We start from the raw sequence: 575,779 nt of genomic DNA, 5'->3' as shown, positions 1-575,779 counted from the left end.
CCCCCCCCCCCCCCCCCCCCCCCCCCCCCCCCCCCGCCCCGGTCATTGCATTCACTGAGAGCTTTCTACTTTTCAAGGCTATTCCAGGCTGGAGACTGAACAAAACAGACAAAATCCATGCCCTCATCGATCTTACATTCTGATAACAGTCTTTCTCAGTTTATGTTACAGCTGTGCTTCCTTTGTGGATGGCTTAAATTATGAGTGGAAAATTTGGGATGTATGGTGTTTTCTACACTATGCTTAGAAGCTGTGATTAGAGCTTTACTATTTTTAACAAGAGGGAGGAAAGAACAATTTTTCTGTAACTGGACAAACACTAGAATATGAAAAGAGGACGTAGGGAGGGGGGAATATTGTTGTATCAGAGATTAAAAGGTGAGCCAAAGATAGAAAAGAGATCCCTACATTAGGCATGGGGGAAGCAGGGGGCTTCAGCTGTTTCTATTTACTGTCCAAACTTGGATAAATGACTTCCTGAGCAGGAGAATGGGAGAAAAGATGGCATAATGGGAGCAGGGTGAACAGGACTTTTAACAAGTTTGGTTTAAATAACTTGGAATGTACCTATAAAATATATGTTGTCATCTGTGTTTGGAAAAGACCCTGTTGCTGTTCTGTTCTTTTGTGAGTATAGCTGAAAGACTAGTGATTGGCCAGTAGTGTCTGGATATATGTCACGGATTTTGACCGCTACTTCTGTTCTCTGGTTATTTTACAGTTCTGTTGAAGATAGCTGATGGAGCCAATCTGTCTCTCAGCTTGTTGGGCTGGAATTGGTCTGTGTGTTTGTCACTGCTTCCCTTAATTCCGTAGTTGTGGTACATTCCTTGAAGTTGTGCCTTTGTTTTTCCTGCATTGTAAATTTCTGGATGAGGATGTCCAATTGCACTTAGATATGAAGCAGGTGCTGAGTTTTCTTCTTTGTTCTGTAGCTTTCCTAGTGATGATCCAGTTTGGTAAAGATATCTCTTCCTGAGATTACACAAACATCGCACACTTAAGATAAGCATGGGAGATCTTTGATCTTTGTTTTTATTTTAATGCATAATGCTCTTTTGCTTTCATTTGTGAGTCATTGAGTCAGTCTCATGTGATCTTGCTTGCTGCAATGAAATGAGACTGATTTTTTTTATTTTAAAGCAAATCAACTTTGTTTATTTCAGTGCCCCAATATAAAAAGGAACACTAGTTCCATTTATGACCTAAGGGACCTCATTTATAGCACCCAAATAAGTCTTCAAATGACTAGTTTCACTTTTAATATATTTTTGTAACTGTATTTATCACTTTTATCAAAATGCTGATGTGCAAAAGAACTTGAACTTTTTGAATATATTAAATTTAGTACTGTAATTCAGGTCAGGTTCATTAAGCTGTTCATTTGGATATCTTTGAGTACCTATATTTTAGATTTAAAAACAACCTTACTTAATTTCTTAAATTATCTCTTCTAACTGGTTTTGTTTATATAATTCAGAATTTTATTGAAGCTTTGGTGGTTGTAGGTCCATATAAGGAAACTGAGTTTAATTTTTTTTTCTCTGCTTTTTCTCCCCAGATCCCCCCACTACATAGTTGCATATTTTTTTAGTTGTGGCTCCTTCTAGTTGTGGCGTGTGGCATGCCGCCTCAGCATGGCCTGATGAGCGGTGCCGTGTCTGCACCCAGGATCCAAAGCACCCAGGATCTAAACTGGTGAAACCCTGGGCCGCTGAAGCGGAGCGCTCGAACCCAACCATTCGGCCACTGGGCCCGCCCTTGAGATTAATTTCTTACTATTCAATTGTTCTGGGGTGTTTTGAATTAAAATGTGAAAGTGAAATGATAACTTTAGCTTAATACATAATAGTTTTCAGTTATACTCTCCTGTTTTTGGTTTTTGTTTTATGAAATCTAACTCTAGTTTGTAGAGGAAGTAGACATTTGGAAGGATTAGTGATGATTTAGTTTCCATTATTGCTCTTATCCTACATCTTGAGTCTTTTTCTTAGTGATTGGTTTTTATTTCAGTTCAGATTACTTGCTATTCTCGTGTGCTTTTGGTTTGTGTTGCTTTTTCTGCCTCTGTCTTTGCTTACTTGATTTTTATTTAAGTTGAGGGTGGACACCAGGTCTGGAAACACTAATGCATACACAGTAAATGGTTTATTGATATTATAGTAGAGAATATGTTAAAATAATATCTATGTTTTCAGATTTTATGACCACCCTACAAAGTGGAGTTCATGTGGGTGGGTCTTTTCTTTTTGTTCGGATATATATTGCGGTTTTCTCATTTGTAAAGTGAGGATGATCATATATTTTGTAAAATTGTTGGATTGAGATAATCCACGTAAAGCTGTTACCATAGAGCGAGGCACGTTATAATCATTAAAATTTGAATGCTGCTCCTATTCTTGCTTTAACTGTTACTAATACTCTTACTGCTACTACTAAGTGATACACGGTAAGTTGAAAGAGTACCTAAACTAGGAGGCAGGAGACCCTGTTTGAGGTTCCCATTGAGCCTTTTAATGATTCTGTGACTTTGTGAGTTACTTGTTCTTTCTAGGATTTAGTAACCTTAATCTGTAATGTAATGTTTTTTACCTGAGTTAAGGCAGAGGGCTGCACCAAATGCTGTCTTGAGGTCCTTTCAATTTTGAAATAAAGGGTTCTGTTCTGAGTTTCTCATTTTCTGCCAGAGTGAAGCTACATAAGGGCAACAATTGTGTTAGTTTGGTATGTTGATTTATCCGTGCATCTATGTTGTATTCTATAAATATTTGCTGAATAAATTTTTCCATAGAAACGATATCTTTTTGGGAGAGGAGAGTAGTGAGTAGGAAGAGGGGAGAGAGGTTTACATTCCTTCTCAAGGACTTGATGCTTAACTTGTTAAAGGTATGAACACAGATTTTCTGCTGTTCAATTTTTATTTAGTAAATAATATTGTCTGCCAGCATTAGGCACTTTGGAGAACGAAGATTATTCGAGTGTGCCCTTTGGGAGGGGAGGAAGGGAGTAAAACATGTATATGAATAATTATACAAGGTAAAAAAATGCTGTAAAGGAATTACTGGTATATTTTATATGTTGAGTCTTTCTAAAATGTCTAAAAATTAAATGGCCGTATACTTAGGGTATCTTGTAAATTTTTGCCTTCTCACTTTTAGAAATCAGATGCTTAGGAAAAACATCAGGGTTGTGAACTTTAGGAGAGTTTCTTTTGGGTCAATTTTGATATGTAACCTTGAGAACTTTTGGGGAGACTTAAGACTAATTTAATATTTGTGGAGGAGAGTGATGAGTAAAGTTTAAGAGACTAAATAATCTCATATTTCATTTTTGTCTTTTTGTTATGAAAATTTTTAATCCTACAGAACATTGTAACAGTACTGAGTACCTATATACCCACCACCTAAATTCAACAGTGTTTTATAATTTTGCCATATTTGCTTTGTCTATATCATCTTTGCTGAACCGTTTAAAAATAAATTTTAGACATCATGTCACTTCACCCCTAAATGCTTAAGTATGAATCTCAAAAAAAGGACGTTTTCCTCTATGCCTACAATGTTGTTATCATACATAACACAATTATCTAATCCCCAAAAGTCATCTAATCCCAAATCCATATACACGTTTTCCCAGTTGGGTCAAAAATGTCTTCTATAGCTTTTCCCCTCCACACCAAGGTCCACTGACAGATCATGCATTACACTGCGTTTGCTGTGTGTCTCAGTTCTCTCTTCAGTTTAAACATTCACTTAAAAAAAAGACTCTTTTTAAAGAGCCCAATTATCTTGTAAAATATTCCATATTCAGCATTTGTCTGATTGTTTCTTTGAGGTTTTGTTTTAATAAGTTTTAAAACTTATTCCTTTGTCTTCTCTAAGCCAAGTTAGAGCTAAAGACTGTGTTAAAAAGGCTAGGATGCTTCATAGGTGATGCTGCTTCATGTTACATCCCACCAGGAGGCCAAAATGCCTGATTGTCACACTGTTAGTGGCGCTAAGTTTGATCATTGGGTTAAGGTGGTGATTAGTAGAGGTCTCCATGGATAAGGAACATTTTCTCTTTTGTGCTTCCCAAATAATTCATGGCATATTTTGTTACTCTGCAAATCCATTTCTCCTTGAGATTTTCACTTAGTGGATTTACTGATTTCTTATTTAAAGATGGATCTTGGCAGGGGCCATCAGACCCTCATTGGCTGAATCAGACCCTCATCTGCTGCCTGTTTTTGTAAATAAAGTTTTATTGGAACATAGCCATGCTCATTTGTTTACATATTGTCCAATGGCTGCTTTCCCACTACTATGGCAGGGTTGAGTAGTTGTGACAGAAACCATATGGCCCTGCAAAGTCCCAAATATTTACTCTTTGGTTCTTTAAAAAAAAAGTTTGCTGACCCCTGATCTAGGGTGTATGTATTGTTCCCTTTTCTTATTGTAGTGATGGTAGTGGTGTAAAATTGGTGTTTACATAATTGATGTTTATATGTAGTTTCTCCTGCATTTTGATGTTATTCAAGGTATAACTGCTTTTAATGTGGTTAAAATTGTGAAGTTTTGCTTATATCTCCCAAACCATAAATTATATCCAATGAGTGCTGTACATGGTGTACAAAATCATATGTTAGAAACATAGAAATACTTCAGATGTAAAAAGAGTTTTAAAGAGTAATGAACACCACAGTATCCACTACCCAGCTTAGTTTAGAATATAGAACATTACCAGTATACTTGAAGCCCTTCTGTAATCTTGGATGCCATCCTTTCTTTCCCACTATCCTGATTTTTGTGCCTACCTTCACATATATGATCTCCATGTATCTATGTCTAAATAGCATATAGTACTGTTTTAAGAGATTTTATAGTTTTTGTACATGATATGTGGAATGTCTTTTTATACAATTTGGTTTTTTCACTTAACATTTTTGCAAAGTTCTTCCTTGTTGCTCTAGTCCTTTTTTTGGTAGTATTGAATATGTATTGCATGGTATCCCATTTTATGATTATAACACACTTTGTCTAGTCTTTTTGGATGAATATTTGGATGATTTTTGTAGTTGTCAACAGTGGTGCTAAAACATAATTTACATGTCTTTTTGTTATATATATGTGAGAGTTTCTCTAGAGCACATACTTAGGAGTATAATTGCTGAATTGTAGGCTATTCTCATCTTACAGCCTACCTAGATATTTCCAAAATTCTCTCCAAAGTGCCTGTACCGATTTATACTCCCACCAGTGCTATAGAAAAGTTTCTGTTGCTCTGTATCAATATCAGTGCTGTCCTATATAATGTCAGTGATACATGTAACTTAAATTTTTTTTCTAGTAGCCACATTAACAAAAAAGGCAAAGGTGAAGTTAATTTTAATATATAATTTAATCTAGTACATCAAAAATATAATTTCAATAGTAAACAATAAAAATGAATGAGTTTTTTGCATTTTTTCTATTAAATCTTTGAAATATGGTATGTATTTTATATTTAATATCAAATCTCAATTTGGATTAGCCACATTTCAATTTTTACTAGCCACATGTGGCTAATAGCTACTGTATCAGACAGCATAGCTCTGTATCCATGTCTACATTTGGTACTGAGAATCTTTTACTTTCTTCAATCTGATAAAAGAGAAATGCTGTTTCATTGTGACTTTAATTTTGCATTTTCCTGGTAGGATATTTCCATTTTCCTTTTACTCATGAGGATGAACATTCTCATATGTTTATTGGCTGTTTGAATTTCTCCTTTTGTGTATTTGGTGTTTTGATTTGCCCTATTTTCTATTTTCCTCTTAATGACAAAATCTTGCATAAATGTGGATTTACTTTGCCATTAGAATGTTGGTATTTTTGTTAATTGAGTTTAAGAGTTTTTAGGGATTGATTAGATGATGTGTTTATAAAATGACAGATTACACATTTTAACTTAAAGGCAGTTTTAAAAATAATTACAAAAATAGATGGATTGAAGTGAATGCTTGGAAGGATAGTACTTGAATGGTAATCTGGGGAGGTGGAATGGGGACAGGGTGATTGCTTTATACTTAAGGTAAACAGTCCTTCGTATATATTGCTTTTCTTCCATACATTCTTCCTTTTGTTCAGCTTAGTCTTGCTCCTCCTTTCCTTAACTCTAAGCCCGAGGACCCCCAGGAAGAGCTAGGCTGAATGGATTCTGGCCTAGAGCCAAAGATGTTCTCAAAAAGGGCTGTGGGGCTAGAGTGAGGTGGGGAGTTGGAGATGCTTTATTTGGAGTATCTGGAAACAAACCAAGTGATACATTCATTAGTGTGCCCTCTGCAGTAAGTGAGTATAATTGGCGGGGTGCTTTAAATGTGAAACAGCAAAATTACTGAAAATCGCCACTGAAATGGCCATCTTGTCAGTAAGAGTGTCGATACTCGCACTGGGGACAGTGACAGAAATAAAGCACGTGTCTAAGATGGACAGATTTCTGAGGATGAGGTACATGGGCATGTGAAGGTTCTGATCCAGGGTGATGGCAGTGATAAATGAGATTTCCTAGCAAGGGGGCCAGGTATATCAGTAGGAATAGTATGGTGAATAGCAACCTAAACTTCTGTACATCAGTAAAGCCATTTAGGAGAAATTCAGTTACCAAGGTGGAATTGGTCATTTCTGGAAATGCTGGTTGATGTGGAAAACAAAAGCAATAAAACATAGGAATTGTAGAAGTAATTAATAAAATTACCTTAATCATTAAAAAAATGCTGGAGGGGTTGTCCCCGTGGCCGAGTGGTTAAGTTCTCACGCTCTGCTGCAGGCGGCCCAGTGTTTCGTTGGTTCGAATCCTGGGCGCGGACATGGCACTGCTCATCAGACCACGCTGAGGCAGCGTCCCACATGCCACAACTAGAAGAGCCCACAAGGAAGAATACACAACTATGTACCGGGGGTCTTTGGGGAGAAAAAGGAAAAAATAAAATCTTTAAAAAATAAAATAAAATAAAAAAAAAAGAACGATAAATATGAAAAGAAAAAATGCTGGAAATCAAGATCTGCTTGTCCTTAATAAATATTATAGTAGATGATAGAGGTTAATCAGTGTTTGAACAGATTTTTAGTTCTCTGCCAAGTTAATATTTCTGTGAGCATTGGAATGGCTGACTAGGGTATCTCTCTTGAAGAAGTATCTTTTAATGTAGTGTCTTTTTTACTCAGTACCTGCTAGGTGCCAATGTCACAAGTTAGGGTAGGAAGGGATAAGAAAGGCACAAATGTTGAAAGGAATATGGATGATTGTATAGGAGCGGTTAGAGGATGGGATGAAGGGTTGGGGATGGTGTCAAAGAGGAGGTATTTTGTAGGCACCTTGAATGATTTGGTTAGCTCAGTAAAAGGACAGACTGAGTATGAGGTCAGAATAAGCATGATGTCCTTGGCCTGTGTAAGGCCCAGGCAGGGAAGATTAGAGAGGAAGGTTCCGGACTGGATATTTTGTACTTAATGTCAGTTGGGAAGTGGGAAGTCACTGCATCTTTTTGGACAGTTAAGGTATGTTTTAGGGAAATCAGACTGTTGATAATCTGCAGGGTAGATTCAAGGAGGTGGGGGAGATTGAAGTCAGGGGACCAGTTAAGAGGCAATTAACGTAATAGGAGATGATGCTCAAGATTAGGACAGATGGGGCCAGCCCGGTGGCACAGCAGTTAAGTTCACATTTCCACTTCAGTAGCCTGGGGTTCGCCCGTTCGGATCCTCGGTGCAGACCTACGCACTGCTTATTGAGCCATGCTGTGGCAGGCGTCCCACATAGAAAGTAGAGGAAGATGGGCAGGATGTTAGCTCAGGGCCAGTCTTCCTCAGCAAAAAAGAGGAGGATTGGCCACAGTTGTTAGGGCTAATCTTCCTTAAAAAAAAAAAAAAAAGATTAGGATGGAAGATAAGAGAGACACTTAAAAGGCAGATTTGATGAAACAAATAACACTTGGTGTGTAGTGGTTAGATTTACATAAAAGATGTATGATTTCTAGCCCGAGTTACTGGAAGAGGGATTACGAAGAGGTAGAGTAATAGGTAGTTAATACAAATAGATTGGGATGTGCAGGTGGTTTGGGTGCGGAGATGAAGATTTTGGTCGTTATATTTGAAGAGATATGTAGAACAGCCAAGCTTGATTAAAATCTGGACTGAAATTCATCTGAGAAGTCAATATAAAAATGATAGCTGGAGCAATGAGATTGGATCAGAGGGCATATCTTTTGGGTTGAAGGCTAAATACTGTTTTTGAGGTCCCGTTTTCCTCTTGAATTTAGGAGGCTAAAGGAAAAAGAATGAATATGAATGACTCTGAGTGTTTTGATTGCAATTGTTTTGAGTTTCAATTAGGAAGGAGTTAACAGTAGTGTGAAGTGCTACGGAGTACCTTATCTTTTTTTTTTTTTTATTTTAAAGTTTAAGATATGCTTTCTTGGGAGTGGGTGAGGAAGATTGGCCCTGAGCTAACATCTCTTGCCAATCTTGCTCTTTTTTTTCCCCCTCCCCAAAGCCCCAGTACATAGTTGTATATCCTATTTGTAGGTCATTCTACTTCTATGTGGGATGCGACCACAGCATGGCTTGGTGAGTTGGTGCCATGTCCGCACCCAGGATCTGAGCAGGTAAACCCCGGGCCATGAAGTGGAGTGTGCAAACTTAACAACTTGGCCACAGGGCAGCCCCCAAAGTACCTTATCTTGAGAAGCCTCCTTTTTTAGGACCAGACTGATGTATGAGCTAATTCTAGCCAGCAGGAGCTAATTTTACCAAGCAAAACGTCAGTGTTTGAGCTGTTTTGCCAGGAATATTGGTGCTTTTTGTACGGATATGGTTATATATTATATCATGAGAAACATTCTCTATATGAAACATTCTAGATATGTTGGTCATACTGTGACCGTGCTCCAGGGTAAATTCACTTTCGTGAGTATTAGGACTGACTATACATTAGAGTCATGTTCTGTTCCACTTCACTAACTAGTCATAAACATAGCACTAAAATAATTAGACAGTCAAGCCTATAAGTAAAATTTCCTCTGAGAGCCTCATGAAACCTTTGCTGTCTGATTTTTTTCTTAATTTGCTGTTTGTATTCTGGAACCTTTTATGTGGGAGAGAGGAGGGGACAAAGAACAATTAGACGTAAAATCATGTAGCCCTGAACTTATTTTATTGTCATCGCTAATTGAAAAACTATTGGGATTAGGAAGAGCAGTTATTTTATTCCTTGGCTGCTTTGCTGAAGTTACAAAGGTGATCTCTGTGCGAGTATCTTTGAAGTCAGTCTTATAATAAAACAATCAAGCATAAAATCATGACAAAGTCCAAGCCCTCGTTTCATCATCCAGGTAGTCACATACGGATAGGACGTGAACTCCCTCTGATTTCAGCAACAGTAACTGAAAATTTTAGCATTATGATCCAGGGAAAAAGTTCTTTTACGTTATAGTATTAAGCTTTTGGACATGTGCAGATAGCTGGTGATATGTTCTCTACACAGGCCTAAACTTTCTTTAGCCTTTGCCTCAGTCTTCTTCCAAATCTGTTAGGACCTGAAGTTTTTTTAAGTAATGGAAGCAATGAAAAGGAACAAACTGATGATAAACACAGCGTGGAAGGATCTCAGAAACATGCTAAGTAAAAGAAGCCAGACACAAAGGAGGACATACTATGTGATTCCATTTTCATGAAATTCTAGAAAAGGCAAAACTACCTACTGACAGCACATTAGTGGTTCCCTAAGTCTGGAGGGAATGGGGAGATTGACTTCAGAGGGGAATGAAAGAACTTTCTGGAATGACAGAAATGTTCTGTATCTTTTGTGGTGGTGGTGGTTACACAAGTGTATACATTTGTCACAACTCATAAAACTGTACACAGAAAACGGGTGTATTTTATCATATCTAAAACAGCAACAGCCAGGGTCTTCAACGAGAACAAGTTGGACCACGGAATGGTACTTCATAGACTGGACGCAAATCGGAGGTTTTCAAAGTGAATTGACCTTTTTTGACAGTAAAGCTATCTAACACTGGTGATACCCTTTGATGTGTCTTAACAGGCAGTTATACATAAGAGAAGGTAATTCAGATAAATGCAATGATTCTACTACATTTGAAGTATAAGTAAACATGTATATAATCAACTAAAATGTTCCGGTAATATCTAGTTAAACAGGTTTTTTTTTCTGGTTTGCTGTTTTCAGAAGTCATTGAAAGGATTTCAGAAGTGAAAAAGCTTTTAAAATAAGCCTAGTTGGAAAAACTTGAGAGTTCAAAATGTTATCCATAGGATAATAATTCTCTAAACATCACGTTTTCTTGTCAGTTTATATATGGCTAGTTGATGTGGGACATAGACTGTAGGGGATTTTTTGCAATTTGAGTACGTCTGACTTCATGTATTAGGTTGGTTATAATAGACTAAGGTATGATGTATGGATTATAATGTTAAGGATAGCTAATACTTTGAAAGCACTTAGTTTATGCCAGGCACTGACCTACACAAACAGCACTATCTCATTCAGTTACTACAACTCCTCTGTGATGTAGCTGCTTTTATTATTCTTATCTTTTAGATGAATACATCCTGGCTTTGAGAAAGTAACTAATTAGGTCAGGATCACACAATAAGTGGTTGAGGGGCATTTGAATTCATGTCTATTTCCTGCTAAAGCCCGTACCTTTTTTTTTTAATGTAAAGAAGTCTTGAGAGGGAGAGTGGTGATTGAAAGAGAGGGCTTGACTTGGGATTTCTGCAGATTCTGTGACCCGTAATAAATGGGTCTTTGTTACCAAAGACTCTGGCATTTCTAGCTTTTGACAGTCCATGATGGCAGGCACTGCTTCATGGATCTGAGCTAATGGCCATGATGGCCATTGGGAGTGAGGTCTCTGCCTTTCCCAGGGTCATTCAGGCAGCATTCTGGCTCTTTGCTGTCAGGAGACTTTCTTCCTCATCATCACTCCCAACATCCTTAGGTCATTGTCTCAAGTCAGGTTTCTCTGGAAGGTCTCGCGGGAACAATATTCTCTGAGTTCTTGCGTGTTCATAAGAGTTTGTTCACGCTGTTTAATACTTGAAAATCAGTTTTGCTGGATGTGAAATCTGTGACAAATATTTTCTTTCCTTGCATTTCTTAAATATCTTTGTTTTCTGGCGTAGAGTACTGCTGTCAAAGTTTGATGGCAATCTGATATAGCCCAAATGTGTGTTCTTCACAGTTCAGCTATGCATGTAGTCTGATTTTTAGAACACACTCTACATATCCAAACAGTGAAAGGTTTTTGTTTTTCTAGTTAAATTTTGCAGCTTAAGCAAAATACCACTATCAACAAAGCTATTTATGACCATCCTTTTCCTTATTGAAGGGCTCGGGGAGGGATTAAGAAGTGGTACTGTTGCCCCAAATTTGACATTTCTAGCTATGCTTTTGAGTTAGAACAAGAAAATCTAAATTATTCTCATATCTGGTGAACCTCACTTGTCATCAATTAGTTTCACAAAATCTGTGACTTATTGAATTGCTTTGTTTTCATAATCTAAATCTAGAGGTGTAGTTTCCAATCTTTGAGGGATTCTTAAAATTACCCAGTATATTCCCACTAGTAACTTCTCTCTCTGGAGCTGGGTATGGTCAATGCCTAGTTATCCAACTATTATAATAAAAACTGTTGAAAGTATCAACTTAACAATTATTCAAACCCTTTTGAACTTTCCATGTCTATTATTATTTCAAAAATCTTAAGCAAATACCACTGATATTACAGTTCACCAGAGTTGATTTGGAAGAACAGAGGACTTTTGATTTAATTCTGAAAGCATTAAGAATTGGAAGGAGGGGCCGGCCCTATGGCTGAGTGGTTAAGTTCATGTGCTCCACTTCAGCGGCCCAGGGTTTTGCCAGTTAGGATCCTGGGCACGGACATGGCACTGCTCATCAGGCCGTGCTGAGGCGGCATCCCACGTAGGACAATCAGAAGAAACTACAGCTAGAATATACAGCTGTGTACTGGGGGGGTTTTGGGGAGAAGAAGAAAAAAAAGATTGGCAACAGATGTTAACTCAGGTGCCAATCTTTAAAAAAAATAAAGAATTGGAAGGAAGGATGAGAGCTAAATGTTCTGTTTCTGTGAGTTTAGTGAAGGGGGGAAGTATATTCTTCCTTTGCTTCTCAGTCAGGCAGAGACTAGTGTTTAGGATTTGATGCAGATATTTGTGAAAGAATATCCTCTTTAAGGCTCTGGACTAGTATTAGAAATATGTGACTTTTCAAGTGTCATTTCGAGCATGAGCCGATTATGAATCTTATTACTAGTATCATTAATTTTAGCCACATATTATACTAGTAAGAGCTGTTAATTTAGGGCATCATGTCTAGCAACAGGCTGGTAGTGAAGAGTACTTGGCTACATCATAGAAACATTTTTTGATAATTATTAGGAGAATATGTCGCCTCAGCTGAAATTTGAAAATAGAAGGAGGCACTGTTGTAAGCGTTTCATGTGTATTAGCTTTTTAAATTCTCACGACTCTTCTCTGAGGGTAGATATTATTCTCGTCATTTTATAGACACTGAGTGCCAGGAAAGGTTAAATAACTTGACCAAGATCACCTAGCCGGTAGGAAATAAATGCAAATCCAAACAACTTGGCTCTTGAGGCCTTGCTTTTAACTGTAAGTAAATAGAATAGAGTGCATTGAGGAAATACATTATGTTAAGAGATAATAGCTGAGAGTTTTCCAGACTTGATGACACCTGGATCATCTGACTCAGAAAGGTCAGTGATTCTCAACCTCAAAGTGAAGTGTTTAAAAGTTTAGGGCACTTAGCCAAGTATCTAGGGCTACAGTCCACAACATAAAATTAATCAAAAAGTATGCTGTTTCTGCTTTTTTTTTTTCCTGCTATTGAATTATAAACTTTTAGTATTCTGGCTAGTTTGAACATATACCAGTACTGCTGTTATAAATGTTATAATTAGTATTTGTTATCAGCAAGTAGGTTTGCTTTAAATTTGTTTTGCCTTCATTTCTTCATTTTATCTTTTCTTCATGACGTTTTATTACCTTTACAAATGACTTCTTTTAAACTCAGAGAAACATGCTTTCTATTTTATAATGGAGAGCATTAAGAAAATAAGGTTAATTTAACTTTATTTTGGTGATCTGTTAAGTGAGTAGTCTGTACAGCTCAGTAAAGATACTTTTACATTTAACAATTAAAAAATCAAAGTAATATGCATACAGTTTAAAATAATAAATACTGCTCTGCAGAAACAAGAATTTTTGATAATATCTGTGGTCTCCTCTGATAACTGTTTCCATTATCTTTAACTAAAATGTTTATAAAACTATTTAATGACTTTTTAGTTAGACATTATCATTTGATTTTCTGCTATGGAACTTCAAAGGAATTTCCTGTCATCTAGTTTTGCTTATGAACAGTCTCATGCCGTTTGGATTCTTGTTTTTGTGTATGTGACTTTCCAGCCTCATTCTTACCCCCAAAGGCCTGTTTGGTAAAAAAAAAAAAAAAAATTAATTGTGGTTAAAAAATAAAAAATTTGCCATCAACCACTTTTAAATGTACAGTAGTGTTAAATATATTCACATTGTTGTGCAACAGATCTGCAGAACTGTTTAATCTTGCAAAACTGAAACTCTATGGCTCTTAACCAACAACTTCCCTCTATCCCCTCCCCACAGCCCCTGGTAGCCACCATTCTACTTTCTATGAATTTGACTATTGTAGATCCGTCATATAAGTGGAACCATGCAGTATTTGTCTTTTTGTGGTTGCTTATTTCACTTAACATAGTGTCCTCAGGGTTTATCCATGTTGTAACATGTGACAGAATTTCTTTTCTTTTTAAAGCTGAACAGTAATTCATTGTATGTATATGCCACACTTTCTGTATCCATTCATCCTCATTGGACACTTGGGCTGCTGCTTCTTGGCTATTGTGAATAGTACTGCTATGAACATGGGGGTGCAAATATCTCTTTGAGATTCTGCTTTCAGTTCTTTTGGATATGTACTCAGAAGTGGGATTGCTGGATCATATGGTAGTTCTATTTTTAATTTTTTGAGGAAACACCGTATTTTCTCTAAAAGCTTTTGAAAGACTCTTAATTTTGGTCATCTGGAAGTTCACAATGATCTGTCTAAACATGGTCTCTCCCCTATTCCACTTCTCCTCCAAACTGTGGGCTTTGAGTTTGAGTATTTTTGTATCTTCCTTCAGCTGTGAGAAATTGTTTTTCTTGTATTATTTCTTTGATAATTAATTATCTTGTTCTCTGCTTCTGTAATACTTATTTGGTCCATTGTTGCACTTCCTAGATTGAACCTCTGTGATGTTCACCTTTTTTTTTTTTTTTTTTTTTTTTTGTTATACAGTTTGGGAGACGGCTTTGACTTATTTAAACTTCCAAAAACCATCTAGCAAGGTTTTTGGGGGGAAAGGAGAAAGGGAGTGGTAGGACAGTTGTATATTTAAATCTGAAGAGCTATTTCTCATCCTCTGGTCCATTTTCATAGCATCCTGTTCTTGCTTTATGGAAGCAAGATGTAGTATCTTTTTGAACCTCTGAGGATTCTGATTTTTTTTTTAAATTCTCTTTCATTGTTGAAATTCCCTTTACAGTGTTGTCTTTGTCCCCTCTCCACTCTTTGCTTTTCATGCTGCTGGGTTTCCTTACATGTCTAATTATCCTTGGCTGTCTGTTCATACTTATTCTTAAATATGAGTAGAAAATTTATCTTAAATTTCTCGAGAAAAGAACACTTCTGTATTTTGTTTGGGGGTAAAAGTCTGGCAGAAGCTTTTCTGGATATGGGCTAGGTATGAGGAGAGAGGGTGGGGTTGATGGTTCTCTATAACTTTCAGTAGCTCCCCATATTTTCATTTGTGTGCACTCTGCCATTTTACGTGTCCAAGCACATACTGTGTCTGAGTTCTGAACATGTCAAGGAGCCTCTCCCCACTTCTAGTTTGCTACTTGCGTGTTCTAAACTGCTGATCCTTCCATTCTGTTAATCAGTCACCGTGCTTCATCTACTTTACACTTTCCAAAGATTTTTGATATCTCTAACCTCTCATAGTGTACCTCTTACTGCCATCTTCTCCCTCCTAAGTTTTCATTGTTGTTTGTCTTATACCTAAATAAAATTCCTTTACCAACATTTTGATGGTGTATTGGGAGAGATTAGAGATAAATGGCTGTGTTCCATCTGTCTTGAACAAAAAATCCATCACATGGATTATTATATCAATAGGAATGATTTTTTTCATTTCATTTCATTTTGAAGATATTTCACCAAAGGTTAAGCTACCGTAGAGCATTGGTTTGTGTATAGATTGTTACTTGATAAATGTTGAAACTTTAAGTCTCCTGTTTTGTTTCCTGTAACACAAGTTTAAAGCTTTTCTCCCTTTTGTTCCCAGTTTTTGAAGCTTTTCTTTTGAAAATAATTTTAAAGGAGTTTCAAAATTAGCAGGCAGATAAATTCAAATGAGTTAATCTTTTATTTGTAAGTGTTAGACCAGGCGTCTGTTAAAACAGAAGTGACATTTATTTTGGCTAAACAGTTTCTGTTCTACATATGTGTTTACATAGCATTTTCACACTCCATAAATTGAACAGAGCAAGTACTCGTATTTTGGGGCTGACTAAATTTTACTGTAGTATTTGTCAAGGAAATGGGTATTAATGACCATTTAATAGTAAGAGAAATTGGTGCAGAATTATTGTGTTGAAATGAAATTTTCTTGAGACGTGAATTTTTATATCACTATGTGCAGCTTTTTGAAGAGGATGAAATTTTTTTGCAACATGAACATTTAAGTTGATTCCTTTATTTTTCTTTTTAAGATTTTCTTTTTCTTCTTTCTTTTTTCTCCCAAAGCCCCCCGGTACATAGTCATGTATTTTTAGTTGTAGGTCCTTCCAGTTGTGGCATGTGGGACGCCGCCTCAGCATGGCTTGATGAGTGGTGGCATGTCCTGGGCCGCCAAAGCAGAGCGCTCAGACTTAACCACTTGGCCACGGGGCCGGACCCTAAGTTTATTCTTGACATAAGGATCCTTGTGCCTATTATCAAGATTTAATGGACATTAACATTTTGCTATGTTTGCTTGAAACGGCTCTCAAAAAGAAAGCAAATGTTACCAACTTTATCTAAATATCATCACTCTATCTCTTCTGTCTCTTCTTCCCTAAAAGTAACTATTATCCAGTTGATGTTGAGAGTAGTTTTAGTTTTTCTACTACTCAAGCGTGTTCTTAATGCTTTTGCTACATATTCATGTAATCTATTGTTTTGTAAATTTTATAATTTTACATAAATAGCATCACACTGTCTGGATCCTTTTCCAGTTAGCTTTGTTTTTGAGATTTATTCCTGGTGATATGTGTAGATGTAACCCATACTTTTATCTTGTCTAGAATGTTAAATTGCATCAGCATCATTGTATGCTTCTCCTTGTGTAAGATGAGAATTTCTCTAGAGTAGATACTCTTTTAACCCAACAAGTCACAGGAAGTTCTCAGAATCTTTACCAGATATTGCTCGGAGATTTCAGATGACGTTCTGGTTCCTGCTTCTCTATCTGTGACCTGTTTTTTTCCCTCTGGAAATTTTCAGGGTTTTTATCTCATCAGTGTTTTGAAATTTCAGTTACCTATTTTTTTGTTGTGGCATCAGTTTTGCTAGGCACCCTCAGTCTTGACACTTATGTTGTTTAATGCTGGGAAACTTTTCTGAATCATTTCTTTGATAAATTTCTTCTCTTTGCTTTCTTGCTCTTTGTGGAATATCTGTTAGTTGGATCTTGGACCCTGGATTGATCCTGAAATTTTCATAATTTTATTCTCTCCTATTTTGAATCTCTTTGGTTTTTTGGAGGAGTCGGGGCAGGAGTTGGGGATAATCCTATGTTTTGGGTTGTTTTTCCAACTTGGTTTTGTAACCTTTTATTGAAAAACGTCTCTCCTCATCTTAGTTCCGAAGAACACTTTGTTTTTCTGAATATTTTTTAATTACATCTCGTTCTTGTTTCATGAATACAATGCTTCTGTTTCTCTTGAGGATTTTTTTTTCTACTCTCTGCACTTTTTTTGTTTTCCAGTTTTTTGTTTTTTTTCTTTGATTTATTCTGTTTTTCATGTTGTCTGTTTTCCTTCAATGGTGATCTTTGGGTGTCTCTTGATGTTTAAGTTTGGAACCTTTGTGTGAATGGACAGGGACTGTCATCTGGTAGGCCTCCCTGTAGGGTGACCTGACCATTTGTGGAGTGTTCCTGTGTGTAAGTAATCTCTAAGTCCTTTCTCTGGGGCTGCTAAATTTCCTCAGAGCCGTTGATCTGTTGCCTGCCTGAAGTTTATGAGATTTCTGGAAGTCGAGTTGGGAAAGAAGGCGAAAGATTTCAGCATTTGTTATGCAAATTTATAGCTTTCATCTCTGTTTTCAGTAAGGCTTCTTACACTGGCTCTCAACTAGATCTGCTTTCTAAATCCAGAGCCTTTGTAGTTCAGCCTTTTAAAAGTAGACCTCCAGCCTTTTACCATGCATGGTAATTTTAATGCACATCTGCAAATTCTTTTTTTATCGTCCTCTATGAGAAGTGGAGTCTGTGTCCCCTCACCTCGAATCTGAACTGGCTTTAGTGACTTGCTTGTTGCCAACAGAATGCAGCACTGGTGGTACTTTGTGACTTCTGCGGCTAGGTCAGAAAAGGCCATCTGGCTTCTGCCTTGTTCCCTTGGGACATTCCCTCTGGGGAAAGCCAGGAGCCATGTAAGAAGTCTGACTACCCTGAGATAGTCAAACTGGAGAGACCATATGCAGGCACTTCTGAGGACAGTCCCAGCTAAATTCCTAGCCAGCAACTCCCATCAACTTCCAATCATTAAATGAGTTTTCTGTTGACTATCTCCCTGGCCAATATGTGTGTAAAATAATATGAGACACCCCAAGTGGGACTGCACAGTATGAGCCAATAGTGATACATTATCATTAACCTTACTTATAAAGCCCTTACTTACTCACATTTCCTTAGGGTTTACCTAATGTCTTTTTTCTGTTCCCAGGGTCCCATTTAGGATATACTACATTTAATCTTCATGTCTCCGCAGGCCCCTCTTGGCTGTGGGAGTTGCTCAGACTTTCTTTGATTTTAATGACCTTGACAATTTTGAGGAGTCAGGTATTTTGTAGCATGTCTCTATTGGAATTTGTCTAACGCTTTCCTCACGATTAGGCTGGGGTTATAGGGTTTTGAGAAGAAGACCACAGAGATAAAGTCCTATTTTTATCACATTATATTGAGAGTACATACTGTGAACATGATTTATGACTGTTGATGTTGACCTTGATTACCTGGCTGAGATAGCGTATATCAAATTTCTCCCCTATAAGTTACTCTTTCTTCCCCCTTTTCATTTTGTGCTCTTTGAAAAGGAAGTCACTTTGCCCAGTCCACATTTAAGGGGTGGGAAGTTATGGTCCACATATTTGAGTGTGGAGTATCTGCATAAATTATTTGGAATTCTTCTGCACTGGAGATTTGTCCATTCTCTCCCATTTATTCAATTATTTATTTTTATCAATACGCACTGATGGATGTTTATTTTGTACCTTGGATAATCCAGTGTTACTTTTTATTATGTTGCTCAGATTGTTTATTTATTATTTATTATGTTGCACAGATCCAGCTGTGTTCATTATAAAAAAGAAAGTTTGAGGCCTGCCTGGTGGCCTAGTGGTTAAGTTTGTGCATTCCACTTTGATGGCTCAGGGTTCGTGGGTTCAGATCCCGGGCACAGACCTACACACCACTCATCAAGCCATGCTGTGGCAGCATCCCACATACAAAAATTAGAGGAAGATTGGCACAGATGTTAGCTCAGTGGTAATCTTCCTCACCAAAAAAAAAGTTTGATCTACCAGGCCAAGAGTGGCAAATTAATTTTACTGTTGTGTTTTTGCTTCTTTCTCTTTATATTACCTGTAGTTTTTACTTATGTATTTTGGTGTTATTTGGTTTATTACTACAGTTAAATTTTCTTTGTGGATTTTATTTGTTATCTTTTAAACTGGATTTTTTCCCCTGAATTTGATCTAAATTGCTATTAATGTCTTGGCCATGCTTTCTTTTTCACTGAATTTGTTACCCATGTCTTTTGATCTTTTATGTTCACCCTTTCTGGGGCTGTTTGCTGTGGGTGGTGAATGTAGTGTGTAGGTAGATGGGTTTTGTTTTTGTTTCAGTTTGAGAATTCTTTTTTAAATGGGTGAGTACATATTTATTAATATGACGGTGTCTTTGTTCTGAGTTGTCTTATTTTGTTTGCTTTCTCTTCTTAATGTTTGAAAATTTTAAATATTTTACTTCTTTTTTTTATTCTTCCTTTTGGCATGTTTTTCTTTGTGACTTAGACATTTTGTAATCTCCCTATTTTTGTGCCAGTTACCTTTATAATTGTTAAAAAATCTGAAATTCTATCTTAATGATATCGGAAAGATGTAGAAATTAGTTTACTTCTACTGTTTTCTACTTTATCTTCTACCACCTGCTTTTGATTATTTAATTACTTCTCTTAGTTAGTATACCTCTGTCACTTTAATAGCTCTAAACAAATGTGACCCTGTTCTCCCTTGGAAGAAGAAACTCACATGTATATGCTGCCTTTTACCCTCACTTCTTTCCTGTCCCTTCCAGTAGTCGTGTTATTTTATTATTTCTACTTGATGGTGATATATGTTTATCACCAGTTCTCTAGTCATTTCTTGTTTGCTGAATTTGCTCTCAGTATTTTTTCAAGAAACGGCCTAGGAAAATGAAATTGCATTCTTTCATGTGTAGGGAAGGAAGACTTTTCCCTCTTATGTTGAGGAGTTAGAGGCTTGTGAATTAAACTGACAAAAATACAGAGTAACGAGAGAAAAGACAAAGGTTATTCGTGTATGATGGGGCAGCTCAAACAGGTGGTTAGAATTTAGAGTTTATATACCATCTTAATAGGGGAAGGGAGAAAAGATGTTTTTGGAAAAACAAAAGACTTTTAGGAACGACAGAGCTTCTTTAGGAGACTAGATGGGAGGTGTGATAGTCTTGTGACAGTGTCCGTTTTCTTTCTCATCCCAGTGCTGACTTCTCATCTCAGGTGATAGAAGTCAGTCTCCCCTGTTATTGGAAGCCTCCCTTGAAGGGGAATTTTTGTCCAGTTCAGTTCTTTTGGAAGACTGCTTTGTAGGCAGATAAGGGGAGTGTAATTCACACAAAGCCTCTTTCTGCAATCTGTTGATTTTCAGCTTAAAATAATTTTTATGCCGCTGTGATATAATTTGCATCCCTTCACATGTTTGAAAGAACAATGGTTTAGTTAGAGGTAAGACACTTATGTCATGCGTTGCTTCCTTGAAGTCTTGGACACTGCTCTGCTTCCCTCTGCATTGCACTTTGGAAGACTAAAACTGCCCTGATTTATCTACTCCTCTCCTGCTTTAAGTGGCTTTTTTTAGAAGGGTGTGAGAGATTGAATTCCCATGGGATTCTTTATTTGCTTTTAAAATCAAATAGCTTGAATGTATTGTGCTGCTTTTTCCTTAAATTATATGTTTCCTTCAAATTCTTACTAGACACGGCTAGTTGACATTTGAATCATTAATTCTTTACTGCAGAGCTGCCCTGTGCATTGTAGAATATTTTACAGCCTTCCTGGCCTCTACTAACTAAAAGCCAGTAGTACCCCCTCCCCACGCCACGTGTGATGATCAGAAGTGTCTCTAGACATTGACAGATGTCCTCTGGGGGCCACAATCTCTCCTGGTTGAGAACCACTGCTATAGATTTATTCCATTCCTCTATTGTTAGAAATGCAAGTTATTTTAATTTTTAGTATATATAACACTGTAATGAACTCATTATACATAAAGATTTTTCTCTCTTGATCTGTTGATATGGTGAATTACATTACTGATTTCCAAATATATAAACATTTTTCTATTATTGTAGAAGATATTTCTTTACAATAACTTCTCAGAATTAGAATCACTGGGTCAGAGTTTCCAATTATTATATAATCTTGGTATTTTTAGGATACGTTTCTGGGCCACCCTACCATGATTGGCAAAATCACAGGTGGAGAGATTTTCCGTAGCCAGTTTGTAATCCTTGCTTTATCCCATACTTGAGTTGGTATGAGGTGTTCCACTTAACTGAAGCTTACCTGTTACTTTGTTTTAATTTTGAAATAATTTTAGATTTACAGAAAAGTTAAAAAGATAGTACAGAGAGTTCTCGCATACCCCTTAACCAGTTTCCTCTAATGGGGACTTCTTACATTGCTGTGGAGCATTTGTCTAAACTAAGAAACCAACACTGCTGCTCTTTGTTAACTGAACTCCAAACTTTATTTGGATTTCACCAGTTTTTCTAGTAATTCCCTTTTTCTGTGCCAAGCTCCCATCCAGGTACCACATTACATTTAGTACCCTTGGCTTTTGAGTCCCCAAAGATTTATGTAACTATTTTCGATTTTTAAAAAAGAAGAAAAAAGTTTTTAATGCCGTACCCACTTAAGCCTCAAGTTTAAGAATGCAAGCTCTAGGCTGGTCTGCTTTGGCTTGAATCCTGACTTGCCACTTTAGTTGTGTTGTCTGGGTACACTAGGTATCTCAGTTTTCTCAATTGTAAATAAAGTAAGAATGTTAATAGTACTAACTTCACTAAATTGTTATTTGATTTAAATGATATAGTGCATGCCAGTCTCAGTATAAAGTGTGGCATATAGAGCTCACAAAAAAATTTAAGCATTATTATTCTTGCTATTAATGTTACTTTTTTAGTCAAAAGAACAACATACTAGTCTTCAGGAACCCTTGGGATCAACCCTGCCTGTGGGTCTGAGGCATCCCTGACACCACCTCATCCTTTTGATAGGAAGCAGATGGGATTGACACATTATACTGTTCTTAAGCAAGGCTTGCCAGTGTCCGTGTGCCCCCTCTGAGAAATAATGTGCCAGCTGTAGAAAGGAGAGGGGGGCACTGTGCAGTATCTGAATGTCCTTTGTTGAAATATTATGATTTGCTTGCTCTCAAGATTTTTGGTTAAAGGTCTCTTTAAGAATTACATGCTTTTTTGATGCTTGTTTTTCTAGACGGTAGAATTTAAATGAGTTAATGTTTCTGATGCATTTAAAACAGTACCTGTGCCATAGTAAGCGTTATGGAAGTATTTGCTTATTCCTCAGTGCCTCAAATAAGATAAAAGCATATTATGATTGCTTGTTATAATGAGCCTCTGGAGCAAAAATTAATTGAAATAATCAGAGGTGAAAGGACCATTGACTCTCTCAGATTAGTCACCTAGTTGTCCCTGGAGGGGTTTGGTTTCTGACCTAACCTCTCTGTAGTCTGCCCCATCGTGCTGTTGAAATGGCTAAAGATTCTTTCTTTTGGCCACGGGTCTGGTAAAAGTGTGAGTAGTGTCTGATTTGTAATTATGAGAGAATAAAGAGAGAATGAAATTATTTAGGCAGTTTTTTCTTCTGCATGTCCTGCAATTTAAATTTTATTGCAATTAGAAGTACCCAGGGCCAGCCTGGTGGCGTAGTGGTTAAGTCGTGTGTTCCTTTGGCAGCCTGGAGTTCACAGGTTCGGAGCCTGGGTGCGGACCTACACGCTGCTCATCAAGCCATGCTGTGGCAGCGTCCCACATACAAAGTAGAGGAAGATTGCTACAGATGTTAGCTCAGGGCCAATCTTCCTCACCAAAAAAAAGAGAGAGAGAGAGAGAGAGAGAGAGAGAGAGAAAGTATCCAAAGTGTGGCTGCTCAGGAAGAAGTAGTCCTATTTTTGGTAGAACCTAGAGAGATAGCATTAAATTAATTTAAAAAAAATTCTGGTTATGGAAAATTTCAGACATACATAAAGGTAGAAATAATAGTATATATTGAGCCCCCATATACCTGTCACCCTACTTCAACAATTATTGACATAGAGCCAGTTAAAGATAGTGTTTTTAAATTGCTGTCAACTCCCATAATATCCACCTAATAGCAACCATTTTCATTTTTTCTTTTCATTGATTTGCATATACTTTCTTTTATATGTGCAAATTTTACATTATTAAATTAGTACAAATATTTTTGTTTTTTTTGTTGTCAGTTAGGTTTTTTTGTAAATAGTGTTAGCAATAATCAGTCCTTTTAGTGGGGATCACAGTTTCTGTTTTATGCCCCTCAAATGCTCCTCCTTCTTTGTTTATTTGCTCCTCTTTCCCTGTTCTGTTCTGACATTAGCTTTGAGAGGGCTCTGATATTTTCTTTTTTTTTTTTTTAAAGATTTTATTTTTTCCTTTTTCTCCCCAAAGCCCCCCTGGTACATAGTTGTGTATTCTTCGTTGTGGGTTCTTCTAGTTGTGGCATGTGGGACGCTGCCTCAGCGTGGTCTGATGAGCAGTGCCATGTCCGCGCCCAGGATTCGAACTAACGAAACACTGGGCCGCCTGCAGCGGAGTGCACGAACTTAACCACTCAGCCACGGGGCCAGCCCCGGCACTGATATTTTTATGTTGCAGTAGCCACCAACGTGGTGCTGCATCTTGGTTTCTGTGTATTTGTAAACACGAGACATCTTCTAATATAGAGGTATCCTTTTTTTTTAAATCCTTAGTAGGAATGAGTGAGGAGTACATGTAAATTTTTAAATGTCAAGTGACTGAAGGACAACTGAACTCCAGTTTTTTTTTAAGATTGGCACCTGAGCTAACAACTGTTGCCAATCTTTTTTTTTTCCCTTCTTCTCCTTAAAGCCCCCCAGTACATAGTTGTATATTTTAGTTGTAGGTCCTTCTGGTTGTGCTATGTGGGACACTGCCTCAGCATGGCTTGATGAATGGTGCCATCACTGGGATCTGAATCTGTGAAACCCTGGGCCGCCAAAGCGGAGCGCTTGAACTTAACCACTCAGCCATGGGGCTGGCCCCTGAACTCCAATTTTTAACTTGATTGCATCTTTTCTTTCAGCATCCCTTATAAGTTATATAATCTTTGAAAAAATGTCTTAATGTTAACAAGATACGGCCTTCCATCCGTTGATCCTAGATCTGCCCTCCAGGACAAATGAATAAACCTTTTCTTCTTTTTACAAGGATTCGGTATTCATCATCAGTCCTGTTAGGATTTAATATATCCTCTCTAGTCTAAGCAGCCCCAAATTCTTCAGATGTTCTTCATATAGTATGTTTTTTGAGCTGCCTACTATTCTCATTCCTCTGCTTATGATTTATTTTGGTTTTATCAATGTCACTCTTAAAATGTGATTCTTAAAACTAAATGCAGTGCTTTATATGTTTGTCAAATCAGTGTACTGAGCCTTATATTAATCTAGACTATTGTGTTTATATTTTCTAGCTCTAATGAGCTTGAGTTGGGAACTACGGTGCAGCCATTTTCAGTTGCAGTGGGCCTCCTGTACGTTATGTGAGCATTATCAAATGTTCATATTATTTATAGCAAGCCAGTTAGTTCATTTGGTGCTCACTTATTCATTCATTCATCTCACAAAATTTATGGAGTGTTTACTGTATGCCATGCATAGTTTTAGTCATTTTGGCAGTGAACAAATGTTTCTCTTCTCATGTAGCTTACATTCTGGTTGGGGTAAAAAGCATAAAGAATTTAATGAAAAACAATTTCAGCAAGCTATGAGTAAAATAAAACAGGAAAATGAGCTGTGATGGTGTTTGGAGAATACTTCAGATTGGGTAGTCAGGAAAGGTCTCTCTGAGTTGACAGCTGGGCTGAGATCTAAATGTCAGGAAGGAGCCAGTCATGCAGCTGTGGCAATGGAGAGGTAAGGGTGATTCCAAGAAGAGAAAACAGTAAAAACAAAAGTCCAGAGATGGGGAACAAGCTTGATATATTGGGGGAATAGTAGAGGCTACTGTGGCTAGAGAGCAGTAAGTGATGATAGAAGAGTTACAGGAAGTAAGGTTGAAGAACTAAACAGGGGTCAGATCATAGAGGGTATAATAAGTTTAGGTTTTCTTCTAAATTCAGTGGTAAGTCAAGAGTAACATGATTCCATTACATTTAAGAAAGGTCACTCTGGAGAATGAATTATAGGGAGGAAGGGTGGAATCAGGGCCACAAGTTAGGAGGTTATTGTAGTAATCTAGGCAAGAGAGGATAACTTTGGGATGGTACAGCAACAGATGAAGAGATGCAGAGTGATTTGGGCTATATTTGGAGATAGAATTGATAGGATTTGCTAATGAAATAAATAGTGTGTATGAGAGAAAGAGTCAAAGCTCTAACATATGGATGTTTTTGTTCATGTGAAGAAATGAAGAATTGTTTCAACTCTGGAGAAAAAAGCTGCTATATTGTGTGTTGGTAGTGGTTAAGAGAATGGACTCTGGAGCCGGACAGCCTGGGTTAACGGCTCTACTACTGCCTACCCTGGACAAGTACTTAGCCATTCTGTGACTCAGTGCCCTCATTTATAAAATGAAAACAGTGGTATCTACCTTATAAGGTTGTTGCAAAGATCAAATGAGTTGATTGATATAGGTGAAGTTAATCTAGGCTCCAGTGCCTGGTCATATTAAAAAGCCTACATACATGTTAGCTTTTATTATTTTAAGGGTTTTGCAAGGGTAATTTTGAGTCTACATAATGTTAGCCATGTGCTGACTTTATGTACTAACCCATATATAAGATGCAATTCTACTCTTTAATTGCAACTTAGTCCCCCCCGTGCCCCCCTCACTGCCCCCCCAAACCCCAGTACGTAGTTGTATATTCTAGTTGTGGGTGCTTCTAGTTCTCCTATGTGAGCCACTGCCACAGCATGGCTACTGACAGACGAGTGATGTGGTTCTGCACCTGGGAACTGAACCCGGGCTGCTGAAGTGGAGTGTGCCAGACTTAACCACTAGGCCATGAGGGCTGGCTCAACAACTTAGTTTTTTTGTTTTTCCTCAGAGGTATCTGTAATTTTTTTGTTTTCTGCCATTGTGAAAATATGGAAAAATTGTTTTGTGTTTTCCTGTAGCTGTATATTGCCAGCTAAAATCTGTATTAATACTGCATTTTTAACACGTCTCTTTCAGAGTATGCTTATATTGCAGTGTCTTAGGCTGAAGAAATATCTTCTAAGAGTTATCAGAAATATTGGATTTTTGCTAACATGCCTAATAATACAACTTTTATATTCGTCTCTGGGGAAGTATCTGCTAATCCTTTTTCTATAAAATTGTAAAATGCATGGTGAGAATTTTGTTTTCACCTTGTCTCTTGTGGAAATGCAATTCATTTGGGTAGAATTTGATACTTATATTTACATTGTAGCAGCAGTAAATATTTAGTCTTGTTCTAAATTCTTTTCAGAAAGAGATTTCTCCCTTTGTTTCATTGTATATATGTCTCTTTATGAATTTATGATATGCTTTACCACAGTTTGAGGCTATCTTATAGAGAGCATTACATCTCAGTTTTCATCTTGCGTTGAGTGTAGAATTCATGGTTTTTATATATTCTTTTTAGTAGTAGGATTCACCAGTGGGTTTACTTCTTCAAGGAGATGATGATATATTAAAATGAACAGGATGTATCTGCTGGGTCTTAATGGCTCACTCACTGTGTCAATGTGGGTGGTTGTTTCTTTGATTTGTTAGCAAAGAAAAAAGCCTTTGAGTATCACTATATCTATATTTACAATGGTTTAGATTTTTATAGATTTTTTTTATTTTATAGATTTAATGAGTGGTTTAGATTTTATGAATTTTTGATTGCTAAAAAAGGTTTCACTCCAAAGGAGTTTTCCTAGTTGAAATATAATTCATTAAATGGTATTAAATGTAAGTAATTTTATTTTTATTACATTTGCATGGTTTAAAATAGAAAAGATACAACATGGTGTATCATGGAGAGCATTTCTTTCATTCCTGTCTTCCAGCCTCTTGATTTCTCTTCTCCAAAGTCTCCAGTTCTGTGTATGCTTCCAGAAAATGAATGTGTATCTATCTATCTGTCTGTTCATCTATCTGTATATCTAGGTGGATGTACAAACTTAGACATGTGTATATATTCTTCTTTTTAAAAATCATAGGGTATTATGTTTTAGCATACTTTATCATTAAGTATGTGTTCTGACTCATCCTATTAAATAATCAGTTCCGAAATGAATGATATTGAGATTGTTTCGTGTATTTTACTTTTGCTAATAGTGCTGCAGTGCATAGTCATTTGTACGTGTAGGAGTAAACCTGTAGGTAAATTCTTAGAATTTGATTGAAGGGTATGTGCAACTATAATTTTTGATAGCTTTTATTAAATTGCCTTCCACTAAGATTGTACCAGTCTATTGGTACCAGCAATGTATGTTTCTACATAATCTTGCAGAGAATGGTTACCAAACCTTTGATCTTTGCCAGTCTGGTACATGAAAAGTGATATCTGTGTATTCTTACTTTTCATTTCTCTTATGAATGTAAGGTGGGGCATAGTTTTAAGATCCATTTGTGGGGGGTTTTGGTCCATTTTTCTATCATATTATTGGTCATTTTCTTACTGTATCAAACCTTTTTATATATTAGGGAATTTAGCCCATGATATGACATGCAATTCCTTATTTCTTATCATGTGTAGTATGCTATTGTTTTACTTTATGCCTCTTTAGTTTAGTTTTTTAAAAAAATTAAAATATACATTTACATAGTTTAAAGAACCAGATAATTCTGCAAGCTCCTTTTCTTGGAGAAGATTCCCCAGAACCAACCATTTTAAACTCTTATAGCTGATGCTGTTGGAATTTAGCTTAAAGTCTCTAAATAATGTGCTTCTTGATTTTTTCAGTTCTAGGAATTATCTGCCTCATTATGGAAGATGAGACTTAGCTTTTTCACTCCACTACCCCAAACACATACACATACGTACCCACATACATGCACACACTCACACTCTCTCTTCTTGTTCTTCTGCATTTTTTCAAGATAGGATTACTTTTTATTTCCTAGACAAGTACTTGTTTTCCTTGGAGTTAAGTAAATTTTGTTTAGTGTTTGATATTCTAATCATTAATTGAACCCCAAATTTTCCCCCAGCTGAGACCAGTGTATTCTGTTTCTTGAGCTTTTGTATGAAACCCTTTTTTCTCTCTCTGAAAGCTTATAGGCTCTTATCCCTGTCTCCAGTGTTCTGAAATTTTTGATAATATACCTTTGTACTTGTCTTATTTTCATCTATTATTCTTGGCACAGGGTGGGCCCTTTCAATCTTGAAATTCATACCCCTCAGTTTGCAAATTTTCTTAGATTATTTTAAAAAATTATTTCTTCAAGTTTCTGTGTTCCCTTACTCTTATTTTTTTGGCTCTTGAACCTCCTGGACCACTCCTCTGCTGTTTTACCATCTTTGTCTTGTGCTCTAACTTCTAGGAGTGTCCTTCAGCTTTTATCTTCCAGCTTTCTCTTCTGTGATGATGCTTTTGCTTTACAGGAGCTCTTTTGTTCCTCTGAATGTTCTGTTTTTCCTTTGGTAACACCTTGTTATTTCATGGATTCCAAATCTTTTCTTATCTTTCTGAAAGAAGTTTGCTTGCTTCCTTCCTTCCTCCCTTCTTTCCTTCACTTTTCTTTTCCCACCCTAGTCCCTTTCTCTTCCAGGCTACCCTTTTTTGTTTGTTTTGTCCCCTCTCTCTTACATTAGGGAAATTTTTCTGTGTTTGGCCATGGACTGTCCGCTTATATTTTAAAGTGGGCATAGAGTAGCTGATGAGAGGCTCTGTGCCTGTCCATGGGATTTATTGGCTGTAGGGTCCACTGCAGGGTGATTGGGCTGACCTATTTTTTTGAGTAACCTCTGATGTTAGTATCTTTAGATCTTTTCTCTAGGGCTAGTGAGATTCTAAAGAGTCTAAAGACTCTTCTCATCTTTTGTTTAGAGAGAGTGTAAATTTTTTTTTATTGAGATCATAACAGTTTATAACATTGTGAAATTTCAGTTGTACATTATCATTTGTCAGTCACCATATAAATGTGTCCCTTTACCCCTTATGCCCACCCTCCAACCCCTTCCCCTCTGGTAACCATGAATTTGTTCTCTTTGTCTGTGTATTTGTTTATCTGCCACATTTGAGTGAAATCATATGGTGTTTGTTTGTCTTTCTCTGTCTGGCTTTTTCGCTTAACATAATACTAGAGAGGGTTTAAATTTGATTGCCAGCATTTTGGGAACCCAGTCTCTGAGAAAGGCTAGTACATCAAACAAGTACGTATGTAAACTTAACACTTAATGTTATGCTGTAAGTTTAGTTTCCAGCCCTCATCTCTGCCTGGTATTATCCAGTTTCCGAAGTCCTGTTTTACCCTCTGCAGAAATAAACCTCATCTCTTTTGGGAGTGAGAGAGTGGCATTCATTCATTCAGCTACACTGAACCACGGAGGAGGATCCTGGGGGCGTCCAACTGCTTCTTCTGTAGACTTTCAATCAGTCCTCCTGTTTTTCGCCCCAATTTCACCTCCACTTCTAGAGGTACCACCAAACCCAAGCCTGGTGGCGTGGTCTGCAGTTTAAACTAGTTTGCTTCTTTCTTTCCTCACGAGTGGCTTCGGTTTTTACTTGGTATTCCACAAAGAGTCTGGTTCTTCTGCTTACCAGCCTTCACGGGGAGTTGCTGTTGTTTCCACTCCCATTAACTTTATGGATTTAAACAGTCGCTTCTGTAGTTTAGTGGAATTTCAAAACAGAAGGGAAACAAATGCTTATGTTTGGTCCCTCATTTTTAACTAGAGGTCCTTTACATGAATCATTAAATATTTTAGCTTGTTCAGAGATAAGCTTGGATCAGGTAAAACTAAATAATTCTCTGCCTTTATGGCTGTTATTTTTCATCTGTTTTGCTATCAAAAATTTCTTTGAGAAGCTGATGAATGTTTTGGATTCCCTCCAACAAAAAAAAAAATGTGGATAAAAAATACATGCGGTATTTTGTATACATTTTCTATTTTTAGAATTTATGTTCTGTCAGTCAGAGGTGTTGTCTGTTGAAATGTTATTCCTTTCTTTTGTTAACAATCATTCTTAAGGCAAACAGTGCCCAGCAACATGGAGAAGCACTGACTTCCTTTACATAGGATGTAAACCTAAACTTCCCCAAAAGATAACCATGCCAAATTAGTGACTCCGTCCTTTTAAAAAAAAAGAAAAAAATTCCAAATTGGGTAAATAATAAAAATATAATAACAAGCAAGCTTAGTTCTGTTTAAGTATAAATTTCAGTGAGAAGACTGCTTTTTGGTTTGAATAAAAGGTTGAAATTGCAACTTGATTCTACATGATCTAAGGACATACATTTAGAGTGGTGTAAATGTTAACATTTAATATAAGGCTTGTCATAAATTAGTATATAGTCAGTTGCCTCTTGTGTGAGACACTACTTCCAGGAGTTCAGAAAGGTGATAAATGCTTTTGATTGGAATGGTTTGTTTGATTTCATATGAGAGGACATGCTTGACTTGAGTTGTTTGTTTTCTTTTAAGTTGGAAAAAAGGATATTTTCTCAAACTTTCATTCAGAAATCAAGAAATCTGGTTAAAATCTTTAAATCCTGTTTTTAAACATTAATTTGCATATGCTTATGAATATAATATACATATTATATTGCATATGAAATTAGAACTTGTCCAGTGGTACTCTTCTATTCACTGTGAGCTGTATTTTGATCTTATAGTGTCGTATATGAGCTTATAACTGTTGGCAGCAGTTGGTAGTTTACTAATCAGGCTCTAAAAATGAAGAATTTCAGAACAGGAGGAGATGTTCAGTATTGTTTTATATAGCTTTTTTTTCTGGAAAACAGATACTTGGTAGAGCCAGGAATCAAACTCAGTGTTTAGGCATTCTTGTTTCTTACAGTTCATTGTCTTAAGATGATATGTTTACTGCATGTGTTTGTATTTTGGGTGCAAGTTAGTATGCTTATATTTATTATCAGAACATACTTATTTTTCTAGATACTGTAGATTTCTTGGTTATTTGGGGACCATTTTGTTTAATCTTTTGAAGTCTAGATCTATGTAGTTTGTTTTCTGGACTTCCTGTTGCATGAAGCTTTCTCAGATTATTTCAGTAAAATACGGTACTTGGTCGTAATCTTCTCCTGTAATAGATGTTTTTGTAATTCATATGAGATAATTTTCATGGGCAAACCTTGGTTTGTAGATGATCCTATGAAATGAACTGTTAATAGTTAAAATGCCTTTATGACTGTAATATGTGAGTAAACTATTACTTCTTTAGAAAAAGATCCAGGTCCAAGCAGGTAGGAGTGGCCAGTCCTCTCATTCCAAGCTCTTTTGCTTAAACCAGAATTTCTCTTCCCTTTGGAAGATTCTATCCGGAATTACCACTACCCCTCAATAGTGATTTAAGGGAGGCAGAGAGCATTCAGTTTACCGTCAATACCTTCTCTAGAACATGGGCATGAGACTTTTTCTCCCTTAGTTTGACTTAAGATAATTGAGATAAGGTAAGAACTTTTAAACTTTATTAAAGGTAGAGGAAATCCAAAGGGAAGTCAACACAGAGCACAATAACCAAATACGTAATCTAGTCTGTGCCTTGTCTTCTGGGATGCACAGCTTCATTCATATAGTATAACTCCTGGATTGCCTTCATGTGGTGGACGCCATTTTAGCATCCATTACCCCGTATCCCACTCATGGATACTGTCCTCCCTGAAAGTCTTTCTCTGAGAGAATGAGGCTCTTCTATGACACTGGAGTGATGAGTTCAGTTTTTTGCCTGAGACCTTTCTCTTTTCAGTAGAATACAAGGAATGTCTATTTCTTTAATGGAATTGCTCCAGTTATAGGGGGGTTTGGCCTTATGGTAAAGGCCACATAACAGATTTATCACATACTGGGGATAGAAGTGTTACTCTGTTAAAATGACTTCTCTCAAATTAACTTTTTTTTTTTGAGGAAGATTAGCCGTGAGCTAACTGCTGCCAATCCTCCTCTTTTTGCTGAGAAAGACTGGCCTTGAGCTCCCATCCGTACCCATCTTCCTCTACTTTATATGTGGGACGCCTACCACAGCATGGCTTGCCAGGCAGTGCCATGTCCGCACCTGGGATCCGAACCGGCGAACCCTGGGCCGCCGAAGGAGAATGTGCACACTTAACTGCTGCACCACCAGGCTGACCCAAAATTAATTTTTTTTTTTTTAAATCTTCTAACATTTATTCAGTAGTACTTGTTTTGGCAGGGAAATAAACATAAATTACCATTTTGGGAAATAGGAGGTATACACAGAAGGGCCATTAATTATGCAAAGTAGCATGTGTTAAGTGCTAAATGAATGGTAAAGAAGTAAGTGTTAATGAAGTTTAATAGAGCACCATGGGGAAAGAATTTCTGGAAAAGGTAAGACCCAAATCTGTCTTTTCAGGAAGGTGTAACGTTGCAGAGGTGGAGGGTAGTTAAGGAAGGACGGCACAATTTTAAAATAGTTAAGTGTCCAAATTAGGGTAGACAGAATAGTCCTGCTTTTGATTTTAGGCTATATTAGAATCAGATACTACAAATATTTAGTACAGTAAATGTTTTTTTCTTTATTTTTATATTTATGTCACTTGTTAAAGAAAAATGAAGCTATATTCTTCGACCTATTGTATCCTACTGTGCTGTCAATTTTGTTTATGAATATGAAATGTAGTTGGGCTTGATTGTAAACTGAGGGCGGCTTTGAAGCATGTCCCTCTTGCAATATGATTGATGAGAATAAATCAGCCAGAGTCTGCCAGGAAAGGCAAGGGACCTAGAACTTTAAATTAAAAGGGATTTTTAAAAAACAATGCATCGGATAAATTTTCTTCTTCTTTGTCAGAATGTTTGTCATCAACATAAATGATTAAGTGCACTATATTTAATGTCTTTAGGAATAGTAGAGAATTTTATCCATTGAATCTTGGGTGTTTTGTAATTGGAGATTATCCTTTTTTCTTCTCCAGGAACTGTAAATCCAGTTCTTTAGACAAATATCTATACCTTAAATATGGTTAGGGGGAAAGAGAGAAAAACATCTCTGTAAAATGGATCCATTTGACCTAAGGAGAAGAAATGATTTTGATTGAGCTAAAGGGGGATTTAGAAAAAAGGGAACCTGAAATTCAGTTTTGCAAGTGTTTTAATTATCTAGTGATAAGTAGTGTTAGTATTTCTATAGTATGCACGTTTGCATTTTGAATATTGTAGTAATATTTCACTTTGAGTATTTGAACAGCCCTTAAGTTTCTTTTAACTAACTTTGGCTTGTTATATGTAGAGGTTGCCCACCCTCCACCCTCACCCCCTTTCAGAGTTGATTTGTAAGCACACTTAAAGGTATCAGAGTTTTTTGTGTGGAGGCTTATTCTAGAGAAGAATGTAAACTATAAATACCTGTCTAAATTTTGGGGCTTCTGGAACTTTTTTCTGGATTTGTTCTTCAAAGTGAAAAGCACAGTTCTCACTTGGGTTTGGTACTTGCTCAGGCAAGGAGGGAATCACACATCTTTGTGTTCTCAAATCCATGATTCTGAGATGAGTAGATGATGGACATCTCAGTAGGAAATAATGTTATTCATAGGATTTCAGTGCTTCTGCTTTGCCCCTTTAAATGCTTGTGTACACACACACATCAGCCATACCAAATTAATTGTGCTGTTACTCTTTTGGCCTTTGTATATGCTAGCTGACTCCTTCTCCCACTTCCATTGTTTGGTCTCAGCTTGGAAAATTTTTAACTACGTAAGGCTGTGTTTGACACGTCTTCTTGGCATACCTGTACTTATCCCATTGTGCTGCATATCCCAGTGTGCCTTCATAACCTGTGCACTGATCTTTATCTTCCGCTAGACTAGAAGTACCTTTAGGGAAGGAGCATCTTATTCTGAGTACCTCATACGGTGCCTGGCATGTAGTAGACACTCAAAAAATACTTGAATGAACAACTATTGTACTATTACTATATGTACTTTTAAATTAATTGAACAAAGTTAAAGTATTCCTGTGACAGATATATTAAAAGTATGTATAATTTATTGCTGTATTTTATGCACTGATTATAAATGAAAAATTTTAGAATGATCCCAGAATCGAATGTTTATATATAATATAGAAACACATGTGAAACCTTTTAAGAGATTTTAAAAATGTAGTTACTTAAAGTGATTTAAGTAACTACATTTTACTTAAATAAAACAGTCAGCTGGTAGTCCCCAGTCTTTTGAGGTCTGAGAACCCCTTTTAAAATATCATTTCTCAGATTCCTACTTCATAGTACAATTACTTTGTACCGTTACCATCGGTTGAGAAACTAATAACATTATGCTGCTGTGGGTTCAGTAATGTATTTTTCTCAAAGAAGACAATGGAAAAAGACAGATGTGTAGAGAACATTATTTATTCAGTCTTTAGACAATGCTTGCTGTGCATATATTCTCAGTATTGTAAAAACTCTGAGGCCCACGGAGTTGTATAGACCAGTGGAGTGGTCTCTAAAGTGGGTGTGCAGGATGATCTTATCAATACTCATTTTTTAAAAATTAGAACTTCTATTTATTGTCTTTCATCTTGAAAAAGGCAAATTACATTTAATGTGGTGATTGACACTGGCTTCCCCACACTGTTAGTATGTCAGATGGGCCAGTGCGAGATCCTGAGGAAGGGTGAAGCTTAGACTGCTTCATTTATGTTCATCGTTGTATCTCGTTGAAGTTTGCGTGTAATTACATTGATTTCCATATGATCTAGTTTTAACTAAACTGTCTTAAATAAATGATCAAGTGACTATAAAAGATTCTTATCAGAAAATCAGATTGGGTAGCAAGAAAAAAAAAGAAAAGGGGCCAGCCCCATGGCTGAGTGTTTAAGTTCGTGTGCTCTGCTTCGGCGGGCCACGGTTTCACTGGTTCAGATCCTGGGCACCGACATGGCACCACTCATCAGACCACACTGAGGCGGCGTCCCGCATGCCACAACTAGAAGGGGCACAACTAAAATATGCAGCTATGTACTGGGGGGATTTGGGGAGAAAAAGCAGAAAAAAAATCAGATTGGTTATACTTATAATAAAGCACACACAAGCACACAACATAAAGAATGTTAGAACTCCTTATCCCAGGATGAGCTCTTATGGGGTAAAAACTATGATATAATTAGATCTGAAATATCAACCTCTCAAAAAAGTCTGAGATTGTCAAAGAAGATTGTTTGAAATATGGATCTATATTTACTGTACCTTACCTAACTGTACAGTGTGGCTTGACATATAGCTAAATGATAGCATGAAATCGTAACAAATTAGCAAAGCGTTTAAAAAAATTATGCATTCTGAGGATAAAAACTAACCTTTATGAGTTTTTTCCAGAGATGTTTGATAAAGCCATACAATGTTCAATAAAGTACTTTACAAAAGTTCATAAATTTAATGATAAATATTCACAAGGCCCTTTGAGGTTTCTTGTTGAACAGGAAAAGACAGAAAGCCATACCGCTGAGGAAACGCTTGTTTTTCCTGCCTTTGTCAAAATGACTGAAATAATACATAGATTATATGGCAAAAAATTAAGATGTATTTGTTTGTCATCAAATGCTTTTGAAACATGTAGTTAAAGTTGCTGATTTGAAGAAACCAGTATCAGAACAATTACACATTGTGGAAGATTTGCTTTAAGATTGATTAAAGAGTAAGTGTTTGTAACATACCTGCCCCCTTGTATTTGCTAAGTTGTGTTTCAGTAATCAAGACTGTGTTTTGGGTGTGAATAATGATAGCAAAGAGATGCTAGACAAATGTACATTCCCAACAGTAAATGGCTTCTGTAATCAAGACAACCTTTTATGGAAGAAAAATTGTAGTCACTTCAGGTGAAAACCATTCACTGCATCATTCTTAGGCAAATGACTGCAGCAAGAAATTGAACCAAGAGTTTACAAAGAGCTGTTAGGGTGTTATCAAGGTAGTTAATTTTATAGAAACAGTACTTGAGTTACTGACAATGCTTATAAGTGAAGTGAGAAGTGACCAAGAAAGGTACATTTTCCCACACAGAGGTTTGCTGATTACAGAATAGCAAAGTTCTGTGTTTTGAAGAGTCATGGAACTGAAAATAGGAGTTGCTGATTCCTCAACAGTGTGCAGATATCTTTGGGTAAAAGAAAAGACGTGCACACACAGGCTCTTAATCTTCCCATTCAAGGTTAAGATTACTTACGAAGAAAGTAATCATTTTAAAGAAAGTAGTGTTAGCAAAAGAGCATTTGGGAAGTAAATGTTTGGAAATGGTTTCTTTTGTGATTTTTGTTGGGAAAAAAGATCATCTATATTTAACTCAAATTTGCATACTTTAAGCACTTGAGAATTTAGATCTGTGTTCTAGGAAAACTCATACATGTGCACCAAGATTGTTCAAAACAGCACTGTTTTATATTTTAAAAAATGAGAAGGGCCAGCACTGATGGCCTAGTGGTTGAGTTCTGTGCCCTCCACTTCAGCACCCCAGGTTCGGTTCCCAGGCACAGACCTACACCACTCTGTTAGCTGCCATGCCCTGCTGGCAGCCCACATACTAAGTAATAGAGGAAGATTGGCATGAATGTTAGCTCAGGGCGAATCTTCCTCAGCAAAAAAAAAGAGAGGAATAACTCAAATATTCATTGATAGTGGAATGGATAAAAATTATGGTACAAGCATATAGTGGCATATAGTGAATGAATTGCCACTCTCTGCATCAGTGTGGATGAATCTCAGAAACATAATGCTGAGCCAAAAAAAAGCACTAATGTGTACTGTACTTTACATCAATGTAAAGTGTCACACATATAAAACTAAACAAGCAGACATGAATATGGCAAAACTGCAAGGAATACTAGTTATAAGACTCAGGATAGTAGGAGAGATCTCAGTGGTCTTGATGATGATCTATTCCTTAAACTGTGTGGTGGGTACATGGGTGTTTTATTACTCTTTAGCTATATGTATATTTTATGTGAACTCTTATATGTCTGTTATTTCATGATGTTTAAAAAACTAAATCATTATGGGACAACCTTAACTTTGAAATGAGATCAATTTGGAACTTTTAAACAAATTTCCGGTTTGTGAAAGAATGCAGTCCCTGATAGAGCCAGTAGGTGTGCTAGTGACCTAAGCTCAGTCAGTTACTCATCTCCCAGACTTTGAATCCTGATCAGGTGACTTTCCGAAGCGGAATAGATGGCAGGTGGGAATGATGGCAGTGATGAGCAGCAGCAGGCAAGCAAGGCTGTGTAACTTGCAGTGTTTGGGGCCCAGCCTCAGTGGCTCGTTTGTTTCCTGCTGGTTGTCCAAGCTGGCCTTCCAGGCTGCCTTTCATTCTTAGGGTCCTCTAAGCTTTCTATTGAAGATGCCTCCTTTCTTCCCTCTTTTATTCCTAAAGTAAAAACAAATTTGGAAACAGAAATTTCTAAACTATTTTTTAAAATCTTCTAAATGAAGAGTTCTTGTGAATTTTGAACCTATTTGTTGAAATGTAAAACAGCAGCACCTTAATTGCAAGAACATTGGGATGATGGAAGCAACAAATTTTTCCTTTTTTCATAATTGGTAGAAGGGATTGAAAAGTGGTTTGAGGGGCCGGCCCTGTTGCTGAGTGGTTAGGTTCGTGTGCTCTGTGTCGGTGGCCCAGGGTTTCACTGGCCCGGATCCTGGGCGCAGACATGGCACTGCTCGTTGGGCCATGCTGAGGTGGCATCCCACATACCACAACTAGAAGGACCCACAACTAAAATATACAACCATGTCCTGGGGAGATTTGGGGAGAAAAAGCAAAAAAAAAGATTGGCAACAGTTGTTAGCTCAGGTGCCAGTCTTTAAAAAAAAACAGTGGTTTGATAAATACAGTCGACAATTCAGTTTCATTTTCATTTAGCTATCTTTATAAGTTGTCTTTTTATCAAGTGAAATAGCTATTAAAAACAATCTAAATTAAAATATACTTAGAACTAGATTTTCAAATCATTGTGTCACAGTATTAAACTAGTGTGTTCAAAAATAAGCATCTTCTGTTACATTGCTCTCAATACAAAATATAATTTTGTATTAAATGTGAAAGAAATGTAATTTTTATGTATTTTTGAATTTATTCTTTCAAAATTCCTTGTTATAGTTTTATATGTAATTTATTAGTACAGTATTATATATAACTCATGAAAAATTTCAAAATTGCTATAATGTATAAACATTGTATATATGTGGTGGCTCATTGGGTTTTTACGAAACGGTTATATAATTTTATTGTAAAGTTAGATAACAGTCATAGCTGAAAAAGATATCTTACAAAGATGACTAGATCCAAGTAAAAGTCAATTGATCTAGACTAGTGTCTCTTAAAATGTGTTTCTTCAGTCACTGGCATGCTTTTGTGGAAGGTCACATCCAAGATCTACTGGAAAAAATCTTTGGCCATGGGGATGGGGCTATGGGATCTGAATTTTGACCAAATAATAACAGTGAACATTTTATGCTATTTACTGTGTTTCAGGTACTGTTCTGATCACTACACATTAACTCATTCTTCACTGCAACCCTGTAAAGAATAGGTACTGATGTTGTTACTCCCATTTGACAGAGGAGGAGTATGAGGTGCAAGTGACTAAGAAACTTATTTGAGGTCACACAGCTAGCCAGTGTTAGGGCCAGGATTGTATGTAGGAAACATACCAGGGCTTTCTCATGCTTACTTTGGAGAACCGCTACTTGAGTCCAAGTCATTTGACATTGGAAAAGCTTTATTCTAAAATAATAAAAGCTTTATTCCCAATAAAGTTGGGAGGGTGGGTGATGCACAGTGATACTTCACGGTTCTATCCAAGGGCTTTAAGTCTTTGTCAGCCAGTACTGAGTAAAGGTTATTCTAATGCTACTTTATAGGTTACAAAACTCAGCAATATTAAGTATGTTCCTTAGCACATCATTACAGTTGTATTTGTTTTTAACAGAATCCAAACAATAGACTTCAGTCAATCCAAGTAAAGTTTTCAATTTGATATACAGTAAAACCTTGATGAAATCAAATGTTTGTAAAATGGAGGTTTTATGTTTTAATTGAATTTTGGGGTTGTCCTCAGGATCACTGGGGGTAAAAAACCTTGATTATAATACTTGCTTTTGGAAGCCTTTCTAAAATATGTTTGTATATTCTTCTACCTTAATATATTGAGTGAGATGTTGTACCATTCTGAATATTCTCATTGTTCAATCTTATGTATTGAACTCTAGAGCTATCTTATAAATTGAATTTTTTTTTTTAAAGTAACCAGGTATTTCGTTTCCTTTTTCCTACAACAGTGGTTCTCAACTTGCTGCACCTGCAAATCAACAGAGAGGCTTTAAAAAAATGCTGATATCTGGGTCCCACTCCCAGAGATTCTGGTTTAATCTCATGATTCAGAAATAATTCTAGAAACCACTGTTCTTAGAAGAAGGATGTAGGGGGAGCTTTTCTTGGTTTCTTTCTTGTTGTTGTTGCAGTAAATTTGGATAATACTGAAAAATATTGTTGAGACAGGAGTTACTAGAGAACAGATGAAATATATAAATGCTCTATCAAATTTAAACATATAACACCTGCAATTTTTTTTTCTTTCAGATTCATTACTAAACATGGGTGCATTTTTGGATAAACCCAAAACCGAGAAACATAATGCTCATGGTGCTGGGAATGGTTTACGTTATGGCCTGAGCAGCATGCAAGGATGGAGAGTGGAAATGGAAGATGCACACACAGCTGTTGTAGGTATTCCTCACGGCTTGGAAGACTGGTCATTTTTTGCAGTTTATGATGGTCATGCTGGATCCCGAGTAGCAAATTATTGCTCAACACATTTATTAGAACACATCACTAATAATGAAGACTTCAGGGCAGCTGGAAAATCAGGATCTGCTCTTGAGCCTTCAGTGGAAAATGTCAAGAATGGTATCAGAACTGGCTTTTTGAAAATTGATGAATACATGCGTAACTTTTCAGACCTCAGAAATGGAATGGACAGGAGCGGTTCAACTGCAGTGGGAGTTATGATTTCACCTAAGCATGTCTACTTTATCAACTGTGGTGATTCACGTGCTGTTCTGTATAGGAATGGACAAGTCTGCTTTTCTACCCAGGATCACAAACCTTGCAATCCAAGGGAGAAGGAGCGAATCCAAAATGCAGGAGGCAGCGTAATGATACAACGTGTTAATGGTTCATTAGCAGTGTCTCGTGCTCTGGGGGACTATGATTACAAGTGTGTTGATGGCAAGGGCCCAACAGAACAACTTGTTTCTCCAGAGCCTGAGGTTTATGAAATTTTAAGAGCAGAAGAGGATGAATTTATCATCTTGGCTTGTGATGGGATCTGGGATGTTATGAGTAATGAGGAGCTCTGTGAATTTGTTAAATCTAGGCTTGAGGTATCTGATGACCTGGAAAATGTGTGCAATTGGGTAGTGGACACTTGTTTACATAAGGTATGTAAGTCTTTTTGTTATAATTAAAATACCCTATTGATTTTGAAAAGGCATGGTAAGTAAAATTAAGCAAACTCACATTTTTTAAACTTTAATATTTTCATTAGGGAGGACTTGTATATTTTTAAATTATTTTCTTCAACAGAAATGAAACCATATTTTTTGATCGTCCTTCTAATTTGAAAATTAAGTTTAATAAGTTTGTGGCCCTTGTCATTTAAGTACTTCTTGGCTTGTTGCTGTGGCAGAAGCATCTATACAGAATTGTAACTTTTGATTCATACTCTCCACGTTGGCAATAGCTGTTGTATGTCTGATTATGAAGCAGTTTGATAAAATATGTATATTGAGAAGTTTAGTTAAGCTGTTTTGTGTTGAAAGATAACAGACTTGAGAATTTTTTGAACCCCTTTATGTTACTTATGGAATTGAATAAACCTCTTTTCCATTCCTGTTTTTCTAACTCCATAATTTTGTCATTCCACTTGTTCATATTGTAAAATCAAGAGATACCAATATTATAAAACGATATGATTAAAATAGAATATGATTGCTTTGAATTTAGTCTAAAAGATTGAGTATGAATTTTAAAATCCATGGAAAGCATTTAGCCCAGTGCTTGGCACTTAACAATTGCCCAGTAGGTGTTAGCTCCTTTAAGAGGAGAGAGAGAGTAGATTTAAATATGTTTACTTGATAATAGATTTAAATGAAGTGTTAATATTTTCTAACACTTCTAACACTTGTCATGCCTTAATAGTTTACAAGCAGTTTTATATGTTAACTTATGAAATCTTGGGAGATTGTGATAGTTATCATAATCACAATAGTATCAGTAAATTATTGCTTTCTATGAGCCAAATGCTATTCTAAGCACTTTGCACATATTGTAACTCAATTTTTACAACAACCATAAAAGGTAGATAATAGTATTATTCTTTATGATAATCATTTTTCAGGGTTGCCATTTAGCAGTGTGAAGTTCTAAGTGTTGGATGACTCTGGTCAGATATTATCCTATTGAGATATTTAACTCTAGGGGGAAAGGGTCCCTGAAAGAAGCAGCCTTTCCACTTTATTGCCACTGCTAGCGTTCATGGTGTTTACACTAAATAATTTCAGGTTGCATAGAATATATAACTGCTATTTGCATAGTCTTTTTGTAACTTATAAATCACGCTCATTGTGTTTATCCTCATAGTAACCTTCTGAGGTGAGCAAAATTAAAATTTTTATTTCCAATTTGCAAGTAAGGAAAATGGAAGGTTGACATTAAAAGACAGCTGTACATCATATATTTGATGATTAGTGAGGTAGATACTAGAATCCAAGTTTTCTGACTCAAGTTTAGAATATTTGTCACCAGTTTTCCTAGAGGGTTTGATGAAGAATTTTTCGCCAAGGGAAATATTAAGACTTTCCTTTTCTTTTTTCAATAATTACAAGATTATGTAAAAAAATATTAAACAAATACAGAAAGGCTTGAAGTACAGTTATTAATATTTATGTCCCTCTTTTCCAGTTTTATCCCCTTTAGGTAACCACTGTTTACAGTTGGCTATATATCCTCCCAAATAGTTCTGTGTTTATTCATACAAATATACAGAAGTATAGAAATAGGAGTTTTTTTCCCCCTTTTTTGTTTTTGCTTTTTACAGACATGGGTCATACTATGCGTGTTACTTTGTCACCTGCTTTATTTTTCTTAAATATAAAAGTCAGTATTCCTTTATATTGTTCTTTAAAATAGTTTGATTTCCCTAAGTTTAGCTTATATACCACCTATCAGAAGCTTGCCTATTCATTTATTTGTTTTATTGAGGTAATAATAGTTGATAACATTGTGAAATTTCAGTTGTACATTATTGTTTGTCAGTCACCATACATATGTGCCCATTTACCCCTTATGTCCACCTCCCAACACCCTCCCCCTCTGGTAACCACTAATCTGTTCTCTTTGTCCATTTATTTGTTTATCTTCCACATATGAGTGAAATCGTACTGTGTTCCTCTTTCTCTGTCTGGCTTATTTACTTAACTTAATACCCTCGAGTTCCATCCATATTGTTGCTAATGGGATGATTTGATCTTTTTTATGGCTGAGGAGTACTCCATTGTGTGTGTATGTCTGCATGTGTGTGTGTGTGTGTGTGTATATCTTCTTTATCCATTCATCAGTCGATGGGCACTTAGGTTGCTTCCATGTCTTGGCTACTGTGAATAGTGCTGCAATGAACATAGGGGTACATAAGTCTCTTTGAATTGTTGATTTCAAGTTCTTTGCTTAAATACCCAATAGTGGGGTAACTGGTTTGTATGGTATTTCTATTTCTAATTTTTTGAGAAATCTCCATACTCTTTTCCATAGTGGCTGCACCCGTTTGCATCCCCACCGGCAGTGTATGAGGGTTCCCTCTTCTCCACATCCTCTCCAACATTTGTTGTTTTTTTTCTTAGTAATTATAGCCATTCTAACAGGTGTAAGGTGATAGCTCAGTATAGTTTTGATTTGTATTTCCCTGATGGTTAGTGATGTTGAACATCTTTTCATGTGCGTATTGGCCATCTGTATATCTTCTTTGGAAAAATGTCTGTTCATACCCTCTGACCATTTTTTGATCGGGTTATTTGTTTTTTTGTTGGTGAGTTGTATCAGTTCTTTATATATTTTGGAGATTAACCCCTTGTCAGATATATGATTTGCAAATATTGTCTCCCAGTTGGTGTGTTGTCTTTTCATTTGGTTCCTGGTTTCCTTTGCCTTGCAGAAACTGTTTAGTCTCATGAAGTCCCGTTTGTTAATTTTTTCTTTTGTTTTGCTTGCCTGAGTAGACATGGTATTCGAAAAGATCCTTTTAAGACCGAGTCAAAGAGTGGACTGCCTATATTTTCTTCTAGGAGTTTTGTGGTTTCACATCTTACCTTCAAGTCTTTAATCCGTTTTGAGTTAATTTTTGTGTGTGGCAAAAGGTAATAGTCTACTTTCATTCCTTTACATGTGGCTGTCCAGTTTCCCAAACACCATTTATTGAAGAGACTTTCCTTTCTCCATTGTGTGTTCTTAGCTCCTTTGTTGAAGATTAGCTGTCCGTAGATGTGTGGTTTTATTTCTGGGAGAAGCTTATTTATTTTAAAACATGAGTTAGTACCTAACAGTTGGATCAAAATGGGGGAAATTAATGACATTTTTCCAAAGACAGTATCATTCCAGATTATTGATACAACATGGAGAATGTACTTGTATACCCCCCAAAATAATTGTTTAGCTCTAAACAGGAGTTTTTCCATTATAGTTTTCAGAAAATGTAATTGTAAATAACGCAAAAGTAGACACAGATAGTATTAAAGTGGAGTGTGGTTGGGTATTTTGAGGTATGGAAGAGGACTGACTGTAAAAGTACAGAATATGTAGTGTAGAGTTTCCCAAACTTTCTTGGTTCATGGTGCCTTTTCACAGTGCTACTTAGCCATATTAATACCTAACAGTTACAAGTATTAAGTAGTTAGATCCAAACTTAATGAGTACATATGTCTTAACAAGAGTTCACATACATTGAAAAAGTATGTTTTATTTCATTCTTTAAAAAACTACAGTTACATACTAAGAAAATGTGGTACCCGTTGGTATCTGCACAACACAAACCTTGGAATCAATGGGCACTGCCACCATCATTTCCTGTATCACATTGATTTTTATGGGGACTGGCTTTTTATTACAGCAACCCCTAAAACCTCAGCTTTGAAAGACAGGATGTCATTGAGAGCAATATAGTGTTATCTGATGTTAAAACTGTGAACTACCTCGGGCTAATTTGTGGAGTATCCACAGATGTTTCCCCCCTTTTAAAATATCTCTGAGCACACTGTGGCGCCCTGGGGCTTCTTGGTGCACTGTTTGAGAACGATGGGATTAATATTAGAACATAGGCTTTGGAGCCACACGGCTGAGTTTTAAGGTATGCTGTGTCACTTAGTATGAATTTGTGCAAAGCCTCAGATTCTTCATCTTTATAAAATAGAGATGATAATATCTTCATCATGGACTTGTTCAGAGTAAAGCTTTTGGCAAGTGCCTGGATGGTATCTGGTTTACAGACCTCAGTAAATTTTAGTTCTGTTGATGATAGTTATGAAACAAAGAGGTAAATTTTTATGTGGGAAATACAAGTTCAAGGAGTAAGGTAATGGTGAGGGAAGTGAGTATTCTTCAAATAAAGTAGTTGTAGGCTTCATCTTTCATAAATAGGTAAAAATTTGGTCTATTCCTTAAGCTTGGCTGTTTTTTGAACTATAATGTAAATGAGATAACTACAGTGAGTGCAGGTTTCAAAAAATTGATTTAAAAAATGAGAAATATTGGGGCTGGCCTGGTGGCGCAGCAGTTAAGTGCGCATGTTCTGCTTTGGTGGCCCAGGGTTTGCTCACATAGATGTGAGCTCAGGGCCAGTCTTCCTCAGCAAAAAGGGGATGATTGGCAGCAGATGTTAGCTCAGGGCTACTCTTCCTCCAAAAAAAAAAAAGAGAGAAATATTGATGCTTTACTTATCAGATATTTATTTACTAACCTTGACAGTGATAGATATTCTGTTCACAACCTATTTCATATGCTGCATGAAGACTTGATCTGGGACACTTCTTTATTACCGTGCAGCATTCAACTTTAAAACTGATAGCGTCAAATTATTTTCTGCTTAAATTTAGATAACCTTGCTTATGGCAGGGGCAGTGGCTACTTTGACCTGTAACTATCTATTAATACACTAATTCCTTACAGTTATACAGCTGTGCTGTTTTCAAAATTAAAAAGTAAAAAGAAAAGGTACTGAAGTAATCAGTATTAAATATCTGGCTAACTCCTTTTATCCTCCAAGCTGGGTTTTCTTCTTCTTCTTTTTGTTTAATCATGTTTCATTTCTGGACTTAATGAAAAATTTATACTGATTATGCAAGGATGATTTATCTTTAGAAAACTGAAGAGGCATAAAGGGAAGGATCTTTTTCAGTTGCTGTATATAAATTATTGAAACACACTCATACTTTGTGTTTAGAGGAAAGTCATCTTTATGTAGAAATAGAAGCAGCATCATTGAAATCACATGTACAGAGGTGTAAATGTAAATTATTTCCTTTAAATATCTTTGGATATTTAAACTTCTTGAAACTATCTTTCTGGTAGTTTTCCAACTAATAGAATGTGTGTTTTATAACTTACAAAAATATGAGGAAAATTATATATGTATTCATTAGGAATGGCTAAATAACACAACACTCTTGCTGTTGTTACCAAAATAAGAAATGGTTGGGAGAAGCTGGATTTCTAAAAATCTAAGGTGTTAATTCTGTTTATTCATAAAATTGCTTTTGAAAAAGCATTAATATTCAAGTAGTGCTTGATTCTTGAATATCTGTGGTATAAAATTTTGCCTGGTCTGAACTTTTATGGTAAATCCTGACTCCTGTGGAATGTATTGACTCCTTTTTTTGCTATTTGGAGCCATAATGTGTGTATATATGTGTGTGTGTGTACTCATACAGCCAATGCAATATTAAGTCATTGTGAAAGTTTTGGGTGGTTTTCATTAAGGAATGAAATTAGTTTGGGCCAATTTGGAAATCCTGATTTTTTTTTTTCCAGATATCGAGAATCTGATTATGGTTAAGAACTCATGATGGTTCTTCCCACTAAAGCATGAGAGTTTGTGGAGAGAATTATTACTCTTTATGAAGCCTTCTTAAGACCTGACCTTTACTGCCTTCAGACTTTGCTCCACTGAGTTTTAGGAGGTGGTAGCAGAAGTTCTTCAAGGCCTGCTTGTCCTTTTGGTTGCGTCCTGTGGGTTCTGAAAAGGTGGCAAGTCTAAACCAAACAATGCCTGCCTAGATTCTGACCATAATGACTGAGAAGACTAGAATGGGTGTGGCCTTGGCTTTTTTCACTTGGGTTGGCAAACCCCATTATCAAACAAAATAGCCTACCACCTCCATTGACTTAGTTTTTTAGAATGGTGAATATGAAAAAAAAAACCAGGTTGAAAAAAATTCCTATTCCAAGAACAGTTTCATTCTTTTCTAAGAAACTCAGAGTAATGTATCTATAGGAAAAACAATGAGAAAATGTTTTAAATTTCTTGCTTATAATCTCCTGGTAATAAAGTAATATATATTCTGTACTTCCTTTTGTAGATCATTTGTCTGTGATGGTGTGATTAAAAGGCAGCAGTAAAATTTGTCCTTAAATTAGCAGTTTTAGCTGCTCTCTATAGACACTGACACTCTTTCTGATTGTGTATAACAATCTGATGTTTTTTCTTCAGAAGTTATTACATCAGACTACAGTGTATCTCAGCCATCCAGTTATATTCTATTGTTTGATTCTGTACACTCAGAAAGTTCCCAATTTAATTTTTTGTTCTCTGCTTGTAGTTCAGTTTAGTGTTTTGGGTATCCTAATGATTAACAGTTTTCAGCTATGTCAAATTGAGTAGAGTTTAGTAGCATTGCTCTGATGAAGATTAATTAAGTGGGAAAAAATTGCACATTTGTTTGGGAGGATGCATTTTTGGCCTAAGTTGCTTTGGGGAAATGTAGTCCTGAATGTAAAACACAGTTTAGAAGATATAATACATATGAAGATATCTTCATTTCTCAGATTGTGGAATGGTGGTGGGTAAGAATACGTATATAGAATCAAAAGTCATAACGTAATTACAGATCTACCCATACCTAGAGACCTTGTTTCTTAGGGTGTGCTAAAATAGTTCTTTGGAATGAAAATGAACATGTTGAATGTGTACATTCTGGATGATGAAATAAACTATAATTGCTTACTGTAATTAACTCTTTTGAAGTAAATAATAGAAAGTTGGTAAACTATAGAAGTATAATTCTTTCTTTTTCTTTTTTTAATATACAGGGAAGTCGAGATAACATGAGTATTGTACTAGTTTGCTTTTCAAATGCCCCTAAGGTCTCAGATGAAGCAGTGAGAAAAGATTCAGAGTTGGATAAGTACTTGGAATCACGGGTTGAAGGTAAGAGAAGCTTTTTTTTATTTAGAAGGAAGGAAAAGTGTTCTTACTTGTTTATCAAATAGTTTTAAAATTTCCTTAGGAAAAGCAATTAAATATTTCAAAACAAGGCCTTAAAAAATAAGCATCTATCTGCTTAAGATTTACTGTCACATCTTGGACCAATGCATGGCGATTTATGGCAGGGAGAAGACAAATTTGTCTATTATACCACCGAAGAGAGACATCATTTGAAAATACTCTGTTAAAGCGTGCCTTTTTCTTCCCCCTGATTACATTTTTGGTTGGAAGTGAAGAATCCAGTGAAATTTGCCTCAGGTTATCATGAACACTAAGTGCTGTAATTCCACTAATACTAATTCTCCCTTCCCAAGTTAATCATAGGAATTCATTACCATGTGTTTTTCATCTTACTGATATAGTTAGCATTGGTGTTATAAAGGATTATTGATTTTACTTTTTTAAACTTTATTTTGCAATAATTTTAAACTTACAGAAGTTGCAAAAATTTTATAGAGGGCTCTCATGTACATGAGTACCTTTTACCTAGATTCCCCATTTGTTTACATTATACTTCATTTAACTCATATCTCTATATACATTCTATAGCATACATTCTTTTTCTCTCTCTCCCTTTGCACCTCTCCCTCCCGTCCTTTGGATTACTAAATTTTTTTCTGAACCAATGGAGAGTAAGTTGCAGACAGTATCCCTTAATACAAAAAGAACAGTCTCTACGTGACTATAGTACATCCATCAAAATTAGGAAGTTAAGAGTGACATCAGTGTGATAGCAGAGTGAGTTGTACCCTTTGTCTTTCCCCTCTAAGTTACCACCAAACAGACATGCCATGACCCCTGGGAAGCAGTGGAACTAGGGGAGCAGCCCCTTTCCCCTCCCCTGGTGGCAGTGATCCAGGACAAGGATCCTCACACAGTGGCCCATGGAACTCTGGAGGCCAGGGCATCCTGGCACTGCACGCAAAAATGCCCACAAAGCAGTGGCAGCCTCACACATGTGAACACCTATGGAATGGTGACAGTTGGTGGCAGCTCCACCTACACAACTGTGAGCAGATGGGGTGGGAACAGAAAAAACAGCCCTCCTCACCCCCAGCGGTGCCAGGTGGAACCTGCAATCAAAAGTGTCAGGAACAGTAGCAGAACCAGTGACCCAGCTCCCAGTGGCAGCACCTCCAACACCAGCTCCTCCATCAGTGGGGGTGTATACAAGTCCTCAGGTCCCTGGCAGTGACAGCAACACCCATGAACCTAGCACCCCTGACAGTGGTTCATCCAGCACCCCCAGACAACTCGGGAACAGCAGCACAGGTGGTGCACAGGACAGTAGCATCTGAGCCCACAGAGAGCCAGTGGAGGAACACAAGACCTAGGTGACCCCGGAAGCAGCAGAAGTGCTTGCAGCCTGGTGACTCTGGTGGTGTCACTGGAGACTGTAGTGACATCTAATCAGCAAGGCACCAGCAACTCCAGAGGCACAAGTGATACAAGGAGGGCACTGACACTGCTTCTGTAGAGGCAGTGGAGGGTGGAAAGTGCAGGCTGTTAAATAGAATCAGAAGCAGCTGAGAACCAAAGTAACCAAATCCGTACCCAAATAAGAAAAGGTGATTACTGAGTGAGCCAGCAGATGGTCAGTTCATCAAACACCATGAAGAACTACAGTAACACACAGAACAGAAGGAAAAGGACAGCTTTCTAGAAACCAAACCTGAAGTCACAGAAGATTGCCATCTAACTGACAGAATTCAAAATAGCTGGCATAAAGAAACTCAACGAGTTACAAGAAAACTCAGACAGTTAAATGAGCTCAGGAATAAGATTAATGAACAGAAGGAATGCTTCACCAAAGAGATTGAAGCTCTAAAAAAAAAAAAAAACACCAAACAATTTCTGGATATGAAGATCACAGTGAAATAATAAAAATAATGTAGAAAGCATTAAAAATAGAGTAGACATTATAAAGGAGAGAATTAGTGAGCTCAAAGATAGAAACCTAGAAATGATCCAGCTGGAGGAGGAGAGAGAACTAAGATTTTTTAAAAATGAAGAAATTCTTCAAGAAATATCCATGTCACTTAGGAAAAGTAATAGAAGGATTAAAGGTATCCCAGAGAGAGAAGAGACAGAGAGAGGAATAGACAGCTTATTCAAAGAAATAATAGCTGATAACTTCCCAAACTTGTGGAAGGAACTGGACATGCACGTATCTGAAGTTTATAGAACTCCTAATTACATCAGTTCAAAAAGACCTTATCCAAGGCGTATAATATTAAAATTGGCAAAAATCAATGGCAAAGAAAAAATATTGAGGGCAGCAAGAGAGAAGGAAATAACCTCCAGAGGAACTCCCATCAGGCTTTCAGCATATTTCTCAGCATAAGCCTTACAGGCTAGGAGAAAGTGGAATGATATAGTCAAAATACTGGAAGAAAAAAGCTGTCAGCCAAGAATATTCTGTCTGGCAAAATTATCCTTCAGATGTGAAAGAGAAATGAAAGCTTTCCCAGACAAGTAAAAGCTGAAGGAGTTCATCACCAATAGACCTGCCTTACAAGAAGTGTTGAAAGGAGCCCTCCTACCTGAAACAAAAAGATAAAGGTTTACAAAACTTTGACCAAGGAGATAAATAGAGAAGTCAGGAAACTGCAGCTCTATATAGGAATAGGTTCTCAAACAATTATAACATAAGGGATAAAGGGAAAGAAAACATCAAAAATAACTATAAACACTTCAGTTTGGTCACAAACAACACAAAAAAGAATATTGTGACAACAAAAATATAGAAATGGAAGAAGAAAGGGATGGAACCTGCATAGGCTAATGGAGATAAGAGTCTGTTAGAAAAAGGACTATCTCGTTCATTTGATCTTTTATACAAACCTCATAGTAGCCACAAAACAAAAAAATCAGAGCAGAATCACAAATTGTAAATAAAGAGAAAACCACCAAACTGAAATGGCAGATAGAAATACAAAGAAAAAGAAACAATGGAAATATAGAACAAGAAAACAAAAGATAAAATGACAGTATATATCAATTACTGTAAATGTAAATGGATTGCAATCACCAATCAGAAGATACAGAGAGGCTGGATAGATTAAAACACAAGACCCAACAATATGACGCTTCCGGGAAACACATCTCAGCTCTAAATACAAACATAGGCTCACAGTGCAAGGATGGAAAATGATATTCCAAGCAAATGGCAAGCCAAAGAAAGTGAGTGTAACCGTACTTATATCAGACAAAGCAGACTTCAAGATAAGAAAGATAACGAGAGACAAAGATGGGCATTATAGAATTATAAAAGGGATATTCTACCACAAGACATAACACTTATTAATATAAATATATATGCACCTGACATAGGAGCACTAAAGTATATAAAGCAACTATTAACAGACCTAAAGGGAGAAATTGACAGCAACATGATAATAGTTGGGAACCTTAACACCTCACTTACATCAGGGGATAGATCATCCAGATAGAAAGTCAACAAGGAAGCAGTGGCCTTAAATGAAACACTAGGCCAGATGGACTTAATAGATCTATATATATAGATTGTTTCATCCCCAAACAACAGAATACACATTCTTCTCAAATGCCCATGGAGTATTCTCAAAGATAGACCATATGTTGGTAAACAAGGCAATCCTCGATAAATTTAAGAAGACGAAATCATAATCAAACATCTTTTTTGACCACAGTGCTATAAAACTAGAAATGAACTACAAGAAAAAAGCTGGGGAAGTCACAAATATGTGGCAACTAAACAGCATGCTACAGAACAACTATTGGATCAATGAAGAAAGCAAAGGAGAAATCAGAAAATAGCTGGAGACAAATCAAAATGAAAACACAACATACCAAAACATATGGGATGCAGCAAAATCGGTACTAAGAGGGAAATATATAGCAATGGAGGCCTACCTCAAGAAACAAAAAAAATCTCAAATCAACAAGCTTACGCTATATACCTAAAGGAACTAGTAAAAGAAGAACAAAGAAGGCCTGAAGTCAGTAGAAAGAAGGAGATAAAAATCAGAGCAGAAATAAATGAAATAGATACTAAAAACAATAGAAAGAATCAATGAAACTAAGAGCTGGTTCTCTGAGAAGATAAATAAAATTGACAAACCCTTAGCCAGACTCACTAAGAAAACAAGAGAGAAGACTCAAATGAATGAAATCTGAAATGAGATAGGAAAGATTACAGTCAACACCACAGAAATACGGAGGATTATAAGAGAATACTATGAAAAGCTATACACCAACAAACTTGATAACCTGGAAGAAATGGATAAGTTCTTAGAATCATACAACCTCCCAAAACTGAATCAATAATAAACTGAGAATTTGAATAGACCAATCACAAGCAAAGAGATTGAAACAGTAATCAAAAACCTCCCCAAAAACGAAAGTCCAGGACCAGATGGCTTCTCTGGTGAATTCTACCAAACATTCAAAGAAAATTTAATTCCTGTCCTTCTCAAACTATTCTGAAAAATTGAAGAGCACATGATGCTTCCTAACTCATTTTACCATCCCCAGCATTACCCTGATACCAAAACCAGACAAGGACAACACCAAAAAGGAAAGTTACAGGCCAATATTGCTGATGAGCATAGATGCAAAAATCCTCAACAAAATATTAGCAAGTCATATACAACAATACTTTAAAACAATAATACACCATGATCAAGTGAGATTTATTCCAGGGATGTAAGGATGGTTCAACATCTGCAAATCAATCAATTCTGATTAATTCTATTAAGCATCTTCTAATTGAGAGCATATTTGCTGGACAATATGAAGAATAAAAGTCACATGATCATCTCAATAGACACAGAGAAAGCATTTGAGAAGACCAACATCCATATATGATAAAAACTCTCAATAAAATGGGTATAGAAGGAAGTACCTCAACATAATAAAAGCCCTATATAACAGACCCGCAGCCAATATCATACTCAGTGAGGAAAAACTGAAAGCCATTCTTCTGAGAACAGAAACAAGACAAGGGTGCCCACTCTCACCACTCTTATTCAACATAGTACTGGAAGTTTTATAGCAATTAGAGAAGAAAAAGAAATAAATGGGATCCAAATTGGGAAGGAAGAAATGAAACTCTATTTGCAGATGACATGACTCTCTGTATAGAAACCTCTGAAGATTCCAACAAAAACTATTAGAAAGGGTCAACAAATACACCAAAGTTTCAGGATACAAAATCAACTTTCAAAAATCAGTTGCATTTCTATACACTAATAACAAACTATTAGAAAGGGAAGTCAAGAATACAATCCCATTTACAATCACAACAAAAGGAATAAAATACCTAGGAATAAATTTAAGGAGGTGAAAGCCTATAAACTGTAAGATATTATTGAAAGAAATTGAAGACGACTTAAAGAAATGGAAAGACACTCCATGCACATGGATTGGAAGAATAAACATAGTTAAAACGTCCATATTACATAAAGCCATCTACAGATTCAGTGCAATCCCAATCAGAATCCCAATGACTTTCTTCACAGAAATTGAATAAAGAATCCTAAAATTCATATGGGGCAACAAAAGACCCCAAATAGCTAAAGCAATCCTGAGGAAAAAGAGCAAAGCTGGAGGCATCACAATTCCTGACTTCAAAATATACTACAAAGCTATAGTAATCAAAACAGCATGGTACTGACACAAAAACAGACACACAGATCAATGGAACAGAATTGATAGTCTAGAAGTAAAACCACACATCTATGCACAGCTCATCTTTGACAAAGGAGCCAAGAACATAAAATGAGGAAAGGAAAGTCTCTTCAATAAATGGTGTTGGGGGGCCAGCCCTGTGGCATAATGGTTAAGTTCAGCACACTCTGCTTTGACAGCCCACATTCATGGGTTTGGATGCTGGGCGTGGACCTACACCACTCGACAGCCATGCTGTGCCGGCAACCCACATAAAAAGTGGAGGAAGATTGTCCCAGATGTTAGCTCAGGGCTAATCTTCCTCAGTAATAGATAGATAGATAGATAGATAGATAGATAGATAGATAAGATTAGATAGATAGGGTTGGGAAAACTGGACAGCCACATGCAAAAGAATGAAAGTAGACCATTATCTTATGCCATACACAAAAATTACCTCAACATGGATTAAAGACTTGAATGTAATACCTGAAACCATAAAACTCTTAGAAGAAAATATAGACAGTACCCTCTTTGACATCAGTCTTAGCAGTATCTTTTCAAGTACCATATGTACTCAGGCAAGAGAAACCAAAGAATAACAAAATGGGACTACATGAGACTAAAAGGCTTCTGCACAGCAAAGGAAACCATCAACAAAACAAAAAGGAAAAAATATTTGCAAATCGTGTATCCAATAATGGATTAATTTCCAAAATATGTAGAGAACTCATACAGCTCAACAACATATAAATGAACAAATCCAGTCAAAAATGGGCAGAGGATCTGTACCAGCCCCTTGGCCTATGATTAAGTTCAGTGTGCTCCACTTTGGGTGGCACAGGTTTGGTTCTGGGGTGTGGACCTACACCACTCATCAGTGGCCATCCTGCTGTGGTGGTGACCCAGATACAAAATAGAGGAAGATTGGCACAGATATTAGCTCAGGACAAATCTTCCTCAGCAAAAGAAAAAAGAGGAGGGACAGAGGATATGAACAGAAATTTTTCCAAAGAAGATATACAGATGGCTGATGGGCACATGAAAAGATGTTCAACATCATTAATCATTAAGGAAATGCAGATCAAAACTATAATGAGATACCACATCACACCCATCAGAATGGCTGTAATTAACAAGACAAGAAATAAGAAGTGTTGGAGAGGATGTTGAGAAAAGGGAAGCCTCATACACTGCTGGTGGGACTGCAAACTGGTCCAGCCACGATGGAAAACAGCATGGTGATTTCTCAAAAAATTAAAAATAGAAATACCGTGTGATCCATAGTAATGTACACCTGATATTTACACAATGTTATAAGCTGATATGACCTCAATAAAATAATATTTTTTAAAATTAGGAAGTTAGCATCGATGTAATAATCTAATCCACAGATCTCTTCAAATTTCCGTAGTTATCTCACTAATAATTTTTACTGGTCCAAGATCTAGTCTGGACCATGTGCAGCATTTAGTTGTCATGCCTCCGTAGTCTCCTTCAATGTGAAAAAGTTGCATAGTCTTTTTCTTCTTTTTACTGTTCTTGACATTTTTCAACAGTACAGGTTAGTTATTTTGTAGAATGTCCCTCAATTTGAGTTGGCTGATGTTTCCTCTTGATAAGATTTATGTTATACATTGGCAGGAATACTACCAATGTGATTCTGGGTGCTTCTCAATGCGTCATATCAGGAGACACGTGATGTTAATTTGTCCCATTAGTGGTAATCTTAACTTTTATCACTTGCTTGAGATGTTGTCTTTCAGGTTCCTCCATTGAAAAGTTTTAATACGTATAATGGTATTAATATAAAAGTATTAAGAAGTATAACATACTTAACACACATATTAATAACATAATAACATAACAAGTATGTTATACCTATTAATAAGTATTCAATAGGGAGATACTTTGAGATTATGTTAGTAACCTATTTTTTCTCTTGTTTTCACCTACCAATTTTAGTATCCATTGATTATTCTTTCCTGAATCAGTTGCCACTGGGGTGATAGCCAAATGGTGATTTTCTAATTCAGTTATTCCTTCTATATGTATTAGTTAGCATTTTACTGTAAAGAAAAATTTTCTCTTCTACCCATTTGTTTGTTCAATTTATATGAGTTTGGACTCAGATTCCTATTGTTTTCATATTGTTATAATCTGTTATTTTTATTTTCATTTTGATACTTATATTGTCTTAGATTTGGCCAGTGAGAACCTCTTCAAGCTTTCTCCAGTGTCCTTTTGACCTGTCTCCATAATTCTTTGAACAATTCCTTCTTTTCTGGCATAATGAGATATTCCAGGTTCATCTTGCTCATATTTTCCTTGTACCAACCCTTACATGGGCCACTTTTCTAATAATCACTCTTTTCTTTTATTTAGGGGAGTAAGGTATTTGGGAATTGGGATCTGGGCGTTAGATGTGCTGTTGGATTGTTTCTGTTCCCAAATCCTCTCCAAGGATAGACAGGCACGCCCTCACACAGGCATGCACACACATACGCATTTACGGCTGTATCCCTCTCTCCTTTCCTTCCTCTCTGTCTTATCTGTGTATCTATCTATCTATCTAACTGTCCCACCAGTAACTCCAATTCCAGTCCAGTGCTACAGAGGTCATTTTAATTTCCTCTCTTTTCATATTTGTAAATCCCTTCTACAATGAGAGACCTGGCTCATACTGATGAATCTAACAAATCTTCCCTCACTGCTAACCCTTGTGTAGATGCCTTCCTCACTCCACACTGGCTTTGAACCCCATTCCAGGTCGCACTGCCCCCCCCCCCCCCCCCCCCCGGCCCCAGTGCTAAAGTTCTTCTTACTGTTCTCAAGCTCGGATACCGCAGGCTGGACCCTGCTGCTGCCACCATTGTCCCCTCCGCCCCTGCAATACCAAACTTGCTTGGCCTAATCTAAAGCTTTTTGGGCTAAAAATCCATTATTATTCAGGAATGAGGGAGGGGAGAAGTTAGTCTCTTTATCTTTAATATAATTGCTGGTATCTTTGGGTTTAAATCCATCATCTTATTTGTTTCCATATGTGCCATCTATTCTCTTTCCTTTTTTTCTCCTTTCTTGTCTTCTTTTGGATTAATCACTATTTTCTATTCCAGTTTATCCTTGCATTTTCTTATTAGTTATACATTCTTTTAAAAATTTATTGTCATTTACTTTGATAAACAGAGAATGCATGTTAGAGATTATGACAGAATCCCCAACTTAATACTATATTTTGATTGTATATGTGCTGTTTTTTTAGATATAAAATTACTTTTTATGAAGTTATGTCAATCTTACTTTCTTTTTTGATGTCATTCTTACAAAATACTTCTCTCAATTCAAGGTTACATATTGACCTATATTTTCTCCTAACACTTTAATGGCTTGATTTTTTTTTTAAATTGTAAATACATTTGAATGATATAATTAATGATTATGGTGTGATAGGCTTGTTGAATTTGGCCTATTATGAGTTGACTTTTGAATATAGTAGCTATGGTAATTGGTGAGAGTTTTGAAATATGAAGATTTGCAATTTTAAATGTGTAATTACCATAGGAAAACTGCATTCTTTTGCAGATTTGGAGGTGGGAGCAGATTAGTCTTTTCTAGCTTTACAGCTGTCTCGCTGCACACTATAAACAAGGTGCTTAATGGTTTTGTTTTTGGTTTTGGTCTGCAATTTCTTCAGCTCCGAATTGTCAGTGAGTTCTGCTTTTAGGGTAATGGAAACATAAGAAATGTGTGGGAAGGCTTAGAAGGCTATGTCAGAGGCACTCTGTTCCTCTTGATACTGTCATAATTATTAAGAGGAGCTATTTATAGGAGTTGTTAATAATGCACATTTTCTGATAAACAATATTGTATTTGGGTACGGGATTGCTGGCTGAAGTTTATGAGAAGGCAAGAAGAATTTTCTTATTGTCCTGCTTCCTCATTCATAAAAAAGAAACTAGATAGTTTTCATTTTGAGAAGAACTCTCCAGTTTGGTCAGCAACTTGTTATGTGATCTCAGCCCACTTGCCTCACCTCTCACGGCTCCAGTTTCTTTATTGTGAACTAAAGATAAAAACACCAACCATACAGATTGTTTTAATAAATAAATGAGATAATGTTTGTTAAGTTTCTAGTATGATGCCTGACACATAAGTCCTCAGAAAACTGGCTTTTATTAACTCTTCTGTACAGCTAAGTTTTAATTTCTTAAAGGTGTGGCCAATTCCATTCGATATGGGTAGTTAACATTTAATATTAATTTTTTCTTGTATAGTTTTTAACTTTCCAAAGTATATATTATATGGCAGAGAAGGCAAATATGTAATATTATGATCTCTGGGGCCTCTGGCAAATACTTGATTTAAATCATTCAATCGAAAGACTTTAAAGTCCTTGACAAAGCAGCCACCACAAATCAATTTCTGTCGGTACTTACAATGTAACTTCTTTTTGTGAGGTACTGTTCTTCAAGAGCATTGTATTTCTATTAGGGTTTTAAATCATGTAATCTGACATTAAATTTTGAGGTAAAAGCATTCTGTTGTATTGGACAAACCTGTGTACAGGTTTGTAGTGAAGGTGGGCAAATTGGGGAGGTATGGTGTTAAATAGGGAATAGTGTTTAACTTACATTGATTAGTTAGATATTTAGTGAGTACTTTCACCATGTATTCATTTATTCAGCTTTCCTTGAGCACGTGTTTCACTGGGGATATTGCAGAAAACAAAGCAAAGCAGTTCTTGATCTCATGGAGTTTATAGTCTAATAGAGACCAATAACTGCTTTTTTTTAAGTAGAAGAAAAGTAAAACAGTAAGCAGAGAGTAACAAGGAATATTGGTTAGGAAGGTCTCTGTGAGGAAAGACATTTGAGCAGATACCTACCTGTACAGTCTTTGGGAGAGAGTGGCTCACTGAGGGAAGAGTGCTCCAGGCAGAGGGAGCAGCAAAGACTGAGGAGGGAATGTGCTTAGAGAGCATGGCTGGATTAGAATGAGCTGGTAGAAAAGTGGAAGACTAAGAGGTTGCTAAGAAGCAGATTATGTAGGGTTTTGTGGTCAAAATGAGGACTTTGGACTTTGTTCAACTGGTTTTGGGAAGTCATTAAGAGATTTTGAGCATAAAAGTGACTTGATCTGACTATTTTCAAAGGATCTTTCTCAGTTGCTATGTAGAGAAGAGATTGTAAAGAGGGGGCAAGAGGGGAAGCCAAGAGACCAATTAGTAATCGTGTGTTAATGCAGGTGGCAGATGATGGTGCTGGCTTGGATGGCAATGGCATCAGTAGAGGAGTGTGAAAATGGTTGGTAAAGTACTAGACTGCAGTGGTTCTCAGTGGGGGGAGATTTGGTCCCCCATGGGACATGTGGCAATGTCTGGAGATGTTTTTGGTGTCATAAATGAGGAGGTCCCATTGGCGTCTAGTGAGTAGAGGCCAGAGATGTTGCTTAATATTCTGCAGTGCACAAGACAGCCTCCACAACAAAAAATTGTCTGGGCCAAAATGTCAGTAGTGTCGAGGATGAGAAACCCTGCACTATAGAGATACAAGTGCAAGTAGAACAATTACAGTTTTGCTTTCATGAAGCTTGCAGTCTCCGATACAGTAGACATCGGGTACAATGGAAGTATGTCTCAGTGCACCAACTCCAGGCTGGGGTCAGAGAAGAGTGGGAGAAAGTGACACATAAAGTTGAAACCTGAAGGAGGAATACAAGTTAACCATAAAAAGAGGTTGGTTGGATTGGCATAAAAAGTGTTCCAAACCAAGGGAAAAGTGCATGTGAAGATCTAGAAGGAGGAGAAGGCTTCTTTTAATAGAGCCTTTGGAGATACAGGAGTCAAGAACAGAAGTGAGTGGGAGTGGTGAAAGTTAAGGTCACAGTCAGGGTCTGGTGAAGCATGATAATCAGTTTGTATTTTGCATCTTGAGGGCTGCCTAGGACACTGCTTTTTTGTTGTGTTTAAAGTAAGTTGTCAGGGCCGGCCCAGTGTCTCAGCGGTTAAGTGTGCATGTTCTGCTTTGTGGGTCCGGGGTTCACGAGTTTGGATCCCGGGTGCGAACATGGCACCACTTGGCACGCCATGCTGTGGCAGTCATCCCACATATAAAGTAGGGGAAGATGGGCACGGATGTGAGCTCAGGGCCAGTCTTCCTCAGCAAAAAGAGGAGGATTGACGGCAGATGTTAGCTCAGGGCTAATATTCCTCAAAAATAAATAAATAAAAATAAAGTAAGTTGTCATTTTCTGATTTTTGAGGAGTTTATGTCTTGATACTGGCCAAATAATTATGCTTTAAAAGTCTGTTTTTCATAAATTGTAAATATAAGTGGAATGTGTAAATGTTTTGTTTTGTTGTAAGCATTAGAAACTTCTGTGATTTATTTTTTTTTCTTTTAAATAAATTGTTGTGGAACATCACTGTTTAGGATCAAAAATTTATAAAACGATTTTTAATTTTTCTCCTTCTCCTTATAATCCTTATCCCTTCATTGTTTTTGTTTTCCTGTAATTATAGTATTAATAATTTTTATATTATTTTTACATAAAATTAGACCAAAAGTGTGTTTCCATATAGCTGTACTGTGTTCGTAGGGATCATTTTTAGTGATTTATAAACCATTTCACTCAGTGTCTGTACCAAGATTTTCTTACCTGTCTCTTTATTGTTGGACATTTAATTTGTTCCAGTTTTCACTTTTATGAATAATGCTGGAATGAGCATATAGATGCAAATAATTTTTTATATTACTTCTTTTGTTCCTTGTATGATAGTAAAGTAATGTTTGCTTTTTATATTTTAAAATAAGAACTACCAAATAGTACCTCTTGTTTCACTTCTTTGTCAATACTGAGTTATCACATTAATTTAGGAACTCTTTTTAAAAACCTACAGAGATTATGGAGAAGTCTGGTGAGGAAGGAATGCCGGATCTTGCCCACGTCATGCGCATCTTGTCTGCAGAAAATATCCCAAATTTGCCTCCTGGGGGAGGACTTGCTAGCAAGTAAGTAGAACAAAAAGAACTAATTTTGAGTTCATTTATAATTAGTAATTAAACCATTTGGGGTTAGAAGTAGATCAGTTATCTAAAGATGAAATGGCTTGATGGTTCTTATGCTAGAGAGGAACTGTAAAATATCATCCAAAAGAGATTTTTTTAAAAAGAATTATTTATCATGCTCTTTGAGGATGAGGGTCCTTCTTTCCTGGGTAAATGAGAACAAATGGATTGTGCAGGATCAGATTCTGAGTGAAATGTGGGAGCTATGTTCTTGGCAAGTATTTAGTGTGGCAATTAATTTTTGAATGTAGTCAAGATGAAGTATTTAAATACTCATAAGCTCAATAATTGTATGTAATTTAATAAACTAAAGCGTAATTTTTTTAGGCGCAATGTTATTGAAGCTGTTTATAGTAGGCTGAATCCACATAGAGAAAGTGATGGGGTAAGTTTTATTTTATTTCTTAAGCATTTTAAATAATTTTATAATATAAATACTAGATATGAACACATTTACATAATGAAATCTATAATAAGTTTTTACTGCTTTCATTTTAAGGAATCAGTTAAAGTTTAGGGAAAATACTGAAATGGAGATAGAGATAAAGTTCTATTTTATAGATAGTTTTGTTGTCACTTAATGGGTATGAAATACCTTTTTCTTTGGGCTATACTTAATTTCCTCCCTGTATGTCTCCTTTTCCTTCTCCCTCTCCCTTAAATCTTAATTTCGAGGCAAAAAATGTGCTTTTGAATATTTCAGCTTCTCCTCCTGCAGGCTGCTGCCATAACTGGAAGTTAGTGATAGTGAATGAGTTGTTATTTTAAAGACCAGACCTTGCAGTGCCCCTGTGTGCCCAGTTGAAAACCGGAGGATAATTTCTTTCTAATCTTATTGTTGTGCTGTGGGTATATGTGTTGAACTAAGATAATCATGTTTGTTGTACCCTGCTGTACATCATCAGAGTAAAACTCTGTCCCTTCACCTTCCTTAGAATACTGATGAGCTGTCAACTATTCCTCTATAGCTTTTTTTGTTTTATTTTAGTTCTAGTACCAGGAGACAAAACAGTGTCTTTTTTTTTAATTACCCTACATTTCAAGTTGGTAATTCAAATAAGTATTTTCTCACAGGGTTTTCAAGTCTTTGGACATCTAAAAATGAATAACTTAATTTTTAACATGTATACTTCAAAGATTTAAGGGAGCAGACTTAGTAATGAAACTTGTTGAAAAGAAATAGACTCACCCTCCAAGTCTCCAGCCCTCTTGACAGGTCTGAGAGCCGTATCAGCTGCTGGGAAAAATTTTGTATCATCTCAGTTGCACTATTTTCCAGGATTCATTATTGCACAGCAATATCAAATAATTTCTTCCTTTCTTAACAATAAGAATATCCTGGAAAAAAGGAAAATTCTACAATTAATACATTTTAGTGAGTTGAATAAAAGTGATACTATATATTACTAATAGAATTTATCTCTTGGTCTAGAGCAGTAATTGTGAGTCAGTCTTTTGTGGCAGGTACCTCAAAGTATTAAGAATTGTATCCAAACCTATGAAAATTAATTTAAAAATAAAGATATGTCATGATACATTTAGAGAACTCTAAATCAAACAAATATGGATAAGATATTGACACAACTAAAAAGGTGGTGGTAGGGGCCGGCCCAGTGGCACAGCAGTTAAGTTCGCATGTTCTGCTTCTCGGCGGCCCGGGGTTCGCCGGTTCAGATCCCAGGTGCAGACATGGCACCGCTTGGCAAAAGCCATGCTGAGGTAGGCATCCCACATATTAAAAAAAAAAGTAGAGGAAGATGGGCATGGATGTTAGCTCAGGGCCAGTCTTCCTCAACAAAAAGAGGAAGATTGGCAGTAGTTAGCTCAGGGCTAATCTTCCTCAAAAAAAAAATAAATAAATAAAGAGATGGTGGTAACCAGGAGGTGGAGTGAAGAGAGTCTTATGTCTTCAGGTAGACAGTAGGTTCCACACAGCATCCACCACCATGGTTAGAGGAAATAAGCCCTCAAAAGATAGTTTTTGATTCATTGTTAGCCATATAAGTACTCCATTTCCTCATGTGTTTGAAACTGCAACCCTGGGGTGTAATCTTAAAGAGTTATTTCGTTATACCTTGCTGAATTTCTTATTCCCTCAAGAAAGTTGGCTTCTTTTACTTCAAACAAGGTCTAAAAAATGTTTTATAATCCTAATTTTCTGTTTAACATATGCCAAGGATGACTTTTAAACTTTTTTAAAAATAGAAAATACTTATACATAGTAGCCGTATAGACAGTGAAGAAATAGGCAACAGAACCAGGAAACTCAGGGGAAATGTTCAGGATAGAAAACTTGCCTTAAATATAGTTACTATATTACTGTAAAATTAAGGAGATACATACTTAATTACATTTTACGTAAGCCTTCTATTAACGTCAGCAGATTAAGTATTGACAATCTGCCGTGTAGTGAATTGACATTAGGAGGAGATTACAAGAACACAAGGCATGGTCCCCTCCGTATTCTCAATGCAGTTTACAATGCAGATACAACTCACAAGTTAAATAATAAAAATGTTTCACATCATTTAGTAAAGAATAAAAAGAAATGACAAAATATGGAATATGATTAATTGCCATGTGAATAGTACAATGATTACTGGGAAAGTCAGATTTTCAGAGAAAAGATGGGATTTGGAGAATGATTAGAATGGCAGAAATGAAATGAGGAGGATGGTAGTTCAAGTGGATGGGATAGGCAAGAACAAAGTCTAAGCTATCTTTGGAAGAAAGGACATCATTTTGACTAGAGCAGAGAACTGCTGTGGTGAAAAAACGAATATAGGATGCTAGAATTATCTTTGAAGAGACTGGAGAGGCTTTTTGAACTTGATATTTTAGAGTGAGGAACCACCGTGTGTTTGGAGCATAAGAATGATAGATGCAAAGGAATATGTTTGCTATTTTAGTCTGTGAGAAACACATGCAGTATTAGATGGAAGAGATACTGGAAGTCAGGTACTTGTGAAATAATTGCAGAGATCAGATGATAAGTGTATACTCATTATTAGTAGAAAGATGTGTGAATTACGGTAAAAACTGACTTTTGTGGCCTAGAATCCTATTTTGGGAAACATTCCTTTGCCCTTTCAGAATAATAATGACCATAGAAAAGTGTTGCACCATAATCACAAGTAGCAGGAAAAAAAAAGAAGAAATTACCAATGTTTCATTAAATTCTTAGCTCTTAACTTGACCTCCTATAGCAGTGAGTTAGGCGCAGCCACGCTCTATAAATGCTTCTAAACTTAGATTTGTGCTGCGTCAAAGAGGTTGCCAGGAAGTACAGTGGCAGGAACTGATAGTTAACTTGCAAAATGGGAAAGACAAAAGTGTGGTAGAAATACAGAAGAGGAGACAGTTGGGAGTATTATAAAAAAAATTTTTTAATAACAAAAATAATTAACATATTTTTTAAAAAGAATAGTAGTCAGAATTAATCAGATTTGTTTAGATTCCTAAACATCTACTTTATGTCAGAGATAGAATTGTCCTGTTGGAAATTCCTGTAAGTAGTACCATTAGAAATAGGAATTTATTCATTTTTCTTAGAATAAAAAAGATCTTTTGGTTGATACATATATTTCAAAAAGCTGAGTTGAATATAAGTCAGAAATTAAATCATTTAAAATATATTTAGAAAGTTAACATTTAGGGGAATCTTCTTAAATTGTATATTAAATCTGTGTTTTAGACTATAGTCAGTCTTCTTAATGCAAGCAATATTCATATTTTCCCAACTTTTAAATTCAAAATCTGTGGAAGAGTCTAGCAGAAATTCTTGATCAAGGGGTTCATGAATCCCCAAAAAGTTTTTGCAAACATATTTATGTGTGTTCATACACTTTCTTAGATGATGAGTATGTCTGAAATGTTCATCCATTCCTCAAAGGAGTCTGACCCCAAAAGAGTAATTGCCTAGAGGATCAGAATAAGGAAAACTACATTTTCCCCTAAGTTTGAGGGCTCTGAGATCACCTCCCTTTTCTCCTTCTAAAATACTAGCTTGTGTTTTATAACCAGAATATAAATTCTGTGAGATCTGGGACTGCATCTAATTTATTTATGGCCAGAGTCCCAGCACCTACAGTAGTGCCTGGCATATGGTGAGAGCTGAATAAATACTTGTTAAATAAGAAATGTTCCTGTTTATTCATTTCTAGTAGTTTGCTGAGACTATCCTTAAGTCATATCTTTAAGAAAATAATTTGAGGTTGCTAATTAGTATGAAAGTGTATTTTTAGAGCTTTGTATTTTCCATGCAAAAATGTTAAGTTCTTCCCTCAAAGAAGACTTAGAATGCTTTTGAATTAGTATACCACTGATCAAGTAACTCTGTAAGTTGATGGTTTTCCAAGGGTGAAAGGGGACCTTGTATTTACCCAACTCCTACTTGTGCCGAACCATATACGCACACACACACACACAAAATCATAGGTAGTCTCCTCCATGCTCTTCTACAGACAAGACTAAGCATCAGGGAGATGAAGTAGCTTGCTCAGGTTGCAAAGCTAAATATATCATGCAGTCAGAATTTAAATCTAAGTCAAAGTGACTCCAAAAACTATTCTCTTTACACCTTTCCATGCTGCCTAAGATACTTAGAGATAATATATGTGTCTGCCCCCTCACATCTGTTTACCATCCAAGAAAAATCACTTCCCATTCTTTTGTGAATCTCATGTTTAATAGTCTTAAAATACGTTCTGTTTTTATAAAGTTGTTGAAACTAAGCAGTAAGCCCAGTTTCTTATCAGTTATTTTTCATTTAAATACACATTTTATTTATCCTAATCCAAAAACTTTTTAAGGTAGTAGGATTTTTGAGAAGGGGAGGACAGACAGGACAAAAACCCAAAAGAATCTCTATATTCTGTTTCACATTACATTGTATGTGCAATCTTCTTTTTTATTTTATTTCGGTAGGCTTAATTAAACATAGTTGCTTTTACATTTTTATATCACAGTTTTAGGACTAGGTGAATACTAGTTTTTTTGTAAATTGTTTCTTATTTACTTTTTCACTTGTCAAAGCATTTTTATGGAGAAGACCTACACTATTTGAAAATGCGCTAACTTTAGTCACTGTTTTTTAAGGAACAGTTTGACATACAACTTCTTTTAGCTGGTGATCTTGATCATTTAAATGGCTCTTTAAAATTATATCATAGTCACTAAATTATACATGATCCTTGCAAATAACATCTAATTTATTAGATTTTTCATTAGTTATTGTTAATTGTATCTCAAATTTGAGAATTTTTATTCTAGAAATTGTTTTTAGCTGACAAGCAGGGCATAGGACTCCACAAAAAACAGTAAATATTTATACTAGCATTCTTTACTTTTTCTCCACTGTTTTAGCTAACTAGTCGTTTGAAGAATTTTGCTCATGGCAACTGCATTTTTAAAAAATTGCTGCAAATGAGTACTAGCTAGTTAAATTTTATTTTTTAAATGTGCTTAGATTTTTTCCCACCTTCTGTATGCTGTCTGCTTGATTTATCTGTATTCCTATGTCTTTTTTGGTGTAAGGCGGTATTTTATAATGAGAGATTTGATTCTTAAGCTGTGTTAGTCTAGATACAGTAAAACCTTAAGGAAAAAAACTGAGGGATAAGTCCTAAATTCTCTTCTCTGTAATTGCCTTAAGTTTATTTGCAGAATAATTTGAACTATCCAAATAATATAATTTTTTGTCCTATAATTTCATTAATCTTTCTATATCAAGGAAATACATTATAGATTTCAATATGAAATGATTTGTAGTCCAGTTATGTAATAATTTTAACCAATGTTTCTTTAGTAAGTGTCTATATATATGGAGCACTTACTGTGGAAAAACTGTTAATAACTATAATGTATTCAAAGGGACGTGGTTGTTAATGACAGCTGTACACAAATTTGAGCTCTGTCACTTACTAGCATTGTCACTCTGACAAATAACTGAAATCTTTCTGAGCCTTAGTTTCTTCACTTATAAAAATTAAAGTTGAAGTACCTATTACATAGGGTACCTGAGAGGATTAAATGAGATTGTGTATTAAAGTTCTCAGCACAAACATTAATTTTCCTTCCCTAGGTGGTAGGAAGATTCAGAAAGGAATATGAAATTATCTTTACCTCAGAGTTTACAGTCTAGCTGGAGAGACTTGTGAACAGTTGCAAGGTAGAATTAATTTCTGTAATAGATGTATAAACATGATGTGCTGTATGTGTGAGTTCAGGCAAAGAAAGTGCAGTGAAACAGTAGTTTCTTTTTCTGATACTAATGAAAATCTGTGAGAGAGTTTGAAAGAATCACATGAAGTGGCTGCGGAAGAGGTTTCACCCATCTATTGTCTGTCCAGCACAATAGGAAAATATAATTTGCTATAAGATAAAATGACTTTTAAATGTGGTCATTAGTTCAAGTTCTTTTCAGTTCAATGGCTCTATGATGCCACCCATTGTAAATCCATCCCTACTTGATTTACAGGTTTGGTTTTAATTTGCTTTTTAAAAAGCAGCTACCTACTTCTCCCCGCCTACCACTACTACAGCAGTTTCCAGAAACATAGATGATTACCGTACAATAAAGGTGTCAGAGAGTAAGAGGTGCTTTATCTGTTGAACCCACCAAAATTGACTCAGATACAACCAATTTAACAACCTTTGATCCAACGTATCAATAAGTTCAAGTTAAGTAGAGTTATACTCGTTAGCCCGTATTAGTGGTTCTCAACCTTGGCTGTATATCAGAATCATCTGTCAGGCTTTCAAAAAATAACCCTGACCCACTGCATCTGTATATCCTGGGATGAAACTTTGGCATCTATATAATCTTGAAAGGTGATTCTGATGGGAAACCAGGGTGGATAAGCACTTCTCTCTATGTGTAAGTCACCTGCCCACTTGAAGCACATTTTGTTTCAATGTCTAGAAGTTTGGTGTTTTTTTTTTTTTTTAATGAAAACGGAATTGTTGGTTTTGGGGGGCAGAGGTGGGTCTTAAGCCGTCCATTAAAAGCTCTTTGTGATATACTATCAAGTGGAAATTTCCTTTTGGAAAACTGATAAAGTTTGTGATGAGCGAGCACTTGCCTCGCTGTTCCATCGTAATCTTTCCTGAATAGATTTGAATGAGAAACTTTATTTAGGGAAACATGTTTATTGTGTGGAGAGAACACAATAAAATATGCTCTATGTTAAGATTTTTCTCATTTTCTTTCTCCTTTCCTTTCCTTCCAGGCATTTTACATGTAATATCCTAAAATGAACAGATACACAGACATATACATACACATAAAACATATGCTATACACAGTATCATCTCTTTCTTTTTGCCATGAGGGCACTTTTTTTTTTTAAGCATTCAAGTGCTCTCATTTTTCTAATAAATATTGCCATTTATTATGTGGTTATATTAGTGTTATCTTTGTTGCAGAATTATAGAGTAATGGTCTCCAAAGATAGTTAAGAGTTTGTGTCACATCATCTATGTCAGTAATCTTTTTTGTATTTTATTTTCCCATTTTATGATGAAAACTTCTAAACATGTAGAAGAATTGAAGTGATCATAGTGACACCTATATACCTTCTACCTAGATTCAACAGTTGTTAACATTTTACCGTATTTGCTTTATCTCTCTTTATACGTGTGTGTGTACACTTTTTAAAAATTTTTTTTGACGGAACCTTTGACAGCAAATTGCAGACATCATATTTACCTCTAAATCTTTTGGCATGCAGCTCTTAAGAATGAGGACATTTTTCTACATAACCATAATACTGTTACCCTACCTAAGAACATTAATAATAAATTTAATAGTATCATCTAATATCAAGTCCGAATTTTCCCAGTTGTCCCTAGAATGACTATTACAATTGTTATTTTGAACCATGGTCTAATCAGGTTATCAGTCAAGCAAATTCAGCGAGTCTATAATCAAGCCCCCTGTCTTTTTTTCCCCGCGACACTGAATATGAAGAGTCTGAACCAGGTTTTTATGGGATGTCCTACATTCTGGATCCTATGTTTATTTCCTCGTGGTGTCCTTTAAGTTGCTCCTCTATTCCCTGTTTTCCTGTAAATTAGGCATTAGGTTTGTTAGATTTATATTAAATGTTTTTGACAAGAACACAGGACATGGCTCTGTACTCCTTAATGTATCACCTCAGGAAGCACATAATGTAAGGTTGTCTTGCTTTTAGTCTGTCAGCATAACTGTGGTCAGCTTGAATGTTAGAGCTTGTTCTGCTAACAATATTGAGTAGCTACTATTGTAGAAACTTGTAGATTTTTCAAAATTTAATGAAATGTAAAAGGATTGAGTAGTTTACTATTCATATCTTATTATAGTGTTTAATGTTTTTATCTAGAGATATTTTAATTAAAATATTTAAAGACAAAAAGTAAATAAAATTTTTATCCACGAAAGCTTTAAAATTTTCCCCAAAATCCAGTTTAAATTTATATAGTTTTATATTTTGTATCTCCTCTCCTACCTATCATTCAGCAGAGATGATGAAGAAACTAATGATCTGATGGCCTGCTTTTCTGTTCTTTCCTATCGCTTTAAACACTAATTTTCTTTTGTACTAAATCGTTATAGCCAATTATTGTCTTTATAAGTTAGTTTTAGGAAATGCTTGTGTTTTTGTTGAATTCTAATAGAGTAAATTTCAGATTAAATTTCAAATGACAATGTGAAATAAGACAAACTAGTTAATGGTAATTTGCTAAAAATAACTTGAGGTATTTCAATTGGAAGTTTTTATTAATTGACACAAGTAAGACTTGATACTTGTTTAATGAAATGTTCTCATGCTTAGACTATATTCCTCATGGTAGAGAAATGAGTGTTTTACTGTGATATGTTATGAAATACATGTGATATCCTAGTTTGTCTACTGACACTGGGGTCTTGAATCTTAAAAAAAGGCCTCCGATGAAGCAGAGGAAAGTGGATCACAGGGGAAATTGGTGGAAGCTCTCAGGCAAATGAGAATTAATCATAGGGGAAACTACCGACAACTTCTGGAGGAGATGCTGACTAGTTACAGGCTAGCTAAAGTAGAGGGAGAAGAAAGCCCTGCTGAACCAGCTGCCACAGCTACTACTTCGAACAGTGATGCTGGAAGCCCAGTGACAATGCAGGAAAGCCATACTGAATCAAAAAGTGATCTTGCTGAATTAGACAGCTCTAATGAAGATGCAGGGACAAAGATGAGTGATGAAAAAATATGACTTTACTTTGTGGTAATATTTTTGTGATCTTTGATTTGATGGTTTTTACTTAGGAAGTGTAATGTATGCATTTATAATAACCGTTTTGTTAATTGAATCTTGGTAAACTAGTTTTACTATATTCATATAGCCTTGTTTTTTAAGAAGGCCTTTGCATACACCTTTATCAGATAGCTTAAAATTAACTATTTATAGTACTTTGAATTTAACAAAATGATATGTCATTTCATATTGTATGCCAGAAATGAGGCTACTAGTTATTAAAGTCAGTAGTTAAATTCATACTGGATAGGATTAGAGATTCCTGATTAGTGAGATTACATTATATTGTGGAAAAACTTGTTAATGTAGAATTATTACCGCTTCACATTATTTTACATATTAGCACACTCATAATTAGTTTTGTAATAAATTTATGTTTTCTTTAGTAATTTTAGTTCTTCAAAGAATGGCAGATGCTGACCTGTATTTTTCTTCAAGGATGATAATTTGTGTGTTCTTTGACTTGTTTATATTTTACATCTCTGTAGTTTTATTTTTAGAAGTTCTGAGATATTGGATGTGTGGTTATTTTTCCTTTCTCTGTATTCTTTATGAAACATAATTTTTGAAAAACCTATGTATTATTCATACAGCTTTGGTTTGTATATTCTGTATAGCATAACTACATACATCAAAATGTATGTCAACCAAGTGTTTAGAATGAAATTATAAGTGTTTAAGTCCAAATAAAGCATGTGATGTGGAATAATCTATGCATGTTGTACTTATTTTTAAGTTAATTTTTTTTAAACTACCAGGTTTGGTATCTCGGAAAAGTACCCATTAGAAATTCATTTGTATTTAGAAAACTTTTGGCTTGGCTTTTTTCATTTTAACTAAAAGGAAAAAATTTTGAGAAGTCTTGCTTATTCAAAGTAAATCTATTCTATTTATTATCCTCTTTTTGTGGTACAAAACATTAATCTTTGGACACACGTAGACATGTCAGAGAATTGCCATGATAAGCATATTAAAGATTGCAAGACTGTCAACTTTACTATAAGTATTCATCAGATATTAGTAAATTACAGAATGTTTTAAATAGTGGCAGTTGTGAGTTTTGTTTTTGTTAAAATGGGTTTTTTAAATGCAGATGACTATTAGTCACATGGGAAAATATTTTTTAAAACAATTGTGAATATAGAACATTAGCTTTTCTTCTTCATGTTTACATTTATCATGTGTCTAAAGTTACTTGAGGTACTGTGAGTTGAAACTTTGGCATCTTCGAATGTAGCTGATGTTTTGATCTATTTTTCCAATGCCAGAATATTTTTAAGTGGTTTGAGAAAGAGGAAGGCATTTGGTGGAGAGGGGAGAAAAAACCCAACCAGTTGTCTATCTATATTAGATAGATCCATGTGTGTGCACACAATATACAATACACACACTTCTCTGTAAAAGTACCTTTACAAACAAAGAAAGGAAGGTAATTTGTTCATTTAATTTTGTTTTCTTTGAAATTCAATCCAACCTGGAAGTGGTATAGGTAAATAATAATTATATTCTTCCTTTTCTCTTCCTGTAGGGTGCTGGAGATCTAGAAGACCCATGGTAGCCTTATAAACCTTCTAAAATGCTTTTGATTCTGAAAATTGGGGGAAAAAACTTTTAATCACAATTTTCTTCAATACAAGGGAAAAATATTCTTGTGGATTCCCAACGTTTTGTGATATGAGCAGAAAATCATTAGCATTTCCCATCATTTGTTCATATTTGTGTTTTCTGATAATTGCCACTTGTAGCATTGCCTGTACTACAGTATTTTTCGCCAACCTCAGGCATACTGGTTACACCTGTATTGAACTTTTGGCCCTAGAAACCAATGGAGTTATTTCACCACAAATAACAGATGTGCCTGAGGTGCATGGGAATATAGTTAGCTGTACTCTGAAGATACATTATGGTTTTTTGTTTTTGTTTTTGTTTTTTTAAACAAGACACACAACATATAAGCATGTAAGAGTAAAGAATTGTATGAGATGTTCCTTTTTCCAGTTCACCAAGTTGGAAGCCTTTTGCAGCTCTGTGGCTTGAAATTTCCTTTGAGCAATTTACTATAGGATATATATTTATTATTAATTGTTATTTAATTTTTTTCCAATTTTACCTGTATTACCAGACTAGGTTCTCCAATAATGTCCAAATTGTAATGTTGCCTGCTTCAAGATAAAGTGTATTTGGCAATAATATTATAAACCCTTACAAATTTTATGCATGTATCTACTACATCCTTTAACTCTCACTAGAAAATCTTTGAAACCAAATGGATTAATTTATGGCTATTTATAATTTGCTTTGACATCTCACTGCTGCAAATTTTTTTAAATGATGAGATTTGCCTTTATAATGTAAATTGTGATTTTTCTTTTACATGTGGGTTTCTATAGTTTTAATTTTTCAGCTTTTAAGATACAAGTTTTGTGTAATTTGGTAAAATTTTTAATTGTTTATGTTATTTTAAAAGCTCAGAATATCACATTGAAATGACTATAAATACATTTAAAATTATCTATTTTAGATCTAAGGAAATATTACAGAGATATTTTCATGGGTTCAGTAACCTTTCATTTTATAACATTGGGCACGGTACAGAGTGGCTGTCACATAAGGTACTTGAAGATTATTAGTTTAATTCTATTTTTACAATAACTTTGAGTTCTTGAATTCTTTTGAGTTTTGCATGTATCCAATTAATGCTGAACATGAAGAGTAAAATATTTATCTAAAAGAAGCTATGGGGTAGGAGAAGCAATGAATGTATCCATTTGTACATGGTTTACGTGTTGTGGATGCTCTGTAAACATTTTCCTATGTGTTTAAATTGTGTTTCAGCAGGATGTAATTGCCCTTGTGTGTAGTTAAAATGAGTCATCATCTGGTCCTGTGTGAAATGGAATTCATGGTATTTTCTGTAACATTTTCCTGAAGCTGTTTCTGGAGAGCCACACATTTGAATACAGACAGCTTTCCTGATCATTTGATTTATTGTGCACCTGATTTTTGGTCTAAAAGGAATTATTGCCACAATATATTTTATTTATTCTTTAGATTTTAGCCTTGTAAGTTAAAGTGCTTTACATGATGATGTTAAAAGCTCTTTGTCCCTTTACTGGGTTTGAGGGTTGTTAAAAGATAGGGAATGAAGAATGCAAAATGGTTTATTGTTTAAACTGTCCACTCTGATCCAACCCTGTACTGACAGCACCTTTCCAGTATGATGTTGTGATGTTTCATACAGTGCAGTGAACATAACCAACTTGTTACCTAAATAAAGAATTGAGAAAAACAGTGTGACATATTACTATTTGGTATGATTTTTAAAAATACAAGTCCAGTTTTGAATGTTACTTTAAACACTTTATATAGTTAGACTATTTATTGTGAAATTTCTTGTACAGAACCATGCAGGTGAATTGTAATTCCAAGGAGGAATTAACCAAACTGGATAGGACAATACTAATTACCCCTCCTCCACTCCAAAAACATTCTTTATACCACTTTAAAAAATCTTTTTCAAGAGGTTTAGTAGCCCTTGAAGTACAAATAACGTGTCAGTTAGCAAAAGAAAAACCTATATTCAAAGTTTACTAATCTGAATTCTCTAGTCCAGCTGTTCTCAAATATTTTGGTATCAGGATCCATTTATATTCTTAAAAAAATCAAAGATCCCAAAGAACTTTTGCTTTTTGGTTACATCTATTGAAATTTTATTGTATTAGAAATTAAAACCAAGAAATTTTACCTATTCATTAAAAGAATAAAACCATTACCTATTAACATAAATAGCATTGTTTTATGAAATAATTATTTTTTGAATCTGAAAAATTCAGTGTGAAAGGTGTCTCTGGTTTTCTTTTTTGTAAATCCTTTAATGTTGGGCTGGATTATCATATCTGCTTCTGCATTTGATCTTGTTGCAATTTGGCACTTTGACGTATATGAAGAAATATGGCCTCACACAAATATGTATTTAGAAAAGAATAATAGCTTCAGATAATTGTGAATATTCCTCTTTGATACATTATCAGAACGTCATAACTGGTAGTTTCCTGAAGGTTAGTTCCGATGCGGAATCTGAAACTTTATCAGTCAGTTTTGTACTCTGTTACGTTGCAGTCCGTTTGGTCTACCTTGTAGTTCGAATGGATCTACTTTTGCATGACTTTGTAACATTGCACATTGGTCATTTGGAAAATACAAGCTCATTGGATTATGCAGTTCTTTAGAATATAGACATGTTATTACGCAATGTTTAAAATTTTTTTTCTTGATGTAACTGATCTTATCAAAAGAGTCTTAAGTGTTGGGAAGCTGTCAAGCTCACAGTGATGGATACAGATTTTTCAAAATTCTAATTTTCACTTGAAAGGTGAAATTTTGTCATTGTCAACAAATATTGTCAGTTGTTTTCCTTAAGTGACAAGCTTACTTCATTTATTTTAGAGAAAATGTCGCTGAATAACTATAGTCTGTCAGTCATTCTTTCAAGTAAAAGTGGTGTTTTATGAAAAGTGGCTAGTTCAGCACATGTCTCAAATAATAGCATGAGAGACAGCCATCACACTTCACCATGCTGTGGAACCAGTACTTGCCATTTCACCAGAGAGGATATTAAAAAGATGTGCACTCTGGGATAGAGGTGTAATAAAATTAATTTTTTATTGCCTAATCAAGGACGGTGTTAACTGAAACTGGCTTTTCCTCCCTTTTTTCCCCTCTGTGAGTGCGGCAGTAAAGATACAATAACCACTAATTAGTTTGGTGCCCCATCTTGATTTGTGCTAAGGTGCCTGCAGTTTTACCCACCTTTTCTTTTGCTCAACTAGTGCACATGTCAAGATGTTGAAAAAGAATAAGTACTAGTAATGTTAAGAAAATAGTTTTGATTTTGTGGGCCTCTTTGAAAGGCTCTCTGGGACCCCTAGACTTTCAGAATGGCTGCCCCTGTCCTTGTGGACAGCTTTTTAGGGCGTTCATTTATTCCAGATATCACAGTATAATAGTAAAGGGATCTTAAGACATATAGCTCTGACATCAGATTTACTTAGTGGGAGATATGGGAGCTTGTGCTCACTGTTAGACTGAAACTGAGAAAGCAAGAGGAATAAGGTGGAATCTTTCACATTGTACTTTTTTCTCCCAGAAAATTTCTATGGTGTGTTTCAACTTGGGAAACTCATGATTTAAGGTTAAACATAACAATACAGTTTGTTTTTTGCATGGCATATATTCAGATCATTTTAATTTTTTAAAAATGTCCTCAATTACTATCGATTTGTGTTATTTCTTTGAAAGGTCTCACACTTCTATGCTGAATTTTTAAATTCATGTTTTAAATAAAATACTTTTACCATGACTGAGATGTCACGTCAGATTGGCCAGATAAAGACAAGACTTTTCTTTTTTAATGACAATTAAGTGGATCAGGGCTTTATGCTGAAGTTTTATTGTTAGGTTTTTCAGTTTTCTAAACATTGATCAGGGTTGGGGGGAGTTACCATGGAGGTGTAAGAAAAAGTAAAAGGCAGTCATAATTTCTGTCACATGTTTCTTTCCCAATTCTGAGGCTTGGTAATTATAATATTTGCTTAAGATATTCATTACTTGAGTTTTTGGTTTTAAATGTGTTTGGTAGCCAAAAGTGACAGCAACTGTGATATCTCTGTAAGTCCTTTCTTACGTCAGTTTTATTTTCAGATGTGTGGGATTCACTTGGGTTTTGATGATGTCTTTTGATAGTGCGATCAGGCTCTCGCCGACCAGCTAACTAAACCCTGAGTCCTCATAAGAAACTGTAGCAAAATTAAAAACATCTTAAAAGATGAAGTTTGCCAATATACAAGGCGTTAACATACCTATCTAAAAGCTTAGTTTCTTTGGTCTCCTTTATTACTTAATGTAGCAGATACTGAAACATCAAGTTGCATATTTTCTGATATTTATTTTTAAAATATCTCCTTTTGAAGGAGAAACAATCTAAACAAGAAATGTTTTCCAGCTTCTGCACCATAAGTTTATTAACCTGAGTACAGTTTATGACCAAGAGTCATCATTTCTTAATGCTGAATATAGAAATACTTTATGAGTTGCACTGTCATTGATAAAAATTGTAGTGAATTGGTCTTCCTATATGAAAATGAAGCTGCTGCCAGGCCCTTTGAGGTCCTTTATTTCTAGCCAGGCTTCAAAATGCCTTCTAATAACAAGGGAAGCAGTATCGGTTGGTGAGAAATGTTTCTATAATAGGATTAGCCCAGCATTTGAGCCAGAAATTAGAGCCTCAGTAGTTTATATTCCAAACTAAGCTACCTAAAATATTTGATGGCATGAGACCATACATAAATAATTATTTTGACATTATGCACCAAGTTTTTGTTTCCAAACAACAAATTAGTCATGTAGAAAACAAATTGTGTGTTTTCTAAAACCTTTGAAAGTACGCTATTGACTGTCAATATATGTTGCTTGAGTTAAACTGAGTTTTGATTTGGCTTCAGTTACTGAAATTAATCTGAAGATGTCCATTAAATTTCTTTTGCTAGCCAAATCTTATTCTTGTCTTGAGCTTAGATTGCATTTTTAAATGACATCTCAAATTCGCATTTCCTTTTCCTAATTGCCTTTATTTGTATTTAGAAATTAGTCTGGTTCAATAAGAGGGAGTATTTGATAAAGATTTTAGAACATGTTTTGGGTAGCTAAATAGTATTTAGTGAAAAATAATGGGTTTTTTTTTCACATATTAAACATTATAATGCACAACATGCAAAAAATCTGTTGTATCTGTAAGATAGTCAAATGCTAAGGTAGTAATCTTGACCAGAATTTAAGTTATGATTTCATCTCAAAGCAATTGTGAGAGTTACTTGCTTTTGCAAATAAATTCTTAGTGGGCATTATAACAATTCACATTGTCATTTTTTACACATTTTTTACAAGATTTTTTTTCTATTGAACTCTGGGAATTGTTCTGTGAGCCTTAGTGAAAATACTAAGCAAGTGTTTATTGCCCATTGTCTTGGTGACCTATGTATGTTATCTTGTGGTCTAGAAGTAAGACAGGGTAGCTGCTAATACAGAATAAGTTGCTTTTCAGGCAGCATCACCTCGCCACCAATACTCACTTGTTAGTTTTCCTGGCCATGGTAACTTCTCCCCCTTATTTTCAATTTTAGTTTTATTCTACCTGGCAAACACTTCTATTAACTGTGCACATCATTCCCCACTCAGACGTAGCCAGTAGCCATACTTGTCTAATTCAGGAGTGAGGGGGCCATAATCTGGGTGTTAGGAGGTTAGTTATTATTTCTTCTCTCTCTTAGCATTCACACTATAGCAGGGCACTAAAGAACCATAACTTTTATATATAGGTAGAATCAAAGGTTTGGGATTTTTTTTCCTTGACTAATAAACCCTAGTTTATAATATTGGCAACAGTGATTTCTTTAGTGATTAAATCTGTACAACAAATGTATTCTTTCCTTCTTCCCATTCAATATCCACCTGTAATGGAAATACCTGGGCATATATTTGAGGTGCAGAGGACTAGTACAATCCAAGAATTATTCTAATGTATGGATCTGATACCTCCTTTCCCTCTCCCGGATTGTTTGCACTTATTCTGAGCTGTGCACTAACTATGAAGAGGTGGTTTTGCTTCATTTCTATGTCTTTAAGACATGAGATTCATGAGATTTTGCTTATGAATAAGGTTTTTATAAGTAAATTGACAACAGTATAAGGTTTATTTTAAATATTTATATTTAATGTTCACTATTAAAGTTGATCTTAGGTAAGACTGGTTATAATTATTATGGCACTTTGACGCTATTGAAGCATACTCTTGAACTGAAAGCTACTGAATTTAATTATGTTCTTTACGAACCTGCAAAGCTTTTCATGAAGAGGTCACGTTTTAAAATTATGTATACCTAGAAATAAGCTAATAGTCTTAAGACTTCTCATGTAGTTCAAACTCTGTCTATAATGTTATAATTACCAGACGGAGTTAACCAGCGTACCAGCTGTCTACCTCAGAGCAGTTCTGGTTTTTTCTGTGTTGCCTATTGGGATTCCATCCAAGATTTCGTTTGACTAAAGGTTTTTTGACTTTGAAAAGTTTGAAAATCACTTGGCTCAGAGAGTGTGTATGTGAATAGGCAGATGAAACTAGAAAGTTACTCTTTTACAAGAAAAGAAACTTAGTAAGTTAACAGTGCTGAACTATGAGCCATATTGACAGGTTTTGTTTTGGTGATCTTCCCAAGTATCATGATTTAGTTATATTTAGGAGGTGGGGAAGGGGCAGTGGGCTTGGAACAAAAGTCAGACATCACCTGCCCTAGAGATCAGTCACCCAGCACCCCTCCCCTGCACTCCGCCTGCTGTGTTGAGTTCGTTTTGATTTTGCAGGGGGTATTGTGGGGAGGAAAGAGTGTTATTCCCAGCCTCAGGTTTCAGTTTATCTGCTCATGTTATTCCCTCTACATCCCCCTCTTCTATAAAACAAGCTAATGGTTAAACAAATTAAAAAAACAAACTGGTATAGTATTCCTTTGTGTGATTACACCATAAAGTATTTATCCATTTCCACACTGAGGGATGTTTAGATTATTTGCAACTTCTTACTGTTAAAAAACTGATGCAATGAACGTCTGGGCTTGTGTCCCTTGTGCACACATACTAGTGTTTCTCTAGTATTTGCCTAGAAATAAAATTACTGGGTTGTAGGGTGCGCATATCTTCAAGTTAATCTTTTAAACTGTAGTGAGGTACCACATTGATTCTGCTGACTGCTCTCCTTCCCCTACAAGGCTGGACCAGTAACAGTGCCCTGCCATGCTATGTTGGAGCCTGAGGCAAAAGGAAAATTCAGTAATAATGATTCTGTCTTTATTGCAAATTTTGATATTTTGGTCATGGTTTATGCATTAATTTTGATTCTTTTAAATGTTGCATTAAAATGTTTATCTTGATTACTGAATTTTTTGGCACCCCTTATATTTTGTCCCCAAGGCAAGTGTGCCTCACTTGCATCACCATAGTCCCAGTTGGTAAGTATGTAAATTCCTGGGCCTGATTTAAGGCAGATGTTACCAGAGGGGGATAACTCACCCTACTAGTATCCTTTAGCATAAAACAGTTTTCTCTGCAGCACGTAGTGAAATGGAGGAAGGCTGGGCTAAGAAGAAAATCCTGTGCTCCAGAAGTAGCTAACTGCTACTGGCTTTGTTCCTTAGGCAGTGAGCCATCTTTAAATGCTTTGAAAACTTAGTGCTGAGAGAATCCTCAAGGTCCAAAAGGATGTTGTTTTGTAGTAGAAGCTTAAAGCTCCAAAATTTATCCCAAAATGCACTTTTCATGTTTCCATATCTTTGAAGTTGAGAAACATCTTAGGTCAATGGTGTCTTACAGTTGCTGTTGGCTAGGCAGCTGTCATGGCATAGTTGCACCAATGTGGTCATAGCTATTCATATTTCACATAATTGGATTTTGTACACTGTTGGGACTACATGTATTAAGTTTAAATGCTGTTTAAAGTGTCTTCAAAATGATTACACTGATTTAACATAGAAGGAAAGTTACTGTGTAAGCAAAACAGAAATGACAAGATTTTTTTTAAAGTCTAAAAAACCTATTACAAAGGTATAAATCTTTTATTAAAGCATTGTTTCATAGTTTATTTGGCATTTTTTCTTAGTCACACATAATTATGACATTTTTTATGTCATATGACAATTTATACATGCATAGTATGTATAAAGTATGCATAGAGGGGCCGGCCCCGTGGCCGAGTCGTTAAGTTCACACACTCTGCTTCGGCAGCTCAGGGTTCGGATCCTGGGCGCGGACATGGCACCCCTCATTAGGCCATGTTGAGGCGGCATCCCACACACCACAACTAGCAGGACTCACAGTTAAAATATACAACTATGTACTGGGGGGATTTGGGGAGAAAAAAGCAGGAAAAAGAAACATTGGCAACAGTTGTTAGCTCAGGTGCCAATCTTTAAAAAAAAAAAAAAAGCATAGAAATAATACACATCAATTTAGGACAGTGGTTACTTTTTCAGAAGCATTGGGAAGTGAGATTTTTATTTTCTCTACCCTCAAAAATAAAAATATCAAAATGATAACATCTGTTACATATGGGTAGTAGGTAAGGGTGTATTATATTCTTTTCTGTAATTTTCTTATGTTTGAATTTTTTATAAAATTTTGAATGAAAGAATAAAATACAGAGACTAAATGAAGTGGCCCTGAATTGCCTTCCAGGAAGAGGGTACCAATTTATAATCCCAACAGTATACAAAAATGCCCTTGTTTTCTGCTTTCTCGCCAGTGTTGTACATTGCCAATCTCGTGGGTAAAATACTGTATGATATTTTCTTGATTTGATTCTCAATTATTTCATTACTAGTGAAGTTAAACATTTTTTTCTCATATTTTGGCTAATTATATGTCTTTTATTAAAGCCTGTTCACATGTTGCTTATTTTCTATTAACACATTTATCATTTTTCATATTGATTTGTGAGAGCTCTTTATATTTTTAGGAAATTAACCATTATTTTGTTACATGTCCCGAATTCCCCAGTTCACCACTTGCCTTTCAATACTCTTTGTTTGTTTAAATAAGAACGTTGAGGGATGGGACTAAGAACAAAGCACATCTAGCAATAATGAAATGGCTTAATTTTTTAAAAACTACAAGCTCAATAGCATGTGGATTCCCCCCTCCCCGCCTCAGATCCTATGTCATGCTACTCTGTTTCTGTGCTTTTTCTTACACAATAACATTTTGTTTCTGTGCCAGCTTTCCCTACAGACAGAATAGACTTTCTACTCACTATGATTGGAGAGGCTCTAGAGAGAGCTAAGATGCTCTGATCTGAAGAGTGTTGGATACCTCTTCTTGGTCAAAAATACTTGCTTTCACCCTTTCATATGGTGTTTTAAGTCAAAAATAGTGGAGTTTATTTTTTGTTTTACTTTTTAAAAAAATATTGAAGTAAAATTTGTATACAGTAAACTGCAAAGATCTTAGGTGTTTAATTTGATGAATTTTGAGAAGTGTCTTGGTTTTTTACATTCAAAAGTTTTAGAATTTTGTCATTTTCTTTAACAGTTTCCACCTTCAGTTGTATACATAGACAATCTTTTCACATTCTGAGTAAGTAAATATTTACATACCTTTTCTTTTATGACTTTGGCCTTTTTTATTATAAATATATAATATAAGTGGAACTTATTTTGGGTATTACTACAGGGCAAAAGTCTAATGTAATATTTTCAATTATCCCCTCACACCAGCTAATACATAAGCCAGTCTTTTCTCATTTATTTGAAAATGCCCTTTTACTATATATTTTTGTATGTGCTTGTATTTTTATGGGCATTCTGTTTCATTGCTTTGTATTGTGTATTAGTATGACATCTTCATTATCATAGTTTTATTATACGTTTTATTATCTGGTAGGGAAAGGGCTCCCTTATTAGTCTACATTAACAGAAATTGAATGTTTATTCTTCCAGACGAAGTTTTGAATAATTTGGCCAAGATTTCCCTGCTGAATAAAAATCCTGTTAATGTTGAATTGTTATATGTGTAGATTAATTTGGGGGTCATTGAACTCTTTAGCAGAGATGAGTTCCATTCTAGGAAAATTCTACATCTTTCTATTTATATAAATGAGTGTTTTTTAATGCCCCCAGTAAAGTTTTGTAGTTTTCTCCATATATGTTCTATATTTCTTAAGTTAATTCCTTATTATTTTATATTTATTACTGCTGTTATGAACTGTTTTTCCTCCAATATATTTTTAATTCATACTTTTTAGTAGGTAACTGACTGAATCACTTACAAAAAATCGTTTCAATTTCTAGCATTTCCACCAGATGGCAGTCTTGGGCACGTCCATTTGTAAACCCGCTGAGAGCTCTGGTGACAAGAAAGGCAGTGGCTGGCAGACCTTCCAAGTCCCTAAAAGTACAAGGACAAAAAGGTTTTTTCGTAACCCTGAAAGACAAATGAACCCAGCATTATGTAATTATAGTATTTATGCTGCTATTAACCTTTAATCTTACAGCCCCTTAGTGGAGGCAGAGAAGCACTGTCACTGTGCCCTTCAAAGTCATGCTTTTCTTTGTCTATATAATAAACACCTGTGGCTTCTTGGCAGTAATTTTGGTTTTATTCCAGGGACTCTCATGGTTAAAGGCAGGCTTTAATCTGTCATTATTGTTTCCTTTCTCCTGAAAGCACCATTTAAATCAGAAGTTACTGGATTTCTAAATGTTTGTGTAAGAGCATCTTGTGACCCTGGTTTTTAAGATGCCCAGATCTCTTCTGAAGTGAGCTGTGGTGTTTATAGTTAATGTAAAGCGAAGTAGGTTTGTAACTGGCTTGTTCTACATGAATACAAATCTCAATAACCCTCTTAAAGTAGACACTTTGCTTAATTTAGATGACTTCAAAGATACATGTTTAGAAATATAGAAGGTAGTGAATTTCTTTATCATAGAAGGAATCTACTCAAGTGTTCTCTCATAGATACTTTTCCCAGTGGCCACACAATAGTACTTTGGGACAATATCACATCACCTGGGTAGCTCCCCTCTTGTACCTTTTATTATAATTCCATTTGTGAATTTACTTTTGTATAATCAGGAAGCGGTAAATGGCTGTAACTGTGCACATTCCTTCTAAGAGATTATATTTCCACTCTGAGATTGAAAGGTACAAAAAATATGGTAAGAAAAAAGGGACACGTGTTTGGTCCTTGATCAGAAAGGTATACCAAGGTTAATTCTTGCTTTTCCAAAGAAAATTGATAAAAATATTCTAGGAGATAATATAGTAAAAATTTTGACAGTAAGTGATTTCCTTTAGAGAAAACCATGGAAAAGTTTCCTTTCGTTTTTTTGATCTCTGGATAATTCCATGATGTAGTTATGTGGAATAACGAATTTCTTTAGTGTGTTGCATGGATTTATTCATGTTTTGTATAATCTCTGAGAATGAAAGTTGAAATGGACTTCGGGAATCTTGGCAATATAGTAATTATGCCTAGAGCTTGCTTGTAGTGTACTGAGACACCTTTAACTGACAAAATTGTAATTGGTTAGAGTTAGGTTCACGCCACACATTGCTGGATAGTTAGGGGAAACCTAAATTGTATAAGTAAAACCATAAGTTAAATGCACCTGGAAGACTGACTATATAAAATTATCTTTGAAAAGGAAGAAGTTCCTTTCTAATAACCCATGTTTGTATTGGGGGGGTGTGGGTGTGGGTGTGTACACACACATATAAATACATATATATACAAATATAGATAGAATTTTTATATCTCTATTTTTATATATAATTTTTTTAGGGCTTTGGGCTTTTTCAGGGTGGGATATGTATGAATCTGCCAAATAAGACAGAATGATCCCTATTATAGTATAACAGTGTACTACACTATACTAGTGAAACGTCTTTCACCATCAAAAATTTACACGTCCGTGCTGATTGCTTTAACGCTAGTGGAAACTACATTTTCTAGACTGATTTCACATCAAAAAGCCACACACACATTTCAATTATATCTCAGTAAAACTGGGGGCCGGGGGAGCAACACACACACAAATGTTTGTCCCTTTGAGAGATAAAAGTGGCCAGTAAAGCAAACTGAATGGTTTGTAGTTTTTCATCCTCCAAAGTTTCAACATAGCCGTAGTTCTAAAGAATTGTCAGTTGTGTGTTCTTCAAAGATAGAGTAATAAATTGTATAGCTGAACAGATCTTTATACTTTTGGAATCTCAAAGTTGGAGAAAACCTGAATACCAGATGGTCCTTTAGCAGCCTCTAGTCTGACTCTTCGGGGACCAGAATCTACTTCCACCTTTGGGCAGCTCTGCCATCCTAGTTGGTTCTCTGTTTCTTCCCTTCATTTGTCTTATTAACTCCTGGGGCCAGACATTTAACTACCGTATTGTGATGACTCCCAGTATCTTCTCCTTCCTATCCCCAGTCAGTTCACTCATCATATATCGTGGCTTCAGTTGTCTTTACCATCCAAGACCCTTTTCTCCAAATGCTCTGGTTTTCTCTATCTTTCTTAAAGTATACGACCCAGAACTGAACATTTATAGGTAGCAAAACTGTCATGTCCCTTGTTCTAGTTAATATTCTTCTTCTGTATAACATCCAGATATTGGACTAGCTTTTCTGACACCCACATGATATTGTTGGAGTCCTTTGAGGTTTTTTCCTGCTGTTAAGCATTCTTTCCCCATCCTGCACTTGTGCAGTTGGTGTTTTGTTTAACCTAGTTTGCAGGACCTTCCTTTATTCTTATGAAGTTTTCTTGTGTTGGATTCATTAACCTATTGAGATGTTTTTGGATTCGTCCAAGATAGATTTGCTGTCTTTTTCTTTCTGATCACTCCAAAGTTTGATATGTAAATCTATATTGAATGAAACAAGTCTGAGGACAACAGCCTGTAGAAGGCCTCAGAAATTTCTCTTCAGCGTGATATGAATTGACCACTGACCGTATTAATCAACACCCTTTAGGTAAGAATTTCAGCGATTAACTGGTCCATCTATCTGCCCATTTGTCCCCAGAGTTATCTGTAAGGATATCATAGGATCTTACATTTCTTGCTGAAGTCTTGCATTTCCCTAATGTTAGTTGAGTAACTGCCCCAAAAGTTCATGAAGTTAAGTCAAATCTGCTGATTCAGAGTGAACTGTGTTCTTTCCTAAAGGCTTAAAAAACATTATCATTATAATAAGGGTCTATTCTAGGGCCTTTCCTGGGACCAGTATCAAATTTTCACCATCTTCTACCTCTTCCCAAAGTTGGAATGGCAGTCACCCTTTCTGACGTTGTGGCCAGTGCACTACTCCACACTTCTGTAATAACTTACAGTGGGCCACCCAGAAATATTCTTAGATTTTCAGTATATTTTGTTTTCAGCATAAAATAGGAAACGAAGTTCTTATTGGCCCTATCACTTCTATGTAAGTCAACTTATTTGAAATTTTCACTTTGACCCTATTCCTATAGGTACATGAAAATTTCTGGTGTTTATTTATGTTTATGGTGGTTTTTTGCATCATTTATGCATTTCTGAAATTCTGAACATTCTTGCATTCTTACATTTCTTCCTGTGCAAACTGTTAGTTTCTTGTTTTTGTTATTTTTTTTAGGTACATCTCCCTTTTTTATTCTGCATGTATGTGATTCTTCAGTAAACAAATATTTTAAAAAATAACCCAAATGCATTAAAAAAGTATTAAAACTACAGCTTGGCTGACAGCCTACGGCCAAGTGCAGCATGTAGACTGGAAAGAGCAAAACAGTGCCACATGCAGAAGGATGCTATTCACATCAAAGGCTGTGGGGACTTATCATATCACAAGTTTCCGGCAAGTAGCAGGAAAGTGTTCTTACTAAAAAAATTAGTATAGTTATATTGCAACAAATATCTGACAGGTGGAAGTAAAATGATTCCAGAAAGGAGTGCTTTGGGGAGAGTTTTTTAAATTGCCAAAGATGCCAAACGGGCTAGTGGCAGCCCTGGAGCCTTGTGTTTGCTCTGAGAAAGGAGACAATGTAGCTTCTCTCTTTACATTCTTCCCTATGTGTATTATATCCTCTTTCCCTTAAAAAATGGGAGAAGGCGGCACTTGGAGGAGTGTGGCAGGGGAATTGAGCCGCATGTCGGCAATCATAAAGGACCGGCTTTGAGTTTCTAGTCTGGAGTTCAGACTTCTTGGAAGGGCCTCTCTGTTACACACTCTGGATGCCCTTTTATCTCATTTTCTTGACTTTCTCAGTAACTAGGGCTCCAAGAATCGCAAGTAAGAAAGAAAGAATGGAAAGGAAGAGACTGCCCCAGGTGTAGACAGATTTGTAAATTTCTGCAGATATATGTATTATATATAATGTATATATAGATAGTATATTTTTTGCACATTTCTGTATGTATGCTCTGCTTAAATAAAAATTTATTTTTAAAAAAGAACCTTGATTGATGCAATAGACTTCACATGTATTTATTTATATTCATATGAAGTTTTTATTAATAGAACATATGAAAATAGTCGAATAGATGTGGTGGGTATTCTTTGCATAGTATGAACTAACATGCAGGTTACATGTCTCATGAAAACCCAGTTTCAGGGTAGTGGAGGAGAAAGGGGAACCTTAAAGAGATAAGCGGCATTTTAATCAGGGTAAGCTAAACTGCTGTAACAACCAACCAAACCTCTAATGGTTCAAGCAATAGAATTTTTTTCTTGCTCATGTATAGACCAGGATGGGTGTTCCAGGTAAGTGTGCTTCTCTCTTCTATGTGGTGATTCAAGTCTGAGATTTTTTCCATCTTGTAGCTGCATCATCACCCAGGGCCTTGTCATCTGTGTCCAAACAGCAGAAGGGGAAAGGGAGCAAGGAAAAGGTACCCCTGCTCCTGAAAAGTCTCACTAAATTTAAGGGGGATTGAAACCATACAAGGTGTATTCTCTGACCACAGTGGAATTAACCTAGAAATCAATAACAGAAAGATAAGAACAACACATTTTTAAATAGTCCATGTGCCAAAGAATAAATTACAAGAGAAATTAGAAAATATCTTGAACAGAATGAAAATGAAAATCACAACATACCAAAGTTTGTGGGCTGCAGTTAAGGTAATACTTTGAGAGAAATTTATAGCTTTAAACACTTATGTTAGAAAGAATGTAAGGTCTCAAATTAATTAACTTTCCAACTTAAGTACTTGCAAATCCAAGAAAGGAAGGAAACAATAAGGATAACAGAAATGAATGAAATAGAAAACTGAAAATCAAAATATCAAATCAAAAGCTGGCTCTTTGAAAATATCAATAAAATTGATAAGCTTTAACCAGACTGATAGGAAAAAACAAACTCAGGAATTATCAATATCAGAAATGAAAGGGGCCATATCACCATGGATCCTACAGACATTAAAAGAAAAGAATCATGAAAAATTTTATGCCAATGAAATTGATACCTTAGAGGAAATATTTGAAAATCAATCAATGTAATTAAACACTGGGAGTCAAAAAAGAAAACCATATCATCTCATTTCATTCAGAAAAAGCATTTGACAAAATTCAGGACCCATTTGTGATAGAAAACCTCAGCAAACTACAAATAAAAGAGAACTTGCTCAACCTGATAAAGGGTAATTACGTAACACCTAAACCTAACATCATCCTTAATGGCAATAGACTGAATACTTCCTCTCTAATACACTGAACAAAGCAAGAATGTCTGTTCTCACCACTTATATTCAATATTGACTGGAGATTTTAGCCAGTGCAACAAGACAAAAAAGGAAATAAAAAACATACAAATTAGAAAGAAAGACACATAAAACTGTCTTTATTTGCAGATGACATGATTGTGTAAGTCGAAAATGATAAGGAATCTATAAGATACTGCAGTTAATAAGCTTAGCAAGGTTCTAGGATACAAGGTCAATTTACCAAAATATTTTGATTTCTATATATGAAGAGCAACCAATTGAAAATCGAAAAAATCAATAACATTTACAATAGCATCAAATACCATGAAACACTTGGAGATAAATTTAATGAAATGTGTGCAAGACTTGAACATGGAAAACTACAAGCCATTTTGAGAGAAATCAAAGAAGGTCTAAAATGAAGAGAGAGACCATGTTCTTGGATGAAAGATTCAATATGGTTAAGATGTCAATTATCCCCAAATTGATTAATAGATTAAAGGAAACCCTAATCAAAGTGCTTAGCAGCCATTTTTTGATAGAATTTGACAAACTGATTCTAAAATTTATGTAGAAATGCAAATGGACCTAGAATAGTCAAAACAACTTTGATAAGAGGATGAAGCTGTAGGATTCCTACCTACCTGATTGCAAGAAACACTATAAAGCTACAGTAATTAAGATAATGTGCTTTTGGTGTCAGGCTATATGTGTATCAGTGGAACACAATAGAGAGTCCAGAAATAGATTGTGCAACTATGGTCACTTGATTTTTCACAAAGCTAACACAGTAATTCAAGGGGGAAAGGAAAGTCTTTTCAACAAATGATTCTAGAACAAACGCATAGCTATATTGCAAAAAAAAGTCAAGCTTGACTCCCTTATCTCATGCCACACAAAGATCAACTTGAAATGAATCACAGACTTAACTGTAAGAGCTAAAACTAAAATTTCTAGATTAAAACATTGGAGTAACTTTGGGTTGGGCAAAGCTCAGATAAGAATTACAAACTTCTCTTCAATAGACACTGTTAAGAAAATGAAAAGTCAAGCTTAGGCAAAGCATACCTGATAAAGGACTCGTGTTTGTGTTAGACAAATTTTAAAAATGGATAAAATATTGAAAAATTGAGCATTTCACCAAAGATATACAAATGGCGAATAAGCGCCAGTGCTCAAAGTGATTAGCCGTTGAGGAAATGCAGATTGTAGTACCACTACAACTCACGAGTAGGACGGAAGTTACAAAGACTGGCATTTCCAATTGTCAGCAATAATGTGGAGCAAAGGGAACACTTGCATGCTGCTCATGGGAAGGTAAAAAGGTCCAACTACTTTAGAAAACAGTTGGGCAGTTTCTTAAAAACTTAAATATTACACTAACTTTATGACCCAGCACTTCCACTCCTCAGTATTTACTCAAGAGAAATGAAAACATATGTCCACATAAAAATCTACGTGAATGTTTATAAGAGCTTTATTTGTGATAGTCCAAGATTGGAAACACTCTGCTAGTCCATCAACTGGTGAAAAGATAAACCACATCCATACAATGAATGCTATTTAGCAATAATAAAAAGGAACAAACTACTTATTCAGGCAACAACATGGGTGAACCTCAAAAGCATTATGCTAAATGAAAGAAGATAGACACAAAGACTACATACTGTCTGATTCCATTTACCTGAAATTTGAGAAAAGGCAAAATTATAGTGACAGCAGATAAGTTGTTGCCAGGGGCGGGGTCTAACAGGAGGGGATTGACTACAAAAGGGCATGAGGGAACTTTTAGGAGTGATGGAACTGTTGTTATCATGATTGTGATGGTGGTGACATAACTGTATCCATTTGTCAAAACTCATCAAGTTATACACCTAAATTAAGTGGTCAGTACGTATTTTATACCTAATTAATCTGAATAGAAGACAAAAAATCGTGTTAATGTAGATTTGGGTTTATTCTTTCTTTCAAATCTGTTTTATGTTTAAGAATTTTTCATGTTAATGCATTTCAAAAGATATGAACTTGAGATGAAATTCATGAGATAAGAATACTCCAAATTTTCTGCCCTGAGTTACTTTTCACATGGGCCCCTCTATGTGACCTGCTTAGGGTAAGTATCACCAGGGATTTATGTATTTATTTAGTAGTTTTGTGTATCTATGAATGTATTTATTACCTAATTAAATAATAGTTTTCTTGAGCAGCTGCTGGGATCTGCTGGGATGATGGTAGGTTGGAGTGAGAAGGAAGCCTTGCTAAATAATCCATTTATATGGGCTGAATTATATGATATTGATGGCTATAAATTGATCAAGGCCACTTTATTATGGAATCTCATCTGCTACCCTCCCACAACAATCAGGAAGACTTAGTAATAGAACATGACTTTAAAATCTGGTAAAAGTAAAAAAAAAAATCTTGTAAAAGTGATTAAAATTTTATTGAAATAGAGCTACAGAAAATGCCCATAGTTGATTTTCTCTTTTCAAGAGCCACGGTTTTGGACGTTTTAGAACAGTCCCTTTTGCATGACATCCTCACTAACGCCACATTGCCAAAGCCAAAAACACTTTTACTTACTGCTTGTAAGGAAGAGAGTTTTATTTATTTTAAAACAAATTTTAAAATTTTAATTATGACTTTCATTTTTACATCTCCTTAAACTTAGGAAAGTGGGCCTCTACCTTTCAAGCAAAGACAGTTGCCTTTCTGGTAAAAAGGTGTATGGGCTTAGGGTGACATCCTCTGAGCCTTTTTGGAGTGATAACTTTTTTGGTAATGATCCACTGACATATTTAGTTATTGCTCTTTATTCTGTAGATCAAGGATCAACACACTTTGTCTCTAAAGGGCCAGAGAGTAAATATTTTAGGCTTTGAGGGCCGTGTGATCTGTGTCTCTCAACTCTTCTGTTGTGGCAAGCAGCCACATAAACAAATGAAAGTGGCTGTGTTCCAATAAAACTTTATTTACAGAAACATGTATTGGGCTGGATTTGACCTGGGACAAAGTTTGCTGATCCTGCCTGTAGATTATAGACACTCCCCAGAACAAATCTGCTACTTGTTGTGACAAAGTGTATATTTGTATAGTCAAATAACGTAGGTACTTCTGTGAAGAGAACTAATAACTGCATGATAATGACGGGGTTCAGGACATGCTACCCCAAAATATGGCACCTTGGCATGTTGAATATTTCAAGCTGAAGGAATTTGAGAAATGGCATGGGCCACCTTACTGATCTTCCCCTGAAGCAGGTCATAAAACCCTCTTGTGAGAGGTTTATGCTCTCCCTGTACCAGGAGGAAGGGACCATCCTTATCTCCAAAGACAAAGGGACACAGAGAGGATGTGAATGACTTTTAGCTTGGCTGAGTTTCCCCAGTTTACTAGTTACCTCATACCCTATGTCCTATTTTATCTTTCCACAACTCTCCACTCTTCATCAAACCTAGCGTAAAAGCACTTGGGCTTAACCATTTCCTCGGTCTTCATTTCCTTATGAAATCTCCCATGTCACATAAAACTTACATTAAATGAATTTTTATGCTTTTCTGTTCTTAATCCGTCTTTTGTTACAGCAGTGTCAGTTGAGAACATAGCAGGGTAGAGGAAAAGGATATTCCTCCTCTACAATAATAAAGTGTGCATTGCAAAGGCTTCTATCAGAAAATCAGCATATGCATATTTGGGGATTCTGCATGATTAACTCGTGTTCAAAGATCTCCAATTTCTGGAAAATATGAAGATAATTGTCAAGATAGCTTACAAAATATTTCACATATTTGACCATGACTTGGCTCGATAAAGTGTACTTTAGTGACAAGTGTAGAATTCAGAGAGTAGGTTTTACTTTTACTTTGTTTCTTCTTCTATAAGATTATAGAATCTTTTTTATGTTTAGCACGTAACCAAAGGTGACCACTACTCTTGTTAAAACATTCCAACAACCAAATTCACTCCTGTTGAAGACTTAGTTCCATAATTTCTCACTTTTGGTTGTAAGGAGTAGATAAGGACATGACTAGCATCTGTGACTAGAAGGTATACAATGTATGGCTCTCCCCATATTTAGATCATTTCCCCTGATTTAAAGCAGTTAGAAATTAAGGACTTCCAAATGATAAATTATGATTCAAGTAAAGATGCTATCATTAAATAGAGCCTAGAAGAGCTAAGAGTCTTTGTCCTCATGGTCTTATCATTCCAATCAAACAAATATTTTAAAAAGTGGAAAAAGAGGAAATAGAAAAAGGATATGATGGTAGACATTATTATGCTCTGCTGCTTCTGTTCTCTTCCTACTCGGTGTTTACTGTCAAAGAGAACTAATATTTATTTCTTATTTAGTGAGAGAAGTTTCCAGCTGCCTCTAGAGATAACTGAGGATAGAAAAATTAGCTCCAAGCAGATCATTCTTGTTTTGTGAAGAATAATTTGAGAAGTTCCCTTTAGTTCCGTAAACGTAGTGAGTAGACCCCATTGTCCTGATACTTAGTACTTAATAATAATGGTTATTATAATAATTATAATGTTAACAATAGCAATTTTTATCAATGACATAGGCCTCACTGAGTGAAGCTCTTTGCTGGGGAGGAAGCTGACCAATCTTTACAAGAGGAGCCTGTTACCACTGGTAGGTGGTTTGTATACACTACTTAATTAAATTTTTAAAATTTATTTTTAATTCAATTTTACTTGTTTAATTAAAATAAATTAGAATCTTAAAATGTGTTTTATTTAGTCCTCATAGCAACTCTATGAAGTAAGTGTAACAGATGAAAAAGCTGAGATCCATCCAAAGAGGTTGAATAATTTACCCAAGACTTTGAAGCTTAGAGCTTGCTGATCTGGGATTCAAACCCATGTCTATTGGCCCAAGACTTTCCCATCTGACTATGCTGAGTGAAGATGAATTACATGAAATTGTAACTCTACCAGCAAGAAGAATGCAGAGCACTGGCTATGCCACTAAAGCATGAGACAATGAGCAAGTCAGATAGTCTTTCTGCATTTTAATTTCTTCTCCTGTAAATAGAAGAGATTAGATTATCAATGGCTCCCCAACATCAGAATTTGAATCAAAGTTTGCACTTGTCCATCACAAAATTAGAAAAGTCAGGACAGCATAGTTTTCCCATAAAGCTACCATTTCTTCTACTTAAACAATTGTCCTTTGATCTAAGAGTATGTTCTTCTCGCATGTTTTGGTGTTGCAGTGTCCTTCATATAATAAGATATTGAAACTAGATTATTTTTTAATATCCTTATTAAGCAAAATAAAATGTTGGTACCGTATTTTAGTTTCCAATTTTTTTTTGGAATTTTCCTTGCTTATAAAATCCCAAAGTTTGGGAATCCTTGTTCTAATTGCACACAAACTAGTAGGTCAAATATTTATTGTTTAAGCCACAGATTTTTTTTTAATTAAAAAACAAATGGGGGGGCCGGCCCCGTGGCCAAGTGGTTAAGTTCACACGCTCTGCTTCAGTGGCCCAGGGTTTCGCGGGTTCGGATCCTGGGTGCGGACATGGCACAGCTCATCAGGCCACGCTGAGGTGGCATCTCACATGCCACAACTAAAAGGACCCACAACTAAAATATGTAACTATGTAATGGGGGGATTTGGGGAGAAAAAGCAGGAAAAAAAATTGGCAGCTGTTGTTAGCTAAGGTGTCAATCTTTAAAAAAAAAAATTTTTTTTAGTTTAAAGGACTCTGGTATATAGATAAAGCCTGGTGTAGAGAGAAGCTAAAACTTCAGAAAGAGTGAAGACAGAGTATTATACAGTCACACATGGGCCCTTTAAATCATTAGGGATGTGTTGTACAGATTCTCTCAATCAAACATGGCTTTGAAATAATTGCCCACATATAAAATTTGGGAAATTTTACATATTAATACAGATTTCCAGCTTCTCTGGAAAAAATAGATGTGTCAATCTTGATTCTCCATTATCGCTGGAGCTGAGTGACTGCTGCCGCTTGAGACAGAGCATGAGCCTTCTGGTTCACCACCATCCCCAGCACCTTCTGCTGCATCTCACCCTGCCCACTTGCTCATTTATGTGTACCATCTCAATCCTGTGGGCTTTTGCCCTCACAGCCTCATGCAGGTGCAGTCCAGGTACCACAGCACTGGCATCACCTGGGAAGTGATTCGAAATGCAAAATCTCAGGCTCTGCCCAAAATCTACTGAATCAGAATCTGCATTTTAACAAGACCTCCAGGAGATTCATATGCAGGTTAAAGTTTGAGAAGCCTTCCTGGAGATGATCTCCAAGGTTCTTTCCCCAACAAGACTCTGAATGTTGACCTTGGGCAAAGCCCTGGACTACCCACTGTGCTAATAGGTACAGCTCTGTCTTCTGGGGTGGGAGAAGCAAATGGAATCATACCTTGAAACAACTGCCATTATAAGGATGAATATACAAATGAATAACACAGACGAGTTCTGGGAGGGCCAGATCCGTGTCCATTGGAGAGAGATTGGGGAGTAGGGGCAGGGCCCGTGGAGCAGGGCCTGTAAGAGAGGCAGGAACAAATGTCTGGAATGAGGTGTTCATAGTCTACACTGAGGGAACGAGGAGCATCTCTGGTTGACTGGAGCAGCTGGCCTGATTTTGAGATACTAAGAAAGAAAGAAGATAAGAAATATAGTATGGACGTATTTGTACCTTAGACTTCTAGGCTAAGCTATTTGGACTTTGTTCTCTTTATAATGAGGAGCCATTGACAGCTTTAGAGTTCTATGTGAGTGTTCTGAGGAGATTAGTGGTCTGACAGATTGTGCTGTATAAGAAACTTTATTTTAAAGAGACATTCACAATGGTTTTATGTACATGCCTAGGTGTTGGAAAAGCAATGTCCTTAAAATATGGCATGTTTTGTGTCTTTTCTATCCATGTTTGTTCCTCTGATAGATGTTCTCAGAGACCCTCACACCCACCGCCCCAAGCCGTGCTAAACATTTCCTGGCTTCGAGTCAGGCCTGGCTGAGAGAGCATCCATTAAAGGTCAGGGAGTTATAGAGCCTCCCCAAGAAATGCTGGGTCTGGCCTGGGAATTGAGGAATTCACTCAACATCCAAGAACCACATTTCCCGGCTGTAGATTACAAAGAATGATGTTTGTGTTCCAATGAAGTTCTAACACACAGTGTTCTCAGATGACTGTAGCATTTTGAAAGTAGCATGTGATTCATGCTCTTTGAATTCGCAGCGAAACTATTCGTGGCAGTATAGCTGTCAATGCTAATAATTACAAGTTTTCCAGAACAGCTCAGTGTGTCTGAATTTGAAATACTTGTCACAGGGTAGGTAACTTGGCATTTAACTGTTGGGTAATCTTTTTCAATAGAACTTTGTTAAAGACCAGATATTATGTGTCATTGTTTCTTTTGTGATTCTGGACTTTTTTGAGAACAATGTCTTTAAGCATTAAGGAATTGAAACACTCTAAGGTTAAAACCCTTTGTAAATCAGCCCATTACACTGTGGATTCAATTACATTGTTGGCCAATGATGTCACGTAAGGACCTAATTATGCTTTTTTCTTTGTGTGTTGTTTTTTTTTTTGTAATGTCTGGTGGATTGGCCACCAGGAAGGCACACTGGTGAAGTGTTACTATTAATAACAATGACTTTGGGTTGATAATGGCCACAGAAATCCCCTAGCTGTGATTGTCACAAACTTGGGTCCGAGATACACAGAAACACTTGTCTCTTCGTCAGGCTGAAGCACCAGCTCAGCTGCACCTGGTGCTGTAAGTGCCTGTTGAAAATACAAATTAAAACATCGTTACAACTCAACAACAAAAAATCAAATAACCTTATTAAAAAATGGGCAAAGGACTTGAATAGACATTTCTCCAAAGATGATAAACAAATATGGCTAACAAGCATATGAAAGATGCTCGACATCACTAATCATCAGAGAAATGCCAATCAAAACCACAATGAGATATCACCTCACAGCCATTAGGATGGCCACTATAAAAAAAAAAACACCCAGAAAATAATGACTGTTGGCGAGGATGTGGAGAAATTGGAGCGCTTGTGCTTTGTTGATGGTATTGCAAGGTGGTGCAACTGCTATGGGAAACAGTATGGAGTTTCCTCAAAAAATTAAAAATAGGACTGCTGTGTGATCCAACAATTCCACTTCTGGCTGTATAGCCACAAGAATTAAAAGCAGGGTCGTGAAGACGTATCTGTACAACCATGTTCATAGCAGCATTGTTCACAGTAGCCAAAAGATGGATGTCTTTCGTCTGGATGGCAAATGTCTGACAGATGAATGGATAAACAAAATGTGGTATATATATATCAATGGAATATTATTCAGTCTTTTCTTTTTTTTGAGGAAGATTAGCCCCAAGCTAACATCTGCCACCAATCCTCCTCTTTTTGCTGAGGAAGACTGGCCCTGAGCTAACATCTGTGCCCCTCTTCCTCTAATTTATATGTGGGATGTCTGCCACAGCATGGCTTGACAAGCGGTGCAGTAGGTCTGCACCCGGGATCTAAACCAGCGAACCCTGAGCTGCCAACGCAGAACGTGTGGACTTAACTGCTTCACCACTGGGCCGGCCTCTCTTATTCAGTCTTAAAGGAAGGAAATCCTGTCACATGCTACAACATAGATGAACCTTGTGGACATTATGCTTAGTGAAACAAGCCAGTTACAAAAGGATAAATACTGTATGATTCCGCTTACAGTTAAATTCACAGAAATGGAAAGTAGAGGGGTGGTTACTAAGGGCTGTGGGGAGGGAGAAAAGTTGTTTGATGGGCATAGAGTTTCAGATTTGCAAGAGGAGTAAGTTCTGGAGATCGGTTTCACAACAATGTGAATATACTTAGCATTTCTGAACTGTACACTTTAAAATGGTTAGGATGGTATATCTTGTGTGGTTTTTTTACCACAATTTAAAAAAACGTTGCTAAGGTACATGAGACATTAATTGGATTAGTAGCCCAATTAATGGCTTCCCTTTATCCATGTCCTTTGCGTCATAACTTGTTAGTCCCTTCACACATGGACGCTGAGCTTGGTATGTAAAGTACAATCAAAAAAGTGCTGGGAACACTTATGTGGTGACAGACAAGAAATAACGTACAACTTAAATTTCACAATGATGTAAACTATTATGAACGTGATAAAAAAAAGTGCTACGTGACTTCTGAGGCTAGGTCACAAAAAAGACACATTTTCTGCCTTGCTTTCTCTGTTCAAGTGGGACACCCACATTTGGGACAAAGCCAGAATGCTATGAGGAAGCCCGAAGTAGCCAATGTGGAGAGACTACACAGAGAGGTCCATGTGGAGAGAACTGAGATCCCCTAGCCGATTGCCAGCATCAACTTCACCAAAGAGATGTGTGGATGGCAAATAAGCACTGAAAAGATATTCTACATCATTAGTCATTAGGGATATACAAATTAAAATCACAGTGAAATACTGCTACCTACCTACTAGAATCACTGAAATTAAACAGACTGAAAATAGCAAGTGCTGACAAGGATGTGGAAGAAGTGGAATGCTGATACACTGCTGAAGGTAACGTAAAATGGTACAACTTTCTAAAATAGTTTGGCAGTTTCTTAAAAGGTTAAACATATACCTACCGTATGATCCAGCCATTCCACTCCTAGGGAAGAGAAAAAGAGAAAAGAAAGCTATATCCTTACAAAGACTTTTAAATGACTGTTCATAGCAGTTTTGTTTGTAACAGTCAAAAACTGGGGGGAAAAATAACCCAGTGTTCAGTTATAAGCAGTGGTATTTTCATACAATGAAATACTACTCAGCAATAAAAAGGAATTAACTAAACAACAATGAGATACCACTATACTTGTATTAGAATGGCTACTATCCAAAAGATTGACAACACTAAATGTTAGCAAGGATGTAGAGCAACAGGAATTGTCATTCATTGTTGGGAATGCAAAATGGTACAGCCACTTGGAAAGACAACCTGGAAGTTTCTTACAAAGCAAAATATAATCTTACTGCACAATCCAGCAGTTACACTCCTTGGTATTTACCAAAATGAGTTGAACACTTATGTCCACACAAAAACCTGCACCTGATTTTTTCGAGTAACCTTATTCATAATTTCCAAAACTTGGAAGCAACTAAGATGCCCTTCAGTAGATGAATAGAGAAACAAACTGTGGTACATCCAGACAATGGAATATTATATGGCACTAAAAAGAAATGATCTGTTAAGCCACAAAAAGACATGGAGGAAACTTGAATGTATATTACTAAGTGAAAGAAGCCAGTACGAAAAGGTTTATACTGTATTATTCCATCTATATAACGTTCTGGAGAAGGCAAAACTATAGAGACAGTAAAAAGATCAGTGGTTGTCATGGGTACAGGGGGAGAGAGGGATGAATAGATGAAGCACAGGATATTTTTAAGAAAGTGAAACTATTCCATATGCTACTGTAATGATTAATACATGACATATGTATTTGTCAAACTGGGCAACACGAAGAGTGAACGTTAATGTAAACTATGAACTTTAGTTAATAACGTATCAATATTGGTTCATCAATTGTACATCAAATGTACTACACTAATGCAAGATGCTAATAATAAAAGAATTGTGGGAGTAGGGGGAGAGGAGTGTATACAGGAACTCTGTAATTTCTGCTCAGTTTTTCTGTAAAACTACACTGCTCTAAGAAAAAAAGCTTATTCGCTAATAAAAAAGAATGAAATATTGATACACACAAGATGGATAAATGTCAAAATAATTATACTGAGGGAAAGAAACCAGACAAAAAGTGCATACTTTATGTATGATTCTGTTTATATAAAATTCCAGAAAATGCAAGCTAATCTATAGTGATAGAAAGCAGATCAGTGGTTGCCTGGAGACGTGTGGGGAGGGGGGTGCTGGGGGTGTAGGGAGGGGTAGGAGGGAAAGAGTACAAAGGGGCAGGAGGAGGAAACTTGAAAATTATAGACGTGTTCATTATATTGATTGTGGTGATGGTTTCATGAGTGTACACACATGTTAAAACCTATCAAATGGTATACTTTAAATGAGTTTATTCTATGTCAGATATCCCTCAATAAAGCTGTTTTTTGAAGGCCACACCCAAAAAGTAACCCAACAATTTATTAATTTCCCTGGCGTGATAGTTGTTGAGGAGGCTGTGTGGCTGACCTGGACTAGGCTCCGCTGATCCCAGCTGGGCTTGCTCAAGCATCTGTGGTCCGTTGGCTGGCTGCCTGGGGACTGGCTGGTCTAGAAGCCCCTGGATGGGAAGATCCCACACTCTTGCACATCTCCCAAATCTCTCCTGCATCCTGCAGCAGGCTAGCCTGGGTGTAAACTCTTGGTGATGGCAGCAGTCCAAAAGAGGAGCAGAAATGCACAAACACTTTTTAAAGCCTCTTTGTGTGTCAAGTTTGTTATTGTTTCATTGGCCAAAGCAAACCACATGTCCAAGCCCAGACTGTGGCAGAGACTAAGAAATTATGGGGCTGGGCCAGTCCAATGGCGCAGCGGTTAAGTTCACACGTTCCACTTCGGTGGCCCGGGGTTCGCTGGTTTGAATCCCGGGTGCAGACATGGCACTACTTGGCAAGCCATGCTGTGGTAGGCGTCCCACATATAAAGTAGGGGAAGATGGACACGGATGTTAGCTCAGGGCCAGTGTTCCTCAGCAAAAAAAGAGGAGGATTGGCAGCAGATGTTAGCTCAGGGCTAATCTTCCTCAAAAAAAAAAAAAAAGAAAAGAAATTATGGGGCAAAAGGCATGGATACAGGGATGCCATTAATTGGGCAATTAATTAATTAATGCAATTAATCTATCATGGAATTTAACAATGTTTTAATTTGTGTTTTTTAATTTCATCAAGAAGGTACTCTCCTGCAATGACTTTTATGTGATGTTAATTTCATATATATCTTTTGCAATCTCTTTTAATCTTTTTTTTTTTTAAAGATTTTATTTTTTTCCTTTTTCTCCCCAAAGCCCCCCGGTACATAGTTGTATATTCTTTGTTGTGGGTCCTTCTAGTTGTGGCATGTGGGACGCTGCCTCAGCATGGCTTGATGAGCAGTGCCATGTCCGCGCCCAGGATTCGAACCAACGAAACTCTGGGCCGCCTGCAGCGGAGCGCGAACTTAACCACTCGGCCACGGGGCCAGCCCCCTCTTTTAATCTTTTATTGAATGTAATTTAGCTATTGATTTTATATGTTTGCATTAATTCTTTATATGTGAAGGAAAGTAAATTTTCATTGTGACATTTGTCACAGTTTCATGTCCTGTTAACATTTCTTTTGCTATTTGTTTTGTCACATTTGGTTATCAAAATGTTTCAAAATAGTTTAACTGCTGGCAAAAACGTGTTTAAATATTCTTGCATTTCAATGGTTATATAAATTGAACTTCTCTCTCTTCCTGGGACAAATCTATTTTTCTGTTTCCCTCTAATTGGAACTGTTTTAAAAACCATTTTGCTTTAGACTATATTTATAACATTAACCCTGGAACCAAATTAAATTTTACAGTGAGGGAACAGAGGCTTAAAGAAGCTGGCAGATTTGTCTGAGATCGAGCAGAGAGCAAGTGGTAGAGGCACGGCTTGAATCTCACTTCTTCTGACTTAAAATTTCACTCATTGAACTGTACCAAGGTAAGAATATTTGACTAAGTGATAAAAATCTATGTTTTTGTGCAGAGTATACTTTCCACTTTCTCTTTCTCTTCCTCTTCCTCTTCCTCTGCCTCCTGCTTCTTTGGCATAGGGTTAGGTCTATCCATCTTTAAGGGACTATTCTTTTATTCATTTAATAATGTATCAGGCACCGAGCTAGATGCTGGGAGCTTAAAGGTGACTATGCTGCAGATCCTACCCTTAGCTCACAGAGGCTGTAAACAGGTCAATAAAATATGGAAAATGTTTCTTCTATTGTAAATGTTCACAATTCTGACAGGTTACATGCCATGTGTCACTTTGCTGGGTTTGCTGCTGAGTAGAAGTCTTTATGGTATGATGGCTTTGAAAGTCATTGTATATATGTATTTTTTTTTTTCATTGATTGCTGCTTTCTATATGTTTCTTTCTATAACTGCAAGATGTTTCTGGCTCCTGTGGTATTCCTCATTATTCTGTTTTCTAGATATTTTATTCTTTTTTGCTCTATTATCGTGATTGTGTAACTCACTTGGAATTTGAGTTTATTGAGCGAGTTTATCTTCATTATCTCTGATTCTTGGTTCTGATTATCTGAGTTAGCTCTTAAAGCTTCCTTAGTGTTCTTCTTCCGTATTCGTGTTTACAAGTTTAAACAGTAGTGTGTTTGGCTTCTACAATCAATATTTCGTTTTAAATCTCCTGGAAAGTAAGTAATACCGATACCTTTGTACTGGCTTGGAATTCTCAGCTTTGTAGGTATCTTCTCCAGATTACTGCCCACTTCCTCTTCCCTCTAGTGTTTCAGTGAATCCATGTTTTCTTTCTGCTTTTCGAAGTTTGCTTTTTTCTCTTTCTTTTAGATATGGGATGTTTATAAATTTTGGGTGGCTATTGCTAGGAGTCACCTTATACGGAACTTTACCACCTGACGGGAAGTTCTAGGTAGACTCTCAACTCGGGGTTCCCTAAATAATTTTTTTCCAATGGACGAGTAACACATATTTGTTACAAAAAAATTAGAAAAATCTGAAAAAGTTTAAAGTACAAAATGAATGTCACCCATAATTTTAGAACCCAGAGATAAACACTAAACATGTTTTCTAATAGGACTTTACAAACATGTATGAATTTTTTTTTCACATAATTGGGATAATTTCTTTATATCCTGCATTTTCTCACTCAACATGCTAATGTGGGATTTCTTCCATGTCGTTAAAAATCTTTGAAAATATGCTTAATGACTAATATTCTATCACATGGATGTACAATAATTTATTTAGTTAGTCTGGTATCATTGAACACTTTGGTTGTTTCCAATGTTTGCTATTATGAATAACACTGTAATTAATAAGCTTTATTATACATAAATTTTTGTCCCTGTCTTGAGTTATTTCCTTAAGATAGATTTTTTTTGAACTGGAATTACTGAGTTAAAGGAAATGAACATTTTCTCCCCTCTCTTTATTACAAAAGTCATATATGCTGGGGCAATTAAGTTGGTCAGAGTCAAGTGAAAAGTAAAAGTCCAAGGATTATTGTCATCCTTCTCTTATTCTCAGTTTCCAGTCAACCACTAGCTGAAGATTCAATATGCACACACACATGCATGTACCTTTTTTCCCCCACACCATTCTGATTGTACTGCACATACTGTTTTAAAACAGTTCTTCCACTTTACACTATATTTTAAGCATTTTTTGTTATCAGCACAGATAAATAAACTTGTTCTTTGTAGGAGCTATGTGGTATTCCATTGTCTGAATATGTCGTAATTTATGTAGATAATTCCGTATTGATGGATATTTAGATTGTTTCCAATTTTGTTGCAGTGTTCATCCTTGTGCATATTTCTTACTGGTTACATCACTGAGATAAAGTTTTAGCAGTTGAAGGTTATGCAATTTATAATTTTGACATATACTCCTAAATTGTTCTCCACAAAGGTTGCACTAGTTCACATTCCCACCACAAATGTATGAGAGTGCTGGTTCCCTATTTTGATGTTTTGATGCTGGGTATTATCAAACTTTCTCATTTTGGCCAAAATTATACTTTAAATGTAGTATATCCTTTTTATTTTTATTTCTATGTCTTTAATTTTTAGTGAAATTTACATTTCATGTTTATTAACCACTTGTATTTTTTTTCTGTCAATTGTTTATATCTTTTGTCCATTTTTCTATTTTCCAGTGTTAATTTGTATAATCAATTTCTATATTATGGAAATTAGTTTGTCATATTTGTGAAAATCTTTTCTTCCAGCTTGCCATTTGCCTTTTATCTTTGTGGATTGTTCTGTTTGTTTTCAATTTTTGGAATAAAATTTACCAGTTTTTTCCTTTATAGGGTCTAGGTTTTGTATTTTGTGTTACGTTTAGGAAGGCTTTCTAACTCCAAGATTATTTTTTTAAAATACACAAATTTCTGTCTAGCATTTTTACAGTTTTACTTTTACTTTTAAATCTGATCCACATAAAACTTATCTTGGGGGCCAGCCCCGTGGCCGAGGGGTTAAGTTCGTGCGCTCTGCTGCGGTGGCCCAGGGTTTTGCCAGTTCAGATCCTGGGCACAGACATGGCACTGCTCATCAAGCCATGCTCTGGCAACATCCCACATACCACAACTAGAAGGACCCACAACTAAAAGAAATGTACAACTATGTACTGGGGGGCTTTGGGGAGAAAAAGGAAAAATAAAATCTTTTAAAAAAAAAACCAAACAAACATTTTGATGTCAGGAATAAGGTAAGCTGTATAGCTTTATTTTCTTTTCCAAATAGCTATCCAGTCGTCCAACATCATTCACTAAGTAATCTTTCCTTTCCTCACTGATGGGAAATGTTGCCTTATCTTATTCTAAATTCCCTTCTGTATAGGGCTCTATTTTGGGTGAATCCAATCTGTTCAGTTGATCTTTTGACTTAATCCCTTCTTTAGTATCAACTCTTTATTTTTCTGGAGTTTTTATTTTAAAATCTGGCAGGATTAAAATTCATGATACACATTGTGACATTACTTTCTAGAATTATGATGTCACTTCACACTGGACCCTTGCCGGCACTATTATCTTTTAGAAGTTCTTTGCCATTGTGATTGAAAATGCTTGTTTATTTCTCTGATATTAGGGAGTTGATTTGTGTGAAATGTCTGTTTATATTCTTTTTTCCAAGTTTTCTACTGAAATTTATATTTTTAAATTGATATTATGAAATTTCATATAGGTATACATATTGTCTAACAAAATATACATACCTTTAACGTTAAAGACATAAGTTCTTTGGCATATTTGTTACCAATATATTTCACAATTTGTCATATGATCTTCAGTTAGTATGTTTTGTAATATAATAAATTCAAAAATTTTCAATCAATTCAAGCAATCTTCTTTTGTAGTTACTTTTATCGTTTAAAAAAACTTCCCACCAGAGACAGAATAATTATTCCAGATTGTTTTTTAAAAGATTCTAGTTTATATGTTCTGGAATTTCAAAGTAGCATTGTTGTTATTTTAAATAAAATGTAGAGAAGTTGAAATGGAACATTTCTGTCATGAAAGCATATTGATATGATGTGAGTTTTTCTGCATTTATATGATTGTACACTTAGAATTTAAGAATTTATAATTAAAAGTTATTTCTTATAACTTAAAATTATCTTAAAACTGTGGGTATTTTTGCACACTGTTTTTTCCCCAAATAGTAACTGAATTTCAAGAATTAGCTCCTGTTGTGAAAATTATCCTTATGTGTTTGAGATAAAGCAATTTCAAGATATAAAAGATAAATCCCTTTGATTTTTAAAAAGTACACAATATGCATAATTAGTAATAATGAGAGATGCCACTTATTGGATGCATTCAATGAGCTGGGTATTGGGATTTACTCATTTTTAAAAGCACCTTGTTCAAAATCAAATAGTTCATTTCTCTGTACCATATACTGCTGCTATGTCACTTTACAAAACAACAGGAATGTCAGGAATGCAAATAACATTTAAAAGAAAAAAACTTCTTGTTATCTGATCAAATGATTCATAGGGCTGTTTAAGTGTCATTGGTTAAATGAGAACAGTGAATCATCACATTCTTTGAAGGCTTACAGAATCTTCTAGGAAAGCGCACCTAACTTTAATGCGGTTATCTCACGGGGGCAAATGTTGCATTTTACACCTGTCAACGATTGAACAACTCTTTAGTGCTTGTGTGAAGAACTGTTTACTATTGGAAAGCACTTGAACTCCCTAGACGTGGAACCCTTTCTCCTCCTCAACCCCAATCTTTGGAAAGTGCGTCCAAGAATGGGCAGGCATTTCCTTCTCTGAAAATATCAAACAAGACTGAAGACACCTGGAGGCGAATTGAGCATGTAAATAGATATTTATAGGGTTGGCGTGAACTGAGATAAAATTAGCTTCAGTAACTTGGATTTGTAGGAAGAGAAGAGACCTTCAAAACAAAAGATACGGAAAAGCCTGTTTTCCCTTGCAAAATTCAGTATTTGTTTCTTTTTCTCATACCTAGCTAAAAGAAAATTTTTTTTTTTTTAAAGATTTTATTTTTTCCTTTTTCTCCCCAAAGCCCCCCCGGTACATAGTGTGTCCTTTTCGTTGTGGGTCCTTCTAGTTGTGGCATGTGGGACGCTGCCTCAGCGCGGCTTGATGAGCAGTGCCATGTCTGCGCCCAGGATTCGAACCAACGAAACACTGGGCCGCCTGCAGCATAGCGCGCGAACTTAACCACTCGGCCACGGGGCCAGCCCTGCTAAAAGAAAAATTTTAAAGCTAATTGTTTTATTGTGGTAAAATACATATAACATAAAATTTACTACTTTAACTTTTGTGAGTGTGCAGTTCAGTGGCATTAAGTACATTTACATCTTTGTGCAACCATCAACACCATCCACCTCCAGAACTTTTTCATCATCCCAAATGTAACCTCTGTCCTCATTAAATAACTCCCCAGCAGCCGCCTCCTCCCAACCCCGGTAAGCTCCCTTCTACTCTCTGTCTCTATGGATTTGTCTAGGCACCTCATGTGTAAGTGGATACAATATCCATCCTTTTCTGTCTGGCTTCTTTCACTTAGCATAATGTTTTCAAGGTTCATCCATGTTGTAGCATGTCAGAATTTCCTTCCTTTTTAAAGCTGAGTAATATGCCACTGTATTCATATGTCGCATTTTCTTTGTCTATTCATCTGTTAATGGGCACTTGGCTTGTTTCCACCTTTTGACTATTGTGAATAATGCTGCTGTGGACATTGGTTATTCAATCAAGTAACATCTTAAGTTGCAGTGGAACCCTGCCTCTTCTTCCCATTTCCCCTCCTCTCAGCCCCTTGACCAGTTCAGGTCTGAGCCCCCTCAGTGCTGTGACTGTAGCTATATCAGCCTCAGGGGTGTAAACAGAATATTTTTATAACCCCCTTTACCTTTACCCTTTCTTCCTTGGCTGGACTTTGTCCAGCCAGGTTTATTTATAAACCACGTAAAGCTCATTAACACAGCCAAGCATTTCAGCCAGCTCCCTTCCCACCTCTGTATTTCAGGAAGGCACTCTGCAGGGGTAAGACCGTGAGACATGGCTGAGGACAAAAGCAAGAAAGACTCCATCGGAATGAGTATAAAGGGAGGCCAGACAAACAACGGGTTTGTCCAAAATGAAGACATCCTAGAGAGGGACCCGGATCCAGACAGCCCAGCCGACAGCCCACAGCACACTGCCCTGCACATCCTTGGCCCCACAGAGCCCGACCTGAAGGACATCCGGCCCTATGCAGGGATGCCCAAGGAGGTGCTATTCCAGTTCTCGCACCAGGCCCGCTACCGGGTGCCCCGGGAGATCATCTTCTGGCTCACGGTGGCTTCCGTGCTTGTGCTCACTGGGGCCACCATAGCCATCATCGCCATCTCTCCAAAGTGCCTTGACTGGTGGCAGGCTGGGCCCATGTACCAGATCTACCCGAGATCTTTCAAGGACAGTGACAAGGATGGGAACGGAGATCTCAAAGGTGTGTGCCTGGGAAGAGTCTAGGGCTGGGCCAGGATGACATTGGTTTATGGCTCTCTGAATCCTTAAAAATGAATTATTCCTGAGTTGTGCAGTAAGCACATTCCAATATGACTGGCATGCCAAGTTTTTCCTTGTTTATGGTGTTTTTAAAAGCCACTCAACAGAACTGGTAATTCTTCCCATAGAACAAAAGGCTACTTGCTGGAGACCTTTGAGCCTCCAGAGAGTTGTTTAATTTATTGCCCACGAAGTATGCCTGTGCTTAATGGGTCATCAGTTCTAACTTCTTACATGAGCAGGTTTCCTCCTGAAATGTTGCCTGTGTCTGTGCACTTTCTAGTTGATTATCTTTATAGTTGATATAGTTGATTATTGGGTTAAATATAGTTGATTATCTGATGTCTTTAAAAGGTGTAGGCTGAGTCTTTAAAGTTTAAATCCTGCAAAATGAAGGAAAGGAAAAAAAAAGCATAGCAGTGTGTATTGGTCATTACTTGAATTAGGATTATTTAAAACAATATTCAGGGGGCTGGCCCAGTGGGGTAGTGGTTAAGTTTATGCGCTGTGCTTTGGTGGCCCAGGATTTGTGGGTTTGGATCCCTGACAGGGACCTACACATTGCTCATCAAGCCATGCTGTGGTGGCATCCCACATACAAAATAGAAGATTGGCAGGAGATGTTAGCTCAGGGCCAATCTTCCTCACCAAAAAAAAAAAAAAAAAGAAAAGAAAAAGAAAAAAACCCAACAATATTCATATTAGTAAAGAAAAATAATAAAGAATTACCTTTTTGAAGTTATGCTAATAATTTCCTAGTGAGTTATGTGTAAACATACTTATAATTTATTGCTTAAATTGGGATGCTTTAAAAAGTAAAATTATGCCTCACGGCAGGCACAAACTAGAACCGTCCTGGGCAGCTGGTTGATAAGGTCACTCTGGTTAAGGGCAACAATAAGAAACAATAAATAGCAAGGTTATTTTTGATAAAAATATTTGATTTGGACAAAATAAAACAGAATGATTTAATAGAGTGTGGGAAGTGGGAATGAGCTTAATCTAACTTTAAATCTTACACATAAACTCTTGAAACCTCCAGCTTTCCTTAATAACTAATAAAAGGCTTTTCTTTTTCACACTCGCATCAATTTTCTCTCTTTTTTAATCTTCCTGCATCTTCACTAATTGAAATACTGTCTGTCTTTCCAGGTGCAGCTCTAACCCGTGCCCTGCATTAGTCTGTGTGTAACCCCCTATTAGAGCTCGGCTCCCCTCCCTGAGCTCCTGGGGGGCTTTGCACCGTGTTTGTGGTACCCTCTGATATTGCCTTGGAACATGTCTGGTGACTTCCCTTCCACACCCCTGCCACGCCACGTGGCCCTAGCACCTGCTGCCTTTTATGCAGTAAGCACTTCACGAAAGTGATTTTTTGATGGAATAGAGCTAGAATCCCTAAACTCCAAGGTACACTCCTCACTTCCTGGCCCTCCCTTGTAATCTCCTTCCAGATAATCCTAAATTCCCTAGACGTGGGGCAGCTTCTACTTAGCTCTTGTCGTTTCCAGTAACTTCTCCTGGAGGGACTGGCTGCTTCCTGTAATGGACAGGTATTTGTCGTTGAGGTCCTCGGGATTTTGTTGTCAATATCTGAAGAATCCCTTCCGGGTTTCAGTTTTTGGTGGCTGCCTTCTGTCCTCTGAATGTGGATCTGGGATCCCCTGTTTACTTGTGACTGTCCAGTCCCTTTGTTTTTATCATCCTGTTCCTTTGTGCCTGTTCTTAAGCTATATTGTACTGTTGTTCTGACTTAAATAAAAATCCTTTTGTTGCCAGTTGACACTCTGTGGGGTCTCACAGCCACCCATATGGGGGAAGTGAGGTACAAAGAGAGCAAAAGTAAGCAGCCTGATAGAGGGGAAGAGCTCTGTGCTTTGGTCTCAGTGACCTCCAGTCTGCTGTGTGCCCTCTGACAAGCTCTGACTGTAGGAAGCCACATAGGGTCCCACAGAAAGTTACTGGAGGTTGAATACCAGACTCAAGTCTCTGAATCTGCATTTAGGGCTCTGAACTAGGAGCAAAAAACACACTATCTGCTAACTATCCTGCAAAATTCCAAGATCAAAGTTTCATTCCGGTATCTCAGCCAAGTCTAGAATTCTGTTTTGTATAAATTCTTGGCTTCAGCACTGTCCGAAGGAAATAAAATGTGAATCACGTATATAATTGTAAGTTTTGTAGGAGCCACATTAAAAAAAGTAAAAAAGAAACGTGAAATTAATTTTAATAATATATTTTGTTTAATCCCATATATCCAATATATCATGTCAACATATAATCAATATCAAAATGTTAAGAAGATATTTTACAGTCTTTCTTTTCATACTGAGTCTTCAAAGTCCAATGTTTCACATTTATGGCACATCTTGGTTTAGACTAGTCACATTGCAAGTGCTCAAAGCCACATGTGGCGAGTGGCTGTTACACTGGACAGTGCAACTTAGATCGTGTGCCCATCAGGGGCCATGTATTATTCTTTGTACCTTGGCACTCAGCCCATCACCTGGCCTAGATTAGGCTCAAAAACCATGTGGAGAATAAATTAACAATACTGTCTTCTTGGCTTGAAATAGAAAATATGAACAAGCCACAGATAGATCTCTTTTTTTTGAGGAAGACTGGCCCTGAGCTATCATCCGTGCCCACCTTCCTCCATTTTCTATGTGGGATGCCTGCCACAGCATGGCTTGATGAGCGGTGCATAGGTCCGTGCCTAGAATCCAGACTAGCGAATGCAGGGCCGCCAAAGCTGAGTGTGTGAACTCACCCGCTGTGCCACCTGGCCGGCCCCAGATTTTTTAATGTTATGCATCTATGTTAAAGGTCAAAGGTTATTGCTAAAAGACTAATTTCTTACTGTTTATAGAACTAGACCTTGCTATTTGAATTTCACTCAAATTCAACAAAATTCCAAATATTTCTGTCTCAATATAAATATTTCAATCTCAGCCATGTTCCTTTTACTTTTAATCCTTCAACTTAAAAACCAAATTACTTATTTTTCATGGCCTTGACTTTTTTCTTCAGGTATTCAAGATAAACTGGACTACATCGCAACTTTAAATATAAAAACTATTTGGATTACTTCATTTTATAAATCATCCCTTAAAGATTTCCGACATGGTGTTGAAGATTTCCGAGACATCGATCCCATTTTTGGAACAATGGAAGATTTTGAGAATCTGCTTGCAGCCATACATGATAAAGGTGAATTGAGTGGAAGATGAATGGGATGCGGGTGGAGGCTGGGGAAAGCATTTCTCCAAATGCTTACTTAAAGCGTTTTTTCCTTAACTGTCATCTATTTTTCTAATAGAATCTTTTCCTAACATTTGAAATGTTTTCACTTATTAGGTTTAAAATTAATAATCGATTTCATACCAAACCACACGAGTGATAAACATCCTTGGTTTCAGTTGAGTCGGACCCGGACAGGGAAATATACGGATTATTATATCTGGCATGACTGTACTCAGGAAAATGGTATAACCAAACCACCCAACAACTGGGTAAGTGCCAACTTGCCTGATTTACAAAGTGAAAATGGGCAGATCTCCAGGGATTAAACTGATTGTTTATAAAGTCCTTTTAAGGAAAAAATTAATTGGTATAGTTTACTGGAAGGGGAAAAAGTTTCCCAAAGAAATAGAAATAAGGTACCCAAGCCTCCTAATGTCATTTGGATTTCTGATTTCAGCGTAGAGCTGATGTGTTCTAGCAAATTAAAAGCTATAGTCTCTGTTAACCTCTCCTGCCCTCCTTCCCGCCCTGTCTAACTTAGACTCCAGATCCCATTAGTTCAGTAACTGTGTTGCTACTTTCCAGACCCCTTTGCCTTTCTGACTTTTTGACTCCCTTGTCCAACAAAACCTTAGCCATAAATGAACCCTACCATCTACTTGTCTGCCTGAACCTTGGCATCTGAGGCTCTGGAGGCATCACATACTCATTATCCCCGTTTGAACTGAGCCGTCCAGAGTCTTCCTGGGAATTTGACCAAATCCACTTGATCAACACGCCCTTCCTCCTCTTCAAATATCCTACCTACCTCCTCCCCGTCTTATCACTCTCAGCAGCAAACTCTACTTCAAAGAGAGAATAGAAGCCATCAAACCTGCCTGTCCCCACTCCCGCCCTCTTCCGGTTCACTTCTTTTACAGCAGAAACCATGTCCCTCCTGGCTGGGGGTTACCAGATTTACAGATAAAAATTCAGGAAGCCTGATGAAATCTGAATTTTAGATAAACAATGCATAATTTCTTAGTATAAAATATTACATGAACCATACTCATATAAATAATTATTCATTGTTTATCTGAAATTCAGATTTAACTGGATGTCTTGTATTTTATCTGGCAACTCTACTCCTGTCCCAGTTCAGTCCTTCCGCCTGCTCTGGTTCATTTTCTCTCCTGCTTTCTGTGGAGCCTTTTACTCTGGATCATCTCTTCCCACTCCGCTCTCTCCTTCTCTCTTCTTGACCTTCTCCATGAACATTTAAGCAGGCTGGCTCCTGGGCATCAACTTTTAGATGACCCAAGGGTATTCAAAATTGACACGTATCAAAGCCATCTGTGAGATCTTCTCTTCCCAGCCTCCCGTATCCCAGGTTCAACGAATGGTCCCAAAATGCAGCCTGGTGAACGGGTCACCAGCAAGTCCTGGCAGTTTTACCTCCATAAGTTTTCTTTTTCCCAACCTACCCACTTGTTAAAATGATACTGAAATTAGCAAACATTTCCTAAATACTTACCATGTGCCAGGCTCTGTACTAAGTGTTTTTTATTTATTAATTCATTTAATCTACCCTACAACCCTATGAGCTAGGTTTTAATTTCTGTTTTGCAGATGAGCAGACTGAGACAAAGAAATGTTATGTACTTTGCCCAAGGTCACAAAGCTAGTAAATGAAAGGGCTGAGGACTGGATCTAGTCAGTCCAACTCCACAGTCTGCTTTCAAAAATTGCCACCCGTAGTTGAAACCATATCATCTCTTGCCTAGGGGACTGTAACAGCTGCCTCTTTTGGCATCCAGTTTTTCCATCCTTCCATCAATTCTCCACTGTAGCCAAAGTTGTGTGATTTTTTAAAAATGTAATAGTTGATACATTAAAAAAATATATGATAGATGTATAAACACCTGGTGGTTTAACCATACAATGGAACGCTACTCAGCAATCAAAGGGGGTGAACTATTGAATCACGCAGCAACATGGATGAATCTCAAAGTAACTCTGAAGAGTGAAAGAGTCCAGACCAAAAAAACACGCTACATGATTACACATACATGAAATTCTAGAAAATGCAAGCTTAACCTATAATGGCAGGAAGTAGACTAGTTGTTGCTTAGGGATGGGAGAGAGATGGAGAGGAATGGGAGAGTGGGATTAGGGATCACAAAGAATGGACCTGTTCACGATTTTGATTGTGGTGAGAGGTTCATATGTCAAAACTGATCACAATGTATGCTTTAAATATGTGTAGTTTATTGTATTCAGTTGTACCTGAATAAAACTATTTAAATATATACATAATATATTCCTAAGCTGGGGAAGATAATAATATAGTGAACATCAGTGAACCCATCCCCAAATTAAGACCTTGAACATAACTAGCACTGCTGAAACCACTGGGGGCTCCTCCCTGTCCCTCCCTATGCCTCCTCTCAGAGGTAACTACAACCTTGAATTTTGGGATTTTCTTTGTCCCTGCTTTTTGTTTTTGCCTATCCTACATATGCTACATTTAAAAAAAAAATTTATTTAGTTTCTCCTGTTTTGAACTTCATGAAGTGCATGCTACATGTAGTCTTCTGTAAGTAGCTTTTTTTCACTCATTGGTTTTAATACTCATTCATGTAGTTTCTGGTAACTGTGGCCCATACATTTTCACTGTTGTATAATATTCCATTGTTTGAATATTCCATGATTTACTTATCTACCCTTCAGCTGATGGGTGGTTGGGTTCTTGCTAGTTTTTTTTACTATTACTAATGATGTTGTAAACGTTCTCATTAATCTATTTCTCCTGGGGCGCATGTGATGAGCTTCTTAAGAGTAAATGAAAGTGAAATTAAATGGAGTGAAATTGCTGGGTGCAGGATACCACATGCTCAACTCTACAAGATAATGCCAAATTGATTATCAAAGTGGGGATATCAATTTATATCCCCAACAGCAGTATAAAAAATTCACATTTTCATGAATTGCTGGCATTGCCAGACTGTAATTTTTACCAAGTGAACATAAATTGTTATCACATTGAAGTCTTAATTTTATCTGTACCTAATTACTAATGATGTTGAACATCTTTTCATACATTTATTCACTTGAGCTTCCATTTCTGTGAAATATCTGTTTTTTGTTTCTTTCTCCCATTTTTTGTCAGATAGTTTGTCCTTTTGAAGTAGATTTGTGGAGTTCTTTTTGTATTCTGGATACCGGTATTTTCTTGGTTTATATATGCTGTAAATATCGTATCCTGGTTTGTGTCCAGGTGGGCCATGAGGTGAGCTGATGAGGGTGTGTTTCCTCGAAAGGCAGCAGCTACTACTTAGCTTCAGCCGGTTGTTGCCATGGAAATGCGGACCCAGGGTGACTGGGTCTTCCAACTCAAAAGAAAAAGATTAGATAAAATCCCTCGGTTTCTGAGTGTTGTCCAGATGTTCTCTTTAGCTGGAGGTGGACAAATGGCCCAAGTTGAGCCCTGAGGAACTGTCACATTTAGGGAACCTCAGAGTAGACTGAGAAAGAGTGGCAAGGGATGTGAGAGGGTCAACCAGGAGAGTCATGCTGTGGAGCCACGGATGTCAGCACCAGTGTCGGATGCTGCTGGATACCAACACTTGAAGTGGCTAGATTTCTTTTCTTCCTGAAGGCTAGTGGAGTTTTTAAGTGAATGATTCAAATACTTTTTGGAGGACACAGTTTAAATATTCACTCTATCTGGATTCAAACTCCAAGACCAATGGAATGTGTCTCTCTCCCAAGTTGACCATCATTTGCTTTTCTTCACAAACAGGGGTCCAGAGCCTGGACAGCAGGTTCAAGAAAATATGTTAGAAATATCTGCTCCTGAAGTTGCCCTTGTCCTGCATTTGAGAGCGTTGCTTTGCTGTTGTGGTTGTTATGAACAGCTTCTCCTGCACAAACACGTCTCTAGGGGATTAGGCTAGCCGGTGGCATTGTAGGGAATTATTTTACCTAGTGCTCTCTCTAGAAGAAACATTCTGAAGATTTGTGCTTTCAGCCTCCATGGGGCCAGGGATGGCAATTATCATTTCTTTGTGGGCAATACCATCATATGAATACTGCTAAGTAACTGATTTGCTATTTTCTGTTTGCTAGTTAAGCGTATACGGAAACTCCAGTTGGCACTTTGACGAAGTACGAAACCAATGTTATTTTCACCAGTTTATGAAAGAGCAACCTGATTTAAATTTCCGCAGTTCTGATGTTCAAGAAGAAATAAAAGTGAGTACAGACATCCACATAGACTTCTCTATTACAGGGGTGCTTAAGTGGTTATTTGATACACTTTACGTTGAACAATAATTGTGCAGGCAAAATCAAGTAGTGTAATGAAATTCTGGGATTAAGGAGTCTGATGCAAGTACAGACACTGAGACATGTCGATAGTTCCTTCCTCCCTCTAACCCGGAATAATTGAAATGGGAGGGAGACAGACTCCCGCTGCCTTAGCTCCCAGTTGCCCCTCTGCTGGAACGATGGGCTGCTACAGTGAGGTGGGCCAGAACATGGGCTCCGGGGGCTGGCTCCTGTGTCGGAACCAGTCCCGCCATTGGCTGCAGTGGGCTTCTGGGTGAGTTATTTGGCTTTGCTGTGTCTCAGATCCCTCATCTATGAAGAATGCTTGATGGCAGTATTTGTCTCATAGGACTTTTGGGACCATTAGATGAGATGACCCATGCTCAACACTTCTATATTCACTCAATAAACATTAACTTACTGTCTGCTCCATGCTAGGCCTTGTTCTAAGCAGTGGGAATGCATCAGTGAATAAAAGAAGCGCTGCCCTGAGGGAGTTTCGGGTCGACTAAGGGGAAGGCATTCAATGAACTAAATATATACCGTGTCAGGTGGTGATGAATGCTAAATGTGAGGGCGTGCCAGGGAGAACTTGGTCTGGAGACACTCCTCTGATGAGGCCCTGTTTCAACCAAAACCTGAAGTTTGAAAGGGAGCCATGTGAATATCTGGGGGAAGCGAATTTCAGGCTGAGAGAAGGGCAAACACAGAGCTCTCGAGGGCGGGGTGTGCTTCATGTGTTTCAGGCATGGCCTGGAGGCCAATGTGCAGGGCTGCCAGGTGTAGCAAATAAAACTACAGGATACCTAGTTAAATTTTAGTTTCAGACAAACAATGAGTAATGCAATATTTGGGACATATTTCCACTAAAAAATTATTCATTGCTTCTCTGAAGTTGAAACTTAACTGGGTGTCCTGTATTTTATCTGGCAACCCTACCAGTGCACTGGAGCGAAATGAGGGAGAGTTAGAGAGCTGAGGTCCAAAAAGTGAGATGGGGGCTGATCCTATCGGGCCTTGAGTGCTGTTGTGAGGGATACATGCTGAGCCGTTGAAGACCCCTCTGTGTCCCCTGCAGATTTCCTATGGTGACCCAGCTGAGAGCTGGTGGGGCTTGGCCTGTGTGGCCGAGGTTCCAGCAATACCTAACGCATAATTCACAATAAGCACGAGCTGTGTTGTTGTTCTGGTTATTGCTGCTCCTTGGTGATAGTGGGCAGGAATTTCGGTTATGAGGGTAGTGCTCTGAGATAGGGAGGTTGGGGAGGAGAACCGGACAGAACAGAACAGAGGCATGGGTTCCCTTCTACAGCTCACCATGTCAGCCAGATGACAAGGATGCAGGCGGCCACGTTGGAGTCACTGAGGGCACCTGCACCCCATAGTTTGTTTTTAAATAAGAGCTTTATTGAGATATAATTCATAGACCACAAAATTCACCCCTTTCAAGTGTATAATTCAGTGGTTTTAGTATATTCACCGAGTTGTGCAACTATCACCACTAATTTCAGAATATTTCCATCACTCCAAAAAGAAACCCCATACCCTTTAGCATCACTCCTGGTAGCCCCCTCCCTTTCTCCTCCTGGGCCCTGGCAACCACTCACCTACTTTCTGGCTCTATGGATGTGCCTACTCTGGACATTTCACATAAATGAAATCATACAATATTATTTATATGTCTATGATATATATCTGTATTTATAATCTATGTTTAATTATTTGAGAAACTGCCAAACTGCTTTCCAAAGGAGCTGCATCATTTTACTTTCCCACTAGCAATGTACGAGGGTTCCGATTTCTCTACATCCTCACTGACACTTGTTATTGTCTGTGTTTTGACTATAGTCATCCCAGTGGGTATGAGGTGGTGTCTCACTGTGGTTTTGATTCCCATTTCCCTGATGGCTAATGATGTTGAGCATCTTTCCATGTGCTGATAGTTTATTTGTATACCTTCATTGGAGAAATATCCATTCAAATCCTTTACTCATTTTTAAATTGTATTTGTTTTTTTATTGTTGACTGGTAAGATTTCTTTATATATTCTACATTCATGATTTGCAATAATTTTCTTCCATTCTGTGGGTTGTCTTTTTACTTTCTTGATGGTGCCTTTTGAAGCACAAGCATTTTTTTTTTTAAAGATTGGCACCTGAGCTAACAACTGTTGTCAATCTTTTTTTTTTCCTACTTTTTCTCCCCAAATCTCCCCAGTACATAGTTGTATATTTTAGTTGTGGGTCCTTCTAGTTGTGGCATGTGGGATGCCGCCTCACTGTGGCCTGATGAGCGGTGCCATGTCTGTACCCAGGGTCCGAACCAGCGAAACCCTGGGCCACCGAAGCAGAGTGTGCGAACTTACTCGGACATGGGGCCGGCCCCCTGAAGGACAAGCATTTTTAATTATTGTGATGTCCAATTTGTCTACTTTAATTATTTTGTTGCTTGTGCTTTTAGTGTCATATTTAAGAACCATTGTCTAACTCAAGGTCATGGAGACTTACTCCTAAGTTTTCTTCTTAGAGTTCCATAGTTTTAGCTCTTACATTTAAGTCTCTGATCCATTTTTTGTTAATTTTTATATACAGTGTGAGGGGTCCAACTTCATTCCTTGGCATGTGGCTGTCCAGTTATGCCAGCAACATGTGTTTAAAAAAAGATTAGTCTTTCGCCTTTGAATTGTCTTGGAACCCTTCTGAAAATCAATTGATCGTAAATGTCAGGGTTTATTTCTGGACTCTCAGTTCAGCTCCACTGAACTATATGTCTGTCCTTACGCCAGTACCACACTGCCTGGATTACTGTAGCTTTGTAGTAAGTTTTAAAATTGGGAAACGAGTTCTACAACTTTGTTCTTTTTCAAGATTGTTTGGCTATCCTGGGTCCTTTGCATTTCCATATGAATTTTAGGATCTGCTTGTCAGTTTCTGCAAAGAAGCCTGCTGGGGTTTTGATAGAGACGGCATTGAATCTGTGCATCAGTTTGGGGGAATACTGCCATTTTAAGAATGTTCAGTCTTCTGATCCATAAACACAGAATGTCTTTCCACTTATTTAAAGTCTTTTTTCATTTCTTTTGACAGTATTTTGTAGTTTTCAGTATACAAGTCTTGCACTTCTTTTGTTAAATATATTCCGCTAGACTCCTTAGTTTTAAGACTGTTTTTACTGTATATGTTTGATGTTTTCCAGAATTTAGATGAATTGCTTTGGGATCTCTTCTAGAGGTAGGTACCTTGTCAGGGCAGCCTCGTCTCCTTTGGGGGTAGTGGCGGTGGTGGTAGACGTGGTCAGTTGACTAACTAGGGATTAGTTTTCCACTTCCCTGTTGGAATGTGGACTCTCCTCTCCTCCGTCAGGGAAGATCACAGCTCCCTCTCCCCCACACACTTATTAGGCGCTTACCTCGTGCCAGGTGCTTCACCTAGATCATCTCATGAGTGGTCAGAGCAAACCTAAGTTAGGAGATGTTATGACCATTCTATAGAGAAGGAAACCGAGGCTTAGAGAGGTGGAGTCACCCACCTTGGGAGTCATAGAGACGAATTCAAGGCCAGGCATTGGGACTCCAGAGTCCACACTCTTTTTTTTTTTTAGGTATGCTTTTTGGTGAGGAAGATTGGCCCCAAGCTAACTTTTGTTGCCAATCTTCCTCTTTTTTTTTTCCTTCTCCCCAAAGCCCCAGGACATAGTTGTATATGCTAGTTCTAAGTCCTTCTAGTTCTTCTATGCAGGATGCCGACACAGCATGGCTTGATGAGCGGTGCATAGGTCCATGCCCAGGATCCAAACCTGAGAACCCGAGGCCACCAAAGCAGAACACATGAGCTCAACCGCTGCGCCACCTGGCCTGCCCCTGAGTCCACGCTCTTAACCACAACTCTGCACCTGCTTTGAGGCAAAAAATTTCTCTCTCAGTGTTTCACTTTGCCTACACAATTTTTTCAAGGAGGTTTTCAGTGGGAAATTCATAAATGTGAGTGTAAACCAGTTGGTTCATCAGGCCGCAGATTTCTCCAGGCTCCTTGCAGCAACAGTGATGGATCGTCTGGAGATGTTTAGACAAGTGTGACAAATTTTGCCCAAATGTGCCAGCCAATACATTAATTATTTTTTGATTAACTCAGCTGTTCTCTTGCAGACATCCAAGTAGTGGAGTTCATGAATCGGAGCATTATTTACTAGTCTCACAGGGTGAAATCCCTCTTGGGATGAATCATTACTGCCTCCAGTTGAGAGGTTAGACATTACTCACCAGGCTGGTTTAGAAGATTTACTATTAAGAGTAAATAAGAAAGGCCATGGATCTGTAAGGGAAGGCTTTTTGCTCCTGGAAAGAGACCTTTCACATGAGAGGGGCTTCCCTTCTCCCTGAGCAGTGCTGATCTCCGCAGTAGTTAAGCAGGTTAATATTCTGCAGCCCAGAGAGTTTGTGGTGGGCAGGCATTTGGGATGACGCCTGCTTGCATGCCAACCTGCACTCAGGGAGCCTTCCTCCTAGCTCCCGTCAGATTTCAGTTGATCTGCACAGTGGGAGGCTGGCAGGCAGGGGACAGCCAGCACAGAGCACCCTCCTCTCTCCTCCTCTTTGTCTTCCCCCTTGCACTGGCCATCAGGGGACTTGGCTCTGCCCTGAACCTCTCAGGGCTTGAATATTTTCAGCTAGAGAGATCAGGAAGCCTCCTTGGAGGTGGGGGCTTATGTTTGTGCAGTGTTTTGCACTTTTCCAATCACTTCGGTTTTCACTTGCCTTCTAAATCCCTTATTTGACAAATGAGGAAACTGAGGCCCAGAGAGGTGAAATGACCCAGTGGGTTAGCTGTATAGCAGAGAAGAGACTCCAGGTGGCCTGGCCTCATGTCTGGTGCTCAGTGTGACCCTGGACCTGCTATGTGGGAATTTTGAGCCCTAGAGGAGGGGATCCTGGGGAGTTGGTGTGTTCACGGCAGCTGGGGATGGGGAGCCCAGATGCCATGCTGGCTTAAGATGGAATCTAGAGCATAAATATCAACTGTCTCCACCCCTCCTAAGCACAGCGTTGCTGGGGACGAGTAGCTAATTCAAAATAAAATTTAGTCATCACCTGCTTTATAAAGCAGCTCTGTGCTTGATGATAGTAACTGCACCATTTATTGCATCTCCTATATGCCAGGCACTTTATTATAAATCATCACTCATTTAACAATACGTATTGTGTATTGACCATACACCAGGGGTATGATGGTTGGTAAGATAGACGCGTGTTGTGGCCTTCCTGGGGCTTATATTCTGGAGGAGGAGGCAGACAGACAGGCAGTTACAATAGAGTGTGCTGAGTAGTCACAACAGCGGGAAGTAGAAGTACACGGGGCAGGCACCCAGCCTGGGCACAGAGTGGGAGAGATCAGGGAAGGGTTTCAGAGGCCACCAGGTAAGAATGAATGAGCAAGAGTGAGTGGGGTGAAGCAGCAGGGGTGGGAGTGGTTCAAGCAGAGAGAAAGCATGGATCATGGCACCTTAGAGGTGCCAGTTGTCCAGTATGGCTGGGACATGGTTCCAGAGAAGGAGCATGACTCGATGAGACTGGAGAGGGGCAGGTGGAGAGCAGCACTGAAGGCCATGGTAAGGCTTTGGATTTAAAGGGTCTTAGGGAAAAAAGTTTTTATTTGCATTTTGAAAAATCAGTGTGGTTTTGGAGAAGGGGTTTGACTAGGGCAGGTTTAGAGGCACAGGGGCCAGCAAGGAGGGTGGTACAGTAATCAGAAAGACCTGCTGGGGACTTTGGATCAGGGAGGTGGTGTGGGGTTGCGGAGTAATCATCAGCACTTAGAGAGGAGGCCGTGTGACTCCCAAGTTTCGGGTCTGCATGCTGACTGAGTGGTGGTGCCACTTCCTGACATGGGAGACACAGAAGGGGGAGGGGGATGTCTTAGTTATGTAGAGTCAGCTCTCTGTGAGACACCCAAGTGTTCAGTGGATAGCTGGATATAAGGACACGGAGCCCAGGGAAAGGTCTGGCCCCGAGATAAACTCTGGGATTTGTTGACATATGGACGATGCCTACAAAGGTCAGGCAGGTAATATCAGTGAGAGAACTAGGCAGCTGAGATGAGCAAGGGGGCCAATTGCATCTTAGCTCGAGCTGATTGTTGTCATGTGGGAGTGAGGGCCAAGGGTTGGCAGGTCTTCCAATTAAAAAAAAAAAAAAAAGCATAGCAAATGGGTAAGGATGCCATAGGGATCCAGTTCTGGTGCTATCACTTACTAACTGTATGACCTTGGTCAAGGTACTTCATCTCCCTGTGCCTCAGTTTCCTCATTGGTAAAATAGGAACAATAATGGTACATACCTTGTAGGGTTGTTTGGAGATTAAATGCCTTGCCCTTTGTAAAGCACTTAGGGAAGTGTGTTCCTTATTGTATAAGTATTTGTTAAATAATCAATAAATGGATAGATAAATAAGTAAATACTGTTGTGAAGTGAAATGAACAGAGGGTGTAAGATGGAGCCCCGAGGAGCTCTAACATTTGAAGGACTGCTGAGTAGACAGAGAAGGAGGGGCAAAGCAGGGGCAGGGTATCCTGGAGCTAAGGGATAAGAGTATTTCTAGAAGACAAGGTTAGTCAACAGTGTCAAACATGGCAGAGAGAGCAGGTAACATAAAGACCAGAGTGTCAATTGACTCTAGCAGCAATACCTCACTTAATCCTCACAGAAACTCTGCAAGGAGGGTATTATTTTATTGATGAGGAAACCAAGGTTTAGTGAGGGCATGTAGACACCCTAACTCATTGACGATGCCCTAACGCATGCAGCTGGACAGTGGGGGAGATGCGCCGGTACCTGGACAGGCCAGATTCTGAAGCCCATGATCCTCCCTCCACGCCCTGCTCCTGGAAGAGTTAGCAAAGGATGTTACCAAGATTTCTGAACTGCAGTGGGGATCAGTTTTTTCATTTGCCTATAAGCAGAGGATACAGTTTTCTCTCTGTACTTCTGAAGTATCCTATACTTTCTCATTCCTTCTTGAGATGGACAACCTGGGGTTGATGTCATTATCAGGAGGATGTCTTATAATTCTTCACATGTAATAGCAGAGCTTTTCTCTTTCCCAAACTTGGCTTTTGAGGTAAAGAGGCCCAGTAACTTCACCCATTTCAAGAGGGAAGTTTTGCCTCAAGGTTTCGTAAATTTGGATATCAGTAATGTTGAATTGATTCCTTGTTTATTCAGAGCAGCGAGTTTCAGGAGAAAAGAATGAAAACGGTGCCCGGTGGAAAAACCAGGACTGTGTGATAACCTGGGAGTTAGACGGGAATCGGGGACACAGTGTACTGTCCCCAGAGTCCCATGGGTCACCCAGACCTGGCAGAACCAGGTTCTGTGCCCATTTCCGCACCCAGCACCCTGGGAGAGCTTAATTGGAGTAGAGAGGGTTAATAATTAAAATGTGGAGCTCTCTTTTCTCACCTGATTGAGAGAATAAATAGCACGAAGCAAATGTTTTGCAAGGGCACATTTAGGATTATCTCGGTGAAAACCTCAGCATTTAAAATGACTCTCAAAAATAACCATCCAGCTTTTGCTGTTTTGTCTTGTCAAACAGTAATAGTATCTCTTATTGCACTAAAGTGAAATCCTCCCAGGGCCATAAACTTTTGCTGGGGTATGTGCTTCTCATTCTTTGATGTAGGGTCAATAGCCATGCTGAGGACCCCAAAGTGAATAAGGACCCCATGAAGAAAACGAGGAGCTTCATTCTAGGGAATAAGTGCTTAAAAGCTTAATGTTTACAACAGTGTGGCGTTTAATGTTTTTCCACATTTTTGTCAGAGGCTGCTTGGATGGAGTACAGCGATTTTTACTCCACCCCTACCCTGATCCTCTTCCAATGTTCTCTTTTGTAAAGAACAGCGCCACCTGGGGGTGGACCCAGGTTGTGTGGGATGTGAAGCTTGTAAAATTTTGGGGCCTTCAAATAAAACGAGTGTAAAATTAGGTACAGAAAAATGAGTGCTTATTCAGAATGAGAAAAGAAAGTAGGTAGGAACAGCCCATGCAGGTGAAGGATCCTGAAGCTTAAGCTTGGTCAGCTTCATGCGAAGTCAGCCCTTGGAACCACCAAGATCCTGTTCTTCAAACGCGGTGTCTTTCTATCTGTTGACTTTTCTAGCTCAATCTCTAACCAACTGCCCTCACTTCCTGCCATCCTGCTGTGCTGACCTCCTGGCAAATCCTGCCATTTCATCCTCTTTATTACCGTGTTCCTCTTCTTTAAAGCTTTATCCTAGCTGTGATTTAAGCATTTCTGCATTATTCTTTGATTGTCTAGTTTGGGATTCTAAATCATTCCAGGGGACTGGGGTATTTTGCTCATGGTTGTAGTTTCGGGGCTTAGCTAAGTGCCTGGCCCGTAGTTGGAACTCAAATACTTATTGACTGAAGGAATTTGATAAGAAGTAAAGATACTAGTAAGAACAAATTTGTTGGTTTTGTGCCCCAAAGAAAAATTACACTGGGTAGAGCCAGCTTAAGGTTATTTGGGTCAACTGTGTCCATGCTAAGGACTGTCGGCAGCAGAGCCTGCTCTGAGATTTGAAAAACTTTCTCAAGCATTGCCATTCAAAAATGTCACCTTAGGGGCCGGCCTGGGGGTGCAGCAGTTAAGTTCACACACTCTGCTTGGCTGGCCCCGGGTTCGCCAGTTCTGATCCTGCGCATGAACCTATGCACTGCTTATCAAGCCATGCTGAGGCGGCATCCCACACATAAAATAGAGGAAGATGGGCACGGATGTTAGCTCAGGGCTAATCCTCCTCCTCAAAAAAAAGTCACCTTAAAGGGAATTGACCTCAGCAGTATTAACCTGTGCCTTCAGCATAAGGAAATCTTTGAGACCCTTGAATTGCAGCTAGAGACCCTGTATTCACGTGTAGATACAAGAAACACTTCAACTCAAGTGATTTTTGGGGTAGTTGACATTGGGGATCTTTGGCTCTGTTCCTCTCAATTGGCTACTAAGTCTAGTACTTTGAATTACAGGCGGTTCTTCTCTACTGTGATAAATACATTCCTATAAAACCTTCTATTCAGCAACAGATGAGCCAAGAGGCAAGTTGGGAGAGCCACTGTCCCTTTGCGGAAAGGCAGCTTGTTGTCAGGGCAGTGGGAGGGGATGGCTCGGGCTGGGGTGGGGAGCTGCGACCGAGGCCCTCTGCTTTTCGAGGTCCCCTGGTCCTCCCGACTGCCCCAATACAGCCAAGTGAGTCTCTGCCTCTTTGCTTGGCTCATGCTGTCCCACAAACAGTCCAGAATGTTCTTCCTGATCTCACTCCCTGATGAAATCCCGCTGACGGAGTTCAAGCTCCAGCTCTTCCTTCCCTGGTTGTGCCCACTCGTGTTAAATTTGATCTTCCTGGAGCTCCAACAGCCCTGTAGACAGAGGACTCTCCTCTTGTGATGTTGAACCACGCCCTGCCTCATATTATTTAGGTAATCCTCTCACGTCTCGTGTGTCCCCAACTATGCTGCAGCTGCCTTGCAACCAGGGAACATGCCACACTTCTTTAGTGTCCCAACAGTTTCACACCATGTTTGACTCATTCTGGCTCGATACTTCATTCCACAACTGGTTCACTAAGTACCAGGTGCTGCATCAGAGGCAAAGGAAACAGAATGAAAGCTGTAGTCTTTCCCTCAAGAATCTCCTAGTCTGGTGGAAGGGACCTCATGACCGGGTGCTTAATTGGTTATTTTCTCCCAGTTTGGAGTGACCTTTAAGGAACTGGGCACGGGGGAGATGAGATATGTTCCCAGTTTCTCCTGAGTCCTATCTTTCAGTGTGGTTTCATTCTTCCATTTTGAGTGGATTATTATTTTTTTTTTTGGTGAGGAAGATTTGCTGTGAGCTAACATCTGTGCCAACCTTCCTCTATTTTGTATGTGAGCTGCCACCACAGCATGGCCACCGACAAGTGCTGTAGGTCTGTGCCCAGGAACCAACCCAGGCCACCAAAGTGGAGCGCACTAAACTTAACTGCTAGGCCACAAGGCTGGCCTTGAGTGGATTCTTTGAATTTTGGAAACATGCTCATAACATCAATTACACGTGTAACATTCTGAATTCAAATATGAGGGAATTATGGGAGTCCATAAATGCAGCTATTGAGAGCTCATTATACTAAGACACTGCTATGCTAAATAGATAAAAATATACTATATGAGTGCTGTGCTTGTTTGTATGTGGAGATAGCTGGTTTATGATGGAAAGTCATTAACAGACAAAACTTTTATTAAACATCATGGTAATACTGTGTGGTTAATGTAACCAAGCATTCTGCTTCTTTGTGTTTAGGAAATTATACAGTTCTGGCTCGCCAAGGGTGTTGATGGCTTTAGTTTTGATGCTGTTAAATTTCTTCTAGAAGCAAAGCATCTGAGAGATGAGCCCCAAGTGAATAAGACCCAAATGCCGGTAAAGTTTTATTTTAAACATATATCTTTCTTCCTTTTCTGAAAATGTCATCAGAGTGTGTTCTTTTTTAGCCTGCGACATCAGTTACCAGAGATTGAGTTCTGTCCTATCTATAGGAAGTGCTTTAAATCATTTTCTTTAGGAAGTACAGAGGAGTTTCAAATGCATGTGCCCAGATGTTTCCTCCCCCTGGCTCCCTGGAGAACGAGGGGTCCCTTGAGGAGTCCTTTGGTACCAAAGGTCCTGAGGGCATGGACAGTGTGGACTCCACCAAGGGCCACAACTACTCACTGCAGATTTTGTCATCTCACTCAAGCTCAAGTGAGGAGGCCTAAATTCCCCAGGTGCTTTGGTAGTCATTAAAGGACAATGGGCAGAAGGGAATGGAACTAACGTTGGCTGAGTGTTTACTGTAGGCTGTGTGCTGTTTACTTAGGATGTTCCATTGAACTCTCTCAACATCTTATGAGAGAGATTTCATGATCCCCGTTTAGCAAATCTTAGAGAAATTAACTTATTGAGGTGACAGAGGTGATAAATGGAATTACAAACCAAGTCTATCTCGCTACAGAATCTGGGCTTGTTGTGGTTCCACACCAGTGGTTCTTAACCTCCCCCCACGTCACACCTGCTAGTAATCACGTCCCACTCTATTCCTCTGACCATCCTATAGTCACTCTATTTTCAACAGCCAAGTAGACAGTAGCCCTAAAATGCATTCCAAAATAATGGATTTGTGTATTTACATAATGGAATGTCAAAATAAATTACAGTGACATAGTAATATGGGTGAATCTTAGCAATGTAATGTGTAGTGAAAAAAATCTAAAATTATTACATATAGCATGATGTCCTTCAAAAAGTTAAGCAAGTAAAATGAAATTCATGTGGTTATCAAGCTTATTATCAAGCTTCTAGCTTTTGTCCTGAGTAACAGATTTATGGGCACTTAACTTCATTGAAACAAATCAGTTAACTAACTAAAGAGAAGATGGCCATCAAGGGCTAATTATGAGAGCACATCATAAACCAAAGGTTATGATTACAGCATTTTTTTTTGCACATGATTTCCAATAAAAAGAAAAAATGAGGGGAAAAAAGGTGACATATTAGCCACTTGTCCCAAAGAAAAGCACTCCTCCTTGGAGAAGAAATCGCAAATATAACCTTGCTAATTATAATGAGATGTCATAAGACAGGCACACATTTCCAGTCATGACAAGTGATCAGAACAAGGGGTTTTGTGTGCTATCCCCCAAAAATGTAAAAAACATGTAATTTCACGAAGCAACCTAAGATTCCAAAAAATTTCACTTGATCTAGCAGGGGATGTTCACTTAAAAAAAGGTGTCCACAGAATGGATTGCAACTCAGGTTTGGATTGTCCGACCTGTTCATGTCCCAACCCAGGACTTACAACCTTGGCTTGTGTTAGATATAATCTTTTTGTTGTTGTGAGGAAGATTGTCCCTGAGCTAACATCTGTGTGAATCTTCCTCCATGTTGTATGTGGGATGCCGCCACAGCGTGGCTTGATGAGTGGAGTGTAGGTCCTTGTCTGGGATCCGAACTGGCAAACCCCAGGCCGCCAAAACAGAGTGCGGGAACTTCACCACTAGGCCTCTGGGCTGGGCCCTAAACACAGTCTTTTACCTTGGATTCTGGAAGATTACCATAACCCTAGAAAGGCACAGAATGAGTATCAGGAAAAATTACTGAAACCCTAGGAAAGTATAACAGTAAGAATAAAGGAGAGAAGAGTTCAAACAAATTTAAATGCATGATATTAATAATTTTGTGAGCAGATAAAGTACAGGTATAATAATGAACTCTATTATCATTAAGATAACTTGTTTTTGTTTGCCTTAAAAGGGTCTGGAGCATTTAGGACAATTAAATGTTCAGGAGGAAGATTTTATTAAATACATTTGTAATCAATGTTTAGATGTTCATTAAAATCTAATTTGTTTACTAGATTTATAGTTAATAATTGAAGCCTCAAATGAAGTATAATAGTCATGAACGTTCTTCTCCAGCCACAAACCCTCTTGAACGCTGAAGTCCTAGGACTATCTTCCAGCATGTGTGTCTGGGCTCGAGCCCTTTGGAGAAGGCCAGCTATGGGCATTTGACATGTGAAATGATGGTAACCATGCTGTCCTGTTTTCAAAGGACACCGTCACACACTATGCGGAACTGTACCATGATTTCACCACCACGCAGGTGGGAATGCATGACATTGTCCGGAGCTTCCGGCAGACGATGAACCAATACAGCAGTGAGCCTGGGAGGTACAGGTAAGCACAGGACACACTCTCCCCTTCACAGGGGCAGCGTGTGAGCTGCAGTTTGCCCCTCACAAGCAGGCATTCTCAAGAGGTTCAAGTTAGAATTTAACAAACCTGCATAATTACAATGTATTATTATAGCTCAGTTATGCCAGGACCTGGCATAGTCTCTCATGTTGCTTAACTTTCCTGACTTTCAGTTTCCTCTTTTGTAAAATGATGCTAATCGTAGTACTTATTTCACAGGAATTTTGTGAAAATTTAATTACAAATATATCATCTACATGTTACGCATTAACTATTAATGTTTTTGTCATTATTATTTGACCTGTTAGTGTCATTGGACAGTATGAATTCAGATGTTTCGACTAAACTGTTAGTAGATCCCAATGGTTAGGAACACAGCTGTGGAATCAGATTGGCCTGACGTGGAGTCCTGTGTAACTGCTGTGTGACCTTGGGCTGGTTAGTTAACCCAAGTCTCAGTTTTTCATCAATCAAAAGGTGATGGCAACACCCCGATATGGTTGTTGTGAGATCCACAGTGCCTGGCAGATAATAAACCCTCAATAAATGTAACTCCTACTACGTTTATATAGATCACACTATAGAATCAACAGAAAACGTTAAAGACATTTCTCCTCCTTAAAGTAGGTCCTCTAATTACTATCCCCATTTTACAGATGGGGAAACTGAGACTCTGAGCATGCAGGTGATGGTCACACAGATAGTAATGGCAGAGATGGGACTGGAACTGAAACTCTGGGTTCCAGACACTATGCACTTATTCGTTAATGTAATGCCTCCAACAGCTCAAGCCAGCAGTGAGGTGGGTCATTTAGGCAAATGTGTCTTCCCTGTAGAATTTTTGGTTTTCAGTAACTAAGCGTGTACCCCAATAATAACGTGAGACTTTACAGGGATTCAAATACAAGGGGAAGTTTTGGGGGTAAACTCCCTCACCTTATATGGAGACATATACTGTAAATTCTGAGTGATGAGAATTGCTAAAGAAAGTTTTCCTGGAAGTTACTGAGTTTTTATCAGATTTGGAAAGAATAGAACAATATTGCTTGAGATCCAAATGTATTTCTTAACTCGTAGGCAGGGCCTAGTATTAGGCTAGTCTTCGGGTTTATTACATTGAGGAAGTGTCTAGGTGACCCAGCATGCCATTTCTCGGTCATCTGCCTTGATTATGCTCCGAGTGAGGCCCAGCCTGATACGACTAATAGGTGCATTCACCCCCCACATCTAGCCAATCAGATACAAGCACTTTCCCAGTCTCCTGACAGGTCCTGAAGAGGCTGCACCCTGCCAACTCTTACAGGTTCATGGGGACCGAAGCCAATGGAGAGAGAATTGACAGGACCATGATGTACTACGGGTTGCCTTTTATCGAAGAAGCAGATTTTCCCTTCAACGATTACCTCACGAGGCTGGAAACTCCTTCTGGGAGCAGTGTGTTTGAGATTATCACATCCTGGATGGAAAACATGCCAGAAGGAAAATGGCCTAACTGGATGGTAAGTCCTCATGCCCAGCTGGGCACATCTGGTTCTGGTGGGCTTGGTGATCAGTCACTTCTAAATCGAGGGGCATGTGGTCTCTAAGTAACCTTCACCTTTCCCTTATTTGGTGATTGTTTATAGTGAGCCACTGTCCCTTTATTGATAGTATTTATTTATTTCCTTTTATTGATAGTATCTATTTGATGAGACATTGTTCTCATACTTTCTTTAAATTCTTTAGTGATAGTTTAGTTTTTTGAACATAGATCTAATAGTTGACGTAAACTCTTTGTCCAGTAAGTTCCATGTCTGGGTTTCCTCAGCCACATTTTCTATTGACTGCTTTTCTTCCCCTGCGTATAGACATACTTTCCTGTTTCTTTGCATATCTTGTATTCTTTTTTGTTGTTGTTGAAAGCTGGATATTTAAAATAATACAGTGTAGAAATTCTGGAAATCACATTTTTCCCTTCCCAGTGTTTGTTGTTGCTGTTTGATTCTTTAGTGATTTTCTGCAAAATCTATGCTCTTTGTTGTGTGTGGCCACTCAAGTCTGTGGTTGGCTTATTGGTCAGCTAATGACTAGAAAGAGACTCTTGAAACGCCTTGAACCAGTAAGTCTCCCAGCCTTTGCTGAGGGGCTCTGCGTGTGTGTGTTGGGGCACGAGTTCAACACTCTCACAGGCAGTTTACAATTCTGCTTCAGTCTTCACTTTCTGTTTGCACAGAACCTCAAGGTTAGCCAGAGGTGAGAGATTAGTCTTCTCAGGTCTTCCCTGGGCATCTGCACAGCCCTGAACATGGGTGTAGCCTTCTAGGTTCCAGCAGTCTGTCAGAGCCTTTCAAAGCCCCTTTTGGACATCTCTTCCCCAGCTATTTCAGTTTTTGGGTCAGTCTCTGTTTAGCCCCCGTTGGTAATACCCTCAGGCAGCTGTTAAATAACTGCTGCTGATTGTTTTTGCAAATACGTTGGGGACAGGGGCTGTCTGCACAAAGTCAGCTCTGAGTCAGATCAAATTAAAAAACCCAACCAAAAGCAAGCTGCTAGAAATGTCAGAGAGTGACAGTTCTCTAGAGATGAAGCTTTTGGTGAACATTAAGCCTATTCTGCCCCTCCAGTGGCTGCTGTTCTGAGATCCAGTTGTTTTTCTTTTCTTTTCTTTTGGTGAGGAAGATTGTCCCTAAGCTAACATCTGTGCCAATCTTCCTCTATTTTGTGGGACACCGCCACAGCATGGCTTGATGAGCGGTGTGTAGGTCTGCACCTGGGACCTGAACTCACGAACCCCAGGCCACTGAAGTGGAGTGTGTGAACTTAATCACTACGCCACCAGGCTGGCCCCTCCAGTTTTTTTTTTTTTCCTTGAATAAATACTCCTTGGATTGTTCCAAGCCTTTAGTTAATTTCCAGAGTTCTGAAAAAATGGATTTTTACAGTTTTTGCTAGTTTTCTCCTTGCTTTTGTGGTGATTTTTGGAGGCCCTGGTGCCCCATTCCAGAAGTGCTCCTGTATCACAAATTTTATAATGTAGTTTCAGCACTTGTTCTTTCATATACTGAGTCTCAGGTACCACAGGCGATTGGCACCTCTCAGCCTGTGAGAGGCCCTGATCTCTGTCCACTGCTGTGAACTACCTATGGAAATATTTCTTGATTTCAGTTCTGAAAAAAGAAAGTGTCCTGGGGCTGGCCCTGTGGTTGAGTAGTTAAGTTTGTGTGCTCTGCTTTGGCGGCCCGGGTTTTGCCAGTTTGGATCCTGGGCGTGGACATGGTACCACTCATCAAGCCATGCTGAGGCGGGGTCCCACATGCCACAACTAGAAGGACCCACAACTAAAAATACACAACTATGTACTGGGGGGCCTTGGGAGAAAAAGGAAAAATAAAATCTTAAAAAAAAAAAGTGTTATAGTCCAGAAGGCTCAAGAAATCAGTTTCTTGTCAGATGCCCTCAAGATAATGAGAAGAATAAATAGAAGCAAAATTTGATCCAATTTTCTGGTCATAAAAATAGAAAAATACTTTACAGATGTACTTTAGTACCTCTCAAAATAAATAAATAAATAAATAAATAAAAGCAACCTCCCTTTTCCTGAATTGTAACAACCAAGTTCCTATATTCAGACTCAAGTTCAAAGGCTGGTTCTGCCTCAAACCTTGAGTTGAAATAAATGATACAGTTTCTCAGAGCTTGTTTCATCATTTGTAAAATGGAGATAACACCCAACAGCACTGTAGTGGAGTGGGGAATAAGATATAACATAGGTGTGAAAGTACTTTTTTTTGAGGAAGATCAGCCCTGAGCTAATATCTGCTGCCAATCCTCCTCTTTTTGCTGAGGAAGACTGGCCTTGAGCTAACATTCGTGCCCATCTTCCTCTACTTTATATGTAGGACGCCTACCACAGCATGGCTTGCCAAGTGGTGCCATGTCTGCACCCGGGATCCAAACCAGTGAACCCCGTGCCGCCGAAGCGGAATGTGTGCACTTAACCCCTGTGCCACCGGGCTGGCCTGAAAGTACTTTTTAAACAGTAAATTGCCATGCTCAGCATATGCATGATATTGAGCTATGAGCTATGATATATGAGAGTTGTTGGGTGATTTAAATAAATTCTTAAATAAGGACTAGATGTTATAGTATGTAATTAGAGCATTTAACATAGAAATATATTTAAAAATAGAAAACACTACAGAATTTCCTCTTGGACTACATAAATTTCTTTATAAAAGTTGACTTACCTTTAAATTTTGTTTTGAATAGTTCAAAAGTCACATACACACACTAAAAGGGACACATCAGAAGTCTTTCTCCCACCCTGTCCCCTCCACCTGTTCTCTCCTTATCCTGCTCTCTCTGGGGGCAACATTTTTGTTTTCTTTCCCATCAAAATTCTCTTATCCAAATGTGTGAAAATATTAATATGCACCCTCATAGATTTTATCTTATTTGCAATATCATTGTGAAGTAAATTATCACCATTTTGTTGATCAGATGAATGGCTAACACGTAGGCTGGTCAGTCACACAGCAAGTAGCAGGATTAGGATTCAAGTCCCGGCTTGGTCATACCAAGGCACCGATGGCTAACCTTGGTTTTCTGCCTGGCAAGCTTTTTGTGAAATAGGGTAACTCTTCCAGAAACTGTGTATAGAGCTCCGTTCTTAAAAATATCTGTCTTTCAGATCAGTGGACCAGACAATGCCCGGCTGATTTCTCGTCTGGGGAAAGAGTATGTCAACGTCATGAACATGCTTGTTTTCACACTCCCTGGAACTCCCATAACTTACTATGGGGAAGAAATAGGAATGGGAAATATTTTAGCCACAAATCTCAACGAAAGCTATAATGTTGTAAGTTCTTATAATTTAACCACACACCACACCAAATAGTCATTTTTTGCCAAATCAGAGAATTTACCATTTCTATTCTGCTGAAACTCATGACGACTTTGCTTTCCTTTCTTACTGTTGGGCAATGAGAATTCTCAGCTTTCTTGGTCAGAGAGCTTGTTAAAAATCCTGCTTCCTGGGCCAGGCCCCTGGTCTAGTGGTTAAGTTCGGCACGCTCTGCTTCAGTGGCCTGGGTTCAGTTCCCTGGTGCACACCTACACTGCTGGTCAGTGGCCATGCTGTGGCAGCAGCCCACATACAAAATAGAGGAAGATTTGTAATGGGTTAGCTCAGGACGAATCCTCCTCAAGCAAAAAGAGGCGGATTGGCAAAGGAAGTTAGCTCAGGGCAAATCTTCCTCAGCAAAAAAACCCCAACTGCTTCCTGAGCCACACAACTTAATTTCTTGTGCAGAGCCTAGGAATCTGCATTTTAAAGATGCTTTCCAGATGATTCTTAGGCACACTAAAATTTGAGAACTAGTGTTTTGAGTGTGGAGTATTACTCATTGTCCTCTATCTGAAACATGGCGTTAGGAACATTTATCATAGTGCTTGTCTGTACTGCCAGATCCCATTGGACCACAGCGCAAAGTCCTCCTTCTGTGGTAACCAGTGTGGTGCACAGCCTCATATTTGAGTGGTTTTCATTTTGTTGGAGGCTACAGATCTCACAATTGTGTTCCTGGGCAGATGAGTGATCTTGAACCTGTAATTTGTATGGTTAGCTTTCAATTGTATGAGATCCAATTTCCCTACTATTTGGTCAAAGTGAAACTTTTTCTATTTTAGCTCCTAAATTTGTGTCTGCACTCATGTGCAATACCAGGCTGGATAAAAGTAGAGAGAACGTAGGCTCACTTATACATGGCCACGTACTTGAATTTACCATTGCTGTATCACAGTAGAATGAGTTGGTAACAGCACATTTTGAAATCCTACATTACCCATTTTTAGGGAAAAGCAGCAGATTCCAAGCATGTAGCAAAGTTCCGTTAGTACAGTCATTCAAACTCAAAACATCAACTTATTTTCCAATTAAAAGTGTAAAACTGGGGGCAAGTTTGGGGGCGCAGTGGTTAAGTGTACACGTTCCGCTTTGGCAGCCTGGGGTTTGCCGGTTTGGATCTCAGGTGTGGACATGGCACCACTTGGCAAGCCATGCTGTGGTAGGCATCCCACATATAAAGCAGAGGAAGACGGGCACGATGTCAGCTCAGGGCCAGTCTTCCTCAGCAAAAAGAGGAGGATTGGCAGATGTTAGCTCAGGGCTAATCTTCCTCAAAAAAAAGTGTAAAACTCATTTTTGTATTGAATGATAAGGCCTTCTTGTTATGAATGCTAATGAATACAAGTATTAACTAAGAAATATAGGGAATTAAATAATTATGAAGTAAATCATGGCCGAATTGCATATCTTTTAATAACTGGACCACTGTTTTCTCTTTCTGGTCTTTTGCCATAGGATACCCTTTTCTCAAAGTCACCAATGCAGTGGGACAATAGCTCGAATGCTGGTTTTTCTGAAGGCAATCATACCTGGTTACCTACCAGTTCAGATTACCACACTGTGAATGTTGACGTAAGTATCAATGAAAATTTTATGCTGATCTGGAAATAAGAAATGAGTTTCTGTGCTAACATACAGTACCCTGAGTGTGTCTAAAACCTTAATTAACGCTCTTTAAATCAATCACATAGACGTCTCTTGTAGTTTTAATTTTTAAGGAGTTTGTAAGTCACGTTTTTATGAAAATACAAACTGGTACAGAAGTGTACCATCTGAAGTATCATACAGAATATACTCTTCATTGGGATGACTTTAACTAAGGGCTTTGAGCCATTAGGGAAATTACAGAGGTCTTTCAGCACGCCCAGCCATCCCTACTCCTTTCCCTGCCTCAAAAGGAAGGATGGAAGGAAGGTAGGTCAGTCAGTCTGTCTAGGGTAACGCGAAATTGCGAGCAGGGCTGTTTACCTAAAGAAACTGAAGACATGAATATTCTCTAAAAGCAGCTGTTCTGGAAAAGCACACTCTTCCGCTCTTGCCTATACTAGTTTCTGTTCTCATGGTGATCAAGTTTGCCAAGTTCAGCAGATTTCCTAAACAGGAATGTATAAATTCCAGCGAAGTGCTAAGTACATTTCCTTAGACCAGGAAATTATGAAATGACTTTAGATGAGTAAAAGGAGATTCCACTGTCATGTACTAGTGAAAATTTCACTGGAAAACACTTTAGAGGAAGAGAAATTATTGGCATCATATGCAGATACTTAAAAATTCTATAGCACCCTTTCACTTCAATCTACTAAGTATTTTGAAAACACTCCCCAAATTATTCTGATATAAAACTCCATGCAAACCCTCCTGTTCCCACAACTCCCCACTCCAAGCACTACAGAGGATTCTGGGATAGTATAAGCTTTGTTTTATATATTCGTAGGTCCTTGAAAACACAAAATATGTATTTTTACATTTGTATTTTGGATTAAGTTCATCTATTGATTTCATTATGTCCAAATGTCCAAAATGTTCCCATGGGCCAATGTGAATCCAGTATGTAAGAAAGCCTACCTTAAGATGTATACCAGCAAAGACAGAAAAATGTAAATACAAATTAAAACAATGAAAAAAATTTTTTCTATTAGATTAGCCAAGTCTTTAAAATGATCGTGAATAATGGGGCTGGCCCCATGGCCGAGTGGTTAAATTTGCATGCTCCACTTCAGGAGCCCAGGGTTTCCCGAGTTCAGATCCTGGGTGTGGACATGGCACCGCTCATCAGGCCATGCTGAGGCGGCGTCCCACATGGCACAGCCAGAGGCACTCACAGCTAGAATATACAACTATGTACTGGGGGGCTGTGGGGAGAAGAGGAAGGAAAAAAGAAAAAAAAAAGATTGGCAACAGATGTTAGCTCAGGTTCCAATCTTAAAAAAAAAATGTCATGAATAATGTTTGGAGGCATGCTAAAATCATAATCAAAAGTCTCAGGCAATACCATTTTAATACGACCACAATAGCCCTAGAAACAGGTGAGAATTTAAGTAATTTCTAAAAGATGGAAAGTAAAATTAAGATTACAGAGAAAAGCATAGAAACCTAAGTCTAAAATACAGAGGTGAAAACAGCTCTAGGAGGTGCAGGCGGGGTGCGGCAGGGCTGGTCCTAGCCCACTGCCCTGAGGAGGGAACCCAATGCCGGTTTGGTGATCATATTCATCTGATCATATTCATCTCGGAATGAGTAGAGCAAAGCCTGAAACAGTGTCAAACTTCTACAAGCACAGCAGAACAAAGAAAAGAGGGAAAAGAACACCTAATTTTAGTGATGTCATTTTAGAGAGCATTTTAGAATGCTCTCAGAAATGAGGCCAGAAGGTAGGACCCTAGGTAGCTTATCACCATTAAACAGGAAAAGAACCCTTACACCCAGACCTACCTCCAACTCAGTTTCTCACAATTAGTAAAGGCCGGTGACTGAAGACAGGCAAACAAGGAAAAAAATGCAACAACTCAAAATGCAACAGTATCACCAGGATCACTAAAATGCGCCAAGAATCACACTACATTTGAGAAAAATTAAGACCGTCAGAGAGAGACACCATTCCTAACAGAACATTGTAGAAAGCAGAGAAAACAACAAACATTAAGACTTCACTGTTCGTATAAACAAATGCCCTATAGACTATTGTTCTATTCTTAAAATATCTTTTATATTTAACTGCATTTTCACCACTTCCAGTGCTTTTTATTTATTTTTTGAGGAAGATTACCCCTGTGCTAACATCTGCTGTCGATCCTCCTTTTTGCTGAGGAAGCCTGGCCCTGAGCTAACATCTGTGCCCGTCTTCCTCCACTTTATATGTGGGCCGCCTACCACAGCATGGCTTGCCAAGCAGTGCATACGTCCGCACCTGGGACCTGAACTGGCGAACCCTGGGCCGCCGAAGCAGAACGTGTGAACTTAACCACTGCACCACTGGGCTGGCCCCTTGACTCTCTTTTAAAGAAGTGATTAGATATCTTAGGAATGTAAAATATTGTCAAAATAAACAATGAAATAGACAGAAATTCTAATTAGTGTGCTGGAAAACTGACTGAGGGGTTTGTTCCAGAATGCACTGTAAAAGGCAAAGAAGTTACAGCATAAAGAGAAAATCTTTGATATGTGAAGGATAAATCTAGAAATTCCAACATACAACAGAAAGGGATTCTACAAGAGAACAGAGACTGTAGGGAAACATGTAATCAAAGAAATAAAGAAAAAAATAACCCAGAGATAACAGAAGACTTCATCTTATTCTAGAATGGCAAAAACAAAGAGAAAACCCTAAAAATACGCAGAAAGAAACCAAACTCAAAAAGAGATTACCTGAGAAAAGGCCTGAGAATTAGACTGGCATCAGACTTCTCAACTGGATACTAGAACACATTAGAACTTTATCTTCAAAGCTGTGATGAAAACTTAGATTTTAAACCTAGAATCCTACATCCATTCAAACTAGAATTCAAGAATAAGAGCAAAAGAGAGAGAGAAAAGCAAGGGTCCAAATTTTACCATGTATAGCCAGTTTCTGAAAAAATAATTGGGAACTCTACCAAAACCAAAAACGAATCTAAAAGGAAGACATGATACATAAAACACAGGAAGTTTCGAAAGGAACCACAAAACTTAAATAATTTTTGATACATAATGTAAAATAAGGTTTCTGGAACAAAAATTTTAGTCACTTATTTCTATATGGGAAGTTGTGGCAGAGAGAGTGTGCGTGTGAGAGAGCGAGCGAGTGTGAGCCAGCAGGCTAAAGCACTTATCCTTATAGGGGATGGAAACAGAGTTAACTCCCTCTAGATATGAGCTGCCCAGTAGCCATTAACCAATGTGACTATTAAAATTAAATAGAATTAAAAATTCAGTTCCTGTCTCACACCAGCAACATTTCAAGTGCTCAGCAGCTAGTGGCTACCATATTGGACAGCATTGCACCATATGTTGAGAAAAATATATTTTAAAATGGTCATTACAATTTTAAGGGTAACCATTAGAAGAACAGATATAAATATATAATTTTCAAAGAACATCAGAAGGAAAAAATTACATTAAAAAACCAACTGACCCAATAAAAAGCTAAAAAGCAGAAAACAATAGTACAACTATAAATAAAAGATAAAATAAGTCTATAGGGTTATGTCTAAACATATGGTAATCACAAATATAAATGGGTTAAATTCACCTGTTAAAAGATAAAAAAGATTAGATAACTAGACAAACTCTGACATCGAAGACATAGCTAAAACAAAAGGACACAAAGAAATAAAATAAAGATATCACAGCCAAATACTAATAAAAATAAAGTTTGCCACCTGGCTATAGCTATCAAAACAAAAAATGCATAAACCTTTTACCTAGTAATTTAATTCCCAGGTATCTATGTAGGAATACTTGCACATGTGGAAAATGATAAATATTCAAGGATCTCTACTCTGCAGCACTGTGTTCAATAGCAGAAGATTCTGGAAGTGATTTAAATATTTTATCAATAGAAAACCCAACTGAATCAATTATGGTTAATCTATACAATGAACTTGTATGCAGCTTTTAAAAAAAAAAGGAGTTCTATGTGCATTGACATGAGACCAGGTCTAAAATGTAATAAATAAAAAACAGGGTACAAAATGGTAATAACATGGCACAATTTGTGTAAAGAAAAAAAAGTATGTCTACATATGTTGGCATAGGCACAGAATGTATAATTTCATATGATGCATAAAAATGAAAGAGTACATAAAAAGTAAAAGTGTTATCACAGAGGCACTGGGAAGCTAGGGGATGGTGTTGAAGAAAACATTTTAATTGTATATGTTCTTATAAGTGAGTTTTATATGGTGTGCATGCATTTCCCATTAAGAAAATAAACTTACGCAAAGCAGGTATGGAAATATTTAATAGCAGACAAAATAGAATTCAATATGAAAAGCATTATGAGACAAGGGCAATTTTCAAAAATTGATAAAAGAACATTCCACTACAAATCATGAATCTATCATCTAACAATAGCTTCAAAATATATAAAACAAGTACTCTGAGAAATGCAGAGAGAAACTGACAAATCCACAATGACAGAGAGACACTTCAACATACTTTTAGAAGGTGGTAAAACCAAGTAGACAAAAATAATAGTTAACACTTATTGGGCACTTCTTATGTGAGTGGCACTGAACTATGCTTTTTCATGCATTATCTAAGGCTACAGAAAATGTTAATAGTAATTTGACAAGTCATATACACATACCATATACATGTACCATAAATACCTTTGTACCTGATAAACAGAGAATAATCATTTTTTTCAAACATTCATTAGATATTCATTAAAGACCGCACATTAGGCACCTGCCCCCAAATGACGACAACCACCACCACAACCATCACTGGAGTGATGGCTGGCAAGAGTACAGTGAAATGAATATTATCACTGATTTGGCAACAGCTCTTATGAAGAATAATTTGGCATTATGTATCAAGTGTCCATACTCTTTGATATAGTAATTGTTTTTCTGCTATTTATATCCTAAATAAATAATCCAAGTAAGGGTGGGAGCATTAATAATATAAGAAAATATTAGAAACTCGAATGTTGAAATGAAAGGGAATGGTTAAGTATGGTATAACCATTTAACAGAGTATTATTCTTTAAATAATACTTCAATATTCATTAAAATGACATTTATGGAGGTTAGATGCTTGAAATGTTAAAGGAAAAAAAGCAAGAAAAGTACAATATTAAGTTACATTGTTTTGCATGGCTGTAAAATAAACCCAAATCTTTAATGGACATATATTACCTTTATGGGTAAAAAAAAAAAGTCCAATTTCTAACTTTTACTTTAGGCAGTGTTTTGCTTTACATCCTTTTTTGCAACTTTCTGTTCATCATTGGCTATGCAAGAAATATATGTCTAGTGAAGTTACAGCAACCTACACATTATTCTACAAAAGAGAACAGAGAAGCCCCAATTCACCAAAAGTTCCCAGAGTCCATGGCTCCGGTGGCTGCTTTTCTGCCAGTTACAATATAGCATAAAGTAACATTATTTAGGCAAGTTAAATATCCACTAACTTAGACAAGGACATTTGTTCTGGGATTCCTAAAACAAATGTGGTCTATATCAGCTCTGCCAAGATGTGGTAGAGCACTGTGCGTACTGCAATGACTTCCAGACAAGGCGAAAGCCTGCACTTGCAATTTCCATCGGTAGTTACATAATCTATTTTTATCTACTTACTTATACTTACAATTTGGAAGTTATTTCAAGGGGAAAAATTGAAGCAAGCGTTTTTGGGAAATAATTCCTTATTTAATACTAAAAATATTAAAAACTGTTAGAATCAAACATTTATGTTAATACTCTTTTTTAAAAAACAGGTCCAAAAGACTCAGCCCACATCAGCATTGAAGTTATATCAAGAATTAAGTTTGCTTCATGCCAATGAGCTGCTCCTTAGCAGGGGCTGGTTTTGTCATCTGAGGAATGACAGCCACTCTGTCATGTACACAAGAGAGCTGGATGGCATTGACACAGTCTTTCTCGTGGTTCTGAATTTTGGAGAATCATCACTGCTAAATCTAAAGGAAATGATTTCAGATATTCCCACAAGAGTGAGGATAAGGTTAAGTACCAATTCTGCCTACAAACGCAGTGAAGTTGACACGTCTGCCATTGTACTGGACAAGGGAGAAGGACACATCCTTGAATACAACACGAAGAATCTTCTTCATCACCAAACTGCTTTCAGAGACAGATGTTTTATTTCCAATCGGGCATGCTATTCCAGTGTGTTTAACATACTGTACAGCTTGTGTTAGGGCGCTTCTATGAAACAGATGAAGACACTAGCATTCTGTTCTCTCATAAGCATTTGCAATAACTTCATGTACAGTCATTAATTCTTAGTTATTTCTGTAGTTTGAATGTAACTGCTTTAGGAAAGGTTCTCAAATGTTTCTAAAGAATAATAAAATGTTTAAAAGAAAATGATCGCGTGCACAAAACTTGTAATATTATTGAGATAGCCTCAATAAGAGTGATCAGAACACCTTGGGACTCCAGATTATTAGAATGATTTAATGAATTTGAATGTGAAGAATATTCTTTTTCCATAAAATGCAGGCATAGAAATTGGAGGGTGACTTGCTGCCCAAGTGTCAACAGCATTCACTAGCAAAGAGGCAGGACCTTGACTTGTAAACTGTTCAAAGAACATCTTAGTAAAATACACAAAAACAAGGCTGTTCTGATGGGGAAGGGAGAGTTCTGCTGTCACCAATCCTCCTTTCACCCTCTACTCCACGTCCTTCTAAGGAGCATGATTTGAAAACTACTTTCCTAGGCTAAGGGGCATCAATGGAGAGAACAGTATAAGCAAGTGAGATGTACACTAAACAAAATGTGGAGAAGCAAATTTTTAAAAATTATTTACTAACCTAAAAAAAAAAAATCTCACTTTTGCTAACCCAATCAGAAATAAGACTGAACTATTTCAGTGTGTTTCCAATTCCCATTGAATGCAGCATTTCAGAATTTTAGATATTTCTTAAGATTCTCGAAAACACTGGTGCTGTCAAGTCCAAGTTCCTCGTACAGGAATTTAATTTGGGCTGTAATCTAAAAGAAACACATTTTAAAAATTAGACAGGCCTTTGTGCTAAAACTCCAATGTTCACATCTCCCTTTGTCCATCCATTTCACCTAACCCTGAAGTCAGTAATTTATGGCAGGGGTACCTTTATTTGGACACAAGAAGGCGGCTCCCAACAATTCAGATCCAATTGCTTTCTTTAACAAAGCTCTCTCATCAAGTACAAGAGAGAGCCCTTTCTCTTGATTGACTCACTGTTTCTCCTTCTGCTCTTGGGTCTCGGCCACAGACCTGACAGTTGTGAAGCAGCTGTCATAAACCCTGCTGCAACCACTGAAGTGCTGAGTACCACACTTAGCTACTTAGGACAGGGATCTTAGATACTTAGGGATCTGTCAACAGAGAGGGCTTGATAACATACCTTCTTGTGAGAATCCTCGATCACGTGATTGCCTCCAGGCTGAATATCTAAAATAATGTTGGGGGTCTGATAGCCTGAAAGAATTAACGTATGAAACAATTAGAAAGTTTTTGGCCAATTGAGACCCATTTCTCCCAAAATAATAGTGAAGGAAAAAGACATAAACCACCACCACCACCAAGAAAGAGATGGGAAGGGGCAAGCAGTAGAAGACAAATTTCTGAAACAAAAAAAGCAGGAGGAAGCCTAGTGGCTGAGAAAGATGGATGGAAGAGACAACTGTAGGGCCCTATGGAGAAGGCTGCAACCCAGGAGGAGGCCAACTGGCCCTGCGGAATCTGAGTCTTGTGACCCGGAAACACCAACTATAGCAATGGGTGAGAGAGAGACATGGAGCTAAATACACGGGAACTGTCTGGAAACTTCTATGTGGTGCCTCCCAGCCTGAGCCCGGAACGTTTCGGCACATCTTGGCAAGGAAAAAAGGTAAGAGTTCTTGTCTAACGAAATTTAAAGATCTAGAGAAAATTAAAGCAAATTGAATTTGGGCACTGATACTTCAGAGCAAAAACTTCAGAATCTGTTTTAGAGGTTCCCAAGAATAATGGCTCAATTAATGTAGTTAAATGAATGAATGATTATATGATATTGTATCTCCAAATTATATTTGATATTTAAATTGACTATTTTCTTTATGTCTTGCCTACCTATTTTAATACTGTCCTTTGAAAAAGAAGAGAGGAACTTATAGTTATCTTATGTTTCAACTGGGTAGTCAACATAGGAGAAACAATTATTTGTCCAAAATCACGGGCAGATGATTTGGTCTGTAGCATAAAACACATTACTCGGCATGGTATTAACAGTCCATTTAGCTATGTTCCCTGCTTCCAGGAGCTCTCCTACCTTCACTGGGGTCCTTAGCATGCTCCATAGTGGCTTCCTTGAGTTTCTCAGTATAGTTTACAATTCCTTTCAGAGGTACACGTTCGTCATTTTCATACGCTGTGATGTGAATTGAAGGATAATGCTGAAAGTAAACAGATGTACAAAGAATTTATATTACTCCTATCCATCATATAGATTATGAAAAATAATTACCTTCAAATTTTTTTCCCTAAGTGTTAGATGATTTTTCATTTGATATTCTTGAGAGATCTAGAGTATCATATTTGAGTAGAGAGACCATGACTTCATCTAATCTTTTCTCCTCAGTTATTAAATTGAAACAAACATGAAGTATGAGCAGAGATGGTGCCGAAAGGTGTTTGGGTATTCTAAGTAGAAACAATCGAAAGCCCTACTAAATTCCTGCCTCAGCTTGCGTGAGGAACCTTCTGATTCCCCTTCCCCTCCTTATCACTTGAGGATGGCATATCAGAACTGTCTTTCACTACCTGAGGTTTAATATTTTGATAGGGACAGTAACGTTTTATGTAGTTCTTGTGTTTTTCATCAGATGAAGGATTCCCCCATTCTTCTAATTCTTCTAATGTCAGAGGAAGTGTAGTGTCCATCATGGTGTTGAGAACATCCAAGAAAGGTGCCTAAAAAATAAAGCCAAAGAAACTTAAACTTTGATTAACAACTTGGTAAAATGAATTTCAGAGAATTATTATACTTTATAAATATACATGCTGACATGAGAGAACCAAGTTCAAGAAACCATGTAGATTCCCAGAATCCAGACTAATTACTTAGTCCTTAACAAGGGCCTGTGATTTATTGGCTTTTAGTGTATTCAGGCTCCTTAAATGACAATTATATAAAAAGAAAGTGTTTATCTTCTGATTTCACAATTTTTGTTTTTAGTTGGTGCATTCTATTTATATATATATATGTATATATATTATATAAAAGTAGTAAATGCTACTACCTCACATCCATTAGGGTAGCTACAATAAAAAAACCCCCCAAAAATAACAAAACAAGTGTCAGCAAGGATGTGGAAAAATTGGAACCCTTGTGTACTGTTTGTAAGAATGTAAAATAGTGCAGACAGTATATTGTTTTCTCAAAAAATTAAATTTAGAATTACCATATAATAAAGCAATTCTATTCCTAGGTATACACCTAAAAGAACTGAAAGCAGGGTCTCAAAGAGTACACGCAGGTTCACAGCAGTACTAGTCACAAGAGCTAGTCACTGTCTTTCACTACCTGAGGTTTAATATTTTGATAGGGACAGTAATGTTTTAGCAAACCCAAGTGTCCATTGATGGATGAATGGGTAAGCAAAATACACATACAATGAGACTAGGGAATATTATTCAGCCTTAAAAAGAAGGAAATTCTGACACATGCTTCAACACAATGGACCTTGAGGACATTATGTAAGTGAAATAAACCAGTTACAAAAGACAAATATTGTACGATTCCATCTATAGGAGGTAGCTTAAGAGTAGTCAAATTCATACAGACAGAAGGTAGAATGGGGGGCCAGCCCGGTGGCGTAGTGGTTAAGTTTGTGCAGTCCGCTTCAGCAGCCTGGGATTTGTGGGTTGGCATCCTGGGCACAGACCCACACACTGCTCATCAGGCCATGCTGTGGCAGCGTCCACATACAAAGTAGAAGAAGACTGGTGCAGATGTTAGCTCAGGGAAAATTTTCCCCAAGCAAAAAGAGGAAGACTGGCAACAGAGCTTAGCTCAGGGCCAATCTTCCTCACACACACACAAAAAAGTAGGATGGTGGTTCCCAGAGGCTGGGGGAAGGGCAAATTAGGGAGTTGCTATTTAATGGGTATAGAGTTTCAGTTTTCCAAGATGAAAAAAGTTCTGGAAGTTGATTGCATAACAATGTGAATATACTTAACACGACTGAACTGTACACTTAAAAATGGTTAAAAATTAAAACTAAAACCCCAACAACACGTGAACAAACTCTTCTTCACCAGTTCGACATTTTATATTAAGAAAAAGGTAATAAATGCTAATAGAAGAAAATCTGGAAAACACCCAAGTTGAAAGAAGAGAAAATCACTCATTGGCTTACAACCAGTGTTATAACATTTAATAAAATGGCAGCTGCTTTTTTCACTTAGCCTCATAGTCTTTTGTTAACATGCTTTTCAGCCTTTTCTTGTATTAACATTAACCAAGTATAGTGGGCAAATGTAATTATCTTTGGCTGCCTAGCATCTGAACTCCTTTTCTGTATTTAGAGTAACCCTAACCTTACGAGAGCGAGCCTGTCTCTCACTGTAGACGTACTGAAGGCCAGAGAGTTCCTTTCCCAGCTTTTCCTACCGCGTGAGAGGAGCCACTAGACCAGGTCCACCACTCAGACATAATGTGCTCCAAACTGAATGGAAAGTTAGTGACTCGAAGAAGCAGGAAGCACAGAAAATTTGTTCTAGTGAAAGTGACGCAGCTATATCAAGTTTCTAGAAGCAGGACTAGCAATGTGAGGTGACTTGTGACCAGCAGTGATAGCTTCACTGGGCCAGTTTTATGGTATATTTGGGATATATTTCTGGTTCTATGCCCACCCTTACCTAATACCCTTTAATAAATCCCTTTGCTGCTGAAATTAGTCAGAGTTGGTTTTTGGTGCTTCTAATTAAGAATTTTGACTCATCTATGAATCCTCTATTGTTGGATATTTAGGTTGACTCCAATTCTTCACTATTATAGGCACACGGATAAATATCCTTACACATATATTTCTGATTATTTCCTTTCTATAAGTCAACATAATTTCTAAAAATCAAAGGTTAGTTGCATTTTGTTTGTACTGTAAATAATCCTGCCATTATCATCTTTGTTCATAGGTTTTTTCCCCTCCATATTTAGTATTCCTATTAAAAATATAGATTTACAGATCAGGATTATATAACACCTATTTACTTTTAATACAAGCCCAGAGTGTGTACTACCCCCAAAATAAAAAAACCTGAAAACAATTTACTCTCTCCATCCAAATCATTATTTTCTAGTGTATGTAACCAGGAAGCAGGAGAATCATGGAGGTGAAACGAGGTGCTATTATGTAACTGCATAATTTGGGACACAAGGAAAAGAATATACAACCTTTTCAGAAGAGAGTAAGATATTTTAATTAAAGTACAGAAAAAATACCCCTAAAGGCTATTAAGAATGGAGTATCTAAAAAGTGATACCCCTAAATCCAGGACTGACGTGATGACGGGCGGTGGAGTCCTTGGATTTTGGGCCTTCTAGAGCCACTATGTGCTCTGCCTGCCTTCCTGGAACTGGAGAGTCATATATGCTTTGTCTCTTTTCCACCAACTCTAAACGTTCTTATAAACAGAAAATGATCAATGGGAATAGCCGTTAATATCCTTCAGTGGAAATCCTTCAAAATTAATAAAGAATGCTGTCAGAGAAGAGTAAGTAAAGGGTAAGTAGTTGGATTAAAAGAACTTCAGAAGTTCTCCCAGAGCTACAATTCTGTGTTTAAAATTTAAAAGCTTTGTTACACTCCTGTGCTATGGTAAAACTGTAACAGAACTTTTTTTCTTAGAGCAGTCTATGGCTTCACACCTCCCCATTGTGTAAACAACAGAGATAGAGTGTACTCACCTCCAAAGTCACGGCTCTCAGGAGCTCCGGACTAGAATTACACAATGCTCCCACAAGCACCCCTCCAGCGCTGAAAGCAGTCAGGGTTGTTAGACTTGGCTGAGAAAAGCCTTGGCCATGAAGCGTCTTAATGCAAGCCTCTAAGTCAGCAAGGCCATTGAGTTTTTTAGTTAGACGGCCATCAGCGTGCCACTGGAGGCCTAACTCACCACCACCCCTGAAATTAAAGGGCAAAACAGTGTTAGTGGGGAAAAAATATTAATGATATAGGTCAGGGTCAGTAAACTACAGCCTGTAGGCCAGATCTACCCAGAGGCCTGTTTTTGCATGGCCCTTGAGCTAAGAAGGGTTATGCAACAGAGACCATATGTGGCCTACAAAGCCTAAAATGTTTACCATTTAGTTTCTCAGAAAAAAGTTTGCCAGTCCCTGATAGAGATAATCAAAAATTGATTCAACAAATACGTTTTGAGTGCCTGCTTACAATATTAGGCATTGTGCTAAATGCAGGCCTTAAAAATATAAACAAGCAAAAATCTGGATAAGGGGATAATTTTGTGGGGAATGGAAACAGTTACCAAGCAATGTGGTTACTGCTGTAACACAAGTGTACTTAAGGTATCACAGAAGCAGAGGAAAGAACATCCACCTGTCAGGTCAGGGGTCTATACAGGAGTCAGGAACACAAATGCTGAAGAAGGAAATGATACTTAAGCCGAGTCTTGAAAGACATAGCATCTGCAAGAGCACAGAGGGGAAGGAGCTTGTCATCTGCAAGGATGTAGCAAGGCTGGACATGGAGGCGGTGCACGGCTGGAGCGCAGCCCGTGTCTGGGGAGTGAGGACAGATGCCACTACAGAATAAGCCAGACCACTAGGATGTTAAACACTTACTGAAGAATCTGAATTTTACTGTGGAGATTGGGAGGTGGTGAAGGATTTTAAGCAGAAATATAAAATATTTGTTTCTTGAAAACAACTAAAATAAAATGGAAGTCAGAGTGGAAAAAAGTCCAGCTTAAAAGCCTATTTTAGAAAAATATAAACTCAGAATTAAATGGAAGTTATAATGTTACTAAATATGGAGACTGGTACATCTATTCTAAAAATCCTAAAAATCTGGTACAAAATCCTAAAAATCTACTCCTTTGCGTTTTGGATCAACTAATCTATTACCGAATCAAGTTCTACCAGTATAGGTTTAGGAAAACATATATTCAACAATACAAATGAGAAAATAAACTTTTGCTCCCTCATAATTGTTATTCTGGGTATCTGTCACAATGCTCTAGCACTCACAGGCCAGGTAAAATGTGCTGACTCACCGAACATGGCAATATGCTAATATCCATCCATCATCCACCAACACTCGCCTTTCAGGCCTGAAATTCATTTTCAAGTCCATTCCATAAGCTCCATATACATGTACCAGGAGAGGTTTCTTTTGCAAGTCCTCAGAATCCGTTTTGTGGAAAACAGTCATTGGCACTAATTTTCCATCCTGGAAATGAAGATTTACTGTGCATGTAAAGAAGAGTCTTTTCAAACAGTTTTATCCCCAATTTTATGCACTGCTTATTGATGTTGAGCATAAACTCCACTCAATTAAGACAAAAGAGTTACGGTCTCTAAAAATCCATTATGGTCCTTATTTTCAGCTATTCTGTTGACTTAAATTAACTAGAAAAGAACAGCAAGACTCTGGCTTGAAAACAGTTTATTTAATGCAGCTTTTCCTGACAGTAAAGTGATTTTAAAGAGTTCTTCACTACCCAGTATTACTGTAATTTTTTCCTTTCAGGACAAGCCAAAATACCTATCAAAGTTAGATATACTAGCATAGCATTCTTCCTATACGTAGGCCTACATACTGGCGTTTCTCATCTTTGAATATTTACAAATATGCTAACTGAAGAAGTTTTAATAGCTCAATTTAATGTCCTCTATGGTCAGAATTCTCAACCATTAGGACCTGAAATTTCCTACTGACTTTACTGACACCACCCACATCCTCTTCAAAGGCCTATTTAACTTCATTTTTTTATAAATCTTAACACTTAAATTACTTTTATGGCAGGTAAATATTCCTCAACGCAGCTCACACTCATCGATCCCAATTGACTGAATCTAGGCACTCTCTGGAAAGACAAATTGAAGATAATCTGAACTATTTCTGGTCTTCCTTTCATAGAAAAAGGGTAGAAAAGTTGATTCTCACCCTGCATACAGACACTAACGAGATAGTACTAGTTTACTTAAGGAAAATAATACAACCAAGCCACTCTCCCTGCTTTTTTTTTTTGTAAGGAAGATTCGCCCTGAGCTGACATCTGTTGCCAATCCTCTTTTTCTTTTGCTTGAGGAAACTTAGCCCTGAGCTAACATCTGTGCCAATCTTCCTCTACTTTATATGTGGGATGCCTCCATGGCACGGCTGAGCTAACATCTGTGCCAATCTTCCTCTACTTTGTATGTGGGATGCCTCCACGGCATGGCTGATGAGTGAAATAGGGCCGCACCAGGGATCCGAACCTGCGAACCTGGGCCACCGAAGTGGAGCACAGAACTTTAACCACTTGGCAACAAGGCCAGGCCCCACTCTCCCTATTTTTTTCATTCTCATTTTGAAAACTTCACTTTGGGGTTCTGAGTGTTATCAAATAAGGAAAAACTCTTCCTCTCATTATTCTTTTTCATAATCAACTTATGACAGTGTAACTGAATTTTCATTTCTCAGTAATATTCATTCTTATAAAATGATGTAGGTTAATTTCTATAAAATAATCGCAGTCTTTTTCTTTCCCTACCTCCTCCCTAACTTCAATTTAACAAGCAGAAAAAAATTTGCTGGTTGAAAACTTATGAAAACGAAGAGGTAAGGATGGCAGCAAGTTGTACGATGGGCTGGATCCCAGAGTTCACCAGCAGTTCAAATATGCCTGTAAAGTTACAGCAGCTTCCAGTTAGCAGCTGCTTCTCCTCTTCCCTAACGCGTAAAGAATCTCTTGGCTCTCCAAGAACTCAGCTTCATGGTTCTTTCTGTTTGGGGTATAATAATTATAACATTTTGATAGACTGGTATAAATCCTATGTCTGTAAAACAAAACAAAGCCTAAATATATGTATTTTGTTGACAAAAACCAAAAATCTGGAGGGTGATACACTAAATGGTTAAGAATGATTATTTCTAAGAGGTACAGAAAATGGGACTGAAAAGTAGTCCTTTAACTTTACACAGTCTGTATTTTTGCATTTGTTATAACAAGCATGTATTGCTTTTGTTAATATTAAAATATTTGCTTAAATAAAGATATCAAAAGAAAAGCAGTGAATTAAAGAAAAAATTCATAAGGAAAAAAGGCTTGTGTCTCAATTCATTCTTTGTCAGCACATGTGAAATTATCTGATGTATTACATGGTAAGGTCTGAAAATTCCTTAAATAAGGCCACAGTTTATATATTAATTTGTTCCTCAGTTGCACAACTCTTCTTTCCTATTTCTTACTTCCCCATCCAGCTAATCTTCCTTCTTTTACTCTATACTTTGGCCATATTGTCCTCCTTTATACTTCCTAAATGTACCATTTCTCCCTCAGTTCAGGTCCTTAGCACAAAATGAGATCCTCCTGTCCCCTTTCTAGCTTTACTCGTAATCATCCTAGAGTTCTCTCCTGAGACATTACTTCCTCAGAGAAGCCTTTGCAGACCTCTCCAGACCAGTGAGGTCTCTTTGCCCCGTTTCCACTGGACTCAGCATGTCTTCCTTTGCAGCCATCAGTACATCAGTAATTATTTCTTCAACATCAGTCATCTTCCCCGCTGGATTGAAGCTCCATGAGGGCAGGGGCTATATTAATCTAGTTCACTCTAGTCAATTGCTTACCACCCGCGCAATTTTTGCCTTAACTGCATATCAACTTTGACTATTTTTTCTTAAAATCACCTTTTAAAATTCAAATATAAACAACATGCAAAGTCAAGGGCTTGATGTGCTAGTTATAAATTTTTTTATCCACATTAAACTAAATATCTAAGGACAATACTTGACAAATAGTACGCTTTCAGTAAATGGGGGCTGATAGAGATTACAGAGACTTACCTTGCTTTTGGCTTCTAGACGTAAAACACGACTAGTCTTTGTGATGGGGTCTTCATGCCCAGTTTCTTCAAACAGTTTGCCTTCTGCAAACTTATATGTGTAATATTTTGGGGGACGTATTGGAGAGCAAAGCTGAAAGGGGCAGTTCTTTGGGTCCGAATTTGTATCCATTATGAATCCACAGGCCCAAGGAGGGAGCTAAAGAAATAACAGTTTTACTCTTTATCTAGACACTAAGTATCATTAACTAAATTTCTGGGTCTGCTCCAAAAAAGATGATGTGGACACCAAGTGTACTTCTATCCATTATCATATAATGCCTCATTTAAGGATTACTTCAGCACAACAAAATATATTTCAAGTAAAAAACAAATAAAACTCTACACTAATGACCAACAAAATAAGGAAAAGTTAGAGAGGCAAACGGTTTATCAGAATTCTGGATTTACACAAAATTTCCTTTAACAAAAAAGTTTATTGTGGGGTCTAAACTTGGGCAACGAAATAGCAAAATGATTAAGAATAAGAACAAACCAAATAGTAATTCCAGAACCCAGCAACATTGCCAAGATCTCTGTTCTCATAGAACATGAAATCGCGCATATGTGTTTTTAATAATTTACCCATCAGCCCTTACTCTGCTGCCTGGACAGCCCCAGTGATGACAGTTATTATTCCAGGGCTACAAACTGGCTCAGCAGCACTAAAGCATTTACAATTTGTTTCTAACTTTAGCTCCCAGGCTAACCATTGTGCAGAACAAAACCTTTCCTGGCACATCCACTCTGAGAGACTCACGGCTATTATGATTAAGATTCTTAACTTTAAGAAAAAGGAAAAGGAATCAAAATTTATTCTCTCCGAGCAGCAGGGTCCAGCTTCAAGCCTTCCACTAACATCCCTCTTACACCTTTTAAAGAACTCTGGTAAGCAGGCTGACGGTGTGTTAGAAATGGTACTGAGAGTCAGAACATTAAAAGAAAATTGGCTTTCTTTTCCTGAGTAATTGTAGACATAGCAAATTCCTTAGAAAATCAGAGGTTTTGGCACAGCTATGTCACTGGTGGGCACTATTCAGAAAAGGTAGGTGGGGGATGTGCATAAAGAGTGCACCATTTAACCTGGAGAAACTACGGCCAAAGAGCTTATATTTATAGAGCAAATTTCTTATAATTAACCCAAAGAATCTATTTTCCTGAAACACTAATAAGGACATACATTTGCAATGTCTCTCTGAAAGAGTTCCTAATTTATTCTCCTCGGACTGAGGATTATTTTCAAGGATAGTTTGTTTATTTAAATACAAGCCCTATCTGGAAAGAAAAGTGTAATCATGAAAGTTGGGCTATCGGATAGCATAACTGAAGTCAGCAAATTGAAACCTTGGGGAAAAGAAATGAGGAAGCATTGCTACTAACCTTTACTTAGGCCTCAGACTGAGGGCACAAGGGTCCTCAGCCCACAGAGGCACAAGCTTTTCCTGCCCTTTGGTGAGACTTTAAAACAGTTTCCATGTGACCCACGTAGTATACTGTCTTAGTTTTAGACCAAGTGGTTCCAGTAAATCAAAGTCTTTGGGGTATATTTCTTAAACTAAAGAAACCAAGGTTCAAGTTTTAATCATAATAAAAACTGTTACAAGTCTATGCACTTTTTAAAGTTTGTCCAGCTGATGCAGAAATTTGTATTAACTATCTCAAGCATATCTTATGCCACATTTCCTCTTAAGATATGCATGCAGTATCATCTGTGTAGATTAATGGATAGCACCTGAGGATAACTATAAGTTGGCCAGGTGATAGGCAGATATTCCTTAGATACTTTGCAGAAACAGGTTCAGCTTTAGCAATCTACCAGTAAACTACAGTCATTTCATTAAAAAATTTATTAAGACATACATGCTGAAAGAAAATCAGCCCAAGTATGCAGACTCCTCCAAATGTATTGCTGTTAGCACAAAGCAAAAAATTTCCCAATTTGCTTAAATTAAATAACAATTAAAATATTGTAACTTCTTTTTGTGAAGAAAAGAAATTACCAGGAAATACTGATGATATGATGACCAAGAAGAGAAGGCAAGTGTATTAAAGGTTTTACATTTCTATCACTGAGGCCGAGTTGTCTTGTTTTTTTTTTTTAGATTTTATTTTTCCTTTTTCTCCCAGAGCCCCCTGGTACATAGTTACATATTTTAGCTGTAGGTCCTTCTAGTTGTAGCATGTGGGACACCGCCTCAGTGTGGCCTGATGAGCAGTGCCATGTCTGCGCCCAGGATTCAAACAAGTGAAAACCTGGGCTGCTGAAGTGGAGTGTGTGAAATTAACCTCTCGGCCATGGGGCCGGCCCTCTGAGGCTGAGATTTAAAATATCTTTTAGTCAATTGTCCACTCACTGGGCAGAGATGTTACATATAGAAATACTTTATAATCCACTCACAGTTTAGCTTAAAGATTTGTTCTCTGACTATGGCACTGTCTGTGCATATTAATCACTGTTATCCAGTTCATGAAAAGGCTCTGATCTATAAAATTCTCTGTAAGTAGCAACTGATACATAATATAGTATTTGATTCCACGTGAGGATGACTCAGAACATTATATAAGGCATAATAACTACTACAGGTTGGGAAGGGTCAAATCATGACATTCCTAATTCTCTTGACAGAATTTTGTTGTAATAAATGCACTGCTGGAAATTATGTATTTTCTCCCATCCCTATTCACATAGACTGCAATAAGAATCGATGCTCTGCCAGTTCCCCAAATGAAGATGTCTGAATTCGGCATCAATTAGCAAGTGAAAAGACACACTCTGAATCCAGTAGGTGAAGGCGATAAGAACACCGCTAGAATAAAATCACCATTTTTGTTTTAGGACATCTATAGAGTCTTCTAAGACACCAGACGTTACATTTGATAATTTTATTTTACGAAGTAGCTGGAAAATTTTGGTTGGTTTAGGCCCTCGTTATTTCTTATTTATACCACTATCACAATCTCAAAACTAATCTTCCTGCTTCTTATCTCTCGTTCAGTGTACCCTAAAACGTCTGCCAGATAACCTCATCAAGCACATAGCTCAACTCCTCAGATGATTCCCCTGTCCCAAAACTTCGAACGTTCCCCTCTTCATAATTTAGGCATGAATTCATCACCTTGACTGTCAAAGAATGTCAAATCTTAGCTTCACCCCCAAGAAATCTTATTCTGCTTCAATAAAATGGAATTATTAGCAGTTTCCTGAACATTTTCCCAACTTATCAGCTTAGAGCTTCATTTGATGGAATTTCTCATCCTGGAATACCATTCCCTCCCTGCCCATCAAAATCCTACCTATCCTCTTTAGTTTATCTCAAACTCTACTTCCCCTACAAAAGCTTTCCTGGGCTCTCTTCCTCTCCTTTGGGCCCCACAGTACATTTTCTGTTTTTGATACCACTTATTTAAACCCACCTTATACTTAATCTTTGTGTACTAGTCTAATCTCACTGATCAACTGTATCCTTAAGGTCAGATATTTTGTCCTGCTATCTTTCTACTCCAGACTGCCCAATACAGGACTTTGCACAAAGAGGTTCAACAAATATCCAGTCAATTTACTGGCATTGCATTTTAATAGAAATTGTGACAATATTGCAGTTAGGGAGGTCTAGGTAGTCTACGCTTGCTGGTCAACTGGCTCCACTACACTTGCCATACCAAGCAAAATGGAGACCTATCCTCTTTCCTCCAGTGCTTGTTATTTTGTTTTTAAAGATTGGCCCTGAGCTAACATCTGTTGCCAATCTTTTTTTTTCCTTCTCCCCCAAAGCCCCCCAGTACATAGTTGTATATTTTAGTCGTAGGTCCTTCTAGTTCTCCTATGTGGGACACCGCCTTAGCATGGCTTGATCAACAGTACTAGGTCTGTGTCTAGGATCCGAACTGGCAAAACTGTTGGCTGCCAAAGCAGAGTGCGCAAACTTAACCATTCGGCCATGGAGCTGGCCCCCAGTGCCTGTTATTTTAATTCACATGTTAATACTGCTTTAAAACTGGGCAGTAAGACTGCCTTTCACTAATTTTAGCAAGTCCACTTGTGGAGGCAGATTATCTTTCCTGGCAGCGACAGGCAATGTCAGTGAGTGAGCATGCCAAGCAGACGTGCCACCATCACAGCTATGTTGCAATGAAGACCATGCCACCCCCTTATTGAAAGAAATCGAAGTTCACCCTGCTCCTGATCCCCTGTGGGTGAGAAAACTGGCAGAGAGATGATGCAGACAGCAGCATGCAGTGCCAGAAACACAGTGGGCATGACTCCTAACCTCACTGGGGGTGTGGGACGGGAGCAGTAGGTAGCAGTTAGGCACTAGCTGCCAAGTTGGCCTGCGTTATTACTCTATCTGAAGTCGGAGAGATATGTAATATAGAGAGATATGTAGAAAGATAAATATAATAGCACTTTACTTCTGAAGTTCATGCTATATGACAGTATTTTAAGTAAAACTGCATTAAAAGCAAGGTCCTTTAAGAAATTCTCAAGTAAACCTCCTAAACCTGATAAAGACCCACTATGCTAAATTCCATTTAAATTCTTTTTAAGAAAAAGTACACTGCCATTATTCAAAACTTAATGTTCTGTTAAGCTAAATGGCATGTATTTTGATTAACAGTATTGTCTTTCGGAAGTTAAACATACCTTTAGAGACCGAACTGAATCATCAGCCAGACCAATCACGTTAACATAAAGCAGATTGCTGTGCTTCAGGAATAGAACGCAGTGATCCTTAAACATGTCCAAGTCTACGACTTTGGTATTTCTCTTCATTGTGAAAAATAAATCCCAATTCATAATAGCAGGGGTATCAGCTGCTGTTCTCATTAGCTGTGTGGAATAAAGTTAGAAAAGATCTAGGTAACAGAACATGATGACTACAGCATCGGGAGATAAAATCACTGAAAACTAGACCATAGTAGTCGTCAGTGTTCTTTTTTTTTTTTAAAGACTGGCACCTGAGCTAACAACTGTTGCCACTCTTTTTTTTTTTTTTTCTGCTTTATCTCCCCAAATCCCCCCTGGTACAAAGTTGTATATCTTAGTTGCAGGTCTTTCTAGTTGTGGCATGTGGGACGCTGCCTCAACGTGGCCTGACGAGCAGTGCCATGTCCACGCCCAGGATCCGAACCATCGAAACCCTGGGCCGCCGCAGCAGAGCGTGCTAACTTAACCACTCGGTCACGGGGCCAGCCCCCGTCACTGTTTTATAAAGAGCTGAAGGAGCTAACTCTGCATCAGGGCTGAAGTATGACCATCACCATATGAAAGAGCCCAGGCTAGCCTGCTGAGTGGTGAGACAGTGTGGCCCAGTGCTTAGCTGACAGCCAACATTTGTGTGAGGGCATTCAGAGGCAGCTGACTGTGGAAGTTCAGTGAGCTGAGATTAGCAGAACTGCCTAGCTGAGAGCAATCCAAATTGCTAACTCATAGAATCACGAGTTTATAAAAGTTTGTTCTTTTAAGCCATTAAATTTGGCTTTGACAACTAATATAATCAGGATAGAATATGTTTACTAACCTTTTTAGGCACAATTAACATATATAGACATATTGGCTCAAGAGGAAGAGAAAAGGGATGGATTACACATAGGAAGGTAGCATCAATTTCTATACTTTACCAAAAGGCTAAAAAACAATTAACTCAGAGCAAGAAACGTTGTCGATGGAAGTGTGATACTTCTTAACAGCCCAAATGGGACAAGGAGAATATAGGATTACCTTGAATTCTGTAGGCTCGCCAACATTAGTGAGAATGTATAATTCATCATCTCTGTGTTCAACGTAGTAAAGGACCCCATGTATTCGCTTCTGGATAAGTACTGGTGGGTCCCAAGGGCTTAGGCCATCTATCAACCACACTTCAGAAGTGGTCTTGTTCATAATATTTATGGTGAGGAAACGACTGTCCTTTGTCAGATAAAGGAAAACAAAATAGCTACAGAGAGAGAGACAGAGAGAAAGGGGTTGGGGGGACAGGGGACATGAAAATCCAATAAATTTCAAATGCATGTTACTTTGTTAATGACAATATCTCACAGGTGGTCAGCATATATGCTAATTTGTAATGGAGATAGAAAATAAAAACAACTCCTTAGTGAATACTGCTTGTAAACTAAAAAACTGGCTATTATTTTTCTCATTTCTCCTCCAAAGGCATTCAAAATAATTTTTTCTCTAACATTTTATCATGAACATGTGTGTTTTCAAACACACAGAAAAGTTGAAAGAAATGTAAGGTGAGTAGGTACTCATGTACCCACCATGAAGATTCAATCATTGCTAACATTTTGTTCTATTTGCTTTATCACATTATCTATGCATCTTTTTTTGAATGAATTTCAAGGTAAACTACAGACATCATCTAACTCTCACTTAATCATGTTAATAGATTACAGGCCTTTTTGCTATGAAGAGAAAATAAACTTCCTAGAGGAGATATGTAACTGTAGGAAAGAAAAGGGACACAGAGTTTACTTTGTTTTTCCTCCGTACGCACATTGGATTTCCTTTTCTCCCTCTCTCCTAGTTTTTACAAAAAACAGAAAAATAGTCAGGAAAAAAACCCCTTACAATCTCACTAACCTAAAATGTTTTAAAAATTAACTTCTAAATACAGATGCAATTTTGGATTCTACATTTTTTATTTCACATAATATCAATATCTCCTCCATTAGTTACAGTCCTTATGATCATCATTATTATTATTATTTTAAAGATTGGCAACAGTGCCAATCTTCTTTTTTTTTTTTCTCCTTCTTTTCCCCAAAGCCCCCCAGTGCACGGTTGTATATTCTGGTTGTAGGTTCTTTTGGTTGCACTATGTGGGACACTGTCTCAGCATGGCCTGATGAGTGGTGCCATGTCCATGCCCAGGATCCAAACTGGGAAAACCCCTGGCCCCTGAAGTAGAGCGCATGAACTTAACGACTTGGCCACGGGGCTGGGCCCATGATCATTATTTTTAACGGCTACCTAATATTCTATTAGGTGGAATTATCACCATTCTTAAAAACTGATTTCAATGTTTCATTGTAAAAAAAAAATATGAAAGGGAACATATTCGTGAAGACAGTTTCCCCCTCCTCGACCTTTATAATTATCACCTTAGGATACATTCTTAGGAAAGAAAATACTATTTTAATGATTAAGAGTATTTTTATGACTTGTGATAAATATAACCAAATAATATCCCCACAGCATTATACTGACTTACACCGACACACTGAATGGCTTTAAATGTTATGTTTACATATTGCCTTATTATAAAAATAACATACTGAAAAATATAAAGAAAGATAATAATCCTAAATCCCACTACTCAGAGACAAGCATGTCTAACAGTTTGGTAAAATTCCTTCTGTACTGATTTACATCACCATGTTTGTCAATGTTATTTCTTCTGTGATATGTTTATGTCCATTTTAATCATGGTGATACAGTTTAAATTACTGGTCTATAAATAAACATCTCTTTATAAATTAAAGATATAAACTTGTCCTTTTGTTGTAAATACTTTCCTACCTTTTGTCATCTGGATTTTAATTGTTTACAATTGGTTTCTTATTTAAGAGTTTAATATTTTAGTTAATCAATAACACCACCCTTTGTAATTTCTTCTACTGATTTTATGCTTTGGAAATATTTCAACCAAGTTGAATGAAATATTTATATTTTCATCTAGTTTTTTTTGAATGGTTTTATTTTTTATTTTTTTCAGATGTACATCATATTTCGAATTCTGGATACATTACATCATGTTTACCACCTGAACACTAATTATAGTGCATCCCCTCACATGTGACCCTAATCACCCCTTTTGCCCTCCCACCTCCCCCCTTCCCCAATGGTAACCACCAGTCCAATCTCCAATGCTATGAGTTTTTTTTTTTCCTGTCGTTTTTATCTTCTACTTATGAGTGAGATCATATGGTATTTGACTTTCTCCCTCTGACTTATTTCACTCAGCATAATACCCTCAAGGTCCATCCATGTTGGCACAAATGGCCGGATTTCATCATTTCTTATGGCTGAGCAGTACTCCATCGTGTATAAATACCACATCTTCTTTATCCTTGAATGGTTTTATTTTTATGAATAGATTATTTAAATCTTTTAGGAGTATATGTGATGTATGAAGTGTTGAAAACTAGTTTTGTCCAAAAGGTTAATATTTCCCACAGCATTTTAAAATAATACCCATTCACTTTTCATTAGTTTGTGATGCCTCTTTTATCCTAAGTTTTTATACATACTAGGGTCTGTTTTAGAGTTTGCTCTTCTGGTCTCTATTATTTGTCTGTTCATTTGTATTATTTTAACTGTTGTAGCTTCATATATGGTTACAGGGCAAGTCCCCTATCCTACTTTGCTCTCTATTTTCAACATTTTCTTTCCTATTTTTATCTATTTATTTTTGTCTGATGATGACACAGGTAATCAGAAGATAAATTACTTGGTCAATTATTTGGCAGATACATGGTTACAGGGAAGAAAGAACACAAGTGGCTCTCTAGTAACAGCTTTCTTAGAAAGAGAAGACAAGTCATGGTAACCACAAAGCGAAAACCTACAGTAGATACACAAAATATAAAGAGAAGACAATCAAACCACACTACTATAAAAAAATCACCATTTCACAAAGGAAGACAGTAAGAAGGGAGGAAAGGAACATGGCAACTACAAAAGTCAGAAAACATTATTAAGATAGCATTAGTAAGTCCTTACCCATCAATAATTACTCTAAATGTAAATGGATTAAATTCTGCAATCAAAAGGCATAGAGTGGCTGAATGGATTGAAAAAAAAAGACCCAACTATATGCTGCCTATAAGAGATTCACTTCAGCTTCAAGGACACACAGGTTCAAAGTGAAGTGATGGAAAGTTTTCCACACAAGTGGAAACCACAAGAGAGCAAAGGTAGCCATACTTACACCAGACAAAACATACCTTAACTTAAAAGCTGTAACAAGAGATAAAGAAGGCCACTATATAATGATAAAGGGGTCAATTCATCAAGAGGATATAATAATCATAAATACACTCAACATCAGAATACTCACATATATTAAGCAAACAGTAACAGATCTGAAGGGAAAAATAGACAACAATACAATAACAGTAGGGGACTTCAATACCCCACTTTTAACAATGGATAGATCATTCAGGCAGAAAATCAATGAGGAAACATTGGATTGGACTATACTTTAGAACAAATGGATCTAACAGACATACAGAACAGTCCATCCATCAGCAGCAGAATATACATTCTTTTCAAATGCATATGAAATACACTCCAGGACAGATCACATGTTAGGTCACAAAACAAATCTTAACAGGAGGAAAACAGGAAAATTCATAAATATATGGAAATTAAACAATATACTCTTAACCAATAGGTCAAAGAAGAAATCAGAAAGGAAATGAAAAAATATCTTGAAATAAATGAAAATGAAAAAACAACAAATCAAAACTTATGGGATGCAGCATAAGCAGCTTGAAGACAGAAGTTTATAGCAATAAACACCTACTTAAGAAAAAGAAAGATCTCAAATGAACAACCTAACTTTACCACTCAAGGAATTAGAAAAAGATGCAAGTCATAAAGTCATTTTGGTGAACTTTACTTGTGAGAACAGAAAACTGAAACCTGGGGATCAAACCAAACACAGTAAAAAGCACCTCAGTGTCTTGGAAGCATTATGAAAACCTTTAATCCATTTCCCCTTTTAGAATTCTGCTTTTCGGGGCTGGCCTGGTGGTGCAGTGGTTAAGTTCATACGTTCTGCTTAGGCGGCCTGGCATTTGCTGGTTCGGATCCCAGGTACGGACATGGCACCACTTGGCAAGCCATGCTGTGGTAGGCGTCCCACATATAAAGTGGAGGAAGATGGGCATAGATGTTAGCTCAGGGCCAGTCTTCCTCAGCAAAAAAGAGGACTGGCAGCAGACGTTAGCTCACAGCTAATCTTCCTCAAAAAAAAGAATTCTGCTTTTCCCTTTTGGTCCTTCCCTTTGGATTTGGGTCTGTTTATAACGTATTCAGAATCCACAAACCAGTTTGTGCTGTGGATCAGGGATCTGAATACCAAATTAGACTTAAGCATATTTAATTATGGTTAGTTCCTTATAGGGCAGAAAAAAACATACTAGAAGCCAAATACTTTCCAAGAATTTGAAACGTATATGTGATCACTCACTTAATCTTAGAACTTAGGACAGTAACAACATATGGCAAACAAGTATCTTATTCAAGAGTATAATTCACTGGGCCAATTTTGAGCTTTATTCACAAGATGGAAAATGGTTCACAATCCAAAGTCATCAATATAATGTAATGAATTACTAGCTTAAACTATCATCTCCAAAAGAGATCCTTGACAAATGACCACAAAACAGTGGAATCATATGAACAGTTCTAGTAATTTCTCATTAAAACAATCATCATCAGAAAAAAATCCAAAACAATGACAGCACTACTGGACCAAAAGCGCTAGTTCTATGGGCTGGAATAATGTAATTTCTCCAGACCTCAAATTCTTAATATAAACTAGGGGTTGTACAAGATTTTCCTTAAGGTCCTTGTCAGCTCTGAGATTTTATGAAATCAAGGATTAATTTTCTCGTTTGGGTATCAACTTCATTGTCATAGATGTGGTGTAAAATCCCCTTTTTGTTTTTCTTGCAACATCTGTTCAGATATTGTCCAAACTATACTGCTAAATGATGTAGGAGGTAACAGGACACTGGTGTTAAGGAAAAATTTGTTTCTCCTAAGTCATTTGGAAAAGTCTATCTGGGTTAGAGTTACGGGATTCTGTCAGGTAAATTTAATATTATTTCCTCCCAAGCTTGGTTAATGGTAGTATGAGGCATGAGTCCTAGAGATTACAAGGCAATGAAGAAAATTGTCTTTAAGGAGGAATTATCAAAGTACTAGAGAAAGTAAAATTTAAAGACCAATGGACATCATGGCTCAAAGCAAAGCAACTTAAAATTCAGATAATCTACATGAAATGAGTAGTGAATTCTGTGTAACTGACACCATGGTATTCTAGTTATGACTTACAAGAGATTTATAACTGCTGTATGACACCCCTAGTAAATGTTTAATTAACAACTCCTCTCATGTGCCACAGTCCAGACAGAATGTTAGTAACAGCATTTGCAGTCTAATAATCTATTTATGTTCACTCTAGAGTTTGAAGGTAACCAGACTCCAGTTTTGAATCTAAACAACTTATAAAAGAATGATTATGCTCAACTTAGCCTTATTATATTCTGGTTCCAGCCAAAATCAATGTTTTAAGCGAGCCAAGAGCAGCACTCTAGGAAACTGGAGAAATACCCTGGAGGAAAAGATTTAATTGCATTATTCTAGTACCTTGGGTCTTTTTCTGTGTAAAAACGTTCATTACGTTTGTTATCACCAAAAGTGGCTCGATATACATCATGACAGCGAAGGTTCCTCTGGAAGGTGTAGAATAAAACATCTTCATCTTCTTCATCTTTTACCCATTCTGAAAGAAAATAATTAAAGAATTATACCTAGCCACCTACTTACTGTTAACAAAAAAAGGGGAGGGTGGTGGCCTGGTGGCACAGTGGTTACGTTTGCACACTGGGGTTTGTTGTTTCGGATCCAAGATGCAGACCTACACAACACTCATCAAGCCATGCTGTGGCAGTGTCCCACATATAAAACAGAGGAAGACTGGCACAGATGTTAGCTCAGTGACAATCTTCCTCAAGCAAAAAGAGGAAGATTGGCAACAGATGTTAGCTCAGGGCCAATCTTCCTCACTCAAAAAGAAAAAAAAAAGGCACAGTGCACTCTAATTCTGAATGCCAAAGAGAAGAGATGTACAAGTTTATCCTGGAAATCTAAATCCAGCACAGGTTCAACTGTATCTAATCTGCATTATATGTAAGCCAAAGAACCTTCCAGAGAATAAAATACTACTACATCAATTCTAAGTTTTCAAGAAGTTATCAGTCTCAGGGTACTCAAGTTTCTAAACAAGAGCTGAATGTTCAATATTTAGGAAAGACTTTCGTAGACACATTTGCTTTCAGATGAATTATGCTTAAATCTACAGCCTCTGACTTTAAGTCTGAGGAAACTGGATTACTTTCTCTTATACCTAAATGTTTTCTGTCTACTTTTAAGCCACAGGGTATCTCAAACTACCAAATATACTTTTAATGCTGGTGTTTTCTTAATCTTACCAGAAGCTGTCAACGCAAGTTTTCACACAATTACATCATGACTGCCACCTGGCTGACAGTGACTGTAAGACATCACTGTATAATATGCATCCTGATTTTAGAGAGGTTAAAATGAACACAAAACGTTATGTTTAGAATCAATTAAATAGGGTATAATTTCAATTCACTGCAAAAGCATTTAAACAATGGGGAAATTTACGGCAGAAAATGAAAAAGGAGGATAAAGTATGAACATATGTATCAATGATAAATGATAAAATTTAAAGTTGGTTCTATTAGTAAAAATAGCACAACTTCTATTGATGAATCAGTTAGTTCAACATGTTCTGAAGTTCTCTGGTAGTGACTTTGGGCAATTTGCTGTAAAAGCATGACAAGATAATGTGAAATTAAAAAATGATACCCAGGGGCCAGCCCTGTGGCTGACTGGTTAAGTTTATGCACTCCGCGTCAGCAACCCAGGGTTTTGCCGGTTCGGATCCTGGGCACGGACATGGCACCACTCATTAGGCCATGCTGAGGCAGCGTCCCACATAGCACAACCAGAGGGACCCACAACTAAAAAATATATACAACTATGTACTGGGGGGATTTGAGAAGAAGGAAAAAATTAAAAAATATTAAAAAAAAAAGTGATACCCAAGCTTAAAGTTGAATAAAATACTAAGATACAGCTTATATGCAAAAATGTATTCTAAGTAATAAATTAGCAAAGAATTACTGATATATCAAAATACACTGTACAACTTGGATTCTTATTATAATAATTTAACAAACATGAACGTGATTTTGGATGTCACTAAAGAAGGGAAGGTCTCCTGGACAGGATGCACACAGGAAGGTGTGGAGAGCACAGGGTAAATGGGTCAGGCACTCCCCCTCTCATACACTCACATGTGCACGTGAAAATGTTTCACAAGTGTGGAAAATTCTCTTACTGTTGCCTTTTCAACAGAGAAGACTGTTCTAGTTGGTGGCTTACCAAAACTGGATACATTTGGGAAAGACGCTTCCATTGCAGGCTGATCACTGAGCTTCACAATTATACAGGTAGATGCTTCAGAATCTTCAGTTCTTATCTTGGCAGCTACGTATTTTTCATCAGGAGCAACTCTGATACAATCAATGAAGGGCTGGTCTAATTTAAGTTCCTCTAAATTGAATAAAACTTCATAATTATCACTGTCTGCTGCATAAAGAAAAGGATGAAAGAGATAATCCACAAGATGTACTTAAAAATTTCTTAAACTGTTTTTTTCAATGTTTTAAATTAGCATTCCCCCTCTCTATTCTGGCTTCCTTCAGCATCAATGGCAGCTTGATTTGCATAGAAATTGGCATTAGTTATTTAATATTATCCTATCCTAATCAATATTTTTCTATGTATCAACCTATGTGATGTTATTCAATACAGTTACAGTTGAGTATTTACAGACCACATAGAACCTAGAAAGTAAGAGAATGTAAATGACATTGAATAATCTTTATAAAGTGCCTAGTACAGTACCTGGGATATAGTAGATGTTCAAAAAATGTTGGTTCCTACCTCCATTCTCCTCCCTGCCAACGCTTTTGGGTGTAGTTAACTAAATCTTAAGCAAACCCAGATATTAAAAACTAGTCATTTAAAAAAAGAGAGACAACTCAGAAATAATCTACACACAGTATTTTCTACACTTCTGAGAGATTAATATCAAATTTTCCATGAAAAATACGAAATGTGAAGAATCAGAGTACAGTCATATGTTGCTAAATGATGTTCTGGTCAACAAAGGACTGCATATATAACAGTGGTCCCATAAGAGCAGTACCAGAAAGCCTGGGGGTGTGTGAGTACACTCTATGATGCTCACACGATGACGAAATCACCTAAGCATGTATTTCTCAGGATACACTCCATTGTTAAGCTACACATGACTGGACATTAAAAGGAAAAGCTGTGGCGTACCTTCTTCATCTTTGGAACGAACCAAGCAGCAACCTTCTTGATAATAAACAAAACCACCGTGTTTAATCTGACAACAAAAAGAAACAAATGGTTCATTTAATAATAAAAAATAACAAACACAATTTAATTGTTTAATGGTTTGATTATTCAAGAAGAAATGAGATCTTTTATAAAAAGTAGACCTGCCGAAGTCTATAAATCAACACACAAAAAATATAAAATGGATCACTTTTTATAACATAGTGGTTAAGATATGGTTTTCTCTATCACTGGAGGAGTTTCTAATACATACACATAGGGATCAATAAAGAGAAGGCATAGCGAAATCTGTTAGTCCTCATGACTGTACAAACCACCTAAGCTATACTTTGGGAACATCTGACATTCACAGTGGGATTCAACTTCTCCACTGCAGAGGCATCTTTAAGATAACCCAAAATGATGCAGCTGAGGGAACTGTGGTTCAGACTCGTCTGAAAACCCAGTCAATAACTTTCTGAGATCCTTTCCTCTAAAATAGGCTGTCACCACCAACTGTTCATGGTCTCAATTTGATTTCGCACAAAGCATCTTATCTTCTGTGGGGTGACAAATACAGACAATTTGAGATTGAGAGAATGAATATTACCAATGTATGAATAGTGCTCTTGTCTAATACCTACACATTAAACGTAACTGATTGATTGATATGATTTCAGGTAGCTCAAGCCACATTCATTACCTGGTAGTTAGTGGCGTAATTTGAATCAGGAATTTCTGATTCTTAATCTACTGCTATTTCGATTCTACTATGTACGTGATTTTCATTTATAAGCTGTGGTTGCGTTTTCTAATCTTACTGAAAAATTTTCAACATGCATGTTCAGCCTGTTTCAATTGAATATTTATGACTCTGGTAACCCTAAAATGGTCAAACAAATACTTGGCTTTCATGGTATTACATTACTTAAAGTGAATTTCCTTTTATCAAAAACAGTGTACACAATCAAATACTTTTCAAATAATGAAGAAATCTGACTTAGTTTCATTTGAACTTCTCCTTAGAATTATTTGAGAAATTTTAAAACAGAATTGGTTGTTTCTAAAAATCATAATTAACATAATATGCTTGGAAATTCATTTTGGTTTTGATCTTTATAATTTATTTTAAGGATTACACTCTGCTTATTCTTTGTTCTTTAAATTTTTCAGCATATTTTACAGCCAAAAGCAGTCTAATTTTGATATGGGATTAGGTCTATAAATCACAAGGTATTTCATTTGTATCCTGACTGGTAATATCAGATTTTTAAAAAAAAAGACAAAAGATATCCCACCTCTGCATTGATGATTTCATATTCTTCTTGCGGCTGTGTTTCTAATTTTGCTCTTACTTTTTCAAATGCATCCATGTTTTCTGAAAGGGATTTTTCGTTTTCTTGTTTAATAGGCAGAAAATCCTGGAAAAAGTTTTATTAGTATGATCATAATATTTCAAACTAGGAAAAAACCCTTAGCTTTTTAAGGATAATTCTTATTTCCTTTTCATGCAAGTACTACAATGTTAGGTCTACACCTATGAAATAATATGCACTTCACAGACCTTAAATGTTTCTTTAGCTCAATAAATGATTTCTTTTTCATTTAAAAATGTAAACAAAGAAAACACAGTGAACACTTGATGGCTATACCATTAATTTAAATGGATAAGTCCTTAAGATGCGTAAGTACTAAGAAGTGCTGGAGAAGGTTCAGAAATGCTATGGGAAAGGTTTATACAAAATCAAGCAGTAAAGGAAATCCTAACAACATTTATGTATTAAATAGTCAGGGGCGTGAGGTACAACAAAAAGTCTTCTGAGTTTTATAAAGTACTAAAACACTTCCTAAACGGAGGGAAATGTCAAAGAGAGAGGAAGATATTTTCTTAATAAATGTTCACTATTATTTTATTCACAGAAAGAGTTACGATAAGAAATTTGTCCTATTTTATATCTTCATTAGCCATAATCATCTTCTCTTGTGGGGATAAGGAATCTCTCAAAGAGAACTGTTTATCAGATCAAAAGGTGGATTAATGCTTTACAAAACCAAGATTCTCTGTGAGTTTAAGGAAAAAATAATATATTCAGCTTATAAAAGGGAGAACAAGGAAGAATAATGGAAAATTAAAGAACATGAGTACAGACAGAGATGAAAGCTAAATAAGCACTCAGTGTCTTATTAGGAGTATCTAATAAACTGAGAGCTTTAGTTGACCTCTGGTGAGCACGTAAATTCCCTATGAATGATTAGAATTTGGATAAGGCAAACCTCAATTGTCAAATAAAAAAGGGGTTCAATAATTCAACACTCCACAGTTTTGCCTTGTTTAAGCAAAAGAATTCTAGCCAAGATTTTCAACATGAGCTTTCTGCCAAAGATGACAACTGTACAGTGATTTGTGCCAGAGGGGCACTAAGCCCTTTGGTAAGGATCTCCAACAGCTGGTAAATATTTATTGCACAAGTGTGTCCATGATACTTTACCAACACTGCAGAGAATGTAAGCTATAAATATAGTTTATATCACAAACAGTTTACAATCTAAAATTAAACACAAGAATAAAATAGAAAAATCATCAAAACAAATTAAATAGAAAAACAATCATTTCCACAAAGTTTTCCTTTAGACTTTTTGAGAAGCTTTATGATTTGGATTAGATTTAAATGAGCAACAATGCTCATTATGGTGGTCTACATCATTCAATCTCTACTTCAATCATATAATTAATATGCTTGAGTAATTATTTGAAATCTAAATACTGGAGGCTCATTTTTTTTCACTTATTTTTTAGCATTTCTACAAAATTTAGAGTTGATCTTTAGGGTGGTAAGGTAAAATATCTGTATCAATAATTTCCTACTATAACCCAAAACACTAATCAGAAGATCACTAGGAATCTATCCTGAAACTATACTTAGCCATACAAACTGCCTTTTCATTTCCAGATATATGCTTATCTATTCTGTAATTCCCATTAGAACTTCTGAAGTAGAGTCAGGATAGCTACGAAGAGTATGTATTTCTACTACCTTGCAGGTTCTAGGATGTTCTAGGTTGGGAGGCTGGGCCCTGCTACTTTTAAATACCCCTTCTTCTTATTTTGCTTTTTACTGCAATAACATCGGTTTATAACATTATATAAATTTCAGGTGTACCAAATACCCATTCTTATTGACACTCATAGCCAAGGCAGGGCTAAAGGCTATGGGCCCAATACCTGTCTTCTTAGTTAAATTTATTTTACGTTACATATTAACTTTTTTCTGTGTCAAACATCCAAATAAACTGAGCTTATTTGAACCAAAGTAACCCTGAAAGCAACAGGAGTTCTAACTGCCTTAATAAAATGAAAGAGAATTCAAGAGCTTTGTAAGTAACTCCTCAAAAGGAATTACTCCCAGGGAAATTGAGATTTTATGTAATATGCATAAAGTACTCCAAGTAGTTTGCGTTTTAGTACTGTCCCAACAGTACCCAATGGGTGTCTTAAGCTGTCATTTCAATACCAGCATTATCATTAGGGTGTGCAGCTAACCCATCCATTCTAGCCAAGTATCCTATGTATTAAGACTATTAAACCAATAGTCCACTAATTTCAAGGACATATACTACCTAATGGAGCGGAGGTGAGGATAGCTTTAACTTCAAATTTTAAGAAGGTTACACATACAGTATCACTCCACTAGTGGAAAAAAGAAGCACTCCTTCCCCCTTCCAGGTGGCCCACCACAAAATCATTTTAACAATGAAAACTTAGAAAACAGGAGAACAGAATATGTTAACGTTATCATAGCAAAAATGTTGAACTCTAGGGGCCGGCCCTGTGGCTGAGTGGTTAAGTTCATGCACTCTGCTTTGGCGGCCCAGGGTTTTGTCAGTTCGGATCCTGGGCGCGGACATGGCACTGCTCATCAAGCCATGCTGAGGTGGCATCCCACATGCCACAACTAGAAGGACCCACAACTAAAAATACACAACTATGTACCGGAGGGCTTTGGGAGAAAAAGGAAAAATAAAAACTTAAAAAAAAAAAAAAGCTGCACTCTAAAGACAGAAAAATGGCACAGTAGAAAGACAGTGGACAGCTTTTAGTCAAGATGGTGGCACTAATAAATGGCTAATTCCAAGTCTAGGGTAGGGAGTGCAAAAAGGATACCTTGTGCCGGACAGCAAACAAATGCTCAAAGACTAATGGAGACTTGTCAAAAGGACACCAGGGCCAGCTTGAAGGAGTTCCTACTAGCCTCATTTGGGACAATTTGAGCATCAAAAAGAATAATGATGTAAGTGACTATAATACAATTAAAAAACAAAAATTCATAATAATTTGAAAACAAGCAAAAAGAAACTAAAATAAAAAAATAAAAAGAGACTACAAGAAAAAAGGAAACTTCTTTATAGATTAATACTAGTTAATAAATGTAGAAAGAATAGAATTAGAAAATTGTTAGCAACTCTCAGTGAAACAACTGATTAGGGTAAAGATCATCAACGGTTGTTAAACCCATTAGGCGAAATGATGTTGGGTCATACAATACTTGTACAGTACCAAAGTATTATCTTACAGATTACTTAGTAATTGCAAAGGAAATAATGCCTGTTTTACAATGGAGAGAACTGGCAATTATCACCTTAACCAAAATTATCAAGCTTAGCATCACTAACAGTGGGACAAGCTAACATAATGTTGTCTCCTGATACAATGCAATATGAAGCAGTTCAATTTAAGACAGAAAAAGAGAAGAGTAAACTTAAAGGAAGTAGAAGGGAAATAAAATTAATTTGTTTCAATGAGATTGATAAAGAAACTAAAGAGATGATCAACAAAATAAAAAGCTGGTTCTTAAAAAAGACATGAAGGGCAAAACTGATTACAAAAAGACATGAAGAGGGCCCTATGGCCGAGTGGTTAAGTTCGCACACTCTGCTTCAGCGGCCCAGGGTTTCGCCGGTTTGCATCCTGGGCGTGGACATGGCACCGCTCATTGGGCCATGCTGGGGCAGCGCCCCACGTGCCACAACTGGAAGGACCCACAACTAAGATATATAACTATGTACTGGGGGGATTTGGGGAGAAAAAGCAGAAAAAAAAGGACAAAGAATATTAGCAATGAAAAAGGTGGCACAATTACAGATAGAGATTTTTAAAAATCACAATAAAGTTCTTTATGCCAATACGTTTGAAAACATAGATAAAAATGGATTATTTTCAAGAAACTAAATGAATTTAGGTTCAAAAACTGACAAAAAGTAGAAGAGCCGAATAAACCAACAACTATCAAAGAAACTGAATTAGTAATTAAGTGCCTCCTTCTTAAAAGAGACACCAAACCCAGATACTTTAAAAGGTAGTTTTCTTGAATCTTCAAGGAACAGATAATCTTTTCATATGCCAACTTAAGAAAAAAATGCCCACTGTTTAAAACTACTCAACTTATTTTATCAGGCTAATATAACCTTGACACAAAAACTGGACAATGACGATGTAAGACAATTAAAAATCAATCTTACTGTAAAATGTGAATTTAAAAAACCTAAAGTAAAATATGATAAACCATGTATTTTTAAAAAGCACAAAACAAAAACAATAATAGTAATAATAAAACCCCATGTGACCATGTAGGATTTACCTTAAGAATGAAAGGATGGTTCAACATCAGAAAAAATCTATCAGTGTAATCTAACACAAGTAAAGGAGATACATAGTAGGGTCATTTCAATTAACGCAGAAAAACCCAGAAAATAATCAACAAGTTTTTTAAAAAAATGATAAAATCTTAAATACGGAATAGAGAGAAACTTTCTTGACTTGATGAATGCCTGTTATTTTACATAGGACCATACTAAATCCCTAATTAACATGCCTGAATGTATTTGTATTAGTACACATCTTATTTAGCATCTGTGAAACACTTTTCAAGAATCTTAATGATATTCATTTAAAATATCTAGTTTTATGTGCTGTTTATTTTGTTATCCAAAAGTGATTGTTAAATGAAGGACAGTAATTGTTTCCTATGTTCTCTGCCTCTAATTCCTCTCCTCCCCCTTCTCTTGAGTCCAGTAAGATTTTTGCCCTTCTCATCCTACTAACTACTCTTGTCAAGGTCACTGATGGCCACCACATTGCATGGTAGAAATGTTAATTCTAGGTATCCATACTACTTGACCTATTAGCACCATGACACAGTTTATCACTTCCTGCTCCTAAAAACACTTTTCTTCACTTGGTTTCCAGGATACCTCAATCACGTTGTTTTCCTATTTCACTGGCTCTTCTCAGTCTCTTCAGCTGGTTCCTACTCAACTCCCTGGCTTCTTAACATCGCATGCCCTGGACCACTTCTTTATCTGCCGTCTGCACTAATTTCCTTTGTGATCTCATCCAGCCTCATGACCTTAAATGTCATTTATTTGCTGAGGACTCCCAAATTTATATCTCTAGCTCAAACTTTTCCCCTGAACAATGTGAACTTGCATATCCAACTGACTACTCAATATTTCTACTTAGATGTCTAACGGGTAGGTCAAAAAATGTCCAGAACTGAACTTCTAATCCCCCCATGTATCCTCTCCCTTGAAAAATCGCCTGTTCTGCAGGCAATCTTTCCTGTCTTCATAAATGACAACTCTGTCCTTCCAGCTGCTCAAGTACAAAAGCCTTAGAGTCGTCTTTGTCTTTCTTGTGTTTGTCTGACCTGGGCTATCAGCTTTCTGCTGGTGGAATTATTTGTTTGCTTCACTAAACACTTTTGAGCTGGTACCTTAAAATAAATTTTTTTTCTTTTACGTACAAATTACAGGAAAATATAAGGAAAAAATAAACATTCTTATAATTCTAAAAAAAAAAAGAACTATATTGCAATCCACAGAAAGGCACTCTATAAAATAGATGTAGGTCCTATTTATGAAGTCAGTCATTCACTCAACAATTATTTATTACTATGTCACGCACTGTCTCAGACAATAAGGAAGCAATGTTGAACAAGACAGACATGGATGCTGCCCTCATGAAGTTTACATTTTAGTTGGGAAGACAAAACAAAAAAGGAAACTGACAAATGAAACAAAAATTGTGGTAAAGTGGCAGGAAGGAAACAAAGCTAAGGTGAAAAAACCAAAGTGAGGAACAGTTACTTTGGTTACCATGGTCAGAAATGGCCTTTCTCAGGAGGTAACATTTAATCAAGACCTAAAATAGGAGAAGGAACTAGACATGTAGGTGTGAATGGGATTAGGGAGAAGCATGTAAAGGCCCTAAGATGGATGGGAAAGAGTTGTGCTCTTCCATCCGGGGAAATTCTATTGTGGCTTGACTAAAGTGAATGAGGGGCAAAGTGGCATAAAATGAGATAAGGGCTAGATGCTGCAGGGCCTTGGGGGACATGACCAGGTAAACTGGATTTTATGTTTACCTATCAAGAAATTCTGGGAGGGTGCTGAGCTGGGGAGTGACATGATTTAACTTATACTTTAAGATATATGGAAAATGTGTTAAAAGGGAAGAAGAGGGCAGGCAAGGAACCTGGTTAGGTGGCTTTACCAGTAGTCCAGGTGAAAGATGACGATGGTAGAGATGGAGAAATACAGACAGATTCAACACTTACTTTGGAGGTTAATGCAGTATTTCTGAAAGCATGTCAGACATGATGGTATGCATGATTTGGAATATAGGAACGTTTTATTAGAAAGAATATAACTGGCACATCAGAATGCTGAGTTACTAAATTTATTATTCCTTGGGATGAGACAAGTTTAAACACAAAAAATTAAGTAAATAATAGCCTACATGTTATGGAGATATGGTAAAAACCATGAAGCTACTTGGGATACACCATTAATGGAGATGATGGCAGGGTAAAGGAACACAAGGAATAAAAAATGTTTTCCCGTGTTCTAGCTTGAACAACCAAGTATAGAACAATGAGATAAAGAAGAGCTGAGTCAGGGTTGGGGGAGTTGAAGTTCAACTGTGGATAGTTTGAGAAGTCAGTGAGATGTCCAACTGGAAATTAATACTGTGCAGCTCAGAGGAGAGTCTGGGATGAAGACAATAAATGCTATGGTACTTAAACCCATGAGAATGGATAAAATTACTTACAAAGAAATTAAAGAGAGAAAAAACAGCCAGGACTAAGCCCTGAAAAACTCCCAAATTTAGACGACATATGGAAGAAGAATTAGAAAAGGAGACCGAGAAGGACAGGTTTGTAAGGTAGGAGGAAAACGTGGAGTCAAGCGGCCTACAGAGAGTGTTTCTAGGAGGGAATGGTCAAGCATGTCAAATCTGCTGATACTGCCTCTAAGAGGAGGAAAGGGAAGTGCCTTCTGGGTTGAAATAATGCTACAACTTTGGTGATACTGACAGAGGTTCTAATGGAGGAGTGGGAGCCACACTCGAGAAGGTTAAGGAATAAATGGAATGTGGAAAAATCATCAATAACGAAGTTGTGCCTATAAGGTATCCCACTCTGGGAACTATTATAAAAAAAAATTGTGAGACTACAATTTTTAATTTCCTTTCTGTCTTTCTTGAGTTTTCCTTTAGACATTCCCCTTTTTCCTTTCCTTCTCCTTTCCTTGTCCTATCTGATGATGTTTTCAATCTTTTAGTTAGAACCAATGATTCCTATAAGTCACAGATCAGTAGTGCCAGTCAAGGAGATATTTATCGGCTAATCTACCTACCTTAGAGACTACTACAGGAACTGCTATCTGTATGGTAGAAATAGTCAATGAAGAAATGTTTAATCAAAGAATTTAATCCTTTCTCTTTACTTACTTGGTTTTCTTTTTTTTTTTTTTAAGATTGGCACCTGAGCTAACATCTGTTGCCAATCTATTTTTTCCTTCTTCTTCTCCCCAAAGGCCCCCAGTACATAGTTGTAAGTCCTGGTTCTGCCATGAGGGATGCCTCCTCAACATGGCTTGATGAGCAGCGCTATTTCTGCGCCCAGGATCTGAACTGGTGAAACTCTGGGCCGCTGAAACGGAGTTTGTGAACTCAACCATTTGGCCACAGGGCCAGCCCCTACTTGGTTTTCTTTTTCTCTCTCATTCAAATTATTAGGATCAAACAGTTTAGGAATTATTTTTGTAGGCAGAGCAGGACGACGTGGAAGACACAGAAATGTGATATCTGGTTTGACGCTGGTCTTTGAATCTCACTAGCTGGGGCATGAGTGTAGTGGAAAAAGTTCATCTTGCCATCTGGCTAATGTAAAATGGAAAGCTAAGGTACTTGTCAATAAGAACTTCAGAAATGAATGAATTCAACTAAGTTTAGGTCAGCAACGTTTGATCACTAAGTGTCTCTAGTTCCTAAAAGCAGGTCCACTGCCAGTGGCAGGCTGAGAATTCCAGAATTACCTGAGCAACTACAGGAAAAAAAACCAACAAAAACAGATCCTTAGAATTCATCCACAGAGATTCTGATCCAGCAGTTGTGGGGTGAGATCCAGCCACCTGCATTTCTAAAAAGCTCCCCAAGATTTCTGATATACAGCCAGACTGCAGAAGTTGATACTAGAGTCCCAAATGTAAAGGTGATTATTTGGTGCTGAGGTAACAAGGTACAGGTATAGACTCATGAAATTTTAGCCCTCGGAGGATTTTTAGAGTACATCAGGTTGAAATTCCCTTTTCTTCCCCCCAGTCAGGAAGATTAGAGTCCTCACTAATTCAGTCACACCAGTCATGGCCAGATCTCTTGGCTTCCAGCATTTCTATAGCATACGCTGCTCTCTCTCGTTTTTGAGTTAACTTATATAAATAGGTCTTTACTTTAAGCAAATATATTTTAATTTACCTACATGCACTAATTACTTTTTCTACTTTATTGTACCCATAAGAGTAAACAAAGTTGGAACTGAGTAGATGCTTTTCTATAGGTCTCTTCACAGCTTCCACAGGTCCCAGTGATCATAAAGGACAGAGACCACAGCTTTTAGATCATATAATTTCTCACAGAAGGAATGGTTGCTATATGACATGTGAAAGCAGGACCACTTTATCAGATAAAAGAATTACTGAAAGAGCTGCTTTTCTTGGAGCCACTGAGTCAGGTTAAAGTTTGTAGGTGACAGGAATCTAGGAAAGAGAATTAAAAAGTTGCTTCAGGGACAAATGGAGGAGAAAAATAGTCAACCTCCTGTAGAGGGGATGAACTAATCTCACAGCTGTTACTCTGACGGTAATTCTTGCCTACTATTTATAAACTAAGACTTAAGATAAAAGTACAAGATGACAAAATGTTCTAAACACAATGCAAAATAAAATGATCTAAAGGTCTAAAATGTGTCCAGCAGGTAAAATTTAAAAGTTTATCTTTCTAAAGGAGGACAAAGCTGTGCATGTGCACACACGCATACATACACGGTAAAAACAAAATAAAAGGAAGGTGTAAAGAATTTCTGAGTGAGTAAAGAACCAAAGTGCTAAACTAAGCTAAGATGTTATAAAAAGAAAAATAATTTGAACGACTAAAATGTAAAAAGTAAAAGTCTAGAGGCTAACAGATAAAAAGTTAAAAGCCGAAAAAGAAAAGAAAAGAAATCCACAACAAATAAGTATGAGCTAAGAAAAGAGCAAAAATTTAAAGGCCAGAAGAACTGAGTAAAATAAGATTACAAACACCATTTTTAAAAATAGAAGAAGCTGGGGACCAGCCCAGTGGCGCAGCGGTTAAGTGTGCACATTCTCGGCGGCCCGAGGTTCACCAGTTTGGATCCTGGGTGTGGACATGGCACTGCTTGGCAAGCCATGCTGTGGTAGGCATCCCACATACAAAGCAGGGGAAGATGGGCATGGATGTTACCTCAGGGCCAGTCTTTCTGAGCAAAAAGAGGAGGATTGGCGGCAGATGCTAGCTCAGGGCTAATTGGCCTCAAAAAAAAAAAAAAAAAAAAAAAGAAGCAGCTGTTCAAGTGTCTATCACTAGATGAATGGTTAAACAAAATGTGGTATATACAGATAATGGAATATTATTCAGCCATAAAAAGGAATGGAGTTCTGATATATGCTACAATATTGATAAACCCTGAAAACATCATGCTAAGTGAAATAAGCCAAACATAAATGACAAATATTATATGATTTCATGTATATGAATTATCCAGAATAGGCAAATTCATAGAGAGAGAAAGTATGTTAAAGGTCACCAGGGGCTCAGGAAATGTAGGAGCAGGGAGTTATTGTTTAATGGGTACATTTTTTTGGGTGATGACAGGGTTTTGGAAATAGACAATGATCATGTCTGTACAACATTGTGAATGTAATTAATGCCACTGAATTATACACTTAAAAATGGTTAAAATGGAAAATTTTATGTTATACATATTTTACTGCACAAAAAAATTAGGAAGCCAAAACAGACTTAAAAAGAAAAATCAGTATATACCAAAACCAAACTAGAAATTAATATATTAAAATAATAAAATATGTTAAAATATTGCAACAATCTCACCCCTAAATGTAATTTAAGGAACCTAAGGAACATAACAAGTATAAGGTAGGGAAGGAACGTCAAAGGGGTAGCAGCATAAATAGATGGCTTAATCCCAAATAGGTAGGATGAGCATATAATTTACCATCCTAACCAGGACACTTCTGAGAGGAAAGGGGACACTATTAATAATTACACAGGGACAACAGGTGTAGACCGGGACTGTCCCATGCAAACAGGGATGTGTGCTCACTCTACATATAAAGTCAAACAGGTTCTCAAGGTTGAGGTCATGCCCACAGCTTGGTGTCTAGCCAAAGTACAACAGTCTGAAAACATCTTCCTGAAGGACCCAAGTGGTCAAAAATGCAAGTCTTTTTTTCATTTTTTTTACACAGAAGCGACACATAATTACGTGGCCTTTACTAAAGTTTACTACTTTGGGATTCATAAAACAATCAGCATATTATTAGATTTTATTAAGAGCTATTATGATATTCCAGGAATTTTAGAAAGCTGAATTATACTTTGACTTGCACTGGTACGCCCAGTGATGAATTCCTAAGGTGAATCATTTCCCATAAATCTACATTTTTACATACTACATTAGAGCTCTATAAAGATACATATATATATTCTTTTATACTCACATAGTAAAAATCAAACTAGAATTACTGAGAAAATTAGTAACTGATATCTATCCATTCTTTAGTTTTAAACTGAAATTAATCTTAATGACCTACAAATAGGTTAACTGAAACAGTCCATACCTTACATGAGAAGCTCCGACTTGGGATGATTCTTGCTAACTCTGATATCTTGGGTTTATTCTGCAGACACTTGGTTAGGTGATATTTTTTCAATTTTATTCTATTGTAATAATGATCAGCGAAGTTATAGTGATTCAAATGCTGTTTCTGCATGCATTTCCCAAGGTGAGGAACACTATACTTCAAAGCTTGGAGAAATAATTTGCTCTTCTGCTGCATGATATCAAAGTCCCTGGTTTATGCTCCCTGTGGGGCTGCCAGCATATGACTGATTTCACAGGTATACAGTATACAGTAGCGGGTTCTCAGAGCATCTAAGATCCGCAGTTCTCATCCCTCCCCTTCAGGGTCATGCACCCCTCAGGTTATGAACAACTGCAGACAGTTGATAACTCAGGTTAAAAATATCTGAAAACTTGTATAAGATAAGGTTTCATTCAAATCATACTTCTTGGTAGATGTGACTTAAATGTCTCATTTGTAAAGTCAGTCCTATCAGGCTCAAACTATGCAGCACTGATTCTGGTACACATATGGACAAACTAAAAAACAACACAAAACAGAAAACAAAAAAACAAAATAAAAATTTGCAAATAAGTACCTGGACTTAATGGGGGCATCTCAGGAACTCTGAGGGCTTTAAAAGGCATTTGATCTTAAAAAATTCAGAACATATCTTTGATATGTATATGAAGGATAAGCTGGAAAGCCTCATTACTTAATAACGGTGGAGGAGGGAGGATTAATATTTGTTGAGTGTTTGCTACGTGCCAGAAGCTTTTATATACCTTGTCTGATTTAACCTTTATAAGAATCTGATACAGTAGCTATAGGATGTTCGTTTTAAAGGTGACCAAACTGGGGCTCTGGGGGCTTAAGCAACTGCCCCAGGTCACTCGGTCAGTCAGTAGTAGAGGAAAAAGACCAATCTGGTTTGGCTCCAAATCTTGGACATCACAACGACTGGATTTTAACGTTAAAAGGGTATTTAGCTCTTTAGTTGGAAAAAAAAACCACTTCAACATGCACAAATAAAATGTGAGGCTATCTCTGGTTTCTGTTGGGAAGTTGGTTCTTACTAACCTCTGAAGATAAGTAAGGCTAGTAAGTAGTTAAGAGTCAGAGCCGTGGGTTCAGGTCTTCACTCCTGCACTTACTACCCATGCCTCAGTTTCTTCATCTGCAAAACTGAGATAGTGACTCCATTTACCCTATGGAGTCGTTGTTGTAAGAATAAAATGAGACAATGTATGTGAAGATCTTAAAACAGTGCCTGGCACGTGGTAACCACTGAACAAATCGTGGCTGCTATTATTAAGAGTAAAAAGCTAGGTAGGCTGCTCACTGTTGAATGCTATCATGGAAGTCTTTCATAAAATGCCCCTCGGTGTCAAAGGTACAATGCTGCGTCAGATGTACCAGAGCTCCGACGCCCCCGCCCCCCTTCACCTCTTTCTATGTCGCAGCAAAATAACCGGCAAGTGCGGATGGCGGACCAGCAGCCGACACTAGCAAAACAAACAAAGGCCCTGAATCACTGTATCCAGGCCGGCAGCCTCAATCCATCCATCTTTCATCCGCAGGGAGTAGACTGTATGCAGGGCTACGAATGGGGGTGGGCTAGACGAATGGGTGTTCCCGGCATAACCTATTCGTTTGCCCTATGTAACTCTCCATCTCAGCGATGAGGCGATCTTAGCGCGGGAGGGAATGGTACCATGTGCCATGCAGCGAAGGAACATCCGTCAAAAGGCGACAACCAAGGAACTGGGGTGGCTGGGTGGGGGAGGTAGGGAGAAGGGAAGATACCCCAGCATATGCCCCCCATACGTACGCAAACTGAAAGACAAGTCAGTCCGACCGTGGACACCGAAACGAGTGAAGGCAGGAGAGAGAACCCAAGGCTCTCACGAAGCAGCGCTGGTGTCGCCTCAGTCCCTTCCAGCAAAAGCGTGCGTTCTGCAGCTCACAAAACAACCTACCCAGAGCCGCCCGGAGCTGGTTTGCAGCACGCCGGCCTACGTAACCCCAATCTAGCACGAGCGCTAAGCAGATTTCGCCATCTTTATTGAGGTCAAGAATGAAATTTTCTCCTCCTGGGTTCTTTAACCTGCAAAAATATAACTCTTTTAGGTTCTTTACTAGTCCTCTGAACTCGAGATGAAGCAGGAGACAAGAGAACAAAGAGGGACAGTGTCCCACTAACTCTGTCACAGCCTTCTCTTTCTCTGGCCTGCCCTCACTAAAGATGGCTACCAGCAAAAATGGTGCAATGACGCACGCAGCGCTGCCCTGGTTGCCAAGGAGACGCGGATACCGGAAATGCGGAATTCGGGGAGGGCGCGCATGCTAGGGCTGTAGCAGGGAGTCCGGGCGTCACAGGTCCTGACAGGGAAGAAGTGGGCAGGTCCTGGCAGGGGAGAGCTGTGGCGGCGGCGCATGGAGTCTCGAGTCGCGGACGCTGGGGCCGGCGAGGCCGAGCGCGCCGCGGGCGAGGACCGGGCCAGCGGCAGCGCGGCTCGGGGGCCCGCAGTCTCGGCGTCCTTGGGAGCCGCCCGGTGGAAGCTCCTGCGGCAGGTAAGGGAGAGACCCCGCGCCTCACCTTTGCCTCTGGCCACACCCCTCGCGTGGTCCGCGCGAGCGACCGGCTGCCTCTCTCCCCTTGGCGGCTCTCGGAGTTCCCTCTCAGTTATGCCGGGAGCCACCTGAGAAGCGCACCCTTGCTTCACCTAAGCGTCCCACCCCGGGTTAGGCAGGGAGGGGACAGCCAGGGCTGAGTTCCTGGGAAACTCAGATCGAAGTAGAAGATCCCTTTCTGGACGTTTGTCTACATCTGGGGGACTTTTCTCCTGGCTCGCCAGTCGGATTGGTGGGACCGCCGCTCCCCACCTCATCCTGCTCTCCTTTCCTGCTTCTTTGACTTCCTTCCCCAGGTGTCTCCTTGCTTCTTAACTCCCAGCCTGATTGTAGCCCCGAGTGTGTCCCCTCTCTTGGCGAGCAGCGTGGTTGTCTGTGTGGGGACTGTGACGTTGCGTGCGTTGCCGCGGTTTCTTCCGTGGAGCGGAGAGTGAAGCGAGTAGCTAGAGCTGCCTCTCTGGCTTTCGCTGGGATGTGAAAGTTACATGTTCATCTTGTGGTTTGAAGTGATCAGCGAGATTCTCGGTGTCCAAGGTGGGCTAGTCCGAGCTTGTTGGTTTGCTTAGTGGCGGTTATCTTCTGGTACTTCAGAGTTGCTACTGTTGCTGATAACTTCATTCGCGTGCGTTTTTGACAGATTTCAGATTTGACATTGCTGACCCTCTTTCCAAACCGTTTGAAGTGAAATCTGTTTATTGTTTTACACACCAGTGTTAGGCCTCTGCCTGAGGTTTCCCACTGAAAACTTCACTCAAGAGCACACTTTCCATTTCTGACTGTTGTATTGCGAGAAGGGTTTCCCAGCGGTTGCTACTTTACTTGAGATTGTGCCTTTAGTATTTGGGGGCTTACTTTGCAGTTGTCTCAAGTTATCATTTCATATAGCGACCTTCCAGTGTTGTCATGACATAACTCAAAGATCGTTTCTTTTCCGATGCATTGAAAATCCTTCCCAAGCATTAAGGATCTGGCTTTGCTAGTAATGTTACAAATGGTATTACAGGATAATAAAAATGTGTCCTCATAGATCATTATCATAAGAACTTTCTGTAGTGAAGTAAACGTCAGTTAAAATTGAATTTTCAAAGTAGTAAATTAGGGCCTTAAATTAACCAATTAAGTCTTATTGTGATGACTTCAGTGATTCTTAGTATAGTTAAAAGTCTAGTTGACTAGCACTGATGTTCGTTTTGAGTTTCTGTCTACATGAGAAGAAGGACAAGTTTCAGCTATGGCTACCATTTGGACTCCCCACAAGCTTTGACATTTAGTGTTTTAGTACACACGTGCTCTCTGCTTAGAGTCTTTTTATCTTCTTCTCTACTTGATGAATGACTGTTCATCCTTCAGACGTCTATTTCAATCTCTTCTGTGAAGCTTCTCCTAACTCCTCTGGACTGAGTTAGACCCTCAGCTCGCTGTACTGGTGAACCCCATATTCGCATTATTTTATGATCGTTTGATCAGAGTCCATCTTTCTCACTAGAATAGGAGTTTCCCCTGGGAAAAGAAGCTATTTTATTAATCTCCATCCTCTGCACCTCACACAGGGCCTGGGTAGTTGGTTTTTAGTAGATAGTAAGTGGTTTGGAAAGCCTGAGAGTAAAGACCGTCTTTAAGTTGTTCATAGCACCTAGTCCTTAGTGTATTGTATCAGTTAGCTATTGCTGAGTAGCAAACAACTGCAACATCACAGTGGCATACAGTAGTGACCATTTATTCTGTTTATGCATCTATGGGCCACCTGGGAGTTGCCTGACACAGGCTGTGATCAGCTGAGTGGCTCTCTGCTGCATGCTTGGTCTGTATGCTTCTAACCCTTGGACCAGTTGGCTGACCTGTTCTCCAGGTGATGACAGAGATATAAGAGGGCAAGCCCAACCACTGAAACACGTTTTAAGCCCCTGATAACATCCTGTTGGCCAAAGTAAGATACTTGACCAAGCCTAAACTCAAGGGGCAGAGAAGTATACTCTTTCCTTGGAGAGGCCAAGGGAGGGAGTGAATATTTTTCTATAATAATCTAATCTGTGACATATTTTAAACATTTGCAAGCTTTTAGTAAGTATGTTTCAAATGAATGGACCATTTACATCTTGTATGCATCCAGAACAGGGAAACTGTGGGAATCTAAACAGTGCTAGAGATATACAACTCTCTTTCTCTCTTGTGGGACATCTTCATGACATCTGCTTATGTTTGCTTGTCTTCTCCCTCACAATTCTGTCTTTCCATCACTCCATAGGGCTCTAATGCTATCTCATGGCCCTTCACTTTAACTGTTCAATATTTTCTGTGTTTTATAATTAATATTTTTGAAAGAAAACCTGGTTGCCGTAGTTCATCATTTGATACCAGGTCACATGATAAACTGCTAACTTTTGGGTCTAGTGCTCACTTTAATCAAATGAGATCTGGAAGTCTGTGGATCAGTTTCAATAGAGGATGTGGATAATATTCTCTTTGTTGGGTCTCATCACTTGACGACAAAGATGGCTATTGGCAACTATAGGCTTTCATCATCCACCCAGCTAGTGGTCCAGAAGAAATGGCCCTTTTCCCCAACACCCAAGGAATTTCTTCTAAATGACTCTAATAGCCAAGGTTGGACCAATTGCTGTGTCCAGGAGAATGGGGCACTTTGGCTAAACTAGGTCATCTGTCCACCTTAGAAGAACTGAATCTTTAAAAAGAAATGTTAAAAATAACTTGACTTGATCTCTATTGTAATTACATTTACTGAATACAGATTACATAAAGAAATGTTTCCTTTATTTATTCTAAATATGTTACCTGTTACTTTCATTGAATATCCCCTTATTGTCATATTGCAGATCATGGAATTTATTAAACAGTAAAAGCCCCTTCCAGTATTTTACCTGGTGACTTAAATTAATTTTTACCTTAGTGATTTACGGTGCATTACCTTGACATCAGAGTAATTTAATTTGTATAGAAAAGTGTTTGGACAAGATCCAAGACAGTGTATAATATCTACATTTTTAATTTTTAAAAATATTAATTACTTTGTATTTTTCTGAAGAGTAAGCTCTGTTGAGTGATTGGTTTTTCTTCCTGATGACCATGATTGACAGGTGGTAATAAGACCCTGTTTTTGGTAAAGGTTTTTAAAACAATTCATTCTTTTTTTAATGAAACCTGCAAATAAAAGAGAGGCAACCTTTTCTGATCCTCCAAAAAAAAAAAAATCAACTTTCTAAACCTTCTACATAGTATATAAATTTTAACCAGGTATTTTTCCCTCAAGATATATTCATACTGATGTGTTTTCTTGTTTGGGTCTGATCTCAGTTTGCCCTTCTGTATGTAAGAATTTTGGCATTGGAGTCAGGGTTCCTTTTCAGATAAGAGAAATAGCTCTAGTTATTTTAAGCAGAAAGGGCTTTAATATAGTGAATTGAGCGCTTACAGAATCTTTGGAAGGACTGGAGGAGCAGGCCAAGAATGAGTCCCAGAACAACCCACAGTTCCAGAACAGTACAAAGCTGACCTGCCAAGAGAAATGCCACCTCTACCAAAATGAACAACCTGGGGCTGTCTCCAGGATCACACCACTTTATCTGTAATCTCTGGTCATCAGGAAGCTGCTGCCAGAACTCTAGACTCCAGAAGCACACCTGGCCTGCTAGAAGTCTACCAGCAAAGGTATGCCACTTGTGCTGTCTCTCAGTCTCCATTAAATTAGAGAATGAACACTGGGGCCTCTGCTAAAGCTGCTGCAGAAGAACCAAATGTCTATACAACTATTCTCACCAGCAAAAGTTGCAGAAATGTAATTACTACCATCTTACTTTCTTTCAAATCTCGTGTTAGTGAATTTGATTAGCTAAACCAAAATCACATCTGAAGCTGTGGCTGCTAGGGATTCTGAGAAACATAGTTTCCAGCTTTCCAGCTTTGTAATATAAGAAGGTATCTTAGAAGGAAGTTGGAATGAATGTTTGATTCTAGCCTACCATATTCTCTACAAGCAGAGGTGTTAAGAGTTCAGGCTCTGTAGTCAGACTGCCTGGATTTGAACCCTGAATTTGCCTCTTACTAACTCTCTGATCTTGGGCAAATTAACATCCCTTTGCCTCAGTTTCCTCTCTCACATGGTGGGTATCTACCCCATAGGGTTATTTGGGGATTTAATGAAGAGTGTGGTAAGATTAATTCTTACTTAGACATTTGGTGTAATTTGCTGGCGAGCCATATGGGCCTGGAGTTTTCTTTGTGGTAACATTTTTATTTATGCATTCCATTTTTTTTTTTTTTAAGATTTTATTTTTCTCCTTTTTCTCCCCAAAGCTCCCCAGTACATAGTTGTATATTTCGTTGTGGGTCCTTCTAGTTGTGGCATGTGGGACGCCGCCTCAGCGTGGTCTGATGAGCAGTGCCATGTCCGCGCCCAGGATTCGAACCAACGAAACACTGGGCCGCCTGCAGCGGAGCGCGCGAACTTAACCGCTCGGCCACGGGGCTGGCCCCTATGCATTCCATTTTTAAAATAGTTTAAGACTATTCAGACTTTCTCTTTCCTCTTGTTTCTATTTTGGTGGTTGTATTTTTCTAGGAATTTGTCCACTTAATCTAAATTTTCAAAGTTAGTTTTAATAATATTCCTTTGCTATTTTTTAATGCCTGTAGGATGTATAGTGATCTTCCTATGTCGCATTGATATTTATACCTTCTCTCTTTTTTTCCTTATTAGTCTCATCAAAGATTTATCAGTTTTATTAATATCTTCAGAGAACCAACTTTTGCTGGTGTTAATCTTCCCTGCTATGTTTATTTTCTACTTTACTAACTTCTACTCTTTCGAGAACTTAATTTGCTTCTTTTTCTCATTTTTGCAGTGGATGCTTAGCTTACTGATTTTTAACCTTTCCATAAATTTCCCTCTAAGCTTGGATTTATCTGCATTTCATATGTTTTGAAATGTATTTTTATTATTCAGTTCAAAATACTTTCTGATTTCCATTGTTTTCTTTTTTTGGTTCATAGGTTACATAGAAGTATATTGCTTAATTTCTAAAAATGTTTGGTGTTTTACATATCTTTTTAGTTATTTTTCATTTGTTTATGACTATAGGGTGCTTTATATCTTAAAAAACTTTCTGTTATGGGAAATGTCAAAAATATACATAACTAGAGAGAATATGCTAATAATCACTCAGGTATCTAAGCTTCAACAATTTTTAGGGGCTGGCCCCGTGGCCGAGTGGTTAAGATAGCGCGCTCTGCTGTGGCGGCCCAGGGTTTCGCCAGTTCAAAGCCTGGGTGCACACATGGCACCATTTGTCAAGCCATGTTGGGGCAGCCTCCTACATGCCGCAACTGGAAGGACCACAACTAAAAATATACAACTGTGTACTGGGGGGCTTTGGGGAGGAAAAGGAAAAATAAAATCTTTTATAAAAACCCCACAAGTTTTAGCTCCTCACCAACTTTGTTTCATCTCAAGTCTCTCATTCTGCCCCCCTCAGATTACTGTGAAGCAAATCAGATATATCATTTTTTCCTATAAATATTTCAGTATGTACCTATACAAGATGGTATTAAAAAAACAGTTACAACACCATATCACACCCAGAATAATTCCTCGATGTCCTGAACTATCTGGTCAGTTTCCAAATTTTCCCCATTGTCTCATAATTTTTCTTTACAATTTGGTTATTTTGAAACAGAATCCACATAAGGTCCAAACATTGTTATTGGTTGATATATTTCATAAATCTTTTTTAATCTACGTGTTCCCTCTGCCTGTCTTTTTCAACCTTTGCCATCCGTTTATTGAAGAAACTGGTTTTTTTGTCTTGTAGAATTTACCATAATTTGAATTTTTCTAATTATACTTGATGATGTTGTTTAATGTGTTCCTCTGCTCCTGTATTTTCTATTTCCTATAAGATATAGATGCTCGATCAGATTCAGTTTTGATGGTTTTTGTTTTGTCGTTTAGTTGGTCGAGGTGATGGTGGTATGTGTACTTTCATCAGTAATCCCAGTGATGTCTGGTCATTTTGGTTCTTCATGATTACCTAATTCATAAATTCATGAGAGGATTGAAAAATGTGATATTCTAATTCTGTCATTCCTTTTTCATTTATTACTTGGGATATTGCTATAAAAAGGAATTTTCCCTCATCTTCTATTTGGATTCTCTCAGTTACAGTTCATATAGGGTAGACCGATAAATACTTAATTCTTTCTCTTTATTTACTACTTTTCAGAATAATAAGTTGGGTCTCTAGCCTCCTTCAATGACCGTCAATGAGGCATTAAAAACAGTACCGTTATGAACTAATGTGTTTTAATTCTATTACATTTAGTACCTTTGTTAATGCTAATACTGTCCCATTTTTAGCCAATGGACCCTATTCAAATCGACTCCTGAGTCCTTTTGATATAACCCTTAATTTTGTATGGTTTTCCTGTTTTTTTTTTATGTGCAGGATGTTCCAGGCTTATCTTGTGCAATTCCTGCCTTTTGTCCAATGGGCTTTACATTTGTTTTAATAGAAAATGGTATTAAGAGATAGCAGTGTGGGCATTACATATGCTCGTTGCTATTAGTTTGGTCATTGTTTCTAAACTTTTTCAGTGGTCAGATGTAGGAAATATATTTATAGTTTTAAAAAGTGAAATACATCATTAGTTTATATTATACTTTATTCTGATTTAGAGCTACGGGTTTTTTTGCGTAATCTCATTAATCTTACAGCCGTATCTCCTTTACCTCCTACTTAAAAACCCAGTTTTTGCCAACAGAATTTCTCATTTGATTTTTCTTAAAATACACACACACACATACACACACAGGCTCAGAATAACATACCTGCCCCTGCCTGGGTAGTGAGCTTTGAAATTCAACTTTTACCTCCAAACTTCACAAGCTGTTAAACGTATGACATTTTCCTACCTCGTTCTTTTGGAATTGACAAATGTCCCACAAGAAAAGTCGTTACAAAAGCCAGGCTCACCTCTCTAGATTTATACTTCCTTTTTTTTTTTTAAATTCTTTTCTTTTTTTTTTAAGGAAGATCACCCCTGAGCTAACATCTGCTGCCAATCCTCCTCTTTTTGCTGAGGAAGACTGGCCCTGAGCTGACATCCGTGCCCATATTCCTCTATTTTATACGTGGGATGCCGCCACAGCATGGCTTGCCAAGACGTGCCATGTCTGCACCTGGGATCTGAACCAGTGAACCCTGGGCCGCTGAAGTGACAGATATTAAACTGGTGCGGCTGGCCCAGTGGCGTAGAGGTTAAGTTCACACGCTCCGCTTTGGTAGCCTGGGGTTTGCAGCCCGGACCGAGCATGGACCTACACACCACTCATCAAGCCGTGCTCTGGCGGTGTTCCACGTACAAAATAGAGGAAGATTGTCAATAGATGATAGCTCCGGGTCAATCTTCCTCACCAAAAAAAAAAAAAAAAAAGATATTAGACTGGTAAATCTTCAGTATCTTCTTTGCTCTCTAATGTCTTCAAGTAATGTTTTAAAATATTTTATCCATTTTTTTCAATTATTTTATTAAAATCATAAAGGTTTATAACATTGTGTAATTTCAGCTAGACATTATTATTTATCACTTTCTGTATAGATTGCGTTGTGCTCACCACCAGTAGTCTAATTTTTATGTGTCACCATACATATGTGCCCCTTTACTCCTTTCACCCATCCTCAGCCCCTTTCCCTCTGGTAACCACTAACCTGTTCTCATTATCCATGTGTGTGTTTATCTTCCACATATGAGTGAAATCATGCAGTATTTGTCTTTCTCTGTTTGGCTTATTTCACTTAGCATCATATCCACAAGGTCCATCTATGTTGTTGCAAATGGTACGATTTTGTCTTTTTTAATGGGTATTCTATTGTATATATATACACCACATCCTCTTTATCCGTTTATCCGTAGCAGGACACTTTGGCTGCTTCCACATCTTGGCTATTGTGAATAATGCTGTGATGAACATAGGGGTGCATAAATCTCTTTGGATTGTTGATTCAAGTTCTTTGGATAAATACCCAGTGGTGGGATAGCTGGATCATACGGTATTACTATTTTTAATTTTTTGAGAAATCTCCATACTGTTTTCTATAGTGGCTGCACCTGTTTGCATTCCCACCAGTAGTGTATGCAGGTTCCCTTTTCTCCACATCCTCTCCAACATTTGTTATTTTTTGTCTTGGTAATTATAGCCTTTCTGACAGATGTAAGGTGGTATCTCAATGTAGTTTTGATTTGCATTTTCCTAATGATTAGTGATGTTGAACATCTTTTTATGTGTCTGTTGGCCATCTCTATATCTTCTTTGGAGAAATGTCTGTTCATATCCTCTGCCCATTTTTTTGACTGGGTTGTTTTTGTGTTGTTGAGTTGTATGAGTTCTTTATATATTTTGGCAATTAACACCTTGTTGGATATATGATTTGCAAATGTTTTCTCCCAGTTAATGGATTGTCTTTTTGTTTTGTTCGTGGTTTCCTTTGCCTTGCAGAGCTTTTTAGTCTAATGTAGTCCCATTTATTAATTTTTTCTTTTGTTTCCCTTGCCTGAGTAGACGTCGTATTTGAAGAGATGCTGCTAAGACTAATGTCAAAGAGTGTACTGCCTATATTTTCTTCTGGGAGTTTTATGATTTCAGGTCTTACATTCAAGTTTTTAATCCCTTTTGAGTTAATTTTTGTGTATGGCACAAGATAATGGTCTACTTTCATTCTTTTGCACGTGGCTGTCCACATGCAACACCAACATGTTCCCAGCACCATTTATTGAAGACACTTTCCTTTCTCCATTGGATATTCTTGGTTCCTTTGTTGAAAATTAACTGACCACAGACATGTGGTTTTATTTCTTGGCTTTCAATTCTGTTTCATTGATCTATGTGTCTGTTTTTGTGCCAGTTCCATGCTGTTTTGATTACTTTAGCTTTGTAGTATATTTTGAAGTCTGGGATTGTGAAGCCTCCAGCTTTGTTCTTTTTTCTCAGGATTGCTTTTGCTATTAGAAGTCTTTTGTTGTTCCATATAAATTTTAGGATTCTTTGTTCTATTCCTGTGAAGAATGTCATTGGGGTTCTGATTGGGATTGCATTGAATCTGGAGATTGCTTTCTGTAATATGGACATTTTAACTATGTTTATTCTTCCAATCCATGTGCATGAAGTGTCTTTCCATTCCTTTATATCTTCTTCGATTTCTTTCAATAGTGTCTTATAGTTTTCAGTGTATAGGTCTTTCACCTCTTTGGTTAAATTTATCCCTAGATATTTTATTGTTTTCATTGTGATTGTAAATGAGTTTGTATTCTTGACTTCTCTTTTTGCTAGTTTATTATTAGTGTATAGAAATGCAACTAATTTTTGTAATTTAATTTTGTACCCTGCAACTTTGCTATAGGTGTTGATTATTTCTAATAGTTTTCTGGTGGATTCTTCAGGTTTTCTATACATAGAATCATATCATCTGCAAACAGTGAGAGTTTTACCTCTTGCTTTCCAATTTGGATTCCTTTTATTTCTTTTTCTTGCCTAATTGCTCTGGTCAAAACCTCCAGTACTGTGTTGAATAGGAGTGATGAGAGTGGACACCCTTGTCTTGTTTCTGTTCTCCGATGGATGGCTTTTGGTTTTTCACTGTTAAGTATGATGTTGGCTGTGGATTTGTCATATTTTGTTATTATGTTGAGGTATTTTCCTTCTATAGCCATTTTATTGAGAGTTTTTATCATAAATCAATGTTGGATCTTCAGATGCTTTCTCTGCACCTATTGAGATGATCATGTGATTTTTATTCCTCATTTTGTTAATGTAGTGTATCACATTGACTGGTTTGTGGATGTTGAACCATTCCTGTGTCCCTGGTATAGATCCCACTTGATTATGGTATATGATTCTTTTAATGTATTGCTGTATTTGGTTTGCCAATATTTTGTTGAGGAGTTTTTCATCTATGTTCATCAGCAATATTGGCCTATAATTTTCCTTCTTTGTGTTGTCCTTGCCTGGTTTTGGTATCAGGGTAATGTTGGCCTCATAGAATGAGTTAGGAAGTGTTCTGTCTTTTTGAATTTTTTGGAATAATTTGAGAAGGATAGGTGTAAATCTTCTTTGAATATTTGGTAGAATTCTCTACAGAGGCCATCTGGTCCTCGACGTTTGTTTTTTGGGAGGTTTTTGATTACTCTTTTGATTCTTTACTTGTGATTGGTCTATTCAGAGTCCGCATTTCTTCTTGATTTAGTTTTGGAAGGTTGTATGCATCTAAGAATTTATCCATTTCTTCTAGGTTATCCAATTTTTTTGGCATGTAGTTTTTCATAGTATTCTCCTATAATCCTTTGTATTTCTGTGGTATCCATTGTAATTTCTCCTCTTTCATCTGTAATTTTATTAATTTGAGCCTTCTCTCTTTTTTTCTTGGTGAATCTGGCTGAGGGTTTGTCAATTTTGTTTATCTTCTCAAAGAACCAGCTCTTAGTTTCATTGATCCTGTCTACTATTTTTTTAGTCTCTATTTCATTTATTTTTGCTCTAATTTTTATTATTTCTCTCCTTTCTTGACGTTGGACTTCATTTGTTCTTCTTTTTCTAGTTCTGTTAGGTATAGTTTTTGTAAGGAAGATTGTCCCTGAGCTAACATCTATTGCCAATGTTCCTCTTTTTGCTCGAGGAAGATTGTCGCTGAACTCAACATCTGTGCCAGTCTTCCTCTATTTTATGTGGGATGCCATCACAATGTGGCTTGATGAGCAGTGCTAGGTCTGTGCCCAGGATCTGAACCTGTGAACCCCAGGCTGCCAAAGCAGGGCACGTAAACTTAACCACTACGCCACCATGCCAGCCCCTCTTAAGTGTAGTTTAGGATACTTATTTGATATTTATCTTGCTTGTTGAGGTGGGCCTGTGTCACTATGAATTTCCCTCTTATAACCACTTTTGCTGCATCCCACAAGAATTGGTATGTTGTATTTCATTTTCATTTGTCTCCCTATATTTTTAAATTTCTCCGTTGATTTCTTCATTGATCTAATGGTTGTTCAGTAGCATTTTATTTAGTCTCCACAAATTTGTGACATTCCCAGCTTTTTTCTTGTAGTTGATTTATAGTTTCATAGCATTATGGTCAGAAAAGATGCATGATATGATTTCAATCTTCTTAAATTTATTGAGGCTTCCCTTATTTCCCAATATATGGTCTATCTTTGAGAATGTTCCATGTGCACTTGAGAAGGGTGTGTTTTCTGCTGTTTTTGGATGGAATGCTCTCTCTATATCTATTAAGTCCATCTGATCTAGTGTTTCATTTAAATCCGCTATTTTCTTGTTGACTTTCTGTCTCGATGATTTATCCATTGATCTAAGTTGGGTGTCGAGGTCCCCTACTATTATTATGTTGTTGTTAATTTCTCCCTTTAGGTCCATTAATAGTTGCTTTATGTATACTTTGGTGCTCCTGTGTTAGGTGCATATATGTATTTATCAGTATTATGTCCTATTGCTGCAAAGTCCCTTTTATTATTATATACTGCCCCTCTTTGTCTCTCATTGTCTTTTTTATTTTGAAGTCTGCTTTGTCTAATATAAGTATGGCAACACCTGCCTTCTTTTGTTTGCCATTTGCTTAGAGTATTCCATCCCTTCACTCTGAGCCTATGTTTGTCTTTAGGGCTGGGTTGTGTTTCCTGGAGGCAGCATAATGTTGGGTCTTATTTTCTAATCCATTCAGCTACTCTGTGTCTTTGGAGAATTCAATCGATTTACATTTAGAATGATTATTGATATGTGAGGTCTTATTATTGCCATTTAATCTCTTGTTTTCCAGTTGTTCTATATTTCCATTGTTTCCCTTCCTTTGTATTTCTGACTGCCATTTCATTCTAGTGGTTTTCTGTGGAGTTTTCTCTTTTTTTATGAATTGCAGCTCTGCTCTGATGTTTTGTTGAGTGGTTACCATGAGGTTTGTATAAAAGATCTCATAGATGAGATTATCTGTTTTCTGATAGTCTCTTATCTCCATTAGCCTGAGCAGATTCCATCCCTTTCTTTTTCCCCTTCTGAGTTATTGTTGTCACAAATTATTCTATCTTGTGTTGTGAGTTTGTGACTAAGTTGAAGTAATTAGGGCATCCTTAATAATTTCTTGTAGGGAAGGTCTGGTGGGTGATGAACTCCCTCAGCTTTCATTTATTCGGGGAAGCTTTTATTTCTCTATCATATCTGAAGGATAGTTTCACTGGATAGAGTATTCTTGGCTGAAACTTTTTGTCTTTCAGTATTCTGAATATATCATTCCACTCTCTCCTAGCCTGTGAGATTTCTGCTGAGAAATCTGCTGAAAGCCTGATAGGGATTCTTTTGTAGGTTATTTTCTTCACCTTGCTACCCTCAATATTTTTTCTTTGTCATTTTTCTTTGTCACTTTTGCCAGTTTTACTGTTACATTCCTTGGAGAAGGTCTTTTAGCATTGATGTAATTAGGAGTTCTATTGGCTTCATGTATATGTAAGTCTGGTTCCTTCTCCAGGTTTGGGAAGTTCTCAGCTATTATTTCTTTGAACAAGCTCTCCTTTCTCTCTCCCTTCTCCCTCTGGAATACCTATAATCCTTATGTTGCGTTTTCTAATTGGAGTTGGATGTTTCTCGAAGAATTCCTTCATTTTTAAAAAATCTTAGTTCTCTCTTCTCCTCCACCTGAAGCATTTCTATATTTCTATCCTCTAAGTTACTAAGTTTCCCCTCCATAACATCAGCTCTATCTTTAAAGGATTCCAGATTATTTTTTATCACATTAATTATGTTCTCCATCTAGAATTTCTGCTTGGTTATTTTTTTATAGTTTCAATCTCTTTGGTGAAGTACACCTTCTGTTCATTAATTTTATTCCTGAGCTCACTGAACTGTCTGTCTGAGTTTTCTTGTAACTTGTTGAGTTTCTTTATGACAGCTATTTTGAATTCTCTGTCATTTAGATTGTAAATTTCTGTGGCTTCAAGGTTCTTTTCTGGAGATTTGTCATTCTCCTTCTGCTCTGAATTGTTGCTGTAGTTTCTCATGGTGTTTGATGAACTAATATTTTGCTGGTGCATTTGTGGTAGTATCAGGTCAGAGATTCTGCCTGCTACTCTTTTTTTTTTTTTTTTTTAAGATTTTATTTGATTTTTTTCCTTTTTCTCCCAAAGCCCACTGGTACATACTTGTGTATTTTTAGTTGTGGGTCCTGCTAGTTGTGGCATGTGGGATGTCGCCTCAGCATGGCTTGATGAGCAGTGCCATGTCTGCACCAAGGATTTGAACTGGCAAAACCCTGGGCCACCGAAGTGGAGCGTGTGAACTTAACCACTTGGTCACGGGGCTGGCCCCTCTTTTTTTTTTTTTTGGAGGAAGATTAGCCCTGAGCTGACTGCTGCCATCCTCCTCTTTTTGCTGAGGAAGACTGGCCCTGAGCTAACATCTGTGTCCATCTTCTTCTACTTTATATATGGGATGCCTACCACAGCATGGCTTGCCAAGCAGTGCCATGTCCACACCTGGGATCTGAACCTGCGAACCCCTGGCCTCTGAAGCGGAACGTGCAAACTTAACCACTGTGCTACCGGGCTGTCCCCCTGCCTGCTACTCTAGGGGAAAGCAGGAGCAGTGTTTCTGACCCCATCCCATCTGCTGGAAGTTGTTTGGGTATGGTGGGTGCTGCCCCCAGCCAGGAAAGCAGTTACTCAGGAGCTCAGGGCTGCTGCCATGCCAAGGCACCTTCCTCCTTGTGGGTCTGCAGTGGTGTTTGGGCACTTGCACTGGCTGGGAAAGCATTTGCATGTGTGTGTGTACATCTGACACCACCTTTTAGGGTTGCACCAGCCGCTGTGCTTGGTGGGGGTGCTTCTTTTCAGGGTTTGATCATGGGCCACTTGTTGGGACCGCAGCAGCAGGGTGGGCTCTCCCACTAGCTGGGAAAGCATTTGCGTAAGCCAAGGGCTGCCACCGCCACTTCCCACAGTTGCACTGATGTGCATTCCCACTTTCAGGGCCACAGCAGTACTACAGGTGCTTGTGCTGGCTAGGAAGGCATTTGGGCATGTGCACAGGGCTGCTGGGGAGGGATAGGGGAGTGCTCACCTGTCTCCACCACTTCCTGGGGAGCCAGTCCATCCACCTTCAGATGTTTAGCTCCCTGGGTCTCTCAGGTATCCTGTGGTGCTGTGTGGGTATTCTCCATTAGTCAATGAATGTCCATTTAGTTGTAGTTCAAAGGGGGAGAGATAAATGGGACAGTTCATTTGGCCGTGTTGTTGCTATCAGTCCTCTATCCTTCTTTTCTAGTTGTCTTCAGTAGGAGGTTTGTCTGAATGATCTAATCTGCCATTATCAGAAATGAAAGTCCCCTTACCACTTAAACGTTGAACACTTAACTTATATTTATATAATATGACCACAATATTTGGTTTTATTTCAAAGGTTCTGAAACAAAAACATCTGGATGATTGTCTACGACATGTGTCTATAAGAAGATTTGAATCATTTAATCTGTTTTCAGTAACCGAAGCCAAAAAAAGGGAAACTGAAGAGGGAGTTGGTGCATGGGTCCAATACACAAGTGTCTTCTATCCTGAATACAGTGTTTCCTTAAGGTAATCATCACTCTAGTTAAGATTGTTTTTAAGGTATTTTTCTCTTGTAGAAGGAAAACAATGTAATAAGAATCTTATTGTTTATTCTGTTGAGTGTGCAGGCAGTCTTTATCAGAATTTACGTTTTGCAACTTTGTGTTATGAAATCCTCCTGCTTTAACTAGTTCTTGCTGTATTCTCAGACTAAAGAAAAAAATTCTCAGGAATGTAGTGGCATTTGAGGATAAAGAGTGTTGCAAATCAAAGGGTTCATTTAACCATTCTTTCATAGTGTTTGATTATGACAAAAAGCCAAGTTCTTTTTGGGGCAAAGAAGGCTGAAAGTGAAAACAGAATTTTTCCAAACTTCCTGTAGTAATTATCTGAAAAAAGTCAAGCTTTGGTATTTTTCTCATTCATGTTTTGTCACTTTCAGAGTAGAACCTTAAGATTAGAAGGAGAAAATTCAGCTGAAAACACTGGTATTGTGAGAAGGATACAGACTGTTCTGGCTTTAAAAATTATTAGAAAAGAGATGAGAGTTGCAAACTGAAGTAACAAGATACCATTTTTACCAAATTAATTTTCTCTCACAGTCATAGTCTAGCATGTTGCAATATTTCTGTAGGTGTTTGATTTTATAAAGTCTGCCTTTTTGACAAGATTTCACATTTTGAAAGGTAGGGAGGAGCACATTTACAGTAACTCTAAGAGGAGCGAAAAAACCTTTTAGGTGGAAATGTGACTCAAAAAGATTAGGTAAGGCTAGGAATAATTAAGAAAAAGTTTTTACAAAGGATGTCTGTATGTGTCTTGAACTATTTTAGTTAAAATATCTAAGCTTTAAAAAACACTATAATAGCTAAAAATTTGGGATTTGGATAGAAATTGACTGGGCTGGACAGGGAAGAACAGTTAGGATCTGGTTTCATAATTTTGCTTTACTGAAAAGTCCACATGGAAGATAAAAACTTAGGGATTTGTGAGCTTGCCTCTACATTCATTATGAGATTCTAATTACAATACCTCAACTGCTTTACATTCTGATGGAGATAATTAGTTTAGTGCTTGGTTAAGAAGGAAAGAAAAATGCACTAAATGCCTGCTATGTGCAAGATACAGAGCTAGGTGCTTTGAAATACTCTAATTCATGTAATCCTTACAATAACTCTGTGAAGTAGGAACGAAGGTGATGAAACAATTGGAAGATGGTATCTATAAGGAAATTAAAGAGAAGGAGAAACAGAGTGATCCAGGCAGGGTCTTCAGGTATAAAGTTCTAAAACTTATCTGCTATGTCCACTGGTAACAAGAAGCAATAAGCGTAAACCGTACTGAGAATAATTTCCTGACATCTTCAAGGCCGTGGGAAGGGGTAGCTGGAGAGAATGTGAAACCTGTTCTTGAGAGCTTTCAAAATAAGGCATGGCTCTCCACCTGATGGAGCTGACCCTGATGTAGCAGGAAATCGGGCTAGAATGTGAACTGAGACTCCTCTCTTAACAGCATGATTCTTTGTGATGTATCCATTTTTGACAGTAAAAAGAAGTATGTCTATATAAATATGACATTGAATCCTAATTTATGGAGAGAACACAGGTGACCGAGCTAAAATTTTGGCCATGATGGCTGCCAAGATTTTTTCTCTTTTTTCAAACCAGTTAATATCTCTCCACATTAGTAATACAAAAATAATAATGGCTTAAACATACAGAGTTCTGGAGCTGAACGTGATCTTAGAATAAATTTAAAAAAATTCTAACTTGGCTGACTGTTGAGTGCCTGATATGTGACAAGCACTGTTGTGAGTGGTTTACCTGTATTCGCTTATTTAATCCACACAACACCTTATGAGGTAAATAGTTACTAACCTCATTTTACAGATGAGGAAAGTGAAGCCCACAGAGGTTAATAACTTGATTGCGGTCACTCAGCCAATAATTGATTGTGCCTCTATTCAAATCCCGGTGATCTGGTTCCATGGCCTGTACTTCTAAAAACTTTGGTTTTGAAATAATTACAGACTCCCAGGAAGTTTCAAAAATAGTACAAGGAGTTTCATGTACCCTTCACCCAGCGATCTCCATTGGTAACATCTTATATAATGAGAGTTACAGCCTGCACTTTTAACTTCTGCACATTCTGCCTCTCGTGAGGCAATCATGTATCCATTTATTCATTTTACCATCAAGGGATTGAGGCCTAGATAAACTAATTTCCTCATTGATTATTCTGAGCATTCTGTTTCTCACTCCATAATCCTGTTATCGTTTAGGAAATTGCTGAAACTACTGAAATTGCTTAGGTAGGGGAGGATTTCTGCTAAGAATAGTTCATTCCGTTCCATTGCCAGTTTTATTCACGTTGATTTTTATGGTCACCACTTTTCCTTGTTTTCTGTTATGCGCCCAACATGGATCTGCATTCTTGTTCCTTTGCCATCTCAGATCAACTCTTTTCTCAATCTGTTTCCATGACACTTCTTTAGCTACCTTTATCTATTTTCTTCAGTATTTGAATTGTGAGCATTCAAAAGTTTTAAAAAATTAGTTGCAATAGCCCAAAGTAGTGGTTTAGAAAGTAGTTTTGGAATGGAGTACCATCATCTTTCTCTATATTTTTTCTTTGTTAAATCAACACTATGGAATTATTTTTAAAAAGTGATGAATAGTTTTAAGTAAATTCAAATCAGTAAATATTTAATAGCACCTTCTGTGTAGATAACAGAAATATAAGCTGCACTATCCCCAAGGAGCTTAAATATGTGAAAAGTTAAATAAAAAAAAAATAACTAAATAAGAAGGAAAGTTATTCCTTCTGCTAACTCTCACCAGGCAGTGCATAACTAATTTCCTAATGAGAGGAAGACTTCACATGTGTTAGGAGCTTAGAGATGGGAAGGCCTTGAGCAGGAATTTAACTGGATCTGGAGATATGTGAAAGTTCTGGGAGAAATCATTCCAGATGGAGGCAAAGGCACTAGAAAATATACGAGGGGAGAAAATGCAAGGCAGAATCATCAGAGGCTGCTGAGAAGGCCTTCACAATGCCCAGGGGGAGGAATAATGATCAATGCATATTATATGGTGGATCTCCTTCTGGATTTTAATAAAGAACTGAGCATTTGGGATGTTTTATTCTTTACAAATCATACATATAACCCCCTTTTCACTTTCTCAGTTCTTATTGCTAAGATCACCTACCACAATTCAACAGAGATGATGCATATATGGTGATTAATACTTATCAATATTTGTTACTAGTTTTCTCCTTCTTAAAATTTCCCTACATATTGATTTCTGTTCCTTTGAAGTTTTATTAGTCTTGAAATGAATACCCTAAGAGGATAAATAACTAGATATTTGTGAATTCACAGTATGTAGTTGTATCTTGTTTATATTATTAAAAGGTATATAAGCAGTGGCCTAAATTGAAACTTTGACCATTATTTTCTGTCAGCTTTATATGATGATATTTAAAATGAAGGAATAAAGAATTTTCCTTGGTGACTTTTCATCAGAAACAAAAATCTGGACAATGTAAAACTTAGGTTATGAAATCCCCAAGATCTGTTGTCTTTTCTGTATGTCTGAGGATGGTTGACACTTTATTCCAAAGTGAGTATTGAGAGTTAGGAAATTAAAATCCAGGGTATGACTCTTAACTTTATTCTTTGGTAAAGTCTTCTTGTCTTTCTGGTGCTTTATAGACGAGGCTCTTGCTGTTAGATACATGCATGTGTAGAAGACTAGTATATACCAGGAGATGTTTATACTAAAAATCTTTCAGTAAAAATTCCCTCTCCCTGTCTTGTAAGCTGCAGTTTGTTATTGTATAGAGTTTACCATATAGCTACTAGAAATTGTTCCTCACCCTCCATATTTCAACTTAATTTGAGTGCAGTAGGAATTTACGTATTCTGGAAGCTTTAAAATACTTCCATTATATTTGGAATGATCGGAGTGCCTGAGTTATTTATTTATGAATGTATACATGTCTTAGGTGTGGAAAAAGCTGAGAGGCCTGAATTGTCCTCCTTTCTTTGAATAAGACTACTGTTGCTTGGTTATTACTGAATTGGAAGCCTAGCACTCTTGGCTTTCAACTTGTCCTGGGGAGCTTAGAATGGGCAAGAAGTCAAGAATGATTTTGTCTTTGACTGAGTTGCATCTTTCTAGTACAACAAATGCATTGTAGTGAGATAATATATTGCTTCTCTAGGGAAAGGAAAAAAATAAACTCTCTCTCCACTGAATTTAGTATGTACTCTGTGAGTGCTCACTAAATGGAAGCTGGTGATGGGAATGATATGCTTATGAAATTAGACGTAAAAGTATAGTTTTAATGTTAGTAGTGATATTAACAGCAGAGGTGAATATTGAAACAGCTTTTGTTCTCCTGCATTTTATTTTGTGTGTTTTTTTTGGTGAGGAAGAGTCACCCTGAGCCAACATCCATTGCCAATCTTCCTCTTTTTCTTTTTTTCGCTTGAGGAAGATTAGCCCCACGCTAACATCTGTGCCAGTCTTCCTCTATTTTGTATGTGGGATGCCTCCACAGTATGGCTGATGAGTGGAGTAGGTCCATGCCTGGGATCCAAAACCGCAAACCCTGGCTGCCGAAGCAGAGTGCGCAGAACTTTAACCACTCAACCACAGGGCTGGCCCCTTATTTTGTATTTTTGAAGGAACTTTATAGAACCTTAAAATATGATCCAGTGTATGCAGAAAATTAAAAGAATAATCCACTGAGTCTTGTTTTCATGGACCTTAAATCATAGATATGGGCTAAACATAACTTAGTTTTCTTGTTTGTTTTGAACTGCAATCACGATCATTTATGTAGCTTGCTTACAAGTACATATATTCAAAGTTTCAGTAAATTGAATGTTCCCTTGACATTTTTTCAGATTTTTATAAATTACATGTAGAGATCATCTACTAGTTTTCTATAACTAGTAGATAGAAGAATGAAAAAAATCTCTTTCTCTGTTTACTTTTGAAAGAGCTCCAAAGCAAGTTGCATCTAGAATCATGTTTTTTAGACCTTTTTAGACCTTTTCCGTCTGAAAACCTCTCCTCTTTGTTCTTCTGCAGCCTTTTAGGGCCCATTTCACTCTCTGGCTTACTTTTTCTGTTTTGTTGGGACCAATTTTCTTTTTAATCAGGATAAAATTCACATAATCTAAAATTCACCATTTTAACCATTTTGGATTATACAGTTCAGTAGTTTTTAGTATATTCGCAATGTTGTGTGACCATCACCACTGTCTAATTCTAGAAATTCTTCATCACCCCAAAAAGAAACCCCATACCCATTAGTAGTAATTCCTCATCTTCCTCCTCCCCTCAGCCCCTGGCAATGACTAGTCTACTTTCTGTCTGTATGGATTTGCCTATTCTGGATATTTTATATAAATAGAATCATACAATATGTGGCCTTATGTCTTGCTTCTTTCATTTAGCATAATGTTTTTGATACACCCACGTTATAGTATTTATCAGTACTTCATTCCTTTTTTATGGTTGAATAATATTTCATTGTATGGATAATACCACATTTTGTTTATCCATTTATCAGTTGATGGACATTTGGGTTGTTTCTACTTTTTGGCTGTTATGAATAATGCTATTATGAACATTCATGTACATGTTTTTGTGTGAATATATAAGTTTTAAATTCTCTTAGGTATGTTTCTAGAGGTGAAATTGCTGGGCCATGTGGTAACTCTAACTTTTTGAAGAATGGCCAAGTTGTTTTCCACAATTGCTGTACTGTTTTACCTACCAGGAATGTGTGAGGGTTCCAGTTTGTCCCCGTGCTTGCCAGTACTTGTTATTTTTCTTTGATTGTTATTTTTTATTATAGCCATTCTAGTGGGTATGAAGTGATATCTCACTGTGGTTTTACTTTGCAGTCTCCTAATGACTAATTATGTTGTCCGTGTTTTCATGTGCTCATTGGCCATTTTTGTATCTTCTTTGGAGACATGTCTATTCATGTCCTCTGCCCATTTTTAATTGGGTTCTTTGTCTTTTTTTTTTGTTGAATTGTGAAAGTTTTTTTATATATTCTGGATACTAGACCCATATCAAATATGTAACTTGCAAACATTTTCTCCGATCCTCTGGGTTGTCTTTTCACTTTCTTGATGGTATCCTTTGATGAACAATAGTTTTTAATTTTGATAAAGTTCAACTTACCTATTTTTTCTTTTGTTGTTTGTGCTTTTGGTGTCATATTATGCCCTGGCTTACTTTTATCCTGTAGTTTCAATCTCTTGATACCTTTAGGCTTCAAACTTTTCCTCTAGTAGATTTGTTTTTTTTTGCTCTTCAAGTAATTATCTGCCCCAGTGACTTGCTCCTTGGTCTTTACTCCATAGGCGATTCTTAGGAGAAACTCAAAGGTCTTCAGTTCTAGGATAGCTTTAGGTGCTGTGAAAAAAATTGGTTAGCTTTAGGAAGAAGAAACTGGCTATCGGTAATTTTTTTCCTCAGCTTTGTTGAGATATAATTGACATAACATGTAAATTTAAGGTGTACAATGTTTTGATTTGATACACCTATATTGCATTATCACTATATGATCATCACCATAGCATTAGCTAACACCTGTATCAGGTCACATAGTTACCATTTATTTTTTTGTGGTGAGAACACTTAAGATGGCTATTGGTAATTAAAGGCTTGGGAAACAATGTAAAGCTTTGGAGTTTAGGAAGAAGATGGAGTGAACTTTTTATGTCCTGGATATGTTGGCAAAAAGTTGTCATTGTTATATAACATTAATTACCAGTATAATGCTAAGACTGAAGTTTGATAAAGCCCCTTCCTTGTAGGTATTACTATCTAACCACATTCCTCAGGCAGGACCTTGGTAAACAGTTGAAACATTGAGGGTAAACAAGATCTTGTAGAGTTGACACTTGACTAAAGTAGATGACTCAGTGAACAAAGAGCAGTCCTTGAATTTGGGACAAATGAAAGGGAACTTGAAATAATCAAACTGAATCTTTACCACACTGCTTTCGTGGCAGTTTTCCTATAATCAACACCAGTTCTTATACTATTGAAGACAATGATTATTGATATTATTCTTTCATGAGATGCCATCTTTTAGGGTTTCTAGGCTTCATAGATAATTGATTTTCATTGTTGTAAGTTATGTAGAGGTATAGGATTAGTTTTACTGTCTCCCTACTCCCTACCCTATTAAAGAATATCATAGGGTTCACGTTGTTTCTTGGCTTCAAGAAATAATACTTTCAAGGAGAGGCAAGTTCTGCTTCAGTGATAAGTCTGAAAAAAATCGCACTTTTAATTTTGAATAGTGCTTTAAACTTTTAAACATGCATTTTGCTTCAATTGTCCCAGTTTTTGTTTTTTAGAAACAATTAACTTTTTGTAAAATATCTGCACCTTTTTTTACTCTTGTCTCAGATTTCATTTCAAATGTTTATTTCATTCTGAATTGAGAGAGAGAGTGTGTTTGTGTGTGTTTGTGAGAGAGAAGAGAGGGAGAGAGAGAGAACGTGAGAGAATGTCTATTAAAACTAGACCCTAAAGGCAATTCCACCTTTAGGAATTTATCCTAGGAAAATAATCAGAAGTGGGCTCAGTGATGTTTCTACAAGGATGTTCACTGCAACAGTATGCATAATAGCGCAAAACTGGGCACAGTCTAAAAATCCAATGTAAAGTGTTGGTTCAATAAATGATTGTGAAAACAATCATTCATTGAACTACTTGGCAGCCATTAAAATCCTGTTGCAGGAGAATACTTACTGATGTGGGAAACTGTTTACAGTATGTTACAGTTAAATGAAAAACACAAATTGCAAAACAGTATGGACAATGTACTCTCAGTTATGTAATGAAAGCTATATGAGCATGGAATAAAACTTGAAGGCTATGTACCAAAATACTAGCTGTGGCTATCTCTGTATAGATAGGATGATGAGCAGTTTTTTCTTGAAGGAACCATATATTCATTTTATCTTTAGGAAAAAGTTTTTGGAGTTCTTCGCAGTATTGCTGATCATTATAATAGGTTCATCTTATAATTTAGATGTTAAATACTTTGTTCCTTTTCCTCTCGTCTCACACATATACTGTGGTTTTCCATGTTAGAGTAAATAACTTCATCTACACCTAGAATCTTGTATGCACAGAGAAGATACAGAATCATTATGTTATGATGAAAGTTTGATTTGTGGTTGGTAACTTGGTTTCCTTAGAGTAAGACACTGTTGAGCCCAGTGCTTATTTGACCAGTGATGATTGCAAATAACTTTTTGCAATCTTAGTCACTCTATCAAAGAACTGTGTCTCTATGATAGAAATAAAAAGTTCTGCTAAAAAGGGTCATATAGTTTATGTGTATTCTCTTACTCTATGTATTAATTTGCTAGGGCTCTCAAAGCAATACCACCGACTGGATGGCTTAAACCACAAATTTATTTTCTCATAGTTTTGGGTCTAGAAGTCTGAGATCAAGGTGTTGCAGTTTGGTTTTTTCTGAGGCCCTTCTCCTTGACTTGCAGGTAGCTGCCCTCTTGCTGCCTCTTCACATGGTTGTTCCTCTGTGCACATGCCCTGTTATCTCTGTGTGTCCTAATCTTCTTTTCTTATAATGATACCAGTCATATTGGATTAGGACCACCCAAATGACCTCATTTTTACTTAATTACCTCTTTAAAGGCCCTATCTCCAAATACAGTCACATTCTGAGGTGCTGGGGGTTAGGGCATCAACATATGAAATTTGAGGGAGACGGAGTTTAGTCCCTAACACTATCATTTATGATAAGTTTTAATGACAAAGTTAAAGTAGTGTTGATGAAGTAGATTTTATTGTGAATTATTAATGGTTATTTTAAACTATTATAACATCCTAGAGAACTACAGCTATATGTGATATAGGGGAGAGTGTAGAAGATTGTAGATGCAGTAATGCCTATTTTTTATCACCTCTGGAAAAGTAACCCAAATCCTATGACCTATTGACAGTTGGGTCCATTTGTATATGAAGCCTAGTATCTTTTATAAATGTTAAAATATTGGTCATCAAATTAAATATTTAAAAGACTGTTAAGTGAAGAGAAGTTAGAATTAAAGGGCGTGGAATTAAGATTAGTGGGAAAAAGATACAAAAAACTTGCCCTCTGAAATTTAGAACTCCCTATAGAGGGAATGTGCAGACCTGAAGATTGGTTAGTTCCTTGTAACTGAAGTTTTGAATTTGTTGGGGTGTTATTGAGGAAATTTTTGTATCATTGAGTGTGGTTCTGGAGGTTCCTTGTTTATTTTTCTTTTGAGATTCTCAAAGTGTAAGGTTTGGTTTCTTTTTTTTCTTGTCTTTAAAAAGATTAATAATTTACCTCACTTTTATGTAACTAAAACAACAACAACAAGAAAACTATTCATTAATACTGTAAAATGTGGATTAATCGTCAAGAAATGTCATACATTAACTATTCTGAGGACCATATTCTGTTATTTCTTTTCCTTCTCCCTCTAGTGGGCAGAAAATATTTAAAAAATATAACATAGAAGGGTTTATTAGTTTTGAATGTGTAACAATGCACAGTCTCAGCGTTTTAAAAAATTAATAAATGTTAATATTTCAGAATCATTAAATAAAATGCTTTATTCCTTTCTAGGCATAATAATGGATCTTTGAATGTTGAAGATGTTCTTACCAGCTTTGACAATACAGGAAACGTTTGTAAGTTGTATGCTAGCTGTATAGAAATATTTTTAGTGTTTTAAAAAGTGAATTTATTATTGGCGTTTTTTCTCACTAATGTTTATTATACTGACTAATGTGTGTGTGTGTGTGTGTGTAATAGAAACATCTGTTGTTTATAGCTGCAAAATAAGCCTCATGTAAGACATACCTAGGGGCCGGCCCTGTGGTCTAGTGGTTCAGTGTGGCTTGTTCTGCTTCGGTGGCCTGGGTTTGGTTCCTGGATATGAACCTACACCATCATCAGTGGCCATGCTGTGCCAGCGACCCATATACAAAATAGAGGAAGATTGGCACAGATGTTAGCTCAGATGAATCTTCCTCAGCAAAATAAAATTTAAAAAAAAGATGCACCTACTAATGGGATAAGGGAGTTTTTACAAGTTGCAGTTGTGTGTGTGAATGAGTGTGAGTGACAGAATGTAGGTCAGAAGGAACAGTGGACTCTCCAGTACTGTCCCTTTTGTTTTTTGTTTCCATTTTGACCTCAGTTAACCCAACAGAAGTGCTGTCTCTTCCTTGTTTGCTGTGTTTTGGGTGCTTTCTTTTCCATTTCCTTCTGCTTCTCTCTTTCACTATAGCATAAACCCAGAATATGTTTTCTTTGCTGCTAATATACTTTAATACCAGAATGTTTTTGTTTTATGCAATATTATAATATTATAGAATATCTTATCTTTTCATCTAAGCCTCTAAGTTGTGATAGATTGCTCCACTGAGAATAACATTTAAATAATTATAAACTAATGTCATATGATGAAATCAGCCAAGAATGTCTTTGCATCACTGCATTAAACAATACCCATATAGGAGCTGTATACTCTTTCATCTGTGTTGTATAGAATATTTCTCTTAAGGTAATGAATTATCAGTGAAATATGATCATTTTAAATGTAAAAATTGTATTCAAATACTTTTTTTCTCAAAGCAAATTTCAGAACTGTAACTACTTATTGTCTGAACTTAAATAACATACCTTGCTGATAATACTACTTTATCAAATGCTTTCTCATTTTAGATCTGCATAGAATAATGTCTGGTAAACTTCAGGCAATAATTTTTTTTAATGCCCACATTATGGCAAGCTCTTGATCGTAGAGAAAAATATCTATGTATTTTGTCACTGAGGAATCTATAAATATCCTAAACTTATTTCAAAGTATTTAAAATAATGTGAGTTTCCTTTTCATGGATAGTGACAGGTGTACCTTTTAGTTTCTACATGTTGGCACTTGCTGAATTCTCTCCCACTTAGGCATATCTCATATTTTTATTGGGAACCCCAATAAAATAAAAAATAAAAATCCCTTGCCAAGACTAGGCAAGGGATGCTAATGGTGGTTGAGGAGACATTCTCCTTTAGTTCTGGAATAATGTTAAATATCATTGTCAGTCTAATGCATACGTAAGTTAGGACTATGATCCTAGAATGTTATATGTGAAATTTTTGATTCAGAAATGTAAAAATCAAATATTGTTCCCAGTGGCTCAGTATGAAATAGGGCCACTAGCTGGCAGCATTATGTAAAATAAAAATATTTTCCTAAAGGTCCAAGCTATTATTTTATACATGAATAACTGTCTTATACTTCTCTAAGATTTTTTTCCCATCAAGTTGTTCTTCCCTACCCCCTAGTTGTTACTGCATTGACAAATGGAGAAATTGCATGTTAAAGGTATTTTTTCACTGCTGTCTATCCTTTGGTAGAAAGGTTTGAGTCTTTGGAATGAGACCCACCTACATTTGAATCTTTGCTCTGAAATTCGTCTTGAGCAATTCATATAATCTCCATGAGCCTCAATTTTTTTCATCTCTTACAACTGGATATAATGTACAGAAAGTGCGTAACATTCTACATTCCTCATAGTTGACATTCAATAAATGGATACTATTTGTTAATTATTACTGGTGATGAGTACCTCTAAAACTTCTTTCAGTTTTTTCCTAATAATGAAGATAATATTAAGGGTCATTCCAATATGTTAAAATAAACTATTTTGATTGAACTAACAGGGAAGGAAAAATAGGTCAAATTATCAAAATAGTAATTTATTAAAATGTCATGTCATGCATATGGTCTTAAAAACCTGAATATATTGCAAAGCGATAGAAGTGATGTCAAAAATAAAACCTATTAAAACATGTTGTTTGGTGTAACTTTAATGTTATACTCTTTTTAAAAGAAAAATCTGTATCTATATTTTACCTAATGATAAATTGGTAAAGTCCTGTTCCAGTAAAGCAAATATTGATTATAACTTTCATATAACCTTTGCCAAGGCTTAAAGTGATCAAGGATTTGACTTTTTCACTTGATGCCTCAAATATTTGATTTTATGCTGTGGTATTAGGTTGAGTTTGTGGCTGGAAAACCCAGCAGAGGGCGCCACAATCACAAGTCTGTCTCACAGCCCAATATAATTGGAATAAATAACTTGAATAATAACTGTAAGTTTTCATCGTGTAAACATATAAAGATCTATGTTTAAACATTTCCATTTGATTTATTTCTTACATATTTAGTATGTTCAGCAATTCATGAATACAAAAAATAGATTTTCCTGCCTTTTTTAGTTCATTTTGTTTTTTGTTTTAAGTATCAGTTTAATTTTTAAACTTCTAGCTTTAAATAAAAGAATACTTTTGGTCTTGGTAATCTTGATAGAAAGGGAAAGTTTTATACAAGAATATCATTTCCTAAATCATCACTGCGGTAGCACACTAATAGTACACGAAGGATATCTAGAATGAGGGGAAAATTTCTAATACTATGAGGGAACCCATAGATAGAGTTATCCATTTATCTCAGGAATTAATTTCTAGATGAATATAATTTCCTGATAGAAAAAATAAAATATTTTATAGTTACAAAAACCTGATATGTATAATATATTCATGGTTTAGTAGAGCCATTAATCTAAATTTTAAATTAATTTAAAAAATCAAGTAGTGATTTTATTCATTTGTAAATTTTCAAAGATGAGATCAGTCTTACTTCCTGAATTTGTTCATGCTCTAACAAAAAATATATGGAAAAATCTTGAGTTTTGGAAAATAAATCAAACCTCTAGATAGTGTCTTACTTCCTCATATATTAGAAAAGAAAATATTCTCTATATTTACCTTTATTATTTAGAAGTGTTGTGTGTTTTTAAATGTATGACCTGCAAAGTGTTTTATGTTTTTGAGGTATCTTTTCACTGTTTGAATTCCTTTGAATATTGTAGAAATTAAAATGAATCTCACAAGATATTTCTACTTAATGATTCATTGCTATATAAAATATGATCCTAATCTTCTCTCTGTGTATTTATTTTTGCTATTGTGGAAAACAAATTATTTTGAAAGTCAGGCTTCCTTTGTGCTTACCTCTAACTAGGGAAAGGTGTGCATATTTCATTCTCTGGGTTCTGTTACTTGAGAACGTACTTCCTTTTAAAAAATAAAAGCTGCTCTATGGAGAGGTTGTGTCTGCTATCGATTCATCATGCCTGGAAAGAGATACCGTCAAGCTACCTGGGGAGAAGTATAGGATGACATCCTTCACCTCAAATGAGGTGCTGGCGGCTTCTGTGTTTCATGTAACATCACTCAGATTCCTTGGGTAACAAGAGAGCACTCTGCAAGCACCGCAGCAGATCTCTTGCTTCTGATTTCTCTGTGGGCAGAGTCTCCTTTCCAGCCAGTCCCTGACCTCTAATCAAAGAAGCCTCATCATGCTGTGTCTCTTCCAAAACCATTTTCTCTCTCTCCACTGTCATCTCTTTCCTCTACTGAAATGAATTTTTTCAAAGATTCTCTTCAGGGCTTACCTGATCCAAATTTGGCTGTCATAGTATGTGATATAACTGTGTGGTATTTGTAAAATCTCATCAGCGCTTGGGCTTATTGTAGCTTCATTTGCACTTTTTTAGCACATCATCCTTCGTTTGACAGCATGAGCAGACGAGTTAATACTTCTCATGCAGTTTGTTGTATGCAATATATACAATATAATGTGTATAAGCCTTTAAAAGATAGGAAGTCAATAGTTATTATATATCATTGCAGTAACCTAGTGTGAATCAGGATTCCTGGCTAACATTGCAGCTTAAATTTGGAGAATGTATTGGTGAGACCTCTGCTGCCATTCTTTGAAAATTTTTTTTTCTCCTGGCTGGGCTACGTGACAGGACCCTGTGGTAGTTGGTATCTCATGGTTTCCTGGAGAAATTTGTAGACCCCTCTGCCTTCTATACTCTTACATGTGATGATGGTAGTTTTTCTCCCCCCATGAATCTTAGGCTCGACTTGGACTTTTAATACACACAGCTACAGTCTCCTGCTTCTGGATCCTTCCTAGTGGTCTGATAGTGGGATCTGTTTTGTGATGTATACAAAACTGATCTCTTTCAAGTTAATAATCAATTATTAAATAAGGAAACATTCTTATTAAAATATAAAATATTTTTACTTTCTACTTCTATTTGGGAAACCAAAGGTAACTGTATCTTAGAAAATATAGTCCAAATTTTTAGTTTTTCTGTTTCATTGTTATTCTGCTACATAGTTAGAGTCCATAATGCTGTTGGAATTATCAAAGCTTCAGGAATGTCAGATTAGCCTTAAAATTTTTTTCCTCATTTAAATAAAGGTATATATGAGTGTGTGTATGTATAGGTATATAATGTATATATGTGTCTATGTACATAAATGTGTGTTTATGTACATACACACACACATATATACTCGGCAAGGTAGTTTGATTAAAAAATGAGAAATTTTGGCTTTTATGGGTAATTGCTCTATTTTTTACTTAGTGGGGTCATGGAAGGATCATGAAATACAAAGTTCAGGTTTTAACTCTGCCACTTACTAGCTGTGTGATTGTAAACAAGTCTTTGAATGAATCTTAACTCCTTATTAGAATTGAATAAGAAACAATAACTACCCTGTAGTGTGGTAAACGTAGTATTAGATAATGGGGAAACACTATGTAAACTGTAAATAATATTTGTATTAGTTTTTGTTAGTATTAATATCATCTGCCTCATTTATTCTTGAACCTTTTCAATATCTTTGGGATTGGAAAATAACACAAGATAGGAAATATTTTTGGTGTGTGCCATCCTGTTTTAATATTTTACATTATTTTGTTATGTATTTGTTATAATTTGAAAACAGTGCAAAGCAACACAAAACAATGTGATAGTGCAGAAATATGCATATAAATCAGTGTTTTAGAATAGAGGGTTCAGAAAGGCATAAACATTTGTGATTTATCATTGATGAAGATGGAATTTCAATAGAGGAATGGATGGATTCTTAAATAAATATTACTGAGACCATTAAATAGGAATTTAGGAAAAAATAACAAAGCTGAATTTCTCCTTTATACTGTATACCTAAATAAATTTAAGATGGGTTAAATATTTAAAATCCAAACTCCTTGATAATTCAGATGAATAATTTTATGATATTGAAATAAGGGAGGCCCTTCTAAATGTGACCCAAACCATACCCCGTGATTTGAAAGATGGATAGATTGATTAAATAAAGATTTAAGGTCACTTTATTCAAAAAGCGTCAAAAAAAGTTGAAAGATAAATGACAAACTGGTAATTATTGCTTATGACATATATGCAGACAGAGATGTATTCTTTTTATTGTGTAAAGAGCTCCCACAAAGCAAGAGCAAACACAGACTGCAAATCTTTAAGAAAAAGACAAAACGTCAAAAATTAGGAACAATTATTTCACAAAAGAATGAGATGGGCATTCTCATCTGCTGTTGGTGGGAGGGTAAATTGATTCTACTTTTCCAGGGGCAATCTGGTGATATCTTTCATAATTTTAAGTGTATCATTTGACTAATTCCTTTTCTAAAAAATAATGAAACCAGTATATAGAGCTAGAATGCGAAGGGATTCATTGTGGTACAATAAATAACTGGAAAAAATGTAAATCTTTAATTTTGGGCGACCAGTTAATCATGGATATTTCATGAAATGCAATATTATGTAGGTGTTCAAGATCTCTAAAACATATTAGGTTAAAAAAATTATGGCAGGGAATATGATCTTATTTCTGTAAAATACATATGCCCATTAAGTATGTGTATAGGTATATATATGCATAGAACCGTATCTTAATGTTCATAATGTTTCGTTGAGGTATTGGGGTTATGAATAATTATCACTTTCTTCTTTATACTTTCAGTATTGTTTGAATTTTTTATGGCATGTATTACTTTTATAGCGAAAAGGCAATGTTATTTTCATTTTGAAAAAAGTAGGTACTCTTTAACTTCCATATTGAGTATTAATTTTTTTGACTGAAAGCTGTGATAAAATCTCACATTGGTTAGGAGAGCACTGTGGAAAAAAGGGAGAAATTCATTTTACCAGTGGAAAAAAAAATTGTTTTTCAATAGCACTTTTCTCTAAGGAGCTCACGGCATTAACATTACATGTTAATGTGTGATTCTCCCAATACATTTATGAGATAAGAAATCAGAGATCAAATCATTCTAGCTCCATTTTAGGTCAGGGGAGTACAAAGAGGTTAGAAATTCAGTCAGTGACAGAATATTGAGCTTGGAAATAGATGATTTGTAAGTTCTGTTAAAAAATAAATTTTAAGGTTCAGTGTAATATATGGTTGGTATGCATGGTAATGGTCACCTGCCCTGAGAGTAGAGGAGGCCCCAGTGCTAGTGGGGAGCTGGTGGTATGCAGCAGTGGATTTGGCTCTTAGCCCCTCTTGAGGATCACAATGTGTATGAAGTCTTTGTTAGAAAGACTCCTGGAGGGTAGGTTGGGTCCCTAGATGGTAGTTTTCCTAGCCTTGCGTCTCCATCTGTCTGACTTCCTAGTTTCATAGTTGTTAGGGCAGTTTTTCCTTTTGATACAATATTGGGTAAGCTGCCCCTAAGCCATAAATAGAGTCCTGTACATTTGTTATTACTGTTTACCACGAAAGGAACATTTAGAAGACGTCTCTTTTAATTCAATTTAAAAATTATTTTAAATTAAAAATTAATGAGTTGGAATGGTTCTCTTTGATAATAGAAGGTACTGCTATTATGAGAAAAGACTGAAATAAACTCTATTATCCTTTCTAGATTCATAACATATTAATGCTTAATCAGTACAATAATACTGGAAGATATTTCACGTCTTTGTCCTAAACCTGCTAGTTTTTCCCTCCTTTAAATATTTGAAGTCATGTTCCTAATTTAGGTGCTTCTGAGTTTTAGTAGAAGATATATCAAGCAAGTCTTTTGTTTTTTCTCTGAGCAAATACTGAGTAATACTTCTTTCTCTATCGTCTTTCAAATAGCTACCATTTCTTTTGCATCCCCTACAGCATTTATCAGAAACTTTGTGAATATTATTCCCATGTAATCTTCTTGACAACTTTGCAAGGGGTGAGGAAACTGATTCTCAGGTAAAGGTAGCTTGCTTAAAAATTAATATTTAGTAAGTGGTTGCACAAGAATTTATAGCTATGCTACTATATTTCTTGAAGTTAGCATTTCCCCAAAATGACGAGAAATGAATTTTAAAAGTTCACGGTGGGAACTGAAGCTAAAAGTGGTAACTTGGAGTGCTAGAAAATAACTTTGGCAAATGGAGAAGAATTCTGTCCAGTGGATTGCGTCTCAGAGGAGACTGATTAAAGGTCACTTGAAAATGGGCTCTCTAGGGATTCTGAAGGGTAGTTGACAATCTAATGGATTGGGGATTTGGGGAGTGAGGATAGGGGCAAAAGAATGCATTTTCTTTTAATAATCTAAAACCAAATGTAGGTTTTATTTGAGTGGGTTTTTTTTTTCTTTTTGGAAAGGGCTGCTTTTTGCTCAATAATGCAATACTAGTAATAATGATTTGTGTTTTTACATAGCCCTTTCTTTAAGGTGCTCAATGTATTTCTCAAGTGTATGGGCTAAAGTGATATTTAAAAATTGCTTACATTAGTCACAAAAAAAGCTTGACTAAAAGGATTTTCTTGTCTTTAGCCAAGTTGTTTGGATTGGGGACAGCCTTTCCCAGAAAACTGTGGATATCTGGACATTAGTGTGGTCTGTGGGTGCCATACCACTCTATGAATGCTTGCCTTGAACAAAATATTTGATGATTTAATGAATTTAGCGTTTGTGTATGTGTATCTCCCCTCTTTATCTTCTCCTCTCTCTCCCTTCGTTCTTTCCTACTAGCCCCGACTCTGACTGTGTGTGTTATATCCTGGGGATGTGGGATAGTTCATGGAAGGAGTGAGAAAAGCTTTCAGATCATTCTGTCTGTGTAGGAGTTGGAAAATGTGGATTATTATATATATTGTAGATGCTCCATATGCTCATAATCTGTTCATATTCATAATCATGTTCATAATCATAATTTGTTCTAGTATAGAGTCTTTGCTCCTGGTGGTAAATTCATGGTTTCTTTGAAACCTTGGCCCATCCCGGTTGTTGGAGGTCAGGCTTCTGTGTCTTTGCCATTTCCCAGGGGTCTCTTGTAGTTTCTGACTGAAAGAGGTGGTGGAACCTAGACTTACAACTTAAAGTATCAGTTTTAATTGTGTGATAGTCACTGAAAGACAAATAACATTTTGATTAATCCTGGACTTCAGTTTTATTTTAATATCTGACAACTTAATCAGGATTTAGTGGGCATTGGTTGGACTGCCATTATATACAATGAGAAGTGATACAATAAATTGTATCACACAATTTAGCACTCAATTTTGTATCATATTTTGTTAACTATTTGTTAATCTTTTTCTCCCAAAATAGAATTTAACCCCCAGATTGCAGGCACCATAGCCTCTCTGGTTCAGTCTCAGAGGGTGTTAATCTAAAGTCCATGCAAGAAAAGTATTTTCAAAGAACTTGTGTGTTTTACCTCTCTTGATTAAATGATGTGAAAGCAACATACAGTTTTTAGCAATTTTTCTTTCCTTTTTTTCCCTCTCCTATCCACTGCCATCCCACATTGCTGCTCCTTCAGCTCCTCTTAAATACAAAACAATTAAACAAAAAATTTCAGAAAACAATTGTACCTCTTGTATCTATCATAAGACAACCGTTGTCTTCCTGTTTCTCCTTTTCCTTCTAATCTCCATCACAGTACTGTGGAACTAGCCTGTCAAGGCAGGATCCTCCTTAGAGGGTATGAGCCTGTGTAGGCAGACTGGAGAGAGGGGAAGAGACTGAAGCAGACCAGTATTTTTTAGTTAGGGTGACTGACAAACTGTCTGGTGTGGTCCCAGTTTACACCTTTTATTAGCATAATTGTTAATGGTGCCTCCTTTCACTTGCAAAAGTGTCCTTGTTTGGATGATAAATTATATGCCTATTTTTAGAAGACAGGGAAAGAGAGAAAGATTGGAAGCTTCCGTTAATTATTTATATGCAGTCTTACTTCTTTACTCCAACATAGTACCTTGTACAAGGTCTGGCTTAAGTGATATTCAATAAGTATGTATTGATTCATTAAAATCTTTAGTTTTTATTTCAAAGAAATTCATTCATTCTACGCAAGCATAGCTGTATTTGATACACTGTTCTGCATAACAGAGAGGTAAATTAGGTTTCGATTTTAGAGGACATATACCACAGGCCCCATAGATTAATAGAAACTGAATTTAGAACACATCCATGTTTTGATTAGCTAATGCAATAATTGGGAAAAAAATTGAATTACTGCCAAGATTTGAAAATAGAAAAATTCACATAAAAACCTATATTTTCGTTTTCTCTTAGAGAAAAATAATGAGTTAGCAGTCTGAGTCTGAGCTCACGTGGTAACATTATCTGGAACTGAGCAGATTCTCCATTTTGCTCCCTCACCACTCTACCCATGGATGTTTAAATTTGCAACCTCTGATATACATGTACTATATTTGGAGGCATTTAAGACATGTTTGTCTTTGTATTATCTACTTAAGAAGAGTCCATTTTAATTAGTTATTTTTTTAATCAAAGCTAATTAAATAAAATACTTGTAAATTCTTTTGGAGATAAGCCTCTTTTAATTCAACAGGTTAATCATTAATCATTGGGAGCTATTTTTTCCCGTACTGAGAATGGCAACAACTGTTAACAAATATTTATGTTGTTCAACAGCCAGTACCTTTAAGCAAACATATTTTTGAAACAATCGTTTGAGTTAAAATTGTGAAATATATTAAAAAATGAAATTGAAAACTAATGTAGAGCTACAGGATAAATTTTAAATATTTGTGAGTGTATTTGTGTGTCTGTGGCTGTCTATGTACATGTGTGCATATATAAAATGTATAGTAAACTTTATTTGCATTTGCCTCTTCTTGTTTATTTATAGATTGGAAAAGAAAGAGCAATCTCAACAAATGTTTATTAAGTGCCTATTATGTGCTGTCCTGCATTTTCAATTCTCAGATGATTTTTCAACTTTGAGCTACTAGGAAGGAATAAAACATTCTTTCTACACATATTGAAGAAACTATTAAACTCTGGATTAAACTATTAAAATCTGGATAAATACTTCAGTGTCTGATGCATCCAGGTACTTGGATGATCTCTGTGAACTCTGTCTTAAATCTCACCAGCAAATATCTTTTAAAAGTAATTTAAAATAGCTACATTGCTTCATCAATGAAGAATTCACCCTGGTAATAATTTTTAGAATATTGGCAAGAAAATGGCTTGAGTTACTCTAACTACATTGTTTATAAATTTAATGGTATGAACATACTGTCTCAGGACATGATTTTATTTGTATATTTTTAAGGCTTACCATATTTTCAGTTAAAATTGTCTGTATGTAGAGCATCACCTTCATGTTCATGAAGTCTTTTCTGATGCCTTCTGCCTGTTCCAGTCTGATCTCTAGGCCTTCTACAAACCTTTCGTCTTGAAGTCTCCCTTCACTGTCGTCCTGGGGATTCTTTTTGACTCCTTTTTTTTGTTGGATCTCATTTCTCAAATCCCATGGCTTCCTCTTTGTTTATTCTACCATTTTGGAGGATTATAAACTCCAGTAGCTTCCTGAGAAAGTAACAGGATGTAATTTTTTGAGAGCTCGTGACACCTTGGTTGGATGTAAAAGTGATAGAATTTGAAAATTTTACAGCAGTGTGTTGTAGCTTCTAGTATTTGAGCAGTACAATGCTATTCTAATTCTTTATCTTTATTATGAAACCTTTTAGTTCTGTCTGGAATTTGACAGAATCTTCTCTTGTTCTGTGTTCTAAAATTTTGTGATGTAATATCTTCATGTAGCTCTATTTTCACATTATGTTGGACATTTGGTAGGCACTTTCTATTTAGAAAGTCATATTTTTCAGTTATGGGAAATTTTCTTGAATTATTTCTTTAGTGATTTCTTCCCTTTTGGTTTGTTTGGTGTCTCTTTCTGGACCTTCCATTTTTTGAATATTAGATATCCTAGACAGGTTCTCTGATTATCTTTTCATCTTGTCTTTTGCATGTTTTTGTCTTTTTCTTTACTCTTAGGCATATATCTATAACTTTATCTTTCAACCTTTCTGTTGAATTTTTCATTTCTATTTTTATGCTTTTAATGTCTAAAAGCTCTTTGTTTTCTTTTCTTAGTCCTCTGCATTGCATTCTTTTCATATTTCTTGATTGCTTTGCTCAGTTTTTCTGAATATATTACTGAAAGTTTTTTTCTCTCCCTTTCTCTTTATTGTCTCTGTTTCCTTAAGTTACTTTTTCTGTTTGTTTTCTTTGGCCTCTGTCTTTTAAAATAGAGCCTTCATCAAACATCTGGTGATCTCTAAAAGTTTTGTACTACACAACTGATTGGATGCTACAATAATATCCTAGCTTGTTGATTGTGGATTTCACTGTGGGATGATCTGGCTGGGCTGTTTCTTGGGGAATCCTGGATGTCTGTATGTTTAGGTGTTTCTCTTGAGCTGGTCTGTTTCCCTGAGAAAACTCTTGAGTCTGCTGCCTTGGGAAGTGTGTAATACCTTAGCTACTAGCATTTTGGGAATTGGGTAGGAAGAATAGTCTCAACATTCAGTTACTCAGTCTCCCTTTTAAAAAATATTTTACTTTACCCCACCACTACCCTCCCTCAACTGCACGAATGCCCTACAGTCCAGAGATCCTCAGCTTTATGCTCTTTGGAAACTAGATTGGAAGATATCTGACAGAGTGGAGAAGGGTTAGTTGCCAGTTGTTTGGAGTGAAAGATAAAATTTCAAAGTCTAACTGCTTTGTAAATAGATTTTCAACAAATCCTCCTGTATTTAGCCCATTCTCACCTCCATTCACAGAGAAGTAAATGGCTTCCCCCACTGCTGATTTAGGGTTCAGCTTTTCTCTGTTACTTTCTTGTGCCTTTATGAACCCTTGTTTTATTTTCAAATCTACTTTATTTTAGGCGAAGTTTCAGGAAGGGAGCGGAAGCTGATGTCTAGATTCACTCTAACATCTTTAACACATACACGTATCAATACAATACATACATCAATCTCACATAAATGCTATAACAAGTCAAAAAGAACAATAAAATTTTTAAAACTTCATTTAGGTAGACTACATATTGTTCTTGTCAAATCCACACTAGAAATAATATTTCTGGTTTAAATATATTGAGATGAACCACCAAGGCTTTGCACAAGTTTTAGAAATTCTCTCCCCTTATTACTAAATTCCTCCTCAGCCTTCAAGATTCAACTCACATCATCTCCTCTATAAATCCTTTCCTGACTCTCCTAAGCTATAGTTCAGTGCTCGTTCTTATGTTTACCTGTAGACTTTTTTTTTAAATACACCATTAAAACATATCACATTGTATTATAATTGTGTCTAAATTACTCCCTAGACTGTAATCTCCTAGAGGCAGGAATGATGTTTTGTCTGTCTGTGTATGTACTGTGCCTGGTATATAGTGAATAATCAATAAGTGCTTTGTGGATTACTGAACTTAATATTTGAAAAAGGAAACTATACTTTAAATAAATAATTTAGGACATGGTTATTTTATAAAATGTTCATTGTACAAAATAATTTACTTTAGAATTTTTTTAAATAGCGCATGTCTCTAGTGCATTTAAAATTTCATTACATGCTTTTTGTCCTGAGGAACATGGTTATGTCTAATGTTTCTTTTGCATATATGTATACATATACATGTATTCTATATTGTTCTTCTTTAGTAGGGATGTTATTTTTATTTAAAAAGAAATAAATCTTATTTTCTTACACATTGGTGATGTTTTTCCCTCCAAATATCTTTTGCTGGGAGAGCACTAAGTGGCTATTCACCTAGCTTTCTGATCAGTGCCATATATTTTAAGCAGCTAGTTCCAAAATACATTCAAATAGCATGTCCTATTCCTCGTGAATTGATATTTCTTTGCTTAAATTTCCCACTCAGACCACCAGCAATCCCTTAAGTACTTTTCCTACCAGCTAATGCTAGCTTTTAAAAATCTACTTAATGTTACTCCTTTCTTTTTCTTTGTTGCCTCTGTCACTTAATATACCTCTATGCCTGCCTGATATTGTTCCTTTTCAAGGTCTTTTTCTGCTTTTAGGATGATCTTTCCTAGTCTCTTTTTCTGCTGTCTTAGATGCTTTGATTCTGCTGTTTCTCCATTGCAAAGAGCTTAGTATAGGGAGGAAGTGAATGTTATGGGTGACTTTTTTTTTTAAGTTATGTGCAATATTAAAGAGAATACAAAAGCTGGGGGTTACTATATAACTAGTGTTCCAAAAAAGGATTTTGATAAACCTTTAGAGCGATTCGTGGAGACAAAACTATTAAAATAGGACTTGTTTAAATTTCATAGACAAGAGGAAAAAGGGAACATTAAAATTTGGCAATTGTTAAGAATTGAATGATGGCTAAATGGGAGTTCATTATTTTCCATTCTCTTTATTTTTGTGCGTATTAAGACTTTTACATATACAAGGTTTAAAAAATTTGAAGTATCATTTTTTATTCCTTTTAATCCAGCAATTCCACTTTTTGATATCTGTCCTCCAATATAGAAGGACACCTGTACAGGGATGTTAATTACAGCATTATTTGGATTGGAAAAAAAAAATACCCTGGAAATGGTGATGAGTCTATTCCTATCATTAACAAAATTGTTGGATGATTCATGGTGTATCTATACAATGGATTATTATGCAGCAATTAAAAAGAATGAACTGAGCTATATGCTGTATTCTGGAGGGGTGTCCAAGATGCATTGTTAAGTGAGTTGAGTAATGTGTATAACGTGATTTCATTTTATGAAATGAAATTGTGTGAATACGCCAAGAGCTGTGAAAGCATGTATACCAAATGCCAGTACTGGTAATTTCAGGAAAGTGGAACCTGAGGGGATGGGATGGAGGAAAAATTAGCTTTTTCTCTATTCATCTTTGTATTGTTGGATTTCTTTCACGTGTGTGTTACTTTTGGGGGAAAATGTAGTAAGATTTTTAAAATAAAATATTTTAAAAGTGAGTGTCAATTCATCCATGATAATAAAAACTCACTTTAATAATTTTAAAGAGAAGTGGAAAGTGATGGGCATAGGAAACCAAATAATGAATTAGATCATAGTTTGCCTTCAGAAAGAAAAATAAATGAATACTCATGTCTCTGAAATATATATTTAACTCTGACTCTATTCCTAAACTTCCAGCATAAATTATCTGGTGACAGTTAGAAAGAAAACTTTGGTCTTCTCTATATGAATTCAGTAGCCCATAAAAATTTGTGCCTAAAATTCACGCTTTTTTGTTATGGTTATTGAACCAATCTATTTAATAAATAAATATATCCTATTTTCAAGCGGTCACGTTTAACTTAGAACTAGGGTACCTAGTTATATCAGTCAGGGCTCTTTGAGTTCAAGCAACAGAAGCTCATTCTGGCTAACTTAGGCAAAGAGAAATGTATTGGAAGGATACTAAACGGGTAATAGAATTTAAGTTTCACTTAACAATTGGGTATTTCACTTTATGTTTTAGAATGCTTCTAATTATATTCCCTGCCTTTAATTAGCGTTGCACTGAAAGTTACTAGCCAAACACTGTTGTCATCTTGCCATTTAAGGATTAAACTTAGTTATCTTTAAAAAAGATATCATTTTTTTAAAACAGAAACTTATGTAGCATCTACTGTTTAAATTGTGCTCTAGTAAATGGTGAGGTTGAAGTTATAATTAGTTTAATTTGTTATGAGGTATAACTATTTAAATACTTATGGATAGTTTCAACCTACATATATTATTTTCGAATTGTCACCAGTGAATTTCTCTTTAATGTCACATCAATGTCTGTGTGTGTGTGTGTGTTTAACATAGTTTTTGGTTTATCTTTCTTTTCAGATTTTATCACCTTTTTTTGCGTGTGTGTGAAGATTGTTGCTGAACTAACATCTGCTGCCAATCTTCCTCTTTTTGCTTGAGGAAGATTGTTGCTGAACTAGCATCTGTGCCAATCTTCCTCTATCTTATGTGGGAGGCCACCACAGCATGGCTTGAGGGGCAGTGCTAGGTCCGTGCCTGGGATCTGAACCTGTGGACTCCAGGCTGCTGAAGCAGAGTGTGTGACCTTAACCACTATGCCACCAGGCTGGCCCCTGGTTTATCTTTTTTGTTTCTTGTTTTAATGGCAAATTTCCAGGGAGATTTAGTATAAATACTTTTTCATGTTAAATTATATTTTTATATCTATGTTGTTCTTTATAGTTTCTGTCTACTTAACTGGAACATACTCATTTTACATTATGATCTTTTTAAATCTATGGAACAAATTCTTCCAGAAGTTTCTCACATTTCCTTTAGAAACCTCATACTAATTTTGACCATATTTTTTGAGTTAATTATCTGTGTTTTACAACAGACTCTTCTAAGTGGCTTAACACCATTATTATTATGAATTATAAATCATTTATATTATATATTATAAAAATTATATATTTATACATATATAAAAATTATTTATAATAAACACTGAGAATGTTTTTCATTTTGAGAAGCATAAAATTCTTCCCTATATACCAGATATAGGGAATACTTGCACTTATATAAAATACGTTGCACTTAGAATCTGGCTCATTTTTCTCCTTTTCCTCCTGTGGGGCCACATTTTCAACTGGTAGTAGGAGTGGCCGTGTAAATGGCATGTCCAGGGCCAAACTTTCTAACTATCCTTTTTTCCTTCCCTCTTCTCCTTTCCCCTTTGTTGGAGTCAAGGTTTAGGCTCGAATATGGGCAGAGACTGGGAGGAGGCGGGTAGTGGGAGGGTACATCTAGGGTTGAATTTTCTGCTTTGCGGCTGAGAATTTGGTTACATATCAAGGGGTAGAGGGATTGAGCAAATAAGTAAATACATTGAGGATAATAGGAGCTAAGTTTCCCAATGTTAACAAATAGAATTATAAATATGGAAAGGGGAAAGGCTAAAACAAACCCTGTGGTGTTGAATTGGAATTGGAGGTATCAGTATGAACCTGTTGCTTTGCCAGATAGATAGAGGTGTGTGTCTGTGTGTGTGCGTGTATGTGTTTCCTAGCTGTGTCTGGGCCTGATAGCAGCACACCTACCACTCAGATCTTGATTTCTAAATATCATTCTGCTCCAAAAAGAACCAGGACTCTTTGAAGAAATGGCTGACTCTAGGGCTGAGAATTTTATGACATAAAATAAGGTAGCACTCAAAGACTGACTGACACATGCCCAAAGGATGCAGGAGCTGGTTTGAAGGAGTTACTGTTGACCAAGTCTGAGAAAATCTGAGCATCAGTATAAGTGATAGAAACAGATTGTAACCCTTTGGGTGAAATAGAACACTATGAATCCATACTAATATTAATAAATATATAAATGAGGGAGAACAGAAAATGTTACCTATATCAGAATGTCATTTAGTAAATCTAGAACAGGCACTATATAAATCTAGAACCTTGGCACTAATGACATTTTGGGCAAGATAATTCTTTGGGGGGGAGTGAATGGGGAGCTGTCCTGTGCATTGTAGGATGTTTAGCATCATCCCTGGCCTCTACCTGCTAGATAGTAGCATCCTTCCCCACCCAGCCTCCAGTTGTGAAAGACAAAAATGTCTCAGACATTGCCAAATGTCCCCTGGGAGGCAAAATTTCATCCCCATATTCTCATTTGAGAATCACTGATCTATAGAGAGTGATGGAATTAGAAAATTACCTCTTGGTAATCATATCATAGTAATAACTGATTAATGCATGAATTATCAATGGATGCTAAAACAAGTAAACATTTGATGAGGAATAGGATATTAACTTAATCTCAAAATATCTCTCCACAAAATACTAACTACTTATTTACTAATAAATGCACATGCTTATAATTAACTTTGTAGTGGGAAAACCCAGCAGTTACCACCTTAACCAGGTAATAAAAATTAACATCACCACTAATGGGACAAATCAACATTGTGTGTCTCCTAATATGACCCACGGAAAGAGCCCAGCATTGCCTCTGTGGTATTCCTGCTGAAAATCGCAAGTCATGAGGAATATCATACAAACCCAAATCAAGGGACATTCTACAAAGTAATTGGATTACACTCTTCAAAAATGTTGATCATGAAAGACAGGGGAAGACGGAAGAACTGTTCCAGATTGAAGGAGACAAAGAGACACGATAACTAAATATACCATGTGATCATGGATTGGATCCTGGACCTATAAGGGACATTATAGGGATGATTGTAGAAGTTTGAATGGGGTTTGTAGGTTAGATGGTGGTAATGTATCTGTTTGCTGATTTTGATAATTGAACTGTGGTCGTATAGAAGAGTGTCTTCATTTCCTCAAACGTACTACACATTTCCTTGAAAATGTTTGTTTCTGTTCCCTGTGTCTTTTCTCAGTTATTCACATGGGTGGCTTTATTTCATCATTTAGGGCTCACTTGTCACCTTGTTAGGTTATTCCTAACTGCTCTATCTAAAGTACTTACCTCTTCCAAATCTCTATCACTTTATGTTGTTTATTTTATTCACAGCATTCAGTGTTACGTGCGATTGCCTTCTTATTTCTTTCTTTATTACCTGGGCCACTCTACTGAAAGGAAGCTCATGAGAGCAGAGCCCTTCTCTGTGCTGCATCCAAGGTCTAAAACAGTGTCTAAAACAGTGCCTGATACCTACTGGCTGTGCAGTAACTATTTGTTGAATCAGTGACTGCACCTGTGAAATCTGGCTGCCTGTGTTAGCCAGTCAGTCATGTAACCAATCTGGATACATTAAGATGGGCCAGAGGGCACTTTCTAAATGTTGTAGAAGTTAGTATCTACTGAGAAGAGATAAAGTGGTATGAGTTGGGGTTGTGGGAGTGGAAGGGGAGAGAGAAGGGGAAGGATAAAAAGAGGGAAGAGAGAAATAACATTTGTGTGATATAACCTAAAATAGCTCATGGGGATTGCTTGGATGTGCTTAAGGACTTTGACTGAATACAGTTTCTTTGGTGCATGTTTTGCCCAACCACTGAATTAGGACCCAATAAGTTGATGGGACCCAGCTCATTCTGCTTTCTATGCCAGCTGGCCTCACTTTAAGGCTGTAAATAATCAAATCCTTTTAAGAAGTAGAGGCTAAACATTGTTCAACACAGAACTAAAGGATGGGAATAGATAATGTTGAGTAATTCTGATTCCCATGCCTTATGGTCTTCAGAAATACATATATATCTTTTTCCTGTGAGTTAATTCTTTAGTGTCACTCAAAATTAGTTTTGACATTGTGACAACCATAGACCACTGTGAATTGAGACTAAAAGAAATGGCAGAGAAGCTGCAAAATTATTGCCATATTAACTGACCAAGAACATGTAATTTTGTTGCTTTTTAGATAGGTATATTGCATCTTTAAGGTGGAGTTATACGTGCAAGATCAAGGGAATACTATAAAAATTGAAAACTTAAAACTGTGAAAACTTGGGGGCCAGCCCTGTGGTTAAGTTCCCATGCTCTGCTTTAGCAGCCCAGGGCTTCGCCGGTTTGGATCTTAGGCGTGGACCTAGCACCACTCATCAAGCCATGCTGAGGCAGCGTCCCACATAGCACAACCAGAAGGACCTAAAACTAGAACATACAACTATGTGGTGGAGGGCTTTAGGGAGAAAAACAAGAAGAAGAAAAAGAAGATTGGCAACAGATGTTAGCTCAAGTGCCAATCTTTAAAAAAAACAAAACTGAAAACTTGACCACTTGAAAAATATGCTTTTTCATCTTATTAACATTTTAATGTGCCTTCTCCTGAACAATCATTAGTTATATCTATGTTTAGAACTTGTGAGGTTGCCCAGTAAGAGATTTCAGACATTCACATGAGGGGAACAGCATAGAATGTGATGCCTATATAAAAACATTGTTTTAGAAAGATAGGGATAGAAAAATTGAATTTTCAGTTGTGTTTGATGAATTTCTTTGTGAAGTAACTAACTGAGATAGAGGCCACTTTCCTTACTGCTGCATTACATTTTGTGCTTTATCTACCATCTCCTTTTTTCTAGCAATTCAATACTAAGGATATACTAGATGTACAAGAAATCCTTTCTTAATGAATCAGTAAGTTTTTAGTTTTTCTAGCAATTCAATACTAAGGATATACTAGATGTACAATAAATCCTTTCTTAATGAATCAGTTAGTTAGCCTGGCTGTGTATTATGCAGAAAAAAATGATTTTAAGACATATCCTCTGCTCCAACTGTGTATATAATTAATACGTTGTTTATACAATGTAATACATTGATTTATATAATAGCATTTATGATGTGCAGTGTGTGGATACAAAGATGTTTAAGCTCTTGACCTTAAGGGACTCTGATCCAAAAGGGCACATAAGTGAGAAAACCAGAGATAACAGTGTATTGTAAAGAATGTGATAAAAGAGATACATTTTGAATGTTATCAGAGGGTAGGGGAAGGTGGACACCCTTTGGAAGTGGGAGGTGGATTCAGCAAAGGCTTTGAAGGATGATGTAGTGAATAATCTTCAAAGGAATAATCTTTAAGGGAACTTGAAATAAGAGAATGACGTGACACTATACTTAAATTTAAGTGCAAAATTGTGTGATATTAACTTCAAGGGTAAAGTACCTAGGACAGCGACTGGTACACTGGAAACAACAGAAAGGAGGCAAAAGCAGGACTGAAACTACGACTTCTGACTATGAGCCATGTTCTGCCATTTCTTGGTAGAGAGAGGTCTTGGCCAAGCCACTTGCATTTCTGAGATAAACTTCACTTGGTTATCCTTATTATATATTTCTGTATTTGATTTGCTAATATTTGTTAAGGAGTTTTATGTCTATGTTCGTGAGGGATAATGGTCTGTAGTTTTCTTTTTGTGTAATGCCTTTTTACTTGGTTTTAGCATCAGGGTAAACCTGGCCTTATGATTTGGAAATTGTTTCCTAGAGTTTGTGTTGAATCAGTACTATTTTTTCCTTGAATGTTTGGTGGAATTCACCCTTGAAGCCTGGAGTTTTCTTTGTGGGAATGTTTATAACTCCAAATTCCATGTTGTAAAGTCTGCTTTGTCTGAAATTAGTACAGCCACTCCAGCTATTTTTCCCCCTTGACTGCTTTTAAGATTTTCTCTTTATCGCTGTCTTTCAGCAGTTTGAATAAGATTTTCTTTAGTGTGGTTTCCTTTAGGTTTATTCTACTTGGGTTGCTTTGTTTGTTTCTTTTCTCTTAGGGAATCACAGTCCTGTGCTGCCCTGTTGTCCAATGTCTGAAAAATGTTGCCTCATATTTTGTTATGTGGTTTCCTAGTTGTTTAAGGATTTCCTAGTTGTTTAAGGAGGGAGTGTAAATTCAGTTCCTTTTATTCCATCTCTTGCCTTCATTTTAAAAGACATTTTCACTGAGTATAGAATTCTAAGTTGCTTTTTTTTTTCTTTCAGTGCTTTAAAGACATTGCTCCATTGTTTCCCAGTTTGCTCTGCATTACATCTCTGCTTCCCAATGCTCAGAGATCTAATAAGGAAGAGTAGTATTCAGAAACCTCCAATCAAAGGGTCCTATATTTCTGTTTTTAGATGTTGATTTCAGGAGATAATTTTTGTTGCTAGATAAGAACAGCTAGCTACAATTCAACAAACTATCTACTCAGGGCTTTATTATGTATCTTGCATCATTATAGGTATGTATTCTCTTAATAGTTTGCATTTGACCCCCTAGAGGCAACCATGATCTGTTGGTGATACCTAGTGTGACATTTCTTATGTTCTTGTGGCTTAGGGACATTTCAACTTTGATATCATGTGGGGTTGGATGATTTACAAATTAGGTATTGGCCTGTTTTTATCTCCTCTTGAAATTTCCCTTGAACCTTGGTTTGATTTTAAACGTAGATGTTTAATGTGTTATCACAGATAAGCAATTTGGAATTTTGTCAAGTCTTTACTGTTTTTTTTTGGTCCCAAAGCACATCTTAAAACCATTTTATGACAAGGTACACAACTATTAGAATGGCAGATTTGGATGGCTGAATATTTAAAAGCACAATAGAAGACTTATTCATATTGTTGTAAAAGTGTAAGATTATACGTTATGATTTAAAATGGTAATATAAAACATTTTATAAATTATAATGTTATAAATAACATATTATAAATAACATAAATTATAAAAAATTATGATATAGTGTTATGATGTAATAGACATATGAGAGAACTGCTATGGAAGCACAGAGAAGAGCTGAAAATTATGTACTTTTTTACTACTTTTTTTAATGTAGTTTTTTTTAATACCAATTTTTGTAGAAAAGTTTGAAACTTAGGGAACATGTTTCAGCAGTTTCTCATCATGTGCTATCAAAGAAGCGGAATGTAAGAAACCAGTAATCTAGCAATAATATGTGTAAACTGACAAACTTAAGTATTTAGCTTAGTATAATCTGTAAATGAAAATGTTTTCAGTTCCATAAACAAGTGGATACCGGTTAGATATCAGTGTGTTTCACAAACCTATTTACTTGATATATAAAGATACTTTGAAGCCAGTGTAAAATGTGGAGGATCCTCTTAAAATTGAGAGCTGCAATCAACCCTGAAGTAGAAGTTCCCAGGCTATTCAGAGCTCAAGGTAGTCTTTCATGACTGTCATTTCATCTGATTGGAACATACTCTAGTTTATTTGAAGCAGTGTTTCAGTTGCCTATTCTTTAATATGCTAAAAGACTAGTGTAGTAATATGGAGAAATAACTTCATTAACAAGAGGAGAATTGCTGAGGCAAAGAGTAATTGCCTGATACCAATGGGGTAGCACTATACTCACAGATTAAAAGAGAGTTTTAAGAGGCTAAAAACAAGAGCCATGTTTAAGGATTAATGAGTTTTAACTCACCTCCATAAATGAAGCAGCTAGTTTTTTTGTGAAATATATTATGTATAATATTAACTTTAAAAAGAAATGGATAGTTTTAAAGTATTAAGGAATTTTTGGCTGAGATTTTCACCTTAACAAAGGAAACTTAATCTTTTGAATATTGAGTTCTCAGTATTGAGTTCTCAGAAGTGGTCTTTACTGTCATTAGTTCCTACTTGTCAGAGCTTCTAAAAGTAGGAAATAGGATTGTTTTGTTTAATAAGATATTTCCTTTGTTTGAGCAAACATAATTTGTAGTCTCTGTAGACAGTAACTTTGTATGTAATACTCTTGGACATCTAGATTAGTTAGGCTAGATATATTCATGATTAATTTAATATTCTGGCTTACAGAGTCCATTACATGTATACCAAGTACTAGGCTTGGCTCTGTGGATACAAAGGTGAAAAAAAGATACTATTGGGCTGGCCTGGTGGTGTAGTGGTTAAGTTCACATGCTCCACTTCGGTGGTCCAGGGGTTCACAGGTTCGGATCCCAGGCATGGACCTAGCACTGCTCGTCAAGCCATGCTGTGGTGGCATCCCACATAAGATAGAGGAAGATTGGCACAGATGTTAGCTCAGGGCCAATCTTCCTCACACACACACACACAAAAAAAAACACTATCTTACAGAAAAACTACATTTGGTTTTCAAAGTTTCTGAATACTTAGAATCCAAGGAAGTATACATTTTAGATTCATATTATTTTAGACATTATTGCATTTTTTAGATGATTTGACCTTGAACATATAATTTCATCTCCCTAGATTTTAGGTTCCTCATCTATAAAGTGAGTGGATTTGGAATATAAAATCTATAAATTCTCTGATGAGATTTTTTTTTTTAAAGATTTTATTTTTTTCCTTTTTCTCCCCAAAGCCCCCAATACATAGTTGTGTATTCTTCGTTGTGGGTCCTTTTTTAGTTGTGGCATGTGGGATGCTGCCTCAGCGTGGTTTGATGAGCAGTGCCATGTCCGCGCCCAGGATTCAAACCAACGAAACACTGGGCCGCCTGCAGTGGAGCACGCGAACTTAACCACTCGGCCACGGGGCCAGCTTCCTCTGATGAGATTTTTAAGATCCTTAATAGTCTGTGTGTGCCTCATGATTTTGAATAAGGGCTAAGTTTTTAAAAAATAAATCCTGGGTAACAGAAAAACTTTTTGTATTTTCTTAATTAGCATGTTGAGTATGTGAATGAATATAGCCTCAATGTAATATGACAACCTTTCTTTTATATATTGTATCCATCACTGGAACAACCTTTCCCCAAGTTCTGTCCCACGTTCTTTTTTTCTAAATTCCATTCATTAAGTTATTTTTTAATGCTTTCTGCCAGTTGCTATTGTCTTTTTAAATTATCATCATTCAAGGTAGTCTTTAAAATATTTTTTCCAATGGCATCCTAACCTCTTCAGTTTCAACTGACTCCTTTAACCTCTCTTTTATTGGTGATTTGCTGCCCAAAGCATCATTAACATTATTAAGTAAACTTGGCTTTGGATGCATAGCCAATCAAGACTTACATGAACATTCTTCTGCCAGGACTCTTTGAGGGTAAAGGCATGTAGTTGAGAGAAGACAGCATTTAAAAGTAACCACAAGGAAATGGAACTGATTGTCATGAGCATTATGTTCCAACCAATTGAATGAAACAGCTGTAACAGTGTATAGTTAGAAATCAATCTTGCCATTCCTATATTAATTAGTTATTTCCACTATCTCCAGACTATGGTGATAGTGATACAAATTAAAGAATCACATGGATAAATTAATGGTTATACTTTCTTTGAGTCTTTTTCTTTGGCCTTTAAATTGGTCACTTTGCATTACTTGTACGATTTCTAATGTAAACAGAGAGAGCAAATTGTGTGTGTATATATATACGTGTGTGAAATTTATAATGAAATCACAGTTTAGAGAAGGAATTATACGTTTAAAGTCTTCAATTTTGTGAAAACAATGATTCCACATTTCTTCAAGTGGCTGCTGTAGAATCGAAATTGAAATCCCTGGGTGGGAAGTGTGCTAGAAATCATAGTATTCCTTTTCAAAGTATTTTGCATCTCCTTATATGTATATTCAGTACTTCATTTCTAACCCCTACACAGTGAATCATGCTGTGATTCATAATACTGTGTTATGTTTTAAATTCAAATATTGTTTTTAAAGGGAAATTGCTACTAATGTTGGCTAAGCTGCACATAATAGTTTAGTAAATGGTTGTAGGTTTGATTCTTCTCATGTCAATCTAAATGTGAATATTGTTCGAAATCCTTTCAAGATATTGAATAATTGTTTCAGTTAACTAAATGCTTTACCAAATAATATCAATTTATGAAAGTATAGTTGAGTCTAGGGCATTTATTATTCAAAGAAAAAATTAACATATGCATATCTTCATAATTAAAAATGATTATCTTTTCAGTGGCCCTGTGGAGAAAGAGGCAATTTAGTATCTTAGAACAATTAAATTATAGATCATTGAAAATTTTCAAAAAGTAATATGTAACTTATTTTGCTTTTTTCAATTAACTTTTTTAAAGAGCAACTTTATTGAGATATAATTTACATAAATAAAATGTACCAATTTTGATGTACATGTTGATGAATTTTGAAAATTTTATATACTCATGTAACTGCTATCACAATCTAGATATAGAACATTTCTATCAGCTGAAAGATTTCCTTTGTGTCCTTTTCCACTCGATCCTCAGTTCTCCTCCTAGGCAACCACTGATCTATTTCCTGTCACTATAGATTAGATTAGACTTGTCTAGTGATTCATATAAATGCAATCTTATAGGTACTCTACTTTTTTCTCTAGCTTCTTTCACTTAGCATAACGTTTTCGAGATTCATGCACATTGTGTGTGTATGTGTTGTTCATTTCTTTTTTATTGCTGAGTACTATTGTTTGAATATACCCACAAGTTGTTTATCCATTCGTCTGTTGATTGATATTTGAGTTGTTCCCAGTTTTGGCTATTTTGAAAATACTGTTGTGAAAATTTATGTACAAGTTTTTTTTGTGTGGACATATGCTTCCATTTCTCTGGGTAAATACGTAGTAGTGGAATTGCTGAGTTGTATAAGTATATGTTTAACTTTGAGAGATAGTACTAAACTGTTTTTCAAAGTGATTGTGCTTACAATTTTACGTTGCCTCCAGCAATGTATAAGAGTTCTAGTTGCATCATATCCTTGTCAGTGCTAGGTATTGTCAATCTTTTAGCCATTCTACTGGATCTCTTTCTCATTGTGTATCTCATTGTGATTTTATGCATGTACCTGATGATTGTGATCTTGAACATCTTTTCATATGCTTATTGGCATCATTTGTGATGTGTATGTGAAAATCTTGCCCATTTTAAAATTGGGTTGTCTGTCTTATTAATGAGATGTAGGAGTTCATTATAAGTTCTAAATACAAGTCCTCTGTCGGTTAGGTATTGAGAGCATTTTCTCCCACCTGGTGGTTAGCCTTTTCATTTTCTTAGTGGTATTTTTCAAAGAGCAGAAGTTTTTAATTTTGATAAAGTCCAATTTATTAACTGATTTTTCTGTGATTTATACTTTGTGTCCTAAGAAATCTTTGCCTATTCTAAGGTTATGATAATTTTCTCCTATGTTTTCTTCTAGATGTTTTATGGTTTTGGCTCTTATATTTTGGTCTATGGTCCGTTATAAGTTAATATTTACATATGACCTAAGGTAGAGGTCAAAGTTCCTTTCTGTTGTTGCACATGGATTTTCAGTTGTTCCAGCACCATTTATTGCAAAGACTATCCTTTCTCCACCAATTTACTGTTGCATCCTCTTTGAAAATCAATTGACCATGTATGTATAGGTCTATTTCTAGACTCTTTATTCTGTTTCATTGATCTATCTTTCATGCCAATGCCACATTGTTGTGATTATTGTGGTTTCATCATGAGTCTGGAAATGGGGTAAGTCCTCCAACTTTGTTTTTATTTTTCAAAATTGTTTTGGTTCTTCTGGGTTCTTGCATTTCCATATAAATTTTAGAACCGGGTTATCAATTTCTACTAAGAAGTCTACTGGAATTTTGAATGATATAACACTGAATCTATACATGAATTTGGGGATAATTGACATCTTAGCAATATTACCTCATACAATCCATGAATATGATATGGCTCTCTATTTATGTAATTGGTTTATAGTATTTATAATATAATATAATATTAGTGTTAATTTATAATTAATAATAATTTATAATTATAATATTAATTTAAATTACTCATAATTTATAATATAAATTACATGTATTCCTTAATTTCTCTCAGCAAAGTCTTGTAGTTTTCACTTTGCACGTCTTGTACATATTTTGTTAAATTTATTCCTAAATAATGCATTTTTTAATCACATATTTTTTTTACATTTCAATTTCCAGATGTTTGTTGCTAGAAATCAGTTTATTCTAATTAGGAAATATATTTTAAATACAAGTAAGGTAAATTATTAGAAAAAGCTCTCTACCTATGAGATCCAAATAATTTGGCCAAATCAAACAAATTTTTCCAATTTTTATTTTGTAGTTAATTTAAAAGATGAAGATAATTTTTAAGAGGGTAAATTTACTAATGTTTTATGATATATGCTTTTCAATAGATACATTATTCTTTTAATTTGTGTATGTTGAATGTAATACCAGCTAACAAATTTAAAATGAGGTTATTGACTACTTTTGTGACTTTTGTAATCAGTAAACCTGGCATAGCAGCTAGAATTATTACAGTTAAGTAAATTGTTGCTTTTACATATGTAATATAAGATCTTGATTGTATTTGTGTTCTTTTCTACTATATTACTATATAAAATGTTGGCTTGATTCCCCCCTCAAAATAAATAAAAGTGTATAGTTATAAAATAACATGATGTAAGTTCTAACAAGTCACTTCCTTGAACATACCAATATCTTCAATAATAGCAAATTATGTGCACATATCTGAATATAATGTTAATGAAAAATCCAGTGGTTATATATCAAAGTATAATGACAAAAATAGATAATTTCTTAAAATTATTAGCATAGTGTCTGGTAATGATAACTGTTAGCTCCTCCCTCCTTTCATCATTCATTTTTAACTCTAATGTTTAAATGGATCTTTACTCTTAAGTGAATGTGTCAATATAAATATGAGCATGATTTCACATAACAGCCCTAAGTACTTATCTTTGATATCTGTTTCTAAAATCTGAGTGAATATAAAGATTTGAGGATTGCCCCTTCAATGTTTAAATTTTTATTTTGTACTAATTGGCCTCGAGAGCCCATTGGCTAAAGCATTTGACCAAGTACAACATTGTCTGGACTCATTTTGAATTTAGCATGTACTCTGAAATGTAAATCAACTGTTTACAAATGTTCAGTTTTAACTGATTATTTTATTACTGTAGCTCTCTATCAAAAATTTTTTCTCTTGCTTCTTTCACTTAGCATAACGTTTTTGAGATTCTCTCTATCAACTTAGTGTGAACGCATTAGTACTGCATTTTTTGCTTTAGTAAGAAATCATCTGAACAAAACTGTATTTAAGTAACATAATTCGAGTGGCCCAATATATTCAAAGAGAATATTGAATCACTTCCATCAGAGTTAAGATATTACCATATTTGGGTAAGATTTAGAAATGGTATGTTCAATGATTTATATTTAAATTCCAGAAAGATTATAGAAATGTTAATACATGGATAAAATCGATTGCATTTACTTACCTGTTTAAAAATGGAAATATATTTATTGCTTCTTCATTAATACATTCTCATTGAAAAAAACTCCAGTAGTATAAAAATGTGAAAGTCCCCTTGAAATTCTATCCCGGAGAGATTACATTTGTTAATGTTAATTTCCTTCTAGACTTTTTAATGCATACATAAACATAATTTTAAAAGCATATTGAATCATGCTGTGTATATATTATTCTGTACTCACTTTTTTCTTCTTTCTCTAATAGTAAATATTAAACATCTTACCGTATCAACCCATGAAATTTCTAGTTTATCTTTTCAATGGCTGCATAGTTCTGTGTTGTGAACTGTTCCTTAGTTTATTAGACTCCCCACTGATGGACAGTTAGATTTTCCTTGACTTTTTGACATTTTAAACAGTGCTTCAAGGGATATATTTGTCTTAATTTTCTCTTGCAGTCCTAACAAATTATCATAAACTTAGTATCTTAAAACAGCATAAATTTTTTATTATTATTATCTTACAGTTCAGTAGGTCAGAAGTCTGACACAGGTCACACGGGGCTAAAATCAAGATGTATGCAGACTGCCATCCTTTCTGGAGGCCTAGAGCCAAACCCATTTCCTTGCCATTACCAGCTTCTAGAGTCTGCCCACATTCCTTGACTTATGGCACCCTTTACCATCTGCAAGACGGGGAATCAGGAGATCACCACTGGAACTGCTGAGCTGAAGAATACTCAGCTGAGATCTAGGGATCAGAGAGCTGCCACTGTACCTTCCTCTTTTCACCCATGAAGCTAATGGCTGGACACTGGAATGCTTTTGCAGAAAAACCCAATATGTCTATCACTGTGCTTTCCAATAGCAACAGCTAGCCAAAGCATTGTCTTATGTCCACATTTCAAATCTCATATAAGTGCATCTAAGTGATATAACCTATTTTACATCCAGAACCTTAGCTGCAACGGAATCTGGGAAAGTAGTTTTCCTGCTTCTGTAGTATAGAAAGTCAGCCTAGAAGGAAGTTAGAATGTATACTGAGTGTTTCTGTTTCACCATATCTTGCACAGTAGTTACCTAGCCAAGTGCAGAAAGGTTGCTACTAATGTGTGTTTGCCGTGTGGAGGTTGACCAGGAGCCAGGAAAGAGAGTCCTTTTATCTGAGTCAGGGTTCTTAGTTGTAAACAAAAGAATCCCTGCTAGTTGGTTTAACTGAAAAGGAATTTATTAAAGTATTAAGAAACTCATGGAATCCTAGTAGAGCCATCATAACACGTATGAGGTGGTATCTTATTGTGTTTTTGATTTGCATTTTCCTAGTGATGAGTGATGTTGAGCACCTTTCGATGTACCTGTTCTCCATTTGAGTATTTTCTTTGGAAAAATGTCTATTCAGGTCCTTTGCCCATTTTTTTTAAATTGAGTTCATAATAGTTTACATCAATGTGAGATTTCAGTTGTACATTATTTCTTGACTGTCACCACATAAGTGCTCCCCTTCACCCCCCACTTTCCCTGGTAACCACTGAACTGTTTTCTCTGTCCCAGTACTTGTTTATATTCCACATATGAGTGAAATCATATGGTGTTTGTCTTTCTCAGTCTGGCTTATTTTGCTTAGCATAATTCCCTCTAGGTTCTTCCATGTTATTGCAAATGGGATGAATTTGTCTATTTTTCTGGCTGAGTAGTATTCCATTGTATATATATATATGCCACATCTTCTTTATCTGTTCATCGGTTGATGGGCACTTGGGTTGCTTCCATGTCTTGGCTATTGTGAATAGTGCTGCAATGAACATAAGGGTGCATATGTTACTTTGGATTGTTATTTCAAATTGTTTGGGTAGATACCCAGTAGTGGGATAGCTGGGTCATATGGTAGGTCTATTTTTACTTTTTTGAAGAATCTCCATACTGTTTTCCATAGTGGTTGCATCAGTTTGCATTCCCACCAGCATTGTGTGAGGGTTTCCTTCTCTCCACACCCTCTCCAACAATTGTTATTTTCAGTCTTAGTGATTATAGCCATTTTAACAGGCATAAGGTGGTATCTTAGTGTAGTTTTGATTTGCATTTCCCTGATGATTAGTGATGTTGAACATCTTTTCATGTGTATTGGCCATCTGTGTATCTTCTTTGGAAAAATGTCTGTTCATCTCTTCTTCCCACTTTTTGATCCGCTTGTTTACTTTTTTATTGCTCATTTGTGTGAGTTCCTTATATATTATGGAGATTAATCCCTTGTCAGATATATGATTTGCAAATATTTTCTCCCAGTTGGTGGGTTGTCTCTTTGTTTTGATCCTAGTTTCTTTTGCGTTGCAGAAGCTCTTTAGTCTGATGAATTCCCACTTGTTTATTTTTTCTTTTGTTTCCCTTCTCTGAGAGGACATGGTATTTGAAAAGATCCTTTTTAGTTCGATGTCAGAGAGTGTACTGCCAATATTACCTTCCAGGAGGTTTATAGTTTCAGGTTGTATCTTCAAGTCTTTGATGCATTTTGAGTTTATTTTTGTGTATGGTGTGAGATTCTTTGCCCATTTTTAGTGGGATTATTTGTATTTTTGCTATTGAGTTATATGAGTTCTTTATGTATTTTGAATATTAACTCCTTGTCAGATGTGTGGTTTGCAAATATTTTCTCCCACTCCATAGGTTGCCTTTTTTTTGTTGATTCCTTTGCTGTGTCAAAGCTTTTTAGTTTGATATAGACTCACATGCTTATTTTTTACTTTGTTGCTTGTGCTTTGGGTGTCATATCCAAAAAAATCATTGCTAAGACCCATGTCAAGAAGGTTTTTCTCTGTTTTATACTAGGAGTTTTATGGCTTCAGGTCTTATGTTTAAGTCTTTAATCCATTTCAAGTTAATTTTTGTGAGTGGTGTGAGATAGGGGTCTAGTTTCATTCTTTTGCATGTGAATACCTTTACATGTTTGATAAAAACATCCATGGACTTTTCTTTCAAAGATAGAAAACTGTGAAAATTGAAGTTAAAAAATGAAGATGCTCTCTCAGCTAAGAATGTCTTTCCAGAAATGTATAAATACAATTATCCTTTAATAAATAAACATATCTTCAAATTTTCTCAGTAATGTGTCACTAAAAAAATTAAAAGATGACGTTTCCACTCACAATAACAATACAAAATGAAAACAATTGCAACACAGATCCAGGATGTTAGAGATGAATGAAAAATTATCTTTTTATAATTAAAGTTTTCTAGTTTAATATTCATAACAGGCTTATAGACTTCTTAATTACTCAGGTGAAATACATTTTCTTTGTTTTGAAAGCATTCTCTTTTTCTTCCTAAATCAAAAGCAGAGAAAACTTAAAGCACATGATTCAGTTATAGTTTTTAGAACAACAATGGGTAAGAATGTTTTAAAGACTTTAGAATCCTTTCATTTCTCTGGCTTTTCATCATTTGCATTCTGTATCTAGTTTTTGGTTGTATAATAATAGAAACTGATGCTGAATAACTTGAGTAGAAATAAAATTTATTGTTTGTTGGGCAGTTCTTAGAATCTGTGGGAAGACTGGAAAATGGGGCTTGGGAAATGAACAGGAAACAAGGCAGGCTGGGCCAGGAACCTCTGTCCAGATCAACTTGCAGCATTAGTCTTGACCTTTCTAAGAGGCGAGCTGCTTTTTGATGAAAGGAGACATTGGAGCAGTGAGTTTCCTGGGTTGTCAGCCTACAGCTTTACTTCACTATAAAGTGAGCTCCTTTTTCAGAATCAATGTGGTGCGATGTACCAAATGTCCATTACACCTTCAGTCTCAGCTTTTCTTTCCTTCTTATCTTTCCTCTATATCCTCAACCAGCCGTAGTAATAAAAGTACCATAAATAATTTTTTAATGGATTCTTTAAGAAGAATAGTATTTTTTCTACTGGTCATCCTTGTTTTAATGGAATTATCCCAGGAGTGAACCTAGATGTGAGGACAAGTAATCATATGCTCAGGTTCAGACTCAGTGATCCTTCAAGGCTCTTAGCTCAAATAGCATTTCACACATCAGTTCCCCACCTCTTCTCTTCCTCTGTTTTCCAGGGCTGCGGAGATGCCATCTGGTAAATATTCTATGAGCTTAGTTATAATTTTTTATTGTGATTTTTTTACATAATCTATCTTCCCCATGGACTGTGAACTCCTGGAGAACAAGAAACAGTTTTCTATTTAAATTTTACTTATTTTGTAAATTTATTTTATTTAAAAATTATTTTCTGCACCTAACACTATGTTTAGGATAATAGTAAAGGCTTAGTTTTTAAAATCAAAGTAACATATACATATGATTAGAATCAAATATTTTATATTCTATTTGATGCTATATTTGATATATTTGATGCTATTTTGAAGGGCTTGTAATGAAAATCAACAGTCCCTTTTTCTGCCCTATCCTACCCTTGTCCTGCTTCTCAGAGGCTGACACTTTTAACTTTTCAAGTATTTTTTCTGGTAGTTATTTCTACATTTCTTTAAAAATATGCTTATTCTAATCTTTCATGATTTATCAGTTTTAGACAGCTTATTGACCACTCTGCAACATTTCTGAGATATATATCTCTCACTATTTTTGGTTTTATGAATAATCAGCATGTATGTTATTTTAACTATGTAAATAATATTCACTACAGAAGCAAGTTCTTTAATTATATTTTCTCTCTTATACAGCTTTCTTTTCCCATCCGCTTGTACAATCTCCCTTCTATAATTATATGTCCTTTCTTGTACAGCTTTTCTACTGCTTCTATACTGTTTACATTTCTTAATTTTTTTCAAGTCCTCCATCATTATAGCTTAAAAAATTTTTTTTTTCATTATTGTCTTCCTGCTTTAGTCTTGACTGAGTTTTCCCTTTAAGCCCACAGCGTGCCTAGCAGCTAGAACTTCCTTTTACTATTCTCCTGAGCTGAATCTCTTATTTTTTTAGGTCTATGTCTTCCTTCTTGGTGTATTTGCTTGTTTTGTGGAAACACATCTTCAAGTAACTTTCTAAGAAAGACAGGGAAATGTTCTGGGTCCTTGTATATCTGAAGAAGTACTCTACCTTCACACTTTAATGTTTATTTGTTTCGGTATAAATTCTAGTTAGAAAATAATTACCCTTTAGAAGTTAAAGGGCTTGAATGTTGCCTTCTAGCATCCAGTGTGGCTAATGAAAAGTCTGTCATTCGTTTTGTAAGAGGCTTTTAGGATTTCTTTTTGTCCTTGGTCTTCTGAAATTTCTCAATGAAAAACCTAGATATGTATCTTCTTTTAAATTGATTCTTCTGTGCATATATAGGCTCTTTCAATCTGAAGACCCATATCCTTCAGTCTGAGAAAATCTTTTGTATTATTCCCTTGGTCATTTCCTTATTTTCATTTTCTCTGTTCTGTATTTTGGAATTCCTATTAATCAGTGTTAGATGAACTAGATTGATCCTTTGTTTATTTTTCTGTCTTCTATATAATTACTATTAAAAAAAGTAAAATAGTATAAAAAGGTTTGCAGTGAAAAGTAAATTCTCACCCTTGATCCCATATACCCTAGTTCCCTGAGGTAACCCTATACCAGCTTTTTTTTTCCCTCTGTAATCTTTCTAGAGGAGTCTATGCATATTGTGGCAGAGGTTGTACACCAAAATACTTGCTTTCTTCTTCCTGGGACCACAGCTGGACTATCATTTCCAACTTCCCTTGCAGTTAGATGCAACCATGTGACTAAGTTCTAGCCAATAGAATGTGAGTAGAAGTGACGTGTGCTATCTCTTTTTCCCCTTGTACCAGGAAGATGCAGAAAATAACAAGGACTGGTAGAACCATAAAATAGAAGGATTCGGGGCCCATAAATCATTGCTTGAAAGAAAGCAGCCTATTAACCAGGAATAGAAATGAACATCCATTGTATTTGAGCCATTGTATTTGTGCCTGATGGTGATATCACCTAGTATTACCTAATACATATACGCAGTCATTTCTCTGCCTTTACTTTTTTTTACTATTTGTCAGAACTTCTTCTCTGTCATCCACTTTTTCTAGGAAATTATTAATTTTGAAGAACTCTTTCTTGTTTTGTAATTCTTTTTCCTTTTCGTGCATTCAGTTCTTATTTTATATGTGCAGTATCTTCTCAAATCTCTCTGAGGCTTTCAGAATGTTTTTTTAAAATCTATTTCTCAAATTACTTCTGTTTTCTCCTAGCTCACTTTTGTTTGTTTCCCTTGGTCTTTCTCTTTTATATTTCAGCTTTTCCCAGCTGTTTGTTGAGCCTTAGTTGTTAGTCATATGAAAGAATGAGACAACAGAAACCAGTTGAGCTCTCTGTGCAAATGTGGGTAGGGATTTGCCTTAGAATGATCAGATGGAGAACTCCTAATGTCTGAGTGGCAGCCTTTCCTCTGTGGGCTGTTCAGTTTCTTTTTCTGTTGGGTAGACACAGGGCTGCTAGGGGATCAACTACCCTGTACTAATCAGACTTTCAGTTAGTCCCTCTAGTTTTAGCTCTGATCTTAGACCTTTTCCCGTATATCTGGTGCTTCCAAGCCTGGAAACTCTCTAGGATTCTGATGGTACATTGCTTCCCTTCTCCATTTTCAGGTTCCACTGCTTTGCTTCACTAATTGTCGCTCTCCATCTGCTTTCTATCTTCCATAGGGACATGATAGGGACAGTCTTTTTCCCTTTCATGTAACTTCCTTCTTTCTCTTTGCTGTGGTGGGTTTGTACTTTTTAACTCCTCTATTACCGTTTTAGTGGAGGCTCTAGAAGAAGAGATAAACATGTGCTTTCAGTGTTCTAAGTTCTGCTGTTGACTGCTGCTGCAACTCTGAGCTTTGCAGTTTGTCGTGGGAGTCAGCTACCTCCACTCAGAAGGCTGAGAGTGGAATGGGGACGAAACTAAACCTTTAGGGATTTGGTTTTTAAAATACGTGATATAGAACATTAAACAAATTCTTTAATTTAAAAAAAAGTACCTCTTTGATAAATAATAGTAAAATCTCATACCCTACTTTGATATTAGAACATCTTCAAGATCATGACTCAAAGTTAAGGGTCAAAGTTATTGCTTTGTTTTCAGACTGCACAGACTCCTTTAGAGACTTCGATTTAGACTCTGCTCCCTACTACCATCCCATCCTCTCCTTAGAGAGTTGCTAATTTAAAGCCTGCATTGCATATTATAGCCCTTGCCTTAAAGAGGTAAATATTTAATTGCATCTAATGTGAAAAATTCAGCACACATTTCAAGAGAAATTCTGAACAATATTTCTTTTATTTTTTTTGAGAAAGATTAGCTCTGAGCTAACTACTGCCAATCCTCCTCTTTTTGCTGAGGAAGACTGGCCCTGAGCTAACATCCATGCCCATCTTCCTCTCCTTTATATGTGGGATACCTACCACAGCATGACTTTTGCCAAGAGGTGCCATGTCTGCACCGGGGATCCGGACCAGTGAACCCTGGGCCGCCGAGAAGTGAACGTGCGAACTTAACCGCTGTGCCACCAGGCCGGCCCCTGAACAATATTTCTAACAAAATGTTACAGCATTATAAAGATAAGGATACTAGTAGTTCAAGTTTTTAATGAATTCAAGAAAATTATTAGCTATCCTTTATATATATGTGTGTGTGTATATATATATATATATATGTCTTCTATTAAATTTGCCTCTGTGCTATATAATACTTAGACAAAAACCTGCCTCATTCACTTCTTTTGGGCCTTTGTCTACCATAACTTAAATGGTATTTTTATTTTGAATTTTAGCTGCCTTCTAGAAAAAGAAATCTTTTTACAAATGACCATCAGAAAGTAATTTGCTTGAAGAATCTGTCCTCCATTCTCATAAATTTTAAAGTTACTCTTTTATTACAATTTTTGACTTTGGTTTGTCCTCCTTTTTAACTGTTTTCATTTGCTCTCTCTTCTTCAGTCTCTTTTATAAGGTAACAGTCATAATAATAATGCTAGGATATGTCACCAGCATTATGCAGGTCTCTTTACTTGGTCTCATTAAAGGGGAGTCAACTTCAAGAAAATGATAAAGTGATAAAATGATAAAGAAAATGATACTTGTATTTTTTATAATGACTTCATTCATATTAGTTATAAAAATAAAGAATAATTAAAAATAAAAGAAAGCTACTTAATTATAGATAATGGCCAGGTTTTTAAGTGAATACAACTTCATCTTACCAAAAGACAGCACTGTTTCAAATCTAGCTGAGACTAATGATCTGCCTGTCTAGTACCTATTAACCATTGTTATAACACCCATTTTGATGGATAAGACTTACTTACATTGTGAGAATATCATGACTAAAAGAAGAGAACAGCAGTTGCAAGTTAACATAGAGATGTAAAGATGAGGTTATTATAGACTCTTTGATAGTTAATAGAGCAATCAAAAACAATGACATTTGATATGAGCTATTTTGATTACAGAAAAGGCTATGATTCATTTTTACATTTATATCTACAAGAAAATTTTCAGATTTATAAGATTGACCCTTCAATTATTAATTCTTTTTTTGTAACATACAATGAGTAAATGATGTTACATTTTTCAAAGGGCAAAAGAACTGGAAAATCAAAAGTCATATGTATAAAATGGAGACTATTTCAGGGAGACTGATTTAATTTTCTCTCTTGTTCTATCTAGAATTGAATTTATTAAGCAGAAACTTAACAGCTTTGTCCATGACTTCAAAAAAACACATGAGAATCATTTTACCAAATGATTTGCTTTACAAGAATAGTTGGAATTATGGCAATTCTAAAACATCGTTTAAAATTTTTTGAAAATTGTTCTTGTATAAAATAGAATTAGGTAAAGGCAAAGGCAACTCAACATGCTTGGTAAAGGAAAATGTACTTAGTGGAGGCGTTGCTTGACTGTAAGTAAAATAAATATTTGAATTTCAATACAAATAGAAATTTGCAGTTCTACCATTCAGAATGATTTCCTAGCAATTCAGAAAATCGAAATGCCTAGTGATTAAGAATATCTGGGAAAATATTCGGTGTGGAGAAAAATGCTGAGAATTTATATTAGTACAGATTATAATCAAATACATTCACAAAATCAGTTTGTCTGGTAAGACTGAAGAGTACCTATGATTTAGGGTAGTCAGATTACCACCAAGCACACCAGAATGAGATACCTAAGAGAGTTTTGGTTGATGCTGCATTCCAGCCATAGGTGACTAGAAAACAAACGAATAACACTTTGGCATAAATGTTGCCTACAAAATATTAACTGTTAGTCTTCAAATGTAAATTAACATGGAGCCCAAGATGCCAATAAATAACTGCCACAAAATATACTAGATTCATATTTTAACAAATATATGACCAAAACCAGACCATGTATTTTCCTTTTTGATAAAATTGTGAAAGAATCTGTAGATGTAGCTAATTTTTTACTAAACACAGTCCAAGATTTTTCCAGAATTGTTGAGTGCGTGAGAGTGTGTGTACCCAATTTCTCAGGCTTCATACCAGTTTAGAGTCACATTAACTATAATAACTCAAATTCCACTGGCTCTTACAGGTAGTGCTATTGCAAGACCTCAGGTAATGTGCCCCTGACATATTTCTGAGAGTTCCCCAAGATTATCACAAATGCTCACACACAAGGCCTCTTCCTGGTGTTCCCATGCCTGTCAGGAATTAGATGGGCATATCTATTGCTCTTCTAAGTGCTATAGTCTCTTGCCCCGCCCCTTCCAGGCAGTATACTGGATACTGTCCCATGGTAGTATATAATATGGAGTGATTGGTGGTGAAGCAGGGAAGCATGCATTTCTCCCTTTTGTATTTCTCTTTGTTAGAGGGGTTCCAAAACAATACTTGCTTATCTCTCTTACACAGAATCTTCAGTGAAACTGTTCTTTCAGTTTTTTTTTCATGAGTCTTATGTAGGGTACTTGACAACTAGAGTCACTCTTCCTGTTCAACAGCTCTTCAGGGTCACATCACTGTGCCTAGTTTCCTCTTCACACTCCTTTTGGTTTATACGTTTACAGGTTTCCTCAGCAATTCCCCCACCTCAACCCTGCCACATAGACTTTGTTGGCTTCATCTCACTAATGAACTAGACGTGTAAACAGCCGATAGAGCTTGAGTTCTTTCCCAAGAGGATCCTCAGCTATCATGGAGATGAGGTTTTAGAGGGTCAGGTGACAGCCTCCTGCCCTTGTGATTAGATAAGAGATAATTCCCTCCACTTCCCCCAGGAGGAAAAACTCTGTTAGCTCACAAAATGGCAGAGCCGGTCTTGTGCATATTCCGTCTGTTAAAGCCGTGTTGGTTCCATGAAATCTTACTCTTGTTACTATTTTGTTACTTGTTTGTATTAGGGTTTTTTTTTTTTTCCTTAAAAAGGATTTAATGGCTTGTGTGAGGGAGGCAGAATTTGAGGGACACTACTCCAGATGCAAGTTTGTCATGATTGTGTGAGTTTGTAACACTGTGACAGACTTTCAAGGATCTCAAGGCCGGGGCAGCAGGCATTTGTTCCTGTGCAGGTTGCTCTGCCTCCTGGAGTGACTGTCTGAACCTGGGTGCTGGTGGAACAGGAGATTATTTTCCCTTTTCCTGTTTTTTATCCATCTGTTGGGGGCTTCAAGAATGCCTTGAGTCTAAGAAAGGGATTTGAAATATAGGTTGTGAGAATCTTTGTTCCTGGCATCTTGAACTGAAGTTTCAAGTCAAAGACCCTAGGTCATAGACCCTTTGGGCCCTCCACCAAAACAGATCTTATCAGATGGGTTCACCTGCCCAGCCCAAAAATGTCTGAATCCCTTAGACTCAAACTGGCACCCCCAGTCTACAAGCTATGCAGCTGAATTTGGAGCAATGTGGAATGTGTTAGCTTGGTAACTCAGATGGTTTTATTTAGAAAAACGAAAATAACAAAAACTTTTCAATATCTTATAGATGGAGAATTATCATATATTGTTAATTCAGACTAATATTTCTAGATACAAAGTGTTACTGCACAAAAATGGGGTTCTGCTACCTGATGTGCATAAACAAACCAATTAATTATGGCATCAGCTTTGAGGAAGAGAAATCAACTTTATTTTGCAAGATCCATCTGCAGGGAGACAAGGTGCATGAGCCTCAGATCTGTCTCCCCAATTAAGCATTTGGGGTGAAATTTAAGAGGTTAGGGAGAATAGGCTGGCATGTAGAAATGCTAGTGGGACAGATTTTGATTGGTGGGCTTCAAGCATTTGTGGTAAGGTTCTATATGTTTATGGTAAGGTTCTAAACATGTATGATGAGGTTCTAAACATTTATGGTAAGGTGGGGAAGGAATTTTAGCTCTGGATCTTCCTGAATGATGGACTCCTGGCTTCTGATAAGAGTCTGACTTTTAAGTTCCAGTCATGTTATGGTTCTTTGTTTCCATGGGCAGGAGACTCTTTGGTTCTATGGGCAGGAGACTCTTTGGTTCTGTGGTCGTTTCAGGTCAAGATTTCTTCTTTTGTGCATGCTCTGGCTATGTGACTTTGCAAATTTTCTGAAACACAATTTCCTAATCATTCTGTTGATAAGAGATGGGGTCTGTTCAAACTGGCTCTAGATGGGCACATAGTTACAGTATCATATTCCAACTATAGTTTTGATTAGTTCTCCAGTCTGAAATAGCCTTAGCCAGCCCTGTACCTTATCTCTTTCTTGGTCTCCATTTTATGGTACTTACTTCCTCATCTTCTACCATAGCAGAGCTACTAATGACTTTCTGGGCTACCCTTCCAAGGTATGGGTATTTTTTTTTTTTTTTTTTTGGAGAGTGTAGTATTTTAACAAGACTAAAAGAGAAATGTGCAAGACAAGAGAATAAAACCCACCAGAGTAAAGTTACCATAATTTAGGTAGGCTTTCACTAAATAGGGTTAAATAGAGTTTGTGTAGGTATCATGTATGATGTGTGTGTGTGTGTGTAAATATATTAAGACAAAATTCCCTAAATAATAAAAATAGTAAGTCACCAAGGGAGAAGCTCTCCATAAAGTGAAAGTATTGTTTTGGAAATTGTGACTTGAATAATAGAGTGGGCTTTTAACTGAATGTTTGAGATTCTCATGCTATAGGATCAAGTCAGAGTATTCCTTCTAGAACAAAGGCGCTCGTGGTGAAGCCTAAGAAACAGCCTGCCTTGTAGTCTCTGACGTTGCTAAAGAATCTGCTCAAACATATGATCTCCATCAAATGTAAAGTGAGGGCCTGGAATCACACCTTTCATTTTCTTTTTTTCCTGGGTTAGCAGCCCTGAAGAGTTTTCACCAAATTGCAAACTGGAGTCAGGTAATAATGTTTGTTTCTGGGCTTTCAGAGGAAGCTGTTTATTTTAGTAGGCAATTTTCATGTGTGATGAAGTGAAATGTTGAGAAGGCAGCCTCTCATCAGTGGACAAACAATGCCTAAGAATTTAGCTAATGGCCCCCCTTCAGTGCAGAGAATAGATGGCAACAATTGTACTTGCAGACTAGACCCAGAGCTACTTGTTTGGCTGCTAGGTGTTAATGCAAATTTGTTCTTCAGCTCATTCAACCCTGGGGCTCCCATCCTTTGATTTAATTAAATGTAATTGGTTACATTGCTCCTCCCAGGCCCCTGAGGTGGTTTTGTTTATTGCTTACTCTTTGCAATAAAGCTTCAATTCATGGCACAAAATGCTGGATAAATAAGACTCTTTTTTTCCCATGTTGGATTTGCAGGGAGATTATTCCCTTCAGATAGTTTGGTTTTACTGTTAAAAGTAAATGACCAGTGAAATAAACTCATTGGGTGGCAAATGTAGCATATCCAGGAGTAAGGAATTAAGTAGGGTAAATTACATGAGATTAGGAAAAGATACGAAGTTGTAACGTTAAATTAGAAAAGATTTGCAGGAGTACTAAAAGAGATATCAACACTGTAAATGAATAAGGCTTTAATAAGTAAGATTATCATTGTTGTAGCACATTATTATTAAAAAGTTATTTTAAAATGCCAGCTATGAAATAGTCTGTAAATTCGTTTTTTAATCATGCAGAATTCTTTAACTCATAAATATGCAAGTGGTATTGTTGGGGACAAAAGCAAGAATGGTATTGACTTAAATTAGGTCACCACAATTAACCTATCCCTTTTTTTCTATTGAGGTAACATTGATTTTAATATATAAATTTCAGATGTACATGATTACATTTCAACTTCTGTGTAGAACCTCTTCCTTTCTGATAAAAGATTTTTTTCTTCTGCATGTTTTGTTTTTAACCTGAAGATACTGTAAATAACATTTTTTTGTAAAGTGATATTTTTTTCCCTTTCAAGTTTTCATTTTAATTTGAGAAGTGGGATAAATTATCTTTATATTAACTTCTGAGGAAGAGCTCAGAAACTTAGGCAAATTAAAAAATGCCATTGGCACTTTCTAATTTAATTTTAAGTACCAAACTGTATAAATGAGTTTTCTCCTTTTTGTCCTTGTCAGTTGGATAAAATGACCTGCCAGAAACTGGTATTTATTGTAGTGTTGCCTGGTTAGTTCCTTTCTTCTTTTCCTAGCCTTTATTTTTCCCTTTTTGAGGTATAAGATATTGCACCAATAACATTTTCATTAATGCAATAGGCTTTCTAATCTTGCTGTGTCACAGGCCTAACTCATATCTCTTCTGATGGAAAAAATGAAAAATCCGTGATAAGAACACAGGTATTCTCAGTGCCATATAAAGCTTCAATTTCTCATGTTAGGATTGTTTTGCAAGAATTTTTTTCTAGGCTTCTCTTATATTCTATTGCTGGGGTACTAGGGTTTTAAACTTATCACGTTGTGCTATCGGAAAGTTAGACCTTTCTTCTGGTGGATGCCCCTGATGGTAATTGGTAATTATAATAGAAATAGAAATATATTGACAAGTGGTAATTATAATAGAAAACTAGAAAACACTCCCCTTAGGAGGTGGAGAACTGGCCTCAGATGTCAGCTCAAAGGTAAAGTGTTCAGAGAAGAAATAGAGTACCATATTCACATCTTGGAAATGAGCCATCAAAGAGGCTGTGCTTCACTTTCAAAACAAGTTTTAGTTAGCCTCCATCAGCTCAGCTTTAGGCAGAAAACCCAATAGTAGTCCCTGGTCCAAAAACCTTGGATGGAAAGTACAGGCTTTGTTAGCTGGCTTCAGGATGATTTAACTTCTTGCCTAGTTTACACCAAGGAGTCACAGTTTAAAATAATATTGACCCACCTACTGGCAAATAAGAATGTTTAATGTATTATAATTTGGTGGGTACTGAGAGTTTCTTTTGTAAATGGAAATGTAATGTCATAGACAGAAGGGAGGGAAATGTTCCAGTGGTCTTTTAGATAAAACCCGATACTCTTCTCTTGTACTTGACTAATTTTCCTCCCAGTGCATTGGGAATAATAAGCCCATTGCCCGTCCCCTGACTGCGACTCTTCTGAATCCACAGCTTTGATTGGAGACTCTCAACCCCTGACTGGCCTTGGGAGCACTGATTACGGAGGCACCCCACACACTTCCCTTGTAAACATTTGGCAGATCAGGAAGTGCTGAGAAGCGATGCCCCTGGCTCTCAGAAGAGGGTACTGGTGGGAGAAGAAATAGAACATTTTCCCTCTCGCAGCTGTCAGAGAGTGATTATGTCAAATGGGTTTTCAAGGAGCCACAAAGTAATTACAGGGTAACTTCTTGACATTATTTTCCAATGTTTGACTCAGCAGATGATGATGATTAATTGATGTGTATTATTTTATGGCTCTCTGAAACTTTGTTTGATACTTTAGATAGAGGTCAGATTAAGTCTTCATTTAGACTATTATAGCAAATTTGCCTTAAATTTTAAGTTAGCACTCCCTCTGTAATAGACTCACATGATTTCCTAAATTAGGCTTCTGGTGGCTGATAGAGGCTATGTTTGGGCTGCCTTTTTCATGTAGATTTTTTAAAAAAAATCAAATCCTGTGCTTTCAAAGTAGTATTTTACTCTTTTACTAAGATGTTACTGTGGATTTCTGGGGCTATTGTGAGAGTTAAATGAGTTAAATCGTGAAAAGTAAAAGTGCTTAATACCTGGCACATGGTAAATGTTCAGTAAACGTCAGCTACGTTGAAACATGATGTAATCGTTCAACTTCAGAAAGGTATTTACTTGTGTGCTATCTCACTAATGTTGTGGTCTAGTTAGCAGGGAAGACTCTGGCACCCTGCTCATTTTCTTCTGTAGTTATATGTTAGAGCTGGTCTATATATTGGTTTATATCTCTTAAAAAATTTTAGTTCAATTTAAAGTAGTTGAGAATATTTAAATACAGTGGACTTGAAATATATTGACATCTATGTGTCCTTTTCCAGGGCATATCTTATATATGAATGTCTATATTAATTGATTCCAAGCAAGTAATTGATTCAGGTAGGTCAAGATCTGGACCTATCAGTTTGTGACTGATATAATAGAAATGACTTATTTCTAATTAAATGACTTATTACTAATTAAAATAATTAGTAGTAAATATGGAACTTTTATTATTTCACTGAGTTTATAAATTTTAAATGAATTTTTTTCAAATCAAAGTTGTCAATGATATGAGAAATGTTTAGTGATCTTCTTACACTTTCATCAACTTATATACTAAAAAATATTTCATAGCCAGAATGTTTCTTATGAGAAAAATGGAAGTGTCTGACATTCTAATTCACAATGCTTTATATTCAGCCTAGATAGAAAAAAAAATTTTGTTTCATTTTTGCCTTTTTCTGTATAAAATAATTTCTATTTGCTGACCCCAACCTGTTCACCAAAAATAACCACCCTGCATATGACTGTCACATGAATGACTTGATTATGGCATAAATGTATTATTTGATTAACTTTTGAAAGCATGCTGAAATGTAGTTATGTAAGTAAATGCTTTTGAGTAGATTTTTTTTTTCAGGTATCAATATTTCATTCAAAAGTATTATTTTCTCATAAATTTAAGGGAAACATCTTAGAATCAGATATCTTGCTATAATAGGACTCTGCCATGTCCTTTTATGTACTGAATGTGTTCATTTGTGTGGTGGTGTCTGTGCGCTGTGTGTGTGTGTGTTTTGTAAATAAATGAAGTAGGTGAGCTATTTGTTGGCCATGCTGCTTCTGCCTGCCAACTAGATATATCATCAACCTTCCAGGTACAAAAGATATTTAACCAGTTCAACTGAATAGTCTTCCTTTGTCTCCACACGTGTTTCACAAAGAAAAGATGTTGCTCTCATGGTAACAGAAGGATGGCAGTCTAGGGTTTGCAGTGCCATCTTTATTATGTGTATGCTGAATGAAAAGAAACCAAGTATTCAATTGTGGGCTGCGTGGTTGTGAGGGATTTTTTTTTGTCTTTTGGTGTTGGTTGCACTCTCCATTGATAGGATATTTTAGACTTTTAAAAAACCATCTGTTTATAGGAAGCACAGGGGGTGCACCCGTCTGTTGAATTTATTATGCATATTGCAAATAACAGATGGCTCAGCAATAGATTTACCCTTCTGTAGGAATTTCTTGCTTCTAAAAGTAACAAATTTTTGTCTTTCGATATTAACACATCTTAGGACATTTGACAGAGGTTTGTTTTCCTTCTAAAATAGTGCTCTCGGTGGCAATCTGATCTACGTTTCTCTCATCAACTGACTAAATCTTGCCTGGTTGCCCTGAATCATCAGCTTCCATGCTCCACTCAAGTTTCACCTTTGACATGTTTGATATTTTTTGCTCTCTACCAGAATTATTATCAGGAAACATTAAGTGCCCAGGACTTGGCCAGATCCTAAGGTTATATATATATTTACTCTCTTTCTCTGTAATTGCAATTATGACAAATTGACATGAATTACTTATAACAAAGATTATGATACACAGGCAACTCTATATTACTGTGTATATAACTCAGCTTACAATGTTTCCTTTGTTTAAATTTTCAACAGCTCTTGTGTTTCCTTGGATTATTTTTCTCTTTTTTGTGAAATGTGCTGTAAGGTCCTTTAGAATGGTGCCCTGCTTCCTTTTCTTTCTGTAAACTTATTTAAATATATTGATTTTACTTAAGATGGTGAATAGGCACAAAATAATATTTATAACTTAGGTAAAGATGAACAGAACATATATCCATGAATCCACTACGTTGAATGAGTGATTTATCCAGGACAGTAAGAAGTGGGCATGTGTAAGGATATTGAGGGGTCAATGGATAATGCGTCCACTTGGGTTGGGACCAGAAAAATCTTTCATGGAAATGGATTCTAATCCGAAGCCCAGCTCACAAAGCTGCCATGGAGAAACTCCCTTTTCTTTGAACAAAGTTTTTGGCCATGGCAGCTGGGCAGCAGGCTCTCAACTAAGTACGATGGCTACAAACTGACGGGCCAACATTTCAAACATTGAACAAAAGGCAAGCACTTTCCATAGCATTGCATGTACTCAGATACATGTTCAGTAAATGCTGTTATTTTGAAGGTGATATAATTATGTATGATAATTTTAATCTCTGTTTGTCTAGCTCTTGTTTCTATAAAACTTTTAGTTACACTTTAATTCCCTCACATTGTTGTTTCTTCTGTCACTCTTATCTTAACATTTCCCAAAATTTTAAAGCAAAAAAAAAAAATCATGGTTTAATTCTTCTATGTGGTGTATCTATATTCATTCTAGGCTTGTCAGAGGTATTTAAAATTTTTACTTTTCTATCATGTATATTTCTGGGCCTATAAAAATTGATATTTGAAACTGAATTCAACTTATTTTTTAAATTTAAAGCTCCATGTTTAATAAAGTTTTCATTCAGGTTTTTTTTCAATTCAGTTTTTTTAAACCTGTCTTTCCTTATCTGGATACAAATGCAAATTATTAAAATTAGGCTTCTGTATAAAAATACTTCACCTAATTCAAAGTAACCTCAATTCTTGTAAGTCTTACTTGACTTAAATGAAATGTGAATCTTTTTTTTAACTAGAGGAATATATAGATATCCACAAGCTTATAGATTTCACCACCTCTCTCCCATTCTCTACTCACGCTATTCCCTGCACATGTCATTCTGTTCTTCTCAGGTGACATGAACTGTGAACTGTTGCTTCCTCTGTGGGGCTTATCCCATGTCCCCTAGCAGAGTTGGTGTCTGGCTTCTGTTTGTGCCCAGAACTCTTTGTTTCTACCTTAACTGTAACACTTGTTCTATTATATTACAATTATCTGCTTACCTGCCAGTCTCCTCAGCAGACAGGGCAGTGACTTTGTCTTACTCATTTTGCTTCCCCAAACTCAATAAACCCAAGTTTATTGAATGAATGAAGTAGGGGTGTGTGTGTGTGTATGTGTGTGTGTGTGTGAGAGAGAGAGAGAGAGAGAGAGAGAGAATTCATCAGAGGACATCTAGAGATGCTGTTAATTTTCCTCCTTTAAGGATTTGATGAAATTCAGCTATTGTGTGAAAGCTCTCCTCCCCTTTTTAGATAAAGGTTGCTAATGGGTTTCCAACAAAAATGGCAGAAACCTAGACTGCTAATTTACTGTTTATGTTTGCATATATTAAACTAGGCACCTAAATGAAAAAATTAGAGTAGAATGTAACACAATTTGAGGTCAAATCGATTAGAAAACCTAAGTTAGTTTGTTGTTATTTCCAACTTCATATAACGGCATCATGTTGTCTCTGGGGCGTGTGTGTTTTGGAATATGAGCATCGCTAGGTTCTTTCGAACAACTGTGCGCCATCCCATGAATTTACATATATAAATAATACTAATTAACGTTTGTTTATTATTTTGCATTTCACTGCTATTTACTAACAGATTTCAAGACAATAGACAATTTTGTAACCTCTGTTTTGTAAAAATCACTAGTATTTTTGGTCCCTAGCAACCATTTAGTATGTAAATTAGGTATTCTCAGGCTTAATGTACTTCATTTTTATAAAACAAATACATCATTAATCTGATTAAGTTCTTGGATGAGAGTGCTGTCCTCAGATCATTGTGGATCATTTATTGTTGGGCATGCATCCAAAAAAAATTCAAGCATGGCACTTACAGTCTAGGTTTAGGAGAATTGTTGAAACCTCCTGAATGACATTTTCCAGAAGAATAGAAAGGCACTGCTTACTTAGAATTGCAAGCATTACCTAAAACTTAATGATGTTCTTATCCTTAATTGCAACTCAGTTTGATGATGATTCAGTGCCTGAAATTATGCCATGTTTTGCTTTGATGTTATAAAATGTATAATGAAATAAAGGTGATCCAAGTGAATCAAAAATAGATTCTGGCTTTCCACTAGTGACTTAATCACTATGTTTCTGAATTCAGAAGTTGCTTGACTGTCATGGCTATTATTTGGTATGTTGTTAGCTTTTAGTCAAATTTACTACTTAAGAACTGAGAATGTTTAACATTAAGGTTAAAGAAAGTTCATGATGTTTTAATTTATATAGCAGAAGGACCTTTTGAAGAAAATTTAAAGCAAAGTTTATTGAATTCTGCCTTCTTAGTTCCATTTACAAAGTTGTATATCCTCCGTTTGGAGGTAGTTTTTGTCTAATGAAGAAAGATTATAATAATGGCTTTCATTTATTGAATGTCTACCATAGTACCTCATTCATTTTGCTAGAAATCTTATGAAGTTGTTATGTTTATTCCCATTTTACAGATGATTAAACAAAGACTCATAGAGGTTGCGTTAGTGCCCAAAGGCACTACAGGTAGCATGTGGTTAATCTAGGACTAGATAGAGTTCTCACTCCAGAGCCTCTGCCTCCTCAAATAGGGGAGAGAACGAAAGAAGACACAGTGATTTACAAGGCCACTGGGCTGGGATCACTTTGGACAGCGGTTGGCAAACTTTTTCTGTAAAGGGTCAGATACTAAATATTTTAGGTGTTAAAGACCACGCATATATGGTCTTTATCACATATACCTGTTTTTAATTTTTTTACAAACCTTCAAAAATGCAAAAACCATTCCTAGCTTGAGGGCCATATAAATACAGGCTGAGAGCTGGATTTGACCAAAAATCCTTAGTTTGCCAATCTCTGCTTTAGGGTGGTGTCGATGAGCTCTGTGTATTTTCTCAGGACTATGTAATTATAGTCAACAATAAAATAATTTAAAACAATGACTTTTAAACATCAGGGAAATAGACCAATTATGTTCTCTGTACCCTATTTAAGAAGGCATGAAAGGATGACATCTTAGATTTTCATCAAGGAAATCAAAATAAAGTTTTAGTATTTATAGTGATATTTTAGATATCTGGAAGATTCAACTTTTTGAAACTATTCATTTTATAACAAAAAATGAAAGGTTATATTACAAGTAGATTTTGACAGTTATAGAATTTATAACATACTATTTTAATTTCATCCTTGAGTGTTTAATTTTATTTTAAAAAGTCTTACCTCCTTGATATTTGAGTGCTTACTATTCTGTTCCTCTATTTTTGCTATTGCAGACTACTGGTTCCCTTTTGTCACAGTATACATTTTACTTTTTACATTTTAAAGAATAGCTGAGAAAATGGTTCTTTACTCTTCTTAAGAAAAAAGCATCTTGTAACTGTAGGTACCAGGTATCTAAGATTTTTGTTTATAGGTTAATGTTGACCTAGATTTCCTAAAGGGGCTCTAAGCAGGGTCACTGCAGGGGGCAGTTATCTTCCTGAAGGGGCATGGGGAATGGTGGGAGGCCGCGGCTGTGAAACCTATGGCTGGAAACTTGTTTTTATTCAATTCCTTGTGTCCATGTTTTTCTAATTTCTCTGTTTTTCTTTAAACCATCAGTAATGTTCCTTTTGAAAAATTCCGTATTTTTTTGGTCAGACTGAGAAGGTAAAGAGAGATTTGTATCTTTTAGCAGACTAGATCATGTATGCCTAGGGGGCAAGTGTGCTGCTAAGTGCAAGAACCCAAGTGGGCCTCCAGGCCTTTCTTCTTGGAGGGTACCCTTCTCGAAGCTTTTTCCCCAGCCCTCAGAGGGCTGCAAGGACAAAACCAGTCCCACACATCCTCATAAAGGACTTTACAAAAGACCAAAAAAAAAAAAAAGTGAAAGTTGTTATTTGTAATATCAAATTATAGAGCAAGCATTTTGAGTCATTATTTAAGAAGTGAGGGTGGCTTTTTGTCTTACTTGCCCTTCCTTGTCTTAAAAGTAACATCCAGTGGACCAAACACGCAGTCCTGCAGTAGCGGCGATATGGAGTGGTTTGACGTGTTGTTCAGTCACTAACAAAGTCTGATATGCAGGCAGTTTTCAAATGACACTTACTGAGCACTTATTATGTACCAGGTTCTATCCAAAATGCTTTATGTTCGTTGTCTCATTTAGTGTTCACAACCACTTCAAGAGGAAACAGATTTAGAGAAGTTGAGTAACTTATTCAGCATAACACAGCTATTAAGTTACAGAGGCAGAATTTGAACATAGGCAATATGACGCCAAACCCGTGCTCTTAAATGAAAAAATAATTTCTTTATGCTTTAAAAGATGTTTTAACCTTCAGTGTAACAGTCTTCATTTAAACAGAATAGAACTGAAAAGAGGACATGGTAGCTACAAACGGAGACTGTACAAACCTGAGACTATGTCCAGGCAGTTCCGTGAGCAATCTTAGGAACAAACAAAGCAAAATAAAATAAAAGTTCCTAAGTTTAAAGTAGCTTCTCAACTGATTAGAATTATTGATTATGTCTTATGATGTGACTGCCTTTAGTTCATATGTGATGCTTTTTGTTTGTTCATGTGAAAACTAGTATTTTAGAAAATTTTAGTAATATTAAGCTAAGTGAAGGATAAATTAATACAGCAAATTTTTGCTGGGTGCATATTGTGTGCTAAAAACTGTGTGTGTCAAATAAGACACTGCCCTGCCTATGAGTAACTTACCGTCTAATGAGAGAAATGGAGACTTAGAGAAAGACAAGAGTCAAGTTTAGTGTATTAGGAGAATCAGATGAGTGTGGCCTGGAGGAAGTCAGAGAAGGCTTTTCAACCGCTGGGAAGTCTATACTGTTACCTGGAGGTATGCAGGAAGGTGCGCCCCAGTCACAGGCAGCAGCATAAGCCAAGGCTCAGCAGTGAAGAAGGAGGGCTTAGTGAGTTGCCACTCTTCGCCTTTTAGTGAGGCTTGAGTGAGAGCCTTCTGGGGAGGAAACAGGGTGATACTGGAGAGGTGAGAAGGCCCTGACTGTGAAAGGCCTTTTGTACCCTATGCCAAAGAGAGTGAACTTGATCCCGAAAGCAGTAGGGAGCTAATGAAGGGGACATGATCAAATCTGTGCTTTAGAAACATTTTCATTTGAAGAATGGAATGGAGGAGAGCAAGCAGGGAGAACAATGAGGAGGGCAGGGATGTGGCAATGGGGAGAGAGAAGTGGGTGGATTCCAGAGATTAAGAAAGTAAAATTGACAGAATTTAGTGAAGGAGTAAACTGAATGTGGGGAGAAAAGGAAGAGGGAGAAGTTAAGGATGACATCTTGGCACTTTGTTAGAAAGAGGCAATGGGACATAGAGATGGAGCTGAAAAGGAGAGAATTGAAAGAAATATATAGTAATTAGTAGGCATTTAGTTAAAGACGGGATGTCAGCAAAAGGTCTTCGTGTACTATAATGGGATTGTCTCTAAGACTCTGCTTTTCTACCCAGATCATTAGCTGTCACTTGTTTCCAGTTTTGTATTGTACTACTCATTCACCCAGTCAATCTATACAGCGTAGATTCTAGGAAAAAATATTTTAATTCTTTGGGGCATTTTTAGATGCAAAGCTTTTATGAGCCAGTGTTTCTAAAATGCAAGGGACAGACTTGTCAGACCTTGTTAGTTTAGTGTTTTAAATATCATTATGTTATTAAATATTTTTTATGTGGTGAAGTTTCAAATTCTTGATGGCTTGATAATAATGTTACCTGAGATTAAAGTTCTACTTTCTCTTTAATTCATATGTATATAAGTATGTGCATGTGTGCAGGTACATATATAAATATATGTTTTTGAGTTATTTTAAAACAAAATCCTGGGGCTGGCCCCGTGGCTGAGTGGTTAAGTCTGTGCGCTCCGCTGCAGGCGGCCCAGTGTTTCGTTGGTTCGAATCCTGGACACAGACATGGCACTGCTCATCAAACCACGCTGAGGCAGCCTCCCACATGCCACAACTAGAAGGACCCACAACGAAGAATATACAACTATGTAGTGGGGGGCTTTGGGGAGAAAAAGGAAAAAAATAAAATCTTAAAAAAAACAAAAACAAAAAACCCAAAATCCTGTCGACGAAAATAATCCATAACCAATCTATAAATGAAAATTTGGGTGAGTTTATTCTGAGCTGAAATCTGAGGACCATGGCCCAGGGCCTTTCTTCCCAAAGGAAGAAAGGGCACCAAAGAAGTGAGGTATACAGAGTGGTTATATACCCCCAAACAGGACCTTTCACATATGATTGAAATGTCCCTCCCACAATAGTCACAAGATTCCCGTGTCAGCACAGCACTTGGACACAGCAGGTAGTGGGTCTGCTCTCTCGGAGGGCGTAGCAGGAGGCAAGTCTATTGTCTCGAGCTGGGTGGTCACAGGTGAGCGCAGCAATCAGTTTCTAGCCTAAGGAAAGATGCTTAATCCTTAAGGAGACGCCAACGTTGGGAGGGGGGAGGGAAGTTTCACCTTTATCTCAAGAGCCTTTGCTCTTGCCATAGGGAATATCTAAAGCAGATATACAATGCATGCTCAACGGCCTCTGTCAGGCCCTTTTGGAAAGACAAGTTCAGGCCGAATTAGGTTTATACCAAATGGCTTCCTCATATTCTCCAATATATGCTATTGCTTGCCATTTTTATTTGTCAATCCAAAATCATGCTAAGTGGATATGGCAGGCTGATGGTGATATTTTGTAGTGCTTACTGAAGCAAACCTCTGGAATTTTTTTTTTAAAGATTTTATTTTTTTCTTTTTTCTCCCCAAAGCCCCCTGGTACATAGTTGTTTATTCTTCGTTGTGGGTCATTCTAGTTGTGGTATGTGGGACACTGCCTCAGTGTGGTCTGATGAGCAGTACCATGTGGGCGCCCAGGATTCGAACCAACGAAACACTGGGCTGCCTGCAGCGGAGTGGGGAAACATAACCACTCAGCCACGGGCCCAAACATCTGGAATTTTTAAAGCTCATTTATCTCTGATTGTATGTCGTTTCTCTGGGATTTGACAATGTGGTCAGAAATGTGCAAATCACAGCAGTGTGTACCCAGTACAGGCATACCTCCTTTTATTGCTCTCTGCAGAAATTGAGTTTTTTACAAGTTGAAGGTTTATGGCAACCCTGCATTGAGCAAGTCTATTGGTGCTATTTTTCCAATAGCATTTGCTCGTGTCATGGCTCTGTGTCACATTTTGGTAATTCTTGCAATATTTCAAATACTTTCATGATTATTATACTTGTTATGGTGATCTGGGATCAGTGATCTTTGATGTTACTGTTGTAATTGTTTTGGAGCACCACAAGCCACCCCATAAAGACAAACTTAATTGATAAAGGTGTGTGTTCTGACGACTGCTCTTCTGACTGGCCGTCCCTCTGTCTCTCCCGCTCCTTGGGCCTTCCTATTCCCTGAGACACGACAATATTGAAATTAGGCCAGTTGATAACCCTACAGCGGCCGCTAAGTGTTCAAGAGAAAGGAAGAGTTGCATGTCTTTTTCACTTTAAATCAAAAGCTAGAAATGGTCAAGCTTAGTGAGGAAGGCATGTTGAAGGCTAAGATAGGCCGAAAGCTAGGCCTCTTGTGCCAAACAGTTAGCAAGTTATGAATGCAAAGGAAAGGTTCTTGAAGGAAATTAGAAGTGCTACTCCAGTGAACACACAAATGATAAGAAAGCAAAACAGACTTATTGCTGATATAGGGAAGGTTTTAGTGGTTTGCTTCCCCCTCTGCTGGTGCTGGATTCAAGAGATGCCAATATACTGGGAGTACCTAGATCCATCTGAAAACTTTTCTAGGCCCCTAAATGCTCCAAGTCAGGAAGTGTAAGAAGCGAACAACAAAGTTACTGAATGAAACCCCCGAAGATATACGTTTTCTAAGTGGAAGCAAAAGTCTCACTGGCAGGCACAAGCTTCCTATTTTTTCTGATAATGCTTCCATGTCATGGTATAGGATTTCTTATACTGCGTGTCAGAGTAAGAATAGGGGAATGGTTGGAGGTGAAGTGAGAGGGAATGCAAAAGGATTTTTGACTTATGTAGGTCTTATCAAAATGTACTCATTTGAGCTAGGCGTGGGGTGGTGTGTCCTCTGGTCCCATGATTCGAATGCCACCCATGATTTCCTTGAGGTTTCCAAAGATTCTTAAAGCCAGGCTGGGCTATCCTTCTCTAAGTTACCTCAGTACCTCAGGGAAGTCATAGAAAGAGAGGGTCTTGGAAGCAGTAATAGAAAATACAGTATTATTCTCATATTTTGAATGAAGACCCTGGCATTCAGATTGCCCTAAGGTACCATACTAGTAAATGCTAGTTAATGTCAATGCTGAGAATTGAAACCCAGTTCTGATTTCAAAGTACATGCTCTTTCCACTGTTATATCTATAAAAGACACACAAACTCTTTAAGTCTTAAGGTGCATTGTATGATATGATAGCCGCTAACCTCATGGATTTTTTAAAATTTGTCTAAATTAATTAAAATAAAATTTAAATAAATAAAATTAAATTAAAAATTCAGTTCGTCAGTCCTCCAGCCACATTTCAAGGGCTCAGTAGACATGTGTGGCTTGTGCTACCATTTAGGACAAGGAAGATATAGAGCATTTCTATCAGAAAGATTAACACAGCACTGCTTCCAGGACATTCATTTTCTACAGAAGAATCCCATGCCCCTACAATTCTATACTGTTGGTACTGATCCTAACAAAGAGAACCTTTGTTCTCGTCCTTATTTTTTTCTCATTGTCCATTTTGAATATCTTTATTTTTCACAGAATTCTTCTTTTACTTGGAGTAGTCAGAATTATCCATTCATCTTTTAACCTATACTTGCTCTTTTCTCAAAATGGCTTGTTTTACATTGGGTTCACCACTTTCTCCAATTTGAATTCCTTGTCATGAGATGAATGTTAGCATTGTACTTTGTGCTGACCTGGCCAGCACCTCAGGGGTTCATCTACCAGTTCACGTTCTCCTCTTTGATATATTCCTTTGGTTCTACTTCCTTAGCATTGTTTCCCCAGTTATTTGCTTCCTGCTAAATATCAGAACACTTCTCTTGTATCTCAATACATGTTTATATTCAAGTCTCTTTTTCAGTCTGAGGTTTCTGGATACTTGAAGTTTATTACTTTTGATTTGACTTGCTGGAAAATAAAGTTATTCTTTCCCTATATTATGAGTTTTCAGGGTTAGAAAGTTCTTCGGCCTTTAAATTATGACTAATAATTTACCCAAGTCAGTGTTCAGAGTGATAAGATCCAGGCTAAATCAGAATGATGACTCTGAGGTCTTAATCCTCAGCCTGTGTCATCAAGCTTGCACGTAGAGAGGTCTTGAGAACTTAGATTCTGTCTTTGCTTTCTCCTATGGTATATGTCCTGGTCTTGTATATTCATTAAATATAGATGGTTAACTGTATAAAAAAAGCAAGTTGAGGGGCTGGCCTGGTGGCGTAGCGGTTAAGTTCGCATACTCTGCATTGGCAGCCCAGGGTTCATGGATTCAGATCCCGGGCACGGACCTACACACTGCTCATTGAGCAATGCTGTGGTGGCATCCCACATACAAAAAGTGGAGGAGGGGCTGGCCCCATGGCCAAGTGGTTAAGTTCGCACACTCTGCTTTGGCAGCCCAGGGTTTCACCGGTTCGGATCCTGGGCGCGGACATGGCATTGCTCATCAAGCCATGCTGAGGCAGCATCCCACATGCCACAACCAGAAGGACCCACAACTAAAAATACACAACTATGTACTGGGGGGCTTTGGGGAGAAAAAGGAAAAATAAAATCTTTAAAAAAAAAAAAAAGTAGAGGAAGATTGGCACAGATGTTAGCTCAGGGGCAATCTTCCTCAAACAAAAAGAGGAAGATTGGCAATAGATGTTAGCTCAGGGTGGATCTTCCTCACACACACACACACACACACACACACACACACACACATAAAGCAAGTTGTATGGTTAGCCATCTCTTGCTCTTTTTTTTCTTTTTTCCTCTTATTGTTTTCTTTAACTCAACATGGAGTAAGTAATATAATTCCTTTGTATACCTTTTAAATTTGGTGAATTGATATAGCAATAATTCAAATTTAGGAAGTGGTAGGTCTTCTGCCTTATAACTCTGTAGGTATATATCCTCCTTATATCAACCAGTTTTATTGTAGAAGGTGATTTGGGAACTTACAGCTACAAATCATTCTTGCCTTTTTATATCTATTCTACACTGAGCCAGAGTTTTCTGTGCATTTTGATGTGGGAGCTGTTATACTTGAAATGATATAAAGGCAAAGAAAATACCCTCTTTATCTGGACTTCTAAGACTTAAGCTATGTTTTTTTCTTTTTTCTTTTTCTTTCAGCACCTGCAGTGTGCAACTATATGCAGGATTGATGGGGAGTAAAAGAGGCTGCCCCTTAGCACTTTAGAGAAAAGATATTGGGCTGGCCTTCAAGTTGGCCCTTGAGAAGCAGGTGGCACTCTTGCTGCTGAATGGATGTGCTGGTAGAGGGGATAAAGAGCATCAGCAGAGTCTGACCTGAATATTCATCTTCACTTGAGCGACTTCAATCTAAGAGAAGAAGGAACTGTGTAGATAAGGTGAAGAAGGGAGAAGGTGTGTGCGACCCAGCCCTTAAAATTGCCTTGCAAAAGCATCATTGGCCTTAGCAGAGGGCAGATCAGAGGTTTAATAGCATTGGTTATAATTTCCCACAGAGCTGTGTGTGTGTACATAAATATATATATTTGTTACATATATATTTGTTTTATATTTATATATGAAACTCCCTTGTGTCCATATATATAAAACAAATATATATGTAGCATATCTATATATAACATATATACATATATAAAAAATAAATACAGTCATATGCTGCATAATGACAGGGATACATTCTGAAAAATATGTCGTTAGGTAATTTTGTCATTGTGAGAACATCACAGACTTACACAAACCTAGATGGCATAGCCTAGGCTTTATGGTACTAATGCTATGAGACCACTATCGTATATGCAGTCTGTCACTGACCAAACGTCATTATGCAATGCATGACTGTCTATAATATATATACACAGATTCATAAATATATATAATAAAACTATAGTTACGTAGTATATATATGGTTTATATATATAGTATATATGCTTTGTATCTGTTCATTTTTCTTTGATTAATCTAGTGCCAAGGTTTTTATGATTATGGGGCCCTTGGAGTCTATTCACGGAACAAACTTGAAACCTGTGATTTCTAAGTACTAAGTGCCACTTCTTGCCTGTAAACCAGATTGTATTTCTCAACACCCTGTAAACAGGTCAAACTTTTTGATGACAACTTGCATTTCAATATGATGTTACCTCTGCCTTGAAGATTCTCCTCTCACTTCTCTGACACACTTTTACTCGTCTTTTAGATACAACTGAAATGCTGCCTTCTTGTTAAAGCTTTTCCAAATTCCTTCAGGCCCGTGGTTCCTTCCCTTATGCTCCCACAGAACTTAGTTTATCCCTCTATTCTAGCATTTGGCACATACTGTAATTATCACTCTGTGTCTGTCATCCCTCTGTGTAGTGAGCTTCTGGAGCAGGTGTTGTTTTATATCCTTAATGACTAACACAGACCTCGACTTAAGGTGCTCAGTAAATGTTTGAATGACTGAAAGAATAAGTGAAGGAATAAACTGTACCACCTCCTGCCTGAAACCTGCTTAAGTTCTTCCAACCGCCTTTTCTTTTGTGCTGCTTTTCTTTATCTTCTTCCCTGCCACATGTTCTCGTGTCCTACCTGGTAGATTTTAGAGCTTAGGAAATATGTGTTTAAAGATTAAAAATATAGTGCCTTGAACTCCTTAGAGGGAAAGTCTATGAATAAATAATTAGACTCATTTCACATCAAAATCTAAAGTGTGAAAAAATGTTCGCTATCATTTGGTGCTTTATTCACTTGCATGGTAATCTAATGGCATATCCATTGTTATCACTGAACTATACTGAAATATTTTACTCTTGGGGCTTTTCATCTGACAAAAGGAGGCTTTTTGAAAATGAAAAAGCATAGTTCCTGTTCCTGGTATGCTAAGGGACAATTTATTAGTTTTGTAACACATGGGTTAATATTACCATTTTTTATATTGAACATTACTTGGAAAAATTCCTATTAATATCACTGCAGCATGTATGTATATAAGTCCTGTCATCTTTGGGGTATGTAAATCAGGAATGTTGCTGAAGAGCTACTTAGCATTTTCTTGGGGGTGAAGTGCTTAGTTTTGGAATTTAATTGTAGGTTTTACATTTAAGCTGTTCAGTATTACTCTTATAAAGGTTCTATAAATTTCTTGCTTTGTAGTTTAACAGGTTTAGTCACCACAGTTGAAAGGCATCATCCTCATAATGAAGCCAGAAAAGAATAAAGGTTGATCATGCAGGGCTGGCTGGCTGTGACATTGAACAATAGAGCTTGACTTCTTCATGTCTGTTAAATTAGACTATGGGGTGTGCTTATCTTGCTGCAATGATATTGAATTGTAACAAGAAAATGTTATGTTGTACAGCTCTGCAAAGGGGGTGTGCGTCTATTCTTGCTTCATGTGTGTGGGAAAAGCTTTAAAACACTACTGAAGCTGCCTCAGGAGCTTAAAGTCTAATGGCACAGATTGGGCGTAATAGTGAAACAAAAATACATGAAGAAAAAAGTGCAAAGGCTTTTAAGTATGTTGTAAATTTTTATCCATTGCAGTCTTTCTTTAAAGGACTAAAGGCAGCTCAGGAACGGTATGCTGGAGAAATTGGATTTTGAAGAGGTTTTTGAAGGAGATAAATCATATGACCTGGGGGAAAAATGAGAGGATACTATGTTGTATAGGTGACAGATTTATTCTAAAGTTTTCTATGTTTATACTTGATACAGTTCAATCAGCTCCCTAAATATTAATGAAATATCGTCTATGTTCCCAACACTGCTGGTTACCATAGGAGGTTTTGAAAAAGTGTGTGATTCAATCCTGCTCTGATGAATTTAGTATCTTTTTTGAGGAGACAAAAATTAAATCCATGAAATAACTTCTTAGAATTGTTGGATGTATGAATGACAGTATTGTAAGCTGTCAAGATCATTTAAAATTTTGATTCTGTTATTATATGTATCATCCCCAGATGTGTCACATGAGCATTTGATAGGCATCCCATTTATGTCTTAAGTCACTGCTAAAAATATTGAGAAGTCAAGGGCAAGGTTAGAGGCAAGAAAGAGACTTCTGACACTTCCCACACTTGTTCTTAGCACATATCTGTTGTCTCTTGAATGCTGAATTATTTTCTGAATATGTATAAATCACCTAGTTAATAATCTGTTACAGAATTTTATCATAGATGTTAAACTGCTGTTCAGGTTTTTTATGTACACTTATTTATCTTTTCCAAAAAGTCAAAATAGCATTTCTGTATTCCTGGTTCTTTTTTTTCCCTCCCATTTGTCATGAATCCTCAGTGTGATTACTGACAGAGGATTACAGACATAAGTTTTAAATTTAGTTAGCATGGTGGAACGTAGATTGCCCTGTCTGGAGATTCAAACTCTCTTAAAGTAGCTATTAGATCTTCTATTATTTCCTAACTTACTGTAGGCTGCATTTTCTTCTTTATGGTGTTTATCTGTCACTTCCTTTCTGAAGACCATTTTTTTTCCTGAAGAAGACTGAATTGAAGTAGAAAGTGTGTAGTGTCCCTGATGTCCATTTCCTCCTCCTCCTTCCTAGATAACAGGTTTTGTTTAGGGCAAGAATGTGCCCAGTGAAAATACTGTCTAGATTCCCTTGTAGCTTGTGACACATTATAGCCAATGAGATGTAAGGGAAGTTGCTGGGTGGAGTGTGTTAGGTAGCTGATGCTGCATAGCAATTATCCCAAAACTTAGTGGCTTAAAACAACAGTAAATATTTATTTTACACAATTTTTGGAATCAGTAACTCAAGAGGGCTAAACTGTGTGATTTTGGCTCGGGGTCTCTCATGAGATTGCAGTCAAGATGTCAGATGGGCCTGCAGTCATCTCTTAAGGTTGGACTTGGAGGATCTTTTAACCTAATAACAATAATAATAATAATAATAATAATTATACTTATAATAATGATTTCTGCCCCAGAAAGGTAAAGGTAAAGGTAAAATGTATAGAGCAGTATTATAGGCCAAATGCTACTTCAAGATGTTGATTAGAATTACGTCCATATTAATAGTCCCCATTCCCTGATTTCTCTACTTTTTGAAATGTTAGGATACTTTGAATCTTCTCTCACTCCTATAACTTGCATTCTTTTGTAGAACTTTTGTAATCTCTCTGAGAAAGACATCCTTGTCCTCCATCTGACCTAATAACCATTACGTACTCTCACTATTTGACCTAAAACAAACAAGAAATAGTATAGGATACTACAAAATTAAGTGCTAAATTGATCATCAACAAATGTAAAATCTTCCAAAGAAAGGCTACATATGTTAGGAATGAGAGAAATCAATGATGTCTAGAGGCAGGGAAGAACACATCATCGTATGAAGAGGAGACTGATTGAAACATGACTGACACCAAAGCAAGAGACACCTGGGTGATGATAAAGAGACTAAAGAAAGAAGTGATAACAGAATGTCCATTATTATATGTAGCTTTGAGACGAGAATTCATTTACTGAACTATGAATAATAGCTTAATATGCATAGATTTCTTTTAAGCAGTATTTCTCCCTAATACACAAATAGCTAAACATATAAAAGTGTCAAGAGGCTGCTAAGCATGATGTGTAATTAGCAGTATAGTTACGGGCTAGGATTAGGGAATGGTGTGGGACATCGGCAAGGGGACATGATGAGGCACATGAGGCCTTAACTGATATTAAGGAGCTTGTCCCTCAGCACATCCTGGTCTTTGCCTGGTGGTAGAAAAAGCCTGAAACAGCTTATTTGGGGTCTTAATCTCATGGGAGGTGATATTTACTGGAAGAGAGAAGACCTTGGTAATATGATTCAGTAATAAGTTGGTCTTTGTGTTTGGTTTGAGAATATTTGGGGAAAATAAAATTTCTTAGTTGAAAGATTGCAGATTGCAGGATCTGTGTCCAGTCAACAGATATTTATTGAATGTCAATTATGTGTCCAGCTTAGTGGTCTTGATTTTCATTCTCGGAGCCCCCTGGATTTGTTTGTTCTTTCCATTATAGTCTCACTCACTTCAACAACCTAAGTTCAGACCCCGTGGCCTCCTTTCACCTCTGTCTTTTACCACTTGTATACGCTTTTTCTTGCCATGGGCTTGTGGTATCAAATCCACACGTCTTGGTCCAGATTGAGGCCTTTCATCAGTCACAATCTTTGCCCTAAAGTTTATCTTCAGTTATTCCTCATTATAATCACAAGGAATTATGGCCACACCTGTCTCTTTACCTTCATTGTCATACATATTGATAATTCCCACATATGGGCTTTTGCTTATTCCTTTTCCACTTTAGCATTTATGAAGGCAGGCTATACTTGATGTAACTCATAGTCCCGACAAGTGAACAAAATTTTGGTACATTGAACCATTTAAGACAAGAATAAATAATTTTAATTTATTTTTGTTTAAAGTTCTATTGTTACTTAGTGGATGTATGACCCATCTAAATATTACTTTGTTATAGAAACATGGAACCTCAGAATTGGAAAAAACCTAGAGCTTAGGGTGTACCCTCCTTTAATTTTCAGATAAGGAAACTGAGATTCAGAGTGGTTAAGAGATTTGGCTTTGGGCATTTGCTCATTAAGTAGGAAGAATAGGATTAAATCTCTCATGTTATAACTCATCATCGAATATGCTTTCCACTAGAGTAATTGATTCTACTTGTTTTATGTATTTCTTTTATAACACCTCTAAAGGTAAGGGCTGAATTTTCTTTTTTTTTTTTTTTTGAGGAAGATTAGCCCTGAGCTAACTGCTGCCTGTCCTCCTCTTTTCGCTGAGGAAGACTGGCCCTAAACTAACATCCATGCCCATCTGCCTCTACTTTTTATGTGGGATGCCTACCACAGCATGGCATGCCAAGTGGTGCCATGTCCACACCCAGGTTCTGAACCGGCAAACCCTGGGCCACTGAAGTGGAACGTGTGCGCTTAACCGCTGCACCACAGGGCCGGCCCCAGGGCTGAATTTTCTATCTCCCCATGTTCATGACATTAGTGCTGTATAGTAGTTTTAGATAAATAAACTTAGAAGTTATTTAATTATCATGTAGATGTATCTGAATATATCAGTCATTATGAGATAGGTTTTGCTGCAATAACAACCCACCCCCTAATTTCAGTGACTTAACAGCACCAAAGTTTCTTTGGTGTTCCTTATTTACCTTGGATTTATTGTGGCTCAGTTCCATGTTAGCTCCAATCAGAGACCCAGGATGTTGAAACAAATTCTGGAATAATTGTAGGAGATGGAAAAGAGAGAGTAAACTAGTACTGGGTCTCAGACACTTTTGTTTCACATCTTATTGGCCAGAGCAGTTTACATGGCCAAGCCTGTTGTTAATAGGGTGGAAAAGTATAATCCTTCTCCAGGTAGGGGCAACAAATATTTTGAAAAAATAATACCTCCCCACCCCCCTGGCAAATCTACTGTGACTTTAGATACAGAGTGTTGAGTAACTTATACTTTTCAGTTTGTGGCACACTATCATTATTGGTCCTTGCATGGCCACTTTCTTTCTTTTTTTTTTTTGAGAAAGATTAGCTGTGAGCTAACATCTGCTGCCACTCCTCCTCTTTTTGCTGAGGAAGACTGGCCCTGAGCTAACACCCGTGCCCATCTTCCTCTGCTTTGTGTGTGGGATGCCTGCCACAGCATGGCTTGCCAGGTGGTGCCATGTCCGCACCTGGGATCCGAACTGGTGAATCCAGGGCTGCCGAAGTGGAATGTGTGAACTTAACCACTGTGCCACTGGGCCAGCCCCCACTTTCTTTTTCTATACATGCTTATTTGTTTCAATGTATTATAAAATGTGTAGTGTTGTTTAGGGTATGTATAGTGAATATATATAACAAGTATTATGCTAGAGACTATATTCTGTTTCTTGATTTTTTTTTTCATTCAACATTATATTACAAGATTTATCCACATTGCTGCATATATTACAAGATTTATCCACATTGTTGTATGTTCATTCACATGGTTGCATCTGGTGAATACATAGTATTTCAGGATAAGCATCCACTGCATTTGCCTATCCACCTCCCTGGATTGCCTTCAGTTCTCTACCACAATAAATGATGATGTGTGAGAATTTGTTTGAGCTACATACCTAGGAGTAGGATTGCTGGGTCATGGGGCATACATATATTTACTTTAACTAATTAAGTATTGCTCTGTGAATAGTTTCACTAACTTTTCAGAACTAGTAATTCTTGGTGTTATTAGAGTTCAGCAGTTTTATGTATTGTATCTCATAAATCACTGTTACTAATTTGGTAAGTCAATCAAGTCCAACCAACTGAGCACACACATATAACTAATGTTACATGTAATTCACATCTGTAAGGGGGTTTTTCACTAATGATTACCTATAAGCGTATGTTATAAACTATTGTTCTCAGGCATTATTTTATGTTGCTATAAAACCCAGTCATAAGTGGATAAACAAAATGTATATTTATTCAATGGAATATTTTTCAGCAATAAAAAGGAATGAATTATTGATGCATGCTACAACTTGGATGAACCTCAACATCATTATGCTAAGTGTAAGAAGCTAGTCACAAAAGCCCACATTTTATGATACCATGTATATGAACTGTCCAGAACAGGTAAATCTATAGAAACAGAGAGTAGAAAGTAGAAAAGAGAAATCGGTAGAGACAGACAGTAGATTAGCTTTTGCCTCTATTAGGGGACTAGGAAGTGAGTACTAAGTGATACAGAGTTTCTTTTGGGGGTGACGAAAATGTTCTAAAATTGATTGTGGCAACGGTTGTACAACTCTAAATATATGAAAAACCATTGAGTTGTATACTTTAAATGGGTGAACTCTTATGGCATGTAAATTGTATCTTAATAAAGCTATTAACAAAGCCCAAACACCTCAATTGGATCATTTTCCGAGAAGCAGTTTGGAAATTAGTTCAAGGCTGACCCCTTAGTTTCCTTCTTCCTTTGTGGAAGTAATAGCGGAATGTTTCCTCCTCCTGTGGAACCTGAAGAGGAAGAACCAGCACAGTTTTGTCCCTGAGCTGTATCCTCCAGTTCTTTGAAAATAAACCCATACGTGTTATTTCAACCTACAGTCTCTGTGATGATATACCTCCAGCCCTGATCTTTTGTTTGGGTGTTTACAGTTAGGTTCAGGACATTTTTACTTGCATGACCCACCCCTGGTTCCCTTCTCAAATATCCAGTTTCTGCTCTACCCTCAGTTTTTATACCATGATATTTAGAAAGCTTGGAGATTTTTTTCTTTTTCTTTTTTCTCATTTCTAGATCCAACCTTTTGTCCTGTCATATCATCTTAAATTATTTTTCAAATATGCTTCTTTTTATTCACTGGACTTTACCCTGCCCAAAAGGAGAAATTTTTCAAAATTTTAGAAAAGATAGGATTGACAGATTTGTGCTAATTATAATTGTTTAAAAACAGCAAAGAAATTTCTTTTTTTGACAGTATTAACAAATATCTGACATAACACTTCTGTGAATAAAACGGGAAAATTCAGTTCTGATTTTTCTTTTGTTTTACATGTCATGTCATAGTCACCGTAACATTTGTGTTTCTCAAATCAGTTAAACTATGGTAGTTTTTAAGTAAAGTATCAAAATCCGTGATAACTAAGGGGTGCTCAAGTGACTTGAATGCTTCAGCTTGAGATGGGTCAGCTTTTGGGGTCAAGTTGTGAAGAGAAGCCATCACACACACTTCATCAACACTGTGGAATGAGAGACCAGTGCATTTACTGAGCAGTGGATTTCCAGTGAGCGTATAAACTAATTGGTGGATGAACATGCCCCAGGAGCAATGATTTTAAGGTCATAGCAGGCTCAGTGAATAATGCTGACTTACACTGTGTCTCACTGATAGCTGATCTTACCAATGAACAGTTTAGAGGCATTCAAGCCTGAACTCTCTTCCATGTGCCTTGAATGGCATGTCAGCGGTCACTGTTTTTGACATCCTTTATATTTGTCCAGTCAGCTCTAAATCTTTAGGTTGGGCTTCAGAGTACTCAGGAAAGAAAAGAGAAGCAATTATTTTCAGTCATTGAGTTTTGAAGATCTTAGCGTTAATTATGCCAAACATTGTTGGTTCATCAACAAATAACGTTAAAAGGCGGTATAAAGCATTCCAAACTTGCTTAAACATAGTTTCTGGTGATTAAGAATATCTTGTATACACTTACATATTTTTAAATACACTTTTACCCATGCATGTTCGCGTATAGTTTTGAAACCAAATATTCAAATTAAAGTTGTTTTCAACTTTGGAGGATAAATATTGAAAAAGTTACCACTTTTAATTAGCATACATTTTTTAAAATCATTTTTTTAAAAAGTGGAATAAAAAGTGCAATTCACTATTTCTGTGTGGAGCCCAGAATAATTTGGGTATGAAAAGTACTTCAATAAAACAAAATCCCAATGTTCTAGCTCTAGTAATACTTATTAAAAAATTATTTAAATAATAGTGGGCTTTGAGATTTAGGGATTTTTCTTCCACTTAAGTCTTTAATTTATAAAAGATTATTTGAGCATTAAAAATGTGCTTTACTTATTGTTTTCCAATCCCTGTGCTCTCTGACCTGTTGAAGTTGTGCAGGAAGTGCCCAATCAAAGGATTTGAGGAAGCGGTACCGAACATTCTTTGCAAGTGTTCATCTGAGAAAATGAAAGTTACAGGCTAGGCTGGTATTCTTGTTTGTGACTCAAATTTCAAAACTTACTTCCTATATGAATAAAATAAGTGAAAAGCAGAAGACATGTAAACTCCCTAAATCTGCTGGAATCTTATGTGTGTTAATGAAAAAGATAATTTTATTGTAGCAGAAGAAACACATTTAGTTCCTAGAGAGAGTATCATGGGTGTTATTCTTTTGTCGAAGTAGAGATTTGAAGTAGAATAGTTGTTTTGCATAACGTACACATATTATACTAGACACAATATTGAATGAGAACAGTTTGTTTCCAATACATTAATGATCAGAAAAACCATTACTCTAATTCTTGTTTTGTAAATCAAAAACAAACTAAAAAGATTTTTGTTTCTTGGAGGTCCATGTTCTTTGCAAGTGATGAAATATGTTCCGATGTTACTGTCATATTTTGCCTTTCATATTAAGATATAATAATGTCAGAATCTAATATAGAATTTAGATTCATTTGTCTATGTTAAGACAAAGCGATATAATTTCTAAAAATGGAGATGTTCATTTATAAGAATCTGGCTGCTATGAAAAGCAGTAACTGTTATCCTCATTGGTTCATTATGCAGTAAAGCATTATCCTCTTTTTCTACTCTTTATTCTTATGAAATATGTTTATCTTTTATTAAAATTTTCTATTTCAGATGGATAGATATGTAATAATATAAACATGGTAAAATGTTAATGATAGCATCTAGGTGGTGGGTGTATGGGTCTTCTCTGTAAAATTCTTTCACATTTGCTAGCTATTCAAAATTTTTTGTAATAAAATTTTGGAAAGAAGCTTGCTATTTTGATTGAATGTCTTAGCCAAATAGCCAAAATAACTTATTCCATTTTTTGAAAAAAATATAATAAATATTTTTTCTCTTATTTGAGCAAAGCAATACAGATACAATACACTTCATATATCAGTAATATCACATATTTAACCAGTTAGCGAAACACAAAACTGATTCTTAATTGTAAATCTGTTCACTGTACCCCATTCATATTTGGTTGGTGGTTGAAAGAGCCAATTTGGGCATTTTTAACTGAACCAGGGCAATTGCATCAAAAGTAGATTTTTAGCTGGAATCATTTTCCATGTTGTTAAAGGAGCCATGATGAAATGAAGTGTTTGGAGAGTTTTAGGAATAAAATGTAAATGTGTATGAGGACCTGAGTTAGTTTAAAATAGAGTAAATTTTCTTCTCGGTTATTTCCAGTGTATCTTGGAGTGTGAAAAGCATCAATAAATCATGCTTACTAAGCTTCTAACTAGGCACAGTGCTGATTTTCTCAGATTTTAGAGAGAATATTTTGTCCTTAAAGTAAACAAATACAATAGCTGCGTCTTTTGGGTGTTTTTCTTATTGTTTTTATTCAGCTATTTGCCACACATGTGCCTGATGTATTAGTGACTCATAGAAGCAACGTTGAAATATAATGTGTGTATGCCCAACCACCCCTCGTTATTTTAGCACACTTAAAAAACACACACACATTACTATTGCTCCTGCTCTGAAATCTTTTTTTGGCAAACTTGGCTTACAGAGCTTTAATCTTAGAGAAATACTGGAGTTTATTTTACCTCCACTAACAATGGAGTCTCTGAGTTTGTAAGTCATCATGCCTTTCATATTCCAAGGTAGGATTCTAGAGATGATTTTTTTAAAGTAAAATTTGTTTTTAATGTTATGAGTATTGTGATCTGTTCTCACATGACTCTACCAGTAGCTTCTTTTTATTAATGAAAATAAAGACTTGTGAAAATAAAAAAATCATTAACTTGGTCCTTGCATTCATTAGATATATTTACTAGTCATCTGTGATTAGTTTAATTACCATCTCTTTGGGATCCTGTAGCCATTATTACATGTCTTTCGAGTTATGATATCATGCTGTGGGAGAATGGCTCAGCTGCGGATTTTATGTGCTTTTTTATAGTTGTTCACAATATCCTATGCTAAATTATATGGTGAATTATTATACATTAGCTAGTTAAAAAGATGTGTAATTGATTCACTATGCTAAAATATCAAAGACTATATGCTACAGGAGTAATGCTTCCAGTTAACAACCTATCATGTATTCATAGAGACGACAATGCTTGTTCACATATTGGCAATATTATCTAATTTGGTGTGCCCTGTGTTGTAATTCAATCATCTATTATTAAAATAAATATGACTATAGGGAGCATAACCACATACAAACCCGTAAACATACATATGTGCATGTTTACTTATACTCACTATATAGTCAATGAGTTTTTTGTCTTACCTGCTATTAATACTTGCACTAGTGAGTTATAAATGGAAAAAATGTATTAGCTTTAAGATAAAATAAAATAGATTTTGATGCAGTTCAAGTGAACCATCTCATTTAAAATTAGCCCAGGGGTCTTGTAAAGAATGCAAGTAATCTAAACATAATAATGCACATTGCCCAATTGCTTCTGTGTATGATACAGGTTCAGCGCTGTAGTGCTTTGACAGCCCATTACTGAATGTAATGAACAGCTATTTTTAAACAGAAGAAATTCAAGTTGACAGCTTGGCAATGAAATTCAGCTAGTGGGATAATTTTTGTCATCTTTAGTATAGAGAATGGATTGGATTTGGTTTAAGGAAATTTGTATCATGTAGTTTATAGAGCACACATTTTTATTAAAAGATAATTTTGTTGTCCATTTTTGGGGCCAGAAGTTACTGTTAGAGTATGGAATCAGCTTTTAATGCATATTTTAGTGAATAACTGAGACGTCATCTCTAGAACCTAGGTTTAAAATAAAATTTACCCTTTTTATTTCCTTCCATGGGTGAAATATTCAGTCTAGTAAAATGACTATAAGAGTGACTATAAAAGGTGTTTTTCAGTGCTGCTTTTTAGTCTTTCAGAATTTAAAAGAAGTAGCTTTTTAGAAATAAGGGAGTCTTTGGAAATGGACATAATGCTTGAGGCAGTGTTGTCTTAATGGAAGTAAGAATTAGACAGAATAGCATGGGGAGAAGAAGGAAAATATCTGCCTGATAGTATATTTTAGAGAAATTCTTTTACCGGGGAAGAAGGGATGGTAACATCTGATTTTGACAACTCTTGTAAGAGTTAGAGAAGGTTGTTCTGCAACATTCAAATAAAATAGATATATTTTTAAACTCATACCATAAGAAATAACAGGGTAAATTAGAGTCAGTTATTTCATTTGCTCCTGCTTACAGCAAAAATTGAGAAATTTAATTGCTGTTTTTCCTAAGCTCAGTTAATTATTAGGGCTTTTAAGATAGAAACTTTAGGTTCCACATTGAGGATTTGTGTTAAATTTAGTCTGAAAAAAACAGCAATACTACATTATTCAATGAAATTTGGGTGAGTTAAGTAAGTAAATTGAGTACTTTATTTAATATCCAGTCATATTTCTGGCCCAACCAATGTAAGAACCTAAGTCTGTAGCAATACTGGAAATTAAAAATTGTCAGTCATCCCCTTCCAAATACATTGTCAGAAACCTCCATTCCTGTGTCCTCATCACCCTTCCATGCTTCCGGGGCACCTCATCTGGGTCCACAAGGGGCTGGCAAGTGAGTCTGAGATCCCCAAGGGGCTCGCTTTGCTTGGGTACTGTGCCTTAAATTAGGAAAATAAAGCAAATCATCTTTAATAGCCAGTAGACTTTTCTATTTCTGATCTATTTCTCTATTTTACTTATTTCTTGAAATACATAATTGCCCCAAACATAATGTAGCAATGAATCTGTGTACAAGTCAAGCACTTTTGGAGAGGCTTTCATGTTAGGTCACAACTGTACTCTTTAGAATTGTATTATATCAGTGAATCAAAAGAATTTCTTGACATGAAAGAATTGGTACACCTCAATAAACATTTAAACCTAGAGAGGATATTGTTCATCTAACAGGATCAAGCTTATTTCTAGCAATAATGCCATGAGTTTGTTGCCTGAACTTTGAGCTCTTGATTTTGTTGTGAAGTGACTCTCTTGAAATCTTGGTGTACCTGTGCATAGAGGACCTCGTATGAAGGAGAAGGGCAGGATAGCATTAGCCCTGCTTCTCTATGGTATCGTGGGATGCTAACCCAAATACCTGAAAGGTATTTTCACTTTCTTGATTACAGAATAACTTGAGAAGCCACCCATGGTACCCAAGTGTTGGATTAATAAAATAATTTGTTACATTTGGTGATATTATTCATGAGGAAGAGACCATTGGCACAGTGAAAGCAGGACTGGTGATGTCAAAACCAAGCCTAGAGATATATTTTTTAGAAGGAAGCTTAGCTCTGAAGATGGGCAGGATGAAGGATATTACCCATAATTCCGGTGGATGCTTTCTGTATTATCTGGCTACATTTTCTGTCTACTCACCCTTTGAACTGTACTTTCAGGTCTGAGCAGTGCAGGAAGAGGAGAAAAAATTGTGTTGCCATGATATACTATGGAGGACTTGAGGAAAATAGGATTTGTCAGTGATTTGCAAGATACTAAGAAGGTTTCCAATCCAATTATCATCCATTGCAGCTGGAAGAATTTAATGGGATATGGTCCAATGAAACACTCTCGTTGAGAAGTTCTTTACATAGACTTTAGTGTCTTGAGAGTCAATATTTTGTAGTTAAGAAACATTCTTCTGGAGCTTGACTGCCTGGGCTTGAGCCTCATCACTTACTAGCTGTATATCTTTGACCAAGTTATTTAATTACCTTGTTTCACAGTTTTCTTATCTGTAAAATGATGAAAATCACACCTAACTTCCAGGTTTAATGTAATGATCAAGTGAGTTAAACATTTAAAGTTCTTAGAACAATGCTTGGCTTTTAGAACGAGCTTATTACACATAATCTATTATTGTTTTAAAATTAGTTTTCTACTTACACTTAGATTTTTATAATTTTTAAAATTAATTTCAGAATCTATTATAGCTTGAATGCTCTGTGTTCAAGACTGGGTCTTAATGGAAGGTTAAAGTTATCAGGAATCCTGACTTTGAAAAAAGAAAGTCAAAGTGAGAACTCAGTTCAATTTGATTAATATTTATCAATCATAAATGTTAAGTAGCATAAGGTGGTTTATAAAATATGGAAATCATGGCTTCTACCCTTTTAGTAAACTACTTGAGAGTAGAGGACATGTTATATGCTGCCTCTCTTGTAAACTGAATTGTGTGTCGTATAATTCAAATATTTGTTCAATGAAAGTCACATCAACAACGAATCCTAATATATTGTTGGTACAAATTAGACACTTGATAAATACAACTTGAGTGAAAGGATATTTATTTATGTTTCTGTGTGTATATGAAAATAAGTGTTCATTATTTTCAGGAGTGTGTAATTAAATTAAGTAGAAGACTTTTAGCTTAGATATAATTAGAAGCATCCTGACTATAGGGTTGGGAAACATTCTAGTCCTTTACTAAGAGAAATAACAGAATCTATATAATTATAAAGGATAGGTTATCAGTTGATATTTAATTCTTTATTTGCTATAGAAGAATATTTAGATCTTTCTTGAGAGACCATCAAGCCATTTTACCCTGTAATTCTCAAATTTATTACATAAATTTGTACATTCTTGTGAAAGAAGAAGCAAGAAGACCTTAGAATAAAAAGATTTAACAGCCAAGTTTACCTTTTCTGCATGTCATCCCTCCCTCTTTTGGGGGAAAGCAACCAGGGAAATGAAAGAAATCACTTCCAATAACTCTACCCCTTTTTTGCTTTAGTGGTAAATATGTTTGGGGAGATCAGGCTCATAAGAAAAAATATTTTGGCTGACGCAGCCTCCCTATCCTTACTTTCATGATCTTGACTATTATTGGAGCAGAAGTCCTCAGGTGAAATGCCCCCCCCCCCCCCCCCCCCCCCAACTCTTTTCTGGGAAATCAGTAATCAGTTATCCTATTTTCCTATTTTACGACTCGTCTTTCTCCAGCCCAAGTTTGTTTTATACAGAGCTAGTGTCTGGGATACTAACTCTAACTCATTCAAGCAGGCTTCTATGCTGTTTTATTAAAATAGATTCTATTTAAAATGATTAGGGAAGTATAGAATTCATAAGACAATTATTGCTTAGGTTGCAGCTAATGTTCGCATTGATCAGCATTCATCATAAAGACGGTTGAGTAGAATTTATGTTTGTATGTATGTGTGAGTGTTTTGAGAAGGTAGTACACTCGTATAATTCCAAGTTCAAGATGTCCGAAAGAGTGTATACTATGAAAAGTCTCCTTCCCATCCCTGGCCTTCATCAACTTAGTTCCTCTCCCTGGAAGCAACTGCAATGACCAGTTTCTTTTGTATCCTTCCAGGGTACAAACAAACTGCATTTTCTGCATACAAACAAAAACATATATGGTTGGATGTATTTTGGGATACTTAAAACATGGAGATGACTTTCCTTTTGTAAGTTTATCTCTTTCTGGAAGACCAAGAGATGAAAACTTAAGGAAGGACAAGAGCTCTTTCTGAAAGTACCAACTTGCTTTAAGTCATATTTCTTAGCAGTGCCCAGTATATAAGAATCTTTGAAAATAGAGATAAATAAGGAGAGGAAACAGAGATGGATTAGAAAGTCTCAGTAATTGTTTTCCTCTTGAAAATTCTCTTCTCAAGACAGAAATTGCAGATTTTACAAAGTTGAGACAGCTAGTTCCTCTGTGACTTGCTGAAAGATAACATGGTCTCTCTGGAAACTAACAGTGAACCCAAGATTCCCTTGAAAGCGTGGAGCAGCATGCACAAGGGTATAAAAAGGAGCATGCCCAGTTTTGGAGTCAGAATTATCTGAATTTGGAGACTAGCATGAGGACCTAATAGCTTTGTGACTTTTAACCAGTGCCTGAGTCACCTCCTGAGACTCAGTAAATTGGAAGTAATCAAACCAAACCTTGTGGTATCTTTCAGAGGATTAAATTAGATAATGTAAGTGAAATAATGTCTGACACAAAGTAGGATACTCAATAAATGTTAGCTTTTTTCTTTGCCAGTTCACCATTATATTTAAGATGAAAAGGTCTACTCTCTGCAGATTGTGGTGTTTAGTCTTACTGTGTTTCTTATAATTGAAAACAGCGTTTAGAAAAAAATTTTTAGATGTTCATCTTGCAAATGTCCGAATTTTTTTTCACCTAACAACCAGCGTTTGTGTAGTGCTTTAACAGTTAACAAAGTTAACTTTCTATTCTGTAATCTCTCTCTGAGGGAGATGAGAGAAATGGATGAAAGGAGATTGTAGATGAAGACATCTATAGCAATATTTGATAGATTAAATTATTTAGAATGTTTGTTCTCTTTCTTTTCAACCCAGTTGGAGTTATATAGGGTTTCCAAAGGCCATAGTGGTGGACATAAAGAAGAAGACTAATGGGGGTACAAAGACTTTCAGATTAGATTTAACTTCCCAAGTATAACATTAAGACAAATAGTGAGAAAAAAAAATCTCTGAATTTTAAGTGACAGATAAACAAAAACACCAACTTTTTGACTTTTAGTTACACTAACTCACTGTGGGATCTGGGCTGGTCATTTCACCTTTGTAGTCCTTAGATTTCTTCTAAAAAACAAACAAACAAAAAAGATTTGGGAATAGTGCCCTTTACAGATCCCCTCAGAATTATAGCTGTAAGCACTATGTAAATTCATAAAAAATATTTTTGAAGACCAGCTTTAAAATTTCAATATTTATTGTATATTCAAAACAGCTGCAGAAGCACTTTATTTTCATTTTAAAGATTTACAATTAAAGTGATTTTATGTGTACCTCAAATGCCTGATTATATACAAACCCGTTAACAGGGTTTATGCACACATTAAATCCCTTCTTATTATGGGGTTTTGTGCACCTTAAATGCCTGGTTGTTATAGATTGTTGTTTTTCTTGTTACCATTAAATGTAACATTTCCCTAGGGGATGAAATGTATTATTATTGGGAACATTTATTTTAGTGTGTGTTCTGTATTTTAAAAGAGAAAGGTATTTAAACAGCAAAGACGTAGCTGTTATGAAATTTATTTTTTATAAATAGCTTTCAGCAGAAATCAGAGCAGTACTTTAAAATTACAGTTAAAAAAAGAATTTAATCATCACACTCCTTGTTGGCTAATAGGTTACTAAGTGACTTTTTTTTTTTCCTGCAATAGGCTATTCTTGATCTGCTCACTAAGTGGACCTAAGAGTACTAGTATATTTTATGTTAGCAAGCCTTGATAGCAAAGTGCTGAAAGTTCAGGGGGCATTTGTCTCCTTTCTCACAAATTCATTTAAGTACCAGTCTTGCTGGAGCTCTAACTGGGGCAGACAACCATACAAATGACTTGAGATAAAATGAAAATAATGGACTGAGCTGGGTTCTGGGATGGTAGTTATGCTGAACACACATCAATGAGCTTTGAGTGTGATTCTATGCTAATGCAAGCCTGATGGATCAGCTTTCTCTTTTAGCCTGGAGGACCATTAAGCTCTGGAAGCTAGGTCAAACTGATAGAGTCTGCAAATATAGCCCATCGGTTAGCAGTAGTAGTTAACTGACTGTGATTTCTAATGTGCGAAACTAACATTGCTTAAAAACCCTCTGTGATCAGGACATAGATCAGGAGGAAGGTAATAGATTCTGTTTTAATTTGCATAATCAAAGCTTCTCATTTTTCCAGCTATAGATAATGTAAGAGGGGAAAAAAGTGAGCTCTGATTGCTTCCATTATGTTGTTGATCTTGAATCACAGCAAATAATTTCCATAAAAATGTAAATAACTTGTTTCAAAAGAAGAGTATAATTGAAAGATTTTCTGTGTTATTTCTTTGGAATTAAACTGTAGGCACAGTTATGCAGGTTAGATAATGAGGATCTTGGGACTATGAAATGTAAAAAAGTTTTTAAAAAAATTGTGAATCTTTTTTAGTGATTTGCTTCAAACATTAAAACTTTCCTGCCTGTGATAAATCAGGATTCTTTTAAGGTGTGAGCTTTGAAATAGATGTAAATTAACACTATGACCAAAATGACAGAGAACTTGATCATTTCTGTTTCTCTCAAAGAAGAGAAAATGAAGTAATTTGTTTCATAGCAAAAATTAAAATGAATGACACCAGAATGGAAAGAATCCAGAGACATTGCTTACTTTTATGGAGCACAAATGCTAAGAGGACTCTAGTATTATAAAGAAGGGGGGTCTTTTACTCACTTACACTACCCTATTCCTTTTACTCTTCCCTTTTTCTGTCTAAATATACTGCAACTGGAGAGCAGTCCTGGTTTTGACTAATGATTATTTTCATATATAATATTTAAAGTTCTATACTTTTTGCTTGAGGATATTTGCATTGCAAACTTGTCAAAAACATTTACTTCAAATTCTGTTAAGTTCACATTTTTGTGATGTGGGAACTCTTTTTGTTCATTCATTTAAAAATATTTATTGAGCACTCATTATTTCACGCATTGTCTTCGGCACTTGTGGTGTGGTTGTCCTCTTGGAGCTTACTTGTTTTTTTTTTTTTAACAGAGGAAGCACAATAAACAAGTAAAGACATAATTTCAGAGAGTGATAGGTTCTTAAGGGGAGCCTTTTTTATCTGGGAGTCTACTCTGACCATGTTTCTGCCAAATAGACTGAGATATCAAATATGCTGTTTTTTCAACCCCAGGTTTCCAGACTGTCTCAAAAATTTTTGAATGTAAAGAAAATAAGTACATTTTTGTTAAAGAAAAATTAAGTGCTTTCGTGTACCTTGTAATCCAGACTGATATCTCTATAAAAAACCTAATAAAATTCTATATGTATGAATTTTTTTCTGAGTGCTTGTATATATATGTCTTCTAAGCATTTTACTCATTTATTAACTTATTTTAAAAAGTCTAAGAGGAGGTATTATTATTATTTCCAGGTGAGGAAACTGAGGGAAAAAACGTTGAATAGCTTGCCCAAAATTACATGGCTAATAAATAGGTGAGGTGGGATTAAAACCTAGACAGTTTGGGTCCAGAGTCAGTGTTCTTAGTCACTATTACTCTGTGGCAACCTGAAGAAATTTGTTTAGCTGAACTTGTGTTGCTATATTAAAATGCAAGTTCTAGCATGGCAGGGAATGTGTCTATCTTGTTCATCTCTATCCTTGCACTTAGTGCTGAACCTGGGCTATGGAGGGTGCCCAACAAATATTTGTTGAATGAATGGATGTAAATGAGTATTATATGCTTATAGGCAAAGTAATATTCTGTATCAAATTCTTTTAAAAATTTCTTTTGCTACTTCTGCTTTGCTGGTGCCCTAAGTATGTGCCTTGTGTGTATAATCCAGCACCAGTTAGAATGGCAATATGATTAGCTCCTAATGATGAGGTGAGGGGAGACCCAGAATTCCATGGCCTTGCTTAGTTCCATACCCTGTCTACCCTAGGTATGTGAGATTTCTTAGTGGATCACGTCACTAAGTGATCACATCAGAATGAGCTCATATTATATCCTTTCAGAATACCTCCTACTCTTGTGTTCTGAAAGGGTTAATTCATTTTCAAAATATGAGCAGTTTTCTTCTGAAAGTGAGTTTACTTATAATAGGTAGAATGTAATCTGGCTTCCATAATGTTTGGAATAAAATGGAATAGCAGAGGCTTGCATATCTCCACTTCCTATTTTGTTTCCTTTCTTGCTGTGTCTTTGGAGAAGACAATAATATTGTTTTATAAGTTTCAAATTGGTATTAAATGATTGAGTGAATGGAGGGTTTCTCATATTCCAAGGTTTCTTTTAGAAGATAAAAATAAAACAAAAACATTAAAAAAATATATACATACACACTCATGTTGAGTTTTGAACAGTAAAGGATAAATAATAAAAATAAATCATATTCTCATCACTCAAAATAATTAATATTCCTATCATTTAAAGCTATTAATTCTCTGTTAACGTTTTGGTAATTATCCTTTCATATAACTCTGTATGTATATTTAGGCACTTATGTATATTTTAAATGAATGAGTTTATATTTTGCATATTATTGGGTTACCTGCATTTTTTCACCTAATAATAGGTCTTGGATATTTTTCATGGCAATGAACATTATATGAACATCATTATTATTTTTAATGACTTAACATTCTGTTGTTTGGATTTATCATTCTTTAGTTGGCCTCCTAATAATAGACCTAAATTCCTTTCTTCCTTTTATTTTTGGTGTTGCAAAGAAAATTGCAGTGAATACACACACACATACACACAAATTGTTGCTGGATCAAAGCCTGCAGTACCACAAACCTCTTTCTTTCTCTCTCTCTCTCTGTTTCTTTTTTTCCAAACTTTTCTTTCTTTCTTTCTAGGCTGCTTGATAGGCGGTGTTATTCTCCTATGCCAGGAAGCGCACAATGTCTGGTTGAAAGTCTTATTGTAATATCACGTCCTTGATCAATGCCACCAGTCTCTATGTCATGTCTTTCCAGTCATTTGAGTTGTTATTTTAGTTCCTGGATTTGCATAATAAACTACTTCAGAACTTAATGGCTTTGAGTGACATCAGCAAGATAGTGGCATAGGAAGGCCTAGACCTTGGGCGACACTGATTTAACATAATATACTGTCCAAAAAGCCTTTATGAGAACTTCAGAAACCAGGTAGGAAGTTGCAGTACTGCAGGCAAATTCAAAGCCAAGAACAGCCATGTTGAAATGGGTAAGAAAAGCTGTTTCATTTCAACCATGTCATCCCCTCCTCCAAGCCAACATAGACCATGGTCAGGAGGAAGAGCCCAACTTGTGGCTTCTCCCTTTGGAGAGAAAGAGAAGTGTGGAATGTACATCCAAGTTCTGGCTTTTTAGGGGAGTTGCCTCAATCACTAGTTTCTGTTTTACCTGGCTCTAAGTGCTGAATGTGTTGGCATGCCTTGGATGCCTGGGAGCCACAGAGTACAAAAGAGAGCTTAGTGGCTTTTGCAGTGCCAGAGACCCTGAAGTACCACAGACAGACACCAGAGGGAGCAAGAGACTACAAGCTACTGAAGAAAACTGACAACCACTCTAATTGGGGAATTATATGCACAAGCCCAGAGAAGACATTTCCCCATAAAAGATTTCAGAGGCCCCCAGAATCTCTAGCTGGGCTGATAGATGATGAACTTCCCTGTACAAAGCTAGTGTTAAAAACTGAGAGAGGTAGCTGTTTTTTCAAATGCATAAATCACAACAAAAATTAGCAAAGCACAGGAAGAAACAGGGAAACATGGCCCACATGGCCCAAATCAAAGGAACAAAATAAATCTCCAGAAATTGACTCTAAAGAAATGGAGATCTATGAATTACCTGACAAAGAGTTAAAAATAATTGTCTTAAAGAAGTCTAGTGTGCTACAAGAGAGCACAGATAGACAACTAGGTGAAATCAGGAAAACAATGCATGAACACAATGAGAATACCAACAAAGAGATAGAAACTATAAAAAAGAACCAAACAGAAATTCTGAAGCTGAAGAATACAATAACTGAATTGAGAATTTCACTAGAGGGGGATCAAGAGCAAACTTTATCAAGCAGAAGAAAGAATCAGTGAACTCAAAGATAGGTCATTTGAAATTACCAAGTCAGAGAAACAAAAAGAAAAAAGAATGAAGAGAAGTGAAGAAAGCCTGAGGGACATATGAAACACCATCTAGTAGACCAATATCCGCATTATGGGAGTCCCAGAAGGAGAAGAGAGAGAGAGACTGGGGCAGAGAGCTTATTTGAAGAAATAATTGCTGAAAACGTCCCAAATCTTAGGAAGAAAATGGACACCTAAATTCAAGAAGCTTAAACTGCTCCAACTAAGATGAACTCCAAGAGGTTGACACTGAGACAATTATAATCAAACTGTCAAAAGTCAAAGACATAGAATCTTGAAAGAAGCAAGAGAAAAAGTGACTTGTCATGTACAAGGGAGCTCTCATAAGATTATTAGTAGATTTCTCAGCAGAAGCCTTACAAGCCAGAAGAGAGTAGGATCATATATTCAAAGTGCTGAAAGAAAAAAAAATTGTCAACCAAGAATACTGTCTCTGGCAAAACTGTTCTTCAAAAATGATAGAAATAAACAAAAGCTGAGGTTGTTTTTCACCACTAGACCTGCCTTGCAAGAATTGCCAAAGGGAGTCCTGCAAGTTGAAATGAAAGGACACTAGACTGCAACACAAAAGCATATGAAGGTTTAAATCTTTCTGATAAAGGTAAATATTTAGACAAATCTAGAATCCTGTAATACAGTAGTGGAGTATGTAAATCACTTTTAATTCAAGTATGAAATTGATAAAAGCATTAAAAATAACTATAAAACTTTGTTAAAGACAAAATATAAAAAGACGTAATTTGTGACATCGGTAACATAAAGTAAGGGAATGTGAAGGAGGAGAAGAGTTTGTGAGAGAAGTTATCAGTTTAAAATAGACTGTTATAAGATGTTTTATGTAATGTATGTTTATGTTATGTTTTATGTAATCCCCATGGTAACCACAAAGAAAATACCTAAGAAGATGCACAAAAGAAAATGAGAAATGATTCAAAGCACATCACCAAGGATCAACGAAACACAAAGGAAGGCAGCAAGAGAGGAAAAGAGGGACTAAATAACTTCAAGACATACAGAGAACAGTTAACAAAATGACACTAGTATATGCCTTCCTTACCAGTAATTACTTTAAATGTAAATGGATTAAACTTCCCAATCCACAGACATAGAGTAGCTGAATGGATTACAAAAATAAGATTCAACTATATAGCCATCTACTGGAGACTCACTTTAGATATGAGGATATACATAGGCTGAAAGTGAAAGGATGGAAAAAGATATTCCTTGCACATGCTAATCAAAAGAGAGCAGGAATGGCTATACTTATACCAGACAAAGTAGACTTTAAGTCAAAAACTGTCACAAAAGGCAAAGATGGACATTATATAATGAGAAGAGGGTCAGTTCATCAGAAAGATATAGCAATTATAAATACATATGCATCTAACAGCAGAACACCCAAATATATGAAGCAAATATTGACAGAACCTAATGGAGAAATAGACAGTAACACAATAACAGTAGATTTCAATACCTCATTTTTCAGTAAGGCATAGATCAATGGCAGAATATCAATAAGGAAACAAAGGACTTGAACAACACTATAGACCAATTGGACCTGTAGAACACTCCATCTAATAACAATGGAATGCACATTCTTCTCATGCACACACAGAACATTCTCCAGGATAGATCACATGTTAGGTCACAAAACAAGTCTTAACAAATTTTAAAAAATTGAAATCATAACAAGTGTCTTTTTTAAGCACAGTGGATTAACACCAATTTTTGTCAAACTCTTCCAAAAAATTGAAGAGGAGGGAATACTTCCAAACTCATTCTTTGAGGCCTGATACCCAAATCAGAAGAAAGATACTACAAGACAGGAAAACTACAGACTAATATCCTGCTGAATATTAATACAAAAATTCTTAACAAATTACTAGCAAACCAAATTCAACAGTGCATTAAAAGGATTATACGTCATGAATAAGCAAGATTTATTCCTGGAGTTCAAGGATGGTTCAAGACACAGAAATAAATCAGTGTAATATACCACATTAACAGAATGAAGGGCAAAAACCACATGATCATCTCAATTGATGCAGAAAAAGTATTTGACAGGCTTTCATGATAAAAGCACTCAACAAACTAGGAATAGAAGGAAAGTACCTGCACATAATAAAGCCTGAAAATGAAAAGCCCACAGCTAACATTATACTCAATGGTGAAAAACTGAGACCTTTCCTTCTAAGATTAGGAACAACACTCTTGCCATTTCTATTTGACATAGTACTGGAAGTCCTAGTCAGAGCAATCAGGCAAGAAAAAGGAATAAAAGGCATCCAAATCAGAAAGGAAGAAGTAAAATTATCTCTGTTCATAGATGATATGATCTTATATGTAGAAAACCCTAAGGATTCCACAAAAAATCTATTAGAACTAATAAATTCAGCAAACTTGCAAGATACAAAACCAACATGCAAAAATCATTTGCATTTCTATACACTAACAATGAACAATCTGAAATGGAAATTAAGAAAATAATTCCATTTAAAATCTAATTGAAGAGAATAAAATAATCAGGAATAAACTTAAGTAGGAGGAGAAAGACTTGTACACTGAAAACTACAAAATGTTGCTGAAAGAAATTTTAAAAGACACAATTGGGAAGACATCTCGTGTTCATGGATTGGAAGAATTAATATTGTTGAAATATTCAAAGTGTTGGAGCTGGCCTGGTTGCACAGTGGTTAGGTTCACGTGTTCCACTCCAGCAGCCTGGGGTTTGCCAGTTTGGATCCTGAGTGTGGACCTACGCACCGCTTGTCAAGCCATGGTGTGGTAGGCGTCCCACATATAAAATAGAGGAAGATGGGCATGGATGTTAGCTCAGGGCCCATCTTCCTCAAAAACCCACAAATATTCAAAGGGTTCTACAAATTCAGTGCAGTCCCTATCAAAATTCCAATGACATTTTTTGCAAAAATAGGAAAAACATTGTAAAATTCATATGAAATCTCAGAGGACCCCAAATAGCCAAAACAGCCTTGAGGAAATGTCTCACATGTTCTAATTTTGAAGCATTTTAAAAGCTATAGTAATCAAAACTGTATGGTACTAGCATAAAGTCAGATATACTGATAAATGGAACAGAATAGAGAATCCAGAAATAAACTCTCACATATATGGTCAAATGATCATTGACAAAGGGGCCAAGGCTACACAGTGGGAAAAAGATAGTCTCTTCAACAAATGCTTTTGGGAAAACTGGATATCCACATGCAAAAGAATGAAGTTGACCCTTGCCTTACCCCATATACAAAAAGTAACTCCAAATGGATTAAAGACCTAAATGTGAGACCTAAAACTATAAAACTCCTGGAAGAATACATTGAGGAAAAGCTTCAGTAGGTTGGATTTAGCAATGATTTTTTTGAATATAACCCCAAAAGCATAGGCAACAAAAGCAAAAATAGACAAATGGGACTATGTCAAACTTAAAGACTTATGTGCAGCAAAGAAAACAATCGACAGAGTGAAAAAGCAATCTACAGAATGGGAGAAGATGTTTTCAAACCAGATATCTGATGAGAAATTAGTATCTAGAATATATAGTGAGCTCCTTTAACTTGACAACAAAAATACAAGCAATCCAATTTATAAATGGGGAAAGGACTTGAATAGACATTTCCCCAATGAAGATATACAAATGGCCAACAAGCATATGAAAAGATGCGTAACATCACTGCTATTAGAGAAATGCAAATCAAAACCACAGTGAGATATCACCTCAGGCACATTAGGATGGCCGTTATCAAAAAAATAGAAAATAGCAAATGTTGGTGAGGATATGGAGAGGTTGGAAACCTAATGAACTGTTGGTGGGAATGTAAAATGGTGCCACTGCTGTGGCAAACAGTATGGAGAGTCCTCAAAAAACTAAAAATAGAATATGATCCAGCAATCTAACTTTGAGTATATATATACAAAAGAATAGAAAGCAGAGTTTTGAAGAGACATTTGCACACTCATGTTCATTGCAGCATTATTCACAATAGTCAAGAGGTGGAAGCAACCTAAATGTCCATCAACATTAGATGAATGGACAAGAGAAAATATGGTATATACAGGCAATGAAATATTATTCAGCCTTAAAAAAATAAGGGAATCCTGTCATTTGCTACAATATGGATGAATCTTGAGGACATTATGCTAAATGAAGTAATCCAGTCACACACACACACACACACACAAATACTGTGTGATTTCACTTATATGAGGAATCTAAAGTAGTTAAACTCTTAGAAAGTAGAATAGTGGTTGCCAGGTGCTTGAGGAAGGGGAAAAGGGGAGTTGTAATTCAATGGATAGAGTTCTAGTTTTTCAAGATGAAAAAATTCTAGAGATCTCTTGCACAATAGTGTGCATAAAATTAACACTACTGTACCGTACACTTAAAAATGGTTAAGATGGTAAATTTTTTTTTATCACAATAAAATAACACAGTGGTTTAACACAACAACAGTTTCTATATATCTCATCAATTCTGCATTTCAGGCATTCGGGCAGAGCTCAGGTACTCCTCTTCTGCTGCTTCTGGTGTTGCCTACAGTTATTCAGCTGGTGGGTAGGGTGATCTGGAAGATCCAAGACTCCCATGTCTTATGCTTGGTTGGGGTTGGCTAAAAGGTTTAATTCAGCTGGGACTGTTATCCTCATTGCCTTTTGTGTAGTTTCTTTTGCATGGTAGTTTTTGGTTTAGTCATACCTCTTACGTGGTGGGTACCATCCCCAAGAACAAACATTCAATGAAACCAGGTAGAAACTGCATGGCCCTTTATAACTTAGCCTCAGGAGTCTCACAGCATGACTTCCACTCCTTTCTGTCGATTATGGTGAGTCAGAAGGCCAGCCCAGATTCAAGGAACTCTGTTTTCACTTCAGTGGGGGAGGGTCAAGGTTACATTGTTGAAGAGTGTGTAGAGTGGAAGATACTGTTGCGCTAAAACTCAGTTGGCCTCCTTTGTCTAAAGTTTATTTTCTAGTAATTTCCTCAAGAAGAGTTCAAGGAAACACACCCTGAGTTTTTGTGTGTCTGCAACAGTTTGAATTCTTTATATTTGAAAGTCATTTTGACTAGATAGGAAATTATTAGCTCTTTTTTTTCATTAAGTGTCTTAAAAATATTTTACTCATTGGGGCCAGCCCCATGGCCGAGTGGTTCAAGTTCCATCTGCTCTGCTTTGGTGACCCAGGATTTGTGGGTTTGGATTCCGGGTGTGGACTTACTCTACTTATCAGCCATGCTGTGGAGGTACCCCACATACAAAGTGGAGGAAGATTGGCACAGATGTTGGCTCAGGGCTAATCTTTCTCAAGCAAAAAATAGAGGAGGATTGGCTGTATATGTTACTTTATCTCATGTCTTTATGATCTCTTTCTTCATTTCTTTTTGGTTTTAGAGTTTTCCTCCTTTTCACTTTCTATTTCTCTTAAGGCATTATCAGTTATGTTTACTTGCTCTCATGTTCCTTCTGGTTTCATTTTCTTTTCTCTCTCTCTCTTTTTTTTTTCCTTGCTGAGGAAGATTTGCCCTGAGCTAACGTCTGTCTTCAGTCTTCCTCTCAGGCAATAATTAAAAGATTAACTCAAGGAACTAAGATGTTATGGATGGTACATGTGAATAGAGTGCTAGAGATATAGAGTAACGGAGAGTTTAAACTAACTGGGAATTAGTTTAGCTGATGTACACACCTTATCCCCATGCATAAAGTTATATTTATGTGTATGTATGTGAGATCTAATAAATAGAAGGTAAGAATGTGGATTTAAGTCAAGGGATATATGTATATATATGTATTTACTCTCTCTATATAAAATATAAATGGTAGGTATTTGTTAGGTATTAAAGATCCTCAAAGCAAGGAGATCAGTTGGGTGATGAAGGAAGAAAGCTAGAACATACAGAATATTTACTCTGTGGGTAGCCATTGTGTTTGCACATGTTTTTTTAAAAGTAAACTTTACAACAATGCTGGGTGGTAGATATTATTATCCCCATTTTGTAGGCCTTGGAAAAGTAAATTGGCCTGTTGGAGAGAACGTGGACTTTGGAGTCAGGTAGTTGGATGGAGTAAGCTGAACCACTGACTAGCTGTATGACTGGTTAAATCACTCCTCTCTGAGTCTTGGCTTTCTTATATGTAAAAGGAGATAAAAATAGTACCTTACTTCAAGGGGTTGTTGTGAAGATTTTCAAAGGAATTATTTGTGATTTTTCCCAAAAGAATAAAGTAAAATTTTAAAAAGTGCATGAAATTTGCTTTTAAGTTCATTTGAGTGATTATTTCTTGTTACGAAGATTAAATGAGATAATGTATATAAAGTAGATACTATAGTAGTCATTTAATAAATGGTAGCTCTTACTATTGTTGTGAGGCTCAATCTAATAACTTGTCCAAGGTTTGAACTTATGTGTCAGCCTTCAGAACCCTCTTTGGACTAAAATATACTATCTAAAAACATTCCCAATGCAAGTTTTCCATATCTCCTCTTTCATTTTGACAAACATTTATAGATGATGCAATGTAAGCCAGGCCCTGAGGATACAAAAAAGTGAGACATGGTTCCTGTCATGTAGGAGCCGCAGTTGGCAGAGGGGGCAGGCATGTATAAGAAAGAAGAGATTGCGTTCTTGAAATTATGCAAGCCAGAAAACAGCATTTTGGAATCTGTTTTTTAACAGACTTCAATTCTCCAGATGAAACAAAAGTTATGTGTTGATGAGATTAACTGTTGGAGTCAAATAATAAAATGTCTTGATTTATATACATTTACTACCTCCTTATATAATTGAGTTGTATTTTTCCTAGCTACTTTTAAATCTGTGCACATTTCCTTCCTACTGCTCCTGAGGTTGATATGCAACCAGCCCATTCCTGTTACCATCCTGGGGAGTAAACCAGAAGAGGGGAAAGATGGAGGAGCGGCTGAGATAGCATTTGCTCTTCCAATACTGTGTCTAAAGGGATAGCTCTAGTAGGATATTTATTTCAATTTCTCCTGGGTCTGGGAGAGAGGGGAAGAAGGAATGTTTCTGTTGGTGAAATAGTGGTTGAACTGCCAAATGGTACATCCTACTATCAATTATTACTAAAAAGAAAATCAGAGACATGGATTGTTATTGGCCAAAGTATGTTTTTGTGAGTATTTCCTTTCTGTTTCCCTTTATGAAAAATTATAGACCTCCTATTAAGAAACCAGATAGTTTACATAATGAAAACCTCATAAGTAGATTTTACATTTTATTTACCAAAATGCTAATAATCTATGTTTTAAAAATTAAACATTGAACCACTAATTCATTAGATCTAAATAAATAATTCTGTTGTTGGAGAAGGATCATAGTGGTGGATTATATACCAGAACTGTTTTTTAAACAGCACTGTGTTTAGTACATTTTAGAAATAATTCCAAAAAAACAGTTTAAATTTTAAAATGTGGATTGATAGAGAGAAATTATCTGGAGAAAATTTAAGTTATGAACAACAAATTCCATTAATATGGAATAAGCACCTTCTGGACAATGAAACATTTCTATCCCGTGATTTTACTCTCTGTGGAATTTTTCAGTAGATACTCTGGAGTTACAAAATATAAAAACAACCCTCTATCCTTGGGAAATTTACAGTTTAATATGGAATAAGTAAACTATTTGGTAGACACTCAAATGACAAAAGCTTTAACAGTTTATGAAGAGATGATCCAACTACCCAGGGAGGTGGTAGACGTGCTAGGATCAGAGTCCTCTGCGGCTGATTTTTGCTTAATGGGGTACCCATCATTTATCTGTACTCTTCTTTTACAACTGCTTTTCAAGCAGCAAACTGGAACCAATTGTTCTATTTAGAGATTATCTGTGAGGCACCATCCAATTGAATGCTATCAAGCAGCAATTACATCAATTCTAGCACAGGTTATCTGCCTACTTGCAGCACAGGGCAAAAAGAAGAAATGATCTGTTTTGGAACTCCATTAATTTCATCACATGATACATTGTATATGAGGCTCATAATAAACATAATTCTTCTTTGGAATTGTGAAATATCTCTTGAACTAAATAGAAATTTAGGGTATAAAAAGAAGATAAGCATTTAGAGAGAAAAAAAGAAAACCTAGTCATGAGCTAGAGGAAATTTTTCAAAAAAAAATACATAGCCAGGTCAACGTATTCTGTCACTATTTAATTCCTATATATCTGTCAACCCAGTTAGATCTCAAATCTCTAAGGCAGTGACTGCTTCCGATTCAAATTCACCAAATAACTGTGCTGAGTGTCTTTCCTGATCTTCCTCACCTCGCTAGACCAAGTGCTTCTCTGTATTCCCAGTCGCATTGTGTGCTATCTCTATCAATTGCATTGACACCACTGTAGAAGCATTGAAACACTTTCTATTGAAATGCTCTATTTCCGCATTTGCTCTTTTATATTGCTAAAATATGAGCTCCCTCAAACTAGTAACCTAGCCTTATTCAGTATCTGGTGCAGAGAAGGCTCTATGTAAACTGAATACTTATAAACAACAGCATAGACGCTCAGCATGAAATACTGGCCAGGCACAGGAATGTTAAGACTTGACACATAGTGATAGATGGGATTTAGGATTATTATTATTACTTGAAAAAACTTATTCTAGTATTTACCAAAAAAAAAAAAGTTGAAAAGAGCCAAAATGTAATCTTTCATAGCATGTGGCATTACGTTAGTATCCATTATGCTATTTCTTTTGCATCCCCTTGAGCATTTAATAAATTTTATTAATATCTGATTTAAATTTTAAAATAGACCAATGAAACCTTAACAAGAACAAAAAGATAGTCTTGGTAAATGGTAGGAACTTGTTATCTTGAATAAAGGAATATAAGACTGGGCCTTATTTGAAAAGGAGGAGTTTGTAAACATAGGTAGTAGGCAGAAATTTTGGAAAGAATCAACTGGTGTGCCAAAAACAGAGCTAGCAACATCGGTGTATGTTACCAGGATGGCCCCTGAAGGGAAGGGCCCACTATTTTAAAGGGAAATTTCATTCAAAAAGCCTCATGAGTGATCTCATTTTCATTTTGATTTACTAGAGGCATATGGTAGGCATATCAACAGTACCCTTCAGATCAGAATGCATCATCGTTTAGGAATTTCTGAAGGGGAAATAGTTGTGACTGAGAGCTCTGAGAACCATCTGCTCACCTACCTGTGTCCCTTAGAATGGAAAGTTAAGGATATCCTCAAAATCTTCTCTTTTGTTTCTTATTGTATAATGCACAGTGAGTGAAATGATATTGCATTTGTTGTGTAAAACAGGATTAAATCACGGTTAGGAAAAAAAAGGAATGAGATGACTTTACTTGATTTAAAGAAAAGACTTCTTAATATATTTAAGACATCTAAAATGCCTTTTGTCCTCAGGGTAGCACTGTAGTTCTTTGGTGCTTGAGTTGATATTGCAATTTAATACTGCACCTACAAAGAAAATTACAGTTTTTAAACTGTTTATCCAAGTGCTTTCAAAATGAGGACACTACAAAAGTGGTAAGAGAATGTTGTTGGAAAAAAAATGAGGTAGGAGATTATTAATTCCCTAAAGATGAAGAATATTGCAAATTCAAATGATCCCACTGATTACCAATAGGGGGTCCCTTTACAGGTTTGTGTATTGTAATATGTTCTTAAAATGGGATAGATAATGACTTTGTAGCATCAACTGTTTATACTTTCTAGCTGCTAAATCCTTTTTTTGCTGTGAAATGTGTTCATTTTATTGTGTGATAATATATATCAAGATTATAAGTGAAATTTTAAATCTTGTCACATTTAGGTTTTTATAGTACTTTCTATATTTTAAAGAATTTTTAGTGATCCAATTTTGTAAAATAAATTGTCTTATAAAAAAATGTGTTAGCATCATGTGTTCCATGTAGCAGTTGCTCAATAATTTTTTTGAATGGAATTAAATGATATCCACAGTTGCTTACTGGAAAGAGCACTTAATTTGTAATCCACAGGCCTGGTGCCCTTGGGCAAGTCATGTAATTTCCCTGCCCTTCAGTTTCCTCATTTGTAAAATGGGGATAATATCTCACAGGGCTTGTCTAAGGATCAATGATTATGAATAAAAAGTGCCTAGTACATGACAAATTGTGGATAGAAACTATATCAGAGATAATATTATCTAGGTGGCTTATGACTGAAGTAATAAAAGAAGTTTTTACACATTTACATCAAAGATAGTTTGGGGTCATAGACTCTGAGAAAGCATTATAGTGAGGATATAGAGAATTTAGGAAAATAAAAAGAATATGTAAAAAAATATGAAAAACACTGAAAATGTATTACCACATAAAATTATATCTATTTAGGGGCTGCCCCCGTGGCCGAGTGGTTAAGTTCGCGCACTCCGCAGCAGGCGGCCCAGTGTTTCCTTAGTTCGAATCCTGGGCGCGGACATGACACTGCTCATCAGACCACGCTGAGGCAGCGTCCCACATGCCACAACTAGAAGAACCCACAACGAAGAATACACAACTATGTACTGGGGGGCTTTGGGGAGAAAAAGGAAAAAATAAAATCTTTAAAAAAAAAAAACTTAAAAAAAATTATATCTATTTATATATCTAATCACTATCTTTTTAAAAACACACAACAAGAATCCAGTTTGATGAAGTTCATTATTGAGTTAATAGGAACTTGGAGATTTGATCCAAGAAAGCACATACACTTCACAGAGGGGCAAACCCATGATGCCATCATAAAGTTTGGAGAAGCCCAGAATTAGGGTGTACACGTGTATCTTTCCTGAGAACCAGTGGATATTTATACGGCAGTGTATTAGTTTTAGTGCAATGATATTGTTTACATACAAGTATATATCAAATAAATTTACTTAACCCTATTATAAATAAAAACTATATTTACTCACCATGGTTTGGAAATTGAAAAAAAAATTAAAGTTGAAACTGTAATGATTGAGTAAACAATTTAAAAATAACTTGTGTAGGTAGCTGAACAAAGAACTTACAAAAACTTGAAAGTATAGATTTAAAGCCAAATTATCTAGAATTCTTAGGTGCTAGTACATTTTTTTTTTTGAGGCAGATTAGCCCTGAGCTAACATCTGCTGCTAATCCTCCTCTTTTTGCTGAGGTAGACTGGCCCTAAGCTAACATCCGTGCCCATCTTCCTCTACTTTATATGTGGGACGCCTACCACAGCATGGCATGCCAAGCGGTGCCGTGTCTGCACCCGGGATCCGAACCGATGAACCCCCGGGCAGCTGAAGCGGAATGTGCAAACTTAACCGCTGCACTGCCGGGCTGGCCCCAGGTGCTAGTACATTTTTGATTCAGCATTTACAGCTTCTACCATTCCTCCATTTTGCCTAGCTGCCATTTCTCAACTATAAAAGGGATTGAAAGTCCGTCAGAGCTTCTGTCAGTAGCACAGAACAGTTATTTGAAGAAGATGGTAGCAGGCCAGACACATAAAGACATGTAAAGAAAAAATTAAGGCGATAGGCCTGAATTCAGAACTATCAGCATATTTACAATGGTGGAGGCTTGGGCTAGGCCTTATTACAGGTGAAAGATGTTGTGTGAGAACTCATGGGATTAACGAGCTACCTCATACAAAGGGAGGGATGCTGCTTCTGGGTACCGTCCTGAATGGCAAACACAGTGTGTTTAAGTCTGCAGTGACAATTTATTTCAATGGCCTTAAAAATATCTATATGTACTGTAGTTTTAATGTGTAAAATTAAGAGCAGTGTATATTAAATATATTGTAGGAATCTGTGATTTTGTGACCAAGGATCTGAATGATACTCAAAAACAAATCCCAAGTGTTTTTCTATAGAAACATGCTAAACATCTGGATAGTTGGGCAAATTTTTCAATATTCATTTGTCTAATATTTAAGCACTAGTCAATATTTCAATAATACCTGTATTTGCTTTTTCATAGCTCCAGATAGGAGCTATGAAAAAGATTGTTTTGTTTCCTTGTTTTCTCCTCAGTCTACATTTTTTTCTTGTCATTTGCAGAAATTACAGAGGTTTAGAATTGAGCATTTGCAATATCTTGCTGTTGAATTCAAATTGTCAGTTGATGGCATGTCTACATATAGTGGGACAATATTTATTCTCATAGCACGAGTGCTACTTGACTCAGAGTGAAAGGTTTTCTGTTACAGGATTTTCTTAGGTTTATGATATATTATCTTATAATACAGGTGTTGGCTATTTTAATTAGTATGGACAAAATAAAAACAAAGGGAAACTCTTTGTTTTGTCATTTGACTGTTACAATAAAAACAGAAAAATTAATTTCTTTTCTTTTCCAAGAAAAATTATGCTGGCGTCTTTGGTACATGTTACTACCCAGAAAAGTTTGTGTTTTTGAATCCTCAAGAGTAAACAGCTTTTCAAATGTATAACCTTGCTTAAAATTACCTGAGAATGCCACAAGAAAGGGTCAGCTTTCTGGTTACTTCATTAGGGAGTAGAATAAATTCTAGGAAGATGGGACTAATTGTGGTAACAGGCATTCTGTACTCTGGGACTACTTTCCTTAATCTTGTCCCTTTGCAGTGAGTCTCAGCAGAATGCCCCTCTCTCGTGGCCTTGCTGGTACAGCATGGCACTAAGTGATGTGAGATTAGCAAGTGAGGAACGACTTTAGGAAACTGTTTATGGAAGTGAATTTGCAGAGTTCAAGGCTGTGTTTTTTCTATCTCAAATCACCTAGCAACTTTAGATTCAGGCAGAAGTTGGAGTTTATTTTACAAAACACGAAAAAGCTTTTAAAGTAAACGCCTTTGAGGTAAATGTGTAGCCAAAGTGAGGCCACCTGCTGTTAAGAAAAGTGCTTACACGTTCAGCACATTTCTGTCCCCAATAGAGGGTACTGCTGAGTAAGACTGCCATTATTGTTTGGATCCTATAGGTGGCAGCAGCTCCTGCAGTTTTGGAGCATAACAATGGCTTGATTTGTGGGTCTGAGAATAAAGCTGTCATGAACTCATGGGATCTTTACACTGGAAGAGTTCATCTTTGAAATGTGATACATGAGAAAATTACCATTAGTTTTTAGTTTCCCCTTTAAGATTTAAGTAGCTTATCTTTCTTTTAAGTACCATTTTATATTTTAAATCGTGTCCCCAAACAAGTGTTCACAGCCATAATTTTACAGTGTTACATTATGAAATAAAAATCTTTAGGTAATCTAAGAGAAAGACATGGTAGAAACTTTTTTTTCCCTTTTCCTTCTCACACCCCCTAGCCCCCAAATTATAAGAATAATCCATTGTTAATTTTTACTGCCGCTGCAATCTTGGGAAGGAAATCCTAGTTGCTACACCAGCATAATTTTCCTCATGTTCAGAAGCTGAGTGGTTAATGGTTTGACACTGCCATTCAACTTCTAGGAGGCTTTGAACCAAATTGTAGCACCTATGAAAGAGTGATTTTTGTAACTGTCTGTAATAAAAAGGAGTTTTGAATAGTACTGTGGTTTCCTGCTAGTCAACTCAGAACTGAGGAAGTAAGTAAAGTCCTCGAATGATTGAATCACCTTTTGCCTCTGAGAAGAAGCAGAGTCACTGTCAGTGTGGCAGGGCACTTATGCACAGGGGCGTGTGCCTGTGCGCGCACACACACGCACACCTCTCCACATTCGGTATAAAGATTGTCATTCATTTAATTTTAATGGTCAAAGTGATTCTTAAAAAAAAATTTTCCCTGCCAATTATTTTGTTTAATTCAGAGAGCTGCAAAATCCTAACTGAAACTGGTTTTTTGGTTTAAGTTAAAGTAGACTTAAGCCTACTTCTGAAATGTTCGTTCAGAAATTCAGCAGCCTTTGTCCTACTGCTCACATCAATCACCAGAAACTGAAAAACGATAAGTTATCCAAATAATGGCAAAGTCTGGGAATCCTATTTTTTTTTAATTTAGCAAAGACTAGAGTCTCTTTATTTATCATTTGAGATAACAGAGTGGTAAATTAATCGCACTGACTATCCTAATATGAATAGGTTAAACTTATTCTTTTGGTATAAATAGGTTAAACTTATTCTTTTGGAGCTGTTCTATTTTTATTAATTAGATATCTTTTTAACTCTATTGAATCTTAGTTTTGGGAATTAATCTACTTCTCTTAAGTAAATGCATTATTGAACTCAAATTAAAACATGCATATTTCTATGCACTATAATATCATACACAGACGTGCATATATACATTTCTTGTAGATAAAGGAAATGTAGCTTTATGAGGTGTGGGACATTTGGATCATACAAGTTAAGAGAGAGATGCCTATATCTATCATCCATTTATCAAATCCTTTACTCACCTGTATGTTCAGAATGGTGTTTTTCATAAAGACTGATGAGTGTTATGTATACCTATATGTCCCATTTGATGGATATGAAAGGAAACAGAATTATAAAAGCAAAAAAGTTTGCTCAAAACCTTCCCTGCTCTTAATAGTTCTATTGTGTGAGCGTTCTCTGCTACTTAACAAACCAATGTTGTTTTTAAAGCAGCTTCTAGGAGCAAAAGTACAAATCAATTTGGTCTTGAATACTGTTAATATTACATGTTCATATAAAATCCATTTTTGATGGCATAACAATTTAATTATGCGCAAGTAGATTTCTTTTGTCCTTGCTGTTGTTTTTAGTATATTTAAAGTAGCTAGCTGCATAGTAAAAACCCATCACTTAAGGCAAGGCTCTTTCGGCTACCTGGGAGCATTGTGTCCTTTCTTTAAATATATTTCAGCCAGATACACACCAAGATATTACAAAATAAATTCCATACTTTTTTTTGCAATTCTCTTTCAGAACCTTATGTTAAAGTTAACCCCAATTTGTTAGTTTCTCATGTAAATTGTGGACATGTAAAGGTGATTAGTTTGCTCTAGTTTGTAAATTTTATGAAATATTTTAATAAAATGATTTATGTCCTTCAATGAATTTATATTGTTATTTAACAAGATATTCTCCACTATTAAAGTTAATTTTACTTTTGGCAAGTAAAATTATCTCGATGAATGAAAAGCTTTTGATGTGTCAGATACTATGAATACTGGAGTTGTATTAGCAATTAAAATGTATGTAGGTTTAAAAAATAAAGTAAAAAATATTTTAGGCATCATAAATGTGGAAAAAGAAAATGACATATTTGGTTAAGCTTGAATGGTTTAGACTCATTTAAACCTGTTTTACTATTTGATTCCTTATAATTAAGAATTTTGCTAATCTATTTAGAAATAATTTTGCATTTTATTTCCCCATATTCAATAATAGTAAACTTTAATATTACTAAAATATTACCTAAATGATATTCATCAAAACTGCTTACATGTTTGAAAGGACAGGATAAGATTAACTTGCATATTTTGAGGGGAGTTTTAGGACTTGGAGAAAAATATACTGATAGGGAAAGGCATTCAAGAGAGGAAGCACGGTGACTGATACATCTGAATTTGAGAAAGCAGCAGATACAGTAAACCCTCAATTCTATGTAATGATTGGTAAATGGAATTTCTTATTAATCGAATTTTTCTGTTTAAACCAATTATGCATATATACATACTGTACATGTGACTAGTTTTATAAGCATTAGAATATAAGAAGATGAACCTGACTTTAAACATATCCTAAAAATAATTGCTTCTAAAAAAATTATTCGGGAGGCCCATTGGGATCTTTAGTCTGAATGAATGATTACCATCATGAGCATCTATTGCTATTTTAGAGTCTTGTTTATGGGGGAAAAGAATTGATAATGATTGAGTTTCTGGTTGCTTGGGTTCCAGATAAATGAGAGTTTGTTAATATTAATTATGTAAATTTAAGTAAGGATATTTATTTATAAAAGTTTAGCTAAAATATTATTATATAAACGTAATTCTTTTCTGAGTCATATAATTTAAAATAACAGGGTCTCAAGCAACTTTTTCTCTGAGTGGCTTTCTGTAAATTCCTGAACTCTTGAAATTGTCTTATTATTTACCCTGGGAGAGCCCTTTTCTTTCATAGGCCTGAAACTGTAGAATCCACATTGGCTATTATTGATGAGCAAGTTTCTTTCTGTATAAAGGAGAATGACAATTGGAACGGTCAATTAGTATCATAAACATGTCAGGTATTCCAGTTTATGGGGGGAATTGTTCTCTCCTTTCATGGATGGCACATTGTCTTCATGTGCACCTGGTCCCATAGCCTACAAAAGGGGACCTTCCAAGCCGTGGACATAGAAAATCAGGCTCTGCTTAAAGTTAACATTGTAAAAGGTACCAACTGCATCATAAAGAATTATGATGTCAGTGCTATAGCTTTGAGTGCTCTCAAATCAAATCAACAAGTGAACATAACATGCATGCTGTGGGTAAGATACTTGCTTAGCACTGTGTGAAAATACATTGAAGACTCCTGCAATTGACATTTTCCCCTTCAGTCCTGACTGACCATCTCACCTAAATGGATGTCACCCTCAGTCAGTATAGGCGGAACAAAGCCCAATGTGAAATTTAACCTCCTTACTTAACATTTAAAGTCAACTTTCCCTTCAATTTAAGTATTTTTTCTTAGTCTCTCTTATGTTCTTTCAGAAAAACAATGATGAGATCAAAATTAATTACTCATGAATTCAACCATGATTATTGAGCTTTACTATTTTTAAGGCATAGAGATCCAATGGTCCCTGTCCTGCAGTCCTTTGTAGTCTAATGGATTGTACTAGCCTTATAGTCATCATTCAGTAAATGCAATATATGAAACATAGGCAACACAGTTCATCTTTCATGTGTAGAAAGTCTGTATATGCGTAGTTATAAACACTTGATGGCACAGGCCCAACTGGAATCCTAAATTCTCAACTTCTTATTTTAGATTATTATACTTCTAAAGTTTACTTGTAAGGTGGATGTTGAGAATTCAGAGCCATAAGAACACAAGAAAGTCATGATGTAGCTGAAATCCTAAGGGAAAATAATGCTGTTGCAGTTCTCATAGTAATATAAAACAAAAATGATTATATGAGAAATTATTCATCTTAAAAACTCATATTCAAGTAAAACTGGATTTAATCAAAAGAAGAGTAATCCCAGGAAACCCTTTCCATTATCAAATTCTAACAATTTTGTGATTTCCTTTGATTTTAAAGGGTGATATGAATGGAACTTCTGAATATATCCTGAGACTTTAGAAATATATGACACTGGCAATTATGATAAAAATATATTTCTAGAGAAGTCTGAATTGTTGTCTCTTTAAAAAAGGTTTCCTCGCAAAATTTCTAAGGGGCTGAAGCAAGTTTCTGAGAATCAAGGGCTTGCTCCTCAAGCAGTCCCTTGACCTTGAGTCTGAAACACCTCATACTGGTTCCTCATGCCTTCTCTACAGAACTTAATGCCTCTTGTTGCAAAGTCCTAATGGGGAGAAACATACTCCAAAGTGATCTGAGCTTATCGAGAGGGAGACAGATGAGGTACTGTTAGCAGAAATTGACAAATGATTCTAAAATTTATCTGGAAATGCAGAGGACCAATAATAGTCAAGATAATCTTGAAGAAAAAGAAGAAAGAAGACTTACACTACCAGATATCAAAGTTTATTATAAAGCTACAGTAATTAAGAAAGTGTAATATTGGTGTAAGGATTGATGAAAGTCTAATGGAATAGTCTAAAAACAGACCCATACATATATGGAAAGGATTTTATGACACAGGTGGCACTGCAGAACAATGGAGTTGGATGGAATTTTCAATAAAACATTCTGAGCCAACAGGATAGCCTTATAGAAAAAAAAAAATCATGATCCCTTACCTCACATCATATACAAATATCTTTCCAAGTGGTTAAGGATCTAAATGTGAAATGTAAAACAGTAATGCTTCTAGGATAAATATATAAGAATACCCTCATGACCCTAAGGTAGGCAAATATTTGTTAACCAGGATAAAAAAATAACCATCTGGAAACAGATTGATAAATTGTTCTACATTATAAGTAGAAACTTCTGTTACTGAAGGATACTGTTTAGAAAGGGAAAAGGCAGGTTACCAAGTAGGAGAAGATATTTGCAATGTGTGTAACTGACTAAGGACTTGTTTCCAGAATATATTACAGATTCTTACAAATCAGTGGAAAATGAAAGAACCCAATTTCACAAATGCAAAAGACATGATCAGGCACTTCACAAACAGCATACCCAAATGGCCAATAAACATTGAAAAATATACTAAACCTAAATAGTCACCAGAGAAATGCAAATTAAAACTACAATGAGATACCAATACACTCCAAGAAAATGGCTCAAATTTAAAAAACTGACAAAATCAAATGTTAATAAGGATGTGGAACAACTGAAACTCTCATATACTACTAATAGAAGTGGGAAAACCATTTGGAAAATTGTTGAATAGTATTTACTAAAGCTGAACATATACATACCCTCTTACCTGGCAATTTCGCTCTTAAGTACAGTAGACCCTACAGAAATGTATATGTTTGTCCACTAAAACACATATACAAGAATTTTCATAATGTTATTAATATAGCTAAACACTGGAAATAGCACAAATTCCTGCCAATATTAGAATAAATAAATAAATTGTGGTTTATTCATACAATGGAATCCTATAAAGGCAAAGAAAATGAATCAACTATTTCTACACATGACATCCTGAATGAATCTCATAAACATCATGTTGAGCAAAAGATGCCAGACTCAAAATAATACATACTATATGATTCCATTTATATGAAGTTCAAAGGATGGCAAAACCGTGGTGTTAGAGATCAGGATAATGGTTACATCGGGGGAGGAGAGAAAGGGCAGGAGGGAAAGTTCAAAGGTGTGGTAATATTCCATTTCTTAAATTGAGTGATGATTATGAGGATATGTTCATTTTGTGATAATCCTTTCAGTGATGATTTTATTATTTCTTCATTTTTTTCTGTTATGTAGGTCGTACTTCAGCAAACAAGCTTAATAAAAAAGAGAGACGTTAGGAGACTTTTTAAAGCTTTGCAAGTAGAGAGAAGAGGGAAAACAGGCCAGAAAGTAGATGAGGAGCTCAGGAGGCTCTTTTTCTGATTCGGGGAAGGTGATTCACAGACAGATAAATCAATATTATTCCCTGAGCCACAAATTCATAGTGTGTACTGATGTTCATAGAATGTCGCAGTGCTGCAAGTTTTTGTGGGCTGTGGGTCTATCTACATGGGATAGTGTTTATAAAGTACCTGAATATTGTCAAAGGCCGGGAGCTTTAGTTATAGAACTTAAAGCTAGTGAGCTTTGAGGACGTGTTGTTCAGCACAGACACCACTTCCTCCTGAAAGCCTTTCCTGACCCATCAGTTTGGGCCAGGCGCCCTTTTTCTATGCTCCCACAGTACTGATCCTTGGCAGACACCACCTCTGGCTCCCCCAGACACTAAGCTTCTTGAGGGAGTAACTTTGTCTTATGATTCAAATCCCAGTGTACAGCATAGTGGCTGGAACTGAATAAAATAATCACATGAATGACTGCAAGTCAAATGTTCATAACATTAACAAGTGCCCGTGTTTAACGATTTTATAGATAGATTGGATCATTTTGAAATATATAATTCTTGTTAGCACTGAAAATTAGGATGGGGAATTTGAGACTCTTTTAGTCACTTGCCTTTTGTTGTGGTGGTTAAGTTTTGCAATAAAATAGAAACTTTCGAAAAGGTCTGGTATTCTTGGTTCTAGAACATAGCACTTTTCCCAAAGTAACAGTGTGCTTGAAAGTCTCTGGTTACTCTATAAAAACATGAAGTCATTTTTTCCCTCATAACATAAAGCTTAGTGATATTTTCAAATTGCATTTAAATCATTTACAGCTGAAAAAGGAACTTCATAGCAAAGTTATTATACATAATAGATTCTCAAATGTTTTGAGATTTTGATATTTCCTTTGTTGTATAAAATTGAAATATGAACTATAGTCTTAATTATAATCAAGTAGAGAAGCCAGGCTTGAATTTTGTATTTTCACCATTGGTATACTTTCTGTCAAATTAACTGTGTTTTTAAAAAGTGAAATTTTGGGGGCTGGCCCCGTGGCCGAGTGGTTGGGTTCGCGCGCTCCGCTGCAGGCGACCCAGTGTTTCGTTGGTTCGGGTCCTGGGCGCGGACATGGCACTGCTCATCGAGCCACGCTGGGGCAGCGTCCCACATGCCACAGCTAGAGGGACCCACAACGAAGAATATACAACTATGTACCGGGGGGCTTTGGGGAGAAAAAGGAAAAAATTAAAATCTTTAAAAAAAAAAAAAGTGAAATTTTGGCATTGGAGTCATAAGAACAGATGTCTATGTCATACCACAAATACAGACTGTTTAATGACAATGCCAAAACCAGATAACGAGAGTGGAGACAAATGAAATTCTTTCTTTTGTATTGGTTGTTGTGTGAAGGCAGTCATAGACACAATCTATGTGCTGGGACGAGATATGTGAAATGGATGCAAGTCCTTGAATTTCATCATTTTGTGCATTCAAATGGATAGAAGATCATGAGGCCCTTTATTTTAGAAATTCCCACAGTTCTCAATATAGTGGCTCTCCCGTGATTTCAGTTGTCATCTTTTCTAACCACTTTGACATCACATCTTCCTCAATGAAGTAATTCTGCTTAAGCAGGTAGATTTTCATATTCATGGTCTACAGGCCAGATTCTAAATGCTCTTTGGTATTTTCTTTATATCATGGCACACTTGGCTGATGGGTGGTTTCTGCCTCATATTCACAGTAGCTTTGTAAAGGTTTTTATAGTGTGTAAGAGAGCTCTAAAGTTGAGGTTTTTCAAATATAATTGTGTGAGAAATGTTTTAGAAGAAAGAATGGCATGAAATGTGTGTCTCATACCAACATTAATGGTATTAGGTCTCCAAAAAACACTTTTTTTTTTCATATGTATCAGTTGTCTATTTTTAGCACTATGAGATGTGTAAATTTACCAGTATATAATTCAGTACTATTTGACTATTATTTTAATAACTTACTTTTAAAGTGATACTCAATTGTGTTGCTATGAAATATGGAGTCAGGACATTTTTTAAGCTCAAGGATATTTGTTATGTATTAGAAAAGACTTAGTTTTATTAGGCACATTTAAAATATTTATTGATAACTCTAATTTTGGTTTATTTTTCTAAATTTGAACTAATTTCACTAGGCAGTGTTTTCCTTTTTTTTTTTTACTTGCAAATGTTGACTGTTTATTGTGCAACAAAGCAGTGTATGACAGATTCTTTTCCAGGCACTCAGGTGAGAATTTACAAAACGGCTTTTTTTTAAAAAAATTTCAGGTGTACATCATTATATTTCGATTATTGTGTAGATTACATCCTGTTCACCACCCAGAGACTAATTACACTTCATCACCATGCAGGTGAGCCTTATCACCCTTTTCACCCTCCTCCCTCTCGCCTTCCCCTCTGGTAATCACCAGTCCAATTTCTGTGTCCGTGTGATTGTTTGTTGTTGTTTTTATCTTCTACATATGATTGAGATCATGTGGTATTTAACTTTCTCCCTCTGACTTATTTCGCTTGGCATAATACCCTTAAGCTCCATCCGTGTTGTCACAAATGGCTAGATTTCATTGTTTCTCATGGCTGAGTAGTATTCCATTGTGTGTATATACCACATCTTCTTTATCCATTCGTCTGTTGATGGGCACCTAGGTTGCTTCCAAGTGTTGACTATTGTGAGTAATGCTGCAATGAACATGGGGTGCTTGTATCTTTAGGCATTCGTGTTTTCATGTTCTTTGTATAAATACCCAGCAGTGGAATAACTGGATAGTATGGTAGTTCTATTCTTAATTTTTTGAGGAATCTCCATACTGTTTTCCATAGTGGCTGCACCAAATTGTACTCCCACCAGCAGTATATGAGAGTTGCCTTCTCTCTACATCCTCTCCAACACTTGTTGTTTCCTGTCTTGTTAATTATAGCCATTCTGACCAGAGTGAGGTGATATCTCGTTGTAGTTTTGATTTGCATTTCCCTGATAATTAATGATGTTGAACATCCTTTCATGTACCTGTTGGCCATCTGTATATCTTCTTTGGAGAAATGTCTGTTTGGATCTTTTGCCCATTTTTTAATTGTGTTGTTAGTTTTTTTGTTGTTGAGATGTATGAGTTCTTTATATGTTTTGGATATTAATCCCTTATCAGATATATGGTTGGCAAATATCTTCTCCCAATAGTTAGGTTGTCTTTTGGTTTTGTTGATGGTTTCCTTTGATGCGTGGAAGCTCTTTAGTTTGATATAGTCCCATTTGTTTATTTTTTCTGTTGTTTCCCTTGCCTGGTCAGACGTGGTACTTGAAAATATGCTGCTAAGACTGATGTCGAGGAGTGTACTGCCTATGTTTTCTTCCAGTAGTTTCATGGTTTCAGGTCTTACATTCAAGTCTTTAATCTATTTTGAGTTAATTTTTTTGTATGATGTGAGAGAATGATATACTTTCATTCTTTTGCATGTGGCTGTCCAATTTTCCCAACACCATATATTGAAGAGACTTTCCTTTCTCCACTGTATGTTCTTGGCTCCCTTCTTGAAAATTTCTGTCCATAGTTGTGTGGGTTTATTTCTGGGCTCTCGATTCTGTTCCATTGATCTCTGTGTCTGTTTTTTGTGCCAGGACCATGCTGTTTTGGTTACTATAGCTTTGTAGTATATTTTGAAATCAGAGAGTGTGATACCTCCAGGTTTGTTCTCTGTTCTCAACATTTCTTTGGCTATTTGGGGTTTTTGTTGTTCCATATACATTTTAGGATTCTTTGTTCTATTTCTGTGAAAAATGTCATTGGAACTTTGATGGGGACTGCATTGAATCTGTAGATTGCTTTAGGAAGTATGGGCATTTTACCTATGTTAATTCTTCCAATCCCCGAACACGGAATATCTTTCTATTTCTTGGTGTCTTCTTCAATTTCTTTCAACAATGTTTTATAGTTTTCAGTGTACAGATCCTTCACCTCTTTGGTTAAGTTTATTCCTAGGTATTTTATTCTTTCTGTTGCAATTATCAATGGGATTGTATTCTTTATTTCTCTTTCTGCTACTTTGTTGTTAGTATATAGAAACACAACTGATTTTTGTATGTTGATTTTTTATCCTGCAACTTGACTGTATTCATTTATTATTTCTAAAAGTTTTTTGGTGGATTCTTTAGGGTTTTCTATATATAAAATCATGTCATCTGCAAATAGTGACAGTTTCACTTCTTCTTTTCCAATTTGGATCCTTTTTATTTCTTTTTCTTTCTGGATTGCTCTGGCTAGGACTTCCAATACTATGTTAAATAAGAGTGGTGAAAGTGGGCATCCTTGTCTGGCTTTCAGTTTTTCTCCATTGAGAATGATATTAGCTGTGGGTTTCCCACATATGACTTTATCATGTTGAGGTACTTTCCTTCTATACTCATTTTATTTGAAGTTTTTATCATAAATGGATGCTGTATCTTGTCAAATGCTTTCTCTGTATCTATTGAGATGACCATGTGAGTTTTATTCTTCATTTTGTTAATGTGGTGTATCACTTTGATTGATTTGCAGATGTTGAACCATCCGTACATCCCTGGAATAAATGCCACTTGATCATTTTAATGTATTGTTGTATTCAATTTGCTAGTATTTTGTAGACAGTGTTTCCTTATTTTGCTGTACTATTTGATTTTGGAAGTTTATCACTCTTCCTCTAGTTAAATGGTTTTCAGATCTGTTTGTCCATGAAATACTTTCTATATTATGATGTCATGGCAGAACTCCAAAATGAGTTCTGTATACATGAACATGAGTTCTGTATACAATGAATGTATACATGAGTTCTGTATACAATGAATACATGAGATATAATAGTGGATTGTAATAGTTGGATTAAAATTGACAGAAAGGGGCCGGCCCTGTGGCAGAGTGGTTAAGTTCATGCCCTCTGCTTTGGTGGCCTGGGGCATGAACTTAACCACTGGGCACAGACCTACCCATCACTCATCAAATCATGCAGTGGTGGCATCCCACATAGAAGAACTAGAAGAACTTACAACCAGGAGAAAAAAAAGAAAAGAGGAAGATTGGCAACAGATGTTAGCTCAGGGCCAATCTTCCTAAAAAACGAAGAAAGAAAAACTCTGCTATCATATTTAAAAAAAAAAATTGCCAGGAAAATAAACAAACACTTTACAAACTAATTGCTGTTGAAGTAGCAATTGTAATTCTTATGCTTTGAAAACTTTATGACAGAATGGAAGAAATAATGGTAACAGAACAATTAGATTATTGTTTAAAGAACAAGAAAAATTCAACTTAAAATGAAGTTTAAAAAGCCTTTCAATGAGAATAGTGTTTTTATGTCTTATTACACATTCATTTAATATAAGGACAACGTTTCATAGTTGGATCTGCATACTAGGTGAAACATACCATTATATTATTATATTTTGCATTTAATGCAGAGAAATGTGAAAATCCTTTTTCACACATATATGTTGTATGAAAAGGAAAACATACAGATTACTTTGCAGTAGTTAGGTGCTCTTGAATCAGACTGTTCCAAAAGTGTTTATTTAATTTTCAACAGCTTACTTCTCATTTTTCTAGCAACTGAAAGTTCTGAGTATTTATCTTCCTTTTGAAATATTTTGGAATTTGAGTACATGTGAGTTATAACTCATGTTCTGAGAGCAGTATTTTACTCAATGAGCAGTTTTTTAGTTTTACTTCTCCTCATTCCAGCCTAATAATTTAATGAGATCTAAATCTAGCTTTCCTATCTCCTTTGCAAAATGCTTAAAATTGAACAAACAAGAGGAGAAAAAGGAAGAAAAGCAAACAGTGATGAGGTTCTTAAGAAGGATAAATAAGTGGAGAGTATGCCAGAGATTGTGACAGGGTCCTAGCTATTTCCATTTTTTGAGGTGAGCAGGCCAAGGGCTTGGGGGGAGTTGTTGCGGAGGTCCAGTCAAGGGCAATAAGGGGTGTTAGAGAATTTTAAAAACTAATAAAATTAAAAGTTGATATGCTTTTAATTATCACCATGTGCCAACAGTTTCTTAAAATGCTGCTATAAAATATGTCTCTCTACTGGAGTAGACCATTCCTATGATGCTCCGTTCTGTGGTACACCATTGGTTTCCAGTATTAAAAAACGAAGAGAATACCAAAACAGGGTTACAAAAATTATGGAATATTTAAAATGTCTTAATTTAATAAATTAATTCTTTTAATACAAAAATCAATTTAATTGAGCGATTCATAGGGTAATTGCATAGTTTATAAAAATATTAACTCACAGTTTGTAGGTTGGCTCTTCTTCACCGCTTGGTCCGTCTTCAGTGCCAATCAGTGATGATGATGCAATTCATGAGAAAATATTTTTATTTCCTATTTATCTGTGCTCAATATGGCATACAGTTCTTCATAGAGTACATAAAAATATAGGCTTTCCCTTAAGGCACTTGTACCTACTTTAAGGATTTATTGTAGCAGAACATGCTTCTTTGATTGTATTTATTAGAGCTAAGTTATCTGATCTTTTGGGCACATATTGTATCTTGTGTTTTGCTATGTTAAGCAATAGTCAACAGAAAATAAATTACTTTGAGTCCTAAATAAGTTATAGAAAAGAACTTTAGAAGAAAGCCACCCATGTCAGGGACCTTAACTCTAAGAAATAAATGTCTTTGGATATACTGTGTATTTAAAAACTAAGTAGCAAAACTTCTTTTCATTTTTAAGTTTTAGTTTTTAATTTCTTCTATGCTCCCTGACCTGTTTGTAAACCTGTTCTTTCTCCATCTTTTGTATTTAAACAACGCAAAAGTACATCTTCTTGTTTTTATTTGTTTTGCAAAGCACTAATCAAACTATTGATGGTAAAAATAATTTATTTGATAATAATGATTTTTGCTTTTTGTTCTTTCCTTCTTGATGAGAGTTTTCCCAGGGCAAGTCGATGAGGACATTTTGACCGCCTGATTTTTACCTGCTGCCATTGACTTTTCCTTTTTTGAAGTGAGACTAAGCTTTTGACAGCTCTTTCTTTGGTGATTTATAGAAGAAAAAGCCTTCAGGAAAAAATATTTGTACTTGATTTTAAGGGGTAACTAAATTTCTTTGTTGTTTGTTTTTTGGAATTGTGTTAAAGAAAATTGTGAAATTGTAATGACTAAGTGCATATTTTTGAAGGTTTTTACTTTGTTTATTTCCTTCATCGAAAAACAAAAAAAACAACAACCAAGCAAACCAGTAACTGTTGACTCTAATTTATTTTTACTCTTCAAGTGACATTACTTTTAACTGGCTACATTTGGATAATAAAAGCCATGGATTTTAAACCACTTAGTAATTTGGTTTCATTTTTAACACAAATAACACCTTTTCATCCATTTTATATAAACTTCAAACAACATATGTTTTAACTTACTGCCAAATAAAAAGAAATGTGTTACATTAAAGTGCATGTTGTTTGCTTGCGCATTTGGAAATACCATTCATTTTATAGCAATTTTGAGTTATTTTTCTGTCACTTTGTATTCCTATTGAAAGAGACATACAGAAACCCTCACTCAAAACAACTCCCTTAGGGTTTACTCCTGGATGTCAGTAGACATGTACAGTGTACAACAAGCTTAGGTCATGGAAATGTCAATTCTTGGTGGCTTGCATTTATTATTATCCTTTGAATTGTGTCCCCTTGAAATTCTGTGAATGGTATTTTAATATATTTCTTTTATGTTTAGGTGGGCAAAAGAGAGAAACCACCTCACTTTTTTTTTCTTCCCTCTGTTGATATAAAAAGTTGAGATGCTCTCATTCTCTAGGATTTGGTCCAAATTTTAAAAATGTGTTTTGCCAAGGGATAATGCATACAGAATGTGAGATGTTAATACCTCAAAAGACTAGGATATAAAAATGAAAACTTTTTCAATGTTAAGATGTAGTTCAAAGTGTTAGATTGTTTTTAATTTAATGAAGTGAAACAGATATTAGAGAAATTCAGGGCAGAATAGACTTTGTTGTCTTCTTGTTCTTACTTTGGGGGACTAGAGGCAGTTTTTTGCTTGAGAATTCCAAGCAACAAAGGAATTAGCGGACATTGATAATAATACTTATCTTGTCTTTAATTAGCTGTGTGACCTTAGGAAAGCCATTTTATTTTCTGAGCCACAGGGGCTCAGGTTCTCTCTAAGTGTAAAAGTTTAAATTCTGATGTGACAGCGTAGACAGTACAGGAGTATTACAGGAGGGTATGGTAAACTCTGGGAGTTAGGAGGGGTGAGGTGCGTAAGAGATATTGCCTCAGATGTAGTCTCTTTGGGTAGCATAAAAATATCTGGGAAAAGGGGTTATTAAAAACAGTGGATAATATGGATGTTCCATCCTTTTTTCTTTACATCCCTTATAAACTGCAGCAAATTCAGTTTAGTAGCCATTAACAAAAGGTGGGTCAGATGAAGAAAAAACAGCACAACTGTTATATTGATGGGTGTATCACTATATATATATATATATTTTTTTTTTTTTTACAGCAGTTTCTATATGTTCCTGCAGTTTGAGAAGTTTGTTAAAGAGTGATTTAAATTTTTCTAGTGTTCTGCAGCAGATTATGTGGCAAGCTCTTTGTCTGGAAAGGGTGTGAAGTGTTTTGTAACCTGAGTGGCTAGTTTGTCAGTTTACTCTCCACACTGCCTACTTCTCTGTCCTCTATGTTTAAAATGATTGAAGAGCATCACAGGATAAGATGTGGAGGAATAATAGAAAACAGCTCTTCTGGAGCTTCATCGTGGTTCTAAGACAGTAGTGCACTGAAAGGTTAGGAAGGATCACTTCTTGCAAAGAAATAGAAATATTTTTAAAGTCCTTTTCCTTTAGCACTTTAAATTGTACCAAGAGAATGTGGTTTCTTTTAAGGACTATGGATTAGAGTCACCTAAAACATACTAATCAGTATAGGAAAGACAGGCTCTGTTACAGCACATAGGTTTAGATACAATTTATAATGAATAAATTAAAAGATTGAAAAACATCCCCAGGAAGTTTTCTCTGACCCATCTCATCTCCTCTCCCTGCCGGGTTGGGTGCCCCTCTGAGAAGCTCTTGTAGCAATATTCTGTGTCTCTCTCACTGTGTGAGACATACATCATGACTAGCACATCATCACTAGTTGGAGGGCTCCTTGAAGGCAAAAACTGTATCTTTTTGACTTAGTGTTCTCACCCATATCAGGAAATATCTTTTGAATGAATGTCAGGTGTAGCGAGATCATGTACAGACCCTGATTGTGTCCGCATCCATGTAAAATCAAAACTGAAAATTGAAAATTCTACTTTTTCATTGAGGAACAAATGCCTCTGCAGTTTTCCAGAAGAGTTGTGAGCCTGAGCATAAAAAAGTACATATATGTAACATTTTTACAAAAAAAATTTTATTACAGTTTTATAATATGTAAAACAGGTGGTAAAAATATATTGTCAAAAATGTTGTCACTTGATTCTGGTATCTTGACTCCTTTTGGATTTTTAAAAGCCTTTGTAGCGTTAATTTCGATACTGTCATTTATTCATGGCCAAGGATGTCAGTCAGAAGCAATTTTTACTCACTACTAGTGGTTGGCCAGTTATGTGAGCAAGGCAGATTTGGACCCAAGCTGAAATATCTGATCAGGCCCCATTCTTTAGCAGCTGTCACAGCGTAGCAGGCAGTGGAGTGCACATTTTTCATTCCCAATTAGTATGAGACCAAAAGACAGCCACCAGTGAACAAGACTGGCCAAAAGTTTTACTCATTCATCGGGCTGCTGTTGAATAGCTCCAGTTTCATTTTTATTAATGATTAAGTTAGATTTCTTCCCTATGTAATCACTTTTTGGCAGAATCTCTTGCTTTCTTATGAAATCCAATATCTAGGAACTCAAAGTAAAGAGCAGTAAATAAGCCTACACCTTAAATTAAGCAAAGTTTTTTCCCTCTTGTATTCTGAATAAGGCCATGGTTGCACTGGGCCATAACCAAGTTTATAATTTTTAAGATGTCAAAGCATTTGAAGTTTTTCAGATTTCTGTCGTAAAAGACAGAAGTACAAAAGACCTCAGTAAATTTTACAGTATCCTTTATATTGACCAATCTAAAGATTTGACTGTTAATTTAACCAGCATATTATACTTTTCCTCTAGAATAAATCAAAGCTCTTTAAATGAATTGATCCCTTACTGTCATATAACAATAAAGAGTATTCAGCAGTCATATTTTTCAGACACTATTGCACAGGATTGTCAATACTTGAAGAGAAGAACAGCTGTTGTTTAGTGAGTGAGGGTTAAAGGTAAACACTCCCCACTGATTCAAAGAAACACAGGCACCCTGCTTTATTACCTATGTGTAAGTGGAGCTCAGTAGAAAATATGGTCAGATTTCGTGTGTATTTCACAGAGTAACAACAGCATTTTCCACTTTTGACTACTACAGTCTTTAGAGCCCACCCTTGGCAAGGTACAAATAGGTGACTTGTACATTGCCATATGCCCTGCAGGCACTCAATAAATATTAGCTGATGATGAGAGGTGAATATCCTTGCTTTTCAGTTCTGTGCATAAGATAACCAAGCCTTTGAGGTAGAGTTAATTAATATCTGGTGGTCTTGTACATTCCTAGGGGACTATGAATTATCTAGCCTCATCATAGATAAATTTGTAAAGTCACAAAAGTAGTTGTCCCAGTTTTGGACTTGGAAAATGACATTTAAATGAATAATAGTAACCCATGATAATGTAAATAGTTCTATTGGCCATTTAAGTCTAATTTGCAGGCATCTGGGACTCTGATATACTCATTTACTCATAAGTAAGAACCTTTGGTGCTCTTAGCAGTGTTATTTGTTGGCATAATTTGTGGCATTATCAGTGCAATAGTGGATTTAGAAGTTAAGTGTCAGCTTTTGTCTAGAATTATCTGCTCCCCAAGAACCTTAGCCATTTTCAGTTTGGGGTTTTTTAAATTAGGAAAGGGAGAATATCCCCATTTATTGTTCATAGATGCATTATATTTGTTATGATTCCTTTGTTAAAAATAAGACAAAATATGAATTAAAACAAAATACAGTTGTAAAGACTCCAAAGTAAATTAGAAAGCTGGTTTCAGATATCTTCAGAAGGCATGGTTTTAAATCTTATTAGCTGATTGAGTATTTCACCTCAGTTAATATTGAGGATGTCGATAGATAACTAGACATTTGTTTCACTGGAAATACTTTGTCTCTGTTTATTTTTCATGATTATAAAAATAAATATGATAGTATTGGATCTTGTTCATTTTTTATAAATGCAAAAGGAAATGGTATAGTATTGGGCAAGGGTGGAACGAAGTAGTTGGGGTAAGAAATAAAAAGTGCATATGTACAGTTCCATGTGTGGGATAGGATGGATTCAGGGAATTCATTCTTTTGTATTTAAATTTTTTTAACTCAATTTTCTCTATGTAGGCATGAGAAAAGGTAAGAGAGTAACAAAGACCCATTTTTATGGAAAACGAAACAAAGCAAAAAAACCCAACCAAACATATTTGCATATATGTAGAAAAAGTATACCTGAAAATTGCACACCAGAGTTCACACTGACTACCTTTGGGGAACAAGCCTCTAACCAGAGGGCCTTTTCTTTTTTTGTTTTGTATACTTCCATATTATTTGAATTTATTTTGAAGAGCATGTATTATTTCCATAATAAAATTAAGGAAACAGTCAAAAAGAGAGAGAGGGAGAGACAGAGAAAGAGAATATGTGGGGCTATAGGAAGTCACAGAATGGCAGGAAAGGCTGACTCTGGGCATCAGAACTGGATCCTGACACAGATCAATTCAGACACTTGCTGCCTTTGAGGGCAGGACAGAGTCTTCTTGCCAGAAGAGAAATCCGGAGCCCAGGCCAGTGGTGAAGAAGCGGGCCTGTACGGGGAAGGGAGTATGACTGTAGAGTAGAATGTTGTGGTGGAATAAGATTGAAAAGGTAAGGTGATTTGTTATGGAGAAAACTTGAAATAAAGACATCAGTGATCATGGAGTGTAGTTAGAATGTAAGCACTTTGTGGCAAGAGTTTTAACCTGGGGAGCCCTTGGGAGTTTAAGTGTGTGTCCCTATTGAGAGAGATCAGTCATAGTAGCCTTTATTAATTATTATTATTATTATTTATCAGGAAATGAGCAATGCTTAACCTCTCTAGACAACTTCAGTACGGTGACATGACTTCACGTTGCAGAGTTGGTCAGTTTATACCAACATTCAGAAATGTAGCTATTCATTTTCTCAGTTTTGGTGATGACCCATGTGAAATATTTATAAAATTTTTTAATAAGAGGTTAGGCTCTTAGACCCAGAAACTGAAGTATAAGAAGCTATTTATTAGCTAATGGAATGAGTTGATTAGTCCTTTGCTAACCTAGACATCTGGAACTACCTTTATATGTGGACAGAAACACACATATGCATTCTCTATGGAAGGTTAAGATCAATAAAGGTAAATATATTCATTAGTATCACTTAGGAGATGCTTTCTCTTTTGTCGTGTTTCCTTGGCAAAAGCTAGCAGTTCTGTTAGCAGTGGTTTTGATGATAAAATCCTGTAATTCAAGAGGTTGGCTTATTCAGCTAACAACTGCTACCTTGGGCAATCCTGGACCAACTGTGAGGGGTCTGTTTTCTTGAGACCTGGAAAGCTGTTCTGTTTGCTAAACAAAGGAATTGTTGATTTCAGTGATTTAATTCGCCTTTTGGCTAAAGGCTGCTGAATGAAAACAGTGCTTATTTGGGAAAGAATCTGTTGCTAAGGCAACTGATATCTCCTTAATTATTGGCCAATATTCCCATATGAGATTGGTCTCTTTTGATTGTTGGAAATAACCAAATTATCCTAGCACTTTCAATCTTAAATTTGGTAGTGATGATGGAGCATAGGGAAAGAATCTCTCTCAAGCATATAATCAGAAATCTCTCATTTAGGTTGTCATAGTGAAGTTACTATGTTTCGCAGGGGTCAAAATATATTTGCATTCTATTTGCAAAATCTTACGCATTGTAAGAGATCTTGTTACTTAAGACTAGTTGTAGTTCTAAGATTAATGACCTATGTTCAATCTTTTCTTTAAATTGAATTCTTTGATGGCTGTAAGAAAACATAATATGTCTAATCAGTCATTTATCCTCAAGAATGGGCAGGTATAAGGAGAAACTTGTATTATTTGAGCAATTATGCTAACAAGGACTGTCTTCAGAACTGTCTGTAGCCGTTTATGTGGAGTTCTTTTCTTGAAGGTATCTGGTGGTGCATATGCTGACCTTGTAGAGTGACCTCTTTCTGCCTATTTGTAGGATCGTGAAAATACCATAGTTTCCTGTCTCCCAGCAATGCTGTTGTTTGATCATTTAAAATTAGTTGAAGCTTGGAATATAGTCAGGCTCAAGTTCTAGTATATTCATATCGTACTTACTACATAATTGTTCTTCTTTACTGTGAGGGACATACTAAGGAATCAGTACAATTCTTACAAAATGGGAGTTTGTCTTTATAATTTTATTGTATATCTTTTAAATACTCATTGTGTATCATAGAGCTCACACATTATCTCATGTCTTTACAACAAAATGGTAATTCACTGTACTTGACCTCTGACAAGCCTAGTGAGCACTGATGAAATTCTTCTAATATTACTCAGGGTGTCCCAGATCTTCTAGTTGAATAAATGTGAGGTTCTGAAATGTGACTGATTTTTGTGCTGTGGAAACGTGGATCTTGTAGGAGTCTCACATGAAAGGCTTTTGGCACAAGAGTACTGGGTAAAAGCTGTTTTGTGATACTTTTGGATGGTTATAGTTCTTACTCAGGATTAGTCTTAACATGTTTCATTCATAGAGATGACATTGGTTTTACGCTTTGGGTTCAACTGAATATGAAGATCTTGTCTTATGTATTGGAACAATACTTGAGTTGGATTTGATGTACATATTTATTATCTATTCTAGACTTTCACAATTTCACTCTTCATTTTAAATAGCTTCAGGAAGTAAATACAAATAAGATTCACTTGATGAAACTACTAAAATACATGAACAAGGACAATAGCCTTCAACACTGTTGATTAAAACATAAGTGCAAAGCCACAGAACCTAAGTTCAAAATGGTTGCCGTCCCTACATGTGTCTTCAACATCATTAACCTAGTTCTATGTGGATTTTGCAGTATCTACTGAAGTTCTTTCATCTAAGGCTGGAAGTATAAGCATACAGTTAAAACCATGATACATTTTGAATTAGCCTCCTTTTAAAAAACTCTTTTGAGGTTATGTCTTTAGAATATGTTGAAGTCTGAACTATCAGACGTTGTTCTTTGAAAAACATTTTTGTGCTTTATTTTTCAATTTCATAATATTTATAAAGTTTCAAGACCCCCAGTGGATGCCTAAAACCATGGATAGTATCGAACTGTAATTATACTATGATATCCCCTATACATATATACCTATGATAAAGTTTAATTTATAAATTAGGCACAATAAGAGATTAACAACAATAACAGTAATAAAGTTGGCTTTGGGGCCATATTGAGTAAAGTAAGGGTTACTTGAATTCAAGCACCTCGATACCATAACAGTGATCTGATAACCGAGAGGGCTACTAAGCGACTAAGGGACAGGTAGCGTATACAGCATGGATACGCTGGACAAAGGTATGATTCACGTCCTGGGCGAGATCAAGAGGGATGGCGTGAGAGTTTATCAAGTTACTCACACTGGCGAGCAATTTAAAACTTGTGAATTATTTATTTCTGGAATTTTTCATTTAATATTTTCAGACCGTGGTTGACTGCGGGTAACTGAAACCATGGAAAGTGACACTGGGGATAAGGGGGGACTACTGTATTCCCTTTCTGCACTCCAAGCCTTTTCAATCTCCTGTGCTCTCGCACCCTTTCCACTTCCTTTAAAAATTGCCATTCCTTCATTTCAGTCCCTCTGTGTTCCATTCTCCTAGAAATTAGTTCAATGCACTAATCACCATTAAATTGATAGTGGTTGGTAATGTGTTAGTTACCCTTTTCTGGTTTGCCGTGTTAACTGGAATTGTAACTTACTCAGTTTTTTGGTGAAGAACGCTTCAAAGTACACCCCCTTTATGGCTGGACTTGGATAGTTCAGATACTATTTCAAGCTGATTCATTAGGTATTTATTTTAAAGGAAAAAGAACACTGACAGCTTATCATGCATATCCATTTTCAAGATTTAATAATTTAAGTATGATATTTTGACTGTCCCTTGAGGAAAACTGAGTTTAGAAAAGAGAAGGCAAAGCTTTACTTAATAATTATGATCCATGATAAAATAAAAACTCTAGTTCCATATTCCTAGCCAACTAATGAAAATATTTAAATGGAAATAGTGTGTATTAATAGGATACACGCTTTTGGAAGATAGACAGCATTTCTCTTTTTACTCATTTAATTATTTTTAGTCTTTGTGATGAGGACTGCTGTTTTGCCCTGTGCTATAATTCTCTGTCAGAGTTGTTTAAAATATATTACAGGTAAACTCTCACTTGTTAAATTATGAAGGGAGCATTTTTATTTTGTTCATCTTATTTTTCTTGCAAAAACAATGCAACAAAGAAAGAACTAAAGTCTATTCATAAATAGATCATTTCATCATTTAAAAATTCCTTTCCCATATTCGGTACTTCTGTTAGTGTAATGATCAAAATTTCTTTTCAGATATTTATTTAACCCCTCCCTTGCTTGTATCATCAAGTTTGACCTAAGAGCAAGTAATTCAAGTGCTTCTGATCTACCCTTGTTAGAAACTCTGTGTTTCAAAATCAGCACTTGTAGGAGAATGAGAGGAAGCAAGAGTAAAGAGGATGTATTATATAAGATAGAGTGCTTTTTCATAGGACATTTATGGTCTATTGGGAAGTCAGATTACTACATATGAAGTAACCTATTAGCAAGCCAGGGTAATTTTAAGTTTTCAGATATGTGAAAAACTTAACAGTATCAGGCATCAGAGAGAAGAGAGAAATTACAACAGACTTGAGATGTCAGAGAAGTTTTAGGCTAAACTTTGATGAATGGGTGAAAGGTAAGAGGACCTTTGAGATGGAAATATTTAAACGCTTCTATCGGAATTCTCAGCCCAAAGGTGATACACGCAACAAACTGAGAACAAGAGAAACAAAGACTATTAGCTTTGAGGTTTCCTCATTGGTCTGTAGGAAGTCTGTCTGAACCCAGTGGACTGGCCCCTCCTATTTTTAAGCACCTTGTCTTTCGCAGCTGGGGCTGCTATTACAAAATACCATAGACTGGGTGGCTTAAACAACAGAAACTTATTTCTCATGGTTCTGGAGTCTGGGAAGTTCAAGATCAAGGTGCTGGTAGATATGGTTCCTGATGAGGGCCTGCTCCCTGGTTCGTAGACAGATGTCTTCTTGATATGTCCTCACATGGCCTTTCCTTGGTGTGTACTCCTGAAGAAAGAGATCTTGTGTCTTTTTCTCTCTCTCTTTTAAGCTTTATTGAGGTATAATTGACAAAATAGTAATATATTTAAACTGTACAATGTGATGATATGATATACATATACATTGTGAAAGGATTCCCACGATGGAGTTCATTAATACATCCATCACCTCACATACTCACCTTTCTTGTTTTTGGTAAGAACACTTAAATTCTACTCTCTTAGCAATTTTCAGTTGTACAATACAGTATAATCAACTATAGTCACCATGTTACACATTACATCTTCAGATCTTATTCATCTTATAACTGAAACTTTTCCTCTTTTTTTTTTTCCTGAGGAAGATTTGCCCTGAGCTAACATCTGTTGCCAATCCTCCTCTTTTTTTGCTTGAGGAAGATTAGTCGTGAGCTAGCATCTGTGTTGGTCTCCTTCTATTTTGTATGTGTATTGCTGCCACAACATGGCTGGCGAGTGGTGTAGGTCTGTGCCTGGGATCCAAACCTGTGAACCCAGGCTGCCAAAATGGAGTGCGCTGAACTTACCTACTATGCATGAGACCAGCCCAGAAACTTTTCCTGTTTTTATGAGGACGCTAATCCTATCATGAGGGCACCACCCTCATGACCTCATCTAAACCTAAATACCTCCCAGAGGTCCCACCTTCAGATACTATCACACTGGGGTTTAGGGTTTCAACAGGAATTTTGAGGGGACAGTTCAGGCCATAACATGTCCCAGAGTTCATCTCTGCTATGTTCAGTCCCATCTTTGCTTTGATTCCTTGTTTTCCCTCAGCACCCTGGAAGATAAGATACACTGTTCAGATGAATGTAGGACTTAGTCCAGACTCAGTTTAGGGCCCTCCTTTTAAGTTCATATAGTTGTATTGGTTTAGATTTCAGATATTTCTAAATGTTTTTAGATTTATTTTTAACTGTTTTCTCAAAATTAGCTTTTTGAAGAAATTGGTTCACCTTATGACTCCATAAAAGTGAATATTTGGCTTTAGATAAATGTGGTTTGTTTATTTATTTAACAACCGCTTAATGGATGCCTATTATATGCTTCCTTCTGATTTTTGGCCTAGGAGTTTGTTCAATTTCCTGTCCCTATACTTACAAGGGCAGAATTGAAGTGGGCATAAAAGTACTTGCTGTGAAAAAGTTATAATTATTACTGAATACATGTTTTCAAAGAACTTTTATATACCCTTTCTCCCTCAAATTTGTATTGTGCACGTAATTATGTGCAAAGTATTGCGGTAGGTCAAGGGTTTACAGTATTTTCTTAAAAGAGCAGATAGTAAATATTTTAGGCCTTGTGGGCCGTATGGTCTTCATCACAATTACTCAGCTCTGCCATTGTAGCATGAAAGTAGCGGAAGACCCTTTGTAAACAAATGAGTATGGCAGTGTTCTAGTAAAACTTTATTTCCAAAACTAAGCAGCCAGTCTGTGGGCCTTAGTTTGCCAAACTCTCAGCTTGGTAATGGGGCTACAAAGATGGATATGACATGTTTTGCCTTTGAGGCATTTATAGTGTAGCTAAGGACCAGGCTTATGAGAGAGAATTTCAGTGTGTTCATAAATGCCAGTATCAAGGTAATGCATGGGGTACTCTGAAGCACAGGGGAGGGGCACTTAGCTTATTTTAGAGATTCAAGGAAGGCTTTTTGGAGGAGATGAAGAAGGATAAAAGTTAACCAAATGAAGTAAGTGGGAAGGTAAAGGGAGCAGCATGAGCAGGGACGTTGGTTGGAGTATGTATCTGCTGATAGTGTAGTACCGCTAAAGCATCAAGAGCCGTTTGTTGAGAAGTAGGATTGAGTTAGATGGGACCAATTCATGGGAGAGCCTTGTGTGGTGTGCTCAGGATCTTATAATGTTAGGTTAGAAAATTTCCAGTTGCAGATGCTTCCAGGACAGCCAAAGGGATGACCAAGTTAGGTGTTTGAACCTACAACCCTAACACAGATTGGGAATCATTAGTATATACATCTCATGATGATGATGATATTACCTTGGGACTGGGTAGAAAGTCAAGAACAATGAACTAAGGACAGAGACTTGGTAAACAATGTTTAGGGAGTGGGCAGGGAAAGCTAAGCCCAAGGAGGAGTCAGAGAGGGGAAAGAGAATTAGTGGAGAGCATTGCCATAGTAGCCAACTACACTCATCAGGGTGCAGTGTGGCTAAGCTGCAGTAACAACAAAAACCACAAGCAAGAAACACTGAAATCTCAGTGGCTAAACACAAAGGTTTATTTCTTCTCAAAGTCCTATGCAGGTCTAGCTTGTCACCTCCATCCTTTAACTGCATCTTGTAGAACTTGTGGGCTTTGAGTTTGCCATGGCAACACTGGCAGGAGAAGAATGAGATGAAGGGGGGACACCACTTCTTTGCTGCCTTGGTCTGAATTACTTGGACCAGAGCAGTTAAAAGGGCCCAACCTAAATGCAAGGGAGGCTGGAAAGTGCAGAGGACTCCAGGAGCACTCCTGGAGCACTCCTGGACTCCAGAGCAGTCTCTGTCTTATCCAGGAAGTAATCAATTTCAAGAAGCAGTGGGCAGTCAGCAGTATCAGTACAGTGGAAAGGTTCACCCAGGGAAAGAACAAATTTTTAGAATATGAAAATATTTCAGATGGCATGCCATTAATGTTTCCTGAACCATCCCTATTTCCAAACGAGAAATTGTGATACTTCTTTACATTTAGCCTAATGAAGGCATCTCTGGAAAATTTTATATCCCCAAATTCAATTTTTTTTCCTAGTAAGTACCTACATTTTTCTTGTGAAGCTTCTTGTTCTGTCAGGAGGAGCTTTGTGAACAGAAGAAAGAGGAGGCAGGGATGATCTCACTGCTCAAATAGGAACGTCTTCTCTGCTCAGTCAATGGAAAGTGACTCATGGGTCAGTTTTGTGTTATTTTAAGGGTCAACATTTTAGATTGCCAACATCTATCCTTCTTGCTTACAGAACAGCTTTAAATGCATAATTTTCAGCAAAGTTATCAATAAGAAGATGTGAAGATTTTATTTTTCCAAAGTGCAATAGTTATAATGCCCTGATTTGTTTAAGAAAAAAAGAAAGCAAAGCTATGGCCTAGTAGCCAAAAGATTGGGTTCTAGTTGGGACTACAATGGAATAGAATAGACAATGATGATAGAAGAGAATATATTGGAGTCTGTCCAAGTGTAGTATTGCTTTTTGAAACTTTTCTTTCGATTACAGGAGTGTGTGTGTATGTTTATGTAATTGTTCTTATATAAAATGCGTTTCTTACTGTGGGTCATGGACAAAAAAAGGTTGAAAAACACTAGACTAGATATCTTGCTGGGATTCAAGGGTGTAGGTCAACGTTGCTTTTGACTTATGACTAATAGATGCATTAGTCTGGAACCTGGAGCTGAGTGAAAGAGGACTCCAGGGGAGAGTAGACATTAGAATCAGAAAAGGAGAGGAGGAGATGTCTGCCCTTGAAGAGACCAGATTATTTTGGGAGAAGGCGTGTGTCAGGAAAGCAGATGGTCCCAGTCATATGGAGGCCAGCCTACTTGAGGGAAGACATCTAGGCAAAGTGCCTGTGGGCTTTGTCAGCTCTTTTTGTTATCTATTGCTTGCATAACAAACTGCTCCAAAACTTAGTGGATCGAAGCAACCATTTTATTTTGCTCATGATTTTGTGGGTTATGAATTTGGGAAAGGCTCAGCTGGTCAGTGAAGAGGCTCTTCACTCACATGTCAAATGCCTCAGTGTTCTTTGGCCACTCTATCTCCATATTCATTGTCGTCCTCCGGGATCTCTCCATGTGGCTTGACTTTTTTTTCTTATAACATGGTAGTCACATTTCTTAGATGGCAGTTGGCTTCCAATAGTAAGTGTTTTAAGAAATAGGAAGTAGAAGTTGCCAATATGTTAGGACCTGGACCCAGAAACTGGCACAGTGTCATTTCCACCATATTCTATTGGTCAAAGGAGTCAGAGCCTACCCGGATTCAATGGTCCCTGCTTCTCCACGGGACCATTCAAAGAATCTGAGGCCATCTTTAATATGCTACATTGGCCAATTTATGGTGATTGTTTTAGAAGGTAGTCCTATCCTAAAATAATCTAGTATGGTTTTTGCTTCTTTTTTGAGAATTATTAAGATCATAAATAATTACTTTGTTAGTTCAACTAAACTTTCTTTTATTTATTTCCTTTTTCCTTTCCTTTCACTTATTTTAATTAAACTTTTGAGATAATTGTAGATTCACATGCAATAGTAAGAAATAATACTGAGAGTTCCCATGTATCCTTTACCTAGTTTCCCCCAGTGGTAAATTACCTAGGTTCCCCCAGTGCAAAATAATAGTACAATATTAGAACCAGGAAATTGACATTGAGGCAATCCACCAACCATATTCATATTTTTTCCAGTTTTACCTATACTCATTTGTGTGTGTGTGTGTTTGTGTATTTAGTTCTGTGCAATTTTACCTATGCAAAAGGTATGTGTATCCACCACCACAGTAAAGATGCAGAACACTTCCATGGTTACAAACATACCTCATGTTGCAATTTTATAAGCACACCTACTGCCTCTCATCCCTGATCTCTAGAAACCACTGATCTGTTCTCCGTGTCTATAATTTTGTTATTTCAAGAATGTTATATAAACGCAATCAGACAATATATAATCTTTTGGCATTGGTTTTTTTTGCTTGGCATAATTCCCTTAAGGTTTGTCCACATTCTTGTGGGTATCAATAGTTTGTTCCTTTTTATTGCTGACTAGTGATCCATTAAATGAATATACCACAGTTTGTTTAACCATTCACCTGTTGAAGACATCTGGGTTGTTTCCAGTTTTTGGCTTTTATGAATAATGCTATGAACCTTCACGTACCACGTTTTTTCTGAATATAAATTTTTTATTTCTCTGGGATAAATACTTAATAGTACAAATGCTGAATTGTATGGCAATTGCATTTTTAGTTTTAAACTGCAAAACTGTTTTCCAGAGTGACTATATCATTGTTCATTCTTAATGTATGAGTGATCCAGTTTTTCTGCGTCCTTGTCAGCATTCGATGTTGCCACTATTTCTTGTTTTTCCCCCTTTTTCTCCCCAAAGCCCCCAGTACATAGTTGTATATTCTACTTGTAAGTCCTTCTAGTTGTACTATGTGGGATGTCACCTCAGCATGGCTTGATGAGTAGTGCTAGGTTCATGGCCACGATCCAAACTGGCAAAACCCTGGGCTGCTGAAGTGGAGCACGTAAACTGAACCACTCGGGCATGGAGCTGGCCCTGCCACTATTTCTTATTTTAGCCATTTTACTAGGTGTATAGTGATATCTCATTATGGTTTTAATTGACGTTTCCTTAATAGTTAATGATGTTGAAGATCTTTTCATGTGCTTATTTGCCATCTGTATATCCTCTTTGGTGAAATATCTGTTCATGTCTTTTGCCCATTTTCTCATTGGCTTGTTTGTGTTTTTTTACAGTTGAGTTTTGAGAATTCTTTATATAGTCTACATACTAGTCTTTTGTTGGATATGTAGTTTGCAAATATTTTCTTTCAGTCTGCAGCTAATCTTTTCATCCTCTTAATAGGATCTTTTGCAGAGCAAAGGTATTTGATTTTTATGATGTCCAATTTATCTATTTTTTTGTGTGTGAATTGTGCTTTTGGTGTCAAGTCTAAGAACTCTTCTCCTAGCCCTGTATCCTGAAGATTTTTCTCCTATGTTTTTGTCTAAATTTTATAATTTTATGTTTTACATTGTCTGTGGGCCATTTTGAGTTAATTTTTGTATAAGATGTGAAGTTTTGGGTTGAGATTCTTTTTTTAATTTTTGCTGATAGATGTACAATTATTCCTTTCTTTAAGTTTTTAAATATAGTTGCATTTTAAAATGTCAGCTTGTCTCAGTTAAATTAAGGAGAAACAAGAAGTTTTAATCTGTGCTTGTTTCAAGGAAAAGAGGGAGCAGAAAATGACTAGTTACTAGTGGTAGGGGTACAAAAGTAAGATAACTGAATAAGGAATGTTGAAATTATGGGAGAAAAAGCTAAGGGCTACTTGTATATTTCATCCCTTCTGCAGAATATATTTATTTCTATTCAGGAATTTTTCTCATTCCTTAAGGATTTTGTAGGATACAGGGATGATTCTCTTCCTTGTATATGGGACCATTTTCAGAGATTTTTATTTTAATATAGATTATTTTTCTTATTTATTCCTGATTATACTTAACTTTTAACATTTGGGGGTGTTAGTGGTTGGTTTTAGTTGATAGCTGTGTAATTTATTCTTTGTTTATTTGTTGGGGTTGAAATTATGTTAAAATCCTGGTTATAATTTCGTCAGAAATAAACCTCATTTCTCACTGCAAAGGGAGTCTATAAATACAGATACCCACAAACAGAATTTTAGTGCTAATAATGAAAATAACAGGTATTTCTCATAGTATAAATATAGTTCAAGAAATCCGTCTCCTTATACCAAATTGGATTTCTTTAATAAGTCTACTTTACTGAATAATTTTCATCCAAAATTAACTCTGTTTAAACCATTCTTGCTTTTTGTCATATTTCAAAATGTGTTAGCTAATATTACTTTAAATAATCAAGGTATCATTTTTATCTTGCAAATTTATGCTGATCAAAAAATCTTCAAATTTGAAATGTTTATAAAAATGACTATGTGACAGAATGGCAAACATACTCTTTAAAATGTTTTAATTTTAAAAGCTCATAAGGCACTTAGAAAGGTAGTGCCTACAAGAAAAGCATTATCTTCAATATTATTTACCTTTTCATTTTGGAATTTGTAAAATTTGTTCAGCCTTTTTAAAAAAATTTGAATATGTGGGTCCTTATCATCAGAAAGGGATAGAAAAATTGAAGGCAGTTTGGAACGGAATAGAAGTTATTAATGAGCTTAGCTTTGACTGAAATGACAGATTAATGGCTAAATTTTCTTCTATAGCAAGTCTGTTAAAACTTCTAGCTTGCTTCAATAAATTCTTTTTGTCATTACAAACTGAAGGCAAAAGGCAAAGTAGTTTTGATTTCAATTTTGAAATTCAGACCTTAAATCTTTAGTGACCTTCACCCAAACTAGGACTGGTTGTACTTTAAAGGACTGGGAGCACTTTAAAAAAAGTCCTGTGGACATTATGAATCACGTTGCATAACATTGTCTTCTTTTTGTTGACTGCAAAAGACAATCCAATTTGTAGTCTACCTCTAATTGGCATATTGTACCATGTGGTATGCCTTTTTTTTGTACCTACCCTGACTTCATCTCATTTTTTCCTTATGCTTATTTTCTCTTTGCCCTGATTTCCTCATCATTTTAGAAATCCTGTTATGATAATAGTAATTATAATAATAATACACATTTATTTTGTGCTTTTTATAAGCACTCTTCATATGTTATATTAAGTCTAATGCTTAATGTTCCTTTGAGATAGGTACTCTCATTATCCCCATTTTACTGATGAAGTGTAGAGCAGTACTACTCAAAGTATTAGTTTGCAATGAAATCAGGGGCTTATACCAGAATTAGATCAATTTACTGCTTCTTTCATCAAGAAAGTCATGCTATAAAAAAAATTGTCAGCTGAACTCAACAGTGTGCTTAATGATGTAGTTGATTTACCTTCTGAGGCAAGAAACTTACCTAGTCACACACTGGTAACAAAGAGTTCGTTGCCAGTCTGGAGATCAAACTTTGAGCAGCGCTGCTCCAGAAGAGTGTTTCTTAAACCATCAGTGGTGAAGGACCTTTGTGTATGGATTTCTTTTTAAATATTCAACACTCGTGGACTGATACTTTCATAAAATACAATAAAAACGTGCGGTAGTGTCAAAAATTTCTATTTGTTTTCTGTAATTACCTTGTCTTTAACCAATACAAATAATTTTCAGACTGCATGGGCAGACCACGCTTTGAGAAGTGCTGGTGTAGAGTGTATTCATGTATGAGTTGTGATTCTAGGTTCTAATGAGTATTCGTCTCTTATTCAGCATTAAGATATGAGGGTTGTCTGATTTGCGTAAGTGTAAACCTATGGCTACATTGGTGGAGAATAGCAGAGTAAACATCTAGGTCTTAATCCTGTCTAGGATAAACGCCATAGTTTTAACCAGTTTGCATAGAGCCAGTCATGGCAAGGGAGGTATTCTTGTAGGAAAATCAGTCACAGGAAGGGAGTTCCCACTGCAGAGTTTAAGACCCCTGAGCCTTCATGCACAATGGACTTGCTCCCACTGCAGGAAAGCTCTGCTTTCCTCACACCTCAAGTTGGAGTGTCAGGTTGAAAGTTCTGGAATTCACCCTGATGAAAGCCCTCATACAGGATCTTATCCACAGAGAAAGGGGAGGTGGGAACATCCATATCTCCATGGGACCACTGTGAACATGTACCCAATGGTTAAAATACTGTGACTCTTTACCTTACCCCAAAAGGAATATGTGTGTGTATGTGTGTGTGTGTGTGTGTGTGTGATGTGTAGTAATAGGAAAGTTTGGTTTAGATAGATTGAATCATTTTATATTGGATATTTTTCCTTTTAGTCAAATAATCCAATAATAAATATAAATAATCTGGAGAGCTTAGCCTGGTCAGTTCCTACATTATCATGTTAAAGGCAGTGAAGCAGATGTGGTGTGGTTCATTGTAGGTCTTAAACTTCTGTGGCTTTGATGTGAAAACACTGAAGCACAGGGAAGCAGCAAGAGCTAATGACGGAGGAAGCCAGGGTTTGAGCTCAGGCTGAATGTCCCCAATAACCTAATTTTTCTTCTTATTTCTTTTTAACTTTTAATTTTGAAATAATTTTAGATTTATAGAAAAGTTGCAAAAAGAGTAGAGTTACCAAATACCCTTGCCCCAGCTTCCTTTAATGTTAACATCTTACATTACCACAGAATAATTATCGAAATGAAATTAACATTGATACACTGCTATTAACTACTCTACAGACCTTATTCAAATTTCACCAGTTTCCCCACTAATGTCCTTTTTCTGGGCCAAGATTAATCCAGGGCATGTATTACATTTAGTTGTCATGTTTCTTTAGTCCCTTGAATCTGTGACAATTCCTCAGTCTTGCCCTGTCTTTCATGACTTTGACACTTTGAAGAGTGCTAGTCAGGAATTTTGTAGAATGTTCCTTAATTTGAATTCGTCCAATGTTACCTCATGGTTTTACTGAGGTTGTGAAGTCTGTGCTAGAATGCCACAGAAGCAATGTGCCCTTTCTCACTCCATCATATCAGGGGGTACATGATATCCACATGACCTTATTGGTGATGTTAACCTTGAATACATGGTTAAGGTAGTGTTTCTCAGCTTTCCCCACTGTAACACTACTATTTTTCTCTTTGTAATTAGTAAGTATCTTGTGGAGAGACACTTTGTACAGTTTTTCATCATCCTGACATCCACCAATTCCATGGCCCACATTTTTTAAATTCATTACATTGTATCTTTGTAAGTCATCTCAAAGTAAAAACATGCTCCAACTGAAAGGTTGAGAGATCTGCCTCCTAAAACCACCTGGGGCTGTTGCTCCAGCTGTTTGTTCCTCTGGACTGTTCTTCCCCTGGAATGAACTTGGCTGGCTCCCTCACTTGAAGTCTTTCCACCAGTTTGACCTTTTCAGTGAGACCTCCTTGACCACCCCACTTGATACCACAAACCACCCTCTCAGTCTCTTCATCTCCACCCGCCCAGCCCCCCGCCTTGGTCTTCTTTTTCTTCTTTTCCTAGCACTTATCTTCTAACATTACTATACAGTTTGCTGACTTAGGCTTTGCCTCTTGGATCTCCTTAGAACTTCAGACTTTGGAACACTGAGATATGAATGAAGACATTCTGAGAACTTTCTCTGTGTGGGCAGAGGAAGGAGCTCTCAGTGAAGTGGAACCTTCCCTAAGTCAGCTGTCGCACATGTCGTTACTGGTGCTACCACTTCCCAAGGAGCTCAGACTCCAGGCTGAGCTTGCAGGACAAAATCATCCGAAATTACATTTCGATGTAATTTTTTTAATGCATCAAACAATATTTCTTCTTATCTTTTTATGTTTTTTTCCTCTTTGGAGAAGCAGTAGTATAGTGGTTAAAACACAGGGCATAAGGCTATTAGCTCCTCCCTTTAAACAACATTTTGACTTTGGACAAATAACTTCACCTTTCTGTGTCTCATTTTCTTTATAAAGTGAGGCTAATAAATCATAGGTTTGATGTCGGGATGAAATAAGAAAACAAGCATAGTGCACTTAGCATGGCACCTGGCAACCTGGCATGTTGTAGGCAGTCAATGAGTGGCGGCTATTATTATTATTATCTAGCTTTTATGGATGCATTTTAAACATGGCACAAAATTATATTTTCAGTTATCTCATTTTGACAGTATACCTCTTCTTCTGACCTCCGTGTACCTAAATTTAAAGAACATTTTCCCTTACTCTTTCATTATTGCTAGGTTTTCAGGAGTCCTCTACCCTTTTTGCTCTATCTCAATTCCTGGGATGTGATGTGTATGGACTACAATAAAATAAAGCTAGTAGTTTTTCTATGTTGGAAGGCCAACTGGTTAAAGACAATGGAAAACATATCTAGGCCTAAATCTATATCTGTATAAAATTTTGAAAGGCATGATATATAGCCATCTTAAAAAGGTTTTATTATACTTGCTTAAAATTGAATTTTTATTTGATTTATATTTTTGGGTTTTTTCCTTAAAATAAGATAAATGTAAACAAAATTCCTTTCTCAAGCAAATAAAATGAATGTTGGTATTTCTAGGATCTCCTGAGGGACTTGCAATGATATGGTCTGTGCTATTCCCATCTGTGTGTGTGGAGCCAATTCAGAAAAACCTGTTCAATTACATTTCGTGTTAACGTTATTCACAAAAAGTCATGCATTGTCATGGAATTAAAAAACATTCTGATGCAAGCTTTGATAACTTGCTATATGTGTTTATTTTCATGGTTGGTATTGGCTGTTGATCATAATTTCCAAGCCATGCAGAGGAAGGAAAGCCTGCAGGCAGCTCTTCTGTGTGGCCCACTGCAAACAGCAGCTCGCCCCACTGCCAGGCCCCTGCCTGTGCCCCTCCTCCTTCACACAGCATTAGATGGAGCACTGAGGAGAGGGGCCGGAGCGTAGGAGTATGACCAATACATAATAGTGACTCATTAATTGTTGTTGAGTTAATGAATGAATAAATGAATCAACTGTTTCCATAATCACTGTGACTGCTAGAAATTTCAGACCTAAGTTCAGTGTTCAGTTAGAGCAAGTAGGATAGGTGTGTGGTACATTGTATTTCTAGTCCTAATTGTTTTAAAATTTTGGTTATCCTGCCTTATGGATGTTTTAATATTATAAGCACCTTCCCATATTTGCACTATGAGACTGAAGAAAGATTGGTTCCAAGTGCATGGTGCACATGCAAGGAGAGCTCCTCTTGGGACTGTGGGCCAGTTCCTACTGTACCTTCCTTTAATCACAAGCCTGCAGTGCTTGCTCCTCTCTCTCTTCTTGGGCAAAAGCATTGGAAAGGACATATTCTGATTACTGTGGACCTTGACTTATTCTGACAGTGTAGAACAGAGCACCATGAAAGAAACAGAGCACCATTTCCTCCAGCTTGTAAGACAGAAGAGGAACATTTAAAAAGAAAATCCCTGAGCACTTAGAGAAATCAGAGGGTGAATGATTATGTAGAGGCCAACAGGGAAAGCATCACAAGAGGAAGTGAAGAAGCTGAATTAGTTGTCCAGGGTTAGGATCTGTATCCAAGAAAGGCAAATGTGTTTAGGAGCAAGATAAAAATTACTTAATGTTTGTTCCAGGTAATGTGCAAAAAATACCTTTGGCCAGACGTTGGTGACGGACTAGATGGAGAAGTTGATAGAAGAGTGAACCTGGTGAAATGAGGCTTTTTTAAGGGAACATGCTGTAGATGACCCAGAATGTCCCAATATATCTAAGTCACTCCTCCCTAAAGACTAAGCAAGGGTGTCCAATTCCAAAGCAAAGGATGCCGAGATGATAAGAAAGACAAAGGAAGAACTGATGAGATTGTAAATGCCATGAGAGCAGGGAGCTTTACTGTCTTATTCATTGCTCTGTTTTCAGCTCCTAAACTAGGACTTGACACATGGCAGATGCTCAGTAAATAGTTTTGAATGACTATATTAATGGGCAAAACTTTCGACAGATTAAGTGGAAGGTCAATTATACGCAAGGGTCAATGAATATCAGTGATATTCATGCCTGGATTTCTCCCCATATTTCTGAGTATTTTAAGATAATTAAGTATATGTTGAAGAAAGATGTTGGTAATCATAGGGTATAGTTGCTATGATTTATGGGATGGGATAAGGGACGGTTTAGTATATTCACAAGGGAAGATGCCATTAGGTGTGAGGCCCGCACAGCCTCTGAGATATTCGGCAGGCTGTGTAGAGCACTTGCTTGTTTGTACCAGGCCAAGTGGCAAATAAAGCTGACCCAATGTACTTTTGTGTCTTAATCTCTATATAACTCTAAAGGATGGGAGAAGGGAGTGGTAGGGAAAGGCAGAGGGTCCTAGGATTGACATCATAATATCATCTACAAAGATTTTACCTGGAAGTAGAAGGGGTCTCTCTGGTGGCTCACCTTTCCTTAAGAGGAGATTTGATCTACTGCTAGAACAGTTCTTGAGGTGCTGGCTTTGTGTCTGACAAGCTTTTTGGGACAGTGGCTCTGGTCACTAGTAGAGGCTGTTCAGGGGGCCTGGGAAGGCTTAGGAGGAACTTTAGATTTGGGTATAAAGAGACTTGTGATACTGGGTCTGACAAAGTAGCCCTTCAGGCTCCGGGGAGAGGTATCTACAACGTGTATAGAATATCCTAGAACACAGGGATTTAGGGGAGGGAAGTGACCAATGGGACAGGCAATTCATTCACCTGTCAGTCACAGAGGTCTTACTCACTTCTGGGGATAATCTGAAGTCGAGGGATCTACTCTGTGACATGAATCAAGGATATGACTTGAAAAATGGGAGGACTAATGGCACCAACCAATGAGTCAGGGAATTTGGAAGAGGGAACTGGTCTGGGAGGGAGGATGGTCATTTGGTTGTAGAAATTCTGAGTTTAAAATGACAGCAGGGCCTGCTTAGATATGTAGTAGATAACTGGGAAGAACAGGAAAGCTTAGGCGAGAAGACAACTTAGGGGTTGTTTGTTCTTTGTGCAACTCCTCTGGGAAAACAATGAACTGGAGATACCACATTCAGCCTGTTGCCACATAGGTTTTCAGGCCCTGTACCTATGTGTAGTCTAAGAGCATTAGAACATTGCTGTGACGAATGAAATGGTAAGAAAACAAAGCAGTGGCTTCTATTTATTAGAACCAGTCTAAAGAACAAGAATCACAGATCAGCAATTTTCTTTTTTTCTTTGCTATTTTTTTTCTTGAGAACTTGTCATTATTATCAAGGTTCTATCAAGAAATAGATGCTTGAAGCCAAACAAAAATGCCTCATTGCTTATGGTGAAATTCACCAGGGCAGCTGATGGGTGAAAAAGAGAGCCTCAGATAAGCACCGAATGTTCCAGTAATCCTGCTCAAAACCATGCCGGTTTACTTAAAATTTCTTCCACAGTTCTCGTTAGACTCATGCCGTAAATAAATTAAGTACCCTTCCCACTGGGAGTTTTTTAGAAACACTTAATGAAATAAATGCCACAGTGTTAGGTCAGAGGGGAGCCATGCTATTGAATTATTTTTAGCATGCATTTCTGGTTTAATTTTTGTTGGTTTCTTTTGATCTGGGCTTGAGTCTTAGCCAGATAGTGTAGTTCAGGGCACAGAGGACGGGGTGAGAGGGAGATTTGGGTTTAGTGTCTAGTACACATAATCAGGGCAAGCCTCCTTTTTCTCAAAGGTTAAAAAACTTAATTTGATAAGAATGCCTCTCTAAATATCAAAATAGCTGTATTTGGGACAGCTAAAGATACATGCTATTAACTCATTACCCTTGAATGGTTGGAAAAATACTATATGCATAATTTTAACTATATTGCCTTTCAGGAGTAGTATTATTTTGTACTATTTAAAAAAAGTATTTAACAACAATAAAATTATTTTAAATATAGCTTAACCTTTATAATTAAGAAAGCTTTTTGGCATTAGAAGGGCTTTTTGAATTTGATTTGGATCATTTTTATGAGAATTAAATTATTATTATATCATAAATGTGCAAAGTGTTTGTTAATCAAGTTTTTGATTAATAGAATTCCTTAAAAAATTATAACTATGTTCTTTGAATAACTAAAAGGAGTTGCTAAAGAGACTAAAAATAATTTAAAATCTTTTATTTTTAGTTTTAGTTTTTGTGAGGAAGATTGACCCTGAGCTAATATCTGGTGCCAATCTTCCTCTTTTTTTTTTTTTTCTCACCAAATGCCCATAGTTGTATGTCCTTCTAGTTCTTCTATGTGGGATGCCACCTCAGCATGGCCTGATGTGCAGTGTGTAGGTCCACACCCAGGATCCGAACCTGCGAACTCCAGCCTGCTAAAGTGGAGTGTGTAAACTCAACTACTGTGCCACTGGGCGAGCCCCTGCCAAAAAAACTTTTTTTGAGTAAAGATAATGCAAAAATGCATCAGAGAAGATGCATTGTGTCTGGAGGGAAATCTTCAATTTTGATTAATTTATTTTTTGTGTAACAAGAATTTATGAAATATGAAGTTAGGTATATTACAGCAATAATTTTTCACTCACTGCCAAATTGTTCAACAAGCCGTTGTAATTTTCCAATGGCGTACTTTTAGAAGTATGGGATTTTATTCTGGAGGAAAAAAACCCAAAATATGGTTTTCTTTTTGCCCAGAACTCTATAATACCTTTGTACACTATCTCAACAGGGAGTGGTGCTCCATTTCAACTTGCAGCCTATAGTGAGCATGGTCCAGTGTTTTTGCAATCTCCAGGTAATCAGAAAGTATTGAAAGGTGTAATGGGGAACAAAGTGGAAAACGGCAGTATCTCAAGTTACAGGCCAAATGGGTAACCCCAAGAGAAAGATTTTGACAGCTGTAAATATTTCTTCTCCCAAGGCCCGGATGCTACTGTGTGAGAACAATTTAGCTAGAAAGATCATCAACAATTAGGTGACATCTCTATCACACCTATTACTGAGTTGAAATTTCACTGACATGAATAATAAGGGTCTTGTCTGACATTTAACAGTTTAATTGATTTGTTTCCTAAAGTGAATGGTGTTTTACACCATGAGTTTTCGATACGCGTCTCCATACACTTGGATGTTCTTCTTTTGCTTTTCGTAGGAAACCATTTAATTTTCCATTTCACTTAACAAATTACCTGCCCATCTTGACTCTGGTGCTAGCTAGTGTTTGGTGGGGCTTAGGAGGTGGGGCTAGGGTTGGGAAAATTGGGGAAGTACTGCAGATTTTCCTCCACTATTTGGTTTTAAAAGAGAGACATTGTGGGATGATGAAGAAAGAAAAGGAAAATGCTTTTTTTGTGTTGTTGTTGTTAGAAAATGTAGTGCTTTTGTTGTTGTTGTTAGACCAAAGCCCAAGTCTTGTCTCTTTGGTCACTCTAGTCCTGGAGCATCATCAAGGGGCTGTCATGTGTAGTCACACCTGTCATGTGGCATAATTTGCACTATTTGCACCATTACTTTTATGTTATGACTTTATTGGTTTCTTCACACCTTCAAGATATGTTGTATAATAATGTGATATCTGCATTACTATTTTTGAAAGTAAAATACATAATATTTGCTAAAGGGCACTTCTAAAACAGCTGCTGTGAAAGTAGGACGGATAATTCAGTGTGACAATAGAAAGCATGAATCTACTATGTATTCTTGCAAATAGAAATAGACTTTCAAAAAATTAGTCAACTCAATTAAATTATTTACTCTAATTGCACCTATGCAAGCCTTAAATCCCCTACGTTAAACTAGTTCCCTTTGCAAAGAGTTTTTAAAAAAACAAAGATGTGTGGGAAAGCCACTTCTCTCCCACTCAAACCTGTAGGACGTCAAGGTAAATGATACATGGGTAGTCTCCAGAGTACAAGTGTCCTTAGCTGTCTGATTATGATGTATATTTCTGATGGATGCTGAGCCAGCTCCATCCACGTGCCCAGATGAAATCAAGTGAGTGAGTACATGTTCGTGACAAATGTGAGTGGGAAGAGTGTCTTGGAACATGTCATTCTGAAGAGACAATCCTGAAGTGTTGCGGGTTGAATACTGGAAGGGGAAGATAGGCTCCAGCTTTTGGGGGAAAGGTAGCCCAGGACACACCTCCCACGTGAACTTCTTTCCTTATTATCTGTTCTTATTTTATCATGGTGCCTAAAAAGCAAAACAGGTGCCACCACTTTTCTGAGCTGTTTTAGGGCCAAATATAATGAAAGTGATATGGAACTGATTTTTAGCTATTAAACCTCTAGGATGGATAAACTTTTAATACTATCACAAAACGCCGTGAGATACTTCAGCGTAATAGAGTGCTAGGAAAGTTGAAATTGCTGCTATTGTGTATCTCAGACTTGTTAAAGCTGTTCCAGACCTATGGTGAAATAGATTGCTTCTTTCCACTGATGGAAATTGAACTTTTTTCCTCTGTCAATGTGTTTACAAATAAGCTGGGACATAAACTCTTCCTTTGGAATATATTTTGAAGCAGAGATGCATGTTCATGGAGAGTATTATGTGTATTACTCAAATGTTTCTTTTTTCAAAACAGCTGGTTTCCAGTTTGTAATTTTGAACCTGTATAATTTTCATCATGATTTTCTCCTCCTCTGAACTGAAAGGCTATTTAATAAATGAAAATACTCTATATTCATTTTATTAAGTACTTTTCCCTCTCTGTCTTAGTACATGCATAGCAAAGTGTCAAGAATAATTTACTAAAGATAATTAACCACAGGCTTTGAGTGGCTTTCTTCTACCACAAAGACTTAAGAAATGAAAGAATTGAGTCAGCATGGTTTGGCTGAAAAACAGTCCTTGACATAGGGCATAGGAGATATAGCTGTATTAAGTACTTTTACAATGTGTTAGGCACTGTGCTTAGAATGCAGCATACATTATCTCATTTGGTTCCAACAACCCAGTGAGGTAGTTACTATTACATAGTCTTCATTTTGTATGTGAGGAAACCAAAGCATTTTTAATCACTATGTGATACTTCCATCAACACCCTATCATTAGCTGGTTATATCATCATGGGTGAGTTACTTAGACTTTGGGGAAAGCAGTCTCTTTACTTATTAAGTGATGGTCATAGTACCTGCTCCTCTTATTTCAAATGCAACATGGTATGGTGGACAGAGCACTGTAGAGTCATAAAATATGGATTCAAAGACTGATTCTATTAGTTATTAGCTGTATGACTGTGGATTATTCACCTAATCTCTCTTGTTTCCTCAGCATGTACTATGGGAATAATAATATCAGTGCAACCTGTCTCCACGGGATTATTTGAGGACCAAATTGAGAGTGAGATAGTGTAGGTGAGTTTGCTTTGTGGGACTGTATGCATCTACGTTTATGGAATGCTTATCCCGTGGTAGGTGCTGTTAAAAGCATTTTACACTTTCTCTCTTTTATTTTGCACAATAACCTTACGTAGTAGGTTCTATTATTATCCCAATTTTATAGATGATGATACTGAAGCATAGAGAGGTTAGGCAACTTGCCTAGTATTACAGAGCTACTAAGTGGCAGAGCCACTTGATTTGACTTTAGTGATCTGACTCCAGAACTCATACTCTCAACCACTACTTACATAGCCTTCTATAAAGATAGGTTGTTTAGGAATAGCTCTCATAATTAAAGTGAGTGGCTGAAGTAAGGTGAGACTGCTCCTTTTGAAGGAAGAAGAAGGTGCCAGGAAAGAAATGGAAGGGAGAAAAGCTGAAGGCAATGAATCCTGGAATATGATTCTTCTCAGCAGGGAGACGAATGATCCTTACTGGCTTTGGGGGCAGGGTGAGAAGAGTTGTGGGGCTTTAGGATTTATTAAAATTCCACGCCCTTCTCCATGTTCTGAGAGAGACCTTGATACTCACTCCTTAGAAGATCACCATTGAAGAGAGCCACTGGGCGTAGGGGAGGTGTCCTATCCTCAGGTGAGCTGGGGACAGAAATTATTTGCTATCCCCCCAAGCCAAAATGGACTTACGTTGTTCCCCTATGCCCTCATGTCATCCCATCATGACAATAACTGGGTGTCTAGGAACTTGTCAACCAAATCAAGTTCAAGTGCAGGTGAGGCCCTCAGATATGTGGTTCCTTGAATATGATTTCTCTGTCTGAAGACCTGTGAACCAAAGAGAGATGCTATCTGCTCTCCACACACACCTACATACTGTGGTGAGGTAGGCATTGGGTAACTGCTAAGGATCTTCTTGTTCAAAAAAGGGAGAACAGAACACACATGACAATCACTGGTCCCTAAGCCATCCAGCGTGGCACATGTTGCGTGTTCCATGTTCCTCGTAGCTCTTGGTTCTGCTCTGTGGGCTCTTGGTTCCATTCTCTGAGTCATCCTTTCTTTCCTGTAAGAAATGACCTGTTTGCAACTGAGTAGGCTTATCAATTTGCTTCCTTATTATAAAAAGTTAGAGGTCCAAAAGCCTCTTTTCCTTTTGTACTCTGTCCCTTTCAGCCTAAACTAATACAATTCCTCTAAAACTTTGTTGGCTTACTGGATGTGAATTTATAATCCATTACATTAGACAAAAGCCACACTTCCTAATAAGTCCTCCTCTCCCTTGGGCTCCCTGTGAGGCTGCTGTGGGACAGCACCTTCAAGATCCTTAGAAACCCTGTTATTTGTAGAAAAAGTCTTCACCTTAAACATGACCTTAAGATATTTGGAAGTCCTTTTGTCTGTCTGAAAGGGTTTATGATGCGTCACCTTAGCAAAGGTCTTAACAGAGCATTTTACAGTCACACTCTGAGATGTCTTCTTCACAGCATCCTAAATTTGATCTTTACCTTGAAGGCGTTTGTTAATTTGAGAAGTGTTCGCTCTCTGGAGAAACTGGGAATGAGAAACAGATTTAGTTTTTCAGCCAGCGAAGTCCTGGCTGCTGTACAGTTCTTCTAAATTTTGCCTGAAAACTGAACAGTTCATCTCTTGCCTCTCCTATTTTATCATAGGCAGCAAGAAGAAGACAGGTAACACTTTCAGTATTCTTCCCAGAGATCTCCCTAGCTAGATCACCAAGTTAAGTGCATTTCCTATTTTTCGTGCCACCACAGGCCACAGTATTGCCACTTGTTAAGCCACTGCACAGCCAGGGTCTGTTTTCCTCAAGGTTCCATCTTTGTTACATTCGTCCTTTAAGTCCTCACTGTTGGCCTCTAGAGTCCTGACCCAAAACCAATGCTGTGTGTTTTGGATTTTATTACAACATACTTCCAGCAACCAAATTTGTTCTGGTTATCTTTGTTACATTAAAAAAATCATACCAGGGGCCGGCTTGGTGGCGCAGCAGTTAAGTTCGCACATTCCACTTCGGTGGCCCGGGGTTCACTGGTTCGGATCCCGGGTGTGGACATGGCACTGCTTGGCAAGGCATGCTGTGGTGCTGCGGTAGGCATCCCACATATAAAGTGGAGGAAGATGGGCATGGATGTTAGCTCAGGGCCAGTCTTCCTCAGCAAAAAGAGGAGGATTGGCAGCAGATGTTAGCTCAGGGCTAATCTTCCTCAAAAAAAAAAATCATATCAACTTTAGTGACATAAAACCACAACCATTTTATTATGCTCATAGATTTGGTGGGTCAAGATTTGGGAAGGGCACAGGAAGGATGGCTCCTTTCCACTTTATAATGTCTGGGCTTCCGCCGGTCAAACTTGAATGGCTGAGGGCTGGAGGATCCACTTGTAAGATGGTTTGTTTGCTCACATGTCTGGCACCTGAGCTGGGATGATTTAAACGCTGGCTTAACTGGTTCTGTTGGTTGGAGTGTCTCTGTATGGCCTCTCTGTGTGGCTTGGGCTTCTTGCAGCCTTGTGCTGAATTCTGAGAGGGAGGGTCCTGTGAGGGGGCCTCCAGAGAGCAAGCATTCCAAGAGTAAGGATCAGGTACAGGTTGCATGACTCTTTCTTTACCTAGCTTCAGAAGTCACATAGCATCACTTCCACCAAACACTATTGGTTAAAGCAGTCACGTGTGTGCCCAGACTCAAGGGAAGGGGACAGAGAATTCACCTCTTGAAGGGAAGAGTATCAAAGAATTTTGGGTTCCTGTTTTAAAATTACCATAGGGATGGTAAAATTCAGCAGGGAAAACAGTTTGGCCCTGTGGTCCAGGAACTTCTCTTCATTTGCCCCATCCCCTATCCAGGAATTTCTCCTTCAGGCCCAAATTGGGAGGTTTCAAGATATTATTTTATTAAGGATGAGAGTATTTCTATCCAAAGGTGGTATTATTTTTTTCCATTTTTTAAAATTGAGGTTACGATAGTTTACAACCTTGTGAAATTTCAGTTGTACATTCTTATTTGTCAGTCATACTATAGGTGCACCACTTCACCCTTCGTGCCCACTCCCCACCCCTCTTCCCCCTGGAACTAATCTGTTCTCTTTGTCCGTGTATTTGTTTATCTTCCACATATGAGTGGAGTCATACAGAGTTTGTCTTTCTCTAGCTGGCTTATTTCACTTAACATAATATCGTCAAGGTCCATCCATGTTGTTGTGAATGGGAAATTTTATCCTTTTTTATGGCTGAGTAGTATTCTGATACATATATATACCATGTTTTCTTTATCCAGTCATCAGTCAATACGCACTTAGGTTGCTTCCACATCTTGGCTATTGTGAATAATGCTCCAATGAACATAGGGGTGCATGGGTCTCTTTGAATTGCTGATTTTAAGTTCTTTGGATAGATACCCGTAGTGGGATGGCTGGATCATATGGTATTTCTATTTTTAATTTTTTGAGAAATCTCCATATTGTTTTCCACAATGGCTGCACCAGCTTGCATTCTACCAGCAGAATATGAGGGTTCCTTTTTCTCCACAACCTCTCCAACATTTGCTATTTTTTGTCTTTGTTATTTTAGTCATTCTAATGGGTGTAAGATTGATATCTTAGTGTAGTTTTGATTTGCATTTCCCTGATGATCAGTAATGATGAGCATCTTTTCATGTGCCTGTTGGCCATCTGTATATCTTCTTTGGAGAAATGTCTGTTCATATCCCCTGCCCATTTTTTGATTGAGTTGTTTGATTTTTTTGTTGTTGAGTTGTGTGAGTTCTTTATATATTATGGAGATTAACTCTTTGTCAGATATATGATTTGCAAATATTTTTTCCCAGTTAGTGGGTTGTGTTTTTGTTTCAATCCTGTTTTCCCTTGTCTCGTGGAAGCTCTTTAGTCTGACGAAGTTCCATTTGTTTATTCTTTCTGTTATTTCCCTTGTCTGAGAAGGCATGGTGTCCAAAAAGATCCTTTTAAGACTGATATTAAAGAGTGTACTGCCTATATTTTCTTCTAGAAGCCTTATGGTTTCAGATCTTACCTTTAAGTCTCTGATCCATTTTGAATTTTATTTTTGTGAATGGTGTAAAAGAATGGTGTATTTTCATTCTTTTACATGTGGCTGTCCAGTTTTCCCAACACCATTTGTTGAAGAGACTTTCTTTTCTCCATTCTATGTTCTCAGCTCCTTTGCTGAAGATTCGCTGTCCACAGATGTGTGGTTTTATTTCTGGGCTTTTGATTCCAAAGGTGGTATTATTATTATTGCCTTCCTTTTGCTAATGGTCTTCTACTTATTTTTCTCATCTTCTTCTTTCTTCTTCTCTTTTCCTCCTCCTTTGTTTTTTCTTCCTCTTCCTTCCTCTACTTCTCCTCCTTCAAGCTCCCCATCTTCTTCATCATCAAGCAATGTATACTGAGCATCCCTTAGTATCTGTTTTCATTTTGTTATTGTTAACTTTAAAGACAATCTGAAATCTATAACGTATCTCAAGCTGTAAAATCTGAAAAGAGGACAAGAACACAATGGAGAAAATAAATAGGATAAAAAGCTAGAATGAATGTTTGAGAGCATTTTCATCCTGTGAGTGCACTAAATCAGTAAGGAGTAAAGTTGAAGAAAATTCTTGTAAAACAATATATAGTCTATTGTTTTAACTTCCAGGGAGGTGAAGTATGAGAAGCCATTTGGACTCCCTAGTTCCCCAAGGGTAGCCCATAGATAGTATTTCTGGTACAAATGAGAGAAAGAAACTGCTAACCTCACACAGACCCTGCACTGTCAGGGCATATCACTTAAAATGTGAATGGAATTGGGGCAGGTGTATTGACCAGGAGAATCTGTGAGTATTCCATGAGTATTGAAAAACACAAGTTTATGGTACCCATTTCTTGAGCTCTTAATAGAGTCATTTGTGAGTCATGCATGCTAATGGAGGAAGAGAGTGATATTGATACTCAAATATCATTGTTTTAGTATTATGCTTTGCTTATTTCATATTATTTGAGCCTATACCAATTTATGTTGCAAGGAGTAAACTAGGACTCATCTCGATAGCAGGTGAGTAACCCATAATCAGCTTGTTATTTAAAACTTTAAACCAATAATTCCCTAAGTGGACAATGCCTTTGCAAAAAGTGGGAGGAATTTTAAAATTTGGAAGTGAATGAGGTGAGCCAGGATGGCTCATGTGAAATTGAACAAGAATTTTAAAATAGCATATTTTAGTAACTCAAAATGGTTGTCTCACAAAAATCTACAATAATTTGGGGCTGGCCCCGTGGCTGAGTGGTTAAGTTCGCGCGCTCCGCTGCAGGCGGCCCAGTGTTTCATTGGTTCGAATCCTGGGCGCGGACATGACACTGCTCATCAAACCACGCTGAGGCAGCGTCCCACATGCCACAACTAGAAGAACCCACAACGAAGAATGCACAACTATGTACCGGGGGGCTTTGGGGAGAAAAAGGAAAAAATAAAATCTTTAAAAAAAAAAAAAAAAAACTACAATAATTTAAAATGTCAATGCAAACTCAATGCCTTGATATTCTTCTGCCGTGTACTCCTGTTAACACCCATTATGTGCCCTTCTCTAGCACTTTTAAGACATTAATGTAATTATTTACATTGTCCTGTTAGACTGGAAGCTCCTTGGGGACTATTAGGTCTGCCCTGTTTACCTCTTTATCCTCAGCATCTGCACGTATTTGGTGAATAAATGAACTAGACGCCAGGGCTTGAGAATTCTGCCCTTTACCTAATTGTTGACGCTCCATGGTACTGAAGGATTCTGTATTTTTGCAGTTAGCCATGTCTTAATTCATGCTCCCAGAATAATTTGTATATCCCTCTGTTAGCATGTATTTCATTCTGTTGGAATTATTTGCTTACTTACCTGTGTGTGACAATAGACTGGGAACTCCTGATGGGCAAAATTCATCATTAATCCACGAGGCCTGGAACAATGCTTGGAATTCAGCAAATGTTTTTGGAATAGTTAAATGAATGAATGATTTTCTTTTTCTGCTTTTCTTCTGAACAATAGACACTATGCCTCTTAAGATCTTTTCTTTTTACTTTAAGCAGGTTAAGAGCCTCTACATGAGTACAAAGTATCATAATAAAATCACCAATTTAGCTTGTTAAGCATCTCTTTGTATTATTGTCATTAATTATTCATTTACAATTTTTTATTTTATAAGAGAATACATGAGATTAAGATATTCAGCATATATTAGTAGTTATAGTAACAGTAGTAGTAGTATTGGAAATATTTTTAGGCATTTATACAAACATCTCAGGTTCGATGATACAAATGTACATTAAATTAGATTATTATCAAAAGTGTCCATGGTTAGCTTGCTGATGATTAAAATCCAATTGTAACCATTAGAAAAATTGTCCTAATACATACTAAAAGTATATTCCCTCATTTTGAAAATGTCACTGCACATTTTCATGGAAAAAGTTATTATTTCCATTTTTTTGAGCATTAGGTGCTTTATACCATCCTATGTCATGCAATCCTTGTCATAATCTTATTAGGTGAGAATCATTGTACTCTTAGTTTTTTTCGGTCAGGAAGATTGTCCCTGAGCTAACATCTATGCCAGTCTTCCTCTGTTTTGTATTTGGAATGCCACCACAGCATGGCTTGATGAGTGGTGTGTAGGTCTGTGCCCGGGATCTGGACCTGTGAACCCCGGGCTACCGGAGCAGAGCACACAAACTCAACCACCATGCCACTGGGCCAGCCCCTATTGTACTCATTTTATAGATGAGGAACTCAGGCTGAGATAGGATAATTCATTTGTCTGAGGTCAGCAGCTAATAAGTAGCAGAGCTAGGGTTCAAACCTGGGTCTGTCAGACCCCAAACCTGTTGTCTAAGCAATGTGCCTCTTCTCAAGATTTCAAACTAAAGTTTTACCCAATGAACTGAATATAAATGTAAGTTATCTTATGAAATGAATAGTTACTGCCTTAGGAAATGCAAAATGCTAAGGGCATTCACAGGTAATTTTCTATTTTTTTCTCCACATGGGTGTAAAAACCTCAAATCTCTCTCTTTTTTTTAAAGATTGGCACCTGAGCTAACAACTGTTGCCAATCTTCTTTTTTTTTCTTCCCAAAGCCTCTCAGTATATTCTTGTTGTATATTCTTGTTGCGAGTGCCTCTAGTTGTGCTACGTGGGACGCAGCCTCAGCATGGCCTGACGAGCAGTGCCATGTCCGCACCCAGTATCTAAACTGGCGAAACCCCAGGCTACCAAAGTGGAGCGTGCGAGCTTAACCACTTGGCCATGGGGCTGGCCCCTCAAATCTCTTTTTTTATAAGAGCTTTATTAAGGTATAATTCAAATACCATACAATTTACCCCCTTTAAAGTGTATAATTCAGTGGTTTTTATTATATTCACAGTTTTATCACCATCACCACAACCAATTTTAGAATATTTTCATCATCTCAGAAGAGACCCTATGCCCATTGGCAGTCACTACCCATTTCCTCCCAACCCCCCATCCTAGGCAACCACCCCAAATCTTTTTTAAAGTCCTAAAATATCTTAAGGTTATTTATACTTGGGGACAATCATAGAGCTTTAAGAATCAGCAGTATTCTGATTTTGTGCAGCATGTTCATGAATATTTTATAGTTCTTGTTTTTCTTTTAAATAGAATATTTTTTAGACTAGTTTTAGGTTCACAAAAAAACTGAGCAGAATGGACGGAGATTTCTCACATACCCTCTGCCCCCACGTATGCACCGCCTTCCCCATTATCACCAGACTGCACCAAAATGGTACATTTGTTACAACTGATGAAACTACACAACGTATTATTGCCACCCCAAGTCCATAGTTTACATTGGGGTTCACTCTTGGTGTTATACCTTCTATGAGTTTTAAAAAATGTATAATGACATGTATCCACCATTATAGTATCATCCAGAGTAGTTTCACTGCCCTAAAAATCCTCTGTACATCACCTATTCATCCCTTAAAGTTCTTTTTCAAACGGTAGAATTATAGAAATTCATAGTGGAAAGGGGTTTAGAGATTATTTAGTTCAACCAACTGATTGGGAAGGATCTAGTAAGAATTCTCAGTCTCTCCAGCTGAATTGATTCTTTGCTTTCTTGTTGACTATCATAGATACAAGCATTTTCTTTTTTTTAGCTTCCCCCCCTCTTACAACAAATTTCCTAATTTGCAGTTAGACAGACAATACATTTTAGAACTTGACAAGAAAAGAGTATTTCCTTAGTTCTTATTTTATGTGCAATAAAAAAACTTTTTATGATAGAAAATTTCAAAAATGCACAATAGAAGAGAGCATAATATATAATATATTGAATCCCCATATAGCTACTCATTCCCCAATTATCAACACATGGCCAATCTCTTTTCATCTGTCCTCCTACCCATTGCCACCTGCCCAACTGAATTATTTCTAAATGGTTTACAGACATCACTAATTTCATCCATACATATTTCAGTATGTATTTTAAAAGATACACACTTTAAGGAAAAACATTAACACAATACCATTATCATACCTTAAACATTGCCAGTAATCCCTTAATATCATCAAATATCTAATATTGTTCAAATTTCCCCAAATGTCTCATAACTTTTTTTTTACCATCAGTTTGTTTGAATTGGGATCAAAACAACATCCACCCATTGCATTTTAATTTATGGTTTTAATCTACAGTTTCCTCGCCCTTGTTTCCCCTCTCTCTTATTTGTTAAAGAAACTGAGTCCTTCTTCCTGTTGTTTCTCACATTAAAGATTTGCTCATTGCATCTCTGTGATATTGTCTAATACGTATTTCTCCTGTAAACTGGTGGTTAGCTTAAGAAGCTTGATCTGATTCAGATTCATGTTTTTGGCGGGAATATTTCATTGGTGGTACTCTGCATTTTCATTTCCCAGTATCTCATTGTCTCTGTTTTAGGATGTTTGTGGCCATTCTTTCATCAGGGGTTTGCAAAGTGGTGATATTCTAATACATTCATCTTTCTTCATTCATTAGGTGGAATACTTCCATAAAGAGAAACTTTCTCTTATAAATAATCTGAGGTCCAGTTCTTATAGGAAAGGCAGATTAAATGCTTGATTTCTTTCCCATTATCTACCAGTTTTCAGAATAATGAATTGTTTCCCTTGCATGCTCCAAAGGAGACCAACCAGGTTTTATTCATTTTCCTTCTTTGGGTATCATTTAAACTCATAAATTTTTTTATTTGATGTGTTTCAATCCATTACAGTTATTATTCTATTGATACTAAAACTTGAACATAAAATTAAAAAATTAGATCAGTTAAGGGTGATTACATTACATTTGGTTTTCCTCCATAGAATTTATTTAGTAAAAAGCTTCCCTGTGTAGTTACACTTGATTTTTCAGGAGTATATCTAATACGTAAAGCGTGTTGAACCTGCACATGAGCTTTATTATGCATATACACTTTAATGAATGTGTTTGTATCTCTGGGACTCTCTATTGTGTCCTAAGGAATGTTCACTTTTATAAAAGAGATCCTGAGGCATCTGCTTTGGGCTAGGATTTTTACTGAGGTGGCAGCCATCCTGCAGCAGCCCATCTGGACTTCAAAGACGAGCACAGCCTCCTTCGAATAACATCTTTGGCTCTGACCACAGGAGGGGAGCTGGGCTAACACTGAGTGATTTGTCAGGTTTACCTGCATTTTCTAGGATTCCTATCAAAGAAATTTGTCCTAAGTGTCAAATTGCTGATTTTTCCAGTGACTGAAAGGTTTCATGGGGACTTCTGTTGTTATTTACATGTATATGGAGAAAATTGCAATCTGTGAGTAATTTGAGAAATTTCAACAGTTTCAGCAGTAGTGATCTAGAAATTGAATCGGTTTCAAATACAATATTCCAGTGCAGTGCTGCATATATAATGTATGTGCAGCATATGCTGAGGTCTTTTTCAAAACATTTACATTAAACCTGTCAGGTATTTATGAATAGCAAAAATTAATTTCCCCTAGTTCTGTCATCAGTTAGAGAAATGGATTTAGCATAGGAGACTGTCAGTGTTTCCTGCATACCAGAACAGCTCACTTCAATGTCATAGTATTACACCAGGTGGCCTTCTAAGAGTCAGCTTAATGTGATTTCAAATGATAGGGTAGAGAATGTGAGGGAAATTAAAATAGTATCATACTTATGATTTAAAAGCAAGTTAATTACAAGGGCTTGTTAATAAACAAAGAAAAATTCAGAATGTATTATCTGTTATATAGCATATCAATAACAAGTGTGATGCTTTGAAAACAAAAAAAGCTACCCACTATCTGACTTTGCCATGACTTAAAAATATTTAATTAAATTGTTGACAAATGTGTTAGTCTACTAATGGCCTTATAGCATTTGAAAGAATTTTTAGATATTCATTTTAGCTCTTAAGGCACTTCTAAAAGCATTGTTTAACAAAAAGATTAGCTACATTGTTGGCATTTTATCTAGAAAATCACTGATGATGTGTTTGATGTGAATGATTCTAACAGCACTGTATTTTGTCAATGTTCAGTCAATGCATTTTCTCCAACTGAATACTTTTAAGATTTTCTTAAAGGGCCAAAACACATACTATCTCACTATTACTAAAACAAGACATATTTCACTTGATGAATGACTTAATATTTTTGATTGTCATGGGTGATATGTCTTCCTAATGCTCCTGTCTTATATATTAGAGAAAAGGAAAGGGAAGGGTATTTGATGTATTTTAAGAAATTATTTAAATTCTGATTTAACAAAATCATCCTGAAATTTTAATGTGCAGAAAGTATTAAAAATGTCCACTATGTATTAACCTCTGACAATATCACAATATTTCCAGGTCTAGGTTCTTTTTAGAAAATTATTGTTAATAGCTTAATAGTGTGGTGGCTTTAGAAAGAACAATAGATGATAACAAGGACATTCCCCAATGTGCATATGAACTTTCTGAGAGCCTGGTATATATAGTAGTATATAAAGAACACGGGATGATTTTTTTAAATGTATGGCTTATGAAAATCTCATTTTCTAGTCACCAGATAAATTGAGGATAGATTCTTCCCTCTCTGGGTTATACTGTTAGGTAGTCAATAAACCTATTCTTTTAAAGATTATTTCAAGGAATTTTAATAGTTTTTGTTCCACTCTGTTTTTAAGCCTAAGTATTAAGGCTGATTCTTAACAAGTCTTTTAAATAGTGGGTCCAGTACAACACGGTTACATGGAGTTCAAATCCTAGAAATATATGGCTCTACTTACACAATGTTTTTTGTGGTTTTCTTTTTAAAAATTGCCCTATTTAATATACTATGGTGTAATTGGAGACTGTACAACCCCATTATAAAGGATTTCTTTGTAAAATCCAGCTGTTTTAAGGTTCTTTAAATGTCCTGGCTGACAGCCCACAACTGCTGTGCTGATGTGGATACAAGAAATTTCCTTTGCATAAGAAAGACAGCTGACATTATAGTCATAGTTTTATCAGAGACATTATTAGTCACAGAAGCCAGAGCTTGGTTCCAGTCATATATCCCTTTTTCCATACGGCTTCCTACTTTATAGTTATTATTCATTAACGTCATGTATATCTATTTTATGTAAAATAAATAGTAGTACTGCAAATCTCTTTGGTATTTATCAGCATCTATTTTACTTGAAGTTTTTCTATGTCATAGCAATTTTGATAAACCTCTGAATCTCATGATATTATACTTGTATTTTTTTCAGTTACATACAGGGTCCCTTTAAGAAAAGTAAGCCAAATGTTTTTGAGTACATTTAGAAAGAACATAACTTCTGCATTTTTTTGTCATATCACAATGTTAAAGTGCTATATCATCATTCTGAGGCATCTTCTATAGGAGTTTAAGCATTAGAAAATAAAAGGCAAGAAAGGATGTTTTTAGAAACTATTCAACTAATTTAAAACAAATGTTATGTCATAGTAATTGGGAATTAAGACCCTTGATTCTAGTGATTGCAGTGCTCTCCTACAGTCCTATGTATAGTATGTATGTACATGCGTTTTCTAAATCTTGCTCCTTGCTGATCCAGTGTCATTTTTTATTAGTATTATAATCAATTAGTCATTAAAAATAGTACTTACAGTGTAGAGAGAGGCCAGCTATTTGCTTTTGAAGTGTCAATATGTTGGAACAATAAGATGTTTTGTTGATCAAAGTTACAATGTACAAATGTCTAAGAAATCGCAATTATTGATATTACCATGTATAGATTATGTTGACAAATAATGGGCATGTGAATTCAAAAGGAATTAAATTTGATGATCTGTTGATGTACAAAAAGAAAATAATTAATAAAATAGAAACCATGGGTTGGAAGGAATCCAGAAATCCAAAAGTTTGAATATCTGCTTGCATTCTGTAGCACTTGAAGTACACTTTGACTTGTGCCACAAGCATTTATTGAGTTCCTATTACATGTCAGATTCTGTATTTTGTATGTGAGATGACAACTTGCCTGTGCTCATGGAGCTTAAAGTGTTTTGGAGAAACCTGGCATGCAAATAAGTAATAGTAATGCATAATAGATACAATAGGATGCATACCTTCCAATGGGAACACAAAAGAGGGCAAATTTATTTTTCTCTGGGAGCCAGGAAAGGTATCACTATTAAGGCACTTTGTTTGATTGGGTAGGCAGAAAATTCAAGTATTGAAGCTGGAAAAATATATGAGGACTTTGGAAGGTCAGGTTAAAGAATTTTACTTTTATCCTAGTCACATGCCATTGAAGATTTTTTAGTACGGTGACAGATCACATGTGTGTGTTAGAAATCCAATTTTGAAATGGCAGAATAAAGATGCTAGTTACCTCCGTCTTTACTCTGATAGGCAAATCCTGTAATCTCACTTTTAAAATAATGGGAACGAATGCATAAGCTGATAGTGGGTGCTTCCCTGACAACTTTTGGCATGAAGTCTTGGGAAACACATAGGGTGAAGTATGTTGTAGGGGGCAGGCTTTCAGGAAGGTGGAGCTGAGGAAAGAGAGACTATCAGGAGCAGCCCTGGAGTACTAACTTCACTGGGCTCAGGGGAAGGAAAGGCTCAGAAAATTTATTCAATCTTATGTCCTCTTAGAAATCTCAATAGCCTAATATCCTGGACTGTGGCTCTAGCCCTACCCAACATGAACCTAATGGAAATAAATAGGGGGTCTTGGAAAAGTTCACCTTGCTCAAAGATGAGTAATAATTAAAAAAAAAAAGTCAGTAGGAGCAATACAGAAATGTTACAAGGAAAATGAAGGAAAGAAACAGGAAAAAAAAGTGGCAAATAAACACCAGAAAAGTGTTGGAGTAGACTAGAGGCAAGAGCAATAATTGGTCATGAATTAAATATATAAGTAAATGCATAAATAAATACAACAAAGCCAAAAAAACTTAATGAAGTAGTTGCTTCTATAAAATAAGACAGGATTAGTGAAATAAGAAATCAGAAAAGGTATGGTGATTCAACTGAAGGAAATGAAACATGAGTTGGAAAAACTCAGAAAAGAGGAAGAAGAAGTAAAATAAAAATTATTACAAAAATTAAAGACACATGGTTCATTTTCTGTAGAGTGATCGGATAATTTATCATCCAAACTTGAACACTTTTAGGTCCTATTAATACATGCCAGGACCACAGGCATAAATCAAGATGTCCTGGGCAAAGCGGGACCTATGGTTATTCATTTTGCCATCTAAGAGTTCATGAACATTTTCTTCTCTTACTGATTACTTGTTTTCAGAGGGACTCCATGTGGACGATTGATTCTCTGTAGGCTCTTTAGTCTCTTGGGTTCTCATTTGCTTTTTTTTAAAAAAATTTTTATTTTACACTAAGGTGACCAACAATTCAATACATTCTGATGGCTTTCCTTTCCCTGGGGATAGATTGGTCTTTCCTTCAAAGTTATCTTCTAACTGACCCTGAATTTCTCAGTAGGAAATGATCACCTGTCTGTGATACCCTCCCCAGGGAAGTACTATGTGGGCTATGTTTTTACACACACACACACGCTTTAAAACTTTTTTAGCTTCAAACACAGAAAAGTTTCATACTCTTTACTTGGATACACTAATTATTTACATTTTGCCCCATTTACCTTAACGTTCTCTTTTTCTCTCTCCATATATATGCACATATAATCTTTATATTTTTATATATATAAAATAGCTCTCTCTCTCTATCTTTTTATATCTATACATATCTAGCTAGCTGTCATCTATCTATCTTGTGTGTAAGTTGCAGACATGATATCTCTTTACCCTTAAGTACTTCATTGTGAATGTTCTAAAAACAAGAATATTCTTTTACATAACCACAGTACAGTTATCAAAATCAGGAAATTTAACATTGATACAAAACTATTATCTAACCCACAATCCATCTTCAGATTTCATCAATTGTCTCAATTATATCTTTTTTTTTTTTTTTTTGGCTTAAGGAAGATTAGCCCTGAGCTAACATCTGTGCCAGTCTTCTTCTATTCTGTATGTGGGTCCCACCACAGCATGACTTGATGAGCAGTGTTGGTCCATGCCTGGGATCTGAACCCATGAACCTGGGCTGCCGAAGTGGAGTGCTCTGGACTTAACCAGCCCCTCAATGATATTCTTTATAGCTATTTTTCCTACACCAGTATCCAATTCAGGATCATGCATTTCATATACTTGTCATGTCTATTTGGTCTCCTTTAATCCAGAACAGTTCCTCAGTCTTTCTTTGTCTCATTTGACCTTGACATTTTTGAAGAGTAAAGGCCAATTATTTTGTTTAATGTCCTTCAGTTTGGGTTTGTCTTCTATTTCTATTTCGTCATCATCAAATTCAGGTTATGGCTTTTTGGCAGGTATATCACAGAGTGATGATGTCTTTATCATGCATCATATCAAGGGATAACATCATATTGGTTTGTCCCATTATTGATTATGTTGACCTCAATCACTTGATGATCATGTAGGCTGTGACTTCCAGGTTTCCTACCGTGTGGTTACTATTTTTCATTTTGTAATTAATAAGTAATCATGGAGAGATACTTTGAGACTATTTAAATGTACTGTTCTCCATGAAACTTTCACCACCAATTTTAGCATACATTGATGCCTGAATCAATTATTACTGTACAAGTCATTCCTTCTACATTTGTTAGTTGACATTCTCTTGTAAGGAAGAGCTTCCCATTTGCCCTCTCTTATGTATCTATGTATGTATGTATTTTAGTCTGGACTCGTGGATTCTGTTTTATTCAAAGGATGAAAATCTTTTGCTTTCATTATTTATTCTGATGCTCAAATTTTTCCAGATTTGGTTAATGGGAGCCTCTTCAAGCTGACCCCTTTGTCCTTTTGACATGGCCCTATCATTTTTTGTATGCTTTTTAACTTTCTGACACAATAAGGCTCATTTTATAGTTTCCTGCCCCAGCCAATCTTCCAAGATATGGGCTCTACGTGTACTCATTATTACTGGTATGTTATAGCTTTTAGGCCCTCACAGGGAACAATGCTAAAAAATTCATATTTATATATGTAAACTCATACTGATATCTCTAATCCCATTCCAATGCTACAATGTTTACTATTGCTTTTTCCCTTTCTGTATTTGTAACTTTCTCCTTTATCAGTGAAAAACCTGGCTTCCATTATACTCAATATATTTATTCATTTGCTGAATCCTAGAATATATAGAAAATAGTTTCAGAATTGCTAACCCATAAACACTGCAAAAATTAAACCTATTACTAGAGTTCAATATTTGTTTACAATTCTTTTTGTCTTTAGAATAAGGTATAAAGTCAAAATAATTGTGTTCAAAACTTACTTGGGTTAGTCTTCCCCTCACCCTCTACAACCACTATATTGAAATACAGTTATATTCACTTGTTTTTATTCATGTTGCATTTTAAGGTTTTCCCCTCATCCTTGTTGGTTTTGTGCTATTTAATCTTTTTAATGCATAATGTATTGCCATGGTTTCAAAAGTTGAAAGTTTACAAAACGGTATACTTAAAGAAGTATCATTCTGCTTCCTCCACCACACCACACTTCTACCCCATTCCCACCCACTTCCTCTAGGAAATATATCTCCTTAGTCTCTAATTTGTCCTTTCTGTATTTCTTCTGCCAAAAAAAGCAGATATGTATATTTTATCTTCCTTCTTACACAAAAGATACCTTTCTATATATACTACTGCACATTGCTTTTTTCGCTTAATATATCCTGTAAATCATTATATCAGTTCATAGAGATCTTTCTCATTCTTTTTTATAGCTATGTATTACTCCATTGTGTTGATTATCATGATTTATTTAACCACTCTATTGTACGTAGATATTTAGATTGTTTCAAATATTTTGAACTTAGCAAAAAATGCTGCAATGAGTAACCTTGCACATATGTAGCTTTTGCATCATTCAGGTGTTTCTTTAGGGTGAATTCTTACAAGTGTGACTGCTGGGTCAAAAGGTAAATGCAAATGTAGTTTTATTACATATTGCCAAATCCCCTTCTGTAAGAGTTGCACCAGCTTCCATTCCCACGAGCAATATGCGAGAGTAGCTGTTACCCCACAGCCTTGCTACCAGAATGTTTGGTCAAACCTTTTAATTGTTGCTAATATGATAGGTGAGAAATGCTGTCTCAGTGTCATTTTAATCTGTAATTATTTTATTATGAGTTAAATTGAACGTCTTTTCATGTGTTTGAGTTATATCTCTATCTCTATCCATCTGTGTATCTGTCTGTCTATCTATCTATCAATCATATGTTGTATGTGTATGTGATTTTAGGTCTTTTTCTCCCCTCAATTTTTAAGAATCTTCTCTTTAATATGTGTTACAGACATTTCTACCAACTAACTTTACTTAGGGTATTTGTGAGGTTTTGTTTTTCACCAGGTGAAAAGTTTTCTTTAATTTTTTTAACTTCTATGAAGTCAAATTTATAAATTTTTTCTTGTATTACATCTCAATTTTGAGTCATAGTTAGTCTTTCCCTCCACTTAGATTATAGAGGAATTTACCCATGTTTTCATATAGTACTTATATGGTTTAATTTTTTACATTTAAATCTCTGATCCATTTAAAGTTTATTTTTGTGTGTGATGTAAGATATATATCTAATTTTATCTTTTTTTCAAATGACTCCTGAGTTATCACAGCACCATTTACTAAAAAGAAAAGGCCATCTTTGTCTCAAGGACTTGACATGTCACCTTTTTTATATACTAAATTTCCATATGTACTTGGGTGTATTTCTGGATCTTTTATTTTATTCCATTGGTCTGTCTGTCTATTCTTGTGTCAGTATCACAAAGTTTTGCCTTTTATAGAGGCTTTGTCTTATGTTTTAACATCTGGATGGCTAGTCCCATCCGTAGCTTTTCTTTTTCAATGTTTTCTGGACTTCTATACAAACTTTAGTAACAACTTATCTAGTTCCATTAAAAAATTGTTAGTATTTTTATTGAGATTGTCTTGAATTTATAAACTAACTAGAGAGAACAGACGTCTTTATGATGGTCAATCATTCTGTCCAAGAATAGAGGATGTCTTTCCATTTGTTCAAGTCTACCCTTGGGTTTTTCAGGAGTACTTTAAAGTTTTCCTTATGTAGATTTTTTACATTTCTTGTAAAGTTTATTTGTATTTTATCTTCTTTGTTGTTATTAAAAGGAGGTTTTCTCTACCATTATATCCTTGAATTGATTATTATGTGTGTATTTAAAGGCTATTAATTTTGTATCCTGTTACCCTACTGAATTTTTACTGTTTAAGCATATACATAAATATTCTTACTAAGACTATTGCTTCAGAACAGCTACTGAATGTAGCCATATCTTTATCTCTGTGAATATAATGAGCTCAAACCTCAGTTTTTGTGCATAAATTATTTTCAGATACTATTTGGTGCATAGCTTCTTTCAAGTCTTTTGGAGTATATTTATCAAGTGTAGAGTGGTCATTATACAATTCCATATAAGGTCCTCAGCTAAAAAAATCCCTAACAAATACTTATGGAGCTATTGCCAAGCATCAACACTGCTAGGCATTTAGGGGTTACAAAAACAAGAGAAATATAACAACCAAGACCTCCACTCAACTTGCTAAGAGTCTAACTAAGGAGATAATTCTCTCTCTCATGTGTGTGTACATATATATATATATATATAAACTTGGCTGTCACGTTAAGGCATTTCCCGGAAAGAACTAAATGAGTTAGTTGCAAGACAAGAGAGAGGTGGGCTCATAGAAGAGGTAGGACCACTGCTCGACCTAGAAGCAGGCATGGTGTTCAGAGAGGTCATAGTCTCAGGATAGCTGTTATGCAATGCGTAAGGCGAGGATCAAATGCAAGGTCATTCCAGCATGGCTTCGTCTGGTGAGCTGTGTGTGGAAGATAAAACTGGAAACCTAGACTAATGGTCAGATGGTGGGAGACCCTGGATACCAGGTTAGAGAGCTTAGACTCTTATTTCCCTTCATTTTCCATTCCTCACTCTCAGTAGATTTTAAAAGCCATACTTTCTTTCTTATCATAATAGGGAACACGGTTTATGTATCATACAATTTCTTAGACGCAATTTATCTCTTATTAGTTGGAAATAGGGAAATGAAGTAGGAATAACATGGAAATTGTGTTTGTTTATATGTGATTTTCCCATGTTTTGATTAATTAATGTTTGAAGCCACTGGGGCAAGCTTCCTCCCAATTGAAGAGAAAACCTTAGCACTTTATGAAGGCCTCAAGAGAAAGCTGAAAATCTACAAAAGGACCTTCCTTTAGTGAAAATGGTGGCTCATATAGTGGCTTTAAGAACCTCTGTTCCTTCCACTATGAGAAGCCATCTGTTACAGCGGCAAGTGCAGATGAGGAGTCTGCAAAGACATTTCCCTCTGTATTACAACAATGAATTAATGAAGAATGCTATGGTCTGGATTATTCATACTGTTAATTTTATGAAAATAGTCTCTTTAGAATTTTCATTTATGCCCTGGTTAAAAAGTTTTGAGCAGTCTAACCCAACCCTATTTTTCTCGTAAGCCCTATTATATTTTAGTGCATAATTTTGCAGAATGCAAGGATTTTTTTTAGGAAAGACTGTGTAGCTGGTTTCATAAGGCAGCAAATTCTAATATTTACCAAATATTTATATAAAATAGTTGATCTAATGCAGTAATTATGTATTTTATTTCTCTTAAAATTGTATCCTCACTTATGAGAATTTAGAATACTATTTTAGTCTAGAGTCTTATCTAGTTAGCTTTAGTTGTTGACTGATGTGTTTTAAAATGAAAATCACTGTAGATGAATAATCTGATCGAGTTAGCTTTATTTTGATTTCCGTTCAGAGGCTAGTGTATATTGGTCAAACTAAAGCCAAGGGGCCAAGATAGGCCAAATGAAGTTTATGAGATCCTGTAAGTGTGCTAGACAAAATCTGCTAGGCTACTATTGGAGATAATAATTTGAAACAGATACAGTTGAGTCAAGGCTTAATATTTTAAACTGAGTGACCCCCAAAAGAGGGGTATGAGAAAATAATTTCAATTTTGATATTACATTAAATACATCCCATGTTTATCCCCAAAATATTCGATGAAATTCTCTTCTTATTTAAAAAATGGTTTTATGATTATCTGGACATTTGCAGAACTTAGCAATTAATGTCAAGGGTTATTTATTCTGTTGCTGGTTCAGAAACCTGTTTATACAAATCAAGAGAGATTTTCAGCAGCTTGAGTCTTCTTTTTCTTTTTTAGCTGGCAGAGTCAATGGTTAAAGGACAACAATTCTAAATTGATTGAGTTACAAATGAATACAGTGTTAATTAAGCCAGGCCATTGTCTTTAAAGTGGATTCAGTACATTGGAAGTCAAATTTCTCTTGCTGTTTAGTCAAACTGCCTAAGGCTGCAAGTGCTTCCTTATTAGGTTACTGGCTATGGGGAGATGTCATTGTTTGCTGCTGTAGCTAGGCTTTCTGTTAAAAATCACAGCAGGAGGCTTAAACTGCTGCAACCATTATCCAGTGCTAACATGGCACTAAAGCTCTGCTAATAGAACAAGAGGAAAAATATCAATCTTTAATTTTAGAACAGCTGAGTAACCTGTAGCACCTGTTCATGTTCTCTCCTCAAACCATTTAAAATAAGACTAGAGTGATCCTTTGATGGGCAGGCCATAAGATCCTAAGACCATTGTTTTTCTCTTTCTTTTCTTATCAGAGGAAAATTTAGAATTTAAGTAAGACTGAAGAAAAGAAAAAATAAACTATAAGTAAATTTATCTTAAAAAATGGTTTCAAAGTAGGATGATCTGAGGTAATCCAGTGATGACTAGGTTATCATCAATAACTTTTTAAAAGGATAATTTTGTTTGATTTTCTGAAATGCGTTTTGTAGATAAAAGCTAAATCAGGGAGGACATACTACAGTGGTCAAAGAGCAAATTTTCTGTTGAGAGCAGAAACTCTTTCAAGCTGTAGATAACAACCAACTTGCATTTACCTATTCAAATATAATCAGCAGAATTAGAATTAGCAGCTACTAGCTTTCCCTTGTGTAGAGCTCAGGCCCGGTCACAGTATGGGGCAAAATTAAAGAAGGCATTGCGGCCTGCTCTTAGGAGAGGTGAAAACCAAGTATGGCTTTTGCAAACCTCAATTAGCAATGTGAGTTCCAAAACATTTCCAGTGATGCTTGACCAAGTACTACATACTTAGCAAATAAATATGTAATAATAAAAGCAACGTATAATTTAGCAAACCTTTATAGTCTCAGAGTATATCCATCTTTTGTTTAGTTAAATTAGAAAGTAAATTACTATTCTGAGCTGGTCACTTGACTTGGTATTAAGAACATCAAGATGAATACTACCCTGCTCTCCATCATGGAGCTTGCAATCTACTATTGATCCTCTATATGAAGCCTTTTTGCAAAGCTAGGACACACATAGTTTTTATTTTTGTTTTTGGTTTTTTGCAGTTGAAGAAATTGAGGTACAGGGAGGTTGTGACTTGCCTAAGGTCACAAGATAAATGGCAGAACAAGGATTAGAAGAACCTTGTATACTGACTCCCAGTCTAGGGCTTTTTTTTTTTTTTTTTTTTAAACTATATCAAGATGAAGGTACCAGAGGGAACAACGGAGATATGAAGGCACAGTTTTAATGGACACCTTGTGGAATAATACAGTATGGATGTGACATGAATAATACAGATGGAGTAACAGTATGGGAGCATTTGATTCAAAAATTAATTCTAATAATGGAAATCCAGAAGCCAGATATATTTTAAGTATCTTCAAGAGGAGATGTCTGTACATTAACAAATTGCGCCTTTTATATGGAGAGTTATCTTTTGGGACATTCATCAGCATCTGATCACGTTCTTTTGGGTTAGGCTATCAGAAGTACCTTAGACTGCTAGGATACATACATACGTATACCACACATCCCGCATACACCTTTGGCCAATTTCACATCTAAGATCTGACATTTAGCCCTAAAATCTCCTTAGCCCAAAGCTGCTGTTGTCCTTGTCCCGGGCATTCCAACTTTTAGCATTTTCTTCTGTGGTCACTTGTGTGCTGTGTCTGTCCTGAGGTCTACATCAGAGCAGGCTCAGCCTCATTCTGCCACGACCATTTCCATCATCACAAGTACTTGATCTGTTTCACGTTTTATGGAATCGATAAAGCTCATCCCTAAAGAGTCCAGCAGGCCTTTGATTCCTGACCTGACATTTGCTAATGCTATTCCTGATGACCTGCCACTACGGATCTGCAGCACTGCACTCTGTGTTTGACAACACTCATAATATGAATCAATATTCAGCATTCAGTAAGTGAGCTGGGGAGTCATTTCACTGCTGCAAAAGGCAGCATTGCCCCTGGGCAGCTGTCAGAAATGGGTAGTTATTAATAGCCCGCTCTTTTCACTTAGCATAGTCAGTAGGGGTCAGGCATGAAATGATTTAATCAGTTTATGATATCTGTGACAGAGAGCACTTAAAATGTAATCACAAAATTTAGGTAGAAGTGTCCCTGGGCTGTTGTAATGTTTTTCTCACTTAATTTTCCGTAATGCTGATACAGTGCAGTGCACACTGAGACTGACCATACAATAGAATGACACATGACTTGATGTTGGTTCCATTGCTCTTTCTGTAAACTTGCCTTTTTAATGGGATTTTTCACTTTAAAATATAGACTGAAAATCCCTAAGGGTAAATAAGGATAAATCTCTTGGGTTGGCTTGCCTGGCTCAGCAAAGTATCTGGTGTCAAGGGTCTTGTGGGTGGAGAAAAGAGAATCTGATTGGGCAGAAAAGGCGGACGCTCATAAGTCTCTCTCTGATCCCCAAAGAAAATGTGAATGCACTAGAATTGAGAGAACATTATCCAGGTACAAAAACTTCCACTCCAGTATCGGTAGTCCTATTGGGCCTTTAGGCAGCCACTTGGAAATTAGCTCAGCAGAAGTAAGAATAAAAGCTGTTCTAGGCTGATGGTTTGGGAGGACAGTGCCTCAGCAAGAATTCATCAAGCTGGGAATTCAGGGTTCAATTGAGAGGAGTGGGTAGGAAATAGTAGGTGAAAGATTAACCTAAAACTTAAAAGGCAGTGAATGAAATCATTATAAGTTGATGGTTAGCAATATATGGAACAAGACGGGTACAGTGGTTGGGGCTTAGAATTAGAAAGACTAATTTTCAAATCCCGTTTCTGTACCTTAATTTCCTTGTTAGAAATAATATCCATCTCATAGAATTATTATGAGAATTAGATAAGAACTTACATACAGTCTTTGGCATGTAGGAGATGCTCAAATGATATTACTTCTCCTTCTCTCTTTCTTGTTCCATAAAGAGGCCTAAATTTGGTTAATTATAATGCGATAGGGAAGGTAGTATTGAACTGAAACTCAAGTGGAAAAGGATCATCACCACAGCTGTCCCTGACTGTCCTTCCTGCAGCACTGTCCTGCCACTGGCATCCTTGGCCATCAGAGGCACACTGGTCGTTCTAACTGTTGTGATGGAGGAGTGGGGAAAAGCCTCAGCTCTGGACACTTTCCTGCAAATTTAGGGAAATAGAAGAAAGACAAAAATACTGAAATATGCTGGGTTTAGATGTGTGAGTCTAACATTAATTAATGCTTGCGGCCAAATAGGATTAGTTCTTTTAGTCAACAAATATTTACTTAGCATGTGTGTCCTTTGTGTTGGCATACTTTATGGGGACAGCCAGCTCCAGGTCCCCTCCTGCCTCATTTCCTGACTCTGCTGGATATCATAGAATGAATGTTAGAAAATATATGCCACTTCTAGCCCAATCTAGAGTTCTCTGTGAATCCAGAGCCTTGAAAGCTCTGCCATTGTCCGAGACCCATTTCTCTCTAAGTGCTTTAGTTTGCACTGGTTCTTTGCTTATTTTTCTACACTAGGAAGCCATAGTCTCACATGAACCCACAGCCCTGATAACAGGTGTCTCCTGTGGTAGGCGGAATTCTAACATGGCCCTCATGATTCCTGCTCTTGGTGTGCACACGCCTTCTCCCAGGTATCCAGTCAAACACTAATCTAGGTATTGCTGTGGAAGGATTTTGCACTCATAATTGAGGTCCCAAATCCAGTTGACCGTAAGGCAGGGTGATTATCTGGGATGACCTGACCTAATCACACGACCCCTTTAAACCTGGGTCCAGAGGGCAGAGACAGGAAGTCAGAGATTGTAAACACGAGAAGGATTTGCTGACTTGAAGATGGGAGGAGCCACATGGCATGGAATGTGGGTGGCCTTTAGAGCTGAGTGGCCCCTGGGTGACAACGAGCAAGGAATAGGGGACCTCTGTCATACAACCACAAGGAGGTGAATTCTATCAGCAACAAGAATAAGCTTGGGGGACCAGCCGGGTGGCACAGAAGTTAAGTGTGCACATTCCACTTTGGTGGCCCGTGATTCACCGGTTGGGATCACGAGTGTGGACATGGTACCACTTGGCAAGCAATGTTGTGGTAGGCGTCCACAGATAAAATAGAGGAAGATGGTCATGGATGTTAAGCTCAAGGCCAGTCTTCCTCAGCAAAAAGAGGAGGATTAGCTCAGGGCTAATCTTCCTCAAAAAAAAAAAAAAAAAAAGTAAGCTTGGAAGTGGATTTTTCCCCGGAACCTCCATATGAGAAAGTCTGGTCGACACCTGATTTCAGCCTGTGATACCCTGAGCATAGAACCCATCCACGCCATGCCAGACTTCTGAGCTACAGACTGTGAACTAATTAATGGGTGCTGTTTTAAGCTGCTGAATTGTGGTAATTTGTTATACGATAATAGAAAACCAGTATATCTTTGCTCTTTGGCTCTTGTCTGTTCCACATTAGTTTCTTTCTAGATCAGAAGAATACATGATCTCCTTTTACTATTTTTACATCCTATGTCCATTTCAGGGTCATCTGTTAAGTTCTTCTTTCTGTTGGAGGAAAATGTTCTCAGTTAATTTGCAAAAAGAGAGATTACAATCTTACTTTAGTTTATCAGTTTTGTCTACTTCTTTGGACTATCTTTAATGACTAATCACTTAGGCACCCCCTAAGGGAATTCTCTGCCAGAGTTCCATGATTATATTTATATAATCCCCAAAACACTGAAAATGTACATTGAGTGGCAAACATAATTCACCCCAAGGGCAGAGAAGAATCCTTCTCTCACAGCAGGAAGATTCAGTTTTTTCCTGTCAAGCCACCTGCTGCAACCTCTTGAACTACTCATGTATTTTAAAAACATTTCTTGGCAGAGGATTATTATCCTTTTGTTTAGGGACCCCAAAAGCCTCAAACTCTAGTTAGCCTGTGTCGTATGTGTCATCTGCCAACCCCAACTCCTCCTGGGCATTCGTCTTAGAAGGGCAGAATAGGTCTGCTTGAACTTCTTGAACTTTAGTCATATATTTTTGTCCCAGATCCCACACTACCATGTTAAAAGTCATAGTGTTATGTGGAGGGTATCTTTACTCCATCCGTTCCTTGCTCAGTGTATAGTTCTTATTACCTTTAGATTCTAGGATTTTTGAAATATGAGAGATTCTTCTGATCTGCCTGACTTGGAAGTGACATTAAAAGGTGGGCATGGCATGAGGAAGGGAGCTGCGGAGAAAAGGAATGTGTGTGGGGAGTCCTATTCACAGAAATGCTTTGCCAAAGAGACCGTCAGCACAAGAATATCAGCATATATATTTTTAAGACTGACAACCATTTAAGAGTACATTTACATATAAAATACATATATGAAAATTTCATATGTGGAGATGGCAAATTATTTAAATGATTTAAATTATGGAATGTCTACTATAAAGTTAACATTAAGCTGGCTTTGGGAGAGACAACACAGGGAGCTTATAGACTCCTCCTATCTTTTTTCTATCTCCATGTGGTGGACATGGGAAGAAGTCAGTTACCAAATATCTGTTGAGCATCTATTAACTGTCTTCTGAACCGATGAAGTTCTCTAAGAGCTTGTAGTGTCTGGATGAGTTGAGTTCTGTCGTTCCCTCTTTTCTACGTGTCTTATAATTTGGGATTAAGCCAGTGATGTGTGGCCTCATACATTGATTGAAGAGGCACATGAGGACAGTTAGAAGATATGAAGGAAACTGTAGGTGTTTTCTATAGTCTCTATATATCTTCATAGGGACTGCCAAGAATGAGGCTTGGGGCTAAAGTTTTAAACTACCCATCAGTGAATGTCCATCTACCTAAATTCCTGTACACAATATATGACAGCTTGCAAGACCTGAAAGCCAATTGTTTTTAAAGTGGTTTCTTCAGTGTTTTGTTTTGTAAAAAGCTGTCTATTCCACTATTCCATCTATTCCACTTAGCCACACAATTCCAGGCGGTGTTCCAGAGTTCCAGTTAGAGTACATGGCAGTAACCTAATCACAAGATTACATAATACTATTTAATTGGGGCAAAAACCCACATCTGCAAGATCTTTATTCTCTCTCTTAGATTGCTGAGACAAAGAACTGGAGGCAAGGCTTCACACAGTGTCATGCAGTGGGTGGGCATGCCTTATATGTCACGTTAATCAAATTCATAAATTTACTCCAAAAACCTGAGCATGAAGACCTTAAATTCTTATTGTCCAGGTGACTCCAAGCAGGTGGCTTATGCATAATTTTGGAAGGGCTGGAAGTTCTGAAGGGAATTGTGCATGTTGCTCTTTGTATTCCTCTGGCCATTATTGATGGGCCTTGAAGCGCCCTGGAGTTTTATGCATAAGAAAGAAAGAGGTCAAATTTGCCTTCTTGAGTAGTTTCATCAGGGTCACCTGTGATCTGTATTTAACATTCAGTTGCAAGAGAGAGTTCCCAACAAAAAGATGCTGGAACACAGCCAGTCCATTAGTATTAAGGCCATGCTTTCTTCAAAACATCCTGGCTGGGCTCTAAACCAAAGAATGCTTTTTAAGTGGCAGCAATGGAAAAGATTTGTTGAAATTTTATGTGACTATAGGTGAATTTGTGTGGAAGAATAGAGATCATAACCAGCACAGTAAACTTTGGGACATCACAGTGAGGCACTGTGCCATGTGACTTCATTTGATCTTCATAACAGCCCTGGGAATCACATGATATTATTCCCACTTTACATAAGAGAAAACTGAGGCCTCTAAATGACCTACCTTTGTATAGCTATGAGGAACTTTCCTTAATGGTGTGTTGGCATTTATATCAGAACCCGTTTAACTTACTCAGGGCAAAGTGCAATAGGGTTTTCTAACATGTATGTTCACAGTAATACACACTGATATTTTGTCTATAGTCATTAGTACTTGTGAATCTTTTTAATAAAATTCAGAAGGGAAAATTAAAAAAAAACAACTTTATTTTACTTCTGGCTTTCTCATTAGCAAGCCGTGCAAATTGAGCGAAGTTGCTTACCTATCTATGGTTTGATCTTCTTCTCTGGAAATGGAAGATTTTACTTGGTGGGCTTTATAGTCCATAACAACTCTAACATTCTGGAATTTTATACAATTGGAGTCCTTCCACACAAAATACTCTTAGCAGTGCCCAGAATCTGGATGAGTCCTGAAACAGCTACTCACCTTCATGTCCACTTGTTGAGCACTTACATGTTTCAGGAACCATGCTAAGCATACATGCATCATCTTATTTACCTCTCACAAGTGTCCTGCTCATATTATTCCCATTTTACAAATGAGGAAACTGAGGCACAGGAAAACTAAGAATTTGTCCAAAGTCATATAGTGTATGGTGATAGAGCTAACATATGAAAACCAGTCTGTTCGGCCACAAAGCCTGCCTCTTAACCATTGGGCTACTTTGCTTCCCATTATTCACCCTTAGGGACAAAATAAGTTTATGTAGTTTAGGCAGAACATTTCCCCCTAATAGTCGTTAGACAAATCCACAATGATTTTAGAAGAAAGGGATAAATATTTTAAAGAAAGAGAATAGAAAAGTTAGGAAGAAGGAGAAGGCTTCTCTCTCTCTCTTTTTTTTATTATTAAATGTCTTTAATCAGCAATAAAACTTGCAGTTAAATGACAAGTGAACTTCAATATCCATTCAGAACTGTGCAAGAGAAAAATAAGAAGCCATATTGGCATGCATGTTCTAAGCTCTCTCTATGTAATGAAAGTACATGCTTTAAATAAAGAACAGAAACAAGATTACTAGCCAGTATACTGACAAACTTCAACAAATGTAGAATCAGCCTGCTACCAATTACAATTAATAATCTAAACTGTTACAAGTGACTTCCAAATATGTCTGAAGACTTTCCTTCTTGATTTTAAATTTTGTACTCAATCTACATCTTCACCTTCTGGACCTCCCCTTCTTGGCAAATACACAGTATTTGTATCTCTGAAATCTTATTATCCAGTTCCAGACACAGGATCAGTGACTTTACCCTTCAAATGAAAGTAAAACCCCAGAGATGCACATATCAGGTGATGAATCAGTTCCAGAAAACAGCAACTTTCTCCTCCCTAAGGACTGCACAGGTCACATTTGGAGAAGGCTTCTTTTTTTAATTTACATTTTCCTTACCTAGCATGAGGAATATTAATGTGTTGTCAGTATTGGTAAAATTAATAGTGAGCTGACATTGTCACACCTGCCACAAATCTTCAGCTTTATTTGCATGTATATGATTGACAATGAGTTTCCATTCTTCATTATTCCTTTGAATAGTAATGAGTGTGGACTTCCTGATGTCTTACATCCATTTCCGTGCACGTAACAGACAGGACATATTTAGAATGACCATGTAATTTATCATACAAACAGGGACACTTCTGAGAGTGAAAGAGGATGCAGTTAATTGTGCTAGAACATCGGCATGAACCAGGACGGTCCTGGGCACACCAGGCCATATAGTAACCCTGGGCTTATGAGAATATGTTTGTGGTTCTTATTCTGGTTGACAGGACAGAGGTTTTCAGATATTTAGCCTAAAAAATAAAATTCTCTTTTGGGCTCATTAAAATTAGTAAATCTTCATGGCAAACATTTGTTGGGCAATATCTACATACCAAATTCTACTTGTTGTGAAGTATGCATGAAGTAAAATTATGCTTAGTGAAAAAGTTCATAGTCAGAATGCTCCCTCACCACAGAAATTAAGTACCAGACATGTGCTATTATTTAAAGTTTCATGGCACATCAAAGTCTTTTCTTGAAAATCTGTAACATCTTCAGCAAGTAGCAGACCCTATTCAATTACCTGTAATTAACCAATATAATACTACACTACTGGCATTCTGTTGACCGTTGACCCAGAAGGTCACGTGTAGATAGCACGTGAATCTTCTTCATTTTTTACTCTATTCTCTCATACAAGTGCTGTGATTCTGGGGTAACTATCTGTAAATACTCCTAAGAAAAGACAAGTTGACTTTTAACCTGCCTTATATGTCATTTTATCTGTTAAAAGGACATAGCATCCTTTTGTTCAGTGTAAGACACAGTTTTTTGTTGTTAGAAATATGCTCTCAGAATGATATTTCCTCTCTGTGGCCTACCAGAGTTGGATGGTAAGATGTTCAACAGTCCTATCCTTTTTCTCTCTGTTCTAATGAATGACACAATTATTCTCATAGCTTGGATGGGGTTTCTAACTGTAATTTTACGCTAATGTAAAAAGAATAATTTATCAAATGAAGGTATTTTAGTGAGTTTAAAATTTAAGACATCTCTCTTACAAAGCAGCTTTCATTTAATAGCACATTGGTTACCTTTATTGTTGGGTTGGGTATTCTGGTTCTGTAAAATCTAAAATTCACAAAGAGGTTCTAAGCGTTAATATTAAATGACTTGTAAATAAAGAAGTATGGAGAATCTTAAGAAATGGATACCTCTTTAAGTTTTAGAAATCTTTGCTTATCCATTGTAACCTTTTTTGCTGCCTCATTCGTTCATTGAACAAATGTCTAGCTTCTGGATACTCAGTAGCAGTGACTGGGATGACCATTAGACTTTCAAAAATGAGTAAAATATGGTTTCTGCCTTTGAGAAACTGACTGTTTTGTGGAGGAGATGGACAAGAGAGCAGGAAAATCCAATAGCTAGTTGAGCATTATGATAGAGGTAGTACTGGATGTTGTGGGAGCACAGAAGTCTTCTTGGTGGTTCAGTAAATGGAAGCTGGACCCAGATCACCTGGGTTTGAATCCTGACTTTGCCACTGTTGGCTGTGTGGACTTGGACAAGTTGCTTGACCTTTTTGTGCTTCGTTTTTTCCTCTATAAAACAAGGGTAATAAAAATGAGCGAATATTCATAAAGCCCTTAGAACAGTGTCTGGTACATAGTAAGTGCAGCATTACAGTCTGTTAAGTAAGTAAAACAGAGCAGATGAGTAGAAATTAACCAGAGGAAGGGAGCTTTGACTGGGGTGGGAGTAGGGGAGATAGGATAGTTCCAGCAGAGGAAACTGCATATATAAAGGACTTGGCAAGAGTGGTCTTGGAACTGCCAAAAGGAGGGGAAAGGGGGCAGCAATGAGAGAAGAAACTGGAGAGGTAAGCAGGAACCATATATTATACAGTCTTGTACAAAAGCATGGCAATGATTTACATTTTCAGATTCACGTTTTTGCAATATTTACATGGAAGATAGATGGAAGAAGGGTTAGTCCAGAGACGAGGAGACCAGTCAGAAGCTTTTGACATAGCTCAGATAAAAAATCACTGACAGCTTAAACTAAAGGTATTGGTAGTGGAGATGGAGAGGGTGGGAATTGATAAGAGAGCTGTTAAAAAAGTAGTTATTAGGATTTGGTGACTGTCTGAATGTGTGGGATAAGGGATGAGGGGGAATCAGGTGTGACTCTCAGGTTTCTGGCTTGTTTGACACATAATGCTGAAGCAGGGACTAGAGGAGGTAAGAACAAATAGGGTAGAGATGGGCAGGAGGGTGAGTTTTGTTTTAGGTATTTTGAGTGTGTAGAGTCTGTGGGACAGTTAGGAGAGCTGCCCCAACAGGCCTTTGGCTGTTCAGAAGGTCTAGGGGTCAGGAGAGAGGTCTCAGATGGAGAAATGGATTTGGGAGTCTTTAAATGCATGTGAGTTGAAGCCGTGAGAATACGTGAGATTACATTAGAAAGGGGAATAAAGATAGACTAGAATAGAGCTTAGGATAGATTCCTGGTGATCACTAATTTGAAGTGTGGATAGTAGCATAAAAACACAGGAAATAGACTGAAAAGCAATGCCCAGAGAGGAGGAAAACCAGGAGAAGGTGTTGTCATAGAAACCAAGAGAGGAAAAACTTTCAAGAGGCAGAGAGTGGTCAACCATGTCAAATCCTGCAAAGATGTTGGGTAGGATGAGGATAGAAAAGTATCCATTGAATTTAGCAACAAAGAGGTCATTATTGATTTTGGCCAGAGAGGCTTCCAGGGGTAATAAGGAGTGGCAGCCAGATTGCAGTGGGTTGAGGAATGAATGGGAAGAGAGGAAGTCTGGCTTGTCTGTAAAGGAAATTCAAGACATGGGGTACCAGAAAGGGAAGTGTAGGGTTGTAGCTGTCTGTGTCATAAGTGGCATCTTCACTGCAAAGTGAAAGGGCTATTAAAAAGTAGATACAAGTTAGGAGGATGTAATTTTATTTCAGGGAGAAAATGTACAGAAAATATCCACTCCACCCTAACCCCCATGAATGCAACACCATGAAAAAGTTCATCTGTTTTTACTCTTGCTTATGTGGTTTGCTTCATCTCCTTTCACTGAGGGAATTCCTTCTTTATTAATTTACCTAGACATAGGATTCATTCATAATTAATGATAATGTGATTTGCAAGTATTGTCACAGTAATGTCCAGCAGAAATGATAATGATAATAACGACTGTTTCGTCCTCTTTTTGGCATCACTTCAATCGTACTCATAGCTCTGTCGGAGGACAGCATTGAAAGGAAGCATTTAGAATGTTTTCTGTTTTCTTTCTGTATTTTGGGGAGGGCTGTGTTTAAATGCTGGTGCATTACCTCATTTGAGGAAATAAGACTAACGTGAAACAAATAGGAAGCAATACTGAACTGTGTTTGATAAGGCACTCACTTTTGTGGCACTATGAGGGCAATCCCTTTGTTTGTTTGGTAATCCTTTTTTAAAGGGGAATATTAGTGATATGGTGTGGTGGTGTTGCTCCTGATCTTGAGCTGACCTGCTGGAATAACTTGAACAAGTCAATTTGTTTCTACTTTCCCTCCCTCCCTCCCTTCCTTCTTCCATGTGTAAAATAGAAACAATAACAATAGTAATAATATCTTTAGGAAAAGTTTGGGGATAAAAATTTCTAAGTAATTAACAGGATGTTTGGTACCACATTTCTGAGTCCTTGTCCATTTGCTTGTTACCAGCAGGCGATAACTTTGTGTGGAGAAATGATTTTTTTTAAAGTCACTTTTAATTGTTTTCTAGAGTTTTTCATTCCATGTAGCTATTTTTAAAATATAAGGGGTAGAGAAATATCTCTTGTATTTAATATGTAATAATATACTAAGAAATAATAATAATATATTAAGGGATAGGAGGAACTTTAAGTATTCGTCGTTGCCCTCTGCTTTATATTAATTTAGGTTGCCCCTCCCCCACAACATATCAGTCAGTTTAAAATACCTGTTAGCAGGACCTGATTGGCAATACAGGAAAACTTATGTGATGAGTTACTCCTTGAGATGGTCAACTGCAGTACTATTGTCATTTTTTAAAGAGTTCTTTTGCACTGCCACAACTTCCTTGGTGCTTGCTAAGCTTAGACTTTGGGATGGGACAATTTACATATATGGAATGATATAGGAAATGCTTTCATCTTCTGTTGTAGCCTCAAAGGATGTTTCCTAAGGCAAAAGTTCCATCTTCAATAGACAAGGCTCAGAGAGACTCAATAATTAATTCTCAGTATCTACCAGATGATTCTTCAAAGGCTTAGAACCACTAAAGCCATTCAACTTGAGAACTGTTGGATTAGAAGCACAACCTAGTTGTTGTAAAACCTAATTGTTTTAATTAGAACACAATAGTCACAGAATCATGGAATGCCAGAGTTGGAAGGAGCTGTATAGTCGTCTGTTCCATCTATTCCCCGCAGTGCAGGATCCTCTCCTATAAGCATCTTGACAGATTTGTGAGCATTTTTACTAATAGGAAGTGCCCTCCTTTTGAGGTGGTGCATGGTTAAACTGTTGTAGGTGTGAGGAAATCTACCCCACAAAGAGCCTAAATGTACCTCTCTGTTATAATATATAGTCTCTGTCCAGCTTTCTCGAGCACCACCCTGTTTTCATGAGAATCCGTCAAGCATTTGATGAGAACTCTCATGGCTTTTCTAAGTTTTTACTTCTTCAGACTAAGAATTTCTATTTTTCACAACCACTTATTTTTTTAACATGGTCTTCAGACTTTTCACTCTCTTCTCTAACACATCTGTCATCCCTTTGAAAGATGTGTCTTGCAGAAGGTACAGTGTAGCAGACTATTACATCTCTGCATCTGGACCCTCTATCTACTTACTGAAGGCTGATTAAGGAGTAGGTGAAAGAGTCTAGCACAGAGCCTGAAACAGTTGATTGGGTTAGAATTACATAATTGGTTCATGGTAAAGCACTTTGTGGCTATTGAAAATCACCTTCCTTTTCATTTGAACTGCTAGCAAGCTAGGTCTTCTCTAATTCATACGTGGCATTTGATTTTTTGTTTGTTTTAATATAAATAAGCTTCCTTATATTTCTGCCTGCCAAATTTCATTTGAATAATATTGGTTTTAAACTCATTTTTATGCCAGTCAAAATCAATTCAATTTTTTTTTTTAAGATTTTATTTTTCCTTTTTCTCCCCAAAGCCCCATGGTACACAGTTGTGTATCTTTTAGTTGTGGGTCCTTCTAGTTGTGGCATGTGGGATGCCACCTCAGTGTGGCCTGATGAGTGGTGCCATGTCTGTGCTCAGGAGTCGAACTGGCGAAACCCTGGGCCGCCAAAGCAGAGTGCGTGAACTTAACCACTCAGCCACAGGGCTGGCCCTCAAGTTTTTATTCATTATCCAGATTAACTAATCTTCCTGCTTTGGCTATTGGGAAAATAACCAAAAATTTGCCTTTGCAGTCTCTTTCCAAGTTGTCGATAAAATTTTTGAATAGGCTAAATCTAAACAGACCATTCTGGAAGTTTCTACCAAGACAAGGTGTTCTTGATCTTGTCCATGATTATCTTCCTGAGGCTTAGTTAAATGCCTTCTTGAAATCAAGAGATACTCTGTGGCATTCTTCTAATGACAGCCTGATTGTTCTGTCAAAAAAGGAGAAAAAAAAAAAAGGCTATGAGATGAGTCTGGCATACTTTCACTTATTAATATCTAGTTTGGGGGAAGGTATTATAGTAACACTCTTTGGGCTATAGTTTTACTTAATATTATACCTTTTTAAAAAACTCTGGACAAAGCGTATGCTCATCTCTATTCTCCTGGCACCTACCCTGTTCTTTGGGATGTCTCAAAGTTCCTAATATTGATTCTTCACACTTGCCCTCAAATTCTTTCCAAATACCTGCGATGTATTTGGTCTAAGTTTGCAAACTTGAATTCACTTGAAGCGACTTCATGCTGTTTTCATACTATCTTACATCTTAGATGGGGTTTTGAGTCCTTCTTTTTTATTCTTGTCTTGTCCTTCCCAGAGAGAAAATTAAATCAGAGCAAAAAAGGAATTGATAAGTACTGCCTTCTTCCTGTCATCCTTTACTATTACAGTATACACCCTAGACACTGGTTGTTTGACATCTTAGTTTATCTTCTTGTTCCAAACAACTTTATGTAATCTTTATCATTTTTTTCTTTCTCCTTGCAAACCTCAGTATTCTGGAATTTAGCCTTTCTGACACCATATTTTATGGGTTCCTACCAACTTTCCAGTATAAGTCTGGCAAGGTGAAGCTCCTTATCACTACTACTTCTTACCAAAATGTCAATTTTGTATTTAGATTTAGAAATAGATCATCTTAATTCTCCATCTGACTGGTGGTTTATAGTATATATAGTCTCAAAGACTAGCATGGCTGTTTTCCTTTCTTTTTTTTTTTGTCTTTTTGAGGAAGATTAGCTCTGAGCTAACTACTGCCATTCCTCCTCTTTTTGCTGAGGAAGACTGGCCCTGAGCTAACATCCATGCCCATCTTCCTCTACTTTATAGGTGGGATGCCTGCCACAGCATGGCTTGCCAAGCGGTGCCATGTCCACACCCGGGATCCAAACCGGCAAACCCTGGGCCACCGAGAAGCAGAACGTGTGAACTTAACCGCTGCGCCACCGGGCCGGCCCGTTTTGCTTTCTTAATCTCTACTTTTCTTTCCCTGTTTGTGTTAGATTATCATGTAAACACCTCTTTAACATACCATTTAATTATTATTCATCTCTATGAATTGGTATATAGGTATATTAGGGTTCTCCAGACAAACAGAACCAATAGGAGATATATTATGGAGAATTGGCTCACATGATTAAGGAGGCCAAGAAGTCCCATGATCTGCCATCCATAAGCTGAAGTCCCAGGAAAGCTGGTGGTGTGATTCCCGTCCAGGTCTGAAAGCTTGAGAACCAGAGGAACTCACAGTGAAAATCACAGGACAGGGGCAGGAGAAGACCCATGTCACAGCTCAGCGGGCATGCAGGAAGGAAATAAATCCTCCTCTCCTCCTTTTTTTGTTCTGTTCAGACCTTTAAGGGATTGGGTGATGCTCACCCAAGTTGGGGAAGGCAGTCTACTTTACTGAGTCCACCATTCAAATGCTAATCTCATCCAGAAACGCCTTACAGACACGCTGAGAAACAATGTTTAATCTGGGCATCTATGACCCCGTCAAGTTGACACATAAAGTTAATCATCACAATAGGCATTTGATTTTCTTATACCTGGTGACTACTACCAATATAATTCTTCTAAGTCATATCTATAGGCCTTTCTATTAATATTCCCATTTTTTCTCAATTAGTTCAGCCAGTTTTTTGTTAAACATCTTCTGCCCCCTCTTTAGGAGGTGAATTGTATCCCTCATCAGGAGTTTTTCAATCTGTCAGCTTAAACTATAGATAGTCAGGGAGCAACATATGTGGTCTAGGGCAAGTAGTGACTAAGGTATTAATGATGTACCTTAAGATCTGGTCATGTTGGACCTCCTCACTTACTTGTGACAGGGTGAAGTAGATCTGATGCTGCCAAATGTACAAGGAAGTGGAGTTATCTGGTGTGAGGCCTGGAAGGCATGGATTGGTTTGGAAAGTTCTGTGAAATCACCAGGTGGTGACCAAATAGGGAAGTGAGCCCTGGACAGGGCTGGAGACTGTAAGTAGGAGAAAAACCTGAGCCTCCATTCAGAGTGGTGGTGGTAGTGACGGTGGTGATGCTGAAGTAGCGGCAGTGGTGGAGTTGCATTTACAGGTAATGAGCTTGTACAGAATGAAAATACAAGATCAAGTGGGTAGGAGGTTTATTGGGATATTCTGCTGAGGGCTTAGTAACTTGCCACCTAGCTGCTGTCTTTGAGTCAGCACTCCTCTGATATGTTGAGCTGATGAGACGGGCTAACCATGTCCCTATTCCTTCCCATGCCACCCTGTGTTTTACATCAGAATTTCAGATCCAGAGCAGTTTCACAACAAACTAATTCTGATTTTTTTTAAAGGTTTTTTAAAAATTTTTTTTCCCTTTTTCTCCCCAAAGCTCCCCGGTACATAGTTGTATATTCTTCGTTGTGGGTCCTTCTAGCTGTGGCATTTGGGATGCTGCCTCAGCGTGGTTTGATGAGCAGTGCCATGTCCCCGCCCAGGATTTGAACCAATGAAACAGTGGGCCGCCTGCAGCGGAGCGCACGAACTTAACCACTCGGCCACCGGGCCAGCCCCTAATTCTGATTTTCTTGACACTACCCACAGTCTCTGTTTATCCTCCTTTCTCTTCTAATCCATTTGCTTCATAGCATAATTATAATTATTATAATAGTAGCACAACTATTAACAATAATAGCTAACACTTTATGAGCTTTCATTACATGCCAAATACAAGTATTAGCTCATTTAATCCTTAAAACTTTAGAGAGATTGAGTAACTTGCTCAAGATCACACAGCTAATAAGCCAGGATTTGTATCTGTCTCCAAAGCCACCCTCTTAAAATATCACATTCCCTCCTGTCTAGCCTGCTTCGGAGGCTGTATCCATCAGTACTGGTGGTATTGGTGGCGGTGGTTGGATATGGATAAAATGATGACTAAGTATGCATTTCGTAGTATACATAGAGTTTTTTTTATTTTTTAAGAGACATTACACCATCTGATCTAAACAACAATCCTGTGCTGTAACTACTATGATTCCTATCTTGTGGAAGAGAAAAATAAGGCTGAGATTAAATTAAACTTCACAAAGGTTTACATTTATTGAATTCTTAAAATATTTTTTTCTTATAAAAATTAGCTTATAATCCCACTACTTAGAGGTATTTACTCAAGTCCTTGCAATATATTTCCCACAAATGTATATAAAAATTAATATTAAAAAAGGATCATACTACATGTACTGTGTTATAATCTGACTTTTTAAACTTCAAATATACTGCGAATATTTCAGTGTGATTAAATATTCTTCTACAATATTATTTTAATAGTTGTATTATTTTTCATTATGTGAATATTACCTTTTGTACTCCTAATACTGTCTCATAGGGGAAAAATAGTAAAGACAATAATTTAAAGGGAGAGTGTAGAATAAGTAGTTTCACGTTATTAATACAGTTGAGGTCAAAGCACATTAGATGATTAGAATTTTTGTCAGAGTGAATAATGGCCTATATTCCTATTATTTATCAAGCTGATAGTACTTCAATTTTTGGTTGGCCCTTGTAGCATCATTACCCCTATGTAAGTATCCACCATTATCTGTCAGTAAATCTCATGAACTAAGCCCACTGATTGCTATTAGGATTGTCTAAGGTGGGATCATAGTCCAAAGAGCTGTCCCGGGGCTCTCTATTGTTTCCTCACACAGTCTACCTGATCTCAGAGTCATGTGTGTTCTTGCTGTAATTTTTTCTGCTAGATTGTAGATTCTTTGGAGAAGGCATCATCTTTTTCATCTTTGTATCTCTCACATTTCCTAGCATAGTGCTATCAAGAGTACTCCTCCAAATGGTTTAACTTAAATTTATATTCACCTAATATGGTAGAGGTGGCTTAATGGCAATGGCTTCAAACGTTTTTTTAATCTGTAAATTGGATCAAAAATGCTCAGAAAGGGGCCGGCCCCGTGGCCGAGTGGTTAAGTTCACGTGCTCTGCTTCAGCGGCCTAGGGTTTTGCCAGTTCGGATCCTGGGAGCAGACATGTCACCACTCATCAGGCCATGCTGATACAGTGTCCCACATAGCACAACCGGAAGGACCTACAACTAGAATATACAACTATGTACTGGGGGGCTTTGGGGAGAAGGAGAAGAAGGAAAAAAAGAGGATTGGAAACAGATGTTAGCTCAGGTGCTAATCTTTTAAAAGAAAAGAATGCTCAGAAAAAGAAGTAAAATTAAACAAAAATATGCAATGTGGTATCTTGGAAGAACACTGGATTAGAGCAAGAAGGCGTAGGTGTACAACTTTGCCACTAACTTGGTGAGAGAATTTGAAAAAGCCGCTTGACTTCTCTGGGTCTCCATTTCCTCTTCTTAAAAATGAAGACATTACATGAGATGATTTTTTAGATCATTTCCAGAACTGACATGTGAAGATTCTGTAATTTAATATTGCCTGAGCTTATACTTTAAAAAAAGGAAAAAAAACCCTCAGGAATAACTAGATTCTAAAGCAGTTCTTCTGAAATTTGGCTGCACATAGGAATCACCCGGGGAGCTTTTAATAAAAACCCCAATACCTGAGTCTCATCCAAGAGAAGCCAATTTAAGTGAGATGGAGTACGGCCTGGGCCTGGAATTAAAAAAAAAACCTCTCCAGATGATTCTGTGTTCAGCCAAAAGCACTGTTTTAAAACGTCTCCCCACTGTCTTATTAATAAGTGACCAAGTCCTGGTCATGTCATGGGTGTATTATTTTGACCCTAAAAATAAACAGGAAGGCTGAATTCTCGAAAGATGGTGATACTGTTTCAGCTCTTTTTACACAGAGATAGTTTGCCATCCAATATTGTTTTGTCATACAACAACATGTGTTTGTGTGTGAGTGCATGTGTATATTTAGGGTAAATCTGTTGGGTAAATTAGATGGGGCTAAAAAGGAATTGAGGATTATAAATTATCTCTACCGGCTGTTGAATATTTCATGTCAATTAAACATTTGCAAAAACCAAGTATAGTATTATGATCCACTCATAGCCATTACGAGACTGGCACATCTCCATACAGCAATAGCCATTGCCGAGGCTACTGTAATACTCTGGCGTGAGTCATAATCAATTGTGGTCTCCCTGGACATAATGAACAGTAATATAATTTTGTAGTTATTCTCCTAGCGTGATGAAGCAGCAAGCCAAATTGAGTTTCTAGATAAATTTTGACATATGGGTCTTATTCCTAAAGAAAAAGAGCTATTGTTGCTCTGGCTTTGTTCCAGAAGTCTGTAGAAATCCACATGGTAGCTTATTGTTGTATTACAAAAAGGTACTACAAGTATTTTTTTATGAAAAAGAACAAATTGCTAAGTTCAATTAGTCCTTTGGGGCAGAATTTGGAATTTCTTTTCAGTCTGGCTGCTGGATCCTATGTGAGCTATTGTTTGACTCACACAGAGGCAGTCTTAAAGGCCTATGAACCACAAGGCCACTGTGGGGGCTTCTAGTTGATGGTGGAAGGATCAAGCAGCCCTCTTTGCCAGAGCAGTGAAATATAATGTTAACATCATTTTTTAAAAAAATCAGCCATAGGAAAGGAGGTTAAGAAGTTGAGGCAGAATTGAAACAAATCTAGGCCTTTCAATTGGCAGTCTGAGAACTCACCTTGATGTTTATGAGTAGATGTGGTCTGAGGAATTGTTTAAGAATAATCAGTTACAGGATGCTTTTAATTCAAAAAATTTAAGATAAGTGGAGTACATAGATGTTAAAACATCTCAGTTGACATTGTCTCTTATGCTTATAACGAGGATTAATGTAAATGTCTATTTAAGAGTTGAGCCCTGATCTGTAAATATTTCTCAGGGGGACAAGATTCTAGGGTTAAGGACCTAGTAGTAGCAAAAAGCAGAATTGGAATTTCATTGTATAGTCAAAGTCAGAGCTTGAGAGAGAAGGACAGCTACCATAGGAAGTAGTATGGAGTTACAATCTCCAGAAGTAAATTGTGCTTATGAGAGTTACTAGTTGACCAAAAGATTCCTATGTGTTGTAAACAGTGTCAAATCTAGTATTCTCAGTATGGAATTATTGGGATGATGTAATGGAGGAACAGAAATTTTCCTGCAGATCTTTTAGTGGTACTGGCTCAGCCTTGGGTTATCCAAAGAGCCCTCAGATTGTCCTAATTAATATTAATTCAGCCCTTCTGTCAGGCTTATGTGACATGCAGTCCAACCGTCAGTCAGTGGCATATTAAAATGCTCTCCACAGGACCGCAGAGCTGCGGGTGACCTCTGCGTGGACACGATGTTTGCTGAGCAGGAATACTCCTATTTCTGCCCTAAGCATTGCACAAAGCAATAGCTATCAACTGGATGGAAAAGTTATGTTCATTCAGGAGAGTCTTAAAACATCTCACTTCTCTCTCATGTAAATCCTTTGTCATAAAGTCAGGGAAAGGATACAACACGCGCAAAGTTTTGAGTAACAGTGTCTAAGAAAGTGCTCTGATGGAAGTGGGGTCCCTTTTGGAGGAAGATCAGTTTAGGGCTCAGCTTGTTTACTGGAATGAAGAAATTGCTCTTAGAGACAGATATGGGAGGAGTGAGAATTGGAAGAAGATAAAAAGAGAGGCTTTCCCGTGTCAGGTTTCTTCTGTAGTTATGTCTGTTGGCACAACCCTGCTAGCACAACTTTTGGCAGAATCTAAAATAAACCTGGAGCCAAACCAGGTATTAACTGTTTCTTCAACAGCACAGCTATAGAAGCTGGTTTCAAAGTTGATGGTCACTGCTCTCTGTGGATCTAGAGTTATTCATTCAGCAGGTATTTATTGAGTCCTTACTTAGCACTGGGGTAATTCGCAAATGAGACAAAATACCGTTCTTGCCCTCGTGGAGTTTACAAGCAAGGTCCTGGAGAGGTTGTTTACTTTCAATTGTGATAAAGGTTGCTGGTGGAGCTTATAATAAGGAGATCTAACTTTGCCAGGATGGGGCTAGGGAGATCAAGGATTGCATTTCTGAGGAAGTGACAGTTAAGCATAAATCTAAAGGATGCAGATAGAGATAGAGGCAAAGAGGTGAGGCAAAACTGTTCTGGACAGAGGGGATAGCATATGCAAAGTCCCTGAGGTAGCAAAGAGCTTGGTATTGGAGGACTTTTTAGACTAAAAGTCTAAAAGGGCCGACCTGACGGAGCAGACGAGCAACACAGGAGAAGGAGGAGAAAGAGCCAGACTTTGCAGAGCTTCACAGACCTTGCTAGGGGTTTGGCCTTTATCTTAAAAGCAATGGGAAGGCATTGAAGGGACAAAGCTGAGGGAATGACATACACAGCCTGGTACTTTTAAAGAACTCTCTGGTTACAGATCGCACAAAGGACCAGGGCTGGAATGGGGCATGGGTTCTGAGAGGCCCTGAGGGAGGCTACTAGAGAAGCCCATATCAGAAAACTGGGACAAGGGAGACAGTGGTAGAATAGGTAGAAGGGACAGAAGTGGAAGCATTCAAGATGTGTTTCTAAGATGGAATGGTCAGGTCTTGGCTCAGATGCAAGGATGGTGGTTGCAATTCCAGTCATTAAGGCAGTCTCAGACTTTCACCTGACTGCTCTAGCCATCTTACCTCAGTTTCTGGATTGTTTAGATTAATGCTAGACAGTTAGAGCTCCAAACTAAATATGTGTTCTGAGAGACTCTGCCTCATGAATAAAAATCACACTCTCCTGTGATTTTTATTCATGGAGCAATTGTACCTAGAGACAACTCAATAGGAAGACTATTAATAACCAATGATAATATCATCTCACTGCTTCAAAATAAATGTGTTTCATTTTCAAAAGTTCTAAGTTCAGTTACTTGCAATATTTCTGCTTACATAGTAAAGGTCTATAAATCAAGATGCAAATATCACAGGCTTCTTACAGCTTATTATAGGAACGGCGATTTTCTTGAACTTATTTCCCTAAATTTGCAAATATAATCCAATGGAATGTATTCATTCCAAATGATTCTGTGTCGTTTTCATTTGTTAATGAGTTTTGTTTAATATTTTACAATTGAGTTTTGTTTAATAACCTTACATTCCCAATCTATATACTATTACTGTTATTACTGTCCCTCAGTAGTTCTGTAAAATCCATTCCAACTCTCAAGTCCCATGGTTTTCTTGCCTCTCTTTTTAATTCTCATCCCTTCTCTTCTCTCAGTCTTCCACCTCTCTGTGGAGGTAGTGGCCGGCATGGTAGACGTGGGTTACAATATTCAAGGAGTGTAGAATATTCAAGGGAAGCTTGGGCCCCAGTCATTGCCAGTCTTCTTTCCTCAGTTTCCTCTGTGCATTAGCTTCAAGTGCAGTCATTACTCATTTGGTCCTCAAATAAAATGCTCTTTGTTGCAATAACAATTTTTCCCTGGTATAAGGGATGGCATATCAGTCTGATAATGTGAACTTTATAGCAATTGGCAGATTTTATTTGTGTGGGGAGTTTTTACAGTTGTTGGTTACCTTTTTTTTAAGTTGCCATTTGGGTCAAGGAGGATTTTATTTCTTAACTAGGATTATTCCTTTATCGGATATTAATTTAGAAGTGGTTTTTTCTCTCTAAATAACAAATTCATAGAGATGCTACATGGTTAATTTTTTTCTTTTTAACTGGATTAACCCCATATCAGGTATTTCACAAAGCCAGGATAAATGTATTTAAGAGAAAATACCCAACCTATGAGTAATATTTTCTCCAAATACAATGAGGCCCATTTAAAGGAATACTTGAAATAAAAATAATCCTAATGATAGATCTAATGCACTCTGTATCAGACCCATTGAATTTCTTTAAACCTTATTCAATAAATGCCTGATTAATAAATAATCCTGTTAAATGAATAAAACCCCAGTGTGCCAAATGGAGACATACAAAGCAATCATGATCAGACTTGTTATGGGAGAATGATAGATGAATAAATCTACTGTGCAATTAATTTATGACTGAACTATGATGAAATCCCTGTGGCAATGCTAAATCTGTTAGAGGAATAGATTTATCATCTTCTTTCAAACAATTGCATTCCAGGAATTTAACAAAATACTATTATCTGAATCTCCTCATAACGGAGATATCTATTTATTTGTGTGGGGGAAGAGTTCCTTCTGTGCAGATAGAGCTAAATAAATGTTTATTGTTATTGATACCAACCACAACAGGAGCAATCTATGATGGAAACTATTAATGCTGACAGTATTCTTATCTGCTTCTGGTTCTTCAAACGATCAAAGTTGCCTTATTTTTAGATAAGTTGGTGTGAATAATTCTACTTTTTAAAAGATTAAAAGCAAACCAACAAAAACAGGCCACAGGCTATTTTGAAAACAATCTGTACTACTGTATAATGTGGTTCCACTTAGCTTAAGAAAGCACAAATTTAGGGACCCTGTTTTAAGAAGACCATCAGAGATTGGTAGGTTAGCAGAATGTTGTGGCATATTTTAACTTCAAAAGACAGCCTGTCGTATTTTAGTCCTATTGTGCTTTTAGACTGGCAATTATTGATACAAAAAATAAAAAATATTTTGAGCTAAAGGTTAGATAATCTGAAGTTCATGAGTGCTTAGATTCAGAGCGTGATGGCAAGGTTCAAAGAGACTTTAGAATCAACAAGCAAAACCATGTTTAATGCAATCTTTCTTTTGTTTTGGGGGAACTAGAGCTGATACTTTAAACTAATCCTTTTTACCAGTGTAAGGGGATTTAAGAGATAAGACCTGAATGAAAAGGTAGATTTGTATAGTGATGTAGAAAGATGTAGACTTTAACCAGAGGTTTGGTTTTTGTTTTCTCTTTTTCTCAGATAGAAAAATGAAAAATTTGTAGAGGTGAGGAAAAGAGGAAAGGTTTCCTTAAACTTAAAGGATGAAAGAATTTGGCCCATTGGGGTAATATTTGAGGTTAGGTTTTATGAATATTTTAATATGCATTCAAATAAACACACACACACACACACACACACACACACACACACACACACGCCTAGGTCTATGCAAATGAAGCTAAAACATTGTCCCAGTTTAAATCTAGTCTGCTCTTTTCACATTTAGTACCTAGGCATCATAATTTTCTTAATTAATATAATATCTTTATGTAGCAATCCTGTGTATTTTCTTGTTTCTAAGACTTAATAAATAAGTACTTTACAAATCCATAGATGTAGTGGGTTTCACTTATTTGCACAATTATTCATGATCAATATTATACATACAGCATTGTTCTAAAGCATTCTTTGATATAATCTTGGGTATAAATAAACAAAAAAAATAGAAGTTGTGGCTCTTGCAGAGCTTACATTGAGATGACATATGAAATAAATCATTAGAACATTGTGTCTGACATGGCACTCATTTATGAGCTATCTTCATGAATTATTAACTACTCTATTTTAAAATATTTTTCTTCTTTAATTGTGATAAAATATACATAACATAAAATTTATCATTTTAAACATTTTTTTAAATTTAATTTAATCTTTTTGAGGAAATTTTTGAGGAAAATTAGCCCTGAGCTAACATCTGCTACCAATCCTCCTCTTTTTGCTGAGGAAGACTGGTCCTAAGCTAACATCTGTGCCCATCCTCCTCTACTTTATATGTGGGCCTACCACCGCTTGGCAAGCCATGTCCGCACATGGGATCCGGGCCAGTGAACCCCCAGCCACTGAAGCGGAATGTGCGAACTTAACCGCTGCACCACCGGGCCAGCCCCCGTTTTAACCATTTTTAAGTGTATGGTTCAGTGGCATTAAGTACACTCACATTGTTGTGCAACCATCACCACCATCCATCTCCAGAACTTTTTCATCTTCCCAAACTGAAACTCCATATCCATTAAGCAATAACTCCCCATTCCCTGCCTCCTTCAGTTCTTGGCAACCACTGTTCTGCTTTCTGTCTCTGTGAATTTGACTGCTCTGAGTACATCATATAAGTGGAATCATTCAATATTTGCCCTTTTGTGATTGGCTCATTTCACTAAGCATAATGTCTTCAGGGTTCATGCATGTTGTACTATGTGTCAGAATTTCATTCCTTTTAAGACTGAATATTATTCCATTGTATGTATGCCACATTTTGTTAATTTGTTCATCTTGATGGATGTTTAGATTGTTTCCTCCTTTGGGCTATTGTGAATAAAGCTGCTGTGAACATGGGTGTACAGATATCTGTTTGAGTCTTTGCTTTCGTTTCTTTTGGGTATATACCTGAAGTGGAATTGCTGGATCATATGATAATTCTATGTTTAATTTTTGGAGGAACTGCCATACTATTTTCCACAGTGATTGCACCATTTTACATTCCCACCAGCCATGCACTTAGGTTCCAGTTTCTCCACATCCTTACCAATACTTGTTATTTTCTGTTTTCTAATTTTCTTTCTTTCTTTTTTTAAAAAAAGTGATAGTCATCTTAATGTGTGTAAAGTGATATCTCATTGTGGTTTTGATTTATATTTTTCTAATTATTAGTAATATTAAGCATCTTTTCATGTGCTTCTTGGCCATTTATATATCTTCTTCAGAGAAATGTCTATTTAAGTCCTTTGCCCATTTTTAAATCAGGTTTTTTTTTTTTGATTTTTGTTTGTTTTTTGATCAGTTTGGTTTTTTGCTGTTGTTGAGTTGTAGGAGTTCTTTATATATACTGAATATTAGTCCTTTATCAGATATATGATTTGCAGATATTTTCTCCCATTCCATGGGTTGCCTTTTCACTCTGTTGATCATGTCTTTTGATGCACAAAAGTTTTAAATTTTGAAAAAGTTCAATTTATCTATTTTTTATTTTATTGCCTGTGCTTTTGATGTCATATATATTTTTCTTTTGACTGTTTACTTAAATCTATTTTAAAAGATCTTAAATCACTATGGAAATAGAACATTAATCTCTCGTCCTGTAAATAGAAAATTGTCATAAAATAGCACTATAATATTAAAATTAAAATGCTCATCCATCCTCCCTACCACTAATGGTATATCCCACTTTGGGAAACCCTGCTGTAGAAGGAGCTAAGACCTGTGGAGGACACAAAAATAAATAAGACCCAATTTAGGCCTTCAGTGAACCTTAAGCCTAATACATGAGTTAGATGTGTGTAAGACATTGTTTTGTAATTGTGTTCCTAAGATGAACAAAACTGCTATAGGAATTCAGAGGTAGAGATTATTTTCTGCTTTAGGGGTAGTGGGGAGGGAGTTAAGGTAAGATTTCATGGGGAAGGTACATTTGAGATAAGCCTTAAAGGACCAGAAAGATTTTGACATGTGTAGATGAAGAGAAACATGAACAAAAGTGAGAGGTTAGGAGAGTAAAAAGGATGTTCAGCAAATGGCCAGCCTAATCTATCTTGGGTAAAATAAGGGAACAGTGGGAAATAAGGCATGGAGGGTCGTGAGAGCCCATGGCAGGCTCGCTGTACCCAGCTATCTTATTCTTTAACATTCTGTATGCAGTCATCCTTTAAGGCTTCTGGCTTTTGTGTCTTGTTTAGGAAGGCTGTCTCCATCATACTATTATAAAAATATTCCCTTAACTTTTCTTCAAATACTTCTATAAATTTTTTAAACAGATGGTACTATGACCCCATCTGGAATTTAGTTTTGCATATGATAAGATAAGATTCCAAATTTATTTTTTCTATAGGGTCATTCATTTCTTCAAACAAAATGTATTAAATTGTTCAACTTTTCTTCACTGTTTAGAAATACAATCTTTATCATACACTATATCCACATATATAAGTGTGTCTATTTCTGGATGCTCTGTTCTGTTTCACTGATTTATTTGTCAGTTTCTGCTTTAATTAGTGTATGTTTATAGTTATGTTTTGATTTCTGATCAGGCAGGTCCCTCCCTCATTATTCTTCTATTTAAAAATTTTTGACTTTTCTTATTCATTCTTTCAGGTGAACATTTGAATCTGTTTACTGAATTAAAAAATACAGGTTGTGTATTAAAATGTACCCAGAATTTATTTTAATTATGTATGGTAAGACACGCAAATATGAAAATGATTGTCATGAAGGAAGATGCTTATACTCACAGATCTCCAGAAACAGGAGGCAGAGTATGACATGCAGGGCTACATGGGGAAGGCACCAGGTCACAGGGGTCAGACAGGAGGCAGAATAGGAGTGGGGAGAGCATGGCTCAGAGCCTTTATTGAAGTTTTCATGGGAAGGAATGGTGAGGGAAGGTAGGTATGTTGAGTAAGCTTAGTATTGGATAGTCTGAATAATTTTGGTGGTCTCTGGGCTACAGGGGTGATCCCTAGTTGTCCGGTACCGGGCTCTGGAGTGATTTAGAGCAGGGGGAATGTTGACTTGGTTTATGAGAATTTGATAAAAGAGATGGTTAGGCCTGTGGGCTCTGGATTGGTTGGTTTATATACCAAACTCACTCTTGCAGGGGAGTCATTTGCTCTTTGTAAAAATTAGTTAGCCCTGGGAGGGGCAGTCTCTCCAGGATGGCCTCAAATGCCAGAGCGTCAAGAATACTAAAAGAAGGGGCCAACCTAGTGGTGTAGTGGTTAAATTCGTGTACCACTTCAGTGGCCCAGGATTTGCAGATTTGGATCCCAGGCACAGACCTAACACTGTTTGTCAAGCCACGCTGTGGTGGTGTCCCACATAAAATAGAGGAAGGCTGGCACAGATGTTAGCTCAGTGATCATCTTCCTCAAGCAAAAAGAAGAAGATTGGCAACAGACGTTAGCTCAAGGTCTATCTTCCTCACAAAAACAAGCAAACAAACAGAAGAATACAAAAAGAAAAGAAAATGTTGTCAATACCAGTTGTGATTTGATTCAGGTTGCATTGACTTATAGAGTAATTTGATAATGAAGAGGCATCATTACAATATTCAATGCTTCCATCTAGGAACATGGGATGTATCTCCATTTATTTAGGTGTTCTTTTATGTTTTCTTCATTGTATATTTTTCTTCACATAAATCTTGCCCATTTTGTTAGATTTATTCTTATAAATATCTTTATAATTTTTGTTGCTATTCTTTTTTGCCTATGGCTTGACAAAATGTAGTGAAGTATCTTATAGTATCTTATTCAACATTCTATCATTCATTTATTTTCCAAGCAAATTTTGTTGACTACTTGTGAAGTATGTGTCAGATTTTAAGGTGCCCTTAGGCATCCCCCTTCCTGGTGTCCTACTACATCCGGATCTGGGAGATCTTGGCATTCCTGTGGAGTTCTGACCACAGAGAGGGCACAGATGGTGGAGTAGATCTCAGAGAATATGAGAATGGATGAGATGAAGAACAGAAATAGGAGAAGCAAAAGAACACACAGGGAATCTAAAGAGGGTAGAAGTCATGGGATGTAGTGCTCAGTGGCCTCAATGTGTTTCAGTAATTTGGGAAGCAGTCTTCTGCTGAAAATGAAGGGTCAGGGCAAATTTGAATGCTGGAGGATATTTATTGTGAGAAAAACAGAAAGCTTGTTGGATTACATGAGAGTCCAGCATGAATGTGATCACTGATCAAAGTCCATGTGATTTTGTGACTTAACACAGGTAGCATTCAACAATCGTAGGAGCAGGTGAGGAGAATGTGGTTGGTGAGATTACCCAGGTCTGAGGAGCAGCTCGTTAGGGTTAGTGATAGAGGGGAGTCAAGAGTAGTAGTAAGTGTGCTGTTGAAGGTAGAGATTGCTCATGATTTGCTCAGAAATAGCCTTACTTGTACAGGTTTAAAAATGCAACTCAAAAGATAATCGCTGACACTTAAATAGTCCCACATCTTCAAAACTCTCCATAACCAAGATAAAAAGATTGCAAAGAACATTCATTCATTCATTCAGTTTCTATGGAAAGAATGCTTGCGTTCAATGCTGGGTCTGTTTTCAAGGAGTTTATTTCTAAAAGATTTACTTTCTTGGACCATTTATTAATACCATTTCTGCAAAGGTACATATATGTTTTTCAAATATGCAATATCTTCTGTAAGCATTCTAGTTAAATGATTCCCTAGCGTAGGCAAATCACTTTGATGCTGGTTGTACCAGGGAAATGCCATAAATTCCCAGATGCTTTTTTAATACGATGAGTTACAATGACAAAAGTAATGAGACTTTTTGAATGTCTCATTTTCTTTATTATAGCTTTACATAAATTCAGCATGTGAATAATGCTTGAAGGTAAATTAACATTGTTAAGAAGCATATACCATAATATAAAGTACTTTAACATTTATAATATGAGACCATTTATTAAAGAAAATACCATTATATAATAATGAGGCTAATAATTTCATATGGAAATAATACTGTATTAATTTGATGTATTCATACTAACAGTGTACATGATATTTTAAATTTTGCTGTCACATAATTATGCTGCTACTTTATGAAATGTTATACTGTCACCTAGAAAAACCCTTCTTTGAGTGTAGATCTGTGCTCTTCAGCTTTAGATGGCAGATTGTAATGTGTCAAGGAGGTATTTTTAAGTAAAGAGGTGGGAAAAACTCCTGGCTGAGTCATAAAGCTGTGGATTCTTTCTTCCCTAATCTTCTACTGGAGCAAGGATCTCTAGGATAACACTGGCCTTTAGCAAAGAATTGAAACACCTTACTAGTTCTACAAGGCAAATTGGGTAATTGAGTAATTGAGTGTGATGTTAGATTTGGAATGAGGACATTTCTTAAGGTTGTAAATCATGGTCTGTATAATTGTTGCTCAAAAAACAGCATTCAAAGGGAAAGTGATAGCTAGAAGGATTTGAAGACCAAATAATTCTGTACTAGTCAGCAAACAGTAGCATTACAACTATGAATGATGATTTGATACGAGCCTCTTAACTCCTCGACTCTATTAGTTATTATCTGTACTGTATATAACTGTATCTGTACAGTTATTATCTGTGCTGTTTTAAGAAGTATGTTTCTGTAAGGAAAATGAACACATATTAAAGCAACTGATTAAAAGTGAAAAAGTTGACACATTGGTGCATTGGAATAAATAATGCCTCAAAGTTTACTCAGTGGTGGAAATGAAACCAAAATACAAAGCTCTATCTTTGATTGAAGTTGGCTAACGTTTCAAGAAGTAGCTTGAAGTGACAGTGGGTAATATGAAAAAGCAGACATATTTCTTGCCGTGATATTTTACAGCTGTCACTGGCAGTGTGTTTTCTTAAACTGATATCAGCTGATATTTATACACTTACAATTTCTGGTCAGATTAGGGTGGAAGGTTGTGGTACCCACGTATATAAAATAGTATAATAATGTTCTATTCTTTTTGGAACAAATTTGTTGCATGAAATGTCAGATGAGTCATTTTGCTCATGTCAGATATTTGAAAGTAATGGAAAGATGCCAACGTGGAAGCCCAGTAATTCATGCACTGGTGTAATGGAGCAAATGAAATGCAAAGCTCTTGTACAGGTCCAATTTCAGCACCAAACGCTTACCTGTCAGTCAGCAAAATTGTCCCTGAATAAAAATGAACCCCATCTGAGAGGCAAAGCATTTTAATATACATCACATTCTTTGACTCTATTGCGAGGTAGAAGCTGCAGGGAAAGAAAGCGAATGCTGCTGAAAAAGACATTTAAGAGCAACCCCTGAGCATGCTGAAAATCTTGCTCGCACTGCTGCCCACAAAAGGTTTTTGGTTTGCCCTTTTTCTCCTGAGCTATTGACAAACTCTTTAGCATTGCTCTCCTCCTCCCCTGGGTATCTCTTATCGCTACGTGGAAAAGCAGCTGATTTACCTGAGACAGTGAGAGATTTGGCCACTCGGATGTGGAGACCAAGTTTTAGACAGGTAACTTTATTGCTGTCTGGGTGCAGCGGGAGATGTATTTATGGGCGTGACAATTAAAAATGTGTGTTGCACAAATCGAAAGTCAGACATATCCTTATAGAAATGAATATTATGGCCCCAACTGACTCATTCTTTTGAAAAGGCTTTCATTTTGGAATTGGTTCCCACTTTTCTATATGAGCAAGCATCTTACAGAAATCAGGTGTCTTAGTTTTTTTAGACACAATTCCTTGTGGTTTTAAAAAAGCAAATGGGAAAGTTAAGAATTTGCGTTCTTCGGTGCCCACACATCCAGGGCTTCTTGAACCCTACCTCTAGGAGTCGTGATTTGTTCTACCTTTCAAATGTCTGTTTTCCATTTCTGTGTTTTAAGACTCTAAGTGCTTAAAGGAACCCAAGCAGCTATTGAAAACCAATAATGACTAGTTCTTCTAAATGTTAATGACTGAGAATGAACTAGCAATCAGGGCTCAAAAATAAAATAAAATAAAATAAAGTGTGTTGTATTACAAACGATAGTAATTAAATCAAGCCAAGGTGCCCTATACTTATGACGGCACTAATGCTTGAAAAATTATGAGTATGGAGAAAATTTACGTAAATCCTCTTTAAATGATGTATGTGCAAAAAGGAAAGAAAGAAAACCATGGTCACGAGACTGAATTTATTTTAATCCCCTGGTTCAAGTGGTCCTAGAAATAATCATACTTGTATCAATCTATATTGCATGACTTTTATAAGATGTGAAAATAGTGTTTTTCACTAAATTGTCACTTATTATTGTTCATTTAGGGCCACTAACATAGAAAAATTTCTCAGCTACAGTGTCAAAAGAATAGGGACAATTTGATGTTTTCTTTTGATGCTGTTTGTTGATATCTAGACCACTGTAGCTTGATTGCCTAACATTAAACCTATAATAACAGTGCAATCATAGCAGTATCATCATGAATGTTGTTACAATAGAAACAACATTTACACGGCTTCAGAATGGTAATTATCAAACTTTTTGTCATGAAGCGCTTATTTGCTAGCATTGATCTGACCCGGTCAGTTGTTAGCTCTTCTCATCTGAGGTGTATTGATTGTATAATCAGTAGATAGAGGCTGTGGGCAGATGAAATTCAGCGTTGTTGGGCAAATTATCGGCTGCTTGCCTGTTGACCTGGACCCTGCTGGTTGTACCTTAGATGCTGGTGGGATTATTACTCATTTCAGTGACCCTACTTTATGATACAGCACTCTGTATTATTATAAAAGATAAATGCCATCCTGCTTGCTGTGGTTGTGGTTGACTACACAAATGTCAGAATAGAGCTAGTCCGAAAACTAGGCAGTGCAAGTGTGTTTCAGATGAGATTAAAAGAGAAATTTGCAAAGACTTTACCTTTTCTCTATTTGTCTCTCCATATGAATATAATGATTAAAAGCCTATGTGTATCTGGCTGATGAGAATAATGAGACTTTACATGTACATAGCACTTGATCATGTACCAAGAGTTGTGACAAGTCAGTTAATATTCTTATTTTACCAATAAGCACACTGAGGCCTATATTAAGATAAACAAATGAGCTAAAATCACATGGTCAATGAGCTGCAGAACTAGGAATTAAATTCATTTCTTCTGAATGTAAGTCGAGTTTGTTATGTTCTATTGCTCTGCCTTATTAGGTGATCTGACCTGACCATTAAATATCTGTGTACTGAAAGATCTAACGTTTCATCCAGCTAGATTAAGGGGAAAAAAAAAGGCCTTAATGTTATTTAAATAAATTATTGCATTGGGTAACTTCTGAGACTATTTGAGCCATTAAATGTTTATAGCATTCCAAAGGCCAACGTCTAACATGGGACTTTTAAAAGACAAAATCATTTTATATAAAGAGCAATGTGAATTTTGTAGCTGGTGGCTGTTTAAAATCTAGATGTGTCTAGTGGAACATTTTGCTTATGTGGGAAAATTCTTCAAGGTTATTTCTTTTGCCATGTCTTGCTTTCCTTAGTCTGGCTTCTCTTGCACCTTGGAATCATTCTACCCTTTATAGGCAGCTACAGCGTGGCGTCACATCCTAATGCCTAGACTGGGCCTTTCTGACACTCTATGGGAGCCTTTTGATATTCAAGTCACCCCACACATATATTTTTTTAAACCTGACAGTGTTCACAATGGCATGTTCACCCTTTCTCTCTGAAAAGAAAAGGGTGTGAAAAGGGTATACTTTACTAATAGTTCACTGCCATAAAAATATTAATATTTTGGAACTGATAATTTGAACCTCCAAATAGTAATCTAGATGAGGGGATGCTTACACATAGTTCTGCATCTTTAAATGGGCTCTGTTGTGCCCAGTAAGCCATCTCATTCTTTCCTTCTGCCAACTACTCAACCATAGTGTTATAAAGGTCAGTGGTTACCTGCTCATTGTATTTTAAAGGCATACTCACAGCAAGTAGTCCTATAAGCAAGTCCAGCAGTACCACATTCTTCTTTGGTCTTAAATTTTGCAGCTGTTGAATCATGATTGGGCAATAATTTCACCCGTCTTGAAAATTATTTTATATTCTTAGTTTTAAAAGACCAAATGACTGATCTCTTACCTAAAATGTTGCAGGAGATAAGTGGGGAAGTACATGAAAGTTACATGCAGAAGCGCCATGGCTCTGTGAGCACCAAAGAAAACAGCTATTTGAGCACTCCTTTAGCAGATGTCTTCCCTAAACTAGGCAGATAGCTAAAAAGTAACTCCCAGTTTCTGCAATTTCAAGCCTTTCAAGAGAAGCCTTAATTTGGGTGCATATTCCTTTCCTTTGTCTTACGGCTGCTGAAATACACACTGACTACCAGATTAGTATTTAAAAGAAAATAGTTATCTTTTTCAGACTTTCCCCCCAAAGCTAAAACACATGTGATACTTATATAGTCATTATTTATGTACTGATTTATGTATGTAATGCACATATGCACTGATGATTTATGGGCTGACTCTATATACTGTCAGCTCTTCAGGTCTGACCTATTGTAATGTTTCCTTCATTGCTTAACACTATGCTTTGTATAAAGAAGGAACTTAAATATTGATTAGAGTGGACCGGACATTCAGTCAACAAGTATTTATTTATTGAGTGCCTACTGTATATGAGACATGGCAGGAGGCATCAGATACAGCAGTCAGTGAGCAAGACACACACAGTCCCTGCTCTCAAAGCTCGTGATGGAAAAGAGGTGAGATAGACATTATGTAACTAATTACATAATTAATTGTTTAATGCAATTTTTCACTTTAATATTGCATACCTAAACAAAATTCAAGACATTAGAGGTTTATGCTTCTCTGGGACAGGGACCTTTAAAAATCAACCTTTAAAATTCTATTGCATTTTAAAAAAATGTGCACAAGTGTATATTTTGCTGAATTTGGACAAGTGGACACACATATCCATATGTAAGTGTATATCTAAGTATATATATCTACATCTAAGTATATACGTGTATATTTAACTGTATATACATTTATATTATATGTAAGTATATACATATATAATTGTATATATGTATATATGTACAAGTGTGTGTGTATATATATATATATACACATATACACCCATATAATCATCACCTCAATCAAGATATAGGATGTTTATTTCACCAAAAAGGATACCTTTGTGCTCTGTTCCAGAGTACAACCCATGATTTTCCCCAGGTGCCTAGATTTGTTTTTCCTAGAGTTTCAGATAAATGATATCGTATAGTGCATATTCTTTGTCTCTGACTTCTTTTGCTCAGTCTGATGTTTCTGAGATTCATCCATGTTTTTGTGTGTATCAGTAGTGTTTTCCTTATTATTGCTGATTAGTATTCTATTTTATGGATATACCACAATGTGTTTATTCATTTACCTGTTGATTGACATTTGAGGGTTTTGTGGGTTTTTTTCAGTTTACAGCCATTATGAATACAGGTTACTATACACATTAATGTAGAAGTCTTGATGTGGACATATGTTTTCATTTCTCTTGAGAAAATATGAAGTGGATTTGCTGATGGATAATATAAGTATATATTGAACTTTATAGGAAACCATCAAATTGTTTTCCAAAGTGGTTTTATCTTTTTACATTGCCACGAGCAGTGTTGAGGGTCTCAGTTGCTCTGTGTCTTTGCCAACACTTAGTATGTGGAAGTGTAGTCATATCTCACTGTGACCAGAAGTGGAGGTGGGGAAAATTAGACTGCAGTCCTTCCTTCTTCTCCCTGCAGAAATAATCTTCTTAACATGCGATTTTCATTCCATTGCTTCTCCAGGGAATAGCTTCTACAGACCCAGAAGCTATTGTGCTCTGAGAAAGGTAAGGAGTTTTGATAGGTAGGAAGTGGAGGAGAGAGGAAGAGAGAGAGTGAGAGACTGAGAGAGAGAGCAGACAGGAAGAGCTGTGATGTGGAAGTAGGCTAGGGTTCTATTGTGAAGATTTGTCTATTGCTCTGTTACATTGTTGGACTTCAAAGGCAAAATAAAGATATCTTTAATCAGGAGGGTGTCAAGATCAGGTTTATATTTTATATTTATGTTTCTAAAAGATGATTCTGATGAACTTATGGTTGTTCGTGTGTATGTGGTCCGAGGGTGGGTAGAGGGGGTGATCTTCATGGCTTTAGGCCCAACGTTAGCTTTTTTCTTTCTTTTCAGAATTCCTTATAAACTTCACTAGTCCACTGACTCCATCCATCATCTTTGGGTTAATGACTTAGAAAGCTCCAGCCTTCCTCTCTTAGTTAGACTATATATTTCCACCCACCTCCTGGCATATTCTCTTGGATGCCCTAACTTTACATCAAACCCAACATATCAAAAAGGAAAACACCCAGTCGTCATTTCTGTTCACCCTCATTCAACTTTATTTCTATCACCATTCTCCCAGTGCCTAAGCTAGAAATCTTGGAATTATCTTGACTTTTCTTCCTTATTTTCTTTATCTAGTTTTTCATGAATTTTGGTATATTTTTTCTTTTAAGAATATCTCTTGGATTTGGTTCTTTTGCTTCTCACTACCACATTTTCATCACCTTAATCTGCGTTTCTGCACCCATCTCCTAGCTTGGTTTTTCTTTTTCACCAGTCACTACCCTTAAGTTTTTCCAGTCCTCCCGGATAAATCTGACATCTCATTTTCTTCCTGTCATTCTTTTGAAAGGAAAAGAATACAGCCCTTACTGAGGACACTCCAGTAGGCTCTCTCATACGTTATTTCATTTAACTCTGTGAAGTAAGTCTCATTAACCTCATTTTGTAGTCAACAAAAACTAAGGCTCCCAACTAGTGGGATTGGAATTTGTGCCCACTTCTGTCTGACCCCACAGCTCATAACCTTCCCTCTGCTCTCCTTTGTGAAAACTACAGTGCGTCCCTTTGGACAATAATTTTAAGTCCCAACGCTTCTGGTCTTCAAAGCCTTTCAAAAATCTTCTCCCCTCCCTCAAATCATACCCTCCCACTCTCACCTACCCCTCAAGCTAAACTCTTATATTTTCCAGTGTTCCAGAATAAGTCCTGTCTCTTCTGGTCAGGTCTGCTATCTCAAAGGCGGAAACGCTGCTTCCTGTTTTGCCCCTTTGTCTTTTCACATAACATGTTAAGTGTTTTGCAGATAACATTTCTCCTCTGGAATTGTCTCATTTTTGCCTAGACAACATTTAGCCATCTCTGATTCTCACATTCTCCCAAACTGAAGTTGATGCAAACAATTTTAAAGGCCTCATCAATCTTTATATTAGGGGATAAATTTGAGAAGGGTAAATACAGAACATAAAGAGACCCATTTCTGAAAAACAAAAGTTAACCCTGGTTTTCAGTTTGGGAAATTAGTAGGAGTAAAAATATTAGTCACAGGATTCAGATTTAGAAAATTTTACTTTACAGTAGAAATTAAGAAAAACACACACCAGTGTCTTCGTTCATATTCTTGTGTGTCAAATTTCTGTCATCCTGAATGGGCTATGTAGGTAGGTGCTAGTGGCCTGAGTATGTCAGGAATCAGCTACACCATAAAGTGTCAGTGGGGTGGCTGGCCCGGTGGCGTGGTGGTTAAATTCGCTTGCTCCACTTTGGCAGCCCAAGATTCACAGGTTTGGATCCCACGTGTGGACCTAGCACTGCTCATCAAGCCATGCTGTGGAGCATCCTACATTAAATAGGGAAAGACTGTCACAGATGTTAGCTCAGCGACAATCTTCCTCAAGCAAAAAGAGGAAGATTTGCAACAGGTGTTAGCTCAGGGCCAACTTTCCTTACCAAAAAAAAGAAAGAATAAAGTGTCAGTAGGAGTAGACTATTTCAAAGAGGAATAAGAAAAAGGAAAATAAACTGTTTTTTCCTTTGCCTAGTCAGCATTGGCAGTAGAAAAAGGAAAGTTTGTAGAGAAAGAAAGTTGGTCTAAAACACCTCATTAACACTTTCCTAATACCTTGTTCTTATCTCTGAGTAAACTCACTGCCAAGAAGTCCTAAAGATTCCTGTATTTTTTAAATTAAGAATTTCAGACCTCTGAGCAACAATTCTTCAGGTTCTACAAACAGCGTTGTGTAATTAGAATCTCAGCTACTCATATGAAAAAGGAAGACATTTAGGTTAAGTGAGAGGGAAGGCAAAATATGAGAATATGAAAATAAAGAGAAGTTAGCTAAGATTGACCATCTCTGAGGAAATATCTTTGCATGGGGAAGTTTTTAGAGACCCTCCCAAGAGTTGGGCAGGAATCTCTAGTGCACTCATGTTTACAGAACCCCAGATGGAACCCTTAAGGATGCTTGGACAAGAATGCCACTTTCTAGAGAGAGGTACAATGACAGCAAAAACCCTTGCAATGAACCATCTGTCTTCCCACCCAATGTATGATCCTTGAAGGCTGGGACCACAACTGATTCATTTTTCTCTCTTGATACCTAGAGCCTTGCTTGGCACATAGTAGGCCCTCAGAGTGGCAGAATGCTGAAGAAGAGCTTAGGCTCTGCAGTAAGACAGACAAGGATTTAAATCCCTGCTCTACTAATTAGCCCGCTTTGTTACCTGTTATTTTATCACCTTAAGCCTCAATTTCCATATCTGTAAAATGGAGATAATTATATTGCCTTACATCATAGGGTTGTTGTGGGGATTAAAAAAGCCAATGGTGATAAAGAATTTAGCAACATGTTTGGCACATAAATTCTCAATTTAAAAAAGTTATTATTTTTATTGGTAGTTCATGAAATGTTTCATTAGGCTGACCTCAGATAATTGCTTAAAATATCCTCAGTGATGTTTATATCTTGCTCGTGTATTTTATAAAATATAATCTCATCTAATGAGATTATGGATTGCAGTGGTGCTCCTTAACCTATTGCCCATAGGGTAAGATGAAAGTAGCGGTGTTTTTTTTATTCGTGAGCTGTGGAAATGTACCAGAGGACCTGGGATATTCCTTTGTATTCACCATGTGTGAATAATGTTGGGCCCCCCCCACATTGAAATAATTTTTACCCCCAAATGAAAGTGTGTTGTAAAGATAAGTTCTACCTATAGAAACACTTTCACTGATAATTTATGGATAATATTAAATACTCTAAGTTGTTGAGTAGACTGCTGAACTAAAATATAGTTACTAAATTAAAATTAACATGATACTGTGCATTGTGGGGGTACTTATGGAACATAACAATAACTTTTGGAATTAAAATTTAAGTCAACAATTATTTATGTCTGCTGTACATGAAGCATAGTATTGAATTCTATAAAGCAATAGAAGGTAAGCAAGATGGACTTCCTTCCCTGGAAGCTCTGTGGTCCAAAGTAAGAAATTGAGTATCTGCATGAAATGATAAAAAACAGTAAAAAAGGCTTGTTGATTAAACCAAAGCAGTTTTAGTACTCAGCTTTTTAAAAGGGGAGCAAATTGTACCTCCTTTAAGCCAGTCAGGTTAATTTTGATACCTTTAAAGATTCTGTGCTAGATGAAATCATTGAACAATCAATTAGTCACCACATAGGAGAGCAGGAAGCACTGAGTAGTCACTATCTTGGCTTTGCAAAGAGCAAATTGTACCAGATCAATTTAATTTCCTTCTTCAAGAGGTTGACAGTTTATACAGACATTTAGGAAGCAGGATATGTAATTTATCTGAACTTCAGAAAGGATTTTGATTCAGTCACACATGACATTTTAGCACTAACTCAAAGGATGTGGTCCAGTCCAGACCATATTCCTGTAGGAAGGGGCTCACTTCACTGGCAAGTCACAATTGAAAATGGTTACCAAGGGCTTGGTGTCAACAATGAATCTTGTCCTATAATTGCAATCCTAGTGCTAGAGTTATTCTGAGTTTCTATCTGTGTCATAGATAAATAATTGAAAATAAACTTGTGTTGGCTGAGGAAAGCCTTGATACAAATGCTTTGGAAGATTGTTATAGTTTAAATGAAATGATCTTAAACCATAAAAATGAGCCATTATATACTCTATGAAGGGCAATAGGACCAAGTTCAAAATAACACGCTGTGGTGATCATGAGCAGTGCCAAAGACAGATAAAAATGGGAGCAACTTGGCCACAAACATGACAAAGAAACACTTGGGAGTCAATAGTGGAACCCAGTCCATGTATCGCTGAGCAATTCTGTATTATTATTTACAAAGAACACATAATTTTAGGGTTTTTAAAAACGAATATGATTTGCAAGCATGAGGAGCCTAGAAGTCATTAGTTTGTAATAGTCAGTTTTAATCACAACTTTCAAACTATGCTAATTTTACACTGCCAGGAAGCTGGACGGTCCAGAGAAAAGCGTTCGAGACATGGACGATGGTGAATAGATGTTTCTTTAAAGTTCAGACTAGAGAAGAGAGACCACTCTTCAAACTGTTGAGAGGTATCATTACATTTCATAGTGATTTACTGAGTAGCAGCTACATGTCAGATTGTCATGGTAAATTTATGGAGCAATTGTTTTGTTTTGTTTTAATTTTCACAGGGGAGAATATATGACAAATGAGCTTAAATGTACCAAGAGTTTGGTTGAATAAAGGAAGAACTCTTTTACCGTTGAGGTCATTAATCACTGAAACATGTTATCAAAGAGTTTCTGAAGTATTTTTTCTTGAAAGTTGTTTGAAAACAGAATAGACAGCCTTCTGCCTAAGGCAGCATTGGTGTTGAAGCCTTTGGTTCAGTCCATTGCTTCCAAAATCTGACAGTGCTAGGATCGCTTGGATAGAATTTTGTAAAAAACTGCTTTATTGAAGTATAATTGACCTACTATAAATTGCACATATTTCAAGTGTAACTTTGTTTTCACTTACATATATATATATATATATATATATTCATTTGACTTATATATATATACATTCATCATCCCTAAAAGTTTTCTCATGCCCCTTTGTAGTTCTTCCTCCCACCCCTCCCTCGGTAACCATTATCTGCTTTCTGTCACTAGAGATTAATTTGCATTTTCTAGAATTTTATGTAAATAGAATCAAGTAGTTTGTATTCTTTTTCATCTGGCTTCTTTCACTTAGTATATTTAGTTTGAGTTTTATCCTGTCGTAATGTGTTTCAATAGCTCATTACTTTGTTCTTTGCTGAGTGATATTCCATTATATGGAGATATGTATATATGTGTGTATATATATATATATACAGTTTCTGTTTACCCACTTATCCACTGATGGACATTTGGGTTGTTTCCAGTTTTTACTTATTACAAATAAAGCTGTTATGAGCATTTATGTACAAGCTTTTGTATAGACATAAGCTCTCATTTCTCTAGAGTAAATACTTAAGAGTAGAGTGGTTGGATCATATGATAGGTATATGTTTAACTTTTTGGGCAATTGCCAAATTGGAACCAAAGTGCCGGTTCCATTTTTCTCTCCCATTAGCAGTTGTAGGAGACTTCTGTGAACACTTGATGTGACAAGTGTCTTTAATATTAGACATTCTAATAAGTGTATTGTGGTATCTCATTGTGGTTTTAATTTAAACTTCCTGAATGATTAAGGATGTTGAGCATCTTTTCATGTGCTGATTTGCCATCTACATATCTTCTTTGGTGAAGTGTCTGTTCAGTTTTTTTTTTTTTTTTTTTGCCCACTTTTTAATTTGGGCATTTGTTTTTCTTATTACTGAGTTTTAAGAGTTCTTTATGTATTCTGAATGCTAGTCCTTTAGCAGATATATGATTTTCAAATATCTTCTCCCAGTCTGTAGCTTGCCTTTTCATTCTCTTAACAGTGTCTTTCAAAGAGCAGAATTTTTAATGTTGATGAAGTCAAATTCATCCTTTTTTTTTTTCTTTTATGGATCATGTTTTTGTTCACCTCTAGGAACTCTGCTTAACCCAAGGTCACAAATATTTTCTCCTGTGTTTTCTTACAAAAGTTTTATAGTTTAAGTTTTACAGTTAGGTCTATGATCCATTTTGAGTAATTTTTTTTGTATATGATGCAAGGTATGGATCAGTGGTCTTATTTTACATCTAGATATCTAGTTGCTCCAGCATTATTTGTTGAAAAGCCTATTCTTTCTCCACTAAATTGTCATTGAACCTGTGTCAAAAATCAAATGTCCATATATGTGCAGGTCTATTTCTGACTTCTCTGTTCGGTCCCATTTGTTTACTTGTTAAAGGGTGTTCTGAGACCCAATTTCTAATGTGTGGAGGGGAGGTTTCCCCGCTACACCACCAAGCAATGCTCAGGAAAGCATAATTCTTTGCAGTGAATCTATAATCAGTAATATTCACCAACCAGTGATATCAGTACCTTCTATAGGAAGCATGTCACTTTCTGCTTTTTGTTAATCCTAATTTATATTCCAGTAAGAAATGGAAACACAATATTATGTGGTAGATGGTGTGTAAGTATATATATTATAATTCCTCTAGCTCAGAGTTTCTTAACCCTTTTTATGCCATGGTCCTCTTTGGTAATCCCATGATGTTTATGGATCCTTTCTCAAAATACGTTTCAAACATATTAATAAAATTATAGGAATACAAAAGAAACCAATTCCATTGAAATACAGTTATCAAAATATGTTTAAAATACAATTGTGATGTAGTAATTATGTGCTTCCTTATTAATGCAATAAAATACTAAGATCTAGTTGCAACTCTAATACTTATTGTAATTTTTCATTAAGAATGAGCTACTAAATGGTATTTTGAAATAACTGCAACAACTAAAAGGTTATAGGAAAATATCATTGTTCATAGCCTACATTTGTAATGGGAGGAAATGCTGAATTTCAGTTTGTTTCATAAAAATACAAATATTTTTTCCTTCCAAGTTCATGGACCCCTTGAATTCTCTCCATGAATCCTAAGAACTCCTGCCTATTTCTGTCCATTTTATATAAAACTTAGTTTTGAATCACAAAAGCCAAATTATGCAAAAATAAATTATGAAGGAATATTGGAGAAAAAAAATGAAGGTCCAGCTTCCTTGTGGAATTGGCTAAAAGGCTTCATTCAACATTTTGATATACACTTTTTTTAGATTCCATTATTTCCTGCTGGAATTAGCATTGTCCTCTTCAGTGAACCACTAATGAACAGCCTGACAAGTATGACTTAATCATACAGCACTTTTAATCTGTGAAACCTATTTAGAATATTAGCATAAAATAGAAATATAATGATATAAAAGAGAATTATATCCCATAATGAAATTTCATCTCAAAAGAACCTAATGGCAGCAAGCTTGGGACCCTTAAAATCAGAAGTCCTTTGGGTCTTGTCTTAAAAACTTACTTGTTATAAAGGCTCTGGGTAGTGAGGTGGTGGTGAGAGGATATAAGAAAACAAAAAGGGGGCTGGCCCCGTGGTGTAGTGGTTAAGTTGGAGCACTCCACTTTGGTGGCCTGGGGTTTGTAGGGCACGGACTTATACACTCCTCATCAAGCCATGCTGTGGTAGCGGCCCGTATACAAAATAGAGGAAGATTGGCAACAGATGTTAGCTCAGGGCCAATCTTCCTCACACAAAAGAAAAAAGTAAAAAAAAAGAAAAAGAAGGAACAGATAAAGTCATGTTTTCAAAATACGAGGTTCAGAAGAGTTACATCCTATCACAGGTGTTCAGTACATATGCCAAACCTCATATTTGCAAGTTGCTAACTGGCATTGCATGATTAGATTGAGTAATTGCACATGTCAGTAAAAAACCATAATTACCTGAGGAAAATGTATGCATTTTGTCTGGGTAGGGTTCTCCCACATAGCATGTCTTAAATTTTGACTAACTATAAATCTGTTAGCAATATAGATAGTAAAATCCTATATTTTCTGTGGGTCCTGACACATGAGGGTTCTTGATCATTGTTTACTAAACAATTAGATTTAACATTTAAGATGGACTGGGAAAACTCTTAAAACTAGTGAGAATTGCCTAGCTGTGAGAAGCTTTGGGACTTTGAATTTTCTATTGTTCTCCATGTTTTCAAACATTGTGAAAATAATTCATAGTTTATTTACAAATGGAAAATAACACTTCCTAATACCTGGCAGCTTTCAAAGCTAGATTCTATCTGTCCTTGTGTGAAGGGCTCCAGTAACACTATTGTAAGATATTTTCTTCTGACCGTCTGGCAGTTCTTAGGAACCCATCTCTCTTAACATTTTATAGCTACTGCACTAGTTACAGCTAATCCTTTCAATGAATGAGCTGGAAAGTGTAGATACATCAATATCATATTTTTTTAGAGCCCATTTAATCCACGCCCTATTATTATTTCGTTTAATAGGGCCATTATCTTCTGTGGAAATGAAAAGTAATTTGTCAGAATCGTTTCTTAAAATTTAAAGATCAATCTATGTAAATTTTTCTTAAAGAAAAGAAACCAAAGATTTTTTTTTTTTTAGGAATCTCAAATGCACTCATTAAAAATCTCAGAAATGGGAATCTAGGGCTTAAATTCCACGCACATTTCTGGTCTTATTTTTCAGTTTGGGTTCTAAAATGTCTAGTCTAACAACCAAGCTTGGGTTTGGCTGAGAGTATTCCTGAGACAGTTTGTATTAATGCTAGAGTTGATACCTCGGCAAGGCCAATAAAACAACTTGTGTGTTCCTCTTATTGTTTGCTTTAAGAAGTTAAGAGGAGATTCATTCCAGTATGGGAATTTTATGAATTTTCCTTTGAAACAATTTGGTACTGTATGGACTTTGAATAACTAATGGTTTTTAAATAGCTTGTTTTGAGACTTATGGATAGCAGTTGTGGAAGGTGTCCAGTGTTCTCATTTTAACCTAGGTTTTACTTCACAAAAAACCCATGTTGGTTGGAGAATTTTGTTGAAAAGGCTGTTACTTACTTCCACATTCTGAAATTTATGTTTATTATTGAATCGAAATGAAAAAAGGTATTGAACCCGTTTTTTTCAGATTCAGAGTTTAAAATTCTGTTCACAATACCCTGTCCCCAGCTTTACCATTCCACTACACATCAGCATCACTGAATTTCTGACGAAAACCTTCTCTCCCCTAATGCTTTGTACTTTCATATTTAGGTACTTTAACTTGGGCAAGTTTTTCTCCCTGTTGTTCAGTTAACACACACACCCCCCGGCACGCATGTGCACCCACAGACAAACTCTCCCTAAGTTGTAGGATGAAATTGATTTGTTATTCCCATAGTTTTGTGGTATAAAAATTAGTTTTTGTGGTGTAAAAATTAGTTAAAAAAATTTCTTTAGAGACTTTTATGGTGACTTCTGGGAAATCTTTTCTCTTTGTTTTCTATCAGATCGGAATTAAGACTACCCCAGTGTTAAGTAGACGCAGGAATTTATGTAAGATTTGGCTAAGAATTTAGCTAACTCTGTTGATGAGAGTCCCTCAGCCTCCTTTGTTGATGTTCCCTTTTCTTCTTCCAATTACCAGATTTCTGTCGTAACCTAAATTTAAAGAGGGAATAATATCCATCTGCAAACTAAGTATAACATCTGGCTATATTTTGACACTCTGACTAAATATAAATATCAGCTATGCTATTACTTTAAAAAAAAAAAGTCATAAAACTGGAAGAAATCTCAAGAGGTTACTTACATAGTTTCCTTCCTTGGAGAGACCATGTTTCCAGAAAGAGGAAAGCTATAGTCTCTGTTCTAGCATATAGTAACTTTTATTATCAAATACTTCCATATATCTAAACAAACTCTTTCTTATTCTCTAAACTCCATTCGCCTTATTTCATTTTCTTTTGTTCTAAAACATTGAACACTTTTGTTTAAACAAAATTTCTTTTCAAAACTAGAGAATTTAAACTCATTATTAAATGTTTTCCCCATTCTCTTATAAGCTTTTTAATTTTTCCTGATTAAGTAGGACAGTTTGGAAAACACAAAAAGCTAAAAGAAAAAAAGTCATAATCCCATGTCCAGAGATAATAACTGAGTGTATTTATCCCAGAGATGATAACTTCATGTATTTCCTTTGGTTCCTTTTTCCGTATATCTGTACTTTTTAATTTGTGTTTTACCAAAATGATACACTGCATATACTATTTTGTACTTTGCTTTTTAAAGATTTATCAGTCAATTTTTGATAATAAACATTCTTCCACCCCATTATTTTTAATGACTACCTAATATTCCATGTTATGAATGCACTATATGACCTAACCTGTTTTTCCAACATTTTTGTTAAGAAAACAAACAACAAGAAGGTTGAAATAATTTTACAATGAACACATACATACCCACCACTTAGACTCTATAACTAACATTTTATTATACTTGCTTTATCACATATCAGTCAAACTAGCCCTCTCTCTACCTATTAATCCATCTTGTATTTTTGTGTATTTCAAAGTAAGTTGTAAACATTAGTATAATCCTCCCCCTCCAAGTAGTTAAGCATCATTAACCAGAGTTCAATATTTGCTTCTGTGCCCAGGCTGTGTTTTTAAAAATTGTTTTATGTTTAAATTATTTTCCAATCTATTGGAAAAAATAATATATTTATTAGTGTAATTGGATCAGCTTTATATTGCTGCCTAACAAAATACCACAAAACGTAATGGCTTAACAACAACAAACACTTTATTTGTTCATGGTTCTGAGGGTCACAGTATAGGTTTAGATCAGCTGGGTAATTTTTCTGTTGGCCTCACTGGGGATTATTCATGCAACCACAGTCATTTGGCAGCTCTACTGAGGCATCTGGATCAAGATGTCCTCACTTGATAAATTCCTAGAATAGGAGTTAGTTTATATAAAGTTATACATACACATAGCCAAATTACCCTCAGTAATTATTTAAAATGTTTTTCTGCCCATAGCTTCTCTTTGCATCTTTTAAATTCAAAGTCATTTTAGTTCAGAACAACTCTTTGAGATGCTGGCATTGTCTTTGTTCTTCAGGAAATTATAATCTAGTTGGGAAGAGAACACCAGCACTTACAAAGTAGTCAAACAGAATTACAAGACCTTGTATAGTCATTAAATTGCTTCACTGTTTCCCCTTTGTAGAGAGTAGTCTGGGTTAATTACTTGACATCTAATAAGTATTCAGTAAATAATTACTTAGTGACTACCACTGAATTTCAGAGAAGGGCTGAGTTAAAGTCCTCTAGACTTAGGGGTTTTGTTAAGGAGGTGGGACTTGATTAGGACCTTGAATTAGAGGTGCAATTTAGATAGACTAAGGAAAAGTGTATAGATTCATGTATAGAATTATTTTTTGAAATTTATTCTGTTTTATACTTTTCAAAAAATTTATGGTTAGACATTACCTTCTTGTTTATCACAAACACAGTACTATCTACTGAAATATTTGCCTACTGAGCCCATAACTGGGATTGCCAAAGTGCTTATTTCACTGCCAGATTTTTATTTATGACCATCCTTTATAATACAAAGTATGCCTAGAAGGGAAGCAAACAATTTTCTCAAGTCCAGAAACTCTTATCTGCAAACCCCACATAGTGGGAGAATTCAAAGTTGGGAGATTTACAACATACCGGAGGACATGTGTTTGGGGCATTTTGTGGGACAAGAAAAACTATAAATGCTTGTCTAAATTTTTTTCTTACATTCACTAAAATAAAATATTAATTTCAGAACCCTAAGTACGTGTATTAAAATAGTTATAATGAGATTCTGAAGAATTAAAGCTGTAAACTTTTGAGGCTCTCCATCATCCTTGATTTCAACTTGATCTCACAAATTCTATTTGCTTTTGTTTCAGAGGATGCTTGTACTAAGTTTTTTCTTTTCCCCTGAGTGTAATTGTTGATATTCCCACAAATTTTATGATACAGAGTTGTTGACTTCCACTATCTAATTCTGGCCATGGTCCCAGAGACAGAGAAAACTGGACACATAAGCTATTTGTGGCTCATTTTATTTAGGTAGACTGAGTGAGTATTTCTTTCCCCCCATTTCAGTATGAGTGTTACATTACCTTAGTTTCAAACTCAGTGCCTTCAGCCCCTGATAAACTTGGCTTCCTCAACCTGAAAGATGAGGAAGTGCAATGCCAAGGCCTTCATATACTTTTTCTCAGCTTCCTGTTCCTCTCCCAAGACATTCATGGTAATAATTCTGTTCTCCTCTGCTTTATTTCCCTTTTCTTTTTCTTCCTTTCTTGATTAGTTGTGAAATAGAGTCTAAAACTCTTGAGGGTGAAGAAATCATAATTGAAAGTGAAGTTCACTGAAGGGGAGCTCAAGGTTGAGAAATGATTGTCATATTGTAACACACATCCATCTGAGTGCTGCCCCCTTCCCAGCTGTTGCCTTAGCCCAACTCTGCTGCTGTTCCTCAGAGCATTTTGGTTACCACCTTTCCAAACTGCAGCGTGTTCTCTTGAATATACTTGATGATGGCAAATCTTCTTTCTTGAGGGATCGGTTTTGTTTTGGAAACAGGTACAGATCATTTACCATCAATACTGGTGACTTAAGTTGATGGAATTATGCTAGGTAATATGTCTTTACACATAGACACATTCATATACAGGTATGCAATCACACATATATAAAGTAATGAGACTAATTAAGAGGTAGTCTATCACTGAAAAAGTGTAGTTTCCTAACGTGTTTATGGTTGTGTTTGTTTAGGCAGAACACTCTAGAATTTTAAGAATCAAAAGATCAGAATTGTGGGGCCGGCCCAGTGGTGCAACTGTTAAGTTCACATGTTCTGCTTCAGCTGCCCGGGGTTCACCAATTCGGATCCCGGGTGTGGACTTATTCATCGCTTGTCAAGCCATGCTGTGGCAGGTGTCCCACACATAAAGTAGAGGAAGATGGGCACGGATGTTAGCTCAGAGCCAGTCTTCCTCAGCAAAAAGAGGAGAATTGGTGGCAGATGTTAGCTCAGGGCTAATCTTCCTCAAAAAAAAAAAAAAATCAGAATTGTTAGAGGTTAGAGGTGATTTATTTCAACATCCTGAGGCAACTAAGACACAGAAAGATGAAATGCCTCATCTGAGGTCTCATGGTCAATGACTGAGAATTCTTGAGGTATCAGTTTCTTCCTCTCTGATCATACATCTTGCTTGGCCTAATTCCCTAACATGAGAGTCAGTCCTGACAGAGTAGAGCCTTTAAATAAAGACTGATATGAATGATGCTATAGATAGAAAACAGCCACTTTTTACATAGACAGTCTTTAAAATATTTTAATAGCTCTAAATTCTATTGATAGGATTATAATAATCTATAGGCAAAATTTCCTTTTAATCATAAAAATATAAAAGGAAGTAAGATTTCTCTATAGCTTGTGATCATTTGAAGAATTTGAGGCTACACTCAATAAATAGTTCACATAAGTATTGTTCAAAATGAGCTACTCTAGGAACATCAGTTAAATGTTTTTGTGTTTTTTGAGTGTTGGATGTACCTTTTCAAGCATATTATAAAATTAGCTATCTATTACTTTCCAAAATCTGGACTTTTAAACTAACCCCTAAAGTTTAGTCAAAAGAGATCCCTGTTACTATAATAAACTCTGTGTCTAAAATACCTATTTTGTAAAGTGATTTGTAAAGGAAAACAGCTGGTGAGGAAATTAGATGATAATACGTGATCATTCAGAGAAACAGATTGGCTGAAAAAATTTCCTCTCAAAATGACAAATATCCTTTTCTATTTAAATAACCTAAAAGATCAGCTTTTCTAACATTTAGAGTGTCAAAAAATCTTAGACTCCATGATTCTCACTCAGTGTTGGGAGAGACTATAGATTGATGGTCTCCAAAGCCAGATCACAGACTGGTACTCGCCTGTGACAAGCAGTCTGTGACAGCGTTTAGCCTGTCAGTAGTGAAAAGAGAAAGAGGAAGACGATGTGATGAGTTTATCATAAAGCTACATATGCCCAGCTTTTTGTTACTGAAATGTCATTTTTGAAATGGGGGAGATAATAGATCTTTGCTGTTATTATTTGTTTTTAGATCTTTGCTGTTATTTGTTTTTATAATGTTCTTACTTAGCAAAGTTGGGGTCCCCAAACTTAAAAAAAAAGTTCCATTCAGGAAATTACAAACATCTGGGCACCATGGCATTAGAGGTCATCCAGTTCAATTGTCTACCCTTTCACAATATGAATAAAGTGCCTGTTATAGAATTTTGATTATTTAATGCAAGTGGAATAAATTACTTGGAAATCTCTTAATATGACCCTCCCCCGCAAGATTACTCTGCAAGTCTGGTCTTCTATAGTTTATCTTTAGCTGTTTATTGCAACTGTTTCCAGGCGGTGATTTTTTTCCCATCCATTTTCATAACCGTCCTGAAGCTTCCACTCAAGCTCAGCCTGCTTCTATAGGTTCTGAATTGTTTGTCAGTGTTAGTAGCTTGTAATTGTGATGTGTCATACAGCACCTCTTACTGTTCTTAGAACAGTTCTGTGATTTTAAAAAGTTACTTTGGTAGCAGTTTCTTTATCATCAGAGGGAACATTTTGCCTCAATTGGAAATTCATTCTGTGCAGACAGGCTGTAAATTCCCATGACATGGCAGGTTCATCTGTCAAAGAATATTTTTTATTCCCATTTACTTCTTTGATTACATTCAGAATGCCCCAGTAATGCTGATGAGATCATTCTAACTCTTAAGAACATTTTCCTCATGTTTTCCATCATGTCCAATAACATGAAAAGGTTTAATTCACAGTGGAAATGGTAGAGAAATCTCTTTTTTCCTCTTTGGGAAGCTAGTTTTGGGAAGGAAGATTGATATTTGAAGCTTTAAAGATATTTTAAGAATTAACAGTACCTGTGTTTATTTCTTAACTGAATAGTAAGTTGCTCTTGCATGTATCACATTTGCGTACACTTTGGGTTCTAGCAGTAAACATTAAAGCTCCAATGATTTACACAAAAAAGATATTTTCCGTTAATTGCCGATTCTACCTATAATGTATTGAAAGAACAGGAAATACTGTGAATTATTGATGTGCTTTTTAGGGAAATGTGGTGTTTTATATACCATAATGAGAACCAAAATAGGTAAACACTTGGCTATAGTGATTTAAGAGCAGAAATGTATAATTGATGCAATTAGATGCCTAATTGGCATTTTAAATGAAGTTTGTATTTATGCATGTGTAGGTAATTATAATTTGAAAATATTCTGATTTTTTATCCTCCATTTTTCTCCAAATTGTGTCTGTTCAGGATTTTATTTTTAAAAACTTTTTATTATGAAAAACTTAAAACATTTGTAAAAATAAAGACAATAATATAATGAGCCCAATATACCCGTCACTCACTTCAATAATCAAAGCATGCTGATCTAGTTTCATTTATATCTCCATTCACCACTCTCCCCCACTAGATTATGTCAAATCAAATACCAGACATCATTTCATGCTTGAATACTTTCATCCATAAATCGTATACCAATAATTCATTTAAAATATTTTTCTTAATACCATCAAATATACAAAGAGTTTATATTTCCCCCTCTCTTGGTTGTATCATAATATATATATATATTTTTACAGCTTGTTTGAATCTGGATCAAATTAGAGTCCACACATTGTATTTGGCTAATATTTTTCCTGAATCTCTTAAACTTAGGTTTACTCCTCTTCCCTTTTTTATTTTCTTACTGATCATTTATGAAAGATACTAGGTCTTTGGCCTGTAGAATTTCCCATATTCTGGATTATTCTGATTGTACCTCGTTGGGGATGTTGCTAACAGGTGCCCCTAAACTGTTAATTTCAGTATTTTATTTTAAGGTTATCTTCCATCTTTTATTGAATCCATCTTTTGTGTAAATCTCAACATGTCTTCATTTCTCTACTTCATTTACGTAAAGTACTTCGCTTACTTCATTCAAGTAAAGTCCAATCCCCAAATCCAGCTTCTTCTTGCCATACCAGTCAATCACATTTGCAGGTATTTTAGAAGAGAAAATTACATGTAAAAAGAGTACTTTCCCACTTGTTCCTAGACCCTGAAAAGAGAGATTAATCAACTAAAAAATTTAGCTTATTCTTACTTGCAGGTGGCATAGAGTTCCAGTGAGGTGTGCAAAGGCCATTTTAAGCCCTTTAGGTAAGAGTCTTTGCAAGTGACTCCTAATATGGTCATAAATTCTTAATTACTAAGTGCTTGTTGACCATTGCAATTTTATAGAATTCAGTTTCTGAAATTACAAAATTTTTTCCAATAGACTAATTTTCTTCTCTTCCTAATTGTTATAATTTGGTGTTTCTCTGCTTGCTGGGGAGGAATCGGAGAGAAAGAACTCATTTCCAGAAGGGTAGATTAGAATTACCCATAGGGCTTTTAATGTCCCCTGCTGTCCCCACCCCCCAACCTGGGTGAGTTGAGGACTACTGTTGTTGTGAACCACTGCTACTGATGTAATCATCAAACTTTCCTCAGATGTGCTGGGGGTAGAAAATAGGTTTAAAACCATTCTCTGCAGTCTATTTATGTAAGACCCTCATAAGAAAGTAGCTTTGTAAACTTGCAGTGCACCAAGTTGACTTTCAAAGGCACCTTAGCCTGGGAGGCCGACCATCAAGAAAACAAAAAGGTCAGAGAAAATAATGACCTCTCTTTCCCACTAAGGAAGAAGGCTTATTTTGCATACACAGAATAGATTAGGGATGAGGATACATTTCTGACTAGAGAAATGAGTTTATGTATTTAGTGGGTATTTTTTGAGCATTTACTTGCTATTGCATTGTGCAAATCTCTGAGGGAGAAAGGAAATAAAAATTGAAAGTGTCTCTGCCTCCTGAGAGCTTATAGTTTAGTTGAAGCTAAACGGGACATAGACAGAAAAGAGTTAAATAAAAATGAAAGATGATATCTCATTCAGCTTTAGGATTTGAGATGAAAAAGTCTAGGAAGCAGAGTGAAGCTGAGACTAAGGGCCAAAGGATTTCTGAGGAAACAGGGGGTTTCTTTTATTTGGGAGGTGGTAATTTTATCATGTGAAGTGAAGTTGATGACCCTCTCCAAAAGCTCTTATGTTTCCTCCATACTTGTGATTCACACAAGAAAATTACCCAAATTACCAAAATCTACAGTTCCAGTGAACAAAAACTGTCAGTACAACCAAAATAATGTAACCCTTTCAATTAAACTGACAAGCTACACTTGCAGCCTATTTGCTAAAAATAAATGAAACATCTTCAAGTAAAAATAAGGTATGAGTAGTAAGCCCCAATTGCATTCTGTTATTTAAGTGAGGATGGAAAAAAACACAGTTCTTAACCTTTCTGTGTTGGGAATTCTATGGAGAATTGATGAAAGCTATAGAGTTGTTTTCCCTGAAAAATACTTGTATTTACATAGAGAATTTTGCACATATTTCAGGGATTCTTGGATCCTTGGAAGCTGATCCAGCCACTCCATTTTTGAGAATCCTGACATAAGAATCCTGACAAACTCACTAATCCCCCTCGAGTGGTGAGAAGGGTAGTAGGCTTAAAGCTACAAACATTTGACAAATTGGGTCGAAGAAACAGTGCTGGTGAGCAAAGGAAGAAGTAGGTCCAGAGGGGCTAATCAGAGCAAAAGAGGGACAGGCTTAGGGAGGGTGGTGGTCCCCAGATATCATCTGAGGCCGAGCTTTCATACGTTCCTGAAGGCGTATTCTGTGGTTAGACTGAATCCATTTGAAGAGTGTATACTTAGATACTTTAAGGAGAATATGGACCAATTTTGACTAAAATTAATAGTGAAAAATGAAGAAATTGCAGAATGTTACACTATCCTTTGTTGTTTGTTAGATGCTGTCAAGTTGGCTCCTACTCCTGGCGACCCTATGAATGAGTGGTGTCCACAGTGTCCTGTCCTCAACAGCCCTACTTAGCTTCTGTAGACTCATGCCTATGGCTTTCTTTATGGAGTCAGTCCATTTCGTATTTGGTCTCCTTCTTTTCCTGCTGTATTCTACTTTTCCCAGCATCACTGTCTTTTCCAAAGAATCCTGCCTTCTCATGATGTGCCCGAAGTAGGACAGCCTCAGTTTTATCATTTTTGCCTCCGGCGATAGTTCAGGCTTAATTTGCTCTAGGACCCACTTGTTTGTCATTCTGGCAGTCCAGGGTATCCTTAGAGCTCTCCTCCAACACCGTATTTCAAATAAATTAATTTTTTTCCTGTCAGCCTTCTTCACTGTCCAGCTTTGGCACCTGTAATAACTGGGAATACGAGGGTGTGGATAATCTTAACATTGGTCTCGAACTACTCATCCTTACACTTAATGATCTTTCCTGGTTCTTTCCTTGCTGCCCTTCGAAGTCTCAGTCTTCTTTTGATTTCTTGACTGCACTCTCCATTTAAATTGATGATTGAACCAAGGTAAACGAAGTCTTGAACAATTTCAATGTCTTCATTGCCTACATTAAAGTTGTGTAGTTCTTCTGTAGTCATGATTTTTGTCTTCTCGATGTTCAAATGCAGTTGTGGCTTTGGCACTTTTTTCTTTCACTTCTGTCAGAAGTTGTTTCAAGTCATTGCTGCTTTCTGCCAGTAAGATGGTGTCATCTCTATATCTTAAACTGTTGATATTTCTTTCACCAATTTTCCCTTCTCCTTCATCTGAGTTTAGCCTAGTGTTTTGTATGATTTGTTCTGTGTACAGATTAAACAGATAGGGAGATAAAATGCACCCTTGTCCAACACCTTTGCCTGTAGGAAACCATTCTGCCTCTCCATTTTCTGTCCTGACAGTGGTTTCTTGTCGGCAATACAGGTTACGCATCAGGACAAGCAATGCTGAGGCATGCCCATTTCTTTCAGAGCAGACCATAGCTTTTCATGATCCATGCAGTCAAAGGCTTTGTTATAAGCATAGACTAACCTTCTGAAATTCTTTGGGGAACTCCAAGAGCCAATGAATAATTGCAATTAGATCTCATGTACCCGTCTCTTTTCAAAATCCAGCTTGAACATCAGGCGTTTCTTGCTCCATATACGGTAAAAGTCTTTGTTGCAGCACCTTGAGCATCACTTTACTTGCTTGGGAATTTAGAGCAATGGTCCTATAGTTGCTGGACTCCTTGGCATCTCCTTTCTTGGAGATTGGGATGTATATTGAGTGTTTTCAGTCTATGGGCCATTGTTTTGTTTTTCGAATTTGTTGGCATATTCTGTGTTCAGGATCCAAACCCTACTTTTGTCACCTCTTACTTTTGTTTCTTGCCTGTCCTTAACAATTTTTCGTGCTTCTTCTGTCATCCATCTTGATTTTTCTTTTCTTTTTACTTCAGGCATTGTCTTTTCACATTCTTCCTTAATAATATTTCTGGTTTCAGTCCATAGTTCTTCTTGTTCTCAGTCAATTAAGTTTAACACTGCAAATCTGCTTTTATATGGACTTTAAATTCATCAGGAATGTTGTTTACATTATCTTTTGGCACCGTCTCTAGCAGCTTTAATTAAAAAGCTTTGGTTCTGAAGGACCCACAAAAAGGAGTTTAATTCTTTTCTTTAGCCCATTAAGCCTGAGTGACTTTCAAATAAACTGTAATTGATGCATCAGTAGTACTATATGTAATTTTAAAAGCCCTTTATTTAACTTTTTTGCATTGGAATTGTTTTTGAAAACTAACAGAAAACTGTTTTCATTAAAATGATCAAAACTCCATAATGTTACACAAAAAAGAAAGTTAATTCAAGGGAACGATCATTCAGAAAATAGAATAACCAGCATATATTGCCTCTTTAAAGGGAAATAACTGTCAACATATGCTATCAATAGTTAAAGGTTTCCAGAAAATGTCTATCTCCCTGCCAATCAACAAAGGTAGCATCACATTCATCAGCATAGCTTTAGTTGTCAGGAATGATGTATTTATTGACTAAAGACGATACTTTAAAAAACCAAAGAGGAGAGTTAACTTTGAGGAAGTACTGATTGTGGAAGTTTAATAGTAGTAATTTCTTCTTACTCTGAATAATGTTACAATTATAAATATATCCTTACTCTTAGGGCCAAGTACTTATTTAGTAATTACGCAGCTTTGAAAGTCCAGCACAATAGTTTATTAGTTCCTGTTATAATAAGGTCCATGAATAGAAAATGGCTTACTTTCAACTGGACAAGTCCACCAAAAACTCAGTAACAACACTGGCCAAGTGCAGATGAAAGGTTGACTCAGGAGTTTAAATTCAAAGCTGATTAAGGAACCTGTTTCTTGCAATCATGATAAGACCTCAAAAGTGATATTAAAACTCATTGAAGTGATAACTGGTAAGACTATTTTAATTATTGTTGAATTCACTTTTCAATCTCTCCCTCTTTTTTGTCTCTCCTTCTTTCTCTATCTCTAACTCACTCATTAACGTTATTGGCTTTTAAAGCCTAAATCAAGAATTCTTTAAATGTGAATAGGTCTTTGCCAGTCTACTATCTCTGTTGCCTGCATATAAATTTCTTCCATACGCATTATGTGGCAACATAATGGTAATGGTGAAAAGAAAAGATGGATGGGTATAGGGATATAAAGAATCCATGGTTCTTTTAAATTTACATGAGATTTCAATGAGTTTATTTGGGAGCAATATTAGATTTCTGTTGTTGACATCATTTTGGTAACAGTGTCGCTGACATGAAAATTTAACTTGTGCATTTGTTTTTTATTTGTATTATTAGTATTCGAGTAGCTACTATATGCAGTGCAGTCAGCTGGAACACAGCAGAACAAGCAAACTAGTTGTTAAAATATTGAAATATTTCTGTACTAGTTGGGAAATAGCACTGCCCTGGGTGCCGCACCCCATCTTCCATGCTCTGGGAGTCCCAGACCCTCTTCCAGAAACCTCCAGATCTCCCTATGATCCAGCAAATAAAAGGAAAAGGAAAGGCATCACACAGCATTTTCAGGACCCTAATCTAGTGTCAAGGCCAGCATCATTCTGATTGGGCAGGACCCCATGCTGCACAAGGTGTTAAAATAGTATTTAAATCACCTTTGGCTACATGCAAAGCACCATTTTTAACTCACCAGGGAATAAAGAGGTGAATAAGTCACATCCCCTGTTCTCAAGGCACTCACAGATGAATCAGTAGTAATAATTATAACAACAGCTGGCATTTATTGATCACTTACTAGAAGCCTAAGCACTGTTCTAAGCATACTTCATATGTCATCTCATTAACCCTCATGGTCTCCTTAGGAGTTTATTTTCTCTCTTTTACAGATGAGAAAACTGAGGCATAGAGGAATTAAGTAATTTTTCCAAAGCCATACAAACATAAGTGGTGGGGTGGGAATACATATCAGGCAGTCTGATTCCTGAAAGGGCATGGGAGTGTGCATGTAGAGTTCTAGTTTGTGTCTATTTTCCAGGTACATTCAAGATGCTGGAGATATACCAGAGAACAAAACAGACCAAACTCTCTGCCTTCTTGCAGCCTATAGTCTTATGAGCAAGATAAACAGAAAATAAATATAGAGCACAACAGATGGTGAAAAGTGCAGGGGAGGAAAACAAGGCAGGGGAGGGGATGGGGTCTGCTGGGATTGGGAGGCATAGCCTGCAATTTTAAGTAGAGAGGTCAAGAAAAGCTTCATTGAGGAGATGTTTGAATAAAATGCAGAAAGCCATGAAGGGAACAAGCCCTATGACTCTCTAGAGTGAAAGAATATTCCAGGCAGAAAGAATACCAAATGAAAACTCCCTGAGGTGAAAGTCACTGGCATATTCATAGAACAGCAAGGAGACCAAATGGCCTGTTGGAGTGAGCCAGGGGACAGCAGTTGCAGACTGGGTGGTGTTGGGGACAGTAGTAGCAGATTGATGATATAAAAGGAAGAGGGCAAGTTCTTGGTGTATATGGGCTCATGCTGAGACATGATTCTGGAGAGGATACAGAGATCAGATCATAAAGGGTCTTGCAAACCATTTTAAGGAGTTTGATTTTTATCTTAATGGCAGAGGGGAACCATTGAAGAACTTTAAGCATGGCAGTGACAGATCTGGCTGCCATATGGAGAATGAATTAGAGAGGTGTAAGCCCAAAGTCAGAGAGACCGTTCGGGTGAAGGAGGAGCAGTAATCAAGGTAAGAGATGATTAGCACCTGGACTAGGGCTGTGGCCAGCCAACGGGATGGAGAAAAGTAGACAGATTGAGATTTAGAAGGAAAAGAATCACTAGAACTTGGTGATTGCTTAAATGTGGTAACCAAAGGACAGTGAAGACTCCAGGTAATTTCTAGGCTTCTACTTTGAGTGGCTGGATGGATGATGATGCCATTCACTGAGAAAGATAAAGTTTTGGAGGTGTTTAGGTAAGATGATGAAAATGGTTTGGGGCATATTACATTTGAGAGGCAAGGGGCATGGTATACCATCCAGATTAAAGACAGTAATGTTGTCCACTTCAATGCTTTTTGTTATTTTAAAGTGCTGTAATGTATGTTTACAAACATACCCTAATACGCCTACTCGCATACCGACTTATTTTAGACCTGTAAAAAAATTAGCATTTATCTGTCAAGCAATTGTGCCCCATGGAAGAAGTGTTTTAGTAACTGTTTGTTCCTTTGTTATCTCTAATTCTAATATTCTATGACCCACTTTTTAAAAAAGATTGTCATTTGATTTAGGTGGCTTAAAAGCTTTACTATCACAAGCCATATGTATATTACTAGAACAACCTTCAAGAATTTTTTTTGATTCACCAGAAAAGGTGATCGTTTCTTGATTACAGGCAGTAATGTTTCTTGTCCTCAGCTCAACCTCATTATAACTATACATTTGAGCAAACTAAGATATCCTCTGAAACGAGTCACCTTATCCGAGGGTTCAACTGACATGAAGAAATGCCTTATTTTAGTCAGAAAACCTTAATTAGATTAGGTTGGCCTTTCTGGACTTTATGTGTTGTTATGTACAGGAGTCAAAAACCTTGATCTATGTGTATCACACAAATCAGGAGAAAGCAAATGAAGGCAGAAATGAACTCATGTTTCCGTATGCCGCTGCTTTGATGAAGACATTTCAAATAGAAACTGGAAAACCAGAAGCACAATACTAAGGAGATAATAGCCAAAGAAGGGGAGAAGTGATTAATTCAGATCAGGAAAAAGCTGCAGAGTTCAAAGAGACTATGATGAAATCATTAGGGGCTGTTGGAGATGTAAACCATATCTTCCTGTCACATATGTCCTATGTGATAGTATCGTGAATGTCATGGGAGAAAATTAATGCCTTACAAAATAAACATGTTTAAACTTTACGAAAAATATCCACGCAAGAGACTGATATATATACGTTCAGAGATGGACACATTCGTCTCTACAGGGAAATGCATCTGCTAGATGGTAACAACAGCTGACGATCAGGATGCTCAGTCACAGTCTCGCAGAACCTTTTATTGATATTGACCCATAATTGTGGCTCTGTACAAGTTTTATCTTATTCTATTTATATAATGTCCTTCATAATGTGATACTGCATCTCAGTTATTATTGTTGGATTGCAAACAAAATGCATGCTAGACATATACTCCTTAGATAGGAGAAAAGGCCCAAGCTATGCTGTTCTCTGCTCTTAGAAAAAAGTAAAAAAGAGTCATACCATTTTCTCTTTCTTAAAACAAACAAACCAACCTTGATCAAATTTCAAATTTATTTTGGAATTCTTTATAAAATTTTTAATAAAATTATTAAAATTCTAAGAGAGTTTTAATCATCATGATGGGAGGCTTGAGTGTGGGATCTAAATATAAACATTTCTCTACTTTTTCCCAATAATTTATTTTGCTCGCTGGGCTCACTGAGCTCTGTCTCTTAATTTTGAAGTTACCTGGAGTTCCACCTGTCCTACAGCCTGACCTAATGTATGTGGGTGGGTGAGGACAACCACTTAAATAAAAAGAGTGTTGTGACTTTAAGGAATACAATGCATTTTCCCTCAACGAGTATTCATGATTTTCTGCGGAAAGGTAGATGACACAGGACAATGGATCATTTTGTTTTGATTGAGGATTGAATTAATGTTACAATACCAATGCTTTGTCTGTAAACAAGCAACAAATAAATGTGTGATCCTGATATGCAAAAATGGGATAAAGGTGGCTTATATAAGAACCTAACATAGCAGAGCATACAAATATCAAACTTTTCTTTATTCAGACATCAAGAAATTATCATATCTGAGCTGTTCTTTTTATCTCATTCCTGTTTCTCCCATGCAAGTAAGTAGATCTACTTACTTCTCTTTATATACACTTTTAATAGTTAAACTGCTTTCAGTGGATGAATTTTCATTTAAAAGTAAAAAAGATGTTCTCTGCTTCAAGCAGCAGGTGTGTTTTTAATCTTTAATAGGTCACCTTCCCAAGTGCAAGCAGGCAAGCTGTTATTGATCAAAGAGGTTTTGTTGGGTAGCTCTCAGATTATTGAGTGACAAACTTTATTGAATTTGACTTAACAGAAGTCAGAAGACAGCTGAAGCATAAGAGCTTGCACTGCCATCAGAGTCATTTTACGACAGCCAGGGAGCAAAGCTCAGAGATGGATACTGAGCTCTTTGCTGGCCCTTGGAGATTAACTGAACAGCCTTCCTACCAATTCCCAAGCCTGTCAGCAGAACCAATTAGATTTTCAACCAGTAGACAAGAAGGGTGGCACTTGGGGACCTTTTTGCTTTAGGTCGAAGGCTTTTCAGACTGCGATGAGATGACATTGATGATGACACGTTGAGCATTGGTTGGTTTTAAGACAAGTTAAATTAGCAGTCTTGAAATGATTCCAACTGTCTCCTGACTTCTCACTGTTGCCATATTCAGTGGATCCTGTCAGGAGCAAGTTGATGACTTAATAGTCTTTCTTGAGTGGATTTGAGCACTTTGGCTGTGTGTTTATGTGTAGTTGTCATGCTTAAAATATTCATATGAAGGTTTGAAATATTTATTTGAAGGCGCCTTCTGCAGAGTTCAGCAGTAAGGCTCTCAGTGCTTCTACCTGCTTTTAATTTTATTTTGTTTTTTGCTTCTCTAAGCAGTTATTTTGTACAACTACCTTTTATTCTATTTCATATATAATTGATGACACTGTTTCATATAGTTATTGATCACTTCATTTATGATGAAGTTAAAGAGCCTTTTTGACATCCTGCCTCTCTCCCAGACTACTGTAAATTTAGATCTACTTACTTCTCATAATAGTTTGGGAACCATGGGGATTAGGAAGGGCACTGTTTTTTCACTCCATGACCTTTTATCCAAGAAGACTGAGGCAGCTTTGAATGGAAGGGATATAAGCACAAGGATGCAAACATGGATGTAATCTAATTCACTTAATCTTGTCTTAAGTGATAGAAGCAGAAGCAGGATCTTTGAGAAGCTTTGTTTTTGACCTTGAAAAAGTTGTACAGGTACTCATTTGAGGTATTGAATATACCATTACTCAACTCTGCATTTGCTCTTAAAGATTACTGACCAGGCTTAACATCTACTAACCTCAGAAAACTGTTATGGGGTATAATTCTACATTATATAGACAACTGATATTTCTAATTTAAAATTTTTGATATTTAAGAGAGTTACCTGGCATATAATTCATTTCCAATAATTTGAAATTTGCTGTACCTAGTTCTTTTACATTTTTATAAATAAGAATGATTATAGCTGATTATATTTGTATAGGTGTGTACATAGGCATTTGCAAACACATATGTGCATATATATGCATATTTATACTTATACTTCATGTTTTGAAACAAAGTTCTCTAATTTCTACGGTTGTATACTGATGCTATTACCTGATAATTGCTGGCCCCTCAAAAGGGGTGAAAATGAAAATATGTTACATGTATAAACTCTTTCAGGCTACTAGAGAGTACTCTTTTGCTGAACTAGACTTAACATTTTGTAGCTAGCACCTTGGTGACCTATACCGGCTAAGTCCTTTTTGTAGACCTTGATTTACAGACAGAGCCTCTTTGATGTATGTACTGAACGTTGGATTCGGAAATCTGACCTATGGTTTCGTATGTATGCATTTGTCTGGATAGCAATTATAATGTGTAGGAAATAAATCTTTCGACATCAGATCCTGTTTTCAGATGGATTCTCCTAGCTACTTTTTAAGATAGCCGTGTTGGTCAGAATCCATGTAATCATTACCCAGTCCCAACAAGCAACAATCCATGGCCTATCTTGCCCATCAAAAATCTCATTCATACCTCCTCTTGTATTATTTCAAAGCAAATCCAAGATAATCATATAATTTCATCCGTAAATATTTCAATAACTAAAAGATAGCATAACCGCAATACCATTAACACACCTAAAAAGATTTAACAATAATTCCTTACTATCATCAAAGATAGAGTCAGATATTATTTGTTGTTGTTATTCAGAATTAGCAATGGTTAAAATTTTGATACATTTTTTCCCTTTTCCTAAACACACACATTTTCCTCCTCTAAGCTATTTTCATGTTGTCCTTTATTGCTTATTTTTGACTCCTTTTCATCCTGCCCAGCCAGTTAGAGCATTTTAATAGCACTCTCATCAGTACCTTTGAAACTTTCCTCCCTTGACCCTCTTTCTATGCTTATTAATCCCATCACCAACCGCATATAAAGCTAACAGTTGTTTTTCTCTACTGCTGAACTGCTAAATGCTGCTGAAGAAGAATGCGTAACTGTTGATGGCACTATTACACATGTATGATTTCCAGCCTTAAGTGGCCCCTTCGTACCACCTGGTGGTCATTTTACCCATTCCCCAGAGGAGCTATTTCAAATCCATACCTCCTTCCTCAGTTCCCCAACTTTGCCTCTGGCTAATATCATCAGGCATAATAGATGACTTGGACTTCTAATTCTCTAAGAAGGACAACAGTCATGAGTTATTGCAAATTTCCTTTCTTCCTACTAATTTAAAGGCATCTTTATTCATCTTTAATTGCTACCCAATGTCTCAGAAGAAAAAGGTTTCTTCTTAAAACAAGGTTAATATTTAAGACCATGGATTCTGAAGCCAGATTGCCTGGTTTAGAATTCATGCTCTACTCTTTCTTGGCTGTGTGTCCTTGAGCAAGTTATTTAACTCTTCTGTGCTTCAGTTTCCTCATCTGTAAAATGAGAATTATAATAGTTGTTGCCTTTAGGGTTGCAAAGAGGATTAAGTGATTTAATATATGTAAAGTTCTAAGATCAGCACCTGACACATAAGAAATCACAATATATATAGAAGTTATTGTTATTACGGTTATCTTTCCAAGGCTCTACCTGTGTTCCTGATTGTGATAAGTAGCATAAGGAAATGAACAGAGGGAAGCTTCTTTACATAGGATGGTCTGGGAAGGACTCTCCGAGGAAGTGACTTTTGAGCTGAGATCTAAAGGACGAGAATAGGCCAGGTGAAGTGAAAAGCTGGGAAAACATATCCTAGGCAGAGGAAACTAGTGCAAAGGCTCTGAAGGAAGAAAATTGTTTGTTCTGTTTGAGGAATGAGAGGAAACTAGTTAAGGCTGAAGTATAGCAGGAAGGGTGAGAATAGCTCAAGATGAAGTTGGGGAGATGGCTCGGGCCAGCATCATATCACGGTCTAGTAGCTACCATAAAGGGTATGGATTTTACTCTAAGTGCCATTGGAGAGTTTTAACCAGAGGAACAGCATGATCTGATTTGTATCTTTTGAAGCTTACTCTTTTTGCTTCATGGAGAATAGACTGTTAGAAGGGCAAGAATGGAATGGGGAAAGGTTGATAAAAGATTATGGCATTGTTCTAATTGAGAGATGATGGTGATTTGAGTTGTGGCAGTGGCAATAGTACTGGTGTGAAATAGATGAATTCAAGATGTAATTTGGAAATAAAAGTCAGGACATGGTGATGGATTGGTTGTGGGGGGATGTTGAAGGAAAGGTAAGAATCAAGTATGAGTTCTAAGTTATTGACTTCAACAATAGGGTGGATGGTGGACTGTATATATAAGTCATTCTCTAGCAGAGTCCACCGACTCCACGTGGACAAAGGGAAAGACAAGGAATAATCCAAGATAAACTACAGAGTTGTTCATTTTGGTTTCAAAATGGGCTTGGTTTCTCATTCCTCATGGTATGGTAGATGGCAATGAAAATTTCCACTTATTCATGTCTAGTGCCTTTTCTAACTTTTAAAAATCAGCTTTATAACTTGGGTACATACAATGAATGCACCCATTTTAAATGTACATTACAGTGAGTTTTAACGAATGTATACACCCGTGTAACTACCACTCCAGTCAAGTTATAAAATGTTTCTATCACTATGAAAAGTCTCCTCATATCCCTTTGTGGTGAACCTCCAGCGCCAGCCCCAGACATCTACAGATCTATGTATTGTCATTATAGCTTGATTTAACCTGTTCCAGAATTCTGTATCAATGGCATTACATCGTATGTAACCTTTTGTGGGTACCTTTCCCCTCAAATTATTCTTTTTTGAGATTCATCCATGTTGTTGTGCATCAGTAATTCAGTCTTTTTAATTTTGAAGTAATATTCCATTGTATGAGTATACTACCACAATTTGTTCATCCATTCACCTGTTGATAAACAGTTGGGTTGTTTCCAGTTTGAGTCTATTGTGAATATAGCTGTTACAAACATTTACGTACAGAATTGTTTATGGACATAATAGGGACTTTTGTGTACAGGATCATTCATGGACATAAGTTGTCATGATTCTTGGATAAATACCTAGGAGTGGAATGACTGAGTCATATGGTATGTATGGTATATGTTTAACTTTTGTTGTTGTTGTTGGGAGTGGTTTGCCCTGAGCTGACATCTGTTGCTAATCTTCTTTTTTTTTTCTTTTTGTCCTCCCCAAAGCCCCAGTAGATAGTTGTATATTCTAGTTGTAAGTCCTTCTAGTTCTTCTATGTGAGCTGCCACACAACATAGCTACTGACAGAGAAGAGGTGTGGTTCTGCACCCAGGGACCAAACTGGGCCGCTGAAGCAGAGCACACTGAACTTTAACCACTAGGCCATCAGGGCTGGCTCTATGTGTAACTTTTTAAGAAACTGCCAAACTGTTTTCCAAAGTGGTTGTACCGTTTTACATCCCCACTGGCAGTGTATGAGTGTTAGGTGCTTCATGTCCTCACCAACACTTGGTATGGTCAGTTTTTTTAATTTTAGCCATTATGGGGGCTATGTAGTGTTATATCATTATGATTTTAGTTTGCATTTCCCTGATGATTACTAATGTTGAATATCTTTTTGGCTATTTATATATCTTCTTTTGTAAAGTGTGAAGATTCTGTTTTAATTTTTTGTGAGTTTTTAATTGAATTGTATGCCTTCTTTTCACTGAATTGCAAGAGTTCTTTATATAACCTGGAAACAAGTCCCTTGTTAGATATGTGTAAGGTAAATAGGTTCCAGTCTGTGGCTTGCCTTTTCATTTTCTTAATAGTGTTTTTTGAAGAGCAGAAGTTTTTAATTTTGATGAACTCTAAGGGTTTTTCTTTCTTTTTTTTGTTATGGTTAGTGCCTTTTGTGTCCTAACAAATCTTTGCTCACACCCACATCATGAAGATTATCTTCCTATGTTTTCATCTGGAAGTTTTAAATTTTTGGCTTTTCTGTTTAGGAATGTTATGTATTTGGATTTTATTTTTAAAATGGTGTAAGGTAAGGGTCAAAGTTCATTTTTTTCCCATACTCATATCCAATTGTTACAGCATTATTTGTTGAAAGGACTATCCTTTCCCCCATTGAATGACCTTTGCATCTTTGTTGAAAATCAATTAACCATAAATGTTCAGGTCTCTTCCTGGACTCTCTTTTCTGTGCCATTGATATATATGTCTATCCTTATGCTGATACCATACCACGCTGTCTTGATTACTATAGATGTATAAGTCTTGAAATCAGATAGTGTAAGTCATCTAATTTTGTTCTCTTTTTTAAAAAATTGTTTTGAATATTCTAGATCCTTTGCATTTCATATAGATATTAGAGTAGGTTGGCAATCTCTACCCCCAAAAAAGCCTGCTGATATTTTAATTGGAATTACATTGAACCCATAGATAAATTTGGAAAGAATTGACATCTTAATAATATTTAGTCTTTCCATCTGTAATCATGATATATCACTCCATTTATTTAATTCTTATTTAATTTCCATCAGTAATGTTGTAGTTTTCTGTAAACAGGTATTGCACATCCAACCTAATGTGCATACTTATTCTTATTTGTTTTTTTAAAAAATGCTATTGTTAATGGTATTGTAGTTTTATTTCACTTTCCAATTGTTTATTGCTAGCATATAGAAATACAATTGATTTTTGTATATTTGACCTTGAATGCTAAATTCACTTATTAATTCTAATAGCTTTTTTGAAGATTTCATGGGATTTTTTATATACAAGATCATGTCTTCTATGAATAAAGATAATTTTACTTAATCCTTTCTAGTCTGTATGCCCTGATTTCCTTTTCTTGCTTTATTACACTGGCCAGGACCTCTAGTGCAACACTGAATAGAAGTGTTGAGAGTGGATATCCTTGTCTTGTTTCTGATCTTAGGGGAAAGCATTTAGACTTTCATCGTTAATTGTGTTGTTAAATATAGGGGTTTTTGTACATGCCCTTTATCAAAATGAGGAAGTATCCTTCTATTTTTAGTTTGTTGAGAAATTTTGTTATGAATGTGTGTTGAATTTTGTCATATTGTCTTCCTGCATCTTTTGAGACAATTGTATAGTTTTTCTTCTTTCTTTTTTAATAGGGTAAATTACATTTGATTTTCTAATGCTAATCCAACCTATTATTCCTGGGATAAACCCCACTTTGTCACAATATATTATCCTTTTTAGATGTTACTGGATTTGATTTGCTATTATTTCATTAAGGATTATATCATCTATGTTCATACTAGTCATAATGGTTTGTATTTTTCATGAAGTTTTGTTGTTTCTTTGTCTGGTTTTAGAATCAGGGTATTGCTGGACTCAAAGTAAATTGGCAAGTGTTCTTTACTCTTCTCTTTTCTGAAAGAATCTGTATAAGATTGATAGTAATTTTTCCCTAAATGCTTGATGGTATTAACGAGTGAAGTCATTGGACCTAGAGTATTCTTTGTGGAAAAGTTTTTATTTACAGAGTCAATTAAATAGACGAAGTGCTTCAGATTTTTTATTTCTTCTTGTGTCAGTTTTGACAATTTGTGTCTTTCAAGGAATTTGTCTATTTCACATAATTTTAAAAACTTATTAGCATAAACTTATTTATAATTTATCACTTATATTATCCTTTTAATGTCTATAGGATCTGTAGCAGTTCCCCTTTTTCACTCCCAACATTTGTATTTCATCTCTTTTAATTCTTGAGCAGTCTACCTAGAGTTATCAATTTATTGATCTTTTCAAAAAACCAGCTTTTGATTTCACTGATTTTGTCTATTGTTTGTCTCTTTTCTATTTCATTGCTTTCTCTTTTTTTTCTTTCTTTTTTTTTAAAGATTTTATTCTTTTTCCTTTTTCTCCCCAAAGCCCCCAGGTACATAGTTGTATATTCTTTGTTGTGGGTCCTTCTAGTTGTGGCATGTGGGACGCTGCCTCAGGGTGGTTTGATGAGCCGTGCCATGTCTGCACCCAGGATTCGAACCAATGAAACACTGGGCCGCCTGTAGCGGAGCACGCGAACTTAACCACTTGGCCACGGGGCCAGCCCCTCATTGCTTTCTCTTTTTATCTTTGTTATTTCTTTATTTATAACTCTTTGGCTTTAATGTGCTCTTCTTTTTCTAGCTTCCAAAAGTGAAAGCTTAGGTCACTGATTTTAAACCTTTCTTTTTTTTCTAATGTAAGCATTCAAAGCTGCAAATTTCCCTCCTAAGCACAACACACTCAACACCCAACACATGTTACTATGTTACATTTTAATTATTATTAAGTTCAAAATATTTTAAGTTTTTCTTGTAATTTATTCTTTGACATATGGATCATTTCATGTGTTATTTAATTTCCAAGTATTTGGAGATTTTCAAGACATGTTTATATTATTAATTTCTGACAATTTTAGTTTGGTCCAAGAATGGATTTTGGATAATTTCAATCTTTTAAATTTACAGAGACTTGTTTTATGGCCCTTCATATGGTTTCTCTTGGTGAATGTACCATGTGCACTTGAAAAAAATATATATTCTGCCATTCTTAGATGTATTGTTCTATAAATTGTCAGTTAAATCAAGTTGGTTGATAATATTATTCTTATCTTTTATATTCTTACTAATTTTCTGCCTATTCTGTCAATTATTGAAAGAGGAGTGGTGAAATCTCCTATTATAATTATGCATTTGTCTATTTTTCTTTTCATTTCTGTCAGGTTTTTCTTCATGAATTCTGAAGCTTTTATGTTTATTGCATACATATTAATGATTGTTATGTTTTTCTGATGAATTGATCCCTTTGTATTTCTGAAATGTCCCTTTTTATCCTTGGTAGTATTGCTTGTGTGAAGTCTACTTTGTCTAATACTAATACAGCTACTCTAACTTTCTCATGGTTAGTGTTTGCATGGTATGTCTTTTTCCCTGTCCTTTATGTTTAACCGATCTATCTCTTCATATTTTGTGTACATTTCTGTGGACAGCCATATGGTTGGGTTTTGGATTTTGAGCCCACTGACAAACTTTGCTTTTAATTGGACTGAATTTAATTGTTGATATAATTGTGCTTAAGTTTACTATTTTGCTATTTGATTTCTATTTGTCCTATTTGTTCTTTTTTTCTCCTTTCCTGTCTCCTTTTGTATTATTTTTTAGTATTCCATTTTTCTCTACTATTGGCTTAGTGAGTATACTGCTTTGTTTAAAGTTAGTGGTTGCTCTAAGCTTTAGACTATATGACTTTAACTTATATCTACCTTCAAATAGTATTATACTACATCACGTAGAATGTTGGAACCTTCAACAATGTACTTCCACACTTTCTATGTTCTCCTTTATACTATTGGTATCATACATTTTACTTCTATATGTGCCATAAACCTCACAATACATTGTTATTATTTTTCCTTTTGATAGTTATCTTTTAAAGCAACTTAAAAACAAGAAAAAAGGTTTATACTTGCCCGTGTATTTACCATTTCCTGTGCTCTTCATTCATTTACATAGATCTGAGTTTCTATGTAATGTCATTTCCTTTCACTTGAAGACCTTCTTTAATTATTTCTTATTATGCAAGTTGGCTGGCAATGACTTCTGTCATCTTTTGTTTTTTCAGGAAAAGGTTTTATTTTTCCTTTGTTATTGAAGTTTCTTTTCACCGGACATAGAATTTTTTTTTTATTAATGTTATGATAGATTACAACTTTGTGAGATTTCAGTTGTACATTTTTGTTAGTCATGTTGTGGGTACACCACTTCCCCCTTTGTGCCCTCCCCCCACCCCCCCTTTTCCCTGGTAACCAACGATCAGATCTCCTTGTCAATATATTAACTTCCACCTATGAGTGGAGTCATATAGAGTTCGTCTTTCTCTGACTGGCTTATTTCACTTAACATAATACCCTCGAGGTCCATCCATGTTGCTGCAAATGGGCCAATTTTGTCTTTTTTAATGGCTGAGTAGTATTCCATTGTGTATATATACCATATCTTCTTTATCCAATTATCAGTTTCTGGGCATGTAGGTTGGTTCCATGTCTTGGCTATTGTAAATAATGCTGCGATGAACATAGGTGTGCAAGGGACTCTTGGGATTTCTGATTTCAGGTTCTTAGGATAGATACCCAGTAATGGGATGGCTGGGTCATAGGGTATTTCTATTTTTAACTTTTTGAGAAATCTCCATACTGTTTTCCATAGTGGCTGTACCAGTTTGCATTCCCACCAACAGTGTATGAGGGTTCCTTTTTCTCCACAACCTCTCCAACATTTGTCGCTCTTGGTTTTGGATGTTTTTGCCAATCTAACGGGTGTAAGGTGATATCTTAGTGTAGTTTTGATTTGCATTTCCCTGATGATTAGCGATGATGAACATATTTTCATGTGTCTATTGGCCATATTCATATCTTCTTTTGAGAAATGTCTGTTCATGCACCGGACATAGAATTTTAAGTTGATGATGTTTTTTTTTCTTTACTACTTTTCTCTGGATAAAGACTTAGTTTGATAGATTTTTTTTTCTTTAACACTTTAAAGATGTCGTTTCGTCATTCTCTGGATTGTGTTATTTCTAATGAGAAGTCAGTAATAATTCTTGTCTTTGTTCTTCTGAATATAATATGTCTAGGGGGAGAGGAGGTGATTTTAAGATTTTCTCTTTATTACTAGTTTTCAGTAATTTGATTATGATGTACCTTAATGTGACTTCCTTTGTAATTTTCCTGCTTGGGGTTTGCTGGCCTCATGGATCTTTGGGTTTATAATTTTAATCAAATTATGGGCTTATTCTTTGAATATACTATTTCTCTCCCATTTCTCTACCCAGTCCTTTTGGGGCTTCAATTATGTGTATCTTAGACTGCTTAATATTGTCCCACGTGTCACTGAAGTTCTGCTTGGTTTTTTTTTCATCCTTTTTTGTCTCTTCCTTTCAATTTGGTTAGGTTTTGTCACTATCATCAATCTTTTTATCTCTTGACTAATCTGATGTGAATTATTGATTCCAGATATTGTATATTTTTGGCTCTAGAAGTTCATTTGATTCCTTTTCTTAATAGTTTCCATTTATCTCCTCATTATGTTTATGTTTTCCTTTAATCCTTGAATATGTTTGTAATATCTTTTTATGACTCCTTGTTCTGCTAAATCCATCATCTTGTCATTTCTGGTATGTTTCTATTGATCAAAATTTTTTCTGTTTTTGATCACATTTTTTTCCTTCTTTGCAAGTCTACTAAGTTTTGAGGATGCAAGATGTTGTGAATGTTGCATTGTTGAAGATCGGAGTTTTGTTTTCTCTTGGTAGTCAGTTAAGCTACTTTTGGATCAGCTTGATTCTTTCAAGACTTGTTTTGTTTTGCTTTATTTTTACGTTTTGTTGGGGCATGTCTTGAGTAGCTTTTACTTTATGACTAGTTTAGCCCTAGTGCTAAGGTGTTACCTTTTAGGATCTTCACCAAATGCCTCTATTATTTAATGATGTCTCTCCACTATGGCTAAATGGAACTGGAACATCTTCCAGCATGGCATTCTTTGCCCGGCCTCATGAAGTCACTCTAAGGAAGCACAGCAAAGGTTTAAGGATGACCCTATACAAATTTCTGAAGCTCTGCTTATGCATAGCTCCCTCCTCTCTGGTATTCTGCCCTGTAAATTCCAGCCATCTCAGCTTCTCCTAATTCCATCTCTACCTCCTCAACTAAGTGAGTCATCCATGTTCTGCTTGGAGTGATCTTAAGGCTCACTTCATTTGTTTCCCTTCTCCTGGCTATCACAGTCCTATGCTGCCTGTTGTCCAATAGCTGAAAGTAGTGGTGTCATATAATTAGTCATATATTTAGTGGTTGAGTTTGGTACCTGTTTTCAGTCATCACTTGAAGCAGAATCATTCTAATGCCTTTTAAAGATTAATAACTAATTGCTTAGAAATTCACTTATCCATCACCGCACAGTGATTTATTGAGCACCTGCAATATGCTAGGTACCATGCCAGGATTTGAGAATATATAGGAATATAGAGAATTAGAGAAAACAAACACATATTATAAATAATTAGAAAGGTGTATGGGAGCCCAAAAGAAGACACCAGTAACTATATGGTGGGGATAGAGGTACTGATGAAGAAATTAGTCTAGTTTTATAGCTGTCCCTCAGGTTAAGGACTGGCAGAAAGGGCATTCCAAATAGAGAGAGCAATAAGTGCAAAAGTACAGAGATGAACTAGCACAATGTTCTTATAAAGCTAGTTTCATTAACTAATCATTCATTTAATAAATATTAGATGCTATGCAATGTGCTAAGGGTTGGGCATCCAAAGGGTGAATAAGATGTTCATGATTCCTGCCTTCACAGAGCTTATGGTCTAGCACTTCAGTGTGAATGGAGTGTGGGGTGCCAAGATAGGGGTAATATTTGTGGGTGAGGTGGCAGGAATGGTAGGTTGAAGGCAGACTGTGAGCTACCTTAAATGACTAAGAGGTTAGTCATTGTCCAGAAAGCCACTGTCCTCTAAACATTTTTCATTATACTTCCCATCTGTAAACAATTTTTCATATTTACCTCCAACATATGTATATTCATTTATTAATAAACTATATACATGTACTATTATGTTGATATATACACTATAAAATATACAAAAAAGGAAATGTAAATGGGATAATGTAAATATAAATAGACATTCTAGTATTCTCTTCCTGCATTCCATGCTTCATCTTTCACACCCTAGGTTCACACCCCTCACTTTGTAGACCAGTAGACAATGGGAAGCTTTCAAGATTCTTATGCAGGAAATGAAATTGATCAGAATCCTGTTTTATGTAGATTCTGAACATGACTTTTATACTAGTCATGCTGAATAATGCTTTAAAAGCAGAGGAGAAGCTGGACTAATATGATTCCTTCCAATCCCAGTCTTATATAGCTAGGGCAGCTCCTTAGGGGAGGTGAGGAATCTAACCTAGTGTGGTTATTTGTTGCATTACTGTGATGCAATATACTAGACTGGCCAAGTGACTTAAACTAGTAGAATGTACCCTGTGGAGCTGGCATTCCCTGCAGCGAAAATGGCTTTGATATATGCAAGCCATCCCTTTACACTTTACACTTTAAACGTTGGCAAATTACTTTTTGATTCACCTGTATTATGCCCAGAAGTGGATAAATAAAGGCTAGGCATAGTAGGTAAGAAGCTGGACCATGGAAACAAAACTGCGTAGTATTAGAGGTTGTAGAAATCAGCAGTATGGGCTAGTAAGCAAGCCGGAGTCGGGGCAGCTGAAGACATCAGGCAGAGTGAGCAGGCTGGTGGTTGAGAAGGGTGGTCACCAGGAGGATAGAATTACTGGAGTTAGGATCCAGGAGGTCTGCAAGAGTTTGGAGAATGGACGCAAAGAACCAGCCTCAAGGAAAACCTAAATGACTAAAGAGGCGGCTTGCTTCAGCTCAGCAGAGTCTCTGTGCAACCACGAGGCAGGCTGCCGAAGTGGAGCTGAGAACCTGGCTGCAGTGGAGACACAAAGCCTGAAAGAAAGATGGTTTGGAAGTAGTCAGTGTGCCCCAAATTTATCCTCTGATTGTAACATTTCTGTTACTTATTTCTGAACTCTCAACAATTCTATTTATGGTTTTAAAAAATATCATCTCAGAATAAAGGAAGGAGTTCTTCCTAAATTATATGAGAATGTATTGACCATACCATATCCTTCTATATATGCTTCCTATGTAGTTTATGAGCAAAGATATATAAACTTCTTTTATGAATTGGAAAACCATGTCCAGAAAACATTTATGTCAGGTAGGAGAGAGTTCAGTTTGCCATTTCCAACTATTCTCCAGCTTTGATTTGTTTCCTGCCTAAATAGTTGTTGAGGCAAATGTGCCTACCTCTTGCTCCATTTTACCTAACCTATCTCAAACAACGGAGGTAACATCACATCTCTTTAGAAACGGAAGCTGAGAACATTCTCTATTATGAGTTCACCTGGCAGTAGATAGAGTAGTAATCCAAACTGACAGGCATTATGTAGTTATGGCAGGTAAGAGGGAGAAATCAAGTTACCAAGGTATTTGACACACTGCTGCTGAAGCTGTCCTAAGGCTGGTGGGTGTTCGCTAAAACCAAAATGGGCATGGCCAAGGGCACCTGTAGAAGGGTTAATGGCAGTCATTTAGCTGTCACTCATTCTTCAGCTCAAATTATTTTAAAATACTTTGTTAGTTCAGAATGTGTTTGCTTAAGTCATTTCAGTAGTAATACTTTTCTCCAGGAGGCAATTAGGTATTCTTCATTTTACAGCTCTTGCATAATAGCGGAGCAAACTGCAATTGCACAAGCAAAGCACAGATAAACACCAGATTATCATATTAAAGTCCTTATTAGTCTGTCAGAAGAATTTTTTTTTTCACTGAATGCTTTTTGGTTGTTTATTATCCATTTTTTTTTTAAATCAAGATTTTCCCAATGTTAGCTTAGTTTTAAAGAAATCATTCAGGTCTCCATTTTTATTGGGAAACTAGTCTTTTCAGTACTCTGCCCCCTCTACCATGTTAACGTCAGCCTAGAATAGCAAATTTCCCTTTAAAATTTTTAAAATATATATAAGCTGTTTTAATTCTCTTTCTGAGCTATCCAGTGACCTCTTTACTTTAAAATGTATCAGAGGGCCAGCCCCAGTGGCCTAGTGGTTAAGTTCGGTACACTCCGCTTCAGCGGCCTGAGTTTGGTTCCCGGGCGCATAGCTACACCACTTGTCTGTAGGTGGCCATACTGTGTTGGGAGCTCACACTTTAACAAAAAGAGGAAGATTAGCAACGGATGTTAGCTGAGGGTGAATCTTCCTCAACAACAACAAAAAGTGTTAGAAAAGGTAGACCTCTTCCTGCTTCAAATTTGAAGACTCCCATTTATTTACAGAGTTTCTTCTGTATTTGAGAAGCCACCATATTAAAGTGTTCTTAAATTTGCATATGTATTTATATGTTTTTATGTGAAACTTTATATACTTTCTTTTCAACTATGATTTCATCTCCTGGAAGGGAAAAATTGTGTTTGACAGATATTTCTCTTCTGTTTCTTTAAACTTTCAGGGCACTGTTATGAAAGTTAAGCTATCAGTCAATATTGTTCAAGTTCTATTTGAAATAGGGTGTTTTTTTCCCCAATATTTGAAGAGAATACACAGAACTTGTGCCCCCTCACCCTGCCAGAAACCTAAAAGACTTTCTTGTATTGAAGTCATTACTACAGGTTAAAAACAGGAGGAAGAATCTAAAGTTACTTCAGTATGTCATGAGAAATTAATGAGAAGTCTAAAATCCTGCCCTCTACTTCATATGAAAGCTTTCCTAATGAGAATCCAAGGGAAAACACTGTGTGTTTCTCCTAATTCCTCATAGAACGTATATTATCTTTCAAATGGAGCCAAGGCCTCCCAAGGGAAAGGAAATACTCCTCTAAAATAAAATTGTAGGGTTCAATATAATTTGTGATTTTTTCTTTTATAAAAAAATTGCACATCATCTTAGGCAGTTGGACTGCCTGTTTATTAACTGTGTAGGTCCTCCCATGAAGAATGTTGTTTGGTCCACAAGAAAGTAGACAAGTGGGAGACATGTGCCACTCTTTCCAGTACTAAGCGATTAATTGCCTCTGCCATTCCTGGACCTTTGCCTGTTCCAGCACGTATAGTCAGTGGCAGAAGCCTTGGACAGCCAGTTTTGCTTTCTTAGCTGGCAGAGGAGTAGAAAGAACACGTTTATAGTCACTGGCAATACGAAGCCTTCAAGTGGTGGAGATTACCTCTGGGTTGTCTGAACTGCCAAGTTAGCTCCCCAAATGGTTTGTTCCACAGCAGATTGATCTTTTCTTTACATCCTGAATTATATTTATTTCCTTTGGGTTTTTAACGTGGAGAAAACAAAACACAAGAAAACAAACCAAGACTGATTCTTTGATATTTAAGAAATATTCCAATCAAAACTAGATAGATGGAGTATATCAACAAAGCCAACTTGGAATATTGACAAAGCTAATTCATGTCAGGCTATATGACTGAAATGACTAGTTGGTGGGGAAGCTATTAGTTGGTTGTGTTCATCTGATCTTCCAGTGCATTTTTATCAAGGTAGTAGAGATACCTAGATTATGGTTTGCCTGTTATACAAACAGCAGTACCATCCTTCAGACTTCCCAGGGGTTTTATTCAGTTCTTATAGACAGTTTAGCATAGTGACTAAGAGCACAGATGCTAGAACTAGATTACATGGGTTTAAATTGCAACTCTGCCACTTTCTAGCTGGGTAAACTTGGGCAAATTACTTAACCTCTGTGCTTCAGTTTTGTCATCTGTAAAATGGGAATAATAATGGTACTTACTTCATAAGGTTGTAATAGTGGGTTATAATAAATGACTTGATAAATATAAAAACACTTAGAACAGTGTCTGGTACACAAAAAGCACTGTACAAGTGTGGCTGTAGCAATGGTATGGTTTATGTATGACACACACGTCATTAGGAGAACTTCAACACCAGCCCCTGTCTTCTGTTGTTGGCTATTTGGATATTGATGATATCCTAAAGCCCCCTGTTCAACTCCACCCTGTCAGGTTCATCCTGTGCAGGGAAGGCAGCTCACCCAAATGTGAGCTTAGTTTTTCCATTTGGAGACGATGAAACCTCAATAATCCAAAGGAAGCTTACTTATTTTGAGGACTATCCATGGAGATAGTTTAATTATGGGCTATTTGGCTCTATTCACCCTATTTCTAAGGGCACCTCATTTAATAAAAGTTGATTGGGTGCTCTGGGAATGGAAGTTAATTTTTTGAATTATCTAAGGACACCAGGGTAACTGAAAAGCTTATAAAGCATTTGTAAATATTTAGGATTGATTCATGTTTTGGATTGTCTGAATAGCTACCACCCACCCCAACTCGGTTGACCCAGGGATTGCACGTGATTTTATTGTATCTATTTATTGATCTTTTTGCCTTGTGGGAGGCATCTACCAAGTACCCAGTGAGCACCCATTTCCCTCCTGTTTGAAAACTGAGCTTTCCTTGTGGAACTCACATCCCTCCACTTAATACCTAGGTTTTGAATATTTACATTAAGCAACAATTTAAAAGTCATTTTACTATTGATGTGTCATCAAACTATATGACTATCAGTAAATGACTTTTGGTAAAATGGAAAAGAAATACTATTTTAAATAGAACCATCATAAGTGAAATGATCAGTGGTTCTTAATATTTTTAACACACCATTTGTAACAATGTAATACAAAGAAATATCTACTATGATTTCATTCTCCTTTTATGTAGAATTGTGTTTTGAAAGGTACCGTTTCGAGTATCTCGGAGCCTGAACTCCTCAGCCTGTTAGGCCTCCAGGTGCAAGACATAAATACACATTGAGCTGCACATAATTTAAGAGCATGCAGTTATGTTGCCTGGCTTCATATCCTGGCTTTGCCACTCACTAGCTTGAGCAGGTTACCTAACCTCCGTAGACCTCAGTTTCCTCGTATATAAAGCGGAGATACTGTCCTCATGGAAGTGTTGTGAGAATTAAAGGACTTAATGTATAAATAAAGCACACCATACCGTGCCTGAATCTGAGTAAAAGTTAGTTGCTGCTGCTGCTACTATTATTGCTAATACTAATGCCATTATCCAGCTCACATTTTTATCCCTAATGGAATCACCAAGAAGTGCTGTGTGTAGGGCAGAGTTTGCTCCTGGTTGAAAAGATTAGAGATATTTCCAACCTTCCTTTAATATCCCAATGTTAAGCTGTCAGCCGTGAATTTTCCCAAAGCCTTTTGGAACTTCTAAACATGTCCAGCTAATGCCATCTCTTGCAGTAGTTAATTCCATAAGCCTATTCTGGGGGCCAGCCCAGTGGTGCAGTGGTTAAGTACGCACATTCTGCTTCCGTGGCCTGGGGTTCTCTGGTTCGGTTCCCGGGTATGGACCTATGCACCGCTTGTCAAGCCATGCTGTGGCAGGCGTCCTGCATATAAAGTAGAGGAAGATGGGCTCAGATGTTAGCTCAGAGCCAGTCTTTCTCAGCAAAAAGAGGAGGATTGGTGGCAGATGTTAGTTCAGGGTTAATCTTCCTTAAAAAACCCCCAAAACCAAAAACAAAACATAAGCCTATTCTGTGCTGTATGAACCTGACATAGAGTGACCAAGGCCACTTGCTCTAGCTTCATGGAGTGGTGCTTTCCCCCTTATTTTTATCTTATAGATTTGGTGAACATATTAATTTTGATCTTCTTCAAACACACTGATAGTGATTTTTGTAAATCTCAGTTGCCTCCTTTATCTCACACATAATTTTCTAAACCTAAAGAATCTTTCAAGTAATAGTATGAAAATATAAATACCTTTTTAAGTGTCAGCTTTTCCCTCAGTAAGATCACATTCAAGAGGAAAACAGTAGTTTTTTCCTCTGTCGTCATTTCTAATTTTTCTAGATTCTAGCATAGATGGTTTGTGCTTGCCTATGTTATTTTTCTAATGTTGATCCTTTTAAGCTCCTTTCAAGAATTATAAAAGATGATGGTCTCATGAGCTCATCGAGTCTGGCCTCTTACTTGGGCAAACATGACTTTCCATGTATTACGAGCAGCATTTTCCCAGCTGAGATGATAGTATAGCCCTAGTCTTGCACAAATAACCCCAGACTTAAACCAGCCGACTCAGACACATACATCTGACCATCATTTGTTGTTCCTGTTATAGAGTCAAGTTCTGTTGTTCTGAATTTTTGTAGTATTACCTTTTTATCTGATCCCAGGCACTAACCAGGGCTTTAGAAGAGAAATACCATCCTTGAACCAATATTAACTGTCACCTTGCTGGCACCTGCTGAGCTATCCTCACCCATCTTGCCATCTGGCATCCTGAAATTGGGGTGAAAGACTTCTTTGGCTTATTATTCTAAAAGGCTTGTATTGTTTCCAGACCTCTTTATCATTTTTGTGTTTTATCGTAAAGACATAGTATAATGGTAATGATACACTATTTTGTATTTTTTCTGCCTTCTATACAAAAATAATTAATGGAAAATACTTATAAGGGAAGGTACTTTTACCTTTGTTGGCTAAAAATCATCTTGACTGCCAGTCTGAATAATGCCGTTGGTGATATAGGCAGGCCTCCGGAATAGATGAGAACAAACCTAAAGGATAAGCAAAGAATCAGCAGAGAGAAAATAAGGATGTAGAGGAAATAGAGGCTCATCTGGTGGAAAGAAATAAAGTGCCCTTTTAATGATCTCAAGTGCTTCCTAGTGGCACTGGTGGCATAAGGCAGCTGTGCTGAGTCTAAGCTGAGTGTCTTCCTGATTTCAGTGTTACCTGGGGCTGAAAAGGGTACAGGTCTTTCATACACATTTATTATAATTTAGAGAATGAGTATGATCTAGGTATTTGAAAAGAAGACTGGTCGTCAGGAAGCATCCTTTCTGCTTCCCTGCGTTGTGTGTCTCTGATAATGTGTGTGACTTTGTGAGAAGTCTCTGACCTTCTCTTTACACAAATTCTCTTGTTTGTGAAATAAGGTATGCCCTCATCAAGGTGTTGGCAAGCCTGACAAATGTGTCTGAACTACTTGGGGAGGATTGCAGGAGGTGGGGGTGGGGTGCCCTTGGGTCCAGGCTTCCTAGAGCATGAAAGAAAGTGACACTCTAGGACCCAGCTGCACTGAGGCTCAGGGAAGATTTGGTGACGATTTCATCGTGAAACAGTTAATTTTTCTTTGTCTGAATAAACATAGAACATATAATTACCCATGGATGACTCTCAAGCAAAAGGTTCGTGTTGAGTGTCTGCTGTGTTCATGGCATGGTTGTAAGCCTAATGGGTCATAAGACAAGAACATCTGATCCTCACTCTGAAAGAACTGACAGTAAAATGTGCTGGCAGACAGACAGGCAGAAAACCCATGCATAGAACCCTATGCATATAAATGACTATTAATATATTAGTCAACAACATGTCTTACTACCTTACTTTTGTTTAGCATCCACCATACTTTTAAAAGGACTTCCAGTTAAATTATTTCCTATGGGTATATTGAAGGTGGCTCTTCCATTTAATTTGAAAAATTTAGGCTATTTAATATTCTTTGGGAAAAACTAGTGAAAATAAGACATTTCAATTAGTCAAGTAGATTTTTGATCACTGTCTAAGGCATGGAGAGGGTAAGACATAACGGAGCTCAAATTACTCAATTGATTGGAAAGTCAAAGACATATTATAAAACAGCAAAGAATACAAGAGAAGTTATATAATTATATACTAACATAAGGAATGGCCTATATTGGAGTTATTCAAAGGAGAAGAATATTGTTATGGGCTGTAGAAGTGAGGGAAGGCTTGATGGAGGAAAAAAGCTTGAGCGAGTTCTTAAAAGATGGGTAGGAACTGGATTAGTAAAGATGAGATGAAAGAGCTTTCCAGCTAAACTAAATAATAACCAACTTGCAGAATTGTTTTAAAAACTTTTAGAAATCCATACTCATTCTTACTTATTACTTGTAGGAAGGAGTAAAATATTTCTAAAGGAATTTAGGAATTTAAGAAATTGTAAGGGCCCACCTCGTGGCTGAGTGGTTAAGTTTGCGCACTCTGCTTTGGCAGCCCAGGGTTTCACCAGTTCAGATCCTGGGCGTGGACCTAGCACTACTCATCAAGCCATGCTGAGGTGGCGTCCCACATAGCAGAGCCCAAAAGACCTACAACTAGAATATATGACTATGTACTAGGGGGTTTTCGGGAGAAGAAGGAAAAAAAAGAAGAAGAAGATTGGCAACAGATGTTACCTCAGGTGCCAATCTAAAAAAAAAAAAATTGTATAAATTTTCTATATTTTTCTCAGAAAAAATTAAATATCCTTCTATTTAAAAGTAACCTTTAACTCTTCTGGTATGATTCAGAAATGTTTCTGTCTTTGAGCATCATTGTGACTCTGTGGTTACACTTTTTCCCCATGAACCTGGAAAGATAAGATACTACTATCGTACTTGAGATCGGTTAATGTTTCTATGTTATGTAGACATGATTGATATTAATACAATATGATAAAGTAGACAAAGTAGAGATGGTGACAGTGTTGAGATGGTGGTTTTGATGAAACATTATCTCTGCCCATTTCAGGAGAGTTGCAGCAATCCTAAAAGACAGCGTCTTCATGTTTCTTCACTTTAAGCCAAAGCATAAATGTAGGCAGGGTTGTTTTTGACTAACATGACTATGATCATCTCTGTGCCACTATTTAATTGTTGGTAGAGATCGAATTTTACTAGTGCAGAGGCATCTGAATCCAGTCTCGAGCTGTCAGTGGGGAATGTCAGTCATTTCAGTAAATCGCCCAGTTAGTGTCATCATGTATAATTCTTTAATTTTAGGCCTGAAAAACTCTGAAAGAAATATTATGTAAAATGTACGAAAAAGAACTGCCTTGTGTAATACACTTTATGTAGTGTTTGGAAATAAAAATGGTCCTATAACACATAAGTCTGTAAGTTGATTTTATCAAGGTACTCAGACAGAGGGGTAACCATTAACTAGGCTTGTGTGTTCTTTAAAAAATTATCATATGTTTTCAAATTATGCATTTCATTTAACCTATCTTAACACATGGAAGTTTTGATGTAGTTTCCTTTTTCAATCAGTTCCAAAGAGTCAAAGTGATTATCAAAGCTGAAAAGGCTTTTTGTATTTTCATCAAATGTTGAAGCCATGTATGTGAACAACAAGGCTGATGAATTTGCTGTTTTATTTAGTTGACATTTTAATTCAAAATGTAAACTGAAGTTTCTTTTCATGTCTTTGCACTATTAATATTATTCTGTTTTTGGTTAGCTTGGGTAAAACCATTCACTGGTGTCATTTTTGATAATTAGCCTTTTATATCTTGGGGTTTTTGGTAAGCAAATAAATATTTTAAATATAATTGGTGCAATTACTGTATGTGCATTGAACAACTTTATATTGAGCTTCATGTCATGTCACATTTTTATGCTAGTAGGTTTTTTATGATTTTTTAAATTGTACATGGTACTCTTCTGAAATATATAATTACCAACTCAGCCTTGAGTTGGAGAAGCAAGAGTTCTGTCGTTCTCTCAAACAGACTTGTATTGAGAGATATAGAAAAGCTTGCCTCTAACATTCTTTCCCTATCGATAAAAGTAGTTTATGTCTGAATACTAGTGTTATTTTTACATCTCGTGCAATCCCAGCATCCCATTGTTCTAGTAGGAGTCCAAGCAAACAACTCAAGCTTTAGTCCAGATTTGATTTGGTAGAAACCAGAAGCTTGAGGGTAGAGGATGAAAGGTGGTGGTAATTAGGAAGCCAGGGGTAAACTGAAGAGAACAAGAACAATGTAAACAATTAGCTAAACATGAACTTTTATCCCTGGTCCTGCCTTCACAGAATCGCGTAGCTTGTTGAGCAGCTTTAAGATGGCAGATCTGCTCCAGCTCGACTTTTTCTCAAAATGTCACCCAGTAGCGTATTTGGCCATGTAAGAACCACAGCAGAGAGACATGGGGCGAGAGTTAGTGTAAAGGTGGGCACAAGGAGAAGGGAGAAAGCAGCATAACTCTGGGCTCCAGGAAGTTTAGGAGAGGTTTTAGAATGGCTGGGCAGAAAAGAAGTGTTAACTAAAACCAAAAATGAGTGGGAAAAGGTCTTCATTAACAACATCCATTAGCAAAAAAAAACAAAAACAAAAACCCTAAAGGAGTTAAAAATGGAGGCTGAATAGAGAAATGAAAAAATTCTGGACTCTTTACTAATCCTCTCTTCCAAAGGGTGAGAAGACTGAATGTGATGAAGCGTAATGTCTTACTAAAGGGCCAGAAAAAGAAGTTTTCTTTGCTCAGTGTCAGGCTATTCTGTTATACAACATTGTAAACATTATAGCAACACTTATGAGTATTATAACCCTACATGTCTTCCCATTGCATGTGTAAGAGTTTTTCTACTTTAAAAAGAGATTGAGAACCAGATTGAGAAGAAAACTGATTGTAGAACAGTTAGAAAACTTCACACTGCTGAACATCAATTGTGATACTATACTTTCTGCTGAAATTAGGATGAAATCATTGGAGGCATCAGAGCAAAAAGCAAATCGTGGGGAAGCTATTAACAGTTTAGCATTTCTAGTTTGTGTGAGAATATGGATTCCATCTACCAAAGGGAATAGTTTAGCTCAAAGAGAATATGAATGGCAATGTTGTGGATTTTAGCTTTGTTTCTTGTGTGCCTATAACTTTCCGAAGTTAGGCATTGCTAGAAGTTGCTCTTTCTTAAAACAATATTAAATTCTGTGATGTTTCAAAGGCCACCTGGACAGAATGGTGACTTTACCTGTCTCACAGCCTAACAGAAAAATAAGGGACTGAGGGAAAGAGAAACATCAACAAATTTCTTACAATTCCGGCTGGTGATTTGGAAGCTGAATCAGTAGTGACTGCAATAAAGCCCAGTAGAAATCACATGTTGTTTGTCTTTCTTTGTCTGGCTTATTTCACTTAACATAATACTCTCAAGGTCCATCCATGTTGTTGCAAATGGGATGATTTTGTCTTTTTTATGGTTGAGTAGTATTCTATTGTGTATATATATATATATACACCACATCTTCTTTATCCATTCATCAGTCGATGACACTTGGGTTGCTTCCACATCTTGGCTATTGTGAATAATGCTGGAATGAACATAGAGGTGCATAAGTCTCTTTGAATTGTTGATTTCAAGTTCTTTGGATAAATGCCCAGTAGTGGGATAGCTGGATTGTATGATATTTCTATTTTTAATTTTTTGAGACATCTGTATACTGTTTTCCATAGTGGCTGCACCAGTTTGCATTCCCACCAGCAGTGTATGAGGGTTCCCTTTTATCCGTATCCTCTCCAACATTTGTTGTTTTTTGTCTTGGTGATTATAGCCATTCTAACAGGTGTAAGGTGATATCTCACTGTGGTTTTGATTTGCATTTCCCTAATGATTAGTGGTGGTGAACATCTTTTCATGTGCCTGTTGGCCATCTGTATATCTTCTTTGGAAAAACTTCTGTTCATATCCTCTGCCCATTATTTGATCAGGTTGTTTGTTTTGTTGTTGTTGAGGTGTATGAGTTCTTTATATATTTTGGAGATTAACCCCTTGTCAAATATATGATTTGCAAATGTTTTTTGGGTCATTCTTGATTACTGTTTCAATCTCTTTACTTGTGATTGGTCTATTCAAATTCTCTATTTCTTCTTGATTTAGTTTTGGTAGGTTGTACAAGTCTAAGAATTTATCCATTTCTTCTAGATTGTCCAATTTGTTGGCCAATAGTTTTTCATAGTATTCTCATAATCTTTTGTATTTCTGTGGTATTCATTGTAATTTCTCCTCTTTCAATTCTTATTTTATTTATTTGAGCCTTCCCTTTTTTTCTTAGTGAGTCTGGCTAAGGGTCTGTCAATTTTGTTTATCTTCTCAAAGAACCAGCTCTTAGTTTCATTGATCCTTTCTACTGTTTTTTGTTTGTTTGTTTGTTTCAATTACATTTATTTCTGCTCTGATTTTTATTATTTCCCTCCTTCTGCTGACTTTGGGCTTCCCTTGTTCTTCTTTTTCTAATTCTGTTAGGTGTAGTTTAGTTTGCTTATTTGAGATTTTTCTTATTTGTTAGAGTGGACCTATATTGCTATGAATTTCCCTCTTAGGAGTGCTTTTGCTGCATCCCATATGAATTGGTATGGTGTATTTTCATTTTCATTTGTCTCCAGATATTTTTTATTTCTCCTTTAATTTCTTCAATGATTCATTGGTTGTTCAGTAGCATATTGTTTAGTCTCCACATATTTGTCACTTTCCCAGCTTTTTTCTTATAGTTAATCTCTAGTTTCATAGCATTATGGTTGGAACAGGTGCTTGATATGATTTCAGTCTTCTTAAATATATTTCCTTGTTTCCCAATATATGGTCTATCCTTGAGAATGTTCTATGTGCATTTGATAAGAATGTGTATTCTGTTGTTTTGGGATGAAGTGTTCTATTTATATCTATTAAGTCCATCTGGTCTAGTTTTTTGCTTAATTCCACTATTTCCTTGTTGACTTTCTGTCTGCATGATCTATCCATTGATGTAAGTGGGGTATTAAGGTCCCCTACTATTATTGTGTTGCTGTTAATATCTCCTTCTAGATCTGGTAATAGTTGCTTTATGTACTTTGGTGCACCTCTGTTAGGTGCATATATATTTATAAGCGTATGTCCTCTTGGTGGAGTGTCCCTTTTATCATTATGTACTGCCCCTCTTTATCTCTCATTGCGTTCTTTATCTTGAAGTCTACTTTGTCTGATATAAGTATGGCAACACCTTCTTTCTTTTGTTGAGTTGCATCTTCCATCTCTTCACTCTGAGCCTGTGTTTGTCTTTAGAGCTGAAATATGTTTCCTGGAGGCAGGATATTGTTGGGTCTTGTTTTTTAATCCATCCATCCACTCTGTGTCTTTTGATTAGAGAATTCAATCCATTTACATTTAGAATGATTATTGATGTATGAAGGCTTAATGCTGCCATTTTATCACTTGTTTTCTGGTTGTTCTGTATTTCCCTTGTTTCTCATCCCATGCAGTTCGTACTACCAATTCAGTTTGGTAGTTCCCTATGATGGTTTTCTCAGTTTTCTCTTTATTTGTCTTTTGTGTTATTGTGTCTCTTTAGTTGTCCATTCTGATTTTTTGTTTAGTGGTTACCATGAGGTTTGTATAAAAGATCTCATAGATGAGATGGTCCATTTTCTGATAGCCTCTTATTTCCTTAGTCTAAGCAGTTTCCATCCCTTTCCTCTTCTGCATGTTGGAACAAGTTGAACAAGTTGTTGTCACAACTTGTTCTGTTTTGTGTTGTGAGTCTGTGGTTAAAATGAAGTGATTATAGTTATTCTTGATCTTTTCCTTCTTCTTATCTTTTATGTTATAATTGTTTGCTAACTGTTCTGATAGAAAGCTGCAATTTTCTGATCTTTTCTATTTATCTCCTTGCTCAAGGGTTTGTAAACCCTTTCTTTCTTTTCTTTTTTTTTTTGCAGGTATGAGGACCTTGATCATTTCTTGTAGTGGGTGTCTTGTAGTGATGAACTCCCTCAGCTTTTGTTTATCTGGGAACGTTTTTATTTCTCCATCATATCTGAAGGATATTTTGCTGGATATAGTATCCTTGGCTGAAGGCTTTTGTCTTTCAGAATTTTGAATATATCATTCCACTCTCTCCTAGCCTGAGAAGTTTTCTGCTGATAAATCCACTGAAAACCTTATAGGGGTTCCTTTGTAGGTTGTTGTCTTCTGCCCTGCTGCCCTTAATATTTTTTCTTTGTCATTGGCTTTTGCCAGTTTTACTAATATATACCTTGGAGAACGTCTTTTTGTATTGATATAATTAGGAGTTCTATTAGCTTCTTTTTTTTGTAATTCCAGCTTCTTCCCCAGGTTTGGGAAGTTCTTAGCTATTATTTCTTTGAACAAGCTCTCTGCTCCTTTCTCCCCCCACCCCAGAATATCTATAATCCTTATGTTGCATTTCCTAATTGAGTCAGATATTTCTCAGAGATTTTCTTCACTTCTTTTTAGTCTTAGTTCTCTCTCCTCCTCCATCTGAAGTATGTCTATATTTTCATCCTCTAAATTGCTAATTCTGTCCTCCATAATATCAGGTCTGTTATTTAAGGATTCCAGATTTTTCTTTATCTCAATCATTGTGTTTTTCATCTCCAACATTTCTGATTGGTTATTCTTTAGTTTCAATCTCTTTCATGAAGAATTTCTTCTGTTCATTAATTTTATTCTTGATTTCACTGAACTATCTTTCTGGGTTTTCTTGTAACTCATTGAGTTTTTTTTTTTATGATAGCTATTTTGAATTTTCTGTCATTTAGATTGTAGATTTCTATGACTTCAGGATTGACTTCTGGGTGCTTGTCATTTTTCTTCTGGTCTGGAGTATTAATATACCTCTTCATTCTATTTGATGACATGGATTTGTGCCTTTACATAGTGGTAGTACCTGATCTCAGCTTCCACCTGGACGGGGGAGGGAGCTGTGTATTCTGAGCCCACCACGATCCCTGGCAGCTGTGTCTGTCCAAGCCTGGGCTGCTCATTGGGACTGCAGCGGCACTGTGTGTTCTTCCACTGGATGGGAAAGCGATCACATGGTGACTCAGGGCTGCTGCCACCTGTTCCCACAGTCCTACTGAGATGCACTTCTACCTTTGGGGCTGCAGCAATACTCTGGGCATTCGTAGCAGCCAGGAAATTTTTCACCTGGGCGTGCAGATCTGCTACCACCACTTCCTAGGTCACACTGACTGCTGTGCTTGGTGAGCAGAGCCTCCCCATGGGTTCCAAGCCTGGGCCACTCCCTGGGACCTCGATGGCACCCTGGGCTCTCCTACTGGTTGGGAAAGCGATCATGCAGGGCTCAGGGCTGCTGCCACCTGCTCCCATAGTCCCATTGACATGCATTCCCACCTTTGGGGCCACAGCAGAACTTTGGGCATTTGCAACAGCTGGAAAATTGTCTTCCCAGGTGTGCAGATCCAGCGCTGCCTCTTCCTAAGTCACACTGGCCATTGTGCTTGGTGGGTGGGGCCTCCCCATGGGGTCCAAGCCTGGGCCACTCTCTGGGACCGTGGCAGTACTGTGGGCTCTCCCACCAGATGAGAAAGTGATCATGTGGGGGTTCAGGGCTGCCAGCACCTGTTCCCGCAGTCACACCAAGGCGCTCTCCCACCTTTGGGGCCACAGCAGTACTATGGGTGCTCCAGCCAGGAGAGCAGTTGCATGCATGCACAGGGCTGCTTGGGGGCCAGAGAGCGCTCACCTATCTCCACCACCTCCCCAGGAGTAGTCCATCCACCTTGACATGTATAGCTACATGGGTCTCTCAGGCTTCTTGTTGTGCTATGTGAGTATCCTCTGTCAATTAATGAATGTCCATTTAGTTGTAGTTTGAAAGTGGAGAGACAAAGGAAAGAGCTCACTCTGCCATGTTGCTGTCTCTCAACTTTCTTCTTTTTTTAACCATGGAATGTCAATAACCTTACATTTATCATAATATGAGACACTTTATTCAAATTACTAATTTAAAGAAAAACAATAGCAAGGACCAAGTTTCCTTAATGAGAAGCCAAAAACTTTAGAGATACTAGATTGTCAGGGAAGGAATGGTTGTACTTTTTAAAGAGTATTAAAGAGAGTGTATTGTCTCTCATTGGCACACTGTGTAGGCTGGTTAATATTTTAGATGAAAAAAGAGTGAAGACCAGTGTGTCTGTGCTGTTCTCCAGATAGGAGGTGTGAGTCACAGAAAAAAACTATTAGGGACAATATCTTTCCTGGTTAGTTTTCTTACAAATGATATATTTTTAAAATATTCTCAAGTTCTCTTATACGTAATTGCAATGAAAAGCTCATCTGCACATGTCGTATTGCCACTTCATGCCTCTTACTATAAAAGTAAGTTATATTTTCCATTGGATTTTAGGTCAGGAGGATTATCACAGCTTTTACTTTATCAAGAGCCTGAGCTTTGGGGTCAGACAGACCTGAGTTTGAGTCTTAAAGCTGCATTTCACAAGCAAATTTGACCTTGAACAAACAATCTCTCAGACCCTTATATTTCTCTTCTCTCCAAAGGAGAAAATAATACTAACTCAAAATGTTGTTTAGAGTCTTAAACTGAATGAAATATATGTAAGTACCTAACACAGTGCCTGACTCAATAGAAAGTAATTTTCTTTCTTCCTTTTCATTCCTTCCTTCCTTTTCATTCATGGACATTATTGAGCACCTACTCAGTGCTGAACACAGTACTAGACACCAGACACAGGAAAGAGCACATAATCCAGCCTCCTAGGAGCTCACAATACAGTGTGAAAAGTGCTGCAACTGAGCAGCATCCAAAGGGCCCAGTGAACATAAAGCAGAGTGCAATTTCTTTTTCCTGGGAAAACTGGGGGAGACTACTCTGAGGTGATATACAGGCTGGGTTTTTAAGGTGTGAATAGGTAGAAAAAGGAAGAAAGACATTCCAGGCAAAGATATAGACTTAAAAAATGTCAGTTCAGTTGGGGTTAAAGCATACCATTTGAGTAGAGGAGTAGCATAGAATGAGTCTGAAAAGAGATGTTTGGACCTTATGAGAACAGTGAAGTGACATAGTCAAATCTATACTTGGAAATCTCCCTCTGTTGGCCATATGGAGGGATGCTAGTGAGGAGAACCTACTCCAGAACAGAGGCTGAGGCCTGACCTGAAACAGGAGCGATAAGAATGGAAAGGAGAGAATAGATGGGCGAGAGTCTCAGAGGCAGAGCCTGTGGAGCTTGCTGAATTGTTAGATACGGTTGTTGAGAAGGAGATGGGAGTCACAGATGACAGCAACTTGGTGAATAGTGATACCATTAGTTTACAAAGAGAATATAGGAGGCTATGAAGGAAAGATGCGTTTAGCTCTAGACTAGTTAATTTTGAGGAGTTCAGGATACACTGGTGGGGTATCTTATAAGCATTTGGAAACTCTTGGTCTGGGCTAGATACATAGCTTTGGCCCTTACTGATAAATAATCATAGTCAAATCTTTGGAAAAGTGTGTCCTCACTGAGGAAAAGGATATAGATTGAGAAAGATGGAGTCATGGGAAGCAGACCTAGGGGGCCAGCAGAGAAAGAAGACTGACATGATAGCACATGAGGTAAGAGAAGAATCAGAATTAATTCAGAAGTAAAGGAGGGAGAGAATTTTCAGCTAGAAGGAGTGTAGAGCAATGTCAACTACTGCAAATAATTCAAGTGGAAAGAAGACCAAAAAGTGGTCATTGCATTTGGCAGTTGGGAAGTCATTGGTGATCTTAGGGGTGGCATTTAATGCAGAGGTGAAGGTAGTAAGCATTTCTTTGAGTGAATTAGAAGTGTAGACAGCAGTGTGTTAGCTGAGCCTATTTGAGTCATCTTTTAAAAAATCTTTAATGGGCTGCCCCGGTGGTGCAGCGGTTAAGTTTCCACATTCTGCTTCGGTGGCCCAGGGTTTGCCGGTTTGGATCCCAGGTGTGGACATGGCACTGCTTGGCAAGCCATGCTGTGGCAGGCATCCCACATATAAAGTAGAGGAAGATGGGCACGGACGTTAGCTCAGGGCCAGTCTTCCTCAGCAAAAAGAGGAGAATTGGTGCCAGATGTTAGCTCAGGGCTAATCTTCCTCAAAAAAAGAAAAATCTTTAAGAAATCATGGAGTGTGGAATAGATGCCCCAAAACTGAAAATGGGCAAATGTCTTCTCAATTTTTGACAACTAATGCAAGCTTAAGCTTCATGGCCCATCCCAGGGCCTTAGAAGAGGCCCATGCATGTGGAGGGCCACTACACCATTGTTTGCAATAAGGAAAAATGGAGAATGAAGAGAGAGTTATAAAAGTTAGTACATTCATTCTATGCAACTGTTAAAAAGAATGAGGTAAATCTTGTATGTATTGACACGGAAGGATGTCCATGATATACTATTGAGTAAAAAAAGCTAGTTTTAGAACATTATAGTATAATCCCATGTATATAAAAAAGAAATGTGTATACACACACACACACACTTGCACACATATATACACACACACATATGATAATATATATTAGTATTTCTAGTTAGATTTGATAGCAAAACTCTGGAAAGCCCTCCTAATTGTCAACAGCTCTTAATCTTGAAGAGTAGGAATTCGAGTTTGGAGTGTGGTGATGGGGAGACTTTTATATTGTGCTATATTCATATTCACATTGTGACACTTCTATATTATTTTAATTTTTTTGTCAGTAAGTACATGATTCTTTTGTTAATTTTCACAAAAAGCACAAAATTTAAAAATGTCTTATGAGGAATAATTTAAGATGTTTAGCTTATACAAACCGTATCTCAAGGAGAATATAATGACAGGCTTCAAATATTTGAAGTGTAGCCATTGGAAGAGGGATTAGATTTGTTCTGAAAGATACTGAACTGCAGAAATAGGACCAATGAGTGCAATAAAGAGGGAAACTTTTGAAACTATAAAAAGTTAAAATATTTATAACGACCAGATGCAGCAGGCCTGGAATCATTTTATATGTCATCAGGTGTTAAACAGCTGTTCACGACTATCTGTATGGCACTGTGTTGACGGTGCTCAGCCCCTTTCTCAGGAGTGGACCTTTCAGCTTCACTTGTGGGAGTTTGGAGTCAACCTACTTCGGACAGTATATGTAGGAGTTCAAAGCAGACTCTGAGTCAGACTGCCTGACTCTACTCCTGCACCATCACTTACTCATCTTGGATTTGTTCCTTAACCTTTCTAGGTCTCAGCTTTCATATCTGCGGAATGTGGTAATCAAACTAATACTAGCTTTGAGAGCGGTAATATCTTCAAGGTAGAGTTAGGGTGGTTTCCTTATCTTGCCCCTCCACAATCTCCATCAGCTTGCTTCCCAGACCCCACCAAGTAAATATACAATCTAAGTGAAAAAAATGTGGGCCAGTGAGGTGTATACAGATTTCAGACAAGAACTTTAGTCATCCACTTCTAACCAGATTGCTGCTATAAACCCTTTCCTTGTAAAAAGTCATGTAGCACCACCCCAGCCTCAGAAGGTGGTTGAGGGAATTAAATGAGATAATTAATGTAAGACTTTGAGCACAATGCCTAGCATATAGTAAATATTTAAAGAAATGAAAATTATACACATGCATATATCTCACTAAATCATAATTTTATTATAAACGAGATGTCATTTTAAAGATTCTAGGGGTAGATTTGTCAGATTTCCTTCCAGTGAGTGGAAAAAAATTTAAATCCATACCTAATGCCATATGCCAAAAAAGATTCAAATGTATTAGAGTTAAATATTTTATAGAACTGCAGAAAAACAAAGAATCTAGTCTTTTGACTATTTGTGTGCTCATAAGAAACAGTAGAAATCATAAAAGAAAAGATGCATAAGTTCTAACAACATAAAAATGTAAAGCTTTTTGTGCAAGAAAAATTCAGTGAGGAAATGACACATTGGGAAACATTACAACAAATAATTCAGATGATAAGCATAAATAATATGTTACATAAACAATTCATATAACTATTAAGACCGCAATAGACAGATAGTCAAAGGAAGTGAGAAGACATAATATAAAAACATCATATGTTTGTTAAGGAAACATATGGAAAAATGTTTAGTAATCATTAAAAAGTGCAATTTAAACCACAGTGTAAAAAGGGAACCCTCATATACTGCTGGTGGGAATGTAAATTGGTGCAGTCACTATGGAAAACAGCATGGAGATTCCTCAAAGATTTAAAAATAGAACTACCATATGATCCAACTATTTCATTTCTGGGTATTTATCCAAAGAACACAACAAAAACACTAATTTGGAAAGCTGTATGCAGCCCTATGTTCATTGCAGCATTATTTATAATAGCCAGGACTTGGAAATAACTTAAGTGCCCATCAGTGGATGAATGGATAAAGAAGGTGTGGTACACACACACACACACACACACACAGTGGAATACTACTCAGACATAAAAAAGATGAGAGCTGGCCATTTGCAACAACATGGATAGACCTTAAGGGTATTATGCTAAGTGAAATAAGTCAGATGGAGAGAGACAAATATCATAGGATCTCACTCATATGTGGAAGATAAAAAAACACACACACAGCAAACAAACACATAGATACAGAGAACAGATTGGTGGTTACCAGAGTGGAAGCTGGGTAGGGGGAAGGCAACAGGGAGAAGGGGGACATTTGTATGGCGACAGATGGAAACCAGACTTCTGGTGGTGAATGCAATCTAGTCTATACAGAAGTCGAAATATAATGATGTACAACTGAAATTTATATAATGTAGTAAACCAATGTTACCTCAATAAAAAAATTAAATTAAAAAGAAACTGCAGTGTGACTGATAAATTATTACATTGCTGATGGTGATATAAATTGATATCATCTCTTTGAAAAGCATTTGGCAAATACATCCAGAGTTATAAAAATGTTCATACAATTAATATTTCTGGGAATTTAGCCTAAGTAAATAGTCTTAAAAAAGAAAAAAACTGTGTTCATGAAGTTATTAATTGTGGAATCATCTGTAATAGTGAAAACTTGGGGGCAGTCTTGTCGTCTGACGGTAAAGGAATGGATGGCTGAATTATGATGAATCCTTTTGTTGGAATATGCAGTCATCAAAAAGCATGATAAGGAAGACCTGTTGCAACATGAAGAAATACTTATGTTTTAAACTTACGTGTTTTTTTAAAATGGTATATAGGATTGCAATGATGTAAAATGGAAAAAGCATGCATATGGAAAAAGTCAGGAACAATAAGATAGTAGAGTGCATAGAAGGTGTTAGGGAGCATGGCGTTGTTTGAAGATGACATGCTTATGAGTCATTTTCCATCATTTTCCAAAGTTTCTTATAATTTAAAAAACATCTAAGCATATTCAGCTTACTATTGGGTTTAAAATCCTGTACTTCTTGCATGTTAATGAAACCATTAGGAGAATTTAATGAGTGTTCTGGGAAAAAAATTTTGCTCACAGTAGTATTGTAAATTACACCAGATGTTTTTCTTTCATAAATAAGTCTTGTGCTAAGTGGTAGGATTATTCTGATATGAAAAAATGACATTTGAAGAAAGCTTTTTAATATATTATATGTGCATTGTATGATTAATGGCGATGTTTTTGACTGGTGAAGTAATTATTTTAATCCTGTCTCATCATTCACTTTAGTTTTGGTTTTGTGGCTGAGATTTAAAAGCTATACTTTCAAAGAGAATAACTTACCCGTAGGCTGGAGAAAAATAGTTTTACTTTCACTGTGACAAATGATATCTTCTGACTTTGTAGTTGTGACTTAACAGTGTGGATTTAATGCCAGGTGATCAACAGAGTTGACGCTAGTTTAGCAATCTCTTTATTTGCATTCTTACAAGGAGGAATTTGCCCCTCCCTTCTCAGAGGCAGACTTTGTAGGAACTGTAAAAACATGATCATTCGCCCTGCTCTGTTCCTGGTGAGATGTACCTAGGATATTCCCTAGGCTTGCTGGACTGCCCACTGTCCTTGAGGGAACACAGGCAGCCAACTCTCTTTGGGTCTGTGAGAAATAACCAGGGATGACAACCCCTTTGGGCCGTCCACTGCCCAGGCTTGATTAGATTATGCCTCTATGGTTGACTAGGTTTTGAATTCACTAGTCTGAATTTACTACCTGAAGATTAAAGTTAGTGGTAGGGCATCTCACCACCTCCCCAAATAATACACACACACACACACACACACGTACCCACATGCACCCACACGCACACTTGTGAACACAGGCTTAGCGCAAAACAACCAACTTATATCCTTTAGGAGAAAAGGACTCTGGTAGGGTGGGTGTGGGAGTGATGAAGGAAAGGAGTTAATCCCTGTCTCCAAAGTAAAGACTAGACAATGAGCATCCATGCAAAGTAGTGCTGGACAATTGACATCTACTGGCTCCCTAGTGAAATGCAGCCTGCCCTCAGTTATTCAGGGGCCGATCATCCAAAGTGTGGATTATCCAGGCCATATGCTTCTCCTCCTTTGCCATCTGGCTGGTTGCCTGCTTCCCTTCTTATTAACAGGGAAAATACTCAAAATACCTCAGTCCATTTCTGCCAAAGCATTTCTATTACCTGTATCGAACTCTCTCTTTAAGCTTATTCAGTGCACATGTTGATCAAATCTGGTCATTTGGCATATTCTGATTCCTCACAGGACAGATTGGTTAGTTTCTAATGTACGATCTTGAACTTGTTGATCCTTGCCTCATAACAGTCCTTGAGTCGTCTCTTGGATTTATTATTTATCACTTCAGCTAGCTAGAGAGCTCCATTAAAGTAAGGAGTATCTCCTCCGCCTTTCATATCCCCTTCAACTGGCCCAGAGAGCTCTTCTTCACAAGGTGGGTGCGGGACAAGTGTTGTTGGCTGACTAAGTACTATTCATCATCATTTCAACCAGATAAGTCAGGAGAAAGTCACAACAGTAAGGAGCAGTAAGCAGAAATGCCATTTGCTATGAAAATCAACTAAAAGAGAATCTCAGCCTTTTAGAATTAGAAGGAGCATTAGAGCATTAGAGATAGAGATGGTTCTATCTTGTGGATAGGGAAACTGGGGCCCAGAACTGATTGCCCAAAACATTTGTAGTGGAGTCAGGACTAGAATTCAGATCTCTAGAGCCCATTTCTGTTATACTCCAGATTTCCAAGGATTATATAAAAGTGGAGTTATGCAGATGGTATGCAGAAAAGGAGTGGCTTAGATTACATTGCTGGGAGGAAGAGAATACATTAGTGACAGGTAACCAAGATTAAAGAAAAATGTTATCCCTTTTTTGTATACGTTAATCTTTTGGGGTTATAAATATCATAGGAAAATAGCAATTATTTGGCGTTATTTTTTATTTGTTTTAAAGACTGATCTAAAACAAGAATTGAAAAGATCTCGTCCAAGTGCCTAGAACAAACCTGACACAGTAGGGTAGGAATCAATCAAAGTTTGCTGAGTGAAAGAATGAAACCCAAACTTTCTCATTTTCTAAGGACTAGGAATAGTCTTAGTTCTAGCATTATCAAACTCATCTAAGAAAAATATTAGAGTCTTTCTTTGAGTCAAAACTTTCTTGGTTTTGCCATGTATTTTAATTGACTTTGGACAAAGAGTTCAGCGACAAATTACAGTGAACTTAAGTACCTGTTTGTGGATGTCGTAAATTACCAGAGAAAACTAGTGTCCCGTCGCTTACAAATGAGATAGCCATTGAACGTTTTATGATCTTAGCCTGAACAACTTAGAAATGATTCATGTAAATTTCCAAGGAATCTCAAACATCAGATTATATTTCCAATTCTAGTTAGGGGGGACAAAAACTTCAAGTAATTTTATAGAGTGTTTAGGTTTAGAATTCTATAATTCATGAATCTTTACACGAAGACAAAATTGTTGTATATTGCTTTCTTTAAAAGTTTTTTACATTACCCAAATAATACCTGTTATTGTAGAAAAATTAGAAAATACGGGTAATCATAAAGAAGAATAAAACCACTATTAACCCCACTAGCCAAAGATTAACTATTAACTATTAGTTACATACCCTTCTAGATCTTTTATCGATGCGTATTTGTGGGGTCATATACTACACACTGTTTTAAAACTTGACTTTTTTGTATCTCATGAATATTTCTCAAGGTCAATAAATATTTCTAAAAACCGTTCTTTTCTGTTTTTTTGGAGGAAGATTAGCCCTGAGCTAACATCTGCTGCCGATCCTCCTCTTTTTGCTGAGGAAGACTGGCCCTGAGCTAACATCCGGGCCCATCTTCCTCTACTTTATATGTGGGATGCCTGCCACAGCATGGCGTGCCAAGTGGTGCATAGGTCAGCACCCAGGATCTGAGCTGGTAGACCCCGGCCTACTGAAGTGGAACGTGCAAACTTTAACCGCTGCGCCACTGGGCTGGCCCCTAGAAACCATTCTTAATGGTTGCAGAGTATTCCATTACATGCAGGTACCATAATTTGTTTAACTAATCCCTGTTTTTGGATATTTAGATTATTTTCCATTTTATCCTATTATAGATGATGCTGTGATGAACTTCCTTATTTATACATCTTCACTCACATGTTCAATGATACTCTTAGAATGAGGAGTACAATTGCTGAATTTAAAATATACTCAGTTGTAAGGGTGGAAAAATGAATTTTTAGGTGTCAAAGAGATTACATTCATACAGACTTTGAAAGTTTTTCAGAGACTAAGATGTTTTTAGAGACAGTACTTAATTTTGATTCTTCATGTCAATAATAAACACATTTTTTATTATTCATTGATACAGTTGTATTTGACAAATGATAACCTCCCAAACACATAGTTTTAGATGGTTTTCAAATGTTTAAATGGTGGTGTTCTCTTAGTAATAATAAATTATGCTGATTGGTTTCACCTCGTTATTTTCAAAGCCTGGATGCTTTGTTTGGCTGGTTGACAGAGGCAGTTTCTTGCTGGAGGCAAAATGTCATTGGACCATGTACTAATCTTTTTCCCCCCCTGATTTTACCCATTTCCAGGCTGATTATAGAAACAATAAGGTGTTGTCTTTTTAATTAAGTGAAAGTGATTCATTACAGGTGCTTTTCAACAACATGAACTTATCTCCTAAATAGGTCTTGCATTATCTATACCCAAATGAGAATATAACTGTTCAGCCAAGTTCATTCTAGAAGCGTATTTAAAGTAAGGAGCACAAGAGTCTTCTCCAGTTTTGCATGCAAGGGGATGCAAGAGCAAGGCTACCCGATTAGGATGAGAGGGGACAAAGGGGAGGCAGAGGAGAGAGGCTGTGCTTGCCGAGCTGGTTCGACGTGATGACATTATGATTTTCATGATACAGTCTGTAATAACCTTTATCTTTTCATATTTAATTTAATGGCCTTGGAATCTGGAGAAGCCAGCAGGCCTCATTTATCATGTGGCAAATATCAGCCTTTTCTGGCACAATTTTTTTGTGCTGAGAGAGACATGAAATTAAAAATAGGTCAGAAGCCTTTCCATCTCAGTTTTGTTGATTTAAGTGGGTGGGTGTGTGCAGGGGGACAAACAAAACATTAGTTTTCTTTTAAGTGATATTATAAGGGAATAATCTATAACAAGCAAAAAGAGATTAGAGCACCACGAGAACACTGAAGATTATGTTTTATGAAATGAGTTCTTTCTAAAGCATCAGAGAGGTGTAATTACAAAAACGATTTCAAGTTGTCTACCAGTAGTTTTTGCTTGAAGAAAGTAAGGGAATGTTATTTATTTTAAATATTTTCATTTATCTTTAAATGAGGCTGTGATGGAAGAGACGAATGTGTGTTTTACTAAATTATTCATTCATTCATAAGACGATAAATTTATGTCCTATCAGAAATTTTTCTTAAAAGGAATTATTAGTTTTTCTTAAAAAAAAAAACTGAGCAAAACTAATGGTACTTCCAGAAGTACGTTTGCAAGGCCCTGGCTTATCAATAAGAGTGGGTTATGACTGTAGACCCCAAGACATTATGGGTTTTTCTCAAAAATATTTTTTTTCTGAAAAAAAAAGCAAAACAGAAGAGGAAATTGTTCTTCTTAGGGTCTCTGGAAGGCCTGTGCTTAATAGTAAGAGTGGATAATGAATGTAAATTCTGGGACATTGTTGCCCATGGCTGCATTACTGCAGTGAAATGGATTACAGAGACACAAATAGCTGTTGAAACCTAGGTGAGCTGTTTCTCCCTTCTCCATTCCACTATGACAGTCATTCTGTGTTTCACTGAGCTCTCTCTGAAACCCATTATGCCCTCTAATTATAACACTAAAGAAGACCTCTAGAAAAGGTTTTTTTTTTTGGCCACTAGCACCTTCTCCTGTCCCCTCACCATTTTACCCCCAAAATAGGGGAAAAAAAAAATTGTGACAATAATCAGAGTAGGCAGAAATGACCTTCTGACAGAAAAAGTCCCTATTTTAAGTGATATAACACACTTAAACTTATATTCAAACAATTTCATAGCTCTCAAATGCACTGGATAAATAGTTTTCTGTCACGGCAAGCAGGAGGGTAAGCATTTTCTTATATACTGATGCCACAAATACTCTTGAGAAGTAACCAAAACCTTTTGGCTAGTTGTTGTCAGAAAGAACCACAAAACTAAATGATTGATTTTTGACAGAGACGTTTTGACATCCAGATGGGTAACATTAATGTGCTTAACAAGTTGACTTTTTCAGATTTCTGAGGATACAGGCAATTTCTGATTTGTTCTAATGTATCGATAAGGGTGTGGTCCCACCCAAAATCCAATCTGTGTGAGAGCGGCGTGAAGGCAGTCCTGTGGTAGAGGTCAGGATCTCTCAGAGTGAAATTTTAGAGGAAGAGCCAGACCCCTTTTACATCTTGCGGCTTCTAGTAGATTAAAGAACTGAAGACATGCCAAAACAGGGTTGCAAAAATTACTTATTTCGCATGTCTACATATAACAAATCCATAATTTAAACATGCGCATCCAAAATGCAATAGTTGCACATCTCACCTAACTCATTTGGGAAGAGCTTTAAGTCTTAGCATTGAGGCTCCTCATGAATATCATGAGTCTGTGAAATCCAGTCCAAAACACCGTCTTCACCCTGCCCATTAAAGGATCTGGCAGGTCAGAAATTTGGTTACGTGTGCCATTGAGATATTTCTGGCCAAAGTCATGCCTTTCATGTCTAATGTTGCATAAGTTTTGAATTAAACTAAGTCCTTAAGCACATGAATAGATAAACCTGGAGCTTTTTCTAAACAAGTCAAACCTCTGAGTATGGATTTCCCGAAGTTACGTCACCACTTCATTAAAACAGAAAAACAAGGCAGTTCTGTTGTTCAAAATATATCTTCACCAGCTACATGCTTACTACTTTGTAGATTCTTAGGACAAAAAATCTTATCTTGGTGACATAGAATAAGTGACAGTGGTGGATTCTCAAGCATTTCTACTAACCAAAGAAAGAAAATGAACCTGTAGTCTTTAGGGTTGGTGTCCAAAATAGCATATGGCAAACTCAACATTTCTTTAAGATTTTAGGTTTTAGTTTTAAAATTCGTAAAGGTTGCATTCTTCTTCATACTCTTTTTTTTATATAAAATAATGGTGTCTCTTCCCCCAATCTTTGATTAAATTTGATTCTCGTGTATTCTCTTTGATTCTGTGGAGCTGCATAGCCCTAGCACACCACTAGGTCCCCCTGATGGAGTGTGTGTGCTCCAGTCTGAAATCTGTGAACCTAAGGGGTATGTTTACCTTTTGTTCCCCATGATTGTTCAAGCTTATCCCTATTAAGTTGAATTATTATGCACATGGCAATCAGAGGTGGCTCTAGAATTGGTGAGGCTCCCGGAAGAAAGTTACTCATGAAGCAAGTTCCATTCTTCCAAAGTAATCCATTTTTGCTTTTTAAAATTGATCTTGTGTTCCCCTTTATCATATTAGGCCTGGAGAGGGTATTTATGGTGGTCTAATTCATGACTGTGGGAGACCTGTTACAACGTTCTAGGCCAGTAGTTCTTAAAGAGTACATTTTAAAAATTTGTAGGACATTTTTTTTTCTCAGTGAAAAAGATTGGCCCTGAGCTAACACCTGTGCCAATCTTCCTCTACTTTTTAAGTGGGATGCTGCCACAGCATGGCTTGATGAGCAGTATATACGTCTGTACCCAGGATCTGAACCCAAACCCTTGGGTGGAGCACTCAAAATAACCACTACACCATCTGCCCAGCCCACTGCGGGACATTTTTTTTTTGCTATCATAATATTGGGAGAAGCTACTGACCAGGGATGGAGATCAAAGGATACCAGTCCCTGTCTCCTGTTACTATTAACATCTTACCCGACATTCATGTAGTAAAAAATCTGAGCCAAGAACTTAACTTCCTATAAGGACAAATTATTTTGGGGGCAGTTTTACTTCCCCGAATTTTCCAGGAATGTAGCCTAGTTATAAATCAAAGGAAGACTGTATTTTGTTTTGTTTAGAACTTCAGAAAATCATGTCAGTTGACAACAAAAACCACTTGTGGTAATTGAGCCTCCAATAGAAAACACCTATATCGTCCTGTAATTGCCATGGCTGTATTCAGGGTGATTCTCGACATTTAGGAGCAAGCATCGGACTGCTTCCATGTGTCTTCTAGTTCTGTCCCACCTGAGTATTTACATATCACTATACATATTATTTATTATGAATCATTTTCCTGTTCTAATAGCCTGTTTGGGGCATTAAAAATATCTTTATAAGTTGGGTGATATTACTTATGAGTTTCCTTTCAGGAGAGCAAAGGAAATACAAAACAATTATTATCAAAAGGGGGTGCTGGGTGTGCTACAGCAGATAACCATAGCTCTAAGTGGCAGCCTCATTGACTGTATTTTAGAGCTGCCTCTTGGCACAATTGCACGCTGACCCTCTGAAGAATTTCTTTAGGAAAATATGATTTAACGTGAAGATCTTGACAGATTAGCGAAGTGGTGAAGACACATACTTTGAAGGCAGACAGACTTTAATTCACATCTTGGCTTTGATACTTATGGCTGTATGACCTTGGGCCATCTATTTACCCTCTGGTAGACTCCATTTCCTCAATTGTAAAATAAGATAACTTGTGAAGCTCCTTCAACAAGGTTACTGTTGCTTTTATTCTCCTCATCACTCTTAGTGAAAAGAGCCGCATGACAGATTATTTTAAAGGTCTTCAGAGTTCAGGTCCCCAAGAAAGATTATGCCTTCTAAAGAACTATTCTATTTCCTTCTAGACAGTGGGAGCCATTTCATTCATGCCGTTTTACTCTTTACTTTGACTGCTAGTGAACATGGAGCTAAGTACTCATGCTTAATTGCTGTGGCTTTCCTCAAATAGGGCTTCTTAATATAGTCTGCTCCCACCCCTTTCCCCCTCCCTTTCCCCTTTCCCTACTAAATTGTGGCCTTTCGTCCTGTGTTGTTAGTTGTTGGTCTTATTGTTCCTGTGCTTTTATTGTAAGTTATCTCAGATCCATTGGAAAGTAGGTGGAAAATAAATAAGAATGAAATAATAAGGCTCCATTTTCTTTATGGTACGTTATAGTGTTTATTTCTATTGGTGGCAAAGTTCCTTTCTTCCCCTTAATTTATACTGTTTGTTAATCATAGCATTAGTCAGATCTTTATTATATCACTTACTTGGGAAAATATGACAATACTAAGATGATATTTTACCCAAAATACCCATCTATAGAGTTAGTTTGATATAAATTACTTAATTCTATTTTCTTAGCAAAAATCAGAAGAAATATACACGTTTCTATATCTCACCATGTTACTATAGAACAGCGTTTCTCAAAATTTTTGGTCAGGATCCCTTTGCACTTTTAAAAATTATTGAGGACTGAAAGAGTTTTTGTTTATGTAAGTTATATCTCTCAATATTTATATTAAAACTATGAAAGTAAAACTGAAAAATTTTAAAAATATTTACTTACAATTCATTTAAAAAATAAACCCATTATATATTAACCCATTATATATTAAACCCACCATATATTAACATAAATGAGATTTTTAATGAAAAGTAAGTATATTTTCGAAAACAATAAAACATTTTAATGAGAAGAGTTACATTGTTTTTGTAAACCTGTTTAATGTTTGTCCTTTTTTTTCTTTGTCTTTTTTTATTGAGAGATAATTGACATACAACATTATATTAGTTTCAGGTGTACAACATAATGATTCGATATCTGTATATATTGCAAAATGATCACCATAATGTCTAGTTAACATCCTAATGTTTGTCTCAATGGAAGATGGTTAGATTCTCATATCTGCTTCTGCGTTCAATCTGTTGCAATATCATATAGCATGTAGCCTCATGAGAAAATAAGAATGAAAAGGGAAAATATGTATTATTATTAAAATAGTTTGGACCTTATGGACCCCTGAAAGGGTCTTGTGGATGCTCAGGGCCCTAATCGCACTTTGAGAACTGCTGATATAGAACACAGCCAATGAAAATGGCAATGTAAGAAATGGAAATAATGTTTTGCTCACATTTCAATTTTTAGTGGTTTCAGTGAGCTACTAAATTTAAAAATGTGCTTATTACCCTTCTCCCAAAGTTCATAGAAACATTAAGGTGAAACTATGGTTGACAGGAATAGTTAGATTTTTTTTCCTTCAAGATCTGGCCAATGTATTTTGAAAGCTACTAGCAATATATGGAATCAATGTTATGTTTTTGGCAGTAGATTTTTAAATATATGTATTGAACAGAGATAATCCTTTTAGTTGTGGCTGGTAGGAAGATTTAGCTTTTTTACCTTTCCAATCTATAATAGTAAAACTAGTTTTATTAAGCCATTATTTTTATTTGTATGTGTTGCTTGTTGTATCATCTTTATACCATTCGATAACCAGAGAAGAGCAAATTGATTTCTCTTAATTCTGCCATGAGATGGTTCATAATGAAAGGCAGATGGCTTACCTAGTGTACAGAGTGGCATTAGGTTCAGAATTAGTTAGTACAGAAGAACAACACATTTTAGTTTACTGTATTTTATTTATTTTTCTTTACTTAGGTAATAGCAATAATGGTCGTGAGCAAGCCTTTAAGCCTGTGTATTGCTGTAAGGATACTCTAAGAATACCAGCTCTGCTTTCAGTGTAATGGAATCTCCATTACAGTGTGATGGTGCTAGTTCAGTAATTAGTTAGGTTTTCTGTTTCTCTTTCTATGAAAGAACAATCTTAAACATTCAAGTATTTCAACAGGAGAGAATGAGGGCTATTAATGTTTAACTTGCCCAACAGTGGTATTAGAGTTAGGTTTAAGACATTTTGAAGTGGCAGAGGTGATAAACAGAATTTTCTGCTTATGAGACTCATCCCAAATCTCTTTAGGTTTCAGATGGGTGAGAAAATGAACATGGTCAAGAAGTGTCAGTTTCTACCTCCAAGGACAGTAGTACTCCCTGCTGGGCCCAGTGAATCACTGTACTTTTCATAGAAGATGAGATTATGTCTTCGCCTAAAAAACAGCTTGCCTATATATGTATGTATGTATGTATGTGTATATATATATATCACTTTTTCCTTTCCTAAGGATTTTCAGAACTGCCAATTAAGTAGTATAGCCTTTCAAGGTTAGAAAGGAATTTTAAAGATGAGCTATTCCAAACCCCAACACTTGTTGAAGCCATTCATAGTGTCTTAGATAAGTGGTTGTTCCATCTTTGCTTGAATAGTTCCAATGATAGAAACCTCATGATTCCTAAGGCAAATTCTTGTGATTTTGGATGGCTTCAATTATTGGGAAAACTTTTTATCAATTTGACTTGAGGCAAACAGATACCCTTTTCCACACTATGGCACTTCAAATGTTTGAGGACAATTCCCATGTTTCAGTCTTAGATCTTCATGAAACTTCTTTTCTCCAGACTCAATCAATTCTATTCTTTATCTGAAAATTTTGGCAGTCTCTTTCCTACGCTCATTCTCTCTCCTGTTCACCTGCTCCATTTTTCAGTGTTCATCTTAAGAGTGTCATACCCAGAATGACGGTCAGTACTCCTGATGCTGACATACCGTTATCAAGGAGGGGCCATCTGCTCCCTTATCGCCATTATCTGCTAGTGGATCTTCAGATCTTCTAGCTTCTTTGGCACTTGTATCGCGTGAACGTATACTGTACTTACTATCAATGGAAAGTATGTCTTAGCCGCATCAACTACTATTAAGCTATATTTTCCTCCTGCATTTGTAAGTTGGACATGCACATTCAAAACTCAATCCATTAAAATTTTAAGAGAAGGTGTTCGTTCTTGTTTGTTTTTGATGGGGGAAATAACTTTTATTTTAATGCAATTTTAAATCTACAGAAAGATTTTAAGAATAGTTCAAAGGATTACTGTATATCATTTACCTAGATTCACTAATTGTTAAGATTTTACCCCATGCTTTATCATTCTCTAGAGAGACAGATTGATGTAAATTGCATGCAGATATAATTAGTTATATATTAATTTTTTCTGAATAATTTGAGAGTAAGTGACAGATATCCTGCCTCTTAAATATTTCAGTTTGTATTTACCATTTTCTAAAATAGCCATGGTATAGTTACAGAATCAGGAAATTTAACACTGATATAATGCTATTATCTAATTTCATACTCAAGTTTCACCAATTATACCAGTAAAGTCCTTTATACCTTTTTTTGTGGGGCGGGGGGGGGGGGGGGGGCACGTGGAAGGAAGAGGAAATGTGGTTCCAGGATCCAGTCCAGGATCATGCATTTTATTCATGTGTCTGCTGATTTCTCCACCTTGGAAGAGAAGATGTTCTTATGCTTCAGAAGTTGGATAGTAGCTGTGCAGATTCTCCAGGCCTTTGTCTATAGTTTCCACATCATTGTTTCAATAAACACTCAACTACCATCTTCAAGTAAATAAATGAAATTTAAAAATCTGTTCATTTTTGAGCTTCCCTCTCCAAATCTTGTTTAGCATCTTGACTATGGACATTTCAATGTAGACATTATATTGAATCTCAATCTCTCTCAACTCAAGTCCATTTTCATAAGCTTTGTGTTCAGTGATCCTTTCTTCTCCTTCCTGCAGACGTAGCATGACTATTAACTTGGTCTTTCTTCTTGCGCCAAGGCATGTATATCAGTCATGGCCCCATGCCTATACTCATAGTTTTGCTCACCTGTAGCATCTTCTTGTTCACCCTCTTTAGCCATCCAAATTCTGTTGATTCCTCGAGGTGCAATCTTCTTTGTAAGTCTTTCCATTCATATATATATAACAAATGTATATTGATCACCTATATGACTCTTAGGTGCCAGGGTACAAAAATGAGTTTGATTTTATCTTATCAAGTCATTGCCCTTGAACCAGGCAATGATAGCTTGGAACTTCCCAAATGGTTTATCAGACTTAAAGCATTTGTCCCTTAATGTCTGTGTCCTTATTGTGTTACTCTGATTTGATTACATTTCTTCTATGCCCTATAAGTATCCTGAGGCTGAAAAGGGGGTTGTACTCATCTTTCTGTCCCCTTCAGTGCCTAGTATTGTCTTACATGTATAGACCTAATAAAAGTTTGTCAAAAGAATTAATTAATTAGTCAAGGATCAGAGCTTCAATTAGATTTGGAGTCCGTGTGTCAGATTAGGAAACTATTGCAATATGAGGGCCTGAGTGAGAACACTGGCTTCAGAAATGAAGAGAAGGCACACATGAGAGCTCCTGCAGAAGTATTTATATTTTGTCCTTTAAAGGAGACCAAATCACTCACCCATCAAACTGACTCGGGGTCAAAGAGGACGGAGGAAAAATGTCAAGACAAGGAAAGAATTAGGCAAGGGATGTGAATTTAGGAGAAGAGTTTGAATGTAAATAATTTGCATTCAAACTTGAGAGATACATCCAGATTGAGCTGTTTCTTTGGCAGTTGGAAATACAGGTTTGATCTTATCTTTGAAAGGAAGATAAGAGATTTAAATTTGGAACTTAAGTATAGGTAAGGAAAAAATGAAATGTGAGGGAAAAATTGCCCAACTTGAATTAGGATTTGGGGAGGTAGTGGTTCTGAGCAGAATTTCAGGCAGTTTCATCAAGTTGTTGATTGTCTAAGAAATAAATACTGAAATAATCTTGCACTTTCTAATGTTCTTTATCCTAAATTCTGACTAAATTCTGCCATTTTTTCTTTAACAACATTTCCCCACCACTACGTACTCTCAGCTTGATGAAAAGGTCCAGGGCTCCTCCTGGGCCCTGACCCCAGCATGTGATAAGCAGACTAAGCAGGGCCTGGTGTCCTCAAGCTTCCCTTCCTGCAAACAAGAGAGATAGGTGGAGTTCAAGGTCTAAGTTCAGGAAGGACATATGGGGACGCACCATGTTTTCCAGTCCAGTTTTGCCAGTAATAAAACTGACCGTGTATTTTGATCTCTTTTTGGCTCTTAGTGTCTGATCTCAGTTAAGAATCCATAGAGAAGAAATAGCCAATTCATCTACCATCAAACCTTCTGCACTTCTAAACCTTAGATTTTTATATAGGTCGTATACAGAGCCTGAAGATATAGCTATACCCATCTAGATATTTCATAAAATGTTCTGAAGTGGACATTTTAGCTGTGGGAGAGGCGAGACCCTAGAGACTTTTGTGTCAGTTTGTGTTCTTGGAAAGAGAGCCTCCACTTCAGACCACTCCGCACTGGGAGCTCCAGGATCCAAGGGTTTCCTGATGGCCCTTCCCTTCTAGCTAAAGTCTCCCAACTCTAATTGGAATTGATGGCCCATCTTTCTCTAAGGGACTGCGTTGGCTAATTCCATCTTAATTCACTCCCCTGCTTATCTCTATCACCAGCAGAAGATATTGTCATCTAGCTCTCTCTCCTGAGGACCCTGCTTCCCTTGCAGCCCTCTCAAAAGCTGGAGCTTGTTTCTCTCATCCTCCTACCACTGCTCCGCATTGCTGCTTTCACACATTTCTCCTTCCTTCTCTCTCAATATCTCCTTTGAAGCCTGTGTTGCTGTTATTTGCTGATCTCTAAGACACTCCCCGCTACGTGCTGAAGATTTTAGAACTTGGCTTACTATCTTCCTCTTTGTTATTATTCTCAAAGTCTTCAACATCCATGTAGATAGAAGATCTATCCCTAGTTTTTTCTTTCCTCATCCTCACCTCCTCCATGGTTCTTTTGCTCTGCACCATCTTGGCTGCACCTCCCATAGTCATACCTAGACCTTCTCATCACCATAACTGCACCACCTCTGAAATCTTCAGATCAAGTGTCCCATTCTCTAATCCTCGTTTTCTTTTTCTACAGCTAATTACTGGGATCACTCCACTCTAACAATGTGTAACTTTTTTGGACCTCCACTCCACTGACCCTGTATATTTTTCATTGCCCACTCTTCCTCCTGCCCCACTCAGATTCTCATTTCTCTTCTTATCTCTTCATGTTCCATTGATACGCATCCTCCACAGTCCTCCCTTCAATAAACTCATCCAGCCTTAATTAAACGCTGGGCCTACCCCTGAGCAGCTGACCATGGCAATCAACCATGCTGACTGGTCCTGCTTTGAATCCTTGACCACAGATCTCAAATCAGCCTTTGAAAAATCCTGCTACATTTCCCTGGTAAACCTGCTCTTCGCAAACCTCTAAATCTCCTCTCCTGTCATTCTCAGCTGATGACCTGGCCAATATTTCAAAGAGAATATAGAAGCAATTACACCAGAACTACTCATCATTTCATCGCCAAATCTACTCGTCCACTTGTGTCTGTACAGTGTCTCTACCTGCCCTTCAGTAATAGTGATGAATTGCCCTTGCTCCTTTCAAAGTCTAGCTGCCCCACTTGTGCTCTGGAGCCCAGCTCTCTTCACCAGCTTAGGCATTTTGCTCCTATAATTATTCCCTCTTTCCCTCATTGCCAAATTTCCTTCACTGCTGATTAACAACCATCACCATAAAAGCCTGTGGCAATATCACTCATTTTAAGAAAAGGAAAGGAAAGACCTCTCTTGACTCTGCAGCACCTCTAGCTACCTTGTTTCTGCGCTCCCCTTCACAGCAACATGCCTCAGAGGAGTTGTCTGTACTCTTCTACTCTGTCACCTCCAGTTCACGCTTATTTTTAAAAACTTGCTTTTGGAAATACACGTACAAGAGAGCATATATAATATGTATGTTTAGTTTAAAGAAAAATAAAAGTAATACCTATGTTCCTACCACCTGAAATAGAATATTATCAATGTTGCACAACACCTCCTGTGTGTCCTTCCACAGGTGTGTTTCCCTCCCTCCACTGCTGAAGTAACCACTACCCTGAATTTTTGCCATCATTCTCTTGTTTTTCTTTATAATTCTACCATATCTGTATGTATCCCTAAATAATACATTTTCATTTTGCCTGTTTTTGAACTTTATATGGATGGAATCTTATATGTTCTTCTATGTCTTGCTTTGTCACTCATCTTTAGATTCTTTTCAATGATTTTAGACTTTCATGTTTCCTCTTCTGTGAAATGCTTATTCATGTTTCATCCCATTTTTCTATTGTATTAATTGTCTTTTTCGTATTGATTTTTAAAGCATTCCTTCTGTGTTCTGGATACTAATCCTTGGTTAGTTATGTGTTACAATTATCTTCTCCCACTTTTCAGCTTTTCTTTTTACCATTGTCATGGTGACTTCATGAACAGTAGTTCTTACTGTGGTAGGTTGACTATAAGAAATTGCTGATTTATGATCATTTTTGACCCATACAAATAATTCTATATGGTTCCAGGAGAGCTTGTTAAAACACGGACTGCTTGGCTCCACTTCTAGAGTTTCTGACTTGGTAGGTCTGGAGTGGGAGGTGAGAATTTGCATTTCTAGTAAGTTCCCAGGTGATGCTGCTCATCTAGAAGCCATACTTTGAGATACTCTGCCCCAGTCCAGTCTGTCTTTTCAGCATCACCTTTAGCCACTCCTCCTCCGCGGTTTCTTAGAGATCACACTCTATGGCTAAAACATAGCCTACCTCTCCTGCTCACCACGGCATCCTTTTTGTCAAGAAGTTCTTGCCCTATCAATCTTTTCCAGGCCCTGGGTCACCTTAGTTGACTCTACCAGGCCTTCCCAGTCCTGGGTGCAGATAGCTGCCTAGAGAATGCTTGCAGTGTTAGTAAATGCTCCTGTTTGTTCAAAGTTAAATTAAGCTTTTAAAATGTCCCAGTAGTACTGATTAGCTGACTTTGTAGTTTCCTTTAGAAATGTACTGTGTGATCAAGTTATTTTGATACAATGTTAAATCATGAATCCAGCTCATTGTGCTGTCATGCTCTAGTATCAATTCTTCTCCCCAACCCCCTCCCCCTACTTTTTCTCCCTTCAAAATTTCACTTAAAATCGACACCCTTTCCTGTCATTGCTTAGTTCCCCACATTTCCAGCCCTATTTGTGACACCCATGTGTTTTTCTATGACATGCATAACATCTTAATAATAAAGCCTCAGGTGGGTGATAAGAATACAGAATAAAAATGAAATACAAATATTTAAGTCTTACTTCTGGGTTATTTAGAGCAAGCTTTCTCAACAGTGACACTCTGGACTTTGGGGGCTGAATAATTCTTTGTTGTGTGGGGCTGCCCTGTGCATTGAGGATATTTAGCAACATCAGTGGCCTCTACTCACAATGCCAGTAGCACCCCACCCTCATCCTGTGTGACAACCAAAAATGTCTCCAAGCATTGCCAAATGTCCCCAGAGGACAGAATCTCCTCTGGTAGAGAACCGCTGATTTAGAGACATCTCATGCTTAACTTGAATTTTCATGCATTTTTTTGGTGAAATATTATCAACTGGTTTGGGTCTGTAAATTTCAACTCCCAAACCTTCTTAACGGTCTCCATTTCTTTACTGTCATATATTTCTCTTATGTCTACAGCGAAAGGAGGGGGTTAAATTTTCATAATTGTTCTTTGCTGATTCTCAACCCCGTTTCTCCAGGACAAAAGACAGCTCCCACCACACACACAGAGACAGACCCTGGGACAGACTTCAGATTCTTTTCCTGTCCTTCCTGCAAGTATTAAACTCACCATAGGATGGTGATAGTTACTGTGATTAATATACTTTTAACTGTAATGTGATTATAGAAAATCATGCCAAAATTGCTAGAGCTAAAACTTGACCTGCCCTGACAGGATGATGAAAACTCAATACCATTCTCCCTGACCCTCCCTACCCCCCACACTCCACAAATAGTCTTGCTTCTTAATGAGTAAGAGTAGTTTAAGCTGCAATTATTTCCTCTTACACTGACTGTCCTTTTCACCCTGATTACTCTTTCGATGTATAATGGGGAGATAGCTGCTTGCAGGCTAGCAAGGAGGTCTGGTGAATGGCAGCAATACATGCTTGGAAAGAGTGCATTCCACTCTCAGAACAACCTGCCCAAACTGAATGCAGCTCACAAGTGGAGTGGATAGAGCTTTTTACAATTTTGATTTGAAATGCCACTTTTCTAGTTTCTGTAGCTAAAACAGTAAATAATTTTGTGGGGTTTTTTTTTTTTTAGTTGCTCTTAGTTTGACATTTGCTGAGCCCCTCTTGAATTTCCTTTTTGCAGAACAAGACAACCATTTGTACCATTAGGCCACTGCTCCTTTTTAGTTGAGTTTAGGGACCTTCTTCTCCAATTTAGTCTCTTTTGACATGAGCAGAGTGTCTGTTCATTCAAAGGGAACACCATGACACAGCTGGAGAATATGCCTCAGGAATGTAGAGGGCATTGTGGCTATGTTTCCCGATTTCAGAAACTCAGAGGTCCTTTATTTGCAAGACTATCCACCAAGCTCTGGGTTACTGGACACTTTTGTACATTTATAGTTTTGTGTTAATTGAGATAATAGCAACTCTGAAGCATTATAAGATTTACAAGTACTTTGTGAGCCATCAAAAACAAAAACTCTAAGCAATAAGAATGTTTTGTATAGTTGAGGGTTAGGCGAATTCTATCTATTTGCAGCTATTTATTTGAAAAGTAACAGTTCTTATAAATAGGTATTTCATAACCACTTAATCAAAATGAATCAATGCCTCAGTAATCTGTAATTTTCTCCTAAGGCACACTTAGACCCTGGAACAGGGCTGAAACAAGGAATAATAATCTTAATTAATTGTGTGTTTTTTGGTAGATGACAGAGCACCTCCATATATATGATCTTGTTTGATATGTGAAATTGGCACCATGAGCAAAGAAAGAACCCTTGGGGCAGGGAATGGCAAAAAAAAAAAAAAAAAAAAAGACAAAAAAACAAAAAGAAAAAACTCAAACAAACAAACAAAAAATTCAAAGACCTAAAGATTATACCTGGCCCGTGTTACTGGTTGGTGTGCTAATCAAAAGGAAAAGAAGAGTTCTGACTTGGTAGTAGCTGTACAACCAAGGCACTTGCTGCAGAGCCTAGAAACCTGGGAGAATGACAGATAAGGAGCTAGGTGAGACGAGAACAAAGGAAAAAGGAAAGCAGAAAGAATATGAAGGGAGACTGGAGGACAATGGAGGTTATTGGAAAGAGAAGCAAAGATTTAAACACTGATGTGAGAAAATGTGAGCATCAGTTACAAAGAAATTGAGAAAGGTGGGGACAACAGCCCAGCATAACTGAGGGGCCTTTTAGGACACTCCCCTCTGAGGGCACCATGCTCAGCGAGCTGAGACAATCCAATGCATGGTTGGCTCCAGGCACCTTGGAGCTCTGCACTCTTTATCATTCCAGCACAGTACCTGGTCTTCATAGTGAACCCCCTTGATAATGAGTGAAGAGAAGTTTCAATCATGCTTGCTATCTTTCATGCACCAAACCTTTAGTGTTACCTAAACAAAAAAGAAGTTAACTGAATTTCCCCTATAATGGAAGTCTATTTGGAATCACTTGTTGTCTGACGGGGCCCACTAAATGTGACATTTCTATTGGATTTATCAGGATACCTCATTTCTCCACAGTGCTGTATATGAGTCAACTAGAATATAGTCAATTCATTATTATATGAACTATTTAAGATGAGAGGAAAGTTGATAATCTGTGAATTATACTTGGTTATTTACATTTATATTTTGATATTGTACACTTACCCCTTTGTATCATAGTGATCTGTTTACATCTGTCTTCTCCACTAGACTACCAGTGCCTTGCCTGCAGGAACCACGGTAGTATCCAAAATCTAGAGCGAGCACAGTCTCCAGCACATAGCTGGGGTTCAATAAATGTTAGTTGAATAAAAGATTGAAGAAATAGATATAGCCGATCTGAGAAATCACTGTGAACAAAGTAATGCCTCCACACAATGAAAACATAGTCAGTAACACCTGGAAAGCTTAACTGCTTGTCTCTCAGACTGCTGTGAAGCCCCCAACCTCAACCCAAGTGCCCTACTGTACATCTTTCCCCAGAACAACGGAAGTGGTTAAGTGTTCAGGTGTCAAAATGCTACCCTGCTGGGCTACAGGCTGCATACAAAGTTATATTACATTGAGTTTGAAATGCTAACAAAGCAAGTAATTAAGCTGAGTAAGTGCTAACTTGCTTGAAAGCAAGATTTGAAGCTGATAAACCAAAATGCTGATAATTAAGAGTTGATTATACAGCTTTGTTGTTTCTCTACCCTGCTAATAGCCTCTCATTCTTGGTGTGTAATGATTTCTTCCCCACAAGGGGGAAAAAAAAAACCCAACCGTCAATCTTCTCTACTTCTTCTCTCCCATCCTGAGTCAGGCACGATTCCCTCCTTTCCTAAGCTAAATCCTCCACCTGTTATCTTGATCCTTCTCTCTTTCTTGTCTATCTCTTGCATCTTTTACCTCTCCCTCTCCACGAATTTCTTCTTTTCTGTTTACAAACATGCTCAGGGGTTACCATCCTCTAAAAAAAGAAAAGCAAGCCAGCAAACGAGAGCGTGAGAATCTTCCTTTATGCTTCATTCCCTTAAACACATACCATCTTTCTCCTCTACATTCCCTAAACTCTTGGAAAAGGAATCTGCATTCCTTGCGTCCTCCGCTTGATTGCTGATTGCTTCCTATTCCCTTACATTCTCTCATCAGTTGCAGCACTCAAATTAAGCTCTTTCAGAAGTTATCAATATATCCTTATTTATCAGATTCCAGAATCTTCATTTTCCTTGATCTCTGCAGCATTTCACGCTGTTGACCTGCCCCCTTTCTGAAAAGTGTCCTTTTGTGACTTCCACGATATTTTACCTTTCTGGTTGTCTTATCACTTCTCTGTTACTTCTTCTTTCTTTCCCCCTCTTCTTTCTTTCTTTTCTTCTTTCCTTTCTGGTGAGAAAAAAATAATATTTATTGATGTTTAAGACAAGTTATATGCCAGGTATTATGCCAAGTTTTCAAATGTTGTCTCTTTTTATCCTCACATCAACCCTAGGCTATAGATATTATTACCCGCATTTAAAATTTTTATTTTTATTTGTTTATAATTGTGGCAAAATACACATAACATAACATTTACATTAGCAATGATTTTTAAGTGTACAGTTCAGTGGCATTAAATACATTCACATTGTTGTGCAACCATCATCACCATCCATCTCCAGAACTCTTTTCATCTTGCAAAACTGAAACTCTGTGTCCATTACATGATAAGTCCCCATTCCCCCATTCCCCCGGCATGGCAACCACCCTTCTCCTTTCTGTGTCTATGAATTTGACTACTCTACGTAGTTTATATAGGTGAATCATATAGAATTTGTCTTTTTGCAACTAGCTTATTTCACTTAGCATACTGTCTTCAAGGTTTATCCACACTGTAGCACGTGTCAGAATTTCCTTCCTGTTTAAGGCTGAATATTATTCCACTGTATGTATATATCACATTTTGTTTATCTATTCATCTGTTGGTTATTCTCATTTTATAAATGGTAAAACTGTGGCTCAGACAAGTGAAATAACTCTTCAAGTTCACACAGCTTTTCCCTGTGGGAAAGCATTCTTCTAAATTCTATGCTTAGTCTTATCTCTTCTCTCTCTTGCTCTCTCCTCTCTTTGCTTATCTTATCCCATGTTTTAAATTATAATATCCATACGGATATTTCTCAAATGTATGTCCTAAATTTAACCTTGGTACTGAATCTAGTTTCCTATTTCCAGTAGATCCACCAGAATATCCCTCTGATGCCTTCAACTCACCATGCACAAAAACAAGCCCATCATCATTTGATCCTCAACAGAGGCTTATCATTCTGACATACCTATTATAGTTAATGACACCACAGATTCCCCACTCACCTGAGTCCTCCTTGAACTGCTTTTCCTACATCCTCCAAATTCAATGTCATAATGTCCTGTCAGTTGTGCTTCCCTAATCCTTTTCATACCTATTCCAGCCTTGCTGTCCCTGTAGAAGAGAGCCTATAGCCAAGGAGATATCTAAGTACTTGGGTTGGGTTAAACCCCAGCTCATCCACTCCCTCACTTGGAAAGGAGGGAGGGTGTTGGGCTGGTCACCTGACCTCACGGAGCCTCCTATTCTGTTCTGTTCGAGCGAGCCCAATGTGTAAGGTATTTTGATCATTAAATGTAATAATATTTATAAAAGCCCAGCACAATGCCAAGCATTTGGTAGATGCTAAGTAAATGTCTTCTTTTTAAATTCTATCTTCCTACTTCTAATTCAGTAGCCTTCTTTCCTCATAAGGATTTTTCTTTCAGTATTTAGTCACTTGGCAGGAAACAAACCACTGGATTTTAGCATTATGTTTTATTTTCCAGTGCACTCAATTCTGTATACCAGTCAGAGGACAGTAATTGTGTTCTGGGTTGACCCTTCATATGTGTGTTTGGGATTTTATTTGACATTTAGAATTCCTAAAACAGTCTTGGAAAGGATTTCCATCTCCTAGACTGCCTCATCAAAATTGTCTTTTACAAAATAATTGTAACCTGCAAGATTTATTGAGCCCAGTCTCATTTTTAAAAAGACTTCTATGAAGTCAGTCAAGTGGCATTTCCATGATTAAGAGCAGTTGGAAGGATTAATGGAAAGGTGGCATGAGCTTATTCATAACTTTATTTTGAGTGTGCCAAGAGTTTTAACTGGGATAAGTGAAGTCAACAAATATACCCCCCCACACACACACCAAAGTACAATTTGGCAAGAAAAGGGTCCAACTTGTGCATTTTCAGCAGAAGGGACACCTGGGTAGAAGATTGTCTTCGGTTCGTGGAGCAAGGGCATGCAGGCAAATTAAGTCCCCACTTCTCCATCAGCAGTCTGCACTCCAGGGAGCTGTCCAGAGTATCCAGGCCACGTCCAGCTGCATTGAAGACAGAAATTCCATGTATGGATCCTAACTAACTGTGTTCTTTACCTAGCTGGGATGCTGAGTCTCAGAAAACCCATTAACAACAACAGCAAAACCTCCAAACAATCTTTATGAGTAGTTTGGAGAAAATTTTAATAACAACTATGCACAGAAAAATTATACTTGTGATGGCGCGCTTCAGATTGATCCTTTCCTTTAACATTTTGGGATGGTAAGCAAGCAGGTAGTGAAAACGGGGACCGTGTTAGTTCTCCATCTTGTATTAGACATCCAGGTATAGCCATGTATATAATTCTCTGAACTTAACAGCGTTCCCTGAGATTGCTGCAGAGCCTACCTGTGATCACGAGGCTGCTTGCTCATCAGTGAACAGCATGACCACCCCTAGTACCACACTCCAATTTTGAGCTAATGGTTCAGGCATGTCTAAGATGGCCAATCCATCCAAACACTTGGGTTGGATTCATTACTCCTGTCTCATTCCTGAAGTATGTAATCAAATTCTAAAGACCAATTGCTTGGGTGTTCTTATTTTTCTTTTGCACAGCAGGTTTTACTCAGCAAAAGCAGACAACATTACTCAATGGGTAACATAGCAGTTCACAAGCCACTTTCTGATGTTTTGTGTTTTATTTTTCTCTCATGAGTAATATTGTAAATGTGAATCTTTGTATACTGTCTTCTAAATTTTTCTTCTGATAGGCTTCCTTCCATCTCTTCTCAGCCTTTCTCTTATGAGCCCTAAAAATGGCATTCTCTGGTATTCTGTGTTTGTGTTTTATGAAAATGGCAGGCTCTGCTACTCACTTTTATTTACCCATAAATAACTATCTTGCCCCAAATCCTATTTTTCTCTCACTCTGCTCGAGAATTTTGGTTCTCTGGTCTCCATATTGAGTTGGAGATTGAAAATCTTCAGGAATCCAATAGCAAATTGAGTTTTAAGTTGGTTTGGTCCCAGTAGAAACTTAGAATCCTCCTTCCATTCTTTTATGAATCGGATTCCTCAAACTCTTTTGAATAAACCATTATGATTTCCTCTACGCTGGCTATTAGAGTTGGGTCATGGAGTTCAGAATGAAAGTATAAACTCAAAAATTCAAACTCAAGTTTTTTGGGGGTGAATGGGTGAATAAACTCTTTAGGAATGTTGTAACCATTTATTTGGCTATTTTCTTTTGCCCTTGCCCCAGCACCCTAACTTGGTAAAATTAAATTTTATAAACGTGGCTCAAGATTTGGCAATTACTGTATTTGACATTGAGCCGCTGCCATACACTCAGCCATCTCTCCTCCTCATTTTTTTCCCATTCTGTGTCCTTGCCTCAGAGCAGAGGGTTCAAGAATAAATGTATTACCAAAATGAAGGGAAACAGTTTTTGAACTTTAGAGTGAAGAACTGTAAAGTGGCCAAGACTCTGATTACCGGTCAGGCTTCTAGATGGTTTATTAATGAAGCAATGCATTATCCACAAGGGGAAAGAAATGCCATTAGTGTTTTACTCTAGGCGCGGAAGTTCCTATTTAAGGAAAAGTAAATGCATAGCATGAGCCATGTCAGAAAACTAATTTTAATGTTAACAATGAGTTGAGTATTCTTGTAGGGATGAGAAAATATTCCAGCCTTCATTGCCTTCCGCAAATAAGTTGCTGGAAGTAAACGAGGTGTGCTATTTCAGTACCAATTTAGCAATACCTCTGCTCTATTATCAGCAACATGCACAGTTGGTTCATGGCGGAATGCAAGCCACTCTTGTCTGTGAATAAGCATCAGGCTGACTGTGCAGGATGATAATTGCTCTGCCTGCACTTCCTTTGGCACCTACTGATCTCTGCTAAGTGGTTAGTAAAACATTTTTGTAGGAATGTCAAGCACTTCTAAAAATTTGAAGGACTTAGTTTTTGATTGTTCTTTTTCTTATGTTTAAGTCTGAGGAAAGTTCACACAAAGCCATTCCACTGCTGCCATTACTCCTAGCAAATGTGTTAAATAGTAGGGTGCCAGTATGTCTTTGCTTGGCATCTTCTAATCAACTGTGTTTTCTTTTGCATTACACTATGACACTGGCTGGATGTGTTGGGATATCAAGTGACTGACTTCAAATGGATGGCAAATTCACTAAAGTGAAAATGATCGTGATAGTTCCCTCATTTCCCCCTACAGTGTATGTAAAACTGACTTTTTTAAAGTGTTTAGTGGATAATGGATCATGTAAGGTCAGTACTAGCCATGGCGGCCATGGCTATTATTTTCCCTTTTCATGGGAGGGTGCTCAGCAAAATGAGATTGTCACACTCTTTTTTTGAGAGGACAGCGACAGACAGTTAAAAGCCTCTTCATGTAAGGATGTTATTTCATAAAGACACCAGCACTGGATTATCCCCTTCACTTTAAACTTCTGCCAGCTTGTACAAAGAGATAAAACAAAATAGCCCTGGTCCCAGGGGTGGGGAAGTGCTGGCCAGCTCAGCCTGGGTCCACAAGCTTTCATTTTGATTAGTCACATGTGAGGAAAATTCACTTAGGCTGGGAGGTAAATTTAATACAGTTATGCCCATGCTGTTCATATCACAACCATTTTCACATGATGCCACTTAATTCCCTAAGAAGCAGAAAGGTAAATCGGTGGCTGGCCAGCAAAGGTGTCACAATGCATTAAGACCAGGACTCGCTGCAGGGGATAATGGTTCTGATTGCTGTTGACTCATGTCTCCACCAACTGCCTCATGTAAAATAAGTGACATTTAAAAGACATCAAGATGTGAGAAGAGGTAAGGGAGAGAAAAAGAAAGAGAGAGGAGGGGAAAAAGTATGCGCTCCTAAACTTGCCACCCGAATGTGCAGTTTCTTTTCCACCCTAAGTGGTAGGAAATGATAACTCGACATGCCATGGGTGACCTGCACTAAGCTTTTAACTTCCTGTCTTGTGTTTTTAGAGAAAAATCTGTAAAATTGCTTCTGGGAACTGCTCCAACATGTTATCATTTATTTCCAATTTAATTTTTTTTAAGTTTTATTCTTTTGCCCTCACATATCAGTCTATTCATCTCTTTAAAAGCTTTAGGCTGAATCAAGTTAGGCAATGGTAGACAACAAGAGGCAGTCTACTTTCTGAAGGCCCATTTATGTCTATTTTTATAAAGAGAATCAAATTCCAGTTTACAGTAAGCATATGCTTCAGTTGACATCTGTTTCTAAGACTTGGACGCTTTGTTTGCATAACAGTCACCAATAAATGGCCTTGTTTTAAGTCTGCTCACTGAGTTGTATGTGGGCTGTTCAGCTGGGGATTTTAGTCGCAGCTGATCCCCTACCGCTCATAGCTGATAGGAATGGGGAAAATCCGAGAAGCCCAGTCCTATTTATTAATGCAGATTTTAACATTCTCAATGAACCACTTATCCAGTGTGATTCGGCAACCAAATCCTTATTTGCTCAGGCAGAGGAGGGAGTGTTCTTCAAAGTGCTGAATTAAAGCCTACCAGATTTTTTTTTTGGAGGGGGAAGGGATGGGGAGGAAGGAGAGAGAGCAAGGCCCTTTCTCTAGCCAGTCTCTAATAATTCGGGGTACAATGAGATTGAATCTTTAAACACGACATCATAAACCAAGCTTATGTTTAATGAATTAATTGTTAACTAAGAATAGCAGATGTTTGTAGAGCTCTAAATGTGGGCCTTTTATGGAAAGTCTTGATGCTTTTTATTCAATACCACTTAAATGTCAGTTTAGAGCTTGATAGATCAGGGTTGTGTTTCCTTCATTCAGCTGGTTTTGTTTCATTTTTAAAGCATACCTGATTCCACATGTGTGGGAAACAGGTAGAATAATCAAATATTTCAAGATGTATATGTGACTATCTTTAGGATCATTAGTGCTAATTAAAGAACTTACTACTTGTGTTAAGCTGCTTCAAAAACAAAGCTAATCCATGGTCTCCATAAGTCTGCCTTTTCTCCCCTGCCCCCAGAAAGGCGTGCCAGCGGTTAAAAATATTACAAATCCACAAATGGGGGTCTATGTGCCCTAGAAAGTAAGCCTGATTAATAGAGGGCTTTGCTTTAATTCTCCTATTTGTATACAGGAGATCTAACTTTAATATATTTGAGAATATAGTGTTCACTGACTTTAACATACTGAACTTTTCCCCCTGAACTATTGTATAATATTCAATAACCGTTTATGAAACGTGTAACATTTTTCAAGAGGATTTACATATCAACTTTTCCTAGTGGAACCAACAACAGTAGCATGAAATCTATCTACTCCATTTACTCTTATCCAGGGCTCCTACTTTCTTTTTCCCTTTAATTTTTATATATGGTAAAAATTTCATTGAAGAGAGATTTTAGATGACAGGACTGTAATTTTAAACCCAATAGAAGAGGTGTAAGCAATTTGAGCTTAGCTGAAGCATAATCTTAGGTTGTCAAGAAGAAACCCATTCTCCCTATGCTAATCAATCAGTGTATCAACCAACCAATCATCTCTTCAGCTTAGCATATATCCTAAGGTTTGATATATCTATTAACTGCCCATCATGCAGCTGGGCTCCGGATGATGAGATTCCCCCTATCTTGGCATTTGGCGGCAGACAACTGAGCTATCGGAGCCTCAGATAAATACCAAAGTGGAGATTTCAATCCCGTTCCTGAGTGCAGAGACAATCCAGAAACATTGAAAATATCCTTAGAAGAGAATACACAGAAAATTACATTTCTCAACACCGTGGTGTGTGTGAAAATTGTATATATTACATGATTTCCCCTTCCTGGACACAACAAAATAAAATAAAATTACTCTTTTATTATGAGTGGAATGCTGGTAATCAAAAGAATTGTTAGAGTCTGCTACATACTCTTAATTGCAAGACAAATTACATGTAGACATTTGAATAAGTAAGAATAGTGACCGATTAGATGATAAATTTCCTGAAAACAAACAGAAGCCCAGTTTTATAAAGCAAGGCATATAATCATTGTAATTCTGGAGAAGGATGTACTATTTCTGAAGATTGTACATTGCTTCCTGGCCTCAATTCAGAGGTTCTGATATTAGGTGAGCTGCAGCCGCATGAATTCATAGCCTCGTCCACCAGCCCGTGTGTCAGGGCATAGCTTAGAGACAGTGAGTGTTTCCGTAAAACTGTTTATTGAGAAATAAAAACCAAAAGGACTTAAATTTAATTGCTAAGAGTCTATGAATATGTTGAAATTGGAATGATATGATTCATTTCTTCAAACACTGATTTCTAGAAGGTAAAATCTTTCCACAAGTTGCAAATTCAAATCATGATGTCTTTCCTGCACTATTGTTCAAGCCTCTTACTCTGAAAAGAGAACCAAGGTGATGTATTAGGGAATTGAGGTTCTAACCAAGCTCAGCCACTAACTAGCTAAGTGCTAAGCAAGCCCCTTAATTCTTTTGGGCCTTACTTCCTAAACTAGATTTCTCTGAAGCTCTCATGAAAAGTAGCAACTAATTAGTCTTGTGATATGTAAACACTATTTCATATTCTTCCAAAAGGTTATTGTTTTTTGTGTCATTTATGGTATGAATTTAGATTTCTACTATAGTATTTGCTCAGCCAAAATCTTTTCAGTGCTATGGGGCAACATAGAGATGAAAAATATATTCCAGGCTAAATACAACACTCTGGATTTGAAGCCATTTTTTCAATCATTGGTTGAGGATGGGTCCAAGAAGGAGGAATGATGGAGTTCACGATAACATGAACTTTTTGCTGCTGGAGAGAGAAGGAAATCTGTTTTCTGTCTTGAGAAGTCCAGCATGAGTCCATAGAGACGGTGATGACTTCCCTGCTCTCAACAACTCAGCCCGTGCACTTTCATCTCAACTTAAGAACACTCGTGTGTCCTGGTGTGAAAGGGCCGGTTACAGTATAACAGCTCTAGAATTTTTGTATTTTTCTCGACAGAAAGCTAATTGTGGTGTGAAGTTTGGAGCAATAGTTTGGTTTAAATAATATATTTTGAAGGCCCTTCTCAAGGAGTTGTGATTCTCAGAGGAAACACTTTGCTATATGAGTAAGGTAACAAATTTTATCACAACAAAGAGAAGGGGCCAAAAAAAAGCAACACAGAATCATTTTCTGTATCTCAAGTCACTTAAAGGGCCCATTCTGGGACTCATTCCAGGCTACTATGATTAGAGACCTGCATGTTTGTAGATATCCACAGATAAGCCCCAGATATGAGCACCCATGACATGTGCTCTGCTGAATGAGGCAAAAGGATTGATTTAGAGAAAGATGGCCTATTGAATGTGTATTCTTTGTTGCTGGCCTGGAAACTTGTAAGCATGCACCTTTCAGGCCCAGGACAGCCTTACTCCCCAGAGATTTATCCTGTTTCTGGTGATAATTGTCCTGCCAGCTCTGCAGATAGTGGATATAGATAAGAAAGCCAGTGAAAGTGGATTGAGTGCAATTAGAAACTTATCCACACAAGAATTGACCTGTGATTGCATTTATAGGTAGAATCAGGTTCTGAGTAAATGCATCATATAAAGCGCAGCAAATAAATCTTGTAAAAAAAAGCAGGATTCGTTTTTTATTGTGTTAAGTTCCAGGTTAGAACATTTTCCTACTGTTCTACATAAATTCAACATGCCTTCCCATGCATCATGTAAACATGCCTCAGAGATGTAAGAAAAGCAACGAGCTCCCTTCCTCCAAGGAGTTTATGTTCAAAGACAACAGAAAGAAACAGATCAAAGTATTCTTATGAAACCTTGAAGGTGTTATCAGTAAAATTTCTTTATCAGAGTATGATTAATGTTTGCTTTTCTATTATTAATTCTCTTAAATAGAAAAAAGGGGTTTAAACTGCAGTGAAGATAAACTTTCATAGGAGAGAAGATGAGATGGATAGAGAGGAGACTGAAGGGATGGGAGGGAAGAAAGCAACAGACAAAGTGAAGGGCTCCACTGGGATCATGGCCGTGCTCTGTTTTGTGGACCCTGTCTATACTTTTTAGGGAGGGAGTGCTTTCAGCTTAGAATGTATTGGGGCTGGAAAGGGAGTATTCACCCAAACATCAGGCACCAAGGGTTGACCACTGTCTTAGCTTGTGCTGCCATGACAAAATGCCATCGACTGGGTGGCTTCAACAACAGATGTTTATTTTCTCACAGTTCCAGAGGCTGGAAGTCCAAGCACAGTGTGCCAGCGTAGTCATTTCTGTTGAGGCTGCTCTTTGTGGCTTGTAGATGGCCATCATTTGCTGTGTGCTCTTCTTTCTACAAGAACGGGCTTGGGGGAAGCACTCTCTGGAGTCTCTCCTTATAAGGACACTAATCCTATCATGACGGGGCCCCACCCTTATGACATCATTTAACCTTAATTACCTCCTTATGGGCCCTGTTTCCAAATACAGTCACATGGGACCTTAAGATGTCAACATATGAATTTTCGGGGAACACAATTCAGTCCATGGCAAGCACCAGCTGTAACTAGAGAAAATCTCCCCAAAGCCGTCTTTTCCAACTTACTGTTGGAGAGACCACCATTAACCAGCAAGTAGCCCATGAATCTTTGCAGGATTGTGGAAGCACTGTGCCCAGCCGTTACACAGTGAAGCAGAGGAGGGAAGAAAGCATGCACAGAGAGGAGAGGGTGCATAGTGAATGCTTTATAAACACTCTGAAGGGGTGAAAAATAATAACCTCTGACTTCTTTGTGGTTCTTAACTCATGCTGCCACAGATTGGTTATAAGGTCCACATCACACTGTGATGTGAAGGTATTAATTGATTAGGGGCAATCAGAATTTCTATGTGAATAAAGACCTAGAAATAATATTCTGCCCATTCAGTGATGGAATGGGGAACCAAGGCTTCACTTGGCTACACAGTTCTCTTGATGGGGTCAGATTTTTTTAAAACCCTGAAGTATATGCATTTTGTGTCCTGTTTTAACTCTTAAATCCAATATGAATTTCACCACTCATCAGCCATGCTATGACAGCGATCCACATATAAAATAGAGGAAGATTGGCATGAATGTTAGCTCAGGGCTAATATTCTTCAGCAAAAAAAAAAAAAAAAACACATGAATTTAGTTAATATTAAGGTACCAATGTGAGTTTTGACAAGTGTAAGATGTTGACAGTGAGAGAAACTGGGGTAAGGGTATCCAGCAACTCTCTGTACTATTTTTGCAAGTTTTTACTTTTCTGTAAATCTAAAATCATCCCAAAATAAAAAGTTTATTTTTAAAACCTAGGTATGTGCATTTTACAGTGAAGGTGATTGAATAAGAAAGCCCTTAGCTCAACATTTATGGGTGCATTTTCTCAATGTTTCTGCAAATGAGTGCTCATTTAAATTTGATATCCTGAGAAGCTGATGGCTAACCCTACATTCATATATACCATCAGACAGGTCTCTAGTTCATCATGCTGAGATGCTCACTTATCTGATATTGAATCAGAAAAAGAGGAGGATTTAGAATTATCTGACTTTTTGGAATGCCATCCAGGACTAAAATGAAATAAAATAAAATAAAATAATCTCTTAGCACATTTACTAGCCAAAGCATCACATTGTAAGTTGCTTTAAAGTTTGTGTTTTCTATTAGGCTTGCCATGTGGTATATTCGTGATCACATAAAAGTGTCTAACGGTTACTGTAAAATTAGAAGCTGTCCAAACAAAACTTAAAATCCAAAAACTTTCTCTCAGAAGTGTGATAATTCTTGGCTACACTAGTAAACAGTTTGACATGTGTTTAAACATAATTCAATTTTTTTATCAGATCCTCTTTTCTTACTGGTATGTCTAATGAAGTGTGTAACTATATAATAGAAGAGACAGTATTTGATTTTTAATTTTTATGATAAATGGTTTCCACTGTGTTCTATGCCTGTTTTAATTTAAAAAAAATAAAAAGCTAATAGAAAAATGCATATCTGTATCACTGTGCTTACTGCATTGTTTTACTTATATTTTTGTGTCCATCTCTTCCCCTGAAGAGGGAACTCGTTGAAAGCAGGAAATGTGGCCACAGTATCTAGCCCAATTCAGTATATAGTAAGGATTCAGTAAATATTTGTTTGAATGAGTAAATGAATGAAAGCACATTCAAATGAATTACTCCTATTTAGAAGGGAACCACGTAACCGCCTCTTGATTTCACTGCGCTTGTTTTAGGCCTCACATTTGGACTGGTTTTTATCATTGCTATCATTCAGCTATGTATACTAGTCTTTCAAACCTGTAAAAAGTATTTAAAAGAAAGAGAAATTGTTCCTGTTTCAAAATCTATTATAATGCATTTTCAAATATGTCAGACACATCTTTGTTAAAATTAAACCAGGGATTGGTTTTGAGCGAATAGCCCTATATCCTTACAGATGCTGTGGATGGATGCATCTAAGCTGCTTATTATATTGATGGGTTTTGCTGCTCTGCAGCAAATGAAAACAGGCAGCTGCTTCCTCCATCAAAGCAAAAAGCAGCCTGAGTTTTTATTAACCGAGTGTTCATTTCTTCTATTGCCAAAATTCTTACACAAAACAAAAGAGCAGTTTTAGCACATTATTGCTTAACTAGACATGAACAACTGACAGCAAGTGATAAGCCTGTCTGCTTTTCACAACTGGTAATCATTTTTGGAATAGATGTTTTAATATAGTTGAATATAAATTTTGTAATTTACATCTACAATGGTACGTAAATTTATAGATCCAGTTTGTTGCAGGAGAATGAAGGCTATAATCACAAAAGACTTTTCCCAGTGTTGCTTAATTTTTAATGAGTATTTGAAAACTGGGGAAGGAAAATGAAATCAAATTCATTTCTTTAAAAAATACAAAAAGATGTTAAAGACAATTGTACCAGTTGGTCGGAGCCATTTGTAGATGGCCCTGACAGAGCAAGACCGCTGTGTTTACAGCCAGGACGTGCTTCGCACTACATTTCCACATTAGTCTCAGCGAGCCGCCCAAGTTTGTGCAACAGCAGAAATTTCTGGAGAGCAGACCATCATGTTTCCTTCATATCAATGAATAATGATGAGCAGGGAGACAGGCAGGATAGGGCCCTGGCCATTTTGCACAGCTTAGATTCTCAGCCAACTCTCATACTTTGTTTTTTTTAAGCAATCTGAATATCATACATTTACTTTCAGATAAAATGGCAGAACCGGGTTTGTTTAAAGTGGGTTTAGACTGAACCTCAATGAGATGTTGCCTTATTTACCAAGTCAATTTGCTGACTAGTGTTCTACCTTTGGGAACTTGCTAATGGCAATTCCTGCTGTAAGAAGGGGAGGTGGTCCTCCCCCTCGCCCCCCTCCGAAGAGGAGGAACTTGGAATGAAAGCGGTTTTGAAACCTTGGGACGCGCCCCTTCCAAACAACACTGCCAAATAAATGAGTTCTGTTGCCTAACAAGCCTGATACCAGGGCCATTTAATAAATGCATGTTGCTTTGGCACCTGTAATATGCGCCTCCTGAATACCATTTTCTCTCCAGGGAGGCTTTCATAAATGTGCAGCGCATGCGCTCCACATGGAACACAAGGCTTTCAATTTGTTTGGGATTCAGTCACAGTGTTTACATAGAAGCGAGGTAAGGCCAGACTCCAAGGCAGGCAGCTGCTGTAGAGATCAAATGCATGCATCACAGGTAACTCAGGGTGGTGGGGGGAGAACCACGTTCCCCTTACTCTTCTTTGGTGTGCCAAGTAACAAGAGTGTGTCTGTGTGGGGGAAGTGGCTCAATACCTAGGATAAGGAACAATAACAGTTATTTCTAACACTTCCTTCTTTGTTCCACTCCATTCAACACATTGCTGCTCTTACTTGACTTTTCAAGACACAACACAGTCCTAATTTAAAAGGAAAAAGGGTGATCTCGTCAAAATCATGGCCTGATCACCCTACTCTGAGGATGGTGAGCACAGCAAGGTCTTGCGGGAGGGTGTTACTTGGAATAAAACTGACAATGAAAGGCTTCCCTTTGTTTTGTTTTATTTTTTACTATAAGAAGGATGTACTGTGTTTCCCCTTCCACTAGGAGCTCTCTGGTCTGTTTTTCTGGATCTACTTTTCCTAGAAATGACTATTCTCGCTTTCTGACATCCTCTCTGACCAATGGAGATGGAACATTTTCTCAGCTAGGCCCAGAGAGCTCACACTGGGAGATGTTCGTCTACCTTTGCTTTGAGACCTTGGGAAAATTTCTTCTGCCCAAAAAAGTAGCTTGTTACCCTGAGGAGGAGGAAATCTGTTTGAGGAAAAAATACAGAATATATCTGAGAATTGTGCTCAATGTTGGAGAGGAAAAATTGTATTTGAGGAAGTTGTCTGTTATTAAACATGCTAGATTAGCTAAATAAAAAGCTGTCACAACTAGAATATACCGATGTAGAGCAGTTCTTTTCCGAAGCTGTGAGATGTAATTAACAAAGGCAGTTCTCATTCAATTAAAATAGATGTTATGAAGACTTGACTTCTAACACCATTTTGAATCCTATCTAAAATATTTTTCTGGTAGGGGTTTAAATTTGAGATTATAGTACAAATAAAATGTTTTAACCGATCTAATTTCTTTAAAATGTCCCAGGCTAGAGCCCACAGACAGTATTTTATAGCTTTCATTTGGAAATGCACGATGATAGAATAATCTATAGCCATTGGATTGAGAGTTGGCAGAGGCCTCGGAAATCAATTCTACCTTTCCATTTTATTCCTGAAGCTAGAGCCCAAATATGATTTGTCCAAAGTCCCAAAATTAGTTGACAGAGTCATGACAACTAGAAACTAGTTTTCTTGATTCCAGGACCAGCCACCAGGGTTGGGGCAATATAGTGTAGTGATTAAGAGAATGGGCTCCAGAGGTTCAGTGTGTGGGCTCAGATCCTGGCTATGCCACTTAAGCTGTCTGTGCTTCATTGTGTTCCTTACCTGGCCACAGTGATAGTACAGGGCCAGCCCCAGTGGCCTAGTGGTTAAGTTCAGAGCACTCTGCTTTGGCAGCCCAGGTTTGGTTCCCTGGGCATGGACCTACCCTACTCTGTTAGTGGCCATGCTGTGCCAGTGGCCCACATACTAAAAAATAGAGGGAATGGATGTTAGTTCCTCACCAAGGGAAAAAAAAAATAGTATGTATTTTATAGGGTTATTTTAAGGATTAAATGAGATAGTCCATATAAAGTACACAGCCCATTGTTTGCCAAGCAGTAAATATGCTCAATAAGGGATGCTGCTAATAACAATAACAACAAACACTAACTGAGCACTTACTTGGTGCTTCATTTAATCTTCACATCTATACTTGTGGGGTAGGTAGGGTTATTACTTCCAGATAAGGAGTTGATATAAGGAGAGCTTAAGTGACTTGCTAAGGTCACAAAGATAATAAGTCTGAGAGCTGTCTTCCAAGGTCATGTGTTCACTGTATGAGCTGCTGAAGCTGTGGCCGCGGTATACAAGTCGCCCCTTATCTGCAGTTTCGCTTTCCTTGGTTTCAGTTATCCACGGTCAACCATGGTTCAAAAATATTAAATAGAAAATTCCAGGAATAAACAATTCATAAATTTTAAATTGCACACTGTTCTGAGTAGCATGAGTCTCTCGCTGTCTTGCTCCGTCTTGCCTGGGATGTGAATCATCCTTTTGTTCAGGGTATCCACACTGTGTATGCTACCCGTTGGTTAGTCACTTAGTAGCTGTCTCAGTTATCAGATCCACTGTCACGATATCGCAGTGCTTGTGTTCAAGTAACCCTTATTTTACTTAATGCCGAGGTTGCAAAGATCTACAATGAGAACAAATCTTCTGTCCACAAAATTGTGAATAATGGAAAAGAAATTTGTGCTAGTTCTGCTGTCGCACCTTAAATATATACATGTAGGAAAAAACATAGTACATACAGGGTTCAGTACTATCTGTGGTCTCAGGCATCCACGGTGGGTCTTAGAATGTATCCTCCGCAGATAAAGGGAGATTGCTGTATTTCTTTTTCTCAGTGGTGCTTCAGCATCTTCCTTGTCCTGTCTCCATTTCTCATCTGTCACTTAGTTACCTTCCCAGCATCTACTTGACAACTGACCGTCAGACCAAAGGCTGGGGCCTCTGGGGAGTGCTCTCTGGAGATGATCTTCCCTTCCCTACCTCAGGGTCAGGACAGAGATGGGACTCCTTTTATCTTTCCCTTACCTCATAATCATCACATTAATAGGTATCTGAATTGAAATTTGTTTTAAATTTTAATTTAGATGTTGCAGGGCAAGCTTCCACCTGCTCACTGTGCTGGGCTATGTGGACATCCCCTTTCACTCTCGTGTACCCGTGTTCTCTCTGATCTGGTTCCAGAGACATAGGGAGGCCTGCACCTAATAATTTATTGTTCAGAGCGCATCTGTTAATGGGCCGGAGCAGGAGGACAAGTATAGAAGAAGTATTGTCCATATATATGGAATTCTTGTTTAGGATCGATTTTCAAAGTTCCCATAGCTAGGACAAATTTTTTCAAAGTTCGGTTTTGGTTTGATTTTGTGTGTTATCAATTAGGGATAATAATCTCCCTGAAAGTATCATAAAAATATAATCAAGCTTGATAAAATTCTCTGGATAAAAACATGTCAAAATACTAATGGTGCCAATAGCAGCAGTGATGATAGCTGACATTATAAAAAGTGTACTGTGTGCCAGGCACGGTTCTAAGTGCCCTTCATGCATTATCTTCTTTAGTCCTCACAACAACACTATGAGTAGGTACCTTTATTGCTTGTACTTAACAAATGCGAGAGCTGAGGCATTACCCAACAATGCTGGCAAAAGTAGCAACGTTCTTCCCTGTAGTTATTCTCTATTTCATTAATGTTTTATTTTCTTCACAACATTAATCACTATCTGAAATTATCTTGTTATTGTCCGTTGCCCCTATTCAGGTTAGTTGGGCAATGGCTTTATTTTAATCACTGCTGTACCCCCAGCTGCTAGGACAGACCTGGCTGCCAGTAATTGTATGTTGAATGAATGAATGAATGAGGCTTAAAAAGTTTAAGTTGCTTGCCCAAGGTCACACAACCATAATAGCCAGGATTCAAGCTAAACTCTGTCTAGCTCCAGAGTATGAGATTTGGTTCTTTATTGTGGCTTTTTATAGCTTGAAGTTCCCCTAGACAAAATCTAACCCAAGCCTAGCTTTTTGCAGATGAGGATACTGATGCTCAGAAAGGCTAAATTACTTCCTAATATCACACAGTTTGTTGGTGGCAGAGCCAGAATTGGACCCTAGACCGCATGCTCATTTTTGCATCATGAATTCAGCCTCCTCAGTTCATATGAAATTGAAGGAAAAGCCTCTATGTGTCTGCTGTACATCATCCACCCACTTTCATGCCATAAACCTAAGTCATACTTGACACTTCCCTCTCTCTTACCACCCCCTTCATCTAATTAACTAATAAGTCTTGTCAGTGTACCTTCTCAGGATAGCTCAGATCTTTCCATTTTTCTTCATCTCCCCTAACCATCACCCAAGCCACAGTCAGCACTTACCTAGGTAATTATAGTAGTCGCCCACCTGGTTTCCCCTGCCTCCTCTTGCCCCTTTTCAATCTATAGGGCAGCCAGACTTATCTTCTAAAATGTAAATCTGATCATACCACTCTGTTGCTTAAAATGTATCATTTATTTTAAGGTACAATTTATAATTCCCGACATGGCCTTTGAGCCTGTGGGATCAGGCCCCTAACCGCCTCTCCAGTCTCATCTTGTACTAATCTCTTCCTTTCTTATTTATTCTTCAGTTCCACTGACTCTATTTCCATTCCTAGAACATCAAGCTCATCTCCTTTTCAAAGCTTTATTTCTTGGGGCTCCCTTCTGTGGACCATTCTCTCCACCCCTGTCTCCCTCTTCCTCCTCAACTTGGCTCTTCATCCTCTGGGTCTCAGCTTACATGCCATTTCTACAAGGAAGTGTTTCCTGATGGACTCCTCTCAACCTCCCCTCTGGCCACGTCAGGTCCCCCATGATATGTTCTCAGAAGCACCCTCTATTTTTCCTACATAGCATTTATTACAACTATAAGTAGGCACATTATTTGTGTAATTATTTATTGTCTCCTTCTCTAACTAGACTGAAGCTCCAGTGACGATGCTGTCTCATTCCCTGCTGATCCACAGGGCCTGAAATATAGTAGATGACCAATAAATATTTATGGAGCATTCTTTAGTCTTCTTATGGATTTCCACTCTGTGTGGAAACATCAATGACAAAGCAGAAATGTTTAAGGAAAAGGAGACAGAGTGTAAACAATGAAAACAGTCCAAGAGGTTTACCTACCCATTTCAGCATGAGCAGTTTTTCATTTTAGTAATATCCACCAGTGCATTTCTTCTTCCAGAAGAGTCAACAGCTTAGCCAAGGGCATCCTGGCCTCTCCATTTGAGTCTCAGATTTGAGAGGGGCCTTAGTTTTGACTCCTGCATGATGGATATAATCATTTAGTTTGAGGAAGGGAAAGAAAGCTGCTGCTTGGCTGGACATCAGCTGATCACAGAAAAGCCATCTTTCTGCTGCGAGAGCTGGGTGTGTTGTCATCATGGGGCCAGTGCAAGCTGTTAGAGTGAGAAGAGGGAGTCAGTGGTGCTGCTTGTCAGATGCTGTCTGTCAGTCTTAGGACTTTACAACATGAACTATAGGGAAACAAAAAGTTCTCAAATGGAAGTGATCTAGAAGGACCCAGGCTTAGCTAGAGACTCATGTCTCTTAGTATCTACATACAGTTAATTTTAGGATTTGTTCAGCCTTTGGGTTAACAATGGATGTGTTGTTTGTTTCCAGATTAACCACACAAGTTGGCATTTAAAATAATGCTAAACTAGCTACTTCACAAACAAAAAAATGGTTACATACATTAAATATATCACATCGCCAACTTCCCCCCTCATTACTGCTACATAGACAACTAGTTTTTCATATTTCAGTGTTGACTAGCGATGGGTTTTCTGAAGTTTAACAGATTGACAGGCCCGGTTCTGACAGAAGCATCTGCAGGGAACCAACCCTTTGTTAGAAAGAAAAGAGAATGAAACCAAATGACCATGGAAATCCAAGGACAACGTAGTCTTCCTCTTCCAAATAGAGCTCTTGTTTAGCTAATGCTTTTATGGAGGACCAATGGATGAAGGAAGCCTTTCCTCCTATGAGGTAAACTAATTCAATTTATACAGAAAGCACTAATGAATAGGAATTAACATGCCTCTGAATAACTTTAAGGAACAAGTTATCTAGAATAAACCATTAATTAAAATGTTTTGTGATGCTTTTTTCAGGGATCAATACTTTAGCTAGTCTAAATGCCACTTTGGGCATTCTGTTCTGATTCATCGGGTGATATCAAAAATATAGCGGAAGTGGCTAGAATTGATTGATAGAGCTCTACAATGTTATTAATGGAGTATAAAAATCTTGAGCATAAAAATATCTCACCATTAGTGTCCTATGCTTGTATGTCCTTCTAAAAATTATTCTCATCACTCTTCCAGTGAGTTTCTCTCTATTCCACAAAGCCCTGCTAATCACTGTTCTTCTGGAATGAGTGCTGAAACCCCACCACTCAGAGCTTAAAGTATTTATAGTAAAATGTACTCTGTGAGAGATAAGAATAGTTATTGTGTGTTTTGGATTCTAGAACTATGCCACAAACAGTTACATCTTTTGAATGAATGTTTGAATGGTCAAAAGACCATACATTTCGATATTTCAGGTAAACTTGGAGATTGAACAGTGCATTAAAATTAATTCTTTCCAGAACCTGACTAAAGCACTGTAAATGGGTGTTTTTATGACATAAACCCACGAGGATGATAGAATGAGGGAGAATATAACAACAAAATTTTGGAAGCTGGGAAGCCAATGGATGAGAAGTTATTGACTTAACAGATATGAGAAAGCCAGCAGTTGGGAAAGTTGAGAACCAACCCAATTCATTTTTCTGAAACTTTGAAAGGTTCAGGAATTGGTGGCACCATGTAATTCTAAAAGTAGAAGTCGAAGGGGCCTAAAATAAAGAGGATTGATTGAAAGTTGTTTAAGAATCAGTTATATCCCTATTCCAGACTACTGGATAACTTCCCCTTCTGTACTCCCAAGAGAAAAAGTTTATTCTCTGATGATGGTTAAACTGAGGGTTTCTGGATTGGGGGACACCAGGACAGTTGAAATCATAAAGTGTACCAAAAGCAGGGTGGATGGATTAGGTGAAAATGTGCAAACTGGATGCTGAGCCTCTCTACCCACTCCCTCCCGCCACGCATTGAGCCCTCTTCACCTCCAGTCCGCTTTTTATCCTTCTACAATTACATTTAAGCAAACAACAAAGAATTAACAAATATCTGAGGAAAGCGTTTTTTTTAAAGATTTTATTTTTTCCTTTTTCTCCCCAAAGCCCCCCGGTACCTAGTTGTATATTTTAGTTGTGGGTCCGTCTAGTTGTGGCATGTGGGACGCCGCCTCAGCGTGGTTTGATGAGCAGTGCCATGTCCGCGCCCAGGATTCGAACCAACGAAACACTGGGCCGCCTGCAGCGGAGCGCGCGAACTTAACCACTCGGCCATGGGGCCAGCCCCTGAGGAAAGCTTTTAATGTGACAGTTAGCAACACCAATAAACAGAGAAAAGCAACATGAAGAAAAACAAACTATAATATTTTCAAATAGCTTAGAAAAGATATTAGATGCATGAAACAGGAATAAGATGTTCTAAAAAAGAAAAATTAAGAGAACTGCCATCAATAATAGCATAAATGAAAAGAACAATAAAAGGGTTGAAAGATAAAGTTGAGGAAATTTCCAAGAAAGTGAAAAATAAGAGATGGAAAGCACGAGAGAAAAGATAAGAAAATTAGAGAATAAGTTCAGGAGATTGAACATCTAAATTATAAGAGTTTCAGAGAAGGAGCACAGATAGAAATGGAGATAAGGAAATAATCAATGGAACTTTCCAAGAAACTTCCCAAGAACTGAAGAACATGGAGTTTCCAGATCAAAATTACCCACTGAATCATACACGTTCTCAAACATTTACCTCCTACCCACTTTTTTCCAAGAAGCTACTGCAGGATGTGTTCATCTAAAATGAGAAAGTAAACCAAGAAAGGAAGAAAAAGGACTGAGGAGACAAGAGATAGAACACAGGAGAAGGACAAAAGGAAGCCTGGAACGATAGTGAAGATTGATTCCAGCATATCAGCTGTGCACCAGGCATAGAAGGTGTTCAGTCTACACTAAAGCAGGTCAGAAGGCACTAGAAAAGATTTCCTCAGGAGGCTGATAGAATATCCAGTGTGAATGAATGTACTGAGAGCAGAAATTGACAACTGCATTTTAAAATTGAATAAAGGGGCCGGCCTGGTGGCACAGCGGTTAAGTGTGCACATTCCACTTCTCGGCGGCCCAGGGTTCGCCGGTTCGATCCCGGGTATGGACAAGGCACCGCTTGGCACACCATGCTGTGGTAGGCATCCCACATATAAAGTAGAGGAAGATGGGCATGGATGTTAGCTCAGGGCCAGTCTTCCTCAGCAAAAAGAGGAGGACTGGCAGTAGTTAGGGCTAATCTTCCTCAAAAAAAAAAAAATTTGAATAAAAATCTTAGCAAATGAGAAAAGAAAAATTATGAACTCCAGAGGGGGAAAAAGTATACATGAGGGAAAAAGCAATCGTTTACTACATGGCCCTGTTTTATTTCAGGGTCGTTATAAAATTGAGAATAAGTAGAGACCTTCCAAAGTTATAATATATCTATATTTGGAAGATGGTGGAGGGAGGGTGGATAAGGAGCATGGTATGTGTGGTGTGGGGAGAGGGGTAGAGATAAAAGCAAAAAACTGCTTATCTTCCATAGTGGGGGTCAATAGATTTTGCTTAAAACTGAAAAATCATGAAGTAACAATACAAACATATTATTATGTAGAAGTATGGAAGTAATTATCAAAAGAATTGAAAGTAGTAGCTTCTGAGGAAGGAGGAAGATTGCAGAGAGGAGCTGGGTACTACTGTTAGTCTTAATTATTCTCAAAGAACTCAGTCGCTCTTTAAACAATGTATATGTATAACTTCTTTAAAAATTACATCTTTTTAAAAGACCGTTATATTTCCACAAATAGGAATGAGAAAACTTTTATAAGTAACAGCTTTATTGAGATTTAATTCACATACCATACAGTTCACCCAGTGGTTTTTAGTATATTCACAGAGTTGTACAACCATCACCACAATCGGGTTTAGAAGATTTCATCACCTCTAAAGGAAACCTCATACCCATTAGCACTCTCTCCTCATTCACTCTCAACCATCCAAGCCCTAGACAACCACCACTCTATACTCTGTCTCTACGGATTTGCCTATTCTGGACATTTCATATAAATGGACACATACAACACGTGGTCTTTTGTGTCTGGCTTCTTTCACCCAGCATAATGTTTTCATGTTCCGTCCATGTTGTAGCATGGATCAGTACTTTATTTCACTTTATTGCCAAATAATAGTCCATTGCATGGGCATACCACATTTTATTTATCCATTCATTAGTCGATGGACATTTGGGTTGTTTCCACTTTTGGGGTATTATGAGTAATGCTGCTATGAACATCTGTGTACGAGTTTTTGGGTGGACATATTTTCTTTCCTCTTGGATATGTATCTAGGAGTGGAATTGCTAGGTCACATGCTAATTCTACGTTTAACTTTTGGATGAGCTACTAGACTGTTTTCCAAAGTGACTGCACCGTTTTACTTCATTGCTCTCCATCCTTGCCAACAGTTGTTACTGTTTGACTTTGATTATAGCCATCCTAGAGGGTGTGAAGTGGTATCTCATTGTGGTTTTGATTTGCCTGAGATAACTTTTAAAAACTTAACAGATTAGCAAAAATAAAATAGATTGCCAAAACCCTGTGTTGACAAGGCTTTGAGGAAATAAACACTCCTGTTGGGAGTGTAGTTTGGTATAAATTTTTTGGAGGACAGTTTGATATATCAGAATGTGAAATGTACATAACTTTTGATCAGATTTCCCATTTCTGGGTATTTGACCTAAGGAGAGAAATCATATGTTGGGAAAAAAAATGTGTCTTCATTGTACCCTGTTTATAATCTCATAATATCAAAAACTTAGAAACTAACTTAAATGTCTATCAAGAGGAAACTGGTTAAATAAATTATGATGCAGACATAAAATATCTAGGCAGTCATTAACAATAATGGTGAAGGTATAATATATTTTTATTGTCATGAGAAGCTATCGCATACTCAGTGGGGAAAATCAGATTATTGAATACCTTCATGATAAGATCCCATTGTGTAAAATATCCTTATGCCTAGAGAGATTTTTTGGAATGATGTCCAAAATGATAACAGTGGTTATATACCAGCGGTGGAATTTTAGGTGATTTTTAAACTTTGTTCTAACTTTTGTATTTAATTTAGTTAAAAATCAACCTCTATAATTTTTTGAGAAAATTACAACACTGTTTAAAAAGACTGTGCATTTTAGAAGTCACATTTTTGTACCTACTCAAGGCTTGAATTTTAGGTAAGTACCCTTCCCCTATCATTATTTTTTTAAACCTCAAAACCATCTACTAAAGGCATAAAGAAATTCATTATTGTGGTGATTATATCCACTTGGTGCAGAACACTGTCTTGGATTCTTCCTTCAGAGATTTTTATTATGCACTTTAGTCTTTCCAGAGTTCTTTTTATGTGGAAGTATGCCAGGTGTTAGGACTTTGGGTTCATGCCAAAGCTCGAGAGTAGGAGCAGGTCCAAAAGGTTCTTCATCTGTTCTGGTTATTGGGGTCATTGTTCTGGGTTCACTTATTCTCTCTTCCACTCTTCTATTCCCCTTTGCAGGAGAATAATTTTTTTTAATTTTTATTTTAATTTTTATGTTTTTTGGATGTACATCACATTTCAAATTCTGTGTAGATTACATCATGTTCACCACCCGAACACTAATTATAGTGCATCCCCTCACATGTGAGCCTAATCACCCCTTTTGCCCTCCCCCCGCCCCCCTTCCCCAATGGTAACCACCAGTCCAATCTCCAATGCTACGTGTTTTTCTTTTTGTCGTTGTTTTTATCTTCTACTTATGACTGAGATCATATGGTATTTGACTTTCTCCCTCTGACTTATTTCACTCAGCATAATACCCTGAAGTCCATCCATGTTGTCACAAATGGCTGGATTTCGTCATTTCTTATGGCTGAGTAATAGTCCATCGTGTATAAATACCACATCTTCTTTATCCATTTATCCCTTGATGGGCATCTAGGTTGCTTCCATGTCTTGGCTATTGTGTATAATGCTGCAATGAACATAGGGGTGCAAGTATCTTTATGTCTTTGTGTTTTCAAGTTCTTTAGATAAATACCCAGCAGTGGAATAGCTGGATCATATGGTAGATCCATCCTTAATTTTCTGAGGCTACGCCATACTGCTTTCCATAGTGGCTGCACCAGTTTGCACTGCCACCAGCAGTGAACAAGGGTTCCCTTCTCTCCACACCCTCTCCAACATTTGTTGTTTCCTGTCTTGTTAATTATAGCCATTCTGACTGGAGTGAGGTGATACCTCGTTGTAGTTTTGATTTGCATTTTCCTGATAGCTAATGATGTTGAGCATCTTTTCATATGCCTGTTGGCCATCTGTATATCTTCTTTGGAGAAATCTCTGTTCAGATCTTTTGCCCATTTTCTAATTGGATTGTTGGTTTTTTTGTTGTTGAGCTGTATGAGTTCTTTGTATATTTTGGATATTAACCCCTTATCTGATATATGGTTTGCAAATATCTTCTCCCAATTGTTAGGTTGTCTTTTCGTTTTGTTGATGGTTTTCTTTGCTGTGCAGAAGCTTTTTAGTTTGATGTAGTCCCATTTGTTCATTTTTTCTTTTGTTTCCCTTGCCCGGTCAGACGTGGGACTTGAAAATATGCTGCTCAGAGCAATGTCATAGAGCGTACTGCCTATGTTTTCTTCTAGAAGTCTCATGGTTTCAGGTCTTACATTCAAGTCTTTAATCCATTTTGAGTTGATTTTTGTGCATGGTGTAAGGGAATGGTCTACTTTCATTCTTTTGCATGTGGCTGTCCAGTTTTCCCAACAACATTTATTGAAGAGACTCTCCTTTCTCCATCGTATGCTCTTGGCTCCCTTGTCGAATATTAGCTGTCCATAAACGTGTGGGTTTACTTCTGGGCTCTCAATTTTGTTCCATTGATCTGTGTGTCTGTTTTTGTGCCAGTACCATGCTGTTTTGGTTACTATGGCTTTGTAGTATAATTTAAAATCAGGGAGTGTGATACCTGCAGGAGAATAATATTAACAACAACAACTAACTTTCTTTTTCTTGGAGCTTGCTATGAGTTAGGAACTGTTCTAAATACATTTCATATATTTTACTCATTTAATTCTCACAACAATCCTGTGAGGTTGATACTACAGTTATGTTATTTTACAGATGAGGAACCTGAGGCACAGAGAGGTTAAGTAACCTATCCAAGGTCACTCAACTGGGGAATGCAGAGCTGGGACTGGAGTCAATGAGTCTGATTCCAAAGTACCTGTGATCTTAAGTGCTACATTCCACTGCCTCTCCGACTTTTCTCCTAAACGTGACTCCAAACACTTCTTGCTGGTTTACTTTGTTTCTCCTCCAAACAGTCATTTCCATGCGAAATGCCATGGAGGCTAAGCTAGCAAGTACACCTGACTGGACTTCCCTGCAGCAAATGCTCTGTGGAGTCGTCTCTTTCCTGTTCATATATTTACCCATTAATTCTCTTAGGATTTTACTTCCCATGTCTTTGACATCCTCTTCTCTGAAATGTTCTGATTTCTTACTCCTCTAAGGGAGAGATGCATTTGGGAGAGAATTAAGTCTCGTTAGGTGATTCAACTTTGCATCAAACCCCATTAGAAGAGTGCTTAGTGCTAAGGCAGCGAACATTCAGGGCTCTTTGCCAGGACCGCAGAGCCTTCTAACCTCAGGCAGTGCGGGATGCCTGCTGCCCTGCCTGATCTTTGAATCTGACCACTTGGGGAAAACAGTTTTTGTAAGGCTGTAGTTTATTATATTTGCGCAAATCATGAGAAGGCAGGATTCTTCGGAAAAGACAATACTGCTAGGAAAAGTAGAAGGCAGCAGGAAAAGAAGAAAACCAAATATGAGATGGATCAACTCCATAAAAGAAGCGGTAGGCATGAGTCTGCAGAAGCTGAATAGGGCTGTTGAGGACAGGACACTGTGGACACCACTCATTCACAGAGCTGCCAGGAGTCTGAGCCAACCTGATGGCACGTAACACAACATAGTTTATTCTGACTATAAGAGTGATACATCTTCATTGTGAAAATTTTGGAAAATACAAAAAGTATAAAGAAAAAAATTAAAAGTATTTGTAACCCTAGTGTCCTGTGATAACCACTAGAAACTATCATTTCCAGGCATGCTTGTCTTCTCGTTAAGCAACTTATATTTATTTATGAAGACTGTATGTCTTCTAAATAAATAATTTACAGATGATGACTTTAGAAAATGCCCATCCATGGAATTTAGTGGGATTTATTTAGGATTATTGTTAAATTTAAAGATTTGTCAAAGTTGGTGAAATTTAAATCTCTTACTTTTATACTCGTTTGATTTTTTTTAATTAAAGAAAGGAAAGAATTGTTCATATTAAAAAACATTGGTATGGAATCAAACAAAAAGGTATAATGACCTCAGTGCTTTTATTTGCTCCTTCAAGTGATTTGTGTATTTATTTTCACGTAACATGGGCTGCATATACAGTAGGCCTTCAGCTGATGCTTAGGAACTGGCTGAAAAGAAGGCACATGTATACAAGATTAAGATCTACCTGGAATACCAGTAAAATTTAACTTTTGATATTTGTAATTTTGGTAATTGTTTTTGCTGTTTTGTTGTGATTGAAATGTAGTAAAATTTATTTAGGATATTTTGCTATTTTCCTGGGAAAGTGGTTATAATCAACAACAAAAGAAACTCATGTGATATGACATATTAGTAGTAATAATCATGTTAAGTTTGGTTCAAGTTGAAATTGCTTGTACTGACCATTATTTTTAAAAGCCATTTCTTAAGAGAATGACTCTAGAGAATGATTATAAAAGAGACTTCTATAATAAAAAAAGTCTATCCTCTTGTTGTTTTCCAGGCATCTGGCCGGCTGAAGAGGTTTTGGCTTACTACTGCCTCAAGCACAGAAACATATTCAGGTACAAAGCTGCACTTAAAAATATATATTTTAGCCCATTATGGGTTTTGTATCAGCATATTAAAGATTGCCATGATTATATTCTTCAAACTGTTAAAAAATATAAGAAAGAAAGAAGAGAAAAAAGAAAGAGGGGAAGGGAAAAAAGTTCATGATGAAAACATGTTGCTTCTGAAAAAGAAATCTGAATTGCCTTTGGGTGCTAATATTGCACAGCAAGCTTTCTGCTATATGTCAAAGGCTTTTGATTTCCACTCAAGGCATTTTATATTTCACTTTGATTTTGGGAAGCAAAAGTGAAGCTCCAATCAATCCTTACTGATTGTTCAGGTCAAAAAAAAAAAAACAATAAAGACATTCTTTAAACTTCTGCTAAGAAAGTCACTACAGAATATTTGATAAATAAATACCCCACAGCTATTATTTAAAGATGCCACCCCACCCCTGGTTTTAAAGGTATTTTATGTGCCTAAGAATATGTATTTGTAAAATATAAATTACTATTACAGATTCATGCTACAGAAATAAATGTTTTCATCTGTCAGTGTGCATACAGATCAAACTCTTGGATGGAATTTCGGAAAAGGAAAAAACTCCTTATATATAAAAATTCTGAAGCTCTTTGATAGACCCAGAAAACAGAGGTTTTTCATTTTAATTCTCATTTTATAAAAGTCATCCAATATATATTCCTGAAGAGCCCATTATGATTCCAGACAAGCCACTAGTGATCATGGTGTGTGTTTTAACAATATGTACTTACAAGTTTGGGTCAATAGTTTGTATTTTTTGAAGCTCTATAGGTCCTATTTACCAACCAGTCTGTAATTATTTTGAACAGCTAAATACTCATTAAGTGTATTTCGGAATATGAATGTCCTCACTTGGCTTCTCCTCCGCTTCTCTCTCTTGCCACCTTTCTCTTCTTTTAATTCTCTTTTTTTTTTCCTCCTGTTGAGGCAATAAACTTCCCAAACTGGGAAGAAGAAACAATCTTAAGAGTCTAAGCATAGAAAATAAGAACAGGGTAGTACTTAAGCTTGACTGGCGCTCCAGTCCACAAGCAGCCGGCCAGGGCCAGAATGTCACACGTTGAGGGCTGATATTTAGGCACAAAGGGGAAGGTAAGTGCAGAGCGCCCCGCTAGACTGTCAGCTTTAACTCTGAGCTGCTTTACTTTTGAGCTGTGAAGTCAGAGCGCAGTCATTACGTTAGCCTGGTTTGCTGGCTTAACCATATTATGTCCCTGCATTGTTTATTCACTGTGCTGTGTTGGGGTCAATTGTGATTTAAGTGTTAATTGCTAAATGCTCTTTGTGTAATTGTTCTTTATGAGGCTGGTTCAGCTTTACAAAATGTTTCAGTCTGTTTTAGAATTTTTTTTTTAAATTCAAGTTTGCATTTATTTGTGTATGTGTTGTGTATATGTGACTATAATATAGGTATATACACAGTCATATATATTCTTCATTTACTTGTCTAACTGTTTTTGAAGGAATGAATGTGGATTAACAGTGTTATCCTTTCCTAACAATTATCTTTCGCTACTCTAGCTAGTTTAGTTCTAAAAGACAGCGCCATTGACAGGGGAAAAAAAGGGAACCTTCTCAGATTTTTCAGCTCAGCGGTGGTAATGTTGCAGTGAACACTAATGAGGGAACCCCCACTGATTTGCCTGCTTTGTGACTTTTCTATTTCATAATTATTTTTAAAACGCAAAACGACATGAGGTAGCCTAGTCATGTCTCCACAACTTCCTGGTAGCGCCGTTCTTACCGCAGATGGCAATTTGTCCTTGTAACATATATATCTCTCTGACCATTTTCATCTAATTTGTATGGGTTCTACCATTTCTTTTCTCTCTTTCAGGGACCTTGCTGTGTGTGAGCTAGGGGGTGGCATGACATGCTTGGCTGGGCTCATGGTAGGTCTTTTCTCAATTCCAATCCCATTCAGAGGGAGGAACAAAAGGAAAAATGTTCCAGGGCCTCCAACTGCTGGGTCAGAGAACCGTCAACAGCATCAGCTGCGGTCAAGCTGCCGGGTCTTGAGAGACCTTCTAGATTGACTTACTTTCGGATCATATTGATTTTATGGTTGCCTCGATGAGCAGAAACATTTTACCTCAGTGTAGTCAATATCGCTTGTTGTGACATTCCAGGCCTCGCACAGTCTTTCTTTGCCATAGCGAAAGCATTTTTTTTTTTCAGATTATAGTCCCATTTGCTAAGATACAGGAATAGCCCGGCGAATCACAGTTGGAGCACCATGATATAGCTGCTAATGTTTTGCCTGCATTATTACACCAACAAACATGATCCAGAGCGCTCAGTAATTAGATTCTTTTGAATTAGATTGGCCATTCAGGAACGTCGTTCCCCATTCTCTGGGTTCTGAGTCATGTATTCAGGAGATATTATGTAGCAGCACAGTGCATTAGACAAGTTTTTATGTCTCTACAAATAAAAGCATATTGTTACACTGATTGGCATTTGACAAACCTGTCGCTCTTACACAATGTGTCGAGGTTACAGCCCAATGTGCGAGCATGTCAAAGCTCACAAAAAAATTACCCTCACAAAGCCATCTGCCTGCAATGCAAAGTTATATGAAGGGCATCAGGCAGTCAGACAGAAGCAAGCTGAAAGGCAGAGTGACAGCCTTGTATGATGGCTCTACTAGATAAACAGAAGCCCACAAATGAAAGCCTCTCAGAATACCATCATCCGCTGTCACAATGCAATTACCGAACAGAATGATAGCAAGATAGAGGCTCCCGCAAATGGAATGATAAAAGTATTGACTGATTTGATTGAATGATTAAAATAATGCAGACATAAAATGAAAAAAGATTGAAGATTGTTACAGAGAAATAGGTGAGGAAGCATGATACTGAAGGCTTGTCACTCCTGTCTTCACTTCCACACAGACAAGCATATTTGCTCATTGTTTGCTGTGCTCCCTTTTTTTTTCAGGTTGCTATTTCTGCAGATGTCAAAGAAGTTCTGTTAACTGATGGGAATGAAAAGGCCATCAGAAGTATCCTTATTCAGATAGAAAACGGGTTTGTTGTGCTCATTCCTTTTTCCCGGCTGAGTAACAATTGATATAAAGGAAGACAGCATGGGGTATTAAAAAAGAGTTCCCCTCACACACATGATAAGTAATTAAGAAAAAGTAGAAATATATGGAATTCATTGAATACGACTAAGGGGTTTTTTTTTTAATTTTGATAGATTTTTATAGTCACTTGCCATTAAAGGAGCCTATGATTTGTGGACCACTCAAGGCAATAAGAACGTTTGCTTCATAATAATTTTCAAACATTCTTGTCCTTTTATTTCCATTGAAATTTGCCAGTATAAAATAAATTATTTAATATTTATTATATTGGATGTTGCTTGCAAAAATTAACTTCCAGCTTCACGTTTGTTATTACCTTTCCTGCCTTGGATATGGTATGTCTGTAACATTGTACCTACTCTAATTGTCAAGGAGTTACCTATACCCCCCTACTGGAAACGGCTATCAGTTTTTCATTATTTCCTTTCATTTGGGATTGTAAATCTATCTCTTTTTTTTTTCTGCTATGCTATTACAGCCCAAACTCCATTATATTAGATTATGCTTTACTAATATGTACACAGAGTTCATGAAAATTGAACTGTACTTTAACTAAGAAAGAAAGCATAATTTGTGGCTACCTTAGCAATCGAGCTGATTTGTTCAGGGGCAGTTAACAGCCATTAGAAATTGAGAGGAAAAGTGGAAGATATGTTTGCTTTGGGTTTTTTGGTGTGCCTTACATTTACATTATGAAGGAGGCAACCTACTTATTTGAATTTTAGACCTCTAAAATGCCAAAGCAGTTTTGATTTTTGTGGCATCTTACATAAAGCCTATTTTCAATATTCTTTTCCTACCTCTGCTATGTAATTCTTTAAAAATAAAATCTGCAGCAGCTCCATCAGGCTGCTCAGACAGGAGAAAGGAGGTGCAAGAGGCACAGTAGCTAATACTGTTCAGCAGCACTTGTGTGCTCTACAGAGCCCCACCCAGCTAATTGCCTGACAGACTTAAAAAAAAAAATTCAGGAAGAAAAAACAGCCAATCACAATCTTGGCCTTTCACACAAGGGAAAGAGATCACAAAAGGTGCTTCCTTTTTTAAAATGCAGGATTTTAATCATGATCTTCAGACTGTCGCAAGTTTCTCAAAATATTCCTGAAGATGAGCTGATGTTGTTTCATTCACTCTGCTTTATTCTGAGTTATTCTGTGCACTGTATCATTTCACTCTGCTCCTCCTCCACATGTCAGGGAACACAGAGAGCAAGAGGAAGTCAGGTATGCTGGCTCAGCCCCAACGGATGTTTTTTGTGGGGGTTGGGCGGGGAGCAGGATTATTGGACAAGAGAAGGTCATTTTAGCCACGGAAACTTTCACATTGGGCCCAGCAACCTGAGGTTTTTCTCAAGTCAGCAGGTGTCTTATTTAGTAGCATCAGAAACCAATTAGAACTTTTATCAAACTATGGGAAGCATCTGTAGTCAGTATGTAAATTTGATTGTACTAAAATTATTATTGAGCTAAACTACAGAGCTTCCAAAGAAAGGAAGCAATGCTAATATCATTAATTAACACATCTTTACTTTAAACAGCAAAGATGCCATGCCAGCTCTTGAAATCAGAGAGGAAATCTCAGATTCTGTATTCACTCTGCCGGCCTTTCAAAGAAATGATTGGTACAGCCCCCTCCCAAGAAAATGGATTTTTAACATTTGGTCCTCAGAAGCTCAGCCCTGAGAGTGCTTTATTGTGCTGGGTTTTACAATGGGTTTAATATAGCGGGGTGCCACAGGGCAGGAGGGAAGAACTTTACAATGTAGATAAAGTAGGTCCTTTCAGGAGCAGACCAAAACTGGTCGTGTGTTTTATTTCATTTCTTAGGACTTTCCTGATGGAGTTCAGTTTTTATCATTTTGTTCTAGGTTTGTGTGCCTTTTTCTGTTGTAACTAGATCTAATTTTTTTTAATTAAGAGACAAAAGCATGTGTAAAATCTTAAAATTGGCAATGTGTTTTTTCCTGCTTTTAAGACTGATTTTATTCTTGATTTGCTAACAGAGCTGACAACTGGCATTCATCATAAGCTGTTTTCTGAGAGAGGTTAATATGAATGAAATTTTTTTTTCTATTTGTGTGCCCACTTTTTGTAAGAATATCTAATTCACCGAATCACATACTGTTGATGCATATAGATCGAAACAAACTCATTTAAAAATTACTGTTTACATCTTTCCGTTAAAATTTTAGGAAGCCTAAATTATATAGCAGTTGTAGGATATTATCCAAAAATTACTTTCTAAAAAATAAAAATGGATGTCAACAAAAAAAGGAGGAGAAACATTGCCAGAAGCCAGAAAATCTCTAAGCAAAGCTGCTAATTATTCTTAATGGGCAAGATGAGCACATTAAGAAACAAATGAATACATCAGTGAAATGTAATTGAAAATCGACCTGGCAATCGCACATCACATCTGAGTATTGGCCTGTATATTATTCTCATCATTTAAAAAATTATTTTTGTTGTTCTTGGCATCTGAATTTAATGACTCCAACTGAGTCTTACTTCCTAGTCTCTTAAGCTTCTAAGATCCTGATTTTTACCTTTTTTTAAAGAAAAATAGCATTTCCTGTATTTCCTTTTTATCTTCAGTTATTTCTGATTTTTAAATATGTGAGGCAATGTATGGATAATTCTGAATCTTTATATCATGGAAGCGTATCAACCAGTTGTGAGGTTGTTTATTATCTCCCTAAAATGTATCAAATGGATTGGCTATGTCTTGTAGAGCTGTCCACCTTGACCCTGGAAAGCCAGATGTTGATTTGATATTTATTAAACAGGGGTATCTGAAAAGAGATTAAGACTTGTGGTATAAGTGAATGTTTAAGTCCTAAATATTTTCTCAGACTCATGGGTCGGCGTCCCTGAGATTCCCCTTGGCCCTTAAACTGCATTGCTGGGTCTAATCCAGAGCCTCCTACCTGAGAGCTGCCTCTCCCTGCAGATGCCATTTTATCTGCACCTGAAGAGGACAAAGGATAAATTGGAAATGGGATCATTTGTTTCATCTAGTTCTCAAATTTATCCTACAATAGTGTGAAATGTGTTCTCTTTCTTTGGCCCTGCCCTTTTAGTGTAATAAAGAAAGAAATCTCCAAGTGCCCAGAGAGAATACTCAATGAAGTTTGTAGCTAGTGATGACAATGACATAAGAATAGGGGAGAGAAATGGTATACTGAGCTAGTATTGATGCTAAGCCACTTCCAAATCCTAAGGAATAAGAGTACAACAACTACAGGTGAGCAGCCCTCTCTGGTACACTCACTACTTTGCCCAATGTAAGCACCTTGCCTTGACCCATCCTTAGTAAACATCAAGAGTGTTATCTGCAGAATATGGCAATGCTTGGTGACCCATTTCTCATGCTCCTGGCCCAAGCATCTTATCCCCACAGTACACATAGTCTCAATCATGACTTGAGCTTAGGATTCTCCAAAAATTGGTAATTCTCCTATGCATTTTAAAGGAGACACCCCTGGCTTAACATTATTTTATTTAACAGAACCCCTGACCTGAGTAATTAATAAACTAAGCTTCATGCAGACTGTGCAGCCTGTGCTGTGGATGTTTGAGACCTTGGGAATGCCAGGCCATCATCCTGTGGCCAGACCCCTTCCTCAAATATCGATGCCAGCTGTACTTCTCTTTACTAGGTGAGTCATAAATGGACACTCTGCGCCTCACATGGAGTAGGAGCTCAACAAATAACTTTGAAAATTAAATACAAATTATATAATAAGTTAAGCTGATTAAGTAATTAAAATTATTTCAACCACTATTAATTGCATGCCATTTCAGGTGCTAAAGGTACAGCAGTGGAAAGTCAGACCGAGTCTCTGTTCTCGTGGGACACAGAACTATGCCTCGGCTAGAGCATGTTTATCCGTGGGAAAGACACTGCAAACCTCCAGGGCAGAAGTTCTTTGATTCCTTCTACTTATTTATAATATAAATATAAATTTATTTATATAGTATAGTCTACAATATATACTTAAATATATATTATATTTTACAATATAAATGTTCACATAAATTAGTTCTGAGCAGTAGGGAAAAGAAAATAAAGCATAAGTGCCAAACCTCATTTTAGTTACTGTCACCAGCCTCTTTGTCCTTCCAAAGCTCTTGCCTGAATTATTGAAAAAGATAATGAATTGACATGAATTAGGCACCTACGATGTGTCAGGCTTATTCTGTGGGATACTCCATTAAGCCTATAAAATAGGTGTCATTATTCCTGTTTTTGAGATGGTGCCCAGAGAGGTTAATTTACCCAAGTTTGCACAGCCACTATGTATCAGAACCAGCACTAGGAGCCAGGTTCATTTGACTTCAAAGCTTTTTTTTTTCCCCATTAAACCATTCTGTTTCACCCAAAAGTAGAATGATATGGTGAGTGTCATCTTGCATTTCCTCAGCATCCTCTGGAAGAAAATGCCTCTCATCCGTAAACTTAACAGTTGACATTGCTAACAGAATTCCAAGTACCTCTCTGTCATCCTCTCAATTCATTTGAGTAACAAGCACATTTAAGAATATATTCAGCCTTTAAATTAGCAAATATTGCTACATCAAGCATTTTTTAAAACCTATAGAGATCAAAATGAACAGGACTTATAATTTCGTAGTTTCATACCCCCACCTTTAATGGTCCAATGAAAATAAAGGTAACATAAACCAAGAAAGTAATGCTTTGTGAATCACAATGTTATTATTTTAAAAATACTTTCTTGCTTAAAGAACAATGCCAACTCTGAAAATGTGTATGCAACTACTGATAATAAAACGATCACTAATTACAGGAGGAGGCTAATATTTTAAACAATATTTTATATATAATTCACTTAATTATATTTACATATATAGAACTTATGTATACAATTTGTTTAAATAACTGTTACTGTCATTATACAAAAATATATATTTTAAGAATAAAAATCAGAAAAATTAAAATGGAGCCCCACTCCTGAACTATGCTTTATTGGGAAAGGAAATCGAAAGATAGAATCTGGTTTCCTTTTAGCCACAAGCATATATCCTATGACTCTGGAAGTTCAGTTGCCCAGACAAGGAGATTGGAGGCGATTGCTCTGTATCTATGTAATCAGAAATCACATTAAGGCTTTCTCTGCACCCAGTACCTCCCATTGAAGTCTTCCAGAAGGTGGGTGCAGTTCAGAGAACACGATTTGGTCCATCCTGTTGAATGCTATTCTGGACGTATCGACTTGATTTGATTGAATTTCCTTTATTACCCTGAGGTGACAGAAGAATGATAAAATCTATTAACGGACACAGTGCCAGTCAGAGGAACCACCTCAAAATCTGACCTAAAGTAAAGGGTGGGGAGCAGAATATCAGAATATATCTCTTAAGGAAATATTTTAATACAGTGTTGCCATTTTTTTCTCTTTGTACTTGTTTTCATATTAAAAATACCTCCTAAACTACAAAATATATTCCCTTCCTAGTTCTAAAAATAAAGCAGCCTAAATTCTGCTGTGAATTTTTTCGTTAAAAAAAAATTGCTTCTAGAATATAAATATATTTGCTTGCTTCAGCCTGACCACCTGGAGTCACAGGTTTATAAGTTGTATAAAAGTATATAGTGTTAAGATGTTTACTAAAAATTGTAATAGGTTTTCTGAGTTATATAATTTAACTTCCCTGTGACTATTTTATAAAAAGTATTACCTCCACTAACAGAATAATATGTTTTGCTTGATAGATTAGTCATGTACTCATACGACTCGACAGATGTACCGGGCACACTATGGCGTGTGGTTGGATGTCATGGAAACGCTGAGGAGGGTGTGGCCGGAGTGTAGGGGAGCTTAATCAAAAACAGTTGTCAGTTGACTCTTTACTAATTTTGTTCTTCTCAGAATAAAGATGTCAGCTGTCCTTTTCTACAAGACATTTCATTTAGAAGACTTTCCTGAAATACTTTCTTCCTGAAATAGACAGAACTGTAGGCCGATGTGTCATTTTAGTTAATCAAAACAAGTAGGCAAATTAGTCTCTTTTATTTTTTTAATGAATGTAATTTAACAGTATTTAATTTGCATACAGGAAAGTTCACCCAGAAAAAAAAAAGTCTGCATTATAGCACTTTTGTAAACCTCAACAAAGCCCTTCATTAGGAGACCTAATTGATTTTTCCTACCCACTCCTGGGAGAAGAAAGCTATCACAGTACCTGCTTATTCACTCAGAGGAGAAATGGGTGTGCCTGGTGTTCCAAGCGGAGATTTGGGTTAAAAAGTCCTGTGGCTCTGTTCTTGCAGGGAGATCTTGGCCAATGCTTGTTTCGAGCATTCCGGAAATCTGTTTTTCTTAGCAATAAGGGAACATCGCTTGTCTGCTTGGTGTCCTCCCCATGGGCCCAATTTAGTTCAGCTTGCAGCCGTCACTGGAATTAGTTTATTTCTTGTTTATTTAAGCCCACCTTATTCCAAAAGAGGGAATTTGAGGGTTCTTACAGTGACGCATAGAATATACCAAAAAAAAATGAGGAAGTGAGGGCAGTTGGACATTAGAAAGCCAGGAAAATATGATGAAGCCAGGAATAGAGGTCAGTACAAAAAATATATGCCTTAGGAGCTTTTGTGGTTGTTAGACTGAAGTCCTACATTTGCCTCTGAGTTGCACAGGGACTAGAGCAAAAAGAGAAAGAGGAACGGTTGTAAAATTCATAGTGTCCAGAAGTTGAAACAAAACTATTTGATCTGAAGTCTAGCTTTTCCTGGTGTTGAAACCTGACATGATTTTTTCCCCGTGGGCCCTCATAAAGATGGTGCTCTGTGATGTGATGGACCAGCTCCTCAAAAGGTCTCTTCAATAAATGTGGCTCTTTCTGTACAAGTCTTCACATGCTAGCAGATGGCCAGAGGCCAGAGCATAAGTCTGTAAGGACAGTTCTTCAAGGGGCCTTTCACTGGATTGACTTTCTTCTTCAGTAATTTGTTTTCTCTCAAAGATTCTCCAAGCTTTGCTCCATGTCCTTGTCTCACTTCCTCTCAAGTCTTCCCCTGACGCTCATCCCACCCTCCCTGGTAGCATTTAGGAGATTGGAAAACTTAGAATGTCTCAGCAGACTGCCATTGCCCTCCTCACTGACCGAAAGAGGCTTGCCTTTGGACTCCTAGCTCTTTTAAGCAAGAGGAGCATGGCACCTATAACAGTCATCTCCCCCCAGCAGCGTCCATAGCCCTGGGGCTTGCCATCGTTCTCCCTGAATGTACATTTCACATGTGACAAAACTGCAGCCCAGGGAATGAGAAGAGCTTGCCTGTGGCAGTAATTCAACACTTGGTGGTAGAGCCAGGACTAGACCCTTCTCCTGCCTCACACCCTACAGCTCTTCTCTCTTCACCGTGCTGATCCCAGGTGCAATAAGATCACTGTTTATGGGCCTTTTTGGGGAGGGGGGGGTGGAGTCAGTTGACTATCTCTGTAGAAGCTTTCTTAACCATATCCTATAGATGTGAAAGATATCATCACAAGGAATCAGAAGGCAGGTGTGTTTAAGACTCAGAAAATATCAAGCTGGTAAGATACCTTTCCACATTAAAACACTCTGGTTGAAACTGCTTTTCTCGATACTATGGATGAATATTAAAAATGATACTAGCTAAAATTTATTGAGCACTTACTGTGTGTCAGGCACAGTTCTAAGCACTTTAAAAGTATCTTCTTCTCACAAGAACCCATAATGAAGCAGGCAGGCATTCTCATTATCTTTAATAGATGAGAAGGACTGAAGATAAGTATATTAAACACTGCATGGGGAATGATTTCAGGATTGAGAGTGTACAATCTGAGGGTAGGAAAAGTTCAGCCTGGGACCTTCCTCTGAATGGCTCTATTCCCCTGGTTCCCAACCCAGGGGCAATTTTACCCCAGGGATTTTTTTTTTTTTTGTCATGACTAGGGGGATGGGGTTGCCACTGGCATCTGGTGATGGAGGCCAGGGATGCTGCGAAACATCCTACAATGCACAAGACAGCCCCACAACAAAGAAATATCTGGCCCAAAATGTCAGTAGTGCCAAGACTGAGAAACACTGCTCTAGTCCATGATTTTAAAATAATATAGGTATCCGTTGCCTTTTAGATTCTGTTACTTCTTATCTAAACTAGGAGAAATGTTTACCCTCAACCAAACCAATGGTGTTTTTTGTGATGCTGCGTTTTCATTTTTGCCCTGTTGGTATGGACCTAAAGGAATGAATAATCATTTAGTAGTTTTCACATGACATACCTGTATTTGTGCATTTTTCCTTTATAATTTAACCACAGATGTTATTAGAAGAGCAATCTAATTTTTAAGTAATTACGTAGTTTATTTATTACTGTTAATCTGTCCTCCTTTGACATTTTGAGTTTTCTCTACATTGAGGATGCTTTCCTACCCCACTTGCTCAGTTTGCGGGGGAAAAGGTAGATGAACGGCAACAATGCTTAACAACTAAAGTGGTCAACATATTGGGATGCAGCTATGGAATAGCAATAATTTTTTTCTCTTATATTAGCTGGTGAATGTAATGCAGTGTGTATATAGTATTTTTAAATCCTGCGTTAGAATGTTCAGAGTAAGCTGATGGCACAGGGGGCAGTAAAACAGCTCTGTGTTTCTCGTATAAACGAACAAACCAGTTCTGTTTCCCAGAAAACCTCTGGCAGGTCCAGAGAAAGAGCAATCCGCTTTTACCTGCATGTGCTTCATTCTTAGGAAAGCCTTTACTCCACAGTGCAGACTGCCATTCCCTTCATTTTGGGACGTGATTTTCAACCTGGTCTTTTAGTTATCAATCAAAAGCACATTTTCTATGTTGTCCTCATTTACATTTATTTAATGCTTAAGGTCATTTGTGACCATTTGAGTGTATTTCAGCATATGGAATCAGGGAATAATAGATTTCAGCGTCATGCTGTGAAGAGAGATTGTGTTTTTACAAGATGTAATGTTGTTTACTGGGTGTTAATAATCACTAATTAATAAACATTTCTAGAATTCTAAAATGCTGCATTTTGAGGAATAAAAATGTGAAGTGTTTAACTTATGGAGTGCAATAATATTTTCTATCACCTCTTCATAAAATAATTGAGTTACATACAGAGGCAAAAGGTCATAGTTCAACACAGGACATATCTGAAATGCTTAATAGCCTTTGTTTCTATTTATCTGTTCTCAAAAATACTATTTCTAAATATATTGTTCTGATATGTACCTGGACATATATCCTATATGTCAATAGTCATATGCAAACCTCCAAGATGAGGGTTTTCTCCTGTCTTTATCTCATATAAATTGTGGTCATTTTCTTCTAAGTACCACAGGTAGTTTGTCCCAAGTCTACTAAAGCACTTTGCTAGAAAACAGGTGGATGAGTCAGTTCTGGAAATGCCTTGATCTCATATTAAGGAGCTACTTGACCACTTAACCTTTAAGAAGCTAAGAGGAAACTGTCAACCAGTGATGTAATAATCAGCATTCCCCTTCCATCCACTGCTTTCCCACCCATAACCAGTACAATATGATGAAAGCATTAGCTCCACGCGGGAAGAAATAAAAGGAAACCGTTCACAAAAGAGCTAAGATATAGTTCAATATTCTCTTTTAGTGCCTCACTGCATATGCAGAATTTCTCTTCCAAATTGGAGGTGTGGAATAACAGTAGCGACAGATAACTAAGAGGTATTTACCATAGCTACAAAGCCCACACGTGAGCCAAATATTTCTGCTATTAAAAAGCACTTCAAAGCTTGACATGAAGTTTGTAACAGCTGAATGTCTCCTGTGACTTCATTTGCAAAGAAGATGTAAAAGCAGAAAGGAATCGTGGTATGAGAAATGTGAACCTAGGAAATGGTGTTTTAAAAAAGGAATGAGAAGGCACCCAGAAACCTGACTGGTACCCCAAGCTCCCGTTCCTACTGCTCTGACGATGTTCTCAGTAACTACCAGCATTCCTCCTCCTACCAGCCTCTTCCGACCGCTCAGACAGTGCAGACCCAGGTTGCGTGGGACCTGAAACTTATTTTGAGGGCCCTCTTTAGAAGGATAAATTTGATTGTACTTTACTTTGGCAAATTTTACATAAACATATGACCATGTGAACACATCACTGGGGCTCTTTGTGGGCCCTGGAAGGGGCCTGGGCAAATGAGGGTTGAGCTTACGCTTCATTAGCTTCCCAGTAAATCCACCCCTGCTCTCATAAACACCACAACCCTTGCCTAGAATTACGCTCTTCCGTTACAAATTTTCTTACTCCCTCTGTTGCATTTTAATCCCAAGCTGATTGTTGCTAAATTGAAAGACATCTCTGCAAAAGCCTGGAAGCTTCAGCCCTGGCCAAGAAAAATCTAGGGTGCACATATATGAAGCATATATCCATGACATTTCGAAGATCTTAATACAATCATTTGATGGTTCATTTGTTTGTCCATCCATGCAGCCATCCATTCATTTAACTAATATGTCGTAGGTATTCTGCCTTTGAGAACATAAATATGGAGTTATCAAGAGTAACTCATGGGGCCGACCCAGTGGCACAGCGGTTAAGTGCGCACATTCCGCTTCGGCAGCCTGGGGTTTGCCAGTTCGGATCCTGGGTGGCACTGCTTGGCACACCATGCTGTGGTAGGCGTCCCACATATAAAGTAGAGGAAGATGGGCATGGATTTTAGCTCAGGGCCAGTCTTCCTCAGCAAAAAGAGGAGGATTGGCAGCAGTTAGCTCAGGGCTAATCTTCCTCAGAAAAAAAAAAAAAAAACACCTCTTGACGAAAGGAAATTGTGCTACTAAATATAGCTAGAAATTGGTGAAAGAGCAGGGATATTTACAGCATCTCAATTGTTAGGTTTATCTGAAGCTGTCTTCAAAATTGTGACTGTCTAATAAGAACCATTTGGAGTTTTTGACGTCTACATATTTCTGGGTGTTCCAGAATTAGTGAATAGCGTCATTCTCTGGTTAATATTAGTTAACAGTTACAATATTTTTAAAAAATCTATTAGATATACCCTGCTGCGACATTAAAAGTGAGTTTCTACTTAAGAAAAAAGCTTATCTTTGTGTGAAAATTGCTAGTGAATTTAGGCCTGTGACTTTTATTATTCTTTGATAAATCATTAATTTTAGTAAACTGTGGAACTAATTATAACTTTTAGGACTTTTTTATAAACCAAATTTTACCTTTATGTGGGCGCCCAGGATTGGCTGTTGGCCCCATTGCCCTCCTGCTTTTTAAGATTTATGTCTTCTCTAAGGCTCATTTTCCTTTAGAGATTAAATTGGGGATGTGAAAAATGATGTTAAAAATGTAGATCCCAACCAAGTGGGATCCAGTTGGTAATTTTTCCAGGCCTTCTGCAGTCTGCCCTCAGTTTCCTCATTCAATCTAGCTTCCACTGCCTGCAACATACACACTGTCCTTTGGTCACACAGCCTTGGCACTCTGCTCCTAACACATTTGGTCCTTCCCATCTCTGGTCTTTCCCAATCTTGTTCCTCTCCTCCTCAGCCCCTAAATCCTTCCTTCTAGGATGGCTTAATTACCATTTCCTCCTGCCTTCGCAGACTTTTTCAGCCTGCCCCAATCTTTTCCTTTTTTAAACTTCTGTTGGCTTTAGAATAGTCCCACAGTTAAACATCGCATATTCTCTTATTGTTCAAAGCTTGTTGTCTTTGTTTTCATGTTCATTGGTTCGTTCATGTCTTGATAAATATTTTGATCACCTTCTGTCTGCCACCTACTGTTCTAGGTGCTGGAGATGTAGTGACTAACAAGAGTGAGAAAGTCCATGCCTACTTGGAGTTCATATTTTAGCAAGGGAGACAATTTTCTTGAAGGCAAGGATTCTGCTTAACATGTTTTTGTATTCCCTGAAGCAATTAGTACACTTTGAGCCTTTTACATGAAAGACTTTAAGATTTGTATTTGGAGCACATTTTTGAAAGACATGAATCCATAAGGCTTATGGAACCAAACAATTTTTACTAGAAGAAAGTCAAGCTCTTGAGATTCAGACATCAGTTTGTATATCAGATAGCTGACTTTCATTTCAGGATAAGCTTCTTCTCAGGCATGCACATGCGGTGTCTGTAGACAAACTGACATTGGGAATAGGCATTTATCTGTCCTTTGTCAGGTTGAAGAGGAAGGTTAGAAGAAGGGAACTCAGATAAGGAAGCTGAGGGCTGTCTGCAAGAAATTTTCTGATAAAATACACCTGCTAGTGAGTTTTGCTAGAATTATGGTAACAGAATCTTGAGAACTGCTGAGAATTCTAGAGATGCCACAGTCCTGTTTCCTTCTCTTGCTATCTTGGATATAGGAAAATGAAATTACTTGTATACTTTCTATTACTAACATTATTTTTTTGCTTGACAAATTTATAGAAGGGCTCATGTCCCTACTATTCAGTGCTTTGCACTGAAGAAACCAACTCCCACAGGAATGTTATCCAGTTTCAGATATTTTATTATATTATATATTTATTTTATTTATATTAAAAATGAGCCAGATTTTTAAAATTTGGGGATACTGTATTTTTTAGCGTTCCTTTTAAACTGCAGCAAATTAAAAATTAAGGCCTTTTCTTCTAGAATAACATTGTACTGACTATTTGGACATCCTTACTCTTTACCAAGGTCAAAAATCTCACTACCAAAAATAGGCCAAGTTCAATATTGATAGCCAGGTGTGCACATCAGAAGACTGCGTCCTCTGTGAATGTGTCTTTCAGTTTTAAGAGAAAACTTTTTAATATACTTCTATATCTCTTAAGACTAGACCCTTGCCATTATTCTTTCTTTTTAGCATTTTCTAAAATTATGTTGGTATTTTTATTATATTGGCATTTTCATTGTCATTGAAAAAAATGCATAGTTGACTAAGACTTGACACCTTTATGACTTTGAGTCTTCCTATTCAATAACAGGGTGTTTTCTTTTTTTTAAGCTTTTTTATGGTGTTTCACCAGCACTCAAAATCTTGATTCATTTCCCTTAAGTTTATTTTTAGAAACTATCTTTTTTGTTCTCTCTTATAAATGAGATCTTCTCTTACATTATATTTTCAAATAGATTATTTGTACATATATAAAAAAGTTATAGGGTTTTGTGTAGTAAATGGTTAGTCACCTCAATGAGTTATTATTTCTTATTGTCAGTTTAGTCTCTTGAATTTTCCAAATAAACAATCACTTCATCTGCAAATGATGACAATTTTGACTTTTTTCTAATTCTTATAACTCTTTTTTCTTTCTCTCGTATAATTTTATTGGATAAAAATTTCCAGAATGATATTAAATAATAATTATGTTTGGGCCCAGCCCTGTGGCCAAGCAGTTAAGTTCGAGCGCTCCATTTCGGCTGCCCGGGGTTTCACCTGTTCGGATTCTGGGTGTGGACGTGGCACCGGTCATCAGGCCATGTTGAGGTGGCGTCCCACGTGCCACAACTAGAAGGACCCACAACTAAAATATGCAGCTATGTACTGGGGGGATTTGGGGAGAAAAATCAGGAAAAAACAAGATTGGCAACAGTTGTTAGCTCAGGTGCCAATCTTTAAAAAAAAAAATTTTTTTTAAGTATCTTTGAGTAGGACTTTGTTGGGAATCCTCTAATGTTTCACCATTAAGTATGCATTAGCTTTTGAGTTGAAATATATATGATACTTTTTATCTTGTTAAGGAATTTTTTATTGATTCCTACTTTTTAGAGATTTTATCATAAATAAATATGAACTTGAGCAGATGTCTTTTCAGCCTGTATGGAGATGATCAAATTGTTTTTCTGATTTTACCTATAACTATTACAATCCATACTAACAGGTTTCCTAATATTAAAACATCTCTATATTTCTAGTTATTTGGTCATGGTGTCTTAATTCTTAATTTAACATGCTACTATATTTTAATAATATCTTATTTGGGATTCCTCTCTTTTTTTTTTTTTTTTTTTTGGTGAGGAAGTTTAGCCCTGAGCTAACATCTGTTGCCAATCTTCCTCCTTTTGCTTGAGGAAAATTGTCACTGAGCTAACATTCATGACAGTCTTCCTCTATTTTGTATGTGGGACACCACCACAGCATGGCTTGATGAATGGTGTGTAGGTCTGTGCCCAGGATCTGAACCTGTGAACCCCAGGCTGCCAAAGTGAAGCATGCGAACTTAAGCACTACGCTACCAGGCTGGCCCCTGGGATTCTTTCTTATAACAACTTTATTGAGATATAATTCATATAACCATATAATTCAGCCATTTAACATACACAATTCACTGGCTTTTAGTATATTCACAGAATTGTGCAACCGTCATAATCAATTTTAGAACATTTTCATCTTCCCCAAAAGAAACTACATACCCATTAACAGTCTTCCCAACCCCTTCCACCCTTTCTCCTTCCCGGTGCTAGGCAACCACTAGTCTACTTTCTGTCTCTCTGGATTTGCTTATTCTGGACATTTCACATAAATGGAATCATGTAATGTGGTCTTTCATGTCTGGTTTCTTTCACTTAGCATAGTGTTTTGAGGTTCATCCATGTTTTAGGATGTATCAGGATGCTATTCATTTTAATACTGAATAATGTTCCATTGTATGGATATACCAAATTTTACTTATGCATTCATTAGTTGATAGACATTTGGGTTATTTACATATTTTGGCTATTATGAATAATGCTGCTATCAATATTTGTGCACAAATTTTTGTGACAAGTTTCATTTCTCTTGGGTGTATATGGTCATATGGTAACTCTACGTTTAACTTTCTGAGGAATCGCCAGGCTGTTTTCCAAGGTGGCTGGACCATTTTACATTCACACTAGGAGTATATGATGTTATGTGGGCTTTTTGCATTGATATTCCTCAGGAAAATTGGTCCACAGTTTCCTTGAGCAATCTTTATTAGATTTTAATATCACTGGTATACTGGCTTCTTAAAAGCATTTGGAAGCTTTTCTCTCCTTTTGAACCACCTAATGTGGGTCACCCTAAGCTGCTACCACAATGCTAGATCAGAATAATTTTTATCCCATTATTATGGAAGTTATAATTTGAAGTTGGCAAGAAATAGTGAAATTCCTATATTAAATTGCACTGTGCCTGAAAGTTCATAAGTTTGAAAAATAAGGAATAAAGAAGAAAAATAAAAGAAAACACTAAAAAGCAATAATTAATTTTGTTATTTCATATCAAATGGCACGTAGTTGTAATTTGATGTGAAACGAGAACTAATTCTAATTTTTTATTGTCACTGTGTTGTGCTACCATGTAAGTTAATCAAATGTCATAATCATAGAATCAGAGATATTTGAAATGGAAAATATAATTAGTAAAATAATTAGTACCTTTTATTTCAAGATCTCAAAACCCTTTACCAATCCTCCTTAATCAATATAGAATATACCGGTTACCAACATAGGGGGCCTGAATGTTAGGCCACTCTGTCTTCCTTTTAGACTCTGAAATAAGTGTATTTCAGTTAAATTACAGACAAAAACATAGAGGCATAGGGTGGGATCAGCTTTAAAGTCAGTCCAGAAACATCTAAGTGATAAGCTAGAGCTACAGTTCTCAAACTTAAGTACTGTATCAGAACCATCTGCAGAGCTGGTTATGACATAGATGGTTGGGCCCCATCCTCTGATGAGAGAGTGAGGTGGGGCCCAACATTTTGCATTTCTAAAAGACTCCCAGGTGACACTGATGCTGCTGGTCTGAAGACTTCACTTGGAAACCATTGAACTAGAGTTCTCTCTGAGAGTTTCTCATTAAATTCTGTAGTGTTTCATTGCTTTAAAGTCATCCAGATTTGCATTCATTAAAGCCAGTTCCATTCACCTTGTTCTCTTGTTTATTTTATGGATGTCATGCATTTATAGAGAAAGGACGGGACCTGACTTACTGTCAGCTCTCAATTGTCTGTAGTTAATCTTGTACATCTTCTGAGGTAAAAATTTCATTAAGACCTAATTTTACTTCCCTCTTACCTTTCTCCAAGTCTTATTCCTAGTCTGGAAATGTAAATTAGTTTCATTTCAAGATAAAACCAACAAAGTTGGCCAGGTAATCTGTTTCAAGGAATTTATATAAATGAAATCTTGTTTTGATTAATCAGTGATGTTGCCTCCTTCCCTTAGTGATCCAGCAGAGAGTATTCTTAATCAATTCTGTCTTTAGGGCCACTCTTAGTTCTCTGGAGTGGCACCCTTTTTAAAATCCCCCTTTTGAAAATAAAGACATTCGGCACATGGAATTTAAAGTCTAGAGCTACGGCTAAAGAGTATTCTAAATCCAAACCCAAACAGGTAAATATCTTCTAGAATAAAGTTTCTCCAAGTGGCTCATGACCCATTGTCATGGGAATTACATGTGGTGCTTTTTTGAAAACAAAAATTCGTTACTGAATCAGACTTTCTGGGGTTGAGGTTCATGAATCTGACATTTTAACACTCTCCTCAGGTGATTCTAATATCTGGAGCACAGATCACACTTTGATAAGCCCATTTTATCCCTAGATTTCTGTTGAGTTTAGCATACCGACTAAAACCACAAAGGTGAATCTGTGGACATCTTATTTGTCCTTAGGAGAGGTATTTTTTTACCTTCCATGTGAGGGCTTTATTCCTCACTTTGGACTTTGAATTTTAATGGTGTCATCTTAATGAAGACATGAATGGCTGTGGGAAGGGGAAAATTGTACAGATAGAAGAGTAATTCTGATTAGTTTCTTGTCTATATCACAGCCTTTAGTTGTTGGGATTCATAAAGTAGCAGACATCAGAAGAGGCCTTTGGGATGATCCACCAGTGGTTCTTACCCAAAGGTGGACTGTGTGCCCCCCTCCACACCTTAACTGTCTAGGACATTTTTGTTTGGTTGTCACGAAGAGTAAGTTTTATTACTAGTACTGGAGGGAACAGAGATTGTAAACATCCTAAAATGCAAGGGACTGTCCACGACAATTAAGAATTGTCCTGTCCAAATGCCAATACTACGCCAGTTGAGAAACACTAATTCCAGCCTAGTTGAAAAAGAGGGAGACCCAGAAATAATACTTGGATCTCTTTAAAAGAATTGCCTTGTTTTCTGGACTTTTTGTAGGGGGGAGGGATCATTTTGTTGAGGGGTTTTGGGGGAGGGTCGACGGGCTGTGAGGACAAAGAGATCTAACCTCCCTAGCTTCACAGTCGCCGAAAAGCTTTTTCTTTTTGCTGTATCTATTTTATATACACTCTTCTTTAAATAAGGGTATGGTATTAATTTTGTTAATTAATAACTTTTTTGCCTAAAATAGTTCACTGTTAGACACAATTCTAGTCCAACTTGTGTTATTAAGCTCAATATAATTAAATGTCATTTAGAGTTTGCTACGTGTACAGCAGTGTGACGGCCTCTTTAGGGGTTATAAAGATGAATAAGGTGAAGTGTCTGCCTTAGGAAGCTCAAGATATCCAGATGAGAGATAGACACTTGTCCAGCTACTAAGATCTAAGAGAGTCTGCTCTAATGGGGTTAATCATGCAAAGTAAGGATAAAGAGAAGATCTCCCAGTTCGGGGTAGAGGGATCTGAGAAAGCTTCATGAAGGAGGTAGCCCTTGAGCTGTGATTTAGAAGATGAAAGGTGAGGGAAGAAAAGCAGTTGAAGAGGGCATTCTAAGTATGAAAAGCAGGGAGGAAATAACCAAAGGCATAGGAGTAGAAAAGATGTGTCCAGGCAAATTTAGTTATCTGGTTTGATGAATGAGGAGAGGCCAGAGGCCCACAGACCAGTTAGGAAGTCATTACATTGGGGTGGAAGGGAGGTGAATGGGACAGAGCACGTAAAGGGACTCAGGCAAAGTTCTGTTTCTTGATCTGGGTGGGGTTACACGGGTATTTACCTCATAATAATTAACTGACATATATTTACTTCGTGCTGTTTTCCGTTTCAATGTTTTATTTTATAATAAAAAGCTTTTTTTGTTTTTAAAGCCATGTCAGTGGTAAGAGAACTGGAAACAGGTAGTCCAGGCCTGAATGACAGTGGAGAATGGCAAGCAAATTTGGGGGCCTTTCCGGAGAAGTGACCGTACGTGGGAAGTAAAATAGCGGAAGGAGTAAGAGAGCAGTTTGGGACATGCAACATTTGAGGTGGTTGTAGAACATAAATATGTGTTCTGGATGTGACAATAGCTAGCAAGCGGTCAAGAATAAAAGTTCAAGTCTCAGGAAAACGTTGGGCTAGAAGATTTGGAGATCAAAATCAAGAGCTAGGAGTAGAACCATGGAAACTGGGAAGTCAGAAGAGAAGATGGCCAAGGACAGAATCTTGGAAGGTGTCTGTGCTTCAGGAGCAGAGTAATAGGGGCCAGTAAGGGATGCTGAGAAGGAACTGAAAACAGAAAGCCTGATTCCAAATGGTGGTGTCCTCAATGGAAGCAAGTCCAGGAGAGAATTTCAAGGAGAGGGTGATCAGCAGTGTCAGCAAATTGAAGAGCAATGCTAATGACTGTTGTGAGAAAGGTCATGTTGCAAGGGCAGGTGAAGCAATGAGAGTAGACTACTCCTGCAAAAATGTTGATGGCAAAGGGCAAGAGGGAAATAGTATGTGTACTAAGGGGAAGCAGAGTTGAAGGAAGAGTTGGGTGTGTTGGCAGGCATGCCAATACAGCAAAGAACAAAGAAGTAAAGATATGAAAGGGGGGTATTTGATGGACCAAGGACCTAGAGTAGTGCTTTTCAAAGTATGGTCCCCAAACCAGCAGCATCAGCATCACTTGGAAATTTGTTACAAAGGCAGATTCTTAAGCCCCACCCCAGAGTCAGAAACTCTGGGATGGAAGCCCAGCAATCTGTGTTTTAACAAACTTTCTGAGGATTCCTATACATGCTCAAGTTTGAAAATCATGGACCGAGAGGAAAGAGGAAGGAGTGGTTTTATCTTGTGCACAGTTTGGGGGGGGGGGGGGTTCTCCTTGAAAGGACAAGTGATCCTACTTCCTTTTGGACAAAAGGAAAAGAAAAGATGAAGAAGAGGGAAAAGATGACATCAGAAATCTGTAGGTTCTCAGTAAGGTCATCTGCTGAGAACAAAGATGTGGAAAGTTTAGGGAGCTGAAAACAGGGATGTGTAGCATCCAAGCCTCCAAACCCTTGTCTCTTCTTTAGGCTTTGTCTAAGATGTCCTTCCTCTTCCTCTTTCCTGTCTAAATCCTGCCTTTAAGATCACATTCCACCTTCCATCTTCTTCAGGATATCTTCCCTCAACATGACCATCTGTAATTCTTTGTGTCATTGGAATGTCTTGTCTTCCAAATAAGGCTACATGTTCCCTTTGACTATTATAATTTTGTTACTTAGAAGTAGGTCCTCTTGGTTCAGCTGTTCACAGACTCTAGTGAGGTGTTCAGTAACACTTTGTGGATGGACTGGCTCACAAATTAGGGAATCAACAGACTGGTACCCTCTCTCCTTCTTGGTTTTCTGTTCTAGATTTAGATGGTATTCCTTTCCCCAAGTGTCTAAAACGCTTTATTATAAAGGATCCTAGCATATGACATTTTGAACCTCTATAAAAGATCAGGAAAAATGGAGGGACAAGTGACAAATAGGGAATCTTTTAAAAGAAGAGAAACGATTCCCAAGGTTAGGTAAACACTGTAAATTACTTGAATGTGTCCTCTGTGAGGGTGAGCTGAGCCCACATAGGCCTTGAGAAGCAAGATGAAAGAAACTGTGGGAAAGGCTACTGGAGTCCATTGCAAAGAATGCCTATAATATCCATGCAAAGAAAACTACTGCCTTCCCCACTGCTGGTAAGAAGATAGCGTGTTTTTGAATAACTCTAAATTCATTACATTTAGCAAGCATGATCAAGAATTGTATCAGTAGACTGCTTTTGCAGATACACAAGGGTCTGCCTTTTCAACAGCAGAGTTAAAACTGTGACTTATCCCCAACCAGGGGTTGCAAATATAATGGTAAACAAAGAAATATTAACCATGGGCATATGAGAAAAGAAATGCTTTAACTCCCCATGAAATATAATTAATATGAATTAAAATACAATGAATTACAAATTAGGTTGAACATGTTTGACATTAGGTTTTATTACAAACTTGAAACACACGCTCTCTGTTCAAGAAATTTTTTTTAGTGAGAGTTTTAAATCCCAAGGTAGGAATCCTTTGGTTTTGCGTTTCAGGTTGAAACTCCAAACTCAAAGCCAGAATGAAAGACCTAAGTTAGTGCAAGAGTAAGGGAAGGGAAACTAATATTTGTTGAGCACCCATTATGTGCTTTCATATATTCTATCTCATTCAATTCTTTCTGGTGGTGCAATGCATCTATTGCTGTCTCTTTTTCACAGAGGAGGGCAATGATAGAGCACTCAGCCTCACTGGCTTGTACGTGGTGGAGTCAGTCTTTGAACTCAGAGCTTTCTAGCTGCAAAGCCCAGCATTCTTTCTGCTGTACTACACCTGTTAAACTTAACCGGTTTGACATGCCCATAGCTATTACGATTTTTCTAAAGCATGAGGAATTCTGTTATGATTATTGGTTTTATATTTCTATCTGTAAAATTGTACTTTACTTTGTAATGAATTTTGAACAGAAATAAGATTTTGACATTGTGATGAAATAAAATAGAGGCAACATACATTTTACTTTGATGTCAATATAATTACAGGTAACACGTTGACATGATTTGAGTGTTTGGTAGAACTATCCTTTACATGTCTTTACATGTGAATGCTATGCCTTAGTTAGTAAAGCTTATATAGGTCAGAGGGCCTAGTTATATGTATAATATGTGCCCTGCTCTCTTTCAGAAAGCATCTTCTTTTTAGTTTTTTGTTTTACAGTTTTGTTATGGTAAAATTAGCGTTCCATAAACTTTATGTTTAATTTTATAAGTTTTGTAATCCCTCCTTTCTGCTCCTTGAAGGTTCCTCCTTCCCCAGGAAACCACTGATTTACTTTTCCTCACTATATATTATTTTATATATTCTAGAGATTTTTTCCTCTTTTTTTAATTGTGAACGTTGATTTATAACATTACATAAATTTCAGGTGTACATCATTATATTTCGGCTTCTGTATAGCCTTTACCCCTTTTGCCCTCCCCCTGCCTTCCACTCTGGTAACCACCAATCTATTCTCTGTATCTATGTGTTTCTTTGTTGTTGTTGTTTTATCTTCCACATATGAGTGAAATCACATGGTAATTGTCTTTCTCCGTCTGACTTATTTCACTTAGCATAATACCCTCAAAGTCATCCACGTTATCACAAATGGCAAGATTTCATCTTTTTATGACTGAGAAGTATTCCGTTGTGTTTCTATATCACGTCTTCTTTATCCATTCATCTGTTGATGGGCACTTTGGTTTTTTCCAAGTCTTGGCTATTGTGAATAATGCTTCAATGAGCATAGGGGTGCATATATCTTTTTGAATTACTGTTTTTGTGTTATTTGGATAAATACCCATAAGTGGAACAGCTGGATAATATTGTAGTTCTATTTTTAATTTTTTTGAGGAATCTCCATACTGTTTTCCATAATGGCTGCACCAATTTACATTCCTACTAGCAATTTCCTAGGGTTCTCTTTTCTCCACATCCTCTCCAATACTTGTTATTTCTTGTATTGTTAAAAATAACCATTGTGATGGGCGTGAGGTGAGTTTAAAATAAATGGAATCATTCAGTATGTCCTTTTTTTTAGTCAGTGTTCTTTGTCAGTAAAATTATTTTGAAATTCACCTATGTTGTTGCATCTATCAATAGTTCTTTCCTTTTTATTCCTGAGTTATTTCCTTTTTATTACTACTGTATCTGAATGTATGGACGTACCACAATTTGTTTATTCTTTCATCCATTGATGAACTTTTGGGTTGTTGCTAGTTTGAGGCTATTACAAATAAAGCTGTTCTGAACATTTATGTACATATTGGATATATAGATATATGCTTTGTATGGATATACACTTTCACTTCTCTAGGGCAAACACCTAGGAGTGGAACAGCTAGATCATACAAAGGTGTATATTTAACTTTTTAAGGGACCTGCCAAACCATTTTCCAAAGTGGTGTACTATTTTATATTCCCATCAGTGGTGTTGGAGAATTCCATTGCCTCCACATCCTCGCCAACACTCAATATGGACAGTCTTTTAAATTATAGCCATTCTACTAGGTATACAGTGGTAGCTCATTGGGGTTTTAATCTGAATTTCCTTAATGAATAATGATGTTGGGTATCTTTTCCTGTGCTTATTTGTCATTTATATATCTTCTTTGATGAAGCGTCTGTTCAAATGCTTTGCCCATTTTTTTTTTATTGGATTGCTTGTTTTCTTATTATTGACATACTCCGAGGGTTCTATATATATTCTGGCTATAAGCTCTTTATCAGAGATATGATTTGCAAATGTTTTCTCCCAGCCTGTGGCTTGTCTTTCCATTCTCCTCATAGCATCTTTCAAAGATGTAGAACCTTTTAATTTTGATGAAGTTCAATGTACCAATTTGTTCTTTGAGGATCATGCATTTTGTGTCATATCTAAGAAATCTTTGCTTAGCCCAAGGTTACAGAGATTTTCTCCTGTATTTTCATCTACACATTTCATAGTTTAGGCTTTACATTTATATTTGTGATTCATTTTGAGCTAATTTTTGAATATGGTGCAAGATATGGATAGAAGTTCTTTTTTTTTTTAATATGGACATCCAATTGTTAAAACGCTATTTGTGGAAAATACTATCTTTTGTCCACCAGCTTACCTCCATGTATTTAGATCTTATTTAATTTTTCTTATCTTCTGTCAGAATTATCTCTTTCATATTTTTATGCTATTGTAAATGGTATAGAATTGGAAATTCCAATTTTCAGGTTTTTTTGCTTATATGAAGAAATAAAACTGATTTCTGTATATTGATCTTGTATCCCACAACCTTGCTAGACTCACTTATTATATCTAGTTGCTTTTTTGTATAGCCCATTGGATAGTCTACATAGATGATCATGTTGCCTGCTAATAAAGACAATTTTACATCTTCTTTTTCAATCTGGATGCCTTTTCTTTTTTTTCTTGCCTTATTAATGTGGCTAGAATCTCCAGTGCAATGTTGAATAGGAAACATCCTTTTCTTGTTCCTGAAGTTAGGGAGAAAGCATGTAATCTTTCACCATTAAGTACGATAGTAGCTGTAGGTTTTTCACAGATAATCTTTTTTAGGTTCAGGAGGTTCCCTTGAATTCTTAGGTTGCTGAGAGTTTTATCAGGAATAGATGTTGGATTTGCATTGTCCAAGGAAAAATTGTATGTGTTCTAATCTTTACTTCCTTTCTTCTGATTATGTGGGTTTAACTTAGTCTTCTTTTTTTGTTTATTTAGCGAATTTTCTTTCTTTTCTAATATTGGCATTTAGTGGTATTAATTTCGCTCCAAGTGCTGCTTTAGTGGTATCCCACAAATTTTGATACATTGTAATTTCATTTTCATTCAATTAAAAATACTCTTCAATATTTGTTTTGATTTCTTCTTTGGACCCTAGGTTATTTATAAGTGTAACATTTATATACATTTATTTGGAGATGTTATAGAGAATATTGATTTCTAATTTGTTATTGATTTTTAATCTAATTCCATCATGGTCAGGGAACATATTTTTTGTTATGACTGGAATCCTTTGCAATTTGTTGAGACTTAAATTATGACCCAGAATAGATATATCTTGGTAAATGTTCCTTATCTATTTGAAAAGAGTGTATATTCTGCTTTTGTTGGGTGGAGTGTTTTATAAATGCCAATTAAGTCAAGTTGGCTAACAGTGTTTTTCAAGTCATCTATAGCCTTGCTTATTTTCTATTTGTTCAATTAAATCATTGAAAGGAATATTGAAACCTCTGACTATAATTGTGGTTTTGTCTGTTTTCTTATAGTTCTACCCATTTTGGCTTCAGGTATTCAAAGCTCTTGTTATTTGGTACATAAACATTTAGAATTGTTTTGTCTGTTTCTTGAATTGACTCTTTAATGTTATTAAGTGATCCTCTTTACACCCAATAATGTTCTTTGCTCTGAAATCTACTATGTCTGATATAAAAGAAAGCTACTCAGGCTTTCTTTTTAATAGCAACACTATATCTTTTTTCATCTTTTTACTTTTAACCTATTTGTGGCTTTATATTTAGAATACATTTATTGTAAGCCACATGTAGACACACATATACTTGGGTCTAGTATTTTATCCCATCTGACACTCTCTACCTTTCAACTGGGGTAGTAGACCATTTTCATTTAGTATAAGTATTAATATGGTTAGATTTAAATTTGTCATTTTGTTTTTTGTTTTCTGTTTGTCCCATCTATTCTTTGTTCTTATTTTCATCTTTTTCTGCCTTCCTTTGGATTAAATGAGTATTTTAAAATTATTCTATTTTATCTCCTTTGTTGACTTATTAGCTGTAACTTTTTGTTTTGTTCTTTTAGAGGCTGTGTTAGTTTTTATAGTATACATCTTTAACTTATCACAATCTATCCCCAAATGATATACCATTTCATCTATACTATAAAAACCTTATAGTAGTGTGCTTCCATTTCTCCCATCCCAGTCTTTACACTATTGTTGTCCTATATTTTATTTATGCATATGTTATAAATTCCACAATACTTGTTATTTGGTTAACTAGTCAATTATATTTTAAAAGAGAATAAAATAATAAGAAAAAAACCTTATATGTTTACCCACGTAGTTAGAATTTCTGGTTCTCATAATTTCTTTCTATAGATCTATATTTCCATCTGGTATGAATTTTCTTCTGTCTGAAGAACTTCCTTTAGATTTCTTGAGTGCATATCTGCTGATTAATTCTTTCAGCTTTTATATGTTTGAAAACATGTATTTTACATTCCTTTTTTGAAAAAATGTATTTTAACTGGCTATACTATTCTAGGTTGACAATTTTTTCCCTTTCAGTACTTTAAAGATGTCACTCCACTGTTTTCTGATTTGCATATTCCTGACAAGGAATATGCTGTCCTTCTTATCTTTATTTGTATATACTGTTTTTTTAATCTGGATACATTTCAGATTTTGTTTTTATCACTGATTTTGGGCAATTTGGTTAGATTATTATGTGCCACGTTTCTTGTGCTTGGAGTTTGTTGACATTTTTTGATGTCAGTTAAGAGTGAAAAATTTTAGCCATTGTTTCTTCAAAAATTTTTTCTGCTTCCCATTCTCTTCTATCCTTTGGGAATTCCAATTACACCACTTAAATTTGCCTCACAGCTCACACACTAACTTTTTAAATATATCTTTATTCTTTTTTTTCTCTGTGTATTTCATTTTGGATAGTTTCTATTGCTTTATCTTCAAGTACACTAATTTTCTCTTCTGCAATGTCTAATCTGCTGTTAATCCCATCCAATGTATTTTTCCTCTTAGATATTGTAGTTTTCATCTTTAGAAGTTTGATTTGGGGCTTTAAAAATATCTTCCATATCTCTACTCAACTTTTTTTTTTTTTGAGGAAGATTAGCCCTGAGGTAACATCTGCCACCAATCCTCCTCTTTTTGCTGAGGAAGACTGGCCCTGAGCTAACATCGGTGCCCATCTTCCTCTACTTTATATGTGGGGCGCCTGCCACAGGATGGCTTGATGTTGAGCATAGGTCCACACCCGGGACCCGAACCAGCAAACCTCAGGTCATCGAACTGGAACGTGCAAACTTAACCACTGTGCTACTAGGCCAACCCCTCTACTCAACTTTGTAAATATAGTGAATACCACCATGATAACTATTTTAATGCCCTTGTCTGTTAATTCTAACATCTGTGTCAGTTTTAGATTGAGTGCAATTATTTGATTTGTCTCCTCATTATGGGTTTTATTATTTCAATTCTTTGCATGTCTGATAATATTTGATTGTATGCCAGGCATTTTGAGTTTTACCTTGTTAGGATATTAATGTTTTTGTATTCCTGTAATTGTTTTTGAGTTTTGTTCTAGGACGCAGTTATTTGGAAATAGTTTGATCCTTTTGGGTCTTACTTTTAAGATTTGTTAGGCAGAACCAGAGCAGCATTTAGTCTAGGGCTAATTATTCCCACTACTAAGACAAGATCCATATGAGTACTCTACCCAGTGCCCTGTGAATTATGAGGTTTTCTAGAGTGGCTGGAGGCAACAGGCACCATTCCTGGCCCTATGTGAGCACTGGCTCTTTCCCCTCCAATCCTCTCAGATGGTTCTTTCCCCAACCTCAAGTAGTTTCATCATACACAGGCACCAGTTGGTACTCTGCAGAATACCCTAGGGGGACTATCCACAGATCTTTGGAGTTCTCTCTCTGTGCAGCACCGTCCTATCTGGTACTCTATACTGGGAACTCTGACTGCTTTGGTTTCCTCAGACTCTCAGCTCCATCTCCTTAGCTCAGGAGTCCACCTCAGTTCTCCCTCCCTGTGCTGTGGCCTGAAAACTCTCCCAAGGCAGTAAGCCGGGGTAATTGTGGTCACACTTAAGTTTTTCCCCCTCTCTCAAGGATTACTGTCCTTTGTTGCTGTTTTTCAGTGTCTTAAAAACTATTGTCATATATATTTTGTCTAGTTGTTTTGGTTGTTTCAGGCAATAGGGTAAATGAAGTCCTTGTTACTCTATCTTTGCAAAAAGCAGAAATCCTCAGAAAGCATTTTGACTGGCCTCCATAGCTAGTTAATCTACACACTGTATTCAGAGAACAGCTTAATTAGGAAACTTTGTTTCTTGAGTGCCTTCTGTGTGCCAGGCACTATGCTAAGTATGTTCATACACAGTCCATTCACATAACATATTTATTGAGCAGCTATTGTGTGTCAGGAACTATTCTAGGCAATGAAAATACATCATGGTACAAAACAAATTTTTAAAAAATCTCTGTTCCTATGGTGCTTATGTTATACTAGAGAAAGAGAGAATAAACAAAATTAATAATGTAGTTATATAACACATTAAAGGGTAGTAACTGCTATAAAAAATAAAGAGCAGGATAAGGGTGTTCAGGAGTCTGGAGTGGAAACTAATGATTGCAATTTTAAATGGAATGGTCAGTGTAGGCCTTTCTCAGAAGGTAAGACATTTGAATAAAGACTTGAAGGAGGCAAGAGAACAAGCCATAGGGATATCTGGAGGGATATCTGTGTGAACTCAGAGGAAGCAGCCAATATAAAGGGCATAAGGCAGAAGCATGTCTGGTATAGTCAAGAAATTGTAAGGAGGGCAGTATTGCTAAAGCAAAGAGAGCAAGGAGGGAGTGATAGGAGATGAAGTCCATGTGGTAACTGGATTGCATAGGGTCGTATCAGTCATTGTAGTGACTTTGACTTTTACTCTGCATGAAGAGAGGAGCCGTTACAAGGTAGTAAGTAGGAGACGCTCATGATTTGATATATGCTTTAAGAGGATCATTGCAGCTGCTCTCTTGAGCAGAGATTGTAGAGTGATGGGTGGAAGGAGGGAGACCAATTAGGAGACTATGCAATAATTCAGATGAGAGATGATAGTAGTTTGGACCACGATGGGAGCAATGGAAATAAAGAGAAGTTGGATTTTGACATATTTAGAAGGAAGAACTAATTGTATTTCCTGCATATCCAATGTGGGGTGTAAAAGAAAAAGAAGAGTCAAGGATGTATTCAAGGTTTTTGGCTGAGCAACTGGAAAGATGGAATTTACAAGATGAGAAAGACTGTGAATTAAGTGAATTTGGGGAAGGATGATGAGGAATTCAATAATGGACATGTTAAGTTTGAGATATCCATTAGATATCCAAGTGGAAATATTAAATAGGAAGTTGGATATATGAATCTGTAGTTCGTGGATGAGGTCCAGGCTGATAGGTCAAGTAAGATGAAGACTAAGAACTGATGCGAATTTAGCAATGTGGAATCCTTTGATGAGTTTGACAAGGGCATTTTTGGTGGAACACTGGGGATGAAAGTCTGATTGGAATTGATTTAAGGAGAATGGGAGGAAAGGAATTGAAAAAAGAGAGTTTCAACAACTTTTTCAGAGTTTTGCTGCAGAAGAAGATGAGGGAAATGGAGCAATAACCAGAGGGGAAGGTAGAGTCAAAAGAGGATATTTTAAGAGAGGGAAAATAACTGCATGTTTGGATATTTACGGAAATAACTTAGTAAAGAGGAAAGAGCTGATAACGTAGGACAGAGACGAGAGACTTGCCAGAGCCCTAGAATAGACACAAGGGGATGGATCTAGTGTTATTAGAGGAGATACCGGCTTTAGATAGGAGTGTGGCTAATTCATCTATGATAACAGGCAGGAAGGAAGAGTATTTATGTACAGATGCTGTTAGGAGTATAAGTGTGGTGGAAGTTCTCATCTGATTGCTGTAATTTTGACAGTAGAGTAGGAAGCAAGGTCATCAGCTGAAGATGAGGGAGGAAGTTTTCGAATTTTTAAAACAGAGAAAGTAGTGCAAAATAATGACCTAGGAGAGTAAATGGACAAGGGAAACATAAGTATAACTGCCAGACATCATTAAGAGTCCACTTGAGGTTTATGGTCATGAATTTAAAGCGAAGCCAGTCAAGATGCTTGCGTGCTTTCTCCAGCCACATTCAGGTGCACAGGTGCAGTCTCAGAGCAGGCAGAGAGCTGGATTGAACAAATGTGAGGAAGTAAGAAAGGGATGGGGGTGAGGGCTTGTGCAAGGGAGTAGTTAAAATGATTGGCTATGGGATCTAAGCTGGGCAAGGAGGGAAGAGAAACATTAGGGAAGGGGGTCAGTGACATGGTGATAGGATCAGCAGATTGTAGGCCAGTGGGATTGAAGAATGGTTGGAATTAGAATACTGTCTAGAGGGAGTGAGCTGTGAAAGATAGAGGGGCTGGTCAGAGAGTGGGTCAGGGTTGCAGCTATTGATAAAGACAAGTTCTGGAGCACTGTTGCTCATCAATAGGACTTAGACTGGAGTCTGTGAACTGTATGCTACTGATCTGCAGTGAAGTGCATTCAGAAAGTGAAAGTAAGTGTTTAGAAAAACTGCTGTGACACCCAAGCATCTGATCAGCAGACTTGTATTCTAACGTCTTTGCGTTTTTAATTTCATTTGTCTATTAATTTGTTATTATATTTTACAAAAGTATCAGATAGGATATAAACAGATAGGATATAAACAACAAATAAATCTGGTCCTTCCCCACAACGGAAGCACTGCTCTAGTGTGCATGACCATCATGTGAGTGTCAGAGGAGGGGGGAGGGCAAGATCATTGGAAGAGAGGAGTTGGAAGGACCAGCTCCTTGAATATTGAAGTCACCATCGTCTTAGTCTTCCAAGATAGATGGCTGCCTGATTTCACAACTCCCAGGGCCACCATTCTCATTGTATGCTATGTGAACAACACAACTCCAGAATACAGCGTGAATAGCGTTCTTAGAGTATTCAAGAAGGTGGCCATTGTTATACCCTTTTTACAGATGAGAAAACAAACTCAGAGAGGTTAAATAATTTCCAAAGTTCACACAGCTAGTAAAGAAAGAAACCAGTACTTGAACCTAGATGTGTCTGTCATGCCAAAGCTGGACTCAGTCCATACACCCCTCCCTCTTTGTCACATGCTTATGGTTAGGGGGACAGCAAACCATAAGCCTCGTGAGAATTGGGGGAAAATGCCTTTTGGGAATGTTGTGGTCCATGTGGCCAAGCCAAGCATTTCAGTTTCTTTTAGAATCACAACTTATTACATCTGCTGTGGTGATCCACAGCCAATTTCTGGCTAGGTCCCTGTCTCTCCAAGAGGCTGAAGTACCTGAAGAATCCAATATCCAGTATCCGTCACAGGATTTCCTGCACTTTCTGTTCTTGTGCTTTAGTAATTACACATGTATTAGAAGCATCTTCTGAAAAATGGTTCATGGAATGATAAGATTATGAGTAATTTTAATACTTTTCTCTTTTTCCAAAATTTGTGTAATTGATACATTACTTTTATGATCTGAGAAAGTCTAGCATAGATCTATATTTTAAACCATCTTGTTCGTATAGAAACTCTCTAAGACTCTTAGGTCTCTGAGGGCAACAGGCCCACTCTCCCACTGAGCCTGAGTCCCAGCTGCACTAGAAGCTTCAGCATTTCTGGAAAAGTTGGTGTTGGTTATTTACCACTCTCTCCAGGGGCATGGAGATTCTGAGGGGTCAATTCAAAAATGAAGTAAGCTTTAATCCCTTAGGAGTTTCCTAGTTTCTTCTGTCTCTTGGCTCTCCAGTGGGCCTAGGCAAGTACAACAACACTAGAGTTAATTTATACAACTCATCCACATGTCACAGGATCTGGGAGCACAGAGGTCACCCACTTCTGGAGAGCCCTCCCTGGGGCTCCGAGTCTGTATGCTTATGCAACACATAGGACAAGGCATTCAAATTACGAGTTTGTGTGTCTGTGTGGCCTGCTAGGCTGCCTCCACGAAGACACAGCCTGTGGCACAGCACAGGGCCTGACACATAGTAGGTGCTCAGTAAGAATGAGTTGAATGAGTGAATGAACGACTGATGCTCAATCTGTATAGGTATTTTCGTGGTGATGTGTTTGTCTTTTCTACCTTAAGAAATTCACCAGCAGTGACGTATGTTAATGTATATGAAAAGAACTTTTGGACTTACTGAAAGACTTATTTTTATATTCAAACATATGACTTTTCACCCAGGGAAGATCTAGGAGAAATAAAGAACCTACCAAGATAAGCAAATATAACAGGACGGGGGGATAGGCTCACTCGGTTTAGTTTTAAATAATAATCAAAACAGAAAATAGGAGCAGAATTTTAGTTTGAAAAATAGTACTGCAAATCACAGTTTTGATGTGGTGGAGAGAGGAATCATTAAAATACTTTAATCTGGTAAAATGGTAATCATCACAGTTATTAATTGAGAATAACTTAAAATCTCTAGTTGGCTTCATAAGCATAATTAGAATTTTCAAATGTTATTAATTATTGTTGTTAATTTGAAGTTTAAAACCTGATCCTCTTTTGGAAAGTAAGTATCAGGCTGGGTGAATTTTAAAATGTGCCTGAAAACTGAGAACTACGAAATGAAAGTTGGCTTTTCTTTCTTTTCCTGATGGCAAATTGCTCATTTCATCAATATGAAATCCTACTGACATGCCAGGTAAGGTAGATATACAATATGTTTCACTTCATTTATTTTTATAAATTTGTATTCCAGTCAGACGGGAAATACTTTGATTTCAATATGTACCTCATTGATGTTAAGAGTCTAGACTCATTCTAACGACTATGGTAAAGAGAAGGTATTTTCCCCTGGTTTGTCTACAAAAACCTTTAAGAACTAGCAAAAGCTTAACTATTGTGTTTAAATAGAGAATTCTTCCTCTTCTAGATTTGAAGACTAAATAAAATAAAGAACAGACAGTTACATCCCTAGTTTTTTTTATTATACCTTTTGAAATAATTTGTATATACCTTTTAAATAATTTCAAGTGCCACAAAAAATAATCTTAATAGCTCAAAATCAAAAGTTAAAAAAAAAAACCTAAGTATAATTTTTAAAATCTTTTTCTCCTCAAGCGTTTTACGATGGGATAATGAGACAGATGTCTCTCAACTGGAAGGACATTTTGACATTGTTATGTGTGCTGACTGGTAAGTACATAAAAATCATAAAACTCCTGTTAGAAAAAATAGCTTTGCTGGAGTAATTGGGCTGTGCTGCTTTGCTGACGGCTAAGCAAAGTCAACAAATGAAGCACAAAGCCACCTTAACCTCAACAAATTAATATTCATCTCCATGTGACAGTTATAAGGTGGTCTTCTATCACACAGTAACTTCTACCACATTATTTCCCAAAGATTGATTTTGAGAAGCATTTCCATTTTCTGGAATTGCCTCTGTTTCATGCTTGACGTATCAGTAAATGGACGACTTAGGCAAATTGCAAATAATTATGGCTCGGAGAGGAATAGTCTGGAGAAAAAGGAGTTTATCAACACAAACAGCTCAATTAGCTTACTTCTTAGGAGAGCTGACTATTGATATAAGGGAATAAATATACGTGTACACACACATATACACTCCAGCAAATAAACTTATCTATGAAATATCTTTAGGGAAATAGCTTTTCTTAATATGTATGTTTGCTATCTAATATTTTCAGTGTATTCAATTATGATATTTAATTATACATAAAACAGGAATTATAAAATTACATTTTATTGTTATGCAAATAATAATATTAAAATCTGTCAGGTGCCTGCTTTTTAAAAATAATTTCCGTTAGATATTTTGTCTTCTCTTTTAGCCCAACCTACTTATTGTTAATCAAAGTCTGATCCTAAGTTACAGGAGAAATATGTATCAAACCTTAATAATTATTTCAGCTAATCTTATGTCTTTTCTTCATGAGTGTTGAATAATAATTATTTTGGCATATGGGAAACATTGACAATTCACAAGTATTTTCCCTGTTAAGAATAAGATGTTATTTGTAGTTTTATCATGATGATTTTTTTTATGACACTTTAGATTTGAAAACACAAGTTCAAATTCTGAGGAAGCTCTATTATATTAATAAAACTAATCATAAGATCCAGATCCCAGAGAAGACTTTCCCTGTGGGAGAATTGAATGAATGGAATGAAATTTTCAAGAAGTCTTTTTTATTGTTATTATTACTTAATAAGATTTTTCAATGGGTAACTTTTCTACCTAAGTCATGGAATTAGATTTGCTTTTTTTTCTCCTGAAGAATACTTTTCAGTGAAAAATAAATATTTTTTTCTATTTTTAGCTGAGCTTTTCTAGTTTTCCATGGCCTTTTAGTCTCTTTGCACCCAATTTCAGAAAACCTTGTTCCAAAAAAGGGAGAAACAGATTTCTGACTAATCATTGATATTGTGTCTCAATGTTACATCCTTCATCTAATCAAAAATAAGGAGCTAAAAGCTCACCATATGATTTGAGCAAGTAATTTAGTAAATGCCTTTCCTCACCAAATATGAGAAAGGATCCTCCAGGTTTCATTGCACAGATGAAGATAATGCTGGCAGGATTAGATCAGATTAAGCATGAAAGTCAGATCAGACAGCAGCGGAAAGAGGGAAGGAGGGCAGTGTCTTCTTGGAGGTTTAGACGAGGGTCGCACACGGATGGGCTCTGATTATGTGGGGAAAGTCAGGTTTGGTCAAGAGATTTAGAGTTAAATTTGTCCTTCACACAAATATCAAAACAGCCTGGCTTTGTCATGCCCTGTGTTATGGACACTCACACCATGTCATCCTATTTGTACCAGAGAGACAAGCAGAGGAAGTAAGATTTAAGCTCTTTTCTGATTAATGTTCTCAGGTTAAAAATAGCCACACAACATGTTTGAAAAATAGTCTTTTTTCCCTAGCCAACAACAGGGTCACATACAACTGATATACATAGTGCATATTCAGTTAAGGCTTTCATTACAAACACATAACATAATACAATGTTACATGTACACACACACACCGTATACATACACACAGTTAGTAGCTATGGGAGAATTTGTGGATTCAAATGAACTGAATACACCAAGTTTTATTTTATAAATGGCTTTCTATGTATGAATTGCTAAGGTTTTTTTCTCCTGATGTTCTAAGTGCCAGAACATCAGCCTGTTTATAATTTCCCATTTGTAAATGTGAAACATTAAACTACTCTCACTGTGATGCTGACATTACTTCCAAAAGAATGGTTTGGTAATGGTCTCTCTTCATATTCACAGGGATGGGTAAGCTGCTTAGAAACTTAGAAAGTAGAGTGATGTTTATAATAAGCATGTTGTGCTTATGGCACTGAAGCACAGGGCTCCATGAGTTCTTTATGTCCTGTTGGTTTGGTGTTTCTCTGTCAGAGTTATTACATGGATGCTGCTTCTACGGGCAGGCAGGCAGACCATGCTGCCTTTTTTTTTTTTTTAGAATGTCACGGAGGAGGAAAAGAAAGCTCTCTTTAGACACCACCTCCAAGATGAAACCCAAAATACTCAGTGCCAGAAATTGGTGCCACACATAAATAGATCACATTAAGTCTCACACCATCCCTTAGTCATTGTCAGTCAATGAGATCTGGATTAGGCCACAGGAATATGAAGCAAGAGTCGGAGTTCAAATATTAGGTGCATGGATTAAATTCTTATTGAAGCATTTCCAGCAAGGGTGGCATTGTCTGATTCTCTGAATAGCTAACCAGTGGTACTGCTTGATCCCATTTACATGAAAACAAGCTCTATTCACAAACCTATTCCAAACCCACATTGTGGTTCAAGTAAAATGCACATGATTACAACGAGCTGTGATATGTTTATGTTCTTCAATCATTCATATATTCATATATTTACATTCAAACATTCATAAACCTGTGGGCAATGGGGGAAATAACTTATTTTCCAGAAGAGACAGTCTCTTAGTTCACTTCTAAATTTAGTAGCTCAACTAGATTATAAAATAAAGAGGCAAACTGTAAAAGCTAGTCATTATTTCACCAGCTAGTCATTAATTCAGCATTTTTGACAATGAAATATAGTTTCATGGTTCAACAGTTCCTAAATAACTTGTAAAATGTCAACTTTGAAATAAACGGAAGGAAAAATCGAGGTACAAGCACACCTGCAAAAGGATGCTGTTGACAAATATCAAAATGTTAGAATATTTAACCACAGGTGTAGAAAAAACCCTGCATATTAAGTTGCTGGTTGACTTGTTTAATCTTGACTTTAATTTTAGAGTTCCTTTCTGCTGGGATGCAGTCTGGCCTGGTCCTTGCTGAGTTTAAAATAGCAAGTGATTGTTAATTTTAAGCCTGCCTTTCCAGACTCTTGTTCCATCACAATAATCTAAGAGTCTGGAATTAAGATGTTTTTTATCCAATGAACGCTTTCATTCAGTGTTTGATGGCTTTCCAGTTTATTGTAGCTCTGCAAAAATAAAAACGATTCTGTACATTTGGATTCTCTAAAGGCTTGGAAAGCAAGTCTGAAATGCCACCCATAGCCTGACTCATAGAATTGGGTGTGCAGGACAGTCAGCTCCATGTCTGCATACTGGCAGCCGGAGACTTTGGGAAGAAATGGGGGAAGGTACAACAGCACCTCACTTGCTCTCTTAGCATTTTTACACTAACTGTATACGGTGAGTTGTTTCTATTTTCTCTCATTTTTACTTTAAATGATGAAAAAAGTTTGGTTTTAAAGGCGTTTTGGTGAAAAAAATTTTTTTCCTCAAAATAGGCTCTAGAATTTGTTTTCTTCCAGTTGCTGTGATCAGGAATAGTTCTAAATCACAACTTGCAGATCTTTACACCTAAAAAGATCTTTAACCCAAATATAGTCAGCCCTTTCACCTCACACCTCAGGAAACTCAGCTCCAAAGACATACAAATTGCCAAAGATCTCTCAACCTCCCGGGGTAGAGCTGAGTGAGACCAGAAGATGCCATCAGTCCCAGCTCCCCCAACAATCGGTTGAGAAATACTGATAGAGGCCATTCTTCTGCTGAAAGTTAACTCTAAAACAGTCAATTTAACTTAGCATGTTTCACCTTGTAAACTACATAGAGGTCTTTCTTTCTGTGGATACTGATAGAGAAGTGTCTCCTTGTTCTCAGCACTAATTAATTTCTCTATGAGAGGAGTTGTAGATGCTCTGTGTTCTGCATAAAACTCTGATTCAGAGAGAGGTGATGAAAATGGTCCAGCACCTTTCCTTTGTCACAAAATCTGTGATTCAGATCAAGGAAACAAAGCAGGTGTTGATCCCACAAGTGAATTCTATAGAGGAGTGTGTGTGTATGTGTGTGTGTGTGTGTGTGTTTAAGGGCCAAACTAGCCTGTCAATGTATTTTGATCAGTAACTGCTGAAGGGAGAGTTGAAATGGTATCTCCATCCCAATCACTGACCCACTCAGCCTTTTTTAATAGATCCACTTAAGCTACTGCTGTTCTCTGAGCCCATTAGGACTTATTTAAGGGGTGAATTTTCAGGAGATTATACATCACTCTGAGTAAAGCACATTAAAATTGCTCATATGACGTACCCTACAAAGCATTATAAATTCTGCTTCAGAGCTAAGTAGAAAGGTGAGCTTGCTTGGAATAAAAACCTATTAGGGAACTACAAGAATTACTTTTGGGAAATTTGATTTGGAGTGATGAGTAGACAACATCACTTTTCAAATAGCTGTTTGGAATGTGTGCTGTGCGTTAAGCTGCATTTTCTAGTGAGCTGTGATATTAATATCTTTGTCACCATTACCAACATTAAGTAGAAATAGTACTTTATAAGGTTATGTTTTAAGCTCAGCTTTTAAGGTGCTGTTTATTTATTTCGAACAATCCTACCAACTCTTAGGATGCATAGGTATAAACCGAGAACGGGTTTTTGCTTAATGCTTTGTATCCCAACCAGCCAGGTCTCCTATAGGCCTGAGTAACCAACAGAGATATTTTCCCACAGTGATAGTCTCTTAAAAAACAAAAACAGAATGCTTAATTATTATAACTTAAGATATAACCTCACTAAAGAATAAGGTACAGTATATAGTCCTGAAGAAAAAATTTTAAAACACTTAGATACAATTTGATTCCTTTCTTATCAATCCTTAATGGCTATTAATTTCTGATTAATATGACTTAAAGGCAAATGTTTGTAGCTTTTGAATTAGATACATTCTTTGCTCTAAGATTTGAGTTCATGGTTTTATGGAACAGTAAGAAAATTTTCCCATGGGTAATATAATCAGGTTATCCTGATTGATGGATGGAATGGGATAAGGTAGCCATTCCAGAAATGATCCCCAGCTCATCTTAAGAGGATTCTTTTTCCATTTCTCAAAGCATCATTTTATAGAATAAACTTCCACTAAGCATGTCATGGTGAAACCCAAGCACTGACTTCTTGGAAACTTCTTATAAACTACTCTCTTGACAACTCTTTCTCAAATGAGAGAATTGGAAGAGAACCTAGTCTGGTGAAATATCCTACCTAAATGTTGATTCCTCCTTAACAATACCAGTAAAGGAGTGTGTACAACCTTTTAGAGTCATTGAAACTAACACCCCATATCAGCTCCTCAATTTCAAGGACTGTGTTGATCTGCCAGTCAGCTAGTAAGCAAATATTTATTGAGTACCTTCATGTATGTATGCTCTGCTAGAACTGGTGATGAATAATGAATACAGACTGGAAACTCCTTGAGGATGGGAACTTTGTCTTATTCAGAGCTTATCTCCAATGCCTGAAACAGCCCCTAGGATATAGCAGGTGATCAATGAATATTTGTCAAATAGCATATATTAATTTGATGCCCACCATAGCCACATAGGTGGGCCTTCATTGACGAGGAAACTGAGGCCTCATGTGAAGTGTCTTGCCCAAGGTCACACTGCAGAAAGATCAGAGTGAGAGTTCTAGTAAACCTGGAACTGCACTCCGCCCTTGCCTGAAGTGTGGCTCCACACAGCAGACCTCCTCCTGACAGCTGATACTCTTAGCTTGGAGAAGGATGAGGCAGGGCCCTAGAGTAGGTGGTACTTACTCATGCTGTGTGAGGAGCAGGGAGGCCAAATCAGGGACCCACACCAAACTGCAGCAGGAGAAATGAGAGTAGGGGGCTTCACATACGCCCCTCGTGAGACAGCTGATGCACAAGGCTGCCAGGTGTTCTAGCCTGCAAGTCCCAGATAACGAAACTCTGTCTCAAGCTTCCAAGATAAGACTTGGTGAAGACAGGGTCAGACTGACCCAGCCAAAGGGGTGACAGAGCAACAACAGAAATTCTCAAAAGACCAGAGGAGAAAAATGAAAAATCACAGTGAACTGGAAAAAATGAACATGGAGATCAAGGGGAAAAATCCAGAGTTGCCATGGTCTTTGTGACACATTGCCTAAACCTGGTCTGTGTTTTTAGAGCCGCTTACTCCTAGGTCCCTGCCTGAATCTAACCTCGGTGTGTCCTAGTCACTGAAAACCATCACCACTGAAATCTCTTCCATGGTTTGGATGTAACAGAGCCAGTGGTTTGTTTTTGGAGGGTGGTCTCACAGCACCCTCCGTGGGCAGAGGGCCTGGGTCTAAGAGACTGGGCTCCAATGACAGGAAGCACTGGGAGTGATTCATCTCCACCAGATGATTCCCCGGACCAGCGGTGTAGAAATTGCCCTTAAACACATGGCCCTGTCACATGTGAATCCTGGCCCATTGCATGCTGATGACTTGGCTTTAGGTTGGATAACACCAACCACAATATCTTCTTTTTTTCCAGTGAGACACTTAAATAGAAGGAAGCAATTTCTCTTTCTTAGTGTTAAGTAAACATGTGTAATTAACCTTGTACTTAGCTGCATTAGTATCATTAGACTTGAAAACCCAGTTTAATCTGGATTCTGCTCTCTTCTCAATGTCAGCCTGTTTCTGGACCAGTACAGAGCCAGCCTTGTTGACGCAATAAAGAGATTACTCCAGCCCAGGGTAAGTATGTTTCTATTTTCTCCTGCATGCTGGCTTCGGAATAATTAGTCTGTGCACAAAGATGAGGAGAGTAATGGAATGGCAGGATTAATGTCATGTAATACTTTAATACTTATTATGTCCAACTTCAATTGGGTCTTCTGATCTATCAGATTCTTTCCTAATCATAACTAGGAAACTTCTTACCCTTGGCCTTCTGATAAGGAACACAGTGGGTAGTAAAATAAATGAAACCGCTTCAAAGATAGTGTGAGATTATTTTTATCAAAGAATTTCTTGAGTCTTTTCCTTTGATAACAATATCTTCCTATTAAAGTAGAAGTATGATACTGAAAGTTTTCTGTTGACTTCTGTCATTTTAAATCCCTTCAATGGTAACCTTTGTCATAGGGTATTTATTTATTGCAAAAGAATATTTTTTTCTTTTTATTTCTGTTTATATTAAAGAAAAAGGACTTCAGATGAATCTGTATATTAAAAGTTCTTTGCTTTAAAAGGAAGCCATTATTTACATATTATAAACATTAGGTCACAATGAAGCCAAGCATGGCATAAAAAATTGTGCACATTTTTACATTTATATATCCATTTATGCCTGTGAGTAAATTACAGAGTTTGTATCCACTCTTATTTTGTTGGTCTGTTATACTAAGCTAGGAGGTCCTACAGCCTAAACGGAGAGTTAATATACATCTATTTAAAGTAAGAGAACGAGTTTAAAGCTCATGCATTTAAAAAAAAAATCTTCTAAGTATGTAAGACTCTTGCTGTGCCATAGGAATTTAAAATAGGTTAACAATGTTAATGCAGTCTAAGACAGGAACTCACATTTATCTGAGAAAGGACCACTGTGTGTGTGTGTGTGTATATTTTCTAAAGTTTTGTTTCTAAAGTCTTTTTCAAAGGAAGGTTCGCTCTGGTGTTCTGACCTCAGTGAGACTCATAGACTAACACCTTTCAATCTTTCTTTTATATCTTTTTCACACTGAAAGTTCCCAGAGCAATTTGATAATCATCCTTTGCCATACACTGTTACTTTTTATTTTGTTATCTCTTTATAGCTCAGAAACTTTAAATAGGCCTCTCAGAGGAGTAACCCCAGCTTTGCAAGTGGTAATCAATTAAGTTAAATTGGCCTTCTCAGGTCCCCCTGTGAGGTGGTTAGTAGGTCTTGAGGCAAGGAAAGAGCTGCTCCAAGCTACTGATGGCTGCCCCTGTGGCTGAGTGAGCAGCCCAAGTTGAGGGCAGAAGAAGGAATTTGGGGCCTCTTCATCTCCCCTGTTAACCTTGGGTGATTCTTGTGAGCATTTGCAAGATCAGGATTTTCAGAGAGGGCCCTGAGATTCTTGGATGTAAAGGCCTCTATGAAAATGTATCATACATAAATACAATGCTTTCCAGGACTCCTGGATCTCACACTGCACAAACAGTACTCCACTCATCACCAACACCCCTTCAAAGCCTATTTGTGGCAAATACTCCATTTTGCAGCAGATTTGCATGATTTACCTAGGATCTATTGTAAATCATTTGCATGATTTACAATAGAAAACTGCCCGAGCTGTGAATAGACCTAAATGCAGATTGCGCTGGAATCCTAGCAGCTCTCCTGTGCCCTCCATTAGACACTGAACCAAGCTCCCCCCTTGTCTGAAGTGGGGCTCCACACAGCGGCCCCTGCTGAGCAAGGGCAGCAGCCCTAGTACTGACAGCTGATACTTGCCCTTAGCTCAGAGAGGGACGAAGCAGAGCCCTGGAGTAGGTGGTACTTAGTCACGCTATGTGAGGAGCAGGGAGGCCAAATCACAAGGGCCCATACCAAACTGCAGCAGGAGAAATAGGCTAGGTGATGCACAAGGCTGCCAGGTGTTCTAGCCTAAGGTGTAAGGGGCCCGCCATAAGAGCGGAAATCCAAGTTGTGGAGGGCACTGGGACATCCCGAAATTCCCACCCAGGAAGCTCATCCCTATGGGGAGGTCGGGGCACTTGCACTCTGGTGCCTCCCCCAGGGGGCCTGTAAAGGGTCACGTGGACTTGGCCATGAACAGCAGTAGTTCCATATCTGTGCCAGTGGGCTGGAAGGGTTCCCAGAGCTTGAGGGTAACCAGAGGAAAAACTGAACTCTTGTCCTTCTTAGCTCTCAGGGCTGCCTATTCTGCTTCTGAAGGACCTCCGCCTGCAGAGTGCATGTGTTGTAGAAGACTACGAAGACTACACTTGGATTGTGGAAGTCACAATCCAAGACTAAGATACGTTAAAGGTTTATTCCATTACAATTAGAGCTGCTTTTGATGTTCTCTTTGGCCCAGACAACTCCTCCATGGTTTTGTGGCCCAGAGGCTGAAGGTGCCACAGAGACCCACAAAGGAACAACTTAGGGGGGCCACCTTGGTGGATCCTTGGAGTTCTTGGTAATTCAAGGCTCAGCAAGTTCAATGGGAGACACAGCAAGCTCTCAGGGTGCTCAGCAAAAATTACACGTCAGCCAAATGCTTTAAATTCATAGCAGGCCCCCATTTTCTGAAGGTAAAGTATAGTGAGTGGAAAGAGTCAAAAATATCTGCATACAAAACTCAAGTCTGCTCCCGCTAACTCTCTAGCCTCTCTGAGCCTGAGTTTCCTCATCTGTGAAAAGGCAAGAATGAGTACCACCTTGTGGGCTGGTGTGGAAACTCTACATATGTAAACGCCTAGCACTGTGCCTGGCACACAGGAGGAGCTCCAGAATGAGAGCTCATTCTTTTTTATTGCTGTATTAGCTTGTCAAGGTTAATACACATGAGACACTTGTCCAAAGGGATGCTGGCCTGGCTGAGGGGAGGCCTGAACTCCAGGCTCAGTTTAGCACCGACAAGCTCTGGAACTGCCTCTCTCACTCTGTTTTCCCCAACAAGGGAAAGGGAGGGAGTTCACCCAAGCTCCAGAGGGCTCCATCAGCTTTAAAGTCCAAAGTCCTCCTTGCAGAGAGAAGGTATACTTGGGCCCTGGAGGTCGAAAGCTTAGGGTCAAATCTGGGCTTTACTATTTACTAGATTCGTCTCTCGAAGCCTCAGTTTCTTATCTGTAAAATGGGGAGTGAACAAGCCCATGCACTGGAAAACTGTAGCACACAATTGTCTCTGAATATACGAGCTCTTGTTATCTTGAAGAAGAACCAGAGAGATTTTCTGGCTGTGGTAAGCACAGAATATGGGAGCTCTTCCCAAGCATTTTCCTCAGAGAAATGCTGGTGGGAGGGGAATACACCATTTTCTTGACCCGAACTTTGACAACTTCTACACACAACTGGGCATGCTGCGTCTCCCCTGCACTCGTGTCCTGCATACCTGCCACAGGACCTGCATTGGTCTCTGGAGGATTGTCTCCCTGGATGAAGATGACACTTTTTACTGCAGACAGCCCCCACTGAGGAGGGGAGAGATTACTACAAGATGGCAGGAATGAAATAATTGCCACATGAAGGTTCAAGTGTCAAGCTGTGGGAAGAAATGGATTCTGCCATTTTGGGGACTGTGGTTTCTTGATTACTAGCTAGGGTAAATCAGCTGTCTGGGGTCAGAGAATCCAGAAGCAAAGGAAATAGATGGGGGGGACGGGTTTCCCTGCTCTTCAGTTTTTATAATGGGATCATGAATAAGGGGGGACAGGCCCCTGGAGGAAGCTTAGCCACCAGGCTTGGCTCAGGGGTGATGCCAGATCCCAGGGCTGAGCTTAGATCCTCAGCTAAACAGGGACCTGTGCCCGGAAAGTCATTACAGGAAGCTCCAAATTTCAGCAGGAAATGTTTGTCACCTGCCCCAAATGGAAACTTTTCTCAACTTGCTGGTTTAGAGAAACTATGAAGACATTTGACTCCTGCCAGAGTACTACAAGGGACTCTCTAGCAAACTTAACATATGAAAAAAAATAAGTAGTACAAAGAAATGAAATCAGCAAATTTTACTCATTCCAAGAAGCGATGTTTCCCCCACCACCTTTTTCCCTCAGGTGAGTAGCTTCCTGTTGCTGATGATTGATAGGGGACCCCTGTCGTCGTGTTCTTTACAGAACATCAGCGATGTCTGAAATAGAGGACCCAAATGTAGTTTAAAATACAGCCACAGCAGCCTGCAAGTTGAACTTTAGTCCAGAAATGACAACCAACAAACGGTAGCCACTAATATTCCTCTGAAACGGCTTTGGGTACAGGGAGAGGAGGCAAGCCAGCTGGACAGTGTGAATTTACTCAGGACCACGAGGAGATTGACGGAGATGCAATATTGACGGCTCTCCAGCTTGTTATTGCTGCTGACCGATTGCCAAGAATTCAAAAATATTCCTGTGGAATTCATTTAACCGTCTTCAGAAACTGGCCCTAACTGACCGCCAAATTCCCGGAGTCCCACCTTTATCCAGTGATGCTATAAATGTAAACCATGGACTAATGTTTTAGAAGCGATTTCTTTTTACTGACAGATTTCCTCATCTTTTTTTTTTTAATCTAACATCTCTGCACACATCTGTACAGACCTCCGTTTTTGCTTATCTCAGGGAACTGCCTCGTGAGTGCGGGCTCAGTGCAAGGAACAGAGGTGGTGCTGAAGGACCCTTGGGTTCTCGTCTGCTTGCTGGGACAGAGGTCAGAGGCTGTGTTCAGCTATACCTGGCTCACCCGGCTGTAGGGATAGAGTCCCCAGATGATTTTAAGACCCTTAGAGCAGGGCCTGCCCCTAGACGGTCTTTTCGAAAGTCCACCCAGGTGCTTATTCAGCATGTGCAGTGCTGAGTCCCTGCCCCCAAGGCATTTATAATCTGGTTGCGGAGATGTAACACACTCAGGCGGAACTACAGTGGACAGTGCAAAGTGGCTTCCCACAGCCCAGCAGCTGATCATATATAGCCTGGTGCTGTTTTTGTTTTGTGACTCTTTCTACTCTTCATCTTCAACAGAAGGTGAGATATTTAAGGGTTTGAATTCTGTCTTCATTGAACAAACGTGTTGAGCAACTACTCTCTGCCTGGCACTGTGCTGGGGAATGTGGGGTGGGAGTATAATATGAATAACGAGCACAGTGGGAATCTTACAGTTTAGCAGGGCAGATTAATGCTTGAGCTACTAGGAATTACACTGCAGTATGGCGGGTACTAGGAATACAGCACAAAGAGTGACTAACTGCCTGAGGAAGGTTTCTCTAGGAATACCAGGGCAGCGGTATTTGATTTTGGTCTTAAATAGTAAGAAGGGCATTCTAAGCCTCAGAGGTCGCATTCCTGGTGAGGGGAACAGTGCTCACACGTGTAGAGTATGAACAAGCATGTGGTGTTTGGGGATCAAGAGGAAGTTTGCTCTGGCTAGAGTGTAAGGGCGTCTGAGTGGTTTGTGACTTAGGGTTGGGAAGGGGCAAGAGATGAGGTTAAAGAGTTAGCTTCAGGTACCATTTTATGAAAGGCTGAGAACACTATGATGAAGATACTGGACTTTGTAGTATGGATAATAGTCATTGAAAACTTTTGAGTAGTGGTGTGGTCAGATGTGGGTTCTAGAAAGGTCACTTTGGCCACAGCATAAAGGCTGGATTGGAGTAAGAGAGAGCTTGAAAGCAAGCAGCAAGGCTCCTCAGGGTCCAACGTGGACCAACTTCTACCTGGAATTACCCAGTTAGGATCTAGTGAAGATCTGAAGATGGAGAAGAGGGACCTCAATGGATATTCACTGAGGGATTCATTCAGCAAAGCTTTATCAACTGCCTAACCTAAGGATAGAGTAAGGTACAACATAATCCTTCCCTGAAGGAGCTCATAGTCTAGCATGAGAGACAATCAAGTTACCCGATGCAGTTACCGGGCAGCAAAAGCATCACAGGGACAGCGTGTCTAATCTGGGTGCTGAAGGATGAGTAAGAGTTCACCAGGCAGACAAAGAACTGGAGGTAAGAGAAGCATTCCACCCAAAGGGAATGTTTGCCTGTTTCAAGACACATGGGGTCCATACAAGAAGAACTCAGGGGACCACAATGAATTTGGCCTGACTAGAGCCCAAGGTGGCTAAGAGGGAGTGTTAGGAGACTAGGCTGCAGAGATAGGCATGGGTCAGGTCATGCTGGGCTTTGCCTACCATCCCAAAAAGTGGGACCCATGTCAGTGGTTTTCAATCTTGTTTAAATGGCAGAACCCTCTGGTCAAAACATTTTTAGCCAGTACCCCAGTTATAAAACAGATAAAAGTGAAGCAGCTTTAGTTAAATTGGATGTGGGAAGATTAACACTTCCTCTCTCTTGGTCTCCCTTTTACCCCTCCAAGTCACCCTTGAAGCAATTCTTAAACACAGTTTAAGAACCATGTGCAGCAGAGGACAGTGATGTGGGTGGGGGATGTGGCATTGAAGAGTTTTAAAAGGCAATGCCATGCATGATTCCCGGGTGTCTAGCTTCATTTTGAAGGTGAATGGTATGGAAGTGCTTGGTACCAGAAGGTACTCAGTGTGAGTGTGTGTGTGTGTGTATGTGTGTGTCAGAGAAAGAGAGAGAGAGAGAGATGGGTAGTGCCCTAGGAGGGGTAGGGGTTTTGGGACCAAGTATACTGAGCCCCCTTTTAGACAGAATGGGCTAAAGGTACTTTCAGAACATCCCCATGGAGAGATCTGGTAGGCACCTGAAAATATGAGTATGGGCCCTGGGCAATGGTGAATGGTGAACTCCCAATTATATGCTTGGGAGTTTGATGAATAAGTGATTGTTGAAGTCATGGACTTCAGTACAATTACCTAGAACTGTACAGAACACAAAAAAAGTAGGCAGAGCCTTGGGGACCATGGACAGTTAAGGGGCAGGTGGAGAAGAGAAGCCAGGAAAGGGGGCTCAGAGACAGAAAGGTGGAGGGGAGGAAGCAGGCGAAGCCAGCATCTCAGAAACCAGGTAAAGAAAAAAATAAACATAAGCTTAAACATGTAACCAGTATTTAATAGTTGGTTGCCTGCAAATGAAAAAGGAATAAAGGCATTTCGTTGGCATAGCATATTCCTTTTAAAATAAATCTGAAGCATACTTATTTTTTCCAGAAGTACACACCCTTTAATATATGAGTATAGATTAGTCTAGCAAAATAACAACAACTGAGCTCACAATGTAAACAATATCATTGTTGTTGAGTGGAACTACTTCTCTCTCTTCTCCAGGGATAAATGAATTCTCTCAAATTTCTGCTCATCAGTCAAAATTTTACATTCAATTGAGTGTTCATTCTGAGTTTAAAATGATTCTGTGACTATAAATGCTTAGAAAGTTGTGCTTTGGTAAATTGAAAATAATTTTTCTAAAGTGATGGGCTAATTTGAAATCTATATTCTTTTTCTTGTTTTGATGTTTGCAGCCTAAAATGTAAGGCGTATTCCTCTGATTGTAGCAGACAAAGTGTCCTGCTCCACAGGAATAAGGGGGCCTCTAAAACCATTCATTGTGGGGCATCTGCCGGCACTCAGTAGGGCTCAGTAGATGCTGATCAAATGAATGGATGATGTCCTATTGTCTCTCCTAAATATTAATCCACATCTCAAAGGTGTCTGTGTTCAATAAAATGAAAAAGAAGACATTTTAAAACTCATAGCTGAGTAATTAGAGATTAAAACTCCTGCTCTCTCTTTCTCTTGCTTGTGGGTACAGTATTGTGCACGGATTGCTGCCCTCTGAAATCCCACTGTAGCCGCTGACTCTGTAAAAGCTTCTGGGAGAAAATCTTTTCTAAAGAATAAGCAATAGAATGTGGCGTTCGAATTCCCAAAGACTTGTATTTTTCAGATTATTCAACATCTGAATTTAGTTTATTCTCTCAACAAATATTGATTGAGTGTCTACTATGTGCGAAGCACTGAGAAAATGCAATGAATAAAACATTAGAAGATCCTGTTGTTATGGAGCGTACATTCCAGCCAGAAGAGATGGGCAGTACAAAACAAGGATATGATGAGTGTCAGTGGAGATGAGTGTGAAGAACAAAACTGAAGCAGGGAGAGGGGTGGAGAGTGATGGGGGAGGGGCTGCTGTTTTAGATAGAGTGGTTGGGGAAGGACAGGTAAACTGAGGCCTCAAGAAAGAAAGAGCTTTCTGGACAGAGAGTGCTGCACATGCTCAGTTGCAGTCCCCTTATGGCTCACCCCAACCAACAAGGGGGTGGGGTGTGGGAAGCATGTGCTTTGTGGATGCAAACCTCAGCCCAGCCAAGAAACCTGTAGCTCCATAAACATTATGATATATAGCTTAGATAACAGCTGGTAAAAATCAACTCTGCAACTGTAACTGTAAGACGATTTTTGCAGATGACTTTAAAATAAAACAACTTCCATTATTCAAAAATCCGGAATGGCAACCAACTCTTAGAAATGACTAGAGTGACCTACTAGAATTCCCTCTTTTTTTTTTAATGGAGACTTTTGCTCCCCTGCTGAGACCATGTGTTATATCCAGTTTCACATCAAAATGAATTTTTGCTGCTAAGTTTGAAAACCGCCTGAAAATAGCAATTAATATTGGAAAAGCTGACAGAACTCTAAGTGTAGTGGCATGATTGGTGCTGCTATAATGATATGCCTGAGTGTGACATGTCCATGTAAACGCAGTAGGAAAACACACTTGATGTCCAGGACAGTGTATCAGTGTATTTTCTTGCAAGTAAATGAGGGAAGGGGGAGAGGGAATTGAAAGAAGTTTTATAGCACTGTTAGGTGGTATAGATGTTTCTAGTCTTACACCTATATAACCTTGTTTTTCAAATTATTTTCTATCATCACTTCATTTGATCCTCACACCTTGCTGGGGGTAAAAAGGCAGGGCAGGATGGGATGGACAGATGAGAGAACTCAGTGGGTCAGCGAGGATGACTGGAGTTTCTTAGCAGCAAAATGAGGAGATTGGACTATGTCATCTCCAAGGTCCCAACAGCTCTATGACTTCTTTTCTGATTTTCCTGAGGTGACACAGCTGTTTAATGGTGGGGACTCTCTTTAAGCCCGGAACCCTTTCTGCTACACAGTTCCTCCTTATAGTCTTCAAACCCTTCACTGCATGTTTAATCACCTGTAAAAGTCTACCGTACAAGGTTGTTGCAAAAATTGTTGAGGGAATTAAAAGGAAGGTTTGTGAAGCACCTAGCACAGTGGCCGCTATTATTATTATTTTAATCACTATTACTAATAAGGAGGTAATGTAGTGTAGTGGAAAGAGCATCAGCATTGGAGTCAGGTAAGTTTCCAATCATTTACCAGTGGTGTCATCTCATCCAATTATTCAACCTTTCTGAGCATCCTGTAAAATGGAACTGATAAAACCTACATTGTTGGGTAGTTTGAAAACTTAATGAGACAACATATATACAGCACCTGTCCCAGTGTCTGACACGTACCAGAGGCTCACTAAATAGTTGGCAGGTATGAATGATAAACCACCTTTCATAAGAAAGTGTGATATATTTTCATGGTTTCCTCAAAACCTGAAGTTACATTACATTTCATAGAGGTGGAGTGTGACCTTGAAATTAGCAGAAGCATACAGTCATCTTTTAAACAAATAAAAAGAAGATACTAAAGTTAGCTATTCTATGGACATCTAAGAGGGAGAGGAAAAATCCACATGACCAGTAGTTAGCAAATGGTTGTTGTGGAGTTTCATGTCAGATGGTCTTCTAAAATCTTGTATATATTTCATTCAAGTCCACCCATTCTTCCCACTGCAACAATCTCATAAGGTTGTACAGTTTATTTAGAAAAGCCCGTTTACTCTCATTACACCAGTTTCTTTGAAAAGCAGTCACTTGAGTACTGTGAGGAGCTGTTTTGCTGTAATGATGACCATTATGAAGGATTCAATGAAGTTGGAAACCAAGATCCTACAGCCTTGTCTCCGACAGCATGGTCCTGGAAAAGGCTGGCAGCAGGACCGGAATGTGAATATTCTCCAGTAGGGATTGTGGTTACTTGTCTCTATGGAGGATTTCTTGGCGTTGAATTTTCAGGGCACAATAAACTAACATTTATACACAACTGCTGCCACATGCTCTGGAGCTGTGTTGCAGATGTGTTGGCAGCTGCTAAGGAGTCGCAAGGTGGGTGGCGCTGCCCTGGACCAGTTACTCTAAAATCTAGTTGATGGTTTAAACGACTAGACCCAAGAGAATTGTCTGTTGTACAGAATACCAACATTGAGTCACATTTGGTTTATTACATGCTTTGTTTGAAAAGGATAAAACATAGCAACTGGCCATTTGAATATGAAATATATATATATTTTCTTATTTGATGTACATCTATCACTGAAATTACTCTCACTCCTGTGTGGACATCTCAAGAACAATTGTTTTTTCTACCTGAGAGCAGTATATTAAAAGCTTTGAGCGATGTCTGTTACATTTGGTTGCCTTCCAGTTTTAAAATGTGTGAATTTCCTTTTTAATGTTCTAGGGGAAAGCAATGGTATTCGCCCCACGCCGAGGGAATACTTTAAACCAGTTTTGCAATCTAGCTGAAAAAGCTGATTTCTCTATCCAAAGACATGAAAATTATGATGAACACATTTCAAACTTCCACTCCAAGGTTAGTTTTCTGCTTGTGTTAGATAACACTTTAATCCGCATTGCATTTTGAAGAGATCATGGTCTTTTTGGCAGGTAACCTAAATATTTGATTAAAGTCCCCCGTAGGTGTACTGCTTCTGAACAGCTATTTGTATCTGATTATTTTGTGTGGTAAAGCCATCTTTCATCTTTGCATGTCTAGAAGGATTTTACAGAAACCATTTCTGTTTACTCCTTTCTCTGAAACAAACTAATCTTTTCATTCATAATAGACTAATTTGTAGGATGCAGGGGAGGTGGCATAGAATGAATGATAAACAAGCATTTATATTTTAATGAAAAACCTTCGGCTTTTAAGTAGGTTAAATGCTTAGCTGCACTGAAATAAATAGAAGGTGACTGTCTAATTGTATCATGTTGGACTGTAAGTCTTTATCTCTGCTTGCTTTATGGCTGGGTCAGTTGGCAGTTTGAGACTGTTAAATCTCATACAGAATTTCACAGTTGTGGGGTTATATGTCAGATCGAGGCGCTACAAGATTTAGGTCAAAAGCACTTATCTGAGAGTGATTTCTAAGCTTGCTTACATAAAGCAATGTTATCAGCCTTTTTATTATTTATAGGTATAGAGCAATATAGGACACTGAGAGGCAAGCGTTCCACTGAAAACTTTTTAGGAATCTCACGTTTGCTAATACGTGTCACAGTTACTAATAGAACATGTATTACTTCTGTAATTTTGTGCTTTACAGAAATCTCCCTTCTCTGAGCTAGTCTGACCTTGGCAAGAGACTGACTTGTCATGATTTTGCAAGTTGTGCCTGCAGAAAAGTAAAGGCCTGACCTTAATTTTCTCCTGGGAAAATGTGAACAGCATTCGTTATTACCCAGGACTATGATATAATGTAGAAGTGTGTTGACTTTTGGGAAATTATATGCAAAGTGCATCTGATCTTTCAAGCAAGAGAAAGGAAATCATCGCTTTCTGGAATTTAGTTCACTTCTTTGGGTCTCTAGGGCTCCATTTAGCCGCTGGAAAAAAAATGATGCTTGGTGAACGGAAAGGGTTAAATGACTCCCTCTCACCAGTGGAATCAGGCCCTTTGCTTACAATCGGAAAATAAAAACAGAATGGCATGTTATTGAAATCTTACCTGCCGCTCTAGAATGATGTTTTCCCTTTTTCAACCCCTCCCCAGAAGGAAAGGAATGGCTCTGAGGGCTTCACCTGGTTGGGGAAGGGTCTCTCCAGGCCCCTAGGGTCCTCCACTCAAAGGGATAAAAACAGCCTTCTCTCGTGGCTGGGGTAGGGCTACAGGGATCAGCTGACGGCTGCTTCAGGGTCATGTCACTCACTTTCTCCCTAGAACAACAAATGCTTTTAGTTTCTCGGCCACAGCTGAGGAGAGCAAAGGCACGGGCTTCTCCAGCAGCAGAGATGTGCGGCATTGTGCCTATACCGTCCGTCTCCTCCCCTCAAGATCTGAGGAAGTGTGTTGGGGACATGCAAGGCATTCGAGTCCTCCGTGGCCACCGCTGCTTTGTCTGGAACTTTAGATGGTCAGCACCTACTGGACAGCAACTTCCTCTTTTTATTTCCAATGTTGTACACTACCCTGCTAAGCATAGCATCTTCCATAAATCACTAAATGTGCCTCTTACTTTTATATTGTGCACCATATCCATAAATAATCATGGACTGGTTGATTGGTGCCACAAAAGTAAATTTCCATGAATAACTAAGTGGCCTTAGTTTTTCTCTCTTCCTAATTGCTTAAAAGTTAAATTCCCCCCCTTGCTGACATTGGACTGAGAAACAGTTCCCCTCCTCTTTTGGTTGCTGTTGTGAGGAGTGAGTTGCATTTTGTTCTCAGGAAAGTAGAACCCTAGGAGAATATTGTGCAGAGTTGGGGCGCCCTGGGTAAATGGCATAAACGTGCACCCATGAGGTATCTTTTTAATGATGAGAGCAATTGCAGCTGGTTTGGTGTTCTCCTGCTTCTAGCAAAAGAATGCCTCTTGTCTGTTCTGTACCAGAAGCGTGGAATGCTCGGCTTTCCTGCTCCAGCAGCGCGGTTAACCGTGTGCTGACTGGACGGAGACAGGCCGCGACGACCCAACTCCGGCTGGCTCGGGGAGGTCTCCTTTGCAAGAGAAGGACGCCCGGGGAGCATCTCGCCCAGAGGTCCGACAGTGAGCCGCGGGCCAAGCTGGAACGAGCGGGAAGCGTCCCTGCTCCTCGCCGAGCCCCAGTGCGCTTCACCGGGCGCGGCTGGAGCCAGCACCCCTGTCCCCTTCGGCCCCTGCCCGCTGCCTGCCCGCCGGCCCAGGGCTCCGGGGGCGCGCAGGGACCCGCGAGGCCGCCGGGAACCTCCACCCTGGCCGCTTTTGTCTGCCGCGTGCTAATAGCCAGGGCTTAAAAGTTTTCCATCTTGAGCGGCAATCAGCTTTCTTCCTCTCCATCTCTGGCCAAACCCCCATGGTCCCTGGGACGAGCCTGCTCCCAAATGGAGGAGCAGCGTTTTCCTTCAGGCTGCGTGTTATCCTCTTAGCCCTACTGTGTTGGAATAGAGCGTAACCAGCTGGAGGACTGTAAGACGCCTGATAATGCCGCTCTTTTCCGCTGTCCCGTCTTAATCTTGTTACACAAATGGTTGTGAAGAGATTCATGAATTTTAATTTTGCCCTGTGCATTAGTGCCTCACGTCACTCATACACAGCTGCCTTCTATGCCGAGTTTTTCACCCCTCCTCTTACAACAGGGGAAAAAATTAGTTACAATCTTGGCAGTAGTGCAAGGTAAAAAAAAAAAAAAATCTACAGATTTAGGCAACCACCCATGAAGCTGATTAACAGTCAGTGATCAGGAGGAACAGCTTTGCCTCTTAAACTTTTCACCTCTCATTGTTAACTGTGAAATTTTATTTCCGTTAAAAAGCAAGCCTGTAATCAAAACGGTGCCATTCTGCACTTTTCTGCCAGTGCTTTTGTTAAATTGTGCCCACACCATGCAGCCAACGTGCTCAGGAACCAGGCAGCCAAAGGTGTAGTATGTTTTAAAAATATTGCCTTTCTGTTCTTCCAGGCAATGGGGAAGAAAAATAAAGCAGTTCCCTCTCCTCCCAACCTCTTGGTCTCCTCCAGGCTGGGAAACAAATGTGTGGCCCTACGGTGCGGCTTGGAACCTTTAGGATGTTAAGATAGCAAATTGTTTAGCAAGGTAGAAAAGTGACTTAGAGATTACAGCTGGCTTGAAATTTGTTGATAAAAATACTCTCATTCATGCAAATATGCTTTGAAATACAATTTTACGTGCCATAGGTTTGGTTTTTTTGGTTTTTAACTTTGCAAAACCACCCGTGTGTTTATTTTCTGTATTTTTGTATTGAGCCATGAAAACAGACTTGGGCCCGGCTGTGAAGTCAGTACATTGTGTTAAAAGCACGACCATATTGCACTTCTGCTTATCTATTCAAAATGCCACATTACAAGTGGCTGGTGCTTCTAATCTGTGTGGTGTGCTGTTGATAATTGTGGATACTGTAAAGGGTAAACAGTCTGAACTCCACTCCCACTGCTGCTGTTCGCACCGTGGCAAGGCTGAGCATGTTACATCCAATTAATGAAGTAAAGCATAACGCTACTAATAGCAGCTATATAATTTAGTTCAGTCCTCAAAGACCCTGTTTTAACCTACGAAATTGAAAAATTGTTTTATTCACAATTTGCTTTTTGTTCATTTTTTTCAAGGTGTTTTTTTATTTCTTAAAATTATAATTATTAATTGGGCCAAGAAGTACAGCCTAAGTAAATGGAATGATTCTTAAACCACATAACGTTCCCCCAAAGCAAGTGTTTCCTAACAGCTTTGTGTGTGTTCAAGTACCCTCACATCACAGAAATGATCTGTCGCTGGGGTGGAGGACTGCCTCCGAGGGCTGTCGGCTCTTCCCCATTCTGGGAAGGGCTCACAGTGGACGTGGGGCTGGCCCCCGGCCCCTGCTAGCAAAGAAGCCTCTGCTTTGGCCTCCAGAGGTCAGCATAGAATCCAAGTTAAAAGTGATTTCTAACCCATATTTACAGAAGAATTATTTATCCCACATATTACCTCAGGGACTTTATAAAGAGCTCATTTGAGTCTCTGTATATTAGTGCATTGTGAGTGAGCAGGTCAGCTGACTCACGCTGAGTAATCAACTTTCGCTTATCCCCAATCCCTGAGGAAGCATTTCGCTGGCTTGGTCCCCTCTTTGCTCTGTAAAATATTTCAGTGAGCTCCTGTTATCACTAGGGCAACTGGCAACAAAGGTATTTACAGTTGGTAGGTCCCACTTGGTGGGTTTGGTTTGGGAAATCTGTGAAGCCATTTTCTCAGCATTTTTTTTTTTTTTTTGTATTAGCTTAAAGAGTGATGTTGAGGGACATGTGCTTAGGATTAACACTGCTGCTACTTTGGTGGCAACAAAAATCCACTAGGATCTTCCTAAATAGACAACTAATCATCTGTAAACAGAACAAACTCCATTGAAGAAAACAGAATGAAGTTCCTTCAGTGATGGGACCACCACCAGTTCTTAGGAAAACGGATCAGAAAGTAAAGACCCAGATGGCTTTATGTTCCCCGGTGGAAAAGGAAAAGTTGGCTCGTGGCTCCTGTCCCTAATAGGGAGGGCATGCCACAGTTTAGGAATGTGATTTAGAAAAAGCATGTAGTTTGAAAAGATTCCAGTTATGCCGCAGACCTACTAATCCAGGAAAGTGTCCTGTTGGAGCCATTCATTTAGCTTCAGGGTAGGGTGGGGTTGGGGGGTTGGGGGCATGTTTGTCTGATTTGAAACAATAAAGAATTGGTTCCATGTATAATTAAAAGAAATATTTATTTCTGATCCTTATAAATTAAAAAGTGAATTACCAATTGGCTCAGAAACACAAGCTTCAAAAATGTTTTGTCTTCATGAATAGCAAATTATTTGTTAAAATAAATATAAATGACTGTTGAATTTTTCCAGCCAAATGAGGGAAAAGTGTGCTTTAGATTTGAGAACTCTGGATTTTAAAATCTATCGTGAGAAGGCCCTCAGAACTTCACCTGAGTTGTATCGAAGCTTGCCAATCTAATTGTTGGAATAGATTTTCGTCCTCAGAGAAAAAAAATTTTGAATTACTTATCATTCATATTAAAATTCCTACGAAGCAGCTGGAGAGTCTTTGAGACGTCTTAGGCCCCACAACCCTTTCCGTGGTGCTCAGGCAGTGCCGGCCTGCCTGGTTCCCGGGGCGCTGGCAGCGGGCAGAGAGGCCCAAGAGCAGAAACTTCCATGCCAGTGTCTGGTCTGGGGAAGATGAGCGAGCCCTCGGCTCTCCTTGCAGTGAAGTGCCCCACAGCTCATGCAGGTCACAAACAAGTTTGGCTATTTATGAAAAAAACACCTTACCCTCAGCAAAAGGAAAGAAAACAAGATTCCTATCTTGATGCATAGTATTGTTATGTCAGTCACCTAGAACTACTCTGATTTTTCTATGATTTATTTTTCCAGAACAATATATTCAGGTAAGAAGTCTTCATTATGTTTCACGTTAAAATCGACTGGTAAGAATTCCTATCTGAGTCTCCTCACCTGCTTTTTTTTCTCTATTATTGTTTTCAGTTGAAAAAGGAAAACCAGGATATATATGAAGAAAACCTTCATTACCCACTTTTGCTTATTTTAACCAAAAATGGATAGAAGATTAAGCTGCCCAAAAGATGAAGAAAACATCAAGTGCACAGGGAATATTTTCACAAAAACAGGAATCTGTAATGGGTATAATGTTGGCTCCCTGAGAACTGCAAGCCCCTAGGACTCCGACCCCGACCACCTATGTGACATTCGCCTGGGGATTATGGAGTCCACCGGTCCTCACCCACGTTATTCCCCAGCCATCCTGGGCTCCTCGTTTTTCAGTCTGCTTGTTGCTCCTCCCTCACCAAACCTTCATTTGTCTTTAAATATCCGTAAACAGCCTGAGATTGGAATTGGACTTGTGAGCAACCTAAATAATTTTCCCTCTAATTGAGACAGAGTTTCTTTTCGTGCTTCCCACCCTCCTTTTAAAAAATCTCTTGGTCTTTGTTCTATCTTGGTGCCAGTAGTTTTTAATCTGTACACACAGCGAACATCATGATTCTTTCCTGGTTAAAAATAAATAAATAAAGCAAATCTTGTTTGATCTCCCTCACATTAATTGTGTTAAATCTCCCATCTCTTTCTCTGTCTTGCTCGCTCATTCTCTTTTTCCTTTTAAACAGGATGTTTTTTTCCTTATAGATGTATAGAAATGACTACATCAGCCCAAGGCCTCCTAAACTGACCGTTTGTCCTCTGGACACAATAGCGTGGCCAGCCCTCTGCTCCTCCTCTCCAATTATGTGCGATTAGTCTCAATGTGTTGTGTCAAGGAGGAGGAGTGTGCTGAGTGCTTATTATCTGTTTAGGTACAAGAAGAGCACATTTAGGCGCTGACTATGAATGAAAAGTGAGCCTTTATCAGGGCTCAAATCTAACTGCTGCTGTTCTCCAGGTCTCTTTAAAATCGGTCCTTTCCTGAGAAATTTTGAATAAATGGTTGCTAAACTAGATGGCAACCAGGGGGAGTTTTTAAAAACTCAACCACGCAATTATCTTATTTAAAGTAAGTCTATATAGTTATATGGTGTGATTCAAGTGGAGAGCAAACATTTACTAGGTGCTATCCAGGATTAAGAGCGAATGACTTTATGCGGGGAACCCACGCACATCCTTGCCAAGTGCAAGGATGCATCCACGAGATGCTTCTAATGCCTTTTGTGGAAATTCAGATGTTCATCTGTAAGGAATCATCTGCACCCACTTTAGCAGTTATGTCCCTAGTAGGTTAGCTATACATCCTCATCTCTTTAGTCGAGGTAATGCGTGTATTTAGTGTGATGCAATTAAAGTGATAGGTGGGAGACTGGGAGCGAATCCCTTTGCATGTTAAACAAACTTAGCTGTCATAAAAACAGCGACTCTCAAATGTCTTCTCTGCTCACTTCTATCATCAAACAAATTTTTCATCATCAGTTTGCATGTCCTTGTATTCACCACTTTTTCTGCTCCATTAGAGCACCTACATGGATCTCGGAAGGCATAGGTCAAGTCGCAGTTAGATCATACATTTCTTTCTCACAAAAACTTGAATTGCAATGCCAAGTGATGGGCTAACATCACAATAACAGCAATTTATTCCTCTTTGGATAAAACAGCAGTCTATTCTCAGTGCTAGATAAAGACCAGGGCAATGCAAACCAGCCATTTAGCTGAGTGGTTCAGCTAGTGGCAGCTCTCCTTTGGCGACTGTATAGGTTGCACACTGGCTTCATATTTTCTTGTTTAAAAATTAGAATTTGGAATGTTTTAAAAGGCAACTCAGGTAGTTCCATTTGTACTGGTGAAAATACAGCAGAAATTATTTCTTCTGTAAAACCTGCAACTAAATCTGCCAGACAAAGAAAACCCATCCCTGGCAGTAGCACCTAAGATGCTCTATTCTTTTTTTTTCTTTGAGAATATAGAACAGCAGTACCATGAGAATATTTTCATTTTTTTCTCATGAAAATACATAAATTGGCAAGAATTCAATTTGCATTCGTTTGTTGTGGGTGTAGAAATCCAGTCTTTATTTCTCTGAGAGAAACTGTATTTTAAAAAGTAAACTAGTAATTTTTTTAAAAAAATCTGAGAGTGGCATGTACAGTTACCTAAGCTTGAGACAGGGCGTAAGAATTGAGCTCTTCTTACCACAAGATACCTACTAAAGAAATACACTTATTGTGTGATTAAAACCTCAAGTCTTTTGTAAAATGTTAAGGAGTTCATAGATCTGCTCTTTATGGGATCCTCACATGAAAAGATCTCTAGTCTGGGCTCTTAGGAAGTTTGTGACAAACTAATGTTGTATATTATTGAATAATTTAAAAGTGTTTTCATTTTCTCAAATTTTTAATAAAATGTCAACATTCAGAAGGGAAAAATATAGCTTCTTTAGAAAGTTTATCCATTTACATTTCTTTTGAACTTTATGATTAAGAATTATTTCTACGCATCAGTATTAGGTTGTATAATTGCAATTGAAATGCCCCATTCCATAACTGTCTATGCAATTATACACATGGTTGTTTAAAAAGGAAGCCTGTCTGCTTAGGAACTCATAAGAAGTATTATGATATTACCCTTCCCCACGTACCTGTATCTTCTGACAAAACTCATGGTTTTCCTTTGTCCTACTAAGTAGATTTGGTTGGATATAAGAACGTTTCTAATATTGCCTGTGGTCAGTTCTAATGTGGTGATATGAACAGCCACATACAAGTTGGTTATAAGAAATATATTTTATTTTATAGTAAGACATATGCTGTGAATTGGGATAAAAGTGCTAGAAAAGACTACCTAAGAGGTTGATGCTATTTTGTATAAATTGTGTATTTTGTTGGCTTTTTGACTGAGTGTGAAAATGTAACTTCCATTAGGGAAGGGTAATTTAGGTGCTCAGTATTCAGTAGAAAACTTGTCGGGGCCATAAAAGCTTTTCTGGCTGGTTCCTCGGGTGTTTTCAGAGAAGAGCTGCCCGCCCCTTGCTGATTTTCCCTTTGGCTTCAGTATGGGCTGAATTTACCACTGCATACCTGTTGAATCAATTTGGGGGATCCAGCAGTTAACTGAGTGAATGGAAGGATTAGTGGCCCTCTGGAGCCCTATTCCAACAGCCAGGTGTCTGTCCTAAACTAGTTAACTGCTTTTGATGGTTGGAGAACCTGGTTTTAATACCATTGGCAGGAGGTGGTTGTGGCGGTGTTTTTTTCCCTTCTCCCCGCTACCAAAGCAGAGCATACCTTCTTTAAAGGGTTAGACTTTTTTAAAAAAAATAGGAATGGACTGTCCCCTTCCCTCAACTCAGCTTCCATGGAATCTGTCTTTGTGCTTAGTCAAGCATTTGACTCTTTTCCAATCTACACCAAACAATGTGGTGGCATTGTTGGCAGGACCCTTTCACTGGACTCTGGGGGAGGGACGAGGGCACCCACACGGAGCAGGGAATCACAGGATATGCAGATACACCTACACACCCACACGCTTAGAGGGCAGATGAGGCTATTTAGACCCTAGATCCAGGTTCCAGTTCCCAGATTCCTGGAACACTCCCCACCCCAGATCAAAATCCCCTGAGTTCAGACTGTATGAAATGTCATAATTATGCTGAGTGTATCCCATAGAGGAAAGATTGATTTGAAAGTCAGACTGGGTCTCCTTAGAAACTGAATTTAGACAGAGAGCAAATATGTTTTCCTGAGTGGACTATTTCCAAATTAGGAAGGAGCCCGTTGGTGTTTAACAAACCATTAAGCCTGAAATGCCACTTTTAATTCTCAGATTTCGTTTTACCCACAGAGCTGACTGCCCAGGCTGTGATGAACTGCTCCCTGTGTTCTCTGCCCTGGAAGTCTGTGCATTTGGAGTCTATATTTTGCCTTTTTTGTCCCCCTGACTTTTCAATTAATACATTTTTTAAGAGATAAAACAGATCATACTGTGACTTTTAAAATGTCAACAAGCTTGTAAACAGAAATGTAATAAAATGGCTAATAGGAGATTCAATAGTTAATGGGGGCCTGAAGTGTGAGTGAATACAGTAGCTATGTATTGGAAACTGTGCAAGTGAAGATGGCTTTAGTATTGCAAACTGAGGAAGAAAATTGTTTTTAATTAGCACCTTCATAAGAACTGCTGATTAATACTGTTTTGTTTGGTGAAAAGCTTTCAGCTGAGTAATTTGTACAGCCATTACAACAGTTTTGTTAGAGCGGGACTCCTGTTGTTAAACACAAACAGCAGATGATAATGGTGGAAGATGAGTTTGTCATGTAACAATTTACCTTATTGAAAAAAGCTTTATATAAAACCCAATACAGTAGGTACCAGCAGAAATCACATATTTTAAATCCTTCCAAAATTGCAGTGTGCCATGCTTGTGTTTTTTTTTTTTTCCCAGGGACTAGAAGCAGATTTTATATCATTTATAAAATTATATACACAATTTAAAGGTGGTGAAGCAGGCACAGACCACTTTCTCAGCCGCGGTTTACATGGGAGCAGTAAAGTGGCTGGGTATTCAAACACTTTCTAACTATACAAAGCAGGTTGGAAAATGGAATCCTAATTAAATAATGTTACTCAGATGTAAATTCGCATTGGGACTGGATGTCAGAAAATAAGAATTGGTGTTTCTGCCTTAGGTGGGTTTATCACACATAGGATCTTAAAAAAAAAAAATTCTCTTTCTCAAGGGAAATTTAATTAACCCTTTTTTTTTCCTAGAAGGGTTTTAACTGACCAGGGAAAAGAGTGCCCATTGAATGAGACCTGAACGGGGAATCAGGGGCTGATTTCAGTGAACTGCCATCAAATGGATATTGCGCTAGCCAGAAGCACGGGAACTTTTTTTCTTTTTAAATAAAATGGAATGGTAAAGCATATTTGCATTAAAATATTACACTACCCAAGGCTGGTAAGAACTGTAAATTATTGGAGTGGTGTAATAGAGCATGAGATTTTTTTTTTTTTTTTAGACAGGCCTTCGGGGTAATAACAAGGGTTGAGGCTCACGACAGTGCCAAATAAGCTTTAGACAGCATAATAGTCTGCAAAGAAAGCCACAGAGCACTAATGTGAAGGAAGAGCTGTCCACCACATGCAGCAAAAATCACCAAAGGTCATTTTATGGTAGCAATTGTGACATAAAATTGGTGGTCATGCTACATGTCTAATACTCAGCACAGCTTTATAAATGATGGGCCCCTAGCGATGGCTGTCATTAAGTGCTTTCATCATAATAAACTTTAAACTGTTGGCTTTATGAATCGCCAGCTAGCTTCAGCTGTTCGTTGGACGGAGCTTGCAGTGCCTTAAGTGTGACAAGACCTATTAGGAATTGCAACCATGTTTCAAGCGTACTTGGCTTCCCCACTCCTGGGGTGATTGCTGCCTATTAACCAGCGTCTGGGAAGATTTTCCTCCAGCAATCTCTGATCAAGAGCTTTTTTGGGCTTTGACCTGCATTTCCTTCAAGACTTTCTCTGAGGAGTTTTATAAGAGCAAAACTCCAGAGGATTTATAGCCACTTCTGATTAATACCTTTCCAGTTTTTCTAGCAACTCTCCCACTGCTGCATAGAGAAAAGCTTTCATTGTTCCTGAGGTGCTTATTTGTGACCTTTTCTCTGCTTCCTGATTCCCTCTAACGTGTTCTCTCAGTGAAATCTTCGGGGTGGAACCAAGACAGTCGTTGAAGTTGTTACGGCTAGAGAGACAGAGAAGGAAAGAGGGACGCTTTTGTATTTTTAAAGAATTACACGCACAGCGGCCTGGCCCCGCCCATTTAAATACCCGCTGTGACGTCACCTGCAGCCGGCGTACCAAAGCATCCTTAATGAGCCCTCGGTGTAAACTGAGCCGACACATAAAGATTTCATGATTCAAATTACGCTTTCATTAACCTTTAGCATAGGAAGTCTTTTAGTTTCTATAAATCTTCTAGTGGCTTACCGTCTGTCCTACTGATGTGAATAATAGATGTTTGGGGAAATCGCTCTTTAAAAACCTAGGGTATTTAATTTACGAGAGCTAAATACATATTTCAGACTCACTTAGCAAGAACTTTAATTACTTCTTGTTGCTTTTTCTAACTGGGAAGGCACCCCCTCCCCCCAATCAGGTTTCTTCTGCTTGACTCAGATGTTTTAGAGATGGTAAAAGCTTTCCAGTCTAAGTCCCGGTCTTTAATACTCATTAGTTCTTTTAAGCTAAGTAATGTCCTAAAGAGAGTTAAGGGGATGTCTCAGGTGTGGACCATTACGCAATTAAATTAGCCAAACTCGGAGAGATTGGATTAGAACTCAGCAGGGAACACCTGGGTTTCTGCAGGGCGGGGCTCTCGCCAGGAAGAGCGAGGGTCTCCCGCTTGGTAGTCTCAGTCACAGACTTGTCTTACCAGATCAAGTGTTGCAGGCTAAGCTATTTTTCTCTGGGAGTAGGTTTCTGTGGCTGTCAGAGTGAACAGGAAAAGCATCAGTGAATGTGCCAAGCCAAGGGAAACCAGGAGTTGGAGGACTCGTGGCTTTTCACATACAAAGGCATCCGCCCATCCCTCCTTGCGAGCCAGCCAAGGGTGGACAAGTGCATGCGGAGGCTGCTGCCCAGGTGCAAGAGGTGGGGGCGGGGCGGGCTGCAGAATGCCCCAGAACAAAGGCGCCTCCAGGGGCCTGTGCAGAGGTCACCTGCTGCCTCCAGGGCAGATTAAGGAGGACTGGAGAGGGCATTTGGAGGAAATGGTGCTGTTCTTCTTTGGGAAATCAATTCGTCCCACCCTTAATGGGGCATTTCGCCCTCCCTCTTTGGGAGTCCCAAGCAAATGTGCTTCCAGGTCTCTCAAAATCGGTTCTTAACCGGCCTCTGTTTGAAGAGGCGGCACTTTGCGTGGCCTGCGCTCCCTCAATAGCCGGTGCCCCCTGAAAATCTCTTTCTGCTCTCTGCAACGTCTCACTTCCCTTTTCTCCCTCCTGGGGCTCTCCCGCCCCTCTCTACCCAGGCTTCTTTCATAATTAGGCTGGAAGTGGAACTTTCCCCCACTCCCTTACTTTGAGATTTCTTTTTTCCCAGTGACCTGGGCTGCACTTTGCCCCCACTCCCTGCCTGCCAATCTCTTCGGGGTTAGGGCCTCTCTCTTTCCATTCTTGCAGGCTCCCCCTCCTTGAGAGCCCCGGGAGGCCCAGCCTCCCAGAATCCGATCTCCTTCCAACGCTGCAGCCCCCCTGCGGAGGAAGGAAGAGGCCTCCTCAGAATGAATGGCTGGTAAGGAGGTTTTTAATTTGTCTGAAGCTACAAGAAAAAGCCTCAGAGCAGCGTCCCTCCCTCACCTCGTTGGGAGCCCCTCTGCCTTTCTGGTGGGCACCATCACCTCACCATCCTAGGTCAGGTCCACGGGGACACTTTGGCTGAGGGGTCTGAAAATACTGGTTTGTTGTGTGAAAATCGCCTCCGCAACCTAAAATAAGAACACCACTTTATAAATTAAATTCTACTTTTTGATCGTTTTCAGCCCACCACTGTGAGAAATTTGGAAGTTTGGCATGTTTCTGTCAGACAGGGTCAGAAAAGGAGCTTAGCCCATCATTGTCTTGGTTTGCAATCTGCCTTCTGATGGCCGGCTCTCCTTGAGCTTGGGGGAATGTCACCATGCTGTCCCCAGCACAGAAGACAGTACATTTAAAAGCTTTGCCCACCTGACCTGTGTTTTCACCTCCAGGTGCATTAGCCTTCATTTTCCTTCACAGGCTTTATTTTTAGGAGCAGAGGCCACCACTCTGGCTGGCCTGTGTTTTGAGTGGAAGGCACTCTCTCTCTCTTGCTCTTTTTTTCTTTTTGGCTAAACCACTTATATAAGCAGCATCTCATGATGCCGGGAGAGTAGGACAAGGAAGCAGTTCACATCTCCTGAGTATGGGAGGGCTTCCTTCCTTTCTTCCCAGTATTCCTGGTCAGCCCACTTGAGGCCCTGAAAGACTAGGCCTCAGGACCTGGGCTGGGTGCCAGAGGTCTCAGGGTCTCCAACTTGCATTTCCCTGGTCTGTTAGTGTTTTCCTCTCACCTGACAGCCAGGTGCTACTTCTAGCCTCTCCCTTCAGCCTCCTTCCCCACCCCCAACAGACTAGATGAACCTAGCTTAGCCCTTGTGATAAATAGGAAAAAAAAAAAAAAAAGCAATATTTTGCAGCTCCTCCCATCAAGAAATGGAGTCTGTCTCTCCCCGGACTTGATTCTGAACTTGACTTGGCTTACTTTGGCCAAGGAGATATTAGTAAATGTGAGTTCAAGCAGAGATGTGAAAATCACTTGCACATGGGGGTTTGCTCTCTCGATGTTTTTGGAACTCAGCTACCATGTGAAAAAGCCTGGGCTATCCTGCTAGACACTGGGGACATGTGGCCCATTCATTCCCGTGGTTCTAGCCATGCAAGTGAAGGCATCCAGGACCAGTGAGCTCTGGGCAGACCTAGCTATGCACTATGGCCGTGTGGATGAGTGAGCGAGCCAGCAGAAACACTGCCCAGCTGATTCCAGCCCAAACTGCCACTCACAGAATTGTGAGCTAATAAATGGTGGTTTTAAGCAATTCAGTTTTGGAGCAGTTTGTTACACAGCAATAGATAACTGATACAGTCCTGGATCTATTCTCTCTGAGGTACTTTTCTGCATCCTTAAGTGTACCCAAACTTCTGATAGAATTTTTGCCGAAATGTTTCATTACTTACTAAAATTTTGAAAATACGAAAATAGGATGCAGGACTAACCCTTCAGAAAACCAGCCTATTACAAAAGCAAATCACTCTCGAGCTCCTAGGAGAGGACACGAGAGAAAACTGGCCAGAGGAGAAAGAGCACTGGACTCCAAATAACTATATTCTAGCCTGGGCTCCACCAGTAACAAGCCGGTGATTTTCGGCAAGCTACTTTATCTGCCTGGCCATCAGTTTCCTCCTCTTTGAACTAGATAATTTAATTTCCTATTTCACGGTAAAATCTGAAGTATTCAAGATAAAAACATTGTTATCAATCGGAGCCAGAGATTTTGATCATCTCAGGGAGTTAGAATTCTCTGGTACTGCCAAGAAAGAGTGGTCCCGCATCAGCTTGGCCCTAGAGAATACTTAGTGCTTCTCAGAGGACTTTCTCCCCTGAGGTTCCGGAATGACCCCAACGGTTTCACCTTGCTCTGCCCTAGACTGAATGAGGTGGGGGAGGAGAGGAGCAGTGGGGACCTGAGCTCCTCCATTTGTATTCACTTATCTAAGAAATGCCTGTTGTGGGTTGGTCACCCTGTTTGATGCAGGGGATCTAAGAGTGAACGAGAAGACCCCATTACACGTTGGGGCCTAGTGAGAAAGACAAAATTGCTCCCCACACATAGCTTGCCTTCTAAACAATAAACATGTGCCAGTGCATTTATAAAATAATTATAAATTATAAGTTCTATGAAAAACCGATAGGGTCCTATTGGTAGAAAACAGTAGAAGGGCCCTACTTCAGACCTGATGGCTGGAGAAAGCCTCTCTGAGGGGGTCTCAGTGTGAGAAGGAGCAGTCATGCAGAGATGATGGTGGGGTGGGAGCTCAGATGGGGAATGTGGAAGGCAGGCCCTGAGGGGGGCCAGAGCGTGTTCCTCTGAGGAGTGTAGCTGGGGCCTTCTCTGGAGGGATGTGAGATGGGCGAGGGCCAGACTGTGCAGAATTTAGTGAGTTTGGATTTTATTTGGAGTCTGATGAGCAGCCATTGAAGGCTTTGGATTAGTGAGGATGACATCATTGATGCATATTTTTAATAGATTTCTGAATGCCGGAGCGAGAGAAGTTTGCAGAAAGTGGAGACTCCAGGCAGGAGCCTCCTATGACGTCATGGTCCTGGTGATGGAAAATGGCAATAGGTACTGGGGACACGGTGACAGTGGAGAAAGAGGAGCAAACTGATTCAACGTGTGTGTTTGACCTAGAATTAACAGGGTTTGCTGGTGCCTTCCTCTTAAAATTTCAGGTGAAGATATGGTTGGTCAACCTAAAAGTGTGAACCTACTGCTTTAGGAATGCAAGCACTTTGCCCCAATTACCTGCCTCACCCTGCCTGGAAGGCCAGGCTGTATGGAGGCGTGGGAGGACAAACCACGGACGGAACCTCCACACGCTCCACTTCCAGCTTCGTCATCTGCAAGTTCACGGGCATTGGGAACAGGGGCTTTCATTTTCTAATGCCTTCTTGGCCCCCCAGATTGGCCCTGCCTGATGTCTTCTCATACTCTAGAAAGGGAGGAGGCAGTGGCTAGACAGGATGGGGCTGTAGGACAAGAAGCCCATTTCTTGTGGATATAACCTCCAGGATATTACACTTCATCCTGTTTTTCTAGGCATCCAGCACTCTTGGGGGTACTCAGCGAAAGACCGAAGAGGGTCAGAGACTGGCCTCTGTCCTGGTCACAAGGCCCCACTGAGCTCCATAGATGCAGAGCAGGTAATCCCCTATGTGGCAAGATTTAAAGAGCACAAAAAAGATCTTGGGTGGGGAAAAAAATGTGTCATTGGTTCTGAAATTCCGCCAATAGAACACTTTCCCCTTGGCTCAAGGCAGGGGTTACTGTGAAAATGAGGCTCCTCTTGGGAGTGGGGACTCTCTCATGGTCCTTGGTGTGAAAGAGCCAAGAATAGGCCTTAATGGGGTTGGGGAGAGGAAGCAAAGGGGGTGTGCAGAGGACACTGGGGACCTAGAGGAAGTAAAGGGGCCCCAAGGACTGCGGCAAGGAGCAGAAAGGGGAGAACCCAAGTGTCGAAAGCCATGCATCTGGTCCACAGTGTTACCTGGAGCCAGGAGGGCTGTCCTGACTGGGCCGAGCACATATCTGACTGTGCATGCTCCCTGTGCACGGGAAGATGAGGACGAAGCTGGGGGGTCCCGGCCCACACGGGGCTGATAAACTCGTAAGGGAGACAGAGCATGTCCTCACATAAAACAGATCCATGGCAAAGGACTGGCAAAGGGTTGTAGAGATCAACGGAAGGAGCAATTACATTATGGAAGAGGAGGCAGACTCTGTTTGAGGGCTTGAAAGTCCTGGGAGTGAGAGGAAGGGCCTGCCAGGGGCATAAAGCTCATGAAGTTTTCAGGAAATGTTTGACTTGGCAGGAATGTGGGGTTTATGCGGTAAAGATTCATTCATTCACTCATCCCACAGACACTCATCGTAGCCCAACTGGTGCCAGGCACTCGGGAGGGTAGTGAACTAGACCGACAAATGCCCTGATGTCACAGAGCGGCATTCTACTGGAGGGAGAAAGGCAACCTACATCGACACAAGTAAGACTGGTTCAAATCAGGATAGCTGCAGTGAAGACAAGAAAATGAATTGATATTTTATAAAGTGACTGAGCCTCCTTTAGATACGAGGTCAAGGAAGCTTTCTCTCAGAGGCAGCATTTTAGTTTAATGAAAGAGTCAACCTTTGAAGATTGAAGGGAAGATCATTCCAGGCAGGGGCAACAGCAAGTGCAAAGGCCCTGAGGCAGGAGCTAATCTGCAGAACCCAGGTGGGTGGAGCATGGTGAATGAGCAGAGTAAGGTATAAGGCGAGGATGGTGCAGGATCTTGTAGGCCATGGAGGGGAAGCTGGATTTTATTTCAGTGGGAAGCCACTGGAGGATCTTAAGAAGAGGAGTGACATGCTCTTGATTTCTGTTTAGAAGCTCACTGGCTGCTGTGAGGAGAATGGGAGGTGCAAGAGAGGAAGTTGGAGGCCCCTACTGTGAGAGGCCATTATAGTCTATTAGGCAGGGGAAAACATGGAGCTAGCTGAGGGCTGGAGAATAAGGAGGGAGCATATTTCTGGTCCAGAGGGCTAGACTTCTGGGAGCAGTGGGGGGGACATCAGGACTGCTGCCCTGATGAGACCTTTCTGACGACTTGGAGTGAATATGTTTCCTTGCTGTGGATGTGGACTTACGCTGAATGCCAGGTCTGTCTGTAGTGTGTGTGCCAAGTGTGGGACCTTACCTCGGGCTCTGGGACACAAGCCTGGCCCCTTTGATGTCCCCAAGGGCCAGTGTGCTGACCCTGAGAGCAGGGGCCATGCCTCAGTCACTGAGGCATCCTACCACCTGGCACTGAGTGGATGATGGATGGGAAGCCTGGAGAAAGGAGGCTGGGTAAGAGCCAGCCCAGGACATCTCCCCGGCCCCATCCCTATCCTCTTTTCTAGGCTGCATTTAGGAACTGGCAGAAATGTCACAAACCTCCCAAGAACCACTTCTAAAAGTCGTCTTCAGAGATCACATTTCCTACAATCCTGTGACTATTTAAAGGACAGAACGCCCCAATTGAGGATTGGAAGGACCCAAAGGGAAACAGTAGCAGCAGCTCACCTTCACTGAGTGCTTCTTGTGTGCCGGGCATCGTGCTAAGCCCTTTACATTGACTCATAGTTTATCTTCACAACAGTCCTGGGACATTGTTGCTGTTACTACCTCCCTTGTTACAGAGGAGACTGAGGCTCAGAGAGGTGAAATGACCTGCCCAAGGAGAGAGCCATCTTATCTTGGGCCTTGTCCCATTTCTGCTGAGGAAATGGTGTGCCCAGCCACTGGGCCATGGCTCTGGCCACTCTGCCTGTGACGTCCTTGCCCAGAGGAAAGGCCCTCCTAAAAAGAAGGTTTAGAGGTTAATTTGAATGCACAGGAAAAGATGGATGGCATCGCTGGTGCTTGGTTGTGAGACCTGGTAGAGTTGTCAAAGCGGATCAACAGTTGTGAGCTGTGCCTGAACAAAGGCCCTTAGCTCTGCGGCTGTGGTGTGAGTGATTGGACCAGATGCCAGACAGTCCCCTCCACCAGATGCAGACAGCTCTGGGCCCAACCACAGATCGACTGAAGGTCAACCACCTGTCACAACTTGTGTGCCAAGCCTTCATTCCCTGCCTCGCACACGTGTGTGGGGACGTGCATGCGCACACACACACACACAGAGACTGCCTCAAAAGGACCTTTCCCTAGACTTGAGGCTCTGGCCTCCTAGGACCCCATGTGGTAGCCATGGTTGGGTGGTCCTGGTGGCCAGTCTCTAGAATCACCTTCAATGCTTCCTTTGTCTTGGGACTTGATGGCTAACCACCAAAACAGACGTTGGGAACTTGGTTAGAATTTCTCGGATGATGTCAAGCACTGTGGCCCCAGCAGATGCTCCCACATAGGGTCACTTATGGCAGCTCACCTGGGCTGAGATTAGGCTCAAGGGCCACCAGCTCAGCAAGGCCAGAGACATCCCTTCTCTGCCTTTTCTTCCCTTCTTCATTGGCAAGGTGGAAACCAAATTTTCGACAGAGAAATCAAGTGTGTCAGTGTGATGACTCACCCTCTTACAGGGTGAGTCAGCTGCTTCTGATCATCTCTGCTATAGGCAAAGACTGAAAATGAAGGGAAACAGAAGAGGTGAGGCGAGAGGCAGCACATAAACTCATTGGGATGGATTACCGTCTCTAGGAGGACAGAACAAAAGATGGCTCTTCCCCCAGGAAGCAAGAGGTGAAAAGGAGACCGAGAATTAGCTGCCATGCTGTGAGTAGGGACAAGAAAACTGTACAAATGATCCCTGGAGAAATTATTCTTGGGTAATTCTGACCCTCAGCTCAGTGGAGCCCACACACAACTCCATCTCTTGGGTGCTTGTTGCCTTGCTGCCTGGTTGCCAGGTAGAGGAGGAAGATACAGAAAATTCCATGGCATTTGACGTCTCTACAGCCATTTTAAAAAAATCAAGCAAATGTAGACATTTCTTTCTCTTAGAGATTCTCTGAAGAAGCAAAGAAAGAGGACTTCGGCTGGGGTCTGAGGCAGTGCACAGTTCTCAGAGGACCCTGGCCTTGCTCGTGGAGCGTGAGCACTTGAGGTGGGGAGAGCCCTCACTGTGTGGCCGGTGTGGCCTGTGTGGCTTACAAGGCTCAGAAGAGACAGATTTCAGTTGGCCGCTTATTTTCACTTCCTGGAATTTTTTTTTTTAAGTAAAGACTAAACAACATTCTTTGATATCAGTTGAATATTAAAGATTTAGATTCTTCCACCTTTCTTGTTGGTGGCAACAGCTGCTGACTGACATCAGTGACTCAGGAACCTTCCTCAGGGTTGCAGCAAGAGGCGTCCAGAAAGGGGCTGAGGGGAGCAAGGTGTTGACTCAGCTCCTTGCCTTCCCAAATTAAATATTCAAATTGGGTTCGTTGTGAGGCATTGTTAAGGCTTGAGCTTTAATTTAATGGAAATGGCATTGTCCCCCAAATAAAGGCTTCATTAGGCTAGCCCGCAAACTTTTCCCATTATCCTCTGGAGGAAACAATCTGGGTGACAGCCTACTGTCATAATCCCCCGCTTCAGACTTACGGTGACAAAAGACTCCTAATACAGAAAATGTTCGGGGGGAGGAGAAACACTTCCCAAACAAGGGGTCTCTGCCTTCCAGGCCAGGTAACAAAGGGCGAGGAGGAATTTGGTGGGGCCTGCTGGCCACCCGCCGGTTAAACCCGTGGTCAGTAGATTAACTGCAGCTCTGCCTATTTGGAAAGGCAAGTTACATGGCAGAGCAAACAAAATTCAGCCTGTGCTTTACACATGGTAATCCTAAATTTAATAAGAGCCTCACCCACTGGGAAGCCAGAGCCGAAAAAGTAGCTGAGGTGTGGGACTCTATTGTTCCCAGCCGGGGACGACGCCATTGCTCCTGGGCAGCCTCTGGACCACCCCCTGGAGTCTGTGACTAAGAAAGTTCCTCCTGGCCCCTTGAGTGAGTCTGCAGTTTTCCCTCCTTCTGGGCTTCAAGGGCCTTGTTCAGAGATGAGTCACAACTTTGTTCTGAACAACGTCCCTGCAGAAGACTTGGGTGGTCAGAAGGCCATTTGAGCCTCAAGCCCTGTGGGCTGCACCAGAATCCGCCTCCCCGACCCTGGCGCTCACCCTGGGCAGAGGCTGTGCTTCAGACAAGAGGCCGTGGGAAGCCTGTGTGTCAGGCCTTGGGCAGTGCTGTCCCCCGACCTTAGAGGCCTGGATGTCTGCGCCTAGTCAGATGTCAGACCTCTAGGTGGGGCATTTGTGGGTTATTGGGCACGTGGGGGTTATTCCTCAAAGTATAGTTAGCTGAAGAAATGTTTCTTTTGCCCACCTTGCTGATCATTCATTCTCGCAGAGAGATTTACTGAGCACCTGGTAGTGGCCAGCACTGTGATCAAGGGCTTTGGACATTGAGGTGAATAGCAGACAGACAGGGTCATGCTCCACAAATACTACCCACTGAGGTAAATGCTGTAAAGGAGGGAAAAATTGTTCCCTAAGTCCATATGACAGAGGAGCTTGACCAAGTCAGGAGGAACAGGGAAGTCTTTTCTGAGGAAATGGTGCTGGATCTGGGATCTGAAGGGCACATGAGGGCTAAGCCAGGCTGGGGAGGGGAGAGGATGGAATGAAGGACAAAGGGGAGCCTGCTCGGTGTCATAGGGCCTCTCGGGCTCTGTGGTGACCTCTCAGGCCAGGGAAGGGCCACCCTCATTCTATTTCCTGGGAACCTCAAATGTGCGCAGGAAGAAATTTGGGAAAACCAGGCCCTACTTTGTGTGTACCACTGTAAGAGTCAGGGCCACAAGATGCTGAAAATCTGTGAACAACACTTTCCTGGGGAGACCTTAAACCTCATGGACCTCCTGGCTTGGGGGCACCAAGCTGCTGAAAGATGTAGCAATTCAAAATGTAAAAAAATAAAATTAAACCAATAAAATTTTCTGAAATCTCCTTATAGTTCAAGATGGTGAACCCAGGACACACGTTTGCCTCCCATCCTTCCAAATATCTTGCTGAAATAAAGTTTTAGAATTCCCAAAAGATATAAAACCATAATATTAACGAGGGGAAGAGGAGGCCACTAACAAATGAAAGGTGTAAACAAATGTCTGGAATACGTCAAGTGTATGGGAGCAGTTATTAGAGGAATCAACTGAAGGAAGCCAACCTAGAATGTTCTGTGAGGGGTGACAGAGGACATGGGAGCCAGTGCACCTCGAAAACCTCAGAGAGGTTCAGAGAAGCCCATTCATGCAAGATGTTATACACAACTGCACAGTCAACCCACACCAGCTAGAGTTCTTTTGTATTCAGCATCAAAAGATAACCAAGGAGGCATATGTGGGAATGGTGAGAACCAGCAGCATGAAGGAAATATATGAAAATAAGCAAAAAAAAAAAAAAAAAAATTCTCCTAGGGATACAGAATTCAGGAAACACAAGATTGCTTTAAAATTTTTTGGCATTTCAAGACAGGGTTGGGAAGATAATACATTCTAAAAGTGTGATTTTGAGAACAAGAATGAGCTCTTGGAAATTCAAAATGCAACTGGTGAAATAAAATGTTCAGTAGAAGCACTAAAAATTGATAAAAATCCCACAAAGTGTTGAGCAGAAAGAAAAAGGAAATATGAGAGAGAACAATAAAAGACATAGAATAATCCAATATCTAACTAATAGGAATCCTAAAAAGAAAAAACAGAAATTAAAGGGGAGAGAATTAGTGAAGGAAGGTCAGAAGACAATTTTCCAGGGCTGAAGAAAGACTAGTCCTAACATCAGAGAGGTCACAGAGTGCCCAGCACATGACAGAAAAAGACCGACAACTAGACACAACCTGGCAAATTTTCAAAACACTAAGTATAAAGAGTAGATTGTAAAAGGCTTCAAAGAGAAAGATCAGGTCCCCTACAAATGACCTGGCATCAGACTTCTCCTCAGCAACACCAGATGCCAGAAGATAATGGAGTAATGTCTTCAAAATTCTGAGAGAAGTATTTTCAGTTTAGAATCCTATATGCAAACTGTCAGTCAATGTAAGAAGTCAACTTAAGACTTTTCAGACAAACAAGAGTACAGAAAGTTTATCTGCAAGATGCCCTTCCTTAGGAAGTTCCTTGAGGCTGTACTTCAGTAAAAGATGGACAGAAGATAGAAGAAAGAAGAAAAGCTGGGAACTAACCTAGGAGAGCAGTAAAGAAAAGTCTCGAGATGACAGTTGTGGAGCAGCCTGGACAGCAACCAGCCCACAGTGGATCACAGAGCACTCCCAGCAAGGGGGGAAGACAGTTCTCAAGAGAGTAGATAATGGATAGATTTAAAATAAGAAGATGATAATAGCAAATAATCCAAGAAAAACAAAGGCAACCAGAAACTCTGGGGAGAAAGTTGGTAAAAAACAAAAACAAAGTCAAGCTCTGAATATGAAAAAAATTAAAAGGGCAATGATGTTAAGCAAATGATAAAGTGCAAGAAATGAGAATCCATTTGACTTAGTGCTAGAAACATCTCCTTGGAGAGACTTAGGGATCGTGATACTGGACTCAAGCAGGACCGGTAATCCTAACATTATTACTATTACGTAAAACTTACATAATAACAATAAAATGATCAGCTTCCCATTTTAAGAGTCAACCTTTAGACAAAGCTGGGAAGACTGGTCATGAAGCAGGATGGAATATAAATGTGAACTTTATTAATGTAAAAGTAGAAGCATAGTGGTAGAAGGTTGGACATGGAAAGGGAAAGAAAAAAGGATAGGACATTAGTAATAATATTCTCAACCAAGAGTCAAGAGCCACTGTTGAAAGTTGGTGGATCAATAAATACAGGTTTAAACATTTTGTTAAAGTTACAAAGGCAAACAGTAGAAAAATGGAATATAATATAAATATTGAGTATTGAAATTCTTTCACACCCGGAATTTCACAAATACTGCCTAACAAGTTAGTAAACGGAGATATAAATACATTAGAGGTATAATGTATGTAAGTCTATTCATTATATGGGGATCCACCTAGGGTTGCCAGATAAAATACAATATTATGGACTATTTGGGACATATTCATTGTTTATGTGAAATTCAGATTTGACAAGGCATCGTGTACTCTTTTTTTCTCTGAATCTGGCAGCCCTCTTTGATCTGTATGATGTTTAGTTCTTCTGATGGAAGGCTGCCTTTGAGCAGTGGACTGACAGTGGGAGAAACTGTAGCATTTCTATCATGAGCACATATGTACTATTTAATCTGTAATGATATGTGTGCATTATTTTGATAAGAATAAAAAAATATTTCAAATGTGTTCAGTGCATGTAGGAAATCAATCCCTCATTTTGAATATATAGGAAAAGGCATGTAATTTTATTAATAGCAAATCAGCATTGTCCTATTCCATGAATAAATTTTTTTTTTTTAGATTTTATTTTTCCTTTTTCTCCCCAAAGGCCCCCGGTACATAGTTGTGTATTTTAGTTGTGGGTTCTTCTACTTGTGCCATGTGGGACACCGCCTCAGCATGGCCTGATGAGCACTGCCATGTCTGCGCCCAGGATTTGAACCAGCGAAACCCTGGGCCACCAAAGTGGAGCGTGCAAACTTAACCACTTGGCCACGGGACTGGCCCCTCCACTGAATAAATTTTAAGCAAGTAATTAAAGAATATTGGTTTTATTCAATATTAAATTACAATTCATATGGCAAATATTATAGATATTCATATGGTAAACCTAGCAGACACCCTGGGTACTTGGACCAAGTATGTGGGTCCCTAAACCTTGGAAGGGCTACTTGATCCATTGTTAATGTCCAAGAGCCCTTTCAAAGTGATGAATCAATGGTCAAAAGACGACTGGGAAGCGGTGCTCTGGTCAGGTCTGGACAGACCCTGGCCAGAGGTCTCCCGGTCTTGGCAGGCTGAGAGGACAAGGTTAAGCCCTTGGGTAAAGTTCCTTCCCTGACAACTAAATACATGGTGTTACCCTTGTTTGGATCCTGATTTGCAAAACCATCTGTACAAGTCCATTTATAAGACAAATGAGGAAATCTGAACATTGATATTAAGAAACTACTATCAATTTCTTTATGTGGTAACGGAATTATGGTTAAGTTCTTAAAAGAGGCTTCATCTCTTAGAAATATATTCTGAAATATTTACAGTTGAAATGATATGGTATGTGGGATTTGCTTCAGTATAATCCAGTGTGGACTGGGGGGGATGGGGAAGGGTGAAACAGTATTGGCTATGAATTGACAGTGGTTGAAGCTAGATGATAGGCACATGGGAATTCTTCCTTTCTCTCTCTCTAGACGAGATAACAATGCCTTAGACTTATTTAACATGTCTGGTTTACATATACATCAAATAAGTCTTCTGGGCAGTTGGGAAATTTTGCTGATGAGGAAACAGAAGAGGACAAAGGTCCATAGAGGTGTTGACTTGGAGAGAGGAGCATTCCTCCTCTCTCCTAAGTTTAGATGGCAGAGGTAAAGCCACCTTACTCGTGGTATGCAAATTATTTTACCTTTTTGAGTGCTGAATAGTGAGTACTTCTAGTACCCTCTCTGTTCATTTCTTCAATATATAGCTGTGGAACATCTGCTATCTGTCACAGCTTCATGGGATGGCAGGGTAAGAGACCAGACATTTTTCCTACTTCAAGTTCCTCAGATATTTTTCCAAAATCAGATGGGATGTTTCTCCCTAAATCTCATGACATTCCAACTGGAAACTCCCTAAACTAATAGGGAAGAAGCCACAGGTGGGGAATATCATCACTGCCCCAACAACACCCAAGAGCTTCTGGCCCATCGCTGAAGACCAAATCACAAGACAGGGCCCCTGAGTGATTCAGGTCACTGCAACTCTTGTCCTTCCCTCTGAGAAAAGAGCCCGCAGAGAAGGGCACCATGCTTGGGATCAGAGCATCTTCCCCAAGACCTTTGCTGGAGGCCCCAAAACCAGAGGCCTGAGCACCCCCTAAGCCTGCCACTGTCTTCCATGTGGCAGTGCCCCTCACTGCTCAAGGGCAGCCAAAGCACCAGGACCTGGAACCAGGCAACCTGACAAGCAGCTGCTTCCCATTTCAATGGTCCCACTCCCCACTCAGCCACTCTGCCTTCCCTCGGATGCTAGACTTTCTCCTTCCTCAGCTGGGTTGCTCTCCCCCACCCCACAAGCGCATACCTCTCCTGGTGTCTCCCTTCCTTGGACAGCTTCCTGTCAGCCAGGCATTTTGTGCTTCATCCTCAGCATCCAGTCACGTCACCCCGTCTTCTTCCCATGGGGCTGAAACAACCATTGCTGAAATCTCTAGGGACAACACGATGAAGAGGACCCATCCATGATGGACTGAATGTTGAGACAGCCACTTTTCTTATCCTGGCCTTCCCCACCTGCTTTCTTCCAGCCCCTCTGATTGTCCCTTTCCCCTTCCTCTGTCTTCCTCAGTCAATACCTGCCCTCTGTCCCTCAGGTCGACAACTGATATCAGCGTCCTGTCTCCTAGGACTCTCTCAAGAAGATCCTCTAATTTCTGAGGGGCTGACCTCAGAGTCTTCTACAACTTGTGGGCTCTGCCCCTCTTCCCAGCCTTGCCTGTCTCTTCCTTCTGCTTAGCTTGGGCCAACTCACTGAGTAGGGACAGCCACCTCCAGGTCAGGGCCTCCGAACTATTCATGCTTCTCTTCCTGGATCATGTGTTTTAAATTTGAGGAGGGTTTATGGAGCATTTACTATATGCCAGGAACTGTGCTAAATACTTCTGTGCATTATTTCATTTAATCTGCCTTACAATGAGGTGGGTGCTATTATCTTAGGCTTAGAAAGATTATGGAGCTTGCCTGGGATGGTAGAGCCAAACCCAGGCGGTCTGTCTTTCTAGAGAGAGCTGAAGGCTGGGTGAAGTGAGTAGCAATCATGCTAGAAATAGAACCCCCACTGGGCATGAGGAGATCCAAGCTCTATTTTCAGCTCTGCCATGACACAGATGTGTAATGATGGGCAAATCATTTAACCTTTCTGAGCTTCACTTTCATCATCTTAAAAATGTGCGTTAGAGAGGTTGGGACAATGCAGACACTCATTCATGAGAAACAATATAACAGTGACTAAGTGTGTGAACTCCAGAGCCAGGTTGCCTGGGTTCAAATGACAGTTCTGCTATTCATGTATTATGTGTCCAAATTCTCTTGTGTCTCCGTTTCCTTATCTGTAAAATGGGTACGCTAAGCACAGTACCTACCTCATAGAGTTATGTTGAGAACTAACTGATGTGTACCATAAGTTATAATAATAAAAATGATATTAATGATGGCTAACATCACTCACTGTATGCCGGATAGTGCATTGTTGATAAAGCCAGGATGTTCATGTTCAGACATTAGGAGGTAAGGGCTCTAGAATACTAAGAAAAATTCCCCTACATCTATAGTAATTCATTCCTTCCAAACACATGCACGTACAGTCTTAATTACAACCTCGGTCATCAAACTGTACATTTGAACAGCTCTTCAGAATTATCAATGCCTTTGAACTCGCATCAGCTCGTTTTGGCCCACCCCACACTGTGAGGCAGGCAGTGCCCATCAGAGACGAGGGAACATTACTCAGCTGTAAGAAGTAACTTGCTCAAGGTCATCCATTAATGGACAGTGGAACCAGCGATGAAACAGAAAGATCTTAATTCCCAGTCTAGAAATCTTTCCAGAAAGAAATCTCTCTGTTGTCTGCACAGTACTTTGTGCTTTTGCATGTGTTGGGTCCCCACAGACCTGAACCTGAACTTGGTGTGGAATTCTCCAGGTGGCAAAAAGATCTCCTCTCCTGTAATCAAGGACAGACATAACCCGTCTTTATCTAGAATGGAATCCCCGTCTCTACACGATTGTTGGCCTCCAGGGTCACTGCTACCTCACAGAGAGTGAAAAATGAGAGGGCCCTGGGGTCAGAGAGGCCCTGGTTTTTGGCCCCACTCCGTCACTTGACTAGCTTTGTGACATTGGGAAAATCACTAAAAATTCTCTAAACCCCTCTCAAAAATGGAGATGAGCGTAACTGCCTTGGAGGGAAACTGTCAGATTTAGCAATAACATGTGGAGGCATCCAGTAGGCATTCAATACATGTAGTTAAAAAAAAAAAAAAAAAAGCTCTTTTCTCCAAAAGGCCAGCATGGCTGACAGACCCGGCTTCTGGTTTCACTTCTTTTTCTCCAGGACCCTCGCTCAGAGGAGGGCCGCAGGCAATGCAGACAGGTGACTTGAAGTCACCAAACATGTATTCTCACCTTGGGCACCTGCTGTTTTTAATGACTAAATTTTCCCCCCATACTTCCATCATTTAGCAAATACCAGGGCTACTTATTAATTTAAAAACATGTTCAGCCTGTGCTTACAGAAACTGCCATTTCTCCCCTCGGGAATGAGTTTTGAGTTATGTTTTTAAAATTAGCTGGCGCTTGAATTTCATTTTCCATCCAAGCTTCCCTGTTATCTGTAAGGTCACAGAAACACGTAGGCCACGGACAGTCCAATCCCAGATATTAGGCTCTTGGAATTAAAAGGCGAAATAAGTAAATAAAGGGAGAACGCCCAGGGATTTTTCAGAGCGGAAAGCCGGTCCCCAGCGAGCTGCGGGAGCCAGGGTTCCCCCTGAAGTGGCTCTTCCTTTGCATTTTGAGGTGAAGGCTGAGGAAGAGGAGGAAAAAGGCTTGTGACCTGTATCGTCAAGGTCTGTTTCTTCTCCGCTCAGGAAAAGGAAAGAATCAGAATGCATTCTGGAGGAGGAAGAAAAAACCCAAGCGCTGATTGTCCCTGGAAGCCATTCCAATCACAGGCTCGCCGTTAAAATAATGCTCACCTGCCGCGCCTCCAGCTGGGCCGGCTACCTTTTTCGCCGGCGGGGTCGTGCCCAGTCAAGCCTGAGGAGGCGGCCACAGGCCCCGCGAGCTCCGCCACGGGCCGGGCTACACCTGTTTATCACCAAGTCACTCCATTTCCCGTCCCCTCCTCCCTGCTTGAAAAGGAGCATTAATTAAACCGGTAAACAAGCCGGCTCCCATTCTAAATCAGAGCTGCAGGCAACGGAGAGATAACTTGGGCTCCGGAGAAGAGGGATTTTCAGTTAATTTATGGAATCCACCGTCATCCTCTCTGCGAGCAGCGAGCTCCCCGCTTAACGGGGAAATTGAAGCGGACAGCCTTTGTCTAAACACTTCTTTTGCCCAGAATATCTTAATTTTTCTATTTGAATGTTTAATAAGGTTTGGGGTGCTGCTGCTGCTGTTTTAATTTTAATGGTGCAGCCGTTTGGGTGTTATCACTTGGCTGGGGGCTGCAGGGCGGCCATCCTCCCGGGGCGTGGAGGGAAGGACCAATTCTTTCAAGCTGAGCTCCGACAGCCCGCGAAAGAGGGAGGCTGGGGTTTGGGGCAAGTTTAGGGGGTCCCGAAGTCAGGGCAGCGCCGAAACTCCTGGTCCACAGGCGCCGCCCTCTCCTCTTTTCTGTTCCCCAGCGCCGTCGGTGCCTGCAGGCGTCCCGGGAACGCTGCCCGGGCCCGGCGCCCGCTTGCTTTCTCTCCCACCGCCTGGAGCACCCAGGGCAGGGCGCCCCGACCAGTCTGCGGCCCTAGCCCCGTCTTGCAGGATCCTTTCCAGCCATAGGGCTGGGCCCCCGAGCATTTCGGCCGCTGCTGCGGGAACCCCGCGCCGCCTAAATTAATTTCCCCAACAAGGGGGCTGTGTACGTGTCTCCTTCCCCACTGGGATCTGGAATTCCTCCGTTTAAGTGAGAATCACATTGAAATTGTAGTTTTCCTAAGATTATAGACAGTCCAAGAAAAAATCCTCCGTACATCTTTGTCATTTCCTATGTAAACCCTCGTAAAAAAAACAGGACTGTCTTACACATGTTTCAACTCAGCCTGCTTTTGTGGGTGGCATATCCAATAATCATGTTGACAAATTAATGGTAGAGAATTAGTTGTACATTAAAGATTTAAATGATATTATGCAGCACATTGTCATAAAATGATATAAAACAATAGGAAAATAAATGTAAATTAATTCAAGTTACTGACATGTAAAACGCCAGACTGACATCTGTACACTTCCCGACGTGCAGAGCTGCCGGGGCGCGGGGCGAACGCCCACGGCCCTGCCCAAAGCCGGCCGGGCCGCGCGGGCTGCGGAGGCGCGCCCTCGGCGTGCCAAGGGTTAAGCGGCGCCGAGCGGCCCTCCCCGGGCTCCCCTCCCCTGCGTGCTGATTTTCAGGCCCACCGAGCCGCCCGAGAAAGTTCTCAATTCGGCGAGGCTGGAGCCTTGCAGGGGCTGAGCTCCTTAGAAAGCTTCAGGGCCCCCGAGGGCCGACTCGCGGGGAGGGGGCGGTCTGCCCGTTCTGGACACGCTAATTACAAGGATTCGGTTTCCCCGGTCTGAAGGAATGCATTACCTGCAGCAAAGGAGGCGCGGCCTCTCAGGAAGGCCCCGAGAGGAAGCTGAATGCCCCAGTGAATTCCAGCCCCATCCCTAGGTTTATACCCACAACCCCAGCCCACGCTGAGAGACTAATCGCTTGGCCATTGTCAGGGCCGTTGTCCAATCTGCCTCTGAATAGCAGAACTTCACAATGCCGAGTATGAATTAGAGGGGAACAAATGTGGATGCAGACTTTTTTTGCAACAATACCTAACTGAGCCTTTCAGGCAGGACAACAGATGCACAAAAGCTCGACGGAAATTGGAGTAACTTTTGGAGGCCCTTGTAGCTCCCGTCAGTAAGCGTGAGCCCCATAATGGCGGCGTGGGCTCCTCCATCAGCCCCCCTTCTCTGTGAGATGGATCAATTGTTCATGGGGTGGGGGGAAGTTGTCATAAAAATTGGGCATTTTTGTTGTCCTTGCCTTGGAAGCGGTGGCTCTCTGTTGAACGCGGCCAAATGGATTTGTCCCCTTTTTATGTGAATTGTAGATTTGGTCATTATTTGGCCCACCGTAAAGTACTGACAATGTGCCCTCCCTCCCTCACCCCACCCCCGAAAGAACAGAATAGCTTCTTGAGCTATACAAATGTCAGGTCTCTGTTTTAAAATTTAGCTTTGTTTACCCAACAGAACGGAATTCATTACTGTGTAAAAGTGGTTCCATTTTCTCATCTTTTTATTCAAAATGTTGAGAGTATCAAAAAGCTCATTTGAAGGTCACAGGTTTATGTATCTATTCTCTTAAGTGTTTTAGAAATTCATATGGAGGACACAAAGGTGGAAAATGTGAAAACATACTGTTCATTGTTTATCCTAACCTTGCCATGGTTATTAGATAAATGAGTGTAGGGGGGGAAAAGTGGCATTAAAAGCCATTGTGAACTGGGAATTTTTTTTCCCCTGAAGACTGTTAATTTTAGCCCTTGATCTGTAAAGGTCAATTTCTAATTCTTTTTACTGTGCAGTTTATATAACTTCTGCACTTCAAGTCTATAAAAAGCTTTTGCAGACTTTTCATAATGTAAGTAGCAATTTATTTCATTACGGTTTGAATTTTTTATGTAATTCCTATGGACATTTTGATGAAATTGTCAGGCTTAAAAGCCGTAGTGCTTTTCATTTGGGGGTGTGTAGATTTTTTTTTTTTTTTTGCTCCTATCCATTCTTGCTGGATAATTTAAAATTAGTAAGATTAATCAGTTCAATGATTTAAAAGACCGCACTTCGGTTGGAACAAGGTCTGAGGCAAAATCATTTTATTTTATATTTTTTATTAGTAAATGATTTAAAAGGTCTTTTCAACTAGTTATCTGAAGCCGATATTTAACTGTTACTTATTCCTCTAATTTCTATCTTTTGTTAAAAGAACCTTCCAGCCTAAATCTCCTAGCTCTGTCCCATGCTAATTGCAGCTTACATTATATAAATGGCTTTGTAAAGAAAACTATAACTCCGAGCCTTGAAAGTTGCGTGTTTCTATTTGCTCAAACTTGATGCACTTGTTTGGAGAGGGTCATTGCAGGGAAAGCTGTGTAGCCTGTAAGAATGTCCTGGATAACAAGCTTAAACAGAACCTTTTGTTGTGCTTAGTATTCTCAGGACTCCAAAATGAGGCCTCCTTTTTCTAACTGCGGGCTGAAGTGGTTCATTACGGCTGTTTCCTCCGCCAGGCCAGGGCTCAGCCATTCCCACTACTGAAGGTCTGTAACTTCCTTAAAAAGGAAGAAGGAAAACATGGCCCAGAAAGGTCTTGTTAGCACTTCCTATGTGAAATTAGCAGCTTTCTAAAAGGTACAACTCCAATTACCTCACATTGTGGAGGCGAGCACAAACTCAACAATACGCACAGCCTAGCAAGTGACATTCTGTCTTTCTAGAGTTACTTCCCTAATTAGGAATGAAGAAGCTCTATTCTGCTGAGTGCATCTATTTACAGTGGCCACAATGCTTTAACTTGAGCATCCTTCTCAAAGACCAGTGTTAAAAAACACAAGTGCTCTTTTCGCTGAGCAGGCTATGGTGAGGCGACACATTCCTAACAGTTACGCACTCGGAGAAAAAAAAAAGTGTAGCCGCTTTGGCAGGATTGTTAACACTTCAGGATTCATTTTCCACAATAACGCCCCTGCCCAGAGAGCTCTGGGAATTACAGTGGACAATGGGGAGGCATTCTT

The 575,779-nt window shown here is 37.4% G+C and overlaps 4 protein-coding genes across 18 annotated transcripts in view; 3 read left to right on the top strand and 1 right to left on the bottom strand.

Annotated features, from left to right (window-relative positions):
* The window catches only part of PPM1B (protein phosphatase, Mg2+/Mn2+ dependent 1B), a 91,417-nt gene extending 5,769 nt beyond the window's left edge, over positions 1-85,648 (top strand). The window contains exons 2-7 of one of the 4 annotated variants that reach the window (XM_046660462.1): positions 39,692-40,551; positions 47,465-47,582; positions 60,187-60,298; positions 60,683-60,740; positions 80,756-80,800; positions 81,514-85,648. In XM_046660462.1, coding sequence (XP_046516418.1) covers positions 39,706-40,551; positions 47,465-47,582; positions 60,187-60,298; positions 60,683-60,740; positions 80,756-80,800 — 1,179 coding nt within the window. In that variant the 5' untranslated portion in view covers positions 39,692-39,705 and the 3' untranslated portion in view covers positions 81,514-85,648. The other 3 variants (XM_046660464.1, XM_046660461.1, XM_046660465.1) reach the window with 3 other exon arrangements.
* Positions 85,649-89,659: 4,011 nt separating this feature from the next.
* On the top strand, positions 89,660-138,706 carry SLC3A1 (solute carrier family 3 member 1). 2 transcript variants are annotated; one of them, XM_046661077.1, is made up of 12 exons: positions 89,660-91,535; positions 99,439-99,563; positions 105,111-105,572; positions 108,659-108,838; positions 108,986-109,140; positions 112,979-113,104; positions 123,517-123,636; positions 125,809-125,933; positions 127,255-127,450; positions 130,621-130,788; positions 132,292-132,408; positions 138,257-138,706. In XM_046661077.1, exons 3-12 carry the CDS (start codon positions 105,143-105,145, stop codon positions 138,695-138,697), a joined length of 2,058 nt encoding a protein of 685 aa, XP_046517033.1. In that variant the 5' UTR covers positions 89,660-91,535; positions 99,439-99,563; positions 105,111-105,142; the 3' UTR covers positions 138,698-138,706. The 2 variants fall into 2 exon arrangements, with proteins under 2 accessions (XP_046517033.1, XP_046517034.1); XM_046661078.1 differs by lacking the exons at positions 89,660-91,535; positions 99,439-99,563 and having other exon boundaries at positions 105,085-105,572.
* Positions 138,707-139,359: 653 nt separating this feature from the next.
* On the bottom strand, positions 139,360-176,997 carry PREPL (prolyl endopeptidase like). 7 transcript variants are annotated; one of them, XM_046661072.1, is made up of 15 exons: positions 176,821-176,997; positions 174,987-175,528; positions 164,066-164,188; positions 162,750-162,816; positions 161,784-161,987; positions 159,957-160,092; positions 154,293-154,509; positions 153,216-153,401; positions 148,536-148,733; positions 145,762-145,937; positions 144,437-144,653; positions 141,289-141,438; positions 140,798-140,921; positions 139,892-139,965; positions 139,360-139,496 (listed from the first exon to the last, which is right to left on the bottom strand). In XM_046661072.1, exons 2-15 carry the CDS (start codon positions 175,203-175,205, stop codon positions 139,407-139,409), a joined length of 2,181 nt encoding a protein of 726 aa, XP_046517028.1. In that variant the 5' UTR covers positions 175,206-175,528; positions 176,821-176,997; the 3' UTR covers positions 139,360-139,406. The 7 variants fall into 7 exon arrangements, with proteins under 7 accessions (XP_046517028.1, XP_046517026.1, XP_046517027.1 ...); XM_046661070.1 differs by having other exon boundaries at positions 161,784-161,990; positions 176,821-176,996; XM_046661071.1 differs by having other exon boundaries at positions 161,784-161,990; positions 174,987-175,361; positions 176,821-176,996.
* A 358-nt stretch (positions 176,998-177,355) lies between these two features.
* On the top strand, positions 177,356-549,880 carry CAMKMT (calmodulin-lysine N-methyltransferase). Of its 5 annotated transcripts, none has more exons than XM_046661498.1 (11): positions 177,356-177,563; positions 192,085-192,257; positions 201,900-201,964; positions 491,425-491,485; positions 493,354-493,408; positions 494,460-494,523; positions 502,096-502,162; positions 526,209-526,283; positions 533,068-533,131; positions 543,558-543,689; positions 549,319-549,880. In XM_046661498.1, exons 1-11 carry the CDS (start codon positions 177,426-177,428, stop codon positions 549,394-549,396), a joined length of 972 nt encoding a protein of 323 aa, XP_046517454.1. In that variant the 5' UTR covers positions 177,356-177,425; the 3' UTR covers positions 549,397-549,880. The 5 variants fall into 5 exon arrangements, with proteins under 5 accessions (XP_046517454.1, XP_046517455.1, XP_046517456.1 ...); XM_046661499.1 differs by lacking the exon at positions 549,319-549,880 and adding an exon at positions 545,708-548,463; XM_046661500.1 differs by lacking the exon at positions 502,096-502,162 and having other exon boundaries at positions 494,460-494,548.
* Positions 549,881-575,779: the final 25,899 nt, after the last annotated feature.

This window comes from Equus quagga, chromosome 5, assembly GCF_021613505.1.
Source record: "Equus quagga isolate Etosha38 chromosome 5, UCLA_HA_Equagga_1.0, whole genome shotgun sequence".
NCBI classification, from domain to species: Eukaryota; Metazoa; Chordata; class Mammalia; order Perissodactyla; family Equidae; genus Equus; species Equus quagga.
This window is presented reverse-complemented; position numbering and strand designations above follow the sequence as displayed.

Coding starts and splice junctions, on each gene's coding strand:
- CAMKMT (XM_046661498.1), top strand. CDS start 177,426: ATGGAGTCTCGAGTCGCGGACGCTGGGGCCGGCGAGGCCGAGCGCGCC. Junction 491,486..493,353: donor AAGCACAGAAACATATTCAG/GTACAAAGCTGC, acceptor TCTCTCTTTCAG/GGACCTTGCTGTGTGTGAGC. Junction 526,284..533,067: donor ATTGTTATGTGTGCTGACTG/GTAAGTACATAA, acceptor TCTCAATGTCAG/CCTGTTTCTGGACCAGTACA.
- PREPL (XM_046661070.1), bottom strand. CDS start 175,205: ATGCAGCAGAAGAGCAAATTATTTCTCCAAGCTTTGAAGTATAGTGTT. Junction 141,439..144,436: donor TGAGAGCCGTGACTTTGGAG/GTGAGTACACTC, acceptor TTTATTTTTTAG/GCACCTTTCTTGGATGTTCT. Junction 139,966..140,797: donor TGCTAAGGACCCCAGTGAAG/GTAGGAGAGCTC, acceptor TAATTCTTTCAG/GCTATCAGACCCCCAACATT.
- SLC3A1 (XM_046661077.1), top strand. CDS start 105,143: ATGGCTGAGGACAAAAGCAAGAAAGACTCCATCGGAATGAGTATAAAG. Junction 105,573..108,658: donor TGGGAACGGAGATCTCAAAG/GTGTGTGCCTGG, acceptor TTTTTTCTTCAG/GTATTCAAGATAAACTGGAC. Junction 108,839..108,985: donor TGCAGCCATACATGATAAAG/GTGAATTGAGTG, acceptor TTCACTTATTAG/GTTTAAAATTAATAATCGAT.